This window comes from Pseudophryne corroboree, chromosome 3 (assembly GCF_028390025.1).
Source record: "Pseudophryne corroboree isolate aPseCor3 chromosome 3, aPseCor3.hap2, whole genome shotgun sequence".
Taxonomy (NCBI): domain Eukaryota; kingdom Metazoa; phylum Chordata; class Amphibia; order Anura; family Myobatrachidae; genus Pseudophryne; species Pseudophryne corroboree.
The window spans coordinates 519,652,691-520,158,965 of NC_086446.1; the positions used below are offsets into that span (position 1 = coordinate 519,652,691).

Below are 506,275 nucleotides of genomic sequence, written 5' to 3' on the forward strand. Positions count from 1 at the left end.
TGCCGTCATGTGTAAAATGGGGATTTAATGTATCAAGGGCATTGCGGTATATGGCATATTATTATTATTATTATTATTATTATTATTTTTTTCCTGTGGTGGCCGTGATCTGTTGGTGCAAGGTCAAAAACTGGGGTGTAAGGTAGTCTTTTCAGATGAGGTCACGCCCATTTTAACGAGACCACGCCTATTTTAATGAGGCCAAGCCCCCTTGCCTGGAGAGCGTGCATACTTTTTTCTTTTTATATCTATATGGGGGGGGCACATTTTTTTTATGTCAATATGGAGGGGGGGGGGTGCATTTTTAAATCTCACACTGGGAACCAAATTGGCTAGAAACAGCCCTGCTTCTCAGTATTCACTTAGAGCAGAGTTTGCCGAACAGTCCAGAATTGAAGGATAACAATGCTTGAGTCCAGATGGTTAATCAAATGAAGTGAGGTACTACTGTAAGTAAGTCACCTGTGGCCTAGCATGGACCATAATGGTTTTGGAACTTCTGACTTAGCTGGTGCTTGGAGTATTTATGCATTATACTTTGTTAATAAGGTATGCTGGTGAGGTTTTATTAGCAGGGGCCCCAACAAACATTAACCTGGTCCTGGGAATAAATTATGTTTAAGCCAATCGGTATTCTAGATGGAATATATTGCATGAAAGGGGGTGATGCTAAAGATAGAGGTTGTGTGTGACTCAGAAGCACCGCAAAACTTGTTCTCCAGTCAACTTTGTTGCTTCTTATGGAGTTGCATTTTTTTTTTTTTTTCTGTTTGCCTATGCCTTGTCCCAAAACCGTGGAAAGCCTATTTCTTCTTCGGGTTCCATAGGAATCTACAGGAATTACCTTGGGTATATGATGCTGGAGTCCAGGCAGGCACCAAACAGTAAAGCTTTTGAGCTCCCAAGATGCCTCGGTTCAACGCTATGAAGCAGCCCAAACTTTGTTTTTATGATTTTACATTTTATTTTACATTTCCTCATTGAGCATGCAGTGCTGCTGCTCCATCACCCTCGCCGGGCCGCGATGCAGGGAGACCAGCTAGCAGGGGTCCCTGGAGATGCTCCGGACTGTGACCGTAGAATGGGGGGGCAGGTAAGGTGGGCTCCAACTCGCGGGAACCCGCATCTTAATGCAGTCAAGCCTCTAGTCCTTGAGACAGACCGGAGGCACTGACGTGAACACTTGCTTCTGTAGGAGGTCCACTAGACCACCAGGGCTTAATGTAATGGCACAGGGACCATTAATAACGGCCATGGTGCCTGGTGGTGGATGTTGGTATAGGGGAGGAAAGCCCGTTCCCTGCGGCCACTCCCCCAGCTCATGGTGCCAGTCTGCACAGCCCTTCCCGCCATTCAGCTGGATCTTTCACCCTCCTCCCTCCAGAGACAGCCAGCAGCCATTTTCAATTCTGCAGGTCTCTGGGAACGCTGGGCCTCGTCTCCTTGTATACTGCACTATTTCCTCTCTGCATCTGTATAGTTGATGTGAGTGCCCATTGCAGTTGTGTTTATATTATACATTGTGTGTGACTTTTGCTAGCTCTGCTTTCTGATATTCCATCCTATCCGCTTATACCCTTCCCTATTATTCATGGTAACCATGAGGATACTGGTGTATAGAGGGTTTACTATACTTTACACATATTGGTGAAGCAGGTCACATACTGTCCTGGTTGCAATATTGTGTGTTATAAGTACTGAAGCGGTTACGCACTGCGAATTGCCATATATTGTGTGTGTATGTATATGTATATATATATATATGTATATGTATGTATATATATATATATGTGTATATATATATATATGTGTATATATATATATATATATGTGTATATATGTATATATATATATATATATATGTATATATATATATATATATACTGCTCAAAAAATAAAGGGAACACTTAAACAACACAATGTAACTCCAAGTCAATCACACTTCTGTGAAATCAAACTGTCCACTTAGGAAGCAACACTGATTGACAATCAATTTTACATGCTGTTGTGCAAATGGAATAGACAACAGGTGGAAATTATAGGCAATTAGCAAGACACCCCCAATAAAGGAGTTGTTCTGCAGGTGGTGACCACAGACCACTTCTCAGCTCCTATGCTTTCTGGCTGATATTTTGGTCACTTTTGAAAGCTGGCGGTGCTTTCACTCTAGTGTAGGGGTGGGCAAAATACGGCCCGCGGGCCGGATGCGGCCCGCAAACCGATCCTGCCCGGCCCACTACATCCCACCAGCAAGCAATGACAAGCGGCCCGACCAGCTGAGCTGCTTGTCATTGCTCTGCACTGCAGTACCTCCAAGCTGCCAGCGGCGCCTCTCTCCCCTGCTCCTCCTCCCGCCTCCAGACTCCCCAGTGACAACGGCTGTGTTCAGCCGAAAAGGTGACGGGGTTATGTGCCGATGAAGGGGCGGGGCTACACGGGACCTCAGGGGGCGGAGCTACATGGGACAAGAGTCAGACTGCTGCAGATCCATCCTTCCTGCCACTGCCATCCAGATCAGTAAGTTACTGGGAAAAGTGAGTGAGAGTAAGTGTGTGTGTGTGTGTGTGTGTGTGTGTGTATTTGTGTGTGCGGACAGTTGCGTCAGACTGTTTTTAGGTTGGGGGGAGAGATCTTTAGCTCTCGCTGTACCAAACCCTCCTGTGTTCTGTCACCATGTCACCCCCTCCCCCCGTGTTCTGTCACTGTGTCACCCCCCCGTGTTCCGTCACTGTCACCCCCCGTGTTCTGTCACCGTGTCACACCCCCCGTGTTCTGTCACCGTGTCACACCCCCCGTGTGCTGTCACCGTGTCACCCCCACCGTGTTCTGTCACTGTCACGCACCTCCGTGTTCTGTCACTGTCACCCCCCCGTGTTCTGTCACTGTGTCGCACCCCCGTGTTCTGTCACTGTGTCGCACCCCCGTGTTCTGTCACTGTGTCACCCCCCCGTGTTCTGTCACTGTGTCACCCCCCCGTGTTCTGTCACTGTGTCACCCCCCCCGTGTTCTGTCACTGTGTCACCCCCCCCGTGTTCTGTCACTGTGTCACCCCCCCCGTGTTCTGTCACTGTGTCACCCCCACCGTGTTCTGTCACTGTGTCACCCCCCGTGTTCTGTCACTGTGTCACCCCCCGTGTTCTGTCACTGTGTCACCCCCCGTGTTCTGTCACTGTGTCACCCCCCCCATGTTCTGTCACTGTGTCACTCCCCCCATGTTCTGTCACCGTGTCAACCCCCCCGTGTTCTGTCACCGTGTCACACCCCCGTGTTCTGTCACCGTGTTACCCCCCCCCGTGTTCTGTCACCGTGTCACACCCCCCGTGTGCTGTCACCGTGTCACCCCCACCGTGTTCTGTCACTGTGTCGCCCCCCGTGTTCTGTCACTGTCGCCCCCCGTGTTCTGCCACTGTCACCCCCCGTGTTCTGTCACTGTGTCACTCCCCCCGTGTTCTATCACTGTCAACCCCCCCGTGTTCTGTCACCGTGTCACACCCCCGTGTTCTGTCACCGTGTCACACCCCCGTGTTCTGTCACCGTGTTACCCCCCCCGTGTTCTGTCACCGTGTCACACCCCCCGTGTGCTGTCACCGTGTCACCCCCACCGTGTTCTGTCACTGTGTCACCCCCCATGTTCTGTCACTGTCACACCCTCCGTGTTCTGTCACCGTGTCACCCCCATGGTGTTCTGTCACTGTCGCCCCCCGTGTTCTGTCAGTGTCGCACCCCCGTGTTCTGTCACTGTGTCGCACCCCCGTGTTCTGTCACTGTCACCCCCCGTGTGCTGTCACCGTGTCACCCCCCCGTGTGCTGTCACCGTGTCACCCCCACCGTGTTCTGTCACTGTCACCCCCACCGTGTTCTGTCACTGTCACCCCCACCGTGTTCTGTCACTGTGTCACCCCCCCCGTGTTCTGTCACTGTGTCACACCCCCCGTGTTCTGTCACCGTGTCACCCCCATGGTGTTCTGTCACTGTCAACCCCACCGTTTTCTGTCACCGTGTCGCCCAGAGGCGTCACCGGGTGTTATGACACCCTGGGCGCACTCTGTACTATTACACCCCCCCTCGCTCAAGCCGTGTGGTGCCCAAAAAGGGGGTGTGGCTTAATTTAAAAGGGGCGTGGCCTGGTGGGTCTTTTCTCTTTCGCTCCGGGGGCATGTCCAGCTTCCCCGAAGATTCTGGCTGCCCCCGGAGACTGGACTGTGTGTGTACCGACTCTTATCTGTGACCCCTCGTGTTCTGTCACTGTGTCACAGCTTTCCCCAGGGGCCATAAGACACTGGATAATTGGCTTGCTGCGCAATAATTATCCTAAATAAAATGTTAATGTGTAAAAGGGGACTCTACCTGCTGTAATGTGTAAAAGGGGGCTCTACCTTCCGTACTGTGTAAAAGGGAGCTCTACCTGCTGTAATGTGTGTAAGTGGCGCAATTTGAATAATGGAGACTATTGTGCAGCCTAATACGAATCTGTATTATTTTTTGTCCACACTCCTTCCACATGAAGCCACGTCCCTATATTTTTGGCAAGTGGGGGGAGCTGCTATTTTGTGTGTGGCCCTCGGATAATGACAGGAAATGTCAAGTGGCCCCTCAGCTGAAATAATTGCCCACCCCTGCTCTAGTGGTAGCATGAGACGGAGTCTACAACCCACACAAGTGGCTTAGGTAGTGCAGCTCATCCAGGATGGCACATCAATGCGAGAGGTGGCAAGAAGGTTTGCTGTGTCTGTCAGCGTAGTGTCCAGAGCATGGAGGCGCTACCAGGAGACAGGCCAGTACATCAGGAGGCCGTAGAAGGGAAACAGCCCAGCAGCAGGACCACTACCTCCGCCTTTGTGCAAGGAGGAACAGGAGGAGCACTGCTAGAGCCCTGCAAAATGACCTCCAGCAAGCCACAAATGTGCATGTGTCTACTCAAATGATCAGAAACAGACTCCATGAGGGTGGTATGAGGGCCCGACTTCCACAGGTGGGGGTTGTGCTTACAGCCCAACACCGTGCAGGACGTTTGGCATTTGCCAGAGAACACCAAGATTGGCAAATTCGCCACTGGCGCCCTGTGCTCTTCACAGATGAAAGCAGGTTCTCACTGAGCACATGTGACAGAGTCTGGAGAAGCCAAGGAGAACGGTCTGCTGCCTGCAACATCCTCCAACATGACCGGTTTGGCAGTGGGTCAGTAATGGTGTGGGGTGGCATTTCTTTGGCGGGCCGCACAGCCCTCCATGTGCTCGCCAGAGGTAGCCTGACTGCCATTAGGTACCGAGATGAGATCCTCAGACCCCTTGTGAGACCATATGCTGGTGCGGTTGGCCCTGGGTTCCTCCTAATGCAAGACAATGCTAGAGCTCATGTGGCTGGAGTGTGTCAGCATTTCCTGCAAGACGAAGGCATTGATGCTATGGACTGGCCTGCCCGTTCCCCAGACCTGAATCCAATTGAGCACATCTGGGACATCATGTCTCGCTCCATCCACCAACGACACATTGCACCACAGACTGTCCAGGAGTTGGCGGATGCTTTAGTCGAGGACTGGGAGGAGATCCCTCAGGAGACCATCCGCCACCTCATCAGGAGCATGCCCAGGCGTTGTAGGGAGGTCATACAGGCACATGGAGGCCACACACACTACTGAGCCTCGGCTGTTTTAAGAACATTACATCAAAGTTGGATCAGCCTGTAGTGTGTTTTTCCACTTTAATTTTGTGTGTGACTCCAAATCCAGACCTCCATGGGTTAATAAATTTGATTTCCATTGATAATTTTTGTGTGATTTTGTTGTCAGCACATTCAACTATGTAATGAACAAAGTATTTAATAAGAATGTCATTAATTCAGATCTAGGATGTGTTATTTTAGTGTTCCCTTTATTTTTTTGAGCAGTGTATATATAATATATATTTTGTTAAAATTCCTGATCACATAGCAACCCTTGCAATACCCCTACACCCCCCCCCCCCCATACACACACACAAACAAGCTTCACACAGCAGATAACACAACAAGGGCACCCTGCAATTACTCCCCATATGGGATTAACCCAGCACCATTTACGGATTACATCATGCAGGATTACAACAACAGGTCCTCCTGGTTTTACTGGAGCACCCGACTATACCAATCACGCTGGTGCCGCCTCAGTGGTTAGACACATTCTCCACCTCTGTGCAGAGTCTTGCAGCTTCGTCTACTGCCTTTCAACAAATGCTGCAGGGTCTAGTAAAGTCCTAAACGGGCTATGCCATTCTCAGTCTACACCACCATCAAACTCTGATGGGTTTTCTGTGGAGACTGAAGATGCATATCTTTCTGCCACTGAATCTCTTGCAGAGGAGGAAAATGTTCAGTTTAGATTTAATGTAGTGGCCTAAGTAAGGACTGTTAAATTGACTCTTCAATTGGAAGATATAGAGCCCCCACCAAAAGCAAAGGACCCACTTTGCAAACGCCAGAAGGTTATGGTGGCGGAATTCCCTCACTCAATTCACTTCACTGAAGGTATGGGAGAAGCATGGAAAGCTACGGGTAAAAAGTTCCATGTCCCTAAATGGATGGTTTCTTTTTATCCGATTCCAGCAGCTGATTGTGAAGTGGGAAAATCCTCCAGCAGTAAATTCCCATATGACATGTCTAATCAAAAGCCCTACTTTACCTACCTCTACAGCTCCTTCCTTACAGGAAGTAACATATAGGCAGATGGACACTTGTCTCAAATATATATATATTCTCTCAGGAGCTGTTTCTCGTCCTGCCACGGCAACAGCTTGGGTGGCTAAGGCCATTGAGAGCTGGGCTGATGCCATGGAAAGTTCTCTTCCCCAGGAAGCTCAGCCATATCTAACCTACAGCCGCATTCTTTGGCTTCACTCTTGGAAAACTGACTCTGATTCTAAAAGGGCTCTGGAAGCACTCCCTTATACTGGGGAAATACTTTTTGGACCAGAGGTAGACAAGATTGTCACTACCCTGGCAGCCTTTAAGACTGCTTTTTTTTACTCTCGACATCCACTTCAAGTCCTTGGGTGTCGTCATTTCGTTCCCAGGACAAGGTTAATGGTCAGTCCTTTCCTCAACAGTCACACTCCACAAGGCCTCTAAGTCCAGAACCAAGCAGGCCTGCGTTACCAGACGTTCAACTGCCAAACCCAAAGATAAACCTTTAGCCTGACGGAATGGGCTTCTTACTGGGAAATTCCAGGGTTGGAGGCAGACTTCTTCAATTTGCACAGTCCTGGTGTCAGACCACAACAGACGCCTGGGTGCAAGAAGTGGTCTCTCATGGATGCACCCTCTCCGTCAGAGACTATCCCACAGCAGTACTTTTACACAAGTCCTCAAACAGACCTGTGCAAAGCCGAGGCTCTCCAAGAGGCCATTCATTCTTTAATGCATTCAGGGATGATAATTCCTGTTGTTTCTTCACAACGGGGGAAGGGTTTTTATTTCACTCTCTTCTTTGTTCAGAAACCAAACTGGTCCCATCGACCTATACTCAATCTCAAATTTCTCAGGATACCCAGGTTTTGTATGGAAACCCCACACTCTATTGTCCTGGCTATGCAACCTGTGGACTTTATGGTATCTCTGCACACCCAGGACGCTTACCCATATGTACCTATAGCACCCTCATCAGCAATACCTTTTGATTTGCTGACCTGCAATAGCATTTCCAATTTTAGGCAATACTTTTTGGTCTTCCTACAGCCCTGGAGGTCTTTACCAAAATCATGGCAGTCATGGAGGCTCAGCTCCATCTTAAGGGAATTGGCATACTTCCTTACCTGGATGACCTGTTGATCCTGGTGCACTCCCCATAGATCCTCCAACACAATCTTCGGGTAACCATAGCCTTCCTACGAAGACACAGATTGCTACTCAACTGGAAAAAGTCTTCTCTAAATCCCTCCCAGAGAATGGTACATCTAGGAGCTCTAGATGCTCACACACTGTGGATTTCCCTTCCAGCAGACAAAATTGTGACGCTCGCAACTAACTTACGCAGCTTGATCCACAAAAAAAAAGTGTGTCTGCACTTGGCAATGCAGACATTGGGATCCATTGTATCCACTTTCGACATAGTGGAATACAGTATGATCAGTTCCACTCCTGGCGTCTACTACACCTGATCCTATCAGAGTGAAACTGCCTTCCCAACGTCAAGTCTCAGACTATGGTTCGTTCTCTGGAAGGGCGTCTTTCTTCTGGTGGTTGAAAATGTCCTACCTGGACAGGGGTCGTTCCTTCTGGATTCCAAACTGGGTCCTTCTCACCATGGACGCAAGCCTCCATTAGGAAAACGGATTCCCTCTTTGTCCTATATGGATTCCACAAGCGGGGCTGGCCAGCTAACAAAGACTTTGGCCAGATGTCTTCGCTTGACTATCTCACAGGCCTACACGTCAGCTGACCTTCCGGTTCCAGATGTGGTTTGTGCTCATTCTACTCGCTCTGTGGGACCTTCATGGGCAGCCTGTCGTGGCGCATCTGCTGAATAATTTTGCAAGGCAAACACATGGTCCTCTGTTCACTCGTTTCTTAGGTTTTATGCCTTTGATATATTTGCCTCTCAGGAGCATTTTGCGTCTGAAAGAAGCATCCTTTCAGTTTAGAAGCGTCTCCTCCCTAATTCAACTGCTTTGGGACATCCCCAAGGTAATTCCTGTGGATTCCTATGGAACCCGAAGAAGAAGAAAAGAAGTTATGGTAAAACTTACCTTTTGTTAACGCTTTTTCTTCGAGTACCATAGGATCCACAGGGATTACCTTGGTATGATGGAATCCAGGCAGGCACCAAACCGTTAAGCAGTTGAGCTCCCAAGATCCCTTGGTCCAACTCCCTCATAATATGGTATGCTCTTCCTCAACCAGTGATCTACTCAATTCCTTACCTGAACCCTCTGGCACTTCATCTTCATTAGTGGGATCAAATGAAGATGAAGTATCAACACTCTTCTCATCCTGCTACTCTACTACCTCTCCTCTTGATCCTATACCCTCACAAATAAGTAAAGCTCTGTCTCCTGTGCTCATCCCAACCTTAACGAACATCTGTAATCTCTTTCTCTACTGGTATCTTTCCTTCACTGTTCAAACATGCAGTGATTACTCCCATTCTGAAAAAAAAAAATTCTGACCCTAACACTCTCAAACTACCATCCCATCTCTCAGCTCCCATGTCTCTCCAAGCTACTTGAGAAACTTGCCTACACTCGCTTCACACACTTTATTAACGCATACAAGTTATTGGAACCACATCAATCAGGCTTTTGCTCCCAACACTCCACAGATAGCACTGACTAGTGAATGATCTAGTCACTGCGCAGTCTAAAGGCCATTGTTCACTACTCATTCTTCTAGATCGCTCTGTTGCTATTGACACTGTTGACCACTCTCTTCTCATACAAACACTACAGTCCCTGGGTCTTCAGGACACAGCCCTCTCTTGGTTCCTATCCTACTTATCTAATCGCTCTTTTCTGAATCCACCTCCTCTTCGCTACCTCTTTCAGTTGGAGTACCACAAGGCTCGGTCTTAGGTCCTCTGCTTTTCTCAATCTATACCTCATCTCTTGGGAAACTAATCAGTTCTTTTGGATTTCAGTATCATCTGTACGTAGATGATACTCAAATCTACCTATCCTCCCCTGATTTGTCTCTATCTGTATTGGGTCGGGTCAATAAATGCCTCTCTGCCATTTCATCTTGGATGTCATCTCGCCACCTCAAACTTAATATTTCCAAAACAGAGTTAATCATATTTCCACCGGCCAATAGCAGTTACCAACCTGATATCTCTATCACTGTTGAGAATGCTACAATCAACCCTACACCACAAGCTTGCTACCTAGGTGTCATACTTGACTCAGAACTGTCCTTTGCTCCCCACATTCAATCGTTTCTTAGATGCATGTAACATGATTTTGAGACCATGTCCAAAATATGATCATACCTTACACAAGACACTGCTAAAACTCTAATCCATGCTCTCATTATCTCCCGCATTTATTATTGCATTAGTCTTCTTACTGGTCTTACTAAGAAGAGACTCTCACCATTACAATCCATTCTGAATGCAGCTGTGAGGCTAATATTCCTCGCTAGATGTTCATTGTCTGCAGATCCACTTTGTCAGTCCCTCCATTGGTTACCGGTATTCTACCATATTCAATATAAAATACTGTTACTTACATACAAGGCTATTAACCATACTACACCAATATACATCTCTTTGCTTATCTCAAAATATCTCCCAACCCGGCCCCTTCGCTGTTCACAAGATCTACGTCTCTCATCCAAACTCATTACTTGCTCCCATGCACGATTACAGAACTTTCTGTGGACTGCACCACCACGTACAATAAGACTCTCCTCTAGTCTTCAAACCTTCAAGCATTCCCTGAACACTCACCTATTCAGACAAGCTTATCAAATTCCAGAACTGATCACATTACCTTCATAGCTTTCCTATCCAATGATATCCCCACAGTACAGTACATACATATCCCCCACATATTTTTTTTCTTCACACTCCCGTCCTCCTGACCCTGGTTCATCACTGCTGTGATGTGATATCATGCAGCCCACCAAGACCCTTTGCAATCTGGTGGACAACTACTGTATGCAATAGATAGCGCCTATCCTCGTGTTTCAATGCCTGTTTCTCCATAGATTGTAAGCTTGCGAGCAGAGCCCTCCTACCTCTGACTGTTTTTACTCGGTTTTGTCTTCTAATTGTGTCCAATTGTAAAGCGCAACAGAATTTGCTGCACTATATAAGAAACTGTTAATAAATAAGTAAATAATAAATAAATACCCCAAAACAGAAGATGAGAGAAGAGAAGGAAGAATGGTACACAAGAAATTCACTCTCATACAATTGAGATGGGAACCGGTGACCAGGAGAAGTAACCCATAGAGGGTAGGTGCATCAGGGTGGGCACCCTGTGGATCCTATGGACCTTGAAGAAAAAAGAGTTAACAAAGGTAAGTTTTACCATAACTCTTTTTTTTTAACAGTTTGATTTGCAATTAATATTTAAAGGGATGATGCCTCTTAAGTGCTTTATGACTGTAATCTATGGGGGATCCGGGTTGGGTTTGTGTGACCACGGGTCTCACCATACCAATCACCATACCAACAACAGGATTCTGGTTTTTAGATGCCCGGCAGGTATGGAGAGCGCAATGAAGCCCTTTGGGGGCTTGGTGGCGAGCGCAGGTTCTATTCCCACTCTATGGTGTAGTGGACACCCACCCCCTGTCAGTCGGCATTGTGAGGGGGCGGGATCCGAGCTTCGGTATTGTGACTGTCAGTCTCATGACCACCGGTCACATAACTACATCCCGGGGATCCTGACTATAGATCTATAATGTCTAGGTTGACAGATAGTAGGTCAATAGCATATGGTCAACATGGACAAAAGGTCAACCTATGAAAGGTCAACACTGGAAAAGGATCGACAGGTTCAAATGGCCAACTCATTTTTTTTTTGGGGTTTTTCATGTTTTTGGACTATTTCCATCCTTGACTAGCCATGTCGAGGGTGGAAGAGAGTCTGCAAGGGGACACGTTGTTACTAATGGTGGCCCCAAATGAAAAAACTATCCACACTAACCCCCAAAAATGGAGAAAAAAAAAAAAGTGTCGGCCATTTCCACCGTTGACCTTATGTTCATGTAAAGCTTTTGTCAATGTCAACCTAGACATCTACAATCTATGGTGTGTGTGTGTGTGTGTGTGTGTGTGTATGTGTGTATATAAAAATAAGAATTTACTTACCGATAATTCTATTTCTCGGAGTCCGTAGTGGATGCTGGGGTTCCTGAAAGGACCATGGGGAATAGCGGCTCCGCAGGAGACAGGGCACAAAAAGTAAAGCTTTATGATCAGGTGGTGTGTACTGGCTCCTCCCCCTATGACCCTCCTCCAAGCCTCAGTTAGGATACTGTGCCCGGACGAGCGTACACAATAAGGAAGGATTTATGAATCCCGGGTAAGACTCATACCAGCCACACCAATCACACCGTACAACCTGTGATCTAAACCCAGTTAACAGTATGATAACAGAGGAGCCTCTGAAAGATGGCTCCCTACAACAATAACCCGATTTAGGTAACAATAACTATGTACAATTATTGCAGATAATCCGCACTTGGGATGGGCGCCCAGCATCCACTACGGACTCCGAGAAATAGAATTATCGGTAAGTAAATTCTTATTTTCTCTATCGTCCTAGTGGATGCTGGGGTTCCTGAAAGGACCATGGGGATTATACCAAAGCTTCCAAACGGGCGGGAGAGTGCGGATGACTCTGCAGCACCGAATGAGAGAACTCCAGGTCCTCCTTAGCCAGGGTATCAAATTTGTAGAATTTTACAAACGTGTTCTCCCCCGACCACGTAGCCGCTCGGCAGAGTTGTAATGCCGAGACCCCTCGGGCAGCCGCCCAAGAAGAACCCACCTTCCTTGTGGAGTGGGCATTTACCGATTTTGGCTGTGGCAGGCCTGCCACAGAATGTGCAAGCTGAATCGTACTACAAATCCAGCGCGCAATAGTCTGCTTAGACGCAGGAGCGCCCAACTTGTTGGGAGCATATAGTATAAACAGTGAGTCAGATTTCCTGACTCCAGCTGTCCTTGAAATGTATATTTTTAAAGCTCTGACAACGTCCAACAACTTGGAGTCCTCCAAGTCGCTTGTAGCCGCAGGCACTACAATAGGCTGGTTCAGATGAAATGCTGACACCACCTTAGGGAGAAAATGCGGACGAGTCCGCAGTTCTGCCCTGTCCGAATGGAAAATCAGATATGGGCTTTTGTAAGATAAAGCTGCCAGTTCTGACACTCTCCTGGCCGAAGCCAGGGCTAGTAGCATGGTCACTTTCCATGTGAAATATTTCAAATCCACATTTTTTAGTGGTTCAAACCAATGAGATTTGAGAAAGTCCAAAACAACATTGAGATCCCACGGTGCCACTGGAGGCACCACAGGGGGCTGTATATGCAGTACTCCCTTAACAAAGGTCTGGACTTCAGGAACTGAAGCCAATTCTTTCTGGAAGAAAATCGACAGGGCCGAAATTTGAACCTTAATAGATCCCAATTTGAGACCCATAGACAATCCTGATTGCAGGAAATGTAGGAATCGACCCAGTTGAAATTCCTCCGTCGGAGCACTCCGATCCTCGCACCACGCAACATATTTTTGCCAAATGCGGTGATAATGTTGCGCGGTTACTTCCTTCCTTGCTTTAATCAAGGTAGGAATGACTTCTTCCGGAATGCCTTTTCCCTTTAGGATCCGGCGTTCAACCGTCATGCCGTCAAACGCAGCCGCGGTAAGTCTTGAAACAGACAGGGACCCTGCTGAAGCAGGTCCCTTCTCAGAGGTAGAGGCCACGGATCCTCCGTGATCATCTCTTGAAGTTCCGGGTACCAAGTCCTTCTTGGCCAATCCGGAGCCACTAGTATCGTTCTTACGCCTCTTTGCCGTATAATTCTCAATACTTTTGGTATGAGAGGCAGAGGAGGAAACACATACACCGACTGGTACACCCAAGGCGTTACCAGCGCGTCCACAGCTATTGCCTGCGGATCTCTTGACCTGGCGCAATACCTGTCCAGTTTTTTGTTGAGGCGAGACGCCATCATGTCCACCATTGGTCTTTCCCAACGGGTTACAAGCATGTGGAAAACTTCTGGATGAAGTCCCCACTCTCCCGGGTGAAGGTCGTGTCTGCTGAGGAAGTCTGCTTCCCAGTTGTCCACTCCCGGGATGAACACTGCTGACAGTGCTATCACATGATTCTCCGCCCAGCGAAGAATCCTTGCAGCTTCTACCATTGCACTCCTGCTTCTTGTGCCGCCCTGTCTGTTTACATGGGCGACTGCCGTGATGTTGTCCGACTGGATCAACACCGGTTTTCCTTGAAGCAGAGGTTCTGCCTGGCTTAGAGCATTGTAGATTGCTCTTAGTTCCAGAATGTTTATGTGAAGAGACGTTTCCAGGCTCGACCACACGCCCTGGAAGTTTCTTCCTTGTGTGACTGCTCCCCAGCCTCTCAGGCTGGCGTCCGTGGTCACCAGGATCCAATCCTGTATGCCGAATCTGCGGCCCTCCAATAGATGAGCACTCTGCAACCACCACAGAAGAGATACCCTTGTCCTTGGAGACAGGGTTATCCGCTGGTGCATCTGAAGATGCGACCCTGACCATTTGTCCAGCAGATCCCTCTGGAAAACTCTTGCGTGGAATCTGCCGAATGGAATTGCTTCGTAAGAAGCCACCATTTTTCCCAGGACTCTTGTGCATTGATGTACAGACACCTTTCCTGGTTTTAGGAGGTTCCTGACAAGTTCGGATAACTCCTTGGCTTTTTCCTCCGGGAGAAAAACCTTTTTCTGAACCGTGTCCAGAATCATCCCTAAGAACAGCAGACGTGTTGTCGGAATTAACTGGGATTTTGGAATATTCAGAATCCACCCGTGCTGCTTTAGCACTTCTTGAGACAGTGCTAGTCCCATCTCTAGCTGTTCTCTGGACCTTGCCCTTATTAGGAGATCGTCCAAGTATGGGATAATTAATACGCCTTTTCTTCGAAGAAGAATCATCATCTCGGCCATTACCTTGGTAAAGACCCGAGGTGCAGTGGACAATCCAAACGGCAGCGTCTGAAACTGATAGTGACAGTTCTGTACGACGAACCTGAGGTACCCCTGGTGTGAGGGGTAAATTGGAACGTGGAGATACGCATCCTTGATGTCCAAGGATACCATAAAGTCCCCTCCTTCCAGGTTCGCTATCACCGCTCTGAGTGACTCCATCTTGAACTTGAACTTTTTTATGTACAGGTTCAAGGATTTCAGATTTAGAATAGGTCTTACCGAGCCATCCGGCTTCGGTACCACAAATAGAGTGGAATAATACCCCTTTCCTTGTTGTAAAATGGGTACCTTGACTATCACCTGCTGAGAGTACAGCTTGTGAATGGCTTCCAAGACCGTCACCCTGTCGGAGGGGGACGTTGGTAAAGCAGACTTCAGGAAACGGCGAGGTGGAGACGTCTCTAGTTCCAACCTGTAACCCTGAGATATTATCTGCAGGATCCAGGGATCCACCTGCGAGTGAGCCCACTGCGCGCTGAAATTCTTGAGACGACCCCCCACCGCCCCCGAGTCCGCTTGAGAAGCCCCAGCGTCATGCTGAGGCTTTTGTAGAAGCGGGGGAGGGCTTCTATTCCTGGGAAGGAGCTGCCTGTTGCAGTCTCTTCCCCTTTCCTCTGCCTCGTGGCAGATATGAATATCCCTTTGCTCTCTTGTTTTTAAAGGAACGAAAGGGCTGCGGCTGAAAAGTCTGTGTCTTTTTCTGTTGGGGAGTAACTTGAGGTAAAAAGGTGGATTTCCCGGCTGTAGCCGTGGCCACCAAATCCGATAGACCAACACCAAATAACTCCTCCCCTTTATACGGCAAAACTTCCATATGCCGTTTTGAGTCCGCATCACCTGACCACTGTCGCGTCCATAAACTTCTTCTGGCCGAAATGGACATAGCACTTACCCGTGATGCCAGTGTGCAAATATCCCTCTGTGCATCACGCATATAAAGAAACGCATCCTTTATTTGCTCTAAAGACAGTAAAACATTGTCCCTATCCAGGGTATCAATATTTTCAATCAGGGACTCTGACCAAGCTACCCCAGCACTGCACATCCAGGCTGTCGCTATAGCTGGTCGTAGTATAACACCTGTATGTGTGTATATACTTTTTTGGATATTTTCCATCCTCCTATCTGCTGGATCTTTAAGTGCGGCCGTCTCAGGAGAGGGTAACGCCACTTGTTTTGATAAGCGTGTGAGCGCCTTGTCCACCCTAGGAGGTGTTTCCCAGCGCGCCCTAACCTCTGGCGGGAAAGGGTATAAAGCCAATAACTTCTTTGAAATTAGCAGTTTTTTATCGGGGGCAACCCACGCTTCATCACACACCTCATTTAATTCATCTGATTCAGGAAAGACTATAGGTAGTTTTTTCACACCCCACATAATACCCTGTTTTGTGATACCTGTAGTATCAGCAATATGTAACGCCTCCTTCATTGCCAAAATCATATAACGTGTGGCCCTACTGGAAAATACGGTTGATTCGTCACCGTCGCCACTGGAATCAGTGCCTGTGTCTGGGTCCGTGTCGACCGACTGAGGTAACGGGCGTTTTACAGCCCCTGACGGTGTTTGAGGCGCCTGGACAGGTGCTGATTGATTGTCCGGCCGTCTCATGTCGTCAAACGACTGCTTTAGCGTGTTGACACTATCCCGTAATTCCATAAATAAAGCCATCCATTCTGGTGTCGACTCCCTAGGGGGTGACATCCCCATATTTGGCAATTGCTCCGCCTCCACACCAATATCGTCCTCATACATGTCGACACACACGTACCGACACACAGCAGACACACAGGGAATGCTCTTAAAGAAGACAGGACCCCACTAGCCCTTTGGGGAGACAGAGGGAGAGTTTGCCAGCACACACCAAAAGCGCTATATATGACAGGGATAGCCTTATAATAAGTGCTCCCTATATAGCTGCTTTAATATATATAATTTTGCCACAATTTTGCCCCCCCTCTCTTGTTTTACCCTGTTTCTGTAGTGCAGTGCAGGGGAGAGCCTGGGAGCCTTCCTGACCAGCGGAGCTGTGTGAGGAAAATGGCGCTGTGTGCTGAGGAGATAGGCCCCGCCCCTTTTTCGGCGGGCTCGTCTCCCGCTCTTTAACGGATTCTGGCAGGGGTTAAATATCTCCATATAGCCCCCGGAGGCTATATGTGAGGTATTTTATGCCAAAAAATAGGTTTACATTGCTTCCCAGGGCGCCCCCCCCCAGCGCCCTGCACCCTCAGTGACTGCCGTGTGAAGTGTGCTGAGAGCAATGGCGCACAGCTGCAGTGCTGTGCGCTACCTTAAGAAGACTGAGGAGTCTTCTGCCGCCGATTCTGGACCTTCTTCTCTTTTCAGCATCTGCAAGGGGGCCGGCGGCGAGGCTCCGGTGACCATCCAGGCTGTACCTGTGATCGTCCCTCTGGAGCTAATGTCCAGTAGCCAAAGAAGCCAATCCATCCTGCACGCAGGTGAGTTCACTTCTTCTCCCCTAAGTCCCTCGTTGCAGTGATCCTGTTGCCAGCAGGACTCACTGTAAAATAAAAAACCTAAGCTAAACTTTTCTAAGCAGCTCTTTAGGAGAGCCACCTAGATTGCACCCTTCTCGGACGGGCACAAAAACCTAACTGAGGCTTGGAGGAGGGTCATAGGGGGAGGAGCCAGTACACACCACCTGATCATAAAGCTTTACTTTTTGTGCCCTGTCTCCTGCGGAGCCGCTATTCCCCATGGTCCTTTTAGGAACCCCAGCATCCACTAGGACGATAGAGAAATATATAATATTCATTTATTATTATTTATTTCTCTGGCTGGGTCCACAGTATTATCCACAGGATAACATTGGGATATTGTCGAGCGACAGCGAAAATGGCACCAACACGGTCACGAGCTTTCTGGCCTCCCAGGATGCATTGGGGCCTTCACTATATAGTCCCGCCCACTGACTCAGTCAGATCAGTTTTTTGCTTGGTGCGACAGGAAGCCGCATGGTCACAGGGCTGCTGTGAAAGCAGCCTTAAGTTTTCATTAATTTATTTTTATAGACTTACTGTTTTGGTTTTTGAGCGACTTCTCTTAGCAGCGTCTTAAACGCATATTAGAAAGAATCGCTCCAACAACTCCCCACCGGGTCGCAACAACGCTTACCTCCGCGGTACAGTGCTGTCTCGACGGGCGTCTGTGTCGGATGTTCTATCAGGTCCAGCAGATGTAACCAGGCTGTGGCCGGAGCATGGGGAGACGGTGAGTCTATGGACTTCTTCTTACTAGAGGGGTCAGGACACAGCTACACTGATTTGGTGGAGACTACAAACAGTGTGTTGATGCGCCGAACATCTCGAGTGTGACAGCGCTACGCTCCGGGGATCATAGGCACCAGGACTAGGTAGAGGCCGCGATCCTGGGAGTTTAAGTCAACAGGGGGTTTCAGATGCTCTCCTGGCCGCCCCTCCTCCGAGTTCATGGCCAGTTCCCGCGTGTCTCTCGTTTCATGAACTGAATGACCTCACTTCCGGCTCTGACGCTACCACGAGGGTACTCGGTCGCAGCTTAGACGCTGCGGTTGTGTACACTGGATATAAACCCGCCCAGACCGAGTCGCAGGCCTTTAGCGTCTGCATACACGTGGAAGTCGCTCAGCGTCCGTGTCCGTTGGTGAGCGTCCGTGTCCGTTATCCGTTACCAAGAGCGGCAGTGTACACCAGTAGCGTCTGAATCCACTCAGCGTCTTACGAGCGTCTTTGCTTGGATATGGAAGTGTGGTGAGTCTCCCTGTATCCCGCTCTCTGGAGGCAGGGTATACAGTACTAAAAATTCCTTCTACTTCTTAGTATGCATTGTTAATTTTTAGTACCTATTGCATATGAGACCTGTATATTACTGTGTTTTCTGCATGTTATGTTGAAAAAAAGAACCAGTTAAACAGAAGTACAATTTTTTTACTTATGTTTAAGTCATTATGGAGGTTGTATTCTCATATGACAATGTCTAATGCTTTAACATGTGACTGAATGCTAGTATGCGTGCTGACTTTTCTGTGTAATGTCAGTCCTGTTCTGACCCTCAAATCAGGTGCACTGTGGTCAGATTGATTTCACCTCTATATACTGATTATAGGGTGTTTTTCAGTCACAAAATTGTGTAGTCAATATCAGATAAAATGTCTGTGAGCGGCAAAAGTGATGAGGAGATTTTGTCAAGCACTCCCATAGCCCTAACATGCTTATCTTGTAAGTCAGGGGTAATTGATATGAATCAATTGGTCACTTATGAGGGTTTGTGTGCAAACTGTTTCGCTTTTCAGCGAAGTAAAAAACAGGAGTTAGTTCAACCTCCAGTAGAGCCACCATGGAATATGTTCGCAAAGACTCGGTCTTCAATAGCGGACAGGTTAGCTTCGGTAGCACCACCTCAAGGGTTAGGTTACACTATGAACCCATACATGCAGCTCCCTTCCTATGGTTTGGTTCCAGTAGCTTCTACAAGCAACCAAGGGGCAGGTAAGACTAAGACAGATACGTCTGTATGGCAGACTACACAAGATGATACATCGGATGATGATGCGGAAACATTAGATTCATATGATGATCAGTCGCAGAGCTTTAGTTCAGAAGATGTAGCTGAACTCATTAATGCAGTGAAGGCTGTGCTTTCTTTGGAAGAGCCAGCCAAGACAGCGTTAAAAGCAAAAGCACCTGTATTCAAACGAACAAAGTCAGTGAAAGCTGAATTTCCAGCGTCAGATGAGTTGACTGAAATGATGGATGAGTCTTGGGCAGCGCCCAGTAAAAAGTATAAGATTCCTAAGAGATGGGATTCTTATTATCCATTTCCTGCTGGAGATTGTTCGAAGAGAGAAGTTCCTACAAAAGAAAATGCACATGTTCTGCGACTCGTGCATAAATCTGCTTTACCACTGTCATCTACCTCTTTGAATGATGTCACAGACAGAAGGGTAGAGAGCCTATTGAAAAATATTTTTTCTCTTGTAGGTGCAGTGGTAAGACCTGCTATGGCTTCGGCCTGGGTAACAAAGGCAATGGGCGAATGGATAGAGGAACTAGAGAATGACATCCCCTCTCCTACTAGGGAGCAAGAGGATCGTCTTTGCCGTTTAAGACAATCTGCCCAGTATTTAGAAGAAGCAGCAATTGATGTAGGTACAGTTGCTTCTAAAGCTTCAGCCCTGGCAGTAGTCGCTCGCAGAGCAGTCTGGCTACGGACCTGGAAGGCAGATGCAGAGTCCAAGAAAGAATTGGAAGCATTGCCTTTCGTGGGTAATATATTATTTGGAAAACCTTTATCGGATATCCTAGAATCAGAGGCTGAATCGAAAAAGGTCAGATTTCCAGCTACCTATAACCCTAAGTCCAAGGGTTTAAAATTTCGCTCATTTCGCTGGCAAAGCAAAGCGAAAGCAAAAGAGGAGCCTAAACAACCCCAGTTTAAATCCAGGGGTAGGAAGCAGTGGGCTAGCAAAAAGCCAGCTTCCAAACCTGAACAGAAACCCTCCGCCTGGAGGATTCCAGGGTTGGGGACCGACTCCTGCAATTTGCACACATATGGCAACAGTCAACAGCAGATGCCTGGGTGCAGAAGGTAGTATCTCAGGGGTATGGGTTCCCATTCAGGAGGCAGCCGCCTCAAAGATTTTTTTGCACCAGCCCATTTCGTATAGTCGAAGGCCAATGTCCTGCAAGAAGCAGTCCAAAAATTACTGCAGTCAGGTGTGATTATCCCAGTACCTCCATCACAAAAGGGACAGGGGTATTACTCCAATCTGTTTCTAATCCAGAAACCAAATGGGTCATATCGACCAATTCTAAATCTGAAGAGGTTGAGCAACTACATATGGATCCCGAAGTTCCACATGGAGACGTTACGCTCCATAATGTTGGCTATGGAACCGGGAGACTATATGGTATCTCAGGATGTACGGGATGCTTACCTACATGTGCCTATAGCACTATCACATCAGTGTTACCTCAGGTTTGCCATCCTCAAGGAACACTTCCAGTTCCAAGCTCTGCCCTTCGGGCTAGCTACAGCACCCAGGGTGTTTACCAAGATCATGGTGGTTATGGCAGCTTGTTTGCGCAAACAAGGGATAAGAATATTCCCATACCTAGACGACCTGTTAATCTTAGCACAGTCGCAAGATTTACTGTTGAGCCATCTCCAACAGACGATAGTTTGTTTACAAAGACACGGGTGGCTCATAAATTGGGAGAAGTCGTCCCTGAATCCGTCACAGCGGATGGTTCATTTGGGAGCCATATTGGATTCAGACCTACAGAGAGTTCTCTTACCAGAGAAAAAAATAGTCAAGGTGCAGGTCATGGCTCAGGAAGCGTTGCAAGCCCAGACAATGTCAGTCCATGCAGCAATGCGACTGTTGGGTCTGATGGTATCAACCTTCGACATGGTGGAATATGCGCAATTCCACTCCAGACCATTGTAGCACCTGATTTTGACCAAATGGAACGGAAATCATCAAACGATAAAGAAGCAAATGATAAAGATTACAGTAAATGTAAAAAGGTCTCTAGCATGGTGGCTACAGACAGACCATTTAAACAAGCGGAGACCCTTTTGGATAAAAGAGTGGCAAATTCCTGACAACAGATGCCAGCCTGCAAGGCTGGGGGGCGGTACTCGGAAGCCTATGGTTCCAGGGAAAATGGACCGCAAGGGAAAGTCGCCTGCCGATAAATCTGTTAGAAATAAGAGCCATTTACTTGGCTCTGGTTCAGGCAAAGGACAATCTACAAGGAAGACCAGTCCAGATCCGCTCAGACAATGCGACGGCAGTAGCATACCTCAATCATCAAGGAGGAACTCACAGCAAGAGTCTGATGGAGGGAGTAACCCCCATTCTAAAATGGGCAGAACTCCATCTCCCAGCATTGTCAGCAGTATTTGTCCCGGGTGTACTAAATTGGGAAGCAGATTTTCTCAGTCGGCACACCATTCAGGAAACCGAATGGGCGCTACACCCAGAAGTGTTTCAGACACTGGTGAGCAGATGGGGTCTACCGGAGATAGACCTTATGGCGTCTCGTCTAAACAACAAAGTTCCGAGGTACGGATCAAGAACAAGGGACCCAGGAGCGGTCCTGGTAGATGCACTGTCAGTAGAATGGAGGTTTCAGCTGGCATATCTGTTCCCTCCAATATCTCTGTTACCCAGAGTAGTGAGAAAGATAAAACAGGCAAAAGGAGCAATCATTCTAATAGCTCCAGCTTGGCCAAGAAGGCATTGGTACACAGATCTGTTGAGAATGTCCGTGGAAGCACCGATACTGCTCCCTCAACGTCCGGATCTGTTAATGCAGGGTCCTTGTTGTCACAGTCATTTGGATCGCCTGTCTTTGACGGCGTGGCTGTTGAAACCTCTATCTTAGAGGCTAAAGGATTTTCAAAGCAAGTAATCCAAACCATGCTTAGAGCAAGAAAGCCTTCTTCGGCCCGTGTATATCATAGAATATGGCTAGCCTATATTCATTGGTGTTCTGGAAAAAATTACAATCCGAGATCTTTTAAAGTAGCTAGGATTTTGGATTTCCTGCAGGCAGGATTGGATAAAGGGTTGAAAGTTGCTTCCTTGAGGGTGCAAGTCTCAGCGTTGACTGTATGGTTTCAGCAGAAGATTGCTGACCTACAGGATGTATGTACGTTTTTCCAAGGAGTAGTACATATTCAACCTCCATTTGTTCCTCCTGCAGCTCCCTGGGATTTGAATTTAGTTCTTAAATTTCTCCAGGGTCCTTTGTTTGAACCACTTGAGAGAACAGATCTAAAGTGGTTAACGGTTAAAGTTCTTTTTTTACTGGCAATGGCGTCAGCCAGAAGAGTGTCAGATTTAGGAGCATTATCTTGTAAGTCTCCCTTCCTAAGTTTTTTTCCAGACAGAGCAGTTCTCAGAACGAGATCTAGTTATCTTCCAAAGGTGGTATCAAAATTTCACCTGAATGAAGATATTGTAGTCCCAGCTTTTCAGGTATCGGGACTTTCTGCGGGAGAAGCGTCGCTGGACGTGGTCCGGGCTTTAAGAATCTACATAGATCGTACTAGTGCCATCAGGAAAACAGATTCTCTCTTCATCCTGTACGGATTCCATAGGAGAGGGTGGCCTGCTAGTAAACAGACGCTGGCGAGATGGCTCCGAATGGTAATATCAGAAGCTTATTCTCATGCAGATCTCCCTATTCCGGCTAATGTCTCTGCACACTCTACACGTAAGTCCCTTCTTGGGCAGCACAACAGGGTGCATCAGCAGAACAGATATGTAGGGCAGCCACATGGTCTTCCATAAACACATTCATCAGACATTATGCCTTGGATACTTTTGCCTCTCATGACGCAGACTTCGGGCGAAGGGTCCTCCTGTGCAATCAGGAGCGTCCCCACCACTAAAATGGCTTTGGGAATCCCAATGTTATCCTGTGGATAATCCTGTGGACCCAGCCAGAGAAATGAACGTTATAGTAAGAACTTACCGTTGATAACGTGATTTCTCTTATGTCCACAGGGATCCCACCCTGACGCATCTGATTTGAGGATCTAGACAATCACTAAACCTCTTCCTTCTGGTATGGAAGGGTGTGCATGTGTGCTCTTATCGCCTGTACAGGTCTCTACCTAATGTTCCTGCCTAAAATCGCTGTGGAAAGAACTGATCTGACTGAGTCAGTGGGCGGGACTATATAGTGGAGGCCCCAATGCATCCTGGGAGGCCAGAAAGCTTGTGACCGTGTTGGTGCCATTTTCGCTGTCGCTCGACAATATCCCAATGTTATCCTGTGGATACCTGTGGACATAAGATAAATCACGTTATCAATGGTACGTTCAACCATAACGTTCATTTTTATTTAAATAGCTGAGCGGCTCAGATACAAATCTGTTCTCCCTGCCAAGTTTGGAGCTGAAAAAAAGCTCCAAAAGCATGTATAAAGTATGCCAGACCCAATCTTTCTGGACAAGTCTGCTTGGTATCCTTTTCAGAACTATATCTGGTGGGAATAAGTCTAATCTGAGCCATGTATATCTCTAAATCTTCAATTGAGAAATAAAAGGTAGCAATGTATTTGAGAAAGAGGTTCCTCCCCATTTACTGCTACATCAGTTGTACTCTGACTATGATACGTATTCCCCTCCTGATAGTTATCACGATGAGGACTGAATCTGAAATCGTAATTGGTTCAAGCTTTTAATTAAAAATTAATCTGTTCATGACATCAAATATTAGCCTTGATCAGCTTAATGTAAGCAGATTTGTAGAAGGAGTAAGTAAAGTCTTGTAGTGTTGTCACTGTCATTAAATTGGACACATGTTCAATCCACTGCATAAATAACAGCAGGTGCTCTTAACTAACATATACAAAGGATAGTTCTACAGTATGTGCTCAGCAGGAACCAGTGATCTCACTGATATGTAGTGCCCGAGTAATATCACAAGTGCCTAGTGATCTGAATTGTGCTAGTACAGTGGTTCCCAAACTTATTTAAGGTACCCCTAAGACTCCAGGTTTTAAAGATATCCCTGCTTGTGAACAGATGGTATAATACAAAATGATTGAGGTACTAACTAGATCATATGTGCTTAAGGTTGGTTGTTTTTAAAACCTGGACTGTTACGGTACATTGGGGACTGAGGTGGGATTCAATTGTGCCTTGCATCAGTTGCTGGTCATCTGTAGTAATGGGCATCTATCTGAGCAATTCAGTTATTACGTTTTTCTCTCAGCCGCTGGATGTGCAAGACAAAATGTGTGAAAAGTCCATAGTCTATTGGGCATCTAATGTCCGGGTTTAGAGATCTTTAGATTGGTTTAGCTACATTGCGCAGCTAAACCCTGTGATTTCAGCCGCATTAAATGCTAGTGGACATCTGATCAAAGCAACAATTTAATTGCTCTGATAGAGGGCTAGCAGGGGGCGTGCAGCATAAATTAATTCCTCCCCCCGTTTGAAAACCACCGGCCTAATTAACTGTTTGTACAACAGGTATCTAAAAACCTGCGATAGAAGCTCCTGCAATTTAATAACTCCACAAAAAATGGATGCTGGTGTTAAGTAGTAACACAGATGGAATTCAATTAAGGACAAATGCACGTGCCCAAATGAATTTGCATGACAGCCACCACGCTTTATGGCAGTGGGATCTTGCACAAAAGTCTTTGCAATCCCATAGGGTAGTGAGCACTTTTGTGCAAAATGGGAATTCGGCCAGCTAAAGGGTGCAAGACAGGCTGCCGTTGCCAGCGTTTAAATGCCACTGCAAAGGCAATTCACACCCTTCACTGGCAATTGAATTCCTCCCCCCTCCGAGCCTAATTTCTCATAACCCAAAAATTAAAAAAATTAATTATTGATCTTCAATTGCATTGTTATCCTATACCTCAAATGAAGGACATACAAATTAAGAACATGGAGGGGGTTAAATTACTACATCACAACAACAAAATTCCCCTAATGCCACATTTTTATTATATATAGTTTTTATCGCTCTCTTTGGCAACAATAACATACAATAGGTGTGTAATATTTTCTTTATCTACAGATATGTATTTACAAAGAAGAAGAAAAATAGTACAATGCTTTAACATAGGCTTAAGCAACCTGTGGTTTTGCATCATGTGTTGAAGAAGTAGTCCCTGCATGCCTTGCCAACTGAATGTTGCTGTCAACAGCTGGGGCCTCGTTACATACTTTTGGGGTTTACCTGCACAAGAAAATCAGTGATACAAAAGGGATTCTAATAACTAGAGGTCATAGCGCAACCACCTTTACACCCAAATTCATCAACTTATTTTCAGATGACAATAATGCTAAATAAATTAAATGCTAATACCCCATACATGTTATATAAAAAAAAAAACAATGTCCAACTCTCCAAGGCACAAGTGGAAGACTTACTTGTAGCAATACAGTAGCTATACAAAACATTCTCTCAGCCCAGTTAATTTTCACGTATTCTAACACTGGTTCATAAATTGTTTCTTCATTAATATGGAGTGCAAAACATCATGATGGTGTGAACCAAAAACATTCACAGCGCCAGAACATTGAATTTATACACTTTTTTTGGATCATTTGAATGTGACTGTAAATCTGTACAGGAGAAGAGCACTGACTTGTGTTCTGAGATACAGGATTACATGAAAAGAAATAAAAGTTTACACCACACAGATTGCAAATCAGTTCAGTTTTTGAATTTCCTAATATTTAAGTATGTAAATTTTAGATTTCATTCCCGCTTTAGAAATAGGTGCACGTCTTCTCACACAAGGATGAAGTAGATTTGGTGGTTGCCAGAGCCAAATCTGTAATTTGGCTAACTAATACCCCTTTCACATCGCACAAATAACCCAGTATCGTCACGGCATATTTCAGTGTCGACATGGGTCAGTGTGCAATGTGAAAGCACTTTGCCCGAATTAGCGGGTCGCCTGACATGGTAATTCAACCCGGTATATAAAATGAAGGGTTATTCCTGGGTTGAACACCGGGTCAGGCGCAGTGTGAATGGGAGCCGTGCTCCCATTCACAGCATAGGGAGAGGCGGCGCAGGAGATGAGCTCATCTCCCAGCGCTGCCCCCCCTCCCCGCTGCTATGGCAACCGACCCGGTATACTGCCGGGTCGGAAAGCCAGCAAAGCAGAGCAAGTGCCAGATCCCACCCGGTAAGGACGTGTTTCTCTTCCTGGGTGGGATCCGGCGTTTGCGATCTGAAAGCGGTATAAGAAGCTGGTCTCCGATGACATCTTATAGGTGCAAAGGTCTTCTGCATGGGTTGAGGGGAGAGGGAATATAATTGCCAATTTTTGGTGATATTTAGTCGCATTTCTATCACATACAGCGACTTAGCGGTAAAGTTGCCAGAATCTGTCCACTGGATGCAACTTGTATGCTTTCTGGAAAAATAAATATTGACAAGTGGCAGATGTAATAGCCTGTGACTTGTAGTTGCACTGGAAATGCACCAGGAAGCTTCCAGAATAAGAGGTGAGGCACAGAGATTGCTCAGATTGTTATATTCTGGCTGGAGAACAAAATGCATGCAAAGGGCCACATTAACCACACTGTGTATTACTTTGCCACTGCTTAATACTCACTTAATGGGCCCCAAAAAATAATGTTGATGGGCCATTGTTGTGTTTTTTTTTTTTTTACACATTATTGTCCCAGTAATAATACATTTGTTGAGACTATATTAAGTAATTCTAGAAATACATCCATGCTGGCACATAGAAGCACCAATTGTATTACAAACTTGTGACACTACATCATTACTATGGCCCTAAATATAAAAGTGTTTGCATAATATTAAAAAGTGTTATTTTGAAAACATTATCGCCTCAATAATAGTAATTATAGTAATAGTAAATAATTAATTATGGCCCTTCTCTATGAGCCATAATATTGCTTGAGTATAAATAGTGACAGAGATGTGTAAAATGGCCCTTTATTATGTTGTGTCTGGACAAGCCGTTCACAAATACATTGAGTTTGAGCGATCTCTCTGGGCAGAACCATTTTCTTTCCTGCCACAAATCACTGAAACAGTCAAGTTTTCCTACCAGCCCTCAAAATTGCCATCTGGTGACTTTGAATGGAAAGTTGCCGTAATCTCGCCACGATTTTCAGCAAGTTTATTACATTCCCACTATGGGCTTCTACAGGTCCCCTCTCCCAACAATTTGGGCACTGCCTACTCAAACGCCATGCATGTAGTAAAATGACTGACAGTATAAGAGCCTGGAAGGGAGAACAAGTCCTTTCCATCTTCTACTCATGTTTCATTGACACTGACAGTCACTGTGTTACAGCAGTACGCCGCTGGTAAACAGCATCAAGACAGAGGTGGTAGTGTACAATGGGGACATAGAGGAACACCCCCGGTTGCTGTTTTCTGCACATTTGTGTGTCAGTCCTAATAATGAATGTCCTGTTACTCGTCAATATTCCCTTTAAGATTACTGTTAAAAACTGAATTGTGCATAATACAGCTGGCTACATAAAACTATTTCTTATGATCAAACCTTGAGGTAACTGGGCCAAGTAACAAAATTATTTCAAAATATCTCGGTGCAGTGCATTCCACACAAGGGTACGGAGCCTGACGCTATGGAAGTGTGAAACACATGACCAAACTGGGGGGTAGATGTGTGCGGATACCGCTTCTCCCCCATGTATTAAAGTGGGACTATGCGTTAAATGACAGGTGCGCGACAAACTACACTTCACAAAGACTCCCAAATTGAAAACTTCTTTTCAGTGTGGGAAAGTTACATAGACACCTTACCTGTTGAAACTAGGCAGCAAATACATAAATGTTTTCGTATGACTCTTTGGTATGAAACTAGATTATTCATACAGGACCCACCGGTTGCCTTGGGTTGAGGGATGACTTGGATGCGCATGGCTTTACTCCCCCCCTCCTTTTCTTACTTCTGTATTCCTTTTACCTTTTCCCCCTTTCTCTTTCTTTCTCTCTTTGCTTTTTCTAACTTAGTTTATTAAAACCCTAACCTGCTATCATTTATTGTACACCAACTGATTGTAACAAAAACAATCAAAAGATTGTATGTTTTAAAACACGATTTGTCATTTTATTGATACCCAGTGGTAATAATATCCTTTTACAATCTAAAAATCGCTATGTATATCTGTGATGTAATATCAGAAGGAAGAAAATGTTAGAAAATGTGTACAATGGTTCACTGTATTTCTCATTGTTGATAGTACTTGTACTATTTGCAATAAAAACATGTTTGAAAAAAAAAAATGACAGGTGCGTTATGTGTGCCCCCCCCCCCCCCTCCCCTTTGTTAGTATTGGAGATATCTTGGAAAGCGGAAGGCACATTGCCTTGCTTTCCAAGATAGGTATGGTCAGAGGCTGACCGTTTCAACAGCTGCAGCTTATCTATTTTGACAGCTGCAGTTGTCGTTGCCACATGGCACAACACCGGTAAGGACAGCCGTTAGTGGGAGAGCACAGATCACCAGACAGGTGATTTAACTCTCCCACTCAAAAATACAAGCTATCATACATGCCGCCTTTATCAGTACCTGCTTCACCACGGGGTGACGCGGGTACTCACATATAACGGCAACAATCAGTACAATCATACATCTTCCCATGGTTATTATTCAACATAACCAACTTCATAGAACATTTGGGAGTAAAGGTGGGTACACACTGGCCGATATATCGACCATTCTCTTGAACGGCCGATATATTGCAGGTCCATCGTTCAGACTTATCGCGTCGGCCCCGCTGCACAGCCGACGGCCAATATATCTACCAATATATTGGCGCGTCGCTGTGTGTGTACGGGCGGTGGGCCGACCGCCCGTACACATGTTGCGGCCGCCGGCGGTGACTGACAGCTGAACTGGGCCCGCCCAGTTCATGACGTCAGTCCCCGACGGATCAGGCAGTGTGTATGCTCGACACACTGCTCGATCCGTCCATAGATATATCTGCCGATCAATTGATCGGCAGATATATCTACCAGTGTGTACCCGCCTTAAGGGCTATATTTACAAAGCAGCAACTAACTTCTCATTGGGTTTGAGGTGAAAATTTTAAATGGCACTAACATTAAGTGCGAGGCCTAGCATGCTTTACTAGCACCGCTTTCCATGTGCACCTCAAATCCACCAAACCCGTAAATATAGTCCTAAGTATTAACACATTTGCACTTGTTCCTTCTGGAATTATAACTGGAGAGATTTATAGCGCTCAATCTGAGCCACAGTCATGCGCACACAGGACTGGATTCAGATTTGTGTCAAACCTGATGGTGTATATGCAAATCCGATGTTTGTGGGTCAGCCCAGGGGCAGAATGGGTCTTGTGATATCGCTTGCAGCCCCAAGATGATTGAAATACTGTGGTGCTTGGGAGGCGGCAAGCAGCATTCTTCTTCAAAATAATGGCATGTCCCCTCCCCGTTTTGTTGGCATACTGGGCCTAAGGTTTGCTTTGTCAAATGCAGACTTCCTGGTCCCAGTTGTCTGGATCCATGGCCAGTCTGAGTAAGCGTCAGCTTGTGCTGACTGATTATGGCCTGCTACCATCACGTGTAGTGGTATAGTGATTCAATACTGCGTCCGCGGCTCAGGCACTCAGACTCCTCCTCCTGCATCTGCGCCATCTATCTTCTACAGACACCTCCTGCAGCGTTTGCATTTTATTTATATGGAATTACAGCTGCTTCCCTGCTGTGCAATAACGTCCAAATTTAACTCAAAGAAGGCAGCATACAGCTCCATGCAATTAGGCATGTTTATAATGTGTAAAAATACTTCTGTACGGTATGTGCACACCAAAAATGTATACACATACATGTGTCAGTAGCCCTTACACACTTGTTGCTTTTTGGAGGTGGAATGGCTTGTCCAAAACGGTATGGTCACATTAATATAACTCAGATGTACTGTATGCACCTCTGTCCTGGTCTTCCAGGAGGCATTTCTCTGACAGCTGCTGGCACAGTATTGATCTCTATGCCAATATCATATGTATAATGTGTACAGCATGCAGAGGAATGCAACACACCAACCACATAAAGCAACTACAATAAACATAGACAATATTTTGTTCAACTAATCTACGCCTCAACTACAATGAGGGGAACAAAAAGAATAATTCTTTAATCCTTTCATACAATGGGAAAATAAGGATTTACCAGTAGGTAATTAAAATCCTTTCTCATAGTCTGTAGAGGATGCTGGGGTCTACATTAGTACCATGGGGTATAGATGGATCCCTTGGGAGCCATGGGCACTTTAAGAGTTTAATAGTGTGGGCTGGCTCCTCCCTCTATGCCCCTTCTACCAAACTCAGTCTAGAAACTGTGCCCGAGGAGATGGACATACTGTACTTCGAGAGAAGGAAATACACAGATAGTAGTGAGATTCACACCAGCTCACACAGAACAACAGAAAACCAAGCTAACCAGCTTGAAACAATTCAGCAACGGCTGAACAACAGTACTTAACCAAGCAACAATGCAGTACTTAACCAAGTAACAACGCAGTACTTAACTAAGTAACAAATGCAGGAAAACGAAGTGCTGGGCAAGCGTCCAGCATCCTCTACGGACTACGAAAAAAGGATTTACCGGTAGGTAATTAAAGTCATATTTTCTCTTACATCCTAGAGGATGCTGGGGTCCACATTAGTACCATGTGGATGGTACCAAAGCTCCCAGTACGGGAGGGAGAGCGCATAGGCCCGTTTGACCTCTGAGGACCTAAAGTTTGGTCAAAGTATCGAACTTTTAGAACTTGGCAAACGTGTTCGATCCTGACCAAGTAGCCGCTCGATAAGGGTGTAAAGCTGAGACACCCCAGGCAGCCTCCCAGGAAGAACCACTTTACGAGTAGAGTGGGCCTTAACAGATTTTGGACACGGCAAGCCTGCCGTAGAATAAGCATGCTGGATAGTAAACCTAATCCAACGAGAAATCGTCTGCTTAGAAGCAGGACATCCAACCTTGTTGGGATCATAAAGGATAAACAGAGCGTCTGACTTTCTGTGACTAGAAGTTCTCTTCATATAAATCTTCACTCTTTTTATTTATTAGTTTGAGAATCCTTGGGATAAGTGCAAGTGGAGGGAACACATACACTGACTTGAACACCCACGGAATTACCAGAGCGTCCACCGCCACTGCCTGTGGGTCCCTCGACCTGGAACAGTACCTCCGAAGATTCTTGTTGAGGCAGGAGGCCATCATGTCTATTTGAGGTACACCCCAAAGACTTGTCACCTCTGCAAACACCTCTGGGTGAAGGCCCCAGTCTCCTGGATGGAGATCGTGTCTGCTGAGGAAGTCCACTTCCCAGCTGCCCACTCCCAGCATGAAGATTGCGGACAGCGCCAGCGCGAGCTTTTCCGCAGCGCAAGGTTGATTCTTGTTACTACTGACATTGCAGCTCTGCTCTTTGTTCCGCCTTGTCGGTTTATGTAGGCCACTGTCGTTACATTGTCCAACTGAACCTGAATGGCCTGACCTTTCAGAAGATGTGCCGCTTGTAGAAGACCGTTGTACACAGTCCTTAGTTACAGAATGTATATCGGAAGGATGGACTCCAGACTTGACCACCTTCCTCTGAAGTTTTCCCCTTGGGTGACTGTTCCCCAACCTCTAAGACTTGCATCCGTGGTTAGGAGGATCCAATTCTGAATCCCAAACCTGCGGCTCACTAGTAGGTGAGAAGTTTGCAGCCACCAGAAGAGCGAGATTCTGGTTTTCGGTGACAGACGTCAGACGTATCCTCTGGTGCATGTGAAGATGAGATCCTGACTATTTGTCCAGGAGATCCAGTTGGAAAGACAGTGCATGAAATCTTCCGTACTGTAGAGCCTCGTAGGATGCAACCATCTTCCCCAGAAGGCGAATGCACTGATGAACAGACACCCGGGCTGGCTTCAGGACCCCCGGACCATTATTTGTATCACCAACGCTTTCTCCGCCGGCAGAAACACCCTCTCTACTTCCGTGTCGAGGATCATCCCCAGGAAGGACAGGTCTCCTTGTCTGCTCCAGATGCGACTTTGGAAGATTCAGGATCCATCCACAATCCTGGAGTAGTTGAGTTGAGAGAGCAATGCTCTGCAACAGCTTCTCCCTGGAAGACGCTTTTAGCAGCAGATCGTCCAGATAAGGAATTATGTTCACACACCCTGCTTGCGGAGGAGTAGCATCTCTGCCATGACCTTAGTGAACACCCTCGGTTCTGTGGAGAGGCCAAATGGCAGTGCCTGGAACTGATAGTGACAGTCAGCAGCACAAATCTTAGATAAGCCTGGTGAGGCGACCAGATCGGAATGTGAAGGTACGCATCCTTGATATCCAGGGATACTAGAAATTCCCCCTCCTCCAGACCTGAGATCACCGCTCTCAGAGACTCCATCTTGAATTTGAATTCCCTCAAATGAGGGTTCAACGACTTTAGGTTCAATACTGGCCTGACCGAACCATCCGGTTTCGGTACCACAAACCGGTTTGAGCAATAACCCTTGTTTGCTAGGTGAGGTTGAACTGGAACAATGACATTTGACTTTAGCAATTTTTGAATGGCTTCCTGTAGGATAGCACTTTTTGTCAGCAAAGCTGGTAAGCCTGATTTGAAGAATCTGGGAGGTGGGAGTTCTTGAAACTCCAGTCTGTACCCCTGGGTAACAATATCTTGTACCCAGGGGTCTATGCCTGATGACGCCCAGACATGACAGAGATGTCTTCATCTTGCTCGCACCAGCCTGATCTCCAGGCTGGGAGGTCCACTGTCATGCCAAGGATTTTGAGGAAGCAAAACCAGGTTTCTGTTCCTGGGAACCTGTTGGTGCAGGTTTTCTGGATTTCCCCCGACCTCCTCTAAAGAAAGTGGAAGGGGGTATGGACTTTTTATCTTTCGTGGTCCGAAAGAACTGCATTGTAGATGAAGGATAAGATTTCCTAGGAGGCGGTGCTGCTGAGGGAAGAAATGTTGAGTTACCCGCAGTTGTCGTGGAGATCCACACATCTAACACTTCCCCAGAGCCTGACCTGTGAAGGGTAGGTTCTCCACACTCTTCTTGGATTCCGCATCCCATTGGCACAGCCAGAGAACCCTGCGTGCCGAGACAGCCATGGAAGAAGCTCTTGCATTGAGATGGCCAAGGTCCTTCATGGCCTCCACCGTGAAACCTGCAGAGTCCTGTATGTGACGTAAGAACAACTGAATGTCACTTCTAACCATAGAATCTAATTCCTCTAGTAATGTGCCTGACCACTTTACTATGGCTTTAGATTCCATGCACAAGCAATAGTGGGTCTTAAAGCTACGCCAGTAGCTGTGTATAATGATTTGAGTGTAGTCTCAATCTTACGCTCAACCGGCTTTTAAAGCGGTGGACCCTGGGACAGGTAAAACCACTTTTTTAGACAACCTAGACACAGAAGCGTCCACTACAGGCGGGATTTCCCACTTTTTCCTGTCCGCCTTAGGGAAAGGTAAAGCAATGAGAACCCTTTTTGGGATCTGGAATGTTTTCTCTGGGTTTTCCCAGGATTTTTCAAACAATGCGTTTAATTCCTTAGACGCAGGGAATGTAAGAGAAGATTTCTTATTATCAGTAAAGTAAGCCTCCTCTACTTGCTCAGGTACCTTATCAGTAATGTGTAAAACGTCCCTAATAGCCTCAATCATGAGTTGCACCCCCTTAGCAAGGGATGTATCTCCCCCCTGCATATCCCCATTACCGTCCCCTGTATCAGAGTCGATATCCGTGTCAGCTTGCATTATCTGGGCAAGAGCACGCTTCTTAGGGTAATTAATTGGGGTCTTTGAAGAGGTAGTGGGAGCTGAATACGACAAAACTTCAACAGACCTTCTCAAAACCTGTGTTTCAGTCTCATTTTGGCTATCCGAGAGGAAATCTGGGATATCATTCCCCTAATAGAATCCACCCATGGGGGTTCGGATTCAGAAGGCTGAGACAATATATTACAGTCCTGAGTACATGGAATAGACTCTTCAGGAGAAGATACACACTCTGCAGCACAGGATAGAGTTCCCAGACATGTTTATGTGAGCTATACAAACACACATACATACATACATACATACACACACACAGGAAAATGCAGACACAGTTTCCCCCAGAGTACCTTCAGAGAGACACAGAGTATAAGGAGCCAGCCACACAGCGCCCCAGTAAGCAGTTTATACAGTAAACAGCCGGCGCTGACTGAATGACATATTAGCTGTTTAATCTATTAAGGTTACTCTCCCCCCCCCCTATCTATAACACCCTGGTACCGCAGAGGTATGCTGGAGTTATGTGGAGGGTGGCGCTCCCTGTCAGCGTCTCTTCAGTGTGATCTGCAGGGAGAAAATGGTGCTGGCAAGTGCTGCATCCGCTCTGAGGAAGAAGCCCCACCCCCTGTAATGGCGCATCTTCCCGCTTTCAGTGATTATACTGGCCTGAGGTGATTTGGCTGCTAACAGTGGGATTAGCCCCTGTTAGTATCTGTGACCAGTGTAGGGTATGTGCGCTGGCTCAGGGCGCCCCTCACAGCACCGCACTTCAAGTACCGCTGAGCCCTCCGGAGCGCAGCCTGTCAGAGCTGCGCTCCTACCCTTGTGCTGCCATTCCCGCTGGCGACCCGCTTACAGGGGCGCCGGCGTCATACTCACCACTCCATCTTCTGGCTGTTAGGGGGTGGCAGCCGTGCTGCTGGAGTGAGCGGTCGCCTCGTGGGCTTGCGATCAGCACCCTCAGGAGCTCAGTGTCCTGTTAGCGGAGATAACCATTAACTTCTAGAGTTTGTTCCTACTACCCCCCTGAGTCCCACGAAGCAGGGAGGCTGTTGCCAGCAGCCTTCCTGTACCTCTTTAAAAAATAAAAACTAGAAAAAGTCCTAGGAGCTCCCCTAGCTGTGACCGGCTCCACCGGGCACATTTTCTAAACTGAGTCTGGTAGGAGGGGCAATAAGGGAGGAGCTAGCCCACACTATTAAACTCTTAAAGTGCCCATGGCTCCCAAGGGACCCATCTATATCCCATGGTACTAATGTGGACCCCACCATCCTCTAGGACAGTGATTTTCAACCTTTTTTTACTCGCGGCACACCGAACAATATTTTAAAATTCCCAAGGCACACCATCAGTTCCCCACAGAAAAAAAACAAAAAGCACACATTGGCCCTCACAGTAAAAAAAATTCCACACATACATTGGCCTACACAGAAAAAACAATCACATTGCTCCCCACATAAATCATGTTGCTCCCTACATAAATCAATCACATTTCTCCCCACATGAATCCTATTGCTCCCTACATAAATCAATCACATTGTTCCCACCATAAATCCATATAAATCCTTATTCTCTCTGCATAAATCCTATTGTTCCCCACAGGAGAAATAACATAACAAATATTAGCCCCTACCGGTCAGCTGTCCTCCTTGCAAATACTGAGCAGCGGGCGGTCGGGCAGGTGTGGATGTGAGTGGACAAGGAAAGCTGTGTATGCAGGTGGGAACTGGAAGATGTGTATGCAGGCGGGTGGGCTGGCTGGGTGGTGAGACGCGGCGGTCGTGACCTATGATATAATATCGGCGCGTCTTCAAGGCATAGGTCACGGCCGGAGCTGCTCTGGCTCTGCGGCACACCTTGCAACTGGTTGCGGCACACTAGTGTGCCATGGCACACTGGTTGAAAAAGCCTGCTCTAGGACGTAAGAGAAATAACTAATAGTAATTCACTTTGGTGAAGCGGACAAAACTTAAGTACATTGTAGCTAGGAATGGAAAATGTTTAACGTTCTACCTTTTGGTTACAGGATAACTGTGTGCATACAGTATGTAGTTCGGATGATGACACACAAGCTAAGCTGACTAATTAGATTTGCCCGTTAACACACGTGTGCTTTAATCTCAAAGATTTGGCTTTTAAGTGCTTGGGCTGAAAAATTGGAAATCACAGGAGTTGCACTACAATTTACCATCTGTGCCAGTTGCAGCTTGCCGATTTCAAGTGGACACAATGGCCTAACCGACCACATTGAGAACAGAGGGTCTAGGTATCATTTTATTTTCATCTACAAGTATGTGTAATTACTTTTAGGTGTAATACTTACCACATCACTTCTCAAGAAGTGTTTCTGAAACCCTCTCTTAGTGGAACACTCATACTCGTTTCAGATTAAAAAACCGGATTACACCTGGGATTTTATACATGGGTGCAACCTGAATGCGACCAGGCTGGGAACCCTTTCAGAAAGGTGTCTCAACCCATTCGCAATGTCACTCACACCGGCGTAGCACCGGCACTTGGAAATAAGATCCTCTCCAAGCGCCAACTCTTACTATGTTGTAAATGAGTCCCGAGCTGGATCGACCTGAGTTACCCATTTACACTGAGCCTTACCCAGATCCTTCCCAGGGTAAAACTGGGTCACTGGACCCGGGTTGAACACTTTCCACTGAGCGGGGGGAAAAACAAAAAAACAGAGTTCACGTGAAATAACCCAGAATTTTCATGTCCGTGGAACAGGGGTATCACAGTGCACGTTTCCACATCATCTAGCTGGAGCACTGGTGTGTAAATGGACTAACACAATAGAGCTACAGGTGGTACCAATTATTCCTGAGGCTACCTTGAAAACACGCACTGTTAGGGTTCCATGAGCCCTAGATTGAGAAACCCTGCTCTAAATCTTGTTTACAAGCCAGGTCATTACAGCCTCACAGCATACATGCCCACTCTCCCTGAAGTTACAGGAGACTCCTGAATCTGGAGGATTGGCTCCTGGTAAGTGGGCAGATGCCCTGCATCCCCCCACCTGTTTAGTGGGCATGATTTGGGTGTTTGTTATGCACAAATTTGCATTATTCTGCCCACATAAAGTCAGGACTGCCGACAAACCATAAAGGGGGTGGCACTGCAATGATGAATATCACGATGCATTGCCACATCGCATCCACCTTCCTCCTCTCCTGGGCAGAGATTTGCGACAATGTCGGCAAGTACGCTCCATAGACATAGAAGAGGTATCAGAAGCTCTTGCAGAACTGCATGTTTCATTGGTTTGTGCAGTAGTTGTGTATTAATGCGATTCTCAGTAAAAGTATTATCAAGCCATAAAAAGAAAAAATAGAAAGACAGTGCTGAGATATGAGTTGATCAATTAATACTACAGGCTTTGCGAATACCCTGAAAGCACTATAATAAAAATAATAATTTTCTTAATAAAATTGCTAAAAATATCCCAATTAATTAAGACACACATTACATAAAGTTATTAACGGAATCCTCACGTGGATAGATTACTGCTTTCAGCGTCTCTGTACTAAAAACCAACCAGTAAACCGGTTCTAGGCCAGAAAAATATTGCTCGGACTTGCAGTATTCATTCTGGCAACATTGCTATACCCGGGCTATACCTAATCTGCGGACTTCCAATACTCCGGTTTTCATGCGCACAACAGCGGTCATATATTTACTGCTACTTTACTATCAGCTGGTGATCATCGTAACACAGCCATTAACACGAGCCTGTAGCTTTGTTACATGATTTAGCTCTATTGGAATTCTGTGTATACTGCCCCTAGAAGTATTCAGATACTGTGTAGGTTACTATAAGGGGTATATGCAATTGCGGTCTAATTGCCGAAAATGTCGAAAAACGGGTCATTTTCGAAACAAAAAACCTGTCGAATTTGATTCGACAATGCAATACAGTACTTTTCGACAAAAAAACTGCCGTTTCATTTTCGACTTTTGGCAATTCGACTTTTTTTCAATTCAACATGTCTGCAATGTTAAAATGCGGCTTTTCGACAAAAGTATATTCAATTGAAGAATGTCGATTAGACAACAGTGCTTTTCGACAGTAATTTCGTCAATTTCATTCTGCCTCATTTTCCTGTCGTGTTCTAATAAAAAATTTAAAAAACAAGAATTTTTTTGTGCTTTTTTTTATTGCTAATAGCATCTCTATTTATATTAGAAGGGATTATCTACTTGGTTTGTCCTTAGGAGCCACAAGTATTATTTAATCGATTTTTTAAAAGAATATATATATTTTTTTTTACTAACTACAATAATATGGAGAGATCAGAGCATGTTTTTAGGTTGGAAGGGGTGTGAAAGTGTTAAAATTCCTGAAAAAAAATGTGTGGAGTCCCCCCCTCCTAAGCATAACCAGCCTCGGGCTCTTTGAGCCGGTCCTGGTTGTAAAAATACGGAGAAAAAAATGACAGGGGTTCCCCCGTATTTTAACAACCAGCACCAGGCTTTGCGTCCGGTCCTGGTGCCAAAAATACGGGGGACAAAAGACATAGGGGTCCCCCGTATTTTTCACACCAACACCGGGCTCCACTAGCCAGAGAGATAATGCCACAGCCGGGGGACACTTTTATATAGGTCCCTGCGGCCGTGGCATTAAATCCCCAACTAGTCACCCCTGGGCGGGGGTACCCTGGAGGAGTAGGGACCCCTTAAATAGAGGGGCCCCCCCCTCCAGCCACCCAAGGGCCAGGGGTGAAGCCCGAGGCTGTCCCCCTCATCCAAGGGCGGCGGATGGGGGGCTGATAGCCATGTGTCAAAAAAAAAAGAATATTGCTTTTTTGTAGCAGAACTACAAGTCCCAGCAAGCCTCCCCCGCAAGCTGGTACTTGGAGAACCACAAGTACCAGCATGCGGGGGGGGAACGGGCCCGCTGGTACCTGTAGTTCTACTACAAAAAAAATAACCAAATAAAAACAGTACACACACACCGTGACAGTATAACTTTATTACATACATACATACATACATACCTATGTTGACACGAAGACTCGGTCCCCTTCTCCACGTAGAATCCACGGGGTACCTGTAAATAAAATTATACTCCCAACAATCCAGTGTAGATCGGTCCTCTTCTTGTTTGTAATCCATGAACTTGGCAAAAAAACAGAAAAAACAAAGAACCCGAACCTCGCACTGAAAGGGGTCCCATGATTGACAGCTCAGACGCGCACAGCCAATCAGGAGAGTGCCATGACGTGGCGCTCCCTGATTGGCTGAAGGGACCCTCTTTGACAGTAGTCATAGGGGGTCCCGCCAGTCAGGGAAAGGGGTCCCACATGTAAACATGGGACCCCTTTCAGTGCGTGGTCCGTGGTTTCCGTTTTTTTATTTTGCCAAGTACGTGGATTACAAACAAGAAGAGGACCGATCTACACTGGATTGTTGTGAGTATAATTTTATTTACAGGTACCCCGTGGATTGTACATGGAGAAGGGGACCGACTCTTTGTGTCAACATAGGTAAGTATGTATGTATGTTGGTGTGCATGTATGTAATAAAGTTATACTGTCACGGTGTGTGTGTACTGTTTTTATTTTGGGTATTTTTTGTTGTAGTAGAACTACAGGTACCAGCGGGCCCGTTTCCCCCTGCATGCTGGTACTTGTGGTTCTCCAAGTACCCGCTTGCGGGGGAGGCTTGCTGGGACTTGTAGTCCCGCTACAAAAAACAATATTCTTTTTTTGTCACAAAAGGCTATCAGCCCCCCATCCGCCGCCCTTGGATGGGGGGGCAGCCTCGGGCTTCACCCCTGGCCCTTGGGTGGCTGGAGGGGGGGGACCCCTTGATTTAAGGGGTCCCCACTCCTCCAGGGTACCCCGGCCAGGGGTGACTAGTTGGGGATTTAATGCCACGGCCGCAGGGACCTATATAGAAGTGTCCCCCGACTGTGGCATTATCGCTCTAGCTAGTGGAGCCCGTGCTGGTGTGAAAAATACGGGGATCCCTACGTCTTTTGTCCCCCGTATTTTTTGCACCAGGACCGGACGCAGAGCCCGGTGCTGGTTGTTAAAATTCGGGGGAACCCCTGTAATTTCCCCCCCCGTATTTTTACAACCAGGACCGGCTCTAAGAGCCCGAGGCTGGTTATGTTTAGGAGGGGGGACCCCACGCAATTTTTTTTTTCAGTATTTTTTTTTTTTTTTTTTTTAACACTTTTGTGCCGTCCATGAAGTCGAATCCATGCCACCCACTATTCGTCAATTGGTCCGTTTTTCGACAGCGGGACTGTCGGATCCGTCATTTATTGAATATGTCGAATTCGGGTCCCGGCGGGAGGATTTCGACTGTCGAATTGTGTCGAATTCCGGCTTGCATATACCCCTTAAAGTGTCTATTTTTAAACATTCACAGATTATTAGTGATTTAATTACAGAAGATAGTCTTCAATTATAGTGCATTTAGGATATCCACAATGCTTGTATTGATTGATCATCTTATCCATCAGTAATGTCCTTATGTATCATTGCTCTTCTTTTAACAAGAATGGCTCCCATTTACAGCTGCAGAGGGATAAGATTTTTATACTGCTGTCTGTATCTATAGGGTACTTTGGGGTCTATTTGCTAAGCCTTGGACGGAGATAAAGTGGATGGAGATAAAGTACCAGCCAATCATCGCCTGTCATTTTTCAAACACAGCCTGTAACATGGAAGATAGGAGCTGATTGGCTGGTACTTAACTCCATCCACGGCTCAGTAAATAGATCCCTTTAGTCTTTTCTAACATATATGGCCCTAATGTCACCACCTACAGAAAAATGCTCTCACATCTGGGTAACATGCTGCATCAGTAAAGAGGCATTTTATAAAAAGCTTGATTACACGGCGGGGCTACCAGACCATGGGCTGGATGTAATGCCTGACATGTGGGATGCCAGCCAAAGTCGGACGTTTTAAAGGGGAAGTCATTTACAAGGCATAACCATGCCTTGTAAATGACTACTCCTTTTTAAAAAAAAATGTTAAAGTCCCTATTTGGCCAGCAACCACGCATTACATCCAGCCCCATAGGAGAGATGCATCAAACCTAATAATTAATAGGACAGGTGCATACATTGCCCATAACCACCAATAAACTTCTAGCTATCATTTTATAGCCTGTACTTGATAAATGATTACTTGCAGATAATTGGTTGCTACAGGCCACTCCTCCACCTGTCCCCTTTTACAAGGTTTGATGTATCTGCCTCCATATGTTCTGCTTGGGAAAGCTACCGGTTGTGTATGACAGACGCACTGTATGGTAGCACAGCAATTCATGTACATGCCTTTAATCGGAAAAACAGTATGAGGTATGCAAATATGGAATCTGGTGCCAGGTCTACAGGTGAAGTCTGTGCAATGAAGCTAATAGTTCTCGGAGTTCTTGTTTGCATTATTTGATACAGTAGCCAGGAGATATGAAGGTAGTCTGCTAGTCAGAAATAAAACGCCCTTTGCAGTTTGCTTCTAAGTAACACCCAGTGTGCAAGTTAGAGAAGCACAATGACATATAAAGACTTTGGCACAGAATCAATTAGACGTAAGCTCCAATCGCCCAATGGTGACATCAGAGAGAACCATGTCCCGTGCAGCTGCATCGGCCCCTGCTGACAGCTGATACTACTGGATAAGTGGAATAGCCTCCCATCAGAGGTGGTAGAGGCTAAGACTGTAGGGCAATTTAAACATGCTTGGGATAGGCATATGAATATCCTTACAAAGAATTAAGGTACAAAAAGGGTTGAGATTACCTAAAGGATAAAAAAAAGGGGAAGACTAGATGGGCCAAGTGGTTCTTATATGCCGTCAAATTCTATGTTTCTATGTTACCCATAGCTTGCCTTATTATACAACAGTCAGAAAAGCTACAGTATTGAACTATTGGTTTTTCCCTTATAATAAATGGCATGCGGTACATTCTAAAAATGCTAAAATCAAATAAAAATATAGAATTAAAAAGATTCCTTACTCTGTTAGTCCTATAATAATGATATTTTGTACTGTTACATTTTCTGCACACTGAAATGGGAACACACTGTTCAGCCTGGTTGCCAATATTTAAGACCTTCATTTTTACCAATGACTGAAGTCCCAGCATGGCTCATTTGTAGTCTACACCATTAATGATCCTCGTATGTGACAAGCTTCATGTTAAATTTAGGAGAAAAGTACTAAAGGAGATTTATTCTCCTTGAAATGAATATTGCACCATCCCTAGCAGCAGATTTCATGGGTCCAGTTTTTGTAGTTATTTATGCCACAGTTGTTACTGATGTAACTGTTTTGGAGAATCAACAACTTGGTGCAAAATTATAATCTGGTGCTATATTCCGACTATTTATTCTGCCCGGTGTGTACAGTGCTCAGATACATGAGAGCTTTCCCAGCGCCTGTGACATGTTCAGCCGCAGATGTGATCAGAAAGATGGGAACGGCTTTTAAATAGAACGCTACACGCTGTTGCAGTCATCGCTAACCTGTGGCTCTCCAGCTGTTGTGAAACTTCAATCCCAGCATGCCCTGCCACAATTTCAGCAATCACTAATAGCTAAACTGTGGCAGGGCATGCTGGGACCTGTAATTTCACAACAGCTGGGGAGCCACAGGTTGGCCAGGCCTGCGGTGTTGGTTGAAATGATTTACAATAGCAGTGGGCCTGATGCAGAGTTGGAAGGATCGGTTAGCATGGATGCAAATGGCAAGTGTTGGCATACAGCGCATGTGCAGAAGCAAAATTACACAGCTGTGTCTCCGTTTTAGCTTGGGGCTCACAGAACTACCTGTATCTGTCTGTCATGGGAGTTTTATGGGTGCTTCGTGGTCAAGTAGCAAACGTTCCATGCGATTCAGTTGTGAATATGGCAGAAGGAACCATGTTGCTGACAGATCTCTAGCACCTAATATGGTGCAGGTGCAAGTGTCCGATACTATTGATAACTGTTGTAGTGGGTGTAAAATAAATGGACGGCACCGGTTACCGCTTGCACTAGCATGAACCCCTGCATTCGTTGCTCGTACTCTCACAGTAGCAGAAGGTCTGCAGCTGCCTCACAACTACAGTAATTTTGCTTGCGACTCAAAATCAGCCCGTGCTTCCTTGCCTGTAGCAAAGGCTATGGGTCAACAGAAGTTAATGTACCTGACGCCTGTAATACATCTCTGTGCAGATGGTTTAGCGGTAAGCGTGCAGGGGCACACACACTGAATATGGCAGATAGACAGTGTAACATGCATTAACAAAAGCAAAAGGCTACAGGCAGTAAATGCTGACTGGATGCAGGACTCCTGATTGGGAAATACAAAAGAAATGACTCATGCAGAGGAACATCTTGTATGAGTCTGTACATTCTGTGTGCCAAGCAGGATGGAAAGAAACTTATACCCCTTTCACATCGCACAAATAACCCGGTACCGACACGGCATATTGCCGTGTCGAACCGGGTCAGTGTGCGATGTGAAAGCACACTGGGCGATTTAGCGGGTCGCCTGACCCGGTAAATCAACCCGGTAAAAAAGAAGGGTTTTACCCGGGTTGATTACCGGGTCAGGTGCGGTGTGAATGGGAGCCGTGTCGATGCGACACGGTTCCCATTCACAAGATAGGGAGAGGCGGCGCTGGAGATGAGCTCATCTCCCGACGCCGCCTCCACCCCCGCCCCTGCTGCGGCCTCCGTTGTCATGGCAACCGACCCGGTATATTGCCGGGTCGGGAAGCCTGCAACGGAGCGCAAATGCCGGATCCCACCCGGTAAGTACACGTTTGTCTTACCGGGTAGGACCCGGCATTTGCGGTGTGAATGCAGCATAAGAAAACAGAACTGGCTTCAAGACTGTTAATCCCAGTGTCTGCTCACCTCTCCTATTTACACAAGTGCCAGTAGAGCTTTCTTCATGAGCTACACAGTGTGCATCATGGCTTGTATGAATTAGAGGGCCCAGGCACTGAGATCACTTATACCACTTTTACACTCGCACTCCCGGGTCACTCCCGGGATGCATTCCCGGGACTGACCCCTTTCACACTGCATTAAGACCTGGGATCGACCCGGGACAGCCCCATTTACACTGATCCCGGGATATCCCTGCAAATGCATTAGTATGTCATTAGAAATGGCCTTGGGCCCAAGAAAGCTCCAATCCAAGTCCTTTTAACAGTCCCGGGATAGTGAATCCCGGGACGGACCCTTTTACACTACACAGCTTCCCGGGACGGTCCCGGGTTCAACCCTGCTTTTGACCTGGGATGAAATCCCGGGATGCTCGTCCCGGGAAATTGTCCATGTACCCATTTACACTGAGAAGAATCCCGGGATGATGCGCGTTCACGTGCAATATCCCGGGATTTTCCTGCGAGTGTAAAAGGGGTATTAGTGAGCCCTGAGAACAGCAGCAATAAAACATACTAGCTCAGTTTATAAAGGATATTGTATATCAGAGACCAATCAAGCAGAAGAACTGCTGGGATAATTGCAGAGGAGTATTCTGGTGCAGTAGGCATCACATGAAAAGCCGCATTCACAATTGGGAGTAAATTCAGCTAAAAAGTGCAATTTTGCAACTTGGCAAAACCATGATACGATGTGTGGCAGAGGTGAAATGCAATATGTATCAATAGCATAAGGAGGAAAACACAGCCTAGCACAGGGGTGGGCAATTCATTTCTATAGGGGGCCACATGAAAAATATGAACTGTGTTGGAGGGCCGAACCAATGATAACTTGAACTTAATTATGCTCAATATATACTAAAAGCACAAACCTACTTTTTAATGTCATTTTTTTCTGCTATTGGCTTATAATGTGCACTGTATGACGGGTTGCTGTCCCATTGCTGCAAGACTCACCCTGGATGCCGGTCTGACAGGATCTCTAAAGCACCACGAAGTTCAAGCAGGAAGTGACAGGGCAAAGCCGTCTCCCGCGGGATACACGTCATCAGGCGCTGGTTGCTAGGGAACCAGGGGGCGGGCACCGCCGGCAGTGACTGCCCATGCACTGCGGCTCTGTAGCTTGCAACTCGCGGGCAGTCACTGGGCCTCAATTGTTATGCTGCATCGCAGGGTCTTTGTGACCTAGCGATACAGCACAGTGTGTGGTGCAGGGAGTCTGTGGGTGGAGAGCCGCGGGTGCCGTGTGTGTGAGATTAAGGGGGGGGGGGGGGTTAGCCGTGTGACTGGAATAAATACGTGGGCCGGACAGGGATTGCCAAAGGGCCGTATGTGGCCCGCGGGCCGTACTTTACCCAGGTCTGGCCTAGCACAACTGCCAAAGGTACAATTTAGCTGCATGCAATAAAAAAAAAAACATATTTGCACCCGTTGCATTGTAGCATGTTTTATCTAGGTCACTGGTTCCCAAACTCGGTCCTGAAGGACCACCAACAGGTCTTATTTTCCAGGTGTCCTCACAAGTGAAACAATTCGCTCCACCTGTGGCTTTCCTGGCATGGTCGCATCAGATGTGATCATGCCTGCAAGTGCTTTATCTGACCTGTTCGCACAGGATGCGAGCAGTCAGATAAACTGTGTTAGCAGCAGCAGGGAAGGGAAACTTCCCACCGCTGCTGCTCACAGAGGGACCGGAAAAGGTCCCTCTGCCTCCCAGCACCCAGCCCCCATTGTTGCTGTACTGCCGATCATTGCTGATCGGTCAGCACAGCAGGATCCTGCACTGCACAAACTCTATTATTGGGGCCGGTGCAGATTATGCAGCTTGGATTCTTAGGACCTTTCCATCTAGTTTCCAGAGTCTGTGTTTTGGATCCGGCACTATATGTAACCTTGGAAAACTCTTTTGATGGGACAGTGTTCTGCTATAGTAGTTACTTCACAGATGTAACAGAGATGAAAACAAAAAATTAACAGTTTTGTACCTAAAGGATAGAGGTGTACAAATCGGAGGAAGACCCAGTGGGCACCAAACAAGTGCAACCAATAATAGAGTTTGTGCAGTGCATGAATACTACCAAATCACAGATACCCAGTCCCAGAGTGAAACAGAGGGAGGAAAGTGTGTTACAGTCGGTTGTGTTGAAGGATATAGAATAATTTCCGGCTAAAGTTGGTGATAAAAGACATTTTCATATGGACTTTCTGACTACAACTGGGCCATTGTAAATAGGCCATTACAGACAGCATCTTAGATCACGGACATTTACTCCATAGGGGTTTGCGCTGTATCTATATTTACCCTATTTTCTACACTTTGTGGCCCTGCAAGTGGGCTTTGAGATAGAGCTGCACTCCGTTTTAAAGCAACAAACTTTTTTCTTTATTTTAACGAACATTTTACTTTGCTCCCAATTCTAAATGAGGCTTTATCAGTTCAGGATAATGCAGCCTATTACATGATCCACGTGTTCTCTATCACCACTACCTGCATAGCTATCAGGCCGACAATAGAGGGTACTTGAACAGATAAAGCAAACCACAAAGTTAAATATGTATGCCCAATTTATCTGTGTAGTGTTACCCTATGTATATACAAAAAGAGCGGCAGAAATGTATGAAAAGCTTTGCAATATCTCAAGCAGCGTCAAATACTGGAACAAAACTTCAAATGAGAACTATAACAATTCTTTTAAAAAAACAAACACCTGGTTTAATGTGTACTTTGCTTATCAGAATGAAGGGAATGTAAATGCCAAAAAGCCATACCTTAATTATCTATGCATAGATCTATGAATGGTTTATATAACATCATGTAAAAGCTTTGTTGTAGCCCAATTTTGGACCCACCTCTTGTGGGCAAGTTACTGCATTTTAGTCAGTCTAAGCAAAGTACCATATCTTGCAGCCAACACTCAAAATATGTTAATTATGCATAAACTACTGTAATTATATATGTATGATACTTCATTACATTATGTCACCATATCAAAATTCACGAATAACACTGATACAGTAAGATATTGCCACTTGTAAGGGCATTTGCCTGGTTACTTTGAGAATGTCCGCTTATGGTATGGCCTGGCTCCTTGGATACTCTCTGGCTCCCCCATAACTAATTATTCGTATCATTTACATGGGCACAGTACCTCAGATATCAGCGATGTTTAGGCAGCACACACACATTGGTATAATGGCTGTGTTGGTGTTACACAGACTCTTCCCCTGCACCTGACAGACTGTGTGTGAAACACAGTGCATGCCATCATGTAATCTTTTAGGAATGAAGTCAAGCAGATAATTCTTAAAGCGGCATTGTGGGGCAGCTGGTCTGGAATAGGCTTCTTGTTAGGATACATTGAAAGCCAATAAAGACATGCAGGTCTCCCAGAGAGCTTCATAATAAAGGGAAGCAAGTAACAATGCAAAAAAAACAAAACTTATTTAAGGTGACGAAGTCCCTTTAAAGTTCAGCCATTGCCTATAAACAGTGGAAGCAGCCATTTTGTGGACTGAACCGGTAATTCATAATATGACAACCCAATAATTCATTAAAAATGGGTAACTTGCCTTCACAGGGTAGGATTTAGAGAGGAGAGGGCCCTGTGCATGCTCCATGCGGGCCCCTCCTCTCTGGCAGCAGCTGGCTTTGTGCTAGAGTCTACTGTGAATACACAGGGAACAAGGTGCTTTCCGGCTACACCATTATTGCACATGCACAAATCACCAGAAAAATGGCTGTCATGCCATTTTCCTGGTGATTTTTATGCAGCACTGATGGCTGCTGTAGGACTCCGAAGGGGTAGAGTAAGTATAATTACATGGGTGCAGGGTGTGCCCCCTGGACCCAGGTGCCCGTGTGCATTTCACATCCCAGAACACATTATAGATATGCCAATGTCCCTTAGTGCTGCTAAGTTGTCGGTAACGCTGAGGAATGGATAAACTGCAGATCCATGAATATTGGTTGCGTTAGCAAAATGTGTGCCTCCACTGTGTTTCAGCAACAGGAGCATTTTACTAAACCAGTATTACTGTATTCTAAAGTCTGTTTAAAGTGCTGCATACAAGGTATAGCCAAGTAAAGATACTGCGTGGTGGTGGTGATTTGTTTTTTTTATACGCACACAAAACAACCTGTGTTGATTACATGACGGTCATTGTAAAAAAATGAAATAATTTGTACAGTGGCCCATTAACCCGCTTACAATATACAGTATATAGATATGTACATACACACGGATTCAAGCTTCCGCTCTGGTTACCCATAAACAGTAGGACTTGCAAAGATACATTTTTCATTTATAATCTGTTACAAAATATAAATATTTTCATCCACCTATATAACTTATGAATAGACGCACTTTGCAATATCAGTATGTACTATAGGACTATAGGAAGGGGGTGTAATGTTCTCAACTGTACCAGGAGAGAATAAATGATCTGATCATATTTCTGCTGCAGAGTCGATCAGTTTGTGTCTGACGGTCCCTTGGAATCTGGATAGGACATCGAGGTAATCCAGCACTTTACACTGTAGGAAGATTCCAGAGTGTGGATGTTGCGTAATCCTTCAGTTGAGCGGACATGCAACATCTGCGGAGCTCACCAGTCCTACTATCTGGTCCTCTCAATACTTCATCAATCATCCAGGGCAAGGGGCAGAAGGCAAAATGGAACAAGTACAATGTACAGAACTAAGAATATTTCTTCAGCATGATTTCAGTCATTGTGGCAGATCTGCACTCTCTGAGGGAAGAAGTAGCTGCCTGTATTCAGGATCCATTTAGATGGTATAAGTTCCAGCCTGATAACATACATTTGAAATGCAGAGAGGATGGTATGAAGTCTGAACCAGTAGATCAGTAGCAAAGTCATATTGGGAGTGCAGCCAAACTCTACCAGACCATGGTGACGCTTGTGCGCACACATCGTAACAAGAATAATGCGTCTTCAGTGTAAGAACTAAGTTTAGCCAGTATTGGTTAGTTAATCCCTGGGAGCTGATCTAACCTGTAGTTAATGTGCACCCAGCACCTAGCTACAGTGGGTGCAGTCATTTATGGGTTTTACCAATAATTACATTAAATATTGGTTCAAATATCATAAATTGCTCCCTCTACTGTGCATAGGCGACAAACACACTTTAAATACTTCCATGACATGAACATAAATAGACAAACATATATAGCTATATACACTGAGCATGTATATACCAATTATTTAAAATTGTGCACACACATCCACATTCAATAGTCCATGATAAAATAAACATACATAGGCGTTCGCGCACACAATCCTACACACATTGGTGCAAGTCCAAACTTTAAGTGCAAGCAACAAAAGTGTCCCCATGTAAGAACACTAGTCACAAGCACACACACACACACCTGACTGCATCTGTGGTTGTATCAGGGACAGGTCCCTTTCCAGCAGCAGTGAACCACAGTAAAACATCTCTCTAAAAACCTCCAGCTCTGCAGTGTTTTCCAGTCCTGAGCATCAGGAGCTCAAATGTGAGCCCAAGTAAAAAGGGAATCCAGGAGCTATGCAGTTGTCCTTCAAACCTGCTCCCCAGCCTGCACTTTCTCTACATGGGAGAAAACAGAATGCAAAGGTCAGTTACCAGACTGTCTCATGAACAAGGCTGACAAACTTGCCCTGACATTACAGTTTTGTTAAGAATACTAAAGTGCAATAGAATACTTTTTCCGCCCACTGACTTTTGCGGTTTGTTATAAGCTTATTATTATGCTTTGTTTATATGGTGCCACAAGGGATCCGCAGCACCCAATTACAGAGCACAAACAAGCAAAAACAAGAAAACAGTGACTTACAGTTCAATACAATATAGGACAAGTGCAGGGTATATAAACATAGCTGCGTCAGCACACAACACTGAAAAAAATATCAGGGTGGCAGAAAACAGAGGGATTTGGTGCCGTCAAAGGGAGTATTGAAAATAAAGATAGGTTAAGTAAGAGATGTAAAAACACATGAGGGAAGAGGGTCCTGTTCGTGAAAGCTTACATTCTAAAGGGGAGGGGCACACAGACAGGGGTGACCAAGATGGGGTAGAAAGTGAGCGTGGGCCAGAGTGGGCTTAGGATGAAAGATGGCTGGGTTTGGTGAAGAAGTGTGTCTTGAGAGCCCGTTTGAAGTTTTGTAGAGAGGTAGAGTATTCCAGAGAAAGGGAGCAGCACATGCAAAATCTTGGAGGTAGTAGTAGGAAGAGGTAATCAGTAGGCAGGAGAGGTGGCGTGCATTAGCAGAGCAAAGAGGATGGGCGGAAGTGTAAAGGGAGATAAGGTCAGAGATGTAACTGGGAGAGGAGTGACTGAGGGCTTTGTAAGTGAGTGTGAGAAGTTTGAAATGGATTGTGAAGGGGAAGGGGAGCCAGTGGAGGGCTTGTAAGAGAGGCTACAGAGTATTGATGCAGCATAAGTAGTTCAATGGGATGTCACAGGACTGGTACGACCTCTCTGGTGATGACCTGTAAATTAACTCACAAATATGTACATACAATTGATGTTACATGTAAGGCAACCACTGAAAGTCAGGCTTTTACTATGCTCAGTGATGTAAGATAGAAAAACACTTCACTTCCTAAGAATGTGTTTAAATCTACAGAACGCAACAATTCAATGCAATGGACACAGGTCCTAGTTCAGCATGGAATGCAGCTACGATGCATTCGCATGCTGAAGCCTTTCTGGAGTGTGCGTGTGCGCAGAAGCCGCATGTGCACACAGAGATGCTACTGCATCTCAATTATGTGTACGCCTCTACCTGTGATTGCGGGGCATCAACGCAACATTTTTGGGGCGGCGCGGTCCGGACCGTTTATGGGGCAGGCCGTGGCAGCTGTGTGACGTAACACGCAGCCGATGCGAGCCTAAACATGGCAGATAGCTGTCTGCCTTCGCAGCTAGGCTGCGCAGGCAGAGGGCCACCCTTAACATGCTAGTGTTCACATGTTAGCGGGAGGAAGGGCCCGGCTTGCGGGGGGGGGACTTGTCCTGTGCTGGCCGTCCGCCATCATGCTAGTAGCTGTGCTATTTTCCACACAACTACAACACAGGCTGAATTAGGCTCACAATCTCTTCTCGTTGTCTATAACATAATCAACAAACTGTGAACTAGAATGACAATTCACATGGTTACAGATATTGCTATAGGGGGATCAGATTTTCACAACATACCGTCTCCTCATTAACAGTCCTCTCCCTCTGTGTCACCCCCGTCTATTCCTTCCCGGCCCCCCAACACAAACCTTGCAGATTGCAAGCAGGGCCCTCTTCCTTCACTCACTTATAACATTATCTCCTACCCACTGCTAACAACTGCACCAAACCTTTGGCATCAAGAGTCGCTGCTATTTCTGTGGATATTATAACTGCAAATGCAACAATGTTTATACAGCTAGCAAGTCTAATGGTGTCCTAAGCATTGTTATTAAAGAGGCATTGTCAGATGATCTCTCAAGCAGACTGTATCTAACTAATATAACTAATGGAATACAATGTAAGTCTATTTAAATGTAAAAAAATAAGGTCCATGGGCCAACACACAAGCAGATCCAGTCATTCAGTCCTACTGCTAACCCTTGTGCTATCTAGCCATTAAGTGTCATTTGGTTGCCTGGCTGAATCATCAAATTATACACCAGACCAATCAAAATCGGATTTATCTCCAACCAGACCAATCAAAAACTAAATGTTAGCTTGGTCACACACACATTACAATAGATTAAAAATATCTAGTACATAGGCTAAACCTTGGTGTGTGAATATATGTTTATTAGCAACTCCCTCTGTCTTGATGCCAGTTTTCCATAAATAATACATACTTGCTGTGAAGCAATGGTGGAGATGTTTGTGCAAAATCTAAAACCACCTGCCGCACCTACTTTGTTTCCACTCACTTCCTCATATAAAGCAAGTAACTGAATTTAGCTCAGACAGGAAACGTCACTAAGAATTGTTATTTTATTGTCTCTCCATGCACCCAGACACACGGGAACAAGTGCTTCTTTAGTTTTAGAAATAGAGGAACTGGCTAACACAGTGGTTCCCAAACACAGTCCTCAAAGCACCCTAACAGTCCAAGGTTTTAGGATAACCATGCTTAATCACAGATGACTTAATTAGCACAGATGTGTCCACATACATCTAGCCTCAATACACCATGAGATGCCTGGCATTAGTGAGCCACCATGTCCCATGCAACACTGCTAAAGTCAGGCATCTTTTTTGCCAAAAATGCATGCAATGCAATGGGACTTGGATGTACAAGGAGACTGCGCTGATTAATCTGATATAGGACACTTGTATATTTTGTGCGGATGAGTCTATGGGGGTAATTCTGAGTTGATCGCAGCAGGAATTTTGTTAGCAATTGGGCAAGACCATGTGCACTGCAGGGGAGGCAGATATAACATGTGCAGAGAGAGTTAGATTTGGGTGTGGTGTGTTCAATCTGCAATCTAAATTGCAGTGTAAAAATAAAGTAGCCAGTATTTACCCTGCACAGAAACAAAATAACCCACCCAAATCTATCTCTCTCTGCACATGTTATATCTGCCCCCCCTGCAGTGCACATGGTTTTGCCCAATTGCTAACAAAATTCCTGCTGCGATCAACTCAGAATGACGCCCTGTATACGGAGCAGAACAGAACAGTTGAATCTTTTTCTCTTAAAACAGACTGGTATACTAGACCCATGGAGATTACAGGTTTGGTCTGGAGATAACACTTAATGTAAACTGTAGCTTTAAATTCTAAGCTCCTCCCCACTGCAATCACATGATTCTAGTACTTCTTTAGTTCGGAAAGGAGTAGCAGTAACCCTGTGAAACAGTTACAATAATAAACAAACCAGCAGGTAAAGATTAAGAGCCAAACCTTGCACGACTGAGCGTGAGGGAGGGAACGCAGTGTCCCACAGCCTGCTTAAAATAAAAGGATTCAACAGTAAGTGACCAATAATCCTATTCACAACATGCCTAAGTAGAGAATCTGTGCGGTGGACAGAGGTAGTCCTGTCCAAATAAATCTGCAGAGCTCGGATTACGTCCAGCAGATCCAGATCATTCCGTTCCTGGGAAGTCACTGAAGGAGGAAATACCGGAAAGAAATTTCCTGGTTTAAATGGAATGGCGGAAAAACTTTTGGCTGGAACGAAGGATCTGTACAGAGATCCGCTCTATCGTCATGGCAGATGAAGATAGGTGGCTTACAAAACAAAAACCCCTAACTCGGAAACACGCCGGGCTGAAGCAATAGTCATAAGGAAGAGCAGCTTTTAAGTAACGAACTGAAGATTAACTGGATGTAAAGACTCAAATGGAGCCTGTAGAGACCCGATACGATCTGCTAAAATCCCTCTGTGTTATCGGTGGACAAAGCTGTGGTTGAACGCACCACCACTCTGTAAAAAGGTTTAGACCTCTGGTAGAAGGGCTAAACACAGCTGGAAATAAATTGACAGGGCCAAAATGTGTACTTTCAAAGTAGGAAGCTTTAAACCGGCCTCCAAACCCTCCTGAAGGACGGAAGAAATGAGAGAGGCGAAACTCGGAAGTATGAACCCTTCACTGGTCACACCACAAGATGTTGAGTTCCATACTCTGTGGAAAGTGCGTGACGAAACCGGTTTCCAGGATTATAGCACAGAAGGGGTTTAGTATGGATTGCAAATTCTGCTAAAAAGCTGAATTTGCAGTCCGTTCTTTTGCATGCTGGGGGCCCTCCATCGCAGGGCAAGGCTGCCCAGTATGCTGAATGGTGGCCACCTGCTGCAACAGCAATTTACATTGTGGTTGCAGCAATTGTGGACGACCCCTGCAGCTAGGCTGCTTATGCACGTAGTCAGCCGCCATATGTCCCGTTGGAGCGGCTGCATGTGACATCACGCAGCCCTGTTTTCCTGCGCCGCACCCGCAATGCTCCGTTGCCACCTTCCCGCCCGCCCCGCGAATGGCTCTGTCTGTCAAACAGGCAGAGGTGTTCACACCCGCTGCGACCCAAATGCATTCCGGGACCTGTATGTGCGCACTGCCGCTGAGGATGGGGTTATGTGACCTGAATAACCCCCATAGTACGCACGATCGAAAGAGAAAAACTTTTAGCTTGTTAAAGCTTGGTTGAAAAAGCCAGGCTGATAAAGACAACCAAGGAAGATCCTCGTGTACAAATGGCCATGGAACAGTCATGGCATCCACTGCAAAAGCCAAGGGGTCCCTGGATCTCACACAAAATTATGGAACTCTGTAGTTATGTGCAGAGGCCCTCAGATTCACCTGCGGGAGGCCCCACTTTCGAACTAACTATTGGAAGACCTCTGGATTGAGAGACCACTCCCACGGGAGGAACGCTCTTCTCCTGAGAATGTCTGTTTTCTAATTTTCTACTCCTGCCATGAACAACACTGATAATGCCATAACAAAGGTCTCTGCCCAGGAAAGGATTTGGGCTGTCTCGGCTACTCTTTGCTTCCTTGATGATTGAAATATGTCACAATCATGGCGCTGTCCAACCTAACATGTACTGGCCACCCTTCTGCTTAGGCCAGAGCGGAATAACTGAGGAATCATGCAGTAACAGAGACTGGCCACAGTAGTTCTGCAGAGGGAGCCAGGAGTAACAGGCTCTGGCCCCCCTGCTCTGTGACTGCACTCTCCTTGCAACAAGTGCTACTCCCACGCCAGCGAGGGGGAAAGCACTTTGTTTCTGCCCGCATCACGAGCTCTCCCTTAAAGGTAGCCACCGTTTTCGTTGCCGGCGCACTTACACTGTGCACTGCTACAAGCAGCACACAGCAACCTATTTACAAACAAAGTACAAACTTACATAAAAAAATTAGTAATACTATCTACTGTATGTACAAGCATGGAAATCCTTAAAACCTGGATTGTCATGAGGAAAATATAGGGAAATCCTATGCTTAGAGATTTGCTGCAGTGAATTTTACAAATGGTGAACTGTATCCACTGCATGCCTTAAAATTGTGATGCAACACTATTGGCTGGGCCTTACTTTACATTAAAAGCAATCAAGACATTCAAGAGGCTATCCCAGGGTCTCCAAAACTCAGTCCTCAAGGCACCTTAGCAGTCCATGTTATAAGTATATCCATGTTTGTGCACAGTTGTCATAATCAAACTGAGGTACTAAGTAAGTCACCTGTGCTCAAGCATGGATATCTTTAAAACTTGGATTGTTAGGGTGCCTTGAGGACAGAGTTTGGGAACAGCTGAGCTATCCACTTTTGGGTTACTCTTGTTAATAAAGCCTGCCACCTCATGTACTGCAAATATTGGGGGGGGGGGGGGGGGGGGGGCACCTTACCTTTGAATCTCCCCATTTTCCTAATGCCAGGTCCACTTAAAAAAAAAACAATTTCATCATTAAGATTTAATTTTAAACATTTATAGGGGCATATTCAATTGCAGGCGTAATTTTGAAAAACCGTGTTGGGTTTTTACCTGCAGCCACAAGGTTTTTCCTACTGAATTGCTGGGGAGAAATTCAGCAGCCACATACCCTTCTTAAGGGCCCTACACACTTGCCGATGTGTGTGGCCGATATGAACAATCTCGTTCAGTAATGAATGAGAAATTGTTCATATCTTTCAGTGTGTAGGCACCATTGATCAATGATGCGCGGCCTCGCTGTCGTTCATCGTTGATGCAGACTCATTTATACCTGCAAGCCAATATGTACAATATCGTCCATATTAGCATGCAGGGCTATGGGGCCGGGTGACGACAGGGAGTGAAGAAACGTCACTCCCCCAAATGCCGCCAAGTCGTCCGTATCAGCCGTCGGGCGACTCGGCAAATGTGTAGGGGGCATTAGCCTAAAATGCCAGGTCGCAGCCAGGATCCAACTTGGGTGCGTCTCAGCTGAGACCCCTTTCAGACTGGCAGCAGGACCCGGCTTATTGCAGGGGTGGTGATGTCAACGCACACAGGTGAGGCCCCAGCACTTGGAGAAGAGATAATCTTCCAGCGCCAGCTCTCCTTATGCTGTAAACGGGAGCGACCCGGCTTACCCATTTACACAGCACCACGATCTGGCTCCTTCTCGGGACCAACCTTGCAAGCTAACCAGGTTGGAATCCTGGGTCACTGGACCCGGGTTAACCCTTTCCAACCAAGCCACTCCCGGGTTATCATGGCAGCACCCAGGGTTTTTAGCAGCAATAGAAAAGGGATATAAACTTCAACAGGAATTAATTTGCCTTTTTAGGTTGAAAATGTTGGGATTTTCCTCAGAACCCCCCTAATGATTAATTAAGTAACTGGAAGTTTCCAGTTAGCTTAATTAGTCCAATAATTACATGTTATTATTACTCATAAAAGAATGGCCTCAAATTACCCAAATATAAACTTTCGGTAATTTTGCTTTGGTGAGTTATGCACCCAAATTTATTTAAACTATTTAAATTAAATAAAAAACTATTGCTATTTTTATAAAATCAGTTGTAATTAAATTAAATTCTTTGTTTTTAATCATTTTTTATTAAGAAAAAAAGAAAAAGAAACAGTTGCAATGTACACTATAATTTTTACAGTGAAAATCGCACGGCTAATTGAATATGCCCCACAGCTTGGAAAATCTCAATGTAGCATGAGTATCTAAAGGTTTCCTTGAGCTGGTTAAGTAACAAAAGGCAGAAAAAATGCATCAAGTGCCATATTGAGGCCTGTCATACTCTTCAAAGTTGAGATTAGTTACTGCTCCATTACAGCCCCTTCAACTTTAGTTAGATACATACACACTGCTGTAAAGTTAATACAATAGGCACTCACATGCCAGTGAAAGGAGCTGTAAACCTCAGACAAATGACTCCAGCTCTCACCCTAACTAACTGCTTCAAGCTCGTTGATCGCTCTCTCTACCCTCTGTGTCACTCGGCTGTCTGCCCCTCCCCTTTAGAATGTAAGGTCTCATGAGCAGGGCCCTCTTCCTTCTCTCACTTATACCATCATTTTCTCCCCACTACCTACAAAGGCACCTAACCCTTGGGATCTGCCGCCCTGCTGCTGATTTCAGTAATAGGACTGCTGATGCAGCATTATTTATAAATTATGTCCATGCAATGCAATGTACCGTAAGTCATTGTTTTATGGTTTTGTTCATACTTTTTCTGTACTTTGTAAGGCGCTCCAGACTCTCTCTCTGGCGCCATACAAATAAAGAATAATAAGGTTATTATTATTATTGTTTTCACTCACCTTCCAGTGATACCATGGCATTATCTGCCACATGTGTTATAGAGAATCGGGACACAGCAGTTGGTGACACGCTGAATCTAGACAGCTGGACAGGAAGCTCCGGCTTCTTGGCGGGCAGTGGCACAGGCTTAGGAGCACTGTTAGCTTCAGGATTCAGTATGGCTGGAGTGAGTGAGGTTATAAAGGAGGGTTTCACAGATTTAGCAGGCAAGGCCTCATCCCACTGAAATTCACCACCACCTGTCAAGTAAGAAACCATAATGAGGGAGCCTGTTTGGTGTTCTGTTATATATTCAGAGGACAGAAAACATGTTGTTGTGAGCACATCAGTGTATGCCCATACTAGGAATATATGCTGCAGTATAAATTGTGACATGACAAAGAATAGCATCATCTACCCATCTCAGACATTCATGAATCCCTCTGCCCATCCCAACAATGCCACTATTTGGAGGAGAACATTCTGTATTAGGTTATAATATAGACAGCACAGAGCAGGCAACATGTTAGAGACTACAAGATGCTGTCACTATATTCTAATCTCCAATAAACTGCAGCCAAAGAACAGGCACATGTCATGGCCAGAAACATGCTAAAAAGGGTCAATTCTAATGATATGATCTGTTTAGGAGGTTAGGATGAGAAGAGACAACTGGAAAGGAATAATTCCTTGAATACCTTATTGTGCATCTTGCAGGCAGTAGCTAGTTACTGCACTAGACATATAAACAAACGCCTACGAATCAACTGTGGATAACGGTATTTCTCCTAAGTCCACAGGATAACAATGGGATATGATGGAGCGACAGCGAATTGGCACCAAACGATCAAAGCTTTCTGGCCTTCCAGCATGCAACGGGCCCGTCCATATATCCCGCCCCCTGGCTCAGGCAAATCAGTTGTATTCCATAGCACAAGGCAGGAGCATCATGTAGAGCCCTAATCAGGCGAGAACACACATGCACACCCTTCCATGCAAGAAGGAAGAGGTTAGTGAGTAGAAGGATCCTCAAATCAGGTGCGTCAGGGTGGGATCCCTGTGAAACCTGTGGACTTAGGAGAAATACCGTTATCCACAGTAAGTTCTTACCATAACGCATATTTCTCCGGCAGGGTCCACAGGATAACAATGGTATTTCCCAAAGCAATTTAGTGGTGGGGACGCTCCCGATTAGACAGGAGAAACTTACGCCCGAATTCAGCGTCATGAGAGGCAAAAGTATCCAATGCATAATGTCTAATGAATGTGTTAATGGAAGACCATGTGGCTGCCTTACATATCTGTTCTGCTGAAGCACCATGTTGTGCTGCCCATGAAGGACCTACCTTACGAGTAGAGTGAGAAGACATTGGGGGTCATTCCTACCCGTTCGCACGCAGCGGTTTATCGCTGCGGTGCGATTGGGTGCAGAATGCGCATGCGCGGCGGGCGCAGTGCGCGACGTTGCCCGGCGACAGGGGTCACCGGGTTACGTCACGTTTTGAGTAGGAAGCGGTCACGGAGCAGACCGCAAAGATGACTGACAGGAAGTAGGCGTGACAGGGCGGATCCGGACAGTTTGGAGCCGTTTTCGGGGAGTGGTGAGTGTAACGCAGGCGTGTCCAGGAGAACGGAGGGCGGAGGAGTGACGTCAAAGCCGGGCCCATCATAGCTGGATCCATCGCACAGGGTAAGTATGTCCAGTGCTAGTCTACGTCTGCTTGAAATTTTTTTTGCTTAGCAGGGCTGCACAAGCGATCGCAGCCCTGCTAAGCTAAAATACACTCCCCCATAGGCGTGTACTAGTTGATCGCAGCAGCAGCAAAAAGTTGCTGGCTGCAATCAACTCGGAATGACCACCATTAGCCGGAACAGGGAGATCAGCTTGAGAATATGCTTCTGAAATCGTCATTCGAAGCCCTCTTGCCACCGTCTGTTTTGTAGCAGGCCATCCTCTCTTGTGAAATCCGTAGAGAATGAAGAGAGAATCTGTCTTTCTGATGGCACTGGTACGATCCACGTAGATGTTTAATGCCCGGACTACGTCCAGCGACGCATCTCCCACAGAAAGTCCTGATACCGGAAAAGCCGGGACTACAATTTCCTCATTAAGGTGGAATTTAGACACCACCTTCGGAAGATACCCACACCTACTTCTGAGAACTGCTTTATCTGGATAAAAAGTCAGAAAAGGAGAATGACATGACAGCGCTCCTGAATCTGATACTCTTCTAGCTGATGCCATAGCCAGTAGAAAGATTACTTTTGCTGCCAACCATTTAAGATCCACCTTATTAAGTGGTTCAAATGGGCAACTTGAAGAGCTTTCAGGACTAAACATAAGTCCCACGGTGCTGTAGGTGAAACAAAGGGAGGTTGAATGCGCAGCATTCCCTGGAAAAAAGTATGCACATCCTGTAAATTGGCAATTGTCTTTTGGAACCAGACAGTCAATGCCGAATCCGGCACTCTCAAGGAAGCTACCTTCAAACCTTTCTTTATCCATTCCTGCCTGAAGGAATGCTAGGACTCTGGAAACTCTAAAAGATTTCAGGTCCATACCTCCTTCACTGCACCAATGAATATAGGCCTGCCATATTCGGTGATAAATACGAGCTGAGGAAGGTTTCCTTGCTCTAACCATTGTTTGAATTACCTGTTTAGAGAAGCCTCTTGACTTTAGGATAGAGGTTTCAAGAGCCACGCCGTCAAAGACATTCAATCCAGATGTCTGTGATAAGATTGACCCTGCATCAGTAGATCTGGACGTTGAGGGAGCAGAAGTGGAGCATCCATCGACATTCTCTGCAGATCTGTGTACCAATGCCTTCTGGGCCAAGCCGGAGCTAAGCTGCCATAACCACCATAATCTTGGTAAATACTCTGGGGGCTGTGGCTAACCCAAAGGGTAGGGCCTGGAACTAAAAATGCTGCTGGAGGATAGCGAACCTGAGATAACACTGATGGGACAGTGCTTATAGGAACATGTAGGTAAGAATCCTGAATATCCAGGGATACCATATAATCCCCTGGCTCCATGCCAAAACTATGGAGCGTAATGTCTCCATGTGGAACTTCGGCACCCAAATATATTTGTTTAGCATTTTGAGATTGAGAATGGGCCGAAATTACCCATTTGGCTTCTGGACCAAAGATAGGTTGGAGTAAAAACCCTGTCCCCGTTGTGCCGGGGGTACTGGAATGACTACTCCTGACTGAAGCAATCTCTGAACTGCTTCTTGCAAAGCCCTGGCCTTTGTCTCTACCCGAGACGGACTGGTGCAGAAGAACCTTCGAGGAGGATGCTTCTTGAAGGGAAAAACATAACCTAGAGATACCGCTTCTTGCACCCAGACATCTGTTGTAGATTGTCGTCAGATGTGTGCAAACTAGATGTGTGCAAACTGAAGAAGTCGGCCCCCCACCCTGGGATCCCCCAGGTGGAGGCCCGCACCATCAGGCTGATGGCTTATCTTCTGGTTTGGAAGCTGGCCCTCTGGTAGCCCAATACTTTTTTGACTTACCAAACATATTGTATTGGGGCTGTTTACGATCACTTTTTCTCTTTGGATTTCCATGAGACCGAAAAGGCCGGAAAATCGGACCCATAGGTTTGGGGTTATATGTGGAAGGAAACTTGACCTTCTTGGAGTCTGCTTCTGTCTCCAGAATATCTGTCAATTCTTTACCAAACAGAATATTTCCGGAAAAAGGCAAAGATTCCAAAACTTGGATTCTGAATCAGCTTTCCATGTACGTAACCAAACTGCTCTGCGAGCAGCTATTGTTGAGGCTTATGCCCTAGAAGCAATAGTACCCATATCTAATGCAGCTTCTTCCAAGAATACTGCTGCTTGTTTAATATGGGCTATATAAGATTTTTGCTCTCTAGAAGCTGATGAAAAATCACCTTCCAATGCATCAGCCCAGGCAGCCACTGCCTTTGCTAGCCAAGCTGAAGCCATAGCTGGCCTTATGACTGCTCCAAACAGGGAAAATATGTTTTTTAGAAAACCATCCACTCTCCTATCTGTGACATCATTTAAAGATGTTGATGGCAAAGGCAATATAGATTTTCGCACTAATCGAATCACGTGCGTATCTACCTTAGGAGCTACCTCCCTTTTTAAACAGTACCCGGCTGGAAAAGGATAATTAGAGTCCCATTTTTTGGGAATTCTATATTTTTTGTTGGGTGTTGCCCAAGCCTCTTCCATAATTTCCATCAACTGGTCTGACCCTGGAAACTCAGTCTTAACTGTCTTGGGACGTTTAAACACAGGTGCCTTGGTTTTTAACACAGGCTCTGTTGAATCTTCTAAGGATAGAATGACCTTCATTGCTCTAATTAATTCAGCTATATCCACTGAGCTGAGACCTTCTTCCTCCTCTTCATATACTGAAGTAGAGTAAATAGAGCTCTTTTATCATCCGATGAATCATCATGTGTAGCCTGTGAAGGTGAAGATTTACTTACCATCGGTTTATCAGCTTGTTTCATTTGAGAAGCTGCTGGGGGGAGAAATTATATAGCGTAGGTAGGGAGCACCATGTATGGGTACCCTATACCTGGTACCGAAGCTGTAGGAATTATCCGTTCAGCTATACTGGACAAAACCTGTGCAAACATAGCCCAAGTTGGATCTATCTGTACCTGAACGTGTACAGGGATCTGCCTTGTGTTCTGCTGAAAAGCAAAACGATTTGCACATAAACTATCCTGGACCAGATCATGAGAGTATAATAGTTTTGCAAGACAAACATAATATGAGTGTTGCTGTAAGTGTACCTTCGTCACCTTTGCCGCTCTTAGACATGATAAATAATCAGCACTTTCACAGTATACTACACAATTTGTGACTGTAATCACTTTAACCTTCTAAAGTGATATCAATGTGACCCTACCCATGCACCAGCATTGAGGATGAGAAGAAACAACTGACAAACATATATTAACGTCAGCAATCACACTAGCAGTCAGACACATGTTATATATTAGTCATACGAGCATATCATCAACTACAAACACTTTTTAAAGTATGTAGGTGAACATTTACTGAATCCTGTATAAACAGATCTAACGTATTCAGACGCAATGCGAAGAAAACCACAGTAAATGTACACAGACTCATACGCACTAGGCACTTAATTATTCTTACTTGACAAAGTAGATAGAAATTTAGTGCTGTATAGCCCGTACTCAGTAGAGTGGGATACAGGTAGACTCACCTCACTTCCAGTGATCGATCAATACGTTAGCGAACGCTGAGTGGATCCAGCGCTACTAGTGTACACTGCCGCTCCAGGAACCTATAGCGGACACAGACGCTCAGTGAACACAGACGCACCTGTCTCATGGTAATGTTCAGTGAACACAGACACAGTGATCACACAGCCCCCATGCTGCGACCGGATTTCTCGTGGTATCGCTTAGTGAACACTGATGCAGCGGCCTATGCTGCGACCAAGTCCCCTCTGGTAGCATCTGAGACGGAAGCGAGGAATCCGTTCACAGCGGGAGACTCGGCGGAAGCTGGTCATGAACCTGGGGGAGGGGCGACCAGGAAAGAGTCTGACTCCCCACCGCTGACATCAACCCTAGGGACCGCGGCCTCATGCTATTCCTGGTGCCTTATGATCCCTAAGGCCTAGCGTTGGAGCACCCGTGGTGGCGGCGCGTCAGCTACTGTTTGGTAGTCTCCTCCCAAAACAGTGCGGCTGTGTCCGTATTACATCTACTAAGCGGAATCGATGCCTTACCTTCCCCTCCGTGTTCTTGCCACAGCCTGGTAACGTCTGATGGACGTGCTAGTATATCCGACATAGATGCCCGCCGAAACAGCACTGTACTCATGGGTAAGCGTTGTTGCTAACCGGCGGAGAGTTGTTGGAGCGACTCTTTTCAATATGCGTATAAGACGCTGTTTGGAAAGATCACTCAAAATTAAACCGTAAGACTATAAAAATAAAATAAGAAAGCTTGGGCTGCTAATGAAACAGCAGCCCTCTGACCATGGTCCGGCTCCTGCCGCACCAAACAAAAAACTGATTTGCCTGAGCCAGGCGGCGGGGATATATATGGACGGGCCTGTTGCATGCTGGGAGGACAGAAAGCTTTGATCGTTTGGTGTCAATCCGCTGTCTCTCCATCATATCCCATTGTTATCCTGTTTTTGAAAGAACTTGACAGGGAGGTTGTTCCAACCCTCTCGGAAAACTAACCACAGATCTTCTGTGGATGTAGGCTTGCTGAAATCCTTCTGTCTCTTCATGTAATCCCAGACCGACTCGGTGATGGTGAGATCAGGGCTCTTTGGGTTCCATATCATCACTTACAGGACTCCTTGTTCTTCTTTACACTGAAGATAGTTCTTAATGACATTGGCACTATTTTTGAGGTAGTTGTCCTGCTGCAAAATAAATTTGGAGCTAATCAGACGCCTTCCTGATAGTACTACATGATGTTTAAGTACTTGCCTGTATTTCTCAGCATTGAAGACACCATTAATCATGACCAAATACCCAACTCAGCTTGCTGAAAAATGCAGCCCCAAACTTGCAATGAACCTCCACCGTGCTTAACTGTTGTCTGCAGACAGTCATTATTGTACCGCTCTACAGCCCTTCAGCAAACTGCCTTCTGTTACAGCCAAATATTTCAAATTTTGGCTCATCAGTCCAGAGCACCTGCTGCCATTTTTCTGCACCCAGTTCCTATGTTTTCGTACATAGTTGAGTCGCTTGGCCTGTTTCCACGTCATAGGTATGGCTTTTTAGCCTCAATTCTTCCATGAAGACCACTTCTGGACAGATTTCTATGATAGTAGATGGGTGTACCTGGGTCCCAGTGCTTTCTACCAGTTCTGAGCTGATGGCACTGCTGACATCATCCGATTTCAAAGGGAAGTAAACATGATGTGACTTTCATCTGATGTGTCTTTCATCTGATGCCCTGATGCAAGTTTCCTTGGCCGAACGCTGAGTCTACAGTCCTCAACGTTGCCCATTTCTTTGTGCTTTGATGCTGAGAAATACAGGCAGGTACTTATTCATCATGCAATACCATCAGGGAGGCATTTGATTGGCTCTAAATGTAATTTGCAGCAGTACAACGACCCCAAACATACAGCCAATGTCATACTATCCACAGAGTAAAGAAGAACAATGAGTTCTGAAAGTGATGATATGGCTCTCACAGAGCACTGATCTCAACATCAAGTCTGTCTGTGATTACATAAAGGCCTGGATTCAAATGACATCGCACCCTCTATCTCCCATCTAAAGTGATGGGAGATAGAGGGGCGATATGCAAATGTGCCCCGTTATCGCACTCGTTAGTCTGGTTTAGGCCGCTAATAAAGTAATGGGCGCGATCGTGAAGAGACCCGTTTGGGCACCTAAACAGGTCTCTTCACACGCATTTCAGCTCGCTACCTCCGGGGGTAGCGAGCTGAAATTAAGTAGTCGCACTCATCGGCAGTAACATTAGAATACCGCTGGAAGGTGCAATCGCGCCCCGGGAGGGGGGAGTTAACGTTTGAATCTAGCCCAAAGAGCCAGAAGGATTTAAGCAAGCCTACATCCATAGAAGATATGTGATTGATTCTCCAAGATGTTTGGAACAACTTCCCTGCCGAGTACCTTCAAAAACTGTCCAAGTGTACCTAGAAGAAATTATGCTGTTATGAAGGCAAAGGGTGGTCACACCAAATATTGATTTGATTTAAATTTCTCTTCTGTTCATTCACTTTGCATTTTGGTAATGGATAAAAATAATGTAGTACCATATGCCCCACTGTTAATCTGGCCCTGAATTTGTGCTTTATTATCTTTTTACATTCTAATCTCAACATCTTTGATGACATAAGGGGGGTACTGACGGGAGAGAGGTGTGCTGAGAGATCTTAACACAGACCGCTCAGCACACATCTCTCGCCCCGCTCAGCACAGCTGGGGGGGGGGGGGGATGCGCTCACTTCACACAACGGTGAGGTGAGCGACCCGCTAGACTCAATCTAGCACCGGCGATAGCGATGCGCGGCCCTATCGCTGGGGGCATACACACGGCAGATCCCTGCTTAAAATCTAAGCAATCTAGTCAGATTGCTTAGATTTTAAACACTGATCTCTCCATGTGTACCCCCCTTTAGGAAGAATGTAGCAGGGTCTGAGATTACAAAAGGGTGATTTAGCAATTGTATTTAAAGCACCATTTTTTATTTTTTTTACCAGGTTGGTTTCGCTTACAAAAAAACAAAACCTGCTGCTTTATATCCAGGGTAAGATCACCAATTTTGCATTGAAAGGTCTACTTGTTCCCGGGTAATTGAACGTGGGATGGACCCGGGTTTTAGCTCCTATACCACTTTCACACTGCACCTTGGTCCCAGGTTATTCCTGGATCGACCCCTTTCACACAGAACCGTGTCTGCCCTGCATGTCACTTTAGACTCCCTGAGGCGGGCCTCCTGTTCTGCAGCTTTGAAAAAGGCAACTCGGTCTGATTAACCTGGGTCATACCCAGGGCCGGATTAACAATGGGGCGGATGGAGCTGCAGCTCCAAGCCCCCATTGAAAATAGGCCCACAGAATTCCCTGCAGTGCGGCCAGTGCTGACAGGAAAAAATATATTTCCTGTCATTACACACAGCAGCTCACTCACCTCCGGCTGCCCATTCACCCCACCACGGCACTAAACCTGCCTTTCCTTGCAGTATCGATGTGAGGGTCCGCCCGAAGCCCCGCCCCCATTCGGCCCGAGGCTCCGCCCCCTACCAATCCAAAATGCATGCTTATACTTACCCTCCCCGCTGCAGCTTTCCAACAGGAAAAAGCTTCATGAAAGAGGGTGATGGTCTGGGGAGGGGCTGCTGTCTTTTGGGAGAGATGTCTTTTAGGTGACTTGCAAGCCACAACAGGCCCTGAGGTCTCCTCCTCTGTAAGTGGTGTCAATATCAGTAAGTTTTGTGTGTTGTGTGTGTGCATGTGTATGTGTCAGTAAGTGGTGTCTTGTGTCATTAAGTGTTGCGTGTGTGTGTGTCAGGAAGTGGTATGTGTCAGGAAGTTTTGTGGTGTGTGTGTCAGTAAGTAGTGTCTGTCAGTTACTGGTGTCTGTCAGTAAGTTTTGTGTTGTGTGTGTCAGTAAGTAGTATGTTGTGTGTGTCAGTAAGTAGTGTATGTCAGTAAGTGGTGTATGTCAGTAAGTTTTGTGTTGTGTGTGTCAGTAAGTAGTGTATGTCAGTAAGTGGTGTCTGTGTCAGTAAGTTTTGTGTTGTGCAGTGTGTGTCAGTATGTAGTATCTGTCAGTAAGTGGTGTCTGTATCAGTACGTTTTGTGTGGTATGTGTGTCAGTAAGTTTTGCATTGTGTGTCAGTAAGTAGTGTGTCTGTCTGTAAGTTGTCACGATCCGGGTATCTGGACGCCATTTCTTACCCATCAGATGCCTCCTAAGGTTGGCTCAGCGCTCCAGGACCGGATCCCATCTGTTATCCTGATGTTTACATTCCTGTATCCTCTCCTGTCACTCTGAGACGCGGTCACAGTAAACGCCATATTACACCTGGCATGGCGTCTCCCGCGGCCTCCGTCGCCGTCCCTGAGCTTCTGCATGCAGAGTGTCTGAGTGGCGATTACGTCAGCCGCGGCCTCCGCTGTGTCCGCGTGGTTGGATGTGCACCTGTCAGCTTGGCACCTCCTGTCTCCGGTGGCCGGCGCCGCCATTACTGTTTTCATTACCACATGGATTACAAACCAAACTTCCCTCCAAGTGTCTGCATGGGCGCAGCCATCTTGGATTCTGTCAGCTGATCATTTCCACCAATCTGTTCTTAGTATTGATAATCTGCATAATTGCCTAGCCAATCCCTTCCTTGCTGCAGGTATAAATACACTGTGCCTGAGCAAGGAAGGCGTCAGTGCTTTGGTTGTCAAACCTAGTTCCTGTTTGTCTCTCTCCTGTGATTGTCTTCCAGGTTCCAGCTCCTGTCTCAAGACTTCCACCATAGAGACCCGCACCAGCATTCCACCTGCGGTGTAGCCTGACTCTCCGATCCATTGTGGATTCATCTGTTTCCAGCTACAACATTACCTGCTTCCAGCCCAGCTTCCAGCAGAGTACAGCTTCTCTTAAAGGGCCGGTGTCCTTTCTACAGTTTACCACTCTCTACCGGTATTATTATTTCTCCGCTCTCAAACTCTACATTTCATTTATATTGCATCGCTCTCAAGCTTCATTTATTATCTAACTGGTTCCAGCCAGTATCCACTCCGTGCCAACATCTGTCTGGTTCCAACCAGAACCCACAGCAGCTATTTTTATTTACAGCAGTCCAGCTTTCCCTGGAACACCAGCTGGTACGATCCTGGGCTTTCTTCATTGCTACAGTCAGGCCTGGTAAGGACTTTCCAACTCGCAGATAATAAGAACTGTCTCATACTACCAGAGCTCTGTGGCCCCTGCCACCCTGTAGTACCCAGGAACTGTATTATTTCTCTGCTGATTTTATGTTTCTTTTACTGCTACTGTGATGCATGGAGTTTGTCATAAATAAACATCATTGACTTTTATTCAAGTTGTCGTGGTCACGCCTTCGGGCGGTTCTTCTTCATGTTACTTACATGTCCAGGGGTCTGATACAACCTCCCAGGTTCCGGTACATCTCAGCCCCTACAACTGAGGCTGCCTCCCGTCAGCTCAGGCCCTCAGTTGTGACAGTAAGCACTGACCTAATGAATCCAGCCGGAGACCAGGATCAAGCGGCCAGGCCGATGCAAGAACTGGCAATCCGATTTGAACATCAGGAGGCTGCACAGGGCCACATCGTCCGCTGTCTCCAGGATCTCTCTACTCGGCTGGATGGGATTAAGACAACCCTCCGTGGATCAGGCGCGTCTGGTGCGTCAACCACAGTGACTCCAGCTATAACCCCACCCACCTTACCCATTTCTGCTCCACGTCTTCATCTTCCAACGCCAGCAAAATTTGACGGATCTCCAAGATTCTGCAGGGGATTTCTCAACCAGTGTGAGATTCAGTTTGAGCTACAACCTGGCAATTTTCCCAGTGACCGTACAAAAATTGCCTATATTATCTCTCTTCTCAGTGGCTCAGCCCTTGATTGGGCATCACCGTTATGGGAGAGGTCCGACATCCTGCTATCCTCCTACACTGCATTCGTGTCAACATTCAGGCGTATCTTCGACGAGCCAGGCCGGGTGACTTCAGCTTCATCTGAGATTCTCCGTTTACGCCAGGGATCACGTACTGTAGGACAATATCTTATACAGTTCCAGATCCTGGCATCCGAACTGGCATGGAACGACGAGGCCCTGTATGCTGCATTCTGGCATGGCTTATCTGAGCGTATTAAAGATGAGTTAGCTACCAGAGACTTACCCTCTAAGTTAGATGAGCTAATCTCACTCTGCACGAAAGTTGATTTACGTTTCAGAGAGAGAGCAACTGAGCGTGGAAGATCATCTGCTCCAAAATCTTCTGCTCCTCCTCCTCGCCAACTGTCACCAACTAAAGATGAGCCCATGCAAATTGGTCGTTCCCATTTAACTCCTGCTGAGCGCCGAAGACGTCTCTCCGAGTCTCTCTGTCTTTATTGTGCAGCGCCGTCTCACACCATTAATGCCTGTCCCAAACGTCCGGGAAACTCCAAATCCTAGCTCGCCAAGGAGAGGGCCGGCTAGGAGTAATGATCTCCTCTCCATCTCCTCAAGATTGTAATCTCCCAGTCTCGCTTCAAGTTGCTCAACGTTATCGGAACGTCATTGCCCTCCTTGATTCCGGAGCAGCTGGGAACTTTATTACCGAAGCCTATGTTAAACGGTGGTCCCTACCCACCGAGAGACTTCCTTCGTCCATTTCTTTAACTGCCGTGGATGGCAGCAAAATTTTTGATGCAGTCATTTCTTTAAGGACTCTACCAGTTCGTCTGAGTGTGGGAGTTCTTCATTCCGAACTTATTTCTTTTTTAGTGATTCCAAGAGCCACACATCCTGTGGTCCTGGGCCTTCCATGGCTCCGTCTTCACAATCCTACAATTGATTGGACGACTACGCAAATCCTGGCATGGGGTTCCTCCTGTGCTGAGACATGTTTGTTTAAAGTATTGCCTGTCTGTTCTTCCTCCCCCAGGTCGTCTGATGTTCCACCTCCTCCATATCAAGATTTCACGGATGTGTTCAGTAAAGCTTCTGCTGATATCCTTCCTCCTCATAGAGAATGGGACTGCCCGATTGATCTCGTTCCAGGGAAGGTTCCACCTCGAGGCCGAACTTATCCGTTGTCTCTGCCTGAGACGCATTCTATGGAGGAATACATTAAAGAGAACCTAGCAAAGGGGTTCATTCGACCTTCTTCTTCTCCAGCCGGCGCAGGCTTCTTTTTTGTAAAGAAGAAAGATGGTGGTCTGCGGCCGTGCATCGACTACAGAGGTTTGAACGACATTACCATCAAGAACCGTTATCCTTTACCCCTGATTACTGAGCTCTTTGACAGAGTTAGCGGAGCTACCATCTTTTCAAAGCTGGACTTGAGAGGTGCGTACAATCTCATCCGGATCCGTGAGGGTGACGAGTGGAAGACCGCCTTTAACACCCGTGACGGACATTATGAGTACCTCGTCATGCCCTTCGGATTGAGCAATGCTCCAGCTGTCTTCCAGCATTTTGTCAATGAGATCTTCAGAGACATTCTATACCGTCATGTCGTGGTCTATCTAGACGATATCCTCATTTTTGCCAACGATTTAGAGGAACATCGTTTTTGGGTTAAAGAGGTTCTGTCCCGTCTCCGTGTCAATCATCTCTATTGTAAATTAGAGAAATGCGTCTTTGAAGTCAAGTCCATTCCATTTCTAGGGTACATTGTGTCCGGTTCCGGACTAGAGATGGATCCTGAGAAACTACAAGCAATTCAAAATTGGCCGGTACCCTTAACCCTCAAAGGGGTCCAGGAGGTTCTTGGGGTTCGCCAACTATTACCGAAAGTTTATACGAGACTTTTCCACCATTGTGGCGCCTATTACTGCTTTCACTAAGAAGGGTGCTAACCCGTCCAAGTGGTCAGAAGAAGCCATGCAAGCATTTCATCTTTTAAAACAAAGGTTCATCTCTGCGCCTGTTCTGAAACAGCCTGACATCGACTCTCCTTTCATCTTAGAGGTGGATGCCTCCTCCGTTGGAGTAGGAGCGGTGTTATCTCAGAGGGCTAAAGATGGCCATTTACACCCTTGCAGTTTCTTCTCCCGGAAGTTCTCCCCAGCTGAGCGCAACTATGCCATTGGCGACCAGGAGTTGCTAGCCATCAAGCTCGCTCTAGAAGAGTGGAGGTATCTGTTGGAGGGAGCTTCTCATTCAATCACCATACTTACAGACCACAAGAACCTTTTATATCTGAAAGGCGCACAATGTCTCAACCCACGAGGCGTTGAGTATGAAGTAGCCAAGATTCTGGACTCACGTCACCGTTAGTTACGGTCAACTACAATATCTTATTGACTGGAAGGGTTATGGCCCTGAGGAACGTTCATGGACCAATGCTTCTGATGTCCATGCTCCTGCCTTGGTCCGGAGATTCCATTCCAAGTTTCCACAAAAGCCAAAGAAGTGTCCTGGGGCCACTCCTAAAGGGGGGGGTGCTGTCACGATCCGGGTATCTGGACGCCATTTCTTACCCATCAGATGCCTCCTAAGGTTGGCTCAGCGCTCCAGGACCGGATCCCATCTGTTATCCTGATGTTTACATTCCTGTATCCTCTCCTGTAACTCTGAGACGCGGTCACAGTAAACGCCATATTACACCTGGCATGGCGTCTCCCGCGGCCTCCGCCGCCGTCCCTGAGCTTCTGCATGCAGAGTGTCTGAGTGGCGATTACGTCAGCCGCGGCCTCCGCTGTGTCCGCGTGGTTGGATGTGCACCTGTCAGCTTGGCACCTCCTGTCTCCGGTGGCCGGCGCCGCCATTACTGTTTTCATTACCACATGGATTACAAACCAAACTTCCCTCCAAGTGTCTGCATGGGCGCAGCCATCTTGGATTCTGTCAGCTGATCATTTCCACCAATCTGTTCTTAGTATTGATAATCTGCATAATTGCCTAGCCAATCCCTTCCTTGCTGCAGGTATAAATACACTGTGCCTGAGCAAGGAAGGCGTCAGTGCTTTGGTTGTCAAACCTAGTTCCTGTTTGTCTCTCTCCTGTGATTGTCTTCCAGGTTCCAGCTCCTGTCTCAAGACTTCCACCATAGAGACCCGCACCAGCATTCCACCTGCGGTGTAGCCTGACTCTCCGATCCATTGTGGATTCATCTGTTTCCAGCTACAACATTACCTGCTTCCAGCCCAGCTTCCAGCAGAGTACAGCTTCTCTTAAAGGGCCGGTGTCCTTTCTACAGTTTACCACTCTCCACCGGTATTATTATTTCTCCGCTCTCAAACTCTACATTTCATTTATATTGCATCGCTCTCAAGCTTCATTTATTATCTAACTGGTTCCAGCCAGTATCCACTCCGTGCCAACATCTGTCTGGTTCCAACCAGAACCCACAGCAGCTATTTTTATTTACAGCAGTCCAGCTTTCCCTGGAACACCAGCTGGTACGATCCTGGGCTTTCTTCATTGCTACAGTCAGGCCTGGTAAGGACTTTCCAACTCGCAGATAATAAGAACTGTCTCATACTACCAGAGCCCTGTGGCCCCTGCCACCCTGTAGTACCCAGGAACTGTATTATTTCTCTGCTGATTTTATGTTTCTTTTACTGCTACTGTGATGCATGGAGTTTGTCATAAATAAACATAATTGACTTTTATTCAAGTTGTCGTGGTCACGCCTTCGGGTGGTTCTTCTTCATGTTACTTACATGTCCAGGGGTCTGATACAACCTCCCAGGTTCCGGTACATCTCAGCCCCTACAACTGAGGCTGCCTCCCGTCAGCTCAGGCCCTCAGTTGTGACATAAGTTGTGTCTGTGTCAGTAAGTATTGTGTTGTATCTGTGTGTCAGTAAATAGTACCTATGTTGTGCGTGTGTGCCAGTAAGTAATGTCTATCAGTAAGTGGTGACTGCGTCAGTAAGTTTGTGTTGTGTGTGTCAGTTAGTAGTGTCTGTCAGTAAGTGGTGTGGTAAAGAATGAGCGTTTATGTTTTAATGTGGCACCTGTGAAAAAAAGTTAGTTATTAAAAACAAATGTTTACAGCCCTTTATATGAGCCCTTTGGCGGTGTAGTACACAGACTTGTCCGGAATTTAGACCTGTCCCTACCTTACTGATGGCCACGGGATTATTCAGCCTGGTGTAGAAGCAGCTGTCCGTGGCTTGCTGGTATAATCGTGTGTCTCACTACTGCTGCGTCCAGCGGGGGAGACGTAGTGGATAAGCGGTAACACAAAGGATCTATACAAACTAACGTCCAGCGGATCCAGCGATTGCCGAGTGACGTCATCTGCTCAACTTCCCTGCAGCACGTCTCCCCCGCTGGACACAGCGGTAGTGAAACGCGATTATACCAGCAAGCCACGGCCAGCCGCTTCTACACCAGGCTGAGGAATCCCGTGGCCATCAGTAAGGTAGGGACAGTTAGGTCTAAGTTCCGGACAAGTATGTGTACTACACCGCTAAAGGGCTTATATAAATGGCTGTAAACATTTGTTACTAATAACTAACTTTTTTTCACAGGTGCCACATTAAAACATAAGCACTCATTCTTTACCACACATTTATTATTATAATTTGAGCTGCTATATATCATTAGCGCAGAAAACATTTATATATAAATTGTCAGTAAGTGATGTCTGAGGCATTTAGTTTATCTGAGTTAGTAAGCGGTATCTGTATCATTGTCAGTAAGGGTTGTGTGTTAGTAAGTATGTATGTACCAATAAGTGTTATCTGTTAGTAAGTAGTGTCTGTGTCAGTAAGGGGTGTCTCAGTAAGTGGTCTGTGTCAGTAAATTGTATCTATGACAGTAAGGCGTGTCTGCCAGTAAGTTTGTATGTTCCAATAAGTGGCATCTGTGTCAGTAAGTGGCGTCTTTGTCAGTAAGGGTTATCTGTGTTAGTAAGTGGTATCTGTCAGTAAATGTGTTTGTATCAGTAAGGAGTGTCTGTGTATGTAAGTGTGTGTGTCAGTAAGTTTATATCAGTGTGTTTGTGTCAGTAAGGGGTGTCTATGTCAGTAAGAGGTCTCTGTGTCCGTAAGGCCTATCTGTGTCCATTAGAGATGTCTGTATAGGTAAGTGGTATCTGTCAGTAAGGGGTGTCTGTGTCCAGGGCTGCGTCAGGGGTTGGGGGGAACTGCTGGACAGGAGTACCTGTCCTGGATAGAAAGTGGGGCTCCCTCTGGCTCTTACAGTAAGGGGCTGACACTGCACTTAAGCTCTGGCCCGGCCGCGCAGAGCTTATCTTCCAGCTTAGATGTGGTCCGGTAACCAGCCAACCTGGTAGCCCACCATTTGTGGGCCAGGAGAGTGCTCGGCAGCCAGCATCTTTTCACTGGTGAGAACCTTTATATTAATGTTGTTGCCGAGTGGGGTATGTGGGTGGGTGTGGGTGTGTGTGTGTGGGTGGGTGTGTGTGTGTGTGTGTGTGAGGGGGGTGAAACAGAAGGAAATGTGAGTGTCGTGGTCACTGAGAGACAGAGGGGAATGTTTTTTTTTGGGGGGGGGTCACTGAGAGACAGGGGAATGTGGGGAGGGGATCCGGTCTTTAGGTCGACAGTAAGTAGGTTGACAATGTTTTGGTTGACCACTATTGGTCGACAGTAAGTAGGTCGACTGGGTTTCTATGTCGACATGGTATTTAGGTCGACATGTTCTAGGTCGACAGGTCAAAAGGCCGACATGAGTTTTTTTAATTTTTTTTTTTTTTTTTAACTTTTTCAGACTTTATGATCCATGTGGACTACATTCGGGAATAGTAACCTAGCACGAAGCATGCGAGGGGACACAGTGAACTAATTGGGGTTCTGGGTCAATGACACAAAAAAAATATAAAAAAAATAATGTCTACCTTTTGACCTGTCGACCTAAAGACCCTGTCGACCTAGCATCCCTGTCGACCAATAGTGGTCGACCTACTTACTGTCGACCTTGCATACCGCACCCATGGTGAGGTGGGTCACAGAAACAGGAAAATGTGTGGGTGTCACTGACACAGATAGGAATGTGGGGGCAGTATTTGAGAGACAGAGGGGAATGTGGCGAGGGGGGTCACTGAGAGACAGGTCAATGTGGCCATGTCACTGAGGCAGAGGGTAATGTGTGGAGGGGGTGTAACTGAGAGACAGAGGGGAATGTGGTGAGGGGGGGGTCACTGAGAGACAGGTCAATGTGGCCATGTCACTGAGGCAGAGGGTAATGTGTGGAGGGGGTGTAACTGAGAGACAGAGGGGAATGTGGCGAGGGGGGTCACTGAGAGACAGGTCAATGTGGCCATGTCACTGAGGCAGAGGGTAATGTGTGGAGGGGGTGTAACTGAGAGACAGAGGGGAATGTGGCGAGGGTGGTCACTGAGAGACAGGTCAATGTGGCCATGTCACTGAGGCAGAGGGTAATGTGTGGAGGGGGTGTAACTGAGAGACAGAGGGGAATGTGGCGAGGGGGGTCACTGAGAGACAGGTCAATGTGGCCATGTCACTGAGGCAGGGGGTAATGTGTGGAGGGGGTGTAACTGAGAGACAGAGGGGAATGTGGCGAGGGGGGTCACTGAGAGACAGGTCAATGTGGCCATGTCACTGAGGCAGAGGGTAATGTGTGGAGGGGGTGTAACTGAGAGACAGAGGGGAATGTGGCGAGGGGGGTCACTGAGAGACAGGTCAATGTGGCCATGTCACTGAGGCAGAGGGTAATGTGTGGAGGGGGTGTAACTGAGAGACAGAGGGGAATATGGCTATGGGGGTAGCATATGCATGTGTGAGGCTATGTGGGTCGAGGGAGGGGGGGGGGGGGGGGTTCCTATTTTTTTTCAGTCCCAGGCCCCACAATTTCTGATGGCAGCCCAGTCCCTGCCAGTAGGAGTGTTTGTGTCACTAAGTTGTATCTGTTATTAAGTATGTATGTGCCAATAAGTGGTGTCTGTGTCCGTAAGTGCCATATGTCAGTAAATGGTGTCTGTGTCAATAAATGTTTGTGTTAGTAAGATGTGTCAGTAAGTGTTTCTGTATCAGTAAGTGGAATATGTCAGTAAGGGGTGCCTGTGTTCATAAGTGATATCTGTCAGTAAGAGGTGTCTGTGTAGGTGTCAGTAAGTGGTATGTATCAGTAAGTCTGTGTCAGTAGGTGGTGTGTATGTTCATAAGTGTGTCAGTTAGGTGTTTCAGTAAGTGTGTAAGTAAGTGAGTCTATATTTGTATTTGTGTCAGTAAGGGATGTCTGTTGGTAAGCAGTGTCTGTCTGCAAGTGTGCCTGTGTCAGTAAGAGATGTCTGTCGGTAAGAGATGTCTCTGTCAATAGGTTTCTGTATCAGTAACTGTGTCCCATGAGCCCTCAGTTCACTGTTTGCTCTGTTTTGCCCCTATCTCTGCTCCCCTTTCCCGATCTCCTCTGTATTGCCCCCCTCTTTTCCAATATTTCCACACCTGCTCTGTTTTGCCCATCGTTTCTCCCCTTTCCACCTTCTTTGCATGTTGATACAGCTCTCTGTATCATATGGCGGTCACTGCGATGCTCCCAGTATTAAATGCTGGTCACTGAGATGCTCTCTGTATCATATGGCAGTCACTGCGATGCTCCCGATATTAAATGCTGGTCACGGAGATGCTCTCTGTATATATGGTGGTCACTGATGCACTGTATTATGGTGGTCACTGTTTCTCTGTATTATATGGAGGTTACAAACTTTTTCTTGTTATAGCGCCACTATTAAGTGGTTGAAGGTAGGCATTAGCTTTGACCTCCATCGAGATAGCCACACCCATGGCACAGGCCACACCCCTATTTAGACCACCCCCACACCACACTGGTCACACCCCCACATCACTAATCACACCACCGCAGCGCTTGTCACACCTCCTGCCGAGGCACATAATAGGCCCTTCCTAAATTTCAGCTCCAGGCCCATGTGGACCTTAAATCTGGCACTGGTCATACCATTCACACTACAGTCGTCCAGGGTTGGACCAGGGAATAACACTGGTAGCAACCAAAGTCAAGGCCCTGGAAACGCACCCAGGTAGATCCTTGCACACAGAGAAAGGACCCAGGTTGGCCCGGCGATATCTAAGGGCCAAATCGTTTGTGACAGGGGTATTATTAGTGTGTCCTTGCTGTTACAGTGAATATTGTCCTTTTACCCAAGAGGTGGTTTGCAGGCTCCTTAAATGACATGTGTTCTACGTCCAGCAGGACAGTAGGCAATTCTGGGAATTCCTGCTCTGCCAGATCCAGTGCTGGACTCTCCTACAACCAAAAAAAAAAAAAAACATGTCCAGAGAAGTCTTCCAAGTCCAAGACATATCAGAGATCACAAGGGTCCTGCTGCATGCACTGTTCGCATCTTTCAGTTAAATACAGCCAATACCCAATTTATCATACAAGGGGTCATTCAGAGTTGTTCGCTCGGTATTTTTTTCTCGCAAAGGAGCGATTAGTCGCTAATGCGCATGCGCAATGTCCGCAGTGCGACTGCGCCAAGTAAATTTGCTATGCAGTTAGGAATTTTACTCACGGCATTACGAGGTTTTTTCTTCGTTCTGGTGATCGTAATGTGATTGACAGGAAGTGGGTGTTTCTGGGCGGAAACAGGCCGTTTTATGGGAGTGTGTGAAAAAACGCTACAGTTTCTGGGAAAAACGCGGGAGTGGCTGGAGAAACGGAGGAGTGTCTGGGCGAACGCTGGGTGTGTTTGTGACATCAAACCAGGAACGACAAGCACTGAACTGATCGCAGATGCCGAGTAAGTCTGGAGCTACTCAGAAACTGCTAAGAAGTGTCTATTCGCAATTCTGCTAATCTTTCGTTAGCAATTTTGATATGCTAAGATTAACTCCCAGTAGGCGACGGCTTAGCGTGTGCAAAGCTGCTAAAAGCAGCTTGCGAGCGAACAACTCGGAATGACCCCCACAGTCTGCAATAATGAAACATTTGTGAAACATGCTAACCATCTACAAAAAAACTAAGCAGATTTACTCCAAACAAGTGGTACAGGAGCTACTGTATAAAATACCAGATTAAGTTGTAAATTAGAGCATATTTTACATATGTGCGAAGTACTGTATATTCATATGTATTTACTTGTGTAGGTGTGCTGTACACTATAATAATATCAAATTGATATAGAACGATATATGTTATGTTAAAAAGAGAAATCATGACTACATGGAAGTTTTGCAAAGTTCATATATAAGCAAAACATGTGTATTCTATAAATCTGGTGTTACCTAAACTACTTCTACTTTATATTCATTACCATAAGGGCGTATGTGGCAGAATAAGACTACTATTGGAAAAAAATAGGATTTTTATTACCTGTCGGTAAATCCTTTTCTCGTACTCCCTAGAGAATACTGGAGTTCCATTTAGTACCATGGGGTATAGACTGGTCCACTAGGAGCCATGGGCACTTTAAGAATTTGATAGTGTGGGCTGGCTCCTCCCCCTATGCCCCTCCTACCAGACTCAGTCTAGGAAACTGTGCCCGAGGAGACGGACATACTTTGCGAGAAGGATAAAGATAGTGGTGAGATTCTGAACCAGCACACACAAACAGAGGAAAGCTAAGCTAACCCAACTTTAAACAGGAACAGCAACAGCTGAACCAACAATACTTAACCTAGTCCAGGAAGAACGAAGCACCGGGTGGGCGCCCAGTATCCACTACGGACTACGAGAAAAGGATTTACCGGTAGGTAATTAAAATCCAATTTCTCTTACATTCTAGAGGATACTGGGGTTCCATTTAGTACCATGGGGATGTACCAAAGCTCCCAAACCGAAAGTGCTGAGGTTCCTGCAGAACTGATTGACCAAACTTCAGGTCCTCAGAGGCCAAAGTATCGAACTTGTTGAACTTCGCAAACGTGTTCGAACCCGACCAAGTAGCTGTTCGGCAGAGCTGTAAAGCGGAGACACCCCGGGCAACCGCCCAGGAAGAACCCACCGACCTAGTAGAATGGGCCTATACAGATTTTGGAACCAGCAAGCCTGCCGTGGAATAAGCATGCTGGATAGTGAGCCTGATCCAGCGTGCAATTGTCTGCTTTGAAGCAGGACACCCAATTTTATTGGGATCATATAGGACGAACAACAAGTCGGATTTCCTGTGACGAGCTGTTTGCTTTACGTATACCTTTAAAGCCCTCACAACATCCAAACACTTTGAAGAAGTGGGAGTGTCGGTGATAATCAGAACCAAAATAGGTTGGTTGATGTGAAATGCAGACACCACTTTCGGAAGAAATTGCTGATGAGTTCTGAGTTCAGCTCTGTCCTCATGGAAAATTAAAATAAGATTTTACTTACCGGTAAATATTTCTCGAAGTCCGTAGTGGATGCTGGGGACTCCGTAAGGACCATGGGGAATAGACGTGCTCCGCAGGAGACATGGGCACTTTAAGAAAGAATTTATATTCTGGTGTGCTCTGGCTCCTCCCTCTATGTCCCTCCTCATGACCTCAGTTAGAGAAACTGTGCCCGGAAGAGCTGACAGTACAAGGAAAGGATTTTGATAATCCAGGGCAAGATCCATACCAGCCACACCAATCACACCGTATAACTTGTGATAACCTTACCCAGTTAACAGTATGAACAACAACAGAGCATCAGTTCAACCATGATGCAACTATAACAAAACCCTTATTTGAGCAATAACTATATACAAGCATTGCAGAAGAAGTCCGCACTTGGGACGGGCGCCCAGCATCCACTACGGACTACGAGAAATAGATTTACCGGTAAGTAAAATCTTATTTTCTCTAACGTCCTAGTGGATGCTGGGAACTCCGTGAGGACCATGGGGATTATACCAAAGCTCCCAAATGGGCGGGAGAGTGCGGATGACTCTGCAGCACCGATTGAGCAAACACAAGGTCCTCCTCAGTCAGGGTATCAAACTTGTAGAACTTTGCAAAAAAGTGTTTGAACCTGACCAAGTAGCCGCTCGGCAAAGCTGTACTGCAGAGACCCCTCGGGCAGCCGCCCAAGAAGAGCCCACCTTCCTTGTGGAATGGGCCTTAACCGATTTAGGCAGCGGCAATCCAGCCGCAGAATGAGCCTGCTGAATCGTGTTACAGATCCAGCGAGCAATAGTTTGCTTTGAAGCAGGCGCCCCAAGCTTGTTGGAAGCATACAGGATAAACAAAGATTCTGTTTTCCTGACCCTAGCCGTTCTGGCTACATAAACCTTCAAAGCCCTGACCACATCAAGTAACTCGGAATCCTCCTAGTTAGTAGTAGCCACAGGCACCACAATAGGTTGGTTTATGTGAAAGGATGAATCCACTTTCGGCAGAAATTGTGGGCGGGTCCGCAATTCTGCTCTATCCGCATGGAAAACCAGATAGGGGCTTTCATGTGACAAAGCCGCCAATTCTGACACACACCTAGCCGAAGCCAAGGCTAGTAGCATGACCACCTTCCACGTGAGATATTTCAATTCCACCGTTTTGAGTGGTTCAAACCAGTGTGATTTCAAGAAACTCAACACCACGTTAAGATCCCAAGGTGCCACTGGAGGCACAAAAGGGGGCTGAATATGCAGCACTCCCTTTACAAACGTCTGAACTTCAGGCAGAGAAGCCAGTTCTTTTAGAAAGAAAATGGATAGGGCCGAAATCTGGACCTTAATGGAACCCAATTTTAGGCCCAAAGTCACTCCCGACTGTAGGAAGTGAAGGAAACGGCCCAGCTGGAATTCCTCCGTAGGGGCATTCCTGGCCTCACACCAAGCAACATATTTTCGCCATATCCGGTGATAATGTTGAACCGTCACGTCCTTCCTTGCCTTTATCAGCGTAGGAATAACCTCATCCGGAATGCCTTTTTCTGCTAGGATCCGGCGTTCAACCGCCATGCCGTCAAACGTAGCCGCGGTAAGTCTTGGAACAGACAGGGCCCCTGTTGCAACAAGTCCTGTCTGAGAGGCAGAGGCCACGGGTCCTCTGTGAGCATTTCTTGCAGATCTGGATACCAAGTCCTTCTTGGCCAATCCGGAACAATGAGTATTGTTCTCACTCCTCTTTTTCTTATGATTCTCAGCACCTTGGGTATGAGAGGAAGAGGAGGAAATACATAAACCGACTGGAACACCCACGGTGTCACCAGTGCGTCCACAGCTATCGCCTGAGGGTCTCTTGACCTGGCGCAATACCTCTGTAGCTTTTTGTTGAGGCGGGATGCCATCATGTCCACCTGTGGCAGTTCCCACCGACTTGCAATTTGCGTGAAGACTTCTTGATGAAGTCCCCACTCTCCCGGGTGGAGGTCGTGCCTGCTGAGGAAGTCTGCTTCCCAGTTGTCCACTCCCGGAATGAACACTGCTGACAGTGCGCTTACGTGATTCTCCGCCCAGCGAAGAATTCTGGTGGCTTCCACCATCGCCACCCTGCTCCTTGTGCCGCCTTGTCGTTTTACATGAGCCACAGCGGTGATGTTGTCTGACTGAATCAGAACCGGTTTGTCGCGAAGCAGTGTCTCCGCTTGACGTAGGGCGTTGTATATGGCCCTTAGTTCCAGGATGTTGATGTGAAGGCAAGTCTCCTGACTTGACCACAGACCTTGGAAATTTCTTCCTTGTGTGACTGCCCCCCACCCTCGGAGGCTTGCATCCGTGGTCACCAGGACCCAGTCCTGAATGCCGAATCTGCGGCCCTCGAGAAGGTGAGCACTCTGCAGCCACCACAGGAGAGACACCCTGGCCCTGGGGGATAGGGTGATTAACCGATGCATCTGAAGATGTGATCCGGACCATTTGTCCAGTAAGTCCCATTGAAAGGTCCTCGCATGGAACCTGCCGAAGGGAATGGCCTCGTATGATGCCACCATCTTAACCAGGACTCGAGTGCAGTGATGCACCGACACCCGTTTTGGTTTTAATAGGTTTCTGACCAGTGTCATGAGTTCCTGAGCCTTCTCCATCGGGAGATAAACCCTTTTCTGGTCCGTGTCCAGAATCATGCCCCGGAAAGGTAGACGAGTCGTAGGAATCAACTGCGACTTTGGAATATTTAGAATCCAGCCGTGTTGTCGTAACACTTCCAGAGAGCGTGCTATGCTGATCAGCAACTGCTCTCTTGACCTCGCTTTTATGAGGAGATCATCCAAGTATGGGATAATTGTGACCCCTTGCTTCCGCAGGAGAACCATCATTTCCGCCATTACCTTGGTAAATAATCTCGGTGCCGTGGAGAGAACAAACGGCAACGTCTGAAATTGGTAATGACAATCCTGTACCACAAATCTGAGGTACGTCTGATGAGGTGGATAAATGGGGACATGAAGGTATGCATCCTTTATGTCCAGAGACACCATAAAATCACCCCCTTCCAGGCTTGCGATGACCGCTCTGAGCGATTCCATCTTGAACTTGAACCGTGTCAAAGTCGAAAAATATCGTGCTTCACATTGCCATATACTAACCCCATGCACATGCCCGCTGCTCGTGCATTCAGTCTGCCGTACGTGCACATGTCCGCAAATTGCGTACACTCGCTCCGGCGATTACGCGCGGTATAAGCGTATTTACGGTAGAGTTTATGAGCTTGTAGCGGGCGACTCATTTATAACATAGTTAACTAAAATAGTGCGTTTTGTAGATAATATTCCCTTTAATAATGTCTGCAAGTATGTTTAATGTAAATGGTTCGTGGACATGGGGATTCCTCTTTGCATGATACGAAGGGTCTGACAAAGGTTGAACAGTGGTGTCTAGTACCTAACTGAAGAGTATTTTATTAGAAACATTCCGGTGTTGGTTAGGAAGAGATTAATCGCTCCTGCGTATAGTTATGTCTATAAGAAGTTTATGGACATTTACTGTATTTGCAGCTCATTATCCATGCGGCGGGAATCCTGTAGATACCTCCCACCTGAGCAGTTTGAAATAGTTACAGCCCACCTGTTCAAATCCACCTATGACCTTTTGTTATAATGCAGAGAGACATTCCTGTGTCCAATGAACAATGAGATTGTAGGGCCCTTTGTAGTGTACTGTATGTTGTGTATATAAAGGCCACTGTCCCCTGACCGGCCAGTACTCTCTCTCATCAACAATTATCAGTCGGATAATTGGAGGACTGGATCCAGTTGCGCTAGCGAGTGTTCCCCCGTATGGTATGTTTCTCTGTGGCCACTTTGTTACCCGTTTAATGTAAGCCATTCATACTTATTCTATGTATTTGTGTTTGCGTTCGTTCGCTATTGTGTATCTTACTGTTTAGTTATTCTGTTTAGGTATTAATGTTAGGTCTGTAGTGTATAAGCTGTAATCTGTATTCTTTTCCCTTTTACTTACTAAAAATCATCTGGTAAGGTGTTGGAACCTTAACAAGAGTTTGTGTGATTTACCATATAAGTGCTAAGGGTTTCAGAGCATCTCAATTGCTCAAAACAGCTTGCATACTCACAAAGGTTCAGAGTTACACCATTATAGTACCACGGTATTAAGGTTTACAGTGTAAGCATATTCTGTGTTTAAAGTTTATAAAGGTTACTGTCTGTGTGTACGCTTGCTCAGCGCAGCATGTGTACGTAACTTGCGTACCACGTGTGAGGTCTTTGTACGCAAATAGTGTACAAAGTACGTAGCACGTGCACGAGGTTTAGCGGCCATTACGGCTTTACGGTATTAGTAAATAGCTTATGTTAAAAGGTAAATATTTAGCTTTATCAACCGTTTCAGATATATGTTCAGGGATTTTAAATTCAATATGGGTCTGACCGAACCGTCCGGTTTCGGTACTACAAACATGGTCGAATAATAACTCCTTCCTTGTTGAAGGAGGGGAACCTTGACCACCACCTGTTGAAGATACAATTTGTGAATTGCAGTTAACACTATTTCCCTCTTGAGGGGGGAAGCTGGCAGGGCCGATTTGAGGTATCGGTGAGGGGGCATCTCTTCGAATTCCAGCTTGTATCCCTGAGACACAATATCTATTGCCCAGGGATCCAACTGGGAGTGAACACACTTGTGGCTGAAATTTCGGAGATGCGCCCCCACCGGGCCTAGCTCCGCCTGTGGAGCCCCAGCGTCATGCGGTGGATTTAGTGGAAGCCGGGGAGGACTTCTGTTCCTGGGAACTAGCTGTGTTGTGCAGCTTCTTTCCTCTGCCCCTGCCAAGAAAGGACGCACCTCGGACTTTCTTGCTTTTCTGTGATCGAAAGGCCTGCTTTGGTAATACGGTGCTTTCTTAGGTTGTGAGGGAACATACGGCAAAAAATTTGACTTTCCAGCAGTAGCTGTGGAGACCAGGTCCGAGAGACCCTCCCCAAACAATTCCTCACCCTTGTAAGGTAAAACCTCCATGTGCCTTTTTGAGTCGGCATCACCTGTCCATTGCCGAGTCCACAGGACCCTTCTGGGAGAAATCGACATAGCATTTATTCTAGAACCCAGTAGACTAATGTCTCTTTGAGCATCTCTCATATATAGGACAGCGTCTTTTATATGCCCCAGGGTCATTAATATAGTATCCTTGTCTAAGGTATCAAGTTCCTCAGACAGGGTGTCCGTCCATGCTGCTACAGCACTACACACCCAGGCCGACGCGATCGCTGGCCTCAGTAAGGTACCTGAATGTGTATAAATGGACTTCAGGGTACCCTCTTGCTTTCTATCCGCAGCATCTTTTAGGGTAGCCGAATCCTGTGACGGCAGGGCTACCCTCTTGGATAAGCGTGTTAAAGCTTTGTCCACCCTAGGGGAGGATTCCCAGCGTAACCTGTCCCTTGGCGGGAAAGGATACGCCATAAGCATCCGTTTGGAAATCTGCAGTTTTTTATCTGGAGATTCCCAAGCCTTTTCACATAACTCATTTAGCTCGTGTCAAGGGGGAAAGGTCACCACCTGCCTTTTTTCCCCATACATATGAACCCTCTTGTCAGGGACTGGGGTTTCCTCTGTGATGTGCAACACATCCTTAATTGCTATAATCATATAACGGATGGATTTAGCCAATTTAGGCTGTAACTTTGCATCATCGTAATCGACACTGGAGTCAGAATCCATGTCGGTATCTGTGTCAACAATTTGGGATAGTGGGCGCTTCTGAGACCCTGCCGGCCTCTGCGACATAGGATCAGGCACGGGCTAAGACCCTGACTGTCCTAAGGCTTCAGCTTTATCCAACCTTTTATGCAAGGAATTAACATTATCATTTAAAACCTTCCACATATCCATCCAATCAGGTGTCGGCGCCGTCGGCGGAGACACCACATTCATTTGCTCCCGCTCTGTTTCCACATAGCCTTCCTCGTCAAACATGTCGACACAAGCGTACCGACACACCACACACACACAGGGAATGCTCTTTTTGAAGACAGTTCCCCCACTATGCCCTTTGGAGAGACAGAGAGAGTGTATGCCAGCACACACCCCAGCGCTATATAACCCAGGAATAACACAGTAACAATGTTAACCCAGTAGCCGCTGTTTATATTGATTTTTGCACCTAATTATGTGCCCCCCCCCCCCTCTCTTTTCACCCTCTTCTACAGTGTATCTGCAGGGGAGAGCCTGGGGAGCTTCCTCTCAGCGGAGCTGTGGAGAAAAAATGGCGCTGGTGAGTGCTGAGGAAGAAGCCCCGCCCCCTCAGCGGCGGGCTTCTGTCCCGCTTCAATGTACAATTTTTGGCGGGGGCTCATACATATATACAGTGCCCAACTGTATATATGCTAAACTTTTGCCAAAGAGGTCCCAATTGCTGCCCAGGGCGCCCCCCCCTGCGCCCTGCACCCTTACAGTGACCGGAGTATCTGAGGTGTGTGTGGGAGAATGGCGCACAGCTGCAGTGCTGTGTGCTACCTCAGTGAAGACTGGAGTCTTCTGCCGCCGATTTCGAAGTCTTCTTTGCTTCTTATGCTCACCCGGCTTCTGTCTTCCGGCTCTGCGAGGGGGACGGCGGCGCGGCTCTGGGATCGGACGACGAGGGTGAGATCCTGTGTACGATCCCTCTGGAGCTAATGATGTCCAGTAGCCTAAGAAGCAGGACCTATCTTCAGAGAGTAGGGCTGCTTCTCTCCCCTCTGTCCCACGATGCAGGGAGTCTGTTGCCAGCAGAGCTCCCTGAAAATAAAAAACCTAACAAAATACTTTCTTACAGCAAGCTCAGGAGAGCTCACTGAACAGCACCCAGCTCGTCCGGGCACAGATTCAAACTGAGGTCTGGAGGAGGGACATAGAGGGAGGAGCCAGAGCACACCAGAATATAAATTCTTTCTTAAAGTGCCCAAGTCTCCTGCGGAGCCCGTCTATTCCCCATGGTCCTTACGGAGTCCCCAGCATCCACTAGGACGTTAGAGAAATAGGGGCTCTTGTGAAACAAAGCCCCCAGCTCCTACACACGTCTTGCTGAAGCCAAGACCAACAGTGTGATAGTCTTCCACTTAAGATATTTTACACCCACCTCCTGTAATGGTTCAAACCAGTCCGATTGGAGGAACTGCAGCACCAAATTGAGATCCCAAGGTGCTGTGGGAGGCACAAAGGGAGGTTGGATGTGCAGAACACCTTTCAAAAATGTCTGAATCTCAGGGAGAAAAGACAATTGTTTTTGAAAGAAAATGGACAATCCACCGGAGAATAAGTTCTGCTCTCACACCAAGAAACATATTTCTTCCAAATACGGTGGTAATGTTTAGAAGTTACCCCCTTCCTGGCTTGGAACATAGTCGGGATAACTTTATTAGGGTTCCCTCTTCTGGCTAGAATCAGCCGTTCAACTTCCATGCCGTCAAACGTAGCCGCGATAAGTCCTGATAGACAAACGGGCCCTGTTGCAGAAGATCCTCGCAAAGAGGTAGAGGCCACAGACCCTTGAGGAGCATCTTCAGAAGATCCGCGTACCAGGCCCTTCTTGGCTAGTCTGGCACAATGAGTATTGCTTGAACCTTTTCCCTTTTTATTCTTTTGATAATTCTTGGGATCAGAGGAAGTGAAGGAAACACGTATACCATCTGATAGACCCATGGAGTCAGAGCGTCTACCGCTACTGCCTGTGGGTCTCTCGACCTGGAACAATACCGCTTGAGCTTCTTGTTGAAACGAGAGGCCATCAAGTCGATTTGTGGATATCCCCACCGATGTGCCAAGCACCTGAACACTTCCGGGTGAAGGCCCCATTCCCCCGGGTGCAGGTCGTGTCTGCTGAGGAAGTCTGCTCCCCAGTTGTCTACTTCCGAAATGAAGACTGACAATGCCACAGCATTTTTTTTTGCCCAGAGGAGAATTCTTGACACCTCTGACATTGCTGCTCTGCTTTTCGTTCCGCCCTGTCCATTTATGTACGTCACTGCCGTCACATTGTCTGACAGGACTTGAATGGCCTGATCCTGAAGAAGATAAGAGGCCTGCAGAAGGGCATTGTATATGGCCCTGAGTTCCAGAATGTTGATTGGAAGGATGACTTCCTGACTTGACCATCTTCCTTAAAACTGCACCCCCTGGGTGACTGCTCCCCAACCTCGGAGGCTTGCGTCCGTAGTTAACAGATCCAGTCCTGAATTCGAAACCTCCGACCCTCGACTAGGCGAGAGGTATGTAGCCACCACAGAAGGGAGATCCTGGCTTTTGGCGACAGACGAATCCTCTGGTGCATGTGAAGATGCGATCCGGACCATTTGTCCAACAGATCGAACTGGAAGGGTCATGCATGAAACCTTCCGTAATGAAGCGCCTTGTAAGAGGCCACCATTTTCCCCAGTAGGCGAATGCATATCCGGGTTGGCTTCAGGACATCCCGAACCATCGCCTGATTTTCCAATGCCATTTCCAACGGAAGGAACACTTTCTGAGGCTCCGTGTCCAGTATCATTCCCAAGAATGGGAGCCTCCGTGTTGGCTCTAGGTGAGATTTCGGAAGGTTCAGAACCCACCCGTGATCCTGGAGAAGTTTGGTTGAGAGGCCAATGCTGTCCAGCAACCTCTCCCTGCACGGCGCCTTTATCAGAAGATCGTCCAGGTACGGAATAATGTTCACTCCCTGCTTGCGGAGTATAAACATCATCTCTGCCATCAGCTTGGTGAACACCCTTGGCGCCGTGGAGAGACCAAATGGCAGGGCCTGGAACTTGTAGTGACAGTCCTGCAGTGCAAACCGTAGATAAGCCTGATGAGGCAGCCAGATCGGAAAGTGAAGGTACGCATCCTTGATAACCAGAGATACTAGGAATTCCCCCTCCTCCAGACCTGAGATCACTGCTCTCAGAGACTCCATCTTGAACTTGGAACACTCTTAAGAATGGGTTCAAGGACTTGAGATTCAGAATTGGTCGTACCGAACCGTCCGGTTTCGGTGCTACAAACAAGTTGGAATAGTACCCCTTGTTGTGTAGATGAGATGGAACTGGATCAATGACTTGAGTCTGTATCAGTTTTTGGATGGCCTGCTGTAAAGTTATACTTGCCTCTTGTGAATTTAGACGCTGGTTTGTGGACTGAGTCTCTACTCATAAACTCATCCACAGTCTGTCTTAAGTATTGCCTCTCTTTCTCATTGCGGGATAGTTTTGTAGAAATATTTGAGATCATTCTCTTAATGGAATTAACCCATTCCGGTTCAGCCCCGCTATTCTGGAAAGGTGCACTGCCCTGAGTACCCAGTAGTGAGCCCCCTGGTGAAGAGGAACACTCCGCTGTACAAGAAACACACTATTTGCCTGAAATAATGTAAATGTGACCACACACACACACAGGAAAAGGTTAAGCACAAGTTACCCACAAAGAGCCCTTCAGGGAGACAGAGTTATTTGGAGCCAGCCCCCACCGCACCCTATCGCTAATGCCAAGCTTAGCCGGGTCGCAGACTAAGTACCCTGATAGGGGACTTATTACAATAATAATCGCTCCCCCACCCTACTATGACCCCCTGGTACCACTGAGGTAATCTGGAGTCACACTGGAGGAGCTGCACGTCCCTGTCAGCCAGCGTCTGTGTCCACTGCAGAGGGAAAATGGCTCTGGTGAGTTGCTGGATCCTCTCATAGTGAAGCCCCATCCCTTCAATGGCGCACGGTCGTCCAGCTTTTTTAACACTGGCTGAGGTAATGTTGCTTAAAATGGAGAAAAACATTTTTTAAGACTGTTTTTGCCAGTGTGGGTACTGTGTACAGTGTACTGAGACGCAGCTGTGTACTGTGTCTGGAGACGCATTCCACCCCGATTAGAAGCCGTGCGTCTCCGTACCCTCATGCTGCCTTAATGGCCGGCGACCCGCTAGTCGGAACGCCGGCTTAGTACTCACCACTCTTCATTCTTCTGGCTCTATTAGGAGTGGCGGCATGCTGCGGGAGTGTACGCTCGCCGTGGTGGGCCTTGCGAATAGTTCCCTCAGGAGCTCAGTGTCCTGTCAGCGGGGAACGGGACCATTAACCCTTCAAGAGTTTGGGCCGTTACCTCCTCAAAGTCCCACGAAGCAGACAGGCTGGTGTCCACCAGTCCTGCCTGAAAATAACAAACATATAAAATAAATGCAGAAAACTCTTCAGGAGCTTCCATAAGTGACCGGATCCTCCGGGCACATTTTCTAAACTGAGTCTGGTGGGAGGGGTATAGAGGGAGGAGCCAGCCCACACTATCAAATTCTTAAAGTGCCCATGGCTCCTAGTGTACCAGTCTATACCCCATGGTACTAAATGGAACCCCAGTATCCTCAAGAACGTAAGAAAAATATCAAATACACAAACACTCCTGAATATAAGCTAATACACAAGTTCAGTTCCTCCCCATGTATAACACACCTTGGGGTTTATTTACTAAAGTCCCGATTTTGTTATTTTTTTCTAAGTGGCAACACGAGAATTTACTAAGCACAAATCTCGGCAGTGTTGGGGCTATTCGTAATGGTTTTCATGGCAGAGATCAGAAATACGAATGAATAGACCATCGGTCAAATGGGGCTGTTTGTTCATACAACACGGGAATTTACTATTCATTCGTATTTGGGTGTTTGTCTCTGAATGGTTAATTACGGTTGTATTTTTTTGCGATTCGTTAAAAAAAAAAAACAGCAAAAAAAAAATAGACCTGCTTTTTCCTGGCGTGTTGGTATAGTCATGCACGGATCAGTGAGATCCGTGCATGGTTATCTGTGGGAAAGGGTCTGTTTAGGTGACAAATGTAAAAAAAAATATTGCGTGGGGGTCCCCCCCTCCTATGCGTAACCAGCTTTGGGCTCTTTGAGTCGGTCCTGGTTGTAAAAATAGGATTTTGGTACTTACCAGGTAAATCCTTTTCTTTGAATCCATAGGGGGCACTGGAGTACTCTTGGGATATGGACGGTTTCCGTAGGAACAAGGCACTGAATATTCAAATTTAGAACTCTCCTCCCCTCCATATCCCAGAGTACCTCAGTGTTTTTTACTGAGCCGAACAGGAGCGATAGAGAGGTTGACAATGGAGAATTACATATAACAAAAACGGACAACAATAAAGTTGACACATAACGTGACTGACAACTAAACAGTTGGCACAATAACCGATAGAACTTGAAACTTGAACCAGTCGGTGAGAATGTGTTACCATAAGATTCCCTGAACTTACCGCAAACCAGGTAAAACTGCTCTGGGTGGGCGTCCAGTGCCCCCTATGGATTCAAAGAAAAGGATTTACCTGGTAAGTACCAAAATCCTATTTTCTTTTTCATCCACTAGGGGTCACTGGAGTACTCTTGGGACGTACCAAAGCTTCCCCCGTGGGCGGGAGAGCAGTTTGGCACCTGTAACACTAGGCGGCCAAAGCTAGAAGCTGATGCCGCAAACGTATCAAACTTGTAAAAGCGCACAAACGTGTGCACTGATGACCAGGTAGCCGCACGGCAAAGCTGCGTCGTAGAAGCCCCACGACCAGCTGCCCATGAAGTTCCCACAGAACGTGTGGAATGAGCTGTTACTGATGTAGGCGGCTGTAACCGAGCATGAAGGTAAGCCTGACGTATGGTCAGTTTAATCCATCTGGATAAGGTCTGCTTAGAAGCTGGCCAACCCATCTTGGCAGCATCATACAGAACAAACAACGTATCCGTCTTACGAACTGTAGATGTTCGGGACACATAAACGCGTAAAGCGCGTACCACATCCAAGGTTCCAGAATTTCCTGTCAACACAGGAACTACTATTGGTTGATTGATGTGAAAGGATGACACTACCTTTGGTAGGAAAGCGGGATTCGTCCGAAGTTCCGCTCTGTCATCATGAAACACCAAATACGGTGGCTTGCATGACAAGGCACCCAAATCGGAAACACGCCTTGCCGAAGCCAAGGCTAGTAGGAAAATTGTTTTCCAAGTGAGAAACTTAATATCCACTTGGTGTAAGGGTTCAAAATATGAAGACTGTAAGAAATCTAAAACCAGATTCAAGTCCCATGGCGCTGTAGGTGGAATGAATGGAGGCTGTACTCTGAGGACACCTTGCAGAAAAGTGTGTACAGACGGCAATAGAGCCAATCGTCTTTGAAAGTAAATTGACAAAGCAGATACCTGCACCTTTAGTGTAGATAAACGCAGTCCTCCATCCAGCCCCGTCTGTAGAAATAACAAAAGACGGGATAACTTAAAAGATGACGTCGGAAACTTCAGATCCTCACACCAACCTATATAGGCACGCCAGATTCTATAATAATGAGCTGCCGTAACTGGCTTCCTAGCACGTAACATGGTTGGTATAACCGATTCTGGAATGCCCTCTCTCCTTAAGAGGGCGGTCTCAACAGCAACCCCGTCAAACGCAGCCGCGCTAAATCGGGGTAAAGGAATGGACCCTGTTGTAACAGGTCCGGACGAAGTGGGAGCGGCCAAGGCTCGTCTGCGAGTAGTCCTCGGAGATCCGAGAACCAAGCTCTCCGAGGCCAATGAGGCGCCACTAGTATGACTGTGACGGCCTCTCTTTTGATCCGTTTTAGCAACAGAGGGAGCAGCGGAAACGGTGGAAACAGGTACACGAGGCTGTACGGCCATGCGACGGTGAGAGCATCCACCGCCACAGCCTTTGGATCTCGCGTTCTGGACACATACTGGGGCGTTTGATGATTGTGGCGAGATGCCATCAGGTCCACTTGAGGGTAACCCCACCTCTGGGCCAACATGTGAAACACTTCTGGATGTAATGCCCATTCTCCTGGATGGAAATCCCGACGGCTGAGATAATCCGCCTCCCAGTTGTCCACTCCCGGAATGAACACTGCCGACAACATCACTTGGTGACGCTCGGCCCAATTGACGATTCGAGCTACTTCTCGCATTGCCATGCGGCTTCTCGTTCCTCCTTGTTTGTTGATGTATGCGACCGCCGTCGCATTGTCCGACTGCACCTGGACAGGCTGAGACCGAAGAATGTGCACTGCTTGTCGTAGCGCATTGTAAATTGCCCGGAGTTCCAGGACATTTATAGACAGCAATCTTTCGTGATCCGCCCAGAGACCCTGGAGCTGACAATTTCGAACTACAGCTCCCCAACCTCTGAGACTCGCGTCCGTCGTTAGAATTATCCAATTCCAGGCGCCGAACCGTTTCCCTGCGGTCAGATTGTGTACATTGAGCCACCAGAGTAGAGATACCCTGGCCCGTGGCGACAACCTCACTCTGTGGTGAATCTGCAGATGCGAGCCCGACCACTGTGCGAGCACATCCAGTTGAAAAGGACGTGAGTGAAGCCTCCCGAACTGAAGCGCTTCGAAAGCCGCCACCATTGTGCCTAAGAGGCGAATGCACAGATGTACCGAGACTGTGCGTGGCTTGAGCACCAATCGAACCAGATGACGAATGATCTGCACTTTCCGTTCTGGTAGGTAAATTCTTTGATTTACCGTATCGAGAATCATACCTAGGAATTGCAGTCATTGAGACGGAATCAGATGTGATTTCTTGAAGTTGACAATCCAACCGTGCTGAACTAGGACATCGTACGTTAGCAACGCATGTTGGAGGAGCATCTGTTGAGACGGAGCTTTGATGAGCAGATCGTCCAAGTACGGAACTATGATCACTCCCAGGGATCTGAGATGAGCTATCATCACAGACATCACTTTGGTGAATACCCGAGGCGCTGACGAGAGGCCAAACGGTAGAGCCTGAAACTGGTAATGGTTCTGCCGGATTGCAAACCGCAAGAACCTCTGATGAGGTGGCCAAATCGGAATGTGTAAATACGCATCTTTGAGATCCAGCGCAATCATGAATTCCTGTGGCTCTAAACCTGCAATTACTGACCGCAGAGATTCCATCTTGAATCTGTAGTAAGTGACGTACTGATTGAGGCCCTTTAAGTTCAATATTGGCCTGACCGAGCCATCCGGCTTTGGTACCACAAACAGACTGGAATAATAACCCTGCCCTTGTTGGTGTACAGGGTCCGGAATCAAAACTGCTGACTCCAACAGAGATTGAATGGCAATTTGCAGAACCGCCCTTTTGTCGTCCGACACAGGCAGTCCTGTCTTGAAAAACCGCAGTGGCGGGAGACAGTCGAATTCTATTTTGTAACCTTTTAGCACTAAATTGCGGATCCACCCATCTGTGGACGTCTGAAACCACGCCAAATGGAATGTCTGAAGGCGTGCTCCCACAATTGGAGATCCAAGATGGGCTGGGAGTCCGTCATGCCACTGGTTTGTCGGTGACCTTAGCGTCTTGACGACTGGCGTTGGTTTGGTGGAAACCACGCCCTCGACCTCATCTACCGGCCGTGGCTGGTCCTCTACCACGGCCTCGAAAGGGCTGAGGCCGAAAGGATTTGAACGCCGGCCCCGAGTATTTCCGTCTAGGCGCCGTTGGAGGCAATGGTAAGAAAACAGACTTACCACCCGTGGCCTCAGCAATCCATTTGTCCAATTCAGGACCAAACAACTTCTCGCCACCGTAAGGTAACGCCTCTATACCTCTTTTGACCTCCGCCTCCGCTTGCCAAGAGCGCAGCCAGAGTGCTCGTCGTGCTGTAACTAGCGACGAGGAAAGGCGAGTAGTGAGCTGACAGACGTCAGTAGAAGCTGTACATAGATAATCAGCAGCTTCCCAGATTTGATCAGCGAGAAGTATAAGGTGATCGTCATGTAGGGCAGATTTGAGTTCTGTTATCCATACCATGAGCGCCTTAGTTACCCAAATGCCAACCAACCCAGGTCTAAGCAACACCCCTGCTGCTATATACATGGATTTTAGCATAGCTTCAATTTTACGGTCTGAAGGGTCTTTAAGCGTAGTAGCCGTCGGTACTGGTATGGTTAATTTCTTAGTAAGTTTAGACACAGACGAATCCACCAATGGCGGATTCTCCCATGTAGCTGTCACAGACTCCGGAAACGGGTAACTAGACTTAAACCTGCGAGGAATAGAAAACCGTTTATCCGGATTCTTTCGTGTTTCCAGTAACATCTTATTAAGAGATTCCGAAACCGGATAACACATCGGAGTCCTCTGTCATTTAGCAAAGACGACTTCATCATTCGTCAGAGGCTCCTCAGATTCTATAAACTTCAGAGACTGACGCACCGTTCTGATGAGATTATCAATGCCTGGGCTGTCAAAATCTTCACTATCTGACTGCTGGTCTACTTCGCCCTCCTAACCGTCATCTTGCGCAGTGAGGTCTGGCATAGAGTCGTCAGACTGTAACATAGCCGAAACTGGTAAATCATAAGACAAATGAAATTTATCCCTACTATCCACAATGGACTTGGACTTTTGGCAAGGCTGAGACCCCTCCGGCAGTCCTAGCGGTCTCACCCTAGACTCAGATCTTGCCGCTTCCCGCTCCTGTCGAGCGGCGGCCAATTCAGATTGCAATCCAGCCATGACATCTGCTAGCATAGCCCATGGAGGGTCCGGGAATGAAACCGGTTTGGACAGCGGAGCCGTAATCGTATTTGTAGCGGAATCCACAAAACATACTGTGCATGTGGTAGATCCATCCGGTAACACACTCTGACAGACAAGGCAGTGGTTTTTAGGTTTTGCTGGTGCCTTACTCATTATGCCGACAGACAAGGTGTCTCTATATATATATATATATATATATATATATATATATATATATCTGGCAAGGTGTAGTGCACGTGCCAGTACGATATGAAACTGATCCCAAATTCCCACCAACACCCCTGTGCCTTCGGTGGAGTAGAGATGCAGTACAGGATCTGGAATCACAACAGGAAGACAGGAAGCAAGATTAAAATGGCTGCCATGCCTTACAGTGCAGGGTATATGTAACATGCAGCCAACCCTGTAATATAGGCTTAACAGCCTATTTCCCCCCGTATGCAGCCCTCCGCTAATGTCCTGTCCCCCCTCGTGTACCGCTGTCTGAGCGGGAATGCCGGGGCGTGGGTACCTGCAGGGAGCCGGGGAGCGCTGTAATGGAGCGTCCTGTAGCGGGTGAGCGCGGCGGTCGGCGGGTGTGAGCGGCGGCCGGCGAGGCTCAGCGGTGGAGGCGGCGCGGTCCGGAGCGGTTGCCGGGCGGCCTGTCAGGGGAGGCGTTGCGGGTGCAGTGCGAGCGGCGTCCGTCTTCAGTGAACAGTGTCCCCACACAGCGGGGCGGCAGCGTGCGCTGACCGCCCCGTACCCCCAGCATACCTGACTCCAGAGGCGAAGGCTGTGACGGGACTTCTATCTGTAAGCTCCGTCCAGCTGTAGCAGCAGTCAGGGAATGTGCTGCGTGTGGCTGTGAGGGTGCTCTTTGTGAGGACCGACACGCCATGCGCTGCTCCGTGCAGCGGCACTATCCCGGACCCAAGTTTTTACAGAAACTGGGAAGGGATGTGCTGTTAGTGGAAAAAGGTAAAAGGCAGAAAAAAAAAAATTCAAAATAAAAATATTCAAAGTAGTGTGGTTTAAGCTCCACACAAGCCCTGTTGCTACGAGAAGCACAGAAAAAACACTGAGGTACTCTGGGATATGGAGGGGAGGAGAGTTCTAAATTTGAATATTCAGTGCCTTGTTCCTACGGAAACCGTCCATATCCCAAGAGTACTCCAGTGACCCCTAGTGGATGAAAAAGAAAATACAGGGAAAAAATTGTGTAGGGGTCCCCCATATTTAAACAACCAGCACCGGGCTCTGCGTCCGGTCCTGGTTCAAAAAATATGGGGGACAAAAGACGTAGGGGGTCCCCCGTATTTTTAAAACCAGCACCGGGCTCCACTAGCCAGAGAGATAATGCCACAGCCGGGGGACACTGTTATACTGGTCCCTGCGGCCGTAGCATTACCCCCCCAACTAGTCACCCCTGGCCAGGGTACCCTGGAGGAGTGGGGACCCCTTAAATCAAGGAGCGCACAGCCAATCAGGAGAGTGCCATGACGTGGCGCTCCCTGATTGGCTGGCGGAACCTTCATTGACAGGAGTCACGGGGGGTCCCGCCAGTCGGGGAAAGAGGTTCCATGTGCAAACATGGGACCCCTTTCAGTATGTGGTTCGGGTTGTTCGTTTTATTATTTTAACAAGTACGTGGATTACAAAGATAAAGAAGAGGACCGATCTACACAGGATTGTTTGTAAGTATATATTTTTAATTTACAGGTACCCCGTGGATTCTACTGGAGAAGAGGACCGAGGGGCTCCGTGTCAACATAGGTAAGTATGTATGTGTGTATTTATGTAAATTAAAGTTATACTATCACGGTGTGTGTCTTGTGTATTTTTTTGGGTATTTTTTTTGTAGTAGAACTACAGGTACCAGCGGGCCCATTATTTTTCTGCTTGCTGGTACTTGTGGTACTCCAAGTACCAGCTTGCGGGGGAGGCTTGCTGGGACTTGTAGTTCTTCAACATAAAAACACAATATTCTTTAATTTTACACTATGGCTATCATTCTCCCATCCACTGCCCTCGGATGGGGGGGGCGGACAGCCTCAGGCTTTACCCCTGGCTCTTGGGTGGCTGGAGGGGGGGGCTTGATTTAAGGGGTCCCCACTCCTCCAGGGTACCCCGGCCAGGGTTGACTAGTTGGGGGGGTAATGCCACGGCTGCAGGGACCAGTATAACAGTATCCCCCGGCTGTGGCATTATCTCTCTGGTTAATGGAGCCCGGTGCTGGTTTTAAAAATGCGGGGGACCCCTACGTCTTTTGTCCCCCATATTTTTTGAACCAGGACCGGACGCAGAGCCCAGTGCTGGTTGTTTAAATATGGGGGACCCCTACACAATTTTTTTCCTGTATTTTTACAACCAGGACTGGCTCAAAGAGCTCAAGGCTGGTTACGCATAGGAGGGGGGACCTCACGCAATTTTTTTTTTAATTTTTAACTCTTTCATCACTTCTCATAATGCACACAATGAAGCCCTGCACGGATCTCACAGATCCGGACGGAATTCATTGCGTTATGTCAGGCAGTGTTTTACTACTCACTCCCATAAAACACTGCCTGACAATACGAATCACATCGACATCGGAAATACGAAACTAGAAAACTCGGCAGCTTAGTAAATTACAGCATATGGATTCAAAAAGTTGCAGTAAATTACGTCCGATAAAATTCGAGATCAAACTCCCTTAAAAACGTCACAAACACGAATATTAGTAAATAAACCCCCTTGTATTATTTTCACCAGCTTATTAAATAGAGCTAAGCAGGATTTTCAAAGCAGATGCATGTTTACAAATGGATTACTTTGTCTGCTTATGGAAACATACCTGGTCAAATAAATAGACAGTGACATCATTATAGAAAGAGACCGCTTTTTTCTTTCTGTCCAGATCAGTTGTTTCAGTCTGAGGCAAGAAGTTTGGCGTCTTCAGAAGGCTTCTGAGATGACCAGAGCTGCCGGTATCCGTAATGACAATGGGTACAGTACTGTGTTCCTCCTCACTCTCCTCACTGTGCTCCTGGATGTTATAGCAACGGAGCTCCTCATCAGATTCATCGCTGTCCTCACTCTCTTCATCCTCATCATCCTCTGGGGACTCCCCCAATCTGCTCTCCTTCCGAATAAGTGGAGGAGAGAGGCATTTTGGTAGGTGGGAAGCTCCTAGTGCTTCTCTGTTGCAGGAGGAGTTTTCTTCTTCCTGCAGACCAGTGGTTAAAGTGATACTACCTGGTGCACCCTGTTTAACCGTGGAAGCTTTGGTCAGGCACAACTGGACAGGGGACAAGGTGAAGGTCCTGTGTGAGACGGACTCAATCGATGAACATATATTGGGTTGTTTTTCAACAGAAGACTCTTTATGGCATTCAAGGCCTAAGCCTTCATCCACTGACTCTTCCCTTGCTATAAGAGGAGGCTGCAGTAAAGAAATCTCTTTTGGTGGTGGCAAAGAAGGCTGATGCAAAAGAGATCCATGTATTTCTTTCTCTGCATCTGTGACAGAATGAGCTTGCTCGCTATTTAAGTTCTCAGATAAATCTGAAGCAGTCGCCTCAAATTCCAGCTTTACACATTGGGAGTTTTCAACTTCTTTCTGTTCTCTTTCATCTCTCTGGTCAGTCTCTTCTTCTTCACGGTTAAAATAGTCATAGTCTGAGAAGTATGCAGAATCTCTGTAGGGATTTTTGGCATCTAGACTTTGCAAATCACTACTTACTGACCGGGACATTGGCATTTCTCCAGGGTCTAGCGTTTTTTCCTGAGATTGATTCAGCTGGTAATAAACCTCAGTCTCTCTATTATCTTGTGGTTCTTTCAAAACAAATTCTGGAGACTCATAGTTTTCAGTGTCATATCCACTGTCCAGAGCTTTGTGCTGTACACATGGAGTGTAGGTTCCAAGGCTAAATGCATCACATGAACTGGCCGTGGATGGCATGTCTAAAGAATCCAAGGAGTCAGGAGTTCCTACTTGCATCTGCAATGATCTGAAGGATGGCACTGCATCATTCCGCTCACTAGAGAGGTCTGTAAACACCCCTGAAGTCAACTCCATTGTGTCTTCATCACTGTCACTGTGCATCTGGAAAAAGTCTTTGGGAAACAATTTGTTAGGGCTTTCACTCTCCTTATCGGGTGAAAGACAACTACTACAGTTATCCTGTGATAAGGATTGTAGTGAAACCCCTTGTGAAACAACAGATATGTCCTCTGTGATTTGAAGGTTGTTTGTAGGTTGTGACTGAATTGGGACTTCACAATGTCCTACTAAACTTGCACCAAGTGGATCCATTTCCCCACTGGTGTCTGTACTATCTGGGGATTCCAAATGATGATGAATGTGATCAGAGTGTGATACAATCAGATCACTCCGTACGTCTTCTGCTGCAGAAGGGGAGCAATGGCTGAGTAAGATATCTGAATTTGTTTCCAACAAGACTGAACACCCTTCGACCATAGGCTTCTCTGCTTTGCAAAACAGATCTTCCCTTCTTGCAGGAAGAATGCTGACATTGTCTCCCTCCCCAGAGTCCATGACCTGCCACGATTCAGGACCATACGGTTCAATCTCCATATCCTGGGGGTCTTCAGAGCGGCGGTTGCACCAGACACCAGAGCTGTGTTGTAGAGGCTCATTGGAGATGTTATTGTTCGATGAGATGTTTGATGCCCAATGTGGGGAAAACGCAGCAAGGTGAGAGGTCCTCACTGACAAATCTTGTTGAATGTCACCAAACAGTAAGTGCTCATTTTCTACTTCAGATGTCATAGTAGTAGAACCCATTTGTTCTGTACAGACCCGTCTACTGTCCTCACTTTCTGATATATTTAGCAGTGTTGTCTTTTCCGTGCCTAACTGGGCCTGGCACAGCTGCATCAAAGATGGTGATGCTCCAAGAGGATCGGCAAAGCCACTCAGCCCATCAGTTTCCTCTTTTAAAGAGACAACCTGTTTTTCATCTGCCTCATCCTCATAAAAGGAGCAATTACTTTGTTTTTTGTCCTCACTTAGCAGACAGTCATCTTCTGCAGAAGAATCTGCTTGTGCCAACAGAGGCTCCATGGAAAGGTTTACAGATGGACTATTCTCACTTGTTTGGTTCTCTGTCATAGGTCTCTCTTCCTCTTTTACACTGTGCTCTTCATGCTGTGGGCTGTAATCCTGCTGATGATTGCTGCCCAAAGGCTCCTCAATACGGATGTAGTAGTCTCCTGCCACTGAGGGACTACGGGCACTCAGGACAGGCACCAACTCAAGCGGACGAGACTCAAGGTTGCAATCTTTATTTTCAAAGCCAGATGGGGATACACCCAGACTGAGCCTGTCACCATTGCTTGTGGTGTAGTACATGTCTTGGTATGGTTGGCACCCTGGACTCAGTGGGTATTGATCATGCCGCCCGCGCTCCCATTTATACTCAAAGTTGAGCCCCTGGCTAGTCTGAGTCACAGTTAACACATCATCACCATCAGTGTGGAATCCATCTGAGGAGAAGTGCTCCAGTAGAGGGTAAGAGGAGAGTTCGGTTTCATGATGTCCTGCACTATCCGTCCCACTTGGTTTCATGGAGTTCCACCGCTTCTCAAACTCCTCCTCCAGCTCGCCAGCTCCTTTGACACTTAGGTAGGAAAGTAGAAGATGCACCTCCTCCACTGTGGGTCTTTGCTCAGGCTGCAGCCAGCAGAACTGCATCACCTCATACCTGCAAGATAATGCAAAAATTATTTAGTGTAAAGGTAATTTATTAAACTGGTATTGTGCCTCCTCTATTTCCTCACCAGACCCTTAAATACACTTAAATTACATTAGACTGAACAGCAAACGTAATTCATCCAATTAGGCCTTTGTTCTGCCCCATCCTAGTACCAACAATGAAGCTCACGGAAACTTGTTCTTACTAATTTCCTCATCCCCAAAATGACCAGAATGCCTGATGAATAGAGACACTGGAACCAGCTGCATATAATTTCTGAAACTGGATCTATAATTCAAAGTTTCTCTGGAATTTTTCACTTTTTAGATTAATCAGAAAATAAAGCAATCCTGCTAAATTTAAAGAAGCTGAATATATTAACCCATGTTCCAACTGTTTAGGCCATGTCTGAGCCAGCTTACAAGTGGAAATGTTGGTTGGCGCAGGGTCTGTCTATTTAGCGCACGTGCAAACCTACTTGAACAAGCTGGAGCTAAATTGGATACATTTTAGTCATTTTTTACTACAAACGTAACTCATTAACTTAGAGCACACCACTGTTCACAGGTCAATTAAAAAGACAAAACAAAGTAAAATAGTAAAATAGTATTTATAAAAATCGTAAATGATCATTCGTAATGAAAATCTCAAATTCTAACTGGAATCTATACACAATTGTACCATAACTATTGAACTACTAAAATTAAATTTAATTTGAACTAGTCCAAAATTTGAGTGTCTGGACTGATTACTTTATCCGATCATTATCATCTGCACAGAACACCAATACAATAACAAACAGAGAGACTGCAAGTAAAAGGTGAAGAGAAGAAATAATTAAAATAAGAAAACATATCCCTGACAATATAAGTACTGACTGGTTGATAAGGACAAAGCAAAAATGAACAGACCAAGCCGAAAATTTAAAAATGGCAGACAATAAATAGAGGAATTTAAATTGGGTTCCCATATATTCAGGAGATACAGATGTGTCTTCATATATCTAGCCTCAATACACAGGGCGGCGGGACTGAACTGGGCTAAACATCTTTTTTGCATGAATGTGATTGCACTAATTGCAATAAGCAGTGCAACAGAATATACCCATTAAGTTAAGCTTTACATTTACTTTATTATTATTATTTACACTACATCTGCAATTGTTGCTCAGCATATGAATGAACCACACAAGAAAGGTCTCATTTCCATCTTTCCCCAACCCACATTATAAATGTAATGCTTATTCTCACTAAAGTCAGATTGGAATAAAAAAAATAAAAAATAAAAAAACCACACAAAAACAAACAAACCTACAACTGTTTTATATGAGAAGGAAAAATGGCACATACTTGCTGACTTGAGATGTCCTGCCTTGTTGTTATTTCCCAGGTATGAGAAGCCAACACATTAGGGCAGTATGGATGGTGTAATGCTTAGCATTACTGCCTCACAGCACTGAGGTCATGGGTTTGATTTCTACCATAGCCCTGCGTGGGATTCCTCCGGGTACTCCGTTTTCCACCCACAATCCAAAAATATACTGGTAGGTTAATTGGATCCCAACAAAATTAACCCTAGCATGAATGTGTGTGTGTGTACACGTGGTAGGGAATATAGATTGTAAGCTCCACTGGGGCAGGGAAGGATGTGAATGGCCAAATATTCTCTGTGCGCTATATAAATAAATGGTGATAAATAAATAAAATATGGTGAACTTCTTTCAAATTGGTAATTTTCAACCAAAATGTGCCCAGAATTGCTTCTGACCACCAATAAGCTTATCCAAGGCGACCAATATCTGATTGGATGCTATTATGGACTGTCTGGACAGAATATCCTTCCAGCTAGTGACAATATAAGCCTGTTGATATGCTCCCTGGACATTAGAAAATACTATGCCCTGAACATTCTGCATTTACTGCTACTGCAATGTCACATCTTCACCAGAGTAGGAATGCTGGGACTTTCCACTGCGTGTGATTTTTGCTGCAGCTATATTTGTGGCATGGTGACTGACCTTTGCCATGTTTCTATGGTGTATAGTCCGTGATGTACATTTCTCTAGTGACATATCCATGCTTCTTGGGTGTTTTTTCTGCCAAGAACATCTCTGGTGGTTACTAGTTTCCATGATGATCCATTTGTTGTGTGTGTGCATCCTCTCCCAGATGTGTGTGTAGCAGACAGTGACAATTTATTCATTTCAATGTCTGTGTCATCTTCTGGCACTAATCTTCAGAGGAGCCCATGAGAAGGACTGCTACTTCTTATTATTAAATAAATCACTGTGCTAGATTACTGCTATTTTTATTACCTTCATGTCAGTGCTGAGACACACAGGATAGGGCTGTACTTACCACATAGGCAAACTAGGAACATGCCCTGGGTATTACAGTATAGGAAACCGCCTAGTCTACAGTTTCATCATTTTTCTACATGGTACAGTATTTATCCAAACTATCACAGTGAAATTACTAGTGTAGGGAGAATCCACTTATAAGCTCTCAAAGGAGGATCGATGGAGGGCAGCGATGCCAAAAGTCACTCCTTTTCCCTATAATATCATAAGAATTTATATTGCAGTATGTTATTGTATTAAATGGACGTTTGTGCATGATATTAAGAAGGAATATGGGACGGATTCTAATCTGGAACTAAAGCAAAAAAGCAAGTAACTGTGTTTGGAACAAAGCATGTTGCCATGCAAGGGGAGTAAATGCATTTAGATTTTTTTCTGTACGGGGTAAATACTGGCTGCTTTTACATGTAGCCCACAAATGTTAGACAGCTTTATTTTCACACTGCAATTTAGACTTCAGTTTAGGCAAATCCCTCCCAAATCTAAATCTCCCTGCACGTTACATCTGTCCCACCTGCAGTACAACATAGTTTTGCACAGGTACACAGTTGCTTTTTTTTTGCTTTACTTCCAAATCAGAACCAGACTCTGTGTATTGAGCATATTAGGTCTCTGATGTTTTTAGACATCTTACCAGCGGTCTGAAAGCAGTTGCTTGAGCTGCGGCTTAGGTAGTTTGAGCTGCTGCTCCTTAATAACATAGCAGAGGACCTGCCGGTCAGAGTATGTGTCATACGGCTGCCGTCCCAACTCGAACAGCTCCCAAAGTGTAACTCCCAAGGACCTTTATGGGAAAGAAGATGACATTTTATATATTAGTCATTGACAGGGACCGTGACAAGAGCTGCCACCAAGATTACAGTGTGACCTTCTCAGCAAACACTGTTGACAGAGAAAAAGATCCCAACTAAATACTTCTTCAAAAAGTCACATTATACTAATTTACATATGAAGCAGACTGCAGTCTAAGGGGGTGAATTAAATGGGGGGGGGGGGGGGGGGGTTTGGGCACCCATCAGAGCAATTCAGTTGTTGCTCTGATCGGGCAACCGTTGCTTTATATGCTCCCAAATAGACAGGGTATAGGCGTGAATGGTGGTTAATACAGTCTAAAATTCTGGTAAGGGCGCCTCAACCACGAACTTGGCACATATTATTTCTTGCACCTCAGGAGGCTCGAGAAGAAATGTCAACCCCACATCTGATGAGCGTCTAAACAGAGCAACAATTGAATAGCCCTTCCCCTCCTCACGGTAGCCGTGGGGGTAAACATTTGAATGGCTTCCTAAAATGTAACCGTAATTCACTTAAATGTGCAAACTGTGATATAAGTAATTGGTTCCAACTGGTGAATTGACAGAGCTAAGTGCTACAATAAAAAATGATTCTCTGCAGTTTGATGCGGGAGCCTCCATTTGCATAGCACTAATAATACAAGAGCTATTCTATCCTTATTTGCGCTCAGACTGTAAGCAACTCCCTACATCCCCCTTGTATTAACGTGTTCATTGACTTAATGAATTGTTGTTCATGCAGGGTGTCCGTCAGATAATACCAGTGTACAATAACTGAAAGCCCAGCATATGTTCCACTAGAACTCAGGCAATGCTCCCCAGTCTCTATATTCTTTAGTACTTACTGCACAGTGCCTGCTCACAAAGTGGAAAATAAAACATTGATATTCCCATAGAAATGTCTGTGTAAATATTTTGTATAGTTTGTGTGCTTTTTGTCATTTTTCCTCTGAAGCGTACTGATACTTCTTGGAGTCATAATATAGATTGAGTATCCCATATCCAAATACTAAGAAAATAAGATTTTACTCACCGGTAAATCTATTTCACGTAGTCCGTAGTGGATGCTGGGGACTCCGTAAGGACCATGGGGAATAGACGGGCTCCGCAGGAGACTGGGCACTCTAAGAAAGATTTAATACTACTGGTGTGCACTGGCTCCTCCCTCTACGCCCCTCCCCCAGACCTCAGTTAAGGAAACTGTGCCCGGAAGAGCTGACATTACAAGGAAAGGATTTTGGAATCCAGGGTAAGACTCATACCAGCCACACCAATCACACTGTATAACTTGTGATAAACTTACCCAGTCAACAGTATGAACAACAGAGCATCAAACAATGGATGCCAACATAACAGAACCCTTTATTAAGCAATAACTATATACACGTATTGCAGAAAGTCCGCACTTGGGACGGGCGCCCAGCATCCACTACGGACTACGAGAAATAGATTTACCGGTGAGTAAAATCTTATTTTCTCTAACGTCCTAGTGGATGCTGGGGACTCCGTAAGGACCATGGGGATTATACCAAAGCTCCCAAACGGGCGGGAGAGTGCGGATGACTCTGCAGCACCGAATGGGCAAACACAAGGTCCTCCTCAGCCAGGGTATCAAACTTGTAAAACTTAGCAAATGTGTTTGAACCCGACCAAGTAGCTGCTCGGCAAAGCTGTAATGCCGAGACCCCTCGGGCAGCCGCCCAAGAAGAGCCCACATTCCTTGTGGAATGGGCTTTCACTGATTTTGGATGCGGCAATCCAGCCGCAGAATGAGCCTGCTGAATCGTGCTACAGATCCAGCGAGCAATGGTTTGCTTTGAAGCAGGAGCACCCAGCTTGTTGGATGCATACAGGATAAACAGCGAGTCAGTCTTCCTGACTCCAGCCGTCCTGGCTACATAGATCTTCAAAGCCCTGACTACATCAAGCAACTTGGAATCCTCCAAGTCACGAGTAGCCGCAGGCACCACAATAGGTTGGTTCAAATGAAAAGACACCACCACCTTCGGCAGAAATTGCGGACGAGTCCGTAATTCTGCCCTGTCCATATGGAAAACCAGATAGGGGCTTTTACATGACAAAGCCGCCAATTCTGACACACGCCTAGCCGAAGCTAAGGCCAATAGCATGACCACCTTCCACGTGAGATACTTTAGCTCCACGGTCTTAAGTGGCTCAAACCAGTGGGATTTCAGGAAATCCAACACCACTGGTGGCACAAAAGGGGGCTGAATATGCAGCACTCCCTTAACAAACGTCTGAACTTCAGGAAGAGAAGCCAGTTCCTTTTGAAAGAAAATGGATAGGGCCGAAATCTGGACCTTTATGGACCCCAACTTCAAGCCCATAGTCACTCCAGACTGTAGGAAGTGCAGGAACCGGCCCAGCTGGAATTCCTCTGTAGGGGCCTTCCTGGCCTCACACCAGGCAACATATTTTTGCCATATACGGTGATAGTGTTTTGCGGTCACGTCTTTCCTAGCCTTTATCAGCGTAGGAATAACTTCATCCGGAATGCCTTTTTCCGCTAGGATCCTGCGTTCAACCGCCATGCCGTCAAACGCAGCCGCGGTAAGTCTTGGAACAGACAGGGCCCCTGTTGCAACAGGTCCTGTCTGAGAGGCAGAGGCCATGGGTCCTCTGTGAGCATTTCTTGCAGTTCCGGGTACCAAGTCCTTCTTGGCCAATCCGGAACAATGAGTATTGTTCTCACTCCTCTTTTTCTTACGATTCTCAGCACCTTGGGTATGAGAGGAAGAGGAGGAAACACATAGACCGACTGGAACACCCACGGTGTCACTAGTGCGTCCACAGCTATCGCCTGAGGGTCTCTTGACCTGGCGCAATACCTTAGTAGCTTTTTGTTGAGACGGGACGCCATCATGTCCACCTGTGGCAGTTCCCATCGATTTGTAATCTGAGTGAAGACTTCGTGATGAAGCCCCCACTCTCCCGGGTGGAGGTCGTGCCTGCTGAGGAAGTCCGCTTCCCAGTTGTCCACTCCCAGAATGAACACTGCTGACAGTGCTTGCACGTGATTCTCCGCCCAACGAAGAATCCTGGTGGCTTCCGCCATCGCCACTCTGCTTCTTGTGCCGCCCTGGTGGTTTACATGAGCCACTGCGGTGATGTTGTCTGACTGAATCAGCTCCGGTTGGTTGCAAAGCAGAGGCTCCGCTTGACTCAGGGCGTTGTATATGGCCCTTAGTTCCAGGATATTTATGTGCAGACAAGCCTCCTGACTTGACCACAACCCTTGGAAGTTTCTTCCCTGAGTGACTGCCCCCCATCCTCGGAGGCTCGCATCCGTGGTCACCAGGACCCAGTCCTGTATGCCGAACCTGCGGCCCTCGAGAAGGTGAGCACTCTGTAGCCACCACAGAAGAGACACCCTGGCCCTCGGGGACAGGGTGATCAGCCGATGCATCTGAAGATGCGATCCGGACCACTTGTCCAACAGATCCCACTGAAAGATCCTCGCATGGAACCTGGCGAAGGGAATGGCTTCGTACGATGCCACCATCTTTCCCAGGACTCGCGTGCAGTGATGCACCGACACCTGTTTCGTTTTAAGAGGTCTCTGACTAGAGTCACGAGCTCCTGAGCCTTCTCCGCCGGGAGAAACACCTTCTTCTGGTCTGTGTCCAGAATCATGCCCAGAAAGGGCAGACGCGTCGTAGGAATCAGCTGCGACTTTGGGATATTCAGAATCCAGCCATGCTGCTGCAACACTTCCTGAGAGTGTGCTACGCTGATCAGCAACTGCTCTCTGGACCTCGCCTTTATGAGGAGATCGTCCAAGTATGGGATAACTGTGACTCCTTGTTTTCTCAGGATCACCATCATTTCCGCCATTACCTTGGTAAATATTCTCGGTGCCGTGGAGAGCCCAAACGGCAACGTCTGGAATTGTTAATGACAGTCCTGTACCACAAATCTGAGGTACTCCTGATGAGGTGGATAAATGGGGACAAGCAAGTAAGCATCCTTGATGTCCAGAGACACCATAAAATCCCCCTCTTCCAGGCTTGCAATGACCGCTCTGAGCGATTCCATTTTGAACTTGAATATTTTCAGATAAATGTTCAGGGACTTTAAATTCAATATGGGTCTGACCGAACCGTCCGGTTTCGGTACCACAAACATTGTGGAATAGTATCCCCTTCCCTGTTGAAGGAGGGGAACCTTTACCACCACCTGCTGGTGATATAACTTGTGAATTGCCGCTAACACTACTTCCCGTTCCATGGGGGAAGCTGGCAGGGCCGACTTAAGGTAACGGTGAGGGGGCATCACTTCGAATTCCAGCTTGTATCCCTGAGACACAATCTGTATAGCCCAGGGATCCACCTGTGAGCGAACCCACTGATGGCTGAAATTTCGGAGACGCGCCCCCACCAAGCCTGGCTCCACCTGTGGAGCCCCAGCGTCATGCGGTGGATTTAGTGGAAGACGGGGAGGACTTCTGTTCCTGGGAACTAGCTGTATGGTGCAGCTTCTTTCCTCTACCCCTGCCTCTGGCAAGAAAGGACGCACCTCTGACCTTCTTGCTTCTTTGTGATCGAAAGGACTGCATTTGGTAATACGGTGCTTTCTTAGACTGTGAGGGAATATTGGCAAAAAATTTGACTTCCCAGCCGTAGCTGTGGAAACTAGGTCCGAGAGACCGTCCCCAAACAATTCCTCACCCTTTTAGGTAACACCTCCATGTGCTTTTTGGAGTCGGCATCACCTGTCCATTGCCGAGTCCACAGGACCCTTCTGGCAGAAATTGACATTGCATTTATTCTAGAGCCCAGTAGGCAAATGTCCCTCTGGGCATCCCTCTTATTTAGGACAGCGTCTTTTATATGCCCCAGGGTCAGTAAAATGGTATCCTTGTCTAAGGTATCTATTTCCTCAGACAGATTATCTGTCCATGCTGCTACAGCACTACACATCCAGGCCGACGCAATTGCCGGCCTCAGTAGAGTACCTGAATGTGTATAAACAGACTTCAGGATACTTTCCTGCTTCCTATCTGCAGGATCTTTTAGGACGGCCGTATCCTGTGACGGCAGGGCCACCTTTTTAGATAAGCGTGTCAGAGCTTTATCTACCCTAGGGGAGGATTCCCAGCGCATCTTGTCCGTTGTGTTGCCTTATAGGTAATTGTCTGCACTTAGTCTAATATTAGGGCAATAGATGTTGTCTGAATCAAAATATAATTCATTATAAATAGGCGATGTTACCATAGTGGACAGTATAGTGGATATATATAGTAAGGAATAGATATGAAATAAGTTTGAATGTATGAGGTAATGTTTAGCTGATTTAAGAGATTAGGTTTGTGTATGTGTTTATATAGATATACTGTATATTTGTGTTTTACTGCAAGATGGTAATAAAATAGTGTAGGGAACAGGTTTATTCTGCTCTAGTCATAAATAAGGCCAGAGAGGTTACAGTAAGATCAAGAGTCATTGTAGAGAAAAGGTATTAGGCCATAAATGATAATAGGTATGTGACAGAGCTCTGTTGGTCATTGGAATTCACAGGTGTGCTTACAGTAGATCAGAATCTACTGGTTTGTCTATTGTCCAGTGAATGTTAAAAGCTAGGGAGCATAAATTAACTACTATGAAAAGAGATCACATCCATTGATAAAACATTGTGTAACCGACCCCAGGAAAACTTGTCAATACAACAGAACTTTGGATGAAAAGACATTCCAGATTTTACAATACTATACTTGCTTAAGGCAGTGTGGACACCACACTTTTATGACACCATGCCTCCGTGAACAGGACACGACAGCCCAGTTCAATGTTTGTTTTATTACACCTTGGAATCTGACAAACCTATAATTACCTATTCCATTGGAAACTATGAGAATATGATAGTTTGAATTGGTAAAATATGAGATAAAAGGACCAGACTTGTAGTTAGGAGTTAGAAGGAAGAGGGAGAGGGAGAAGAAGAAGGAGAAGGAAGGAAGTCAGTCAGGAGGAGAAGTCATGGAGAACATGCAGAAGGAATGATTCTTGGGATGGCAATCTTTAACTTGCAAGTATAAATATGATAATAATTGAAACTGTTTGTGAAACTTATGTCATGTTGTTTTATGTTATGTAACGAAGGAAACATAGCATAGCTTAATATAATTATAATTAGTATATATATCACTACTGTGTATATCTTATTCTGTACGATTTGATCTGCCTGTAAATAAAGAATCATATAAAAAGAGCGGTAATATTCAAGCTTGAACTCTCTTTAAGGAATCTTAACTTCATAATTTCATAAGTCATATATATATATATATATATATATATAAGGACTGCATATATTTATCAGCCAATTAATTTGTAAGCCTGACATAATATATTTGCAGATATATATGATAACGCATATTAATTTAAATATATCCATATATTAATAACCATATATGTTATATTGAATATTAATATTCATAAATAAGATTCCATAAATCAATATTGGCGACCACGAATTGGACTTGTTATTACTGAATCTGATTATCTGATTTATAATATTTATGAGGAGTAGCAAATGCTATAAGCTGGCTACCAAATCTGCAGAATCACGGTGGGGATGTATCTATGAAAATTTATTACCATTGTGTAATGTCAATTTTGTATTCTGTATAACCTAGGATAAATGTGTTAGTGCAATATACGTTATTTTAACTAACATAATATCTATTAGGAAGCAGCACCAATGGCTGTAAGCCTGCTGGCAAAGTACAAGATCACAGTGGAATAGGTTACAAATGAGAATAAAGAATTTAAAGGCCTAGAATAGAAAATGTGCACAGTGGAAATGAGTATTTCCAAATAAATGTATAAATGTACCAGGTATTAGAGTTTAACCTTAAGACACCGGTCAATCTTAAGGAGAGGATACCGTCAGTACAAAAACAAGGAATATAAAAATTTAGCATTGTAAATGATTGCAATGTTAAAAATGCAAAAGTTTTCTGTAGCATTAAGAAAAATGCGCAGAACTGCGGCTTTAGAAGCCAAACAGAAATGTAAAGAAGAATCAGGTTCTCGTCTTCGTAAGGCGTGCCTGACCATTAATGCAAAAATGCATTCATTATTTAAGTCCCTTAAACAGAAAAATAAACAGAAAAAGTTTGGGGCAGAAGCAAAAAGCCTGGCAGATTGTAAGCAAACTGTCATGACCTCTCAGGAGGAGATAAAAGGAAGTACAAGGGAGAATATTGTAGATGTAGGTGAGACTCAGGACAGCATTGTCCATGTGCAGCACACAGAGTCTGCTATGGTCACACAGACCACCAGCAGAACAGCCTCTTTGGTAAATGAAGAAAGTAGCAATGTGCAGGATGTGTCTATCATCAGACAGCACATTAATGTAAAGGAGGTAGCAGCAATAGGAGATGTCCCCTATACTGTTTCTACTAAAGGGGAAGATCATTGTAACTCAGATTATGAGTATTCTGCTGAATACACTCTCAGAGTTCCCAATGTAAATGAAGAATTTGTTATGCCCTTAGGCAAAGGTGAATTGTCAGCAGATTTAAACACTGATAGCTGCAGTACAGTGCACACAGGGGTGAAGAAGTTCCCCATGGTGAAAACTCCCATGGCAACCAGAGTTGCAAACCTTGAAATGTATTCACCTGGAAACATGTTTAAAGGGGAAATCCATAAAATTAATTCAGGAATGCATGTTTACAAACAAGGTTCCCAAACTTTTGTAACCCCCACACAACACTCAGAAACATCTAGTGATGGTGCAAATGTTTGCATGCTCTCAGAGAGACCACATGCAGAGTGTCATTCTGCAAACCACACACCAATTAACAATGACAAAAAGGATCACCAGGATGAAAATGTTTTTATGCCCTGGTGCCATAACCATTTTATTACAGGTGTGGAAAGACAGAAAGCCCTGGGACCTGCAATACATATTTGGCAAAGTCTAACAAGTTTCTCTCCCCACAAAAGTAGGTTTTTTCAGAAGCTCCAAGATTCTTCCAGACTAAGGAGCCATGCCAAGCAGCAAACGCTATGGTTGAAGACAGTCTGGGCCCAGGCTACGTCACAAGGGAGTATGGTCACAAGTGAATACGGTAGTATCATTCCTTTACTTGTTAGATCCAATGTAGCCATTGTTTGCTTTGATGTTCCAACAGCCACAGTTTCCAAATTAAACCTGCATCATATCTGCAGCGACAATTGTGCTGCCATTGACACACAAGGTGACAGGAAAGATTGGCACAGGCCAGAAACAATTGTTTGTTTGTTATTCAATCTTTAAAGACACATTTGTAAATTCTGTACCTGATAACATGCAGCAGATAGGACAGAATGCATAGCACGGAAGGTTAAATCACTGTATAAATATCTGTGATATTCATTGTATGTCTTTTTGTTTGATTCATAGTAATCCTGGCAACCTGTATACAGAATGGTGCAAGACTCCAAAAAGACTCTAATTTACAAGGGAAAAGGTCTTCATTAACCCTTTCATCGCTGCTATCCAGCAAAATCTACATAGCATCCCTAAAGACTGATATATGGACAAATCCTCAAGGAGTTTTCCAGTTTCACAAGAAAGGGGAAGGTTTTCATTAACCCTTTCATCACAAGTAATCATTACTTGTCTTTCAAACTACATGTACACCCCCACAACAGTGTACAGCACATCTCATCACTGTGATTATACAGAACTGTCTCATCCCTTCATATACCTTAATCAAATATATATGTAAACATTTGTCTGATATATATATATATATATATATATATATATATTTATTTTATATCATTGTATTATATACCTTGTAAATATTTTATGTTTTTTTTATATTACACAGTAGATACTACCTATGCTTCCTTCGTAAAAGCTTCAAAAGTAATTAAATATCTAATACTGGATGGAATTAGATTTAGTCAAAACCATTCCTAAATGATATTTAATATCTGTTTGAAGCAAAATTGTATTCATTTATTGTATTGATAGGATGTTACTATATACACATCAAAAGCATTTTAAATAATTATTAGTCAAAATATAGGTAGGATAGAAAACGCCTTTATATGGGTTAAACTGGTATAGGGTTATTTAAGATTGAGATGTATAAATAGGTTCAAGGTAGAATAAGGAGACTTAAGACTGCATGGTAATTTATTCAGTGAGGAAATACAGAACAGAGTAGGTGTACTACTCACAGCCATTTGTGGTACTATTGCCCGAAGACAATTAAGACCTACTATTAACAAGCAAAGAAAGAAAGAAAGAAAGAAAGAAAGAAAGAAAGAAAGAAAGAAAGAAAGAAAGAGAAAAAAAGAAAGACTGTTTCATATATGCCTGTTCTATTCAAAATCACAACCTGTTTGTGCAAAAGCAATATGGACACTTGTCACAACTGCGGCATTGGAAAAACATTTAAAGGACGCACAAGGCTAAAGACCATTACTGAGGGTCGTCACAAGTACTGAATGTTCAAGACACAGCACTCGACGTACACAGCCCTCTGCCTCAAACAGCGAAATGGCAAGCAAACGCAAGGCGTCTCCAATTGCAAGCAAACCACGCAGATGACAGTCTTATCCCAGTAAATTGCTACAGCCAAGAACAGCAAAAATGTCCAAACGTACTGATCCAGATACAGAAAAAAAGGTCTACAATTGGGCTATGGTATTCCAAATGTCTGTAGAAATTAGTTTTCCTCATGAATACTGAATAAAAACCTCTGTCTTGTCTGCTTTAGTTAAAAGTAAAAGTAGAATAAGGTTAGGTAAGCTAAGAATTTTTAGAGATTTTTAAAATCATAATGGTTATTATTATTACACTTATGGTATATATTATGGTTACAACGAAAGTTATGTTTGAAGGAATATTTTGAAATGTATTTGGAAGCAATTACGCTAGTTTAATGTGTGGCCAATCAAAATAATTTCTCATGGCCACAAGGGGGCGACTGTTGCCTTATAGGTAATTGTCTGCACTTAGTCTAATATTAGGGCAATAGATGTTGTCTGAATCAAAATATAATTCATTATAAATAGGCGATGTTACCATAGTGGACAGTATAGTGGATATATATAGTAAGGAATAGATATGAAATAAGTTTGAATGTATGAGGTAATGTTTAGCTGATTTAAGAGATTAGGTTTGTGTATGTGTTTATATAGATATACTGTATATTTGTGTTTTACTGCAAGATGGTAATAAAATAGTGTAGGGAACAGGTTTATTCTGCTCTAGTCATAAATAAGGCCAGAGAGGTTACAGTAAGATCAAGAGTCATTGTAGAGAAAAGGTATTAGGCCATAAATGATAATAGGTATGTGACAGAGCTCTGTTGGTCATTGGAATTCACAGGTGTGCTTACAGTAGATCAGAATCTACTGGTTTGTCTATTGTCCAGTGAATGTTAAAAGCTAGGGAGCATAAATTAACTACTATGAAAAGAGATCACATCCATTGATAAAACATTGTGTAACCGACCCCAGGAAAACTTGTCAATACAACAGAACTTTGGATGAAAAGACATTCCAGATTTTACAATACTATACTTGCTTAAGGCAGTGTGGACACCACACTTTTATGACACCATGCCTCCGTGAACAGGACACGACAGCCCAGTTCAATGTTTGTTTTATTACACCTTGGAATCTGACAAACCTATAATTACCTATTCCATTGGAAACTATGAGAATATGATAGTTTGAATTGGTAAAATATGAGATAAAAGGACCAGACTTGTAGTTAGGAGTTAGAAGGAAGAGGGAGAGGGAGAAGAAGAAGGAGAAGGAAGGAAGTCAGTCAGGAGGAGAAGTCATGGAGAACATGCAGAAGGAATGATTCTTGGGATGGCAATCTTTAACTTGCAAGTATAAATATGATAATAATTGAAACTGTTTGTGAAACTTATGTCATGTTGTTTTATGTTATGTAACGAAGGAAACATAGCATAGCTTAATATAATTATAATTAGTATATATATCACTACTGTGTATATCTTATTCTGTACGATTTGATCTGCCTGTAAATAAAGAATCATATAAAAAGAGCGGTAATATTCAAGCTTGAACTCTCTTTAAGGAATCTTAACTTCATAATTTCATAAGTCATATATATATATATATATATATAAGGACTGCATATATTTATCAGCCAATTAATTTGTAAGCCTGACATAATATATTTGCAGATATATATGATAACGCATATTAATTTAAATATATCCATATATTAATAACCATATATGTTATATTGAATATTAATATTCATAAATAAGATTCCATAAATCAATAGTTGGCGGGAAAGGGTACGCCATAAGTAACCTTTTAGAAATCAGCACTTTCTTATCGGGGGAATCCCACGCTTTTTCACATAATTCATTTAACTTATGTGAAGGGGGAAAAGTCACTTCTTGCTTTTTCTCCCCATACATATAAACCCTCTTGTCAGGGACAGGGTTTACCTCTGATATGTGCAAAACATCCTTCATTGCTATAATCATGTAGCGGATGGCTTTAGCCATTTTAGGCTGCAATTTTGCATCATCGTCATCAACACTGGAGTCAGAGTCCGTGTCGATATCTGTGTCAACAATTTTGGATAGTGGGCGCTTCTGAGACCCTGACGGCCTCTGCGCTGTAGGATCAGGCATGGGCTGAGACCCCGACTGTCCCAAGGCATCAGCTTTATCCAACCTTTTATGTAAGGAGTTTACATTATCATTTAACACCTTCCACATATCCATCCAATCAGGTGTCGGCGCCGTCGGCGGAGACACGTCATTCATCTGCACTTGCTCTGCCTCCACATAGCCCTCTTCGTCAAACATGTCGACACACGCGTACCGACACACCACACACACAGGGGATGCTCTATTTGAGGACAGGACCCCCACAAGGCCTTTTGGAGAGACAGGGAGAGAGTATGCCAGCACACACCCCAGCGCTATATGACCCAGGAATCACACAGTAACTTAGTATTTACCCAGTAGCTGCTGTATATATAATTAATGCGCTAAATTTATGTGCCCCCCCCTCTCTTTTTACCCTTTCTACCGTGAGTCTGCAGGGGAGAGCCTGGGGAGCTTCCTCTCAGCGGAGCTGTGGAGAGAAAATGGCGCTGGTGAGTGCTGAGGAAGAAGGCCCCGCCCCCTCAGCGGCGGGCTTCTGTCCCGCGATTTTGTGTAAAATTAATGACAGGGGCTCATGCATATACCAGTGTCCAACTGTATATATGCTGCTTTTGCCAGGAGGTACTTAATTGCTGCCCAGGGCGCCCCCCCCCCCCCCCCTGCACCCTACAGTGACCGGAGTGTGTGGGTTAGTGTGGGCGCAATGGCGCACAGCTGCAGTGCTGTGCGCTACCTCATATGAAGACAGGAGTCTTCTGCCGCCGATTTTGACGTCTTCTTTCTTCAACCCGCCGGCTTCTGACTTCTGGCTCTGCGAGGGGGACGGCGGCGTGGCTCCGGGAACGGACGACAAGGTCAGGTTCCTGTGTTCGATCCCTCTGGAGCTAATGGTGTCCAGTAGCCTAAGAAGCGCAACCTAGCCGCAGTTAGTAGGTTTGCTTCTCTCCCCTCAGTCCCACGTAGCAGAGAGTCTGTTGCCAGCAGAAGCTCTCTGAAAATAAAAAACCTAACTAAAATACTTTCTTATTAGCAAGCTCAGGAAAGCTCACTAAAATGCACCCAGCTCTGTCCGGGCACAGATTCTAACTGAGGTCTGGGGGAGGGGCGTAGAGGGAGGAGCCAGCGCACACCAGTAGTACTAAATCTTTCTTAGAGTGCCCAGTCTCCTGCGGAGCCCGTCTATTCCCCATGGTCCTTACGGAGTCCCCAGCATCCACTAGGACGTTCGAGAAATACAGGTTGAGTATCCCTTATCCAAAATCCCACACTTTTGGGTCCCCTACTGAGATAATGACATATAGATTATATATTATGTGTAATATATATATATATATACATATATATATATATATATATATATATACACACACACACACACACACATATATATATATATATATATATACATACATATATATATATATATATATATATATAGATAGATATATTTATTATATATTTGTACCATTATCTCAGTAGGGGAACCAAAAATTTGTTATTTTGAATTCTGGATAAGGGATATTCAACCTGTATTACGAAATACAGATTTATTTATTTTTTAGTGAGACCGAGATAGTGAAACCTTTGTTTTCGGACATACACAAACTTTGTTTAATACACAAATTTATTAAAAATGTTGTATTAAATGACCTTCAGGCTGCGTGTATAAAGTGTATATGAAACAAATGAATTGTGTGTATGTACACAAACTGTTTAATGCACAAAGTTATTAAAAATATATGGGTAAAATTACCTTCAGGCTGTGTGTATAATGGCCCTCATTCAGAGTTGATCGCTCGCCATCTACTTTTAGCAGCCATGCAAATGCATAGTCGCCACCCACGGGGGGAGTGTATTTTCGCTCTGCAAGAGTGCGCACGCCTGTGTAGCCGAGCGGTACAAAAACATTTTGTGCAAGACAAGACCAGCCCTGTAGTTACTTATTCTGTGCGATGATTGCTGCGACGAAGGTCCCGGAATTGACGTCAGATACCCGCCCTGCAAATGCCTGCGTTTTTCCAAACACACCCAGAAAACGGTCAGTTGACACCCATAAACTCCCACTTCCTGTAAATCTCCTTACAATCGGCTGTGCGAATGGAATCATCGCTAAAAGCAGTGCAAAACAACGATGCTTTGTACCCGTACGCCCTGCGTGCGCATTGGGCCCATACGCATGCGTAGTTTTGCCATTTTTTAAAATGATTGCTACGCAACAAACATCAGCAGCTAGCGATCAACTCCGAATGAGGGCCAAGGTGTATTTGAAACATAAATGCATTCTGTGCTTAGTCTTAGGTCCCATCGCCATATCTTATTATGGTATGCAAATATTCCAAAATAGGGAAAATCAGATACCAAAAACACGTCTGGTCCCAAGCATTTTGGATATGGAATACTCAACCTGTAATAATGAATACACAGGTGCTTGGATTAATCACTAGACAGCCCCTGTAATATTAATCTGGCCTAGTTTTGCTGTTTTGTGGATAAACCTGCAAAAGCACACGGAGGGAAAACTGAAAGGTCACTTCAAAGCCAACAACTTTCTACCACTTTAATATACCATTTAAAAATATCCGGATGTGCAGACATCCATTTGTGGGGAGATGTAAATGCTCCCTTTCTGTTCCTTTACCTTATTTCCATAACATTATTCAGCCAAACTAGATCTCAATTTTGCATATTGCTGCAAGAGCAGGACACCAACACTGCTAATTCATACCCAGCAAGGAATCCACTGTACTCCACCCATGGGCAGCTAAAACAGTTTGAACACCCAAATATGATGTTAATGTGTCCCCACAATAATGTTCCGCATTTACTAATGCTTTGTAGCATTTGTAACTCTGCTCATTATTTTTATCCAAAACCGTGACTTTCACATGAAATGCTATGAAGGCTGTATTATGTATCAGTGGCTCCCAAACTTTTTTGAATCACGGCGCACTACAGCATCAGAATTTTTTTCACGGGACCCCTGCGCCCAAGGTTTCTGACTGAGAAATTTAGCGAAAAATATTAAAGTAAGTAAATTGTGTTTATACGTCATCCTTAGATTCAGTTGTGTGGTGAGGGACAGGATTCACTTCTGCTTGTCCACATATTTAATGACTGGCAGCCACAAGCAATGGTTTTGCCTATTACATTTACCATAAGTTGAATTGGTCCTGGACCACCAATCCAAGGCACCCCATATTATAAAAATAAATAACTATATTTATATATATGTTTATATATACAAACATACACACTTAAGTATTCTTGTGTCTCAACACGACTTAAACTTTTCCCCATTGCATTTACATTTGCTACCCAGTCAGTGCACACTGTTGTAGAAGCAATGCCCATCAGGTGGGTTACTGATAGGAAGTTGTTGTATTGAAGGAAAACTATTTCCCTCCTATGATCAGAACCACTGCTCCAGAACCATCTTTGGTCATGATATAGTGCAGAAACTTTTGCATATTTCATATATGTTTGTGTTCCAGTTTAGGGTTAGTGTAGTGTTTGTTTTCTACCCCGTGTGTTGTTCTGTACAGTAATTATACACCTGCGCTACACACAGAACCTAAGTGGCACGTGAATGAAAATGACATTTACGGTCATTTTTGTTGCATTGCTGGTGTGTTATACAGTTCTGTCAGTCTGCCTAAATAATTGAGTGTTTGTTTTTTCCTTCTACAAAGCCATTGGCCAGAAAGTATTATTTACAAGTGCCACACCCTTGTTCCATACTCCACTCTGCTCTGCACCTGCAATAAGGGCTTATTTGTAAACACCACAGAAGAAAACACAGGGAAGTGTGTGGAGATACAGACAGATACAGTCATCACTGTGGATGGGTAGGCAGGGGCTCCACCCAGGCCAAGGCAATGAGAGCAACTGTTACATTGGTGACATATAGGAGAGGGTGTCAAAGATAGCTTCCTACCAGATGTTACTGGCCTTAGTCTGATCAACCACCAGCAAGTTCCCATGTACTTCATCAATGAGCTCCGGTGCAATCCACCGCAGAGGAACCCACAGCTGGTCGGACGTCAGTAGGTAGTCATCCTGCAAGGTACAAGCACAGCTGCCCGCTCAGACACACTTTCAAGATTTGTTGCTGCTGCTGCTGCTGCTTCCTCCTCCTCCTCGCCCCCACCCTCACTGAGGATCAGCAGACGTCTGACTCACCCTGACGGAGAGAGGTTACAGCGAAGTCCCCTCCTCCCCCTTGAGGCAGAGACGTGCTCTGAGATGGGAGAGTGCCTACTCCCCTCCCTTATAATCCGGCCAGCAGCGGAGTGCCTCCTCTCTGGCACAGGCTGGGGACTGCGGGCAGAGTGCCAGGTGCTGGGTTACAGGAACAGTGTCTGAGTGCTAGGACAAGACAGCCGTCCCAGTACTGTCATGTCATACATGCAGCTCCACAACAACAAGACAACGGATGCTGTGGAGCTGCCCCAGTCCCTGGCTGCCCGTGTCTGCAGCAAGTTCTTTTCAGTACAAAAATAGAGGAAACATCAGTTTAAAAATAACATTGAAAACAGTATTGTGCACAAATTAACAAATGGCAAATTGCAAAACATGACTATAAACCAATCTAATGTATGCAGGGATGAATTCATCACAATTCTTTGTTGTAGAACTACAACACCCAGCATGCCCCGTCAGATACTGGTATGGTATTGTACAGAGGAATTGTATAGGTAAAATACAAAATTATCGACATGCAAACCTGCAAATTCTCCCTTTATCTGTATATTTCATTTATGTTGTGTCTAGGACAGAATGTTGCACGGATGTTATGGGTTCCATTCCCACCATGGCCCTAACTGTGTGGAGATTTTATGTTCTCTCATTGCTTGCGTGGGTTTCCTCTGGGTTTTTTACCACAATTCAAAAATAAACTAGTAGGTTAGCTGGCTCCCAACAAAAAATTAACCCAAGTGTCTGCGTGTGTACATGTGTTTAGGGTAGACTAGATGGGCCAAGTGGTTCTTCTCTGCCATAAAACTGTTTCTATGACAAGAAAACCTAAAATGCTATGCTAACAAGGTGTATCTACTGTTCCAGTTCGTTTGTATTGTGCCCTCACTGTATGCAAGTGGTCTCCTAGATTAAAAAATAAAAGTATAATATCAGTGATGTGTTTGTAGAAATTCATGGACAGAGTAAATTGGTCACTTATGAAGCAGGGACCACTCCTTACTTTGCGCCTATACAAGATGGCAAATTGCTAGAAGCAGACATTGACAATAAGGATTGCTGGATGGAGTGATAGGCACTCCACGGTAGTTACGGAGTAAGTGAATTTACACCTAGCGTTATGAAACTGTGCAAAACCGATATTTCATTTCATTCATCTTCAGAAAATGAAATAAGGAATGAAGGTGGTGCCCTGTAGACATGCATGGACACTTTCATTCCGGAAAAGGACTGCATTTTTGTAGCAATTCAGAAGTGGTCAGGAATTGGGTCTTGTCCCCTTACTTTTAACAGGGTACAATTTGCAGCTGTGAGTTGGCTGGGCAGCGCATTTCTATGCAACACAAAGCTTCAAATACACATAAATGACATGTCAAAAGAGACAGACTGTTAGTTTTGCAAAGTCATACATTTCCACCTCTCCAATGGTGAATGCCTTGACCTGCACTAGTTGGACCATATATGCACACAGATGTCAAAGATCTTGTGGTGTTGTGGTACACAGGTTCTGCGCAGGCAAAGCTTGAACATAACTTGGTTTGGGACAGCAAATGCAGAAGGATATAGCAGAGTTAGTGTAGCATGCCCTGATGTGGTCTAGTTACCTGAACACCTCATGTACCATTCCCCTATTCTAAATACCTGGGGAACCTTCCAAAACAAATTACAAATAAAATCATCATAAAGAGAACAATCCTCAAGAGGTCAATACACAAACAGCCAAATCAGAACAGTTTTCCTACGCTCAAGCAAGTTCATGCAAGTTGCTATGAATAACTGTTCACGTATTGACCACTTGGGGTCAACTAAGGTAATTCATTTGTATAGCAGTGCAGCCAGTATCATGTCTCATCACCCCGTGTGTGTGTGTGTGTGTGTGTGTGTGTATATATGTGTATATATATATATATATATATATATATATATATATATATAATATCCAGAAGTAAACTAGGGTTTTTTCAGGAGCCACTGGCTCTGGGAAGTAAAGCACTACCCAAGCTGCCTGGCAGGAGTATTCCTTGGATGTTACAGGCAGCTCTGTAGTAGCGCTACGGACTGTAGTGTGCTGTTACAGCCAACGTACGAACAAGCCACATGCAGGTGTCATGGGGCTAAAACGATACTGCTCGTACACCCCTAGTTATGGCCCTGCATGTTGGCATCTGTAACTGCAGTCAATGACTGCCAGGTCTTGCAGGGACTTTAGTTCCAAAACTATTTTTCATTTGGCTATACACTACTATCCCTACATCTACCACTTAAGTGGTGCGAGTAAGATCTCCAGTGCATCGCATTATGACAAGAAGAAGCGTCACAGTGCATCTCCCTGTTACAGTGTCATCAGCCCAGCCTGGCACAGATGGTGCTAAAATCAACTTTTGCAGAGGTCTCTCACATCTTTAGTGGTATGCTGAATACCAATCCCACAATACCCATTTTTTATTGCCTCCCCAAAATCCACAAAAGTCTCAAGAATCCACCCGGCCGCCCCATAGTAGCAGGAATAGATTCTGTGACCGCAAATGTTTCTGAATATGTGGAAATTTTTCTCAATAAATATGTGGTAAAACTTGAATCACATGTGAAAGACACCACAGCAATTCTCCAATGTCTAGAAAATTTTGAGTGGCAGGACGACTATCTCTGGGTGACTATCGACGTCCAATCTCTTTACACCTCCATAATACATCATCAAGGCATAGCCTCCTGCAGAGAATTCTTACTACAGGATCCTGAACTAAGTGAGGAACATAAGAATTTTATCTGTGACCTTATTCTTTTTATATTAACACATAACTATTTTAAATTCCTGAGTGACTTTTACCTCCAGATATGCGGGACCGCAATGGGGACAGTTTTCGCGCCCAGCTTTGCGAATTTGCACATGGGATGTTGGGAAATGAGTTATGTATATAACAACAACAGGTTCAAGGAGAATATTATCCTGTATCGTAGATACATAGACGATATTATAATAATCTGGAAGGGAGAGGAGTCTCTCTTATTGGAGTTTATGGATTACATCGCAGCGAATGACCTCAATTTGTCTTTCACTTTCAAAGTACATAAAAAGGAGATTGAATATCTGGACTTGGTACTGATAGCAGAAGAAGGTACAGTATTCTCAAGGAATTACATAAAGGAAGTAGACAGAAATAGCTACCTTCACTTTAAAAGCAGCCACCAGAAGAAATGGAAAACAAATATTCCTTATTCCCAATTTTGCAGACTTAAAAGAAACTGTAAGAAGGAGGAAGAATTCCAACAACAAATGACAACATACGCTACCAGATTTGAAGATAGGGGCTATCCAACATCTGTGATTGAAGCAGCAAAATTAAAAACCCGTGAAGTGAAACGTGAAGATCTGCTTACTTATAAAAACAAGGAAGACTTGGGAAACCAAAATTTCAACTTCATCACCACATATAATAGTGGAGAAAGAATTCTCAAGAAAGCCATAAATAAACATTGGAATATTTTACGGACGGATGCAGTGTTGAACCCGGTACTTCCTCTACATCCAAGAATAATCTATAGAAAAGCAAAAAACCTAAAGGAAATACTGGCTCCGAGTATGTTAAAACCGATCCGCATGGAGAATACAGACTCCTGGATGAAAACTACTGGCTTCTACAAATGTACCCATTGCTGTATTTGCAAATATACACACAAGGATGGCAAACAATTCAGCAATATGGATCTGTCTAAGTCCTATAAGATCAAAGATCTGATGAATTGCTCAAGCACTTATGTGGTGTATATGTTGGAATGCTCCTGCGGCTTCAAATATATAGGGAAAACAAAGAGACCCGTACGACTGAGAATACAGGAACATATCAGAGCTATAAAAAACCGGATGGACAATCATTCAGTACCAAGACACTTCAACAAATATCATAATGCAAATCCAGATGATGTGAGATTTAAAGCCATAGAGCATGTGGTTCTGGGTGATAGAGGAGGAGATCGTGACAACAAATTAGCTAAAAGAGAGATGTATTGGATATATCAATTAAACACATTAACTCCTACAGGTCTTAATGAATATTATGAATTAGCACCTTTTTTATAAGACATAGGAATAAAAACTGACTCATATGAAAAAAGTATATAGTAACATTGGTTCAGACTTTGAACTAGGGAACGTCGGAAACTGTGCACTGTGACACAAATATAGTACTGGCGGTTCTTGGTTTTTTGTCGATGGACACAAAAATGTACATATAAATATTATCTCCTTATTCATAAGCCTCTCAGCATTATATACCTCATTTTTCTTATCCTCTTTCGTTTATACCAGCCCTCATTTTTTAAAAAACAGTGGGACATTTATATACATATTGTTTACATATTTTATATATATTTTATTATAATACTGAATTTATATTTAAATGGTCCTAAATTTTACCCACAGATTATAATATTTTATGCATGTATTTATATGTATTGGATTAATGTTTTTAATACCGTATGAAATCATCTTAGTCGTTATATCATGTTTTAAATTATGTTTTACGAGATTATTATGGTATAATATGTTTTCAAATATGTATTTTCCATGCATTCCCCATATGTCATTATACCAACAAAAAACGGGTTGTCATGGTTACAGCCAATCATAATAATAGAAGCATAGCATTATTTAAATACAAAAAAGGAGGAGTACATAACACCAACTAGGTGTATATTTACTTCATTTACACCTCTAACATATTAGGGCTTTAATCTCTTTGCTCTAACTAATCACTAACACTGTGATTATCCAGTGTTTACATTCCAATATCTGTTCCTGGTCACGTGTTACGAATAGGCCACTAGCATTGTGTATGCAGTGTGAGGCACCATGGGAAATGTAGTTCCCTGGCACGCACACAGGACGATAACATTGTAAGGACACAGTGTCTGCACTCGAGTGACCACTTCCGGTCACGCGTTACTCCTCTACAAATTAGAGAATAGTACTTCCGGTATGGCGCAAAGCACTACGGGAAATGTAGTTTCCCGGCGCGCACACAGAAGTAACTTTAATACAGGAATGTATTTGAGCATGCGCACGGGCCACTTCCGGTCGCGAGTGACCGGAAGTGAGGTCCAGAGGATTAGATAGGGTATAAAAGAGCATGGGAATGCAGGGAAATGCACTACAACCCCTGAGGAAGTCCCAAGAAAGCTGTTAAAGGGACGAAACGCGTTGGGCCAGCTTCCACTACCTCTCCAACTACTTGTATAACAGATAAGCCTATTATTGATTTTTAAATTGTACGATTCCATTGCTTATGTATGTGTGTGATTAAAACTTTGAAAAACTATATCACACTATTAGTTCCCTCTTTTTTCCTTCTTTGTTTTTTTCCATGAGAAAAAAACTTTCTCTATAGAGGTACCAGACTAGGTCAATGATCGCCTCATAGGAGCAGCATTCTTAAAAGGAGTGAGTCATTACCTTCCTTTTATTATTTTATTATTTTTTTAGCCACTGGGGTGTGATTCTGATTATCTATATTAGAAATCACAAGAAATATAGTGGTTTATAGAAACACTATAGGCACAGAGCACTTTATATATAAAAAAAACATTTTTTTTGGCACAATTATGGCACGAGTCACTTTATAACAGTAAGAGCATTCTTGCTGACACATCTTCCCTCTCTGCCTATGTAAATTGTGGTTCAACACCCCGCTGAGGGCGTTTACACATGGAGTAAGAAGACAAGGGGAGATGACCAATTAAAGATACCACTACAGGCACAATTTGATCATACTTCCGGTACGCATATAAATATCATTTTGGTTATACACAGATGGAAGTTTCCATACCCAAGCACTGAAGGCGCAGAGACTTTATTCCTATTTGAACATTTGTAATTGTGACTCAGCGAAATACGAGTCAATAAGAGAGTCTATACTGCAGCCCCTACACGTGGGAGTGCTGTTTGGAATTAACGTGAATGGTTATGCACGAATTTTTATGTATTTATTGTAAACGGTTTAGGTTTTAAGCGCTCATTATACACCTTTATTGTACATATATATATATGTGTGTGTGTGTGTGTGTGTGTGTATATGTATATATATACATATATATATATATATATATATATATATATATATATATAATATCCAGAAGTAAACTAGGGTTTTTTCAGGAGCCACTGGCTCTGGGAAGTAAAGCACTACCCAAGCTGCCTGGCAGGAGTATTCCTTGGATGTTACAGGCAGCTCTGTAGTAGCGCTACGGACTGTAGTGTGCTGTTACAGCCAACTTACGAACAAGCCACATGCAGGTGTCATGGGGCTAAAACGATACTGCTCGTACACCCCTAGTTATGGCCCTGCATGTTGGCATCTGTAACTGCAGTCAATGACTGCCAGGTCTTGCAGGGACTTTAGTTCCAAAACTATTTTTCATTTGGCTATACACTACTATCCCTACATCTACCACTTAAGTGGTGCGAGTAAGATCTCCAGTGCATCGCATTATGACAAGATGAAGCGTCACAGTGCATCTCCCTGTTACAGTGTCATCAGCCCAGCCTGGCACAGATGGTGCTAAAATCAACTTTTGCAGAGGTCTCTCACATCTTTAGTGGTAACTAGATAGAGAACACTGGTGCTGGTTACTTATTTACTTACTGGTGTACGCACTATAAAGAAATAAAAAAAGTCCTCTTTCTTATTTCAAAAACTTTACAAATATAGCTATAATCGTTAATTGAGGTTTACTGTGGCCAGATCAGAATACATTCATTCATATTTTGTTTTGCAACATTTATGGCATAATTGTGGCCTAATGTAAGACAGGCCCTGGGGGTGCTTCATCAGGGCCTTTATGTCCTATTTATATAGTATAGGTTAGGACAGCAGTCCTTTTGGACGCTACAGTGCCTAGTATATGAAGTGACTAGTTATAAAGTGGCATCTTAAAATTAATATCAGCGTTATACTGGCGTTAAACTGAAGGAAAACAGAAGGCAAACAACGAACCAACATTATTACAGAAGGACTGCCTTACAACCACAAAGCTCAGTGATCATTATGTGGCCTCTCCACACCTCTGCAATGAGACCTCCAGGACCAGGCTTAGCACCCCTGCGGCTGAGAACATCATGTCTAGACCCAGGCCTAACCCTTAACATAAGCAGGGAGCTATGGGGGGAGAGCACCAGGACCAGGCTCAGCAGGGACCTTTCCAGCGGACTTCAGTGTGCTCCCCACATTCTCATACCCACCGTCCTGCTCCCATGAGAACAGAACATTCATAGTTTTATCAAACTAATGCTGTTCTAATTTTTCCCCTTCCGTTGGTAATCTGCAAATGTTTTCCTAACATGTTTGTTTTTTTGTTTTTTTCTCTCTCTTCCACCCTACAGTGTGCCATGTGTAATGTGTACCTCCAGTTTTGCACACCCTGCCAGTGTGACCTACATAGTGCACCCCAGATGGTGGTCTCAGATGGTTCCTCCTCGAGCAAGATATTCTTCATGTGGATCTTTCCATACTACTACAACTACTACTACACAAGTGTCAGTTTTCCTATGTATGCATTGAGCCCTTATATGGCTCACCTCCCACAGTGTAACCTTCGTAATGCGCCCAACATGGCTGCCTCATCTGGTACATTAGTGGATGGGATGAAAAATACATGGACCTGATGGTTTTGTTGGGACCTACTCTGAGCGTTAAGATATTACAATCTCCCCATTTTGTGTCATCTCTTCTAGGAGTAGACTATTGCACCCAGGGTAATCCTTACCAAGATGGCTGCCTCATCCGGTACCTGTGAGGGTGGAATACACAACCCTTGGAAGTTGTTACCCAAAATGCCTACACCAATCCTGCATTATGCTTACTGTGTGCTCAAGGTTTTCTTTTTATTTCTGTGTGGTTGTCCATTGCTGTATTACTTAAATCTTCTGAATTATGTGAATTGTTTTTGATGTCTGTAAAGCGCCTTGAAGAGAGAGCGCTATATAAATAAAATGATTGTAATATTCTTCCTATAGACGAAGGCATCGGTATAAACGCTGCCATCTAATCATGCCCCAGTGACATCAGCGATTGTTAAGTGTTTCCTGGAAACTGTTAATGATGTGACAGGTGGACAACTTAATTTTCCAGTAAACGGCTGAGACACTTAGATATACATATGTATATAGTTGTAAAAGCTAATTACTTTTTATATAATGTGACTTCAGTTTGAAGTTTATTGTCCTTTAATTTCAATTTGAGTGGTTTATATCTTCTCTATGTAGCGAATGACTTTCCATCAGAAAAGCATCAAAGGGGGAAATACTTAATTGTTATAATGCCTATAGTGTCTGGTGTGCATCTGCTCACCTGTCATGGGTGAATGTACCGTAGCTAGGTTAAATGTTGCAAAGAACAGACTTGCACAGCGTACTCTGCACCGCGCCACAGTGATGGTGTCATGTAGAGATCAGGTGACTCATTACCGGTCTCTCTGAGCCATTTACAGAGCACCAAAGCTGGATAGAAACAGATACAGGGCAGAGTATAATACTGCTAGAGACATGTTCTGGCATAGCTACCACACCTTGGCCCTCATTCCGAGTTGATCGCTAGCTGCCGTTGTTCGCAGCGCAGCGATCAGGCTAAAAATCGGCACTTCTGCACATGCGGCTCAATGTGCACGCGCGACGTACTTTCACAAAAGCCGATGCAGTTTTACACAAGCTCTAGCGACGCTTTTCAGTCGCACTGCTGGCCGCAGAGTGATTGACAGGAAGTGGGTGTTTCTGGGAGGTAACTGACCGTTTTCGGGGAGTGTGTGTAAAAACGCAGGCGTGCCAGATAAAAACGCAGGAGTGGCTGGGGAAACGTAGGCATGGCTGGCCGAAAGCAGGGCGTGTTTGTGATGTCAAAACAGGAAATAAATAGTCTGAAGTGATCGCAAGCTAGGAGTAGGTCTCGAGCTGCTCAGAAACTGCACAATCTTTTTTTGTAGCAGTGACGCAATCCTTTCGTTCGCACTTCTGCTAAGCTAAGATACACTCCCAGAGGGCGGCGGCTTAGCGTTTGCACGGCTGCTAAAAGCAGCTAGCGAGCGAACAACTCGGAATGAGGGCCCTTGACCTATCTTGGAAAACCTTCACGGGTAAATGTTGATGGGCAAAACCATCTTCTTTTGCAAAGTTACCCATGGACCTGCCTTACAAACGGTCTCTGATAGCCTCTTCCTTTAGTACAGGGATGGGGAACCTTCGGCCCTCCAGCTGTTGTTGAACTACACATCCCAGCATGTCCTGCAACAGTTTTAGCATGGCAAAATAACAAAACTGTAGTAAGGCATGCTGGTATGTGTAGTTCAACAACAGCTGGAGGGCCAAAGCTTCCCCACCCCTGCTTTAGTATATGGAGATGATTAAAGGCCTAATTCAGCTCTGATCGCAGCAGCGAATTTGTTAGCTAATGGCCAAAACCTTGCGCACTGCGGGTGGTGGGTGGTGGTGGGGGGGGGGGGGGGGGCAGATATAACATGTGCAGAGAGAGTTAGATTTGGGTGGGGTGTGTTCAAACTGAAATCTAAATTGCAGTGTAAAAATAAAGCATCCAGTATCTACTCTGCACATAAACAAAATAACCCACCCAAATCTAACTCTCTCTGCAAAGATTATATCTGCCCCCCTGTAGTGCAACATGGTTCTGCCCATTAGCTACCAAATTTGCTGCTGCGATCAGATCTGAATAAGGCCCTAAATGCTGATCACTGCAATGCACCACAGTAGCTATCTGCTACAAGCATCCTCCACATGGAGGCCAAGAGGCTACGCTACACTCCATTATCAGGCACCTCATGGTTGGCATGACCCCAGAGTGACATCTGCCCAATGTCAATTTAGTAAATGAATTTGAATCCTCTCTTACTCTCTTCGGAGCACATCTTTATACCCTCAACTAGGCACTGAGCGCCTGCTTCAGTTAGGAAAAAGGCAAAAAAAAAAAAAAAAAAGAGGCAAATAAAAAGGAGCAATTTGCAGTGTTATAGCCATTTTCCTGATGAATAAAAGACCATTAAAACCCATGTTTCATATATCTAATGGAGAGATTCAGCACCACTTCACACCAAAACTTCCTCCTACTCTAGAAGATCTTTGCTTACCCGGTACTTGGAATGTGCCAGTCCATAGTCTCCAATTTTCACTGTCAAGTCAGCAGCCAAGAGGCAGTTCCGCAGAGCGAGGTCACTACGTATTAGACGGGAGATAAGCACCATTAGATAGACTGCAGGGAGTGTGGGATTTTTCTTTTGTACAGTACATTGCATTGTAAAAAACTTCCAAAATGCATGATGCAATATAGTGCACCTGGGCCGGGTCAGGGTCTTTAATTATACAACCACATGATTTTTTTTATATATTATATATACACACACATACATACATACATACATACATACATACATACATACTCGACATATCAGGCAAATAACACCCAAACAAACAATTCCAGAACCATGCCATCCAATGGGTTGGGGATGGAATCCCGGCGGATGGGATCCCAGTGTCAGTATACAGACACCAGGCTCCCGGCAGTCAGAATGCTGACAGGTGGGCGCTTGAATGCCCCTTGCGGGCTCGGTAGCTCGCTGCACTCACCACAGGTTCTATTCCCACTCTATGGGTGTCGTGGACACCCACAAGTGGGTATAGCCCTGGCGCAGCTGTCGGCAGTCAGGATCCCGGCGTCGGTATTCTGACTGACGGAATCCTGACCACCGGGATATTAACTACATCCCCATCCAATCATTTCCCTGTCAGATTCCACAGACTGGAACTCAGTGAAAGGGGAGTGAAATGGTAGAGGCTAAACAGTGGCGGAATTTGAACACATTTGGGATACACACAGAAATACTAGGAGACAGTGATACACACAAAGATATACTATGGGTGGCATGTAGTTAACAGCAGTTAGCATGAGTTCAGGGCTGGTGCAATCATTAGACAACATTAAATGGCCCTGCATAGTGTCAACCTTTTTTAATAAGTGACTTCCCATTACTAATTTTTTTTTCCTTGCAATGTTTCCACATTGAGCTCCATAGAAACGGGTGCGGATCATAGGGTCGACAGTCATTAGGTCGACCACTATTGGTCGACAGTGACTAGGTCGACACCTGAAATAGGTAAAAACACAATCATTATGTCGACATGGAAAAGGTCGACACGGAAAAGGTCGAGATGAGTTTTTCACCTTTTTTTTTGGGTGTCTTTTTCTTCGTAAAGTGACCGGGAACCCCAATTAGTGCACTGTATCCCCCTCGCATGGCTCACTTTGCTCGCCATGCTTCGGGCAAGGTTACTATTCCCTATCGTAGTCTTCATGGATCATAAAGTAAAAAAAAAAATGAATGAAAAAAAATGTGGAAAACTCTTGTCGACCTTTTTCCATGTCGACATATAGACCATGTCGACCTAATGCATGTTGAACAATAGTGGTCGACCTAAAGACTGGATCCCCATAGAAACACTGAATTTGACAGCAAATAAGAACCACTTGACCCATCTAGTCTGCTCAAATACAAGCACACACTAGGGTTAATTTTTGTCAGGAAGCCAATTAACCTACCAGTATATTTTTGCATTGTGGAGGAAAACCGGGGCACCTGGAGGAAACCCATGTAAGTACAAGGAAAATATATATACTCCACAGTTAGGGCCATGGTGGGAACCGAACCCATGACCTCAGTGCTGTGAGGCAGTAATACTAACCATTACACCATCCTACAAGGCTAATGATATGTATTATGAAGCTCTAGTCAGTCTTATGAAGGCTGCAGGACTATGTGATGAGCAAACAGTAGATAAAGCAGTATTAATAATTTTGTTTTTAGGGAACGAAACAACATCATTCATTGTTCATCACGATCATTTCCTACATGTGGGGAACTATTCAGTTTGTCTTACATACAGTAACCCTATATGCATAGACACTAATGACTTACAGATATAAGAGCTACTACAATGTTCTGCTTGTGTAAGTGACCGGTACACTTATTTGACATCATACTGGCCTGCTTTTTTCTTCTACCCTCTGGTGTTCCACTGTGGCGTGGCCGCATAATCAAAGAACACCCCACCCCATGATGCAATGCCACAAATCATGGCATCATGCAGAAGGGGCAGTGCTACAATGACACAATTGGTAATTGCAACATAACGCCTCACACTCCATCCCAGCTCCACTTCAAAAATTTGGGAGTCACCGGACATACTGGGAGAGTCGGCAAGGATGCTTACCATTAGAGGAGGGTCAGCAAGTACGCTTACCATTAGAGGAGGGTCGGCAATTACGCTTACCATTAGAGGAGGGTCGGCAATTACGCTTACCATTAGAGGAGTGTCGGCAAGTATGCTTACCAGTAGAGGAGTGTCGTCAAGTATGCTTACCATTAGAGGAGTGTCGGCAAGTATGCTTACCATTAGAGGAGGGTCGGGAAGTATGCCTTGGTATTTAAATGAGCAATGGGTAAGAGGGTTTGTATTTAATAATTTAAATGAACTTGAGATACCTTGCCTTGTGTGGTGATGTTCCAGACTGCTGCTCCCCCACATCAGTGCTGCGCTGAATAGTAAATATCTTACTCCAGCTGTCACCGACATAGGGGAGCAGCAGCTGGGAACATCACAGACATCCCGGAGACATCCCCATCCTCACCCACCTAAGACATGATTAGATGGTAGTAGTGTCCTACTCTGACCAGGGTACAATCTGTGTTTGTGAAGGTTTCCTCGCGTGCTATGGTTTTCTCCGACAATCCAAATGCAGACTGGTAGATAATTGGCAATCAAATGGGATCTTAAAACCCACTTCTTTACCAAACCCAGCCAAATCTCATCTTAATCCTCTGTCCTATGCTTAGTCTACCCCATCTGTGTCATCCCTGTCTGTCTGCCCCTCCCCTTTAGAATGTAAGCTCTCACGAGTAGGGCCCTCCTCCCTCATGTGCTTATCGTTTTTCATACTTTAACAATCCTCAACTGCCCAAATCCTGCAGTTTTTGGCCACCTTGATACTTATCTCAGTGTCATCTACTGATGTAGTTATGCTTAGTTACCCTGTACTTGTCCTATATTATCTTCACCTGTAAGTCATTGTTTTCCTGTTTTGATTATGTGCATTTGTACATTGTAATTGGGCGCTGCAGAACCCTTGTGGCGCCATATAAATAAAGGATAATAATAATTGGTTTCTGTGACTATTTCTGTCTGTGCTTTAAACAACTGAGAACAATAAGCTGGAGCAGGGATTGATATGAGCCATTAAACACTCACTAAAGTGGCAGACAACGTATTGGCACTCTACAAATAACTGGTTAGTAACAAAAATAATAAATCTTAAAAATAAAACCCGCACAAAGGTCAGATAGGGTCTGTTATTACTAATATACAAAGGCAGATGGGCTAAGTAGTTCTTATCTGAGGTCACACTGGGTCACTAGGCTTCCTGCGCTTAATCTGTATTATTGTGAAAGACCCCAGTATATGGTGCATCAGCTGCCATCAGTTTGTACCAGCGGTGTATCAGGCATGCTGTGGATCTGTCCTGTGCCATACAACCTGATTATATCAGGTGCATGACAGATTATTTATCACGCTGACAGTGAACCAGTACTGAAGTGGTGCTGTGAACCCTCTATAGTCTAACAGTTGCTTTCCTAATGGTCAGCAACCTGTGTGAGGTCAAATCAAATCCAGCATCTCCCATACAGTGTATAACAGATACCTGCATTTGATACACTCATATACTCTGTATAATTTACTATTTATGAACATATGCAGGTAACTTATCTGTGATTTTTACTGCATTGCTTGACTTCCAGTGATTTCCTGTAGCTTCAGTCTCTACAGAGGAGTCTGAACATGCATGTGGGAAATATGCCCAATGTTCTACATACAATTGCATCTCAGATTTACATTTTGCAAAATAATACATCAAATGCAATATAATATTAGCTGAATAATTGACATGACATAACTGGAATATTTATATATGTCCACTATCCTCTCTTTAATTCCTCTGCAGCATGTTTTCATATCACGAGTGAGGAGCTTCTTTAAAAGAGCAGACACAGAGTGACTGACAGTTTGGCAATGTTGTTTTGTAGAAATGCATTGGGGCTAATTTGCTTCAAGTAGATGAGCAACACAAAACACTTTATATCCAGATAATCAATGTTGTATCTGTACACTAATGGACACTGACGATTGTCAGATCTAATATTTACATATATGTCAAATGATATACAGCCTAATGAGTGCCCCAGTAGTCCTTTGACTGTTTCCTAGAAGCTGCTGCTATCAGTCATGTGACCCGCTGTGCTCCATTGAGTGCCTCACTGAACTGGGCAGCATGCAGATGCTGAATAGGGATACATATACGCTTGTCCAACATTCGTAGTGTCGACATGCTGGAGATCAGCGCCAGGATATCAAGAAAGTTAAAATAACTGTAAACATGCGGGGGAAGCAGTATGTTTACAGTTATACTGCCGAGAACTTTAACTACTTTAAGCAGACTTTTTACAGTTTGTATACTGGCGCTAGTATACTAGTGCTGACTTCCTGCATGTCAACATTGATATGCAGACTGTGTGACATACTGCCCAGCTCCAAGAAAAGCTCAGAAGAGATGGCTGACTGCAGGTTCACACAAAGGGTCATGTGAACAGTACATAAAATGGTGTAGGGGAAAGTAGGGTAAGATGAGCCAGTGGAGGTAAGGTGACCCACCCTGTATTTAGGCACCTGTACACTTGTCATGTGACCATAAATTCAGGAAACACCCATCATTTCTACCTGGCTGTGATGTAGAGAAGCACATGGTAACGTGGTATGTTATCTTCACAAGAAACAATTTTCTTGTCAAAGTAAGTTTTCTTCATGCCAGGTATAATGATTTATGTCAAAAGAAATGTATCCAGGCCTAAACATATAAATCATACAGGGTGGTAATTTGCCACTGTATAAAACCATGTGACTCATTTAGATTACGATTAGCCTAAATTACCAAACTTGGTAGTTCTTTCCAAAATGGAGGCTGTGGGCTAAATTGAGCCACCTTAAAATTGTGGCCAACAAAGTGAGTGCATCGCATCTTAGAAGAATCCAGGGGAACACTGGCAAAGAGACACCCACTTTTGCATTCAAGGAAAATTACGCGCCATTATTTCAGCAAAGGGGGAGATTTATCAAAGCTTGGAGAAAGTACCAACCAATCAGTTCCTGTCATTTAAAAAAAAAAAAAAAATGATCCTGCAATCTGACAGAAGCTGATTTGTTTTGTACTTTCCCTCTCAGCTTTCTCTCACTCCAAGCTTTGGTAAATCTCCCCCAAAGTGATTTGCTGAAGAAGCCACCTCAACACGCTGGAGGAACAGCAAGGAAGGTGCAACACTTCATACTTCCCTGCAACATTGATGATGGGTGGAATGTTGAATAGTTGTTGAAATGCAGAACATATGATGTATGAACATTTTTAATTGAATGATAAAACTTTATTTGGCTAGATTCTTATTGTTTAACGTTGCCTTTAAGAAAATAAATAATACTATATAGAAAAGGAAAATACATTTCGAATGACAGGACGCATTCCAAATAAAAGGAAGATGTTTTAATGTAATTTCCGTATAAGTTTTCCTTGCCTAGGGGACGCAATAGCTAAAAATGAGCTCATCTTACCCCACTCTTTCTTGCAAGTGTGTGTGTGTGTGTGTGTGTGTGTGTGTGTGTGTGTGTGTGTGTGTGTGTGTGTGTGTATGTGTGTATGTATGTTAATAAAGATAAGCGAGAAAAAATAATTACCTAAAAAAATAAAAATAAAATAAGCTGAAAAATTAATCTCATGTCTTTGTGGTAAGTAAAATGTGTTTCTAGGAAGAAAAAAAAAAACACAATAAAAAACCCACAACTTTTATACTACCATAAAATGGAGGAGATATACTGTATTAAAGGGAGAGGAAGGAAGGCCTTATGGCAGCAGAGAAGCTGCAGAACACAGCAGACTGATTGCACACAAATGATGAGCATCGCTGGGCAAAGTCGCGCTGCCGTCCAAGACACCGGGAGCAGTGAGTGCCGCCTGCAACAAAATCACTGATGCTGGAGCCTACATGTCCCACTCATTCAGCATCAGGATATTGTTCCAGGGGACAAACCAAGAGGTGTCCACAGATGCACAAGAGATAATACTGAGTCTAGGAGAAGGCTGTGGAAAGCATACAAATGGGAGACAAACAAGGAAAACACAACAACATGTAAAATAATAGATTGTGAACTGTGTTGCGCAAGAGATGTGATAAACACATGATCTAAAGCAAGCATGGGTGTCCATTGGTATACATTTTAGCAGAGAAGAGACAAATAACAAAAGCAGTTCTTAAGGTGATCATTACACACACATAAAAAGAAAATAGGTGGGGTGATACAGTACAGCACAAAGTCTGCTCATTTCCATATAACGTATAGTACACAATATCTAACCTGTGAGTATAATTATTCTTGTGCAGGTGGAGCAGCCCGCAGCACATCTCACAACCCATCCTTTGCAGGGTCAGGGGGTCAGGCGCTGTGGACTCCGTAGCCGCACAGCTCTGCAGATATCCTTTCAGGTCCCCCTGCACACAAAAACTTACATTATGAAATCTGTCTAAACAAATGACATTTACTGTAAACTAGTCTGATTTAGCCGTGACTTAATACTAAACCCCTGAGAACACATTAAATCTACTCCATAGGCAAAGCAGGACATGCGTAACACAGAGTAAAATTATTCTGATCACTTTTCACATGTGTATATACATGTTTCATATCTATTTTACGTGCAGAATTTAAAGGCAAGTAACCCAACCTCCCCCCTTTCACTTAGCCTAGAAGAAACATTTGAGGACGAACACAAAATATTCTAATTTCTAGGCTTTTTCTAACTTTAATAAAAGTTCTGACATTTTTGCTTGGGTAGTGGACCATTTGTCCCATAGTCCCTTTTTTCAGTTTTATTTATAGTTTGTTAAACATCCCAAAATACAAAAAGTCTTTTGGTAAAAACCAGGGACTATAGTAATTTTGTATGGCTTCATGTCACTCGGAGTATGGCCAAGTCTGGATGATCGAAAAATGACAGACATACCTTTAAGTTTGGTCATAGTCTATTTAGAGCAACAGCATAATTATGGTAAGAACATTTTTGAAGTTAAAGTGCATTTAATTGTTTTGCAGTTTAAAACTCTTAATATATATGTGCTCTGGTAATTGTCTTGAGATATACCTTTTATACATTCATGTAGTTTTCATTCTTTAAAGATCAAATAAGCCCTCAAAAATGTTTTTATATGCCGTTCCGTCCCTGTCACAACAGTATGGTTTGATCAGAAAATCATTCAGTTGTTGCCTTTTTGTGTCGACAACGCCCCCAAATAAAAAAATCACCGACTTGCAGCAACAATTAAACTGCAGAAATACAAGCAGTTTCATTCCTACAGAACTCTAAGGAAGATGTAATATAAAAGGTTTCCCTGTAAACTATTCCCAGACAAAACCAAACAGTCATTTGCATATTATTACCCACAATTGTTAGCTGCTTGAATACTTTGGTTTCTTCTGGGAATAGCTTGCTTTCAAACATGCTGCAGGTTAGGTTTAGGCACAACCGGGAGGGTTAGGGGGCCGTTGGGATGCCGTGGATGGTATTCTGTCTGTTGGCATCCCGTCAGCCGGCATTTCAAACCCAATTAACAGTTACCCTGCTCTCTACTCTGAAGAACTTTCCAAGTTCCTACTATGTTTAATCAAACAGATTTACTTAATTTGCAGTACTAGCAATACATGTCACAATTTGTTCAATGTTGTGTTAATTGCTATATAAGCAAATGGATCAAGATCACTGTAGCTATTTAGCAAGACACACCTAGATTTTCAGAAACACGAACACTGGTTACATAAGACGCTAAAGGCTCTCGTTAAGCAATCAGATCTTGGCACATTGTAGTGGCCTCTACATCACTGTGTGCCTATGCACTGCACTCACCAGTGGGCAGAACTCCATGACCAGGAGGTAGGGGGTGATCTCAGCACACTGAGCCAGACACTGCAGCAGGTTGGGGTGCTGGAGTACTCTGAGAAGAGATAGAAGGTACAACCATACAGTGTGATCTTGCTCCACTATAATCATGGTGCTACAAAACAGTGATCATATGTAAGAAATAAGGCAAGTTTTCCTCAGACCCACATACTGTACCACAGACCAGACTGGACATACTCCTATACTTTCTAAGATACAGAGGTCCCCAGTACTCACTTGTATAGTGGGGGTACTTTGCCGGTTTGCCAGTCAGTGAGTAAATATACTGACAACCAGTTAAAGCAGTGGTTCTCAAACTGTGTGCCGTGGCACCTTGGGGTGTCGCGGGACACTTGCAGGGGTGCCTCAGGTTGGTGGTCCAATTCACATTATTTATTGTCAATGGAATAAGCAAAACCAGTGCTCGTGGCTGCCAATCATAATATATGTGGACAAACAGAAACAAATCCTAACCCTCATCACATAATTGATGACATATAAAAATAATTTACTTAATTTAATATTTTTTTCTACATTTCACAATAAAAATCTTTTAATTCCGATACTCTAGGGTGCCTTGATTCAAAAAAGTTTGGGAACCACTAAGTGAAAGAAAAAAAATAAAACCATTGTTTCATCCAGCAATGACAAAAAAGGAATAATATCTCGTCCTCCGGTGGGATCGGTATGGGACTCCGGTGGTCAGAAGTCTGACCCCAGGTACCCGGCAGCGAGCACAGTGTGTCAGCTCGCTATGCTACGGGCCTGGTGACGAATACTATTATATTCCCCCTCAGGTGGTGGTGTGGACCTCCACCCGAGTGGGAATACCGGGATTGGGTCAGGATTCCGACCGCCGGGATTTCTCCATCTGTCAGGATTCCGGCATCAGTATCCTGAACGCCGGGATCCCGAAAGCCGATAATTTAACCGCATACCCTCCTGGCACTACATTGGTAAACACAAAGGCATTAATTATTTGAATTGCGTAGATTATGAAGAACTGAAAACCTTATTTACAATATTGGATGTCCTTTTTGTTTTATTACAGGACATGTATTGTTCTATTATAATAATATGGCAGCAGAAAAACGCACCTACAGTACAGTAAGGAGAATTTGAAGCATTGAGCTAAAGTGCTGGTTTTGATTGCAGCCTCATTTACCTTTTGTACCTCACGGACAATGTACAACCCTGGGGTTTGGGTTGGTAATGGCACTGTTTTTCCATGATAGCTTTTGATCTGTGTGATGTACTACAAGCTATGGCAACATGCTGGGATTTGCAGTTCCACAATAACTGCAGGGTACCCACCTCAAATTACCCAATTATTTCTCTCAGCTTGGCAGATGCTGAATTAGTGAGTTGTGTTGATAACAAGAACTTAAACCACTTTGAACACTGCAGCCTTAAAAAAGCAAAACTCAGTACAAAGGATTCCTACCGCAGTCTACACAACACCCCAATCTTCCTCCAGATGCACTAAACAGATAGACATTGAAAATGTATGTGAAACTGAACCCAATTTCCTATAGGCCTCTTTTTTTCAGGATCAGAAAATCTGAACTATTGGAATAAATGACAGTCTACAGTATATACACACACCTTACATCTATCTTTTATCACAGACAAGTCAAACTATGGGGCTTATTCAGTACGGATTGCTAATTCTGCAGGCAGAGGCGTTCGCAGCCAATGCGATCTCTGCTAGTGCACGCACAGGTCGGGACCTGCGCCTGTGCATTGTCACCTGGAAAAGAGGTTATTGCGGTCGCATTGATTAGTGATGCGACCTGAATAACCGCCTAAGTCAGAAAGAGCAGCAAGGATTACTCAACCTTATATGTTTGGTTATATCCTGCAGTCGTAAGAAAATAACAAAGTGACCTGATGCATGTAGGTATCTGGTATGAATATGGTATCCCTAAAACAAAAAGGAGTGTTGATTATATCCCTTTCACACCAAACTTCTAACCCAGCTTATAGCTGGGGCAACCCGGGTCCAGGTTTGGTGTGAAAGGTTCTGCCCGGGTTGTGTTACCCATGAATCCGACCCTGGTAGCTACCAGTGTTGAATCCGGAACTGACCCGGATAGCCTGCGGTGTGATTGGTGTAACCCGGGTCACACAAAGTGTGCAGAGCGCCGGATCACCAGCGCTAGCAGATTATGCCATCTCCAAGCCCTGGCAAAGGCAAGATCCGGCAATAACCTGGGTCCAGGTGTGGTGTGAACGCAGTTTCAAGCGTCTGGACATTGCTTGAAAGTGGTCAACAACCCAGGCCGGACCCGGATTTTCTGGTGTGAAAGGGGTATTACTGATTTTCACAGCTAAAGGCGGTGGTTCCCTGGACCAGCAACGGTCATTCAGTCACAAAATAATAGCAACAATTCCTCACCTTGGTCTCAGTAACTAAAGCTGGGTACAGACTATATAATTTTGCCAAATGATGCTAACTACTATGCCAATCTCGAACGACCAAAAAGATCCCGAAAATGTCTGATGAGCGGCGTACACACTACACAATAATTATTTTGTTCCAAACGATCCTCTTTATTCCTTATCATCTTGCAGAAATAGTGTCACGGTCAGATAATTGTATTTTCAGATGGAAAATGCTAATTATAATACTGGCTAGACTAATGTACAATACAGGAAGAGGAGGAACAATACTCGCCATTAGGATATTGCTCTCAGATTGTGTAGAGCAGGGCTGGCCAAACCGGTCCTCGAGATCTACCAACAGTTCATGTTTTCCAGGCCTCCTGGAGATCTGTAGAATTGTCAGTTGGGAATGAATGCAGCACATCTTAATTGGTAATGACTACACCTGTGCACTAGCTAGGTGGTCTGGAAAATGTGAACTGTTGGTAGATCTTGAGGACTGGTTTGGCCAGCCCTGGTGTAGAGGCTTGGTTTATACTCTGCTGCTACACACTACTATTGCTAATGCTGATTCTAGCCTTGTTATTATACCTGTGTAATGGATCATGTACAATCTGTTGCTACCTACTGTATGTGGTTGCTACAGTGAGCTTCCTGCAAACTCACAAGAAGAGGGAGGAAGATTCTTATCCATAGGAACTGCTGGACCACAGACGGTCTACTGGGGCAAAAGTCCATGTCCCATATGCCCCTATTGCACCAGATTCGAGAAAATAATCCTGATGACTACAGGAATTTCCTGTGAATGGATGATCCCACCTTTCAGGAGCTGCTGCGACTGGTCACTCCATACATCAGCATGCCCTGCAACAGTATCAGCATGGCCAAATAGCAAAACTATTGCAGGGCATGCTGGTATGTGTAGTTCAGCAACAGCTGGAGGGCCAACGGTTCCCCACTCCTGCCATACATAGAGAGAGGTGTCTGTTCAAACAAATGGACAGATGCAGCCTTAAACAAAGTGTGCCTACTACACATCACCATGTGAGGGCAGAAACCTGTCACAGGCCATCCTAATGGGCAGAAGTGCAGGAGGATGCTACAGGTGTCTGGGTAAGCCATTTCAGCAATACTTCGCCACAGGTGGGCACACTCACTTGGGGTGATATATAGTAGATGGCACATTGTTATCACTCCTGCAGTCAGCAAGCGCTACATCCGGGGAAGGCAGCATGCAGCACTCCATCTGTCATGAAACTATTCATCCCAGCATGCCCTGCCATGGCACATGTTGCTGCGATAGGCAAGCTGGCATGTGTAGTCCCATGGCAAATAGGTTGCAATACGGGGGAATACGTTCAACCCAGCCAACAAGAGGCAATTCTGGCTATTCCCCCCCCCAAAAAAAATAAATAAATAAAAAGATAAAAACAAATATGGTGGTGTGTATGTATATACAGTGGTGTCTCAAGGGTTTTGCGTGGCGTGCGGGCCTAACCCATGTGTTATCCTTCCAGTCCAGACATCAAAATGCCAACTCTATTGCAGTGACAGGAGCCAGGTGCTGCAGAGTGACATTATCCTGCAGCACTCTGCTCCTGCCACTAAGAAGGATCCGGCAGTGCAGCAAGAATCTCTGGAGGAAACTTAAACTACCTCTGTGTAGAGCAGACATGTCCAAACTGCGGCCCTCCAGCTGTTGTGAAACTACACATCCCAGCATGCCCTGACACAGCTTTAGCATTCTCCGACAGCAAAACTGTGTCAGGGCATGCTGGGATATGTAGTTTCACAACAGCTGGAGGGCCGCAGTTTGGACATGCCTGGTGTAGAGCAATGGGAGGAATCCTGCAAGGCCACGTCCCCTTTAGTGATGTCAGCAGGGCTCCCATAGGCCACACCCACTGCCAGGGAAACCACACTCTTGGCTGCTTCGGCTGTATTTTATATGTACAGGCTGGTGGGTCAGGATCAGGCAGACTCACTGAGATTCAGCTAACTGCAGCATAAGATGTTGGTACGCGGCTGCTCGCTGTGATTCAGAATCAGCAATCACAGACGACTGCCATCTGAGATTGAGCTTTCTTTATCCATGGTCTAGAAGCATTGGGTGAACAGTCACTTGCTACAGTACAGGCTCAGCAGTACCAGATGGAAGCCGTCCTGTCTTCTGTTGCAGGTACCAGCGGAGCTCCCGGGGACCCCGCTGCTAAACTGCAGTTGAAGATCGGGCAGTACGGATGGTGTAATGGTTAGCATTGCCGCCTCACGGCACTGGGGTCATAGGTTCAATTCTCACCATGGCCCTAACTGTGTGTAGTTTGTATATTCTCCCCGTACTTGCGTGTGTTTCCTTTGGGTACTCCGGTTTCCACCCACAATACAAAAATATACTGGTGAGTTAATAGGGTCCCAACAAAAAAATTAACCCTAGCGTGAATGTGTGCGCGTTTACTTGTGGTGGGGAATATAGATTGTAAGTTTCACTGGGGCAGGGACTGATGTGAATGGCCAAATACTCTCTGTAAAGCGCTGCGGAATATGTGTGCGCTATATAAATAACTGGTAATAATAATAATAAATCAATCCATCAATCAATCAATCAATCAATCAATCATCGTCATCATCAATTTAAGTTGTTTGCAGTGTGATATTTGTGAGCAATAGTAGGCAGTCATAGGTTAGATTTGTGGGGGATGTAGAGACTACTGCACCTATGCAGAAAGTCATGAATAAGTGCACACAGTGAATATATGGAAGATCAACATGTGTGGTGTAAACTTAAAGATAGTAAGTACACTGTGGTAAGAAGGCCATAATTACGGTGTATAAAGTTTTGATTTCTTCATATACTATATAATCACATTACTACAGTGATTTCCAGCACATATTTATTTTCGAATGCCCGGAGATCCCTTTTAAATAATATACTGTATAATACAATGTAATTAAAATAAATGAAGTGTTTATACTTAAAGATAGCAACACAAAATGACTAGAACCCACACAGTTTCAAAGAGAATTACGTCTTTGGCACCAATATAGTTATTTCTCCATGGTAACCGAATTTTGAATGGATACAGAGCTCATTACAATGTGTTTATAAAGCAGACAGATACCCTGCACTAAAATGGTCTATTAAAATGTTTCTTAAACTTGGTCTTCAGAACCGCTAACAGTTCAGGTCTTCAAGGTGTCAGTATTGGAGGAGTGACTGTTACAATCTTTGACACGGGCAGATTTTCCAGAAAGGCAGGTGTCCAGGATATGTGTTGGGTGGTAATGGGGGTTTATCTGTAAAATAACATTTTGGATAGACACTCTTCAAATATGCAACATGTCCCACTTTTTGTGGATAATATAAAAATGCTGCTTGGAGGGTGGGTGAGTGTTCTCTATCTTTGACCTTTAATAGGGAGATACGGAGCAATGGAGTGGTGTTTAAATATTTGAGGTGTAACAAATGTTTTGTAGAGGAATATACAGAGGCACAACAAACGAGGTTACATCAATTTTGGAACAGAATAACCGATATACTATGCTTTTCTACTTGAACTTTTTGACTCATATCATAGGTCTTTTTGACAACACATGGTCTACACATGCAGCAATTCCAAAATTTTCAGCATTAAAAATATGTAATTATTCTTTAACAAGTGACCTACAAAGACTCATCGATGAATGGCTGCATTACAGCCCACTGCTAAATTAAATCCTACAAGCTGGATCAGTCATAAATCCAAATTTTCACTCTTCGATTTCCAGATAACACTTCCTTGAGGGAACTGTGCCCACAGGATTTTATTTATGTAGTAATAAGTAGCTTAATGCCCAGTTATGTATAACTGACTCATGTTTTGCCCAGTAATTGGTGTCCTACAGCAGTCAGTGCCATGCCTGCCATTAGACAAAGTGAATAATGTCATTGTGCTTCTAAGACTCTCACTGCAGGTGTTGACTGCCGTGCCACAATTTTTTAGAAGTCTACCCTCTGGGACAAGAGGCCACCCTGGCCTTTTCCTCAATAACCTCGTTATCTTCCAGATCTAGTATCTCTATCGTTACGGAAATGGGAGACAGGCTGTCCATGGAAGTCTGACCATTATCAGCTGCTGTGTTACCTGGGTTGGGTGGGCTGAGGAGACAGGTAATATGTCCAGTAAATATTGGAAAGCATCAGATTACAGTCCAAGGATGTCTTAACACATTGGGTGTTAACTAATAATGCATTTATCGCAGTGAAACGCGGCACCCAATCATCTGCCTGGTGCAAATTTCACAATCAAGCATGATTGGTTGCTCCGCTTGAGTACAAATGAGTACTACAATAATATGTAATGATACACTAAATATAGAACATATGGCTGAAATGGTCATTGTGTTCTGCAATTTTTATGAAAAAGTATAATTTGCCATCTTGTTCTACTGAAATCTTTTATATACCTAAGCAATCTACACAGCTAATATATTCTAGTCCTATCCAATTACATCCCCACTGTATTGGCCACATATATCCTCAAATATTTTCTCTTTTTCCACTTTCTCATCCTCCTGACCCCAGGCCAACATCACTGGGTTACTATATCATACAGCCATCCAAGAACCTTTGCAATCTGGTGGATCATTACGCAATAGATAGCACCTATCCTTGTGTATCAATGCCTATTTCCCTAGTTTGTAAGCTTGTGAGTCAGGCCCTTCTACCTCTATGGCTGTTTGTTTTTACCCAGTTTTGTTTTATCATTGTTGTTTCCAGTTGTAAAGCGCAACGGAATTTGCTTTGCCAAATAAGAAACTGTTAAAAAATAATACAAGCACATATATGCACAAGAGAATTCTATTGGCCATCTTTGAGGTTACACCCCATGCCCTGATGTGTCCATAGCTCATGCTCCACTACACAGGCTCTCATAACCAGGGCTCTCAGATGTTGTAGGAACCATTATCATGTGGCCTTACACTGGGCTATCTGACCCAGACGCATTGTAAATATATTTTTGTATTTTAATCACACCTATCACTTACATAGCACCTATGTGCACTTACTAATTTCTTCATTTTCACCTGTGTGCTGCCCTGGGGTGGCCAGCCTGTGCCGGAATATTGGGTCCCGCGCCCCAGACACATACCTAGTGTTAGGGACCCCCAGTGAAACAGAGATGCCTTGCGGATCGGCCTGGGGGCTTAGCCCTATATTTGCACATACTGTATAAGCAACCTAGATCTCTGTATATTTTAATATTATGTAGTGTTATTTTTCACTCAGTGTGCATTAGGGATACCAAAATGTTTTTTCTTACTCAGAATTACCCCTCCCTTTTAGCACCTGAGCGACATCATTATTTTGATTGAGCAGCTTGCCAGCAAATGTGTATTGCAGTAGAAAGCCTGGCTGGGCCCATGTACTTTTCAGGGGTATGTGGTCTAATCACAGGAGGCGTGGCCATGCACCCTTCAAAAAAAAGAATACAGAAAAAATAAGATTTTAAACCTACCGGTAAATCTTTTTCTCCTAGTCCGTAGAGGATGCTGGGGACTCCGTAAGTACCATGGGGTATAGACGGGCTCCGCAGGAGACATAGGCACTATAAAGAACTTTTAATATGGGTGTGCACTGGCTCCTCCCTCTATGCCCCTCCTCCAGACCTCAGTTAGAGAACTGTGCCCAAAGGAGATGGACAATATGAGGAAAGGATTTTGTTAATCCAAGGGCAAGATTCATACCAGCCCACACCAATCATACCATATAACCTGGAATATACGCAACCAGTTAACAGTATGAACAAAAAAACAGTATCAGTTAAAGACCAATTCCAACTGTAACATAACCCTTATGTAAGCAACAACTATATACAAGTCTTGCAGATTTAGTCCGCACTGGGACGGGCGCCCAGCATCCTCTACGGACTAGGAGAAAAAGATTTACCGGTAGGTTTAAAATCTTATTTTCTCTTACGTCCTAGAGGATGCTGGGGACTCCGTAAGGACCATGGGGTTTATAGCAAAGCTCCCAACCGGGCGGGAGAGTGCGGATGACTCTGCAGCACCGACTGAGCAAACGCAAGGTCCTCATCAGCCAGGGTATCAAACTTGTAGAATTTTGCAAAAGTGTTTGAACCTGACCAAGTAGATGCTCGACAAAGCTGTAATGCCGAGACGCCCCGGGCAGCCGCCCAAGAAGAGCCCACCTTCCTAGTGGAATGGTCCTTTACCGAATTTGGTAACGGCAATCCAGCCGTAGAATGAACCTGCTGAATCGAGTTACAGATCCAGCGAGCAATAGTCTGCTTAGAAGCCGGAGCGCCAACCTTGTTTGCTGCAAACAGGACAAACAGAACCTCTGTTTTCCTAACCCTAGCCGCCCTGGCTACATAAATATTTAAGGCCCTGACTACATCCAGGGACTTGGAGTCCTCCAAGTTCCCCGTAGCCACAGGCACCACAATAGGTTGGTTCATGCGAAAAGACGAAACCACCTTAGGTAGAAATTGAGGACGAGTCCTCCATTCCGCTCTATCCACCTGGAAAATCAGATAGGGGCTCTTGTGAGACAAAGCCGCTAATTCGGACACCCGCCTTGCAGATGCCAAGGCCAATAACATGACCACTTTCCAAGTGAGAAATTTCAATTCAACTGTTTGAAAAGGCTCAAACCAGTGCGATTTAAAGAACTGTAACACTACGTTAAGGTCCCATGGTGCCACCGGGGGCACAAAAGGAGGCTGGATGTGTAGCACTCCCCTTACAAAAGTTTGGACTTCTGGGAGAGAAGCCAATTCCTTCTGGAAGAATATAGACAGGGCCGAAATCTGCACCTTAATGGAGCCTAACTTTAGGCCCATATCCACTCCTGTCTGTAGAAAGTGGAGAAAACGGCCCAAGTGGAAACTCCGTAGGAGCATTCCTGGCTTTACACCAAGATACAAACTTTCTCCACATAGGGTGATAATGTTTCGCCGTCACTTCCTTCCTAGCCTTTATCAGAGTAGTGATGACTTCTTCCGGAATACCCTTCTCCGCTAGGATTCGGTGTTAAACCGCCATGCTGTCAAACTTAACCGCGGTAAGTCTTGGAACACGCAGGGCCCCTGCTGCAACAGGTCCTCTCTCAGGAAGAGGCCACGGATCTTCTGTGGGCATCCCCTGAAGATCTGAATACCAGGCCCTTCGAGGCCAATCTGGAACAATGAGTATTGTCTGCACTCTTGTTCGTCTTATGATTCTCAATATTTTTGAGATGAGAGGCAGAGGAGGGAACACATAGACCGACTGAAACACCCATGGGTGTCACCAGGGCGTCCACCGCTACTGCTTGAGGTTCCCTTGACCTGGCGCAATACCTCCAAAGCTTCTTGTTGAGGCGTGATGCCATCATGACTATTTGAGGAAGCTCCCAACGACTTGCTATCTCTGCAAAAACTTCTTGATGAAGTCCCCACTCTCCTGGATGGAGATCGTGTCTGCTGAGGAAGACTGCTTCCCAGTTGTCCACTCCCGGAATGAATATCGCTGACAGAGCGCTTACGTGATTTTCTGCCCACCGCAGAATCCTGGTGGCTTCCGCCATTGCCACTCTGCTCTTTGTACCGCCTTGGCGGTTTACATGAGCCACAGCTGTGACGTTGTCTGATTGAATCAGAACCGGTAGGTCGCGAAGAAGATTCTCCGCTTGTCGTAGGCCATTGTGAACGGCCCTTAATTCCAGTATGTAGATGTGTAGGCAAGCCTCCTGGCTTGACCACCGTCCCTGAAAATTCCTTCCTTGTGTGACTGCTCCCCATCCTCGGAGGCTCACGTCCGTGGTCACCAGGACCCAGTCCTGAATGCCGAACCTGCGACCTTCTAGAAGATGAGCACTCTGCAGCCACCACAGGAGAGACACCCTGGCCCTGGGGAACAGGGTTATCTTCTGATGTATTGGAAGGTGAGACCCGGACCACTTGTCCAGAAGGTCCCACTGAAAAGTCCTCGCCTGAAACCTAGCGAAGGGGATGGCCTCGTAGGTCGCCACCATTTTCTCCAGTACTCGAGTGCATTGATGGACTGACACTCTTTTGTTTTAACAGGTCTCTGACCCTATTCTGGAGTTCCTGGGCTTTTTCCATTGGGAGAAAACCCCTCTTCTGTTCTGTGTCCAGAATCATGCCTAAGAAAGACAGCCGAGTTGTTGAAACCAACTGTGACTTTGGTAGAGTTAGAATCCAGCCATGTTGCTGCAGCACTCTCAGTGAGAACGACACGCTTTTCTGCAACTGTTCCTTTGATCTCGCTTTTATCAGGAGATCGTCCAAGTACGGGATAATTGTGACTCCTTGCCTGCGCAGGAGTACCATCACTTCCGCCATTACCTTGGTGAAAACCCTTGGGGCCGTGGAAAGCCCAAACGGCAACATCTGAAATTGGAAATGACAGGCCTGTACAGCGAATCTCAGGTACGCTTGATGAGGAGGATAAATGGGGACATGAAGGTATGCATCCCTTATGTCTAGTGACACCATAAAATCCCCCCCTTCCAGGCTGTAGATCACTGCCCTGAGCGATTCCATCTTGCACTTGAACCTTTTTAAGTACAGGTTCAGGGATTTTAAGTTGAGAATGGGTCTGACCGAGCCATCTGGTTTCGGTTGTCCCAAATAGGGTTGAATAGTACCCTTTTCCCTGTTGCATTAAGGGAACCCTAATATTCACTTGCTGTAGACACAGCTTTCGAATTGCATCCCACACTATCTCCCTCTCTGGAGGATACGGTGGTAAAGACGATTGGAAGAATCGGCAGGGAGGCACATCTTTGAATTCCAGCTTGTAACCTTGGGACACAATTACCATCACCCAAGGATCCACATTCAACCGAACCCAGACGTGGCTGAAGAGTCGAAGACGTGCCCCCACCGGAGCGGACTCCCTCAGTGGAGCCCCAGTGTCATGCGGTGGATTTAGTAGAAGCCGGGGAGGACTTTTGTTCCTGGGAACTGGCCGTAGCAGGCATTCTTTTTCCCTCTACCCATACCTCTGGCGAGGAAGGAAGAGCCCCGACCTCTTCTGGACTTATGCGACAGAGAGGACTGCATCTGATACTGCGGCGTTTTCTTTTGCTGTGGGGGAACATAAGGCAAAAAAAGGTAGATTTACCCACGGTAGCTGTTGAAACCAGGTTCGCGAGACCTTCCCCAATTAAAAGCTCACCCTTGTAAGGCAAAATTTCCATATGCCTCTTTGAGTCGGCATTACCCGTCCATTGGCGGGTCCACAGCATATATAAGACTGCGTCTTTGATGTGACCTAAGGTCGATAAAATGGTATCCCTATCTAGGGTATCAATATCAGCTGACAAGGTATCTGTCCAAGCTGCTACCGCGCTACAAACCCAAGCCGATGCTATTGCCGGTCTGAGCAAAGCCCCCGTATAAATTGATTTTAAGGTAGTTTCATGCCTGCGATCCGCAGGACCTCTTAGTGTCGCCGTGTCAGGGGACGGTAGGGCCACCTTTTTGGACAAGTGTGTTAAGGCCTTGTCGACCGTGGGTGATGATTCCCACCGTAACCTGTCCTTTGAGGGGAAAGGATACGCCATAATAATTCTTTTGGGAATCTGCAGTTTTTTGTCTGGAGTTTCCCAACCTTTTTCAAATAATGCGTTCAGCTCATAAGATGGGGGAAACGTTACCTCAGGTTTCTTTACCTTAAACCTGTGTACCTTATTGCAATAATCAAACAATGAATACCTTTTGCCACCCTTGGGTGTAACCTTGCATCATCATAGTCGACACTGGAGTCAGAATCCGTGTCGGTATCAGTGTCTACTATTTGGGACAGGGGACGTTTTTGAGACCCTGAAGGGCCCTGTGACACAGTCAAATCCTTGGACTCTGCTTTGTCCAATCTGTTATGTAATAAATTTACATTTGCATTTAAAACATTCCACATGTCCAACCAATCAGGTGTCAGGGTTGCCGACGGAGACACCACAATCATCTGCTCCACCTCCTCCTTAGATGAGCCTTCCGCTTCAGACATGCCGACACACACGTACCGACACAACCCCACACACACAGGGATATTTATATGGAGACAGATCCCCAATAAGGCCCTTTGGATAGACAGAGAGAGAGTATGCCAGCACACACCCAGCGCCACTGACACCGGAAATAGAATTCCCAGATAAAACAGCGCTTATATATATATATGGGATAGGAAAAAGATCTTGTGGGAGCCAATCAGCCTTCAGAATAACAATATTATAAAAATAATTTTTTATTTATACACAAACAAAAGGTATTTATAACCTAAAAGTTTGTCCTAGGTACAATTTTCTAAAAATTCAATAAAACAATTAAACAATCTTATACATAGATATTTTTAGTTGGTGTGAGGAATTTACAGTCAGGTGATCAGTCAGAACTTGTAGGAGACGTGCATCCAACCAGGTGCTTGTATTATAGCTTTGTTAGCTCTATAGTGTATAGGGTTTACACTATAGAGCTAACAAAGCTATAATACAAGCACCTGGTTGGATGCACGTCTCCTACAAGTTCTGACTGATCACCTGACTGTAAATTCCTCACACCAACTAAAAATATCTATGTATAAGATTGTTTAATTGTTTTATTGAATTTTTAGAAAATTGTACCTAGGACAAACTTTTAGGTTATAAATACCTTTTGTTTGTGTATAAATAAAAAATTATTTTTATAATATTGTTATTCTGAAGGCTGATTGGCTCCCACAAGATCTTTTTCCTATCCCATACCTATTTTAGATACCTTATCTGGCAGAGGGTATTTCTTGTTTGGTTAGAGACAAGTGGTACAGCGCAAAAAAAAGGGTTACCTTTGTTCTATTATATATATATATATATATATATATATATATATATATCACATTATATACACTCACTGCTGCTAATAAGTGCCCCCCCCCCCACCCTCTGTTTTGCCCTGTGTCTTCAGCAGGGGAGAGTTCGGGGAGCCAGCTCCATGCTGTGGAGAAAATGGCGCTTTCCGTGCTGAGGGACCAAGGTCCGCCCCCTCACCGGCAGGCTTCGGTCCCGCTCATTTTTACAATACTGGCGGGGTTTATGATATATAGTGCCTCTGTAGCCTATATATGTATGTTTGCCAGCCCTAGAGGTTTATTGCTGCCCAGGGCGCCCCCCCTGCGTCCTGCACCCATCAGTGCCTTGTGTGTGGTAGCAATGGCGCGCAGCGTTACCGCTGCACGCTTACCTCAGGGAAGATCTGAAGTCTTCTGCCGCCTTGAAGTCTTCTTTTCTTCTTATACTCACCCGGTTTCTATCTTCCGGCTCTGCGAGGAGGACGGCGGCGCGGCTCTGGGACGAACGGCAGGGTGAGACCTGCGTTCCGACTCCCTCTGGAGCTAATGGTGTCCAGTAGCCTAAGAAGCAGAGCCTATCACTTAAGTAGGTCTGCTTCTCTCTCCTCAGTCCCACGATGCAGGGAGCCTGTTGCCAGCAGTGCTCCCTGAAAATAAAAAACCTAACAAAATTATTTTTCAGAGAAACTCAGGAGAGCTCCCCTATCTCCTCTGGGCACAAGATCTAACTGAGGTCTGGAGGAGGGGCATAGAGGGAGGAGCCAGTGCACACCCATATTAAAAGTTCTTTATAGTGCCCATGTCTCCTGCGGAGCCCGTCTATATCCCATGGTCCTTACAGAGTCCCCAGCAGCCTCTAGGACGTAAGAGAAAAATGTATTTTAAAGTGCCTCCCTGGCCACACTGCAGCCCAGCACACAGCAGCGTGTGTTGGGCTGAGGAAAAGAGCTGCAAGTGCTGCTGCCAGGTAAGGGGGTGGGACCTGGGCCCCCTCCTGGGCCTCCATCAGACCTAGGCCCGGGTAATTAGTACCCTCCCCCCTTCTCTCGGCGCCACTGCTCAAGTCCAGACAGCCCTCTTCTCTCCACATGAAATCTCAAAACTTATTTTCCCTTTATTCAGATTCCTGATGAACTCAAATTAAGATTTATTATATTGATTGAGATATAAAATAGGAATTTAATACCTACCGGTAACTCCTTTTCTCATAGTCCGTAGTCGATACTGGGGTCTTGAACTTTAGTACCATGGGGTATAGATCAGGGCCACTGGAGCCTGGCACTTTAAAACTTTTAATGTGTGCATGTGTGTGTGCTGGCTCCTCCCCTCTATGCCTCTACCAGACTCAGTCTAGGAAAATTGTGCCCGAGAAGACGGACATAATCTGAGAGAAGAAACTATACAACAGCGGTGAGGCAACAAGCCAACACACACAACCAGAAACGAAAATAAGAATTTACTCACCGGTAATTCTATTTCTCGTAGTCCGTAGTGGATGCTGGGAACTCCGTAAGGACCATAGGGAATAGACGGGCTCCGCAGGAGACTGGGCACTCTAAAAGAAAGATTAGGTACTATCTGGTGTGCACTGGCTCCTCCCTCTATGCCCCTCCTCCAGACCTCAGTTAAGGAAACTGTGCCCGGAAGAGCTGACACAACAAGGAAAGGATTTGGAATCCAGGGTAAGACTCATACCAGCCACACCAATCACACCGTACAACTCGTGATAACCATACCCAGTTAACAGTAAGAACAACAACTGAGCCTCAGTAACAGATGGCTCATACCAATAACCCTTTAGTTAAGCAATAACTATATACATGTATTGCAGAGAGTCCGCACTTGGGACGGGCGCCCAGCATCCAATACGGACTACGAGAAATAGAATTACCGGTGAGTAAATTCTTATTTTCTCTGACGACCTAGTGGATGCTGGGAACTCCGTAAGGACCATGGGGATTATACCAAAGCTCCCAAACGGGCGGGAGAGTGCGGATAACTCTGCAGCACCGAATGAGCAAAGGCAAGGTCCTCCTCAGCCAGGGTATCAAACTTGTAGAAATTAGCAAATGTGTTTGAACCCGACCAAGTAGCAGCTCGGCAAAGCTGTAAAGCAGAGACCCCTCGGGCAGCCGCCCAAGAAGAGCCCACCTTCCTTGTGGAATGGGCTTTCACTGATTTAGGATGCGGCAATCCTGCCGCAGAATGAGCTTGCTGAATCGTGTTACAGATCCAGCGCGCAATAGTTTGCTTTGAAGCAGGAGCACCCAGCTTGTTGGGTGCATGCAGGATAAACAGCGAGTCAGTTTTCCTGACTCCAGCCGTCCTGGCTACATAGATTTTCAAAGCCCTGACTACATCTAGTAACTTGGAGTCCTCCAAGTCCCGAGTAGCCGCAGGCACCACAATAGGTTGGTTCAAATGAAACGCGGATACCACCTTAGGGAGAAATTGGGGACGAGTCCTCAATTCTGCCCTGTCCATATGGAAGATCAGATAAGGGCTTTTACAAGACAAAGCCGCCAATTCTGACACACGCCTAGCCGAAGCTAAGGCCAATAGCATGACCACTTTCCACGTGAGATATTTTAGCTCCACGGTCTTAAGTGGCTCAAACCAGTGGGATTTCAGGAAACCCAACACAACGTTAAGATCCCAAGGTGCCACCGGAGGCACAAAAGGGGGCTGAATATGCAGCACTCCCTTAACAAACGTCTGAACTTCAGGCAGTGAAGCCAGTTCTTTTTGAAAGAAAATAGATAGGGCCGAAATCTGGACCTTTATGGATCCTAATTTTAGGCCCATAGTCACTCCTGACTGTAGGAAGTGTAGGAATCGACCCAGCTGGAATTCCTCTGTAGGGGCCTTCCTGGCCTCACACCAAGCAACATATTTTCGCCATATACGGTAATAATGTTGTGCTGTCACGTCTTTCCTAGCCTTTATCAGCATAGGAATCACTTCATCTGGAATGCCCTTTTCCGTTAGGATCCGGCGTTCAACCGCCATGCCGTCAAACGCAGCCGCGGTAAGTCTAGGAACAGACAGGGCCCCTGCTGTAACAGGTCCTGTCTGAGAGGCAGAGGCCATGGTTCCTCTGAGATCATTTCTTGTAGTTCTGGGTACCAAGTTCTTCTTGGCCAATCCGGAACGATGAGTATAGTTCTTACTCCTCTCTTTCTTACTATCCTCAGTACCTTGGGTATGAGAGGAAGAGGAGGGAACACATAAACCGACTGGTACACCCACGGTGTCACTAGTGCGTCCACAGCTATCGCCTGAGGGTCCCTTGACCTGGCGCACTATTTTTTTAGCTTTTTGTTGAGGCGGGACGCCATCATGTCCACCTGTGGCCGTTCCCAACGGTTTACAATCTGCGTGAAAACTTCTGGATGAAGTCCCCACTCTCCCGGGTGTAGGTCGTGCCTGCTGAGGAAGTCTGCTTCCCAGTTGTCCACTCCCGGAATGAACACTGCTGACAGTGCTAGCACGTGATTTTCCGCCCATCGGAGAATCCTTGTGGCTTCTGCCATCGCCATCCTGCTTCTTGTGCCGCCCTGTCGGTTTACATGGGCGACCGCCGTGATGTTGTCTGATTGAATCAGCACTGGTTGGTTCTGAAGCAGGGGCTCTGCTTGACTCAGGGCGTTGTAAATGTCCCTTAGTTCCAGTATATTTATGTGTAGTGAAGTCTCCTGACTTGACCACAGTCCCTGGAAGTTCCTTCCCTGAGTGACTGCCCCCCATCCTCGGAGGCTTGCATCCGTGGTCACCAGGACCCAGTCCTGTATGTCGAATCTGCGGCCCTCGAGAAGATGAGCACTCTGCAGCCACCACAGCAGAGACACCCTGGCCCTTGGGGACAGGGTGATCAACCGATGCATCTGAAGATGCGATCCGGACCATTTGTCTAACAGATCCCACTGAAAGATCCTTGCATGGAACCTGCCGAAGGGAATTGCTTCGTAAGAAGCCACCATCTTTCCCAGGACTCGCGTGCAGTGATGCACTGACACCTGTTTTGGTTTCAGGAGGTCCCTGACCAGAGATGACAATTCCTGGGCCTTCTCCACCGGGAGAAACACCTTCTTCTGTTCTGTGTCCAGAATCATGCCCAGGAAGAGCAGACGCGTCGCAGGAATCAGCTGCAACTTTGGGATATTCAGAATCCAGCCGTGCTGTAGCAACACTTCCCGAGAAAGTGCTACGCTGACTAACAACTGCTCTCTGGACCTCGCCTTTATAAGGAGATCGTCCAAGTACGGAATAATTATAACTTCCTTCTTCCGAAGGAGTATCATCATTTCGGCCATTACCTTGGTAAATACTCTCGGTGCCGTGGACAGACCAAACGGCAACGTCTGGAATTGGTAAGGACAATCCTATACCACAAACCTGAGGTACTCCTGGTGAGGTGGGTAAACGGGGACATGCAAGTAAGCATCCTTGATGTCCTGCGACACCATAAAATCCCCCTCTTCCAGGCTTGCAATAACTGCCCTGAGCGATTCCATTTTGAACTTGAACTTCCTTATATAAGTGTTCAAGGATTTTAAATTCAGAATGGGTCTCACCGAACCGTCTGGTTTCGGTACCACAAACATTGTGGAATAGTAACCCCGTCCCTGTTGAAGGAGGGGAACCTTGATTATCACCTGCTGGAGGTACAGCTTGTGAATTGCCGCCAGTACTACCTCCCTTTCCCTGGGAGCAGCTGGCAAGGCTGATTTGAGGTAACGGCGAGGGGGAGTCGCCTCGAACTCCAGCTTGTATCCCTGAGATACAATTTGTACAGCCCAGAGATCCACTTGTGAGCGAACCCACCGGTTGCTGAAGTTTCGGAGACGCGCCCCCACCGCACCCGGCTCCGCCTGTGGAGCCCCAGCGTCATGCGGTGGACTTAGAGGAAGCGGGGGAGGATTTTTGTTCCTGGGAACTGGCTGCCTGGTGCAGCTTCTTTCCTCTACCCCTGCCTCTGGGCAGAAAGGATGCGCCTCTGATCCGCTTGCCTTTCTGAGGCCGAAAGGACTGTACATGATAATACGGTGCTTTCTTAGGCTGTGAGGGAACCTGAGGTAAAAAAGTTGACTTCCCGGCTGTTGCCGTGGATACGAGGTCCGAGAGACCGTCCCCAAACAATTGCTCACCCTTATAAGGCAAAACCTCCATGTGTCTTTTAGAATCAGCATCACCTGTCCACTGCCGAGTCCATAATACTCTCCTGGCAGAAATGGACATTGCATTAATTCTAGATGCCAGCAGGCAAATGTCCCTCTGTGCATCCCGCATATATAAGACGACGTCTTTTATATGTTCTATGGTTAGCAAAATAGTATCCCTGTCGAGGGAATCAATGTTGTCTGACAGGGTATCAGACCATGCGGCTGCAGCACTACACATCCATGCTGAAGCAATAGCAGGTCTCAGTATAGTACATGAGTGTGTATACACAGACTTCAGGATAGCTTCCTGCTCTATCCGCAGGCTCCTTTAAGGCGGCCGTATCCTGAGACGGCAGTGCCACCTTTTTTGATAAGCGTGTGAGCGCCTTGTCCACCCTATCCGTTGGCGGGAAAGGGTACGCCATCAGTAAACTCTTAGAAATCACTAGTTTCTTATCGGGGGAACTCCACGCTTCCTCACACAATTCATTTAATTCATCAGATGGGGGAATAGTCACTGGCTGCTTTTTCTCCCCAAACATAATACCCTTCTTGGTAGTAACCGGGTTAATATCAGAAATGTGCAATACATTTTTCATTGCAGTAATCATGCATCGGATGGCTTTAGTAGACTGTGCATTTGTCTCATCTTCATCTACACTGGAGTCAGACTCCGTGTCGACATCTGTGTCTACCATCTGAGCTAGCGGGCGTTTATGAGCCCCTGATGGCCTCTGAGACGCCTGGGCAGGCGCGGGTTGAGATCCCGGCTGTCCCAAGGCTGCTGCGTCATCGAACCTTTTATGTAAGGAGTTGACACTGTCTGTTAAGACCTTCCACATATCCATCCAATCCGGTGTCGGCCCCGTCGGGGGCGACACCACACTTATCTTCCCTTGCTCCGCCTCCACGTAACCCTCCTCATCAAACATGTCGACACAGCCGTACCGACACACCGCACACACACAGGGAATGCTCTGACTGAGGACAGGACCCCACAAAGTCCTTTGGGGAGACAGAGAGAGAGTATGCCAGCACACACCACAGCGCTATATAACACAGGGATTTACACTATAATGAGTGATTTTTCTCAATAGCTGCTTAATATATATTATTTGTGCCTAAATTTATGTGCCCCCCCTCTCTTTTTTACCCTTCTTGTATCAGGAATACTGCAGGGGAGAGCCTGGGGAGCTGCTTCCAGCGGAACTGTGAAGGAAAAATGGGGGCTGGTGTGCTGAGGAAGAAGGCCCCGCCCCCTCAGCGGCGGGCTACTCCCTGCAGTTTCTGACTGAAAAATGGCGGGGGTTTTACACATATACAGTCACAGACTGTATTATGTGTATTTTTATGCCAAAAGGTATTTTATTGCTGCCCAGGGCGCCCCCCCCCCCACCCCAGCGCCCTGCACCCTACAGTGACCGGAGTGTGTGGTGTGCAGTGGGGCGCAATGGCGCACAGCTGCAGTGCTGTGCGCTACCTTAATGAAGACCGGAGTCTTCTGCCGCCGATTTCATCTCCTTCTCTTCTGTCTTCTGGCTCTGCGAGGGGGACGGCGGCGCGGCTCCGGGAACGGACGATCGAGGTCAGGCCCTGTGTTCGAACCCTCTGGAGCTAATGGTGTCCAGTAGCCTAAGAAGCACAAGCTAGCTGCACGCAGGTAGGTTTGCTTCTCTCCCCTCAGTCCCTCGTAGCAGTGAGTCTGGTGCCAGCAGATCTCACTGAAAACAAAAAACCTAACAAATACTTTCTTTCTAGCAAGCTCAGGAGAGCTCACTAGGAGCACCCAGCTCTGGCCGGGCACAGATTCTAACTGAGGTCTGGAGGAGGGGCATAGAGGGAGGAGCCAGTGCACACCAGATAGTACCTAATCTTTCTTTTAGAGTGCCCAGTCTCCTGCGGAGCCCGTCTATTCCCCATGGTCCTTACGGAGTTCCCAGCATCCACTAGGACGTCAGAGAAAGGAGGGTGCTAACCAGAACAGAGGATAGCAACACAAACCTAACCCGGATAGCACAGCTATCCCAACAACAGAATGGGACCGCAACGTCGGTCCAACCGAACACTTAAACAGGTAAGCAGGAACGAAGCACTGAGGCGGGCGCCCAGTATCCACTATAGACTAAGAGAAAAGGAATTACTGGTAGGTATCAAGTTCCTATTTTCTTTTATCCTAGTGGATACTGGGGTCTTGTACTTTCCCCCATGGGGAAGTCCCAAAGCTCCCAAACAGGTGGGAGAGTGCTGAGACCCCTGCAAAACTGCCTGACCAAACTGAAGGTCATCCTTGGCCAAGGTATTAAACCTATAGAATTTAACAAACGTGTTCGAACCAGACCAAGTTGCAGCTGTAGGTCCGAGTCACCCCGGGCACCCGCCCGGAAATACCCCACCGACCTCGTTGAGTGGGCCTGAATAGACGTTGGCAAGGGCAGAGCCGCCGAAGTATAAGCCTGTTGAATGGTCAACCGGAGCCAATGAGCAATAAATAAACGAGCTTAGAAACTGGCCAACCAATCTTGGCGGCATCATAAAGGACAAACAGCGAGTCAGATTTCTGATGATGGGCTGTCCTTTTGACATTAATCTTCAGAGCCCTGACCACATCCAAGGACTCAGGACCAACGGAAGCGTCAGGCAACACTGGGTTGATTCACATGAAAAGCGGACACCACTTTTGGCAAAAACTGAGGGGAGGGCCTAAGTTCCACCATGTCTGCGTGAAAAATCAAATAAGGGCTACTACAGGATAAGGGCCCTAATTCAGAGACACGTCTGGCAGATGCCAATGTTAATAACATGACTGTCTTCCAGGTGAGAAACTTTAACTCCACCCTATATAAGGGTTCAAACCAGTCCGATTGGAGAAAGGACAAAACCACACTGAGGTCCCACGGAGCCGTGGGAGGTATAAAAGGTGGTTGCATATGAAGAATACCCTTAAGGAAAGTCTATACTTCTGGTAACATTTCATTGAGCCTAAACGTAGGCCCATATCCACTCCCGCTTGTAGGAACAGTAGAAAGCAACCAATTCTAAATTCCACAGGAGACACCCTTCTACTTTCACACCAGGAAACATACTTTTTCCAGATATGATGATAAATGTCTTGATGTAACCATCTTCCTGGCCTGAACCATGGTGGAAATAACCCGGGAGGGAAGACCCTTTCTTGCTAGAATTTCCCTCTCAACTTCCAAGCCGTCAAACGTAGCCGCTGTAAGTCTGGATAGACGAATGGACCTTGCTGCAGAAGATCATCGTGGAGCGGCAGAGGCCAGGGATCCTCCAGAGACATGGTCAGGAGGTCCGAGTACCACGCCCGTCGAGGCCAATTCATGGCAATTAGAACTTCCTGAACGCTTTCCCTTCTTAGCCTTTTTAATAACCTTGGGATCAGCGGTAGAGGAGGGAACAGGTACACAAACTGGTACATCCACAGTGTCGTCAGTGCGTCCACTGCTACAGCCTGCGGATCCCTCATCCTGGAACAGTAACGGCATAGCTTTGTTTTGAGTCGAGAAGCCATCAGACCAATCTGTGGACAGCCCCACCAGTGAACTAATAGTTGAAACAACTGGGAATGTAGGCCCCATTTCCCCGGATGGAGGTTGTGCCTGCTGAGGAAGTCCGCTTCCCAGTTGTCCACTCCTGGAATGAATATGGCTGAGATGCCCTTGCATTGACCTCCGCCCAGAGAAGGATTTTTGAGACCTCTTGCATTGCCGCTCTGCTGCTTGTTCCCCCTTGTCGGTTTATGTACGCCACCGCCGTGGCATTGTCCGACTGACCCTGGATCGCCAGATCCTTCAGGAGATGAGAAGCCTGCAGAAGAGCATTGTAACTTGCCCTGAGCTCCAGGATGTTTATCGGCAGAGCAGATTCCTGTCTCGACCATATCCCCTGGAACTGGGATCCTTGGGTCACAGCCCACCAACCGTGGAAGCTGGCATCCGTCGTCAGTAGAATCCACGAATGGATATTGAAAATCCTGCCCCCTACCAGGTGAGGAACTTGTAGCTACCATAATAGAGAGATCCGGGTTCTCAGAGATAATGTCACTTCCTGTTGCATGTGAAGATGAGATCCCGACCATTTGTCCAGCAGATCCAGCTGAAAGGGTCGGGCATGAAATCTGCCATATTGGATTGCCTCGTAAGCAGCTACCATCTTGCCCAGTAATCAGATGCAAAGATGAATGGATACCTTGCGAGGACTGAGTACCGAGCGAACCATAACCTGGATAGTCAAGGCCTTTTCCATCGGGAGAAACAACTTTTGAGACACTGTATCCAGTATCATTCCCAGGAACTGAAGACACTGGGTCGGTTCCAGGTGAGATTTCTGAAAATTTAGGATTCACCCATGATCCGTAAGTAGGCGAGTCGTCAGATCGATGCTGTGCAGCAGACGCTCCCTGGACACAGTCTTTATTAGGAGATCATCCAAGTAGGGACTGTGGTGGTCATTCCGAGTTGATCGCACGTAGCAACTTTTTGCTGCCCAGGGGCTTTTTTGCATAGCAAGGCTGCGAACGCTTGTGCAGCCCTGAAATGCAAAAAAAGTTGTGTGTGGAACTAAACCAGGGTAACAGTTACTTACCCTGTGCGATCGATCCAGCGATGTAGGTCCTGGAATTGACGTCAGACATCCGACCTCCAAAAGCCTGGACACGCCTGCGTTGGACTCACCACTCCCAGAAAACGGTGAGTTGACGCCCCGGAACGCCTTCCTGCTGTCAATCTTGTTGCAATCGTGCCAGCGATCGCTTTCTATGTTTTTCTGGTCGTTGCCCGGCGACGGCTGTCGCTGGGCAACGACGTGCGCATTGCGGCCACCACGCAGGCGCAGAACCGACCCGTTCGCGCAACCACAGGCGCAACCACAGAGCTCTGCGCGCCGAAGCAGCCATAGCAGTAGTGCGGCCATTAATCTTACACAACTCCTTAATTCCCCCGCTCATAAAATTTGCAGCATCTTGTATATGTTGCAGTAGAGTAGCTACCTCATCTCGGGGCAGAGTCCAAACCGTCGATAACGTTATCAGACCACTTGACTATTGCCCTGGAAATCCATCCACAAACAATTGTGGGGCGTTGAGCAGCGCCTGCCGCCGAATATACTGCCTTGAGCGTGGTCTCAATCTTACGGTCAGCTGGCTCTTTTAGGGATATAGCCCCTGGCACCGGCAGTACCAATTTTTTAGACATTCTGGACACAGACGTGTCGACTGACGGGGAGTTTTCCCATACCTTCCTGTCCACATCGGGAAAGGGAAAAGTAGTTAAAAACCTTTGAGGAAATTTACAGTTTTTATTAGGGTTTATCCATGCCTCCTGGCCAGGGAGTTCAACTCTTTAGACACAGAAAAAGTCGCTGAGGCCTTCTGTTTAACATTAAAATACAACTCCTCATCTGGCTCCGTCTCCTGATCCGGTATGTGAAGGTCCTCTTTCACAGCGAAGAGGGCCTCCACCCCTGGGGACCGAGAGCTGTCCTCATCCATATCATCATTATCTACATAAGGCTGATCAGAATCAGACTGGGAGCACCTGTGGCAGTGAGCATTTTTGTGAAACCACTAGATGGGGCTGAGTAGTCCTTTTTTGTATCTGCTGCCTTGGCCACAGAATCAATAGAATGCTTTAACACCTGTCACTCCCTTTTAGCCGCAGCGAATTCAGAATTAACATGCTGGATCATGCTAGTAAAGCTGTCCAGCTAGGCAGGTGCTTGTGAACTGTGTCCTTGTGGAGCCAAGGAACATTGTTCACACATGCGTGACCCAGCTGAAGACAGGGATGAATTACAGGCAGTACACATAACCATGTCTACAGACATCCTTCACCCTGTAAAACAGCGCAGCCCACTGACCAAACACCTCCACACAGACCCTAGAGAGCCCCAGGAGGGACACTTGAGGAGCGGACACAAGCACCCAGCAGTATAAGAGTAACTAAATGTATGACCTGACAGGAGTGCAGCGGCGCTGTCGCTAGTGTGCTCCCCGCGTCTAAGACCTCCTGGTAGCAGTACAGAGTCCTGTAGCAACGTGGGTCTCTGGAGGAGCAGCGATGTGTGCAGCTTGATCCGCAGCAGCAGGAAAATGGCACCTTCCCGTTTCAGGTCCCGCTCCAGGAAGCCCCGCCCCCCTGTAAAAGCGTGCGGTCCCTGTTAATAGATTATACTGGCTATGTCAAAAATAGATATATACAGTACCCCCAAAGCCTTTCTGTGACAGTGAGCACCGAAGGGCGTCTGCCTGTTGGCAGTTTGTCTCGCGGTGGGCACAGCAGCTCAGGGCCCGTAACCGCCGCGCGACCTGCCGCCAAAACTGCACCGGGGACCCACTAACCAGGACCCCGATGTAACACTCACCGCACCTGGTCTTCGGCATCTGTTAGAGGGTGGCGGCTAGATGCTGGAGTGGGCACACACACTAACGATGTGTTATCAGTACCTCAGGAGCTCAGTGTCCTGTCAGCTGGGATTACGAACCATTAACCCTCAGGAGGTTGGTTCGGTCCCCCCCTCTAAGTCCCACGAAGCAGGTAGTCTGTCTGCTAAGCAGAGCTACCTGAAAATAATAAACTAAATTAAACTTGAAGAAAAAATCTTTGGGCGCTCCAGAGAAGTACATCCGGCCCTTCGGGCACATTTTTCTAAACAGAGTCTGGTAGGAGGGGCATAGAGGGAGGAGCCAGCACACACTAAAAGTTTTAAAGTGCCAGGCTCCAGTGGACCCGATTTATGCCCCATGGTACTAAACTACAAGACCCCAGTATCCACTAGGACGCAAGAGAAAAACTAGTTAAAGAAAGACTAAATTGTGGGTCTCCACTGGCAAAATATGGAGAGGCGACAGTCCGTCTTCCCATGGCCCCCACTCTGTCCTTCTGAGCCTGGGAAGACTACACTGCACTTGTGCTGATGTGACAGTGGGTGTAAGCAGGGCAGAACTACAGTATGACCATTGCATAAGGTGCAGCGGTCATGGGGAACATAGGTGAGAAGACTTTGTCCATTTGGGTGTCCAGTATTTTTCCTTTTACATGAAGGGATCCCTGTCCACACAGTAACCTCAAAACAAGGATGTGTTGAATTTAAATTGTAGTTCTATAGCTAATGGTCACATGACAAATTGTGTCCTCATTCGCAGTCAGTTAGGTTCTCATCTAACAAATGTAAGTAGTGACATTCATTCATTCATTACAATAGCACAGAGGTAATGATGCTCATACACCCAACAATTTTATGAATATTAATCAAATTCCCTTTTCTCAAACTATTTTTTATTGAGAGATCTGGACAGACACACATGACTAGCTATATGGGATATACGGATATAATGCTCGGTGCAGCAATACAACATTTCTCACATGCTGCGTCATCAAAATGTACAAACTTGGATGATCATATGTACAAACAATCTATTCAGTGAAGATCTATTGTGTCACATACTGTACGTAGTATGATTGGGATATGATAAATATCATTGCGTGTTAGAGCTGCTTATAAAAGAAAGCAGAATTATCAAGAATACTATGGACATTTGGTCCTATGAGCACTAATACTTTTAGATTGTGAGCTGACAGGGTCAGGATGTTCCACCGTAACTTTTTTTCAAATGTCACAACATTTTTTAATGCACATATAGAATACAAATATCTTCTGCCCCAGCTCAGCCCATGCATCATAATGTTCAGGACAGGATAATGAGGATAGATCAGGCCACTCCCAATCTTTCCCTGATCAAGGCACTTTATTATCAGACCACACACTCTCCTGCAGCAGGTTATGTCCATTATGACTTTCAAAACTTGGGACTGCAGTATGCCAATATAAAAATCACTATGTAGAATATACATTTAGAATGTAAAGGCTCTGCAGCAACCAGTTGCAGATTTTTTATTTTAACTTTCTGAACATATGTACAATAAATTTTGACTTAAGATTGCTCACACCATCCATGCCTTCAAAGCCACCGGTGGCCATGAAGAGGTTATAAAAAGGGTAGAACGTCAGATTGTGGACATTCTAAAACTTGTACTCACCTGTAGGGCTGAGTCTCCCTCCAGGAACAGCATCTGCTCCTGAACACTGGCACTGACCTTTAGTTCCTTCACCACAACCTGGGTACTGGTAAGCCCAGAATTTACCTCCCCAAGCAGCACCTAAGGAACCACAAGATAAAAGTAAACACGGTATTTTCATTGGACAAGCTGAAGAACAGACAGGCAGATTCAGTGCAAATAAATTCCTTGTAGATCTATGTTCAAGCCCAAATAAGCTACTACAGTCTGTATCAGCTGCTAGAAGGTCTCTGGTATTACAGTAATCCTCTTTTTTTTTTTTATCATTTATGATGTGTATAATTCATACTGCAAGCATAAACAGTAGACAAATAGAAATATCACAAAACAAGTGAAAAATAAAAATAAGAACGTATGCTACACAGTGCAAAAATAAAAATGAATAAAACAAAGGTATTTAAATGCAAAAAGTTCGACTAGGAAATAAAAAAATGGGGTGGCCAAACTGAGTGGTAAGCACAAGACCGAGAGAAGTGCAATGAAAAGAGGGGATACACAGATGTGTCCTCGTACATCTTGCCTCAATACGCCATGCACCGGGAGATGCCTGGAATGAGTGAGCTGTCATGTCCCGTGCAACTCCGTTAGCGACTAGCGTCTTTTTTGCGCCTTAACCCATTCTACTCTGGCATGACTTTGTAGCACCAAGCATCTTTTCCTGCAGCTTGTTCCATTAAAATGCAGGTTATTCGCAAAAAAGATGCTTATAGGACGCGCAAGCAGACTGATTAAAATTATATGCGCTTGCCTATATTCCCTGTACAACCGCACCTGTATATGCATACGAAATGCTACGTTACAGTGTTTTCTAGGAAAAACGCTATAGTGTAGCATTTCGGATGCAGATACAGGCACGGTCGATCACATAATATAGGCATGACACATATTTTAATCTGCAAAACCTGCTTATGCGTCATATTCACATTGTTTTGCGAATAAGATGCATTTTAATGGAAAAAGACACGCAAAAAGACGTTTGGTGCTACCAAGTCACGCAACGGCATGGCGTAACTAGAAGGGCTGTTTAAAGTGTCGGAGGCTAGATGTAAGTGGACACATCTGTAAATTAAGTTTGGCAATCTGGTATTTTTCTCAATCAGTTGTCTTTATACTAAAAAAACAAAAACAAAAACAAAAAATGTACTTGTGTCTTGGGTGCTTTATCTGTAATACAAACAAAATCCTGCAGAGGGCACCAGAGAATGCTCACCCTGCCAAACCATCCATGGCCAATTTCCTTCAAGTACAACAAGCTCTGTCTTCCCAAATCTGTAGATTTGAGAAGTTGAACTGGAAAAAGCACAATACAGTACAAACAGATTATTAACTTAAAGAAACAAACAAACAAAATACTTTATTAACAAATTAAACCATTTATTGGCATATCTGCCAGAATATTTTGTTTAGTTTTTACATTGTGCTGCTTTATAGGCGAAGTCTAAGCAGCAGAGGTCCATACTATGGGCCTGATTCATGTGTGTAAGTAAAGCAAAAAAACTAGCATCCGTTCAAAACCATGTTGCACTGCAGGTGGTGGGGTACATGTAACAGGTGCAGAGAGATTTAAATTTGGGTGGGTCATTTTTCTGTCCAGGGTACATACTGGCAAAATATAGAGGAAGATTTATTAACGCCTGGAGAGAGATAAAGTACCAACTAATCAGCTCCTGTAATTTTTCAAACACCGCATATAACATGGCAGCTAGGAGCGGATTGGCTGGTACTTTATAACTCTGCAAGGCTTAGTACATCTCCCCCAAAGTCTATAACATTGATGCAAATAACCTAACTTAAGGTTGGGTAACCTATGATCCTCCAAATACAATTCCCAGGACATTTTGGGAGTTAAGCTGGTTACACTTTATACGATTATTTTAACAATGTGGCCGATTCCGACGGATCGGGGACTATAAATTTGTGCGCATCATCTAGCATGTATGCACTATCATGCACTCCCGTGAGTCGTTCATCGTGTCTTCAGGTTGGTCGTGCACGCAGCACAATCTGATTAGATCGTCAACAACAGAATACGCCTGGATGTGGCCACTGACGATATCTTTTGCAAGACTGCATAGTATGTATGCACTATATTGTTTGTCTGGGAGTTCAAGGGAAATCGTTGACATTGCATCGTTTGCTGGTCGTATAATGTGCACTAGATTTAAAGTTCCAAAACATCTGATTGGATAAGAGGAAGACAGCATTTAGCCTATCAGACATAACTGCTGAATAGTAATGTAAGAACACAATTTGAAAAAAACTCTAGGGAGGCAATGGAAAGTTTCAAGGCAAACACAAATACAGGTCTCGGTGGTAATTATGCCAAACACCCTACACTTTGACACACTATGTCTCAACTTCTCTATGTGACATTTTACCTCCCTCACTGCTCCTACGCTTGCCTTCCTACCACCTTGCCCTAGAATTCCAGGAGTACATTCCAAACCACACAGCAACAAGCAGTGGCATTGTGTATAGCCTGGCACAGCCAGACGCGCCTTCTTCTGATGCTGGACACTGGGGTCATTCTGTATTACATCAGTGCAAATATGGAGAGGACCAGGCTGGGCGACAAAGCTCCTTTGTGTACTAAGAGCTCTGTTCTTTGACAGCTTCTTATAATTCCTTTGTGAGCTGCTTCACCCCCTTATTTTGTGGTTTTCCAAAAAAATTAAATTCCTAGTTAAGGATTCAGTCCACTCACTCCTGTTCACACTGAGGAAATGACACCACAGCTACAAGCATTGTTTAGGCTAAGCCCACCATATAAGAGAACGAAGTCACCATCTCCAACTTGCATGGTCCTACTTTTTCCACCCACAAAATAAAACAACCAGCACATTCACAGACATACCATTAATTGTACACAAACAGTGATCGGCTCAAAACCACGCAGATTGCAAACTGTACGGGTTCATAGAACCTTGATTATACAGGTTTGGACCTTCAGTTTCCACCACAATCTTTGAAGCCCTATCACATAAAATCACTTCTTAAAAGAGGATCCATCATGCATTACATATCACTAAATGTGTGTTTGTGTGATTAAATATATATATATTATGTGTGTGCATTTTGAAAGATATATTTTCATTTCCAAGCAGAATGTTTTCTCTGATTTGCTCATGGAGTGTCATACTTGATGCTAATCACAGAGGTCAGACTTTTCTATAAATCAGTACAACACATCTGCCGTTAGAATTCTGACACGGTAGTTGTGGATGCCACATTCCGTGCAGCCTAGCCAGACTTCATAAGAGAGGTATTTTGCGCACAAGTATAGAAATGATATAGCTAAACCTAGATGATATTTTCTTACATATGTGACAATAAATAATTACAACTGTACCTTTAAACTCAGGAACTAACCATGTTCTCACCTACATAAAAAAAACTTTTCACAAATTGTGTCTTCCTACAGACAGATAATCAAGCAATGCTGGTCCAGTTACCCCATGACGCGAGATAATTATAGAAACTAATGCAGAGTTAGCTGGTACTATACACCGGTGTTTGCATACCTACCTGTATACAAGTTTTCAGAAATATGTCCCATAGCCAAATACAGTGTACAAATTTATTTTATTTTAAAATTGAAATGTAAAATGTGTACCCTCCACAGAACTAACAATGTGCCCACAGACTACCATGGATATTGTGGATCAAGCACAACCATCTACAGACAGAACACAACTTTTAGTATCCAAGAAAAATGTAAGTAATTCAAGTAAAGATCGTGTGGGTCAACAGATCGACAGTGTCTATGTCGACAATGTTTAGGTCGACCACTATAGGTCGACAGTCACTAGGTCGACAGGGTTTCTAGGTCGACATGAGCTAGGTCGACAGGTCAAAAGGTCGACATGAGTTGTGTTGTTGTTGTTTTTGTGTCGTTTTCTTTGTAGAGTGACCAGGAACCCAAATTAGTGCTCCGTGCCCGCTCGCCATGCTTCGGGAAAGGTGACTCGCTTCGCTCGGCACAGATTGCCGTTCCAATCGTAGTCCACGTGGATCTTTAAGTATAAAAAAGTTCCAAAAAAAGAAAAGAAAAAAAAAAGTTAAAAACTTGTATCGACCTTTTGACCTGTCGACCTAGCACATGTCGACATAGAAACCCTGTCGACCTGGTGACCATCGACCTATGGTGGTCGACCTCAACACTGTCGACCTAGACAGTGTCGATCTTCAGACCGGATCCCGTTAAGATTGGCTGCCATCTTCCGGCATGGAGAAGCCTTATATGGAGGCTAACAATGAATGTATTTCATCAATTATTTGCAAAAAAAACAAACAAACAAAAAAAAAAAACACAGAACATAAAGTTATCAGTGTAGCACCACAAACTTGTAGAAAATGTTTAACTTGTCATGTTTTAAACAGAGCAATTACACCATAAACGATTAAATCATCAGTGCTGAAACAAAATAATTACTTGATTAATTGAAAGGATTCATTCATTATGCCAAGATGGTCCCTGCAAGGAGAATGCAGACCTCCTAAAAGTACCTGATCTTCCCGGCTGCTTGGACATTGGTACCGAGACCTCTGTAAGAGGAAGGACATAAGACATAAACTTCTGGTCCATTTTGCGTGGCTGGAGAACTCTGGATAGAGAATTCGGTGGTGTAATCTTCTCCCTCCACATTGTCAAGCTCCTAGGGGAGAGAAAGACATTTCTTATAAAGGAGGAAGAGGTGGGACAATAACTATGTCACCACCCCACACATTAACCTCTTCCCTGACACATTTGTGTAGAGAACTTACAACCAATGGTCTCTTTAATGAGCACAAATAAGATGTTAAAAGGAGTTTGTGCATATGTCATAGCATTCTGCAATGAGGTCATATTGAAGAGCATAGTGCTTGTTTGTTGGGCACATACGGCGACTCAGAAGGAACCTGTGAGCACCACAAAGGATCTGGCAAAATATACTGATACACTAGTTCATAGTTTAATGTCAAATAATTCGTGGACACCTGTGTAATGGATGCTAGAATATACAGTTCTAAATCGCCTGAGGTGCAGTAACCCACTCCCAAGAACTTTCCATAACAGATTTATAGTAAGTTCAGAGGGCGTGGCCGTGGAGCACTACCAAAAACAACATTGTGGGGTAGCTCTATCAAAGCTCGGAGAGAGAGAAAGTTTGGAGAGCGATAAAGTACCAATCAGCTCCTAGCGTTTTTCGAACACAGCCTGTAAAATGGCTTGATGCTGATTGGTTGGTAGTTTAGCAGTCTCCACCAGTGCCATAACTAGACATTTTAGTGCTGTGTGCAAGGAACAGCATTGGGCCCATTGCCCCCCCCCCCCATATTTCATATTAGCTGCACAATATGCCCCATGCGTCACTTACACACATTACGCCAGGTAGAGCCCCTTTTACACATTATGGCAGGTAGAGCTCCCTTATGCACATTACGGTGGGTAGAGTCCCCTTTTACACATTACGCAGGTTGAGTCCCCTTGTACACACTAAGGCAGGTAGAGTACCCTTTTACACACTATGGTAGGTAGAGTCCCCTTTTACACAATACGGCAGGTAGAGTCCCCTTTTACACAACACGGCAGGTAGAGTCACTTTGTACACACTACGGCAGGTAGAGTCTCCTTGTACACATTACGGCAGGCAAAGCACCCTTTTACACATTATGGGAGGCATACGCATACAGATATACCAATACACCTATACACATAAATACACATATACACAGATACACCAATGCACATATACACCATTAAACATATAAACACACAGATACACCATTAAACATATAGAAATATAGATAAACCAATACACATAAATAATACACCATTAAACATAAACAAACACAGATACACCATTAAACATATACACATACAGATACACCATTAAGCATATAATAATAATAATAATAATAATAATAATAATAATAATTTTATTTATATAGCACTCTTTCTCCAACAGGACTCAAGGTGCTTTACAGACATCAGAAACAATGCACATAATACAGAGGATCTAAGTAATACAGTAATAGATAAGCAACACAGACATAAAAGAAAACCTTAAGCACACAGAAAGCATAATGCAAGATTGGTGTAGGCATTTTGGGTAATAACTTCCAAGGGTTGTGTATTCCACCCTCACAAGGTACCAGGTGTGGCAGACATCTTGGGCGCACAGCGTAGGATACCAAGAGTGGAATAGTCTACCCCTAGAAGAGATGACACAACATGTGGGTGATTACAGAGTCCTAAAGTTCAGAGTAGGGTTCCAACAAAACCACCAGGTCCATGTATTTTTCATCCCATCCACAAGTGTACCATATGGGGCAGCCATGTTGGGTGCATTTTGAAGGTTACACTGTGGGAGGTGAGCCATACAAGGGCCAAATGCAAGTATGGGAAAACTGACACTTGTGTAGTAGTATGATGTACCCTGTATGCAGAGCGCAATGGCAGGGTGTGCAATCAGTGGAGGTCAACATTATAGGAAAAGCACACTGTGGGGTGGAAGAGAGAGAAAAATAGCCACAACAACATGGGGGGGGGGGGGACGACAATTGCAGGTAACCAGTGGCAGAAGGAATATTGGGATAACATTATTTTGATAAGATCATAGTACGGGTGGATATGAGAATGTGGGGAGCACACTCAGCTACACCATTAAACATATACACATACAGGTACACCATTAAACATGTACACATACACATGCAAAACCTACATAAGAGAGCAGGACAGGAGGGAAGAGAGCTGCAGGAAGCTGCATAGGACCACCTGTTGCTACTACCACCATCTGGAAACCTCGGGCGCCTCAAACACAACCAGACCTCCCCCACCTACGCTCCCCTGGAGCAACTCACCATCTATTCTTCAGTCCACTGGGCGCCCGCTACACACCTTCAGCCCTTCACCATTCTGATCGGCTCCTCTCCCTGAGCGTATGGCAGTAGTGACACGTCACACGCAGGCACGGCAGCAGAACCCAGAGTAGCGAGCGCCGAACAGGAGGGGAGAGAAGACAGAGCGGCACCCGCCATCTCTCCTGAATCTAAGTGCTGACAGTCTACCGGTGCCGAGAAGTAAATAATTCATTCTCGCGAGCCCCCTGTGAGCTGCCGGCTGCTTTGCCCGCACAGCGGTAAATCCGCTACTGCCAAGACAGCTGCCTCTGTGACACCACCATTATTCTGGTCCTTCCTGCAGGTGTTGCCGGCGGTCCTGCGCCTACAGTGCACATGCGCTTTGTGCCAGGCACCGCTGGCACACACCTAGTTACGGCCCTGGTCTCCACTTTATCTCTCTCCAAGGCTTGATACGTGTGTGTGTGTGTGTGTGTGTGTGTGTGTGTGTGTGTGTGTGTGTGTGTGTGTGTGTGTTAAATAAAGCCCACCTAGAGGGGAACAATACTGGACTTTTGGAGCCTCCACCCCAAGTAGCAAAACTATGCATTCCATCATAACTTAATGAACTTTACTCGAAAATACATTTTAACTGGAGTCCTTCTTTGAAGACAGTACATGGAACACATAAAATAAATAACAAATACACATATGCTGGCTGGCAACACTTGTCGTTGCTCTTAAAAACTGGGTGCTGCCACGGTGATATACATGAGTGTGTGGTAGTGTGGTGTGTGATAATAGCACATAAATTAAAACGCATTGTTCTTACAGAGGTACGTGTCACTAATAATTCCCATTTACTTTCTCTGTAGTTGGTGCTTATTGGCAAGCCAAGAGAGCAAAATGTCACAACCACTTCTTCTAGGTAAAGAGCAAGTATATTATAGTTTAATGACCTTGACTAGCTGCAAGAATTAGATACAGCAATTCCATTCCAGATGGCTGCGCACAAATATGCCTAATAGAGCAGCCTGGACATTTCTTGTTTTTCTCTATGGAGAAACTTGCTGGACACTATATGCTGGACCAGAACAGCACATGGCAACTATTGCTGCTAACTGAATAACCCCAGAACTTTGCATGGTTAATGAACACTATGAAAAATTGAGACTAAAAGTTAAATAACACTACTGTTAGTGCCATATAATTGTTGTTTCTTTTATTTCCTCCTACACAAAAACCTATACGAGCTGTAGCTAGATCATGTGACAATGGCTGTTGTAAAAGGGGTTAAGTGGGAGGCAGAGCCTGGGTAGTCTTGGCACACAGAAAGCACTAGAGCAATGTTCTTCAAACATGTTTCAGAAACCATGTCGATGATTACTCACGCATGGCTGACTGTGGCATTGCAGCTGGCACAGGAATAACCCGCGATCTGGGTGTAAGAGATGCCAGCTGCTGCCTTGTTTACAGAGCAGGAATGTCACACAAATGCCCCTTGGCACCCTTTACACATCTGCCCATTTCCCCTCATGGGTATTGCAGTTCTCCCCAAAGCCAGTGCTCCAAATGCTCATATGGTCTAAAGGCATCTTCGTCTTGTCCAAGATACGTGCAATTATGAAACCCAATACTCTATAGGACTGCAAACTATGTGATCCCATTTTCCACCACAGTTACTCTAGAGCAGTGGTTCTCAAACTCGGTCCTCAGGACCCCACACAGTGCATGTTTTGCAGGTAACCCAGCAGGTGCACAGGTGTATTAATTACTCACAGACACATTTTAAAAGGTCCACAGGTGGAGCTAATTATTTCACTTGTGATTCTGTGAGGAGACCTGCAAAACATGCACCGTGTGGGGTTCTGAGGACCGAGTTTGAGAACCTGTGCTCTAGAGCTTGAGAAAACAATGCCTAGATAACAATACGGTAAGTATATATTTGTTATACGCACAACTAGATTTGCAAATATAACGGAGCTTCAGTAAAAGTCAAACGTTTCTCTTAAATGTCAGCAGCAAGGTGTCTGCTTTGGGCCATCGCAGATTAACAGCTGTAACAGAGCCTGCGGTGCGATTACATAATATAGTTTTTTGTTTTTCTATCTTTGCGTTAACTGAACTACTGCTTTAGTGCTACTTATATAATCATACAAAGCACAAATATATATATCACGCAGCATCTAATATACCTCTGTTCAAACCTAGAATAATAAAAAGACCTAATTAGGTTTATGCACGAATACACAGGCATTTTAAATGTTCCCCAGCAGAAATGTGCACAGATTTTAAAAGACGTCAGAAATATATCGGAGAGAAATATTTCGGGAACAAGTTAACTGGCTACAGCTGAATGCTACAAAATGTCAAAAGCATTAATGTCTTAGGATATTGTTGATTAAAATAAACACAAACCTTCCGGAGCTTTGCCAGAAAGAACAATGCCCGGAGTCTCAGTGATATACACAAGCACACATTGTGTCACACAGAAATCGTGACACATGCTCTCTCGCCTACCTCTTCGTGTCTCCAAGAAAAGCCTTTAATCCCAAAAGCTGCACCGGCTATTAAGTAGGAAAGAGTCAGCATGTCAGTAATGGGGTGACGGGGAACCAGGGGTGACTGGCGCTGCCATTACAAACCCAGCGATTCATCTGGCACAGCCCTGCCAGGGATCCCTGTCTCTGCCTGGCACATTAACAATGCTCAGCTGGGCTTCAAATCAAAATCCAGGGACTGTGTTGGAAATGGGGGAGGTGAGTTCCTCATCACTTTTTCTTATATAGCAGTGACATGTCATTCACTGCCCACTCTGTTCCAGGATTCCTCCCTCCAGCACGTGCTCTCACAATGCCACCATTCACTGCCCATTCAGTGTACTGGGATAGAAGACCAACTCACCTGGCAGACAAAGGGTTAATGTTCTAGTCACTGCATCCATTTTGGAGGGAAGCAGATTCTGTTACGTAAGATGTTATCTTTGTAAAAACAATAAAATAGTCACTTAGGCTGTTGCTTTTGCCAGCAGGGACACTTGCCTACCTCGGGAGCCATTCCCGAGCCCTCAGTACATTATAGGTTTGTATAATGCTACCAATACAAGAAAGGTGGGCTGTAACTGAAACTGAGCTATAAATACAGAAGCTCATTACTCTAATAAGGAAATATGCTATTTTCTGTTCAGCTGGATTTGGAATGAGTGAATAGATATAAGAAATACAGTCTACCTGACAATCATAATACAGTTTTATTAGAGACTCTATACAGGCATATGAGACCACAATTTATATATGAACTGACCACTGGACAGAATCATAATACAATTATATTACATTCTATACATACACAGGCGTTGGGTACGGGTTACCAGGACCCAGGAACTCTGCGGTCAGCATACCGACGCCGGGATCCCGGCCTTCAGAATGCTGGTAAGGAAGTGAACACAAGAAAGCCACAGGTTCTATTCCCACTCTATGGGTGTCGTGGACACCCATGAGTGGGAATAGCCCTGGGTCCCCTGCCGCAATTGTGGCGGTCGGGATCCTGGCATCGGTATGCTGACCACATCCCATCAACAGAACACTGCAACTTCCACTGGACAGTATGGTAATACTCGATATACAGACATAGGCAGGGGCGTAGCTAGAACTTTGTGGGTCCCATAACAACATTTTGAAGGGCCTTCTCTTAATATGTTTAGAGAAACACCTCTCTCTGTAGCAGTTATTCATTTTATGCCCCACAGTAATGCCAGAGTTAATTTTGTGCAACACAGCAGTGCCATATTTCATTTGGTGCCCCATAGTAATGCCATGACCCCAGTTCAATTTATGTCATATTATGTCCCCAGTTCATATTATGCCACATTACAGTGTCCCCAATTCAGATTATGCCACATTATTGTGCCTCTGTATATTATAGCACCCTGATTAACTTTATAAAATCCACCATACACACCACTCACTGAAAATTAATCTCTATTAATCGTGTTCCGAACAGGCAGTCCTAGGGAGAAAAAACACCCACCCTGGCACAGCCTGTCTTATGTGGGGGAAGTAACTGACAGTATAGCCAGTGCACTTGGACTGCATGCAACTGGCTCACTGAAGGTTGCTGATTTTACAGGGGGGTGGGGGGGGGGGGGGGGGCTGCAGTCTTGCAACCCCTAGGTAAAATCCACCACTAGTGGGAACCAATCAGCTCCTACCTTATGTGGATACTATCTATTGAAAGAAATCCACTTTGAGTGGATATTTTCTTAATTCTGGCACACTGCCCCTTTCTGGGACAGTCCTAATGTCAGAGATCAACCCCCATCCCCCATCTCACTTCAACAAGAAGTCTGCTCTCCAATAGTGCCAGGTTCCTTGATTAACTCAGCTCTAACTGTGAGAGCTGGAAATGGATATCAGTGTGATCAGGACCGGTTCTAGACCTTGTGGCGCCCGGGGCGCCTGTATTTGTATCCAACACGCTTAGTTTGTGTGGTGACACACAGGGTATTAGTTTGGATGGTCAACCATGTTATGGTCGACATTCATTAGGTCGACACATGAAAAGGTCGACATGAGTTTTTCAAAAAAATTTTCTTTTGGGGAACTTTTCCATACTTTACGATCCATGTGGACTACGATTGGGAACTGTAATCTGTGGCGAGCGCAGCGGTAGTGGAGCGAGGCACCTTGCCCGAAGCATGGCGAACGAAGCGAGCCATGCGAGGGAACGCGGTGCACTAATTGAGGTTCCCCGCCACTTTACGCAGAAAACGACACAAAAAAATAAGAATTTACTCACCGGTAATTCTATTTTTCGTAGTCCGTAGTAGATGCTGGGACTCCGTAAGGACCATGGGGAATAGCGGCTTCGCAGGAGACTGGGCACAACTATAAAGAAAGCTTTAGGTCTAACTGGTGTGCACTGGCTCCTCCCACTATGACCCTCCTCCAGACTTCAGTTAGGATACTGTGCCCGGAAGAGCTGACACAATAAGGAAGGATTTAGAATCCCGGGTAAGACTCATACCAGCCACACCAATCACACCGTATAACTCGTGATACAATACCCAGTTAACAGTATGACAACAACTGAGCCTCTCAACAGATGGCTCAACAATAACCCTTTAGTTAAACAATAACTATATATAAGTATTGCAGACAATCCGCACTTGGGATGGGCGCCCAGCATCCACTACGGACTACGAGAAATAGAATTACCGGTGAGTAAATTCTTATTTTCTCTGACGTCCTAAGTGGATGCTGGGACTCCGTAAGGACCATGGGGATTATACCAAAGCTCCCAAACGGGCGGGAGAGTGCGGATGACTCTGCAGCACCGAATGGACAAACTCTAGGTCCTCCTCAGCCAGGGTGTCAAACTTGTAGAATTTAGCAAATGTGTTTGACCCCGACCAAGTAGCTGCTCGGCAAAGTTGTAAAGCCGAGACCCCTCGGGCAGCCGCCCAAGAAGAGCCCACCTTCCTCGTGGAATGGGCTTTTACTGATTTAGGATGCGGCAGTCCAGCCGCAGAATGTGCAAGCTGAATCGTACTACAGATCCAGCGAGCAATAGTCTGCTTTGAAGCAGGTGCACCCAACTTGTTGGGCGCATACAGGATAAATAGCGAGTCAGTCTTTCTGACTCCAGCTGTCCTGGAAACATAGATTTTCAGGGCCCTGACTACGTCCAACAACTTGGAAGCCTCCGAGTCTGTAGTAGCCGCAGGCACCACGATAGGTTGGTTCAGATGAAAAAGCTGATACCACTTTAGGAAGAAACTGGGGACGAGTCCTCAATTCTGCCCTATCCATATGGAAAATCAGATAAGGGCTTTTACATGACAAAGCCGCCAATTCTGATACACGCCTGGCCGAAGCCAAGGCCAACAACATGACCACTTTCCACGTGAGATATTTCAATTCCACGGTTTTAAGTGGCTCAAACCAATGTGACTTTAGGAAATCCAACACCACGTTGAGATCCCAAGGTGCCACTGGAGGCACAAAAGGGGGCTGAATATGCAGCACTCCCTTAACAAAAGTCTGAACTTCAGGTAGTGAAGCCAGTTCTCTCTGGAAGAAAATCGATAGAGCCGAAATCTGGACCTTAATGGAACCCAATTTTAGGCCCATAGTCACCCCTGACTGTAGGAAGTGCAGGAAACGGCCCAGCTGAAATTCCTCCGTTGGGGCCTTCCTGGCCTCACACCACGCAACATATTTTCGCCATATGCGGTGATAATGGTTTGCGGTTACTTCTTTCCTAGCTTTAATCAGCGTAGGAATGACTTCCTCCGGAATGCCCTTTTCCTTCAGGATCCGGTGTTCAACCGCCATGCCGTCAAACGCAGCCGCGGTAAGTCTTGGAACAGACAGGGCCCCTGCTGTAGCAGGTCCTGTCTGAGCGACAGAGGCCATGGGTCCTCTGACATCATTTCTTGAAGTTCAGGGTACCAAGCTCTTCTTGGCCAATCCGGAACAATGAGTATAGTTCTTACTCCTCTTCTCCTTATTATCCTCAGTACCTTTGGTATGAGAGGAAGAGGAGGTAACACATAAACCGACCGGTACACCCACGGTGGCACTAGAGCGTCCACAGCTATCGCCTGCGGGTCTCTTGACCTGGCGCAATATCTTTCTAGCTTTTTGTTTAGGCGGGACGCCATCATGTCCACCTGTGGCCTTTCCCAACGGTTTACAATCAGTTGGAAGACTTCTGGATGAAGTCCCCACTCTCCCGGGTGGAGGTCGTGCCTGCTGAGGAAGTCTGCTTCCCAGTTGTCCACTCCCGGAATGAACACTGCTGACAGTGCTAACACGTGATTTTCCGCCCATCGGAGAATCCTTGTGGCTTCTGCCATCGCCGTCCTGCTTCTCGTGCCGCCCTGTCGGTTTACATGGGCGACCGCCGTGATGTTGTCTGACTGGATCAGTACCGGCTGGTTTTGAAGCAGGGGTTTTGCCTGACTTAGGGCATTGTAAATGGCCCTCAGCTCCAGAATATTTATGTGCAGGGAAGTCTCCTGACTTGACCATAGTCCTTGGAAGTTTCTTCCCTGTGTGACTGCCCCCCAGCCTCGAAGGCTGGCATCCATGGTCACCAGGACCCAGTCCTGTATGCCGAATCTGCGGCCCTCTTGAAGATGAGCACTCTGCAGCCACCACAGCAGAGACACCCTGGTCCTTGGAGACAGGGTTATCAGCCGATGCATCTGAAGATGCGATCTGGACCACTTGTCCAACAGGTCCCACTGAAAGGTTCTTGCATGGAACCTGCCGAATGGAATTGCTTCGTAGGAAGCTACCATCTTTCCCAGGATCCGCGTGCAGTGATGCACCGACACCTGTTTTGGTTTTAGGAGGCCTCTGACTAGAGATGACAGCTCCTTGGCCTTCTCCTCCGGGAGAAACACTTTTTTCTGTTCTGTGTCCAGAACCATCCCCAGGAACAGTAGACGTGTCGTAGGGACCAGCTGTGACTTTGGAATATTTAAAATCCAGCCGTGCTGTTGTAGCACCTCCCGAGATAGTGCTACCCCGACCAACAACTGCTCCCTGGACCTCGCCTTTATCAGGAGATCGTCCAAGTACGGTATAATTAAAACTCCCTTCTTTCGAAGGAGTATCATCATTTCGGCCATTACATTGGTAAAGACCCTCGGAGCCGTGGATAGACCGAACGGCAACGTCTGGAATTGGTAATGACAATCCTGTACCACAAATCTGAGGTACTCCTGGTGAGGATGGTAAATGGGGACATGCAGGTAAGCATCCTTGATGTCCAGTGATACCATGTAATCCCCCTCGTCCAGGCTTGCAATAACCGCCCTGAGCGATTCCATCTTGAACTTGAATTTTTTTATATACGTGTTCAAGGATTTCAAATTTAAAATGGGTCTCACCGAACCGTCCGGTTTCGGTACCACAAACATTGTGGAATAGTAACCCCGTCCTTGTTGAAGTAGGGGCACCTTTACTATCACCTGCTGGGAATACAGCTTGTGAATTGCCTCTAACACTGCCTCCCTGCCTGAGGGAGTTGTTGGCAAGGCAGATTTGAGGAAACGGCGGGGGGGGGAAACGTCTCGAATTCCAGCTTGTACCCCTGAGATACTACTTGAAAGATCCAGGGATCCACCCGTGAGTAAGCCCACTGATCGCTGAAATTTTTGAGACGGGCCCCCACCGTACCTGGCTCCGCCTGTGGAGCCCCAGCGTCATGCTGTGGACTTAGAGGAAGCGGGGGAGGACTTTTGCTCCTGGGAACTGGCTGTATGCTGCAGCTTTTTCCCTCTACCTCTGCCTCTGGGCAGAAAGGACGCGCCTTTAACCCGCTTGCCCTTATTGGGCCGAAAGGACTGTACCTGATAATACGGTGCTTTCTTTGGCTGTGAGGGAACATGGGGTAAAAATGTAGACTTCCCAGCTGTTGCTGTGGAAACGAGGTCCGAGAGACCATCCCCGAACAACTCCTCACCCTTATAAGGTAAAACTTCCATGTGCCTTTTAGAATCTGCATCTCCTGTCCACTGCCGAGTCCATAACCCTCTCCTGGCAGAAATAGACATTGCACTTATTTTAGATGCCAGCCGGCAAATATCCCTCTGTGCATCCCTCATGTAGAAGAGTGCGTCTTTAATATGCTCTACGGTTAGCAATATAGTGTCCCTGTCCAGGGTATCAATATTTTCCGACAGGGAATCTGACCACGCAGCTGCAGCACTGCACATCCATGCTGAAGCAATAGCTGGTCTCAGTATAACACCTGTGTGTGTATATATAGACTTCAGGATAGCCTCCTGCTTTCTATCAGCAGATTCCTTCAGGGCGGCCGTATCCGGAGACGGTAGTGCCACCTTCTTTGACAAGCGTGTGAGCGCTTTATCCACCCTAGGGGATGTTTCCCAACGTGACCTATCCTCTGGCGGGAAAGGGTACGCCATTAGTAACCTCTTAGAAATTACCAGTTTCTTATCGGGGGAAGCCCACGCTTCTTCACACACTTCATTTAATTCCTCAGATGGAGGAAAAACAACTGGTAGTTTTTTCTCTCCAAACATAATACCCTTTTTTGTGGTACCCGGGGTAACATCAGAAATATGCAACACATTTTTCATTGCCTCAATCATATAACGTGTGGCCCTATTGGAAGATACATTAGTCTCATCGTCGTCGACACTGGATTCAGTATCCGTGTCGACATCTGTGTCTGCCATCTGAGGTAGCGGGCGTTTTAGAGCCCCTGATGGCTTTTGAGACGCCTGGGCAGGCACAGGCTGAGAAGCCGGCTGTCCCATATTTGGTATGTCGTCAAACCTTTTATGCAAGGAGTCGACGCTGTCGCGTAATTCCTTCCACAGAACCATCCACTCAGGTGTCGACCCCGCAGGGGGTGACATCACATTTATCGGCATCTGCTCCGCCTCCACATAAGCCTCCTCATCAAACATGTCGACACAGCCGTACCGACACACCGCATACACACAGGGAATGCTCTGACAGAGGACAGGACCCCACAAAGCCCTTTGGGGAGACAGAGAGAGAGTATGCCAGCACACACCAGAGCGCTATATAACACAGGGATCCCACTATAAATGAGTGTTTTTTCCCTTATAGCTGCTTATATTTATATATATATATATATATATATATATATATATATATACACTGCGCCTAAATTTTGTGCCCCCCCTCTCTTTTTTACCCTTATGTAGCTTGACACTGCAGGGGAGAGCCAGGGAGCGTCCTTCCAGCGGAGCTGTGAGGGAAAAATGGCGCCAGTGTGCTGAGGGAGATGGCCCCGCCCCTTTTCCGGCGGACTTCTCCCGCTTTTTCTGGAATTCTGGCAGGGGTATTTTTACACCTATATAGCCTTCCTGACTATGTATGGTGTAGATTTGCAGGCCAAGGTGTATTATATTGCCCTCAGGGCGCCCCCCCCCCTCAGCGCCCTGCACCCATCAGTGACCGGAGTGTGAGGTGTGCATGAGGAGCAATGGCGCACAGCTGCAGTGCTGTGCACTACCTTGTTGAAGACAGAAGTCTTCTGCCGCCGATTTTCCGGAACACTTCTTGCTTCTGGCTCTGTAAGGGGGCCGGCGGCGCGGCTCCGGGACCGAACGATCGAGGTCGGGTCCTGTGTTCGATCCCTCTGGAGCTAATGGTGTCCAGTAGCCTAAGAAGCCCAAGCTACCACCAGTTAGGTAGGTTCGCTTCTTCTCCCCTTAGTCCCTCGCTGCAGTGAGTCTGTTGCCAGCAGATCTCACTGTAAAATAAAAAACCTAAAATATACTTTCTTTCTAGGAGCTCAGGAGAGCCCCTAGTGTGCATCCAGCTCAGCCGGGCACAAGATTCTAACTGAAGTCTGGAGGAGGGTCATAGTGGGAGGAGCCAGTGCACACCAGTTAGACCTAAAGCTTTCTTTATAGTTGTGCCCAGTCTCCTGCGGAGCCACTATTCCCCATGGTCCTTACGAAGTCCCAGCATCCACTTAGGACGTCAGAGAAATAAGATTTTACTGACCGGTAAATCTATTTCTCGTAGTCCGTAGAGGATGCTTGGACTCCGTAAGGACCATGGGGAATAGACGGGCTCCGCAGGAGATAGGGCACTTTAAGAAAGCTTTGGATTCTGGGTGTGCACTGGCTCCTCCCTCTATGACCCTCCTCCAGACCTCAGTTAGGGAAACTGTGCCCAGAGGAGATGGACAGTACGAGGAAGGATTTTTGTAAATCTAAGGGCGAGATTCATACCAGCCACACCAATCACACCATATAACTTGTGATAACTTACCCAGTTAACAGTATGAACAACAACATAGCCACGGTATCACCGAAAACTATAACATAACCCTTATGTAAGCAATAACTATATACAAGTCTTGCAGAAGAAGTCCGCACTTGGGACGGGCGCCCAGCATCCTCTACGGACTACGAGAAATAGATTTACCGGTAAGTAAAATCTTATTTTCTCTAACGTCCTTGAGGATGCTGGACGTAAGGACCATGGGGATTATACCAAAGCTCCCAAACGGGCTGGAGAGTGCGGATGACTCTGCAGCACCGATTGAGCAAACATGAGGTCGTCCTCAGCCAGGGTATCAAACTTATAGAACTTTGCAAAGGTGTTTGTCCCCGACCAAGTAGCTGCTCGGCACAACTGTAAAGCCGAGAACCCTCGGGAAGCCGCCCAAGAAGAGCCCACTTTCCTAGTGGAGTGGGCCTTAACCGATTTCGGTAACGGAAATCCTGCCGTAGAATGCGCCTGCTGAATCGTGTTACAGATCCAGCGAGCAATAGTCTGCTTTGAAGCAGGGGCGCCAACCTTGTTGGCCGCATACAGAACAAATAAAGCTTCAGTCTTCCTGATCCGAGCCGTTCTGGTCACATAAATCTTCAAAGCCCTGACTACATCCAGGGACTCAGAATCCTCCAAGTCCTTTGTAGCCACAGGCACGACAATAGGTTGGTTCACATGAAAAGATGAGACCACTTTTGGCAGAAAGTGAGGACGAGTCCTCAACTCTGCCCTATCCACGTGAAAAACCAAGTATGGGCTTTTATGCGATAAAGCCGCCAATTCTGAAACACGTCTCGCCGAAGCTAACGCCAACAACATGACCACTTTCCATGTGAGGTATTTCAACTCCACAGTTTTAAGTGGTTCGAACCAAGGTGACTTGAGGAAACGTAACACCACGTTAAGATCCCAAGGCGCCACCGGAGGCACAAAGGGAGGCTGAATATACAGCACCCCCTTCACAAAAGTCTGTGCCTCAGGAAGAGAGGCTAATTCTCTTTGAAAGAAAATGGATAAGGCCGAAATCTGGACCTTTATGGACCCTAATTTTAGGCCCAAGGTCACTCCTGTTTGAAGGAAGTGAAGTAGACGGCCCAAATGGAACTCCTCCGTAGGAGCAGCTCTGGCCTCACACCAAGAAACATATTTCCGCCATATACGGTGATAATGTTTTAACGTCACATCTTTCCTAGCCTTGATCAGGGTAGGAATGACTTCCTCCGGAATTCCTTTTTCCGCTAGGATCCAGCGTTCAACCGCCATGCCGTCAAACGCAGCCGCGGTAAGTCTTGGAACAGACAGGGCCCCTGCTGCAGCAGGTCCTGCCTTAGAGGAAGAGGCCACGGATCTTCTGTGAGCAACTCTTGTAGTTCCGGATACCAAATCCTCCGTGGCCAATCTGGAACAATGAGGATTGTTCTGACCCTGCTTATTCTTACAATTCTCAACACCTTGGGTATGAGAGGAAGAGGAGGAAACACATAGACCGATCTGAACACCCAAGGTGTCACCAGAGCGGCTACCGCTACCGCCTGAGGGTCCCTTGAGCTGGCGCAATACCGCTTTAGCTTTTTGTTGAGATGGGACGCCATCATGTCTATGTGAGGCAGGCCCCACCGATCCGCGATCTGTGCAAAGACTTCTTGATGGAGTCCCCACTCCCCCGGATGCAGGTCGTGCCTGCTGAGGAAGTCCGCCTCCCAGTTGTCCACCCCCGGGATGAACACCGCGGACAGCGTGCTTACATGGCCTTCCGCCCAGCGTAGAATCCTGGTCGCTTCTGCCATGGCCACTCTGCTGCTTGTTCCGCCTTGGCGGTTTATATGAGCCACTGCCGTGACATTGTCTGACTGAATCAGAACCGGTCTTCTCTGAAGTAAGTTCTCCGCTTGGCGCAGGGCGTTGTATATGGCCCTCAACTCCAGGACGTTGATGTGGAGACAAGTCTCCAGGCTTGACCAGAGACCTTGGAAATTTCTTCCCAGTGCCACTGCTCCCCAGCCTCGGAGGCTTGCATCCATGGTTACCAGGACCCAGTCCTGAATGCCGAACCTGCGACCCTCTAGAAGGTGAGCACTGTTCAGCCACCACAGGAGAGATACCCTGGTCCTAGGAGACAGGGTGATCCTTTGATGCATTTGTAAATGGGACCCGGACCACTTGTCCAAGAGGTCCCATTGAAAAGTCCTCGCATGGAATCTGCCGAAAGGGATGGCCTCGTATGAAGCCACCATCTTCCCCAGGACCCGCGTGCACTGATGCACTGAAACCTTCTTTGGTTTCAATAGGTTCCTGACCATGGTCATGAGTTCCTGAACCTTTTCGATCGGAAGAAAAACCTTTTTCTGGTCTGTGTCTAGGATCAGGCCCAGAAAGGTCAGATGCGTTGTAGGAACTAGCTGGGACTTCGGTATATTGAGAATCCAGCCGTGTAGCTGCAACGTCTTCATGGACAGAGACACGCTGTCCAGCAACTTCTCCCGAGATCTCGCCTTTATTAGGAGATCGTCCAAGTATGGGATAATTGTGACCCCCTGCCTGCGCAGGAGCACCATCATTTCCGCCATTACCTTGGTGAAAATCCTCGGGGCCGTGGAAAGCCCAAACGGCAACGTCTGAAATTGGTAGTGACAGTCCTGCACTGCAAATCTCAGGAATGCCTGATGAGGGGGGAATATTGGAACATGAAGGTATGCATCCTTTATGTCCAGGGACACCATCCAATCCCCCCCCTCCAGGCTGGCGATGACCGCCCGGAGTGATTCCATTTTGAACTTGAACCTTTTCAAGTACAAGTTCAGAGATTTCAGGTTTAAAATAGGCCTGACCGAACCGTCCGGTTTCGGGACCACAAACAGGGTTGAATAATATCCCTCTCCCTGCTGGGGATGAGGAACTGTGACAATCACCTGTTGAACATACAATTTTTGGATTGCTGTCAACACTGACTCCCTCTCTGACAGGGAAGTCGGCAGAGCCGATTTGAAAAACCGGCGAGGAGGCAAGTCTTCGAATTCCAGTCTGTATCCCTATGCAACAATCTCTATTGCCCAGGGATCCACCTGCGATTGAACCCAGACGTGGCTGAAAAACCGAAGACGAGCCCCCACCAGATCTGCCTCCCCCCGGGAAGCCCCAGCGTCATGCGGTGGACTTTGCAGACGCAGGGGAGGACTTCTGCTCTTGGGAACTAGCTGTGTGCAGCTTCTTTCCCCTGCCTTTTCCTCTGGTAACAAAGGATGATCCCCGCACCTTCTTGTTTTTATTGGAATGAAAGTACTGCATTTGATAATGAGGTGCCTTCTTAGTATGCTGTGGGGGGACATAAGGTAAAAAATTCGACTTACCAGCCGTAGCCGTAGAGACTAGGTCCGAGAGGCCATCTCCAAACAACTCCTCCCCCTTGTACGGCAAGGACTCCATGTGCCGCTTAGAATCGGCATCTCCTGTCCACTGCCGGGTCCACAGGAGTCGCCTAGCAGAAATAGACATAGCATTTAATCTAGAGCTTAATAAACAAATGTCTCTCTGAGCATCTCTCATATACAAGGCAGCATCTCTGATATGCTCTATGGTCATTTGAATGGCATCCCTATCTAAGGTGTCAATCTCCGCAGATAAGGAATCTGCCCATGCCACAACTGCACTACAAACCCAGGCCGACGCCATAGCTGGTCTAGCAATAGTACCGGAGTGAGTGTAAATGTGCTTCAAGGTAATTTCCTGCCTGCGATCAGCCGGTTCCTTGAGGGAAGCCGTATCCTGAGAAGGCAGTGCCACCTTTTTGGACAAGCGTGTCAGCGCCTTGTCCACTTTTGGTGAAGATTCCCAGCGTATCCTATCAGTTTGTGGAAAAGGATACGCCATAAGAATCCTTTTGGGAACTTGTGGTCTCCTATCTGGAGAGTCCCAAGCCTTTTCGCACAATTCACTTAACTCAAATGATGATGGAAAAGTGACTTCAGGCTTTTTCTCTTTATACATGTGTACCCTCGTGTCAGGGGTTCCTCAGTAATATGCAAAACCTCTTTAATGGCCATAATCATGTACCGTATACCCTTAGCCACCTTCGGCTGTAATTTTGAATCTTCATAGTCGACACTAGAGTCAGAATCTGTGTCGGTATCTGTGTCATCGATCTGGGATATGGTGCGCTTCTGAGACCCCGACGGGCCTGGCGCTACAGGGACAGGCATGGACTGGGTACCTGACTGATCCCTAGCTTCTGCCTTGTCTAACCTTTTATGCAATAGATTTACATTTGCATTCAAGACATTCAGCATATCCACCCATTCCGGTGTTGGCATTGCCGACGGCGACCTGACATTCAAACACTCCCCCTCCACCGTAAGCGAGCCTTCCTCGTCAAACATATCGACACACGTTTACCGACACATTTCACACACACAGGGAACCCCTTTTCTGAAGACAGTATCCCTGTCAAGGCCCTTTGGAGAGACAGAGAGAGAGTATGCCAGCACACACCCCAGCGCAATAATCCTGGAGACCAACACAAAATGTTTTTCCCCAGCAGCGCTGTGTAATATGTAAACCGACAATTATGTGCCCCCCCCATCTCTCTTTTAAGCACCCTTTCACCGTGTGTAAGCAGGGGAGAGTCCGGGGAGCTTCCTCTCAGCAGTGCTGTGTAGAGAAAATGGCGCTGGTGAGTGCTGAGGGAGAAGCCCCGCCCCCTCGGCGGCGGGCTTCTGTCCCGCTAAAACTCAGGAAAATATGGCGGGGGCTCTTTTATATACATGAACAGAGCCCACCTGTACATGTATATAGTCTTTTTGCCATGCAGAGGTTTATATTGCTGCCCAGGACGCCCCCCCCTGCGCCCTGCACCCTTACAGTGACTGGAGTGTGTGAGGTGTATGGGAGCAATGACGCACAGCTGCAGTGCTGTGCGTTACCTCAGTGAAGCTGAAGGCTTCTGCCGCCTGAGACGTCTTCTGACTTCTGTACTTCTGGCTCTGTGAGGAGAACGGCGGCGCGGCTCCGGGGGGTGGACGCCCAGTAAGAACCTGCGTTCACCCCCTCTGGAGCTAATGGTGTCCAGTAGCCGAGGAAGCAGAGCCTATCTTTGACAAGGTCTGCTCCTCTCTCCCCAGTCCCTCGATGCAGGGAGCCTGTTGCCAGCAGTGCTCCCTGTGAAAAAGTAGTAAAAAGTAGAAGAAAAATCCAAACAAAAATGCTTTCAAGCAGAGAACTCTAGAGAGCTCTCTACAGTGCACCCATCTTGCTCTGGGCACAGTGTAAAACTAAGGTCTGGAGGAGGGTCATAGAGGGAGGAGCCAGTGCACACCCAGAATCCAAAGCTTTCTTAAAGTGCCCTATCTCATGCCTATTCCTCATGGTCCTTACGGAGTCCCAGTATCCTCAAGGACGTTAGAGAAAAAAGTTACAAAACTTATGTCGACCTTCCACGTGTCGACCATTTGTCCATGTCGACCATGCCAATGTCGACCAATAGTGGTCGACCTAATGACTGTCAACCATAACATGGTCGACCATTCATGCCGGAACCGACACACAGACCTGTGGCAAAATACTAACACCTGAAAGAGAGCTGATGTTTTTACTGGCTGAAGGGAGCAACTGGACAAATGTAAGCTATTTCTTGCCAAGTGTCTATTAGCACACAGGTGACATCGGGTTTTCATTTTGTCGGATGAGATAAGAGGCGGATAAGGTGTAATAATTGGGACATTGCCAGCTTTATAGGAGGGAAACACAGTCTTTCTCTTCCCATAAAAGGCTTTGAATTCCCTGCCACCTCAGAAATGGGAAGAAATATAGCAGCCTTTCTGTGGAAGGTGCTCTTGTGGCATACATCAACCCCTAATAAAATTATTCCATCACAAAAATGAACGTTATGGTAAGAACTTACCGTTGATAACGTGATTTCTCTTATGTCCACAGGTATCCACAGGATAACATTGGGATATTGTCGAGTGACAGCGAAAATGGCACCAACACGGTCACAAGCTTTCTGGCCTCCAAGGATGCATTGGGGCCTCCACTATATAGTCCCGCCCACTGACTCAGTCAGATCAGTTCTTTCCACAGCGATTTTAGGCAGGAACATTAGGTAGAGACCTGTACAGGCGATAAGAACACACATGCACACCCTTCCATACAAGAAGGAAGAGGTTTAGTGATTGTCTAGATCCTCAAATCAGATGCGTCAGGGTGGGATCCCTGTGGACATAAGAGGAATCACGTTATCAACGGTAAGTTCTTACCATAACGCTAATTTCTCTGGCTGGGTCCACAGGATTATCCACAGGATAACATTGGGATTCCCAAAGCCATTTTAGTGGTGGGGACACTCCTGATTGCACAGGAGGACCTTTCGCCCGAAATCTGCGTCATGAGAGGCAAAAGTATCCAAGGCATAATGTCTAATGAATGTGTTTATGGAAGACCATGTGGCTGCCCTACATATCTGTACTGCTGAAGCACCCTGTTGTGCTGCCCAAGAAGGACCTACCTTACGTGTAGAGTGTGCAGAGACATTAGCTGGAATAGGGAGATCTGCATGAGAATAAGCTTCTGATATAACCATTCGGAGCCATCTCGCCAGCGTCTGTTTATTAGCAGGCCAACCTCTCCTATGGAATCCGTAGAGGATGAAGAGAGAATCTGTTTTCCTGATGGCACTAATACGATCTATGTAGATTTTTAAAGCCCGGACCACGTCCAGCGACGCTTCTCCCGCAGATAGTCCAGATACCTGAAAGGCTGGGACTACAATCTCTTCATTCAGGTGAAACTTTGATACCACCTTTGGAAGATAACTAGATCTCGTTCTGAGAACTGCTCTGTCTGGAAAAAAAACTTAGGAAAGGAGACTTACAAGATAATGCTCCTAAATCTGACACTCTTCTGGCTGACGCCATTGCCAGTAAAAAAAGAACTTTAACCGTTAACCACTTAAGATCTGTTCTCTCAAGTGGTTCAAACAGAGGACCCTGGAGAAATTTAAGAACCAAATTCAAATCCCAGGGAGCTGAAGGAGGAACAAATGGAGGTTGAATATGTACTACTCCTTGGAAAAATGTACGTACATCCTGTAGGTCAGCAATCTTCTGCTGGAACCATACAGTCAACGCTGAGACTTGCACCCTCAAGGAAGCAACTTTCAACCCTTTATCCAATCCTGCCTGCAGGAAATCCAAAATCCTAGCTACTTTAAAAGATCCCGGATTGTAATTTTTTCCAGTACACCAATGAATATAGGCTTGCCATATTCTATGATACACACGAGCCGAAGAAGGCTTTCTTGCTCTAAGCATGGTTTGGATTACTTGTTTCGAAAATCCTTTAGCCTCTAAGATAGAGGTTTCAGCCGCCACGCCGTCAAAGATAGACGGTCCAGATGACTGTGACAACAAGGACCCTGCATGAACAGATCTGGACGTTGAGGGAGCAGTATTGGTGCTTCCACGGACATTCTCAACAGATCTGTGTACCAATGCCTTCTTGGCCAAGCTGGAGCTATTAGAATGATTGCTCCTTTTGCCTGTTTTATCTTTCTCACTACTCTGGGTAACAGAGATATTGGAGGGAACAGATATGCCAGCTGAAACCTCCATTCTACTAACAGTGCGTCTACCAGGACCGCTCCTGGGTCCCTTGTTCTTGATCCGTACCTCGGAACTTTGTTGTTTAGACGAGACGCCATAAGGTCTATCTCCGGTAGACCCCATCTGTTCACCAGTGTCTGAAACACTTCTGGGTGTAGTGCCCATTCGGTTTCCTGAATGGTGTGCCGACTGAGAAAATCCGCTTCCCAATTTAGTACACCCGGGACAAATACTGCTGACAATGCCGGGAGATGGAGTTCCGCCCATTTTAGAATGGGGGTTACTTCCTCCATCAGACTCCTGCTGTGAGTTCCTCCTTGATGATTGAGGTATGCTACTGCCGTCGCATTGTCTGAGCGGATCTGGACTGGTCTTCCTTGTAGATTGTCCTTTGCCTGAACTAGGGCCAAGTAAATGGCTCTTATTTCTAACAGATTTATCGGCAGGCGACTTTCTCTTGCGGTCCATTTTCCCTGAAACCATAGGCTTTCTTGGACTCCGCATCTGCCTTCCAGGTCCGTAGCCAAACTGCTCTGCGAGCGACTACTGCCAGGGCTGAAGCTTTAGAAGCAACAGTGCCTACATCAATAGCTGCTTCTTCTAAATACTGGGCAGATTGTCTTAAACGGCAAAGACGATCCTCTTGCTCCCTAGTAGGAGAGGGGATGTCATTCTCTAGTTCCTCTATCCATTCGCCCATTGCCTTTGCTACCCAGGCCGAAGCCATAGCAGGTCTTACCACTGCACCTACAAGAGAAAAAATATTTTTCAATAGGCTCTCTACCCTTCTGTCTGTGACATCATTCAAAGAGGTAGATGACAGTGGTAAAGCAGATTTATGCACGAGTCGCAGAACATGTGCATCTACTTTTGGAGGAACTTCTCTCTTCGAACAATCCCCAGCAGGAAATGGATAATAAGAATCCCATCTCTTAAGAATCTTATACTTTTTACTGGGCGCTGCCCAAGACTCATCCATCATTTCCGTCAACTCATCTGACGCTGGAAATTCAGCTTTCACTGACTTTGTTCGTTTGAATACAGGTGCTTTTGCTTTTAACGCCGTCTTGGCTGCTTCTTCCAGAGAAAGCACAGCCTTCACTGCATTAATGAGTTCAGCGACATCTTCTGAACTAAAGCTCTGCGACTATCATCATACGGAGTTGAATCTATTGTTTCCGCATCATCATCCGATGTATCATCTTGTGTATCTGTCTTAGTCTTACCTGCCCCTTGGTTGCTTGTAGAGGCTACTGGAACCAAACCATAGGAAGGGAGCTGCATGTATGGGTTCATAGTGTAACCTAACCCTTGAGGTGGTGCTACCGGAGCTAACCTGTCCGCTATTGAAGACAGAGTCTTTGCGAACATATTCCATGGTGGCTCTACTGGAGGTTGAACTAACTCCTGTTTTTTACTTCGCTGAAAAGCGAAACAGTTTGCACACAAACCCTCATAAGTGACCAATTGATTCATATCAATTACCCCTGACTTACAAGATAAGCATGCTAGGGTTATAGGAGTGCTTGGTAAATTATCCTCATCACTTTTGCCGCTCATAGACATGGTATTAACCTGTTATCGACTACACACTTTGTGACTGAAACACACCCTATATGTCAGTATATAGAGGTGAGATCAATCTGACCACAGTGCACCTGATTTGAGGGTCAGAACAGGACTGACATTACACAGAAAAGTCAGCACACATACTAGCAGTCAGTCACATGTTAAAGCATTAGACATTGTCATATGAGAATACAACCTCCATAATAACTTAAACATAAGTAGGAAAATTGTACTTCTGTTTTAACTGGTTCTAGTTTCAACATAACATGCAGAAAACACAGTAATATACAGGTCTCATATGCAATAGGTACTAAAAATTAACAATGCATACTAAAAAGTATAAGGAATTTTTAGTACTGTATACCCTGCCTCCAGAGAGCGGGATACAGGGAGACTCACCACACTTCCATATCCAAGCAAAGACGCTCGTAAGACGCTGAGTCGATTCAGACGCTACTGGTGTACACTCCCGCTCTTGGTAACTGATAATGGACACGGACGCTCACCAACGGACACGGACGCTGAGCGACTCCACGTGTATGCAGACGCTAAAGGCCTGCGACTCGGTCTGGGCGGGTTTATATCCAGTGTACACAACCGCAGCGTCTAAGCTGCGACCGAGTACCCTCGTGGTAGCGTCTGAGCCGGAAGTGAGGTCATTCAGTTCATGAAACGAGAGACACGCGGGAACTGGCCATGAACTCGGAGGAGCGGCCAGGAGAGCGTCTGAAACCCCCTGTTGACTTAAACTCCCAGGATCGCGGCCTCTACCTAGTCCTGGCGCCTATGAGCCCCGGAGCGTAGCGCTGTCACACTCGAGATGTTCGGCGCATCAACACACTGTTTGTAGTCTCCACCAAATCAGTGTAGCTGTGTCCTGACCCCTCTAGTAAGAGGAAGTCCATAGACTCCTCGTCTCCCCATGCTCCGGCCACAGCCTGGTTACGTCTGCTGGACCTGCTAGAACATCCGACACAGACGCCCGTCGAGACAGCACTGTACCGCGGAGGTAAGCGTTGTTGCGACCCGGTGGGGAGTTGTTGGAGCGACTCTTTCTAATATGCGTTTAAGACGCTGTTAAGAGAAGTCGCTCTAAAAAAACATTATAGCAAGTCTATAAAAAATAAAGTAATGAAAACTTGAGGCTGCTTTCACAGCAGCCCTGTGACCATGCGGCTTCCTGCCGCACCAAGCAAAAAACTGATCTGACTGAGTCAGTGGGCGGGACTATATAGTGGAGGCCCCAATGCATCCTGGGAGGCCAGAAAGCTCGTGACCGTGTTGGTGCCATTTTCGCTGTCGCTCGACAATATCCCAATGTTATCCTGTGGATAATCCTGTGGACCCAGCCAGAGAAAGGACATGTAATCTAGGCTGCCGCTATGTCCCCTATCTCTAATAATCAATCTAAGCCATAAATGAGCAAAGAAGAGCTCATGCAGTAGTTGCCTTCATATGCAGCTTCTGCTGTTCCTGATCTATGCCTTTCAGGTTTCTCCACAAACTCCTAATAGTGCAGAATGGTTTTAAGGTGGCATTTCCAAAGACATGTATGTACCTTGGAATGTACTCTGTGGACAAGTAAGTGCACTTGTACATATAAATCTCTGTGGGGCTGCATATTGTGCCATTAGCAAATCAACCAGGGCCGTCTTGACCGCAGTGTAGGCTCCCGGGCAAAGCAATGCACTGGGGTCCCTACCCATCCTCCAGTGGTAAGGGTGGGGGGTGCTATCAGCAGCAGCTTTGATGTTCTATATTCCGCTTAGCATGTAGGACCTGCAACAATAATTTCTGCTAATTACTCCTTTACTGCACAGATGGTGGGAGATGAGGCAGGAGACAGAACACTAAACTGTAGAATGGGTGGATAGTGGAGTGGGCATAATATTCATCATTTTCCGGTAGGAGGGCAGCTTGCATGGCTGCAGATATTTCCAGTTCCTGGAAATAGATTTCTTAGCTTTAGGATAAAAAAAACTTCACAGCCCCTCCTTTCAGGAGGAACTGGGGACGGGTGTGGATTAGCCCCCAAACAAGCCCCATTAGTGTACCACGTGCCCTCGCAGGGCGATCGAGGTGCCTCGCTGTGCTTGGCACAGGTTGCTATTCCCAATTGTAGTCCACATGGATGGTAAAGTATGAAAAAGTTGAAAAAAAATAAACGTGTGTCTACCTTATCTGTGTCGACCATTGTCATGTCGACCTTTTGACCCTGTCGACCTTCTGAATTGTCTTCCTTTTACATGTTGACTTTTTGACCCTGCCAACATAATGCATGTCTACCATTAGTGGTAGACCTCTTGACTGTAGACCTTTTTAGTGTAGATCTATAGTTCGGATACCACTGGGTACTTGGGAATCAGGAGCCAGAGCAATCCACAGGTGAAAATATAAAAATGCATACCAGGCGTGTGGAGCTGAAGCAGGGACCAGCTGCTGGAAGGCTGATATCTCTGGTTCTGGGTATAGCAGAGACAAGCTGCCAGTGTCTACCGATAGGGGAGTGCCCCAGCTTTTGGATTATACCTTCATTAAAACTAACTAAATCTAAGTCAGAAAAAAAACCCTGAGATGTCTGGCTGGGAAGAGCAATTAACAGGTTCAGATGGGGACCACTGCTTTGAAGTCAGATATCTCTGGTTCTCCAGGGCCAATTTAAAAAAATCTGGTACCCCTGAAAAAAAGGTGACCCACAGCTATCAGCTAAGGGCCTTATACTCCTAGGGCTACTGCCCATTGAGCCCATACCAAAAGACTGCCCTGGAATGAACCTCACACTGCATTCATTAACAAATTTGTATTATATAGATAAACCCAATAATAGGAGTGAAACTAATTAGTACTGCAACATATTACAGAGGACTACTGCCACAGCAGGTATATTATTGCTATTGGTAGCATATAACGAAATGCAGCTATTACTATTGGTGGCCTATTGCTGGACACTACTACTGTTGGTGGCCTGTCACTGGACATTACCACTCCCAGTGACTTATTGCTGGAAACTACCACAATACTTGTGGCCTATTACTGGACACCACCAATATTACTAGACACTGCCACTACTTTTGGCATATTACTGGACACCATTACTACTACTAATGCTATAATACTGGATACTACTCCTGGTGGCCTATTACTGGACTAAGGACTTTATTCAGTTGCAGTTTTGTTAATTTAGCAAAACTGCAACTGGCTGCGATCGCATGCTGGGGGCTGTCCAGCACAGGGCAAAGCCGTCCAGCATGCTAATACCCGGCAGCTGATTTGCGGAAGCCCCCAGCCTCTGCAGCCAGGCTGCGAAGGCAGGCACAGAGCCGCCATTTTTTGGGTCACAGCGGCTGCGTGTGATGCCATGCGGCCACTCCAAAGCTGCCCACGTTTCCCGCACCCTCCTAACGCCGAGTCAACGCTTCCGTGAATGCCTTTGCATTCTCCTGACCGGGCACGTGCAGAATGGGACCTGCACATACGCACTGAGTCATATTTACCAAGCCTTGGATGGAGATAAAGTCGCTGGAGATAAAGTACCAGCCAATCAGCTCCTAACTGCCATGTCACAGGCTGTGTTTGAAAAAATAAGATTTTACTTACCGGTAAATCTATTTCTCGTAGTCCGTAGTGGATGCTGGGGACTCCGTAAGGATCATGGGGAATAGACGGGCTCCGCAGGAGACAGGGCACTTTAAGAAAGAATTTGGATACTGGTGTGTTCTGGCTCCTCCCTCTATGTGCCTCCTCCAGACCTCAGTTAGAGAAACTGTGCCCGGAAGAGCTGACAGTACAAGGAAAGGATTTTGGAATCCAGGGCAAGACTCATACCAGCCACACCAATCACACCGTATAACTTGTGATAAACTTACCCAGTTAACAGTATGAACAACAACGGAGCATCAGATCAACCCTGATGCAACAACAGCATAACCCTTATTTAAGCAATAACTATATACAAGTATTGCAGAAGAAGTCCGCACTTGAGACGGGCGCCCAGCATCCACTACGGACTACGAGAAATAAATTTACCGGTAAGTAAAATCTTATTTTCTCTAACGTCCTAGTGGATGCTGGGGACTCCGTAAGGACCATGGGGATTATACCAAAGCTCCCAAACGGGCGGGAGAGTGCGGATGACTCTGCAGCACCGAATGAGCAAACACAAGGTCCTCCTCAGCCAGGGTATCAAACTTGTAAAACTTTGCAAAAGTGTTCGAACCTGACCAAGTAGCTGCTCGGCAAAGCTGTAATGCAGAGACCCCTCGGGCAGCCGCCCAAGAAGAGCCCACCTTCCTTGTGGAGTGGGCTTTTACTGATTTAGGAAGCGGCAATCCAGCCGCAGAATGAGCCTGCTGAATCGTGTTACAGATCCAGCGAGTTCTGGCTACATAAACCTTCAAAGCCCTGACCACATCTAGTAACTCGGAATCCTCCAAGTCACGAGTAGCCACAGGCACCACAATAGGTTGGTTCATATGAAAAGATGACACCACTTTTGGCAGAAATTGTGGACGGGTCCAGGTCCCTGAGGGTTCATATGTATGGGGAAAAAAGGCAGGAGGTGACCTTTCCGCCTTCACATGAGCTAAATGAGTTATGTGAAAAGGCTTGGGAATCTCCAGATAAGAAACTGCAGATTTCCAAACGGATGCTTAAGGCGTATCCTTTCCCGCCAACGGACAGGTTACGCTGGGAATCCTCCCCTAGGGTGGATAAAGCTCTAACACGCTTATCCAAGAGGGTAGCCCTGCCGTCACAGGATACGGCCACCCTAAAAGATGCTGCGGATAGAAAGCAAGAGGGTACTCTGAAGTCCATTTATACACATTCAGGTACCTTACTAAGTGTAGCAGCATGGACGCATACCTTATCTGAGGAACTGGATATCTTAGACAAGGATACTATATTAATGACCCTGGGGCATATAAAAGACGCTGTCCTATATATGAGAGATGCTCAAAGAGACATTAGCCTACTGGGCTCTAGAATAAATGCAATGTCGATTTCTGCCAGAAGGGTCCTGTGGACTCGGCAATGGACAGGCGATGCCGACTCAAAAAGGCACATGGAGGTTTTACCTTACAAGGGTGAGGAATTGTTTGGGGAGGGTCTCTCGGACCTGGTCTCCACAGCTACTGCTGGAAAGTCAAATTTTTTGCCATATGTTCCCTCACAACCTAAGAAAGCACCGTATTACCAAATGCAGTCCTTTCGTTCACAAAAAGGCAAGAAAGTCCGAGGTGCGTCCTTTCTTGCCAGAGGCAAGGGTAGAGGAAAGAAGCTGCACAACACAGCTAGTTCCCAGGAACAGAAGTCCTCCCCGGCTTCTACTAAATCCACCGCATGACGCTGGGGCTCCACAGGCGGAGCTAGGCCCGGTGGGGGCGCGTCTCCGAAATTTCAGCCACGAGTGGGTTCACTCCCAGGTGGATCCCTGGGTAATAGAGATTGTGTCTCAGGGATACAAGCTGGAATTCGAGGAGATGCCCCCTCACCGATACCTCAAATCGGCCCTGCCAGCTTCCCCCGTAGAGAGGGAAATTGTGTTAGCTGCAATTCACAAATTGTATCTTCAGCAGGTGGTGGTCAAGGTTCCCCTCCTTCAACAAGGAAAGGGTTATTATTCGACCATGTTTGTGGTTCCGAAACCGGACGGTTCGGTCAGACCCATATTGAATTTAAAATCCCTGAACATATACCTGAAAAGGTTCATGTTCAAGATGGAATCGCTCAGAGCGGCCATCGCAAGCCTGGAAGGGAGGGATTTTATGGTGTCTCTGGACATAAAGGATGCATACCTTCATGTCCGCATTTATCCACCTCATCAGGCGTACCTCAGATTTGTGGTACAGGATTGTCTTTACCAATTCCAGACGTTGCCGTTTGGTCTCTCCACGGCACCGCAAATTTTTACCAAGGTAATGGCGGAAATGATGGTGCTCCTGCGAAAGCAAGGGGTCAAAATTATCCCATACTTGGACGATCTCCTCATAAAGGCGAGGTCCACAGAGCAGTTGCTGATCAGCGTAGCACGCTCTCGGGAAGTGTTACAACAGCATGGCTGGATTCTAAATATTCCAAAGTCGCAGTTGATTCCTACGACTCGTCTGCCCTTCCTGGGCAAGATTCTGGACACAGACCAGAAGAGGGTTTATCTCCCGATGGAGAAGGCTCAGGAGCTGATGACACTGGTCAGAGACCTATTAAAACCAAAACAGGTGTCGGTGCATCACTGCACGCGAGTCCTGGGAAAGATGGTGGCATCATACGAGGCCATTCCCTTTGGCAGGTTCCATGCGAGGACCTTTCAATGGGATCTGTTGGACAAGTGGTCCGGATCACATCTACAGATGCATCGGCTGATCACCCTATCCCCCAGGGCCAGGGTGTCTCTCCTGTGGTGGCTGCAGAGTGCTCACCTTCTCGAGGGCCGCAGATTCGGCATTCAGGACTGGGTCCTGGTGACCACGGATGCAAGCCTCCGAGGGTGGGGGGCAGTCACACAGGGAATAAATTTCCAAGGTCTGTGGTCAAGTCAGGAGACTTGCCTTCACATCAATATCCTGGAACTAAGGGCCATATACAACGCCCTAAGTCAAGCAGAGACCCTGCTTCGCGACCAATCGGTGCTGATTCAGTCAGACAACATCACCGCTGTGGCTCATGTAAACCGCCAAGGCGGCACAAGGAGCAGGGTGGCGATGGCGGAAGCCACCAAAATTCTGCGCTGGGCGGAGAATCACGTAAGAGCACTGTCAGCAGTGTTCATTCCGGGAGTGGACAACTGGGAAGCAGACTTCCTCAGCAGGCACGACCTCCACCCGGGAGAGTGGGGACTTCATCAAGAAGTCTTCGCGCAGATTGCAAGTCGGTGGGAACTGCCACAGGTGGACATGATGGCATCCCGCCTCAACAAAAAGCTACAGAGATATTGCGCCAGGTCAAGAGACCCTCAGGCGATAGCTGTAGAAGCACTAGTGACACCGTGGACAGGGACTGGGGTTTCCTCTGTGATGTGCAACACCTCCTTCATTGCTATAATCATATAACGTATAGCTTTAGCCAATTTAGGCTGTAACTTTGCATCATCATAGCCGACACTGGAGTCAGACTCCGTGTCGGTGTCTGTGTCAACAATTTGGGATAGTGGGCGCTTCTGAGACCCTGACGGCCTCGGCGACATAGGATCAGGCATGGGCTGAGACCCTGACTGTCCTAAGGTTTCAACTTTATCCAACCTTTTATTCAAGGAATTAACATTATCATTTAAAACCTTCCACATATCCATCCAATCAGGTGTCGGCGCCGTTGGCGGCAACCCCACATTCATTTGCTCCCGCTCTGCTTCCACATAGCCTTCCTCGTCAAACATGTCGACACAAGCGTACCGACACACCACACACATACAGGGGATGCTCTTTTTGAAGACAGTTCCCCCACAAGGCCCTTTGGAGAGACAGAGAGAGAGAGTATGCCAGCACACACCCCAGCGCTATATGACCCAGGAATCACACAGTAACTTAGTGTTAACCCAGTAGCTGCTGTATATAAAGCTTTTTGCGCCTAATTTATGTGCCCACCCTCTCTTTTTACCCTCTTTCTACCGTGTTTCTGCAGGGGAGAGCCTGGGAAGCTTCCTCTCAGCGGAGCTGTGGAGAGAAAATGGCGCTGGTGAGTGCTGAGGAAGAAGCCCCGCCCCCTCAGCGGCGGGCTTCTGTCCCGCGTTTGTGTGTAAAATAATGGTGGGGGCTCATGCATATACACAGTGCCCAACGGTATATATGCTACTTTTTGCAAGAGGTTCCTAATTGCTGCCCAGGGCGCCCCCCCCCCCCCCCCCCCTGCGCCCTGCGCCCTGCACCCTACAGTGACCGGAGTGTGTGGGTTTAATGTGGGAGCAATGGCGCACAGCTGCAGTGCTGTGCGCTACCTTAGGTTGAAGACTGGAGTCTTCTGCCGCCGCTTTTGAAGTCTTCTTGCTTCTGTCTCCGGCTTCTGTCTTCCAGCTCTGCGAGGGGGACGGCGGCGCGGCTCCGGGATCGGACGACAAAGGGTGAGATCCTGTGTACGATCCCTCTGGAGCTAATGGTGTCCAGTAGCCTAAGAAGCAGGACCTATCTTCAGTGAGTAGGGCTGCTTCTCTCCCCTCAGTCCCACGCTGCAGAGAGTCTGTTGCCAGCAGATCTCTCTGAAAATAAAAAAACCTAACAAAATACTTTCTTATAGCAAGCTCAGGAGAGCTCACTAAGTAGCACCCAGCTCGTCCGGGCACAGATTCAAACTGAGGTCTGGAGGAGGGACATAGAGGGAGGAGCCAGAGCACACCAGTATCCAAATTCTTTCTTAAAGTGCCCTGTCTCCTGCGGAGCCCGTCTATTCCCCATGGTCCTTACGGAGTCCCCAGCATCCACTAGGACGTTAGAGAAATGACAGTTAGGAGGTGATTGGCTGGTATTTTATCTCCGTGCACTTCATCTCCATCCAAGGCTTAGTAAAGGGAAAATGCGATCGCATCACGGATGCGATGGATGCTGAATGTCCTCTACTACTATTACTGGTGACATGTTACTGAATGCTACTGCAACTACTGACATAGCACTGGACACAGCTGGTACTACTACCACTAATAGTGGCATATAACAAGACACTACTAATACTAGTGGCATATAACCGGACACTACTACTAGTGGCAAATTACTGGACACTACACTAATGATGGCACATTACTGGGCACTACTACTGGCAGCATATAAGTGTACAGTGTTACTGGTGGCATATTAGTGGATACTACAACTACTAATGGCAGCATATTACTAGACACTACTGCTTATTAACAGACGCAACCACTATCAGTGACAAATAACTGAACACCATTACTACTACTTATGGCATATTATTGGACTCTACTACTATAATAAGATTTTACTCACCGGTAAATCTATTTCTCGTAGTCCGCAGTGGATGCTGGAACTCCGTAAGGACCATGGGGAATAGCGGCTCCGCAGGAGACTGGGCACAACTAAAGAAAGCTTTAGGACTACCTGGTGTGCACTGGCTCCTCCCACTATGACCCTCCTCCAGACCTCAGTTAGGATACTGTGCCCGGAAGAGCTGACACAATAAGGAAGGATTATGAATCCCGGGTAAGACTCATACCAGCCACACCAATCACACCGTATAACTCGTGATACTATACCCAGTTAACAGTATGAAATATAACTGAGCCTCTCAACAGATGGCTCAACAATAACCCTTTAGTTAGGCAATAACTATAAACAAGTATTGCAGACAATCCGCACTTGGGATGGGCGCCCAGCATCCACTACGGACTACGAGAAATAGATTTATCGGTGAGTAAAATCTTATTTTCTCTGACGTCCTAAGTGGATGCTGGGACTCCGTAAGGACCATGGGGATTATACCAAAGCTCCCAAACGGGCGGGAGAGTGCGGATGACTCTGCAGCACCGAATGAGCAAACTCTAGGTCCTCCTCAGCCAGGGTATCAAACTTGTAGACTCTTGCAAAAATGTTTGAACCCGACCAAGTAACAGCTCGGCAAAGTTGTAAGCCGAGACCCCTCGGGCAGCCTCCCAAGACGAGCCCACTTTCCTCGTGGAATGGGCTTTTACAGATTTAGGGTACGGCAGTCCAGCCGCAGAATGTGCAAGTTGAATCGTGTTACAGATCCAGCGAGCAATAGTCTGCTTAGAAGCAGGAGCACCCAGCTTGTTGGGTGCATACAGGATAAATAGCGAGTCAGTTTTCCTGACTCCAGCCGTCCTGGAAACATATACCTTTCAGGGCCCTGACTACGTCCAGTAACTTGGAATCCTCCAAGTCCCAAGTAGCCGCAGGCACCACAATAGGTTGGTTCACATGAAAAACTGATACCACCTTTGGAAGGAATTGGGAACGAGTCCTCAATTCCGCCTTATCCATATAAAATACAGATAAGGGCTTTTGTATGACAAAGCCGCCAATTCTGATACACGCCTGGCCGACGCCAAGGCCCACAGCATGACCACTTTCCACGTGAGGTATTGTAGCTCCACGGATTTAAGTGGCTCAACCCAATGCGACTTCAGGAAATCCAACACCACGTTGAGATCCCACGGTGCCACTTGAGGCACAAACGGGGGCTGACTATGCAGCACTCCCTTAACAAAAGTCTGAACTTCAGGCAGTGAAGCCAGTTCTATTTTGGAAGAAAATCGATAGAGCCGAAATCTGGACCTTAATGGAACCCAATTTTAGGCCCATAGTCACCTCTGACTGTAGGAAGTGCAGAAATCGACCTAGCTGAAATTCCTCCTTTGGGGCCTCCCTGGCCTCACAGCACGCAACATATTTCCGCCATATGCGGTGATAATGGTTTGCGTTCACTTCTTTCCTAGCTTTAAATAGCGTAGGGATAACTTCCTCCGGAATGCCCTTTTCAGGATCCGCGTTCAACCGCCATGCCGTCAAACGCAGCCGCGGTACGTCTTGGAACAGACAGGCCCCCTGCTGCAGCAGGTCCTGTCTGAGCGGCAGAGGCCATGGGTCCTCGGAGATCATTTCTTGGAGTTCTGGGTACCAAGCTCTTCTTGGCCAACCCGGAACAATGACTATAGTTCTTACTCCTCTCCATCTTATTATTCTCATTACCCTGGGTAAGAGAGGCAGAGAAGGGAACACATACACCGACTGGTACACCCACGGTGTTACCAGAGCGTCCACAGCTATCGCCTGAGGGTCCCTTGACCTGGCGCAATATCTTTGTAGCTTTTTGTTGAGGCGGGACGCCATCATGTCCACCTGTGGCCTTTCCTAACGGTGTACAATCATTTGGAAGACTTCTGGATGAAGTCCCCACTCTCCCGGGTGGAGGTCGTGTCTTCTGAGAAAGTCTGCTTCTCAGTTGTCCACTCCGGGAATGAACACTGCTGACAGTGCTAACACATGATTTTCCGGCCATCGGAGAATCCTTGTGGCTTCTGCCATCGCCATCCTGCTTCTTGTGCCGCCCTGTCGGTTTACATGAGCGACCGCCGTGATGTTGTCTGACTGGATCAGCACCGGCCGGTGTTGAAGCAGGGGTCTAGCCTGACTTAGGGCATTGTAAATGGCCCTTAGTTCCAGAATATTTATGTGTAGGGAAGTCTCCTGACATTTCCATAGCCTTGGAAGTTTCTTCCCTGTGTGACTGCCCCCCAGCCTCGAAGGCTGGCATCCGTGGTCACCAGGACCCAGTCATGTATGCCGAATCTGCGGCCCCCTAGAAGATGAGCACTCTGCAGCCACCACAACAGCGACACCCTGGCCCTTGGAGACAGGGTTATCCGCCGATGCATCTGAAGATGCGACCCGGACCACTTGTCCAACAGATCCCACTGGAAGATCCTTGCATGGGACCTGGCGAATGGAATTTCTTCGTAAGAAGCTACCATCTTTCCCAGGGCTCGCGTGCATTGATGCACCGACACCTGTATTTGTATTAGGAGGTCTCTGTCTAGAGACGACAACTCCTTGGACTTCTCCTCCGGCAGAAACCCTTTTTATCCTGTTCTGTGTCCAGAACCATACCCAGGAACAGTAGACGCGTCGTAGGAACCAGCTGCGACTTTGGAATATTCAGAATCCAGCCGTGCTGTTGTAGCACTTCCCGAGATAGTGCTACTCCGACGAACAACTGCTCCCTGGACCTCGCCTTTATAAGGAGATCGTCCAAGTACGGGATAATTATTTCGGCCATTACCTTGGTAAATACCTCGGTGCCGGGGACAGACCAACGGCAACGTCTGGAATTGGTAATGACAATCCTGTACCACAATTTTGAGGTACTCCTGGTAAAGAGGGTAAAGAGGGCCATGCAGGTAAGCATCCTTGATGTCCAGTGATACCATGAAATTCTCCAGGCTTGCAATAATCGCCCTGAGCGATTCCATTTTGAACTTGAACCTTCGTATATAAGTGTTCAAGGATTTCAATTTTAGAATGGGTCTCACCGAACCGTCTGGTTTCGGTACCACAACATCTTGGAATAGTAACCCCGGCCTTGTTGAAGGAGGGGTACCTTGATTTCACCTGCTGGAAGTACAGCTTGTGAATTGCCGCCAGTACTACCTTTCTCCGAGGGCAGCAGGCAAGGCTGATGTGAGGTAACGGCGAGGGGGAGTCGCCTCGAACTCCAGCCTGTATCCCTGTGATACTACTTGCAGAACCTAGGGATCCACCTGTGGGCAAGCCCACTGGTCCCTGAAGTTCCCGAGACGCGCCGCCACCGCACCTGTCTCCACCTGTGGAGCCCCAGCGTCATGCGGTGGACTCAGAGGAAACGGGGGAAGATTTTTGATCCTGGGAACTGGCTGTCTGGTGCAGCTTTTTCCTTCTTCCCTTGTCTCTGTGCAGAAAGGAAGCGCCTTTGACCCGCTTGCTTTTCTGAAGCCGAAAGGACTGTACCTGAAAATACGGTGCTTTCTTAGGCTGTGAGGAAACCTGAGGTAAAAAATTTTCTTCCCAGCTGTCGCTGTGGATACGAGGTCCCAGAGACCATCCCCAAACAATTCCTCACCCTTATAAGGCAGAATCTCCATGTGCCTTTTAAAGGCAGCATCACCTGTCCACTGCCGGGTTTCTAAGACCCTCCTGGCAGATGGACATTGCATTAATTCTGGATGCCAGCCGGCAAATATCCCTCTGTGCATCCTTCATATATAAGACGACGTCTTTAATCTGCTCTATGTTAGCAAAAAATTACCCCTGTCTAGGGTATTAATATTATCTGACAGGGTATCAGACCACGCTGCAGCAGCACAATTTATGCTGAGGCAATTGCAGGTCTCAGTATAGAACCTGAGTGTGTATATACAGACTTCAGGATAGCCTCCTGCTTTTTATCAGCAGGCTCCTTCAAGGTGGCCGTATCCTAAGACGGCAGTGCCACCTTTTTTGACAAACGTGTGAGCGCCTTATCCACCCTAGGGGATATCTCCCAACGTGACCTATCCTCTGGCGGGAAAGGGTACGTCATCAGTAACTTTTTAGAAATAACCAGTTTCTTATCGGGGGAACCCACGCTTCTTTACACACTTCATTCACTCATCTGATGGGGGAACAAAACACTGGCTGCTTTTTCTCCCCAAAAATAAAACCCCTTTTATGTGGTACTTGGGTTCATGTCAGAAATGTGTAACACATTTTTCATTGCCGAGATCATGTAACGGATGTTCCTAGTGGATTGTGTATATATCTCAACCTCGTCGACACTGGAGTCAGACTCCGTGTTGACATCTGTGTCTGCCATCTGAGGTAACGGGCGTTTTTTGAGCCCCTGATGGCCTTTGAGACGCCTGGGCAGGCGCGGGCTAAGAAGCCGGCTGTCCCACAGCTGTTACGTCATCCAGCCTTTTATGTAAGGAGTTGACATTGTCGGTTAATACCTTCCACCTATCCATCCACTCTGGTGTCGGCCCCACAGGGGGCGACATCCCATTTATCGGCCTCTGCTCCGCCTCCACGTAACCTTCCTCATCCAACATGTCGACACAGCCGTAACGACACACCGCACACACACAGGGAATGCTCTGACTGAGGACAGGACCCCACAAAGTCCTTTGGGGAGACAGAGAGAGAGTATGCCAGCACACACCAGAGCGCTATATAATGCAGGGATTAACACTATAACTGAGTGATTTTTCCCCCAATAGCTGCTTGTATACATATATTGCGCCTAAATTTAGTGCCCCCCCTCTCTTTTTAACCCTTTGAGCCTGAAAACTACAGGGGAGAGCCTGGGGAGCTGTCTACCAGCTGCACTGTGAAGAAAAAATGGCGCCAGTGTGCTGAGGGAGATAGCCCCGCCCCTTTTTCGGCTGACTTTTCTCCCGCTTTTTTATGGATTCTGGCAGGGGTAATTTATCACATATACAGCCCTGGGACTATATATTGTGATGATTTGCCAGCCAAGGTGTCTTATATTGCCCTCAGGGCGCCCCCCCCCAGCGCCCTGCACCCATCAGTGACCGGAGTGTGAGGTGTGCATGAGGAGCAATGGCGCACAGCTGCAGTGCTGTGCGCTACCTTGTTGAAGACAGAAGTCTTCTGCCGCCGATTTTCCAGAACACTTCTTGCTTCTGGCTCTGTAAGGGGGCCGGCGGCGCGGCTCCGGGAACGAACACCAAGGTCGGGTCCTGCGGTCGATCCCTCTGGAGCTAATGGTGTCCAGTAGCCTAAGAAGCCCAAACTACCACCTGTTAGGTAGGTTCGCTTCTTCTCCCCTTAGTCCCTCGCTGCAGTGAGTCTGTTGCCAGCAGATCTCACTGTAAAATAAAAAACCTAAATATACTTTCTTTCTAGGAGCTCAGGAGAGCCCCTAGTGTGCATCCAGCTCAGCCGGGCACAAGATTCTAACTGAGGTCTGGAGGAGGGTCATAGTGGGAGGAGCCAGTGCACACCAGGTAGTCCTAAAGCTTTCTTTAGTTGTGCCCAGTCTCCTGCGGAGCCGCTATTCCCCATGGTCCTTACGGAGTCCCAGCATCCACTTAGGACGTCAGAGAAATAGGGGAAATGTTACTGAACACTATGGCAACTGCTGACATTATCGGACACTCCTGTTATACTACTACTAGTGGCATATAACTGGACACAACTAATACTAAATGGCATATAAAAGGACACTACTACTAGTGGGAAATAGCTAGACATTACCACTATTGATGGCACTACTACTACTGGCAACATGTAATTGTGTAATTGGACAGTACTAGGTGGCATTTTAGGGGACACCACAACTACTACTTGTGTCATATTACTGGACACGACCGCTACCAGTGGAATATTATTGGACACTACAGCTGCTACTCGTGGAACATTACTGGAAACTACTACTGATGGTATAATACTGAACACTACTACTGGTAGCATATTACTGGACTTTACTACTATACTAGTAGTGGCATATAACTGGATACTATGACTACTGGTGGAATATTACAGACTACTGCTGCTGGTGGCATTATAGTAGATATTACTACTACTACCACTGCCAGTATAACTGTACAGTTCTACTAGGGGCAATACTATTGGATGACACTATGGATACTACAGGTAGCATATTACTGGATACAACTACTACTAATGATATAATACTGCACACTACATTGGTCAACATACTGTATATTATACTGCTCAGAAAAAGAACTGTAACAGCCAAAATGTTACTGTAAAAAAAAATGCTAGGCAACAATATTTTGACTATTAAAAAAACAAGGGCACATTCAGGGAATTGACTGTAGCTCCCTTCTGGTAATGCTGCATCTTGAAATAGCTGTCACTCCCCGTGTTCTTACCTTAAATCCAATGTCCCCCTTCTTGCAGCACAGACAAGCCAGCATGAGGAATATGAAGGTGATGAGCCCAGAGAAGGAAACAGCCACCAATGCAAGAGAGGATGGCCAGGACAGTTCACTCAGCGGCGCTCCATCTGCAAAAAGGAAGGATTAGCGCGATTGTTGCGTCCATTTCTCTAAACACTGTATTACCCATGCAATATTCTTTCTGGTCATGCCTGCATTAGGAAAACTGTACATGAATCTAACAGACATACATATGGTCTACTGTAATCTAAGACTCCTTCTACAGTAAATGTGACCACAGGGGACCATTGGTAATAAAAACATCTATTAGTAACATTATTAAATATGTAATAAAAACATTTATGATAATATATGTATTCTATATAAACACCATATACTGTCCCTATACACACCGCACTCCCATACCCCTCCATACAGTGCCCCCTATATACAGGGCACCCCCCTCCTCCTAGTACTGCTCCTGCCATATACGGCATACTCTGCACCCCCTCATCTGTATAAGGCTTGCATTGACCACAAGTGTCAGTTTACGCTGGTGTGATACAGAAGATCTACCATAGAAAACAAACAGTCATTCGGTTAACCCCATATGGTAAACATGCATTAGGTCTATAGCTAATGACCTACAACATGACCCTCTCCAGGAGGGACACAATGCTGTGCTCCTGGACTTTACTCTTAATTTATTATTGCCATCACCTGTGGTGAAACACCTTTCTTATCCATTATCCTGTACAAAACAGGTGCCTGCAATAATAAATTAAGAGAAAAGTCCAGAAGCAGAGCATTGTGTCCCTCCTGGAGAGGGTCATGTTGGGAGGTATGTAGGTCTGCAAGCTCAGGACCCCACACGATGCATGTTTTGCAGGTCTCCTCAAAGAATCACAAGTGAAATAATTAGCTCTACCTGCGGACCTTTTAAAATGTGTCTGTGAGTAATTAATACTAGAGATGAGCGGGTTCGGTTCCTCGGAATCCGAACCCGCCCGAACCTCAGTTTTTTTTACACGGGGCCGAGCGACTCGGATCTTCCCGCCTTGCTCGGTTAATCCGAGCGCGCCCGAACGTCATCATCCCGCTGTCGGATTCTCGCGAGGCTCGGATTCTATCGCGATACTCGGATTCTATATAAGGAGCCGCGCGTCGCCGCCATTTTCACACGTGCATTGAGATTGATAGGGAGAGGACGTGGCTGGCGTCCTCTCCGTTTAGAGTGACTAGAGTACTAGAGAGAGACACAAATTTTGGGGAGCATATAGGAGGAGTACTACTTGCTGCTGATAGTGTGACCAGTGACCAGTGCCACCAGTTTAATTAATCCGTTCTCTGCCTGAAAAAAAACGATACACAGTGTGACACAGTCACACATACCATATCTGTGCTCAGCCCAGTGTGCTGCATCATATACTGTATATCATTATCTGACTGCACTTAAGTACAGTGCACACTTTTGCTGCCAGAGTGCCACTGCCAGTGTGACTGACCAGTGACCACTGACTGACCACCAGTATTGTGATTGTCTGCTGACCACCAGTATATTGTGATTGTCTGCCTGAAAAAGTTAAACACTCGTCGTGTGGTGTTTTTATAAACGCATTCTGCAGACAGTGTCCAGCAGGTCCGTCATTACATAATATATACCTGTCCGGCTGCAGTACTAGTGTGATATATATATATATTTTAATTTTATCTCATTATCATCCAGTCTATATTAGCAGCAGACACAGTACGGTAGTCCACGGCTGTAGCTACCTCTGTGTCGGCAGTCGCTCGTCCATCCATAATTGTATACCACCTACCCGTGGTTTTTTTGTCTTTCTATCTTCTTGATACTAGTAGCTTACTTTAGGAGTCTGCAGTGCTGACAGACAGTGTCCAGCAGGTCCGTGATTACATAATATATACCTGTCCGGCTGCAGTACTAGTGTGATATATATATATATTTTAACTTTATCTAATTATCATCCAGTCTATATTAGCAGAAGACACAGTACGGTAGTCCACGGCTGTAGCTACCTCTGTGTCGGCAGTCGCTCGTCCATCCATAATTGTATACCACCTACCCGTGTTTTTTTTTTTTTTCTATCTTCTTGATACTAGTAGCTTACTTTAGGAGTCTGCAGTGCTGAGTCTGACAGACAGTGTCCAGCAGGTCCGTCATTACATAATATATACCTGTCCGGCTGCAGTACTAGTGTGATATATATATATATTTTAATTTTATCTCATTATCATCCAGTCTATATTAGCAGCAGACACAGTACGGTAGTCCACGGCTGTAGCTACCTCTGTGTCGGCAGTCGCTCGTCCATCCATAATTGTATACCACCTACCCATGGTTTTTTTTTTTTCTATCTTCTTGATACTAGTAGCTTACTTTAGGAGTCTGCAGTGCTGAGTCTGACAGACAGTGTCCAGCAGGTCCGTCATTACATAATATATATACCTGTCCGGCTGCAGTACTAGTGTGATATATATATATATTTTAATTTTATCTCATTATCATCCAGTCTATATTAGCAGCAGACACAGTATGGTAGTCCACGGCTGTAGCTACCTCTGTGTCGGCAGTCGCTCGTCCATCCATAATTGTATACCACCTACCCGTGTTTTTTTTTTTTCTATCTTCTTGATACTAGTAGCTTACTTTAGGAGTCTGCAGTGCTGAGTCTGACAGACAGTGTCCAGCAGGTCCGTCATTACATAATATATATACCTGTCCGGCTGCAGTACTAGTGTGATATATATATATATTTTAATTTTATCTCATTATCATCCAGTCTATATTAGCAGCAGACACAGTACGGTAGTCCACGGCTGTAGCTACCTCTGTGTCGGCAGTCGCTCGTCCATCCATAATTGTATACCACCTACCCGTGGTTTTTTTTTTTCTATCTTCTTGATACTAGTAGCTTACTTTAGGAGTCTGCAGTGCCGAGTCTGACAGACAGTGTCCAGCAGGTCCGTCATTACATAATATATATACCTGTCCGGCTGCAGTACTAGTGTGATATATATATATATATATTTTAATTTTATCTCATTATCATCCAGTCTATATTAGCAGCAGACACAGTACGGTAGTCCACGGCTGTAGCTACCTCTGTGTCGGCAGTCGCTCGTCCATCCATAAGTATACTAGTATCCATCCATCTCCATTGTTTACCTGAGGTGCCTTTTAGTTGTGCCTATTAAAATATGGAGAACAAAAATGTTGAGGTTCCAAAATTAGGGAAAGATCAAGATCGACTTCCACCTCGTGCTGAAGCTGCTGCCACTAGTCATGGCCGAGACGATGAAATGCCAGCAACGTCGTCTGCCAAGGCCGATGCCCAATGTCATAGTACAGAGCATGTAAAATCCAAAACACCAAATATCAGTAAAAAAAGGACTCAAAAATCTAAAATAAAATTGTCGTCGGAGAAGCGTAAACTTGCCAATATGCCATTTACCACACAGAGTGGCAAGGAACGGCTGAGGCCCTGGCCTATGTTCATGGCTAGTGGTTCAGCTTCACATGAGGATGGAAGCACTCAGCCTCTCGCTAGAAAAATGAAAAGACTCAAGCTGGCAAAAGCACCGCAAAGAACTGTGCGTTCTTCGAAATCCCAAATCCACAAGGAGAGTCCAATTGTGTCGGTTGCGATGCCTGACCTTCCCAACACTGGACGTGAAGAGCATGCGCCTTCCACCATTTGCACGCCCCCTGCAAGTGCTGGAAGGAGCACCCGCAGTCCAGTTCCTGATAGTCAGATTGAAGATGTCAGTGTTGAAGTACACCAGGATGAGGAGGATATGGGTGTTGCTGGCGCTGGGGAGGAAATTGACAAGGAGGATTCTGATGGTGAGGTGGTTTGTTTAAGTCAGGCACCCGGGGAGACACCTGTTGTCCGTGGGAGGAATATGGCCATTGACATGCCTGGTGAAAATACCAAAAAAATCAGCTCTTCGGTGTGGAAGTATTTCAACAGAAATGCGGACAACATTTGTCAAGCCGTGTGTTGCCTTTGTCAAGCTGTAATAAGTAGGGGTAAGGACGTTAACCACCTCGGAACATCCTCCCTTATACGTCACCTGTAGCGCATTCATAATAAGTCAGTGACAAGTTCAAAAACTTTGGGCGACAGCGGAAGCAGTCCACTGACCAGTAAATCCCTTCCTCTTGTAACCAAGCTCACTCAAACCACCCCACCAACTCCCTCAGTGTCAATTTCCTCCTTCCCCAGGAATGCCAATAGTCCTGCAGGCCATGTCACTGGCAATTCTGACGAGTCCTCTCCTGCCTGGGATTCCTCCGATGCATCCTTGCGTGTAACGCCTACTGCTGCTGGCGCTGCTGTTGTTGCTGCTGGGAGTCGATGGTCATCCCAGAGGGGAAGTCGTAAGCCCACTTTTACTACTTCCACCAAGCAATTGACTGTCCAACAGTCCTTTGCGAGGAAGATGAAATATCACAGCAGTCATCCTGTTGCAAAGCGGATAACTGAGGCCTTGACAACTATGTTGGTGTTAGACGTGCGTCCGGTATCCGCCGTTAGTTCACAGGGAACTAGACAATTTCTTGAGGTAGTGTGCCCCCGTTACCAAATACCATCTAGGTTCCACTTCTCTAGGCAGGCGATACCGAGAATGTACACGGACGTCAGAAAAAGACTCACCAGTGTCCTAAAAAATGCAGTTGTACCCAATGTCCACTTAACCACGGACATGTGGACAAGTGGAGCAGGGCAGGGTCAGGACTATATGACTGTGACAGCCCACTGGGTAGATGTATGGACTCCCGCCGCAAGAACAGCAGCGGCGGCACCAGTAGCAGCATCTCGCAAACGCCAACTCTTTCCTAGGCAGGCTATGCTTTGTATCACCGGTTTCCAGAATACGCACACAGCTGAAAACCTCTTACGGCAACTGAGGAAGATCATCGCGGAATGGCTTACCCCAATTGGACTCTCCTGTGGATTTGTGGCATCGGACAACGCCAGCAATATTGTGTGTGCATTAAATATGGGCAAATTCCAGCACGTCCCATGTTTTGCACATACCTTGAATTTGGTGGTGCAGAATTTTTTAAAAAACGACAGGGGCGTGCAAGAGATGCTGTCGGTGGCCAGAAGAATTGCGGGACACTTTCGGCGTACAGGCACCACGTACAGAAGACTGGAGCAACACCAAAAACGCCTGAACCTGCCCTGCCATCATCTGAAGCAAGAAGTGGTAACGAGGTGGAATTCAACCCTATATATGCTTCAGAGGTTGGAGGAGCAGCAAAAGGCCATTCAAGCCTATACAATTGAGCACGATATAGGAGGTGGAATGCACCTGTCTCAAGCGCAGTGGAGAATGATTTCAACGTTGTGCAAGGTTCTGCTGCCCTTTGAACTTGCCACACGTGAAGTCAGTTCAGACACTGCCAGCCTGAGTCAGGTCATTCCCCTCATCAGGCTTTTGCAGAAGAAGCTGGAGACATTGAAGGAGGAGCTAACACGGAGCGATTCCGCTAGGCATGTGGGACTTGTGGATGGAGCCCTTAATTCGCTTAACAAGGATTCACGGGTGGTCAATCTGTTGAAATCAGATCACTACATTTTGGCCACCGTGCTCGATCCTAGATTTAAAACCTACCTTGGATCTCTCTTTCCGGCAGACACAAGTCTGCTGGGGTTCAAAGACCTGCTGGTGAGAAAAATGTCAAGTCAAGCGGAACGCGACCTGTCAACATCTCCTCCTTCACATTCTCCCGCAACTGGGGGTGCGAGGAAAAGGCTCAGAATTCCGAGCCCACCCGCTGGCGGTGATGCAGGGCAGTCTGGAGCGACTGCTGATGCTGACATCTGGTCCGGACTGAAGGACCTGACAACGATTACGGACATGTCGTCTACTGTCACTGCATATGATTCTCTCCCCATTGAAAGAATGGTGGAGGATTATATGAGTGACCGCATCCAAGTAGGCACGTCAGACAGTCCGTACTTATACTGGCAGGAAAAAGAGGAAATTTGGAGGCCCTTGCACAAACTGGCTTTATTCTACCTAAGTTGCCCTCCCACAAGTGTGTACTCCGAAAGAGTGTTTAGTGCCGCCGCTCACCTTGTCAGCAATCGGCGTACGAGGTTACTTCCAGAAAATGTGGAGAAGATGATGTTCATTAAAATGAATTATAATCAATTCCTACGTGGAGACATTGACCAGCAGCAATTGCCTCCACAAAGTACACAGGGAGCTGAGATGGTGGATTCCAGTGGGGACGAATTGATAATCTGTGAGGAGGGGGATGTACACGGTGATATATCGGAGGATGATGATGAGGTGGACATCTTGCCTCTGTAGAGCCAGTTTGTGCAAGGAGAGATTAATTGCTTCTTTTTTGGTGGGGGTCCAAACCAACCCGTCATTTCAGTCACAGTCGTGTGGCAGACCCTGTCACTGAAATGATGGGTTGGTTAAAGTGTGCATGTCCTGTTTATACAACATAAGGGTGGGTGGGAGGGCCCAAGGACAATTGCACCTCTTTTTTCTTTAATTTTTCTTTGCGTCATGTGCTGTTTGGGGAGTGTTTTTTGGAAGGGCCATCCTGCGTGACACTGCAGTGCCACTCCTAGATGGGCCAGGTGTTTGTGTCGGCCACTAGGGTCGCTTAGCTTACTCACACAGCTACCTCATTGCGCCTCTTTTTTTCTTTGTGTCATGTGCTGTTTGGGGAGTGTTTTTTGGAAGGGCCATCCTGCGTGACACTGCAGTGCCACTCCTAGATGGGCCAGGTGTTTGTGTCGGCCACTAGGGTCGCTTAGCTTACTCACACAGCTACCTCATTGCGCCTCTTTTTTTCTTTGCGTCATGTGCTGTTTGGGGAGTGTTTTTTGGAAGGGCCATCCTGCGTGACACTGCAGTGCCACTCCTAGATGGGCCAGGTGTTTGTGTCGGCCACTAGGGTCGCTTAGCTTACTCACACAGCTACCTCATTGCGCCTCTTTTTTTCTTTGCGTCATGTGCTGTTTGGGGAGTGTTTTTTGCAAGGGCCATCCTGCGTGACACTGCAGTGCCACTCCTAGATGGGCCAGGTGTTTGTGTCGGCCACTAGGGTCGCTTAGCTTACTCACACAGCTACCTCATTGCGCCTCTTTTTTTCTTTGCGTCATGTGCTGTTTGGGGAGTGTTTTTTGGAAGGGCCATCCTGCGTGACACTGCAGTGCCACTCCTAGATGGGCCAGGTGTTTGTGTCGGCCACTAGGGTCGCTTAGCTTAGTCATCCAGCGACCTCGGTGCAAATTTTAGGACTAAAAATAATATTGTGAGGTGTGAGGTGTTCAGAATAGACTGAAAATGAGTGGAAATTATGGTTTTTGAGGTTAATAATACTTTGGGATCAAAATGACCCCCAAATTCTATGATTTAAGCTGTTTTTTAGTGTTTTTTGAAAAAAACACCCGAATCCAAAACACACCCGAATCCGACAAAAAAAATTCGGTGAGGTTTTGCCAAAACGCGGTCGAACCCAAAACACGGCCGCGGAACCGAACCCAAAACCAAAACACAAAACCCGAAAAATTTCAAGTGCACATCTCTAATTAATACACCTGTGCACCAGCTGGGTAACCTGCAAAACATGCACTGTGTGGGGTAATGGGGACAGAGTTTGCAGACCTATGGTCTATAGCAGAGGTTCTCAAACTCGGTCCTCGGGGGCCCACACAGTGCATGTTTTGCAGGTCTCCTCACAGAATCGCAAGTGAAATAATTAGCTCCACCTGTGGACCTTTTAAAATGTGTCAGTGAGTAATTAATACACCTGTGCACCTGCTGGGTTACCTGCAAAACATGCACTGTGTGGGCTCCCGAGTACCGAGTTTGAGAACCTCTGGTCTATAGGGTCAAAAGGTGAACATGGAAATGGTCAACACAAGTTTTTTTTACCTGTTTTGTGTCATTTTCTATGTTTCATCTTACGTGACCAGAATTACTGAAAATGTAGACCCTCACGGACTCGCCTCACTCACTATGCTTCGGGCAAGGTGGCTTGCTCTGCTCAGCACTGATTACTATTCCAAAATGAAGCCACGTAGATGGTAAATCACGCAAAAGTTCAGAAATGTGTGAAAACCCGAAAAACTTGTGTGAACCATTTTCATGTCAACCTATTAAACCTGTCAACCTTAAGCACTGTCTTCCGTTTACCTGTCTACCTTTTGACTATGTCAACCTAATGCATGTCTACCATATGGTGTCGACTCTATCTAAACAGTGTAGATCTGTCATCCAGATACCCCAGGATGGTTTCTAAACATCCTTCACATTTCCTGAAAATGTCATTAGAATGCTTATTTCTCCTCATATGGAATACACAAATTTTTTTACCTTCCTACCTCTATGACTGTTATCACCCAGTTTGTTATTGTTATTTCAAATTGTAAAGCGCAATGGAATTTGCTGCGCTATATAAGAAACTGTTAATAAATAAATAAATAAATACATAAATAATATAATTACCAAAAAAAGCTATTGTATTGTATTGTATTGAAACTGAAAGAAAGTGAACTAAAAGCATGGGTTTTTTTTGTCGAAGACATTACAGAGAAATACTTTGTGGTTGCTGGCTCAGCATTAATCCACCTTTCCAAAACACCACAGGTTTTCATGATAAAATTGGCATTTGAAAATGAGAACGCTCTTATTCAAACACATCATTGATTTATTTTTTCAACACATAAAATTAATAATAATAATAATAATAATCTGTAAAAAACACACTCAACAAAACACACTATTTAAAAAACAAAAAAACAGACAACCTATTGCATCAAATTAGGAGAGCCATGTTTATTGATGGTAGGTGTGGGAGATTTGCGCATTGGACCACATATTTGGAATTTTAAACATTTTCAGAAAATAAATACGAAGAAGAAACAATGGGGCAGATGTATTTCCATGGAGATAGCATAAGGAAGTGATAAACCAGTGATAAATGCAAGGTGATAAACACACCAGCCAATCACCTCCTAACTGTTAATTTACATATTGGAGCTGATTGGCTGGTGCGTGTATCACCTTGCATTTATCACTGGTTTATCACTTCCTTATGCCTTCTCCTGGTTAATGCATCAACCCCAATGTTTGTAATATCCTCTTTCAAACAAGGGTGTCCCCAAGTGTGTATGTGTCAGGATCAGACTTTCAGTAACTGGCAGTCTAACGGCCTCAGTTTCTCAAAATGGAGGCATGTCGCCACTGTTGTGGAGAGGGATGAGAGCAGGATCTCTGTCAGAGGACAGAGATTTCCTGGCATTTTGGTAGGACCTGCGGCACCCAGCTTGCGCAACCCCATGGGTCATGCAGCCCGACGATGTGGCAGATGACCAGATACTACGTCCTAGGATGCAGCACAGACCAGTAACGCAGCAAGAGGTGTGACGCCTCCTCCTGCCTTACCATATTAGTGCTATCGCTGTTTCTATGTAAGCAGCAGTGATAAAAACTCCGTCCAAGAAGCAAAGCTTATTCACTTGAAGACAGCGTGGCAGTGTTAGCATATTGGGGCGTTTATATGGATACATTGTATGGGTGGTCATTTCTGTGCTATATAATTGCAGCAAGTGCGGGATGATCTATTATCATAGCCTGATAGCACAATGGGTGAATAAAGCAGAGGTTGCAGTGTTTGTCATACAACAGACCTCACTTGCCAACTTGTTGGATTTCTCCTACAGGAGAGTGGCATATGGCCGCTGCAAGGTAATAGAGTATTACACCAACAACTCATGCCCAGTTTTGGTAGCAACAGTCATGAAATTAGTTTCTTTTAAGTTCACAAAAAGAACCCGCAGAATGGAGTTTGGGCAGTTAGGAAAGTTTGTAGTTACGGGGGAGGGGGGGGGGGGGGGGAAGAGGGGGATTTATCAATCAAAAAGAATGGATTTATCAATCAATTCTGAGAAAACTACTGTTTCCACATGTTCAAGAGCAGAATTAAGTAACCCAAGAATGTACCAATTAGGTAAGCAGAGGTCTGACATTTCTCTAGTTTTCTGTCCTCCGGCACCTGCAGCAGCTGCCCCTATAGTTTCAGAGGTAGGTGCTAACTGCACATGCTGTGGCAGTGTGGAAATATGCAAAAGCCGCAGGAGGTGTCTCAAGTTAAAAGACGCCCACTAAAGGCCTCTGCAATCCGCAGCAGTGTCCTCAGACATTGGAGAAACCTTTTGGTTATTCAGGATGTCCGGATAAATCACGCAGCTACAGCCAGTGAAGATGCATCAGAAGACGCAGACCCTGGCCTCAGCATGCCTACAACACAGGGCTGACAGTCCCCCGTTTTGTATGATGCTTTCCACTGCTGCACCTCCCTGCCCCCAAATGGCTGCACCCTGATCAATCACGCTGTAGTTTTCAGGACACTGCGAGCTACATCGCAGAACGAGATCTGCACCTGCTCAGAGCGGCATCTGAGATGTGTTTAAATCGAGTTAGCGTACATCTCTAAATCAGGTCCAAGAACCACAAAGCGATCCCTCTCCGGGGGGGCTGCAGGACTTCCCAAAACGCACTATAGTGTTTTCCACATTGTGCAGTAGCTACAAGGGGATCCATTGTGGATGCTATCACTTTACTTTTTTCTGATTTCTGGAAATGGCTTTTATCGGAGCCTGTGTCATGGGGATTTAAAGCGATACATTTAAACAAAAAACATGCGGCAATAGGGATTACTATTATCTGGGGGCTGAGCGCATATTTTAATGCCCCCATATCAAACATCCAAGCAAAGCAGGGTGAAGAAGACAGCTGCCAGTCATGTCTCCATGTATATCCACAGGTAAAGCAGAGTCCCTGTCCTGATGGAGACAGCGAACACTCCTTACTCTACTTGTGTGCGGCTGCAATTACTCAGGGAATGAGTTGCAGCTTTCCCCTCATGCACTACTGTGTGATGGATTGAACAAACTTTGCAATGTCCAAGAATGCTGATGGATCCGATCTCTCCACCATCGGTTGCTACAGATTCCTTGGCACAGAGTCTCCCTTGTAACTTTAAGATATGGTCATTGTGGTTAAGGTGAATGACATTGCTGCCGCCTGCTGAAATGTGCTCAGGATACCTCCTCTTGTTACGAAGACTTTAGGTCACCTCCCAGTCTCCACCCCGAACCATCCATGGATTGCAGAAGCTACCTCAAGTATTAGCGATATTGTACACAAATGCATACGCCTTTATACTATATCACACATGCGCAGTAAGGATTTCTTCTGGGCTGCGCATGTGGTTTGCCGATTATCGCTTCTAACTTCCATTCTCACAACTGTGTGAACCTCTGAATCAGTCATTATAGGTTTCTGCATAATAATACTATTTGACTAAGTGTGTGTGTGTGTGTGTGTGTGTGTGTGTGTGTGTGTGTGTGTGTGTGTGTGTGTCTAACAGATAGAAATATATTGTAGGCAAACAGATTTTACATTTAAAATAAGTAAAGGGCCGTACACACTAGGTGATTCGCTCCAGGAGCGATATCGACTAGTGTTTCCCCTCACAGGCCACCGCAGTGTGCATACACACTGGTGGTCATTCCGAGTTGTTCGCTCTGTAATTTTCTTCGCATCGCAGCGATTTTCCGCTAATTGCGCAATGTTCGCACTGCGACAAGTAAATTTGCTATGAAGTTTGGTATTTTACTCACGGCATTACGAGTTTTTTTCTTCGTTCTGGTGATCGTAATGTGATTGACAGGAAGTGGGTGTTTCTGTGCGGAAACTGGCCGTTTTATGGGTGTGTGTGAAAAAACGCTACAGTTTCTGGGAAAAACGCGGGAGTGGCTGGAGAAACGGAGGAGTGTCTGGGCGAACGCTGGGTGTGTTTGTGACGTCAAACCAGGAACGACAAGCACTGAACTGATCGCACTGGAAGAGTAAGTCTCGAGCTACTCAGAAACTGCACAGAGAAGTCTTTTCGCAATATTGCGAATCTTTCGTTCGCAATTTTGCTAAGCTAAGATTCACTCCCAGTAGGCGGCGGCTTAGCGTGTGCAATGCTGCTAAAAGCAGCTTGCGAGTGAACAACTCGGAATGAGGGCCACTGTGCGGTATCGCTAGTGATATCGCACAGTGACGACATGCCGGGCCTGCCCGAACATGCAGTATCTGATGATTGAGCTGCATGTACAGACAACAGAGGGGGTCATTAACGACCCCCGGGAGAGTGCATCGGAAATCATCAGCAGCATACACACTGGGCGATATTGCAAACGATATCGCTCAGGAGAGTACAACTAATCAAATATTATTGGTGTAGCTTTAACTATCAGTATTGTTGTCCACAACAAAAAGTATAAATTTCCATGTCTAGTGTTTGTAATATTGAATTATGGATATTATTATAATGTGTGCTAAATCTGGAAGGCATTATCAAGTATAACTAAATCTGAAAATAGAAGAGACGCTGCAGAATGTGTGCGCGCATTATATAAAGAACTGGTAATAAATAAATGTGAGTAAAATTCTGTTGCTACAATATATTCTTATAGCCACAAGAGGGCGTAATGAGCTAGAACAGAAAGAATGCTCCCTCAACCAAAAGCATATCAAGTCCCCCATCCTTCCCCCCCCCCCCCCAAATGGGGGAAAAAAAAAAAACAGTCCTTGTTTTTTCTTTCCCTAATCATCAGCAAACTACCCAATAGCAACATGGTGAAAACATACAAACTCTACACATCTCAAACAAGAATTAATGTATTGCTGTCCAATCCCTAGAAAATATGCATTATACACACAAGCTCATAAACCTCATGCTGTATAGCCATGTACTCGGGTAGTGCAGTAACTGGGATCATATTTGATCACTATGAGCTGGGGCAAAATGGTGACCCTGATGAGTAGCTACCTATTCTAAACAATCTAATTTTAAATATGATTTTAGATATAGATTTGGTTTTGTGGAGTGAGACTATAAAAATAAAAGATCCATGGGATCAGAAGTGCACATTTAGTGAGGCGCTATCTTAAAATCTTTCTATTATTAGAAGCATTTTTCAAGAAGAGAACATAGCATTTAAGCATTTCTTTTAGAATTAGTTGAGCATTGGCATCAATGGGACACATGACACAGGGAGATGTGTATCAAAGCTAGGAAAGAGATGAAGTACCAGCCCATCAGCTCCTAACTGCCATATTACAGGCGGTGTTTGACAAATGGCAGTTAGCTGATTGGTCGGTCCCTTGTAGCAGATGTACTAAGCCTTGGAGATATATAAAAAGTGGATGGAGATAAACTACCAGCCAATCAGCTCCTGTCATTTTTCAAATACAGGCTGAAACATGGCAATTAGGAGCTGATAGGCTAATACTTTATCTCCATCCAAGGCTTAGTAAATAGACACCTAAGCCTCGGAGAGAGATAAAGTGGATGGACATAAAGTACTAGCCAATTAGCTTTTAACTGCCATGTCAGAGGCTGTGTTTGAAAAATGACAGTTAGGAGCTGGTTGGCTGGGACTTTAACTCCATCTGAGGCTTAGTAAATAGACCCCTTTGTACATATGCCCCTTTATACAGTAAAGTTCATGTAAGACAGTGGTTCTCCAACTCTGTCCTGAGGAACCCACACAGTTCACGTTTTCCAGGTCACCTAGCAGGTGCACAGGTGTATTCAGTACTCACTGATACATTTTAAAAGATCCACAGGTGGAGCTAATTGTTTAACTTGTGATTCTGTGAGGAGACCTGGAAAATGTGAACTATTTGGAGTACTGAGGACCGAGTTTGATAACATGTGATATAAGATAATGACACATACAGTTAAGATTTTAGCACCAATTTTAACTTTTCCAAAGTGATAGCAGGTGTGACTTATTCCCGGGACTGGGCCAAGGGTTAGATAGGCAGTCCCCTGCCTTGGGTGCAACTGGGTTTGAAAGAAGATTACAGAATACTTTAAATACTGTATATCAGGGCTGGCCAAACCAGTCCTCGAGATCTACCAACAGTACACATTTTCCAGACCACCTAGCTGGTGCACAGGTGTAGTCATTACTAATTAAGATGTGCTGCATTCATTCCTAACTGACAATTCTACAGATCTCCAGGAGGCCTGGAAAACATGAACTGTTGGTAGATCTCGAGGACCGGTTTGGCCAGCCCTGCTGTATATAATATAATTAATAACTAAAGTTATCACTGACCCCATCTTGTATTTATCAGTCTCTGACCACCACAATCTGAGCGGTGACTTATCAAATCTCACATAGAGATAAAAAGTACCAAACAAACGGATAATTTTACAAAACAATGCCAATAACTAGACAGAAGCTGATTGGTTGGTACTTTAGCTCTCTCCAAGGTTTCATATAGTACATCTCACTCTCTGTAAATACGTACAGGACTCACGTGACTTGAGACACTGCTGCTACTGGCTTGTCACTCCACGATTATTTTCCAGCTGCATTTCACAAATCAAGACCCTGTTACTTAGTGCCAAACAGTGCTAAACAGACATGTCATTAGTCCAACCACATCAGCGCATGACTTACATGCGACTCACTGCTACGACTACTTGTCAGACTGAGGTAGTTTGCTCAATCACAGTGATGTGCTCCAATATGCGGTACAGAAAAAATAAGAATTTACTTACCGATAATTCTATTTCTCATAGTCCGTAGTGGATGCTGGGGACTCCGAAAGGACCATGGGGAATAGCGGCTCCGCAGGAGACTGGGCACAAAGTAAAAGCTTTAGGACTAGCTGGTGTGCACTGGCTCCTCCCCCTATGACCCTCCTCCAAGCCTCAGTTAGGATACTGTGCCCGGACAAGCGTACACAATAAGGAAGGATTTTGAATCCCGGGTAAGACTCATTACCAGCCACACCAATCACACCGTACAACTTGTGATCTGAACCCAGTTAACAGCATGATAACAGAAGGAGCCTCTGAAAAGATGGCTCACAACAACAATAACCCGATTTTTGTAACAATAACTATGTACAAGTAATGCAGACAATCCGCACTTGGGATGGGCGCCCAGCATCCACTACGGACTATGAGAAAATAAGAATTTACTTACCGATAATTCTATTTCTCATAGTCCGTAGTGGATGCTGGGACTCCGTCAGGACCATGGGGAATAGCGGGCTCCGCAGGAGACAGGGCACATCTAAAAAAGCTTTTAGGTCACATGGTGCGTACTGGCTCCTCCCCCTATGACCCTCCTCCAAGCCTCAGTTAGGTACTGTGCCCGGACGAGCGTACACAATAAGGAAGGATCTTGAATCCCGGGTAAGACTCATACCAGCCACACCAATCACACCGTACAACTTGTGATCTGAACCCAGTTAACAGTATGATAACACAAACGAAGTAGCCTCTGAACAGATGGCTCACAACAACAGTAATAACCCGATTTTTGTAACAATAACTATGTACAAGCATTGCAGACAATCCGCACTTGGGATGGGCGCCCAGCATCCACTACGGACTATGAGAAATAGAATTATCGGTAAGTAAATTCTTATTTTCTCTAACGTCCTAGTGGATGCTGGGACTCCGTCAGGACCATGGGGATTATACCAAAGCTCCCAACGGGCGGGAGAGTGCGGATGACTCTGCAGCACCGAATGAGAGAACTCCAGGTCCTCTTTAGCCAGAGTATCAAATTTGTAAAATTTTACAAACGTGTTCTCCCCTGACCACGTAGCTGCTCGGCAAAGTTGTAATGCCGAGACTCCTCGGGCAGCCGCCCAGGATGAGCCCACTTTCCTTGTGGAATGGGCCTTTACAGATTTAGGCTGTGGCAGGCCTGCCACAGAATGTGCAAGTTGGATTGTACTACATATCCAACGTGCAATCGTCTGTTTAGACGCAGGAGCACCCAACTTGTTGGGTGCATACAATGTAAACAACGAGTCAGATTTTCTGACTCCAGCTGTCCTTGAAATATATATTTTTAATGCTCTGACAACGTCCAGTAACTTGGAGTCCTCCAAGTCGCTAGTAGCCGCAGGCACCACAATAGGCTGGTTCAAGTGAAATGCCGAAACCACCTTAGGGAGAAATTGAGGACGTGTCCTCAATTCTGCCCTGTCCGAATGGAATATCAGATATGGGCTTTTGTATGACAAAGCTGCCAACTCCGAAACTCTCCTGGCTGAAGCCAGGGCCAACAGCATGGTTACCTTCCATGTAAGGTATTTTAAATCTACCGATTTTAAAGGCTCAAACCAATGAGATTTGAGAAAATTTAGAACCACGTTCAAATCCCACGGTGCCACTGGAGGCACTATTGGGGGTTGTATATGTAGTACACCTTTGACAAAAGTTTGTACTTCAGGCACTGACGCCAATTCCTTCTGGAAGAAAATTGATAAGGCCGAAATTTGAACTTTAATGGACCCCAATTTGAGGCCCATAGACAATCCTGCTTGCAGGAAATGTAAGAATCGACCCAATTGAAATTCTTCCGTTGGAGCCTTCTTGGCCTCACACCACGCAACATATTTTCTCCAAATGCGGTGATAATGTTGTGCGGTCACTTCTTTCCTGGCTTTAATTAAAGTAGGAATAACTTCCTCAGGAATGCCCTTCTCTTTTAGAATCCGGCGTTCAACCGCCATGCCGTCAAACGCAGCCGCGGTAAGTCTTGGAACATACAAGGTCCCTGCTGAAGCAGATCCCTTCTTAGAGGTAGAGGCCACAGATCCTCCGTGAGCATCTCTTGAAGTTCCGGATACCAAGTTCTTCTTGGCCAGTCCGGAGCTACCAGTATTGTTCTTACTCCTCTTTTCCGTATAATTCTCAGTACCTTTGGTATGAGAGGCAGAGGAGGGAACACATACACTGACTGGTACACCCACGGTGTTACCAGAGCGTCCACAGCTATTGCCTGAGGGTCTCTTGACCTGGCGCAATACCTGTCCAATTTTTTGTTGAGGCGAGACGCCATCATGTCCACCTTTGGTTTTTCCCAACGGTTCACAATCATGTGGAAAACTTCTGGATGAAGTCCCCACTCTCCCGGGTGAAGGTCGTGTCTGCTGAGGAAATGTGCTTCCCAGTTGTCCACTCCCGGGATGAACACTGCTGACAGTGCTACGACATGATTCTCCGCCCAGTGCAGAATCCTTGCAGCTTCTGCCATTGCACTCCTGCTTCTCGTGCCGCCTTGTCGGTTTACGTGGGCGACTGCCGTGATGTTGTCGGACTGGATCAACACCGGCTGACCCTGAAGCAGCGATTTTGCCAGGCTTAGAGCATTGTAGATCGCTCTTAGCTCCAGTATATTTATGTGAAGAGACGTCTCCAGGTTTGACCACACGCCCTGGAAGTTTCTTCCCTTTGTGACTGCTCCCCAACCTCGTAGGCTGGCATCCGTAGTCACCAGGACCCAGTCCTGTATGCCGAATCTGCGGCCCACTAACAGATGGGCAGTCTGCAACCACCACAGGAGAGACAACCTTGTTCTCGGTGACAGTGTTATCCGCTGATGCCTGTGCAGATGCGATCCGGACCATTTGTCCAGCAGATCCCACTGAAATGTTCGTGCATGGAATCTGCTGAATGGAATCGCTTCGTACGAAGCCACCATCTTTCCCAGGACTCTTGTGCATTGATGTACTGACACAGTTCCTGGTTTTAGGAGGTTCTTGACAAGTTCGGATAACTCCCTTGCTTTCTCTTCCGGGAGAAATACCTTTTTCTGAACCGTGTCCAGAATCATGCCCAGGAACAGCAGATGTGTTGTCGGGGTCAATTGAGATTTTGGAAGATTTAGAATCCACCCGTGTTGCTGAAGCACTACTTGTGTTAGCGCTACACCGACTTCCAGCTGTTCTCTGGACTTTGCCCTTATCAGGAGATCGTCCAAGTAAGGGATAATTAATACGCCTTTTCTTCGTAGAAGAACCATCATTTCGGTCATTACCTTGGTAAAGACCCGAGGGGCCGTGGACAACCCAACGGCAGCGTTTGAAACTGATAATGACAGTCTTGTATCACGAACCTGAGATACCCTTGGTGTGAGGGGTAAATCGGGACATGTAGATAAGCATCTTTTATGTCCAAGGACACCATGAAGTCTCCTTCTTCCAGATTCGCTATCACTGCTCTGAGTGACTCCATCTTGAACTTGAATTTCTTTATGTACAGGTTCAAGGATTTCAGATTTAGAATAGGCCTTACCGAACCGTCCGGTTTCGGTACCACAAATAGTGTGGAATAATACCCCTTTCCCTGTTGTAGGAGGGGTACCTTGACTATCACCTGCTGAGAATACAGCTTGTGAATGGCTTCCAAAACCGACGTCCTTTCTGAGGGAGACGTTGGTAAAGCAGACTTTAGGAACCGGCGAGGGGGAGACCTTTCGAACTCCAGCATGTAACCCTGAGATACTATCTGCAGGAACCACGGGTCCACTTGTGAGTGAACCCATTGATTGCTGAAAATCTTGAGTCGACCCCCCACCGTTCCTGAGTCCGCTTGTAAAGCCCCAGCGTCATGCTGATGGCTTTGTAGAAGCCGGGGCGGGCTTCTGTTCCTGGGCAGGGGCTGCTTGCTGCCCTTTCTTACCCTTTCCTCTGCCTCGCGGCAGATAAGACTGTCCTTTTGGTCGCATTTTATAGGAGCGAAAGGACTGCGGCTGAAAAGACGGTGTCTTTTTCTGTTGGGAGGGGGTCTGAGGTAAAAAAGTGGATTTGCCGGCAGTTGCCGTGGCCACCAGGTCCGAAAGACCGACCCCAAACAATTCCTCTCCTTTATATGGCAATACTTCCATATGCCTCTTGGAATCCGCATCACCTGACCACTGTCGCGTCCATAAACTTCTTCTGGCAGATATGGACATCGCGCTTACTCTTGATGCTAGAGTACAAACATCCCTCTGAGCATCTCGCATATAAAGGAAAGCATCCTTTAATTGCTCTAGAGTCAATAAAATACTGTCCCTATCCAGGGTATCAATATTTTCAGTCAGAGAATACAACCACACTACCCCAGCACTGCACATCCAGGCTGAGGCTATTGCCGGTCGCAGTATAACACCAGTATGTGTGTATATACTCTTCAGTGTAGTTTCCAGCCTCCTATCTGCTGGATCCTTGAGGGCGGCCGTATCAGGAGACGGCAACGCCACTTGCTTTGATAAACGTGTGAGCGCCTTATCCACCCTAGGGGGTGTTTCCCAGCGCGCCCTAACCTCTGGTGGGAAAGGGTATAATGCCAATAACTTCTTGGAAATTAGCAGTTTTCTATCGGGGTTAACCCACGCTTCATCACACACGTCATTCAATTCCTCTGATTATGGAAAAAATACAGGTAGTTTTTTCACCCCCCACATAATACCCCTTTTTGAGGTACCAGCAGTATCAGAGATCTGCAAAGCCTCCTTCATTGCCGTGATCATATAACGTGTGGCCCTATTGGAAAATACGTTTGTTTCTTCACCGTCGACACTAGATTCATCTGTGTCGGTACCCGTGTCGACTGACTGAGGTAAAGGACGTTTTACAGCCCCTGACGGTGTCTGAGACGCCTGAACCGGTACTAACTGGTTTGCCGGGCGTCTTATTTCGTCAACTGACTTTTGTAATGTGCTGACATTATCACGTAATTCCATAACTAAAGCCATCCATTCCGGTGTCGACTCCCTAGGGGGTGACATTACCATCATCGGCAATTGCTCTGCCTCCACACCAACATCGTCCTCATACATGTCGACACACACGTACCGACACACAGCAGCCACACAGGGAATGCTCTAATCGAAGACAGGACCCCCTAGCCCTTTGGGGAGACAGAGGGAGAGTTTGCCAGCACACACCAAAAGCGCTATAAATGTATATAAACAACCCTAGAAGGTGTTGTTTACTATATATGCGCTCTTAATATATAAATATCGCCAATTTATGCCCCCCTTCTCTTTGTTACCCTGTTTCTGTAGTGCAGTGCAGGGGAGAGACCTGGGAGCCTTCCTCACCAGCGGAGCTGAGCAGGAAAATGGCGCTGAGTGCTGAGGAGAATAAGCTCCGCCCCTTTTTCGGCGGGTTTTTCCCCGGTTTTTAAGAAACTGGCCTGGGTTAAAATACATACATATAGCCTTAATGGCTATATGTGATGTATTTATTTTGCCACTAAAGGTAATTATATTGCTGCCCAGGGCGCCCCCAGCAGCGCCCTGCACCCTCCGTGACTGAGTCAGTGAGCCGTGTGACAACAATGGCGCACAGCTGCCGTGCTGTGCGCTACCTTCAAGAAGACTGAGGAGTCTTCTGCCGCCTGCTTTCCGGACCTCCGTTCTGCCGTCTCTTCAGCGTCTGTAAGGGGGATCGGCGGCGCGGCTCCGGGACGAACCCCAGGCTGACCTGTGTTCCGACTCCCTCTGGAGCTAAGTGTCCAGTAGCCTAAGACTCCAATCCATCCTGCACGCAGGTGAGTTGGAAATCTCTCCCCTAAGTCCCTCGATGCAGTGATCCTGTTGCCAGCAGGAATCACTGAGATTGAAACCTAAAAAAAAACTTTTCTAAACAGCTCTTTAGGAGAGCCACCTAGATTGCACCCTCTCGGACGGGCACAAAAACCTAACTGAGGCTTGGAGGAGGGTCATAGGGGGAGGAGCCAGTACGCACCATGTGACCTAAAAGCTTTTTTAGATGTGCCCTGTCTCCTGCGGAGCCCGCTATTCCCCATGGTCCTGACGGAGTCCCAGCATCCACTAGGACGTTAGAGAAATAGAATTATCGGTAAGTAAATTCTTATTTTCTCTAACGTCCTAGTGGATGCTGGGGACTCCGAAAGGACCATGGGGATTATACCAAAGCTCCCAAACGGGCGGGAGAGTGCGGATGACTCTGCAGCACCGAATGAGAGAACTCCAGGTCCTCCTCAGCCAGGGTATCAAATTTGTAGAATTTAGCAAACGTGTTTGCCCCTGACCAAGCAGCTGCTCGGCAAAGTTGTAAAGCCGAGACCCCTCGAGCAGCCGCCCAAGATGAGCCCACTTTCCGTGTGGAATGGGCTTTTACAGATTTTGGCTGTGGCAGGCCTGCCACAGAATGTGCAAGCTGAATTGTACTGCAAATCCAACGAGCAATCGTCTGCTTAGAAGCAGGAGCACCCAGCTTGTTGGGTGCATACAGGATAAACAGCGAGTCAGATTTTCTGACTCCAGCAGTCCTGGAAACATATATTTTCAGGGCCCTGACTACGTCCAGCAACTTGGAATCCTCCAAGTCCCTAGTAGCCGCAGGCACCACAATAGGTTGGTTTAAGTGAAATGCTGAAAACACCTTAGGGAGAAATTGAGGACGAGTCCTCAATTCCGCCCTGTCCGAATGGAAAATCAGATAAGGGCTTTTACAGGATAAAGCCGCCAATTCTGACACGCGCCTGGCCCAGGCCAGGGCCAACAGCATGACCACTTTCCATGTGAGATATTTTAACTCCACAGATTTAAGTGGTTCAAACCAATGTGACTTTTGGAATCCAAAAAAAAAAACTACATTGAGATCCCAAGTGCCACTGGAGGCACAAAAGGAGGCTGTATATGCAGTACCCCTTTTACAAACGTCTGAACTTCAGGGACTGAAGCTAGTTCTTTTTGGAAGAAAATTGACAGGGCCGAAATTTGAACCTTAATGGACCCCAATTTCAGGCCCATAGATACTCCTGTTTGCAGGAAATGTAGGAATCGACCCAGTCGAATTTCCACCGTCGGGCCTTACTGGCCTCGCACCACGCAACATATTTTCGCCAATTGCGGTGATAATGTTTTTGCGGTTACATCCTTCCTGGCTTTGATCAGGATAGGGATGACTTCATCCGGAATGCCCTTTTTCCTTCAGGATCCGGCGTTCAACCGCCATGCCGTCAAACGCAGCCGCGGTAAGTCTTGGAACAGACAGGGTCCTTGCTGGAGCAGGTCCCTTCTTAGAGGTAGAGGCCACGGATCCTCCGTGAGCATCTCTTGAAGTTCCGGTTACCAAGTCCTTCTTGGCCAATCCGGAGCCACGAATATAGTGCTTACTCCTCACCATCTTATCAATCTCAGTACCTTGGGTATGAGAGGCAGAGGAGGAAACACATACCCTGACTGGTACACCCACGGTGTTACCAGAGCGTCTACAGCTATTGCCTGAGGGTCCCTGGACCTGGCGCAATACCTGTCGAGTTTTTCCCAACGGTTTATAATCCTGTGGAAGACTTCTGGGTGAAGTCCCCACTCTCCCCGGGTGGAGGTCGTGCTGAGGAAGTCTGCTTCCCAGTTGTCCACTCCCGCAATGAATACTGCTGACAGTGCTATCCCATGATTTTCCGCCCAGCGAAGAATCCTTGCAGCTTCTGTCATTGCCCTTCTGCTTCTTGTGCCACCCTGTCTGTTTACGTGGGTGACTGCCGTGATGTTGTCCGACTGGATCAACACCGGCTGTCCTTGAAGCAAAGGTCTTGCTAAGCTTAGAGCATTGTAAATGTCCCTTAGCTTCAGGATATTTATGTGAAGTGATGTCTCCAGGCTTGACCATAAGTCCTGGATATTCCTTCCCTGTGTGACTGCTCCCCAGCCTCGCAGGCTGGCATCCGTGGTTACCAGGACCCAGTCCTGAATGCCGAATCTGCGGCCCTCTAGAAGATGAGCACTCTGCAACCACCACAGGAGGGACACCCTTGTCCTTGGTGACAGGGTTATCCGCTGATGCATCTGAAGATGCGACCCGGACCATTTGTCCAGCAGGTCCCACTGGAAAGTTCTTGCGTGGAATCTGCCGAATGGGATTGCTTCGTAGGAAGCCCCCATTTTACCCAGAACCCTTGTGCATTGATGCACTGAGACTTGGCTCGGTTTGAGGAGGTTCCTGACTAGCTCGGATAACTCCCTGGCTTTCTCCTCCGGGAGAAACACCTTTTTCTGGACTGTGTCCAGGATCATCCCTAGGAACAGAAGACACGTCGACGGAACCAGCTGCGATTTTGGAATATTGAGAATCCAATCGTGCTGCCGCAACACTATCTGAGATAGTGCTACACCGACCTCCAACTGTTCCCTGGATCTTACCCTTATCAGGGAATCGTCCAAGTAAGGGATAACTAAAATTCCCTTCCTTCGAAGGAACATCATCATTTCGGCCATTACCTTGGTAAAGACCCGGGGTGCCGTGGACCATCCCTACGGCAGCGTCTGAACTGATAGTGACAGTTCTGTACCATAAACCTGAGGTACCCTTGGTGAGAAGGGTAAATTTTGACATGAAGGTAAGCATCCTTGATGTCCCGAGACATCATGTAGTCCCCTTCTTCCAGGTTCGCAATCACTGATCTGAGTGACTCAATCTTGAATTTGAACCTCTGTATGTAAGTGTTCAAAGATTTTAGAATCGGTCTCACCGAGCCGTCTGGCTTCGGTACCACAATAGTGTGGAATAATACCCCGTTCCCTGTTGCAGGAGGGGTACCTTGATTATCACCTGCTGGGAATACAGCTTGTGAATGGCTTCCAAAACTGCCTCCCTGTCAGAGGGAGACGTCGGTAAAGTCGACTTTTGGAAACGGCGAGGGGGAGACGTCTCGAATTCCAATATGTACCCCTGAGATATTACCTGAAGGATCCAGGGGTCTACTTGCGAGTGAGCCCACTGCGCACTGAAATTCATTGAGAACGGGCCCCCACCGTGCCTGAGCTTGTAAAGCCCTAGCGTCATACTGAGGGCTTGGCAGAGGCTGGAAAGGGTTTCTGTTCCTGGGAACTGGCTGATCTCTGCAGCCCCTTTTTCCTCTCCCTCTGTCACGAGCAGAAAAGAGGAACCTTTTGTCCGCTTGCCAACAAAGGACTGCGCCTGATAATACGGCGTCTTATTTTGAGAGGCGACCTGGGGTACAAACGTGGATTTCCCAGCTGTTGCCATGGCCACCAGGTCTAAAAGACCGACCCCAAATGTCCCCTTTCAAAGGCAATACTTCCAAATGACGTTTGGAATCCGCATCACCTGACCATTTTACTGGTAGAATTGGACAACGCACTTATACTTGATGCCAGTCGGCAATTATTCCGCTGTGCATCATGCATATATAGAAATGCATCTTTTAAATGCTCTATAGGCAATAATATACTATCCTTATCTAGGATATCAATATTTCCAGTCAGGGAATCCGACTATGCCAACCCAGCACTGCACCTCCAGGCTGAGGCGATAGCTGGTCGCAGTATAACACCAGTATGTGTGTAAATACCTTTTTTTGGATACCCTCCTGCTTTCTATCAGCAGGATCCTTAAGGGCGGCCATCTCATGAGAGGGTAGAGCCCTTGTTCTTACAAGCGTGTGAGCGCCTTATCCCCCATAGGGGGTGTTTCCCAATGCATCCTAACCTCTGGCGGGAAAGGGTATGCAGCCAATACTTTTTAAGAAATTATTAATTGTTATCGGGGGGAAACCCACGCATCATCACACATTTTATTTCTCAGATTCAGGAAAACTACAGGTAGTTTTTCCCTCACCGAACATAATACCCCTTTTTTGGTGGTACTCGTATTATCAGAAATGTATAAAACATTTTCCATTGTCTCAATCATGTAACGTGTGGCCCTACTGGAAATCACGGTTGTCTCTTCACCGTCGACACAGGAGTCAGTATCCGTGTCGGCGTCTGTATCTGCCATCTGCCTGACGGCCTATGAGACGTCTGGACAGGCACAAGCTGAGTAGCCAGCTGTCTCATGTCAACCACTGTTTTTTTATATAGAGCTGACACTGTCACGTAATTTTCAACAGTACATCCACTCAGGTGTCGACCCCCTAGGGGGTGACATCACTGTTACAGACACTCTGCTCCGCCTCCACATCATTTTCCTCCTCATACATGTCGACACACACGTACCGACACCCAGCACACACACAGGGAATGCTCTGATAGAGGACAGGACCCACTTAGCCCTTTGGGGAGACAGAGGGAGCGCTATATATGTATAGGGACAACCTTACAATAAGTGTCTATCCCTTATAGCTGCTTATATCTGTTATTTTGCCAAATAAGTGCCCCCCTCTCTTTTTTACCCTGTTTCTGTAGTTGCAGGATGCAGGGGAGATTCTGGGAGCCTTCCTACCAGTGGAGCTGTGTGGGAAAAATGGCGCTGTGTGCTGAGGAGATAGGCCCCGCCCCCTTCAAGGCGGGCTCTTCTCCCGCTTTTTACTGGAAAACTGGCAGGGGTTAAATACATCCATATAGCCCAGGAGCTATATGTGATGTATTTTTCGCCAACTAAGGTAAATTCATTGCTTCCCAGGACGCCCCCCCCCAGCGTCCTGCACCCTCAGTGACCGGAGTGTGAAGTGTGCTGAGAGCAATGGCGCACAGCTGCAGTGCTGTGCGCTACCTTATGAAGACAGGAAAGTCTTCTGCCGCCGATTTATGGACCTCTTCTTGCTTCAGCATCTGTAAGGGGGCCGGCGGCGCGGCTCCGGGACCCATCCATGGCTGGGCCTGTGATCGTCCCTCTGGAGCTAATGTCCAGTAGCCTAAGAAACCCAATCCACTCTGCACGCAGGTGAGTTCGTTTCTCTCCCCTAAGTCCCTCGATGCAGTGAGCCTGTTGCCAGCAGGTCTCACTGAAAATAAAAAACCTATTTAAACTTTTACTCTAAGCAGCTCAGGAGAGCCACCTAGATTGCACCCTTCTCGTTCGGGCACAAAATCTAACTGAGGCTTGGAGGAGGGTCATAGGGGGAGGAGCCAGTGCACACCAGCTAGTCCTAAAGCTTTTACTTTGTGCCCAGTCTCCTGCAGAGCCGCTATTCCCCATGGTCCTTTCGGAGTCCCCAGCATCCACTAGGACGTTAGAGAAATAACCACTAAACATACTAATACATTTACATTGAAAAGTGAGATTAAAATCAGTAGCGGATCTTGCCACGGGCAAGCAGGACTTTTGCCCGGGGCGCCGCCTTCCGGAGGGCGCTGGCGCCATCCGGAGGGCGCCGCACCATGGCAAGATCCGCCACTGCTGCCCGCTGTGTCCCCCGTCCGCCTCCGCTGCCCGCTGCCCGGCCCGCTGTGTCCCCGCCTCCTGTGAAGGGAACTAGACGCTACGCGTCTAGTTTCCCTTCGTGGAGAGTACCTTTGCTGAGCGGTGCGCGATGACGTCATCGCGCACCGCACAGCAAAGGTCCTCTCCACGAAGGGAACTAGACGCGTAGCTTCTAGTTTCCCTTCATGGAGAGGACCTTTTGCTGTGCGGTGCGCGATGACGTCATCGCGCACCGCTCAGCATTCAAGTGGCGCTAGTAATGTACAGGGGGCGTAACTGACCACGCCCCCTGTATTAGGCCACGCCCCGTTTCCTGCCCGGGGCGCAGAGCGGCCTTGAACCGGCCCTGATTAAAATGTATCTTGATGATCACCACAGCCCCACTGTGAGTATGGGGGACATTTACTAAGCGATAAAAGTGGAGAAGTGAGCCAGTGGAGAAGTTGCCCATGGCAACCAATCAGCTGCTCTGTATACTTTTATAGTATGCAAATTATAAATGTTATGTCAATGCTGATTGGTTGCCATGGGCTACTTCTCCACTTGCATACTTCTCCACTTTTATCACTGCTTAGTCTCTCTATGGGGGGAATTCAAATGTTTGAAAAGTCGGTTGGGTGTCTGTTTTTTCCTGTCTATTAGATAGGAAAAAACAGGCTCCCAACTGACTTTTCAAACATTTGAATTTCCCCTATATCTCCCAGCGGGAACCAGATGAATTTCTATTCATCTGGTTCCATAAAAGCCTGTATCTTATGGTCACGTGCAGACTTTCCACTCACAGACAAGGAAAGAGACTTGTAAAACATTTAGCCCATGCTAGAGTTCATTTTGTCCTCAACAGAAACACTTCAGGAGAAAGACTATTTCTCACATTAAGGCCTGCAGTGAGCATCTGTACTATAGAAAATGTTACCCATTTGATTTCTGCAGGTCTGTACTTTCATTTATCAATGTTCAGGGAGTTAGCTTTCATAAAATGTGCAATGAGCTCTGCACCTTCAAAACATTGGAAAAAGGAGGAGATTTATGGTAGACAATGGTTAAATCTCTTTCTGCGAGGTACAATGGATTCCACAGGGAATACATCGGGGTGTAGAGTTGGATCTTGATCCAAGGCACCAACAGGCTAAAGCTTTGACTGTTCCCAGGGTGCATTGCACCGCCTCCTCTATAACCCCGCCTCCAGGCACTGGAGCTCAGTTTCGTTAACCAGTACAATGCAGTAGCAGGTAAAAGACGGTAGATGTTAGTCACATAGAACCACATTCTCACGACAGGTGAAGGGACTAGCGGCTAATGCTATACAAACCCAAAGAAGTTAAGTGCATCAGGGTGGGCGCCCTGTGGAATCCAGTGTACCTCGCAGAAAGAGATTTAACCATTGTAAGTCTACCATAAGTCTCCTTTTCTGCAGTGGGGTACACTGGGATTCCACAGGGAATACATCGGGGATGTCCTAAAGCAGTTGCTCATGGGAGGGGACGCACCGTAGCGGGCACAAGAACCCGTCAGCCAAAGGAAGCTTCCTGGGAGGCGGAAGTATCAAAGGCATAGAACCTGATGAAAGTGTTCACTGAGGACCACGTAGCCACCTTGCACAATTGTTCAGCGGATGCACCACGGCGGGCAGCCCAAGAAAGTCCAACAGACCGAGTAGAATGGTCTTTGCTAGCAGCAGGAGCTGGAAGACCATCCTGTGCATAGGCTTGTGCAATCACCATACTACATTTCTAATCCATCTGGCCAAGGTTTGCTTATTCGCAGGCCAGCCACGTTTGTGAAAACCAAAAAGTACAAAAAGGGTATCTGACCTCCTGAGGGAGGTAGTCCTCTTTACGTAAATAAGGAGAGCACGTACCACATCCAAAGACCGCTCTTTAGAGGACAAACCAGAAGAGATAAAGGCTGGAAGCACAATCTCTTGGTTAAGATGAAAAAATTATACCACCTTAGGTAGATAACCAGGGCGAGTTCGAAGAACTGCCCGGTCACGGTGAAAAAACAGAAAGGGTGGACGACAGGACAAGGCGCCTAAGTCCGACACCCTCCTAGCAGAGGCAATAGCCAAAACACGACCTTAAGTGTAAGACATTTAAGATCCACAGACTCAAGAGGTTCAAATGGAGACTCTTGTAGGGCATTTAAGACAACAGACAGATCCCATGGAGCCACAGGAGGGACATAGGGAGGCTGAATACATAAAACGCCCTGAATGAAAGTATGAACGACAGGAATAGATGCAATTTTCCTCTGAAACCACACCGACAAGGCAGATATATGAACCTTGAGGGAGGCCAGACGAAGGCCTAAATCTAGGCCTTGTGGCAGAAAAGCCAAAAGCCTAGAAGTTCTGAATGAATAGGCAACTTAATTCTTAGGAGCACACCATGTAAAGCAAGTTCCAGACCCTGTAATAAATCCGCGCAGAAGCCGGTTTGTGGGCCTTCAACATAGTTTGAATAACCGCCTCAGAGAAAACCTTGGCCCTCAGGAATGAAGCTTTAAGAGTCACACCGTCAAAGCCAGGTCTGGATAGACACAAGGGCTCTGAACGAGGAGATCTGGGTGTTGAAGTAGAAGAGGACACTATGGATAGACCCTGCAGGTCTGAGAACCAATGCCATCTGGGCCACGCTGGAGCGACTAGAAGTAGTATTCCTCTTTCTTTCTTGAACTTCCGTAGTACCCTGGGCAGGTGCGACACTGGAGGGAACACGTATGGCAGCCGAAAGTTCCATGGATTTACCAGTGTGTCTACGAATGCTGCTTGAGGATCCCTTGTCCTTGATCTGAAGACCGGAACTTTGTGATTGTGTCGAGATGCCATCAGGTCTACATCTGGTAGACCCCACTTGTCCACTAGGAGTTGAAAGACTTCCGGATGAAGACTCCACTGTCTGGAGTGAACGTTCTGACGACTGAGGAAATCTGCTTCCCAGTTGAGGACTCCGGGAAAGAACACTGCCGATATGGCTGACAGATGGCATTCCGCCCAACTGAGGTTTTTTGATACTTTCAGCATTGCCGTGCGGCTTAGAGTGCCGCCTGGATGATTTATCTACGCCACCATGGTAGCGTTGTCTGACTGTACCTGAACAGGCCTGTTCTGTACTAGAGGTAGGGTCAGCGTCAATGCATTGAACACCGCCCACAATTCCAGAATGTTTATCGGGAGGAGAGACTCCTTCCAGGTCCACCGACCCTGGTGAGAGTTTTGCTCCAACACCGTGCGCCAACCCCGCAGACTGGCATCTGTTGCAGGAGGACCCAGTTGGAGATTCAGAAGGGACGGCCCCTGCTCAACTGTTGGTCCTGTAGCCACCAGCTCAGTGACAGACGAACCTCCGGAGTCAAGCAGATCATTTGAGACCTGATCCGATGAGGCAGGCCGTCCCACTTGAAAAGGATTAACTTCTACAGAGGGCGGGAATGAAATTGAGCGTACTCTACCATGTTGAAAGCCGACACCATGAGGCCTAGTACTTGCATCGCTGAGTGTATCGACACTCTTGGTCCAGAGAGGAAATATCTGATCCTGTCCTGAAGTTTCAGGACTTTCTCTGGAGACAAAAACAATCGTTAGCTTTGTGTGTCCAGTAGTGCCCCCAGGTGCACCATGCTCCGAGCAGGGACCAGCAAGGACTTTTCCAGTTGATGACCCAGCCTTGGGCTTGTAGAAATTGGACCTTCAGTTCCAGATGACAGAGGAGAAACTCTTGGGAGTTCACCAGGATAAGTAAGTCGTCCAGATACTGCAGGATCCTGATTCCCTGCCGGCGGAGAAGAGCCATCATCACGGCCATGACCTTGGTGAAGATCCGAGGGGCCGTGGCCAATCCAAAAGGCAGTGCCTGGAGTTGATAATGTAGGTTGCCAATAGCAAACCGCAGATATTGCTGATGCGACATGGCAATAGGTATGTGCAGGTAAGCATCCTGTATGTCCAGGAATACCATATAGTTTTCGGGTTCCATGGTCAGAACTATAGAGCGCATAGTTTCCATACGGAATTTGGATACTCTCACAAACTTGTACAATGATGAGGTTGAATATAGGCCGGAAGGACCCATTTGGCTTCAGAACTAGAAACAGGGTCGAATAGTGTCCCGTCTCTCTGAGACAGAGGTACTGGCACTACCACTCCTGTATCCAGGAGGGATTGCACAACCAAGTGTTAGAGCTTGCGCTTTTAACGGATCCGCAGGGATAACAAAGAGATTGCGTACCCATGGACAACTTCCCGCATCTAGGCATCCGAAGTGGTCTTTAACTAGGCCTGGGCGAACTGCAGAAGTCGGCCTCCCGCCTTGGGGTCCCCCAGGGGGAAGCCCGCCCCGTCACGCGGCAGGCTTGTCTTGTTTGGAAGCAGGCTGACGGGCGGCCCAGGATTGTTTAGATTTAGGCTTAGTGGTTTTGGAAGCACGAGCCTGTCGCGGATACACCTGACCCTTTGCTTGCCCTGGAGGTCGAAAAGGAACGAAAGGTGGTACTCTTAGATTTCGAAGCATAAGGATTAGTATTTGGGAGACACGCAGCCAGTTACAATCTTGTTCAGATCCTCCCCAAATAGGTCCACCTTCCAGGACCTCAACCACATAATTCGACGAGCCAGGACAGACGTAGTAGATGCCTTAGCCGCCATTACACCTGCATCAGGGGCCGCCTCCTTCATATAGTGGGAGGCTGTGGTAATACAAGACAGATATTGTCTGGCAGTCAGAAAAATCCTGAGGCAGCTCATCCTCAGTTGCCTGAACCCATGCTTCAAATCCTTTCGCAGCCCAGGAGGCTGCCATAGTGGGTCTATGTACTGCACCAGTAAAAGAGTAAATGACTTCAGGCATCCCTTCACACGCTTATCTGTCGGTTCCTTCAGTGAGGTGACAGTGGTGACAGGCAGAGTAGATGGGCGACATGAGAGAGTCCACCGGCGGTGGAGTTTCCCACTTGTTACTCAACTCCGCAGGGATAGGATAACAAGCTAGCATCTTTTTAGACAGGGACATTTTCTTTCCTGGCGACAAACAGGATTCCTGACGTATGTCAATTAAGTGGTCAGGATGTGGTAAAACTACTTTAGCAACCTTCTGACGTTTGAACTTATCGGGTTTCTTAGACGCAGTAGGAGGCTCAATGTCATCATCTATTTGAAGAAATAGCTTAATAGCCTTCACTAGGTCAGGTACATCAACCTGGCTTGTAGATTCCTCATCAGAAGCAACTGTATCAGTGTCTGACGGATCGGTATATTCCCCATCCTCATCGGAAGAATTATCCGAAATATTAGTGGATTGTGAGGAAGAAATGGACCGCTTAGATGACCCCTTGGCCCCAGAGAGGCATGGGGTAGACTTTTGTCTAACCAAGGATTGATTTAAATTGTTGTAATTGGGTAGACAGAGTATCCGCCCAGGGCGGATTAACTACAGGGACAATATGTGGCTGCAATGGCACTGGAGGTCCCCACAGGGGGTGCAAGATGTGTCACAAGTGTACTCCGCATACTTGAGAACGCTGCCCATGGTGGGTCCTGATTAGCTACAGGTGCTGCAGGTTGACTGGGTGTATGGCACTCAGCGTCTGAACCAGCAGCTAAAACTTCACCCTCAGGTAAATCCGTGGCGCCAGTACTGCAGGATGCAGAAGCGTCCGCGGATTTCCCGCCCTGTGTGGCAGACATTATATGGAATGTAGCCTTAGTGCGTAACAGTACAATATAGCCAGACAAATACAATATCTGCAAAACCTCCATATGTTATGTGTCAGTGAACACAGGACACAGGACTGAGGATTTAAGCAGTATTTAAGTGATAGCAATATGTGATACAGGAGAATAAAATCCCACACAACAGCTACAGGCACACTCAGTCAGTCACATGTACAATGCAGAAGTTATTACATATAAACAATAAAACTGCACTGGACTACTAAATTTACATCTAAATATGTATATGAGTATAGATATAACAATGCACAGTAGCTACTGGATGTATATCACAGAATACTTGTACTAAATATTCAGATAGCAGTACACTTGTTCTTAACGAGCACTGTCTAAAATGACATGTAGAATACTTAAGTGCCTGTAAATGCACAGTGCTGATGAGACAGGCGGCTTTACAGAAGAGACATTGCCCTGCAGTCCCGGAGATCAGCCCAGCTAGTAGTGAAGATGGCGCCAAAATCTCTGTCACGGAGAGAGGGAGAGTGAAATGCAGCTCCAGGGCGGGAACACCAGCAGTAGATGGCGCCCGGAGCTGGGGGAGGGGCTACAGGTCAGCGCCTTATCCCCTATGCTGGTCCTCACCACTGGGTACTGTGGAGCCTATGTAAAACGTATGTTAGTAAATCCAAACTATGCTCCCTTGCTCTGGTGTATACAGTGGGGTCCCTGTGCAGTACAGTGTCCACGCCAGCGGTGCGGCCCGTATCCTGGGACGGCGACCGGACTGAGATTTACCGGTGGGTCCCACCTGGAGGACCCTCTTACCTCCTCCCTGATGTGCAGCCACGTGATCCTGGACAGCGTCAGCGGTGGTGTGCCTGATGACCGGTGCGCCTCCGCTGCAAGTACCCGGGAACCCGGCAGCGGGAGTATGCAGTGCTGCTGGGGGAGGTGATGGAGCCACAGCCAGCATGTCATGTCATAAAGACATACAAAGTGCTGCGGCCCTTGAAGTCTCCTTAAAAGCTCTTTTCAGGGCTGCCTAGTGCAGCCCCACCTGTTAGTGACCTGCATGCACTTCAGGCACCAACTTCAGGCGTTTTTCACATTTTTTTTTAATTTTTTTAGAACTTTTTCATACTTAACAATCCACGAAGACTACGATTGGAACGGTAATCTTACCTTGCTCGAAGCATGGCAAGCTAACCGAGCCATGGAGGGGACACGGTGCACTAATTCGGCTTCCCGGTCACTGCACGCAGAAAATGACGCAAAAAAACCCCACCTCATGTCGACCTGTTGACCTAGCACGTCGACCTAGAAACCCTGTCGACCGTCAAATCCTGTCAACCTAAACATTGTCGACCTAGACACTGTCTATTTGATGATCCACATCCCTAGAAAAGCCCCTTACGGGCTTGCTGTGCTCGCCGCTGGTTATATTCGCCCTCTATGGGTGTTGTGGACACCCACAGAAGGAGAAAAGTCTGTCTCACCGGTATATTGGCGGTGGCATTTTACCCTGTCGGTATTCTGGCATCGGTATTGCGACTGCCAGGATTCAGACTGGCAGTATAGTAACCGACAAATTGCTATATAGAAACTAGTAGCACAGGTGTGTCTATATCACATGGGTGACCCCCATTAATTAGTCACATTCGTATTCATCAAGAAATGTTTTTTTGGGGGGTGCTACCACAGACAAGGTAAATATACGGTTTTCTACAGTATAGTAACCGCTTATCCACTATACAGTGTGCTTTCAAAGCTACTGAATTTAGAAAGGCAATACAGGTTGAATATCCAAATATTCCAAAATACGGAATATTACGAAATACTGATTTTTTTTGAGTGAATGTGAGCTAGTGAAACCTTTGCTTTCTGATGGCTCAATGTACACTAGGGAGGCGAATCCCGGGCCGTTTTTTCAATCTGGGCAGTAGGGATCAGTGAAGGGTGTAGGGAGCAGCGCTGGAGGGTAGGTAGCGGTGCGGGAGGGTGTAGGTAGCGGCGGGGAAGGGAGGGAGGGTGTAGGTAGCGGCGGGGAAGGGAGGGAGGGTGTAGGTAGCAGTGCAGGAGGGTGTAGGTAGCTGGGCGGGAGGGTGTAGGTAGTGGTGCGGAGGGTGTAGGTAGCTGGGCGGGAGGGTGTAGGTAGCTGGGCGGGAGGATGTACAGTAGGTAGCGGGGAGGGTTGGTAGCGGCGCGGGAGGGAGGGTGGGTGTAAGTACCACTTACTATTAGGTGGGCGGCAGCCATGGACACACTGAACGCAGCGGCATTTCAAATGAAGCGCAGGCCGCAGCCAACCAGAGCTAGCGGACCAGCAGCCAATCAGGGAAGCGGCCGCGGCAGCTTCCCTGATTCGCTGCCGGTCCGCCAGCTCTGATTGGCTGGCGACCAGCGCCACATTTGAAGTGCCGCCGCGTTCAGCGTTCCTCTATGGCTGCCGCCCGCCTAATTGTAAGTAGTATTACTTACACACACTCCCTCCCGCACATGCGCACTGTAATCCCGTGAATCCCGGGATTGGATGCTCCAATCCCGGGATTCAAATCCCGGCATTTTTGGGCCCAAATCCCGGGATCCCGCCGATCCCGGGATTGGCCTCCCTAATGTACACAAACTTTGTTTGTTTAATACACAAAGTTATTAAAAAATAAGAATTTACTCACCGGTAATTCTATTTCTCGTAGTCCGTAGTGGATGCTGGGAACTCCGTAAGGACCATGGGGAATAGACGGGCTCCGCAGGAGACTGGGCACTCTAAGAAAGAATTAGGACTACTGGTGTGCACTGGCTCCTCCCTCTATGCTCCTCCTCCAGACCTCAGTTAGGGAAACTGTGCCCGGAAGAGCTGACACAATAAGGAAAGGATTTGGAATCCCGGGTAAGACTCATACCAGCCACACCAATCACACCGTACAACTCGTGATACTATACCCAGTTAACAGTATGAATAACAACTGAGCCTCACGAACAGATGGCTCATAACAATAACCCTTTAGTTAGGCAATAACTATATACAAGTATTGCAGACAATCCGCACTTGGGATGGGCGCCCAGCATCCACTATGGACTACGAGAAATAGAATTACCGGTGAGTAAATTCTTATTTTCTCTGACGTCCTAGTGGATGCTGGGAACTCCGTAAGGACCATGGGGATTATACCAAAGCTCCCAAACGGGCGGGAGAGTGCGGATGACTCTGCAGCACCGAATGAGCAAACTCAAGGTCCTCCTCAGCCAGGGTATCAAACTTGTAGAATTTTGCAAACGTGTTTGATCCCGACCAGGTAGCAGCTCGGCAAAGTTGTAAAGCCGAGACCCCTCGGGCAGCCGCCCAAGAAGAGCCCACCTTCCTCGTGGAATGGGCCTTTACTGATTTAGGATGCGGCAGTCCAGCCGCAGAATGTGCAAGTTGAATCGTGGAGCAGATCCAGCGAGCAATAGTCTGCTTAGAAGCAGGAGCACCCAGCTTGTTGGGTGCATGCAGGATAAACAGCGAGTCAGTCTTTCTGACTCTAGCCGTCCTGGAAACATAGATTTTCAGGGCCCGGACTACGTCCAGCAACTTGGAGGCCTCCACGTCCCGAGTAGCCGCAGGCACCACAATAGGTTGGTTCAAATGAAACGCTGATACCACCTTAGGGAGGAAGGTCCTCAATTCTGCTCTGTCCATAAGGAAGATCAGGTAGGGGCTTTTACAGGACAAAGCCGCCAATTCTGACACCCGCCTAGCCGAAGCCAAGGCCAAAAGCATGACCACTTTCCACGTGAGATATTTTAATTCCACGGTCTGAAGTGGCTCAAACCAATGTGATTTTAGGAAATCCAACACAACGTAGAGATCCCAAGGTGCCACTGGGGGCACAAAAGGGGGCTGAATATGCAGCACTCCCTTAACAAACGTCTGAACTTCAGGCAGTGAAGCCAGTTCTTTTTGAAAGAAAATAGACAGGGCCGAAATCTGGACTTTAATGGAACCCAATTTTAGGCCCATAGTCACTCCTGACTGTAGGAAGTGCAGAAATCGACCCAGCTGAAATTCTTCTGTGGGGGCCTTCATAGCCTCACACCAAGCAACATATTTTCGCCATATGCGGTGATAATGCTTTGCTGTCACATCTTTCCTAGCTTTTATCAGCGTAGAAATTACTTCAACCGGAATGCCCTTTTCCATCAGGATCCGGCGTTCAACCGCCATGCCGTCAAACGCAGCCGCGGTAAGTCTTGGAACAGACAGGGCCCCTGCTGTAGCAGGTCCTGTCTGAGAGGCAGAGGCCAAGGGTCCTCTGAGATCATTTCTTGCAGTTCCGGGTACCAAGTCCTTCTTGGCCAATCCGGAACGATGAGTATAGTTCTTACTCCTCTCTTTCTTATTATCCTCAGCACCTTTAGTATGAGAGGAAGAGGAAAGAACACATAAACCGACTGGTACACCCACGGTGTCACTAGAGCGTCCACAGCTATCGCCTGAGGGTCCCTTGACCTGGCGCAATATCTTTTTAGCTTTTTGTTTAGGCGGGACGCCATCATGTCCACCTGTGGCCTTTCCCAACGGTTTACAATCAGTAGGAAGACTTCTGGATGAAGTCCCCACTCTCCCGGGTGGAGGTCGTGCCTGCTGAGGAAGTCTGCTTCCCAGTTGTCCACTCCCGGAATGAACACTGCTGACAGTGCTATCACGTGATTTTCCGGCCATCGGAGAATCCTTGTGGCTTCTGCCATCGCCATCCTGCTTCTTGTGCCGCCCTGTCTGTTTACATGGGCGACCGCCGTGATGTTGTCTGACTGAATCAGCACCGGCTGGTTTTGAAGCAGGGGTCTTGCCTGACTTAGGGCATTGTAAATGGCCCTTAGTTCCAGAATATTTATGTGTAGGGAAGCCTCCTGACTCGACCATTGTCCTTGGAAGTTTCTTCCCTGCGTGACTGCCCCCCAACCTCGGAGGCTTGCATCCGTGGTCACCAGGACCCAGTCCTGTATGCCGAATCTGCGTCCCTCTAGAAGATGAGCACTCTGCAGCCACCACAGCAGAGACACCCTGGCCCTCGGGGACAGGGTGATCAGCCGATGCATCTGAAGATGCGATCCGGACCACTTGTCTAACAGATCCAACTGAAAGATCCTTGCATGGAACCTGCCGAATGGAATTGCTTCGTAAGAAGCTACCATCTTTCCCAGGACTCGCGTGCAGTGATGCACCGACACCTGTTTTGGTTTCAGGAGGTCTCTGACCAGAGATGACAACTCCTTGGCCTTCTCCTCCGGGAGAAACACCTTCTTCTGTTCTGTGTCCAGAATCATACCCAAGAACAGCAGACGCGTCGTGGGAACCAGCTGCGACTTTGGAATATTTAGAATCCAGCCGTGCTGTTGTAGCACTTCCTGAGATAGTGCTACTCCGACCAACAACTGCTCCCTGGACCTTGCCTTTATAAGGAGATCGTCCAAGTATGGGATAATTATAACTCCCTTCTTTCGAAGGAGTATCATCATTTCGGCCATTACCTTGGTAAATACCCTCGGTGCCGTGGACAGACCAAACGGCAACGTCTGGAATTGGTAATGGCAGTCTTGTACCACAAAACGGAGGTACACCTGGTGAGGTGGGTAAATGGGGACTGCAGGTACGCATCCTTGATGTCCAGTGATACCATGTAATCCCCTTCTTCCAGGCTTGCAATAACCGCCCTGAGCGATTCCATTTTGAACTTGAACCTTCTTATATAAGTGTTCAAGGATTTTAAATTTAGAATGGGTCTCACCGAACCGTCTGGTTTCGGTACCACAAACATTGTGGAATAGTAACCCCGTCCCTGTTGAAGGAGGGGAACTTTTATTATCACCTGCTGGAGGAACAGCTTGTGAATTGCCGCCAGCACTACCTCCCTGTCCGGGGGAGTAGCTGGCAAGGCTGATTTGAGGTAACGGCGAGGGGGAGACGTCTCGAATTCCAGCTTGTATCCCTGAGATACCACTTGTAGAACCCAGGGATCCACCTGTGAGTGAACTCACTGGTCGCTGAAGTTCCGGAGACGGGCCCCCACCGCACCTGGCTCCACCAGTGGAGCCCCAGCGTCATGCGGTGGATTTAGTGGAAGCAGGGGAGGATTTTTGTTCTTGGGAACTGGCTGTATGGTGCAGCTTTTTCCCTCTACCCCTGCCTCTGGGCAGAAAGGACGCGCCTTTAACCCGCTTGCCTTTCTGGGGCCGAAAGGACTGTACCTGATAATACGGTGCTTTCTTTAGCTGTGAAGGAACCTGGGGTAAAAATGTCGACTTCCCAGCTGTCGCTGTGGAAACGAGGTCCAAGAGACCATCCCCAAACAATTCCTCACCCTTGTAAGGCAAAACCTCCATGTGCCTTTTAGAATCCGCATCACCTGTCCACTGCCGAGTCCATAATACTCTCCTGGCAGAAATGGACATTGCATTTATTCTAGATGCCAGCCGGCAAATATCCCTCTGTGCATCTCTCATGTATAAGACTACGTCTTTAATATGCTCTATGGTTAGCAATATAGTGTCCCTGTCAAGTGAATCAATATTATCAGATAGGGAATCAGACCACGCTGCTGCAGCACTGCACATCCATGCTGAAGCAATAGCAGGTCTCAGTATAGTACCTGAGTGTGTATATACAGACTTCAGGATAGCCTCCTGCTTTCTATCCGCAGGCTCCTTTAAGGCGGCCGTATCCTGAGACGGTAGTGCCACCTTTTTTGACAAGCGTGTGAGCGCTTTATCCACCCTCGGGGATGTCTCCCAACGTACCCTGTCCTCTGGCGGGAAAGGGTACGCCATTAGTAACTTTTTAGAAATCACTAGTTTTTTTATCAGGGGAAGCCCACGCTTCTTCACACACTTCATTTAACTCATCTGAAGGGGGAAAAACCACTGGTTGCTTTTTCTCCCCAAACATAATACCCTTTTTAGTGGTACTTGGGTTAATGTCAGAAATGTGCAACACATTTTTCATTGCCGTAATCATGCAACGGATAGCCCTAGTGGAATGTACATTAGTCTCGTCGTCGTCGACACTGGAGTCAGACTCCGTGTCGACATCTGTGTCTGCCATCTGAGGTAGCGGGCGTTTTTGAGCCCCTGATGGCCTTTGAGACGCCTGGGCAGGTACGGGCTGAGAAGCCGGCTGTCCCACGGCTGTTACGTCATCCAGCCTTTTATGTAAGGAGTTGACACTGTCGGTTAATACCTTCCACATATCCATCCACTCTGGTGTCGACCCCGCAGGGGGTGACATCACATTTATCGGCACCTGCTCTGCCTCCACATAAGCCTCCTCATCAAACATGTCGACACAGCCGTACCGACACACCGCACACACACAGGGAATGCTCTGACTGAGGACAGGACCCCACAAAGTCCTTTGGGGAGACAGAGAGAGAGTATGCCAGCACACACCACAGCGCTATATAAACAGGGATTTACACTACACAAAGTGATTTTCCCTATAGCAGCTATAATACACAGTATTGCGCCTAAATTTAGTGCCCCCCCTCTCTTTTTTACCCTATTGAGCCTGGAAACTGCAGGGGAGAGCCTGGGGAGCGTCCTTCCAGCGGAGCTGTGAAGAGGAAATGGCGCCAGTGTGCTGAGGGAGATAGCCCCGCCCCTTGTTCGGCGGGCTTCTCCCGCTCTTTATATTAATATTATGGCAGGGGATTTTTACACATATATAGTTTATTAGACTAGATTATGTGTTTTTTGCCATTTTAAGGTAATCTAATTGCAGCCCAGGGCGCCCCCCCCCCCCAGCGCCCTGCACCCATCAGTGACCGGAGTATGTGGTGTGCATGGGGAGCAATGGCGCACAGCTGCAGTGCTGTGCGCTACCTTAATGAAGACCGGAGTCTTCAGCCGCCGATTTCCAGGACGTTCTTCTTGCTTCTGGCTCTGCAAGGGGGACGGCGGCGCGGCTCCGGGACCGGACGACCGAGGCTGGGCCTGTGTTCGATCCCTCTGGAGCTAATGGTGTCCAGTAGCCTAGAAGCCCAAGCTAGCTGCAAGCAGGTAGGTTCGCTTCTCTCCCCTAAGTCCCTCGTAGCAGTGAGTCTGTTGCCAGCAGATCTCACTGAAAATAAAAAACCTAATAAATACTTTCTTTACTAAGAGCTCAGGAGAGCCCCTAGTGTGCAACCAGCTCGAGCCGGGCACAGATTCTAACTGAGGTCTGGAGGAGGGGCATAGAGGGAGGAGCCAGTGCACACCAGTAGTCCTAATTCTTTCTTAGAGTGCCCAGTCTCCCGCGGAGCCCGTCTATTCCCCATGGTCCTTACGGAGTTCCCAGCATCCACTAGGACGTCAGAGAAATATTGTATTAAATGACCTTCAGGCTGTGTGAATAAGGTGTATATGAAACATAAATTGTGTAAATGTAGACACACTTTGTTTAATGCACAAAGTTATTAAAAATATTGGATAAAATTACCTTCAGGCTGTGTGTATAAGGTGTATATGAAATATAAATGCATTCTGTGCTTAGATGTGGGTCCCATCACCATGATATCTCATTATGGTATGCAATTATTCCAAAATCCAGAAAAATCCGATATCCAAAATACTTCTGGCCCCAAGCATTTTGGATATGGGATACTCAACCTGTAGTAATAAACGCCAATTCAGCCTTGTTATGTCTTTATTGCTATTGCCTTCCTAAATCTGGCATTCAAACCTGTTTAGTAGACATAACCCTTGGTGTCAATGCACAATTGATCCTGGACTCCAAAAGATAGGGTTCTCAGTAGAATGTGTTAAATACAGTATCTAACAAAGGGATCCCAAAACAGACTGCTCACCTACCTATACTTATGGGGAATATGTAAATCCATGAGTCTGAAAAATGATTTTGCCTCTATATACAGATTGTAAACTAACTGTTATGAACTGTAATGGGCCAGAAGCTAAGCAGTCAGAGTTATAACAACACTGGAATGAAAGAAATACTGCTGCTTGTGGGTGCAGTTAGCCCAAGCTTTTCATGTGCAGTGTCTGTCTGAGCGTTCTTTGTACTCTCAAATGAAAATCCACCTCTGAATATGGTAGCGAATTGGATGTGGGGAGGCTACGGGGGTGAAGATGTTGTACTCTGCAGCTGTGTCATTACCATTTCAGCACCAGGAACAAGTGGTGTGACTATTGTACTTTAGAGGCATAAAGAGCACATTGTTAGGCGAGAGTACGGAGCAGAATGAGAGAAATAACAGAATTTGTGAGTTCACAGCTGGGTAAGTGAGCGGTAGTGTGACCACTGTTTACCATTGCTGCAATGTGTCTGCTATCCTTGAGGGTCCTTATCAACCCAAATTACAGGGGTTGCTATCAATTAGTGATCATTTGACAGTCAAACATTAAGGAATGGAAGGTTTAGGGTACTTTGAGAACTTGCACACCTATTCTCTGATCTACAAGATTTCCAAGTGTGTCTTTTCATCAGCTGGGAGGTGGTCATTGTGCTTAGAGAGATGGTTAAAGGATAAACTTTCCTCACCCTTGTAAGGCAAAACCTCCATGTGAGAAACTAGGAACTTTGGGGAGTGGTCTTTGAAGATGGAAGCAGTGTGCAAGATATTATAGTATAGACAGGTGTGTACACACGGTGAGATATTTGCTTGCAATTTTGACTATATAGTCAAAATCACAAGGAAAGTTAGTGCAGATCGCAAGGTGAAAGTCACCTTGCGATACCAATGCACGGTCCCGCGAGGTCGGTATCACATGCCTAGATAGACTGTGCAGACAAATCAATTTTGACTATCTAGTATAAAAGCATCTCACCGTGCTTGATCATTTGAAATGGTAAACATACTAATGCATTTTGGATGGGGTGGAAGGGGGTCATCTAAAGAATGTGATGATGCAGGACCTTTGAGGGTAGAAATACATGAAGAAAATGTCACCAGTGATGCATTGATTGTGTTTTATTATAAGCCTAGCATGGAGAACTGTAGGCCTAACACAATCGAGGTAAGGTGAAAGGTTAACAAAAAAAACCCTCCAAAAAAAAACTGATCTTCCTTCTGGATGAGCTTCTCAAGATAGAGTACAGGCCCTCACTCAGAGTTGATCACTCGCTAGCTACTTTTAGCAGCCTTTGCAAGTGTGCGAACGCCTGTGCAGCAAAAACATTTTGTGCAAAACAAGGCTAGCCCTGTAGTTACTTATCCTGTGCGATGAATCCAGCGACGGAGGTCCCGGAATTGACGTCAGACACCCGCTCTGCAAACGGCTGGACACGCCAGCGTTTTCCCAACCACTCACAGAAAACGGTCAGTTGACACCCATAAACGCCCTCTACCTGTCAATCTCCTTGCGATCGGCTGTGCGAATGTATTCTTCGCTAGAACCATTGCACAGCAACGATGCTCTTTGTACCTGTACGACGCTCGTGCGTATTGCGGCGCATGTGCAGTTTTGCCTTTTTTTACCTGATCGCTGCGCTGCGAAAATCGGCAGCGAGTGATCAACTCGGAATGACCCCTATAGGACAGTTAAAACTAGTTGTAAAATTACCACTCCAGCTTGTTATTAGCAGTAGAGCTAGAACTCTGCAGGAGTTGGTACTACCAGATTGTACTAAATCAGGCATGTCCAAACTGCGGTCCTCCAGCTGTTGTGAAACTACATATCCCAGCATGCCCTGACACAGTTTTGCTGTCAGAGAATGCTAAAGCTGTGTCAGGGCATGCTGGGATGTGTAGTTTCTCAACAGCTGGAGGGCCGCAGTTTGGACATGCCTGTACTAAATGGAATGCAACTGGAGAAAATCCAGCAATGATCTATGTCAGTGATGGGGAACCTTTGGCACTCCAGCTGTTGTTGAACTACACATCCTAGCATACCCTGCTACAGTTTTAGCATGGCCAAATAGCAAAACAGTAACAGGGCATGCTGGGATGTGTAGTTCAATAACAGCAGGAGTGCCAAAGGTTCCCCATCACTGATCTATGTACATTGTTGCATCATTCTCTCATGGTGTCACCTGAGACATCTATAGCCATGTTGCAGATAAGAGATATGTTTGGAAAACATGAGACTTACATTTAAACTATGCTTCTCTTTGGTGCCAGGGTCCCCTATGAAATGGCCTCTTTTGTTTCAGATATGATGTCATGCCCTGCTTAAATATATATTTCATAATGCCATATTCTTCTCTCGGACGTAGAATGCTTCGCTTTTGATGCCGTGTAATATCTTATGCTCTTCAAAACTGGCCTGTGGTGCCAAGTGATGTTCTATATATGTTGTTGTTTAAATCTATACTTCTTGTGATGCCAACATATTTCAGGACTTGACTAAAGCAGGGTCTATAACATTACAATATTGGAGGAGATTGTTCCCGATGAGAGGGCTTAGGGCCCCTGGGTCACACCGGTCTTCAAATTCCCAAAGTATGTGCATTTAGTCTATTTGCTGCTGGGTGAAACCAACCATCTGCTGACCTACAAACTGCTGTTGTCCATCTGCTGCCATTCTACTTCATAAAATGTACCACGCATTGCTTATTTTTATGCTAAACAGAAAAGTTTCATTTTTTGGGAACAATGATTATGTCTAAAGGTGTGCACACATGGTGAGATCTTTGCTATGCCCGATTTTGACAATGTTATTTCACTTAAATTCCCCCAGAGCGCTGATTTTGACTATCTGTGCTTGAGATTATGTCTATGTACGATTTTGAGTACTGTAAGTGCCAATTTTGACTATACCTTGTACTAGATAGTCCACTAGATAGTCAAGATTGACTTGCCTGCAGTATATCTAGCCTTGCGATACCGACCCCGTGGGAATGTGCATCGGGATCGAATCGGTATCGCAAGCTGCCTAACACCTTGAGATGTGCACTAACTTTCCTTAAGATTTTAACTATCCTGCTTACTGTTCTGTTTTGGTAGTGAGCACAAGATTGATAACTGGAATTTAGAATGTGTGTTGAAATTGAGCAGTGCTATTTAGATGGAAGTGTCCTGATTTATGTACATACTTAAAGTGAACAATGGACTAGGCAGAGTCACAGAAAACAGCTACACAATATGCCTCAGTGAGTATACTAACAGAAGCAGAGGTCATACAAGGACAACATATTGCAGGGTGGAAAAATAAGAACATTGAGGTGGAGAGTGATGCAGGGAGGGCGATATCACTACCATCTGATCCTAGGGGAACTATTTCCTATTTTAACCTATAGATTATCGGAGGTAAAACACAGAATGTTTACTAGTACAACTGGGAAATATTTGTGAAAGCGATTCCCCAAATAACTGACGAAATTGGGGTGTGGCCCATAGCAGTCAGAAATGATTTCTAGTATAAGAAAAGATCTGTTACAACAGCATCACTGGTCTATGCAAAACACTTTATTTGTGGATAATAAGAAGAAGAAACGGCTGCGCAAAAGTGGAAGAACAACCACCAATGGCTAATGGGGAATAATTAATGATAAGAGCTGACGTAGAAAAAGAAAAGATTTATTATGTTAATAACATTAATTAAGACATTCGGAGTCTACATATAAAATGCAATAAAAAACACATGAAAATAAAATTAAATATGTCAACACCCAGATCAGTGATTTTCAACCTTTTTCAAGTCGCGGCACACCGACCAAGATGTTTAAATTGCCAAGGCACACCATCAGTCCCCCCCCCCCCCCCCCCCCAAAAAAAAGAAGAAGAAAAAACACACATTGGCTCCCATGGGGGGGGAGAAACACACACACACACACTGGCCCCCACAGTACTTAAGGCAGAATAGCAAGACATAACGCCTGCTGGGGTCCAGGAACTTGTGGACAGTTTTCCAAGAAGGGTGTCTGCAGTAATCACTGCATGTGATGTACCTACAAAGTACTGACGTCAATAAAAATTCGGTCTATTTGCTGTCAATGTCCAAACCACTTATCTACATAGGGGTCGATTCAATTCGGCAACAGTGCAACAAGCCCCTTGCGGGCTCGGGTTCTATTTTCACACTATGGGACACCCACGAGTGTGAATAGTCCCTGTTGGTCGGCATGCCGACTGTTGGGATTGTAAGGGTGTGGAATGTAGGGGGAGGCAATGTGAGACCGCTGGTCACATAACTACATCCCATATTAATTTGTGGTCAAAAATTAAAACATACAATAAGTATTACTGATGAAGTCCTGTTGACATTTCATTGTCAGAGATTAAACTATAAACAACTATTATTTTTTTCTTTTTTATGTATACAGAAGTTAAGCCCAGTGGCGCAGCTATAGGCTTGGAGGCCCCTGTCAGACTCCCAAGGTGGGCCTCCTGATTGATTTCTATAAACCCTTAGGTCTACATGTGCAGGTGCAGCTGTGTAGGTACCAACAGGGCCAAACAAGGAACCAGATGGTCAGAGGCACTCCCAGGGGACAGACACCAACTGGCAGCTGCAGGGTTCCTGTGGGGACACCAGCTTCCACAGGTGTACCCCAACAACAGAGGTGCCTCCTCGGGTAAACGACAGATGTCAGGCTGGCCCAGCAGGCATCAGCGTGATCACAGCAGATGATGGTCCAGGACTTCGTATATCCAAGCCATGGCTTCAGGCCTATACTTCACCTTGTGGGTCCCTGGACATTTGCCAGTCTAGCCACCCTATAGTTACGCCAATCATTATGGCATATATTCAAAGATATTTTCATACTACCTCTTAAATCAGTCTAAATATTTTATTAAATACTCATTGCAGATGCCCTTTACTGGTACAAATACATACACTGCAATTTATATACCGATTTACTAGGGTGTTTCAATGCAGTAGATTTATTTTCTATAGTGTTATAGCTGCCATGGTGTGACTGGAGAGTGCACATCTGCTTTATTAGAGCAGTGTGGTCTAACATACATCTGTACAAATCAACAAGCATTAAGATGTACTGAATGTAAGTAATTACATTATCTTAGGTTTACAAATATAGGAGGTTATTCAGGTCGCATCGCTAATCAATGTGACTGTAATAACCCCGTTCCAGGTGGCAATGGGCATGCGCAGGTACCGTCCTGCGCTAGCAGCCAATGTGATCTGATCATATTGGCTGCGAACGCCTCTGCCTGATTGCATAGCTGCAGCTGCAGGGGGCCTTCCACAGTTTCTGCAACCGCAATTAAATTACGGTCCCAGCCATTGGGCAGGCCATTCAGCATGCTGAGCAGCCTTGCCGTGTGATGGGCGGCCCCCAGCATGCGATAGAAAGGATTGCAGATTCTGCTTTTTAGCTGAATCTGCAATCCTTACTGAATTATCCCCCTAGTTTCATTTTTGGGGTTTAATTACACTTTGTTATTAATACAATGTTCTCCATTAACTATACATTATATTTTGACATTTAATAATTAGCATTTTTAATAAGTGTGTGGTAACACTTAATACTCCGCTTATATTTGCGAGGAAAAATCTGCGATGTCTGTTTTGACAGGTGCCGAGAAATGGCCGGAAAACAGAAAAGAAAGAGAGGAAGGAGTTCATATTCCTGAAAACCATTATACACACATTCCAAGATGATGAAAATGGCCATTACAATGCAACAGTTTGCTTATACATTATAATAATGGCTTTTCCATGATACAACCACTTTTCTATAAGATAATGTAGTGGAGAACACACATTGTGGAGGACATTACTGGAAAGGCACATAGCACTTTTCTCCCTGCAAAAGCAATTGATTTTTCTATGTCCCTGAAGTTGGCAAAGATCGTGCCTATTCCTATAGTTTTAAAGTGATACTCTGGGTACCTTCCAGGTGCATTTTATACTGGTGCACTTTAACCAATGCATAAACATTTACCATAGTTACACAAGCAATAAAGATAAACAGAGTGCTGATACACAACTCCCCCCCCCCCCCAAAAAAAAAAATATATATATATATATAAAAATGTTTTTCAGAATTAGACTGAACCACTGAAATATCTGGAGATCCTTTTTCAGATGCTTGTAAAGCTCTCCTTCAGTTCAGCACCATAGACAGCGCATTAAGGAGAGTTTGTTGTAAATTCAGAACCAGGTGGGTTAAAAACAGGTCAAAGCATGTGGAAAGAAATCTTGATTTCTGGGCAGGAGTGGAGTATTTAATGGAAATCCGCAATTACACGTTTCTGCAGCAGCAGATAAGGGGGTTTAATCATAGTGATGCGGTGACTGGCAGCCATGCCACTGCAAGATTACAAACAAAAAGCATTTCAAAGCATACTGCAATGTACATAAAGCATCTACACACCCTTGACGAAATGACAGGTTTGTGAGATGTAAAGCATAAATATGATTTGTTTTCCTTCAACATGACTTTGAAACCAACAAATCTCAATTATACAATTTTTAGTAAAAACGAAAACGTGAAATACGCAACCAGAGTATCGTTGCTTTTGTAAGTGTTCACACTCCTTTCTAATGACGCTGTAGCTGTAGTCAAAGTTAACCAATCACACCAAAATCATGTTCCCCTTCCAGCAATGCGATTGCAATTGAATTAACCCCAAGCAAAGATAAGTTGTCCTTGTATGTTTTCCTTGCAGTATTCTTTGTTGCATCAACTGGGATAGACGTTATCTGCACAGAGCTCTAAAATGTGCAGGATCTCATTCTTGAAAGGTACCAATTAGGAGAGAGCTATAACAGAAAGGTAATCTTATCATTGTTATAGCAGAGGATCTTTTTACTATGTGGGAGACACATTAAGCCTTGGAGAGATAAAGTGGAGAAATTGCCTAAAGCACCCAATCACCTTCTCTCATTTTATACACTGCTAGATAAATAACAGCAGCTGATTGGGTGCTTCGGGCAACTTCTCCACTTATCTGTCCCCAAGGCTTGATATGTCTCCGCCTTATTAAAACCTACGCAGATTAATTGCATTGCTTTTTTGATTATGCAAAATCCACACATCATAAAAAATCCTGCGATGTACTGCAAACAACCATTTCAATGAGGTGTGGCGAAACATTTGACATAGTGCTCAATGGGGTCAATTCTATTAGGCAACTTAAGAATAGCGCCGGGAATTAGCTCCCGACGCTATTCAATTCAGCTGCTAGTGACCTGCAATTGTCGGGAATTCTTCTCTCATCCCCGGGGGATGAGAGAAGAAACCCGACAAAAGTGCTGCCTCGCGGCCGGCGCGAGGCTGATTCTGTCGGGAATCAGCCTCGCGCCGGGGAGTTAAGTCGGAGAATGCCCGTTCTCCCGACAATTCAACCTGTTTAGTCGGCGAGAACGGGACATCGCCGACTTAAGTGGAGCTGAATTGAATAGCGTCGGGAGCTAATTCCCGGCGCTATTCTTAAGTTGCCGAATAGAATTGACCCCATTGACCACAATTCTTTTGTGTGTTACCTACTGATCTAACCACACTGGACAAAGTAGTTAAAAAAAACAGTGGAATACATGGTCTGAACACATGTCATGCACACCAGTAATTTTTCTTCATTTATTTATACTTATTTTAACACCAGTATGCACGAGTACATAACTGCCAGGAAAGCTCTTCCAATAGAGAGCTTACTGCATATGGGTACATAGCAGACCCATGTGTATCAGCACTGGAGGTATATCTGGCACTGTGGGGGCATGTGTATCAGCACTGGGGGCATATCTGGCACTGTGGAGGCATGTGTATCTGCACTGGGGGCATATCTGGCACTGTGGAAGCATGTGTATCTGCACTGGGGGCATATCTGGCACTGTGGGGATATAGATATATATAGATATATATATCTGCACTGGGGGCATATCTGGCACTGTGGGGATATATGTATCTGCACTGGGGGCATATCTGGCACTGTGGCAGGATGTGTATCTGCACTGGCGGCATATCTGGCACTGTGGGGATATATGTATCTGTACTGGGGGCATATCTGGCACTGTGGGGATATACTGTATGTATCTACACTGGGGGCATATCTGGCACTGTGGGAGGATGTGTATCTGCACTAGGGGCATATCTGGCACTGTGGAGGCATGTGTATCTGCACTGGGGGCATATCTGGCACTGTGGGGATATATATATCTGCACTGGGGGCATATCTGGCACTGTGGAAGGATGTGTATCTGCACTAGGGGCAGATCTGGCACTGTGGGAGGGGGTGTAGTACGGCTGACCGCCGGTCAGCTTACAGACGCCGGGATCCCGGCAGCATACCGACGCCGGGATCCCGGCGGGGAGAGGCGAGTGCAGCAAGCCCCTTACGGGCTCGCTGCGCTCGCCACGCTGCAGGCTCGGTGGCGACCTGCGGTCGCCACGGGTTCTATTCCCACTCTATGGGTGTCGTCACGAGTGGAAATAGTCCCTGTTGGTCGGCATGCCGAATCGGGACAGTGACCCGTCGGGCTGGTGGAGGAGGTCATGTGACTGTCGGTCAGCTGACCGGCGGTCACATGAATACCACCCGTGGGAGGATGTGTATCTGCACTTGCGGCAGATCTGGCACTGTGGGGATATGTGTATCTGCACTGGCGGCAGATCTGGCACTGTGGGGATATGTGTATCTGCACTGGGGGCATATCTGGCACTGTGGGGATATGTGTATCTGCACTAGGGGCATATCTGGCACTGTGGAGGCATGATGCATCTGCACTGGGGGCATATCTGGCACTGTGGGGATATGTGTAGCTGCACTTGGGGCATATCTGGCACTGTGGGGATATATATATATATATATCTGCACTGGGGGCATATCTGGCACTGTGGGGATATATGTATCTGCACTGGGGGCATATCTGGCACTGTGGCAGGATGTGTATCTGCACTGGCGGCATATCTGGCACTGTGGGGATATATATATCTGCACTGGGGGCATATCTGGCACTGTGGGGATATATGTATCTGCACTGGGGGCATATATTGCACTGTGGCAGGATGTGTATCTGCACTGGCGGCATATCTGGCACTGTGGGGATATATGTATCTGTACTGGGGGCATATCTGGCACTGTGGGGATATATGTATCTGCACTGGGGGCATATCTGGCACTGTGGGAGGGGGTGTAGTACGGCTGACCGGCGGTCTCCTGACCGCCGGTCAGCTTACAGACACCGGGATCCCGGCAGCATACCGACGCCGGGATCCCGGCGGGGAGGGGCGAGTGCAGCAAGCCCCTTGCGGGCTCGCTGCGCTCGCCACGCTGCGGTCGCCACGGGTTCTATTCCCACTCTATGGGTGTCGTCACGAGTGGAAATAGTCCCTGTTGGTCGGCATGCCGACCATCGGGACAGTGACCCGTCGGGCTGGTGGAGGAGGTCATGTGACTGTCGGTCAGCTGACCGGCGGTCACATGAATACCACCCGTGGGAGGATGTGTATCTGCACTTGCGGCAGATCTGGCACTGTGGGAGGATGTGTATCTGCACTGGCGGCAGATCTGGCACTGTGGGAGGATGTGTATCTGCACTCGGGGCATATCTGGCACTGTGGGATGATGTGTATCTAGCACTGGGGGCATATCTGGCACTGTGGAGGCATGTGTATCTGCACTGGGGGGCTTATCTGGCACTGTGGGTACATGTGTATCTGCACTGGGGGCATATCTGGCACTGTGAGGACATGTGTATCTGCACTGGGGGTATATCTGGCGCTGTGAGGACATGTGTATCTGCACTGGGGGTATATCTGGCGCTGTGAGGACATGTGTATCTGCACTGGGGGTATATCTGGCGCTGTGAGGACATGTGTATCTGCACTGGGGGTATATCTGGCGCTGTGAGGACATGTGTATCTGGCACTGGGGACATCAGTCATCCACTATCTCAATGTCACCCTGCCTCAGTCACCCATTATCTCCCTGTCACCCCTGCCTCAGTCACCCACCATCTCCCTGTCACCCCTGCCTCAGTCACCCACCATCTCCCTGTCACCCCTGCCTCAGTCACCCACCATCTCCCTGTCACCCCTGCCTCAGTCACCCACCATCTCCCTGTCACCCCAGCCTCACCAGTAGCCTATTATCTCCCTGTCACCCACTATGACCCTTTACCACGGGGAATACAATTGTGTAGCCACACCCCTTTCTTGTAAGACCACATCCCTTTTATCCCATCAAAGGGCGCCAAAATAGATTTTTGCTTACTAATAAAAATAAGCTTGGGCCGGCCCAGGTTGCAATCTAGCTTCAAGCTACAGTATTGAGTCTTTGAATCCAGGCAACAGGCAAATATACAGCTGAACTCCTTGTTAAACAATTCTTCTACAGCGCACTGACTGGGCTGCTAAGTAAATCTCTTGCTGCAGAGCTTATTATTATTATCTCAAGTTCCTTTACTGAGGATTCCTTACTAGGGGAGCAATTTAGACAGAATTTGTGTCTCTCACTTGACACCAGCAAATGTTCAGAAACTGTCCTGTTTAGGGAGAGTAGGACACATCTTACTGGCTCTATACACTTCTTACTGAGGAGATGTATAACCTGTGGGAATTTAGGGCCATATGCAATTGTGGTCGAATTGCCGCAAATGTCGAAAAACGGGCCATTTTTGACACAAAAAAATGATTCGACAATACAATACAGTACTTTTCGACAAAAAAACGGACGTTTCAGATTCAACTTTTTGCAATTCGACAGTTGTCAAATTCGACATGTCTGCAATGGTAAAAATTCGGCTTTTCAACAAAAGTATATTCAATTGAAGAATGTCGATTCGACAACAGGATTTTGGCGAGTATAATTTTATTTACAGGTACACTGTGGATTCTACGTGGACAAGGGGACTGAGTCTGCGTGTCAACATAGGTAAGTATGTGTGTGTCGGTGTGCATGTATGTAATAAAGTTTTACTATCACGGTGTGTGTGTACTGTTTTTATTTGGGTATTTTTTTTTTTGCAGTAGAACTACAGGTACCAGCGGGCCCGTTTCCCCCCTACATGCTGGTACTTGTGGTTCTCCAAGTACCAGCTTGCGGGGGAGGCTTGCTGGGACTTGTAGTTCTGCTACAAAAAACAATATTCTTTATTTTGACACAAGGCTATCAGCCTCCCATCCGCCGCCCTTGGATGGGGGGGGGGGGGGGGGGAACGACAGCCTCGGGCTTCACCCCTGGCCCTTGGGTGGCTGGAGGGGGGACCCCTTGATTTAAGGGGTCCCCACACCTCCAGGGTACCCCGGCCAGGGGTGACTAGTTGGGGATTAAATGCCACGGCCGCAGGGACCGGTATAAAAGTGTCCCCCGGCTGTGGCATTTTCTCTCCAGCTAGTGGAGCCCGGTGCTGGTGTGAAAAATACGGGGGACCCCTACGTCTTTTGTCCCCCGTATTTTTTGCACTAGGACCGGACGCAGAGCCCGGTGCTGGTTGTTAAAATACGGGGGATCCCCTGTCATTTCCCCCCCCCCGTATTTTTACAACCAGGACCGGCTCAAAGAGCCCGAGGCTGGTTATGCTTAGGAGGGGGGACCCCACGCAATTTTTTTCAGGGTTTTTTAAACAATTTTGTGCCGTCCATAAAGTCGAATCCAGGACGCACACTATCTGTCAATTGGTCCGTTTTTCGACAGCGGGACTGTAGAATCCGTTTTTTATTGAATATGTCGAATTCGGATCCCGGCGGGAGGGTGTCTGACTGTCGAATTGTGTCGAATTAAAAAACGGTCGAATTCCAGCCGGAATTCGACCGCAATTGCATATACCTCTTAGAGTCTTAATAATGAGAGTCTGGTATAAAAAAAAAAAAAAATAGGGATCAGAACTACAGGTCGTTATACATTAGGTCGACAGTCATTTAGGTTGACCCCATATGGTCGACATGGACAAAAGGTCAACATATAAAAAGGTAGACCGGTTCATATGGTAGACATGTTCATATAGTTGACACATGTTTTTTGGGGTTCTCTCATGTTTTTGGACTTGTTCTTTCCTTAACTATCCATATCACAAATCATAGCCTTTAGTAACCTTGTGGCGAGCGAAGTGGAGTGGAGCAAGACACCATGCCCGAAGCGAGCTCACAAGGGGACGTGTTTCTACAAATACTGGTCCCAGGTGACAAAACTATCCACACTAACCCCAAAAATAAAAAATAAATGTGTTGAACATATTTATGTCGACAATTGTCATGTTGACCTTTTGGAGCTGTCAACATATTGTCCATGTTGACCATATGGGGGGGTCGTCATAATGACTGTAGGCCTGTAAGACTCTGGTGGGACTCAAAGCACCATCGTTAGCCATAAGCCTTCTGATGACAGCTACTCCTATCACACCACTGGACTGGCCTGCTGTCACCACTGCTGGGTTCAGGTTACTTCCCTGGGTCCGTAACTACGGTGTCACCTGCTTCAGGTAATTTATTTTATTAGAGGCTGCGCTGATGCAGCTGGACTCCTGCTCTGTCAGTTTACTACTCTCAACTGCTGCATCATCTAATGCACTGCCTTTACCTGCTGCACACATGTCCTGCTGTAATACCCGGACAATATAGTATCACATATGTACAGAATGTTAAATAAGCACCATCTATTCTAGGCCCATCTAATCCTTAGAGTAGGGACCCCATGAATTTGTCTCCATCATTACCTGCATTAAGAAGCTAACAATACAATGGATACAAAACCCTGAAATCAGCAAATCAGAGTACAGCACGTGAAATGGGCTCAGAGCATAGTCTGAATCCAGCTCTTGATATGCATTGTAAATGTGATTTGTTACATAGAGACAGCACTGTTGCTGCTAATCTGCAGTGAGGTCACTACCTTGCGTTAGAGTAGAACCACCTTATATCTGACCCATCTGTCCACTCACTGCAATCTTCTTTATCCACTACCTTGACTATTTACAGCCAGGAGGACGACAGCATTAAGGCCCATACACAATAGCCGATTTTGAGCTCAAAGTAGCTCACTTTTGGCATTTTGAGTTACTTTGAGCTGAAACTCGGCCAGTGTGTATGGCCTGGGCGATGAGCGTTGATGCGCTCTCCCGCATCATCGCTGATCGCCACCCGTCTGCCTGTTTTACCGGCCAAGTGAACCACTTTCCACAGTCTCCTAGTGTGAAAAGTGGTTCACCCACGTGAACATCGCTGGTCACAGTGAAAATCGCTCAGTGTGTATGCACTGAGCTATTTTCCTGCCAGCGGTGTTCACATCATCGCCCAGCATACACACCGGGTAATAACACCCAGTGTGTAGCCTTTCCGCACTGTACTGCAGATATAAACATGCAGTGTTTTGTAGAAGTAGAGGGTGATATTTATGGATATGAAGCATTGTGTTTGGTAAATAGCACTGTGAAAGGTTTGTTCCACTTTCCGGAAATTGCACAAGTTTCCATCTCCTGTAAGTCTCTGCTCTCCCGAGCTTTGTATCTTTCCCATAATGTAGCATACATGGTATATGTTCCCTCCTCTTCCCTGCAAAAGCTAAAATAAGCACTTTTACAAACGATAAAGCATGCATTTGAAACCTCTAGCTCTCTAGTTCTTGTGGGACTAGGGGCAGTGGTGTATCTATAATGGGTGCAGTGTGGGCATTGGGCAAAAGGTCCCCTGGGTCCAGTGGGGGCCCACAGCCAGAGGCAGATTGGCCATAGGGTTTACAGGGAAGATTCCCGGTGGGCCGACGCACCTGTGGGGCCTGTTTTGTTTGAGGACATTTGGTCCTTTTTATAGACATAATGAATAAGATGCAAATAATTTGCATATATGAAAATTACTTTGCCACTTAGCCTGTGATTGCAGATGATCTAGTGTATGCTCTGCCTGCCTGCTTGGCTGACATATAAGATTGAGTGAGTAGTGATTGGGATACAGTTCTTTCTAAAGAATGATATAGTTTCCTAAATTCTGAAGGTGTATCATATATTGTGCTCATAATATTTAATTTTATTTATTTTTAACTCCCCCCTTGATGCTGGACATGCCCACTATCTGGAAAGTCTTGGGTGGGAGGGTGCTGCTGCCATGGCCCATGGCTAGAACTTACACCTCTGGTGCTGCCCATGTGGGGCCACTAGTACAAATTTTCCAGGGCCGCTTTTTGTTCCCAATCCGCCCCTGCCCACAGTCTACACACTGCACCCATTTCTTCTACACTTACCTTTCTGGTGTCCGTGCTTGGTCCCCCTCCTCTCCGGTATCGCAGCTGGCAGCAGCACTGTTAGCGCTCTGTCTGAGCACTAGAGACTCTGGTGCAGTGCCAGAGTCTATAGTGCATGTGCAGGTCTCCCCCCAAAAAATGGCCACAATGCCACTTTTTGCGCATGTGCTGTAGACTCTGCTCTAACAGCGCTGCTGCCAGCTACGGGATGGGAGAGGAGGGGCCTACACACGGAGACTGCACACGGGTCCCCACCTCTCTAGATACGCCCCTGACTAGGGGCCTAGTTCAAGGTTGAACTCTACCTCTCTCTGCACATGTTATATCTGTCCCACCTACAGTGCACATGGTTTTGCCCATTAGAGGAAAATATTGTTTTGCAATCAACCTTGAATTAGGTCCTAGGTCTGGCGGTACATGCTGGAACATGTTGTTCTAAAAGTGGATGAAATCCACAGCTTATCCCTACAATAAAGTATGCACCCATGATGCACAACCAAACCAGTGTTAAATGTGTCACAGTACTCAATCATCTCTATGGGGCCGATTCAATTGTTTAGTGGGCACCCAAATGTATTGGGTCCCACCGGGCTATTAAAAATAAGAATTTACTTACCGATAATTCTATTTCTCGGAGTCCGTAGTGGATGCTGGGGTTCCTGAAAGGACCATGGGGAATAGCGGCTCCGCAGGAGACAGGGCACAAAAAGTAAAGCTTTCCGATCAGGTGGTGTGCACTGGCTCCTCCCCCTATGACCCTCCTCCAAGCCTCAGTTAGGTACTGTGCCCGGACGAGCGTACACAATAAGGGAGGAATTTTGAATCCCGGGTAAGACTCATACCAGCCACACCAATCACACCGTACAACCTGTGATCTAAACCCAGTTAACAGTATGATAACAGAGGAGCCTCTGAAAGATGGCTCCCTACAACAATAACCCGAATTAGTTAACAATAACTATGTACAAATATTGCAGATAATCCGCACTTGGGATGGGCGCCCAGCATCCACTACGGACTCCGAGAAATAGAATTATCGGTAAGTAAATTCTTATTTTCTCTATCGTCCTAGTGGATGCTGGGGTTCCTGAAAGGACCATGGGGATTATACCAAAGCTCCCAAACGGGCGGGAGAGTGCGGATGACTCTGCAGCACCGAATGAGAGAACTCCAGGTGCTCCTTAGCCAGAGTATCAAATTTGTAAAATTTTACAAACGTGTTCTCCCCTGACCACGTAGCTGCTCGGCAAAGTTGTAATGCCGAGACCCCTCGGGCAGCCGCCCAAGATGAGCCCACCTTCCTTGTGGAGTGGGCCTTTACAGATTTAGGCTGTGGCAGGCCTGCCACAGAATGTGCAAGTTGGATTGTGCTACAGATCCAACGAGCAATCGTCTGCTTAGACGCAGGAGCACCCATCTTGTTGGGTGCATACAATATAAACAACGAGTCAGATTTTCTGACTCCAGCTGTCCTTGCAATATATTTTTCAATGCTCTGACAACGTCCAGTAACTTGGAGTCCTCCAAGTCACTTGTAGCCGCAGGCACTACAATAGGCTGGTTCAGATGAAATGCTGACACCACCTTAGGGAGAAAATGCGGACGAGTCCGCAGTTCCGCCCTGTCCGAATGGAAAATCAGATATGGGCTTTTGTAAGATAAAGCTGCCAGTTCTGACACTCTCCTGGCCGAAGCCAGGGCTAGTAGCATGGTCACTTTCCATGTGAGATATTTCAAATCCACATTTTTTAGTGGTTCAAACCAATGAGATTTTAGAAAGTCCAAAACCACATTGAGATCCCACGGTGCCACTGGAGGCACCACAGGAGGCTGTATATGCAGCACTCCCTTAACAAAAGTCTGGACTTCAGGGACTGAAGCCAATTCTTTCTGGAAGAAAATCGACAGGGCCGAAATTTGAACCTTAATAGATCCCAATTTGAGACCCATAGACAATCCTGATTGCAGGAAATGTAGGAATCGACCCAGTTGAAATTCCTCCGTCGGAGCACTCCGATCCTCGCACCACGCAACATATTTTCGCCAAATGCGGTGATAATGTTGCACGGTTACTTCCTTCCTTGCTTTAATCAAAGTAGGAATGACTTCTTCCGGCATGCCTTTTTCCTTTAGGATCCGGCGTTCAACCGCCATGCCGTCAAAAGCAGCCGCGGTAAGTCTTGAAACAGACAGGGACCCTGCTGAAGCAAGTCCCTCCTTAGAGGTAGAGGCCACGGATCTTCCGTGATCATCTCTTGAAGTTCCGGGTACCAAGTCCTTCTTGGCCAATCCGGAACCACTAGTATCGTTCTTACGCCTCTTTGCCGTATAATTCTCAATACTTTTGGTATGAGAGGCAGAGGAGGAAACACATACACCGACTGGTACACCCAAGGCGTTACCAGCGCGTCCACAGCTATTGCCTGCGGATCTCTTGACCTGGCGCAATACCTGTCCAGTTTTTTGTTGAGGCGAGACGCCATCATGTCCACCATTGGTCTTTCCCAACGGGTTACCAGCATGTGGAAAACTTCTGGATGAAGTCCCCACTCTCCCGGGTGAAGGTCGTGTCTGCTGAGGAAGTCTGCTTCCCAGTTGTCCACTCCCGGGATGAACACTGCTGACAGTGCTATCACATGATTCTCTGCCCAGCGAAGAATCCTTGCAGCTTCTGCCATTGCACTCCTGCTTCTTGTGCCGCCCTGTCTGTTCACATGGGCGACTGCCGTGATGTTGTCCGACTGGATCAACACCGGTTTTCCCTGAAGCAGAGGTTCTGCCTGGCTTAGAGCATTGTAGATTGCTCTTAGTTCCAGAATGTTTATGTGAAGAGACGTTTCCAGGCTCGTCCACACTCCCTGGAAGTTTCTTCCTTGTGTGACTGCTCCCCAGCCTCTCAGGCTGGCGTCCGTGGTCACCAGGATCCAATCCTGTATGCCGAATCTGCGGCCCTCCACTAGATGAGCACTCTGCAACCACCACAGAAGAGATACCCTTGTCCTTGGAGACAGGGTTATCCGCTGGTGCATCTGAAGATGCGACCCTGACCATTTGTCCAACAGATCCCTCTGGAAAATTCTTGCGTGGAATCTGCCGAATGGAATTGCTTCGTAAGAAGCCACCATTTTTCCCAGGACTCTTGTGCATTGATGTACAGACACCTTTCCTGGTTTTAGGAGGTTCCTGACAAGCTCGGATAACTCCGTGGCTTTTTCCTCCGGGAGAAAAACCTTTTTCTGAACCGTGTCCAGAATCATCCCTAGGAACAGCAGACGAGTTGTTGGCATTAACTGGGATTTTGGAATATTCAGAATCCACCCGTGCTGTTTTAGCACTTCTTGAGACAGTGCTAATCCCATCTCTAGCTGTTCTCTGGACCTTGCCCTTATCAGGAGATCATCCAAGTATGGGATAATTAATACGCCTTTTCTTCGAAGAAGAATCATCATCTCGGCCATTACCTTTGTAAAGACCCGAGGTGCCGTGGACAATCCGAACGGCAGCGTCTGAAACTGATAGTGACAGTTTTGTACGACGAACCTGAGGTACCCCTGGTGTGAGGGGTAAATTGGAACGTGGAGGTACGCATCCTTGATGTCCAAGGATACCATAAAGTCCCCTTCTTCCAGGTTCGCTATCACTGCTCTGAGTGACTCCATCTTGAACTTGAACTTCTTTATGTACAGGTTCAAGGACTTCAGATTTAGAATAGGTCTTACCGAGCCATCCGGCTTCGGTACCACAAATAGAGTGGAATAATACCCCTTTCCTTGTTGTAGAAGAGGTACCTTGACTATCACCTGCTGAGAGTACAGCTTGTGAATGGCTTCCAAGACCGTCTCCCTTTCGGAGGGGGACGTTGGTAAAGCAGACTTCAGGAAACGGCGAGGTGGATCTGTCTCTAGTTCCAACCTGTATCCCTGAGATATTATCTGCAGGATCCAGGGATCTACCTGCGAGTGAGCCCACTGCGCGCTGAAATTCTTGAGACGACCGCCCACCGCCCCCGAGTCCGCTTGAGAAGCCCCAGCGTCATGCTGAGGCTTTTGTAGAAGCGGGGGAGGGCTTCTGTACCTGGGAAGGAGCTGCCTGTTGCTGTCTCTTCCCCCTTCCTCTGCCTCGTGGCAGATATGAATATCCCTTTGCTCTCTTGTTTTTAAAGGAACGAAAGGGCTGCGGTTGAAAAGTCGGTGTCTTTTTCTGTTGGGGAGTAACTTGAGGTAAAAAGGTGGATTTCCCGGCTGTAGCCGTGGCCACCAAATCTGATAGACCGACTCCAAATAACTCCTTTTTATACGGCAAAACTTCCATATGCCGTTTTGAGTCCGCATCGCCTGACCACTGTCGCGTCCATAAACTTCTTCTGGCCGAAATGGACATAGCACTTACCCGTGATGCCAGTGTGCAGATATCCCTCTGTGCATCACGCATATAAAGAAATGCATCCTTTATTTGCTCTAAAGACAGTAAAACATTGTCCCTATCCAGGGTATCAATATTTTCAATCAGGGACTCTGACCAAGCTACTCCAGCACTGCACATCCAGGCTGTCGCTATAGCTGGTCGTAGTATAACACCTGTATGTGTGTATATACATTTTTGGATATTTTCCATCCTCCTATCTGTTGGATCTTTAAGTGCGGCCGTCTCAGGAGAGGGTAACGCCACTTGTTTAGATAAGCGTGTGAGCGCCTTGTCCACCCTAGGAGGTGTTTCCCAGCGCGCCCTAACCTCTGGCGGGAAAGGGTATAAAGCCAATAACTTCTTTGAAATTAGCATCTTTTTATCGGGGGCAACCCACGCTTCATCACACACCTCATTTAGTTCTTCTGATTCAGGAAAAACTATAGGTAGTTTTTTCACACCCCACATAATACCCTGTTTAGTGGTACCTGTAGTATCAGCTAAATGTAACGCCTCCTTCATTGCCAAAATCATATAACGTGTGGCCCTACTGGAAAATACGGTTGATTCGTCACCGTCGCCACTGGAATCAGTGCCTGTGTCTGGGTCTGTGTCGACCGACTGAGGCAAAGGGCGTTTTACAGCCCCTGACGGTGTTTGAGGCGCCTGGACAGGCACTAATTGATTGTCCGGCCGTCTCATGTCGTCAAACGACTGCTTTAGCGTGTTGACACTATCCCGTAATTCCAAAAATAAAGGCATCCATTCTGGTGTCGACCCCCTAGGAGGTGACATCCCCATATTTGGCAATTGCTCCGCCTCCACACCAATATCGTCCTCATACATGTCGACACACACGTACCGACACACAGCAGACACACAGGGAATGCTCTTAACGAAGACAGGACCCCACTAGCCCTTTGGGGAGACAGAGGGAGAGTCTGCCAGCACACACCAAAGCGCTATATATGACAGGGATAGCCTTATAATAAGTGCTCCCTGTATAGCTGCTTTTATAATATAATTTTTGCCACTATTTTGCCCCCCCCTCTCCTGTTTTACCCTGTTTCTGTAGTGCAGTGCAGGGGAGAGACCTGGGAGCCGTCCTGACCAGCGGAGCTGTGTAAGGAAAATGGCGCTGTGTGCTGAGGAGATAGGCCCCGCCCCTTTTTCGGCGGCTCGTCTCCCGCTCTTTAGTGGATTCTGGCAGGGGTTAAATATCTCCATATAGCCCCCGGAGGCTATATGTGAGGTATTTTTTAGCCAAATAGGTTTTCATTTGCCTCCCAGGGCGCTCCCCTCCCAGCGCCCTGCACCCTCAGTGACTGCCGTGTGAAGTGTGCTGAGAGGAAAATGGCGCACAGCTGCAGTGCTGTGCGCTACCTTTAGAAGACTGAGGAGTCTTCTGCCGCCGATTCTGGACCTCTTCTTGTTTCAGCATCTGCAAGGGGGCCGGCGGCGAGGCTCCGGTGACCATCCAGGCTGTACCTGTGATCGTCCCTCTGGAGCTGATGTCCAGTAGCCAAGAAGCCAATCCATCCTGCACGCAGGTGAGTTCACTTCTTCTCCCCTAAGTCCCTCGTTGCAGTGATCCTGTTGCCAGCAGGACTCACTGTAAAATAAAAAACCTAAGCTAAACTTTTCTAAGCAGCTCTTTAGGAGAGCCACCTAGATTGCACCCTTCTCGGCCGGGCACAAAAATCTAACTGAGGCTTGGAGGAGGGTCATAGGGGGAGGAGCCAGTGCACACCACCTGATCGGAAAGCTTTACTTTTTGTGCCCTGTCTCCTGCGGAGCCGCTATTCCCCATGGTCCTTTCAGGAACCCCAGCATCCACTAGGACGATAGAGAAAATTGTTGCCCACATTGGGCGCGCATGCCTCGTATGTGCACCTATTAGTACTGGGTACCTGTCTAAAGTAAAGGTTTGAGAAACCAAGGGATTTACGCACATTTCAATTTGCACGTCAGGAGACTGCCAGCTGCAATTTAATTGCTCCGTTGAGCGCCATCTAGTGGCGGCCGGGGAGACAAACCTTTGACTGTTTCAGAGATGCCATTAAAGAGAGACTATAATAGAGCATTACTTCATTTTACAACAAATAGGTTTGCAAACAGCTATAAAAACAGAATGCATCTACGAGATATACAGGTTTAAAGCTTGTTATATTGTACAACAGAGTGGGCCCATCATGCACAATATTCTAATTGAGACTACAGACTATTTATTCTTGGTTGAGTGGCCATGATGGGGATGCAGATGAGAGTTTCTGGGCAAGATCACATATGATTCTAAGTTTAGCTGAATATGTAAATAAAAATACTTACAAATAAATAAGAAATCATTTCCGTAATAGGTAACTAATACCCCTTTTCCACTAGCTTTTAAAACACGGGTAACTGCGCGGGGGAGCGCATTTACCAGTGTTTTTTCCTGGTGGAAAAGGGTCCCCCTGCAAATTCCCAGATCAAGTGATCCGGGAATCCTACCCGGGTAGCTTGCCGGGTTGAACACGTGTTCAACCCGGTAAGCTGTGTACTGTGAACGGGAGCAATGTCTATGCGACACGGCTCCCGTTCTCAGTGAATGGAAGGGCGGCGCTAGGAGATCATGTGATCTCCCAGCGCCGCCCCTGCTGCGTCAGCAGCAGCGTCACCAACCCAGCAATATGCCGGGCTGGTGAGCGCTGTGGGAAAGGGGGCTGTAGCACGGGTCGCAGTCGTGTCAGGCTCCCGGCTGTGACCCGTGCTACAGATGGAAAAAGGGTATAAATTAGAGATGAGCGGGTTCGGTTTCTCTGAATCCGAACCCGCCAGAACTTCATGTTTTTTTTCACGAGTCCGAGCGACTCGGATCTTCCCGCCTTGCTCGGTTAACCCGAGCGCGCCCGAACGTCATCATGACGCTGTCGGATTCTCGCGAGGCTCGGATTCTATCGCGAGACTCGGATTCTATATAAGGAGCCGCGCGTCGCCGCCATTTTCACACGTGCATTGAGATTGATAGGGAGAGGACGTGGCTGGCGTCCTCTCCGTTTAGACACTTGATTTACTAATTTTGGGGAGCATTAGGAGTACTCAGTAGTGTACAGTGCAGAGTTTTGCTGATAGTGACCAGTGACCACCACTTTTATTTATAATCCGTTCTCTGCCTGAAAAAAGCGATACACAGCACACAGTGACTCAGTCACATACATACCATATCTGTGTGCACTGCTCAGGCTCAGGCCAGTGTGCTGCATCATCTATATATATTATATATCTGTCTGACTGCTCAGCTCACACAGCTTATAATTGTGGGGGAGACTGGGGAGCACTACTGCAGTGCCAGTTATAGGTTATAGCAGGAGCCAGGAGTACATAATATTATATTAAAATTAAACAGTGCACACTTTTGCTGCAGGAGTGCCACTGCCAGTGTGACTAGTGACCAGTGACCTGACCACCAGTATATAATATTAGTAGTATACTATCTCTTTATCAACCAGTCTATATTAGCAGCAGACACAGTACAGTGCGGTAGTTCACGGCTGTGGCTACCTCTGTGTCGGCACTCGGCAGCCCGTCCATAATTGTATATACCAGTGACCTAACCGTGGTTTTTTTTTCTTTCTTTATACATACATACTAGTTACGAGTATACTATCTCTTTATCAACCAGTCTATATATTAGCAGCAGACACAGTACAGTGCGGTAGTTCACGGCTGTGGCTACCTCTGTGTCGGCACTCGGCAGCCCGTCCATAATTGTATATACCAGTGACCTAACCGTGGTTTTTTTTTCTTTCTTTATACATACATACTAGTTACGAGTATACTATCTCTTTATCAACCAGTCTATATATTAGCAGCAGACACAGTACAGTGCGGTAGTTCACGGCTGTGGCTACCTCTGTGTCGGCACTCGGCAGCCCGTCCATAATTGTATATACCAGTGACCTAACCGTGGTTTTTTTTTCTTTCTTTATACATACATACTAGTTACGAGTATACTATCTCTTTATCAACCAGTCTATATATTAGCAGCAGACACAGTACAGTGCGGTAGTTCACGGCTGTGGCTACCTCTGTGTCGGCACTCGGCAGCCCGTCCATAATTGTATATACCAGTGACCTAACCGTGGTTTTTTTTTTCTTTCTTTATACATACATACTAGTTACGAGTATACTATCTCTTTATCAACCAGTCTATATATTAGCAGCAGACACAGTACAGTGCGGTAGTTCACGGCTGTGGCTACCTCTGTGTCGGCACTCGGCAGCCCGTCCATAATTGTATATACCAGTGACCTAACCGTGGTTTTTTTTTCTTTCTTTATACATACATACATACATACTAGTTACGAGTATACTATCTCTTTATCAACCAGTCTATATATTAGCAGCAGACACAGTACAGTGCGGTAGTTCACGGCTGTGGCTACCTCTGTGTCGGCACTCGGCAGCCCGTCCATAATTGTATATACCACCTAACCGTGGTTTTTTTTTCTTTCTTTATACATACATACTAGTTACGAGTATACTATCTCTTTATCAACCAGTCTATATATTAGCAGCAGACACAGTACAGTGCGGTAGTTCACGGCTGTGGCTACCTCTGTGTCGGCACTCGGCAGCCCGTCCATAATTTGTATATACCACCTAACCGTGGTTTTTTTTTCTTTCTTTATACATACATACTAGTTACGAGTATACTATCTCTTTATCAACCAGTCTATATATTAGCAGCAGACACAGTACAGTGCGGTAGTTCACGGCTGTGGCTACCTCTGTGTCGGCACTCGGCAGCCCGTCCATAATTGTATATACCACCTAACCGTGGTTTTTTTTTCTTTCTTTATACATACATACTAGTTACGAGTATACTATCTCTTTATCAACCAGTCTATATATTAGCAGCAGACACAGTACAGTGCGGTAGTTCACGGCTGTGGCTACCTCTGTGTCGGCACTCGGCAGCCCGTCCATAATTGTATACTAGTATCCAATCCATCCATCTCCATTGTTTACCTGAGGTGCCTTTTAGTTGTGCCTATTAAAATATGGAGAACAAAAATGTTGAGGTTCCAAAATTAGGGAAAGATCAAGATCCACTTCCACCTCGTGCTGAAGCTGCTGCCACTAGTCATGGCCGAGACGATGAAATGCCAGCAACGTCGTCTGCCAAGGCCGATGCCCAATGGCATAGTACAGAGCATGTCAAAACCAAAACACCAAATATCAGTAAAAAAAAGGACTCCAAAACCTAAAATAAAATTGTCGGAGGAGAAGCGTAAACTTGCCAATATGCCATTTACCACACGGAGTGGCAAGGAACGGCTGAGGCCCTGGCCTATGTTCATGGCTAGTGGTTCAGCTTCACATGAGGATGGAAGCACTCAGCCTCTCGCTAGAAAACTGAAAAGACTCAAGCTGGCAAAAGCACCGCAAAGAACTGTGCGTTCTTTGAAATCCCAAATCCACAAGGAGAGTCCAATTGTGTCGGTTGCGATGCCTGACCTTCCCAACACTGGACGTGAAGAGCATGCGCCTTCCACCATTTGCACGCCCCCTGCAAGTGCTGGAAGGAGCACCCGCAGTCCAGTTCCTGATAGTCAGATTGAAGATGTCAGTGTTGAAGTACACCAGGATGAGGAGGATATGGGTGTTGCTGGCGCTGGGGAGGAAATTGACCAGGAGGATTCTGATGGTGAGGTGGTTTGTTTAAGTCAGGCACCCGGGGAGACACCTGTTGTCCGTGGGAGGAATATGGCCGTTGACATGCCAGGTGAAAATACCAAAAAAATCAGCTCTTCGGTGTGGAGGTATTTCACCAGAAATGCGGACAACAGGTGTCAAGCCGTGTGTTCCCTTTGTCAAGCTGTAATAAGTAGGGGTAAGGACGTTAACCACCTCGGAACATCCTCCCTTATACGTCACCTGCAGCGCATTCATAATAAGTCAGTGACAAGTTCAAAAACTTTGGGTGACAGCGGAAGCAGTCCACTGACCAGTAAATCCCTTCCTCTTGTAACCAAGCTCACGCAAACCACCCCACCAACTCCCTCAGTGTCAATTTCCTCCTTCCCCAGGAATGCCAATAGTCCTGCAGGCCATGTCACTGGCAAGTCTGACGAGTCCTCTCCTGCCTGGGATTCCTCCGATGCATCCTTGCGTGTAACGCCTACTGCTGCTGGCGCCGCTGTTGTTGCCGCTGGGAGTCGATGGTCATCCCAGAGGGGAAGTCGTAAGCCCACTTGTACTACTTCCAGTAAGCAATTGACTGTTCAACAGTCCTTGGCGAGGAAGATGAAATATCACAGCAGTCATCCTACTGCAAAGCGGATAACTGAGTCCTTGACAACTATGTTGGTGTTAGACGTGCGTCCGGTATCCGCCGTTAGTTCACAGGGAACTAGACAATTTATTGAGGCAGTGTGCCCCCGTTACCAAATACCATCTAGGTTCCACTTCTCTAGGCAGGCGATACCGAGAATGTACTCGGACGTCAGAAAAAGACTCACCAGTCTCCTAAAAAATGCAGTTGTACCCAATGTCCACTTAACCACGGACATGTGGACAAGTGGAGCAGGGCAGGGTCAGGACTATATGACTGTGACAGCCCACTGGGTAGATGTATGGACTCCCGCCGCAAGAACAGCAGCGGCGGCACCAGTAGCAGCATCTCGCAAACGCCAACTCTTTCCTAGGCAGGCTACGCTTTGTATCACCGCTTTCCAGAATACGCACACAGCTGAAAACCTCTTACGGCAACTGAGGAAGATCATCGCGGAATGGCTTACCCCAATTGGACTCTCCTGTGGATTTGTGGCATCGGACAACGCCAGCAATATTGTGTGTGCATTAAATATGGGCAAATTCCAGCACGTCCCATGTTTTGCACATACCTTGAATTTGGTGGTGCAGAATTTTTTAAAAAACGACAGGGGCGTGCAAGAGATGCTGTCGGTGGCCAGAAAAATTGCGGGACACTTTCGGCGTACAGGCACCACGTACAGAAGACTGGAGCACCACCAAAAACTACTGAACCTGCCCTGCCATCATCTGAAGCAAGAAGTGGTAACGAGGTGGAATTCAACCCTCTATATGCTTCAGAGGTTGGAGGAGCAGCAAAAGGCCATTCAAGCCTATACAATTGAGCACGATATAGGAGATGGAATGCACCTGTCTCAAGTGCAGTGGAGAATGATTTCAACGTTGTGCAAGGTTCTGATGCCCTTTGAACTTGCCACACGTGAAGTCAGTTCAGACACTGCCAGCCTGAGTCAGGTCATTCCCCTCATCAGGCTTTTGCAGAAGAAGCTGGAGGCATTGAAGAAGGAGCTAAAAGGGAGCGATTCCGCTAGGCATGTGGGACTTGTGGATGCAGCCCTTAATTCGCTTAACAAGGATTCACGGGTGGTCAATCTGTTGAAATCAGAGCACTACATTTTGGCCACCGTGCTCGATCCTAGATTTAAAGCCTACCTTGGATCTCTCTTTCCGGCAGACACAGGTCTGCTGGGGTTGAAAGACCTGCTGGTGACAAAATTGTCAAGTCAAGCGGAACGCGACCTGTCAACATCTCCTCCTTCACATTCTCCCGCAACTGGGGGTGCGAGGAAAAGGCTCAGAATTCCGAGCCCACCCGCTGGCGGTGATGCAGGGCAGTCTGGAGCGACTGCTGATGCTGACATCTGGTCCGGACTGAAGGACCTGACAACGATTACGGACATGTCGTCTACTGTCACTGCATATGATTCTCTCAACATTGATAGAATGGTGGAGGATTATATGAGTGACCGCATCCAAGTAGGCACGTCACACAGTCCGTACTTATACTGGCAGGAAAAAGAGGCAATTTGGAGGCCCTTGCACAAACTGGCTTTATTCTACCTAAGTTGCCCTCCCACAAGTGTGTACTCCGAAAGAGTGTTTAGTGCCGCCGCTCACCTTGTCAGCAATCGGCGTACGAGGTTACATCCAGAAAATGTGGAGAAGATGATGTTCATTAAAATGAATTATAATCAATTCCTCCGCGGAGACATTGACCAGCAGCAATTGCCTCCACAAAGTACACAGGGAGCTGAGATGGTGGATTCCAGTGGGGACGAATTGATAATCTGTGAGGAGGGGGATGTACACGGTGATATATCGGAGGGTGAAGATGAGGTGGACATCTTGCCTCTGTAGAGCCAGTTTGTGCAAGGAGAGATTAATTGCTTCTTTTTTGGGGGGGGTCCAAACCAACCCGTCATATCAGTCACAGTCGTGTGGCAGACCCTGTCACTGAAATGATGGGTTGGTTAAAGTGTGCATGTCCTGTTTTGTTTATACAACATAAGGGTGGGTGGGAGGGCCCAAGGATAATTCCATCTTGCACCTCTTTTTTCTTTTCTTTTTCTTTGCATCATGTGCTGATTGGGGAGGGTTTTTTGGAAGGGACATCCTGCGTGACACTGCAGTGCCACTCCTAGATGGGCCCGGTGTTTGTGTCGGCCACTAGGGTCGCTAATCTTACTCACACAGCTACCTCATTGCGCCTCTTTTTTTCTTTGCGTCATGTGCTGTTTGGGGAGGGTTTTTTGGAAGGGACATCCTGCGTGACACTGCAGTGCCACTCCTAGATGTGCCCGGTGTTTGTGTCGGCCACTAGGGTCGCTAATCTTACTCACACAGCTACCTCATTGCGCCTCTTTTTTTCTTTGCGTCATGTGCTGTTTGGGGAGGGTTTTTTGGAAGGGACATCCTGCGTGACACTGCAGTGCCACTCCTAGATGTGCCCGGTGTTTGTGTCGGCCACTAGGGTCGCTAATCTTACTCACACAGCTACCTCATTGCGCCTCTTTTTTTCTTTGCGTCATGTGCTGTTTGGGGAGGGTTTTTTGGAAGGGACATCCTGCGTGACACTGCAGTGCCACTCCTAGATGGGCCCGGTGTTTGTGTCGGCCACTAGGGTCGCTAATCTTACTCACACAGTCAGCTACCTCATTGCGCCTCTTTTTTTCTTTGCGTCATGTGCTGTTTGGGGAGGGTTTTTTGGAAGGGCCATCCTGCGTGACACTGCAGTGCCACTCCTAGATGGGCCCGGTGTTTGTGTCGGCCACTAGGGTCGCTAATCTTACTCACACAGCTACCTCATTGCGCCTCTTTTTTTCTTTGCGTCATGTGCTGTTTGGGGAGGGTTTTTTGGAAGGGACATCCTGCGTGACACTGCAGTGCCACTCCTAGATGGGCCCGGTGTTTGTGTCGGCCACTAGGGTCGCTAATCTTACTCACACAGTCAGCTACCTCATTGCGCCTCTTTTTTTCTTTGCGTCATGTGCTGTTTGGGGAGGGTTTTTTGGAAGGGCCATCCTGCGTGACACTGCAGTGCCACTCCTAGATGGGCCCGGTGTTTGTGTCGGCCACTAGGGTCGCTAATCTTACTCACACAGCTACCTCATTGCGCCTCTTTTTTTCTTTGCGTCATGTGCTGTTTGGGGAGGGTTTTTTGGAAGGGCCATCCTGCGTGACACTGCAGTGCCACTCCTAGATGGGCCCGGTGTTTGTGTCGGCCACTAGGGTCGCTAATCTTACTCACACAGCTACCTCATTGCGCCTCTTTTTTTCTTTGCGTCATGTGCTGTTTGGGGAGGGTTTTTTGGAAGGGACATCCTGCGTGACACTGCAGTGCCACTCCTAGATGGGCCCGGTGTTTGTGTCGGCCACTAGGGTCGCTTATCTTACTCACACAGCGACCTCGGTGCAAATTTTAGGACTAAAAATAATATTGTGAGGTGTGAGGTATTCAGAATAGACTGAAAATGAGTGTAAATTATGGTTTTTGAGGTTAATAATACTTTGGGATCAAAATGACCCCCAAATTCTATGATTTAAGCTGTTTTTTAGTGTTTTTGGAAAAAAACACCCGAATCCAAAACACACCCGAATCCGACAAAAAAAATTCGGTGAGGTTTTGCCAAAACGCGTTCGAACCCAAAACACGGCCGCGGAACCGAACCCAAAACCAAAACACAAAACCCGAAAAATTTCAGGCGCTCATCTCTAGTATAAATGGTAGAACACAGCATGCTTTAAAAAACACAAAGGCCTCTGTATGTGGATATTCAATGGGTTAATGCAGTGGTTCCCAAACTCTGTCCTCAAAGTAACTTAACAGTTCATGTTTTAAGGATATCCATGGTTACACACAGATGGGTTAATCAGAACGAATCAAGTACTAATTAAATAATCACTTATCCATGGCTAAATTGCTGGCAATAAAAACCTGACGCGGGAGAAGGCTACTCAATTAAAAAGCCTTTTTGTCCATGCCTAAAAAGAAGGATTCAGACGCGGAAACCTGATATTGTGTAAACTGTGGCTTCAATGGGATTTCTTCCCGCGTCCAAACCCAATTTTGCCGTTTTTACACAGACTTTATATTGCAGCTTTTCAATCTGACTTTGGGGATTCATGAACCGGGCAAATCCTGCTAATTGGATTGCTCCAGCGCGGCAATTAGACATGGGAGTTAATTGAATAACCCCCCTATGTGTCTTGAAGACTGAAGAGCATATATATCAAAACTTGTAGATAAAGCAGAGAGACACAAAGTACCACACAAACAACAACTAACTGGTTTCTCAAACACAGCCTACAAACAGCAGCTGATTGGTTGGTAGTCTCTCTCTCTCTAAAAGGCCAGTACACACTAGCCGATTGCCACCGACGCCGATATTGGCGGCGATGGGGACCCGGCATCGGCAAGTGCATACACACTTGCCAATGTCGGTAGGGAAGGCACAGATGGCAGGGGGCGGGGGGGTTGGGGGGGGGGGTGGAGAATGACAGCCAACGAGGACATGTACATGTTCAGATGAGGGAGGGGGTTGTTAACAATTCGTGGGAGCGCGCATCGTTAACGACATTGAGTGTACACACTAGACGAGATTGTGAAAGATCTCGCTCAGATCAGCCCTTCTGAGTGAGATCTTTCACTTTCTCGTCTAGTGTGTATGGGGCAGCTGCCTTGGGTGCAACAAAGCTGGGGGCAGAGACAAGCACGGACACACACTCTTTGATGCTTTAGAAGGGCAACATAAAAACTGCGTGTTTAATCAGCATCAAAACAGGCAGAAGCATAACACTGTACAACAGAGCACACGCCCATGCAGCGTGTAACAGCAAGCATGTCCTTGAAGACAGAAGAACTGAGAAACTTCAAAAGGACCATATCATCACATCCTGCTATTGATTATTTATAATAAAAAAAATATTACATATATATATATATACATACATACATACATACACACATATATACATACATACATACATACATACATGGACACACTCCAGGACTCATGAGAGAACATGTAGACCAGCCCTGTGCACTGTAGCAAGAGGGGGAATATTATTTATGCCACTGAAATCTACCAACAGGGCATCCCCATTATGGTATCTCAATAGCAGCCTGGGAAACAAGTCGGCAAGAAAGGCTGCAGACGAGCTTAACACGCTTCATTCAAAAGGTCTATGAACACGTTTTTACGGACATAAATCTACATGCAAAGATGATGGTTTCTGTGGAAATGCAGAACTTTGTATCTTGCGATCGGAGTAGCTCTTAACATAGAGAAAATCCCTTTTAAGGGATCATCTAAGGCAGAGGTTCTCAAACTCGGTCCTCGGGAGCCCACACAGTGCATGTTTTGCAGGTAACCCAGCAGGTGCACAGGTGTATTAATTACTCACTGACACATTTTAAAAGGTCCACAGGTGGAGCTAATTATTTCACTTGCAATTCTGTGAGGAGACCTGCAAAACATGCACTGTGTGGGGTCCTGAGGACCGAGTTTGAGAACCTCTGATCTAAGGTAATAATAATAATAATAATAATAATAAGCCTGCGGTAACAAAATAGCTCCCTGCACAGTGTAGCAGACGTGTGTGTATTAACCTTCTAGTCTGAGTGATGTCATTTTCAAAATTGTAGCCTCAGTGATGTCACTGTCTCCCAAGTGAATCATTTCAACCCACAAAACATCTGCCTCCACAGTGCATAGAGGCCAAGTACACGTTAATGCACAGAATGAAACAAAGTTGCCTATAGAACGTAACACTTTCCCCAAAAAAGAAACAGACAACCATATTTTGCTTATTTACAATATTTTAATGCAGAGGTGGCCAACAGGTTACACAAGTCTCTTGGTAAAAGAAACGTACAGGACAAGGTTTTCCTTTCACCAGGGTACTCCACCTTCTTTTGGATTGTTCTCACCTTTCTATAGCGGAAGGCAGCATGTGAGACTAGCAGTAAAACTGGAGGAAAAGCACTAGTCAGCAGTGCAGAGGAAGGAAACATTCCTCACATCCTTCTGCAAGGCCAATAATGGAACAAGGCCTTCAAAAGAAGCCAGTGTTACTTACGGCATGTTATAAATACTAAGCGTTCTTTGCAACACGAACCATGCACTAGCCTTTTTATATGACAATGTATTATACTGTATGTTTGAAAAGTTTTGGGGTTTTTTTTATGGGTTTTTTTTTTAAAGAAAACATCAAATATTTCTACAGTCACCTAAAAATACTAAGCCACAAACTTTAGAAGTATGTGGAAATGAGGAATATTCATAGACTTTACAATATGGCTGTTGCCACGGGATACGGTCATTAGGTCGACCACTATTGGTTGACATGCATTAGGTCGACAGGGTCACTAGGTCGACATGTACTAAGTCGACAGTTCAAAAAGTCGACATGAGGTTTTTTTAAAAAAATTGGGACTTTTTCATACTTTACGATCCACGTGGACTACGATTGGGAATAGTAACCTGTGCAGAGCGCAGCAGTATCGGAGCGAGGCACCTTGCCCGAAGCATGGCGAGCAAAGCAAGCCATGCGAGGGGACACTAATTGGGGTTCACCGTCAGATTACAAAGAAAACTACAACAAACAAAAAGTTAAAAAATCTCATGTCGACCTTCTGACCTGTCGACCAATAGTGGTCAACCTAATTACTGTCGACCTAAGTTGTGTCGACTCAACGACCCATACCCGTTGCCACATCAGCAGATAAACACAAAGGTGCTGATGCAAAGTTTCAAAGCACTTTTCATCAGAACTGGAAGATTAATATGCAATCCCAAAAAAATTAACACAATTGCATGCATTTGTACAGATACACCAGTAACATACAGTGCCTTGTCAAAGAATTCACCCCCCTTTGCATTTTTCATGTTTTGTTGCCTCACAACCTGGAATTAAAATGGATTGTTTGAAGGTTTGCATCATTTCATTCACAGAACATGCCTACAACCTTTTGTGAACTATTGTGAAGCAAACAACAAAATAACAGAAAACTTTAGCATGCATAACTATTCACCCCCGTAAAGTCAGTACTTTGTAGAGCCACCTTTTGCGGTAATTTCATCTGCAAGTCGCTTTGGATAAGACTCTATGAGCTTGCCACTGGCATTTTTGCCCATTCATCAAGGCAAAAACTGCACCAGCACCTTCATGTTGGATGGTTTCCGCTTGTGAACAGCAATCTTCAAGTCTGACCACAGATTCTCATCTGGATTGAGATCTGGGCTTTGACTAGGCCATTCCAACACATTTGAGTGTTTCCCCTTAAACCACTCGAGTGTTGCTTTAGCAGTATGCTTCGGGTCATCGTCCTGCTGGAAGGTGAACCTCCGTCCCAGTCTCAAATCACAAGCAGACTGAAACAGGTTTTGCTCAAGAATATCCCTGTATTTAGCACCATCCAGCTTTCCCTCAACTCGAAAGTTTCCCAGTCCCTGCTGCTGAAAAACATCCCCACAGCATGATGCTGCCACCACCATGTTTCACTGCAGGAATGGTATTCTTGGGGTGATGGGATGTGTTTGGTTGGCGCCAGACATAGCATTTTCCTTGGTGGCCGAAAAGTTAAATTTTAGTCTCATCGGACCAGAGCACCTTCCTGCATACATTTAGGGAGTCGTCCACATGCCTTTTGGCAAACTCAAAACGTGCCATCTTGTTTTTAACACTAAATAATGGCTTTTTTCTGGCCACTCTTCCATAAAGCCTAGCTCTATGGAGTGTACGGCTTATTGTGGTCACATGCGCAGACACTCCAGTCTCTGCTGTGGAACTCTGCAGCTCCTTCAGGGTTACCGTTGGTATCTGTGCCGCCTCTCTAATTAATGCCCTCCTTGCCCAGTCTGAGTTTTCGTGACCGGCCATCTTGGCAGGTTTATTGTTGTATCATGTTCTTTCCATTTGAAGATGATGGATTTGATGGTGCTCCGGGGAATCAAAGATTTGGATATTTATTTTTTATTTTTTTATAACCCAACCCTGACTTGTACTTCTCAACAACTTTGGACCTGACTTGTTAGGAGAGCTCCTTGGTCTTCATGGTGTGATGCCTCTTGCTTAGTGGTGTTGCAGCCTCTGGGACCTTTCAGAAAAGGTGTATTTATACTGACAGATCATGTGACACTTAGGATTGCTTGACTTCATTTCACTAATTATGTGACTTCTGAAGGTAATTGGTTTTACCAGAACTTTTGGAGGGGCTTCATAGCAAAGTGGGTGAATACATACGCACATGCCACATGCGAATACATACGCACAGATGGGTTAATCAGAACGAATCAAGTACTAATTAAATAATCACTTATCCATGGCTAAATTGCTGGCAATAAAAACCTGACGCGGGAGAAGGCTACTCAATTAAAAAGCCTTTTTGTCCATGCCTAAAAAGAAGGATTCAGACGCGGAAACCTGATATTGTGTAAACTGTGGCTTCAATGGGATTTCTTCCCGCGTCCAAACCCAATTTTGCCGTTTTTACACAGACTTTATATTGCAGCTTTTCAATCTGACTTTGGGGATTCATGAACCGGGCAAATCCTGCTAATTGGATTGCTCCAGCGCGGCAATTAGACATGGGAGTTAATTGAATAACCCCCCTATGTGTCTTGAAGACTGAAGAGCATATATATCAAAACTTGTAGATAAAGCAGAGAGACACAAAGTACCACACAAACAACAACTAACTGGTTTCTCAAACACAGCCTACAAACAGCAGCTGATTGGTTGGTAGTCTCTCTCTCTCTAAAAGGCCAGTACACACTAGCCGATTGCCACCGACGCCGATATTGGCGGCGATGGGGACCCGGCATCGGCAAGTGCATACACACTTGCCAATGTCGGTAGGGAAGGCACAGATGGCAGGGGGCGGGGGGGTTGGGGGGGGGGGTGGAGAATGACAGCCAACGAGGACATGTACATGTTCAGATGAGGGAGGGGGTTGTTAACAATTCGTGGGAGCGCGCATCGTTAACGACATTGAGTGTACACACTAGACGAGATTGTGAAAGATCTCGCTCAGATCAGCCCTTCTGAGTGAGATCTTTCACTTTCTCGTCTAGTGTGTATGGGGCAGCTGCCTTGGGTGCAACAAAGCTGGGGGCAGAGACAAGCACGGACACACACTCTTTGATGCTTTAGAAGGGCAACATAAAAACTGCGTGTTTAATCAGCATCAAAACAGGCAGAAGCATAACACTGTACAACAGAGCACACGCCCATGCAGCGTGTAACAGCAAGCATGTCCTTGAAGACAGAAGAACTGAGAAACTTCAAAAGGACCATATCATCACATCCTGCTATTGATTATTTATAATAAAAAAAATATTACATATATATATATATATATATATATACATACATACATACATACATACATACACACATATATACATACATACATACATACATACATACATGGACACACTCCAGGACTCATGAGAGAACATGTAGACCAGCCCTGTGCACTGTAGCAAGAGGGGGAATATTATTTATGCCACTGAAATCTACCAACAGGGCATCCCCATTATGGTATCTCAATAGCAGCCTGGGAAACAAGTCGGCAAGAAAGGCTGCAGACGAGCTTAACACGCTTCATTCAAAAGGTCTATGAACACGTTTTTACGGACATAAATCTACATGCAAAGATGATGGTTTCTGTGGAAATGCAGAACTTTGTATCTTGCGATCGGAGTAGCTCTTAACATAGAGAAAATCCCTTTTAAGGGATCATCTAAGGCAGAGGTTCTCAAACTCGGTCCTCGGGAGCCCACACAGTGCATGTTTTGCAGGTAACCCAGCAGGTGCACAGGTGTATTAATTACTCACTGACACATTTTAAAAGGTCCACAGGTGGAGCTAATTATTTCACTTGCAATTCTGTGAGGAGACCTGCAAAACATGCACTGTGTGGGGTCCTGAGGACCGAGTTTGAGAACCTCTGATCTAAGGTAATAATAATAATAATAATAATAATAAGCCTGCGGTAACAAAATAGCTCCCTGCACAGTGTAGCAGACGTGTGTGTATTAACCTTCTAGTCTGAGTGATGTCATTTTCAAAATTGTAGCCTCAGTGATGTCACTGTCTCCCAAGTGAATCATTTCAACCAACAAAACATCTGCCTCCACAGTGCATAGAGGCCAAGTACACGTTAATGCACAGAATGAAACAAAGTTGCCTATAGAACGTAACACTTTCCCCAAAAAAGAAACAGACAACCATATTTTGCTTATTTACAATATTTTAATGCAGAGGTGGCCAACAGGTTACACAAGTCTCTTGGTAAAAGAAACGTACAGGACAAGGTTTTCCTTTCACCAGGGTACTCCACCTTCTTTTGGATTGTTCTCACCTTTCTATAGCGGAAGGCAGCATGTGAGACTAGCAGTAAAACTGGAGGAAAAGCACTAGTCAGCAGTGCAGAGGAAGGAAACATTCCTCACATCCTTCTGCAAGGCCAATAATGGAACAAGGCCTTCAAAAGAAGCCAGTGTTACTTACGGCATGTTATAAATACTAAGCGTTCTTTGCAACACGAACCATGCACTAGCCTTTTTATATGACAATGTATTATACTGTATGTTTGAAAAGTTTTGGGTTTTTTTTTATGGTTTTTTTTTTTAAAGAAAACATCAAATATTTCTACAGTCACCTAAAAATACTAAGCCACAAACTTTAGAAGTATGTGGAAATGAGGAATATTCATAGACTTTACAATATGGCTGTTGCCACGGGATACGGTCATTAGGTCGACCACTATTGGTTGACATGCATTAGGTCGACAGGGTCACTAGGTCGACATGTACTAAGTCGACAGTTCAAAAAGTCGACATGAGGTTTTTTTAAAAAAATTGGGACTTTTTCATACTTTACGATCCACGTGGACTACGATTGGGAATAGTAACCTGTGCAGAGCGCAGCAGTATCGGAGCGAGGCACCTTGCCCGAAGCATGGCGAGCAAAGCAAGCCATGCGAGGGGACACTAATTGGGGTTCACCGTCAGATTACAAAGAAAACTACAACAAACAAAAAGTTAAAAAATCTCATGTCGACCTTCTGACCTGTCGACCAATAGTGGTCAACCTAATTACTGTCGACCTAAGTTGTGTCGACTCAACGACCCATACCCGTTGCCACATCAGCAGATAAACACAAAGGTGCTGATGCAAAGTTTCAAAGCACTTTTCATCAGAACTGGAAGATTAATATGCAATCCCAAAAAAATTAACACAATTGCATGCATTTGTACAGATACACCAGTAACATACAGTGCCTTGTCAAAGAATTCACCCCCCTTTGCATTTTTCATGTTTTGTTGCCTCACAACCTGGAATTAAAATGGATTGTTTGAAGGTTTGCATCATTTCATTCACAGAACATGCCTACAACCTTTTGTGAACTATTGTGAAGCAAACAACAAAATAACAGAAAACTTTAGCATGCATAACTATTCACCCCCGTAAAGTCAGTACTTTGTAGAGCCACCTTTTGCGGTAATTTCATCTGCAAGTCGCTTTGGATAAGGCTCTATGAGCTTGCCACTGGCATTTTTGCCCATTCATCAAGGCAAAAACTGCACCAGCACCTTCATGTTGGATGGTTTCCGCTTGTGAACAGCAATCTTCAAGTCTGACCACAGATTCTCATCTGGATTGAGATCTGGGCTTTGACTAGGCCATTCCAACACATTTGAGTGTTTCCCCTTAAACCACTCGAGTGTTGCTTTAGCAGTATGCTTCGGGTCATCGTCCTGCTGGAAGGTGAACCTCCGTCCCAGTCTCAAATCACAAGCAGACTGAAACAGGTTTTGCTCAAGAATATCCCTGTATTTAGCACCATCCAGCTTTCCCTCAACTCGAAAGTTTCCCAGTCCCTGCTGCTGAAAAACATCCCCACAGCATGATGCTGCCACCACCATGTTTCACTGCAGGAATGGTATTCTTGGGGTGATGGGATGTGTTTGGTTGGCGCCAGACATAGCATTTTCCTTGGTGGACGAAAAGTTAAATTTTAGTCTCATCGGACCAGAGCACCTTCCTGCATACATTTAGGGAGTCGTCCACATGCCTTTTGGCAAACTCAAAACGTGCCATCTTGTTTTTAACACTAAATAATGGCTTTTTTCTGGCCACTCTTCCATAAAGCCTAGCTCTATGGAGTGTACGGCTTATTGTGGTCACATGCGCAGACACTCCAGTCTCTGCTGTGGAACTCTGCAGCTCCTTCAGGGTTACCGTTGGTATCTGTGCCGCCTCTCTAATTAATGCCCTCCTTGCCCAGTCTGAGTTTTCGTGACCGGCCATCTTGGCAGGTTTATTGTTGTATCATGTTCTTTCCATTTGAAGATGATGGATTTGATGGTGCTCCGGGGAATCAAAGATTTGGATATTTATTTTTTATTTTTTTATAACCCAACCCTGACTTGTACTTCTCAACAACTTTGGACCTGACTTGTTAGGAGAGCTCCTTGGTCTTCATGGTGTGATGCCTCTTGCTTAGTGGTGTTGCAGCCTCTGGGACCTTTCAGAAAAGGTGTATTTATACTGACAGATCATGTGACACTTAGGATTGCTTGACTTCATTTCACTAATTATGTGACTTCTGAAGGTAATTGGTTTTACCAGAACTTTTGGAGGGGCTTCATAGCAAAGTGGGTGAATACATACGCACATGCCAATTTTCAATTTTTTATTTATACAAATTCTTTATATAAATTTCTCTCATTTCACTTCAACAAATTAGACTATTTTGTGCATCATGTATCAGTAAAATTATAAAAAAATAGGAATTTAATACCTACCAGTAATTCCTTTTCTCGTAGTCCGTAGTGGATAATGGGGAAATGTACTTTAGTACCGTGGGGGTATAGATCAGGTCCATTTGCGCCTGGCACTTTAAGAAATAATTAGTGTGTGATGGCTCCTCCCCTCTATGCCCCTCCTAGCAGACTCAGTCTAGGAAACTGTGCCCGAGGAGACGGACATACTGAGAGAGAAGGATATATACATAACAAAGCAGTGAGGTAACGAACCAACACACAACAGTAACTGATAGCAGAGCTAACCAGAACAGAGGAGAGCAACGCTAACAATGACAAAGTATAGCAACGCCAACCCGACATGGAACAGGGACAGCAATAGCAGACCCAACCAAGAACACTTACAACCCAGTAAGCAGGAATTCGAAGCACGGAGGCGGGCACCCAGTATCCACGATGAGAAAAGGAATTACTGGTAGGTATTAAATTCCTATTTTCTCTAACGTTCTAGTGGTTACTGGGAAATGTACTTTAGTACTGTGGGGAAGCCCCAAAGCTCCCAGAACGGGTGTGAGAGTGCAGAGACCCCTGCAAAACCGCCTGACCAAACTGAAGGTCATCTGAGGCCAAGGTGTCAAACCTATAGAACTTCACAAACGTGTTCGAACCAGACCAAGTAGCAGCCCGGCCCAACTGTAAGGCCAAGACACCCCAGGCAGCCGCCCTGGAAGAACCCACTGACCTTGTGGAGTGGGCCTGGAAAGAACTCGGCAGCGGTAAAGCTGATGAAGAGTATGCTTGTAGAATGGTTAACCTGAGCCATAGACTGCTTAGAAGCAGGACGACCAATCTTGGTAGCATCATAAAAAGGACACAAAAGCGAGTCAGATTATCTGTGACAAGCTGTCCTCTTTACAGAAATTTTCAAAGCTCTCACAACATCCAGGGACTTTGGAGCAATTGGTGTGTCAGCCAGCACCGGAACCACTATTGGCTGATTCACATGTAAAGCCGACACGACAGTCGGCAAAAACTGCAGGCGAGTCCTGAGCTCCACCCTATCCACATGAAATATCAAATACGGGCTCTACCAGGATAAGGCCCCCAATTCTGACACACATCTTGCAGAGGCTAATGCCAGCAACATGACTGTCTTCCAAGTGAGATATTTCAAATCAACCCTGTTTAAGGGTCCAAACCAGTTCGACTGGAGAAAAGTCAAGACCACCTTGAGATCCCACGGAGCCATGGGAGTCAAGAGTGGTGGTTGAATATGAAGAACACCCTTTAGGAAAGTCTGTACTTCTGGCAACATGGCAAGTTGTTACTGGAAAAAGATGGACAGGGCCGAAATCTGGACCTTGATGGAGCCTAACCGTAAACCCATGTCCACACCTGCTTGCAGGAAGAGTAGGAAACCACCCAGTCGAAACTCCTCAGGAAAATATTTTCCACTCTCACACCAAGATACATATATCTTTTCCATATACGGTGGTAATGTTTTGACATAACCACCTTCCTGGCCTGGAGCATAGTAGAAATAACCTTAGAGGGAAGACCTTTTCTGGATGGAATTTCCCTCTCAACCTCCAAGCGTCAAACGAAGTCGCTGTAAGACTGGATAGACGAACAGTCCTTGCTGAAGGAGATCCTCGAGAAGCGGCAGAGGCCAGGGATCCTCCAGAGATATCGCCAGGAGATCTGCATACCAGGCCCGTTGAGGCCAATCCATGGCAATCAGAATTGCCTGAACGCTTTCCCTTTGGAGTCATTTTAGAGCTCTGAGAATGAGAGGGATTGGCGGAGGTATACAAACTGGTAAGTCAACGGTGCCGTCAAAGCATCGATTGCCGCGGCCTGCGGATCTCTTACCCTGGAACAGTAACAACGGAGCTTCTTGTTGAGATGAGAAGCCATCAGGTCTATCTGTGGACAGCCCCACCGGAGAATCAGTTAGTTATTTGAAACACCCGAGGATGAAGGCCCCATTCTCCTGGATGATGGTCGTGCCTGCTGAGGAAGTCCGCTTTCCAACTGTCCACACCTGGAATGAAGATGGCCGAAATGGCTCCAGCGTTTGCCTCCGCCCAGAGGAGTTTCCTGGACACCTCTCGCAATGCAGCCCTGCTTCTTGTTCCTGTTGATTTATGTATGCCACCACCATGGCGTTGTCCAACTGCACCTGGATGGCTTAATTTCGGAGAAGAGAGGAGGCCTGCAGGAGAGCATTGTAAATTGCCCCGAGTTCCAGTACATTTATCGGGAATGCAGATTCCTGACTCGTCTACCTCCCCCAGAACTGGGCCCCTTGGGTCACAGTCCCCCATCCTCGGAGGCTGGCATCCGTTGTCAGCAGTATCCATGACTGGATACCAAAACTCCTGACAGTCCACAAGGTGAGGAACCTGTAGCCACCATAACAGGGAAATCCGTGCTTTTGGCGACAGAGTTACCATCTGGTGCATGTGTAGGTGAGACCCTGACCATTTGTCCAGCAGATCCAGCTGGAATGGATGGGCATGAAACCTCCCATACGAGTTGTTCTCGTATGAAGCTACCATCTTGCCCAGTAAGCAAATGCAAATATGAATTGAAATCTTGCGGGGTCTGAGCATCGAGCGGCCCATAGCCTGTATAGTCAAGGCCTTATCCAATGGAAGGAACACCTTCTGGGACACTGTGTCCAGTATCATCCCCAGGACCTGAAGTCTTTGTGATGGTTCCAGGTGAGATCCACTCATGATTTGTAAGCAGGCAAGTCGTCAGGTCGATGCTGTGAAGCAGACGTTCCCTGGACATTGCCTTTATCAGGAGACTGTCTAAGTAGGGTACTATGTTAACTCCCACTCTGTGCAATTGCAGCATCATCTCCGCCATGAGTTTTGTGAATACCCTCGGAGCTGTGGAGAGACCGAAAGGTAATGCCTGAAACTGGAAGTGGTTTCCAGGAGAGCGAACCGAAGGTAAGCCTGATGGGGAGGCCATATGAGAATATGCAGGTAAGCATCCTTGACATCCAGGGATACTAGGAATTCCCCCTCCTCCAAACCGCAAACCACCACACACAGTGATTCCATCTAGAATTTAAACACACGTAGGTATGGGGTCAGGGATTTGAGGTTCAAGATGGGCCGAACCATCCGGTTTTGGAGCAACAAAGACTGGAGGAAAACCCAGTTTGTGTAACGGAGCAGGTACTGGGACAACAACCTCTGTTTGAAGTAGTTTTTGAATGGAGTCTTGCAAGGTAACCCTTGCTACGGGTGAAGCTGGCAAGCTTGACTTGAAGAATCTGAGAGGAGGTAGTGCTTGAAACTCCAACCAGTATCCTTGGGATATGAGGTCCCTCACCCAAGGGTCCCGGCAGGACAGTGCCCACACCTGGGCAAAGTGCTAAAGACTAGCACCTACCTGGAAGTCACCCTGCTGCTGGGGTCAACCGTCACCCGGAGGGCTTTGTGGATGAGGATCCGGAGACCTGGTCCAGAGATCTAGCAGCTGCTGGTTTACGGAACTTACTGTAAGATTATACTGGCTTTTTACTGTATAAACGGTGTAAAAACAGAGAATAATAAATGATGAGCCAGTGTGGGTTCACGACGGGCACCGAAGCCTGAGGCCCTTGACCGCCGCGCCCTTATGCCGCCAATGTCACCAGGGACCCACTAACCGGCCCCCCGGTATAAACACTCACCGCACCTATTCTTCGGCATCTGTTAGGGGTGGCGGCATGCTGCCGACGTGGGCTCACACTCTGGGAGTCTGAGAAACAGCACCTCAGGAGCTTAGTGTCCTGTCAGCGGGGATACGAACCATTAACTATTTAATTTGGTTTGGTTTGGTTTGGTCTGGTCTGGTCTGGTCCCCCCCCCCCTCCAAGTCCCATGACGAAGGCAGACTGGTTGCCAACCAGTGCTGCCTGAAAAAAAGCAAAACTAACAAAGTCTGAAGAAAACTCTCTGGAGCTCCAGAAAATGCACCCGGCTTCTTGGGCTCATTTTCTAAACTGAGTCTGCTAGGAGGGGCATAGAGGGTAGAAGCCAGCACACACTAATTATTTTTAAAGTGCCAGACTCCAATGGACCCGATCTATACCTCCATGGTACTAAAGTGCATTCCCCAGTATCCACTAGGATAGTTAGAAAAATAAAGATGCACCTTTCAAATATGGCAGGTATAACATGCCCTTCTGACTACTAATATATATATATATATATATATATATATATATAATTATTATTATTTTTTTCTTCTCTCTACAAGTAATGAAAAAACGGGGGAGCCAAATAGTGTATTAAAAGTAACACAATTTACTCACACATCATAAGCTAAGCAGCTATAGTCCGTGGCGGTACAGGTGGCGGTAAAACCAGCGCTTGTAAAACAGCTTAAAAGACAGTAACCCCGAAGGCACATACTCCACCACATCCTCTGACCGGGATCTGTGTCTCTGTGTCAAGCCACGCCCCTACCAGTTTTGTTTCTCAGGGCTTACTTGTAGACATTTTTCTTGACTGGAATCAGGTGCAAGGGAAGGATGACAGCTGACCACTGCAGTGTGCTGATTAAAGTGGCCCATGAGAAAGCATGGATGTTAATGTGTAATTGAAGAAGAGACCGTCTATTCTTTGACTTGTAGTCCCACAAGATGGACACTGTGAGAACTGTTCTTGTATATATATATATATATATATATATATATATATATATACACAGTCACAAATGGTGGCACTCATAGGACTTATATCGGCAATATATGACACGGCGGTCAAGAATATTCAATCACTTGCTGTATATATATATATATATATATATATATAAATATACAAGATGTCTGGCACTCACGCTTAAAAGCATGCAACGGGTCCGGTGCACAACCTCTCCTTGACGAGCATATGGATCCACACGTTGGAGGCACTCGGCGAAATAAACTGACAACACCACAGCCGGTAAAGTCAACGTTTCAGGGACTTCTCCTTTTTATCAAGACACTTGATAAAAGGGAGAAGTCCCTGAAACGTTGACTTTACCGGCTGTGGTGTTGTCAGTTTATTTCGCCGAGTGCCTCCAACGTGTGGATCTATATATATATATATATATATATATATACCAACATGGAAAGATGAGGCGGCACTCAGAGTCTTGAAAAAAATATAACTTGTAATAGTGCATATCAACGTTTCGGGGTCTCCCCCTTCGTCAGGATTAGTGCTTTACAATAAACAATGTGCTTAAATAGAACTTACCCCCCATAGGAACATCCCCTCCAGCGTGTGCCGCTGGCCGCACCGTCCCGGCGTCCAGCCCGTCATCCCGGGCGCCTGGAGGCGCGTCCATGGCCACGCTGCCTGGCAACAGAGGAGCATGTAAACAAACTTGATAAGACAGTGCCGTGAACCTTACTGATTAAATCAGTTAATGTGACAATTGCATGTTACAACGTGACTCACTATCAGATTTAAAAGTGCTCTCATTACTTGATGCCAGGTTAATAAACAAATTGTGCACACATAAAAACAGCTTTTTTAACATAATGCTAAAAGTATGAAAAAAATATATGAAGAAAATATAAAGAAATAAAATAAAAATATAAAAATGAACCAACCTAATGACTACACCGCAATCCATTGTAAACTCGCTCTAAATTTATAGAGAAACACATAATTCAAAATTGTCACTGTTACCTAGAACTGATGTTGATATTATAGCAGCTTTCCTGTTGTTTTCTGATTTTTTTCTTATTAATTTTCTATAATACTGTCCTGCCTTAAATAAATACATATCCTTTAACTAAACTGACACCCTCAGAATGCCAGTGGACTGGCCAAACCCTCACAATTGAAGATCTACAGGGGTTGTGAAACAAATATCACATCACTAGGCCATTTTGGTCAATCTCAACCTCCATTAAATGAAATTAATTAGCCCTAAATTGTCATTTAGACCAGCAGGTCTAAGGGTGTTTAGTCTATGAATCCACATAGACTCTAATTGTAAGATCTGATAATACATCAGCCAGCGAATCGGATGAAGTACATAACTCCTCACCATCTTCTCTGCAGCGTGAGACCCCTTTAGGGGCAAATACCCGTGCAGGTTTTCCAGCACGGGGGAAAAACAGAAATGGTCAAGACGGGGCGGCCAAAACAAGAGACAGAATCCGGCCCAGACTGCCAAGGGAGAAGAAACATTGATATTTAATTTATCTAACACCCCGCTCTCGCCAGCAGAAATAAAGGTCTTGAGCAAGGGGCTTTCGTTTGTACCCACCAATTATGGGGACAACTTTCAATGGAAGGTTAATGCCTTCAAGCAGCACCGCACTTTAAAACTGAAAGAACACTTCAGCAAACAACCACCCGCTAAGCAAAAGGCAGTGTTACCTTATAGGATTCAAAAATTAGGTCAAAAGTCGCGCTTTGACCCCATCTCGCATAATGCCTCTCTCAAGACATTCCACAGGATGGTGGAAGCCGCTGGTAATACGCACCATATGCAGAGACCGCACAATTTACAACGGGCGGAGAGAGAGGCTCTCCAGGGACTGAATAAGAGAAGGGACGTTGTGATCCGCCATGCGGATAAAGGCGGAGCCATCGTGATCCAGGAGTTTGCCGACTATAAAGAAGAGTGTCTGAGACTGCTCAATGATGAATTGACTTACTGTAAATTATCACGTGACCCGCCAGCTGAATATCAGGCGGAATTAAAACACATTTTACAGCACGCTAGGGATGAGGACATCATTTCAGCAGAAGTGTTTCAGAAATTGTGGTCTGATTATCCTGTGTCACCCCTTTTCTACACCATCCCCAAAATTCATAAGGACGCACAGAGGCCACCGGGCAGACCAATTATTTCAGCCCGGGGGTCTCTGTGTGAACCAATTGCGATCTTTTTGGATTGCTATCTACAACCCTGTATACAGGGGACGTTCACTCACCTTAAAGATTCTTCCACGCTTCTTCATAAGTTTTCTTCTTTTGACCAGTTACCGGCCGATATTACTCTAGCCACTATCGATGTCACAAGCCTATATACCTGCATCCCACATGCATAAGGGATGCAGGCGGTTAGACATTTGATTACAGGGAATGTAGCCTATGAGGGCCCCGATATTGATTTTTTCATGACCTTACTGAATTTCACCTTAACACATAATTTTTTCATTTTTGACGGCCAGTTCTTTAGGCAGTAAACGGGGTGTGCCATGGGATCTTCTGTGGCACCCTCGTTTGCAAATGCCTATATGTGGGAGGTGGAACGAAGTCTCTTTTTCTCCAATAGTTTGGTTTCCAGTAGATTGTCTATATACTTAAAGTACTGAAACAATCTGTTTTTAATGTGGCATGGTGAGGTGGCTGATTTGCATGATATTGTCAAGGCACATAATGCCACAGACAGTCCTATTAAGTTGACACTGAGCAGCAGCAACAGTGAAATTTGCTTCCTGGATCTCAATATTAGAATACAGGAAGGCAAAGTTGTGACATCTTTGTACAAAAAACCGACAGATCGTAATACCATACTTAGATACGATAGTTGCCATCCATTATCCACTGTTAGGAGTGTACCCTATTCCCAACTGTTGAGAGTATGTAAGATTAATAGCAATATACTTGAGAGGGATAAGCAATTGGATGAAATGGAATCTAGACTACTAGCTAGAGGTTATCCACGACAATTACTGTCCCAGGCCAGAGAAAAAGCCATAAGCAAAAATAGGACCGAAAGTCTGAAGCCAAAAAGTGTTAAAAAATTGGGTGAGGTCATTCCCTGGGTTTGTGAATTTAATGCTTACAGTAATCATACACAAAAACAGGTCAAAAAGTTATGGCCTCTGGTATCAACTGACCCTGATTTGCCCGTGTTCCGACATCAGAGAGTGATGCCTAGTTACATGAAAGGGCGGAGCATCAAATATATGGTAGTTAAAACGGACATGGCAAAATTCAAGGAGACGCCAAAGCATTTTCTGCAGCGTAAGAATGGTTGCTTTAAATGCACAGGATGTACGACCTGTTCACACATGTCGGTGGGAGATAGAATTACGCATCCTTGCTCAGGTAAAATTTTTTCCATCAAATGGCCTTTAACGTGTACCACCAAATTCGTAATTTATGTCATCATTTGTCCGTGCGGTAGATACTACATTGGCAAGACCGAATGCCAGTTTAAAACCAGGATGGCACAACACAGGTTGGCTATCCGGAATGCCCTTGCATCAGGCAAGGGGGACCAACCTGTAGCCAAACATTTCTTGGAATTTAGACATACTATGGCCACTTTCAAGCACAGAATCATAGATCATGTGCCTGAGACTATGCGGGGTGGCGACAGAGGTAAAAAAAACTCTTACAATTAGAGTCTATGTGGATTCATAGACTAAACACCCTTAGACCTGCTGGTCTATATGACAATTTAGGGCTAATTAATTTCATTTAATGGAGGTTGAGATTCCCCAAAATGGCCTAGTGATGCGATATTTGTTTCACAACCCCTGTAGATCTTCAATTGTGAGGGTTTGGGCAGTCCACTGGCATTCTGAGGGTGTCAGTTTAGTTATAGGATATGTATTTATTTAAGGCAGGACAGTATTATAGAAAATTAATAAGAAAAAAATCAGAAAACAGGAAAGCTGCTATAATATCAACATCAGTTCTAGGTAACAGTGACAATTTTGAATTGTGATGTGATTCTCTATGAATTTAGAGCGAGTTTACAATGGATTGCGGTGTAGTCATTAGGTTGGTTCATTTTTATATTTTTATTTTATTTCTTTATATTTTCTTCATATATTTTTTTCATACTTTTAGCATTATGTTAAAAAAGTTGTTTTTATGTGTGCACAATTTGTTTATTAACCTGGCATCAAGTAATGAGAGCACTTTTAAATCTGATAGTGAGTCACGTTGTAACATGCAATTGTCACATTAACTGATTTAATCAGTAAGGTTCACGGCACTGTCTTATCAAGTTTGTTTACATGCTCCTCTGTTGCCAGGCAGCGTGGCCATGGACGCACCTCCAGGCGCATCATTTCCGCTGAGACGCCCGGGATGACGGGCTGGACGCCGGGACAGTGCGGCCAGCAGCACACGCTGGAGGGGATGTTCCTATGGGGGGTAAGTTCTATTTAATAACATTGATTATTGTAAAGCACTAATCCTGACGAAGGGGGAGACCCCGAAACGTTGATATGCACTATTACAAGTTATAGTTTTTTCAAGACTCTGAGTGCCGCCTCATCTTTCCATGTTGGTATTCATATGGTTTCTGTACCTGGAGGAGGGCACCTGAGCAAGCCAGCCCCATTGCCGGGGCAGTGCCCAGTGCCGGAGCATAAAAGTGGTTTTATATATTATATATATATATATATATATATATATATATATATATATATATATATATATATATATATATATATATAAAGAATGAGTGCAAAAACAGTGCTGCCTGAAAAAAAACAATTTATATTTCTATATCTATATCTATATATACACACACACACAAACACAGGTTGAGTATTCCATATCCAAATATTCCGAAATACGGAATATTCCGAAATACGGACTTTTTTGAGTGAGACTGAGATAGTGACTGAGATAGTGAAACCTTTGTTTTTTGATGTCTCAATGTACACAAACTTTGTTTAATACTCAAAGTTATTAAAAATATTGTATTAAATGACCTTCAGGCTGTGTATAAGGTGTATATGAAACATAAGTGAATTGTGTGAATGTACACACACTTTGTTTAATGCACAGAGTTATAAAAAATATTGGCTAAAATTACCTTCAGGCTGTAAATGTAACATAAATGCATTCTGTGCTTAGATTTAGGTCCCATCACCATGATATCTCATTATGGTATGCAATTATTCCAAAATACGGAAAAATCCGATATCCAAAATTCCTCTGGTCCCAAGCATTTTGGATAAGGGATACTCAACCTGAGAGATATATATATAATATATATATATATATATATATATATATATATATATATACACACACACATACATACATATATTTATATATATATATATATATATATATATACACACACACACATATATATATATATATATATATATATATATACACACACATACATACATATATATATATATATATATATATATATATATACACATACATATACACACACACACACACACACACACACTAGGTGATTCATCGCGCCCTACGGGCGCTCTTCACACCGTCGTAAGGGGCTTCGCCCCTATAACCTGTACATAAAGGTGAAGGGGTACAATAGTAGTTGTATAATGTATTGTGGTGGAATGTGGCTTTTGGAGTTGTTGAAATTTTGCATGGCAAAATATTTGTTGGATTTGTGTGTGCGGGGTACAGGTGGTCAGGGTAGGTAGCTGGAAGTTGGGATGGGTGGGGGAGTTGTTCATGTGGAGTGTGTTGGGATGATGGAGGTAATTTGGGGTAGTGTGTAGTCATGTAGGAAGGGGGGGTTGGGAGTGTTTTGGAGGGGTGTAGAATGGGGATGAAGGTGTATGGGGTAATGGTTGGGTTATGTATGTGTGGGTGTTAGGTTAAATGGGGGTTGTGATTGTGAGGTGCAGGGGTTGTGGTGGGTGAGTTGTAGGTGTGGGTGGGGTTTGTGTTGGTGGGTAGGGGGTTGGTTGTGGTAGGAGTTTTTTATGATGTATGTAGTGACAGTGTATAGAGTGGGATGGTATGCTGTGTTGTGAATGTGGAGGATGTTTTTTGTGGAAAGGGGGGTGGGGATGGGTCTGCTGTTTTAGAGGGACTGAAGAAAATGTAGTGTGTTAATGATGTGAGTGGTGGGTGGTTATCATTGGAGGGGATGGGAATAAGGGAGGTTGAAGGTAAAGTGTGTGAGGTAGGTTGGGTTTGCATACAGGTAGGGTGAGAGGGGGTGTACGGTGTGTGTATGGCATGTGTAAGGGGGAATTGATGGTGGTGTTGGGGGTGGGTGTATGTGGTGTAATGTTAGTTGGAATGGTTGGATGTTGTAGGTGTAGGTTGGCATTGGTCTGGAATGTGGGGTGGGTGGGGGTGGAGGGATGGTGTTTGGTGGAGTGTTTTGTTTGAAGGGGTAGATGTGTTAGGCTGTATGTCCGTAAGAATATGTGTTTGGTGGGTGGCCAGAGTAAGGGTGGATGGTGTATGTGGTGCCGCAACTGTATTTTTTGGTGTAGGGGTGAGGGTTGGGGGAGTGGGACTGAGGTGCTGCACTTGGTGGAGTTGTATGTGTATGGTAAAGGGGTAGGGTGTGCAAAGGTGGGATGGTGTAGGGATGTTTGGATAGGGTGATGTGTGTAGGGTGGTGTGTGCACTGAGTAGGCTAGGTGGTTGTGGAAGTGTGCATTGAGGTGCAAGGTGGGATGGATTGATGTAAGGGGTGTGGTAGGTATTGTGCATGGTTGTTATATGGATGTGTTTATGAGGTGTGGTGGTTGAATAACAGTGGGGGGTGTTGTAGTGTGTTGAGTTTGTGGGTGTTTGTGGTTTGTGTTGAGAGGTGTCATTTGGCAGATGGTGAAGGTAGTGCTGTTGTGCAGGGGGTGGTGGATGGGTGTTTGTGTTTTGTAGGCTGTGTGGGAGATATGTGGTTATTGTGGTTGTGGAATATCTTTGTGGTGTGTGTGTGGCTGTTGGGGAGGTGGTTGTGGAGTTGTGGTTGTGTTAGAAAAGAATGCAGCTGCATGGGTTAGGTTTTTTTGTGCTGCTGGTGTAATTAGAGAAGTACTGATGTTACGATATTGGTGGTAGGGTTGTGGGGTTACTGCAGTTTTGTTGGGTTGAGGCAATTTATTGGTGGTAGAGGGATGGAGGTGTGTGTTTGCGCTATAGACTGCGGGTGGAGTTGGTTTTGTTTTGTGAGGGTTGTGAAGGGAAGGATTGTGGTGGAGAGTTACTTGTAAGGGGTGCGTAGTGTATGATGTTTTGTGATGTATGGAGCTGTGGTAATTGTGTGGAGTGGGTGTGCTGGGTGTATATGTTGTGTAGTGGTGAGGGGTGATGGTGGTTGGAGGTGTAGTGTGGGATGCAGATGTGGGTTGGTAGGAGGGGGATGGGATTTGAAGTTTCCATGGGTGGAGGAGCTGCACATTGGATGGTTGGGTGTATGGTGGAGTGTTTTTTGGGTCTTGTGGTTTGTGCAGGGGAAGGGATGGGAAGGGTAGGGAAGGTTGTGAGCGTGTGGATTAGTTAGAAGGAGAAGGTTGTGTTAGGGTGGAGGGGGTGTTGGATGGGTGTTGTATTTGTGTTGTGTGCTTGGGTGGTAAGGGTTTATTGTGGGTAGGTGATGGTGTAGTGGTGTTTGGGGGGGTGTTGGAGAGGTGGTTGTCTGGGTGGTGGTGTGTGTGTTACATGTAGTGTTGGTGTGTTGTTTTTTTGGTTTATCGTAGTGAGCTGAGGGTGTTGGGGGCAGGAGTGGTGGTTATTGGGTGGTGGTGTATTGAGGCTGGGTAAGGTGTTTTGTGTGAACTGGGGGGTGGGGAAGAAGGGTTAAGGGTGAAGAGTCTGGAGGGTGAGTGCGTGTGTGACAGGTAGAAGTGGTAGGAGTATGTATGTGATGATAGTGACTTTTTGTCGTGCGTTGGGTGTACATAGTGTGTGATGTGTGTGGTCCGTAGTGGGGGTTGTAGGTTAAGGCACATGCATTAGAGGGATTTGTGGGCAGCAGACATCGGAGGCGGGTAGAGATGGTCTGAGGGTGATGGGTGCAGGAGTGGTGGGTGTTGGCTGGTGGTGTAGTCAAGATGGTTAAGGTGGTTTATGTGAGGGGGGGGCGGCATAAGGGGGAAGGGTGAAGAGGCAGGAGGGTGGTGCTGTGTGTGTGTGTGTGTACTTTAGAAGTGGTAGCAGTATGTTGTGATAGTGAGTGTTTGGCTGAGGAGGGTGTGCATATTGTGTGGTGTTTGTGGTCATTTGGGGTGGGGGGAGATAAAATATAGTCATTTGAGGGGTTTAGGGTCAGCAGACAGCGGAGGCTGGTAGAGATGGTGTGAGGGTGATGTGTGTAGGAGTGCTGGTTAGTGGGTGCTGTTGTAGTCAAGATGGGTAAGGTGTTTTGTGTGAGGATGGGGGGGTGAGAAGGTGGAAGAGTGTGGAGGGTGAGTGTGTGTGTAAGGTTGAGGTGGTAGGAGTGTGTGGTTGATGATAGTGAGTGTTTACGTGAGGTGGGTGTAGAGATGGTTTGATGTTTTTGATCTGTTGTTGGGTGGGGTGGAAGGGGTGTGGGGTGGGGTAAGCCACATGCATTAGTGGTGTTTGGGGGCAGCAAACAGAGAAGGCTGGTAGAGATGGTGTGGAGGCAGGTAAATAGGCAGGTGGGTATTGTGTGGGGCATGTTGAGCAAGGGGAGACAGGTAATTAGGTTGGTGGGTATGGTGGCCGGTATTTGCAGAGAGCAGAGGGTGGGAAATAGGCAGGTGGGTATGGTGGGCGCCATGTCCATACAGCGGAGGGTGGTACATGTTCTGGTGGGTGTCATGTACACAAAGCGAAGGCAGGTAAATAGGCAGGTGGGTATGGTGGGGGCCATGTGGAGATAGCGGAGGGTGTTAAATAGGCAGGTGGGTATGGGGTGCGGTATGTCAAAAGATTGTAGGCTGGTAAATGGGCAGGTGGGTATGGGGGTTGGCATGTTGAACAGGGTAGTCTGGTAAATAGGCAGGTAGGTATGGTGTGTGGCATGGTGAGACAGGGGAGGCTGCTAAATGGACAGGTGGGTATGGTGTTGGGCATGTTTAGACAGCGGAGGCCTTGAAATTGGCAGGTGGTTATGTGGTTGGGCATGGTGAGAGAGCAAAGGATGGGAAATAGGCAGGTGGGTATGTTGGGGGTCATGTTGAGTGGAGGCTGGAAAATATGCAGGAGGGTAAGGTGGGTGGCATGTCCAGTAATGTGTAGCTCCAGTGTAGAGCAGCGTGTGTCTGTGGGTCCTGGGCAGCATGTACATGTGGGTGTAGGGGAGGGGGGGTTGTGTTTGCAGGGTGTGGGGTGTGGTTGGGTGCTGTACAGTGGGTGTTGTGTGGGGCTGGTGGTTGGAAGGTGGTGGAGGGGGGGTTGTGGAGGCAAGCTGTGGTGTTGTGGGGTGCGGGTGGGTGCTGTAGAGTGGGTGTTGTGTGGAGCTGGGGGGTGGAAGGTGGTGGAGGGGGGTTTGTGAAGGCAGATTCTGGTGGTGTGGGGTGTGTGTGGGTGGTGTACAGTGGGTGTTGTGTGGTGCTGGGGGGGGTGTGGGTGTGGGTATGGGGTGTGGGTGTCTTGCATCTCCCGTTCTGTGCTGGATGTGAGCTGCTTCAGGTGGGAGGTGTGGAGGGGGTAGCGGAGGCAGCGTGGGGCGGAGCAGCAGGCGCCAGGGCAGCGGGTCTTATGTGCGGCAGGAGGTGGGAGCTGTGGAGGGGGGTAGCGGAGGCAGCATGTGGCGGTGCGGGTGGCTGCCAGGCAGGGTTTTGTATGTGCGGTGGGAGGTGTGTGGGGATGGCGGGGGTAGGGTAGGCAGCGTGTGGCGGTGTGGGGTGTGGGCTTTTGGATAGCGGGTGAAATGTGTGGCAGGAGGTGTGAGCTGTGGAGTGGGGTAGTGGAGGCAGCGTGTGGTGGTGCAGCAGGCTCCCGGGGTGCGGGTGTTATGTGCGGTGGGAGGTGTGAGGTGTGGAGGTGTTTGGGGAGGCAACGTGTAGGGATGAGGCGTGCTTTGGGAGGTAGTGGTTTTTCTGTGCGGGTGGAGGGTGAATCTGTGGAGTGGGGTAGCGAAGGCAGCGTGTGGCGGTGCGTGTGGCTCTCGGTTAGCGGGTGTTATGTGCGGATGGAGGCGTGAGCTGTGGCCCCCCGCAGAGGCAGCGTGCGGTGGTGCGGGTCTGTGGGTGTTATGTGCGGCAGGAGGTGGGGGCTGTGGAGGGGGGTAGCGGAGGCAGCGTGTGGGGTGCGTGAGTCTCCCGGTTAGTGGGTATTAGATGTGGTAGGAGGGGGAAGGTGGGGAGGGGGTCACGGAGGAAGCGTGCAGGGTTTGTGCGGGTCCCGGCCAGCCGGTGTTTAATGCAGCAGGAGGGGGAAGCTGTGGAAGGGGGTGGCGTAGGCAGCAAGCGGGGTGCGGGCGGCTCCCGCCCAGCGGGTATGACATGCGGCAGGAGGGGGAAACTGTGGACGGGTTTGTGGAGGCAGGGAGCGGGATGCGTGCGAGTCCCGGCCAGTGGGTATGACATGCGGCAGGAGGGGGAAGCTGTGGATGGGTTTGTGGAGGCAGGGAGCGGGGTCCGGGCGGGTCCCGGCCAGCGGGTATGACATGCGGCAGGAGGGGGAAGCTGTGGATGGGTTTGTGGAGGCAGGGAGCGGGGTGCGGGCGAGTCCCGGCCAGAGGGTATGACATGCGGCAGGAGGGGGAAGGTTTGTGGAGGCAGGGAGCGGGGTGCGGCTGGGTCCCGGCCAGCGGGTATGACATGCGGCAGGAGGGGGAAGCTGTGGATGGGTTTGTGGAGGCAGGGAGCGGGGTGCGGGCGAGTCCCGGCCAGCGGGTATGACGTGCAGCAGGAGGGGGAAGCTATGGATGGGTTTGTGGAGGCGGGGTGCGGGCGGCTCCCGGCCAGCGGGTATAACATGCGGCAGGAGGGGGAAGCTGTGGATGGGTTTGTGGAGGCAGGGAGCGGGGTCCGGGCGGGTCCCGGCCAGCGGGTATGACATGCGGCAGGAGGGGGAAGGTTTGTGGAGGCAGGGAGCGGGGTGCGGCTGGGTCCTGGCCAGCGGGTATGACATGCGGCAGGAGGGGGTAGCTGTGGATGGGTTTGTAGAGGCAGGGAGCGGGGTGCGGGCAAGTCCCGGTCAGCGGGTATTACATGCGGCAGGAGGGGGAAGCTGTGGACGGGTTTGTGGAGGCAGGGAGCGGGGTGCGGTTGGGTCCCGGCCAGCGGGTATGACATGCGGCAGGAGGGGGAAGTTGTGGATGGGTTTGTAGAGGCAGGGAGCGGGGTGCGGGCGGGTCCCGGCCAGCGGGTATGACATGCGGCAGGAGGGGGAAGGTTTGTGGAGGCAGGGAGCGGGGTGCGGGCGGGTCCCGGCCAGCGGGTGTAACATGCGGCAGGAGGTGGAAGCTGTGGATGGGTTTGTGGAGGCAGGGATCGGGGTGCGGGCGAGTCCCGGCAAGCGGGTATGACATGCGGCAGGAGGGGGAAGCTGTGGATGGGTTTGTGGAGGCAGGGAGCGGCGTGCGGGCGGATCCCGGCCAGCGGGTATGACATGCGGCAGGAGGGGGAAGGTTTGTGGAGGCAAAGAGCGGGGTGCGGGCGGAGGCAGGGAGCGGGGGCGGGTCCCGGCCAGCGGGTGTAACATGCGGCAGGAGGTGGAAGCTGTGGATGGGTTTGTGGAGGCAGGGATCGGGTGCGGGCGAGTCCCGGCAAGCGGGTATGACATGCGGCAGGAGGGGGAAGCTGTGGATGGGTTTGTGGAGAGAATGATCGGGGTGCGGTCTGGTCCCGGCCAGCGGGTATTACATGCGGCAGGTGTTATGTGCGGGAGGAGGTGGGAGGTGTGAAGGGGGTTAAGGAGGCAGCGTGTTGGGGTGGGGGGTGCGGGCTGCTGGCGTCCAGCGTATGATGTATGCGGCTGTAGGTGGGAGGTGTGGACGGGGTATTGCGTTGGCAGTCTATGGGGGTGCGGGTAGTGGGAGCAAGTTGGTAGTCTGTTAGGCAAGGAGGGTTTGGTGCGTGAGGGGTGTGTGGTACCGTGCACGTTGGGGCGTCTGTCCAGTGATGGTTGCCTCTGATGATGGATTGAGCCTGTTGTCCTGGGCAGTGGTCAGAAGCACGTGACTCCGGCCAGGGCTGTGACTCCACCCAGCGTTACGGCCAGGCACAGAATCACAGATTTGGCCTAATATATAGGTAGCGCCGTAAAGCCCGGCACTCCCTCAGCGAACTCCGTGCCCCGGTGCCCTCAGGATGGATACTTGATAGACGATACAGAAACTGCGGCACTCAGGGTTTTATATTCAATGATTTGTATTGACACACAATTACATCGCGCACCACCAGCTGGTGCGCGATGTAATTGTGTGTCAATACAAACCATTGAATATAAGACCCTGAGTGCCGCAGTTTCTGTATCGTTTATATATATATATATATATAGTGGTAGAAGTATGGCGCCACAGGTATATGTGGGCAGGCCAAGTGCAGGGTTTAAAAATACCCGGAGGTGTAGACACTCCTTTAGGGTTAAAAGGCGTCAGCTGACCCCAGACAAAGTGGCAGGGATAAGCTGCCTATTAATTAAAAATGTAAAAGAGGGGTAGGGGTAATAGCGACTAACAATGTCTACACATAAGGATATAAATATGAAGAATGAAAGGATACGTGTTTATATAAAAAGGTGGGATATTTATTAAAAAAACAGATAATTATAATTAAAAAAAATATTATTTTTAAATATGAATAAATGGGGGGGGTTTATATAAAAGAATGGGTTTAAACAATTAGGACAAATAGTATGGCTGACTAGCATATAAAATCACAGCTGGAAACATAAAAACATAAAAGTGCTTGAGATAAGAGAAAGGTGCTTATCTTAAAATGGAAAGTCACTTGAGGTACACCCAACGCGTTTCGTCCATCTGACTTCATCAAGGGGTAAAGGGCTACTGAGCAATGATTCTATTTATAGCAAAGGTAATTAGCAGACAAACTATGACATCACTTCCTCCTAGGATTGCCTGGTATTAAAGTTACATAGGAAACTGTAAAATTCAGATAAAGACAAGTGTCAGGGGTGGATGATGCAATAATAGTTTCCCAGGGCTGAGTCTAGTGTAAAAACGAGTATAGGAACTTGCAATATAAGTCAAATAAGTCCGGGGGCGCCTTAGGCGTCATTTCCGCCCCGCTTCCTGTGTCCGCGCTTTCATACTGCACGGTGCCCCACTTCCGGAATTAGCGTCTATGTTCGGGCGCGATGTTGCCCCACTTCCGGCTTGTTCTTTCTGTTAGGCATGCCACACTTCCTGTTGCAGCAGGGCGCGGCGTGGAGCTTCCACTGATAGGATGATCTGCATGGTCAATCATCCCGGCGGCCATCTTTCAGAAGCCATGGTATTCTGGACACATTTCCATAGTAGCATATTCAGCTTTCACGGAAATAATATACAAAAATAGATATAAAATGAGGATTAATGCCTTGTAAGGATTAAGTTGGTTTATATGTATACAATTGAAGCAAAGGAATTATTAAAGGGAGAAGAGTTCATATTACAAGGAGTATAAACAGATACTTATATATGAATATCGTGTCACATGACACTGGCTGCTGTGTTAGAAATAACTATTTATCTGAGGGGCGCAAGCTCAGTATATATAAATTAATTTTGTATCTCTTAAAAAATACACAAATCATGATATAGCACCATAAAATAAATGGTGCTAAATAACATATAAGAGTGTTTATAACAAGCTGTAAGACATCTTTAGAGGAGTTGGTGGTAACTTCTGGGGAAAATGGTGTCTCTTGAATATTAGTGAAGAATACGTATCAGGTGCTCATATTATAGTGTTACATTTTAATGCCAGTGAGAAATATGGCCTATACATACCGTGTATGCATCCATTACATGAGAGGTGAGGGATAAGTGTTTATGGGTGATAGACAGCCGTGATAATGTGTATACCTATATATTACAGTGGTGTATGATACATTATAAGTGAGGGAAGGAGTGCTACTTAGAAACGCTCTAAGGTGATATGATGTATCTATACAGTGTAGGTCATTACATCTTCAATTTAAGAAAATCCAAAGGCGAGCACATAAACTATCCGTGTGTCAATATTGTACATCGTAGACATGCCATAAGTCCGCCGTATCCCACATTGTACAGTACCCAATCTTCTCAAGTGGTTCCCCACTTGGTACTGGTTGGGCCCTACACTGCTTAGCTTCCAAGATCGGGCGAGATTGGGCGTCAGCCAGTGTGGTATGACTGTATCTCGTGGACAAATGACTCGATCACACAGCAATCTGAGTTTATTAGCATATTGACATACTACATCGTGCTACGTGCTTTGACTATAATTATATAAATATATAAAGTGTCAGGTGCGTAGTGGTAAAATAAAGAAACCGGGGGGTGTAGATGAGGTCGCTTCTTATCACAGAAACGGTGCGATTTCGTAACCTTCATTGAAGCCCATGGGATATGTAGTTTTCAGTTGAAAGATCCAGTACATCTTTCTCTGGGATAATTTCTTTGCTAAATCTCCTCTGTCACCGCTTGTAACATGTTCAATGGCCTTGAAGGAGAGTTCTTCCGGGTTGGAGTTGTGTTCGAGTTTGAAATGTCTGTACAGTAAATGGGTTTCTAGTTTGTTTTTGATATTGCGTACGTGTTCTTGAATCCTGATTTTCAAAGTCCTCTGTTTTCCCCACGTACTTTTTGTGGTAAGTACACTCCAAGAGGTAGATGACCGATGTACTATTGCAATTCATGAACTCCTTGATTTTGAATTCCCGAGTACCATCAGTGTTCGTGAATGTTCTCCTATTGGGAATGAGGAATCTGCAAACATTACAATGTCCGCATTTATATGCTCCAACACATTTCGGAAGAGATTGATGATTGTCCTCTGGTGGTAGTTCTCGTAGCATACTGGGTGCGAGAATGTCCTTCAGGTTTCTTGACTTGCAGAATATCAGCCCCGGTTGTGCAGGAAGAATCTCTTTAAGGATGGGGTCCATCAGGAGTATGTCCCAATGTGTTCTTAGTGAAGTTCTGATGGTATGTTCATGGCTGTTGTAAGTCGTTATAAAAGAGACTGATTCATTTTTCTCTGTCTTTTCCCTGTAAGTTAACAGATGATCTCTCTCAAGGTTTCTTGTCCTCTCAATGGCTCCATCTAATATAGCTTTGGGGTACCTTTTCTCCTCAAATCTTTTTCTGTAAATTCCTAGTTGTTCCTCACAGTCCTCGGTCTTATTACAGTTTCTCCTGATTCTATGAAATTGGGAGTAGGGTATGTTGTTTTTCCATTTCTTCGAGTGACTGCTCTTGTAATGGAGATAGCTGTTCTTGTCAACGTCTTTAATGTAGTTTTTCGTAGTGACTGCCCCTTCCTCTCCGGTTAAAATCAAATCCAGGAATTCAATCGAACTTCTATCCATGTTACAAGTAAAAGACAGATTAAAATCATTGGACTGTAAAAGCTTAAAAAAGTCCATAAATGAATCGGTGCTGCCATCCCAGATGATCAAAATGTTGTCTATATACCTTTTGTACATGATGATATATTTCTCAAAATGTCGCGTGTTGTACATATGCTTCTCCTCCCATTGACCCATGAACAAATTAGCGAAGCTCGGTGCAAAAATAGTGCCCATAGCAGTGCCACACTGTTGCAGATAAAATTTATCTAAAAATTTAAAATAATTCCGGCTTAAAATGAATTCCATCAATTCACAAATAAAAGTCCTATGCGCTTCTGTAAGAGATGGGTCTTTATTCAGATACACTCTGCTGGCTTCGATACCTTTCTTGTGCTCGATGCAGGTATACAATGACTGGACATCGATGGTTATCCATAAATACGAGTCTTTCCATACAATGTTCTTCATCTCATTTAGTGCCATAGTAGTATCCTGCAGGAACGAGGGTAACTCCCTGACGTACGGATTCAGGAAAATGTCCACATATTTAGACAGATTAGACGTAAGGGAGTCTATCCCTGCGACAATAGGTCTTCCTGGTGGGTGGGATAGGCTTTTGTGGATTTTGGGTAAAAAATAGAATAGAATATCGGGGTCGTGGGGTTGGATTGCATTAAAAAGGAAAATTCATCCTTCGTGATAACGTCACTTCTCAGACCTCGTAGGAGTAATGATCTAAGTTCATCTATGAATGCATTTTTCGGATCGTCAGGCAGCAAAGCATAGGAGCTCGTATCTCCTAAAAGTCTCTGTGCTTCTTGGACATATTTGTCCCTATCCAAAATGACCAACCCCGCCCCCTTTGTCAGCCGGTTTTATTACAAGTTGTTTGTTCTTCTGAAGATTGTTAAGTGCTTCAATTTCTCTATTATGGAGATTCGTATTCACCACTGGTGTGGGTTCTGTCTCACATAATCTTTTTTTACTAGATCATAAAAAATACTAATGTTGCTCCCTTTAGATTCCACTGGGTAGTATTTACTTTTCGGTTTGAGTCCAGATTTGGAGATAGATTCATAATTTGAAATGATGGCGCTCTCTTTTTTCAAGAAATGTCTTTTTAATGTGAGTTTCCGCACAAATTTATTAAGGTCAATGAAGGTGTTAAATTTATTTAGACCCTCTGAAGGTGCAAATGATAATCCTTTACCGAGTAGTGATTGTTCCGAGTCGGTAAGTTTGTGTGCAGACTATATGGAAACGGAGCCTGGACTGCACACCCTAGCTTATTATAATGGGATGTGCTACCTTGCTGGGACGAAGTACTGTAATACTACAACATAGGAACAAAGGGTGCAGGTGCACCATACACCATTAAAATTATTATAACCATAATATAATATTTGAGGTTCTTGGCATATATTGGCCAGTATATGAGCCTGCCCACCTGCTTGACGGTGACCTCATCGGACAGATTCCTAACACTATAGGGGTTCACCTCCGGGACGCAGAGCACCCCCAGACCACCCCAGCCAAACCACCCCAGGGCATCACACAGAAAAAAAGGATAGGAGTGAAAGATCAGTGTTAAGCAAATGAAAGAGGCTGCTGAATGTAAAAGAAAAGAAGAGGACAGCAGTAAGGTGTTAGAATGTGAAGTTTAGCTGAGCAGTGTTAGAAGTGTAAAAAATGTGAAAAAAGCTACATAAATATAAAACAAACACAATGTGATATAAGTGTTAAAAGTAAATGTAAGGTGGTGATGCCCCAAGGTGGCCCAGCCAGAGCAATATAGGGAGCTCCACGCCCCAAAAGCTCACCCCCAAACTGACTTTGTATATAATTAAAAGGATCATACCTATGTCTTTTGTGCAGTCAGAATGTGCTGGTTACCTGTTTAAAAGCCTGAGAGGCAGTGGGTGGGGTGCTAATCCAGAGATGAGGGCTGTCCCAATCCCTCAGGTGTGTATACACACACATAATATAGAGTATATGGAAACGGAGCCTGGACTGCACACCCTAGCTTATTATAATGAGGTCACCGTGAAGCAGGTAGGCAGGCTCATATACTGGCCAATATATGCCAAGAACCTCAAATATTATATTATGGTTATAATAATTTTAATGGTGTATGGTGCACCTGCACCCTTTGTTCCTATGTTGTAGTATTACAGTACTTAGTCCCAGCAAGGTAGCACATCCCATTATAATAAGCTAGGGTGTGCAATCCAGGCTCCGTTTCCATATAGTCTATATTATGTGTGTGTATACACACCTGAGGGATTGGGACAGCCCTCATCTCTGGATTAGCACCCTACCCACTGCCTCTCAGGCTTTTAAACAGGTAACCAGCACATTCTGACTGCACAAAAGACATAGGTATGATCCTTTTAATTATATACAAAGTCAGTTTGGGGGTGAGCTTTTGGGGCGTGGAGCTCCCTATATTGCTCTGGCTGGGCCACCTTGGGGCATCGCCACCTTACATTTACTTTTAACACTTATATCACAGTGTGTTTGTTTTATATTTTGTAGCTTTTTTCACATATTTTTTACACTTCTAACACTGCTCAGCTAAACTTCACATTCTAACACTTTACTGCTGTCCTCTTCTTTTCTTTTACATTCAGCAGCCTCTTTCATTTGCTTAACACTGATCTTTCACGCCTATCCTTTTTTTCTGTGTGATGCCCTGGGGTGGTTTGGCTGGGGTGGTCTGGGGGTGCTCTGCGTCCCGGAGGTGAACCCCTATAGTGTTAGGGACCTGTCCGATGAGGTCACCGTGAAGCAGGTGGGCAGGCTCATATACTGGCCAATATATGCCAAGAACCTCAAATATTATATTATGGTTATAATAATTTTAATGGTGTATGGTGCACCTGCACCCTTTGTTCCTATGTTGTAGTATTAAAGTTTGTGTGCAGATAGGTTGAAGATTCCTTTCTCTCCTGTGTTTAGGCTTATAGGTTTCTCTTTTTGAACTCTTTTCCTCCTACCGCCCCGTTTTCCTCTACTTCTGCAAACCTTCTTTTGAGTGGGGAGGCATGTTTGACGTCCTCGTAGATTGTGCTCCTGGGAGGATCTTTCAGTCTTGCTCCTTGTCGTGAGGATAAAAAATCTTGTTCACGGTGTTAGGCGCCGGGGTCCGCTCGTCGGTGCGGCCCGGCGCCTAGCAACCAGGGACGCCGTGCGTGTACAGCCGCCGGCTCCCTGGCAACGCTAGACGCCGGGCGCACGGAGCCGCTCTGACCCTAGCAACGGGGACGCCACGTTCGGGCCGCGTTCCCCGTTGCTGGGTCTGTTCTAATTGTATCATGATGTGCTGATTGTATCATGGTGTGCTGGCCGTGCAGCATGCAAGCTGCACGGCATTAATTGTGATGACCCAGTCTGGCTCCTGATTGGGGAGCTCACACTTATAAGCACCCTTTGGACTTCTCACAGACGCCGGTGATAGCTTCCTGTTTGCCTTTGTCAGTTGCAGAGAGTTTCCAGTCCTGCTCTATCCGGTTGTTCCTGTCCTCAGTGGTCCTGTACTCGGATATTTGTCATCTATTCCTGGAGTCTGACCGAGCACCTTTAACATCCTGTGGTGTTCGTGAGTCGCGGCGCAGCCGTGTGTTGCGGCTTGTCCGCTTACTGTTTATTATTTAGTTTATTTGTGTTCTGGGGCTTTTGCGGAGGATTCCGCTCCCACAGATCCACTCTGGTATCCAGCGGTGCTGGATAGGAGTAACGGATCAGTGGATCTTTGGTTGTCCTTTTCCCTGGCGGCTAGTCCGCACATACCTTGGTTTAAGTTAGTTAGCTTGTAACCCCTGGCCTGGTTGCTTAGTCAGAGGGCCCCTGGTTATCACCCTGTCTCGGATTTCCCTTTGTCTCCCATTAAGACCTGAGGGGGCATCGGGGTTGGGCAGACATAATCCGCCCTTCGAACGCGGCTGCCATGGGCTCAAGCAACCATAGTCTCGCAGGGGATTTCTGATAACACGGGCGAGACAACGGAGTTAGGGCGCCAGGGGTTACTAGGCTCTCCTGCTCCCACAACCAGCAAATCTTCCCAGTACTCAGACCTCTGCCATTAGATCTCCTCTGGTCTGGAGTACGGGAATCATAACATTATCACCGGCCAGACAAAAAAAAAATTTTTTTAAATTAACAGGAGTTGATTTTTTTTACTTATTCAGTTGGGAGATTTTTGTCGGCCTCATGAATCCCACCGGTGTTGGGCCAAATCCTGGCCAGCTTCTAGTTAGTCAGATTCAAGAACTTACTCAGATGGTTCAGGATCTGTCCCTCCGGGTGAGGTCACAGGAAGATCTGTTACGGACTTCCCCGAGGGTCATTCCTGAACCAAAGATGCATCTGCCTGACCGTTTTTCTGGGGATAGAAAACAGTTTTTTAATTTTAAAGAGTCTTGTAAACTTTATTTTCGTTTAAGACCAGTCTCCTCAGGTACGGAGGCTCAGCGGGTTGGAATTATTATTTCTCTGCTTCAGGGGGATCCTCAGACCTGGGCTTTTGGTTTAAAGACAGACGATCCAGCCTTATTGTCTGTAGACGCCTTTTTAAAATCGTTAGGGCTACTGTATGACGACCCTGATAGAGAGGCGTCCGCTGAGAGTCAGTTGCGTGCTCTCAGACAGGGTAGGAATCCCGCAGAGAGATTTATTGTACGGAGTTTCGCCGTTGGTCGAACGACTGTGGATGGAATGACCCAGCCCTGCGCAGTCAGTTTCGCCTCGGCTTATCTGAAACTATTAAAGACAGTCTCCTTCAGTATCCCGCTCCTGAGACTCTCGATAAACTCATGGAGCTCTCTATTAAGATAGATCGTCGGCTCAGAGAGCGGAGGGCTGAAAAAGGAGCGTCTGTCGGGTCTACTCCTTGTGTTTTTTCCATCCCTGTGGACATGGAGGAGCCTATGCAGATAGGTCTCTCCAAATTGTCTCCTGAAGAAAGAACCAGGAGGCAAAATTCTGGTCTTTGTTTATACTGTGGAGGTAAGGGACATTTTGCCCGTAGTTGTCCGAACAAGTCGGGAAACTTCCCGACCAAGTGAGTTGTGAGGGGGTTCACTTTGGTCTGCAGCTTATCTCCTCAAATAATTCACTGTTAGTTCCTGCTAAAGTTTCCTTTGGCAGCCTCTGTTCCTCGGTCTCTGCTTTTGTGGACAGTGGAGCTGCAGGGAACTTTATGGATTTAACATGGGCCAAGGCCTTAGGTATTCCTCAGTTAACCTTGGGTAGGTGTGTCACCATGCATGGTTTAGATGGGAGTCCCTTGTCCAATGGGGTTATTTCTCTCTGTACACCTCCTGTTTTACTTTCGGTAGGAGCTCTACATTCTGAAAAGATTGAGTTTTTCCTTACCCATTGTCCAGCAGTTCCTGTGGTTCTGGGTCACCCTTGGCTGGCCTTTCATAATCCCATCATTGATTGGCAGTCGGGGGAGATCTTACAATGGGGTACCATCTGTAATAAAGAATGTATTACGCTTCCTATCCGAGTAGCTGCCGCCGTTCCCGCACCCATTCCTGTGGAATACCAGGATTTTGTTGATGTATTTTCCAAGGGCAATGCGGATATTCTGCCTCCCCATAGGCCTTATGATTGTGCCATTGAACTAATTCCTGGTGCCACGTTGCCTAAAGGAAGGTTATATGCATTGTCTGGTCCTGAAACTGTGGCCATGAATGAGTATGTGAAAGAAAGCCTTGGGAAAGGATTTATCAGGCCATCCAAATCCCCTTTAAGTGCAGGTTTCTTCTTCGTAGAGAAGAAGGATGGTTCTCTCAGACCCTGCATTGATTTTAGAGCTTTGAATAAAATCTCAGTAAAGAATACTTACCCTCTGCCGCTGATCTCTGTCCTCTTTGATCAGCTACGTTCGGCTGTGATTTTTTCTAAGATTGACCTGAGAGGAGCATATAACCTCATCAGAATCAAGTCAGGGGATGAGTGGAAAACGGCATTCAGTACTCAGTCAGGCCACTATGAGTATCTGGTCATGCCATTTGGCCTGTCTAACGCTACGGCAGTCTTCCAGGATCTCATTAACGATGTGCTCCGTGAATTTCTTGGAAGGTTCGTTGTAGTCTACTTAGACGATATTTTGATATATTCTGATTCTGTAGAACAACATGTTACCCAGGTGCGTCAAGTTCTAAAAAAATTACGTGAAAATCACCTGTATGCCAAGCTGGAGAAGTGTGAATTTCATGTTACGGAGGTATCCTTTTTAGGGTACATTATTTCCCCTCGGGGATTCTGTATGGAACCAAAGAAGCTCCAAGCCATCCTTAGTTGGGCGCAACCCACCAACTTAAAAGCAATTCAGCGCTTTTTAGGGTTTGCGAACTACTATAGAAGATTTATTCACTCTTTCTCTGACCTAGTTGCTCCCATTGTGGCACTAACTAAGAAGGGAGCAGATCCTACCAATTGGTCACGTGAAGCTGAGTTATCTTTTCAGGCCTTGAAACAAGCCTTTGTCTCAGCCCCTGTCCTCAGACATCCCAACCCAGAATTGCCTTTCATTGTTGAGGTTGATGCCTCGGAGGTTGGAGTGGGGGCTATCCTATCTCAGAAGGATCCGGATTCCCTTGAATTACATCCTTGTGCCTTTATGTCCAGGAAATTCTCATCGGCAGAATCCAACTACGATGTTGGTAACCGGGAATTGCTGGCTATTAAATGGGCTTTCGAGGAGTGGAGACATTGGCTTGAAGGAGCGACTCATACTATTTCAGTTTTGACTGATCACAAAAATCTTCAATACATTGAATCAGCTAAGCGACTGAATGCCCGGCAGGCTCGTTGGGCTTTATTTTTTACTCGTTTCAAATTCATTATCACCTTCAGGCCAGGTTCCAAGAATACTAAGGCAGACGCCCTGTCACGCAGTTTTCTTCCAGTTCAAGACAACAGTCCTGTTACTCCCATACTGCCGTCCTCAACCATTCGGGCAGGCCTCACACAGGATATATTTACCCAGTTAAAGCTGCTTCAACATCAAGCTCCTGGAAATACTCCTGCTGGTCGTCTTTTTGTCCCTGAGTTTTTGAGAGCAACTGTTTTGACGGAGTTTCATGATAGCAAAGTTGCCGGGCATCCGGGAATCGCTAAGACTTTGGAATTAGTCTCCCGCTCAGTATGGTGGCCTGGTCTTTCCAAAGACATTAAAGAGTTTGTTTTTTCGTGTCAGGTCTGTGCACAGCATAAAGTTCCCCGTTCTTTACCCATCGGTCAACTTATGCCCTTGAATGTTCCTCTTAGGCCATGGTCGCATATCTCCATGGATTTTGTGGTGGACCTCCCTCTGTCAGCCGGATGCCGAGTCATATGGGTGGTAGTGGACCGTTTTAGCAAAATGGCCCATTTCATTGCTCTTCCCCGATTGCCATCTGCCCAGGGATTGGCAGTCTTGTTCCTCCGCCATGTTTTCAGACTCCATGGCTTACCCACTGATATTGTTTCTGATCGGGGTCCACAATTCATTGCACAATTTTGGAAGTCTTTTTGTGCTTCATTAAAGATGAAGTTATCTTTAACGTCCGGCTATCATCCCCAATCCAATGGGCAGACTGAGCGAGTTAATCAATCTCTAAAACAATATTTGCGTTTGTACTCGGCCAAACTCCAAAATGACTGGTCGGAGTTTCTTCCATTGGCGGAGTTTGCTTATAATAATGCCTGTCATTCTTCCACCAATGTGTCTCCATTTTTTGCAGTTTTTGGTTTTCACCCCAGAGCTAATTCATTTTTTCAACATTCCTCTGTCTCCTCACTGGCCCTGACCTCTCATCTTAAACTTATTTGGAGAAAAGTGCACCTGGCTCTCAGAAAAGCGGCATTCCGGGAAAAAAGATTTTCTGACAGGCTCCGGCGGCCGTGCACTTTTAAAGTAGGAGATAAGGTGTGGTTGTCGACTCGCAACATTAAACTTCGACAAACCTCAGCCAGATTGGGTCCTAAATTTATTGGACCATTTCACATTATCAAAAAAGTCAATCCAGTTGCTTTCCGGTTACGTTTACCAAAAACTTTACGGATCGGAAATACCTTCCATTGCTCATTGCTGAAACCATATGTTTCGTCCAGTAGATTTCCTCGTAAAATATCTCAGGGGAGATCACCTATAAATGTACAGGGTCAGCAGGAGTTCTTGGTGGAGAAGGTTCTCGATTCCAAGTTGTCCCGGGGTCGGCTTTATTTTTTGGTACATTGGAGAGGTTATGGGCCAGAGGAAAGGTCTTGGGTCCTGGATGAGGATCTTCATGCCCCGAGGCTCAAAAGGGCATTTTTTCGAGAATTTCCTCAGAAACCTGGCTTTAGGGGTTCCTTGACCCCTCCTCAAGGGGGGGGTACTGTTAGGCGCCGGGGTCCGCTCGTCGGTGCGGCCCGGCGCCTAGCAACCAGGGACGCCGTGCGTGTACAGCCGCCGGCTCCCTGGCAACGCTAGACGCCGGGCGCACGGAGCCGCTCTGACCCTAGCAACGGGGACGCCACGTTCGGGCCGCGTTCCCCGTTGCTGGGTCTGTTCTAATTGTATCATGATGTGCTGATTGTATCATGGTGTGCTGGCCGTGCAGCATGCAAGCTGCACGGCATTAATTGTGATGACCCAGTCTGGCTCCTGATTGGGGAGCTCACACTTATAAGCACCCTTTGGACTTCTCACAGACGCCGGTGATAGCTTCCTGTTTGCCTTTGTCAGTTGCAGAGAGTTTCCAGTCCTGCTCTATCCGGTTGTTCCTGTCCTCAGTGGTCCTGTACTCGGATATTTGTCATCTATTCCTGGAGTCTGACCGAGCACCTTTAACATCCTGTGGTGTTCGTGAGTCGCGGCGCAGCCGTGTGTTGCGGATTGTCCGCTTACTGTTTATTATTTAGTTTATTTGTGTTCTGGGGCTTTTGCGGAGGATTCCGCTCCCACAGATCCACTCTGGTATCCAGCGGTGCTGGATAGGAGTAACGGATCAGTGGATCTTTGGTTGTCCTTTTCCCTGGCGGCTAGTCCGCACATACCTTGGTTTAAGTTAGTTAGCTTGTAACCCCTGGCCTGGTTGCTTAGTCAGAGGGCCCCTGGTTATCACCCTGTCTCGGATTTCCCTTGGTCTCCCATTAAGACCTGAGGGGGCATCGGGGTTGGGCAGACATAATCCGCCCTTCGAACGCGGCTGCCATGGGCTCAAGCAACCATAGTCTCGCAGGGGATTTCTGATAACACGGGCGAGACAACGGAGTTAGGGCGCCAGGGGTTACTAGGCTCTCCTGCTCCCACAACCAGCAAATCTTCCCAGTACTCAGACCTCTGCCATTAGATCTCCTCTGGTCTGGAGTACGGGAATCATAACACACGGTTGGTTCTAAATCGGTTGAAGGCATTGAATCTGTTAGATGTTCTAATGTGCGGTGTGGCTGGCGAGTCATCTCTCCATGCAGGTCTCGTCTTTTGTGGTACAGTCTCCCACTGGTATCTCTGATCAGTTTTCTGAGGTCTGTCATAGGTCTTGAATCTGCTCCAATTTTTCACATGACCTTGTTCGTAGTCCCTTTTATCTCTGAGAAATTTCTTCTCCTTGCCTCGTATGACTTCCTCTTCAATATGTTCCAGCTTTTTGTTAAGGACATTCTCATTCACCCTGTAATCTTCTTTACTTTTATGGGGTTCCAGCTCGGCATCTTTCTCCTTTATTTCTTTTTCTAAGGCCGCTGCATTTCTCCTCCTTTCACTTATTAGAAGAGATGTCATAGTTTGTCTGCTAATTACCTTTGCTATAAATAGAATCATTGCTCAGTAGCCCTTTACCCCTTGATGAAGTCAGATGGACGAAACGCATTGGATGTACCTCAAGTGACTTTCCATTTTAAGATAAGCACCTTTCTCTTATCAAGCACTTTTATGTTTTTATGTTTCCAGCTGTGATTTTATATGCTAGTCAGCCATACTATTTGTCCTAATTGTTTAAACCCATTCTTTTATATAAACTCCACCCATTTATTCATATTTAAAAATAATATATATTTTTTTTAATTATAATTATCTGTTTTTTAATAAATATCCCACCTTTTATATACATACGTATCCTTTCATTCTTCATATTTATATCCTTATGTGTAGACATTGTTAGTCGCTATTACCCCTACCCCTCTATATATATATATATATATATATATATATATATATATATATATATATATATATATATATATATATATATATATATATATATATATATATATATATATATATATATATATATATATCCACACACCACTCGGCGGCACTCCGGACAAATAAATGAAGACTACAAAGTCATCTTGGATTTAATCCAAGATGACTTTGTAGTCTTCATTTATTTGTCCGGAGTGCCGCCGAGTGGTGTGTGGATATTGTGGGCCGTTGCAACACGGCCGTCACGGAGGGCACCTGGCAAGTTTCTACACTGGGACAATAGGAGTGCCGGATCTGGTGGATGTATATATATATATATATATATATATAATTAATTAATTTTTTTATACATTTTATTTACACACACACACACACACACACACACACACACACACACACACACACACGTACGTACACAGAGGCTTATGCAATATCCTGTAAGCCGAGCGGGAAATCTGGCGACTCTGTACATATGTTTGATGCGGCAATCATGTACAACCAACCTGTTTTTGCCTTGTAAATGACTGCCTTTTTAGGGAGGTAATTGTTTTGTGAGCAGTCTCCAATACAATTTCATTGTGTGCACCCCCCCCACCCCCCCTTGGGCATGCATGCTGCGTGCTTGTACCCATAAGTACTGGGTTTAGCCGTGCATAGCGACAAAGACCATCTAAAGTTCTGGTTAGGGTGCTCAAACCTAAACCACAGACTTTTCGAACAATTCAGCACGCACCTCAGGAGTCTGCGAGCTGAAATGTGTCCCCCGCTGTATCTTCATTCGAACAGACCATCAATTGACTTGCTCTGTCAGGCGCCATGTGTGTCCCTATTTTTTCAATCATAAAATAAGAATTTACTTACCGATAATTCTATTTCTCGGAGTCCGTAGTGGATGCTGGGGTTCCTGAAAGGACCATGGGGAATAGCGGCTCCGCAGGAGACAGGGCACAAAAAGTAAAGCTTTAGGATCAGGTGGTGTGCACTGGCTCCTCCCCCTATGACCCTCCTCCAAGCCAGTTAGGTACTGTGCCCGGACGAGCGTACACAATAAGGGAGGAATTTTGAATCCCGGGTAAGACTCATACCAGCCACACCAATCACACCGTACAACTTGTGATCTAAACCCAGTTAACAGTATGATAACAGCGGAGCCTCTGAAAAGATGGCTCACAACAATAATAACCCGATTTTTGTAACTATGTACAAGTATTGCAGATAATCCGCACTTGGGATGGGCGCCCAGCATCCACTACGGACTCCGAGAAATAGAATTATCGGTAAGTAAATTCTTATTTTCTCTATCGTCCTAGTGGATGCTGGGGTTCCTGAAAGGACCATGGGGATTATACCAAAGCTCCCAAACGGGCGGGAGAGTGCGGATGACTCTGCAGCACCGAATGAGAGAACTCCAGGTCCTCTTTTGCCAGGATATCAAATTTGTAGAATTTTACAAACGTGTTCTCCCCTGACCACGTAGCTGCTCGGCAGAGTTGTAATGCCGAGACCTCTCGGGCAGCCGCCCAAGATGAGCCCACCTTCCTTGTGGAATGGGCCTTAACCGATTTAGACTGTGGCAGGCCTGCCTCAGAATGTGCAAGTTGAATTGTGTTACAAATCCAACGAGCAATCGACTGCTTAGAAGCAGGCGCACCCAACTTGTTGGGTGCATACAGTATAAACAGCGAGTCAGATTTTCTGACTCCAGCTGTCCTTGAACATATTTTCAGGGCCCTGACAACTTCTAGCAACTTGGAGTCCTCCAAGTCCCTAGTAGGTGCAAGGCACCACAATAAGCTGGTTCAGGTGAAACACTGACACCACCTTAGGGAGAGAACTGGGGACGAGTCCGCAGCTCTGCCCTGTCCGAATGGACAAACAGATATGGGCTTTTTTGAGAAAAAACCACCAATTTGACACTCGCCTGGTCCAGGCCAGGGCCAAGAGCATGGTCACTTTTTATGTGAGATGCTTCAAATCCACATATTTGACTGGTTTTAAACCAATGTGATTTGAGGAATCCCAGAACTACGTTGAGATCCCACAGTGCCACTGGAGGCACAAAAAAGGGGTTTGTATATGCAATACTCCCTTGACAAACTTCTGGACTTCAGGAACTGAAGCCAATTCTTTCTGGAAGAAAATTTACAGGGCCGAATTTGAACCTTAATGGACCCCAATTTGAGGCCCATAGACACTCCTGTTTGCAGGAAATGCAGGAAACGACCGAGTTGAAATTTCTTTGTGGGGCCTTCCTGGCCTCACACCACGCAACATATTTTCGCCACACGTGGTGATAATGTTGTGCGGTCACCTCCTTTCTGGCTTTGACCAGGGTAGGAATGACCTCTTCCGGAATGCCTTTTTTTCCCTTAGGATACGGCTTTCCATCGCCATGCCGACAAACGCAGCTGCGGTAAGTCTTGGAACAGACATGGTACTTGCTGAAGCAAGTCCCTTCTTAGCGGCAGAGGCCATAAGACCTCTGTAAGCATCTCTTGAAGTTCCGGGTACCAAGTCCTTCTTGGCCAATCCGGAGCCATGAGTATAGTTCTTACTCCTCTACGTCTTATAATTCTCAGCACCTTAGGTATGAGAAGCAGAGGAGGGAACACATACACCGACTGGTACACCCACGGTGTTACCAGAACGTCCACATCTATTGCCTGAGGGTCTCTTGACCTGGCGCAATACCTGTCCCGTTTTTTTTTTTTTTTTTTTTTTTTTTTTTGGACGGGACGCCATCATGTCCACCTTTGGTATTTCCCAACGGTTTACAATCATGTGGAAAAAACTTCTCAATGAAGTTTCCACTCTCCCGGGTGGAGGTCGTGCTGAGGAAGTCTGCTTCCCAGTTTCCATTCCCGGGATGAAAAACTGCTGACAGTGTTATCACATGATTTTCCGCCCAGCGAAAAGTCCTTGCAGTTTCTGCCATTGCCCTCCTGCTTCTTGTGTCGCCCTGTCTGTTTACGTGGGCGACTGCCGTGATGTTTTTTTCCCACTGGATCAATACCGGCTGACCTTGAAGCAGAGGTCTTGCTAAGCTTAGAGCATTATAAATTTACCCTTAGCTCCAGTATATTTATGTGGAGAAAAGTCTCCATACTTGATCACACTCCCTGGAAATTTTTCCCTTGTGTGACTGCTCCCCAGCCTCTCAGGCTGGGCTCCGTGGTTACCAGCATCCAATCCTGAATGCCGAATCTGCGGCCCTCTAGAAGATGAGCACTCTATAACCACCACAGGAGAGACACCCTTGTCCTTGGATATTGGGTTATCCGCTGATGCATCTGAAGATGCGATCCGGACCATTTGTCCAGCAGATCCCACTGAAAAGTTCTTACGTGAAATCTGCCGAATGGAATTGCTTCGTAGGAAGCCACCATTTTTACCAGGACCCTTGTGCAATGATGCACTGTTTTTAGGAGGTTCCTGACTTGCTCGGATAACTCCCTGGCTTTCTCTTCCGGGAGAAACACCTTTTTCTGGACTGTGTCCAGAATCATCCCTAGGCACAGCAGACGTGTCGTCGGGATCAGCTGCGATTTTGGAATATTTAGAATCCACCCGTGCTGATTGTAGCAGTATCCGAGATAGTGCTACTCCGACCTCCAACTGTTCCCTGGACTATGCCCCTATCAGGAGATCGTCCAAGTAAGGGATAATTAAGACGCCTTTTCTTCGAAGAAGAATCATCAATTCGGCCATTACCTTGGTAAAGACCCCGGGGTGCCGTGGACAATCCAAACGGCAGCGTCTGAAACTGATAGTGACAGTTCTGCACCACGAACCTGAGGTACCCTTAGTGAGAAGGGCAAATTTGGGACATAGAGGTAAGCATCCCTGATGTCCCGGGACACTATATAGTCCCCTTCTTCCTGGTTCGTTATCACTGCTCTGAGTGACTTCATCTTAATTTGAACCTTTGTAAGTGTTCAAAAAAATTTTTTAGAATAAGTCTCACCTAGCCTTCTGGCTTCAGTACCACAATATAGTGTGGAATAATACCCCTTTTCTGTAGTAGGAGGGGTAATTTAATTATCACCTGCTGGGAATACAGCTTGTGAATTTTTTCCCATACTACCTCCTTGTCGGAGGGAGACTTGGTAAAGCAGACTTCAGGAGCCTGCGAAGGGGAAACGTCTCGACATTCCCATCTGTACCCCCGGGATACTACTTGTAGGATCCAGGGGTCCTGTACGGTCTCAGCGCCATGCTGAGAACTTGTCAGACGCGGTGGAACGCTTCTGTTCCTGGGAATGGGCTGCCTGCTGCAGTCTTCTTCCCTTTCCTCTATCCCTGGGCAGATATGATCTTATAGGGACGAGAGGACTGAGGCTGAAAAGACGGTGTCTTTTTCTGCAGAGATGTGACTTAGGGTAAAAAACGGTGGATTTTCCAGCAGTTGCCGTGACCACCAGGTCCGATGGACCGACCCCAAACAAGTCCTCTTCCTTTATACGGCCATACTGTGCCGTTTGGAATCTGCATCACCTGACCACTGTCGTGTCCATAACATCTTCTGGCAGTTATGGACATCGCGTTTATTCATGATGCCAGAGTGCAAATATCCCTCTGTGCATCTCGCATATATAGAAATGCTCTATAGTCAATAAAATACTGTCCCTGTCAAGGGTATCAATATTTTCAGTCAGGGAATCCGACCAAGCCACCCTAGCTCTGCACATCCAGGCTGAGGCGATCGCTGGCCGCAGTATAACACCAGTATGTGTGTATATACTTTTTATTATATTTTCCAGCCTTGTCAGCTGGTCCTTGAGGACGGCCCTATCTATAGACGGTACCGCCACTTGTTTTGATAAGCGTGTGAGCGCCTTATCCACCTTAAGGGGTGTTTCCCAACGCGCCCTAACTTCTGGCGGGAAAGGGTATACCGCCCATAATTTTCTATCGGGGGGAACCCACGCATCATCACACACTTTATTTAATTTATCTGATTCAGGAAAAACTATGGTAGTTTTTTCACATCCCACATAATACCCTCTTTTGTGGTACTTGTAGTATCAGAAATACGTAACACCTCCTTCATTGCCTTTAACGTGTGGCCCTAATAAGGAATACGTTTGTTTATTCACCGTCGACACTGGATTCAGTGTCCCTGTCTGTGTCTGTGTCGACCGACTAAAGTAAACGGGCGTTTTAAAACCCTTGACGGTGTTTTTGAGACGTCTGGACCGTACTAATTGTTTGTCGGCCGTCTCATGTCGTCAACCGACTTTGCAGCGTGTTGACATTATCACGTAATTTCCTAAATAAGCCATCCATTCCGGTGTCGACTCCCTAGAGAGTGACATCACCATTACAGGCAATTGCTCCGCCTCCTCACCAACATCGTCCTCCTACCTGTCGACACACACGTACCGACACACAGCACACACACAGGGAATGCTCTGATAGAGGACAGGACCCACTAGCCCTTTGGAGAGACAGAGGGAGAGTTTGCCAGCACACACCAAAAACGCTATAATTATATAGGGACAACCTTATATAAGTGTTTTCCCTTATAGCATCTTAATATATATATAAGCATATCGCCAAATTAGTGCCCCCCCTCTCTGTTTTAACCCTGTTTCTGTAGTGCAGTGCAGGGGAGAGCCTGGGAGCCTTCCCTCCAGCCTTTCTGTGAGGGAAAATGGCGCTGTGTGCTGAGGAGATAGGCCCCGCCCCTTTTTCGGCGGCCTCGTCTCCCGCTCTTAACGGATTCTGGCAGGGGTTAAATATCTCCATATAGCCTCCGGAGGCTATATGTGAGGTATTTTTAGCCAAAATAGGTATTCATTTGCCTCCCAGGGCGCCCCCCTCCCAGCGCCCTGCACCCTCAGTGACTGCCATGTGAAGTGTGCTGAGAGGAAAATGGCGCACAGCTGCAGTGCTGTGCGCTACCTTTAGAAGACTGAGGAGTCTTCTGCCGCCGATTCTGGACCTCTTCTTACTTCAGCATCTGCAAGGGGGCCGGCGGCAAGGCTCCGGTGACCATCCAGGCTGTACCTGTGATCGTCCCTCTGGAGCTGATGTCCAGTAGCCAAGAAGCCAATCCATCCTGCACGCAGGTGAGTTCACTTCTTCTCCCCTAAGTCCCTCGTTGCAGTGATCCTGTTGCCAGCAGGACTCACTGTAAAATAAAAAACCTAAGCTAAACTTTCCTAAGCAGCTCTTTAGGAGAGCCACCTAGATTGCACCCTTCTCGGCCGGGCACAAAAATCTAACTGGCTTGGAGGAGGGTCATAGGGGGAGGAGCCAGTGCACACCACCTGATCCTAAAGCTTTACTTTTTGTGCCCTGTCTCCTGCGGAGCCGCTATTCCCCATGGTCCTTTCAGGAACCCCAGCATCCACTAGGACGATAGAGAAAATAACTGTTGTGTATTCAGCTCTCACTAGTGGTATTTCCTGGGCTTTATAAGTAATGCAGCACACACACACACACACACACACACACACACACACACACACACACACACTATAACCAGGACCAGTAACAGGTCATAATTAACATGTAGTCCGCCAAAGCTTATCTGGGCACTTCAGTACCATTTAATTGGATCATACCGAGATGGTCCCACAAAAAGGCACTGTTTACATAGCTTGTAAAGCAGACTTTATGTGCAAGATGACTGCAGCTTGGCAAGGTTAGTATACATGACTATTGCAGTAGTATATGCGCCTAGTTTACGTCAGGAGATGTGACTTCACAGTGGTAGTAGTAAATGCCAAAATTGACAGTACAATAATAGACCATCTTTGTCTGGACAGTTATTAATAAGTTATAAAGCTCCATTTACAATGTAAGAAGCTATTAAAATCAGACACAAAAACAAAATGAGAGTACTAATTAAGCCAGATCAATACAAACATCCATTGCCTTCTTTAAAACATCAAATAAGAACCTGCTTTCTTGCTGAGGACTAACTAGATTATTAAATTGATATTTGCAAATTGGATTTCACAATACAATAGTATCAGTGAGTGGGAACCAGACTCAGACTAAAGTTTAGCTGCCTATCCTTCCCAACCGGACATGCCTACATTGGACTCTCTAAATCTCTGTTATAACAACATGAAAATCAACAACCCAGTTGACTTAGGGGGGGGGGGGGGAGGAGGTGAGGAACCATAAAATGTAGCTCTGATAGTTCCATGCCTAAAGTCACAGCAAAGAGAACAGTTTCCATGGCATCTCCATACTTATGCAGTGTCAGAATATCTAAATCGCACTACAATATATAATTAGCCTTGTAACTGTGACTACCTACGTATATGTAAGGAAGCTGCAGAGTACGGCATCCAGAATATCCAAAGTAGTGCAACAGGAACATACATAGCGATAGATGCTGCATTCCTCTGGCATGATATTCCTTGAGTGCAGAAAGAAGCACCAATGTGTCACTACCCCTAGCAACCTTTAACATACAGTAAAATGGCTGAATACAACAGTTTACAGTAGCTGCACCATAAATCTACTATAAGAACAGCATTAAACTTTTACAGACATTCATGGAAATCATAGTCGAATCAATGTTTTGTCGTAGTTATTTTATCAATCTCATAACTAGGTTATTATTGCATGGAGCAGAACAGCCCACATCTCCTGTCCTCTGCTACAGTGTACTGTAATGGCATCTCAAGGCTGCAGCAGATTCCATTACTCATTCTATCTGGGGTTACTGCAAATAGTCTTTGTTCAAATGCGGCTGTTTTCAATGAAAGTAGTCTCCACTTTCTGTGAAAGCTGCAGAGGGTGCACATTGTACCATTAATGGGCTTCAGACAGGAATAGGTGTTAGGTGTGACAGCAAATCTCATTATTTTGATGTGATATGGGACAGGATCATCATTGCAATTTCTATGACGACTAGTTACAGTGATTCACCTTCAAAAAACGTTGATCTACATATGCCATACTACATAATGTCACTGACCTAGGTTGGGGGTGTTGTGAACTCGGGGGTTCTCCCGATGGTAGGGGAGAGGAACCACAGTTGGGTCGGAACAGGGATGGCTTGATATAGGTCTTCCTCATACAGGACTCTGACAGTAAAGCTTGGTGAAAATAGTAAAGGACTTTATTGCAGGAAGGGGGCAACACAATGTCACACAACAGAGAAGGAGCGTATGGAGAAATATCCAGAAAGTACTTGTGAGTGATGGTAAAAGATACTGGTGACTGAAGAACTTGAGAGCGGTGGTTAAAGACACTGATGCTTTGAAGAACTTGAGAGCGGTGGTTAAAGACACTGATGATTTGAAGAACTTGAGAGCGGTGGTTAAAGACACTGATGCTTTGAAGAACTTGAGAGCGGTGGTTAAAGACACTGATGATTTGAAGAACTTGAGAGCAGTGGTTAAAGACAATGATGATTTGAAGAACTTGAGAGCGGTGGTTAAAGACAATGATGATTTGAAGAACTTGAGAGCGGTGGTTAAAGACAATGATGATTTGAAGAACTTGAGAGCGGTGGTTAAAGACAATGATGATTTGAAGAACTTGAGAGCGGTGGTTAAAGACACTGAGTACTTGTATAACTTGAGAGCGAGGGTTAAAGACACTGAGGACTTGTATACCTTGAGAGCGACGTTTAACCTGCAGCCCACGCCGACTCCAAGAAGCACTGGTGACTGGAGCGCAGTGGAGCCCAGCAGCGGCTGGGAACGCTGGTAGCTGTGCAACAACTGACACCTGGAAATGCCGGAGACACTGGGGTATGCTGCAGAGAGATCCGCCGAGAACAGAAGCACTGGCATCCACTTCAGAGGAAAAGACGATACTCAGGCGCCGAGGCTCTGCCTGGCGTCTGCCTTTGAATCTCCCGCCTCCGCTGGATTGGCGGAACAGTCCGATGACGTCACCCGCTCCCCGCCCACGTGATGCCGGGTGTCATGGCGGCGCCCCTGCCCCGGGGAACCGCCGGGAGCCGCGCCAGCCAGACGCCGGAGCCCGTGGACCACCGAAGGCGGAGGCCGCAACACAGACCAGCAGGCACGCAGGGGTAAGCGCGGAGAAACACCGCCCATGGCGTGTGACAGTACCCCCTCCTCCAGGAGTGGCCCCCGGACACTTTCCAGGTTTTGTTGGATGTCTGGAAAATCCGCACCAGTCGGGGAGCCATAACTTCAGTAGCCTTGACCCAGCTCCTCTCCTCGGGGCCAAAACCTTTCCACTCCACCAAATACTGTAGATTCTTGTGAAGATAACGAGAGTCGAGAATAGCTTTGATTTCAAAGTCCGTTCCAGCTTCAGACTCAGCTGAGGTTGGCCTTCGGGATTTTAAATGGAACCGGTTTAAAATAAGGGGACGAAGGAGAGAGACATGAAAGGAGTTTGGTATCCGGAGGTGGGAAGGCAATCCCAATTTGCAGACAACCGGGTTCAGGACTTGTAACACGGGGTAAGGACCAATAAACTTTGGGGCGAACTTCATAGTGGGCACCCTTAACCGGAGGTTGCGGGTGGAGAGCCATACCCTGTCACCAACCTTGTATTAGGGAGCTGCTCGTCGCTTCCTATCCGCAAAGAACTTATAGCGGCCGGAGACTCTCTTGAGATTAGCATGAACTCGACTCCAAATTCGGATGAAGTGTCGAAGAGTAGAGGCTGCAGCAGGAACATCCTCCGGAGGACAAATGGGTAATTCAGGAACTTGAGGATGGAACCCATAATTAATGAAAAATGGGGACTCACCAGTCGAAGAGTGGTACAGATGATTGTGGGCAAACTCGGCCCATGGCAACAGTTCCACCCAATCATCCTGCGAGGGAGAGAGATAAACACGGAGAAAAGTCTCTAAATCTTGATTGACGCGTTCAGTTTGCCCATTGGTTTGTGGATGGTAAGCGGATGAAAACTTGAGTTTTATTTGTAAGGCCGCACAGAGAGCTCTCCAGAATCTTGCAGTGAATTTTACCCCCCGGCCAGAGACGATTTCCTGAGGTAAGCCGTGCAGGCGGAAATGTTCTCGGATAAATAACAACGCCAACTTGGGAGCTGATGGTAACCCGGTCAAAGGTACGAAATGTGCCATCTTAGAGAAACGGTCGATAATTACCCAGACAGTATTGTGACCCTTGGAGAGGGGCAATTCGGTGACAAAGTCCATAGAGATATGGGTCCAAGGCCTCTGAGGAATGGACAGTGGATGCAACAACCCCGCAGGAGGCAAACGAAAAATTTTGTGCTGAGGACATGAGTTGACATAATCTTGAATATCCTTCTTCATAGTGTCCCACCAGTAAGACCTTCGTAGAAACTCCCACATCTTTTGAACTCCAGGGTGACCGGAAAACTTGGTAAGATGAGCCCACTGCAACAACCTTGGTCGAAATTTAGCTGGCACAGACATTCTCCCAGGAGGAGGGCCCAGAGCGGTGGGAGCCGCTGGCATAGAAACTGGACTGAGAATCAAAAGCCTTCTCAACAGAATTCTCCTCATCCGAAGCTGTTAAGGAATGGGATAAAGCATCAGCCTTGGTGTTAAAAGTCCCGGCCCGGTACTTAATAACAAACGAAAACCGAGTAAAGAAGAGCGCCCATCTAGCTTGACGGGGATTCAAGCACTGAGCCATCTTGAGGTACAGCAAATTCTTATGATCAGTGAAAATTGTAATTAAGTGTTTAGCACCTTCCAAAAGATATCTCCATTCCTCCAAGGCAGATTTTATTGCCAAAAGCTCTTTGTCTCCAATGGTGTAATTCTGTTCCGCAGGAGAGAATTTGCGAGAATGGAAACCACATGGATGTAACTTCCCATCTGGAGCGTACTGCGAAAGCACGGCACCTATGCCTACCGTGGAGGCATCAACTTCCAAAAAGAATGGTTTTGAAAAATTTGGTTGTTGAAGTACTGGAGCAGACATAAAGGCTGCCTTTAACTGAGCGAACGCTGCTACAGCTTCGGAGGACCAATGACTTGGGTCAGAACCCTTCTTGGTCAGGGCAGTAATAGGTGCCACGATAGTATAAAATCCCTTTATGAATTTCCGGTAGTAATTTGCAAAACCCAGAAATCGTTGTACCGCTTTCAAGGAAAGAGGCGGAGTCCAGTCCCGGATGGCAGTGAGTTTCTCTGGATCCATACGAAGGTCTGTGCCCGAAATTATGTAACCAAGAAATGGAATAGAAGGAACCTCAAAAGTACATTTGGAAATCTTGCCATAAAGAGGATTCTCTCGCAACCGAAGAAGTACCTCCTTGACCTGTATTCTGTGCTCTGTGAGATTTTAAGAAAATATCAGAATATCATCCAAATATACCACTACACTTAGGTATAGCATATCCCAAAAGACTTCATTAATGAATCCCTGGAAGATGGCAGGGGCGTTGCTGAGGCCAAACGGCATTACCAGATACTTGTAATGCCCGTCCCTGGTATTGAAGGCAGTCTTCCATTCGTCCCCCTGTTGAATCCGTATCAAATTATAAGCTCCCCTTAAATCAAGCTTGGTGAAAACTCGGGCTCCGCGAACTCTAGCAAAAAGCTCCGTAATGAGTGGCAAAGGATACTTATTCTTAATGGTGACATAATTTAGACCACGATAGTCAATACATGGTCTCAGCCCTCCGTCCTTCACAAAAAAGAAACCCGCCCCCGCCGGGGAGGTAGAGGGGCGGATGAATCCTTTCTGCAGATTAGACTTGATATAGTCCGACATAGCTTGGGTCTCGGGTAATGATAAGGGATAAGTGCGACCCCGAGGTGGCATTTTCCCCGGATTGAGCTCAATGGGGCAGTCCCAGGGTCTATGCGGTGGTAGCTGATCGGCCACTTGCTCCGAGAACACGTCAGAAAACTCCTGATAGGCCTCCGGAATGAGCCCTTCATCTGACTTGGAAGATACACGGAGTGGATAGACAGGGGTGAGACAATTCGAATGACAAAAAGGACTCCAAGATGTTATCTGTGTCGAACCCCAGTCGACGTGAGGGTTGTGAAGTTTGAGCCAAGGAAGGCCAAGAACCAGATCGTGGGGTATCTCCCGAATCACTAGAAATTCCAGGTGTTCTTGATGCAGAGCTCCCACTTGCAGTTTGATTGGTACTGTACAACTTGAAATCAGACCGTTAGAAATTTGGGTACCATTGATAGCAGTCAACGTAATAGGTCGTTCGACCGACCGTAACTGAAAACCCAGATCCTGGGCACAGGAAAGGGAAATAAAATTCCCTGCAGCCCCTGAGTCCAGCAGAGCCTTAACGGGTTTGGCTATTGACTCGGAGAACAGAGACACGGAGAGTAAACAGTCCACTGGCGGAGAAGGTTTAGAAGAAACCCCTAGCTCGACTCCTCCGGAACAAGCTAGGACTGCCCGTTTCCCGGGCGAGACTTGCAAAACTTGAGAAAATAATCCGCGGCTCCACAGTAGAGGCAGAGTCTACCCTCACGACGACGCCGACGTTCCTCTGGGGAGAGCCGAGAACGATTAATCTGCATGGGTTCATCAGGACTTGGAATAACCGTCTGCTTAGACAGAAGAGATCGGACCCTTGATCGATCTGACCGACTACGTTCGCCACCTCGTTCCTGCATGCAAAGATCCACCTTTACACAGAGCGAGATCAACTGTTCTAAAGAATCCGGCAAATCTCTAGTGACCAACTCGTCCTTTAGACGATCGGAGAGCCTGTTCCAAAAGGCAGCCCGAAGAGCATCATTATTCCAGCGCAGTTCTGAGGCTATGGTCTGAAAATTAATCACATAGTGTCCCACTGAACGAGAGCCTTGTCGGACACAAAGCAAGTCTGCAGAGGCAGCGGTCGTCCTGCCGGGCTCATCAAAGATCCTCCGGAATGACGTAATGAAATTGGTGTAACTAGAAACCAATGGATCAGATCGCTCCCATAATGGAGACACCCAATCCAACGCTGAACCCTCGAGCAAAGAAATAATGTTTGCCACCTTGGACCGATCAGTAGGGAAGTTATGTGAAAGCAGTTCAAAATGTACCTCGCACTGATTGAGAAAACCACGGCAATTCTTTGGATTCCCATTATAGCGAGAAGAAGTAGGGAGCTGAAGGCGTGACCTGGTTCCAGAGGAGGATGGAACATTACTAGAGACAACCACTGGAACGGGTACTGGAGCTGGGGCCGGTACTACTGAAGTTAGAGAAGTCTGAATTTGATCCAGCCGACCAGATAATTCCTGGAGATAATGCATCACCTGGCCCTGTGCCGCTTCCTGACTTTGTACTTGAGAAATCAAGTCCTGGATGATACTTGCCTCTGGGCTCCGATCCCCCGGGTCCATGAGGCCTGAGTATATTGTCACTGACCTAGGTTGGGGGTGTTGTGAACTCGGGGGTTCTCCCGATGGTAGGGGAGAGGAACCACAGTTGGGTCGGAACAGGGATGGCTTGATATAGGTCTTCCTCATACAGGACTATGACGGTAAAGCTTGGTGAAAATATTAAAGGACTTTATTGCAGGAAGGGGGCAACACAATGTCACACAACAGAGAAGGAGCGTATGGAGAAATGTCCAGAAAGTACTTGTGAGTGATGGTAAAAGATACTGGTGACTGAAGAACTTGAGAGCGGTGGTTAAAAGACACTGATGATTTGAAGAACTTGAGAGCGGTGGTTAAGACACTGATACTTTGAAGAACTTGAGAGCGGTGGTTAAAGACACTGATGCTTTGAAGAACTTGAGAGCGGTGGTTAAGACACTGATGCTTTGAAGAACTTGAGAGCGGTGGTTAAAGACACTGATGCTTTGAAGAACTTGAGAGCGGTGGTTAAAGATACTGAGGATTTGTATAACTTGGGAGCGAGGGTTAAAGACACTGAGGACTTGTATAACTTGAGAGCGAGGGTTAAAGACACTGAGGACTTGTATAACTTGAGAGCGACGTTTAACCTGCAGCCCACGCTGACTCCAAGAAGCACTGGTGACTGGAGCGCAGTGGAGCCCAGCAGCAGCTGGGAACGCTGGAAGCTGTGCAACAACTGACACCTGGAAATGCCGGAGACACTGGGGTATGCTGCAGAGAGATCCGCCGAGAACAGAAGCACTGGCATCCACTTCAGAGGAAAAGACGATACTCAGGCGCCGAGGCTCTGCCCAGCGTCTGCCTTTGAATCTCCCGCCTCCGCTGGATTGGCGGAACAGTCCGATGACGTCACCCGCTCCCCGCCCACGTGATGCCGGGTGTCATGCCGGCGCCCCTGCCCTGGGGAACCTCCGGGAGCCGCGCCAGCCAGACGCCGGAGCCCGTGGACCACAGAAGGCGGAGGCCGCAACACAGACCAGCAGGCACGCAGGGGTAAGCGCGGAGAACGCCGCCCATGGCGTGTGACACATAACTTCCAACAGCAAGTATGCCTCACTAACTAAATAGGACTAAACCTACATTTAAAAAGTTATTAAACTTAAAATTGAAATGATCAGCAGCAGAAAATTGAGGAATCTGCTCCAATCAGTCCTTTTTCCAGGGCTTGCCAATACTGCGAGTGGGGTAAGGAATCCAAAGACTGTGGTGGAAATTATGCTTCTGAATGGTCTTCCTTCTTCTGCCATTTGAAAGGGATGACCACAATACCATTACTGAGGTGTGAGGCACAGCATGCCTCAAATATATTATTAGATAGGTTGCATTATCACGCATACTGGTTTAACCCACAAAATGGCTGTAGTCCATGGTTGTAGGCAATAATATATATATATATATATATATATATATATATATATATATATATATATATATATATATATACATACATACACACACACACACACACACACCTTAAATACAAGGAGGGAGGGTTGGATATATTACTCCAATGTCCTTATCTAAAAAGAATACTGAGAAATGTGCGGAAAACATATGGAAGCATTCGCAGACATATTCTTTTCCCTAAAATAGGAATATAATATTAAAATAAAAAAAAACAAATAAAAAAAACAAACACCCACCACCACAAAGCTTGGAAAAAAACAAACAAAAAAACAACCGGTCGATATTGTCCCAAAACTTGCATGAGTATTTCTCTTGACCAGACATGAAATCTCACAGTTTCACAAAGATTTTTCACACTCTTAGGGGTATATGCAATTGCGGGCGAATCGCGGCAAATTATCGCCGTTTTTTTAATTCGACACAATTCGACAGGTGAATTCCGGCAGGTGGCTGTCGGAATTCACCATATTCAATGAAAAACGGATTCGACATTCCCGCGGGCGAAAAACGGCCGATTTGCCGGATTTTGCCGCGAATTAAAAAAACGGGAAAAACCCTGAAAAAAATGGCGTGGGGTCCCCCCTCCAAAGCATAACCAGCCTCGGGCTCTTCGAGCTGGTCCTGGTTCTAAAAATGCGGGGGGAAAATTGACAGGGGATCCCCCGTATTTTTAAAACCAGCACCGGGCTCTGCACCTGGTGCAAAAAATACGGGGGACAAAAAGAGTAGGGGTCCCCCGTATTTTTTACACCAGCATCGGGCTCCACTAGCTGGACAGATAATGCCACAGCCGGGGGTCACTTTTATACAGTGCCCTGCGGCCGTGGCATTAAATATCCAACTAGTCACCCCTGGCCGGGGTACCCTGGGGGAGTGGGGACCCCTTCAATCAAGGGGTCCCCCCCCCCAGCCACCCAAGGGCCAGGGGTGAAGCCCGAGGCTGTCCCCCCCATCCAAGGGCTGCGGATGGGAGGCTGATAGCCTTGAGAAAAATGTCAGAATATTGTTTTTTCCAGTAGTACTACAAGTCCCAGCAAGCCTCCCCCGCAAGCTGGTACTTGGAGAACCACAAGTACCAGCATGCGGGAGAAAAACGGGCCCGCTGGTACCTGTAGTACTACTGGGGAAAAAATACCCAAATAAAAACAGGACACACACACCGTGACAAGTACAACTTTATTACATACTGCCGACACACATACTTACCTATGTTGACACGCCGACTGCCACAGTCTCCGACGATCCGAGGGTACCTGTGAAAAAATTATACTCACCTTCCAGCGTCCAGAGATAAATCCACGTCCAGAGTATAATCCAGGTACTTGGCAAAATAACAAAACGCAAAAACCCGTGCCAGCGGACTGAAAGGGGTCCCATATTGACACATGAGACCCCTTTCCCCTACTCTTTTTGTCCCCCGTATTTTTTGCGCCAGCACCAGGCGCAGAGCCCGGTGCTGGTTTTAAAAATACGGGGGATCCCCTGTCAAATTTTTCCCCGCATTTTTAGAACCAGGACCAGCTCGAAGAGCCCGAGGCTGGTTATGCTTTGGAGGGGGGACCCCACGCCATTTTTTTCCTTGATTTTACCGTTCCAGCTATAAAAAAAAATATAGATATTTTTAAAAATATATAAATAATACTTGTGCCTCCAAAAAAGACAAACCAAGTACCTAATCCCTTCTAATATAAATAGATATGCTATTACCAAAAAAAAAAACACCAAAAAAAACATGTTTTAATTTTTTTTTATTGCTTTCACCCTCCAAAGTGTGGCGGATTGAAAATGACGAATTTACTGTCTAAAAGCACTGTTGTCGAATTTCCAAACTTGAATTGAATACACTTTGGTCGAATTGCAGCACTTGTATCATTGCAAAAAAATCGAATTTGACAAAAGTCGAATTTCAAAAAGTCGAATTTTGAAAGTCCGTTTTTTTGACGGAAAGCACTGAATTGCATTGACTATTTTTTTTTTTTGGCGAAAAATTCCCGAAATTCGACAATTTCGGGAATTCGACTGCAATTGCATATACCCCTTAAGAGGAAAGCTTAACCTAAAAGGATCCAGAGCACACTGGAGGTCCAACCAAAAGACTGCAAAACAAATACCTGTAACATGTATTAAATAAAGTAGTAGTGAGGCAAAACGTTATACTGTACTAAGTAATAGATTGTGCCTCTCTGAATGATGTTATAAATTCACATAAACTATGCATCCAGAAAGTGCTTTTTTTTTTTTCTATAGCATTATCCTTAATATTGTTGTACCCACCCAAAATGTGCTGTCTCAGGTAGACATCACTAACTACACAGCACGATAGAACTAGTTTTCCCATGTCTAGAACTCCAGTGGATACCATATGTTATCTATAGGACTTTTTTATTTTTTTAATAGGGCTTCTTTTCTATGAACCATTTTGATGATGACAACAGGAAACTGCAGTGACCGTGTTACCTAAAGGTTAATCCAGAGTTTCCCAAACTCTGTCCTACAGTTAAGGTTTGAATCCAGATAGTTAAATCAAATTGACTGAGGTACTAATTAGGTCACCTGTGCTCAAGCATGGATATCCTTAAAACCAGGACTCTAATTCCAGAGAATGGGAATTTCTGGTCTAATCCCTTCCTGTAAAAAGTCCAGCTCCAGCACATAAAAGTTGAAGGATATAGTTTTTTTTTGTATTGAGTTGTAAGATACGCGTCTTGCTCTTTAGCAGTCATGATGGCATGTGCCAAAATGGGAAATGCTATGTATATACTGACTGCAAGGCAATTCCAAAGTAACGGATGTAACTCTCAGATACAATGTTTGTGATAAACATCTGGATTACTTCAAATTTAAAATGCACATAAAGAAGCAAATTTTACCACAATTGTATCTACCACTGGTGAATAAAAATATGAAGTGTGAAGTTGAACAAGCCTCACCATTGTTGTCTGCTGTAAATAAATACATTGTTTAAATGTAACGGATGTAACCAGGATAGGACATGGTAATTTCTGAAATAAAATACGTCTGATTTCTCTGAAACTACAACAGATTTTTTCCATACTTTTTTTGTTTTTTGTTTACAATAAAGTATAAACCACACAGATTGTTTTAGAACAATTTTCAGGAAAGTCATTCTTATTACCTAGACAATATTTAATGGAATGTATGTGTAATGGACATAACCCGAAAATCGTCACGGACGTAACCATCAAATACATCAATCAGGAAATTTAAAAAAGGCTCCTTGCATTAACTGGTACAGGGTCATTTACCTTTCTAAAGTCCCATATAGACGGGCCGATGTGGGAGAGATGTGTGCTGAGCAAACCGCTCAGCACACATCTCTCCCGCCGCTCAGAACAGCGCGATCTGTGCTGAGCGTGCAGGGGGAGACGGGGGGCGCTCATTTCACCCAGCGGGTGAAGTGAGCGACCTGCTAGATTGGCCTGCACGGCAGGCCAATCTAGCACCAGCGATAGCGATGCGCAGGGCTGTGCATCGCTATCGCTGTAGGGGGTACACACGGAGCGATAATGCTTAAATTCTAAGCAATCTAGTCAGATTGCTTAGAATATCGCTCTGTGAGTACCCCCCCATTAACAATTTTTTCAGATGGCTACCATATCTCATTATCTTTGTTTTAACTCTTTCACTAACAAAACCACATGAAACACTGATCATCAACATATCAAATTTCTGACAGTACATGTCCTCAACTTTTGTTATAAACTGCAATAATCCAAGTTTTTCACCTTTGTTTTCAGAAAACACCAATAGATAATCAGTGCTCACAATCAGTGTCTGCCTGATGCCTGGTAGCCATTACTGAAATAAGACAAAATGGCAGCATGTCATGTGATACACTGTTACCAACCCATTTTTAAACTACTATAGACTATGACTGACGCACTGGGAAATTAATTTTTTGAATATTCCAATTTTTTTTTATTTTTTTTTATGACCCATGTCCACTTTTGGTTGGAATCGCCCTGCAATATAAATTATTGCATTATTAACATAATTTATATCTGGTTTTTTTTTGTAAAAAGGGTCTGTCCGCTTACCCTTAGGAGTAAAGCTTTAAGGACAAGTGGGACTCATCGAATGCACCACAGGGGATGAAACGGTGAGGGGGTGAGTCCAAGTAATGGACCATGTAGCTGAGAGGGGGTGATGCTGGATTACATAATCGTGCAGGGACACAATGGTATTTCACACCCAACCCATGATATAGGTAACACAAAAATCACAACAAAAGGGGACATTCCTGCCACCTACTGTATGTAGGACAAAAGCTGGTTTGCATGTTTTAAGTACTATAGCTGAAATTTCAAGAGTGATGCTTATGCACTCGAAATATGACAATTGAAAATTTAAATGACCGGATCTGATTGTTGTGGTTCTCACACAGAGCTTTTCCTGCAGTATTACGTGTGCTCTGATTTTCAGAAATGTAGCCACAGAAAGCAATTTACTGTACCTTATTAAGAATTAAAAACTTATAAAAAAAATAAATAAATAAAACACCACACACACAACAACAACAACAACAACAACAACGTGTATGTGTGACCAGGAGGCATAACTGCCACCATTATTAGCACTTTGTTTTATAGCAGATATTTTCATTTTTAATAGTTTCTACATACACTGGGGGGAATTCAAATGTTTGAAAAGTCGGTTGGGTGTCTGTTTTTTTCCTATCTAATACAAAGGAAAAAACAGACAGACACCTGACCGATTTTTCAAACATTTGAACTCTCCCCAGTAAATTTATAAACAAAAAAAAGCTTGATAAAAAAAGTCCCATCACAAACAAATGTTTAAACTTTTCACAGAACATTATAGGGAAAATTCAATTGTTTGAAAAGTCGGTTGGTAGTCTGTTTTTTCCTAACTAATAAACAGGAAAAAAACAAAACACCCAACTGACTTTCAAACATTTGAATTCCCCCCCAGTGATGTAGGAAGATATTTCAAAACACTTTATTGTAGTTCCGTTTCATAATGTACGCAGGGGCTTATTTATCAAGTGGGGATATTTTCATCATCTGTAATCTCTCTCGCTCTACTGGTATCTTTCCTTCACTTTTCAAGCATGCAGTCTTATTGGACCCACTTCAGTCAGGCTTTCGTTCCCAACACTCCACAGAGACTGCACTGACTAAAGTAGTGAGCTGGTCAATACAAAGTTTAAAGGCCATTACTCACTTCTTATTCTTCTAGGTCTCTCTGCTGCTTTTGACACGGTTGACCACTCTCTTCTCATACAAACACTACAATCCCTAGGTCTTCAAGACACAGCGCTTTCTTGGTTTCTATCCTATCTACATAATCGCTCCTTCAGTGGCTTCTCTGAATCCACCTCCTCTTCGCTACCTCTTTCAGTTGGAGTACCACAAGGCAGCGCCGTAACTACGTGTGTGCCAGGTGTGCTTGGCACACAGCGCAGTTGCCCTGAGGGCACAATGGCCGGCGGCTTGTAATGAGTCAAATTGACTCATTACAAGCCGCCTGTTCTGTGCTGTGTGCGCCGCGCTGGAGGAGAACAGCAGCACCGGAAGCAGGGGAGGAGGAGGAGAGAGGGGGACTGGAGCAGCAGCAGCGCTATGTAATTGGAAGTAGCTCAGCTGCAGCAGTCCCCTCTCCTTCCGCATTGGCTGCCCAGCGCTGCTGTGAATGCTGGGATGCGCTTCCCTCATCCCAGCATTCACAGCGGCGGCGGGCAGCCAATGCGGAAGGAGGGGGGACTGCTGCAGCAGTGCCTCTACCAATTACATAGCGTTGCTGCGGCTCCAGTCCCCGTCCCTCCTCCTCCTTCCCCCCTGCCCGGGATCTGCCAGCACAGAGGAGCCTGACTGCCAGCGGGGAGAGATGGTAAGTATCTGTCTGTCTATCTATCTCTCTCTCTCTCTCTCTGGTCTGTCTGCCACAATGTGTAAAAAATAAGATTTTACTTACCGGTAAATCTATTTCTCGTATTCCATAGAGGATGCTGGGACTCCGTAAGGACCATGGGGAATAGACAGGCTCCGCAGGAGATAGGGCACTTTAAGAAAGCTTTGGACTCTGGGTGTGCACTGGCTCCTCCCTCTATGCCCCTCCTCCAGACCTCAGTTAGGGAAACTGTGCCCAGAGGAGATGGACAGTACGAGGAAGGATTTTTGTAAATCTAGGGGCGAGGTCCATACCAGCCACACCAATCACACCGTATAACTTGTGATAAACTTACCCAGTTAACAGTATGAACAACAACATAGCCACGGTTCCACCGAAAAACTATAACATAACCCTTGTGAGCAATAACTATATACAAGTATTGCAGAAGAAGTCCGCACTTGAGACGGGCGCCCAGCATCCTCTACGGACTACGAGAAATAGGTTTACCGGTAAGTAAAATCTTATTTTCTCTAACGTCCTTGAGGATGCTGGGACTCTGTAAGGACCATGGGGATTATACCAAAGCTCCCAAACGGGCGGGAGAGTGCGGATGACTCTGCAGCACCGATTGAGCAAACAGGAGGTCCTCCTCAGCCAGGGTATCAAACTTATAGAACTTTGCAAAGGTGTTTGTCCCCGACCAAGTAGCTGCTCAGCACAACTGTAATGCCGAGACCCCTCGGGCAGCCGCCCAAGAAGAGCCCACTTTCCTAGTGGAGTGGGCCTTAACCGATTTCGGCAACGGCAATCCTGCCGTAGAATGCGCCTGCTGAATCGTGTTACAGATCCAGCGAGCAATAGTCTGCTTTGAAGCGGGAGCGCCAACCTTGTTGGCCGCATACAGAACGAACAAAGCTTCAGTCTTCCTGATTCTAGCCGTTCTGGTCACATAAATCTTGACTACATCCAGGGACTCGGAATCCTCCAAGTTCCGTGTAGCCACAGGCACGACAATAGGTTGGTTCACATTAAAAGAGGAGACCACTTTTGGCAGAAAGTGAGGGCGAGTCCTCAACTCCGCCCTATCCACGTGAAAAACCAAGTATGGGCTTTTATGTGATAAAGCCGCCAATTCGGAAACATGTCTTGCCGAAGCTAACGCCAACAACATGACCACTTTCCACGTGAGCTATTACAACTCCACAGTTTTGAGTGGTTCAAACCAAGGTGACTTGAGGAAACGTAACACAAAGGGAGGCTAAATATGCAGCACTCCCTTCACAAAGGTCTGTACTTCAGGAATAGAGGCCAATTCTCTTTGAAAGAAAATGGATAAGACCGAAATCTGGACCTTTATGGACCCTAATTTTAGGCCCAAAGTCACTCCTGTTTGAAGGAAGTGAAGTAGACGGCCCAAATGGAACTCCTCCGTAGGAGCAGCTCTAGCCTCACACCAAGAAACATATTTCCGCCATATACGGTGATAATGTTTTAACGTCACATCTTTCCTAGCCTTGATCAGGGTAGGAATGACTTCCTCCGGACTCCCTTTTTCCGCTAGGATCCGGCGTTCAACCGCCATGCCGTCAAACGCAGCCGCGGTAAGTCTTGGAACAGACAGGGCCCCTGCCACAGCAGGTCCTGCCTTAGAGGAACTCTTGCAGCTCCGGATACCAAGTCCTCCGTGGCCAATCCGGAACAATGAGTATTGTTCTGACCCTGCTTCTTCGTATTATTCTCAACACCTTGGGTATGAGAGGAAGAGGAGGAAACACATAGACCGATCTGAACACCCAAGGTGTCACCAGAGTGTCTACCGCTACCGCCTGAGGGTCCCTTGACCTGGCGCAATACCGCTTTAGCTTTTTGTTGAGACGGGATGCCATCATGTCGATTTGAGGCAGTCCCCAACGATCCGTGATCTGTGCGAAGACTTCTTGATGAAGTCCCCACTCTCCCGGATGCAGGTCGTGCCTGCTGAGGAAGTCCGCCTCCCAGTTGTCCACCCCCGGGATGAACACCGCTGACAGCGCGCTTACATGGCCTTCCGCCCAGCGTAGAATCCTGGTCGCTTCTGCCATGGCCATTCTGCTCCTTGTTCCACCTTGGCGGTTTATATGAGCCACCGCCGTGACATTGTCTGACTGAATCAGAACCGGTTTTCTCCGAAGCAATTCCTCCGCTTGACGCAGGGCGTTGTATATGGCCATCAACTCCAGGACGTTGATGTGGAGACAAGACTCTAGGCTTGACCAGAGACCTTGGAAATTTCTTCCCAGTGTCACTGCTCCCCAGCCTCGGAGGCTTGCGTCCGTGGTCACCAGGACCCAGTCCTGAATGCCGAACCTGCGACCTTCTAGTAGGTGAGCACTGTTCAGCCACCACAGGAGAGATACCCTGGTCCTGGGAGACAGGGTGATCCTTTGATGCATTTGTAAATGGGACCCGGACCACTTGTCCAAGAGGTCCCATTGAAAAGTCCTCGCATGGAACCTGCCGAAAGGGATGGCCTCGTAGGAAGCCACCATCTTCCCCAGGACCCGCGTGCAATGATGCACTGAAACCTTCTTTGGTTTTAATAGATTCCTGACCATGGCTATGAGTTCCTGAACCTTTTCGATCGGAAGAAAACCCTTTTTCTGGTCTGTGTCTAGAATCAGCCCCAAAAAGGTCAGACGCGTTGTAGGGACTAGCTGGGACTTCGGTATATTGAGAATCCAGCGGTGTATCTGCAACATCTTCATGGACAGAGACACCCTATCCAGCAATCTCTCCCGAGATCTCGCCTTTATGAGGAGATCGTCCAAGTATGGGATAATTGTGACCCCCTGCCTGCGCAGGAGCACCATCATTTCCGCCATTACCTTGGTGAAAATTCTCGGGGCCGTGGAAAGCCCAAATGGCAACGTCTGAAATTGGTAGTGACAGTCCTGCACTGCAAATCTCAGGAACGCCTGATGCGGGGGGAATATCGGAACATGAATGTAAGTATCCTTTATGTCCAGGGACACCATCCAATCCCCCCCTTCCAGGCTGGCGATAACCGCCCTGAGTGATTCCATTTTGAACTTGAACCTCTTCAAGTACAGGTTCAGAGATATCAGGTTTAAAATAGGTCTGACCGAACCGTCCGGTTTCGGGACCACAAACAGGGTTGAGTAATATCCCTCTCCTTGCTGGAGATGAGGAACTGTGACAATCACCTGTTGAATATACAATTTTTGGATTGCTGCCAACACTAGCTCCCTCTCTGACGGGGAAGCCGGCAGTGCCGATTTAAAAAATCGGCGAGGAGGCAAGTCTTGAATTCCAGCCTGTATCCCTGAGAAACAAACTCTAATGCCCAGGGATCCACCTGCGAGTGAACCCAGACGTGGCTGAAAAACCGAAGACGAGCCCCCACCAGATCTGCCTCTCCTCGGAAAGCCCCAGCGTCATGCGGTGGACTTTGCAGACGTAGGGGAGGACTTCTGCTCTTGGGAACTAGCTGTGTGCAGCTTTTTTCCCCTGCCTTTCCCTCTGGCAACAAAGGATGATCCACGTACCTTCTTGTTTTTATTGGAACGAAAGGACTGCATTTGATAATGAGGTGCCTTTTTTGTATGCTGCGGGGGGACATAAGGTAAGAAATTTGACTTACCAGCCATAGCCGTAGAGACAAGATCCGAGAGGCCGTCTCCAAACAACTCCACCCCTTTGTAAAGCAAGGACTCCATATGCCGCTTTGAATCGGCATCTCCCGTCCACTGTCGGGTCCACAAGAGCCGCCTAGCAGAAATAGACATAGCATTTATTCTGGAGCTTAATAAACAAATGTCTCTCTGAGCATCCCTCATATGCAAGGCAGCATCTCTGATATGCTCTATGGTCATTTGAATGGCGTCCCTATCTAAGGTGTCAATTTCCGTAGATAAGGAATCTGCCCATGCCACAACCGCACTACAAACCCAGGCCGACGCCATAGCCAGTCGAGCAATAGTACCGGAATGATTGTAAATGTGCTTTAAGGTAATTTCCTGCCTGCGATCAGCAGGTTCCTCGAGGGAAGGCATATCCTGAGAAGGCAGTGCCACCTTTTTGGACAAACGTGTCAGCGCCTTGTCAACTTTTGGCGAAGATTCCCAGAGTATCCTATCAGTTTGTGGAAAAGGATACGCCATGAGAATCCTTTTGGGAACTTGTGGTCTCCTATCCGGAGATTCCCAAGCCTTTTCGCACAAGTCACTTAATTCAAATGAGGATGGAAAAGTGACTTCAGGCTTTTTCCCTTTATACATGTGTACCCTCGTGTCAGGGACAGGGGGTTCCTCAGTAATATGCAAAACCTCTTTAATGGCAATAATCATGTACTGTATACCCTTAGCCACCTTCGGCTGTAATTTTGCATCTTCATAGTCGACACTAGAGTCAGTATCTGTGTCACTGATCTGGGATATGGTGCGCTTCTGAGACCCCGAAGGACCTGGCGCCCCAGGGACAGGCATGGACTGGCTACCTGACTGATCCCTAGCTTCTGCCTTGTCTAATCTTTTATGCAATAGATTGACATTTGCATTCAAGACATTCAGCATATCCACCCATTCCGGTGTCGGCGTTGCCGACGGCGACCTGACATGCAAGCACTCCCCCTCCACATTAAGCGAGCCTTCCGCGTCAAACATGTCGACACACGCGTACCGACACACTTCACACACACACAGGGAACCCCTTTCCTGAAGACAGTATCCCTGTCAAGGCCCTTTGGAGAGACAGAGAGAGAGTATGCCAGCACACACCCCAGCGCAATAACCCTGGAGACCAACACAAAATGTTTTTCCCCAGCAGCGCTGTATAATATGTAAACCGCCAATTATGTGCCCCCCCCCCCTCTCTTTTAAGCACCCTTTCACAGTGTGTAAGCAGGGGAGAGTCCGGGGAGCTTCCTCTCAGCAGTGCTGTGGAGAGAAAATGGCGCTGGTGAGTGCTGAGGGAGAAGCCCCGCCCCCTCGGCGGCGGGCTTCTGTCCCGCTCAAACTTAGTAAAATATGGCGGGGGCTCTTTTATATACATGTACAGAGCCCACCTGTACATGTATATAGTCTTTTTGCCATGCAGAGGTTTATATTGCTGCCCAGGGCGCCCCCCTGCGCCCTGCACCCTTACAGTGACCGGAGTATGTGAGGTGTATGGGAGCAATGACGCACAGCTGCAGTGCTGTGCGTTACCACCGTGAAGCTGTAAAAGGGGGACGCTGTCTGCCGTAATGTGTAAAAAGGGCATGCTGTCTGCCGTAATGTGTAAAAAGGGCATGCTGTCTGCTGTTAATGTGTAAAAAGGGCATGCTGTCTGCCGTAATGTGTAAAAAGGGCATGCTGTCTGCCGTTAATGTGTAAAAAGGGCATGCTGTCTGCCGTTAATGTGTAAAAAGGGCATGCTGTCTGCCGTTAATGTGTAAAAAGGGCATGCTGTCTGCCGTTAATGTGTAAAAAGGGCATGCTGTCTGCCGTTAATGTGTAAAAAGGAGGCGCTGTCTGCCGTTAATGTGTAAAAATAAGAATTTACTTACCGATAATTCTATTTCTCATAGTCCGTAGTGGATGCTGGGAACTCCGTAAGGACCATGGGGAATAGCGGCTCCGCAGGAGACTGGGCACAAAAAGTAAAAGCTTTAGGACTATCTGGTGTGCACTGGCTCCTCCCCCTATGACCCTCCTCCAAGCCTCAGTTAAGATACTGTGCCCGGACGAGTGTACATAATAAGGAAGGATCTTGAATCCCGGGTAAGACTCATACCAGCCACACCAATCACACCGTACAACTCGTGATCTGAACCCAGTTAACAGTATGATAACCGTAGGAGCCTCTGAAAAGATGGCTTCCAACAATAAACAACCCGATTTGTTTGTAACAATAACTATATACAAGTATTGCAGACAATCCGCACTTGGGATGGGCGCCCAGCATCCACTACGGACTATGAGAAATAGAATTATCGGTAAGTAAATTCTTATTTTCTCTGCCGTCCTAGTGGATGCTGGGAACTCCGTAAGGACCATGGGGATTATACCAAAGCTCCCAAACGGGCGGGAGAGTGCGGATGACTCTGCAGCACCGAATGAGAGAACTCCAGGTCCTCCTCAGCCAGGGTATCAAATTTGTAGAATTTAGCAAACGTGTTTGCCCCTGACCAAGTAGCTGCTCGGCAAAGTTGTAAAGCCGAGACCCCTCGGGCAGCCGCCCAAGATGAGCCCACCTTCCGTGTGGAATGGGCTTTTACAGATTTTGGCTGTGGCAGGCCTGCCACAGAATGTGCAAGTTGAATTGTACTACAAATCCAACGAGCAATCGTCTGCTTAGAAGCAGGAGCACCCAGCTTGTTGGGTGCATACAGTATAAACAGCGAGTCAGATTTTCTGACTCCAGCCGTCCTGGAAACATATATTTTTAGGGCCCTGACTACGTCCAGCAACTTGGAGTCCTCCAAGTCCCTAGTAGCCACAGGTACCACAATAGGTTGATTCATGTGAAACGCTGAAACCACCTTAGGGAGAAATTGAGGACGAGTCCTCAATTCCGCCCTATCCGAATGAAATATCAGGTAAGGGCTTTTATAGGATAAAGCCGCCAATTCTGATACGCGCCTGGCTGAAGCCAGGGCCAACAGCATTACCACTTTCCATGTGAGATATTTCAAATCCACTGTGGCAAGTGGTTCAAACCAATGTGATTTTAGGAACCCTAAAACTACATTGAGATCCCAAGGTGCCACTGGAGGCACAAAAGGAGGCTGTATATGCAGTACCCCTTTGACAAACGTCTGAACTTCAGGCACTGAAGCCAGTTCTTTCTGGAAGAAGATCGACAGGGCCGAAATTTGAACCTTAATGGATCCTAATTTTAGGCCCATAGACAATCCTGCTTGCAGGAAATGTAGGAAACGACCCAGTTGAAATTCCTCCGTAGGGGCCTTCTTGGCCTCACACCACGCAACATATTTTCGCCAAATGCGATGATAATGTTTTGCAGTTACATCCTTCCTGGCCATGATCAGGGTAGGGATGACTTCATCTGGAATGCCTTTTTCCTTCAGGATCCGGCGTTCAACCGCCATGCCGTCAAACGCAGCCACGGTAAGTCTTGGAACAGACAAGGTCCCTGCTGGAGCAGGTCCTTCCTTAGAGGTAGAGGCCACGGGTCCTCCGTGAGCATCTCTTGCAGCTCCGGGTACCAAGTTCTTCTTGGCCAATCCGGAGCCACGAGTATCGTTCTTACTCCTCTCCTTATGATTCTCAGTACTTTTGGTATGAGAGGAAGAGGAGGGAACACATATACCGACTGGAACACCCACGGAGTTACCAGAGCGTCCACCGCTATTGCCTGAGGGTCCCTTGACCTGGCGCAATATCTGTCCAGTTTCTTGTTGAGACGGGACGCCATCATGTCCACCTTTGGTTTTTCCCAACGGTTTACAATCACTTGGAAGACTTCTGGATGAAGTCCCCACTCCCCCGGGTGGAGGTCGTGTCCCGGTTGACCCTGAAGCAGAGGCCTTGCTTGACTAAGGGCATTGTAAATGGCCCTTAGCTCTAGGATATTTATGTGAAGAGACGTTTCCATGCTTGACCACAAGCCCTGGAAATTTCTTCCCTGTGTGACTGCTCCCCAGCCTCTCAGGCTGGCATCCGTGGTTACCAGCATCCAATCCTGAATGCCGAATCTGCGGCCCTCTAGAAGATGAGCCTTCTGTAACCACCACAGGAGAGATACCCTTGTCCTTGGAGATAGGGTTATCCGCTGATGCATCTGAAGATGCGATCCGGACCATTTGTCCAGCAGATCCCACTGAAAAGTTCTTGCATGGAATCTTCCGAATGGAATCGCTTCGTAAGAAGCCACCATTTTTCCCAGGACTCTCGTGCACTGATGCACTGACACTTGTCCTGGTTTTAGGAGGTTCCTGACTAGCTCGGATAACTCCCTGGCCCTCTTCGCTCTTCTGGCTCTGTAAGGGGGGCGGCGGCGCGGCTCCGGGACCCATCCAGGCTGAACCTGTGATCGTCCCTCTGGAGCTAATGTCCAGTAGCCAAGAAGCCCAATCCACTCTGCAGTCAGGTGAGTTCGCTTCTTCTCCCCTTAGTCCCACGATGCAGTGAGCCTGTTGCCAGCAGGACTCACTGAAAATAAAAAACCTATTTAAACTTTTACTTCTAAGCAGCTCAGGAGAGCCACCTAGCTTGCACCCTTCTCATTCGGGCACAAAAATCTAACTGAGGCTTGGAGGAGGGTCATAGGGGGAGGAGCCAGTGCACACCAGCTAGTCTAAAGCTTTTACTTTTTGTGCCCAGTCTCCTGCGGAGCCGCTATTCCCCATGGTCCTTACGGAGTTCCCAGCATCCACTAGGACGTCAGAGAAAAGGGCATGCTGTCTGCCGTTAATGTGTAAAAAGGAGGCGCTGTCTGCCGTTAATGTGTAAAAAGGAGGCGCTGTCTGCCGTTAATGTGTAAAAAGGTGGCGCTGTCTGCCGTTAATGTGTAAAAACGAGGACTGGCTGCCGTAATGTGTAAAAGGGGCTCTACCTGGTGGCCCCTTCCCCATGAAGCCTATATATTTTTCGCACCTGCGGTGCGCACAGCCCCTATCTTGCATGGGGGGGGGGGGTGCGCCAATGCCGTTTCTTGCACACAGCGCTAAAATGCCTAGTTATGGCACTGACCGCAGGGCTTAGTCTTAGGTCCTCTGCTCATCTCTTGGTAAATTAATTGGTAAACTAATCAGCTCTTTTGGATTTCAGTATCATCTGTACACAGATGATAATCAAATCTACCTATCCTCCCCAGATTTGTCTCTGTCTGTATTGGTCTGTGTCACTGAATGCCTTTTGCCGTTTCATCTTGGATACTCTCTGAAAACCTCAAACATAATATTTCCAAAACAGAGTTAATTATATTTCCACTGGCCAATAGTAGTTACCAACCTAATATCTCTATCACTGTTGAAAACTCGACAATCAATCCTACCCCACAAGCTTGCTGCCTAGGATATTGCAATAGTCTTTTTACTGGTCTTACCAAAAAGAGACTCTCACCACTACAATCCATTCTGAATGCAGCTCTCTAGATGTTCATTGTTTGCAGATCCAATCTATCAGTTCCTCCATTGGTTACCTTTAGTCTACCGTATACTACATAAATTAACTTTACTCACACACAAGGCCATTAACCAAACTACACCTATGTACATCTCTCCGCTATTCTGAAAATATATCCAAACCTGACCTCTCCAATCTTCACAAGATCTACGTCTCTCATACACGCTCATTACTCGCTCCCATGCACGACTGCAGGACTTTCCTCGGGATGCACACACTCTGTGGAATACCCTACCACGTACAATAAGACTCTCCTCTAGTCTCCAAACATTCAAGCATTCCCTGAAAACTCATCTCTTCAGGTAAGCTTATCACATTCCAGCTCTGCTCACTCAACCTTCATAAGCTTTCCTATCCAGTTTCATCACCTCTTTAGTCTGAAAGTTCCAAACATATCCTCCACATATCGTTTCTTCCTTCACTTTCCTTTCCTCCTGACCCCGGTTCATCATTGCTGTGTAGCCATATAATGCAGTCCACCGAGAACCTTTGCAATCTAGTGGACAACTAAGCAATAGATAGCATCTATCCTTGTGTATCCATGCCTATTTCTCTACAGATTGTAAGCTTGCGAGCAGGGCCTTCCTACCTTCATGACTGTTTGTTATTACCCAGTTTTGTTTGATCATTGTTGTGTCCAATTGTAAAGCGCAATGGAATTTGCTGCACTATATAAGAAACGGTCATTAAATAGATACATATGCGATTATATATGCCTCCTAATGTTATATTACAGCATGTAGGGAACATAGATTGTAAGTTCCACTGGAGCAGGGACTGACGCGAATGGCCAAATATTCTCTGTGAAGCGCTGCGGAATATGTGTGCGCTACATAAATAACTGATAAATAAAAGTAAGAGACCCAAACACTCAACACAATTAAAATGCACTGATAGAATAGCTTCTTTTACATATGTAACAAAGTCATTGATCACACCTAAATATTTCCAAGGTACAGCAAAATAATATTACTCCAAGCATATTTGTAGAGATAATGATGTAATGTTGTCTGAACATTATAAATCAACGCTACAACTGCACTAAGCACATTTTCAAGGTCTTTCAGGCTCAATAACTGCATAAACAAGCTTGTTTAATATATTTGGGCAGACAAGATGCTACTTATCTTTTAGAACAGCAGGCTTTGAACTAGGAGGCAATTTATTTAAAAAAAAATAAGTGTTGTTGGTTTTGGACAAGTGTTCCATTGTTAAAGTGCTGATTTGTTTTATAACTTTTCAAATGACAATCATCAGTTTTCATATTTATACCCTCAAGGCCAGCTTTTGGGGAGCCACCACTGCCACGCACAAGGCCCAGGCTTAAGACCTCAATCTAGTGTCCCGCCAGCCCTGAGTGCACGCACACAGTTCCTATCTCAGACATGTCTAGTGCGTCCAGACATAAGAAGTGAACTCAAATTGCCCATTTCCACATTCACAGCAGTTTATAAATATGCATACACTTCCAGGGTGGATGTTTCCCTGCTGCCATGGGCTATAATCTCTTTTTCCACATAATGCAAAGATCTTCATTTTAATACACACAGGGGGAGATGTACTAAACCTTGGAGAGAGATAAAGTACCAGCCAATCAGCTCCTAGCTACTATGTTACAGGCTGTGTTTGAAAAATGAGTTACGAGCTGATTGGTTTGTACTTCATCTCTCTCCACGGCTTAGTACATCTGCCCCTTAACTCTATTAGGTCCATTTAAAAGCTGCATTAGTGACCTATACATTTCAACATATGAGCGGCACAGAGTTGTGTCTGGAGACAAATCACCAGTTAGGAAGTGCCCCCTGACCTGCCTGTTTCCTCATTCACAGGCACCTATAAATAGAAGCATAGGCAGACACTTTCAGGGCGGATGTTCCTCTGGACAAGTCTGGCGGCCACTCACTTTGCAACAATAAACGCCCTGAGGTGCCAAAGCAAAGCAAATTAATGTGTTATAGGACTCTGCAACAGTAAAAGTCAAATAACCTGTTAGTGAGGCAACAGACGCACTGTCCCTCAACATCATCACATAGAAGTCCTTTATTGTAAACAATACGAGAAGACTGCTATATTGGCATCTTGGACAACAAGGGTTAAAAGGAAGTCCACAGGACTTATCATTTGCTGTCGTTTTCGTTAGCTAGTGGGTGAAGCAAGCCTGCCTATCATAAGATGGTTGCCATTTTCATCTACAGAAAAAAAGGTCTATAAATAGGTAACATTAACATAAAAACGCAATCTTTTTACGTTCTGTGCACCTGTGCATTTTACACCGAGTGGTAAAAGATACGATGGACGTAATTAACTATACCATTTGCTGCCAAATCTAGTATCGTCATAGAATTTAGTCTTTGAGCTAATAATATTATTACATAGGCCAGCAGCTGCTGAATAGTCATTTTATATTGTTTAAAGTGAAGTAAGATTCTTTTAACATGTATTTGCAGTGGCCCTTATTTAATTTGTTAGGTTATAGGTTTGTAAAATACTATGTAATATTTATATATAATAATTTGGGTTAGTTTAGATTTTTTCTCTCTGCAGATTTATATATGCTGGTTACATTTGTACGCAAAGCTTTCTAATTTGTACAACATACATTTTCCTGCAAAAGTAACATACAAGGTTTTAGTAACATGTACTGTGAATTTTACAGCAACCCAACAGTCGGAAAACAGACCAACCATCTTTTTTGTTATCTCTACATCAATTAGGCTATAGTCCAAAGCTACACGCAGTATTCAGAAATACCTGCAGAAACATTTCCTAAACCCTATAGCGTTCTTGTCCAAATACTTTCCACTTTTCCAGAATATATGATTACTGAATAGCATTAATGTCTGCTAGCTATTCCATTACCGCTTTCTGGACATACTCTTGTGGGAATAGAATTTATAAACATATTAGTACCTACAGTATGTGGACATACTGTACCTACATGCTGCTGCACCGATACAGAGTAATTCAGGTAGCACTTTACTGTACCAAGAGCAGTAAAAGAAAACACTGCATGTCAGAACTGGAAAACGCTGCATTTCATCCCGAGTACACTATAAAGATACATTTATATAAAAATGATGAAAAGATAGATAATGTTAGAATAGGGTTTGGGAAAAGATGAGACACGGATAGCAGTGATTCAACATCACACATGCTTGGATGCAGAATTGAGAAGTGTAGATGAGGGGGAGGGGTGTCATTACCTGGAATTCAGCTGATCCATCATCCATCCATCCTACATGATCCCACTGTGAGACACAGCAGAGCTTGCATGTCATCTGTCTGATCCTGCGGCCAGGGAACACTCAGTACTTAATCCACAGCCACATGCAATTCTGCAGCAACCTTTACAATCCCCCCAGCCACAGCAAGCCCTCCCCAAACGGATAGGCAGCAATTGTTCTAAATTACTATGGGGTCAGTGGATGAAGAGACCCAACAAACAAGCTGAAGAGGCAGCAGGTACCAATGTTCTGCTCCCCAACCTCACAATCAATCCGCAGAAGGGAGGGATATGCAGAAGGAGGGGGAGGGGAGTCTGGGTTATGTCTCCTGGATAACTGGAGTGTGGGGAGAAACAAATCAAATTCGACTGCAAATAAAATATTCATTCAAGAAAAAAAAAGGCTTAAGAAAAAAAAAAAAGAAAAGGTGGTGAAACTTACCGGAGTCGAAGTGGGAGCTAAATGCAAAGCTGGGGTGGCAAAAGGATGATAGAAGCAAAGTCAAAATCCAACCCATTGGCAGGCATGGAGAGAGAGGGGTATTACAGGAATAGCAAGATCAGCGCAAAGAAGCTGCTCTGCAATGGGGAAATCTGCTGCTGCCTCCTGCTTATCTTCCTCCAAGGGTCCTTCCTGGAAGCCCCTCTTAAAATCTACAGCAGACAGTGACTCAACACAACAGCTAGGTTATCATATGCAACTGACAACTCATAGGGTAAAAAGGCAGTGCAAAGATGCGGGGTTCAGCAGCATGATCCAGGGATCTGCTCCAGTGCTCTCTGACTTGTATATCCCCTTTGGTTTATCTCCCTGATTCTTACACACACCTACCTAATTCCTCCCATACACGTCCTAATCATAGCGACCTCTACCGTCACTCAGTGGTATAGCGCAGCAATGCACCCACTGACTACTTCTTGCCTAAAAAAAATTTGCTTCAGCCTCCTCCGTTTTAAAGCAACATTACAATAACAATAAAGTGGAAAGCAAAACATTGTGCCGCAAGCAACATAGTAAACATGAACAATACGTAAATTACTGACAGTTTTTCCATTATACTGTATCTTGCACCAGTATTATAAAATATGGTGTCATATTTCCAAGCACTATGGGGTCTATTTACTAAGCCTTGGATGGAGATAAAGTCGCTGGAGATAAAGTACCAGCCAATCGCCTCATAACTGCTATGCCACAGCTGTGTTTGAAAAATGACAGTTAGGAGCCGATTGGCTGGTACTTTATCTCCAGCGACTTTGGGGGTCATTCCGACCTGATCGCACGCTGCTGTTTTTTGCAGCGCAGAGATCAGGTCACTACTGCGCATGCACAGGAATGAGCAGGCGTGTCGTCCGGGTACAAAGCGGATCGATGCTGTGCGATGGATTTAACAAAGAATCTATTCGCACAGCCGATCGCAAGGAGATTGACAAGCGCTTTTGGGTGTAAACTGACCGTTTTCTGGGAGTGCCGTGGCGTTTGCAGGGCGGGTGTCTGACTTCAATTCCAATACCTGGCAGGCTGAAGTGATCGCAACGGCTGAGTAAGTTCAGAGCTACTTAGAAACTGCACAAAAACTTATTGCACAGCTCCCCTGCACAAGCGATCGCACACTTGCTATGCTAAAATACACTCCCCCATAGGCGGCGACTATCTGATCGCACGGCTGCAAAAAACTGCTACCGTGCGATCAACTCGGAATGACCCCCTTTATCTCCATCCAAGGCTTAGTAAATAGACCCCTAAATTCGGAATCGCTATGTTCTACCTACAGACGGGACGATGGCTGTCAGTATACCGACGGCGGCATCCCGCCTGTCAGAATCCTGGCAGCGAGGCTTCGAGTCCCTTTATGTGCTTGCTGCGCTGACCACACTTCGGGCCCGGTGGCTTGCATCGCTCGCCACTGGTTATATTCCCACTCGGTTGGTGGCATGAACCCACCAACCAAGTGGGAATACCCTGCGGAGGTCGGGATTCTGTCCAGCGGTAATTCCCCAGCTGTTGGGATTCCAGCGTCGGCCTCCTAAACATCAGGATCCTGACAGCCATTTTTTTTAACTGCATCCCCAATACCAGTGATGGGGAACGTTTGGCATGATGGCTGTTGTTGAAATACACATGCTACAGTTTTAGCATGGCCAAGTAGCAAAACTATAGCAGGGCATGCTGGGTTGTTTAGTTCAGCAGCAGCTGGAGTGCCAAAGGCATACTTCCCAACATGACCCTCTCCAGGAGGGACAGACTGCTCTGCTTCTGGATTTTTCGCTTAATGTATGATTGCCGGCACCTGTTCTGAACAGGTTAATGGATAAGAAAGGTGTTTCAGCACAAGTGATGCCAATCATATATTAAGAGGGAAGTCCAGGAGCAGAGCATTCTGTCCCTCCTGGAGAGGGTCATGTTGGGAGGTATGCCAAGGGTTCACCATCACTGCCCTATATTCTATGTCTCTATCAAATACACAGTCCTTTATCTAAAATGTGGTTTTATGGCTGAAATATAAAATATTGTTCCATATTTTCAAGTGGTAATTTCTATGTCTCTATGAAATCCCTATATACACACACGCACACACTCCGTCTTCACCCTCTGATCCCTACACACACACTCTGTCCCCATTCTCTGACCTCTACACACACTCTGTCCTCAGCCTCTGATCCCTACACACCATACTTGCCTACCTGACCCTCTCCATGAGGGAGAAAATGCTCTGTTCCTGGACTTTCCTGGTAATGTATGATTGCCATCACCTGTGGTGAAACACCTGTCTTATCAATTAACTAGCTCACCACAGGTGATGGCAATCATACATTACCAGGAAAGTCCAGGAACAGAGCATTTTCTCCCTCATGGAGAGGGTCAGGTAGGCAAGTATGCCCTACACACATAGGCGTGTGCAGGGGGGGTGCCTGGTGCGCACAGGCACCCCCTAATGTCCGGCACCCCCTCACAGATGCCTGCTGCTATCCCTACAGCATCATTCCTGTGTCACCACCCGCTGCGCCATCCGCCCGGTCTGGCCGCCAGCTGTCCGGACACCAGAGATGGGTTCATCATTTATTTGCATGGGTGCAGCGTCGCTGACAAAATCCTCTTCCCGATTCCGCCTAACTGCGCGATGTGACATGATGATGTCACGCCGCGCTCCTGCCCGCCTCGCTCTCCACTCATTGTATTCCACTCCACACTGACGCCACATCCCGCAGTGTTCCTCTTAGGAGGAGAGGAGGAGGGCGACTGGGTGACAAATTCAAATCCAAATCAATGATGACAGTTTGAGTGACAGTAAGTTATAATAACTTTAAGTAAACTGCTGCAGCTGAGCTTGCTCATGCAGGGGAAAGAAAAAACAATGGTTCCCTAATGCACACTGAGTGAATAATATTCCTACATAATAGTCAGATAATACGGAGATCTTGGTTGCGTATATCTGCAGATATAGGGTTAAGCCCCCAGGCCGATCGACAAGGCCTCTCCGTCACTGGGGGTCCCTAATATTAGGTATGGGTCCAGGGTGCAGGACCCCATAATGTCGGCACAGGTCGGCTACCCCAGGTCAGCACACAGGTGAGAGTTAATAGGGTTAATAAGAAGCACAGAAGTGCTATGTGAGTGGTGTGATTAAAATAATACAAAAATATATACAAAGTGATAGGGAAACTCATAAGTGTTAATAAAGTGTTAGGGTGTGCCGACCTGAAGCAGCCCAGCGATACCGACACAGGGGCCACCACACCCACCCCATAAATAATTCCAAATATGTCTGGGTTGAATTCCCAGTGTAAGGCCACATGGTAATGGCTCCTACAGCATCTGAGAGCCAGCTTACCTGGGGATACCCCTGACTTCCCCCTATGGCAGTCTAGAGTCAGCAATCCCTCCTAATGCTGACCCGTTCATGCCTCTCAATACAATGCAAAAAAATGGTGAACTGCTCAATCAGATAGTGATGTCACTCAGGTGCTAAAAGGGAGGGGTAATTCTGTGAAGGAAAAAACAATGGTTCCCTAATGCACACTGAGTGAATAATATTCCTACATAATAGTCAGATAATACGGAGATCTTGGTTGCGTATATCTGCAGATATAGGGTTAAGCCCCCAGGCCGATCGACAAGGCCTCTCCGTCACTGGGGGTCCCTAATATTAGGTATGGGTCCGGGGTGCAGGACCCCATAATGTCGGCACAGGTCGGCTACCCCAGGTCAGCACACAGGTGAGAGTTAATAGGGTTAATAAGAAGCACAGAAGTGCTATGTGAGTGGTGTGATTAAAATAATACAAAAATATATACAAAGTGATAGGGAAACTCATAAGTGTTAATAAAGTGTTAGGGTGCAGGGGAAAGAGAAGGGGGCAGCCAGGGGATATACAGTACAGTATATTATTAATAATAACAACGGATTATTATTACATAAATTACACAGTATATTATATGACACAGTATATAATATACTGTGTAATATAAGTAATAATAATACATTATTATTATTATTATTATCAATAATAATAATAATAAATATTTTGAGTGATTAGTTAATAATCCATGGTAATAAAGCATACAAATTTAACATACATGAAACAGATGTTATAATAAGAATTTACTCACCGGTAATTCTATTTCTCGTAGTCCGTAGTGGATGCTGGGAACTCCGTAAGGACCATGGGGAATAGACGGGCTCCGCAGGAGACTGGGCACTCTTAAAAGAAAGATTAGGTACTATATCTGGTGTGCACTGGCTCCTCCCTCTATGCCCCTCCTCCAGACCTCAGTTAGGGAAACTGTGCCCGGAAGAGCTGACATTACTAGGAAAGGATTTGGAATCCAGGGTAAGACTCATACCAGCCACACCAATCACATTGTACAACTCGTGATAACCATACCCAGTTAACAGTATGAACAACAACTGAGCCTCAGTAACAGATGGCTCATAACAATAACCCTTTCGTTAAGCAATAACTATATACATGTATTGCAGAGAGTCCGCACTTGGGACGGGCGCCCAGCATCCACTACGGACTACGAGAAATAGAATTACCGGTGAGTAAATTCTTATTTTCTCTGACGTCCTAGTGGATGCTGGGAACTCCGTAAGGACCATGGGGATTATACCAAAGCTCCCAAACGGGCGGGAGAGTGCGGATGACTCTGCAGCACCGAATGAGCAAAGGCAAGGTCCTCCTCAGCCAGGGTATCAAACTTGTAGAACTTAGCAAATGTGTTTGAACCCGACCAAGTAGCAGCTCGGCAAAGCTGTAAAGCCGAGACCCCTCGGGCAGCCGCCCAAGAAGAGCCCACCTTCCTTGTGGAATGGGCTTTTACTGAGGATGTGGCAATCCTGCCGCAGAATGAGCTTGCTGAATCGTGTTACAGATCCAGCGCGCAATAGTTTGCTTTGAAGCAGGAGCACCCAGCTTGTTGGGCGCATGCAGGATAAACAGCGAGTCAGTTTTCCTGACTCCAGCCGTCCTGGCTACATAGATTTTCAAAGCCCTGACTACATCTAGTAACTTGGAGTCCTCCAAGTCCCTAGTAGCCGCAGGCACCACAATAGGTTGGTTCAAATGAAACGCTGATACCACCTTAGGGAGAAATTGGGGACGAGTCCTCAATTCTGCCCTGTCCATATGGAAGATCAGATAAGGGCTTTTACACGACAAAGCCGCCAATTCTGACACACGCCTAGCCGAAGCTTAGGCCAATAGCATGACCACTTTCCACGTGAGATATTTTAGCTCCACGGTCTTAAGTGGCTCAAACCAGTGGGATTTCAGGAAATCCAACACAACGTTAAGATCCCAAGGTGCCACTGGAAGCAAAAAAGGGGGCTGAATATGCAGCACTCCCTTAACAAACGTCTGAACTTCAGGCAGTGAAGCCAGTTCTTTTTGAAAGAAAATAGATAGGGCCGAAATCTAGACCTTTATGGATCCTAGTTTTAGGCCCATAGTCACTCCTGACTGTAGGAAGTGCAGGAATCGACCCAGCTGGAATTCCTCTGTAGCGGCCTTCCTGGCCTCACACCAAGCAACATATTTTCGCCATATACGGTGATAATGTTGTGCTGTCACGTCTTTCCTAGCCTTTATCAGCGTAGGAATCACTTCATCTGGAATGCCCTTTTCCGTTAGGATCCGGCGTTCAACCGCCATGCCGTCAAACGCAGCCGCGGTAAGTCTTGGAACAGACAGGGCCCCTGCTGTAACAGGTCCTGTCTGAGAGGCAGAGGCCATGGGTCCTCTGAGATCATTTCTTGTAGTTCTGGGTACCAAGTTCTTCTTGGCCAATCCGGAACGATGAGTATAGTTCTTACTCCTCTCTTTCTTACAATCCTCAGTACCTTGGGTATGAGAGGAAGAGGAGGGAACACATAAACCGACTGGTACACCCACGGTGTCACTAGTGCGTCCACAGCTATCGCCTGAGGGTCTCTTGACCTGGCGCAATATTTTTTTAGCTTTTTGTTGAGACGGGACGCCATCATGTCTACCTGTGGCCGTTCCCAACGATTTACAATCAGCGTGAAGACTTCTGGATGAAGTCCCCACTCTCCCGGGTGGAGGTCGTACCTGCTGAGGAAGTCTGCTTCCCAGTTGTCTACTCCCGGAATGAACATTGCTGACAGTGCTAGCACGTGATTCTCCGCCCATCGAAGAATCCTTGTGGCTTCTGCCATCGCCATCCGGCTTCTTGTGCCGCCCTGTCGGTTTACATGGGCGACCGCCGTGATGTTGTCTGACTGAATCAGCACCGGTTGGTTTTGAAGCAGGAGTTCTGCTTGACTCAGGGCGTTGTAAATGGCCCTTAGTTCCAGAATATTTATGTGAAGGGAAGTCTCCTTGCATGGAACCTGCCGAAAGGGAATTGCTTCGTAAGAAGCTACCATCTTTCCCAGGACTCGCGTGCAGTGATGCACCGACACCTGTTTTGGTTTCAGGAGGTCCCTGACCAGAGATGACAATTCCTGGGCCTTCTCCACAGGGAGAAACACCTTCTTCTGTTCTGTGTCCAGAATCATGCCCAAGAACAGCAGACGCGTCGCAGGAATCAGCTGCGACTTTGGGATATTCAGAATCCAGCCGTGCTGTTGCAGCACTTCCCGAGATAGTGCTACGTTGACTAACAACTGCTCCTTGGACCTCGCCTTTATAAGGAGATCGTCCAAGTACGGGATAATTATAACTCCCTTCTTCCGAAGGAGTATCATCATTTCGGCCATTACCTTGGTAAATAGCCTCGGTGCCGTGGACAGACCAAACGGCAACGTCTGGAATTGGTAATGACAGTCCTGTACCACAAACCTGAGGTACTCCTGGTGAGGTGGGTAAATGGGGACATGCAGATAAGCGTCCTTGATGTCCAGCGACACCATAAAATCCCCCTCTTCCAGGCTTGCAATAACCGCCCTGAGCGATTCCATTTTGAACTTGAACTTCCTTATATAAGTGTTCAAGGATTTTAAATTTAGAATGGGTCTCACCGAACCGTCTGGTTTCGGTACCACAAACATTGTGAAATAGTAACCCCGTCCCTGTTGAAGGAGGGGAACCTTGATTATCACCTGCTGAAGGTACAGCTTGTGAATAGCCGCCAGCACTACCTCCCTTTCCCTGGGAGCCGCTGGCAAGGCTGATTTGAGGTAACTGCGAGGGGGAGTCGCCTCGAACTCCAGCATGTATCCCTGAGATACCACTTGTAGAACCCAGAGATCCACCTGTGAGCGAACCCACTGGTCGAGGTCCGAGAGACCGTCCCCAAACAATTCCTCACCCTTATAAGGCAAAACCTCCATGTGCCTTTTAGAATCAGCATCACCTGTCCACTGCCGAGTCCATAATACTCTCCTGGCAGAAATGGACATTGCATTAATTCTAGATGCCAGCCGGCAAATGTCCCTCTGTGCATCCCTCATATACAAGACGACGTCCTTTATATGCTCTATGGTTAGCAAAATAGCATCCCTGTCGAGGGTATCAATGTTGTCTGACAGGGTATCAGACCATGCTGCTGCAGCACTACACATCCATGCTGAAGCAATAGCAGGTCTCAGTATAGTACCTGAGTGTGTATATACAGACTTTAGGATAGCCTCCTGCTTTCTATCTGCAGGCTCCTTTAGGGCGGCCGTATCCTGAGACGGCAGTGCCACCCTTTTAGATAATCGTGTGAGCGCCTTGTCCACCCTAGGGGATGTCTCCCAGCGTAACCTATCCGTTGGCGGGAAAGGGTACGCCATCAGTAACCTCTTAGAAATCACTAGTTTCTTATCGGGGGAACACCACACTTCTTCACACAATTCATTTAATTAATCAGATGGGTGAAAAGTCACTGGCTGCTTTTTCTCCCCAAACATAATACCCTTTTTAGTGGTAACCGGGTTAATGTCAGAAATGTGCAACACATTTTTCATTGCCGTAATCATGCATCGGATGGCCCTTGTGGACTGTACATTTGTCTCATCCTCGTCTACACTGGAGTCAGACTCTGTGTCGACATCTGTGTCTGCCATCTGAGCTAGCGGGCGTTTTTGAGCCCCTGATGGCCTCTGAGACGCCTGGGCAGGCGCGGGCTGAGATGCCGGCTGTCCCAAGGCTGTTACGTCATCAAACCTTTTATGTAAAGAGTTGACACTGTCGGTTAATACCTTCCACATATCCATCCACTCCGGTGTCGGCCCCGTAGGGGGCGACATCACACTTATCGGCTCCTGCTCCGCCTCCACGTAGCCCTCCTCATCAAACATGTCGACACAGCCGTACCGACACACCGCACACACACAGGGAATGCTCTGACTGAGGACAGGACCCCACAAAGTCCTTTGGGGAGACAGAGAGAGAGTATGCCAGCACACACCACAGCGCTATATAACACAGGGATTTTCACTATGCTGAGTGATTTTTCCCAATAGCTGCTTATTACACCAATTGCGCCTAAATTTATGTGCCCCCCTCTCTTTTTTACCCTTGTTGTACTGTATACTGCAGGGGAGAGCCTGGGGAGCGTCCTTCCAGCGGAGCTGTGAAGAGAAAATGGCGCTGGCTGTGCTGAGGAAGATAGCCCCGCCCCCTCAGCGGCGGGCTTCTCCCGCTTTTTATAATGTTAATGGCGGGGTTTTTTGCACATATACAGTGTTATACACTGTATTATGTGCTATTTGTGCCAAAAGGTAAACTAATTGCTGCCCAGGGCGCCCCCCCCCAGCGCCCTGCACCCAACAGTGACCGGAGTGTGTGGTGTGCTATGGGAGCAATGGCGCACAGCTGCAGTGCTGTGCGCTACCTTAATGAAGACAGGAGTCTTCAGCCGCCGTTTTTCATCTTTATCTTTCGTCTTCTGGCTCTGCAAGGGGGACGGCGGCGCGGCTCCGGGAACGGACGATCGAGGTCGGGCCCTGTGTTCGATCCCTCTGGAGCTAATGGTGTCCAGTAGCCTTAGAAGCAGAAGCTAGCTGCAAGCAGGTAGGTTTGCTTCTCTCCCCTCAGTCCCTCGTAGCAGTGAGTCTGTTGCCAGCAGACCTCACTGAAAATAAAAAACCTAACAAATACTTTCTTTTCTAGTGAACTCAGGAGAGCCCACTAGGTGCATCCAGCTCTGGCCGGGCACAGATTCTAACTGAGGTCTGGAGGAGGGGCATAGAGGGAGGAGCCAGTGCACACCAGATATAGTACCTAATCTTTCTTTTAAGAGTGCCCAGTCTCCTGCGGAGCCCGTCTATTCCCCATGGTCCTTACGGAGTTCCCAGCATCCACTACGGACTACGAGAAATAGAATTACCGGTGAGTAAATTCTTATTATAACATCTGTTTCATGTATGTTAAATTTGTATGCTTTATTACCATGGATTATTAACTAATCACTCAAAATATTTATTATTATTATTATTGATAATAATAATAATAATAATAATGTATTATTATTACTTATATTACACAGTATATTATATACTGTGTCATATAATATACTGTGTAATTTATGTAATAATAATCCGTTGTTATTATTAATAATATACTGTACTGTATATCCCCTGGCTGCCCCCTTCTCTTTCCCCTGCACCCTAACACTTTATTAACACTTATGAGTTTCCCTATCACTTTGTATATATTTTTGTATTATTTTAATCACACCACTCACATAGCACTTCTGTGCTTCTTATTAACCCTATTAACTCTCACCTGTGTGCTGACCTGGGGTAGCCGACCTGTGCCGACATTATGGGGTCCTGCACCCCGGACCCATACCTAATATTAGGGACCCCCAGTGACGGAGAGGCCTTGTCGATCGGCCTGGGGGCTTAACCCTATATCTGCAGATATACGCAACCAAGATCTCCGTATTATCTGACTATTATGTAGGAATATTATTCACTCAGTGTGCATTAGGGAACCATTGTTTTTTCCTTCACAGAATTACCCCTCCCTTTTAGCACCTGAGTGACATCACTATCTGATTGAGCAGTTCACCATTTTTTTGCATTGTATTGAGAGGCATGAACGGGTCAGCATTAGGAGGGATTGCTGACTCTAGACTGCCATAGGGGGAAGTCAGGGGTATCCCCAGGTAAGCTGGCTCTCAGATGCTGTAGGAGCCATTACCATGTGGCCTTACACTGGGAATTCAACCCAGACATATTTGGAATTATTTATGGGGTGGGTGTGGTGGCCCCTGTGTCGGTATCGCTGGGCTGCTTCAGGTCGGCACACCCTAACACTTTATTAACACTTATGAGTTTCCCTATCACTTTGTATATATTTTTGTATTATTTTAATCACACCACTCACATAGCACTTCTGTGCTTCTTATTAACCCTATTAACTCTCACCTGTGTGCTGACCTGGGGTAGCCGACCTGTGCCGACATTATGGGGTCCTGCACCCTGGACCCATACCTAATATTAGGGACCCCCAGTGACGGAGAGGCCTTGTCGATCGGCCTGGGGGCTTAACCCTATATCTGCAGATATACGCAACCAAGATCTCCGTATTATCTGACTATTATGTAGGAATATTATTCACTCAGTGTGCATTAGGGAACCATTGTTTTTTCTTTCCCCTGCATGAGCAAGCTCAGCTGCAGCAGTTTACTTAAAGTTATTATAACTTACTGTCACTCAAACTGTCATCATTGATTTGGATTTGAATTTGTCACCCAGTCGCCCTCCTCCTCTCCTCCTAAGAGGAACACTGCGGGATGTGGCGTCAGTGTGGAGTGGAATACAATGAGTGGAGAGCGAGGCGGGCAGGAGCGCGGCGTGACATCATCATGTCACATCGCGCAGTTAGGCGGAATCGGGAAGAGGATTTTGTCAGCGACGCTGCACCCATGCAAATAAATGATGAACCCATCTCTGGTGTCCGGACAGCTGGCGGCCAGACCGGGCGGATGGCGCAGCGGGTGGTGACACAGGAATGATGCTGTAGGGATAGCAGCAGGCATCTGTGAGGGGGTGCCGGACATTAGGGGGTGCCTGTGCGCACCAGGCACCCCCCCTGCACACGCCTATGTGTGTAGGGCATACTTGCCTACCTGACCCTCTCCATGAGGGAGAAAATGCTCTGTTCCTGGACTTTCCTGGTAATGTATGATTGCCATCACCTGTGGTGAGCTAGTTAATTGATAAGACAGGTGTTTCACCACAGGTGATGGCAATCATACATTACCAGGAAAGTCCAGGAACAGAGCATTTTCTCCCTCATGGAGAGGGTCAGGTAGGCAAGTATGGTGTGTAGGGATCAGAGGCTGAGGACAGAGTGTGTGTAGAGGTCAGAGAATGGGGACAGAGTGTGTGTGTAGGGATCAGAGGGTGAAGACGGAGTGTGTGCGTGTGTGTATATAGGGATTTCATAGAGACATAGAAATTACCACTTGAAAATATGGAACAATATTTTATATTTCAGCCATAAAACCACATTTTAGATAAAGGACTGTGTATTTGATAGAGACATAGAATATAGGGCAGTGATGGTGAACCCTTGGCATACCTCCCAACATGACCCTCTCCAGGAGGGACAGAATGCTCTGCTCCTGGACTTCCCTCTTAATATATGATTGGCATCACTTGTGCTGAAACACCGTCTATTCCCCATGGTACTTACGGAGTTCCCAGCATCGTCAGAGAAATATATATGTGTGTGTGTGTGTGTGTGTGTGTGTGTGTGTGTGTGTGTGTGTGTGTGTGTGTGTATCATGTATATTGTATATATTCATGTGTATCTCTCTCTATACATAGGTACACATTTACCTCCACGTTCCACCGCTTTGTATTAGTTGTGTAGGAGGCAATGACATAGATTTTTTTCATACGCATTATCCAGGCAGAGCCGCCATCAGGGGGGTGCCCTGTGTACAGTTGTCCCGGGCACAGCCACTCTGACAGAGTTGAGGGCCCGGGCTGCACACACAGCGGCTATTCCCAGCGGCGACCGCCGCCGGTGACACTGACCGCGGCGCGGCTTTTGCCCCTTCGTGTCCCGCCGCCGATCACAGCAAGCTGTGTGTTTTATGAAAAGGGGTCCCGGAGCTTTGAGGACATGTGTACCTGGCACTGGGGTCTGGGGGCATATCTGGCACTGGGGAGTGGGACATATCTGGCACTGGGGGCATATCTGGCACTAGGGGCATATCTGTATCTGGCACTGGGGGCATATCTGGCACGGGGGGCATTTCTGTATTTGGCACTGTGGGGTATTTCTGTATCTGGCACTGTGGGCATATCTGTATCTGGCACTGAGGGCATATATGTATCTGGCACTGGGGGCATATATGTATCTGGCACTGGGGGCATTTCTGCATCTGGCACTGGGTGCATATCTGGCAGGCACAGTGGGGGCATTTCTGTATCTGGCACTGGGGGCATATCTGGCAGGCACAGTGGGGGCATTTCTGTATCTGGTACTGGGGGCATATCTGGCACTGGAATAGAGATATTATTATTATTTTTTTTTGGAATATATATTTATTTTTATTTATTTATTTTTCCGGGAAAGGGGGGGGCGCCCTTTCTATTTGGTCAGTCCCAGGCCCCACAATTTCTGGTGGCAGCCCTGTATCCAGGTACACATATTTACCCATATTTACTTGTATATGGTACTTGAATGTATTAATAAGCTCAGACAGGGACTGGGATTCTGTAAAGGAGGCCATCCCTGTGATGTGCTCAGTGAGCTTGTGGGGGGCTGTAGTCTGAGCATGCGCGGTCAGTGTTTCCGCACTTGCACAGCCACCACTTCCAGGGACGGTTCTGAGGAGGAACCTTCAGATGGCTGAGATTGCAGTGAGTAGCCCATAGGCTACACTGGACCACCACCATTTTCAGATAGCGGTAGCCAATATTGGGAATGCTTTGCATTCCAGATATTGGTAAAATGGGCAGCATCGCATCCACCACAGAAACTGCCAAATGGAGGGAGATCTGCTGCGGTGCCTCCTTCATACATTTGAGATATCTCCTATATAATAGCCCAGATCTGTGACTTTGTGATTCATTTGCTAACGCTGGGCGGAGTCACAACAGTGGGCGGAGCTAGTCAAATGAGTCACAGATCTGGATAAATCTATAGGAGACTAGGAGCAGAAGCAGATAGTATGGGCATGGCACAGGCAGGGGTGCATACCTCCCAGCTTTCTGCAGGAGCTTTCTTCAGGCAGAAGGAGGGACACACACTCGGCGAAAAGGGGGCGTGGCTTCACGGGAGGGTCCCCGTTTTCGTCAGTGAGGGGGCACGCCCAGCACTCTGTGAGCTGCTGGCATGCCCCCAGGGTAGATGCTAGAATCAAGTGGGCTAAGGGACCTTTTCCGTAAGGGGGAGGAGTTACGACGCAAGGGGGAGGAGCTAGGCCAGCGGGATAGTTCCTCTACTATCCACGCCACCAACTATTACCTTTAGTAATTAGGTGGTGAGCGAAGCGGAGCGAGCCACCGTGCCCGAAGCGTGGCGAGCGAAGCGAGCCCGCGAGGGTACTTTTCGGGTACCCTGTTCGCCCGTAGCTCCTCCCCCCTGGTGTCGTAGCTCCTCCCCTCAATACGTCACAAGGTCCCTTCAGCCCCTCCGATATAGAACCAACCATGCCCCCAGGGGCTGATTATGAGTCCAGGGGGCCCAGGGCACTTGAGACAGGGGAGCCCTATCTCATTGCGAAGCCTGCTGTGTTGTTGGGGGCGTGGCCTAATTGCGCCCCGCGAGGCCACGCCCCCTTATGCAAATTCCTGTTGTTTTTTAAATGGAATTTTGGCCCCTCAGCTAGGGCTAAATACAGAGGAGGTGGTCGCTCCCCCCTACACACCCGCACAGGCAGAAGAAAGCAGGGAGACTGCTGCCTCCCTGCAACACCACAGACCTGCCAACACGCAGCAGCGTGTGCTGACTGTAGGACAATGCTGCTGCTGTTGCTGGCAGGACGGGGGAGCTTCTGAGCTGGGACAGAGCTACTCGAGCCGGGGGGCCCCCTAAAACTGTGGGTCCAACAGTACGTACCCCCTGCCCCCCCCCTTAATTCGGCTCTGCTGCTGGAACCCCCCCTTAATCCGTACCCCCTGATGCCCCCTCTCCCTCTGTCTCCACTATTCACCGCTGCTCTGCTAAGCAGAACAGCGAGTACAGGAGCTTCCCAACTGCCCCCCCCCCCACCGCGGGACACTGCGACCCGCGGGTGAGACAGCGGGACAGACCCCAAAAAATGGGACTGTCCCGCGAAAATCGGGACAGTTGGGAAGTATGGGGGTGTGTGAGGGGGTATGCCGTACAGACAGACGGGCACCGGCTCACTGTGTGCTTGACCCCCCACATCAGGACACTCAGCAGGGTCTCTCTGGCGCTGAGGAGCGTCACTTTCTGGCACACTCCATGCTTCTTAGCTGCAGTTTTGTGGGGCACCTGCCGCTGTGCAGGTTCCGTACTGCCTCTGTTATCTCCAGCCCCGGCAACCCCACCGCTAGCTGCAGCGCTGCCACCCGCAGTGAGGTGCGCCCAGCTCCTTCACACAATTTAGCCGGCGGGTAACGCTGCAGAAGTCCGAGCTGCTTGCAGGCTCCGACCCCCTCCTCCCTCCAGCCGCAGCGACTCCTGGGAGCTAACCAGTCACTTCCAGTCTCCCCTTACCACATTGCCCAGCTGCCGTGAGGTCCGCGCCGTGTGCATGCTATGACCCCCTCCTCCCTCCAGCCGCAGCGTCTCCTGGGGACTAACCAGTCACTCCCAGTCTCCCCTTACCACATTGCCCGGCAGCTGCGCGAGGTCTGCGGTGTGTGACTGAGGAGGGGGGGAGGGATGCGGACGGGCAGAGGAAGCAGGACTCCAGCCTGAGAGAGTCAGCCATGCCAAGTCTCCACCAGCAGCAGATCCTAACAGGTTGGAGTGGAACAGCAGCAGTCAGCAGCAGTGACTCCGGTAAGACACATCTGTCTGTCACCACTGTTCTGTCCCTAATACCAATCTCTCCCGTGCCCTGTGTTCTGTCATGTACCCGTCACCCCTGGCCTTGCCCTGTCACTGTTATCCTGGCCCTGTCACCCTTATCCTGGACCTTTCACCCTTATCCTGGCCCTGTCACCCTTATGCTGGCCCTGTTACCCCTATCCTGGCCCTGTCACCCCTGTGCTTGCCCTGTGAACCCTATACTGGCCCTTGTCACCCCTGTCCTGGTCCTGCCGCCCCTACCCTGGCCCTGTCACCCCTATCCTGTCCCTGTCAATTCTGTCCTGGCCCCATCGCCCCTGTCCTGGCCCCGTCACCCCTGTCCTGGCCCCGTCACCCCTGTTTTGACTCTGTCACCCCTGTCCTGGCCATGTTACTGCATACCCTCCAACTACCTTTTTGGCAGGTACAGCACCCGCAGCGCCTCCATACCCCTCCCCAATGCACCACACCTCCGCACCTTCCCCTCCACCACATGCGGCACTCCACCCCTTCCCCACACGCTCAGCCTCCAGACCCCCTACACCACCCGCGGCTCCCTCTCCTCTGCCCCTTCACCACCCACAGCACCTCCAGACCCCCTCCACCATCCACCCCCATCTGCAGAACCCTCCTCCATCCGTGGTCCCCCCCTCCCCCACCCATGGCACCCCCGCATTTGCCCCTCCACCACCTGCAGCACCTCCGGACCTCCTTCCCCATCCGCTGCACTACCCGTACCTGCCTCTTCCCTACCCACGGCACCTGCAGACCCCTACCCCACCCCCGGCACCCCCGCCCCTTCCCATCCCACAGCACCTCCGGAACCCTTCACCCATCCGCAACATCCCCACACCTGCCCCTCTCCCACCCGTGGCACCCCTGCCCCTCCCCCACCTGCAGTGCCTCCGGACCCCTCCCCCATCTGCGGCCCCCACTCCTCTGCCCCTCCCCCACCCACAGCACCTCCCGACCCTTTCCCATCCGGGCCGCCCCGCTTCCGCCCCCCCCTCCACCGCAGCATCTACAGACACCCTCCCCCATCCGCAGTCCCCCCCGCACCCGCTACATTCTGTACATCGTGCCCTGCAGGTGCTGTTCACGCCGTCGCAAGGGGCTGCGCCTCCTTCACCATCGCACGCCCTTTCATTGTGCAATATTTAACCACTAACAAAGGAATGCAGGTAATACTCCATATAATACAAATATTGACCCCCAGAAAGGCATGCAAGGGTTAAGGGGGCGTAGCCCCTTGCGACGGTATGAAGAGCGCCCGTAGGGCGCGATGAAGCACCTAGTACTTAATATTTGTGACTAACCTCCGAAAATATGTGTTTTTTTGAGAAATAGCTGTAAATATTGTTTGACAAATGGGCCCCTTAGTCCCCTTTTTCTTTATCAAGAGCCATTTATGGATGTACTATACCAGTAGTTGCCAAACTTTTTTGAATCTTGGCACCCTAGAGTATCGGAACTTTTTTCACGGAATCCCAAAAACAAAAGTTTCTTATTGAGAAGTTTTGAAAAAAATGCAGGTTTACAGATTTTGGGTTTAATAATTATCTAAGGAGCCAGCCCTGACTGTACAATCTATTTAATCAAATTCCCAATATTATTTAGTTTGCATTGAGTGGCAATATGCAGTGCTAGACACGCCCAATAGGTGGTATTAGTCACGCCCAATAGGTGGTATTAGTCACGCCCAATAGTTATTGCTAGATACGCCCCTCCAATCGTGCACCCCCTAATAAAATGTGCTGCGCACGCCTATGCCTACACACACTCCACAATACTTGAAGAAAGGGTAACTTGCGCCCTAGCTGCAGCTCAGTACCAAAACCCTCTCAGTGCATATGTGACCAGTGCAAGAAAGAGTGAACACCGTTTCTTTGCACAATCTTTGCAATTTGTCTTTTATAATCTTCATTCATAAACAATTGAGGTGGACGGGAGTCTGAATCCTTGTATTAATTGGTGGAGGCACAGAAAAGATACCTTTCAAGGAACATAGGGAATAGTATCCAGGTGAGTGCCCCCAATGAGGGATAAGATGGGGTCCATCACGTATTTGGTGTAATTGTATATGAAGATTGAAAGAAACCTTTTGATCATACTTGCCTACCTGACCCTCTCCATGAGGGAGAAAATGCTCTGTTCCTGGACTTTCCTGGTAATGTATGATTGCCATCACCTGTGGTGAAACACCTTTCTTATCAATTAACTAGCTCACCACAGGTGATGGCAATCATACATTACCAGGAAAGTCCAGCCTTTGATGCATGCATTTAATTTAAGAAAGGTCAGTCAGTGCATTAACATTATATGAAGATTGAACAAAGCATGGCCTAATTGATGTATCTCATATTCTTTTGCTTGAAATCTTCCTCAATAGGACATTCTGACAGGAACTTCGGGGACTGATACTTACCTTGTCTAGCAGCGCTTGTGGACCACTCTATTTTTTGGTTGTACCTACACACTCTCCGCCCTCACCCTCTGATGCCTACACACACAGTCCGTCCTCCCTCTCTGATTCCTACATATACTTCGTCTTCACCCTCTGATCCCTACACTCTCACTACATCCTCACCCTCTGCCTGTCACTGCAATGCGAGGCAGCAGTTGCAGTATAGGTTTCTAAAAACATCACCTGCTGTCTGAAAAGTTGTACTGCACTAAATTTCAGCCTCCTTACACATGTCTCGGCAGATATTTCTTGGCGGAGTTGAATATTTGACGCCATGAATAGCAGGCCATGGCATAATTTTCAGAAAAGTGTATGTGGACACATCTGTACATCTAGATCATACTTGCCTACCTGACCCTCTCCGTGAGGGAGAAAATGCTCTGTTCCTGGTAATGTATGATTGCCATCACCTGTGGTGAAACACCTTTCTTATCAATTAACTAGCTCACCACAGGTGATGGCAATCATACATTACCAGGAAAGTCCAGGAACAGAGCATTTTCTCCCTCATGGAGAGGGTCAGGTAGGCAAGTATGATCTAGATCAGTGGTTCTCAAATTCGGTCCTCGGTACTCAATACAGTTCACGTTTTCTAGGTCACCCAGCAGCTACACAGGTGTACTCATTACTCACTGACACATTTTAAAAGATCCACAAGTGGTGGTCATTATTTCAATTGCGATTCTATGTGGAGACTTGGAAAATATGCACTGTGTGGAGTCCTGAGGACATGATCTAGAACAGGGGTTCTCAAACTCGGTCCTCAGGACCCCACACAGTGCATGTTTTGCAGGTAACCCAGCAGGAGCACAGGTGTATTAATTACTCACTGACACATTTTAAAAGGTCCACAGGTGGAGCTAATTATTTCACTTGCGATTATGTGAGGAGACCTGTAAAATATGCACTGTGTGGGGTCCTGAGGATCGAGTTTGAGAACCTGTGATCTAGAACACAGGTTCTCAAACTCGGTCCTCAGGACCCCACATAGTGCATGTTTTGCAGGTCTCCTCACAGAATCAGAAGTGAAATAATTAGCTCCACCTGTGGAACTTTTAAAATGTGTCAGTGAGTAATGAATATACCTGTGCACTTGCTGAGTTACCTGCAAAACATGCATTGTGTGGGGTCCTGACGACCGAGTTTGAGAACCACTGATCTAGAATCAAGAGTAATGATTCCCAACCTCTGTCCTCAAAGCATACAAACAGTCCAGGTTTTAGTGGTATCCATGCTTGATCACAGATGGTTAAATCACAATAACTGAGGTACTGTACTAATTAAGGGGGACATGTACTAAGCAGTGATAAAAGTGGAGAAGCGATCCAGTGGAGAAGTTGCCCAGGGCAACCAATCAGCATTGACGTAACATTTATAATTTGCATATTATAAACGTATACAGAGCAGCTGATTGGTTGCCATGGGCAACTTCTCCACTGACTCACTTCTCCACTTTTATCACTGCTTAGTACATGTCCCCCTAAGTCACCTGTGCTCAAGTATGGCTATCATTAAATCCTGGACTGTTTGTTTGCCTTAAGGACCGTGGATGGGAACCTCTGCTCTAGATCCTGCAAAATCAATGTTGTCTGACATGGAAAGATGAATGTTCCATCTCAGTAAAATCCTGAACTTGAAGGCATATAATATATCTGAAAACACACTGTCACTTACTGTAGTTTATATGGTGTTTAGCGTATCATGCACGTCTCTCTCTAACTGCACTTTAACAATAGTCTCTTTTGACTTAACATGGCAGTTCTTTAGTCACATTAATGGCAGTAGAGCTCCCATTGCTCTATTGCACAGGTTCTCAAACTCGGTCCTCAGGACCCCACACGGTGCATGTTTTGCAGGTCTCCTCACAGAATCAAAAGTGAAATAATTAGCTCCACCTGTGGACCTTTTAAAATGTGTCTGTGAGTAATTAATACACCTGTGCACCTGCTGGGTTACCTGCAAAACATGCACTGTGTGGGGTCCTGAGGACCGAGTTTGAGAACCCCTGCTCTATTGAAATGCATGTCCTAAATAGCTGGATTAGTCACTACTTTGTGCAGTGTGTGACTTGGTCCTCTGCCTATTCGCACTGAGGCAGCAATGCTGAGAGAGAGAGAGAGAGAGAGAGAGAGAGCGCAGAACTGCTCTCATTATACATAGTCCCGAACATTAAAGCATTCCTATTGTGGAATACACATACACCCCACTTACCTTGCTGTTACAATACATTATAGAAACATATATGTTAGTAAATGCCACGGTATAGAGACATACAGTAAAGAGACATATCTCAATTAAGGTATAGTGTATATCGGCCTGCTGGTAATGCTGTATTTACAGTTGTGCTAAGCATTGAGAGCCACTGTAGGTCCTAGGTTAGTAATTTTGTACTCCCACATGATTTTGTCCCTCTCTCGAGCACACTCATATTAATTTATTGGGAACAATAGGTACTTATTAAAGACAACATAAAAGTGAAAACAGGTAAATAAAATAGCCATCTATATTGGTAAATCTGTTATTACGAGTAACAGCTAAATACTGCTGTAGTGAAAAAATAGTGGGCGAGGTTTATAATAATGTTTTGCCCCTCTCTTCTTTTATTTATAAGGAATACATGAATCCTCACAACAATTGGCATGTTATCGATGGGCGCAAAATACAGGATCCAGTCTCTAGGTCGACACTCTCTAGGTCCACAGTAACTAGGTCGACCACTATTGGTCGGCAGTAACTATGGTTGACAGGGTTTCTAGGTTGACAGGGTCTCTAGGTTGACATGTTCTAGGTCGACAGGTCAAAAGGTCGACATGAGTTTTCCCCGTTTTTATTTTTCTTTCTTTTTTTGAACTTTTTCATACTTAACGATCCACGTGGACTACGATTGGAATGGTAATCTGTGCGGACCGAAGCGAGGCACCTTGCCCGTAGCATGGCGAGCCAAGCGAGCCATGCGAGGGGACACGGTGCGCTAATTGGGGTTCCCGGTCACTTTACGAAGAAAACGACACCAAAAAAACATAAAAACCTCATGCCGACCTTTTGACCTGTCGACCTAAAGACCCTGTCGACCTAGAGACCCTGTCGACCTAGTTATTGTCGACCTAGACACTGTCGACCTACTTACTATCTACCTTCCATACCACACCCGCAAAATACATACTAAATATCAGAACCTTCCATACCACACCCGCAAAATACATACTAAATATCAGAACAGTGGGGGTAATTCCAAGTTGATCGCAGCAGGAAATTTTGTAGCAGTTGGGCAAAACCATGTGCACTGCAGGGGGTGCAGATATAACATGTGCAGAGAGAGTTAGATTTGGGTGGGGTGTGTTCAATCTGCAATCTAATTTGCAGTGTCAAAATAAAGCAGCCAGTATTTACCCTGCACAGAAATAAAATAACCCACCCAAATCTAACTCTCTCTGCACATATTATATCTGCCTCCCCTGCAGTGCACATGGTTTTGCCCAATTGCTATCAAAAATTCTGCTGCGATCAACTTGGAATTACACCCAGTATCTTTGATTAAATAGAAAAAAATATTTGAGGTTGCAAATTGCACACTGCCATACTTCTGTCAAAGTATCAGCGCAAAAACTCTGATTAGAAAACATGTTTGGTTACAACTTCCATTTGAAAACCAGACTTTTGTGCCTCATGCAGGAGATTGGCAATGTCACTGCAAAAGAGGATGGAAACCTGTATTTGACAGCTCACAGCAAGCATGCAAACACTCCCCTGTAATTTCCTGGAAAGCAAATCTATATACATTAAAGGACCCACAAGTCAGTCAACATGCACTTGCTAAACTTTATCTATGTGCAAAACCCCCATAATCACCTGCTTACCTCAAGTCGCCAGTGGAGAATACAACTTATGCTGTCCATACACTTATGCGATGCCCCGCGACGCGACATAGCGGGGCATCGCACCGGCAGTTCAGGTGCGATGGAATCGCACCTGAACTGCCAAAGTGATTACCATGCGATCATTCGATAGATCGCATGGTAATCACGTGATGGGCACGTCACCAGCGGGTGCCCATCGCACATCACAGTGCGATATATCTCATGTGAGTTTAAAACCACATGCGATCGCATTGCGATACGAGAAATATTAAGTGCAGCACATAATATCTTGAGACGCGATATTCGACTGGCGAGGGTGGAGTGGGGTCATCATCATGGCCACGCCCTCATTATGCAATGACGAGATTACTGGCATTGTACAGTGGGGAGCGTGGCTACGATTATGTGAGTCGCGTCATCAGCCACTGGACCTCGGTAAGTGGGTGGCAGGTTTAGCTCCAGGAGACTTGCCCACTCCTACGAGCAGCAAGGAGACCACAAATAGGTTGAACTCGATGGACATTTGTCTTTTTTCTACCTTAGATACTATGTTACTGTCACGATCCGGGTAACTGGTCATCATTACTTACCGTTCAAGTGTCTCCTGAGGCTGGCCCAGCGTTCCAGGGTGGGATCCTATCTACATTGCCAGCGTGTAGTGTGCTGATCTCTCCACTTCATATCACCTCCCTGTTATTTCGCTGCGCTATTACAACAGCTTCACAAGTTTCACACTGAGCATGGTGCCTCCTGTCCTCCGCGGCCTCCGCCGCTATTACCCCTGCTTCCTATGTGTAATGCTCAGAATGGCGTCTCCAGCCCTCCGCGGCCTCTGCCGCCATTACATTATTTCATATGTGTAACATTCCAGAATGGCGCTTTCAGCTCCCCGCGGCTTCTGTCGCCATCGTCATGTGTGTGATGTTCAGTCTGGCATCTCCTGCTCTCCGCAGCCTCCGCTGCCATTACTGTTGTCCCCACATGGAATTACCAAACACACTTTCCCTCCAAAGGCTAACATGGGCGCAGCCATGTTTTTCCAGTCACATGTGGTTACTTCATCCTATCCGCTGCGCCCTGGACTCTGCTCAATTAAGCCAGCCAATCCCTGCTTCCCAGCAGGTGTAAATATCCTGTTCCTGGGTTGGAAAGATGTCAGTGCTTTGGTTGTCAAACCCTGTGTTACCTTTCTCCTCTGTTGTGGTTATTTAGCTATTGTTCCAGGTATTCCAGCTCCTGAGTTTAGCTCCACCAGAGACCCGCACCAGCTACCATCTGGCGGTGCAGCCTGACTTTGCAAGTGTACCAGCATTGTATCCAGCAATTGGCAGTGATCCAGTACCGGCTTCTAGCTACCAGCTTCCAGCTGTGTTTCATATTGCCAGTCACTATCGGTGTCCTAACATCGATCTCAAGTCACCATTGGTGTCCTAACATTGATCTCAAGTCACCATCGGTGCCCTATCGCCGATCTCAAGTTACCATTGGTGTCTCATCACCAATTTCAAGTCACCATCAGTGCCTCTCATCAGTTTCAAGTCACCATCGGTGTTTTTCATCGACCTCAAGTCACCATCGGTGCCTCATCATCAATCTCAAGTCACCATCAGTGCCTTATCACCGATCTCAAGTCACTATCTGTGCCTTTCATCAAAACTTAATACACCAACAGTTTCCTAACACCAATCTCAAGTCATCATTGTTGTTCTGTTGTTTATCTCCAGCTTCACCAGTGTTTCTGCAAAAGACTTCCCATTACACTGGTGTCAAATCATTACTCAACCATTTACAAGTATTTATCCTGTTTGGCTTTGCATCACTATCTACAGTTTACGTTGTATCATTACCTAACACTGCTGAGCATCAATAAAACTCTTTTACTTCTTACAAAGTTGTCTTGGTCACACCTTCGGGCATTTGTTCCAGAAGTAGTCTGCATGTCTAAGAACCCAATACAGCCTTCCAAGTTCTCCTAAACTTCAGCCCCTACAACTGAGGCATCCTCTGGTCAGCCTTCAGTTGTGACAGTAAGCACTGACCTAATGGATCCGGTTGGAGATCAGGTCCAAGCGACCGGGCCGATACAAGAACTTGCAGCTCACCTTGAACATCAGGAGGCTGCACAGGGCCATGTGATTCGCTGTCTCCAGGACCTCTCCTCTCTACTGAATGGGATACAAACAACCCTCCGTGGTTCAGGGGCGTCCAGTGTATCGACTGCAGTACCTTCGGTGGTATCCCCACCCACCATTCCCATTTCTGCTCCTCGTCTCCATTTACCGACACCTGCCAAATTTGATGGTTCCCCAAAAGCCTGTCGGGGTTTCCTAAATCAGTGTGAGATACATTTCGAGCTACAGCCTGGTAATTTTCCTACTGACAGCACCAAAGTTGCTTTCATCATCTCTCTCCTTAGTGGGTCAGCTCTGGATTGGGCATCACCTTTATGGGAAAGGTCTGATGCCTTGCTGTCATCATATACAAGTTTTGTGGCAACCTTCAGGTGTATCTTTGATGAACCAGGTCGTGTGACATCAGCCTCCTCTGAGATCCTCCGGCTACGTCAGGGGACACGAACAGTCGGTCAATATCTGGTACAGTTCCAGATTCTAGCATCTGAACTTTCCTGGAATGATGACGCTCTTTACGCAGCATTTTGGCATGGGTTATCTGAAAGAATTAAGGATGACCTGGCCACTAGAGACTTACCTCCAAAATTTAACAAGCTCATATCCCTCTGCACCAAAGTTGATCTTCGGTTCCGTGAAAGGGCGAATGAGCGAGGAAAGTCCTCACTTCCTAGGAATTCTACTGCTCACTCTCCTCATCAGTCATCTCCGCCCAGGGATGAGTCCATGCAGATAGGTCATTCTCGTCTGTCACCTGCAGAGGATAGAAGATGCCTATCTGAACATCTGTGTTTGTACTGTGCTGCTCCTACTCATGTCATCAACGCTTGCCCAAAGCGTCCGGGAAACTCCAAATCCTAGCCCATCAGGGAGAGGGTCGGCTAGGAGTAATGAAGTCCTCTCCATCTTCATGTGATTGTAATCTTCCAGTTTTACTTCAGGGTGCTCAGAGCTTCAGGAACCTCATTGCTCTGTTGGACTCTGGAGCAGCTGGGAACTTCATAACTGAAGAATATGTAAAACGGTGGTCCCTACCCACCGAGAGACTTTCATCTTCCATATCCTTGACTGCCGTGGATGGTAGCAGGATCTCCGATGCAGTCATTGACTCCAAGACCCTGCCTATTCGTATGAAGGTAGGAGCTCTTCACTCTGAACTGATTTCTTTCCTGGTGTTTCCAAAGGCTACACGTCCAGTGATTTTAGGCCTTCCATGGCTTCATCTCCATAACCCTCAAATTGATTGGGAAACTATGCATATCCTGGTGTGGATTCCTTCCTGCTCCAAGACCTGTCTTCAGAAAGTACTTCCACTGTGTACATCTTCTTCCAAGTCTTCTGATGTTCCACCTCCTCCATACGAAGACTTCACAGATGTCTTTAGCAAGTCCTCTGCAGATATTCTTCCCCCTCATACTGAGTGGGATTGCCCTATTAATCTCATTCCGGGGAAGACTCCACCTCGGGGACGCACGTATACGTTGTCATTACCAGAGACCCACTCTATGGAAGAGTACATCAAAGAAAACCTTGCTAAAGGGTTTATCCGGCCTTCCTCTTCTCCAGCTGGGGCAGGCTTCTTCTTCGTAAAGAAGAAAGATGGGGGCCTGTGGCCCTGTATTGACTACCGTGGGTTAAATGACATTACTGTGAAGAATCGGTATCCTCTACATCTTATTACTGAATTGTTTGACCGTGTCAGTGGAGCCACTATCTTCTCTAAATTAGATCTGAGGGGTGCATACAATCTCATCCGTATCCGGAAAGGCGACGAGTGGAAGACCGCATTTAACACCCGTGACGGACATTACGAGTACCTCGACATGCCTTTCGGACTCAGTAACGCTCCAGCTGTGTTTCAACACTTCGTCAATTAGATCTTCCGAGATATTCTCTACCAACATGTTGTGGTTTACCTCGACGATATTCTCATCTTTGCCAACGATTTAGAAGAACATCGCTTCTGGGTCAAAGAAATTCTGTCCCGTCTCTGTGCCAACCAGCTGTACTGTAAGTTGGAGAAGTGTGTCTTTGAGGTCAAATCCATTCCATTTCTAGGTTACATTGTGTCCGGTTCCGGACTAGAGATGGACCCTGAGAAACTCCAAGCAATACGAGATTGGCCGATACCCACAACTCCCAAGGGTATTCAGAGATTCCTAGGATTCGCCAATTATTACAGGAAGTTTTATTCAGAACTTTTCTACTATTGTGGCAGAAGAAGCTATGGAAGCTTTCCATCTTCTGAAACAACAGTTTATCTCCGCTCCAGTTCTGAAACAACCAGATACCAGCTTACCCTTCACCCTTGAGGTGGATGCCTCTTCCGTTGGAGTGGGCACAGTCCTGTCTCAAAGAGCCGAGGACGGGCACTTACACCCTTGTGGTTTATTCTCACGAAAGTTCTCTCCTGCTGAGCGCAATTGCGCCATTGGCGATCAAGAACTTTTGGCTATCAAACTTGCCCTAGAAGAGTGGAGATATTTGCTGGAGGGGGCTTCCCATACTATTACTATCTTGACGGGCCATAAGAACCTTCTGTATTTAAAAAGCGCTCAATGCCTCAATCCTCGTCAAGCTCGATGGGCACTATTCTTTTCCAGGTTTGACTTTAAACTTCAGTTTTGTCCAGGGTCACAGATGCTCTTTCTCGCTCTTGGGAGCAAGAAAATGAGTCTGAATCTACTGACAAGCATCTTATTATTGATCCAGTGGCATTCTCCGCAGTGAGGATGGACTCTATGCCTCCGCCAGGGAAGAGCCTCGTAAAACCATCTCTCAGAAGGAAGCTCTTGCAATGGGCACATTCCTCATGCTTTTCCGGACATGCGGGTATTCAGAAGACCTTAGAATTAGTTTCCAGATCATACTGGTGGCCGACCCTAAAAAAGGACATTACAGAATTTATTGCATCTTGTCCTAAGTGTACCCAACACAAGGTACCTCTTCAGTTGCCCGCTGGGCAACTGGTTCCTTTGTCTGTTCCATACCGTCCTTGGACCCATTTATCAATGGACTTTATTACAGATCTTCCAGAGTGTAACAAGTACAATACCATCTGGGTGGTAGTTGACCGGTTCTCAAAGATGGCTCATTTCATTCCTCTCACCGGTCTTTCGTCAGCTTCCAAGTTAGCTCAAGTCTTCATCCAGGAGATCTTCATACTACATGGTCTTCCCGAAGAGATAATTTCTGACGAGGTGTTCAATTTGTAGCCAAATTCTGGAAAAGTCTGTGTTCGGCACTTCAAGTCAAGTTAAAATTCTCTACGGCTTATCACCCCCAAACTACTGGTCAAACCGAGAGGGTGAATCAGGATTTGGAGGCCTTTCTCCGAATTTATGTATCCTCTTCTCAAGACGACTGGGTTCATCTTCTTCCATGGGCCGAATTCTGTCACAACAATCAGTACCATTCTTCATCTTCTTATACGCCATTCTTCACCAATTACGGGTTCCATCCAAAGGTTCCAGAATTTCAACCGCTTCCTGCAACATCTGTGCCTGCAGCTGATATCACGCTTCATCAGTTTTCCAAGAATTGGAAGAATGTCCGGATAGCCCTTTTAAAAGTGTCCTCAAGGTACAAGAAGTTTGCGGATAAGAAACGTAGAGCAATTCCTGCTCTTAAGCCCGGTGATCGTGTCTGGCTGTCTACCAGGAATTTAAGATTAAAAGTTCAAAGTATGAAGTTTTGCTCCTCGCTATATCGGTCCTTTTCAGATTGAGCAAGTCGTCAATCCAGTTAAACTCAAGTTACCTCCGTTCCTGAAGATTAAGCTCAAGTTACCTCCATCAATCCAGTTAAACTCAAGTTACCTCCGTTCCTGAAGATTCCCAGGACATTTCATATTTCTCTCCTTAAACCAGTAATCCTGAACCGTTTTCATTCTGTGCTTCCTACTTCCTACGTGGTGTTGAGTATGAGGTCGCTAAGATTCTGGATTCACGTTTCCGGTACGGTCATCTCCAGTACCTGATTGATTGGAAGGGCTATGGCCCTGAGGAACGCTCCTGGACTAATGCATTGGATGTCCATGCTCTGAAATTGGTCCGGGATTTCCACACCAGATTTCCTCTCAAGCCTAAGAAGTGTCCTGTGGCCACTCCTAAAGGGAAGGGGTGCTGTCACAATCCAATCTGCGTAACTGGTCATCATTACTTACCGTTCAAGTGTCTCCTGAGGCTGGCCCAGCGTTCCAGGGTGGGATCCTATCATTGCCAGTGTGTAGTGTGCTGATCTCTCCACTTCATATCATCTGCGCTATTACAACAGCTTCACAAGTTTAACACTGAACATGGCGCCTCCTGTCCTCCGCGGCCTTCGCCGCTATTATCACTGCCGCCATTACCATTATTTCATATGTGTAACATTCCAGAATGGCGCTTTCAGCTCCCCGCGGCTACTGTCGCCATCGTCATGTGTGTGATGTTCAGTCTGGTGTCTCCTGCTCCTGAGTTTAGCTCTACTAGTGACCCGCACCAGCTACCATCTGGTGGTGCAGCCTGACTTTGCAAGTGTACCAGCATTGTATCCAGCAATTGACAGTGATCCAGTATCGGCTTCTAGCTACCAGCTTCCAGCGGTGTTTCATATTGCCAGTCACCATCGGTGTCCTAACATCGATCTCAAGTCACCATCGGTGCCCTAACATCGATCTCAAGTCACCATCTGTTACCTATCACCGATCTCAAGTTACCATTGGTGTCCCATCACCAATTCAAGTCACCATCGGTGTCCTAACATTGATATCAAGTCACCATCGGTGTCCAGTCGCCGATCTCAAGTTACCATTGGTGTCCCATCACCAATTCAAGTCACCATCGGTGTCCTAACATCGATCTCAAGTCACCATCGGTGCCCTATCGCCGATCTCAAGTCACCATCGGTGCCCTATCGCCGATCTCAAGTCACCATCGGTGTCTCATTACCAATTTCAAGTCACCATCAGTGCCTTATCACTGATCTCAAGTCACTATCGGTGCCTTTCATCAAAACTCAATACACCAACGGTTTCCTAACACCAATCTCAAGTCATCATTGTTGTTCTGTTATTCATCTCCAGCTTCACCAGTGTTTCTGCAATAGACTTTCCATTACACTTTTGTCAAATCATTACTTAACCATTTACAAGTACTTATCCTGTTTGACTTTGCATCAGTATCTACAGTTACGTTGTATCATTACCTAACACTTCTGAGCATCAATAAAACTCTTTAACTTCTTACAAAGTTGTCTTGGTCACGCCTTCGGGCAGTTTTTCCAGAAGTAGTCTGCATGTCTAAGAACCCAATATAGCCTTCCAAGTTCTCCTACACTTCAGCCCCTACAACTGAGGCTTCCTCTGGTCAGCCCTCAGTTGTGACAGTTACCTCTCAATTTTCTGGAGCCTCCCAGCTATACCGGGAGAGTAAACAAGTATGGTACAACTGTGAATCACCTATAGTTTTGTGTGCTCAGCTCCACAGCATGTGCACAATGAAAGCCTACCTGATCTGTCCGAAAAACAACTTGCACTGAACTCTGTATCATTCCCCTTAATGTCCAGCTTACACACACTATTAGATCACCGACCCATTAGGCCTAATTAGAATTTTTCTCAAATAATATTGGAATGATTAGAGTTCGCCCATTAGAGTGATGGAACATTGGGACTGATTATATTATGTTTCAATCATATTTGATGTTTTACTTCTATTTGTTGGGAAGTGTACTTGCCTTTATGAAAATACGTCCCAATGAAAGGATAGGCTGAGGGCTGGTGTTCTACTTCAAGGTCCGGAAAAGAAGGCTGTGTCTACAAATCAGACAGTGCCCCCATAAATGTACATTACCAACCACTTGAATCACCCACAATTATATTTCAATATCTTAGACAATGTGAAGACTAGCACGGATTCCTACAGTAAGCCCCTAATACCTCGCTAGTCATAATCTTCCGTTCTAGACAACCCAATGGTTGCCCCCAGGTCTTGTTTACATAGCAGAAGTGGCTTATTCAATAGAGGTTCTCACACAGGAAATGGGAGACACTGAGCAATAACATAAATGACAGCTGGCCAAAGATACAATATAAATAATAATCTGGGAGCTGTGCAAAAAAATAAAAAAATAATATCCACAGGTTCCAGAGACAAATACTTCAGGGCAGGTGACTATCATCAGAATGGTCAGGGCTAGAGCAGAGGACAGGGCAGTCTGCTACCCTCGGAATGATCAGGGTCAAACAGCATATTCTGTAGATAGTGCAGGTGACTATCTACAGAATAGTTAGTGTCAAAGTCAGAAAAATATCACGATGCACACTGCCATATTTGCACCTCACACAGGTCTGCGCTGCGCATGCGTGCGCTCTCCCGTGCGTGCGCATACTCGCTGTTGCGGGCACCCGCGGGCGCGCGGTATGTGCATTTACAGTAGAGTTCATGTGTTCGTAGCGTGCGACTCAATCGTTACATATTTTCACTATATAATGTATTTTGTAGATCATGGTCCCTTTGATACATTCTGAAAGTTTGGTTAATGTAGAATGTTCATGAACAGAGAAATCCCCCTTTGTTTGATACGAAGGGTCAGACAGGAGTAATACAGTGGTGTTTAGTATCCATCGGAAGAGTTTTTAATTAGCAATATTCCGGTGTTGGTTTGAAGCGGATTAATCGCTCGTGCGAATAGTTATGGACATAAGAAGTTTATGAACATTTACTGTATTTGCACTTACTTATCCATGCGGCGGGAAACCCAGTTTCCCTCCCACCTGAGCTGTTAGAAATAGTCACGGCCCACCTGTATGAATCAACCTATGACCTTTTGTTATAATGCGAGGAGGAATTCCTGTGTCCAATGAACAATGAGATTGTAGGGACCATTGAATTGTATTGTGTGTGGGGCATAAATAGACAAGCCGATCACATCCAGCTCTCACTCTTCAACGGTTATCATTGCTGAAAATCGGGAGCTGGATGTCCAGAGGCGAATGCGATCGTTTCCTTTGTGCGTAAGTTTTCTCCGCAATCATATTGTCTTTCCTTGTTGTTATGGGCCATATCTCTCTCTCTCTCTCTCTTCTCCTCTTTCTCTCGTAATCCCTTAAACGTAATAGTATTGTATTGTATTTCATGTGTAGTTATCTGGTTAGGTAGTCTATGTTATATTGTAGTGTATGACTTGTATTGTAATAATTCTTTTGCAAGTATAACATTCATAATATATATATTAGGCGTTGGACCCTAAGCACGGTATCTGTGTATTTCTTATAGTGTTAAGTATTCTCAGAGCGTCGGTGACGCTCAAACAGCTTTTAAGTTAATAAGGTTACACTGTGTTGCATCTACACCCTATCTATACACTAAGGTTTTACAGCATATTTCATTGTTTATGGTTTAGATATAAAGGTTTAACATTGTGAGCGTCTGCGCCGCTCGTGATCTCCTCGTGGTCTCGAGCGTCCGCTACGCTGATAGCATAGCATTACGGTAGTCGCTCACCTATAAGTGTGCCCGTAACCAACAGCGTATTCTCGTGAGCGTCTGTATCGCTCGAGCAGCCCGCTCCCGATACAGCGCCCGTTACGCTATAGTGAACCATTACGTTAGTCAGCAGCCAATAACGTGCCTGCCTGTGATCTCTTGGTCGTGAGCGAACGTGACGCTTGAGCGTCTCGACCACGGCTAAGCGATTGTTACGCAACGAGCGTACCCTTACGGTACTTCATACGTAAATAGCGTACAGTGTTCTTAGACCTCATAAAGGGTTTTATATAAGATAAATATTTAGCTTTATCAATTGGCGGCTCGTCCTGTCCTTCACATATCTCTGCTAGGTAATTTCAGCAGACATTATCCAGCAGCAAAGGGCGGGAGGTCATATTCCTCGTAGTGCTGTTTGGATAAGCGTCTGCTTCGCTTAGTAAAGGGTGCTGAAGGAATCCGGAACCGGAGGTAAGAACAACACGCTAGTGTCTTTTAAAACTGTTTATTTCTGTCTTGCGTACACACGCACATATCTGCATTTCTTTTTCATTCGTGTATTTTCATATATCGCTCTCCTGTTTGCCATTTTAAAATTGATAAAACGTGCTAAGAGAGATTTGTCGCTATTTCATAGTTAAAGTGTAAAACCCACACGCAACTCTACCTAAGGTAAAAGGAGAGATTGGTGTGTTGCGCGGTAGACGATCGAGGATCATCTACATTGATAAAAGTGTTAGTTGTGTTACGGTGGACATTGGTTTTGTGTACACGTGTCTCTAACAAAGGGCTGAGACTCGCGTACGCCAAGGCCGACGCACGCAGCGTAAATTACGCAACGGAGCGTCCGGGTACGCCCACGTAACTCAAATCACACGATAGTGTTATTGCAACAGGCGGAAAGGTGCAACGTGGTAAGTAGCGCAAGTCTATTTTAGTGTCCGAAATTTAGATTAACAGATCCTTCTCCAAATTCACAACACATCTGGTCTAAAGAAAATTTCTGCGCAGAAATAGAAATAGAAGCAAAAGTGTACGTGTGGTGAGTGAGTGTTTTGTATATATAAGTTTAGACAATTTTACAGGTTGAACCACAAGAAGTCGAGTTCTCGCAGAGGTACATACGTGTAAGTGACATACATGGTGGCTAGGGAGGCATCTCTGGTTAAACATAAAATTTGAGCAGTAGAGAATAGTAGACCAGGAGGTCATACTACAGACCGGGAGGTCCAGGAACAGCAGACTAAGAAGTCTGCCATAAAAGAGAAAAGGGCACAACCCAGGGGGTTGGTGCAAAACCCATATAGGCCAATAAAGCTCTGGCTGAAGGAATTCGCAGCCGAAATTTTCGATTCCACTGATCGCCCAGCACATAAGATTAGTTGCTTATGTGCTGAACGATTGTACCGCACGTAATTGTGTACATTAGTTAATCTGACCAGTACCATTTGTGTACAAACCCGGTCGTAAAACTATTTGTACACTCTGATGTGATTTGTATAATTTTTTATTTTTTTAAAGGGAAGTTCGCTGGTCACTCAGGAATTGTCCAACAACCAATAGTTACTGGAAAGAGTAAGTGTTCTGCGGATATCCCTCGCATGTTCCAGTAAATAGAGGTTCATAGGGGCCCTGAGTCGAGTACGCCAGCACTAAGGCAGTGTGTGGGTCGTATTGGTCGGCGTGGGCGAGTGAGTGGGGTACTCGGTAAACCGCCACCGTCAGCCTATCGTGAACATTTTGGTTTTTGTAAGGGTTCGCTGAAGACCCTGAAATAAGGTCAGAGGTGGTGAAAGCAACGCCTGCAAGTTATGGGGGCCAATTGTTCAGGAAGGGAGCGATCAACCTCGGTTCGGGTTGATTCAGTAAACCGACCAGTCGGGTCGGCAAGGTACGTAATGTGTGAAAAATATGGTTCACATACAGAGGTTTTATGTGATGAATGGGAGAGAATGACAGTGCATGACGGGGAGAAATTCCCAAGAGTAGGTAGCTTTAGCCCAGAAGTGTTGCAAAATTTAAGGAGGAGGATATGTCTCATTAAATCATCAAAGAGACGAATCCAACATTATGATTATCTACAGTTATGGCAACAGGAAGGTGAAATACAGAGAGGATTGGCTCTGGCGGCGGGATCTAATCCTATCAAGAAATTGATAGCGACAGCCCCGCTGCCACCATACATATCAGGAGAGAAATTGGTTGCGGAGAATGACGCATTAGGGTGTAACAAACAAACACTTAGCAACTGTGTAAATGTTAATAAGTTAACCAATGCAAGTATTAACCCGTGCAAGTTGTACCCTGTTTTGAACTTTCCCCAGGAGTGTGATCAAGAAGACGAATCGGCAACAATATCGGCGCTCTCTCTAGCAGCCACCATAGCAGAGACAACAGTAGGCACGGCTCCACCCACAAGATTAGTAACAAAAGCCCCTAGCGGAGGGATAGGTGAGGTCGTATCTACAGGTAAGTACGGCACCATACACTACGCTGAAACCATTTCACCACAGGCTGTAGAACCTACACAGAGTGATGTTAGTAAACTTAATCCTGTTAGGGTAATAGCAGTGCCAAATGGGAAAACTGACACGACAGGAATCACTCCTGTTAGGAACATTGCCATGTACAGCCCATTTTCCCGAATGGAATTAAGAACCATAGTGTCTGAGTTCCCTGACCCTAGGAAAGACTTAGTTGCCAGCCAGAAATACATCAGAGACCTAGGAAACACTTTAGAGCCCAATAACAAAGACTGGCAGGTATTGCTGAGGGCATGTTTACCCTCAAATGTCGACGCAGCTCAATTTTTGGCTGACTGTGGATTAGATCAGGATGTACCTCTTACAGATGTGTACAACAAAGATAACGTAAAAAGAATAAGTTTACAGTTAAAGGAGTATTTCCCAGCGGTAGTTAAGTGGAACAAGATTTTCTCCATTAGACAGAAAGAGTCAGAAACTGCTGCAGAATATTTTCACAGGGCATTACTAGAAATGGCAAAGTACACAGGTATAGAGGACATTAAAACAAACATAAACCATCGAGAAGTAGCAGTATCTGTACTAATGGATGGGTTAAAAGAGACATTAAAGACAAGAGTACAGACCACGCAACCATGTTGGCGAGGTCTGTCGGTGGCTACTTTGAGAGAGGCTGCTATTGATCACGACCGGAATATCACCCGACACAGGGAGTCACAAGGTGATAAGTTAATGGCCGTAAGTATACAGGCCCTGACCACAAGGCAGCCTTTGTATAAATCACCAAACCCTGTGGGTAAGTCAAATGTGGTAACTTGTTTTTCTTGTCATAAACAGGGACACATGGCACGAGACTGTAGAGTGAAAAATTCACCAAACTCATATCAACCCCCTAGACAACGACACGACACACGACATTGGGAGCAGGGTCCGCAGAGACGGAGTTATGAGCCACATACAGGGGAAACAAAAAGATACCCCCCGAACAGAGACTGGCAAGCCACTGGTAGTTCCCATTTAACCCCTTCACAAGCAGTTGCTGCCAGCGGGATTCAGGGAGGTCACCATACCCAATAGGGGTGTGGCCATACCTGTAATCTGCAGCCAGTAAAATTGATTGCAAGTCTTGGGAGTGAACCTGAAATTGCAATCAATGTAGCTGGTAAATCATTAAACTTTCTTGTAGACACAGGGGCGGCCAAATCAGTGATAAATTCGACAGTGGGCATGAGAACCACTGGTAAGACAATTCCAGCCATAGGAGTAACAGGAGTAGTCCAGCACTACCTTGTTAGCAAACCAGCCGAGATTACAGTAGGGCCGTTACATACCAAGCATTCCTTTTTGCTGGCTGCATCGGCACCGACTAATCTCCAGGGAAGAGACTTATTGTGCAAAATGGGGTGCATCATTTATTGCACTCCTGAAGGTGTATTCTTGGACATACCTGAGAATCACGCTCAGGAAGTGCGAGACATGTTAGACTCCCCGTCAAAATTAATGTCACATACCATTATGACAAATAGGACTCCATCCCAAGTAGAGGAAATTACATCCCAGATACCAGAGTCACTTTGGACTAAAGATGGACAGGACACTGGATTAATGGCAAACGTAGCTCCGGTAGTTGTACAAGTAAAAGATGGTAGGATAGCTCCAAAAATCCCACAGTACCCTCTGAAGCCAGAGGTGGAGTTAGGAGTGTATCCCGTAATAGAGCGCTTGCTACAACAGGGCATTCTGGTAAGAACGTCCAGCACTGCCAATAGTCCCATCTTCCCTGTTAAAAAGAGTGGGGGGAGGGGTTACCGGCTAGTGCAGGATCTAAGGGGGATTAACAAAATAGTTGAGAGTCAGTTCCCCGTAGTGCCAAATCCAGCTGTCATCCTTATGCAAATCCCTCCCACTGCGAAATTTTTCACTGTTATTGACCTCTGCTCCGCTTTCTTTTCGGTACCTCTGCACCCTGACAGTCAATATTTGTTTGCATTCACATACAGAGGAGTCCAATACACATGGACTCGATTACCACAAGGTTTCATAGACAGTCCAAGTATCTTTTCCCAGGCTTTGCATGATTGTTTACAGTCTTTCCAACCAGAGAGTGGTTCAGTATTAATACAGTACGTGGATGATCTACTACTGTGTTCTGATTCATTGGAAGCATCCCTGAAGGATACGAAACAGCTCCTGTTTCATCTTTCAGACACAGGACACAAGGTTTCCAAAGACAAGTTGCAATTATGCCAAACTAAGGTAAAATATTTGGGACACTGTCTAACACAAGGACTGAGACACCTGACCGCTGATAGAATTCAAGCAATTAGAGACATGACTCTGCCACAAACCCAGCAACAGATCAGAACATTTTTAGGAATGTGTGGGTATTGCCGTAACTGGATCCCAGGATTTTCCATTCTGGCGTTACCTCTGCAGGAGATGGTCTCCTCAAACAAACCTGATCGGATTTCGCATACAGACGAGTCCGAGATGGCATTTGAGAGACTTAAACAGTGCCTAACGCAGGCACCAGCATTAGGTATGCCAGACTATGGGAAACCCTTTGAGCTGTACGGAACAGAAAGTGCTGGTTGCGCGGCAGGCGTCTTAACCCAAAAGCATGGTGATGCCAGCAGGCCAGTAGCATACTACAGCGCTCAGCTAGATACGGTAGCGCGATCCCTCCCCACATGCTTGCGAAGCGTTGCTGCGATAGCATTGCTAGTAACGAAAAGCGAAGATGTAGTGCTAGGCCACAACCTCACAATTCATACACCACATGTAGTGTCAGCTTTGCTAAATTCTGCCCAAACCAGACACGTCTCATCAGCGCGGTTTACAAGATGGGAATTGGCACTAATGGCCCCCGTAAACATCACTATAAGGAGATGCAGTGCATTAAACCCTGCAACATATCTCCCAGGTGTGCCTGGACAGGCACAAAGGGTGGAGGATGAGAGTGGTGGGGAAGGAAAATTTGACACAAAGGAAGACACACATGATTGTATGGAATATTTGACCCAAAATTTTACCGCAAGGCCTGACATCAGTGACAACCCACTGGAAGATGTAGATCTAACTTTCTACACGAACGGTAGTTGTCATAGACAGTCAGACTCGGGAGACTTGTGTACTGGATACGCAGTCGTAGATGACCAAGGCACCATAGAAGCGGAACCAGGTTGCTGAACTGGTCGCCCTAACCAGAGCATGTGAATTGGCTAAGGGCAAATCAGCCAATATCTACACCGATTCTAGATACGCATTCGGGGTAGTCCATGATTTCGGAGCCCTATGGCGCCTCAGAAATTTCATGACGGCAGCTGGTACACCGATAGCGCATGCAGCTCACATCAAAAGGCTTCTAACAGCGATACAGGAACCCGACAGAGTGGCTGTTATCAAGTGTAAAGCACACACATATAGCCAGGACCCAGTATCACTTGGTAACAGCCGAGCAGACGAAGCAGCTAAGTTAGCAGCTGGTACCCCCAGACAGACTGACACCACACAACTGATGGTATTTAATACCATCAACACACAGAAGTTGTGTGAGATGCAAAATTTGTGTTCCACACAGGAAAAGGCAGTCTGGAAGGCAAAGGGATATGGCCAGGAGTCCTCAGGACTCTGGACGGATGGACAAGGTAAACCGGTGGCCCCCAGAGCATATCTTCCATGTTTAGCTGAGGCAGCTCACGGGCTGACTCATCTGGGCAAGTAAGGAATGTGCAAATTGGTAAGAGCATATTGGTGCGCCCCAGGATTTTCATCTCATGCAGGTAAGAGAGCAATGTCATGCCTTACCTGTTTGAGAAAGAACATCGGAAAGGCAATACCAACAGAACCATCCCATATCCCACCTGCAGGCGGCCCTTTCCAGGTAATACAGATTGACTTCATTCAATTACCCCCTTGTCGAAATTTGAAATATGTACTTGTTTGTATAGATGTGTTCTCAAATTGGGTCGAAGCATTTCCTGCGGCTACAAATACCGCTATGTTTACTGCTAAGAAAATTGTGCAGGAATTTGTATGTAGATATGGTATCCCTAGAATAATTGAAAGTGATAGGGGTACCCATTTTACAGGTGATGTCTTTCAAGGAATGTGTAAGTTGATGGGAATTGATAGCAAGCTGCACACTCCATACCGTCCACAGGCGAGTGCGAAGGTAGAAAGAGTGAACAGCACTATTAAAAATAAACTGAGCAAAGTTATGGCAGAAACAGGATTGACATGGCCAGAAGCTTTACCCATTGTACTGTACAGCATCAGAACCACTCCCAGGTCCCCTCTTAATCTGTCTCCCTTTGAAATCTTGTTTGGTCGACAACCGCATGTTATGATTAACCCTCAGGATGATTTGAAGTGTAACAATGAAGTGACTGTAAAGTACCTGGTTAATATGAGTAAACAGCTAAGGAATCAAAATGATAATTTGAAGTTAGTGATTCCTGATTTACCAGATAGTAATTGTCATGACATTGAACCTGGGGATTATGTAATGATACGGAATTTTCTACGCTCAGGTTGCCTTATTGACAGATGGGAAGGACCATACCAAGTCTTATTGACTAGCACTACAGCACTGAAGGTTGCCGAGAGAGAGACTTGGGTTCATTCGTCCCACTGTAAGAAGGTTGCTGATCCAGAGAGGTCCCGTGATAAGGAACAGACGGTAGAGGAAGTTGTATCACTGGAGTGTCTGTTCCAGGAGGACTGAGGCGGCACCTGAGCATTGAGAATCACAAGATCAAAAGCAGTTGTCGATTCCCTGTTCCCTTTTATTGTTTTTCTCCTCTTCCCATCCCCCCTCCCTCAAATTATTTTTCCCCCTTCTCATTCTTCTTCGTTTCCTCCTATAAGATGGACTTGCCCCAAGAGACTGTGATCCGGATTTTCCTGTTGACCATGATGTTGACCAGAGCAGTCTGTTCCGGCGAGAGTACCATGGAGGTCGAGAGAGGTTCTGGAATGGGTTCTGATGACAGAGATGGAGGCGTAGTTTTCCGAGAACAACATGATCAACAAGCAAAGGCGAGTATCAGAAAACGATCCGATAGCATTGACCATAGAAGGAATTGTGAAGGATTGTTAGCTGAAGAAAACTGTATCTGTAGGCTCTGTGACAATGTAGTTGAGGATGGGTGCATCAAGAAATGCCAATCCAGTTTTAATATCCACATGGACCGGCATCCCTTGAGTGACTATCACTCCTTAGTGGGTAGTGTGCTAAATCAAACAGATTGTTGGGTATGCTCTCAAGTACCTCAAGGTCATAGCAAATCAGGACTAGTACCATTTCCTTTAACGATAGGGGAGGTACTTGAGCTAAGTGGTGGGAGACCGGTGGACAGGAGGTTTAATATCTCCAGTCCTCCTAGTTTGAAGTTCCACCAATATCATGTGGATAGATCCCTCATATGTTTTAACATTTCCAATCCCCAAAAGCCGGGAAATTGGGAAGTGTCATGGAGTAACCAAACCATGACCTTTTCATATAGAGCAGATAGAATGCCGACAGATACAGAACTTATACGCCACATAGCCAGTAGAGGAAAATCTTTCCGATATAGGTATACCCTAGGAAATAGGATTACGAGAGTCGGAGAGGTATCACCAGGATACTGTGCACATATCGTACAAGCTGATACGTGTACTAGACAGATGGGAGAATTAGGGTTAGGAGATTTCACATGGAAGATGTGTAATATGGTTATGTCCTACTCCGTCCCATATGTTCTCCCCGATGATGCATATTTCATATGCGGGAGGAAGGCGTATAAGTGGCTTGCCCCAAACTCTGAAGGATTGTGTTATATTGGAAAAGTACTGCCTGAAGTAATGACTGTATCACATGCCAAAATGAAAGATATACACCGTGTTGCCCAAGCTCCTTATACTCACACCCATTACGAGCACGTAGTTAAACGGCACCTGATAGAAAGAACAGAGCATCCGGCCTCTGACATGATCCATGAATCCACCGGGATTCAGGTTCTAATCGCGTTAGATTTCACTCGCACCGCCAGAGGAGTGTTGAATTATAAATACATATCTGCGCTCGCAAATTTGTTAGACAATATCACAGAAATGTATGATGACACGTTTAGGTATACTGGAAGAGAACTTCAAGCTTATAAAACAGAACTAGTTCAGCATAGAATGATTCTCAATTATCTCACGGCAGTAACAGGTGGATATTGTGTCACACTGGCAACGCAGTACGGCGTGAAATGTTGCACATATATTACAAATAGTACCGAGGACCCGGTCGAGGTCATAGACCAAAAGATGGACGATATTCTCCAACTGAAGTGGGAATTTCGCAGGAGACACAATCTCACCCTTGCTGCTGTGAGTAATGAGCTGACTGGTTGGGTGTCATGGTTGAACCCGCGAAATTGGTTCTCCGGTTTAGGAGAATGGGCTCAAGGAATCATAATGGATGTAGGGAAGTTTCTCCTATGTATCTTAGGTGTTATCATAACGATTGGCTTGATATTTAGATGCGGTCAGGCTTTAACGAAGTGCAAACGAAGTACCAGGGTGATGAGTTTAAGGAGTGAGGAAACTGTAATTCCCATGGATTTGATTTATGACCCAAATGTAGAAACAATGATGTGATGAAAATGCGATTTCTACGGTCCGTTTCTTTCACCTGTTTTTCCGTTTTCTCCAAGGTAAAAAGACCCACTTGGACGAGGAATTTGATGAGCCGATATACAGACAACGGATGGATTAAAGAAGAAGTTTTGACAACCTGATACACAGATTTTTTTGATGAACTTTGCCATAGATCCCCAGTTTCCCTAGAAATTTTAAAATTACGCTAGCCCAACACTTTTGTAAATCTATGGACATTGACAAAGCTTTTGCTCGCACCTTATGGGCAAAAGCACAAAGAAGACTGCAACCAACAGACACCGAACAAGACTTCAACCGACAAATGTTCATTTACCTGACATAGAATACCACCGCATTTACCGTAATTATGTCTTTTCTTCATCTCTACAACCTTCAGGTAAAGCACACACATAGTATAGGGAATACAGGCACAAATATCAGCAATCACATATTCCCCCATTCATGTATCATCAACTAAAATGTGCTCCCCATTTTGTTGCAACCAAAATCCGAAAAGAGCTCGGTAAAGTTTGACAGCCCATCCACAGACCCGTACCACGGGATAAGAAGGAATTCAAATGTATACTTCGCAATACCTCGAAGCTTGATTTAAAACACGTACGGCACGATGATACATGACCCCCAAGCACGGACTCATACACACATGCTTCTGCTATCTCACTAGGTCATACCCTTTTCCTACCTTCTCCTCTCCTCCCCTACCCAACCATGTAAATGTATTAACCCCTGACATATATTTTTCTCTTTTAGAAATGTTTTAGGAAGTGGCAGTTATTGTTGACTGCCAAAGGGTGGACTGTCAAAGTCAGAAAAATATCACGATGCACACTGCCATATTTGCACCTCACACAGGTCTGCGCTGCGCATGCGTGCGCTCTCCCGTGCGTGCGCATACTCGCTGTTGCGGGCACCCGCGGGCGCGCGGTATGTGCATTTACAGTAGAGTTCATGTGTTCGTAGCGTGCGACTCAATCGTTACATATTTTCACTATATAATGTATTTTGTAGATCGTTTCCTTTGTGCGTAAGTTTTCTCCGCAATCATATTGTCTTTCCTTGTTGTTATGGGCCATATCTCTCTCTCTCTCTCTCTCTCTCTTCTCCTCTTTCTCTCGTAATCCCTTAAACGTAATAGTATTGTATTGTATTTCATGTGTAGTTATCTGGTTAGGTAGTCTATGTTATATTGTAGTGTATGACTTGTATTGTAATAATTCTTTTGCAAGTATAACATTCATAATATATATATTAGGCGTTGGACCCTAAGCACGGTATCTGTGTATTTCTTATAGTGTTAAGTATTCTCAGAGCGTCGGTGACGCTCAAACAGCTTTTAAGTTAATAAGGTTACACTGTGTTGCATCTACACCCTATCTATACACTAAGGTTTTACAGCATATTTCATTGTTTATGGTTTAGATATAAAGGTTTAACATTGTGAGCGTCTGCGCCGCTCGTGATCTCCTCGTGGTCTCGAGCGTCCGCTACGCTGATAGCATAGCATTACGGTAGTCGCTCACCTATAAGTGTGCCCGATACCAACAGCGTATTCTCGTGAGCGTCTGTATCGCTCGAGCAGCCCGCTCCCGATACAGCGCCCGTTACGCTATAGTGAACCATTACGTTAGTCAGCAGTCAATAACGTGCCTGCCTGTGATCTCTTGGTCGTGAGCGAACGTGACGCTTGAGCGTCTCGACCACGGCTAAGCGATTGTTACGCAACGAGCGTACCCTTACGGTACTTCATACGTAAATAGCGTACAGTGTTCTTAGACCTCATAAAGGGTTTTATATAAGATAAATATTTAGCTTTATCATTAGGATAAAAACAGGTCAGGCAGACAACAATCCACAGAATGGTTAGAGCATAGGTCATTGCTGATGGATATTTACAGAATGGGCAGGCTCTGATGAGATGTCAGTACAAGTGGCTATCCACAGAATGGGCAGTCTCTGATGAGGTGTGTCACGCTTGGCTTGAGTTGGGGATCTGACGACTGATAATTGACTGAGGGAGCAGCTATCGGCAAAGGAAGGAGGTGGCTGAATGTACACTGCTCAAAAAAATAAAGGGAACGCTAAAATAACACATCCTAGATCTGAATGAATGAAATATTCTTATTAAATACTTTGTTCTTTACATAGTTGAATGTGCTGACAACAAAATCACACAAAAATTATCAATGGAAATCAAATGTATTAACCCATGGAGGTCTGGATTTGGACACACACTACTGAGCCTCATTTTGACTTGTTTTAAGGACATTACATCAAAGTTGGATCAGCCTGTAGTGTGTTTTTCCACTTTAATTTTGAGTGTGACTCCAAATCCAGACCTCCATGGGTTAATAAATTTGATTTCCATTGATAATTTTTGTGTGATTTTGTTGTCAGCACATTCAACTATGTAAAGAACAAAGTATTTAATAAGAATATTTCATTCATTCAGATCTAGGATGTGCTATTTTAGCGTTCCCTTTATTTTTTTGAGCAGTGTAGTTCTTACTCATGGATTGAAGACTTAGGCCCAAAGATGTAGAGTAGTAGGCAATGAGGACAACGAACGAGAATGATACACTAAAGAAAGATTAATTCAGCTTTACTGAGATTTCAATCATACATAACGGCTAGGAGATAAGTCTGAGTGAATTCTGAAAGACGAAATGTTTGTGACTTGTAAACGATGCTGAAGAATACTGAATGAAGAAGTGACTTGTGATTTGTAAATGATGCTGAAGAACTCTAAATGAAGAGATGACTTGTGATTTGTAAACGATGCTGAAGAACATTGAATGAAGAGATGACTTGTGATTTGTAAACGATGCTGAAGAACACTGAATGAAGAGATGACTTGTGATTTGTAAACAATGTTGAAGAACACTGAATGAAGAGTTAACTTGTGATTTGCAAACAATGCTGAAGAACACTGAATGAAAAGATGACTTGAAGAATGATGTTGAAGAGATGATCGCTGTGAAGACCGTCGGCAAACGGAGACCTCTACCAGATAGAGGACTCTGCGGTTAAACGGCAAGAGCAGGTGGACTGGGAGCAAAGGACTCCAATAACAGAACTGACCACCGGGCGGCCACAACAGAACCAGGATACCAGGGGTTAACCTGGGAGCACAGAGCTTAAGCTCTTTACAGCAGCAAGTAACTTGAAGCACTGGCACCATGAGTAAGCATCAACCCCTTTTTATAAGAGAAGACTGCACTGGATTGGCTGGATGCGAACTGGGATACCTATTGGCTTGGCTTGGTCTCCAACATGGCCACATGTGGAACCAGCACACAGCCACTACCTCAGGCCTCAGCCTCCCAGACGCTGCACTCCAGCAACAGAACACTTGGAAACAGACACCTCCGGCTGCCATGCTTCGCTCCCCAGGACCCAGACCCCGGCCTCCACACACCCGGCAGCCGCACCGGAGTACCTCGCTGCCACAGCTCCTATCCGCCGCAGCCACACCAGCCAGCTAACAGGAAGGCCGCAGGAACCAGAACCGGAGGTAAGACTCTAGATGCTGACAAGATGTCAGTACAAGTGGCTATCCACAGAATGGGCAGGCTCTGAGCAGATGTCAGTACAAGTGGCTATCCACAGGGGATACGGTCATTAGGTCGACACAGCTTAGGTCGACAGTCATTAGGTCGACTACTGAAGGTCGACATGCATTAGGTCAACATGGTTAATAGGTCGACATTGTCATTATGTCGACATGCACTAGGTCGACAGGTAAAAAGGTCGACATGAGTTTTTCACTTTTTTTATTTTTTGAATTTTTTCATACTTAATGTTGCATGTGTACTACAATTGGAACGGTGGCGAGCGAAGCGAGCCATGCAAGGGGACACTTTGCACTAATTGGGGTTCCCCGTCACTTTACAAAGAAAATGACGCCAAAAAAAGAAGAAGAAAAAACATGTTGACCTTTTGACCTGTCAACCTACTGCATGTCGACCTAATGGCCATGTCGGCCTATTGTCCCTGTCGACCTAATGTCAGGGTCTGAGCAGAGGTCAGGAGACTCAGGGCAGATGGCTATTCACAGAATGATGAGATCTGAGCAGTTGTCCATACAAGTGACTATTCTCAGAATTTTCAAGGTCTGATTAGAAGTCAGGGCATGTGGTTACCCACAGAATGGTCAGCGGAACAAGGCAGATGTCAAGGAAGCTAGTTATACTCAGCATGGTCAGGGTCAGGGTAGCCAGGTATCCTCAGAAAGGCCATGGTAAGAGCTGAGGTCATGGCAAATGGATATCCACAGAATGGACAGGGCCTGAGCAGATGTCATTGCACCCTGCTATCCTCAGAATGGTCATGGTGTAGGCAGAATTAAGGAAAGTTGGATAGTCACAAAATTGTTAGCTTCAGAGAAGAGGTCAGGTCAGGTAACGATCTACAGAATTGTCATACAGTACAGGTACCTGTACTCAAGGCAAACGGCTATCCACAGAGTGGTCATGTTCCAGGCAGAGGTTAAGAAATACAAAGTAAAAGACAAAAGTGCACTTCATTTGTGACGGGCAGTACTTATGCACTACAGTACAGGTATCTGTGCTATAATGCAGCCAATGAGAATGCACCTTAGGATAGCCTGCACTTTAAACAAACTTCCTGGTCACTTGGATCATTCAACGTAACAGTGACATGATGGGAGGATCTTCAGTACATGATGCAATGATGTGTCCACAGCTACTGACTACACCTCCAATTTGACGTATACCACTATGAACATAGGAGCTCATTCAGGACGCAAATAATACAATAACAATGCAAGCTAATGCGCAGGGCCTGTACTGCGCATGCGCCCGCATTTAACGCGGGTGACCCAATCAGGCAGAGGCGTTCGCAGGGCAGGATGGGGGCGGCAATGCTCCGTTTCCAAGGCGGAGATGGAGTGTTGCGGAGCCGGTGGCATCCAAACGGGGGCCGTTGCGTGGGCGTGATCATGGTGACTGCACGATGTCACACGCATCAGTCCGATCAAAAAGATGGCGGTGGGCCTCCTGCAATAATTTGCAATCCTTACTGAATAGGGTCCATAATACAAATCAATTATGCTTTATACAGACATAGGACACTATACCTACCCAAGATAATCTGACACTGGATGTAAATATAATATAATTGTATTAGACTGTATATAGACATAGGACCTTATACCCTTACATGCCTTGACTAGTGTACATGATCATAATACAATTTTGTCCAACATGGTATGCAGACATAGGACCCTATTTAGGTTGAATTGCAGATTCTGCTAAAAACCAAAATCTGCAATCGTTTCTATTCCATGCTGGTGGCCGCCCAGTGCAAGGCAAGGCTGTCCAGCATGCTACCCACAGCCCATCGGCTATAACATTGCAGTCTCAGCAACTGTTGATGCCCCCTGCCTTCACAGCCTGACATTTTTTCCATCGGAGTGGCTGTGCGTGACGTCAAGCAGCCACCCCGAAAATGGTCCGGTCACACCTGTACTGGCTGGACCACTCCCCCGCAGTCACCACCCCGCCGTTATTTAAAGTGTGATTGATTTGGGATGTGATCGCACTTTGCTAGCCGCGCTGCTCAATTGCGATTTTTGTACTCCTGTGATCCAACCTGAATAGGGGCCTTATAGTTCACTACATGACCTAACCATGAGACATAATCCTAATATAAATGTATTTCACTGTATTAGTGATGAGCGGGTTCGGTTCGTCGGAATCCGAACCCCCCCGAACTTCACCCTTTTTACACGGGTCCGAGGCAGACTCGGATCCTCCCGCCTTGCTCGGTTAACCCGAGCGCGCCCGAATGTCATCATCCCGCTGTCGGATTCTTGCGAGATTCGGATTCTATATAAAGCCGCGCGTCGCCGCCATTTTTCACTCGTGCATTGGAAATGATAGTGAGAGGACGTGGCTGGCGTCCTCTCACTTTGTTTCAGGGGGCTGCAGTGCAAATATCTTTATTCTGGGGACCAGCAGTATTATAGGAGGAGTACAGTGCAGAGTTTTGCTGACCAGTGACCACCAGTATTATACGTTGTCTGCCTGAAAAACGCTCCATATATGTGCTCAGTGTGCTGCATATATCTGTGCTCACACTGCTTTATTGTGGGCATAGGCGTGCGCAGCACATTTTATTAGGGGGTGCACGATTGGAGGGGCGTGTCTAGCATGAACTATTGGGCGTGACTAATACCACCTATTGGGCGTGACTAATACCACCTATTGGGCGTGTCTAGCACTGCATATTGCCACTCAATGCAAACTAAATAATATTGGGAATTTGATTAAATAGATTGTACAGTCAGGGCTGGCTCCTTAGATAATTATTAAACCCAAAATCTGTAAACCTGCATTTTTTTCAAAACTTCTCAATAAGAAACTTTTGTTTTTGGGATGCCGTGAAAAAAGTTCCGATACTCTAGGGTGCCAAGATTCAAAAAAGTTTGGCAACTACTGGTATAGTGCATCCATAAATGGCTCTTGATAAAGAAAAAGGGGACTAAGGGGCCCATTTGTCAAACAATATTTACAGCTATTTCCCCAAAAAACACATATTTTCGGAGGTTAGTCACAAATATTAAGTATATCTCAAATGTATGAAGGAGGCACCGCAGCAGATCTCCCTTCATTTGGCAGTTTCTGTGGTGGATGCGATGCTGCCCATTTTACCAATATCTGGAATGCAAAGCATTCCCAATATTGGCTACCGCTATCTGAAAATGGTGGTGGTCCAGTGTAGCCTATGGGCTACTCACTGCAATCTCAGCCATCTGAAGGTTCCTCCTCAGAACCGTCCCTGGAAGTGGTGGCTGTGCAAGTGCGGAAACACTGACCGCGCATGCTCAGACTACAGCCCCCCACAAGCTCACTGAGCACATCACAGGGATGGCCTCCTTTACAGAATCCCAGTCCCTGTCTGAGCTTATTAATACATTCAAGTACCATATACAAGTGATAGGGGTAAATATGTGTACCTGGATACAGGGCTGCCACCAGAAATTGTGGGGCCTGGGACTGACCAAATAGGAAGCCCCCCCCCCCCCCCCCTTTCCCGGAAAAAAAGTAAAATAAATATATATTCCAAAAAAGAAAAAATAATATTTCTATTCCAGTGCCAGATATGCCCCCAGTACCAGATATAGAAATGCCCCCACTGTGCCTGCCAGATATGCCCCCAGTGCCAGATACAGAAATGCCCCCACTGTGCCTGCCAGATATGCACCTAGTGCCAGATGCAGAAATGCCCCCAGTGCCAGATACATATATGCCCCCAGTGCCAGATACATATATGCCCCCAGTGCCAGATACATATATGCCCCCAGTGCCAGATACATATATGCCCCCAGTGCCAGATATGCCCACAGTGCCAGATACAGAAATACCCCACAGTGCCAAATACAGAAATGCTCCCCGTGCCAGATATGCCCCCAGTGCCAGATACAGATATGCCCCCAGTGCCAGATATGCCCCCAGTGCCAGATATGTCCCCAGTGCCAGATATGCCCCCAGTGCCAGATATGCCCCCAGTGCCAGATATGTCCCACTCCCCAGTGCCAGGTACACATGTCCTCAAAGCTCCGGGACCCCTTTTCATAAAACACACAGTCACAGACAACAGAGACATACATACTTACCTGTGTAAAGAAATACTTACCTACAAATCCGTCCTCTCTGCTCTCCCTGTCTCTCCCACACTATCTGCTGCTGCCGGCCGCCTCCTGTCCCTAGCTCCGCGGCTCCTCTTCACCCGACGTGGCGTAACGTCATGACGTCACGCTGCGTCGCATTTGAATAAAATAAACTTTATTTAGCCGAACAGCAAGCTGCAGCTTGCTGTGATCGGCGGCGGGACACGAAGGGGCAAAAGCCGCGCCGCGGTCAGTGTCACCGGCGGCGGTCGCCGCTGGGAATAGCCGCTGTGTGTGCAGCCCGGGCTCTCCACTCTGTCAGAGTGGCTGGGCCCGGGACAACTGTACACAGGGCACCCCCCTGATGGCGGCCCTGCCTGGATAATGCGTATGAAAAAAATCTATGTCATTGCCTCCTACACAACTAATACAAAGTGGTGGAACGTGGAGGTAAATGTGTACCTATGTATAGAGAGAGATACACATGAATATATACAATATACATGATGCGCACACACACACACACACACATATATATATATATATATACATATATATATATATGTGCCAGTAGAGGAATGGGCGCACTTGGGTTGTTTTTCCACCCAATATTCAATGGGGAAAAACAGCAGTCTCCCTAAGATATTTACTCCTAATTCGTGAGCATAAAACCACATTTAACATGTTCCATGTAAAATTTATTACAACATAAAAGCAATGATACAAAACGGTATAGTATCTCTTCTTGCAGATAACACCATATAGTACAGAGGACCAGTTGAAATAACTTTGATAGATTCCTCCTTCTCCAATGACAATTTGGAGATTTGATGTTTATGAACAAATAACCCTTATTTGTTCATAAACATCAAATCTCCGAATTGTCAAAGGAGAAGGAGGAATCTATCAAAGTTATTTCAACTGGTCCTCTGTACTATATGGTGTTATCTGCAAGAAGAGATACTATACCGTTTTGTATCATTGCTTTTATGTTGTAATAAATTTTACATGGAACATGTTAAATGTGGTTTTATGCTCACGAATTAGGAGTAAATATCTTAGGGAGACTGCTGTTTTTCCCCATTGAATATTGGGTGGAAAAACAACCCAAGTGCGCCCATTCCTCTACTGGCACATATTTGTATCTTTTTAGTCCCTCCTAACAAGGGACTTAGTGGAATTTGGCAGCCTTAACCCAATCCTTTCTTACTTTCTGTTTAATAGCGCAAAAGGGAGAGTATCTGTTTTGTTTACATATATATATATATATATATATATATAACATCTGTTTCATGTATGTTAAATTTGTATGCTTTATTATCATGGATTATCAACTCATCATTTAAAATATTTATTATTATTGATAATAATAATAATAATAATAATAATAATAATAATGTATTATTATTACTTATATTACACAGTATATTATATACTGTGTCATATAATATACGGTGTAATTTATGTAATAATAACCGTTGTTATTATTAATAATATACTGTACTGTATATCCCCTGGCTGCCCCCTTCTCTTTCCCCTGCATGAGCAAGCTCAGCTGCAGCAGTTTACTTAAAGTTATTATAACTTACTGTCACTCAAACTGTCATCATTGATTTGGATTTGAATTTGTCACCCAGTTGCCCTCCTCCTCTCCTCCTAAGAGGAACACTGCGGGATGTGGCGTCAGTGTGGAATGGAATACAATGAGTGGAGAGCGAGGCGGGCGGGAGCGCGGCGTGACATCATCATGTCACATCGCGCAGTTAGGCGGAATCGGGATGAGGATTTTGTCAGCGACGCTGCACCCATGCAAATAAATGATGAACCCATCTCTGGTGTCCGGACAGCTGGCGGCCAGACCGGGCGGATGGCGCAGCGGGTGGTGACACAGGAATGATGCTGTAGGGATAGCAGCAGGCATCTGTGAGGGGGTGCCGGACATTAGGGGGTGCCTGTGCGCACCAGGCACCCCCCCTGCGCACGCCTATGATTGTGGGGACTTGGGACCAGCAGTATTATATAGGAGGAGTACAGTGCAGAGCTTTGCTGACCAGTGACCACCAGTATACGTTGTCTGCCTGAAAAACGCTCCATATCTGTGCTCAGTGTGCTGCATATATCTGTGCTCACACTGCTTTATTGTGGGGACTGGGGACCAGCAGTATTATATAGGAGGAGTACAGTGCAGAGTTTTGCTGACCAGTGACCACCAGTATACGTTGTCTGCCTGAAAAATGCTCCATATCTGGGCTCAGTGTGCTGCATATATCTGTGCTCACACTGCTTTATTGTGTGGACTGGGGACCAGCAGTATTATATAGGAGGAGTACAGTGCAGAGTTTTGCTGACCAGTGACCACCAGTATACGTTGTCTGCCTGAAAAACGCTGCATATATCTGTGCTTACACTGCTTTATTGTGGGGACTGGGGACCAGCAGTATTATATAGGAGGAGTACAGTGCAGAGTTTTGCTGACCAGTGACCACCAGTATACGTTGTCTGCCTGAAAAATGCTCCATATCTGGGCTCAGTGTGCTGCATATATCTGTGCTCACACTGCTTTATTGTGGGGACTGGGGACCAGCAGTATTATATAGGAGGAGTACAGTGCAGAGTTTTGCTGACCAGTGACCACCAGTATACGTTGTCTGCCTGAAAAACGCTCCATATCTGTGTTCAGTGTGCTGCATATATCTGTGCTCACACTGCTTTATTGTGGGGACTGGGGACCAGCAGTATTATATAGGAGGAGTACAGTGCAGAGTTTTGCTGACCAGTGACCACCAGTATTATACGTTGATCTATTACTGGCATATAATTCCACACATTAAAAAATGGAGAACAAAAATGTGGAGGGTAAAATAGGGAAAGATCAAGATCCACTTCCACCTCGTGCTGAAGCTGCTGCCACTAGTCATGGCCGAGACGATGAAATGCCATCAACGTCGTCTGCCAAGGCCGATGCACAATGTCATAGTAGAGAGCATGTAAAATCCAAAAAAATAAAGCTCAGTAAAATGACCCAAAAATCTAAATCAAAATCGTCTGAGGAGAAGCGTAAACTTGCCAATGTGCCATTTACGACACGGAGTGGCAAGGAACTGCTGAGGCCCTGGTCTATGTTCAAGGCTAGTGGTTCAGCTTCACCTGAGGATGGAAGCACTCATCCTCCTGCTAGAAAACTTAAAAGAGTTAAGATGGCAAAAGCACAGCAAAGAACTGTGCGTTCTTCTAAATCTCAAATCCCCAAGGAGAGTCCAATTGTGTCGGTTGCGATACCTGACCTTCCCAACACTGGACGGGAAGAGGTTACGCCTTCCAGCATTTGCACGCCCCCTGCAAGTGCTGGAAGGAGCACCCGCAGTCCAGTTCCTGATAGTCAAATTGAAGATGTCACTGTTGAAGTACACCAGGATGAGGATATGGGTGTTGCTGGCGCTGGGGAGGAAATTGAAAAGGAGGATTCTGATGGTGAGGTGGTTTGTTTAAGTCAGGCACCCGGGGAGACACCTGTTGTCCGTGGGACGAATATGGCCATTGACATGCCTGGTCAAAATACAAAAAAAATCAGCTCTTCGGTGTGGAATTATTTCAACAGAAATGCGGACAACTGGTGTCAAGCCGTGTGTTGCCTTTGTCAAGCTGTAATAAGTAGGGGTAAGGACGTTAACCACCTAGGAACATCCTCCCTTATACGTCACCTGGACCGCATTCATCAGAAGTCAGTGACAAGTTCAAAAACTTTGGATGACAGCGGAAGCAGTCCACTGACCACTAAATCCCTTCCTCTTGTAACCAAGCTCCTGCAAACCACACCACCAACTCCCTCAGTGTCAATTTCCTCCTTACACAGGAAAGCCAATAGTCCTGCAGGCCATGTCACTGTGAAGTCTGACGAGTCCTCTCCTGCCTGGGATTCCTCCGATGCATCCTTGAGTGTAACGCCTACTGCTGCTGGCGCTGCTGTTGTTGCTGCTGGGAGTCGATCGTCATCCCAGAGGGGAAGTCAGAAGACCACTTGTACTACTTCCAGTAAGCAATTGACTGTCCAACAGTCCTTTGCGAGGAAGAGGAAATATCACAGCAGTCATCCTGATGCAAAGCGGATAACTCAGGCTTGGCAGCCTGGGTGGTGAGAAACGTGTTTCCGGTATCCACCGTTAATTCACAGGCAACTAGAGACTTGATTGAGGTACTGTGTCCCCGGTACCAAATACCATCTAGGTTCCATTTCTCTAGGCAGGCGATACCGAAAATGTACACAGACGTCAGAAAAAGAGTCACCAGTGTCCTAAAAAATGCAGTTGTACCCAATGTCCACTTAACCACGGACATGTGGACAAGTGTGAGCAGGGCAGACTCAGGATTATATGACTGTGACAGCGCACTGGGTAGATCAGCCTTTTTCAACTGGTGTGCCGCGGCACACTAGTGTGCCGCGACCAGTTGCTGAGTGTGCCGCCGCTCGCCGCCCGCCGCACGGACCCGATCACTGCCGCCAGTAAGAGCTGTCACCCGCCCGCCGCACGGACCCGCTCACTGCCGCCATTAAGAGCTGTCACTGGCGCCACCCGCCCCCGCTGCACGGACCCACTCTCACTGTCAGATCTCCGCACGCCGCCGCCCGCCTGCCTCACAGACCTGCAGCATCCTGTTCATATCCATTCCGCAGAGTCAGCCGGACCGTGACCTATGACTCACCATAGGTCACGGTCCGGCTGTCTCTGCGCCCGCCCACTCACACGCTGCTCTGCTTGCTGATCCGTGGTGAGTTCCAGGCACTCCTCACCGCTATATATTATAAGGGGGAACTGGTGTGTGGAATTACTAAGGGGGGGGGAGCTGGTAAGGGGGAAGCTGGTGTGTGGAATTACTAAGGGGGGGGGGAGCTGGTAAGGGGGAAGCTGGTGTGTGGAATTACTAAGGGGGGGGGGGAGCTGGTAAGGGGGAAGCTGGTGTGTGGAATTACTATTTGGGGCATGTGTGTGGAATTACTAAGTGGGGAAGCTGATGTGTGGAAATATGAGGGCATGTATGGGGCATTACTTGGGGGGGGGGGGTGGTGTGTGGCATTACTGGGGGGCAGGTGTGTTGCATTAAAACAACCGATGGTGTGCCTTGGCAATTTTTAAATCTTGTTTAGTGTGCCACGAGTTTAAAAAGGTTGAAAATCACTGGGGTAGATGTATTGCCTCCCGCAGCAAGAACAGCAGCGGCGGCACCAGTAGCAGCATCTCGTAAACGCCAACTCGTTCCTAGGCAGGCTACGCTTTGTATCACCGCTTTCCATAAGAGGCACACAGCTGACAACCTCTTACGGAAACTGAGTAACATCATCGCAGAATGGCTTACCCCAATTGGACTCTCCTGGGGATTTGTGACATCGGACAACGCCACCAATATTGTGCGTGCATTACATCTGGGCAAATTCCAGCACGTCCCATGTTTTGCACATACAGTACATTGAATTTGGTGGTGCAGAATTATTTAAAAAACGACAGGGGCGTGCAAGAGATGCTGTCGGTGGCCCGAAGAATTGCGGGCCACTTTCGGCATTCAGCCACCGCGTGCCGAAGACTGGAGCACCACCAAACAGTCCTGAACCTGCCCTGCCATCATCTGAAGCAAGAGGTGGTAACGAGGTGGAAATCAACCCTCTATATGCTTCAGAGGATGGAGGAGCAGCAAAAGGCCATTCAAGCCTATACATCTGCCTACGATATAGGCAAAGGAGGGGGAATTTACCTGACTCAAGCACAGTGGAGAATGATTTCAAAGTTGTGCAAGGTTCTGCAAACCTTTGAACTTGCCACACGTGAAGTCAGTTCAGACACTGCCAGCTTGAGTCAGGTCATTCCCCTCATCAGGCTTTTGCAGAAGAAGCTGGAGACATTGAAGGAGGAGCTAAAACAGAGCGATTCCGCTGGGCATGTGGGACTTGTGGATGGAGCCCTTAATTCGCTTAACCAGGATTCACGGGTGGTCAATCTGTTGAAATCAGAGCACTACATTTTGGCCACCGTGCTCGATCCTAGATTTAAAACCTACATTGTATCTCTCTTTCCGGCAGACACAAGTCTGCAGAGGTTCAAAGACCTGCTGGTGAGAAAATTGTCAAGTCAAGCGGAACGTGACCCGTCAACAGCTCCTCCTTCACATTCTCCCGCAACTGGGGGTGCGAGGAAAAGGCTAAGAATTCCGAGCCCACCCGCTGGCGGTGATGCAGGGCAGTCTGGAGCGAGTGCTGACATCTGGTCCGGACTGAAGGACCTGCCAACGATTACTGACATGTCGTCTACTGTCACTGCATATGATTCTGTCACCATTGAAAGAATGGTGGAGGATTATATGAGTGACCGCATCCAAGTAGGCACGTCAGACAGTCCGTACGTATACTGGCAGGAAAAAGAGGCAATTTGGAGGCCCTTGCAGAAACTGGCTTTATTTTACCTAAGTTGCCCCCCCTCCAGTGTGTACTCCGAAAGAGTGTTTAGTGCAGCCGCTCACCTTGTCAGCAATCGGCGTACGAGGTTACTTCCAGAAAATGTGGAGAAGATGATGTTCATCAAAATGAATTATAATCAATTCCTCCGTGGAGACATTCACCAGCAGCAATTGCCTCCAGAAAGTACACAGGGACCTGAGATGGTGGATTCCAGTGGGAACGAATTAGTAATCTGTGAGGAGGGGGATGTACACAGTGAAAGGGGTGAGGAATCGGACGATGCGGAGGAGGTGGACATCTTGCCTCTGTAGAGCCAGTTTGTGCAAGGAGAGATTGATTGCTTCTTTTTTGGTGGGGGCCCAAACCAATCCGTCATTTCAGTCACAGTCGTGTGGCAGACCCTGTCGATGAAATTATGGGTTCGTTAAAGTGTGCATGTCCTGTTTATACAACATAAGGGTGGGTGGGAGGGCCCAAGGACAATTCCATCTTGCACCTCTTTTTTCTTTCATTTTTCTTTGCATCATGTGCTGTTTGGGGACTATTTTTTTGAAGTGCCATCCTGCCTGACACTGCACTGCCACTCCTAGATGGGCCAGGTGTTTGTGTCGGCCACTTTTGATGCTTAGCTTAGCCATCCAGCGACCTTGGTGCACCTCTTTTTTTTCTTTGCATCATGTGCTGTTTGGGGACTATTTTTTAAATCTGCCATCCTGTCTGACACTGCAGTGCCACTCCTAGATGGGCCAGGTGTTTGTGTCGGCCACTTGGGTCGCTTAGCTTAGCCATCCAGCGACCTTGGTGCACCTCTTTTTTTCTTTGCATCATGTGCTGTTTGGGGACTATTTTTTAAATCTGCCATCCTCTCTGACACTGCAGTGCCACTCCTAGATGGGCCAGGTGTTTGTATCGGCCACTTGGGTCGCTTAGCTTAGTCACACAGCTACCTCATTGCACCTCTTTTTTTCTTTGCATCATGTGCTGTTTGGGGACTATTGTTTTGAAGTGCCATCCTGTCTGACACTCCAGTGCCACTCCTAGATGGGCCAGGTGTTTGTGTCGGCCACTTGGGTCGCTTAGCTTAGCCATCCAGCGACCTTGGTGCACCTCTTTTTTTCTTTGCATCATGTGCTGTTTGGGGACTATTTTTTAAATCTGCCATCCTGTCTGACACTGCAGTGCCACTCCTAGATGGGCCAGGTGTTTGTGTCGGCCACTTGGGTCGCTTAGCTTAGTCACACAGCTACCTCATTGCACCTCTTTTTTTCTTTGCATCATGTGCTGTTTGGGGACTATTTTTTAGAAGTGCCATCCTCTCTGACACTCCAGTGCCACTCCTAGATGGGCCAGGTGTTTGTGTCGGCCACTTGGGTCGCTTAGCTTAGTCATCCAGCGACCTCGGTGCAAATTTTAGGACTAAAAATAATATTGTGAGGTGTGAGGTGTGCAGAATAGACTGAAAATGAGTGGAAATTATGGTTATTGAGGTTAATAATACTATGGGATCAAAATGACCCCCAAATTCTATGATTTAAGCTGTTTTGGAGGGTTTTTTGTAAAAAAAACACCCGAATCCAAAACACACCCGAATCCGACAAAAAAATTTCAGGGAGGTTTTGCCAAAACGCGTCCGAATCCAAAACACGGCCGCGGAACCGAATCCAAAACCAAAACACAAAACCTGAAAAAATTTCTGGTGCACATCACTACACTGTATACAGACACAGGTCACAGCAGTTCTATAACATGGTTTGTAGACACTAAACACACCACACCTACTCATTTACATCACTTAGCATTCCATTTTCATAAACAGTTATATTTAAATACAAATCTTAAGTACATTTTAACTTATATAACATACAACAAAAGAATAAAATGAATAATTGTGAATTTATCACAGTAATAAAAAGATTAAACCATAAAATGGGTGTATTATCAGGGAGACACATTTCCAAGGACACATTTTTAAAACCCAGCAGTATTGTCTCTCCAGTATAGAGGGTCAATAGCACTGTGTTTTCTGACTTAGCTTTCAAGAAAGCAATAACTTAGCCTGCTTGTTCCATCCAGAACTGTAGATCCATAAATAGAAAACGTCTTGATGCTTTGTAATAAAAAATTAATTGTGTCTCTCCAGCACTGGCTAGTCATCTCTTTCTAATTAATATTCCATTTCAATCTGAACAGCTTGATGACGGGAATTCCATGTACAATATCTGTTTAAAGCTTGTATGTTTTGTTTTTATACTTTCAAATTTATATAGTAAGATCTACAAAATTAATCATGCCTTTTTGATCTAATAGTAAAGCTACTTCTTTTCTTATTACAACACAAGTGATCTGTTACTGTACATTTAGATTGTAAATTCTTGTGAATAGTTAGGGCGGTAGTCAAATGATATATCACGCCCAATCTCCTTTCTAAAGTGATCCTCGTTATCGCGCATATCGCACCCATAGTAATCGGGTTTAGCTGCGTAAAGGGTTGGATGCCCTCGCTACTCTGGGGGTAGCAAGCTGAAATGATTATATCACACCTGTTAGCAGAAACAGAACGGGTGTGGAAGGGGGGTGAAAAGAATTGAATACCGCCCATAGTCCTTCTGCCTGTATCTTTTTTATGTTTTCTTAATTTAATGAATTACTAAGAATGTTTATTGAAATGGTCCTTTAAAAGTCCATGTGATTAGCTGCTGTCTGTAATTTTTTGAACCGCTTAATAAGTGTAAAGGGAGATAATGTATTAAGATATCCTATTGATACAAGTCAGTAACTTGGAATGTGGAGCACACTTTCAGACACATAGGGGGAAATTCAAATGTTTGAAAAGTCAGTTGGGTGTCTGTTTTTTCCTGTCTATTAGATAGGAAAAAACAGACACCCAACTGACTTTTCAAACAATTGAATATCCCCCATAAGGGCAAATGCAGGATTTTTACAAGGGAATGGGTGATGGGTTCATGCAACTGCATCTCTCTATCTCTATCTATCTCTGCATATTGAATCACCCTTTATATATACAGGGTGATTCTAAAGTCGCAGTACACTCTTTTGTTTTAAAAAAAAAACTGTGTAGGAAATGGGAAAACTGAATACTCCAGTAAGGTATGGGTGAGGTGGGCTATCTTTTAGGGTATGTACCGAACATAGACGCCATCTTGAAATCGGTCATTAAATGACTGTCCTTTATGGAGAACAGTTCAGCCTGTAATTACAACACTTTTTTGTTGGAACTGTTGTACCACAACTGCTATTTCAAATTTGTTTGCAGCAATAAACTTTTCAGCAAATTCTGATGTTGTTTGACGTGTTACACTACCCCCTTTCCATTTTAAAAAACTGACTTAGATTCAAGATGACCGATTTCAAGATGTATGTATAATATACTCCACAGCGACGGCACACAGGGGCTAAATAATTGTCCACTCCAAAAGCAGTTTTGCCAATGTTTCAAAGTTTATACTTTTTCGTCAGGGCTACAAAACATAATAAAACCATCTTACCTTTTATTGATAAAACACCCCGTGCAACTTCCCGCCGTACTTCCACGGCACTGGAATAATGACGTAATTCCGCCGGAGACCCCGGACTTCCAGGCTCCTTTGGATGACGTATGTAATAGTGACACCCATCACCTAGCAACAACATAAACATTAAAATTACAAGTACGTGCAAAGTTACCACGATTCTCTACAACGTATCCCAACAATGTTTCAGTAATACAATGATTCAATCAAACTGAACAATAGTCAAAACTTACTCCAAAAGGTATTCTTAGAAGCAATTCAAATTTAACATTTTATTTAACCCTTTTGGTGCTAGCGTATTTAAACGCATTATCCACCGGGACTCACATTGTAATAACCTTTTACCCCGATCTCCCCCCCTGATTGATCTCGGGATGTGATCGATCATTCTGTACCGCAATGTGGAAAGATTATGATGCGCTTCCAAAAAATGCCTGGCGACCGGTTGGTCGCTCGAACCTGTACTGATAGCCTTCCTAATAGATGACCTATGAGCTGCCATTCTTTCTTTGAATGTGCATTCCGTTTTACCGATGTAGGAATACCCACACCGGCAAATAATTTGATAAACAACAAAGGAAGAATTACATGTCAAATGGTGTCTGATTTTATAAGTCTTTCCTATAGACATTAGTGCACGACAGCTGAGAGAACACGCAAGTCCAAGGTTTCTGGTGCAACTGGCCTCAACCAGTTTTATTAAGCAGAAAAGTAGAAAAACAAAACAAAATAAACATCTCGCCTATCCGGCACTAACTAAACATAAGACACTCCAGACTAACACTATAAAACCAGTTTCACCAAGTACAACTCACTTGTATCTATGTAGCATGCTTTCTCTCACAGAGATACTGCAGTCTACTTTCCCCAGACAGTGTAAGACATAATGATCAGGGTAGCTGCCTTTTAACACCCTCATGCAGGTGAGATCACTAATTGCTCTGAGGCCACAGGCCCTAAGACCCGAACTGGGCCTAATGAATGGAACCTGCCTTCACTGTCCATCCAAAACCCCAGGACCCTTTAGTCTGTTTTTACAAGCAGAACAAACACAACTCATTCCTGGGGTTTTACAATACACAGGTTAGAAATCAGGGGGAAAAATACCTCCCTTCAAGCAATATTATTTCCCTTATGCCCCCCTGTTTCAACCTAGGGGCAAATTATTTGTAGCGCCTAAAGAGAAGGTGCGAGACAATGCATCTGCATTGGCTAGTTGTGTACCAGCCTATGTTCAACAGGGTATACAGTCATGTTCCTGGGTTTTGGGATCCTAGCGGTAGGATACCGATGCTGGAATCCTGACACCTAGTGACATACCAGTGGTCGGAATCCTGACCGCAGCCCGGAATCCCCACTCAGGTGGTGGTCCACGCCACCACCCAAGGGGGAACAGAACCTTGTGGTGACCGAAGTGTGGTGAGCACATTGAGCCCGCAAAGGGACACACTACGCTCGCCACCAGTATTCCAGCTGTCACGATCCCGGCGTCGGTCTCCTGACCGCCGGGATATCTTACTGAACCTGTTCAAAAGTCTTGCAATGCTAAAAACCACCTTGTTGCTTGGTCATTCTGGTCTTTATTTACACACATCCATTTTAATGGCGCATGATCCATCACCAGGTTAAACCATCTGCCCAAGAGCTAATATCTCAAAGCGCACTTAATGGCCAATGCTTCTTTTTTCACAATATCATACCTCTTTTCATGTTTATTGAGTTTTCTACTCTCAAAGTCGAAAAATATTGCAGTACACACATCACGTACAAACTACACACAGATGGCCTCCGCGCGTGTACTTGTTCTGCTGTGCGTGCGCATATCCACAATTTGCGTATGGTCGCTCCCGCGGTCCTGCGCATTAGCTTGTGGTATGAGTATTTACGGTAGAGTTTGTGAATGCATTGAAGGCTATCAAAACACATTACATATTTAATCCAAATAGTGCACAATGTACACATAGTCTCCCTGCACCACATCAGAAAGTAACAGCAGTTTAAATGGTAACAGAACAAACAGAATAGGAGGGGACAGAACAAGGTTATAAGGTGGTGTTTGGTATCCAGCTGTAGGGTATTTTAAGGGTAACATTCCGGTGTTGGTTTGAGGAAGATCGCATGTTCCTGCGGATAGTTATGTGCAGGAGCAAAATATAGATATAAACTGTATTTACTGTACATTATGTATGCGGCGGGAATCCAGAGGAGACCACCCACAAGAGCAGTTGGAACAGACATCGCCCACCTATTCAAACCGACCTATGACCTCTCCTGTACTGTAAATGACCATCCCTGTGTCCAATGGACAAAGAGATTACAGTCTCCATTGTGTTAAATTTTGGATGAATTGTATAAAGAGAGCCTGCTGCAGGCCTGGTCAGACACAAGACTCACAACGTTATCTATCAGATGACGGAGGACCAGACTGGGTAGCGCGGCGAATCCACTCACGTATGTAACATTGACTGTAGCCATTTACTCTGTTATATTGTATTGTATTGTTTGTATTGTAACCCCCTTTCAGCAATAATACGCTGTGGTGTCGGAATTACAATCTGGTGTCGTCTCTTCATTGCCCTGCTAAGGTTTAAAGTGTATTATCATTGCATTGCATAGCTGTTAAGGGTTTACAGTGTATCTCTGGGTGTGTACGCGCTGTGAGTACTTTGTACCATCAGCACGGCGTTTGTATGCAAAGTCCGTACACAGCACGGGACTTTGTACGCTAATAGTGTACAAAGTACGTAGAGTGTGTATTAAGAATAGCGGCCGCAGCGGCTCCATGGTAAAGTGTATTTAAGGTGTGTTTAAGGTATAGCTTTCATTCCTGAAGATAAATTAGCATTATCACTACTCAAATTAATATTTGGGTGCTCCTCTGCATCTCTGTGTTGGGACAACATGGCACCTACCCCTACCTTTGAGGCATCCATCTGAACCACAAATTCTTTAGAAAAGTCTGATGTTATCCACACCGGTTTTGTATATAATGCCACTATTAATTCCTGAAAAGGTTTTTTGGCTTCAGATTTTCTTTCCCCGTATTTGACTGCTTTCCTTTAATATGGTCTGATAATGGAACTGCTGTGGTGGCAAACAAAAGGAATAAACTGTCAGTAATCCTCAAAAAGGCTCTCACCTGTTTTTTTATTTACTGGATGGGGCCAGTTGTGGATAGCTTCAATTTAATTCAGTTGGAGCTTTATCAGACCTTTCCCTATGGTGAACCCCAAGTATTTAACCTCTCCCATCGCTAAGCAGCGTTTTTTTTTAGTTAGTTGTTAGCCCTGCCTTTCTGATTGAGACAAACACTGCTTGCACTCTAACCAAGTGAGACACCCAGTCTGGACAGTGGATTACCACATCAGCTGCCTCTGAGGCTTCAAAATTCTATCCATTGCATGCTGGAAGGTTGCTGTGGCCCCATGCAATCCAAAAGGCAACATCTTCCACTGATACAGCCCTTCTGGAACAGAGAAGGCTGTTTATTCCTTTAGCACTATTGGATAATAGTACAGTATTTGCCAGTAACATTTTTTCAGGTCCAGTGTGGTGAGAGATCTGGCTGTTCTATTAACTCATTCACATGGGGCATGGGGTACGCATCAAACTTGGAAACTGCATTTAGCTTACGGAAATCATTACAGAAGTGTAGCCTGCCATCTGGTTTTGGAATAAGAACTGTGGGGCTTGACCATTCACGGTTAGACTCTTCTATCACACCAAGTTCTAAAATATCTTTAACTTCTTTAGAGACAGTCTCTCGATGGGCTTCAGGAACTCTATATGGCTTTAAGTTGATGTTGACCCCTGGTTCTGTGACTAAGGGGGGAGATGCAGTGGCGGAACTAGCGAGCGGTGGGCCCAGGTGCGACAAAATGTTTTGGGACCCCCCCATCCCATCCTAGTCCACCCCCTCACCCCTGGAGAGGATCTGGTGAGGGGGACCTGCTCAGGGCCAGAGAAATGGATACCTAGCAACAGTGCCGTAACTAGACATTTTAGGACAGTGTGGAAGAAACGGCATCGGAGCACCACCCCTGCATGCAAAACAGGGGTAGTGCGCGCCGTAGGCGCGCGCAAAAATACATAGTGGCGTGGCTTCGTGGGGAAGGGGTGTGGCCACAAAATAATACCAATTCATAAAACGGTACACAGTAGTCTCCATTATTCAAATTACGCCGCATTGTAGCACCACTACACCTTTTACACCTTACGGCGGACAGATTCCTCTTTTTACACATTACAGCAGACAGCATCCCCTTTTTACACATTACGGCAGACAGCATCCCCCTTTTTGCACATAACGGCAGACAGCGTGCCCTTTTTACACATAACGGCAGACAGCGTGCCGTTGTTACACATAGTGGCAGATAGCGTACACTTTTTACACATAACGGCAGACAGCGTGCCCTTGTTAAACAAAGCGACAGACAGCGTACACTTTTTACACATAACGGCAGACAGCGTGCCCTTTTTACACATAACGGCAGACAGCGTCCCCTATTAAACATTACGGCAGACAGCGTTCCCTTTTTACACATCACGGCAGACACATTCCCCCTTTTTACACATCACGTCAGGCAGATTCCCCCTTTTTACACATCACGTCAGGCAGATTCCCCCTTTTTACACATTGCGACAGACAGCGTCCCCTTTTTACACATCACGGCAGACAGATACCCCCTTTTTACACATCACGTCAGGCAGATTCCCCCTTTTTACACATCACGTCAGGCAGATTCCCCCTTTTTACACATTGCGGCAAAGATTCCCCCTTTTTACACATTACGGCAGGCAGATTCCCCCTTTTTATACATTACGGCAGACAGATTCCCCCTTTTTACACATTATGGCAGACAGATTCCCCCTTTTTACACATTGCGGCAGGCAGATTCCCCCTTTTTACACATTGCGTCAGGCAGATTCCCCCTTTTTACACATTGCGTCAGGCAGATTCCCCCTTTTTACACATTGTGGCAAGCAGATTCTCCCTTTTTACACATTGCGGCAGACAGATTCCCCCTTTTTACACATTGCGGCAGGCAGATTCCCCCTTTTTACACATTGCGTCAGGCAGATTCCCCCTTTTTACACATTGCGTCAGGCAGATTCCCCCTTTTTACACATTGCGTCAGGCAGATTCCCCCTTTTTACACATTGCGGCAAGCAGATTCCCCCTTTTTACACATTGCGGCAGGCAGATTCCCCCTTTTTACACATTGCGGCAAGTAGATTCCCCCTTTTTACACATTGCGGCAGGCAGATTCCCCCTTTTTACACATTGCGGCAGACAGTCCCCCTTTTTGTACAAAGAAAGAAAGAAAGAAAGAAAGAAAGAAAGAAAGAATGAATTATACTTACCCTCTCCGCTGGCTCAGGCTCCTCTGTGCAGCTTCTGGTCACGATTCCCGGGCAGGAGAGAAGGAGGAGGAGGGAGGTGGAGGAGGGAGCCGCAGCAGCGCTGTGTTATTGGTTGAGGCGCTGCTGCTGCTGCCCCTCTGCTTCACTATAGTCTGTTCTCGGAAGACAGCCTATAGTGAAGCAGAGGGTCAGCAGCAAAGCGCTGCTGCGGCTCCCTCCTCCACCTCCCTACTCCTCCTTCTCCCCTGTACCGCTGCGCTCCTCTCCTCTCTGTCCGGGCGGCTGTGTGCTGCGGGCAGCGGTTGCATGAACAATAGTTTTTGTCCATTTTTCAGTGTTTGGGAGCAAATGGTCGATCGTTGTTTGCTCCCATCCATTACCAGATTTTTATTCCAACCAGCCAGATCTATCAGATAATTTGCCAGATAATTGTATAGTTTATGCCAACCATAAGTCTCAGATGCATTCGGCCAATCATACATGGTCTGCTGCTGTTATCATTATCAACTTGCAACTTACACGAGGGTTTGCGTACTGGAAAGTTATGTCTCTCCAAAGAAGAACGTTTGTCTTTTCTTAGCATCTTTGTGCATTTTGTGTTGAAACAGCCTTTTCATACTTTGTCCTTGTCTGCATGCCACATCCAACCCCCGCTCTGACCCTCTTGTCCTAGAGCAGTGGTTTCCAAACTTTTTTGAATCACGGCGCCCCAGAATATCAGAATTATTTTCACGGCACCCCTAGGCCAAAAATTTCTTATTGAGAAATTTAGAAAAAATACATTAAGTAGATCACGTTTATATGTCATCCTTAGGGTCAGTTGTGTGGTGAGGGACAAGATTTGCTTCTGTTTGGCCACATATTTTATGACTGGCAGCTACCAACACTGGTTTTGCCTATTATATTGACCATGAATAATTTGAATTGGTCCAGGACCACCAACCCAGGGCACCCCTGCAAGTGTCCCGAGGCACCCCAGGGAGCCACACAGTTTGGGAACCTCTGTCCTAGGGAATCCTAAATTAAACTTACCTGGAAATAAAGTTGCACATCTCAGAAAGACTCTCCCTTTAAAAAAACAGACTCTGAATGAGATCCTAGCGTATGTCCCCAGTTTATCTCAATCTGAAAATCGCCACCAGTGATTTATGGTTACCTCAGCATGTGTGGTTAATCAAACATGGTGACTGCCACCAGCAAAGGAAAGAATCAATATTTTTTTTATGCCAGATAGTCCTTTGGGGCTACCTGTATACAGAATTATTAAATGCACACTCACTGACACTTCGTCACGTAGCTTTGACCTCACAGGCTTGTGAGTTCACCAGGGGACATGGAGAATACACTAGATCAAGTTTTTTTAATCATCAATTGTTTTTATTGGAAAACAAAGGAAATACGTTTGTCAAAAGGGTACAGAAAAAAGAAGGGTAAAGAAGATGGGAAAAAGGGGGGGGGGGGGGGCTACAAGCATTAGAACAAGTATATAATATTCCATCAGTGCGTACAAAATTATCATACATTCACAATTAGCTGTACATACAGTGATATCAGAATGCAAACAATAAATACAAACAAATGGATAGTTAAAACAATTTAGGAAGAGTCAGACGCTCTCTCGTTAAGGATGAATGGCATAGGATCAGATTGGGAAGCTTTGGGGAAGTACTGAGCCCCATCTCCTTCCTTAAGGAAATCGTGCCAAGGTAACCAAAGCACCAATGGAGACGAGCAGGGTAGATATACCATCTCCATAGTGAAATGGAACTGGATTTTCTGTATAACCTTTAGTAAAGGAGGAGGAGTTGTTTGCTTCCATAATTGCGCTAATGCGACTCTTGCTGCTTTAAGAATTTGTCCAAGGACAAATGCGATAAAATATTGTCAGGAAATAGATTTAACAATGCTATGAAGAGGGAGGGAGAGAGCGTTAGATGCAACACATTATTAAGTTAAAAACATCTAACCAGAAACGACCAAGAACCGCACCGAGCAGAATACATTAAAAATGTGGCCTACAGTATCTCACAGCATTGGTGCTGGCAGTATTTAGAACAAGTGGGCCAAATAGTATGTAGCCTATTATTATTATTATTATTATCCTTTATTTATATGGCGCCACAAGGGTTCCGCAGCGCCCAATTACAGAGTACATAAACAAATAATCAAACAGGAAAACAGCAACTTACAGTTGATGACAGTATAGGACAAGTACAGGGTAAATAAACATAGTTATCAGCAGATGACACTGGAATAAGTATCAGGTGGCAGAAGACTGATGGAATTGGTGCAGTTGAAGATTATTAAAGTAAGAAAGGATAAGCACATGAGGGAAGAGGGCCCTGCTCGTGAGAGCTTACATTCTAAAGGGGAGGGGTAGACAGACAGGGGTGACACAGTTGGGGTACATAGCGTAGAACAGAGGGTTAGGATGAGATTTGGCTGGGTTTGTGATAAAACTGGCATTAGATAAAACCTAAGAAGCAGTTTTATGTGCATCTCAGTGTGATTCAAACATCTGGAGATTTTAAAGGAAGAAGCAAAGATTTTACTCCATTGAGCCTCAGACAATGCTATTCCCAGATCCTCTTCCCACTTTTTTTGAACTTTATGTTCAGGAATAGGAACCAAATCTATAAGAATTTTATACCAAAAAGAGATGTCACCCTTGGATTTGGATTGAGAGATTCGTGCTAAAATTGAAGGTGTCAGAGAATTAGTAGAACTAAGTGGCTTAGGTAAATTTTTCCACCAATGGTGAATTTGGAAATAACATAGTATTTCAGTGTCAGGGATTCAAAATTTATGTTGTAATATGGAGAACGGTAACAATAATGCCAAGCGTTTTCACACCAAAGGAGACCCACTTCACAAGGCTCAAGTTAGGTATAAGTTTAGACAGCGACCTCAAAGTAATGTGTGAAAGAGTGAGCAATGAAATTGTCACAACTGAGGACTGGAGCTGACGAGAGGAAGCCTCAGTTGTAGGGGCTGAGGTAAACTTGAACTTAGAGGGTTGAATCAGACCCTAGACATGCAGATGAGCTGCAGTAAAAATGCCCGAAGATGTGACCACGACAAATGAGATAAAAGTCTATGGATTTTATTGAGCACAGTTCTTTAAACACACAGTAGTAGTTTGCACGAATGTAATGAATGCAGAAATAGCCACAGTTCCTTAGAGCTTTGCAGAATGGTGGACGTCACAGGTACTGGTAATATCAGGTACAGTTCTTATAGACCAGGAGTTGGTATGTCCTTAACCAGAGAACCCGTCTGCAGGATACAGGAGTAGAGATAAGGAACTAGCCAGCAGGTGTTCCTTAAAAGCTGGCAATACTGGGTAATGTGGTAAACTGCTGGGCGTATCGGACGGAACCGGTCAGATGACAAAGTAATAAGTACTGTGCTGGTATGATGCTAGAGTGCAATAAAACAGTAGATACACAGCGGCAGAGCACTGGTAATGTGAGGAAACAAAACAACACTGTAAGCTTGGTGCTGGAAGCTGGTGTAACAATAGCCAGGAGTGACAAAGGCAAAGCCCTGGGGAGTCAGGCGGCACCGCAAGGTGGAAGGCTGGTGCGGGTCTCTAGTAGAGGTTGAAAGCAGGAGCTGGAAACCTGTAACAGCAATGTCCACAGCAAGAAGAGACCTGGTAACACAAGGTTTGACAACCAAAGCACTGAGAGATTCTAGGCCCAGACACAGGATATTTATACCTGCAAGGGAGGCAGGCATTGGCTGAGCAATCATGCAGATTTCAGTAGAGCAGTGGATTGGAGTAAAGTGCATCATGTGACTGAAACCAACATGGCTGCGCCCATGCAGTGCTTGGAGGGAAAAGTTAGTTTGAGAAAACCATGTGGAAAGTTTAGTAGTAATGGCGGCGGATGCCGCAGAGAGCAAAAGCCGCCACACAAACAAACTTGTAAACTAGAGATGAGCGGGTTCGGTTCCTCGGAATCCGAACCCGCCCGAACTTCAGTTTTTTTTACACGGGTCCGAGCGACTCGGATCTTCCCGCCTTGCTCGGTTAACCCGAGCGCGCCCGAACGTCATCATCACGCTGTCAGATTCTCGCGAGGCTCGGATTCTATCGCGAGACTCGGATTCTATATAAGGAGCCGCGCGTCGCCGCCATTTTTCACACGTGCATTGAGATTCATAGGGAGAGGACGTGGCTGGCGTCCTCTCCGTTTATAGAGATTCGAGAAGAGAGTGAGACAGAGAGAGACACAGTAGTAATTTTGGGGAGCATTAGGAGGAGTACTACTACTACTAGTACTTGCTGAAGTGATAGAGAGAGATAGTGTGACTGTATTATCTGACTTGTGGGGGAGACACTGACAGTGGGGAGCAGTTAGAGTCTGAGAGCAGGACTCAGGACTCAGGAGTACATATAACGTACAGTGCACACTTTTGCTGCCAGAGTGCCAGCCACACTGCCATTGTTTGTGACCACACTGACCACCAGTATAATATATACTGTGATTGTCTGCTTAGGACTCAGGAGTACTACTTGCAAGTTGCTGATAGTGTGACCAGTGACCTGACCACCAGTTTAATAATCACCACCAGTTTATGAGTTTAATATATATATATATATATATATATAATTGTATATAATATATATATAATATTGTATACCACCTAGCACCTACCCGTGTTTTTTTTTTTTTTCTTTCTTCTTTATACATACTACTATAGTAGCTTACTGTAGCAGTCTGCGGTGCTGCTGAGCTGACAGTGTCCAGCAGGTCCGTCATCAGTCATTACATAATAAATATATAATATATACCTGTCCGGCTGCAGTACTAGTGATATTATATATACATATATATTGATTTCATCTCATTATCATCCAGTCTATATTATCAGCAGACACAGTACGTTAGTCCACGGCTGTAGCTACCTCTGTGTCGGCACTCGGCAGTCCATCCATAATTGTATACCACCTACCCGTGGTTGTTTTTTTTTTCTTTCTTCTTTATACATACTACTATAGTAGCTTACTGTAGCAGTCTGCGGTGCTGCTGAGCTGACAGTGTCCAGCAGGTCCGTCATCAGTCATTACATAATAAATATATAATATATACCTGTCCGGCTGCAGTACTAGTGATATTATATATACATATATATTGATTTCATCTCATTATCATCCAGTCTATATTATCAGCAGACACAGTACGTTAGTCCACGGCTGTAGCTACCTCTGTGTCGGCACTCGGCAGTCCATCCATAATTGTATACCACCTACCCGTGGTTGTTGTTTTTTTCTTTCTTCTTTATACATACTACTATAGTAGCTTACTGTAGCAGTCTGCGGTGCTGCTGAGCTGACAGTGTCCAGCAGGTCCGTCATCAGTCATTACATAATAAATATATAATATATACCTGTCCGGCTGCAGTACTAGTGATATTATATATACATATATATTGATTTCATCTCATTATCATCCAGTCTATATTATCAGCAGACACAGTACGTTAGTCCACGGCTGTAGCTACCTCTGTGTCGGCACTCGGCAGTCCATCCATAATTGTATACCACCTACCCGTGGTTGTTGTTTTTTTCTTTCTTCTTTATACATACTACTATAGTAGCTTACTGTAGCAGTCTGCGGTGCTGCTGAGCTGACAGTGTCCAGCAGGTCCGTCATCAGTCATTACATAATAAATATATAATATATACCTGTCCGGCTGCAGTACTAGTGATATTATATATACATATATATTGATTTCATCTCATTATCATCCAGTCTATATTATCAGCAGACACAGTACGTTAGTCCACGGCTGTAGCTACCTCTGTGTCGGCACTCGGCAGTCCATCCATAATTGTATACCACCTACCCGTGGTTGTTTTTTTTTTCTTTCTTCTTTATACATACTACTATAGTAGCTTACTGTAGCAGTCTGTGGTGCTGCTGAGCTGACAGTGTCCAGCAGGTCCGTCATCAGTCATTACATAATAAATATATAATATATACCTGTCCGGCTGCAGTACTAGTGATATTATATATACATATATATTGATTTCATCTCATTATCATCCAGTCTATATTAGCAGCAGACACAGTACGGTAGTCCACGGCTGTAGCTACCTCTGTGTCGGCACTCGGCAGTCCATCCATAAGTATACTAGTATCCATCCATCTCCATTGTTTACCTGAGGTGCCTTTTAGTTGTGCCTATTAAAATATGGAGAACAAAAATGTTGAGGTTCCAAAATTAGGGAAAGATCAAGATCCACTTCCACCTCGTGCTGAAGCTGCTGCCACTAGTCATGGCCGAGACGATGAAATGCCAGCAACGTCGTCTGCCAAGGCCGATGCCCAATGTCATAGTACAGAGCATGTAAAATCCAAAACACCAAATATCAGTAAAAAAAGGACTCCAAAACCTAAAATAAAATTGTCGGAGGAGAAGCCTAAACTTGCCAATATGCCATTTACCACACGGAGTGGCAAGGAACGGCTGAGGCCCTGGCCTATGTTCATGGCTAGTGGTTCAGCTTCACATGAGGATGGAAGCACTCAGCCTCTCGCTAGAAAAATGAAAAGACTCAAGCTGGCAAAAGCACCGCAAAGAACTGTGCGTTCTTCGAAATCCCAAATCCACAAGGAGAGTCCAATTGTGTCGGTTGCGATGCCTGACCTTCCCAACACTGGACGTGAAGATCATGCGCCTTCCACCATTTGCACGCCCCCTGCAAGTGCTGGAAGGAGCACCCGCAGTCCAGTTCCTGATAGTCAGATTGAAGATGTCAGTGTTGAAGTACACCAGGATGAGGAGGATATGGGTGTTGCTGGCGCTGGGGAGGAAATTGACCAGGAGGATTCTGATGGTGAGGTGGTTTGTTTAAGTCAGGCACCCGGGGAGACACCTGTTGTCCGTGGGAGGAATATGGCCATTGACATGCCTGGTGAAAATACCAAAAAAATCAGCTCTTCGGTGTGGAAGTATTTCAACAGAAATGCGGACAACAGGTGTCAAGCCGTGTGTTGCCTTTGTCAAGCTGTAATAAGTAGGGGTAAGGATGTTAACCACCTCGGAACATCCTCCCTTATACGTCACCTGCAGCGCATTCATAATAAGTCAGTGACAAGTTCAAAAACTTTGGGTGACAGCGGAAGCAGTCCACTGACCAGTAAATCCCTTCCTCTTGTAACCAAGCTCACGCAAACCACCCCACCAACTCCCTCAGTGTCAATTTCCTCCTTACCCAGGAATGCCAATAGTCCTGCAGGCCATGTCACTGGCAATTCTGACGAGTCCTCTCCTGCCTGGGATTCCTCCAATGCATCCTTGAGTGTAATGCCTACTGCTGCTGGCGCTGCTGTTGTTGCTGCTGGGAGTCGATCGTCATCCCAGAGGGGAAGTCGTAAGCCCACTTGTACTACTTCCAGTAAGCAATTGACTGTCCAACAGTCCTTTGCGAGGAAGATGAAATATCACAGCAGTCATCCTGCTGCAAAGCGGATAACTGAGGCCTTGACAACTATGTTGGTGTTAGACGTGCGTCCGGTATCCGCCGTTAGTTCACAGGGAACTAGACAATTTCTTGAGGTAGTGTGCCCCCGTTACCAAATACCATCTAGGTTCCACTTCTCTAGGCAGGCGATACCGAGAATGTACACGGACATCAGAAAAAGACTCACCAGTGTCCTAAAAAATGCAGTTGTACCCAATGTCCACTTAACCACGGACATGTGGACAAGTGGAGCAGGGCAGGGTCAGGACTATATGACTGTGACAGCCCACTGGGTAGATGTATGGACTCCCGCCGCAAGAACAGCAGCGGCGGCACCAGTAGCAGCATCTCGCAAACGCCAACTCTTTCCTAGGCAGGCTACGCTTTGTATCACCGCTTTCCAGAATACGCACACAGCTGAAAACCTCTTACGGCAACTGAGGAAGATCATCGCGGAATGGCTTACCCCAATTGGACTCTCCTGTGGATTTGTGGCATCGGACAACGCCAGAAATATTGTGTGTGCATTAAATATGGGCAAATTCCAGCACGTCCCATGTTTTGCACATACCTTGAATTTGGTGGTGCAGAATTTTTTAAAAAACGACAGGGGTGTGCAAGAGATGCTGTCGGTGGCCAGAAGAATTGCGGGACACTTTCGGCGTACAGGCACCACGTACAGAAGACTGGAGCACCACCAAAAACAACTGAACCTGCCCTGCCATCATCTGAAGCAAGAAGTGGTAACGAGGTGGAATTCAACCCTCTATATGCTTCAGAGGTTGGAGGAGCAGCAAAAGGCCATTCAAGCCTATACAATTCAGCACGATATAGGAGGTGGAATGCACCTGTCTCAAGCGCAGTGGAGAATGATTTCAACATTGTGCAAGGTTCTGATGCCCTTTGAACTTGCCACACGTGAAGTCAGTTCAGACACTGCCAGCCTGAGTCAGGTCATTCCCCTCATCAGGCTTTTGCAGAAGAAGCTGGAGACATTGAAGGAGGAGCTAACACAGAGCGATTCCGCTAGGCATGTGGGACTTGTGGATGGAGCCCTTAATTCGCTTAACAAGGATTCACGGGTGGTCAATCTGTTGAAATCAGAGCACTACATTTTGGCCACCATGCTCGATCCTAGATTTAAAGCCTACCTTGGATCTCTCTTTCCGGCAGACACAAGTCTGCTGGGGTTCAAAGACCTGCTGGTGAGAAAATTGTCAAGTCAAGCGGAACGCGACCTGTCAACATCTCCTCCTTCACATTCTCCCGCAACTGGGGGTGCGAGGAAAAGGCTCAGAATTCCGAGCCCACCCGCTGGCGGTGATGCAGGGCAGTCTGGAGCGACTGCTGATGCTGACATCTGGTCCGGACTGAAGGACCTGACAACGATTACGGACATGTCGTCTACTGTCACTGCATATGATTCTCTCACCATTGAAAGAATGGTGGAGGATTATATGAGTGACCGCATCCAAGTAGGCACGTCACACAGTCCGTACTTATACTGGCAGGAAAAAGAGGCAATTTGGAGGCCCTTGCACAAACTGGCTTTATTCTACCTAAGTTGCCCTCCCACAAGTGTGTACTCCGAAAGAGTGTTTAGTGCCGCCGCTCACCTTGTCAGCAATCGGCGTACGAGGTTACATCCAGAAAATGTGGAGAAGATGATGTTCATTAAAATGAATTATAATCAATTCCTCCGTGGAGACATTGACCAGCAGCAACTGCCTCCACAAAGTACACAGGGAGCTGAGATGGTGGATTCCAGTGGGGACGAATTGATAATCTGTGAGGAGGGGGATGTACACGGTGATATATCGGAGGATGATGATGAGGTGGACATCTTGCCTTTGTAGAGCCAGTTTGTGCAAGGAGAGATTAATTGCTTCTTTTTTGGTGGGGGTCCAAACCAACCCGTCATTTCAGTCACAGTCGTGTGGCAGACCCTGTCACTGAAATGATGGGTTGGTTAAAGTGTGCATGTCCTGTTTATACAACATAAGGGTGGGTGGGAGGGCCCAAAGACAATTCCATCTTGCACCTCTTTTTTCTTTAATCTTTCTTTGCGTCATGTGCTGTTTGGGGAGTATTTTTTGGAAGGGCCATCCTGCGTGACACTGCAGTGCCACTCCTAGATGGGCCCGGTGTTTGTGTCGGCCACTAGGGTCGCTTATCTTACTCACACAGCTACCTCATTGCGCCTCTTTTTTTCTTTGCGTCATGTGCTGTTTGGGGAGGGTTTTTTGGAAGGGACATCCTGCGTGACACTGCAGTGCCACTCCTAGATGGGCCCGGTGTTTGTGTCGGCCACTAGGGTCGCTTATCTTACTCACACAGCTACCTCATTGCGCCTCTTTTTTTCTTTGCGTCATGTGCTGTTTGGGGAGGGTTTTTTGGAAGGGACATCCTGCGTGACACTGCAGTGCCACTCCTAGATGGGCCCGGTGTTTGTGTCGGCCACTAGGGTCGCTTATCTTACTCACACAGCTACCTCATTGCGCCTCTTTTTTTCTTTGCGTCATGTGCTGTTTGGGGAGGGTTTTTTGGAAGGGACATCCTGCGTGACACTGCAGTGCCACTCCTAGATGGGCCCGGTGTTTGTGTCGGCCACTAGGGTCGCTTATCTTACTCACACAGCTACCTCATTGCGCCTCTTTTTTTCTTTGCGTCATGTGCTGTTTGGGGAGGGTTTTTTGGAAGGGACATCCTGCGTGACACTGCAGTGCCACTCCTAGATGGGCCCGGTGTTTGTGTCGGCCACTAGGGTCGCTTATCTTACTCACACAGCTACCTCATTGCGCCTCTTTTTTTCTTTGCGTCATGTGCTGTTTGCGGAGGGTTTTTTGGAAGGGCCATCCTGCGTGACACTGCAGTGCCACTCCTAGATGGGCCAGGTGTTTGTGTCGGCCACTAGGGTCGCTTATCTTACTCACACAGCTACCTCATTGCGCCTCTTTTTTTCTTTGCGTCATGTGCTGTTTGGGGAGGGTTTTTTGGAAGGGCCATCCTGCGTGACACTGCAGTGCCACTCCTAGATGGGCCAGGTGTTTGTGTCGGCCACTAGGGTCGCTTAGCTTAGTCATCCAGCGACCTCGGTGCAAATTTTAGGACTAAAAATAATATTGTGAGGTGTGAGGTATTCAGAACAGACTGAAAATGAGTGGAAATTATGGTTTTTGAGGTTAATAATACTTTGGGATCAAAATGACCCCCAAATTCTATGATTTAAGCTGTTTTTTAGGGTTTTTTGAAAAAAACACCCGAATCCAAAACACACCCGAATCCGACAAAAAAAATTCGGTGAGGTTTTGCCAAAACGCGGTCGAACCCAAAACACGGCCGCGGAACCGAACCCAAAACCAAAACACAAAACCCGAAAAATTTCAAGTGCACATCTCTAGTAAACTGGAACTCCCAAGCGACATCAGAAGCCGCAGCAGACAATAGACGCTATCCTGAAGACTCTGAATTGCAAATGTAGGAGCGGCGGTGGAGGCCGCGGCGGACCAGAGATGCCAATCTGAAAACAACATAAGGCCACTGTGACAGCGCTGCGGGATGACAGGAGGGAATTAGGGGGGATAAGGGGCAACCCTGCCTAGTTCCATTAGATATTGGAAAGACATCAGATAAAAAGCCATTGCTGAACACACGGGCCAAGGTGGCCGAATACAATGAAAATATTAGTGATGTGCACCGGACATTTTTTGGGTTTTGTGTTTTGGTTTTGGATTCGGTTCCGCGGCCGTGTTTTGGATTTGGACGCGTTTTGGCAAAACCTCCCTGAAAATGTTTTGACGGATTCGGGTGTGTTTTGGATTCGGGTGTTTTTTTTTTACAAAAAACCCTCAAAAACAGCTTAAATCATAGAATTTGGGGGTCATTTTGATCCCATAGTATTATTAACCTCAATAACCATAATTTCCACTAATTTCCAGTCTATTCTGAACACCTCACAATATTATTTTTAGTCCTAAAATTTGCACCGAGGTCGCTGGATGACTAAGCTAAGCGACCCAAGTGGCCGACACAAACACCTGGCCCATCTAGGAGTGGCACTGCAGTGTCAGACAGGATGGCACTTCAAAAAATAGTCCTCAAACAGCACATGGTGCAAAGAAAAAAAGAGGTGCACCAAGGTCGCTGGATGGCTAAGCTAAGCGACCCAAGTGGCCGACACAAACACCTGGCCCATCTAGGAGTGGCACTGCAGTGTCAGACAGGATGGCAGATTTAAAAAATAGTCCCCAAACAGCACATGATGCAAAGAAAAAAAGAGGCGCAATGAGGTAGCTGTGTGACTAAGCTAAGTGACCCAAGTGGCCGACACAAACACCTGGCCAATCTAGGAGTGGCACTGCAGTGTCAGGCAGGATGGCACTTCAAAAAATAGTCCCCAAAAAGCACATGATGCAAAGAAAAAAAGAGGTGCACCAAGGTCGCTGTGTGACTAAGCTAAGCGACCCAAGTGGCCGACACAAACACCTGGCCCATCTAGGAGTGGCACTGCAGTGTCAGACAGGATGGCACTTCAAAAAATAGTCCCCAAACAGCACATGATGCAAAGAAAAAAAGAGGTGCACCAAGGTCGCTGGATGGCTAAGCTAAGTGACCCAAGTGGCCGACACAAACACCTGGCCCATCTAGGAGTGGCACTGCAGTGTCAGACAGGATGGCAGATTTAAAAAATAGTCCCCAAACAGCACATGATGCAAAGAAAAAAAGAGGTGCAATGAGGTAGCTGTGTGACCAGTGGCGTAACTACTGCCCCCGCAGTCCTCGCGGTGGCTTGGGGGCGAGGGGCTGCGGGGGCGCCACTGACTTTGCACAGATTGACATGCGGACGAGCGTCCGCATGTCAATCTGCGGTCTCCTTCCCTCCACTGCTGTAAGGAGGGACACGGAGCGCACAGCGCGCGCCTCTCCTGTGTCCCTCCCTGGCTCTCCGGCCGGTCTAATAAAGGAAGTGCCGTTCGTGAGCTCTGATTGGCTCACGAACCGGCACTTCCTTTATTAGAGCAGCCGGAGAGTCAGGAGGGACACTGGAGAGGCGCGCGCTGTGCGCTCCGTGTCCCCGAACACAAAGGAGCGAGTGGGGGGGGGAGCAGGCACTGTGGGAGAATATCTGGCACTGGGGGCATATACCTGGCACTGTGGGGGAATATCTGGCACTGGGGGCATATACCTGGCACTGGGGGGGAATATCTGGCACTGGGGGCATATACCTGGCACTGTGGGGGAATATCTGGCACTGGGGGCATATACCTGGCACTGTGGGGGAATATCTGGCATGGGGGGCATATACCTGGCACTGTGGGGGAATATTTGGCACTGGGGGGAGCAGGCACTGAGGGGGCATATGTGGCACTGTGGGGGAATATCTGGCACTGGGGGCATATACCTGGCACTGTGGGGGAATATCTGGCACTGGGGGGAGCAGGCACTGAGGGGGCATATGTGGCACTGTGGGGGAATATTTGGCACTGGGGGGAGCAGGCACTGAGGGGGTATATTTGGCACTGGGGGCATGTACCTGGCACTGTGGGGGAATATCTGGCACTGGGGGCATATGTGGCACTGGGAGCACGGCGCTAGCAACAAGCACTACCCCCTAGCAACGAGCATGACACCCAGTGCATGAAACCCCTGGCACCGTGCATGGAACCAAAAGCATGAAACCGCTGGCAACGAGCATGACACCCAGTGCATGAAACCCCTGGCAACGAGCATGACACCCTGAGCATGAAAACCCCTGGCACCGTGCATGGAACCAAGAGCATGAAACCCCTGGCAACGAGCAGGTAATTTAAAAGTAATTAGAAGCCTTACTGTAGAACTTAATGTGTAATGGGCATTACGGTGTGTGGCATAATGTATCACGGACATTGCGGTGTGTGTCATAATGTGTCAGGCATTACGGTGTGTTGTATACTATATCACGGGCATTGTGGTATGTGGTATAATGTCTCAGGATCATTGTGGTGTGTGTCATACTGTGTCACAGACATTGCATGTGCTATAATGTATCAGGGGCATTGCAGTGTGTAGCATAATGTATCACGGACATTGCGATTCCTGTCATAATGTGTCACAGGCATTACGGTGTGTGGCATAATGTGTCGGGGGCATTACAGTGTGTGCATATTGTGTCATGTGCATTATTGTGTGTGGCATAATGGCTAAGGCCATTGCAGTATGTGGAATAATGTATACTGGGCATTACTATAAGGAGGAAAAATGACAAATAATGTAAGGGGCATGAACCCGGATTATTTTTCTTTCCTGCGGTGGCTAACGTCTGGGCGTGCAGGTTGCAAAACTGGGGTATAAGGTAGTCTTTTCCTGCAATGCCACGCCCCTTTACACGAAGCCACACCCCTTTTTGCGTCGAAGAATTTTTTGGCTTGGGGGAGAAAAATTTCTAGTTACGCCACTGTGTGTGACTAAGCTAAGCGACCCAAGTGGCCGACACAAACCACTGGCCCATCTAGGAGTGGCACTGCAGTGTCAGACAGGATGGCACTTCAAAAAATAGTCCCCAAACAGCACATGATGCAAAGAAAAAAAGAGGTGCACCAAGGTCGCTGGATGGCTAAGCTAAGTGACCCAAGTGGCCGACACAAACACCTGGCCCATCTAGGAGTGGCACTGCAGTGTCAGACAGGATGGCAGATTTAAAAAATAGTCCCCAAACAGCACATGATGCAAAGAAAAAAAGAGGTGCAATGAGGTAGCTGTGTGGCTAAGCTAAGCGACCCAAGTGGCCGACACAAACACCTGGTCCATCTAGGAGTGGCACTGCAGTTTTCTAACGAGAGGATGAGTGCTTCCATCCTCATGTGAATCTGAACCACTAGCCATGAACATAGGCCAGGGCCTCAGCCGTTCCTTGCCACTCCGTGTCGTAAATGGCATATTGGCAAGTTTACGCTTCTCATCAGACGCTTTCAATTTTTATTTTTGGGTCATTTTACTGAACTTTTGTTTTTTGGATTTTACATGCTCTCTACTATGACATTGGGCATCGGCCTTGGCAGACGACGTTGATGGCATTTCAACGTCTCGGCCATGACTAGTGGCAGCAGCTTCAGCACGAGGTGGAAGTGGATCTTGATCTTTCCCTATTTTACCCTACACATTTTTGTTCTCCATTTTTTAATGTGTGGAATTATATGCCAGTAATATTTCAATAGCAATGGCCTACTGTACCGTACTGCTATATATTATATACTGGTGGTCAGCAAAATTATGCACTGTCCTCCTACTATATATACTGCGCAAAACTTAAATGCACCACAGGTATGGATGGATAGTATACTTGACGACACAGATGTAGGTAGAGCAGTGGACTACTGTACCGTACTGCTATATATTATATACTGGTGGTCAGCAAAATTATGCACTGTCCTCCTACTATATATATACTGCGCACAACAACTAAAATGCACCACAGGTATGAATGGATAGTATACTTGACGACACAGAGGTAGGTAGAGCAGTGGACTACTGTACCGTACTGCTATATATTATATACTGGTGGTCAGCAAAATTATGCACTGTCCTCCTGCTATATATACTGTGCAAAACTTAAATGCACCACAGGTATGGATGGATAGTATACTTGACGGCACAGAGGTAGGTAGAGCAGTGGACTACTGTACCGTACTGCTATATATTATATACTGGTGGTCAGCAAAATTATGCACTGTCCTCCTACTATATATACTGCGCACAACAACCAAAATGCACCACAGGTATGGATGGATAGTATGCTAGACGACACAGAGGTAGTTAGAGCAGTGGACTACTGTACCGTACTGCTATATATTATATACTGGTGGTCAGCAAAATTATGCACTGTCCTCCTACTATATATACTGTGCACAACAACCAAAATGCACCACAGGTATGGATGGATAGTATACTTGACGACACAGAGGTAGGTAGAGCAGTGGACTACTGTACCGTACTGCTATATATTATATACTGGTGGTCAGCAAAATTATGCACTGTCCTCCTACTATATATACTGCGCACAACAACTAAAATGCACCACAGGTATGGATGGATAGTATACTTGATGACACAGAGGTAGGTAGAGCAGTGGACTACTGTACCGTACTGCTATATATATTATATACTGGTGGTCAGCAAAATTATGCACTGTCCTCCTACTATATACTGCGCAAAACTTAAATGCACCACAGGTATGAATGGATAGTATACTTGACGACACAGAGGTAGGTAGAGCAGTGGACTACTGTACCGTACTGATATAATACTGGTTGTCACTGGTCAGCAAAATTCTGCACTGTCCTCCTACTATATACTACAATGCAGCACAGATATGGAGCATTTTTCAGGCAGAGAACGTAGATATTTTCAGCACACTGAGCACAGATATTTGCAAGCACACTGAGCACAGATATTTGCAGCACACTGAGCACAGATATTTGCAGCACACTGAACACAACTGAGAGAACGCTGCACACGTCCTCTCCCTATCATCTCCAATGCACGAGTGAAAATGGCGGCGACGCGCGGCTCCTTATATAGAATACGAATCTCGGGAGAATCCGACAGCGGGATGATGACGTTCGGGCGCGCTCGGGTTAACCGAGCAAGGCGGGAAGATTCGAGTCCGCCTCGGAACCGTGTAAAATGGGTGAAGTTCGGGGGGGTTCGGATTCCGAGGAACCGAACCTGCTCATCACTAATATAGATGCTAAAATTTGACCACCAAATCCAAACTTAAGAAAGACTTCTCTCATATATGACCAGTTTAGACAGTCAAAAGTTTTTTCTGCGTCAGGAGACCGCAGAAGAAGGCCTTGTTCCTGGGCTAAGAAATCTATTACATTGAACACTCTAGTGTTATCGGATGTCTGCCTGCCAGGAACAAACCCAGCTTGGTCCATGTGAATCAGCAAGGGCAAAAGGAATTAACACGGGTGGCTATAAGCTTTGCATAAAGTTTAATATTGCCATTTAATAAGGCTATGGGTCAGTAATTTTGGCACTAGGCGGGGTCCTCACCTGGTTTGAGAAGAGTTAGTATTTGTGACTCCAGCATTTCTGTGGGAAGAGTACCTAATGTGGAGATCATATTAAAAAGTTCAGTCAACAGAGGAGTCAAAATCTCCCAAAATGAGGTGTAGAAATCATTGACAAAGCCATCAGGGCCTGGGGCTTTACCTTTGGGCAGAGATTTTATAGCTTCATTGACTTCTAAACTAGTCCAGGGAGCATTTAATGCGGCCAATTGATCATCAGTAAGAGATGGTAAATGGAACTTATCTAGAAAGGAAGATATAGAGGCAGAAAAGGTTTGAAAAGTTGAAGTGTCTTGAAAGAGATTGTAAAGCCGGGAATAATACTTAGCAAATTGATTTGATATGTCTTTAGGGTTCAAAATCTTAGCATTGGTAGGGGAGAAAATATGCCTGATTCTGTTACTCGCTTGTTGCATTCTCAATTTTTGGGCCTGCATCTTACCTGACCTATTCCGCAATAGATAACATTTCTGACGTAGTCTATTTAAAGCTGATTGGGTTTGTGCCATGAGCAGCTTCTGTAACTGGCTACAAATGTCAGAGAGTTCTTTATGTAAGAGTTTATTAGGCGAGGCTTTATTCCAATCTTCTAGGTCCTTCAGCTTAATCTCTAGGTCACGCTAAGGTTGGATATTCTGTTTTTTACAGGTAGCGCCTGCCAGTATAGTAGAGCCTTGAACGACGGCTTTAAACGCGCACCAATGGTTTAGTATAGATGTGTCTTGAGGGACATTTGTGGCCATATAAGACACTATATATCTGAAATATTTTTTTTTCATGACATCATATAAAAAATGAGGGGATAGATGCCAAGGTCTTGGTGGGAAGTGATGAGGAGTAAGTTCCCAGCACCACCGTAATGGGGCATGATCCGACCATGTAATAGGAAGGATGTCAAATGATTTAGAGTGTTGCAAAGAGCATTTATCACGGAGAATCAGGTTAATCCTGGAATATGTATAATGTACAGGGGACTAAAATGTATAGTCCCATCCGGTTGGATTTTGTGTTCTTCATATTTCGTAAAGATCAAATTCAGATAGTAAATTTTGAAATGCGACAGAAGGACCTGAGTAAAATGAGGCGGCGAGCGACTGACTTTACAGAGAGGGATTTATCCAATTTAGGCGTCGAAACTAAATTAAAGTCACCCATAAGAATTAAGGAACCCTTAAAAGACTTACAAATCAATAGGAAAAGTTTACGTAGGAAAGGGGACTTGATTACAATTTGGAGCGTATATGGATACTGAAGTGACTAATTTGTCATTAAGAAGACCAGTCAGGATTAAGTAACGGCCATTTTTGTCAGAAATATGGGAATGAAGGACAAAGGACGAGTCATTACTAAATAAGATAGCTACTCCGTTTTGTTTAAAGGGGCCGTTAGCATAGTACCCAAGAGGATATCTGCGCTCTTTAAACATGGGGGGACGTAAGGAAGAGAAGTGGGTCTCCTATAATGCTACAACTGAGGCTTTTTGTTTAGCAAAAAAAGAAAGAGCTAATCTATGCTTGTTAGGGGAATTCAGTCCTTTAACATTCAACGATAAGACTGTGGTCATGATGTCTTAAGAAAACAAGTGATAAACAACTATTGCTATACATTCTGGAAAAAAGATTACACAATAAGTCGTAATGACAAAACACACACTGTGGAATGTGAGAACAGGGAGAATAAAAGAGGGGAGAAGGCAGGATCAAAGAGGAAAGTCAGAAGAATAAAGGGAAAAGAAGAAAGGAAAAACAAACAAAAAAACAGCCCAGTATATCGGGCCTGCATAACTACTGCAGAAACTTAACAACCTTGTAGTAGTATCAGAGGAAAAAGGGGGATTTTATGTGGCTTGACGCCACTACCCATATAGGGATCAGTCCGAAATCCCGCTGGACGCGATCCCGGCGTCGGAATCCCGACCAGCACAATCCCGACAGGGGTGGCGAGCGGAACACAGCCCCTTGCGGGCTCGCTGCGCTCACCATGCTGCAGGCACAGTGACTCGCTACGCTCGGCTCACTAATTTATTCTCCCTCTATGGGTGTCATGGACACCCACGGAGGGAAAATATGTCAGGATTGTGCCGGTCGGGATTCCGGTGTCGGTATTCCGACCGCCGGGATTCCGTCCAGCGGGATCTTGACCTCATCCCCCATATAACGGTAATAGTAAACGAGAACAGGTGAATATATAAAACCCATATATCTGTGTAACTGTCACAAATAGAACATGGAGAGAAACAATTCAAACATTATACGAAAGTGACAACAGCATCAAATAATAAAGACACCACATCAAATAATAAAGACATCAAATTATAAAGACACTGATAAAGCTGAATATTTATCGTATATAAAACACTTTAAGAGGTCTAAGAACACTATACGCTATCTACGTAAGAAGTACCGTAAGGGTACGCAAGTTGCGTAGCGATCGCTCAGCCGTAGTCGAGACGCTCAAGCGTCACGTTCGCTTACGGCCCAGTAATCACAGGCAGGCACGCTATTGGCTGCCGACTAACGTAATGATTCGCTATAGCGTAGCGTACGCTCGGGACCACGAGGAGATCACCAGCGGTGCGGACGCTTACAACGTTAAACCTTTATATCTATACCTTCAACAGTGAGATACACAGTATACCTTAGTGTAGAGACAGAGTGTAAGTGCAACCTGGTGTAACCTGATTAACTACAAAGCTGCTTGAGCGTCACCGACGCTCAGAGAATACTTAACCCTTATAAAGAATACACCGATACCTGGGCTTAGGGTCCGAAACCTATTATATGTATTATAACTATTATACTTGCAAAAAGGAATCACAGTACAAATGATACACTACAATATAACATAAACCAACTAACCAGATAAACTACACAGGAAATACAATACAATACAATTAAGTCTAATCAAGGGAAAATACGAGAGAAAGAGAAGAGAGGGAGAGAGAGAAATGGCTCACAGTAAGACAATATGATTACGGAGAGAACTTACGCACAAGGGGAAACGATCGCATGCGCCTCGATATCCAGCTCCCGATTATCAGCAATGAGAACCGTTGAAGAGAGAGTGAAGTTGGATATGGTCGGCCCGCTATTTATGCCCCACACACAATACAATTCAATGGTCCCTACAATCTCATTGTTCATTGGACACAGGAATTCGGCTTCGCATTATAACAAAAGGTCATAGGTTGATTCATACAGGTGGGCTGTGACTATTTCCAACTGCTCAGGTGGGAGGGAAACTGGGTTTCCCGCCGCATGGGTAATAAAGTGCAAATAAAGTAAATGTTCATAAACTTCTTATGTCCATAACTATTCGCACGAGCGATTGATCCGCTTCAAACCAACACCGGAATATTTCTAATTAAATATTCTTCCGATGGATACTAAACACCACTGTATTACTCCTGTCTGACCCTTCGTATCAAACAAAGAGGGATTCCTCTGTTCATAAACATTCTATATTAACCAAACTTTCAGAATCTATCAAAGGGACCATGATCTACAAAATACATTATTAGTGAAAATATGTAATGATTGAGTCGCACGCTACAATCGCATAAACTCTACCGTAAATACGCATACCATGCGCCTGCGGGTGCCCGCGACTGTGAGTATGCGCACGTACGGGAGAGCGTACGCATGCGCAGCACGGACCTGTGTGAGGTGCAAATATGGTAGTGTGCATAGAGATATTTTTCTGACTTTGACAGTCCACCCTTTGGCAGTCAATAATAACTGCCACTTCCTGAAAACATTTCAAAAGGAGAAAAATATATGTTAGGGGTTAATTCATTTCCATGGTTGGGTAAGGGAGGAGAGAGGAGTAGGTGTGAAGAGGGTATGACCTAGTGAGATAGCAGAAGCATGTGTGTATGAATCCGTGTTTGGGGGGTCATGTATCATCGTGCCGTACGTGTTGTAAATCAAGCTTCGAGGTATTGCGAAGTATACATTTGAATTCCTTCTTATCCCGTGGTACGGGTCTGTGGATGGGCTGTCAAACTTTACCGAGCTCTTTTTCGGATTTTGAACAAAATGGGGAGCACATTTTAGTTGATGATACATGAATGGGGGAATATGCGATTGCTGATATCTGTGCCTGTATTCCCTATACTATGTGTGTCATTACCTGAGGGTTGTAGAAATGAAGAAAAGACATAATTACGGTAAATGCGGTGGTATTCTATGTCAGGTTAATGTACATCTGTCGGTTGAAGTTTTGTTCGGTATCAGTTGAAAGTCGTCTTCTTTGCGCTGTGTTGCCCATTAGGGGTGAGCAAAAAGCTTTGTCAATGCCATTAGATTTACAAAAAATGTTGGGCTAGCGTAAGTTTAAGAATTCTAGGGAAACTGGGGATCCATGGCAAAGTTCATCAAATGTCCATATCTCAAGTGGTCAAAACTTCTTCTTTGGTCTATCCGTTGTCTGTATAGCGTCTCGTCAACTTCCTCGTCCAAGTGGGTCTTTTTATCTTGGAGAAAAACCAGAAAAACAGGTGAAAGAAACGGACCGTAGAAATCGCATTTTCATCACATCATTGTTTCTATCGTTGGGTCGTAAATCAAATCCAGGTTAATTACAGTTTCCTCACTCCTCAAACTCATTACCTTAGTACGACGATTGCACCTCATTAAAGCCTGACCGCATCTAAATACCAAACCGATCGTTATGATAACACCTAAGATACATAGGAGAAACTTCCCAACATCCATTATGACTCCTTGAGCCCAGTCTCCCAAACCGGAGAACCAATTTCGCGGGTTCAACCATGACACCCAACCAGTCAGCTCATTACCTACAGCAGCAAGAGTGAGATTGTGTTTTCGGCGAAATTCCCACTTCAATTGGAGAATATCGTCCATCTTTTGGTCTATGACCTCGACCGGATCCTCGGTGCTATTCGTGATATACGTGCAACACTTCACGCCGTACTGTGTTGCCAATGTAACACAATATCCGCCTGTCACTGCTGTGAGGTAATTAAGAACCATTCTATGCTGCACCAGTTCTGTTTTATAAGCTTGAAGTTCCCTTCCCGTATATCTAAACGTGTCATCATACATTTCAGTGATATTGTCTAACAAATTGGCGAGTGCGTAAATGTATTTATAATTTAGCACTCCTCTAGCGGTGCGGGTGAAATCTAACGCGATTAAGAATTGAATCCCGGTGGATTCACTTATCAGATCAGAGGCCGGATGCTCTGTCTTCTCTATCAGGTGCCTTTTAACAACGTGCTCGTAATGGGTGTGAGTATAAGGAGCTTGGGCACCACGGTGTATGTCTTTCATTTTGTCATGTGTTACAGTCATTACTTCAGGCAATACTTTTCCAATATAACACAATCCTTCAGAGTTTGGGGCAAGCCACTTGTACGCCTTTCTCCCGCATATGAAATATGCATCATCGGGGAGAACATATGGGACGGAGAAGGACATAACCATATTACACACCTTCCAGGTGAAATCTCCTAACCCTAATTCTTCCATCTGCTTAATACACGTATCAGGTTGTACGATATGTGCACAGTATCCTGGTGATACTTCTCCAACTCTCGTAATCCTATTTCCTAAGGTGTACCTATACCGGAAAGATTTTCCTCTACTGGCTATGTGGCGTACAAGCTCTGTATCTGTCGGCATTCTATCTGCTCTATGTGAAAAGGTCATGGTGTGGTTACTCCATGATACTTCCCAATTTCCCGGCTTTCTGGGATTGGAGATGTTGAAACATAATAGGGACCTATCCACATGGTATTGGTGGAGCTTCAAACTAGGAGGGCTGGAGATATTAAACCTCCTGTCCACCGGTCTCCCACCATTTAACTCAAGTACCTCCCCTATCGTTAAAGGAAATGGCACTAGCCCTGATTTGCTATGACCTTGAGGTACTTGAGAGCATACCCAACAATCTGTTTTGTTTAACACATTACCCACTAAGGAGTGATAGTCACTCAATGGATGCCGGTCCATATGGATATTAAAACTGGATTGGCATTTCTTAATGCACCCATCCTCAATGACATTGTTACAGAGCCTACAGATACAGTTTTCTTCAGCTAACAATCCGTCACAATTTCTTCTATGATCAATGCTATCGGATCGTTTTCTGATACTCGCCTTTGCTTGTTGGTTAGGTTGATCTTGGAAAACTACGCCTCCATCTTTATCATCAGAACCCATTCCAGAACCTCTCTCGACCTCCATGGTACTCTCGCCGGAACAGACTGCTCTGGTCAACATCATGGTCAACAGGAAAATCCGGATCACAGTCTCTTGGGGCAAGTCCATCTTTGAGGAGGAAACGAAGAAAAATGAGAAAGGGGAAAAAGAATTTTCAAGGGAGAGGGGATGGGAAGTGGAGAAAAACAATAAAAGGGAGTGGGGAGTCGACAACTGCTTTCGGTCTTCAAGGCTCAGGTGCCGCCTCAGTCCTCCTGGAACAGACACTCCAGTGATACAACCTCTACCGTCTGTTCCTTATCACGGGACTTCTCTGGATCAGCAACCTTCTTGCAGTGGGATGAATGGACCCACGTCTCTCTCTCAGCAACTTTCAATGCTGTAGTGCTAGTCAATAAGACCTGGTATGGTCCTTCCCATCTGTCAATAAGGCAACCTGAGCGTAGAAAATTTCGTATCATTACATAATCCCCAGGTTCAATGTCATGACAATTACTATCAGGTAGATCAGGAATCACCAACTTCAGATTATCATTTTGATTCCTTAACTGTTTACTCATGTTAACCAAGTACTTTACAGTTACTTCATTGTTACATTTCAAATCATCCTGAGGGTTAATCATGACATGCGGTTGTCGACCAAATAAGATTTCAAAGGGGGACAGATTAAGAGGGGACCTGGGAGTGGTTCTGATACTGTACAATACAATGGGTAAAGCTTCTGGCCATGTCAATCCTGTCTCTGCCATCACTTTACTCAATTTATTTTTAATAGTGCTGTTCACTCTTTCGACCTTCGCACTCGCCTGTGGACGGTACGGAGTGTGCAGCTTGCTATCAATTCCCATCAACTTACACATTCCTTGAAAGACATCACCTGTAAAATGGGTACCCCTATCACTTTCGATTATTCTAGGGATACCATATCTACATACAAATTCCTGCACAATTTTCTTAGCTGTAAACATAGCGGTATTTGTAGCTGCAGGAAATGCTTCGACCCAATTCGAGAAAACATCTATACAAACAAGTACATATTTCAAATTCCGACAAGGGGGTAATTGAATGAAGTCAATTTGTATTACCTGGAAAGGGCCGCCGGCAGGTGGGATATGGGATGGTTCTGTAGGTATTGCCTTTCCAATATTCTTTCTCAGACAGGTAAGGCATGACATTGCTCTTTTACTCGCATGAGAGGAGAATCCTGGGGCGCACCAATATGCTCTTACCAATTTGCACATTCCCTCCTTGCCTAGATGAGTCAGCCCGTGAGCTGCTTCAGCCAGACATGGAAGATATGCTCTGGGGGCCACTGGTTTACCATGTCCATCCGTCCAGAGTCCTGAGGACTCCTGGCCACATCCCTTTGCCTTCCAGACTGCCTTTTCCTGTGTGGAACACAAATTTTGCATTTCACACAACTTCTGTGTGTTAATGGTATTAAATACCATCAATTGTGTGGTGTCTGTCTGTATGGGGGTAGCAGCTGCTAACTTAGCAGCTTCGTCTGCTCGGCTGTTACCAAGTGATACTGGGTCTTGGCTATATGTGTGTGCTTTACATTTGATAACAGCCACTCTGTCGGGTTCCTGTATCGCTGTTAGAAGCCTTTTTATGTGAGCTGCATGCGCTACCGGTGTACCAGCTGCCGTCATGAAATTTCTGAGGCGCCATAGGGCTCCGAAATCATGGACTACCCCGAATGCGTATCTAGAATCGGTGTAGATATTGGCTGACTTACCCTTAGCCAATTCACATGCTCTGGTTAGGGCGACCAGTTCAGCAACCTGGGCTGAGTGAGGTGGGCCTAGCGGTTCCGCTTCTATGGTGTCTTGGTCATCTACGACTGCGTATCCAGTACACAAGTCTCCCGAGTCTGACTGTCTATGGCAACTACCGTCCGTGTAGAACGTGAGTTCTGCATCTTCCAGTGGGTTGTCACTGATGTCAGGCCTTGCGGTAAAATTTTGGGTCAAATATTCCATACAATCATGTGTATCTTCCTTTGTATTAAATCCTCCTTCCCCATCACTCTCACCTTCCACCCTTTGTGCCTGACCAGGCACACCTGGGAGATATGTTGCAGGATTTAATGCACTGCATCTCCTTATGGTGATGTTTACGGGGGCCATTAGTGCTAATTCCCATCTTGTAAACCTCGCTGATGAGACATGTCTGGTTTGGGCAGAATTCAATAAGGCTGACACTGCATGTGGCGTATGGATTGTGAGGTTGTGGCCTAGCACGACATCTTCGCTTTTTGTCACTAGCAATGCTATCGCAGCAACGCTTCGCAAGCATGTGGGGAGGGATCGCGCTACCGTGTCTAGCTGAGCGCTGTAGTATGCAACTGGCCTGCTGGCATCACCGTGTTTTTGGGTTAGTACTCCTGCCGCGCAACCAGCATTTTCTGTTCCGTATAGTTCAAAGGGTTTCCCATAGTCTGGCATACCTAGTGCTGGTGCCTGCGTTAGGCACTGTTTGAGTCTCTCAAATGCTGTTTCGGACTCGTCTGTATGCGAAATCCTATCAGGTTTGTTTGAGGAGACCATTTCCTGCAAAGGTAACGCCAAAATGGAAAACCCTGGGATCCAATTACGGCAATACCCACACATTCCTAAAAACGTTCTGATCTGTTGCTGGGTTTGTGGCAGGGTCATGTCTCTAATTGCTTGGATTCTATCAGCGGTCAGGTGTCTCAGTCCTTGTGTTAGACAGTGTCCCAAATATTTTACCTTAGTTTGGCATAATTGCAACTTGTCTTTGGACACCTTGTGTCCGGTGTCTGAAAGATGAAACAGGAGCTGTTTCGTATCCTTCAGAGATGCTTCCAGTGAATCTGAACACAGTAATAAATCGTCCACATACTGTATCAATACTGATCCACTGTCTGGTTGGAAAGACTGTAAACAATCATGCAAAGCCTGGGAAAATATACTTGGACTATCTATGAAACCTTGGGGTAATCGAGTCCACGTGTATTGGACTCCTCTGTATGTAAATGCAAACAAATATTGGCTGTCAGGGTGCAGAGGTACCGAAAAGAAAGCGGAGCAGAGGTCAATAACAGTGAAAAATTTGGCAGTGGGAGGGATTTGCATTAGGATGACAGCTGGATTTGGCACTACGGGGAACTGACTCTCAACTATTTTGTTAATCCCCCTTAGATCCTGCACTAGCCTGTAACCCCTCCCCCCACTCTTTTTAACAGGGAAGATGGGACTATTGGCAGTGCTGGACGTTCTTACCAGAATGCCCTGTTGTAGCAAGCGCTCTATTACTGGGTAAACTCCTAACTCCACCTCTGGCTTCAGAGGATACTGTGGGATTTTTGGAGCTATCCTACCATCTTTTACTTGTACAACTACTGGAGCTACGTTTGCCATTAATCCAGTGTCCTGTCCGTCTTTTGTCCAAAGTGACTCTGGTATCTGAGATGTCATCTCTTCTATTTGGGATGGATTCCTATTTGTCATAATGGTATGTGACATTAATTTTGACGGGGAGTCTAACATGTCTCGCACTTCCTGAGCGTGATTCTCAGGTATGTCCAAGAATACACCTTCAGGAGTACAATGAATGACGCACCCCATTTTACACAGTAAGTCTCTTCCCAGGAGATTGGTTGGTGCCGATGCAGCCAGCAAAAAGGAATGCTTGGTATGCAAAGGCCCTATTGTAATCTCGGCTGGTTTGCTAACAGGGTAGTGCTGGACTACTCCTGTTACTCCCATGGCTGGAATTGTCCTACCAGTGGTTCTCATGCCCACTGTCGAATTTATCACTGACTTGGCCGCCCCTGTGTCTACAAGAAAGTTTAAAGTTTTACCAGCTACATTAATTGCGATCTCGGGTTCACTTCCAAGATTGGCAATTAATTTCACTGGCTGCAGATTACAGGTATGGCCACACCCCTATTGGGTATGGTGACCGGTCTGTATTCCGCTGGCAGCAACTACTTGTGAGGGAGATAGTTGGGAACTACCAGAGGCATGCCAGTCTCTGTTTGGGGGATATCTTTTTGTTTCCCCTGTATGTGGCTCATAACTCCGTTTCTGCGGACCTTGCTCCCAATGTCGTGTGTCGTGTCGTTGTCTAGGGGTTTGGTATGAGTTTCGTGGATTCTTTACTCTACAATCTCGTGCATAGTGTCCCTGTCTTTGACAAGAATAACATGTTACCATAGTTGACTTACCCACAGGGTTTGGTGGTACATACGCAGGCTGCTTTGTGGTCAGGGCCTGTATACTTACCGACATTAGCTTATCACTCTGCGACTCCCTGTGTCTGGTGATGTTTCGGTCGTGATCAATAGCAGCCTCTCTCAAAGTGGACACTGACAGACCTCGCCAACATGGTTGCGTGGTCTGTACCCTTGCCTTTAATGTTTCCTTCAAACCATCCATTAGTACAGATACTGCTACTTCTTGATGGTTTGGATTTGTCCTAATGTCCTCTATACCAGTGTACTTTGCCATTTCTAATAGTGCCCGGTGAAAATATTCTGCAGCTGTTTCTGACTCTTTTTGTTTAATGGAAAATATTTTGTTCCATTTAACAACTGCTGGGAAATGCTCCTTTAACTGTAAGTTTATCCTTTTTACGTTATCTTTGTTGTACACATCTGTAAGAGGTACATCCAGATCTAGTCCACAATCTGCTAAAAATTGAGCTGAGTCGACATTGGAGGGTAAACAAGCTCTTAGCAATATCTGCCAATCTTTATTATTGGGCTCTAAAGTGTTTCCTAAGTCTGTGATGTATTTTTGGCTGGCAACTAAATCTTTTCTAGGGTCAGGGAATTCAGACACTATGGTCCTTAATTCCATTCGGGAAAATGGAGTGTACATGGCAATGTTCCTAATGGGAGTGGCTCCTGATGCGTCTGTTTTCCCATTTGGCACTGCTATTACTCTAACAGGTGTAATTCTAACAACCTCATTCTGTGTAGATTCTACAGGCTGTGGTGAAATAGTTTCAGCATAATGCATGGTGCCGTACTTACCAGTTGATACGACCTCACCTATCCCTCCGCTAGGGGCCTTTACTAATCTCGTGGGTGGAGCTGTGCCTACTGTGGTCTCTGCTATGGTGGCTGCTAGAGAGAGCGCTGAAATCGTTGCCGATTCGTCCTCTTGATCACACTCCTGAGGAAAGTTCAAAACAGGGTACAACTTGCACGGGTTAATACTTGCATGGGTTAATGGGTTAACATTATCATTAACATTTACACAGTTACTAAGTGATTTTGTGTTACACCTTAGTGCGTCTTTCTCCGCAATCAACTTCTCTCCTGATATGTATGGTGGCGGCGGGGCCGTGGCAATCAGTTTTCTGTTAGAGCCAGATCCCGCCGCCTGAGCCAAACCTCTCTGTATCTCACCTTCCTGTTGCCACAACTGTAAATAATCATAATGCTGGATTCGTCTCTTTGTTGATTTTATGAGACATATCCTCCTCCTTAAATTTTGTAACACTTCTGAGCTGAAGCTACCTATTCTTGGGAATTTCTCCCGGTCTTGTACCGTCATTCTCTCCCATTCATCACATAAAACCTCTGTGTGACTTCCATATTTCTCACACATTACGTACCTGGCCGATCCTACTGGACGGTTTACAGGATCAACCCGAACCGAGGTTGATCGCCCCCTACCTGAACAACTGGCCCCCATAACTCTGCAGGCGTTGCTTGCTCTACCTCTGATCTCTATATCAAGGTCTTCAGCGAACCCTTACAGAAAACCAGATTGTTCACAATAGGCTGACGGTGGCGGTTTACCGAGTACCCCACTCACTCGCCCACGCCGACCAATGCGACCTGATCACACCGATATGGTGCTGGCGCACTCGACCCAGGGCACCTATAAAAACCTTTGTTTACTGGAACATGCGAGGGTTATCCGCAGAACACTTACTCTTTCCAGTAAAGGTGAGGTTGTCAGATAGTTCCTGAGTGACCAGCGAACTTCCCTTCTTGAAAAAATAAAAAATTACACAAATCACGTCAGAATGTACAAATAGCGTTTGTGACCCCTTTACTCTAATGGTACTAGGTCAGATTACTAACTACTGTACACAATTACGTGCGGTCCAGTCGTTCAGTACACAAACAACTAAGCTTATGTACGGAAAGACCAATGGAATCGAAACTTACGACTGCGAATTCCTTCAGCCAGAGCTTGTACGGCCTATATGGGTCTTGCACCAACCCTTCTTTTGGTGTTGTGCCTCTGAACTGTATAGCGGACTTCCCTGTTTACTGTACCTGGACCTGCTGGTCTACTATGACCTCCTGGTCTTGTTCTGTACGACCTCCTGGTCTGACCTCCTGGTCTTGTTCTATACTGGTCCGCTATACTCTAATGCTCAAAATTGTATATTTAACCAGAGATGCCTCCCTAGCCACCGTGCACGTCACTTACACGTATGTCCCTCACGAGTACTCGACTTTTCTTTTTGGTTCAACCTCTAAGTTATATAAACTTATGTAATACAAAAACACTCACTCATCACATGTACACTTTTGCTTCTATTTCTATTTCTGCGCAGAAATTTTTCTTTAGCCCAGCTGTGTTACCAATTAGAAGCAGGATCTGTTAATTTAAATTTCGGATTTCCAAAAATAGACTTGCGTTATTTATCGCCTGTGGCGCTATTTACCGCTTTGCGTTACTTATCGCGTTGCGTTAAAAATCAACTTATCGTGACTTGAGCTACGTGGGCGTAACCGGACGCTCCGTTGCGTAATGTACGCTGCGTGCGTCTGCCTTTGGATTGCGTACACAAGTCTTTTGTTAGGGACACGTGTACGCAAAGCAAAGATCCACCGTAACACAATTTATACTTTTATCAATGTAGATGATCCCTGGTCATCTACCACACACCACACTGACTTCGCCTTATCTCCTAGGCAAAACTGTGTGTTTGTCTATCTTTTAACTATATTATCTTTACTCTTAAACTATGAAATAACGGCAAATCTCTTTTAGCACTTCTATCAACTATAAAAACTGGCAGACAGGAGAGTGATATACGAAAATGAAAAAGAAAAAGAAATGCAGATATATATATGTGTGCGTGCGTGTGTACGCAAGACAGAAAAATACAGTTTTAAAAGACACTTAGCGTTTTGTTCTTACCTCCGGTTCCCGGATTCCTTCAGCACTCTTTTATCTAAGCGAAGCAGACGCTTATCCCGTCAGCACTACGAGACAACCTCCCGCCCTTTGCTGAGGGATAATGTCTGCTGATCTACCTAGTGCAGATATGTGAAGGACAGGACGAGCCGCCAATTGATAAAGCTGAATATTTATCGTATATATATCCCAATATTAGGTCTTAGAACACTATACGCTATCTACGTAAGAAGTACCGTAAGGGTACGCAAGTTGCGTAGCGATCGCTCAGCCGTAGTCGAGACGCTCAAGCGTCACGTTCGCTTACGGCCCAGTGATCACAGGCAGGCACGCTATTGGCTGCCGACTAACGTAATGATTCGCTATAGCGTAGCGTACGCTCGGGACCACGAGGAGATCACCAGCGGTGCGGACGCTTACAACGTTAAACCTTTATATCTATACCTTCAACAGTGAGATACACAGTATACCTTAGTGTAGAGACAGAGTGTAAGTGCAACCTGGTGTAACCTGATTAACTACAAAGCTGCTTGAGCGTCACCGACGCTCAGAGAATACTTAACCCTTATAAAGAATACACCGATACCTGGGCTTAGGGTCCGAAACCTATTATATGTATTATAACTATTATACTTGCAAAAAGGAATCACAGTACAAATGATACACTACAATATAACATAAACCAACTAACCAGATAAACTACACAGGAAATACAATACAATACAATTAAGTCTAATCAAGGGAAAATACGAGAGAAAGAGAAGAGAGGGAGAGAGAGAAATGGCTCACAGTAAGACAATATGATTACGGAGAGAACTTACGCACAAGGGGAAACGATCGCATGCGCCTCGATATCCAGCTCCCGATTATCAGCAATGAGAACCGTTGAAGAGAGAGTGAAGTTGGATATGGTCGGCCCGCTATTTATGCCCCACACACAATACAATTCAATGGTCCCTACAATCTCATTGTTCATTGGACACAGGAATTCGGCTTCGCATTATAACAAAAGGTCATAGGTTGATTCATACAGGTGGGCTGTGACTATTTCCAACTGCTCAGGTGGGAGGGAAACTGGGTTTCCCGCCGCATGGGTAATAAAGTGCAAATAAAGTAAATGTTCATAAACTTCTTATGTCCATAACTATTCGCACGAGCGATTGATCCGCTTCAAACCAACACCGGAATATTTCTAATTAAATATTCTTCCGATGGATACTAAACACCACTGTATTACTCCTGTCTGACCCTTCGTATCAAACAAAGAGGGATTCCTCTGTTCATAAACATTCTATATTAACCAAACTTTCAGAATCTATCAAAGGGACCATGATCTACAAAATACATTATTAGTGAAAATATGTAATGATTGAGTCGCACGCTACAATCGCATAAACTCTACCGTAAATACGCATACCATGCACCTGCGGGTGCCCGCGACTGTGAGTATGCGCACGTACGGGAGAGCGTACGCATGCGCAGCACGGACCTGTGTGAGGTGCAAATATGGTAGTGTGCATAGAGATATTTTTCTGACTTTGACAACACGTAAGCTGCATCGTATCAATACACACCAATGAGAAAGCATAAAACATTAAGCGAGGTATAGAGGAAAACTTGGCAATCAATACTTATTAGCCCGTCCAGTACACGGAAACCGGAAGAAGGTGCTTCATAAAAGTCCAGATCATAGCAGATGAGAAGGAGATCACAAAGAAGGTCATAAGGCCTCAGGTAGTAGACCATTCATCAGATGGAGCAGGATTCTGCCTGGTGCCAGTGGGTGGTTTGACCGAGATGTCCCAATCCATTACCAACTTAATCCTGGCATCCAGTGAGGAGATGGTATAAGAAGAATCTTCATACGAGGTGATGGGCTTCACTGGAAAACCCCAACGATAGGCAATGTCATGGGTCCGAAGAGCCATCGTGACCGGGGCAAATGATCTCCGTTTAGGAATTGTAAAGGCGGAGAAGTCCGGAAAAATCTGTGAGCCTCCCAATACATCAGAGTCCCCAGCTGATCATGCAGCCCGAAGGATGCGCTCTTTGATCGTGAAGAAATGTACTTGAAGCAACATGTTACTTCATATCGAGGATGAGACCGAGGTCTGGGCAGACGGTGGATGCGGTCAATGAGTAAGTCCCTGTATTCTGTGTTAAGAAAAAGCTTACAAAAAAGGGTTAGCACATAATCCTCCAGTTTGGAGTTGAAAACAGAGTCCGGTATACCTCTGATTTTTATATTATTTCCTCTGGATCTGTCCTCAAGATCTGCTGTTTTATTCTTGAGTACGTCCAATTTGTTCTGCAGTTGGTCGTGTAAAGAAATGAAGTCACTGTGTGACGCTACCAATTCCTCCATTGTCCATTCTAGGTGGTCTGTGTGGTCACCAATAACCACTAACTCAGTTTTGACTTCTCGGATTGTGGATGTCAATTCTTTAGTTAGATTAGCTTTGAAGGCCAAGAAGATTTGACATAATGATTTGACCATGAGCGGGGCATCCGATTCGCAGTCCACTCCCATAGCAGAGAAGGTACTTGAAGGGCAGCCCAGGGATGAAGTATCAGGCAAGCGAGAAGTTGACCATTAGGCAAAGGAGAGTCCTCAGTCAGTTTCTTCTGGGTTTTCTAGGAGGCATACTAGCAATGAACTCTGTCCAGAGTGCAAATATGGAGCAGTTAATGGACTTCAATGCCTCAATGCTGACTTAAATGAGCTGAAACTTGATCAATAAAGCATATGTGGGTATAAGTTACATCGGTGGTAGATTTAGAGACATGACATCTCATTGTAGCTATAAGGGAGGGGAGCAGCACTGCAACTGCAGGTCAGAACCAAGCCCCTGTATGGAGTATTGAATGCTGTACAATCCACTGGGTGGGAGAAGTTGGTAGGAAACAGGTTAGATAACAAACAGGTATGACATAACAATATAAGCCACTGGGGGGAGCTCAAGGGCTGTTCCATGCCAGAAAGGTTCAAGCTGAGTGACACAAATAAGTATATTATAGTGCAAAAATCTAGCTGCAGAGTATTAATGGAACTATCAATTCCAGGGAATATGCGTGCAAAGCATTTACCAAGTGGTTCAGCAGAAGGTAGTTGCAGCTGTAGTAATAATGTAGAACGGGGAGCATGAAAAAAGAACAAATCTGAGGATGCAGGGCAGTCTGATAGGTAGGCTGTGGAGATCACAATAGCAGAACCCCATGCGGGATGTATATAGAGTATAGCCAGGGAGATATTGTAGGAGCAAGGGCTACAAAATGACCAGGAGAGGCAGCTCCACACTGTTTGAAGGGGCTGCTGCGTCACCCTACTCACCTGTATTGTAGTGGCTGCAGGCTCCGCACACCCGTCTGGTGATCTCCAGCCGGCCTCACTAAAGAGACCAGAGTCCTGCCTGAGGTGAGAGAGGGCCGAGTGGGTGCTTCTGGGACCCCTGCTGCCGGTAGATCCGCGGGACACACTCGGGCGCGGACGGCGCCAGTTACTCCCGCTTCCCGCCCTGAGCTCCAAATTTGGGTTCAGGCTCTGGATGAAAGTGCAGGCCACAACCCGCGAAAATGGCATCACCATTTCCCAGCTACGCAACCCGCACTTAATGACCCACAGTGAGGTAGTATATGAGGGAGCTCTCCCAGTGTGCTTCCTCCTCCATTTAAGGGTTTTTTTAATCCAAAAAAAAATCACCAAGGTTTGACTACAAAAATGATAATATTACAAATATTACAAATATGTATAACAGGTTATACGCAAAAAAAATGCAGAAAATAAAAAAGAATCAATGTAAGAAAGAGTCATAGCATCACTTAAAAACACTCAGGAAAGATTCTAGTTATTCCATTCCAACTGCATAGCCCCCACTCTCTTGTTTTTAACTATTTTGTTGCTGGGCACTGGACACTTAGAAGTGAAATTCAACTAGAATCTATTCTTCTTGACCTAGCTTGACCAGGTCTGGTTGTTTAGAAAGTGAAGTATGCATTTTCCCCAAAAAAAGTTTTATGACTGGTACAAGATAAGAGATTGTTATCTGTTTCCTGAACATAAATTCTCCTTCCATTTTCCTGGATAAAGTTAGGTCAACTACAGGACACAGCTTAGCAGCCATGCTGTTACATACCCTTTACATGAAATACAATTTCTGATACCTCTTTCTGCATCTAAATGTCACAGAGAGTGTTTGCTTTATTTTCCAAAAGTTAACATCGGGAATGTACAAATCCATAGGAATGAATTCCTAGAACAGGCCTGGCCAACCTGTGGCTCTCCAGATGTTGTGAAACTACAGATCCCAGCATGCCCTGCCACGGGTTTAGCATTTCCTAATAGCAAAACTGTTGCAAGGCATGGTGGGACCTGTAGTTTTACCACATCTGAAGAGCCACAGGTTGGCCAGGCCTATCCTAGAACATAACTGGAGCAGCAAAGTAGAAAAACAGAAACAGCTGCACCAGCATGGCTTTTGTTATGATAGGACCAGTATGTACTAGTGATGAGCAGGTTCGGTTCCTCGGAAACCGAACCCCCCCGAACTTCACCCATTTTACACGGGTCCGAGGCATACTCTGATTCTCCCGTATGGCTCGGTTAACCCGAGCGCGCCCAAACGTCATCATCTCGCTGTCGGATTCTCGCGAGATTCGGATTCTATATAAGCAGCCGCGCGTCACCGCCATTTTCACTCGTGCATTGGAAATGTTAGGGAGAGGACGTGGCTGGCGTCCTCTCCGTTTATTCATTGTTGATGCAAATATTTGTGCTTGCTTATATCTTAATTGTGGGGACCGGGGAGCAGCTGTATTATTAATAAAGGAGGAGTACAGTGCAGAGTTTTGCTGATCAGTGACCACCAGTTTTATCCGTTCTCTGCCTGAAAAAAACGCTCCTTATCCGTTATCTGTGCTCAGTGTGCTGCATATATCTGTGCTCACACTGCTTAATTGTGGGGACTGGGGAGCAGCAGTATTATATAGGAAGGAGTACAGTGCAGAATTTTGCTGACAGTGACCACCAGTATACATTGTCTGCCTGAAAAACACTCCATATCTGTGCTGCATTGTAGTATATAGTAGGAGTACAGTGCATAATTTTGCTGACCACCAGTATATAATATATAGGAGTACGGTATAGAAGGCCACTGCTGTACCTACCTCTGTGTCGTCAAGTATACTATCCATCCATACCTGTGGTGCATTTCAGTTTTGCACAGTTTGCTGACCACCAGTATATAATATATAGCATTACGGTACAGTAGGCCACTGCTGTACCTACCTCTGTGTCGTCAAGTATACTATCCATCCATACCTGTGGTGCATTTCAGTTTTGCACAGTTTGCTGACCACCAGTATATAATATATAGCATTACGGTACAGTAGGCCACTGCTGTACCTACCTCTGTGTCGTCAAGTATACTATCCATCCATACCTGTGGTGCATTTCAGTTTTGCACAGTTTGCTGACCACCAGTATATAATATATAGCATTACGGTACAGTAGGCCACTGCTGTACCTACCTCTGTGTCGTCAAGTATACTATCCATCCATACCTGTGGTGCATTTCAGTTTTGCACAGTTTGCTGACCACCAGTATATAATATATAGCATTACGGTACAGTAGGCCACTGCTGTACCTACCTCTGTGTCGTCAAGTATACTATCCATCCATACCTGTGGTGCATTTCAGTTGTGCGCAGTATATATAGTAGTAGGCCATTGCTATTGATACTGGCATATAATTCCACACATTAAAAAATGGAGAACAAAAATGTGGAGGTTAAAATAGGGAAAGATCAAGATCCACTTCCACCTCGTGCTGAAGCTGCTGCCACTAGTCATGGCCGAGACGATGAAATGCCATCAACGTCGTCTGCCAAGGCGGATGCCCAATGTCATAGTAGAGAGCATGTAAAATCCAAAAAACAAAAGTTCAGTAAAATGACCGAAAAATAAAAATTGAAAGCGTCTGATGAGAAGCGTAAACTTGCCAATGTGCCATTTACGACACGGAGTGGCAAGGAACGGCTGAGGCCCTGGCCTATGTTCATGGCTAGTGGTTCAGATTCACATGAGGATGGAAGCACTCATCCTCTCGCTAGAAAAATGAAAAGACTTAAGATGGCAAAAGCACAGCAAAGAACTGTGCGTTCTTCTAAATCACAAATCCCCAAGGAGAGTCCAATTGTGTCGGTTGCGATGCCTGACCTTCCCAACACTGGACGGGAAGAGCTTGCACCTTCCACCATTTGCACGCCCCCTGCAAGTGCTGGAAGGAGCACCCGCAGTCCAGTTCCTGATAGTCAAATTGAAGATGTCACTGTTGTACACCAGGATGAGGATATGGGTGTTGCTGGCGCTGGGGAGGAAATTGACAAGGAGGATTCTGATGGTGAGGTGGTTTGTTTAAGTCAGGCACCCGGGGAGACACCTGTTGTCCGTGGGACGAATATGGCCATTGACATGCCTGGTCAAAATACAAAAAAAATCAGCTCTTCGGTGTGGAATTATTTCAACACAAATGTGGACAACAGGTGTCAAGCCGTGTGTTGCCTTTGTCAAGCTGTAATAAGTAGGGGTAAGGACGTTAACCACCTAGGAACATCCTCCCTTATACGTCACCTGGACCGCATTCATCAGAAGTCAGTGACAAGTTCAAAAACTTTGGGTGACAGCGGAAGCAGTCCACTGACAACTAAATCCCTTCCTCTTGTAACCAAGCTCCTGCAAACCACACCACCAACTCCCTCAGTGTCAATTTCCTCCTTACACAGGAAAGCCAATAGTCCTGCAGGCCATGTCACTGGCAAGTCTGACGAGTCCTCTCCTGCCTGGGATTCCTCCGATGCATCCTTGAGTGTAACGCCTACTGCTGCTGGCGCTGCTGTTGTTGCTGCTGGGAGTCGATCGTCATCCCAGAGGGGAAGTCGGAAGACCACTTGTACTACTTCCAGTAAGCAATTGACTGTCCAACAGTCCTTTGCGAGGAAGATGAAATATCACAGCAGTCATCCTGCTGCAAAGCGGATAACTCAGGCCTTGGCAGCCTGGGCGGTGAGAAACGTGGTTCCGGTATCCACCGTTAATTCAGAGGCAACTAGAGACCCCGGTACCAAATACCATCTAGGTTCCATTTCTCTAGGCAGGCGATACCGAAAATGTACACAGACCTCAGAAAAAGAGTCACCAGTGTCCTAAAAAATGCAGTTGTACCCAATGTCCACTTAACCACGGACATGTGGACAAGTGGAGCAGGGCAGACTCAGGACTATATGACTGTGACAGCCCACTGGGTAGATGTATTGCCTCTCGCAGCAAGAACAGCAGCGGCGGCACCAGTAGCAGCATCTCGCAAACGCCAACTCGTTCCTATGCAGGCTATGCTTTGTATCACCGCTTTCCATAAGAGGCACACAGCTGACAACCTCTTATGGAAACTGAGGAACATCATCGCAGAATGGCTTACCCCAATTGGACTCTCCTGGGGATTTGTGACATCGGACAACGCCACCAATATTGTGCGTGCATTACATCTGGGCAAATTCCAGCACGTCCCATGTTTTGCACATACATTGAATTTGGTGGTGCAGAATTATTTAAAAAACGACAGGGGCGTGCAAGAGATGCTGTTGGTGGCCCGAAGAATTGCGGGCCACTTTCGGCATTCAGCCACCGCGTGCCGAAGACTGGAGCACCACCAAACATTCCTGAACCTGCCCTGCCATCATCTGAAGCAAGAGATGGTAACGAGGTGGAATTCAACCCTCTATATGCTTCAGAGGATGGAGGAGCAGCAAAAGGCCATTCAAGCCTATACATCTGCCCACGATATAGGCAAAGGAGGGGGAATGCACCTGAATCAAGCGCAGTGGAGAATGATTTCAACGTTGTGCAAGGTTCTGCAACCCTTTGAACTTGCCACACGTGAAGTCAGTTCAGACACTGCCAGCCTGAGTCAGGTCATTCCCCTCATCAGGCTTTTGCAGAAGAAGCTGGAGACATTGAAGGAGGAGCTAAAACAGAGCGATTCCGCTAGGCATGTGGGACTTGTGGATGGAGCCCTAAATTCGCTTAACCAGGATTCACGGGTGGTCAATCTGTTGAAATCAGAGCACTACATTTTGGCCACCGTGCTCGATCCTAGATTTAAAACCTACGTTGTATCTCTCTTTCCGGCAGACACAAGTCTGCAGAGGTTCAAAGACCTGCTGGTGAGAAAATTGTCAAGTCAAGCGGAACGTGACCCGTCAACATCTCCTTCTTCACATTCTCCCGCAACTGGGGGTGCGAGGAAAAGGCTAAGAATTCCGAGCCCACCCGCTGGCGGTGATGCAGGGCAGTCTGGAGCGAGTGCTGACATCTGGTCCGGACTGAAGGACCTGCCAACGATTACTGACATGTCGTCTCCTGTCACTGCATATGATTCTCTTACCATTGAAAGAATGGTGGAGGATTATATGAGTGACCGCATCCAAGTAGGCACGTCAGACAGTCCGTACGTATACTGGCAGGAAAAAGAGGCAATTTGGAGGCCCTTGCACAAACTGGCTTTATTCTACCTAAGTTGCCCTCCCTCCAGTGTGTACTCCGAAAGAGTGTTTAGTGCAGCCGCTCACCTTGTCAGCAATCGGCGTACGAGGTTACTTCCAGAAAATGTGGAGAAGATGATGTTCATCAAAATGAATTATAATCAATTCCTCCGTGGAGACATTCACCAGCAGCAATTGCCTCCAGAAAGTACACAGGGACCTGAGATGGTGGATTCCAGTGGGGACGAATTAATAATCTGTGAGGAGGGGGATATACACAGTGAAAGGGGTGAGGAATCGGAGGATGATGATGAGGTGGACATCTTGCCTCTGTAAAGCCAGTTTGTGCAAAGAGAGATTGATTGCTTCTTTTTTTGGTGGGGGCCCAAACCAACCAGTCATTTCAGTCACAGTCGTGTGGCAGACCCTGTCGCTGAAATGATGGGTTCGTTAAAGTGTGCATGTCCTGTTTATACAACATAAGGGTGGGTGGGAGGGCCCAAAGACAATTCCATCTTGCACCTCTTTTTTCTTTCATTTTTCTTTGCATCATGTGCTGTTTGGGGACAATTTTTTTGAAGTGCCATCCTGCCTGACACTGCAGTACCACTCCTAGATGGGCCAGGTGTTTGTGTCGGCCACTTGGGTCGCTTAGCTTAGTCACACAGCGACCTTGGTGCGCCTCTTATTTTCTTTGCATCATGTGCTTTTTGGGGACTATTTTTCTGAAGTGCCATCCTGCCTGACACTGCAGTGCCACTCCTAGATGGGCCAGGTGTTTGTGTCGGCCACTTGTGTCGCTTAGCTTAGTCACACAGCGACCTTGGTGAGCCTCTTTTTTTCTTTGCATCATGTGCTGTTTGGGGACTATTTTTTTGAAGTGCCTTCCTGCCTGACACTGCAGTGCCACTCCTAGATGGGCCAGGTGTTTGTGTCGGCCACTTGTGTCGCTTAGCTTAGTCACACAGCGACCTTGGTGCGCCTCCTTTTTTCTTTGCATCATGTGCTGTTTGGGGACAATTTTTTTAAGTGCCATCCTGCCTGACACTGCAGTGCCACTCCTAGATGGGCCAGGTGTTTGTGTCGGCCACTTGGGTCGCTTAGCTTAGTCACACAGCGACCTTGGTGCGCCTCTTTTTTTCTTTGCATCATGTGCTGTTTGGGGACTATTTTTTTGAAGTGCCATCCTGCCTGACACTGCAGTGCCACTCCTAGATGGGCCAGGTGTTTGTGTCGGCCACTTGTGTCGCTTAGCTTAGTCACACAGCGACCTTGGTGCGCCTCTTTTTTTCTTTGCATCATGTGCTGTTTGGGGACTATTTTTTTGAAGTGCCATCCTGCCTGACACTGAGGTGCCACTCCTAGATGGGCCAGGTGTTTGTGTCGGCCACTTGTGTCACTTAGCTTAGCCATCCTGCGACCTCGGTGCAAATTTTAGGACTAAAAATAATATTGTGAGGTGTGAGGTGTTCAGAATAGACTGAAAATGAGTGTAAGTTATGGTTATTGAGGTTAATAATACTATGGGATCAAAATTACCCCCAAATTCTATGATTTAAGCTGTTTTTGAGGGTTTTTTGTAAAAAAACACCCGAATCCAAAACACACCCGGATCCGACAAAAAATTTTCAGGGAGGTTTTGCCAAAACGCGTCCGAATCCAAAACACGGCCGCGGAACCGAATCCAACACAAAACCCGAAAAATGTCCGGTGCACATCACTAGTATGTACCTGTCCTTTGCTTCGGGGTACTGAGTGGTAGATGTAAGAAATGTCATTACGGGGGATAAGCGGTATCAGCACCATTATGTGCACTGATACGGTTACTCCCCCATGTATGAAGGAGGAGATGTGTGCCCAGTGTCTATATTGGTGCTGCTATTTACAAGATAGCATGCCGATATTGTTGTCAACAATATCAGTAGCACTGACCATTCCGACTCATGTAGCTATTGATTTCGACAGCTGCAGGTGTCATTGCCCTTTCACTGCAGCCAGGGACAGCACTGTCCCTGAGTGCAGTGGGTGCCGGCTCCGTGCTGCATGTGAGATCTCGTAAGAGTAGCACACATGAGCACCGCTGCCGGCCTGGGAGAGACACAGCACATCAGCACTAGGATGATGTGCTGTGGGGCATAGGTAGCAATCGCTGGAGGGGGTCGTTTTTACTCCCCCGCTTTGGCATCTGGGATGTTAATACATCTTGGTGCTGCTGCCTCTTGCTTCACCTTGGTAAAGAGGCCGCCACTAGGTACACAATAATCTGTTGCACTCTACAAGTTGGGGCTTTCCAGCTGCCAAAGCAACACTAACCCACCCCCTCCTCCCACCTTCACCTTCACAATTGCTTCCTTCCCCCTTACCAGCTACAAGCCATCGGCCTAGCAGGGCTCTCATTCAAGTGTCACCCGTGGGCGCGTGCCTCACATGCCTACTGGGAAATCCATATCTGCCTTCAGTGGTACAATAGACTCTATGCAAACTATACACGAAAATCTGCTGGAAACAAACACAACATATTGCAGACCTTATTTTTATTCCCAACACATAGAACCACTTCTCATGAGAGAGGATCTGAGTGGTAACAAACAGGGCTGTTTCTAGCCAATTTGGCTCCCAGTGCGAGATTTCAAAATGCGCCCCCCTATTGATATACAAAAAAAATGTGCCCCCCCATAGCTATGAAAAGAAAAAACATGCGCACGCCTAAGGCGGCGTGGTCTCCTTAAAATGGGCGTGGTCTCCTTAAAATGGGCGTGGCCTCATCTGATATCACGGCCACCACAGGGAAAAAAATCAAAAGTCCCCATTTTACACAGTACGGCAGGCAAGAGTCCCCGTTTTACACATTACGGCAGGCACGTGTCCCCATTTTACACAGTGCGGCAGGCAAGAGTCCCCATTTTACACATTACGGCAGGCACGTGTCCCCATTTTACACAGTGTGGCAGGCAAGAGTCCCTATTTTACACATTATGCAGGCAAGAATCCTCATTTTACACATTACGGCAGGCAAGAGTCTCCATTTTACAGATTAGAGCAGGCACGTGTCCCCATTTTACACAGTACGGCAGGCAAGTGTCCACATTTTACACATTACGGCAGGCAAGTGTCCCCATTTTACACATTAAGGCAGGTGTCCCCATTTTACACAGTACGGCAGGCAAGAGTCCCCATTTTACACAGTGTGGCAGGCAAGAGTCCCCATTTTACACAGTACGGCAGGCAAGAGTCTCCATTTTACACATTACAGCAGGCACGTGTCCCCATTTTACACAGTACGGCAGGCAAGTGTCCCCATTTTACACATTACGGCAGGCAGGTGTCCCCATTTTATACAGTACGGCAGGCAAGTGTCCCCATTTTACACGTTACGAAGGCAAGACTCCCCATTTTACACAGTACGGCAGGCAAGTGTCCCCATTTTACACATTACGCAGGCAAGACTCCCCATTTTACACAGTACGGCAGGCAAGTGTCCCCATTTTACACAGTACAGCAGGCAAGAGTCCCCATTTTACACATTACGGCAGGCACGTGTCCCCATTTCACACAGTACGGCAGGCAAGTGTCCCCATTTTACACATTACGGCAGGCAGGTGTCCCCATTTTACACAGTACGGCAGGCAAGTGTCCCCATTTTACACATTACGCAGGCAAGACCAGGTGGGCAAATACAAGTGCAGCAGGATATCAAACAGGATTAGGTAGGCTGGGGAGCTAGGAATGCACGTCCTACTCCATATCTAGTCAGGCCACGCCCCCATGAGTCCCCATTTTATACATTACGGCAGGCACGTGTCCCCATTTTACACAGTACGGCAGGCAAGTGTCCCCATTTTACACATTACGTCAGGCAGGTGTCCCCATTTTACACATTTCGGCAGGCAAGTGTCCCCATTTTACACGTTACGAAGGCAAGACTCACCATTTTACACAGTACGGCAGGCAAGTGTCCCCATTTTACACATTACGCAGGCAAGACTCCCCATTTTACACAGTACGGCAGGCAAGTGTCCCCATTTTACACAGTACAGCAGGCAAGAGTCCCCATTTTACACATTACGGCAGGTACGTGTCCCTATTTTACACAGTACGGCAGGCAAGTGTCCCCATTTTACACATTACGGCAGGCAGGTGTCCCCATTTTACACAGTATGGCAGGCAAGTGTCCCCATTTTACACAGTACGGCAGGCAAGTGTCCCCATTTTACACATTATGCAGGCAAGACTCCCCATTTTACACAGTACGGCAGGCAAGAGTCCCAATTTTACACATTACAGCAGGCACGTGTCCCCATTTTACACATTACGGCAGGCAGGTGTCCCCATTTTACACATTACAGCAGCCAGCTGTCCTCATTTTACACAGTACGGCAGGCAAGTGTCCCCATTTTACACATTACAGCAGGCAGCTGTCCCCATTTTACACAGTACGGCAGGCAAGTGTCCCCATTTTACACATTACAGCAGGCACATGTCCCCATTTTGCACAGTATGGCAGGCAAGTGTCCCCATTTTACACAATACGGCAGGCACATGTCCCCATTTTACACAGTACGGCAGGCAAGTGTCCCCATTTTACACATTACGGCAGGCAAGTGTCCCCATTTTACACAGTACGGCAAGCAAGTGTCCCCATTTTACACATTACGGCAGGCAGGTGTCCCCATTTTACACAGTACGGCAGGCAAGACTCCTCATTTTACACAGTACGGCAGGCAAGAGTCCCCATTTTACACATTACGGTAGGCACGTGTCCCCATTTTACACAGTACGGCAGGCAAGTGTCCACATTTTACACAGTACGGCAGGCACGTGTCCCCATTTTACACAGTACGCAGGAAAGACTCTCCATTTTACACAGTACGGCAGGCAAGTGTCCCCATTTTACACATTACGGCAGGCAAGTGTCCCCATTTTACACATTACGGCAGGCAGGTGTCCCCATTTTACACATTATGGCAGGCAGGTGTCCCCATTTTACACATTATGGCAGGCAGGTGTCCCCATTTTACATAGTACGGTTGGCAAGTGTCCCCATTTTACACATTACGCAGGCAAGACTCCCCATTTTACACAGTACGGCAGGCAAGTGTCCCCATTTTACACATTACGGCAGGCAAGTGTCCCCATTTTACACATTACGGCAGGCAGGTGTCCCCATTTTACACATTATGGCAGGCAGGTGTCCCCATTTTACACATTATGGCAGGCAGGTGTCCCCATTTTACATAGTACGGTTGGCAAGTGTCCCCATTTTACACATTACGCAGGCAAGACTCCCCATTTTACACAGTACGGCAGGCAAGAGTCCCCATTTTACACATTACGACAGGCACGTGTAGTCATTTTACATGGTACGGCAGGCAGGTGTCCCCATTTTACACAGTACGGCAGGCAGGTGTCCCCATTTTACACAGTACGGCAGGCAAGTGTCCCCATTTTACACATTACGGCAGACAGGTGTCCCCATTTTACACATTACGGCAGACAGGTGTCCCCATTTTACACATTAAGGCAGACAGGTGTCCCCATTTTACACAGTACGGCAGACAATAGTCCCCATTTTACAGATTACAGCAGGCACGTGTCCCCATTTTACACAGTACAGCAAGCAAGTGTCCCCATTTTACACATTACAGAAGGCACATGTCCCCATTTTACACAGTACGGCAGGCAAGTGTCCCCATTTTACACATAACGCAGGCAAGACTCCCCATTTTACACAGTACGGCAGGCAAGAGTCCCCATTTTATACATTACGGCAGGCACGTGTCCCCATTTTACACAGTACGGCAGGCAAGTGTCCCCATTTTACACATTACGGCAAGCGTCCCCATTTAACAAAGTACGGCAGGCAAGTGTCCCCATTTTACACATTACGAAGGCAAGACTCCCCATTTTACACAGTACGGCAGGCAAGTGTCCCCATTTTACACATTACGGCAGACGTCCCCATTTAACAAAGTACGGCAGGCAAGTGTCCCCATTTAACAAAGTACGGCAGGCAAGTGTCCCCATTTTACACATTACGAAAGCAAGACTCCCCATTTTACACAGTACGGCAGGCAAGAATCCCCATTTTACACATTACAGCAGGCACGTGTCCCAATTTTACACAGTACGACAAGCAAGTGTCCCCATTTTACACATTACGCAGGCAAGACTCCCCATTTTACACAGTACGGAAGGCAAGTGTCCCCATTTTACACAGTACGGCAGGCACGTGTCCCCATTTTACAGAGTACGGCAGGCAAGTGTCCCCATTTTACACATTACGGCAGGCAAGTGTACCCATTTTACATAGTACGGCAGGAAAGTGTCCCCATTTTACACATTACGGCAGGCAAGTGTCCCCATTTTACACAGTACGGCAGGCACGTGTCCCCATTTTACACATTACGGCAGGCAGGTGTCCCCATTTTACATAGTACGGTAGGCAAGTGTACCCATTTTACACATTACACAGGCAAGACTCCCCATTTCACACAGTACGGCAGGCAAGAGTCCCCATTTTACACAGTACGGCAGGCAAGTGTCCCTATTTTACACATTACGGCAGGCACGTGTCCCCATTTTACACAGTACGGCAGGCACGTGTCCCCATTTTACACATTACGGCAGGCAGGTGTCCCCATTTTACATAGTACGGTAGGCAAGTGTACCCATTTTACACATTACACAGGCAAGACTCCCCATTTCACACAGTACGGCAGGCAAGAGTCCCCATTTTACACATTACGGCAGGCAGGTGTCCCCATTTTACACAGTACGGCAGGCAGGTGTCCCCATTTTACACAGTACGGCAGACAGGTGTCCCCATTTTACACAGTACGGCAGGCAAGAGTCCCCATTTTACACAGTACGGCAGACAGGTGTCCCCATTTTACACAGTATGGCAGGCAAGTGTCCCCATTTTACACAGTACGGCTGGCAAGTGTCATGTTGGGGGGGAGGAAGGGAGAGGGGGGAAGTAACGGAGAGGGAGGGGGGAAGAGAGAGAGACTACTTACACATGAAGAGGATCTTCCCGCTCTTCAGGTCGGGTCACCTCTCCTTCCTCGCACTGGCAGCCTCCTCCTTCCAGCTTGTCTGCTCCTTCTCCCTCTTCCCGAGTACTCCTGCTCAGGGGTGCAGGGTTTCGCGGAATGACACGATTGCGTCATGACGTCACGACGCAACCGCGTCATTCCGTGAAACTCCACCCCCCGAGCAGGAGTGCTCGGGAGGAGGGGGAGATAAGGACCCGCAAAGTGCCGCGGCGGGGGCCCCGTGCGGTTGCACGGCTCGCCCGCCTCAAGAAACGGCACTGGTAACAAACTCCAGGTAAAACCCAGGGGTTAAGAATGGCATAAAGGGTAATTAGAACTTTCCCAGGTATTCAGTCATTATTATTTTTTATTTTTTTACATCAATAGTTTTTATTGAAATTTTACACAGATATGGGAGGTACAGGAAAAAGAGTAGGGATTAAGGAGGGGGGAACAGAGAATAAGGGGAGGGGGGATGTACACACGAATAATATAAAACATATATTCAAAAAAATAAATGAAAAAGAGAACACATTAATGAACCAGGTAATGTGAAACAGAAAATTAACAAAACAAAACCACATAGCAAAAATGTGTAGAGAATGGCAACCTCTAAGTCAAAACATTTTTATAAATTAGGTAATAGTAATACAGTTATCGTGACCAAGTAAACATTAAGAGGTAGAATTCTCATTAAACTAAACTGTAAAGGAGACGACTTAGAAGGGTGTGATATAAGGGCAGCACCATCTCCAGCTGTAACATAGTCATGCCAGGATAGCCATCTTACAATGGGGGAGGAAGCGGAGGAGGAATAAGGCATGTATTCAGTCTCCATGGTATAATGAAAGTGAATCTTATGGAAAACCTTTATAACAGGGGGTGCTACTGACTGATTCCAAGCTTGAGCTACAGTGGCTCTTGCAGCTATACACGTGTCCCAGTAAATATCTTTGATGAGCTGGCACTTCTGAAGGATAGATATGAAGCAGCGCTAAAGTGAGGGATGGATTTAGAGATGTTTGCAAAACTTTATTTATCAGCGGAAAGACATCTGATAATAAAATTCGGAGTGAGGGACACGACCAAAAAACATGAAACAAATGGCCTATTTCTCCGCAATTCCTGCAACAATATTGAGAGCATGAAGGCTAAAAGGTGTGTAGTCTATCTGGAGTTAGATATAACCTATTCAATAGTTTGACATGCATTTCTGAATGATTTAAACATCTAGACATACGGAATGTTAAACAATATAACTTTTCCCATTGTATATCTGTTATGGAGACGTCTAAATCCGTCTCCCAGCGTTTCTGGGCATTAGACTTTGGGGATGGAACTTATGCTATAAATATATTATACCAAAAAGATATATCTTTAGAGGAAGTAGTCAGTAATATACAGGATAAAACAGATTGAGATATAGAACTGGGAGGGGTTTGAGAATGGGGCAGGCTCTTAAACCAGTGTCTAATTTGAAAGTAGTGAAACAGTTCGTTATGAGGTAGAGAGAATCAGTCGGGTAGTTGAGGGAACGTGAGGCAGGGACGGATTTAGGGGGGGGCGAAAGGGGCGACCGCCCCCCCTAACACAGTCATAGCCACGCCCACTTTTGAGCAGAAGAGAGCTCTCCGGGGAGAGCCTGAGGCAGAACGATGTGCTGCAGCTTATACCACAGCAGCACAGAGGAGCCAGGAGAGCAAGGGTTACAGAGCATTTGCCCCTCACTTGCTGGTGTATGGGTACTAGGGCTAATAAATACAATTACCCCATAGCATAGTCGCATGTACATAGAACAATCACAAAGCTCTATCTCAGTCTCACTCAAAAAGTTCAGTTAGAATTGAGAGAGGAGGAGTTAGGATTGCAGATGGGAGGAGTTGGGACTGTAGAGGGAGGAGTCAAGATTAAACGGTAAACCGCCCCCCCCTAAAGAAAAGTCTAGATCCGTCCCTGACGTGAGGAGAGTGTTTCCATCCAATAAATCTCCTAGAGTAGAAATACTGCAGTCGCTCCAAACAGAAATATTCAAATTGGGTATTAACTTACTTACAGCTGTCAGTGAAAGACCTGCATATGGGGCAGTAAATCCGGGAAGTTTACCCATTAAATTATCCCACACTCGTAAAGATGAGATCGTAGCAGGAAAAATGGATAAGTTTAAGGGACAGAGGGCCTTTGGAGTCCATAGAAGGTCCTCCAGGGGATAGCCTAAACATCCAACACTCTCAATATGTGCCCACAAGGAGTTCGAATGGGATAACCTCCAGCATTTTAGTTGAGCTAGCAGACAAGCGTCTTGGTAGAAAACGAAATCAGGGAGAGCAAGACCTCCACGATAATGAGGAAGGATCATTCTAGTGCGTGCTAATTTAGGGGCATGGGATTTCCATAGATATTTTGTCAAAATAAGTCTGCATTTATCAAGGTAATATTTAGTGAAAGAATAAGGTATGGTCCGAAATAGGTACATAAGCTTGGGCAATAAGGTCATTTTAAATGCAGCTAAACGCCCTAACCAGGATATTTCATATAAAAGCCAAGAGGATGTCAAGGCTTGAAAGGTAATTATCAGGGGAGGTAGGTTCACATCAAAAACTTTAGAGGTGAAGGAGGGAATATGTATCCCTAGATATATAAGCAAGTCAGATTTACAATGATATGGATAGTGAGAGCGTAAAGTAGCTGTAACTGTATCAGGCAGATGGATAGGCAAAGTGTCAGTTTTGTTGTGTTTCATTTATAATAGGAGGCTTCGCTACAACTATTCAATAAAGAATGTAGGTGAGGAAGGGAGGAGGAAGCGTGTGAAACAAATAAGAGTACATCGTCAGCAAAGAGACATAGTTTATGAGAAAGTTGACCACAAGTTAATCCTGGAAAAGCTTTGTCTGATCTAACCTTAGCAGGTAAGGGTTCTTTCACTAGTACAAATATTAGGGGTGAGAGAGGGCAACCCTGATGCGTACCATTAGAAATTAGGAATGTGTCTGACAGGAAGCCATTATTGAACACTCTTGGTGTTGGCGAACTGTATAACGCTAAAATTGATTACAAAATCTGATCAGAAAAAAACAAATTTAGTTAGGACAGTGCGCATGTAAGACCAATTCAACCTGTCGAATGCTTTCTCCGCGTCCAAGGAGAGCAACAGGAACCCATCGCTCCCAGAAGACGTGTCAATTAAATTAAAGACTCTACGGGTGTTGTCAGAGGCTTGCCTGCCAGGTACAAACCCAACCTGGTCCGGATGTATCAATAAGGGTAAGTAAGCGTTAAGACGGGATGCTATTATCTTAGCATATAGTTTTACATCACTATTAAGCAGTGCAATCGGGCGGTAATTTTGGCAATAGGCGGGGTCCCTCCCTGGTTTGGGAATTGCTACTACTTGGGCCTCTAACATTTCTCTAGGGAAGGAACCAACATGGGTGACTTCATTAAATAAAGAAGCCAACGTATCAGAAAAACGGTCAGCAAAGGTAATATAGATATCATTGATGAATCCATCAGGGCCAGGGGCCTTGTTTTTAGGGAGTGATTTAATTGCTGTCTCCACCTCAAGTGTGGTCCAAGGGGCATTTAAGGAATCTAGCTGGTCAGGAGTCAAGAAGTGCAAATTAACATGGATAGAAAGGACTGTATAGATTCAGAGGAAGGTTGTTGCGTAAGGGGGTCGGATTTTAAATTATACAACTTCGCGTAGTAGTCTGCAAATTGGTTGTCAATATCTAGGGGATTCGCTAATTTAGAACCTGTAGAGGAAATAATATATTTAATCCTGATACGAGCTTGTTGAACCCGTAGCCTGCGTGCAAGCATTTTACCAGGCCTATTACTAACTAAATAGAATTTTTGTCGCAGTATATTGAGAGCTGCCTGAGTTTTAACAACCAGGAGATTTTGTAATTGGCTACGAATATCAGATAATTCCTTTGCGTAAAGCACGAGTAGGGTGTCGCTTGTTTTCATCTTCAGCCACTTTAAGTTTACCTTCTAAATTCGTTTGAAGTTGTTTGGCTTGCTGTTTAAGTGTAGCTCCAGCCTTAATAGCTGAACCCCGGACCACTGCTTTAAGTGCACACCAGTAATTTTGAAAAGAAATATCAGAAGGGGAATTTGTATCTACAGTATATAAAGAGAAATACAGTCAGAAATAATCTTTTTCGCTAATGGGTTAGATAAGAGATGGGGAGACAATCACCACGGTCTAGGAGGCATAAATGTTTTATTAATATCCCATTTCCAATAAAGCAGTGCGTGATCGGACCAAGTGATGGGCAAAATATCTACCGAACAAGAAGTTTGTAAAGTCCATTTATCACATAGTATAAGGTCAATACGGGAGTAGGAATTGTGAACTGGTGAGAAAAACATATAGTCTCTACCGGAAGGGTTGTGAATGTGCCAGATGTTGTAGAGATCAAACTCGGCTAATACGTTACAGAAAGCCAACGATGGGCCGAGCTTGGGTCTGGCTGTTGCAGAAGAAAGTTAAGTCAATTTATCCAGTTTTAGGTCGATTACTAAATTAAAATCTCCCATTAAAATTAAAGAACCAACACGTATCTTTTGAATAATTAAACAAAGTTTTCTAATAAAGGCTACTTGATTCGAATTGGGGGCATATAAAGAGACGATGGTAACAGGCTACTTTTCTAAAGTACCTGTGAGAATCATTTAGAGGACCGATTTATCAGCAAGTTGGGAGTGAACGGTAAAAGAAATAGTATTTCAAGATAAAATAGCCACTCCATTCCTCTTAAACGGACCGTTAGCAAAATAACCTATAGGGTATCTCTGATCTTTAAAGATAGGCGGGTTATGAGAGGAAAAATGGGTTTCTTGCAAGGCGACTATATCAGCTCTATATTTATAAAAGGAGGACAAAGCTAACCTACGTTTGTTAGGGGAATTTAAACCTTTAACATTTAAAGAGAAAATTCCTACCATAACGACTCAATTAAAATTCTAGGGAACTTAGAGGAGGGGGGGGGGGGGGGATTGGGAAAGTGAGTAAAATGGAACAAACAAGGGAAATATAAAAAGAAAACATTTAGAAAAAGGGAAGAAAAAACAAAACGACACAGTATATCGGGTCTGCATTGCTACTGTAGGGGGAAAAGTATACAGTACATAAGAGGAGGGGAAAGTGGCCTCAACACGCCACCCAGAGTCAAACAGGAATAACGGAGAACATGTATAAAGAATAATAATAACGGCACATCACTAACCATAGGGGTTCGGTGTATGAAAAGAAGACAAATACATTCAGGAAAGATGTAGCCTATATAAAATAATAATTTAGTCTAAATAAAAACATGATCTAGACATAAACATTTAGAACCAACACGGAGCATTACCAACTGTCTTAACGAGGCATAGTAATCAATATAAAAAGTCGAAACTGCATTAAGTAGTACACCTCTAAAAGAGCATAGTAAAACAAGTAATGGTAATAGTTACAGAGCTTATTCAGGTAGTAGACCATTCTGATTGAGGTGGGGGACGTCTTTCTAGAGCTGTCGGCAATTTTGCAGAAATGTCCCAGTCCGCAAGCAATTTCACTCTAGCCTCCAAATCAGATCTAATAAACGAGGAGGTGACTATTCATTTCACTGGGAAGCACCATCTGTAGCGAAACTCATGAGCTCGGAGGGCAGACGTGATAGGAGCCAATTGTTGCCTTTTAGAGATTGTAAATGCAGAGAAATCCGGAAAGAGTTGTTATCCGCCTAGAACGTCAGAGTCCTCCATGTCACAAGCTGCTTGAAGGAGACGCTCTTGACAGTAAAGAAGTGTACTCGTAGTAACGTGTCTCTAGGCGAAGAAGTAGAGATCTAGGCTTAGGCAGGTGGTGTATCCGATCAATAAGTAGTTCCGAGTCCTCCGTATCGGGTAGAAGTTTACGGAACAGAGACATAGCAAAATCCAACAGTTCCAAGTTAGCTATAGAATCGGATATTCCACAAATCTTTATATTGTTCCGTCTGGAACGTATAGTCTCTATCGGAAGGGTTGTGAATGCGCCAGATGTCGTATATTGGCCCTCATTCCGAGTTGTTCGCTCGCAAGCTGCTTTTAGCAGCTTTGCACACGCTAAGCCGCCGCCTACTGGGAGTGAATCTTAGCTTATCAAAATTGCGAACGAAAGATTCACAATATTGCGAAAAGACTTCTCTGTGCAGTTTCTGAGTAGCTCGAGACTTACTCTGCCAGTGCGATCAGTTCAGTGCTTGTCGTTCCTGGTTTGACGTCACAAACACACCCAGCGTTCGCCCAGACACTCCTCCGTTTCTCCAGCCACTCCCGCGTTTTTCCCAGAAACGGTAGCGTTTTTTCAAACACTCCCATAAAACGGCCAGTTTCCGCCCAGAAACACCCACTTCCTGTCAATCACATTACGATCACCAGAACGAAGAAAAAACCTCGTAATGCCGTGAGTAAAATTCCTAACTGCATAGCAAATTTACTTGGCGCAGTCGCAATGCGAACATTGCCCATGCGCAGTTAGCGGAAAATCGCTGCGATGCGAAGAAAATTACTGAGAGAACAACTCAGAATGACCACCATTGTTCTGTCTGGAACGGTCCTCCACATCAGCCGTTTTGTTTTTGAATGCTTCCAATTCACTTTGTTGTTGATCATGAGCTGTAATGAGGTCATTGTGTGACGCCACCAGCTCCTTCATTTTACGCTCAAGATTATCCGTCCCATCGCCAATATCTGAGAGTTCGACCTTGAGTTCACGTATTGCAGCCATCAGTTCCTGAGAAAGGCCAGATTTAAAGGCTGCCAAGACCTGACAGAGGGTTTTTACCGTGATCCACACTCGGTACCGTGAAGGAACTGGTCGGGTCATTCTGATTAGGATGTTTGGAAGAAGGAACAGAGAGTCCTTGCCCAGAGGGCGACGACCTAGGCTGCTTCTGAATCGGAAAAGAGATTGGAGGAGGAAGCATTCCCTTAGCTTTCTTGGGTGGCATAATGAGAAAAACAAAAAGGAAGCTGATGGATAATTAAGCAGAAGGAGGTCTCGGAGGGCGGTACGTTACAGAGTGAAGGGAATGTTGGTCCTAAGATAAAGTCATATATTTAGCAAGAAGACCCTGGGTGGGAAGGCACAAGCAGGAGATCACATCTCTCACTCACTGTAAAGCTGCATTTCCATGCTGGAGCTCAATTGGAGACGAAAATATACTGTAAAAACACCAGGCAGGACAATATAACAGGCCGGATTCGTTAATTCACAGTGCTGACCAGTGAAAAGGCAGTTTGTAACTAGAAAAAGGCCCAATTGTGGTTTTTGTTCGGCCAGAGGTTTATGGAACCGTGTAAAAGAAACTGAGGGCAAAAATGGTGAAAACCCAGGTGCAGGGGTTTATGTGAAAGAAGGGTCAGCAAGCCTGCTGTGTGATTCGTACCTCCACAAAGTGAGGTATAATGACTGTGCAGTGATGTGGGAAGATATGGCCGTCGGCAGTGCCACAGCCAGGGGATTTCACACTATACTGTACAGCCTGGGAGCTCAAGCAAAGGCATCCCCTCCACCTGGTAACTTCTGGGGGCCTGCAGTGAGGAGCTGCTGCTGTGTGAGGGGAGACTGGTGATGACAGGCCGCCTCAAGCTCCGGTTGCGGCCGCACCGCAGTCCTGGAGCTCACTTCAGACTCAAGGTCCCCGGCCCCACCTCACAGAGCCCCTCCACTCCTTGCAGCCGTCAGCGGCACTGGCTCCGCAGTCACTGCATCTGTGTCCACGGAGCCCAGCCACGCGAGGATTACCCGCCGCCCATCAGAGAATCACCTCCGGGCTGGCACCAGCGTAGTCCCCGCCGTGCAGGAGATCAGCTCAGCAGTGGAAGGAGGTAGGGAGCTGTGGCGAGAGATGGATGAGATCCGGAGCCGTGGTGAGCAAGGTCTGGGGGAAGCGGGAGCCTCTGTCGGGAAATACCTCAGTCTCCAGGTCCCGGGTTGTGATGCGGCAGCCAGCTCCAACCCTCCGGCAGGTAGGAGACCCCTCACGCCTTCACGATCAGGGCTGCCAACAGGGAAATAGAGCTGGACACAGAGTAGGGGAGGAAGCAGGGCTGGTCAGCGAGCAGTGCAATGCTGTTTCTCCGAAAGTAGTTCATCGGCTCCGGACCCATGTGAAAATACAGGTCCCGGCTCCTGTGGAGTTTGCAGGCCTCAACCCGCAAGGAGGCTGAAGGCCCCCCGGCTCTGAGACTGTGCACACTTGGTCCAGGGAGTAAGGGTGCTATACAAGGTGTGGTGGGAGCCAAATGTGGGCTAATTAGGGCTAAATAAGGTTTTATGATAACCCTGGTCCGGAGCTCTACACAGGCACGTCTCTCCTGCTTGCTGGTCAGGCCACGCCCCCCATGCAGTCATTATTTTGACATTCACAAAGTCAACAATCAATGTAGATAGTTATGATGTCAACATTACTTACTTTGAATGATTAAATAATATTGGCTAATAACCTACCACAGGTCTCTTTACTTAGAAATGAATCTTTTAGCTTTAGAACATAATTAATTTTATTTTATTTTATTAATGAAGTAATTGTACTGTTGGGTCACACATTAATTCTGTCTTAACATTTTTCTTTATAATAATTACTCATTTTCTCTATAATTATCACTTAAATATGTTTATTTAACTAGAATTACAAAAAGTTGAGACTATCATTTCATATACACTATAGGGGCTAATTGCGATCCAACCGGAATTTTTACGATGGCCCCGCGGGCGCATGCGCAGCACCAGTCCTACGCATGCGCCTGTACCTCCTGCTGGGGGGGGAGCACAGAAAAAGCGATCACCTCTGCCTGTCAATCAGACATAGGCGGTTGCGGGGTGGGGGTCGGCAATGCTCCATTTCCAGGGAGGAGACGGAGTGTTGCGGGGGCGGGGTGACCCAAATGGTGGGTGGAGGCGGATGAACGGAGGCGTATCGGGGGCGTGGTAACGGGGGCTGCGTGATGTCACAGCCATCCGCCGAGACAGGTAAAATGGCGCCAGGACTCCTGCGGTAGCAGCTAACCTGCGCCGGCAGGAGTCGTCTTTAGTTTCTGCTGACAAGCAGAAATTGCAAAGTGATCGCAATTTCTGCTTGTCGAAGGGGGGGCGCCGGTCAGTATGCTGGGCGGCCCCCAGCATGCGAGCAAAAGGATAGCAAATTCTGCTGATTAGCAGAATTTGCTATCCTTACTGAATTAGCCCCATAGTACAAACAGAAGGCCATCATTGCTTGTGTAGTTTGCAAGGACGCAGCTTCCCTCAGGCAGCAGAATAAGCATCAGCACCGCAGCATCCGTGCTGCTGGAACAGGTTTCTGGTGCGAGAGACGTCTTTAGATCCCTCAGCTTCTCTAAATAAAATCTTTTCCCCACCTCTGTTGTCTTCGTCGGCAGGAGGTGCATAGAGAGTTCGCTGTTCTGAGCTATAGACTTGCACTGATCTCATTGGTGGGGCCCGTCCGTATACCTCTCTCCCACCTGGGAGCGCCAAGGAAGGCACCGACTCCTGGTCAGTAGCGCTACAGGCTGATGGCTGGTAGATGTAAATTGCACTGCCATTTAGATTTGAGTTTGACACACCTTTCCCAAATCTTAATCCCTCTGCACATGTTACATCTCTCCTATCTGCAGTGCAACATGACTTTACTATTTTTTTGCTTTACTCCTACCTCTTAATTAGGCCCAGAGTACGCGCGCAATTGACAGATGCCTTGATTTTATTATTAATTTTATTTAATTTTATTTTATTTTTGTATGTGGGCAAGCTGTAAATATAAAACGGTTAGTTTGGCTTTTCAGGTGACCTGAATGTGTTGAGGATAATCATGAATTTGTCTGACTGTGCCACAGGCCCAGCAAACTTTTGACATTATAATACGTGTTCTTGTAGTCGACTGTGATTCCTGCCTGTAATCCTGTGACCTTCTGAAACCTGGTCTCTCGTTCCACCCAAACAAATCATTCAAAGTCTCTCTTCACTGAGCAATCTACACTGAGAAGTAAAGTTAGTTTCTAGCATACAGTCTTGCTTTTGCATTAACAAATAAGTTAACAGAACCATCAAATTTATACCAAAATGTTGAAATTAATAGTTTTGTGAATTAATGTAGTTCATTCTGTCTGCATTTGCTTTATTTTTATTTTTTTAGCACACTGGTTATCTGCCAGTTGCAGGCCTGGCGACAGGGGGGGACAAAGGGGACACTTGTACCGGGCCCCGGAACCTCAGAAATCTCTGACATCAGTTCCTGTTTTACCCTTGAGTGAAGTCATTTCATTTATTCATGTTGTCACTGCACTGGTGGGAATATCAAAAAAAGGGCTCTGTATTCTTCCCAGCCTCAGCAGTGGCTCAGCGCTACCCGACCTCCTTGCAGCAGTGGTTACAGCGGCAGTGTGCTACCCCTTCCCCCAGTCATTGCTCTCTTACTCCTGGACTCATGGACTCGGGACCACAGAAGCAGCTTCCCGGCACCCCACAGCCACCTCTGGACAGGTATCAGATCGTGCATGTCACCTTACATCAGGCTCTCTCTGCAGTGCTGATAGGGACGTGGCATGAGCGGCAGCCTCACAGTGTGACCTGAACCCCGGAAGTGTGATGCCTCTTCACCCTGTCACTGCCCTCATACCTGCACCATGCATTTTGGACCCCAGCAGCAGTGAGCTCCACAAAGAACAATGGTCACAGATATTTCAATATATTCATGCCAGCTCTACCTCCATACTTGTACTAGATATGCAATACAAAATACTATCACAATGGTATAGGTGTCCCATTCTTCTCAAGAAGCTGTTTCCGGAGCCTTCAAACCTTTGCTGGCATGTTTGGTGGTATTGCTCCTCCATATTGGACTTCTGGGGGTGGTTTGGAGACTTTGAAACTCATTACTGGGCTCCCACTCCCTTTTACCTCCTGAGTTGTGACTAGGGTGGCCAATCCCGGGCCATTTTTTCAATCCCGGGAATCGGGATTGAAAAATGTTCAATCCCGCGATTCCCGGGATACCCAGGATAGGCTGCATTTCAGTAACCCCCCTCCCTGCCCAGCTCAAATAAAGCACAGCAATCTTACCGGGCAGGGGGAGGAGAATTGTTTTACACTTCCTAGGCATTCTGGCAGCTGGGCGGGCAGTGCGATGGTTAGGTTCTGTGGCTGCGCAGCGTGACGTAAAGTCAGAGGTCCCGCTGGAGCCGGGGGAGGTGAGCAGAAGGAGCTGCCCGACATATCCAAAAATAGGTTGATGGCCAATCCCGAAATCCCCGGGATTGGAAGCTCCAATCCTGTGATTGAATCCCGGCCAATTTTAGGCCGGGATCCCGGGATCCCACCAATCCTGATCCCGGGATTGGCCACCCTAGTTATGACTATTCAACCTTTTGGATATACCCCTCTTTCAGCTCAAAAAGTCCCTACATAGACACATCATGAATGCTGCCAGAGCTGGCATCCGACTGTTTAAGGAGAGCCCTGTCTCTGCCATCCCTCTCTCAGTGGTTCCAGATAATTGACCTTTTATGTGACGATTGAAGATCTAATGTACTTTATCTTACTGAAAAACTCATGCTTTACTTTCACATGATATGGCTTGTTGAGCTTTAAAAACATCAAGACTATATACATCTCACTGTATAGCTCCTCCCTGTGGACATTTTCTTCCAGTGTGCCTCAAATTTCTTGTTCCTCTCCTCCCCATTGCAGTCTCACTTACCTTATTCCCGTTGTCGTGCCCATAGTAATCAGGTTTCGCTGATTAAAGGGTTGGGCGCCTCGCTACCCGTCAGCAGAACCAGAATGGCTGTGGATAGGAGCAGCAAGAATTGAATTCCGTTCAATGTGTCATAATGTAGTCTGTAACATTATGGGCCACATTAAAGACAAGATTATTGGGAATAGCTTTGTAGGCAAAAATTACTATATATGAAGGTCTTAATTTAATTGGAATTCACCTAAGGCAGCGGAATGATATATACGTTTTGCGCTTAGACCTTTTGTGCTTAGTACTGTATTTCTGCATTGACTGACCATCGATTCTGGGCATAAAAATATCGGTGACGGATCTTCCTCAGATGAATATAGCTATGAAGGACATATTTAAGAACTTTCACATATAAATTGAGTATTGTTTCTTGTTTTATTATCATTCTTTTGTATTGCATGCACTTTTGATCACATCATGTATTTACATCAATAAATTGTATTTCTGTATTTTTATATACTACTGATTCAGAATATATTTACTGATTGAAATACTGTATAATCTGTAGTGGTGAAGGATTACAATGCATGATTACTGTATCGGCCTTTCCTGGCTTTTTCTCCTGTATTTCTACCTGGATGGTTTGGAATCATTATTTGCTGTTTCCCTCAATAAACACAGATTGAAAAAAACAATTGAGTTCACGCAGCGCTTATGGATGTTACCCATAGATTTGCTAATGTCCACAACAGAGGCACATGCCCTCATTCCGAGTTGTTCGCTCGCTAGCTGCTTTTAGCAGCATTGCACACGCTAGGCCGCCACCCTCTGGGAGTGTATCTTAGCTTAGCAGAATTGCGAATGAAAGATTAGCAGAAGTGCTACTAAAAATTTTCAAGCAGTTTCTGAGTAGCTCCAGACCTACTCCTAGATTGCGATCACCTCGGTCTGTTTAGTTCCTGGTTTGACGCCACAAACACGCCCTGCGTTCGGCCAGCCACTCCCCCGTTTCTCCAGCCACTCCTGCGTTTTTACCTGGCACGCCTGTGTTTTTTAGCACACTCCCTGAAAACGGCCTGTTTCCGCCCAGAAACACCCACTTCCTGTCAATCACACTACGATCACTCGAGTGATAAAAAACCGTCGCTCGAGCTTGTGCAATTCTCCAAAGTTTTGTGTTAAATTAGTGAACGCATGCGCGCTGCGTACCATGCGCATGCACATTTTCCACCTAATCGCTGCGTTGCGAAAAACGGCAGCGAGCGAACAACTCGGAATGACCACCACAGAGTGTAATGTATCAGTGGTTTTCACCAGGGATCCCCACAAGTGGGTTTGGGCCTTGCTGTGCTCTATACTCAGGGCTGGTGAACACTGGAAACACTGAAGGTATTTAATGGATTGAGCAAGTCTGTGATCCGTATTGGTACCCTTGGGCTCTACTGACATAGGCATGTGAGTGACATGAGGAGGATGTAGTATGGGCATGCTTGGGGTTTTACAGGGGCTTAAGCACCTTAGTGACACCTAGGAACCACAGACTGGTGATATGCAAGGATACTGAAATGGAACCGGAAGCCATCAGGCCACTGGGCAGCCTCTCACCTAATGATCAGAGAGACCAGTCAGGCCAGAGACCCAGTCCAGAAACAAGGCAACTCCTAGAACTCAAAGCAGCGTAGTACTGACAGTATGAAATCGGAATCGGAATCCAAATCAGGAATTGGAGTCCTATGTAACCAGGAAAGAGCTTGAGAAAGCTGTATCCCTGATACTGCTGTGACACAAGACCTGGTCCCAGAATCCAGATGAGGAACTCAGAACAGAGGAACAATCCAGGTAAAACAGTACTGGAGACACCGGAGTGCATAGACTGTAAACTGATCATGCACTCCAGCCCTGGAACCTGTACACACTAAACTGCCATACCAAGACAACAGCACAAACAGCAAACACTGTCCATGAAAGTATCCAGCACATTGCAGAGTGGAATCCACAAGAAAGGTTAGCGGTGAATACAGCAGCAGATGAGATGAACTGCAGGTACCGTGGCCGGACTGGACGTGGAGTGTTGGAATGAAGTCTGTGTGCACCCTGGAAGCCGCAGCGCTGATTGATGATACACAGAGGTAATAAAGTTCACTGAAAGCTGGCAGAAACAGGATATCCAGATATACTGGAGATGTAGCATATTCAAGATATGCAGATATACTGAAGATGATTGCAGGTACAGGATATAGAGATATAAAAGATGTAGCAGACACAAGGAATCCAGATATGTAAAGAGACAGCAGATGCTTAAACCGGTACAGAAGATGCAGATAGCCTGGAGATGTAGGCAGAAGCAGGGAATCCGGATATGCTGGAAAGGTAGCAGATGCGGGGAATCCAGATATGCTGAACTGAGAACAGCGTTGATCAGCACACACATAGTTGGAGACAGCGCATAGCAGGATACCAGGATTAGCTGATGGCAGTGCTGAGTAGGGCACATGGAAGTGCTGGACAGGACACACAGATGAGCTGAAGGCAGAAACACGCTGACACTGGAGAGGGACAGTGATATAGCCCTAGATGCATTCAGGTAACAAAGTTCTGCGATCAGGAACTATCCCAGAGGGAAGGCATTGCTCTGACCAGGAACATTTGTCTGTCGAAGATTTAAATCACAGGATGAAGTCCATTGGACAATGAAATCAGATGACTGCTGCAGCACAGAGGTTTGCTGAATCACATGACAGAGTCCAAGATGGCTACAGAGAACATGCAGGATGTTTAGAGGTCAATAACAGATCAAGATTTCAGGATCACTGCTGTAAACATAGCAGTATATTAATCAGCAACTAGTAACACTAGTAATTAGTAACTGCAGTCAGTGGAAGGTCACGACTGATCCAGGAGACAATCTCGAAGAGCAGCGGCGGAACTAGCGAGCGGTGGGCCCAGGTGCCACAAAATGCTTTGGGCCCCCCCATCCCATCCAAGTCCACCCCCTCACCTCTGGAGAGGATCTGGTGAGGGGGACCTGCTCAGGGCCAGAGAAATGGATACCTAGCAACAGTACCGTAATAACTAGACATTTTAGCACTGTGTGCAAGAAACAGCATCGGAGCCCCACCCCTGCATGCAAAACAGGGGAAGTGCGCGCCATAGGCGTGTGCAAAAATACATAGTGTCGTGGCTTCGTAGGGAAGGGATGTGGCCACAAAATAATACCAATTCATAAAACGGTGAACAGTAGTCTCCATTATTCAAATTACGCAGCACAGTAGCACCACTACACCAGGTAGAGACCCTTTTACACCTTACGGCGGACAGATTCCTCTTTTTACACATTACAGCAGACAGCGTCCCCTTTTTACACATTACGGCAGACAGAGTTCCCTCTTTTTACACATAACGGCAGACAGCGTGCCCTTTTTACACATAGCGGCAGACAGCGTGCACTTTTTACACATAGCGGCAGACAGCGTGCCCTTTTTACACATAGCGGCAGACAGCGTACACTTTTTACACATAACGGCAGACAGCGTGCCCTAGTTAAACATAGCGGCAGACATCGTACACTTTTTACACATAACGGCAGACAGCGTGCCCTTGTTACACATAGCGGCAGACAGCGTACACTTTTTACACATAACGGCAGACAGCGTGCCCTTGTTAAACATAGCGGCAGACATCGTACACTTTTTACACATAACGGCAGACAGCGTGCCCTTTTTACACATAACGGCAGACAGCGTCCCCGTTTTACACATTACGGCAGACAGCGTGCCCTTGTTACACATTACGGCAGATAGCATCCCCCTTTTTACACATTACGGCAGGCAGATTCCCCTTTTTTACACATTGCGGCAGACAGCATCCCCCTTTTTACACATCACGGCAGACAGCGTCCCCCTTTTTACACATCACGTCAGGCAGTTTCCCCCTTTTTACACATCACGTCGGGGAGATTCCCCCTTTTTACACATTGCGGCAAAGATTCCCCCTTTTTACACATTACGGCAGGCAGATTCCCCCTTTTTACACATTGCGGCAAGCAGATTCCCCCTTTTTACACATTGCGGCAGGCAGATTCCCCCTTTTTACACATTGCGGCAGGCAGATTCCCCCTTTTTACACATTGCGGCAGACAGTCCCCCTTTTTGTACATGGAAAGAAAGAAAGCAAGAAAGCAAGAAAGAAAGAAAGAAAGAAAGAAAGAAAGAAAGAAAGAAAGAAAGAAAGAAAGAAAGAAAGAGAAAGAAAGAAAGAATTATATTTACCCTCTCCGCTGGCTCAGGCTCCTCGGTGCAACTTCTGGTCATGATTCCCGGGCAGGAGAGAAGGAGGAGGAGGGGGGTGGAGGAGGGAGCCGCAGCAGCGCTCTGTTATTGGCGGAGGCGCTGCTGCTGCTGCCCGTCTGCTTCACTATAGGCTGTTTTCGGAAGACAGCCTATAGTGAAGCAGAGGGTCAGCAGCAAAGCGCTGCTGCGGCTCCCTCCTCCACCTCCCTCCTCCTCCTTCTCCCATGTACCGCTGCGCTCCTCTCCTCTCTTTCCGGGCGGCTGTGTGCTGCGGGCAGCAGCGCCTCAACCAGTAGCAAAGCGCTGCTGTTGCGGCTCCCTCCTCCACCTCCCTCCTCCTCCTTCTCCCCCGTACCGCTGCGCTCCTCTCCTCTCCGGGCGGCTGTGTGCTGCGGGCAGCGGTTGCCCGCAGCACACAGTGGCATGTAATGAGTCAGTTTGACTCATTACATGCTTTGTGTCCCTGGACAGAGGTGGGCCCCAGTGCAACGCACTGGTTGCACTGGCGGTAGTTCCGCCTCTGCCGAAGAGGTGGATCAAGCCATTGGGTTCATTTGCTTAGCTGTAGAGCAGCAAGTATATTCCATTATTAATGAGAAGGCATCAGTAAAGGACATGTGGGTAGTCCTGTAAACAGCTTTGTATGGGACTTTGGGCCTTATTCACATTGCAATACGACCGCAATTTACCCTAACAGCCGCCTATGCGCACATGCAGGTCCCATCCGGTACGTGCATGACCCGGCCAATGCGAACTACTCTGCCTGATTAGCAGAGGCCTTCATGGGGCGGTGACACAGCATTGCAGGGGTATGATGCTACAAATGGGGTGGGTTGGCATCATTTTTGGGCAGCTGTATGATGTCACTTGCAGTCGCTCAGATGGAAAAGATGACCCCTGCGAAGGCAGGGGTCATCCACAGCTGCTGAAACCACAATTAAATTGTGGTCACAGCCGCTGGGCAGGATGGTCAGCATGCTGGATGGCCTTGCACTGCGCTGGGCGGCTCCTAGCATGTGATAGAAATTATAGCATGTGATAGAAATGATTGCAGATTCTGCTCACCCGGTAACAAGGTCGCTATGGCTATGTTGAAAAACCTGACCAGAGTTTGATTTTCTGGTAGTGGCATTGGAATCAAATACTACTGCATTAACTACTGATATCGTTAAGACAAAGCTGCAAGAATTGCAGAAATGGATACCTATGGACAGTATTATTTGGAACATCTGCCTTATATACTAAGGACACTAAGTTTAAAAGCCCAAAGTACAAATGCTTTATTTGCCACAAAGTAGGACACAAGGCTGTAGACTGCATACTAAAAGACCAAAGTGGCATGTAGAAAAGCATTATAACAAAAGTGAGTCTACTTTAAACATAGCAAACAGTCATACAGTAGGAGAGACTGTTGGTATATGGATTCAGGGGCAGGGGGGTCACTATTTTAGTTGCAATGACAAATGGTTCAACTCAATGAGTGAATGTAAACCCATTACAGTCTGAGAAAATGGGGACAAAGGGGGCTATTAAGGTTTGTTAGCAAACCAAAAAAGTAAGGAATTGGGCAAAACATGTTGCACTGCAGGTTGAGCAAATGTAACATGTGCAGAGAAATGTAGATTTGGGTGGGTTATATTGTTTCTGTGCATGGTAAATACAGTCTGCTTAATTTCTACACTGCAATTTAGATTTCAGTTTGAACATACCCCACCCAAATCTAAATCTCTCTGCACTTGTTACATCTGCCCCACCTGCAGTGCAACATTGTTTTACTCAATTGCTTACTGTTTTGGTTTGCTAACAAACCTGAATAAGGCCCAAAGTCCTGACACCATCTTAAGTCAGGGCAATTCCACTGAACCTAAAAATCAAAGGCAAAAGAATAGTCACAGATCTTTAAGTTTTATTTGTACCAGACCTTGGTACTTACTTAATTGCCATCCGTATTCTTGGAAAGAAAAAACTACAAAATTAACTTTGCAGAAGGGAAGTGTAGTGTGTGCAATAAAAAAAGGACAATAATAGCTACAGTACAGTATCTTTACCTGATGCCAGCAACTCTATAGGTAAATGTAATAAGTTGTGATTTAAAAAAGAAAAAGAGATTCCCACAAAAAAACATGCAATCATCGTATGTAATAGGCTTTGAGAACATGTAAATTCACAACAACCATTCTTACACCGGCAAAACACTCCATCCAGATGTCGCCCATGTTAAATATACAATTCTCCAGAGGTAATAGGCTGTGAGTCGTAATCTTGCACAGAACTCGCATAAAAAACTTAGCTGTAAAAGAAAATTGTGTGCCCTGCACTTTTTTGCAACAGGCTACTTTCAGTTAGTGAGCTCTAGGGTATTGGGGATTACACAGACCACTTTTTCTAGATCTTTTACTCAAATATCACATGCCTTGAAGATATATAGGATCGCAGGATTCCCAGATGTCCTTGTAGCCATAGATTGTACCCACATTGAGCTCAGTGCACCACACTGGAGGGGGGAAGTGTATGTCAGTAGGCATCACTACCACTCCCTGTATGTGCAAGTGGTCTGTGATGTTCCCCTCCATCCAAATTTAGGTGTCAGGTTACCCAGGATCTTGTTATAACGCCTATATCTTATGTCAGTCAGCCCTATGGCAGAAGTTTGAAGGTGGACACATGCCGGAGTACTAACTACTGGGTACAGTATGCGACTTTGACAAACCAATGGCTACATTATTAGTTTCAAAACCAACACGTTGCATGTAATGAAACTCGATTTGTGATTTGAGGGTTATGGAAACCCTCATGGCATCTTTGCAAATTACTTAGGCACCTAGTAACTTGCAGGCTATTACATGCTGTGAGTTTTGGGACATTTTTGCAACATAATGTGCAGCAAGTTTTGGCAGGTGCAAACTCGCAAAACAACTCTGACTCTATTACATATCCCCCCTCAAAGTATGAAACTGTTCCATAAGTGATTGGGACATTTAGGGTATGGAAACATAGAAAAACTTCAAGAAGGGATGGTGCAAGGAATAATAAGTAATCCGGAGCGTCCGGTGTGTGACAATTGTATCAAGGGCAAACAATGTCCCTTTCCAAAATCAGCAACTAGAGCTGAGGCACGACTATTATTGGTGCACACGTGTGTAGTATGCGTGACCGGCGGTCTGGAGATCGCTGGTCAGCATACCTCCGCCGGGGAAGTGGGGCGAGTGCAACAAGCTCCTTGCGGGCACGGTGGAGACCTGCGGTCACCGCGGGTTCTATTACCACTCAATGGGTGTTGTGGACACCTACGAGTGGGAATAGTCTCTGTTGGACATGATTGTGAGGGTGCGGGTGTGGGGGAAGGTATTGTGACCCGTTGTCTCCTGACCGCCGGTCACATAACTACAGTACATCCCACGCACACAGATGTATGTGGTCCTATGGAACGTGAATCTTTTAGTGGATTCAGGTATTTCATGACCATAATAGACAATCTTACAAGGATGACCCATCTATACTTTCTAAGAGTAAAAAGTGAAGTGATAAATAAAATTGCAAACTACAAGAATTGGATACCTCCCAGCTCCCCCCACTCGACGCACGTGTAGAAAGATTCATCATTGCTTTACCTGCCTGCCACTACATACTCCACCATCATGTACTGCCCTGGAGCCTTTTCTTCTGCTGTGCCACAATGTTTCATACAGTAGCTGTGCTATATTATTAAAGTAACTGCTGTGTGTTTGTGCCGCTGCTCTCTTGCTTCATTTTAGCCAGCCAGCCTTTGGCCAATATTGGTGAACAATATTGTTAGCTGTGAGGTGGTCATACTTGACTGGAAATGCCTGAAAATGTATGTTATTGAGGATTATTATACTGTATGAATTAAAACATGCATAAATTACATGATTTTAGCTGTTGTCAACAATTATTATTATTATTTTTTTATTAAATAGAGATCCAAAACCAAAACACATGAGGGTGGTTTTGCTAAAATTGGAAAACAAAACCCAGACACAGAGGATGGTTTTGGCAAAACCAAAACACAGGGGTCCGCACACGTCTCTATTGTCTGATATTAAGGGGACATTTACTAAGCAATGATAAGAGTGGAGAAGTGAGCCAGTCAAGAAGTTGCCCCATCAACCAATCAGCTGCTCCGTACAATTGTATAGTATGCAAATTATAGATGTTACTTCAGTGCTGATTGGTTGCCATGGGCAACTTCTCCACTGGCTTACTTCTCCGCTCTTATCACTGCTTAGTAAATGCCCCCCTATGTCCTGTTCACTCCAGCTATCAGCCTACTGACTGACTGCATTTTCCTACCTTATGCTTGGGGAGGATGGACACATAGACTGGGAAGATCACACTAGGGAAGTGCCTGGTTTGTTTGTTTGTCTAATATTTTTGTGTGCTCAATTGATGAGCGGACATCCATGCATTTACTGAATTATTTATACAGTATGAATAAATAAATAAATAAATAAATAAATAAATGCATGGATGTCCGCTGCCATCAGAAATTGTTGGGCTGGGACTGATAAAATAGACCGGGCCCTTCCCTCCCTCCAAAAAAGATTCTGCTCCACTGCTCCACCCTTATGTGATGTCATACATTGTGAAGTTACATATAGGTGGGGTCTTGTGCACCTACAGGACCAGTTCACAGAGAGCTGATGCGCAGATAAGGCTTGGTTTTAAAACATTTTTTTTTATAGGTATATATATATTGAAGACAATTTCACACAAATGAAAGTACAATAATATGAGTGTACATAATGTCACTAAATCCACTGCCGTAACAAAATACAAAACATATAGTAAATGCACATAAAAGGAATGTACAAGTAAAAGAAACCATGACATTCATTGAAAATGTGTTAAAGGAACAATGTTAATCAGTAATATATGTGGACTAGAAAGGCCGGAGAACCTTGTGTATGCAATTCCATGTTATACCAAGTAGTGAGTCTGACCACTTTACACATAATATCCCTGGTGGGCAACGGTAGAGTAACATTATAAGGCAGCTAAATAGCAAAAAATTTTGGAGATCATGATTCTGCATCTCATAAACACTCTATCCAGACCATTTGGTAAAGGTAGGATAATCAGGGGAACGTGAGTGCAATAGACACAGGTCCTTTATGCACCCATTGGGATAATATGGATTTCTTTGTGGCTGCGGCTATTTGTGCCAACAATAATTTGCTGCCTTTGGATAGTGAAGAGGATTGAGGATTGATTACAGGAACAACATTAAAGACCGTATGGCCGATGCAGCGTATATCGCAAGTTAATGTCATGCAGGCGCCCCCCCCCCCCCCCGTTTTTCACCGACGCTGCCCCCGTTTGGCCACCTCCGCCCTTGCAGCTCTCCGTCTCCGCCTAGGAAATCGGGCTTTACTGACCCCCCCTCCGAACCCGCAATCGCCTCTTGCATTTTCTGCGGCCCGCATCTTCTTAGCAATTTTTGCGGTTGGATCGCGTTTTGCGATCCAACCGGAATTAGGGCTTAGGCCCATTGTTTGCAATTTTGACATATTGTCATAAATAAAAATACATTTTGAAAATAGAAAGAATTCTTTTGTTTTTGTGAGGTAGCTCTGGAGTATACCTCCTTTTTCATAGCAGCAACGGTCACTATTATTAGGTGTGTGGTTATTTCCAAGCACAGGGTATATATCTTTTTCTATATTTAATGCAAGTTACTGCTGATGGCAAAGGTAAGATGAGGTCCAAAAAAAAGCATTTTTCTACCCACTGTCATATTGTACTGTGAGTTGGATGATTCTGTTCTAAGCTACTAACTAGGAAGTGCAGAGTTTAAGGACCCCCCAGTGATCCCCAAGAACTGCTGCAATGCCAGCAGTCCACAGGTCACAGCACAGAATGAAGCTGATGTGAAAAGAAGTCTGTTGGAATAAGAGAAAAGCTGATACTCACTACTGGTACTAAGAACACTGATAGTATAAGTAATTTAAATAAACCCTCACAATTAACATGGAGTATAAATACGTGAAGTCCTCAGCACACATTTGCGCAAATATGAGGGCCCATGCACCACAACCAGGTGACTTCCTTTCACATGAGTCCCTAACATTTCTAATACTTTCACATTATATAAATGTATCCAGGTCTTACCTTCAAATAGAGCCCTTATCAATGTGTGATCTGAAATGTAGGACCTCTGTTAATTAAAACACCAGTGGGTGAATAGGAGGGGTGCCAATACTAGCAGGAGGGAGCCTGACCTTCAAGTGTACAATATAAACATACATACAGAGGAAAAAGGGGGGAGCTGGACTGCACACCCCACACTCAAGATATTAAGAGGTGCTATCATGCTGAGGCTAATTATACTTTGTTGGAGGAAGAGAAAAGCTGATACTCACTACTAGCACTAAGATCACTGATAGTGTAAATAATTTAAATAAACCCTCACAATTAACATGGAGTATAAGTGAAGTTCTTAGCACACATTTACGCACATATGTGGGCCCATGCACCGTGACCAGGGCTGGCTCTTTTTGTATGGGCTCAATGGGCACTTGCCCAAGGGCCCTATGTTGATTGCTGAGGGTCCCCTTTTTCTAGGGGTACCAAATTTTTAAAAATCAGCCCTGGGGAACCGGAGATATCTGACTTCAAAGCAGGGGTCCCCATCCTTGCCTGATAATTGCTCTTCCCAGCCAGATATTTTGGGTTCTGTCTGACTTAGAGTTTTTCCGAGGGTACATTTCATAAGCTGGGACTCTTCCCTTTTGGTGGACACTGGCAGCTTGTCTCTACTATGACTAGAACCAGAGATATCAGCCTTCCAGCAGCTGGTTCCTGCTCCAACTCCACATGCCTGGAATGCGGTTCTATATTTTTGTTGGTGGATTGATCTGGCTCCTGAACTCTGCTCCCAAAGTACCTAGTACCTCCTGAAAGGTGGAACTCTCTAGATTTTTATCTTCTTAAAAGCTAAGAAATCTATTACCAGGAACTGAAGATATCTGCAGTGAAGCGAGCTGACATCCGACTGGAAAATGATGAATATTAAGCCTACTCCACTATCAATCCCTACCCTGCATATTTAAAAAAAACACCTACCACCCTGGAAGTCCTGTATTTGGGCCCCTTCATTTAGCCCAATGCCCCCTTCTACAGTTTAGTGTTCTCCCTCCCGCCCCATCTCCCAGCATCTGCAGTAAAGGGGTAATTAGCAGAAATTACTACTTCAGGTCCTATATGCTGAGCGGAAGATAGAATACCCCCTACCGCCCACAGGACATCAAAGCTGCACCACCCACCCCTATCACTGGAGGATGGGTAGGGGCCCCAGTGCATTGCTTTGCCCAGGGGCCTACACTGCTGTTAAGAAGGTACTGACCGCGACCAGGTGACTTTATTTCACATGGGTCTCTAACATTTGTAATACTATGACATTATATACATTTATCCAGGTCTTACCTTTAAATAGAGTCCATATCAATGTGTGATCTGAAATGTAGGACCCCTGCTAAATAAAACACCTGATGGTGAATAGGACGGGTGCCAATACCAGCAGGAAGGAGCCTGACCTGTGCTTGGAACTTCACTATTAACAATTAACTGCATGTTAATTGTGAGAGTTTATTTAAATTACTATCAGTGTTCTTAGTGCTAGTAGTGTGCATCAGCTTTTCTCTTCCTCCAGAATAGTATTATTAGCCTCAGCATGATAGCACCTCTTAATATCTTTAGTGTGGGGGGAAAAAAAGTCTCCAAGAGATCTGTGGAGATTCTCAGAGACTGAGTGAGAAAGTAAGGTCTTCCACTCGTCACCATGACAAATTTGAATAAGGTTATAAGTAGAGAGGGTTTGGCTGTCTGAGATCCGAACCCCCCAAACTTCATGATCCGAGCCGGGTACCGAGTCCTTCTCGCGACTTCCCACCAGACTCGGATCCCAGAACGAGGCAAAGCATCATCATCCCACTGTCAGATTCTCGCGGGTTTTGGATTCCATATAAGGAGCTGCGCGTCGCCACCATTTTCACTCCGAACTTGGAGTGTGTGGGAGACAGACCTCTCTCTCTCTGTTTGTGGTGGCGTCAGGTGGGATCAGTGTATGCTCTTTAGGGCTGCTGTCCTGTGTGCTGTTAGGGGTGCTGTCCTGTCACTGTGGTGTCCTGTGCTGCAGCTGTACATGAGTGTTGCTGTCCTGCCACTGTGGTATACAAGGGCACTGTCCTGTATGCTGTAAAAAATACAGGGGTGTTGTAAAGGTACACTGGCCTTGTATTGTAAGCTGTAAAATTACCGGAGTGTTGTTAAAATACAGGGGTGCTGGCCCTGTCCTGTATGCTGTAAAAATACTGGGGTGCTGTTAAAATATAGGTGTGCTGGTTCTGTCCTGTATGCTGTAAAAAATGCAGGAGTGTTGTAAAGGTACACTGGCCCTGTCTTGTATGCTGTAAAATGACAGGGGTGCTGTGAAAATAAATGTACACTGGCCTTGTCTTGTATGCTGTAAAAATACAGAGGTGCTGTTGTTAAAATAAAGGTACCCTGGCCCTGTCTTGTATGCTGTAAAATTACAGGGATGCTGTGAAAATAAATGTACACTGGCCCTTTCTTGTAAGCTGTAAAAATATAGGGGTGCTGTGAAAATAAAGGTACACTGGCCCTGTCCTCTATGCTGTAAAAATATAGGGGTGCTGTTGTTAAAATAAAGGTACACTGGCCCTGTCTTGTATGCTGTAAAATTACAGGGGTGCTACAGAAATAAATGTACACTGGCCCTGTCTTGTATGCTGTAAAAATATAGGGGTGCTGTGAAAATAAATGTACACTGGCCCTGTCCGCTATGCTGTAAAAATATAGGGGTGCTGTTGTTAAAATAAATGTACACTGGCCCTGTCTTGTATGCTGTAGAATTACAGGGGTGCTATGGAAATAAATGTACACTGGCCCTGTCTTGTATGCTGTAAAAATATAGGGGTGCTGTGAAAATAAATGTACACTGGCCATGTCCTGTATACTGTAAAATTACAGGGGTGTTGTAAAAATAAATGTACACTGGCCCTGTTTTGTATGCTGTAAAAATACAGGGGTGCTGTGAAAATAAAGGTACACTGGCCCTGTCCTGTATGTTTTAAAAATACAGGGGTGCTGTTGTTAAAATAAAGGTACGCTGGCCCTGTCCTGTATGCTGTAAAAATACAGGGGTGCTGTGAAAATAAATGGGCATTGGCCCTGTCCTGTATGTTGTAAAAATACAGGTGTGCTGTGAAAATAAAGGGGCGCTGTTCTGTGTGCTGTAATAATAAAGGGGTGCTGTCCTGTGAAATGGAGAACAAAAATTTGGAGGAAAAAACAGTGAAAGATCAGGAACTACTTCCAGGTCCTAGTACTAAACATAGAAACATAGAATTTGACGGCAGATAAGAACCACTTGGCCCATCTAGTCTGCCCCTTTTACTTTTTATCCTTTAGGTAATCTCAACCCTTTTTGAACCTTAATTCTTTGTTAGGATATTCATATGCCTATCCCAAGCATGTTTAAATTGCTCTACAGTCTTAGCCTCTACCACCTCTGTTGGGAGGCTATTCCACTTATCCACTACCCTTTCTGTGAAGTAATTTTTCCTTAAATTTCCCCTGCACCTGCCTCCCTCCAGTTTCAGTGTATGTCCTCGAGTTCTAATACGTCTCTTCCTTTGAAGAATGTTTCCCTCCTGAACTTTGTTAAAACCTTTGTTATATTTGAAAGTTTCTATCATGTCTCCCCTTTCCATTCTCTCCTCCATACTATACATGTTAAGATCTTTTAGCCTTTCCGGGTAAGTTTTGTGATGTAGGCCATGCACCATTTTAGTTGCCCTTCTTTCTACACTCTCTAATGTATATATATCCTTCTGGAGATATGGTTTCCAGAACTGGACACAGTATTCCAGATGAGGCCGCACCAATGACCTATACAGTGGCATTATTACTTCTCTTTTCCTGCTACTGATTCCTCTTACTATGCAACCAAGCATCTGACTTGCCTTTCTCATTGCTTTGTTGCATTGCTTTCCTGCCTTTAAGTCACTTGAAATAGTGACTCCTAAATCCCTTTCCTCCTCAGTAGTTTCCATTATAGTACCCTTGATACTATATTTAGCCTTTGGGTTTTTGAGACCCCAAGTGCATGATTTTGCATTTTTTAAGCATTAAACTGTAGTTGCCATGTTCTTGACCATTTTTCAAGTCTAGCTAGGTCATCAATCATTTCTTTTACCCCTCCTGGTGTGTCTACCCTGTTGCATATCTTTGTATCGTCTGCAAAAAGGCTTACTTTCCCTTCAATACCATTTGCAATGTCACCAACAAAGATATTTAAGAGAACTGGTCCGAGTACAGATCCCTGGGGTACTCCACTGGTAACATTTCCCTCCATAGATTGCACTCCATTTACTACAACTGTCTGTTTCCTATCCTGCAACCAGTTTCTTATCCATTTAACTATTTTATAATCCACCCCCACACTTTCAAGTTTATTTAGCAGTCTGCGATGTGGGACAGTGTCAAATGCCTTACTAAAGTCTAGATATGCTACATCTACAGCTCCCCCTTGATCTATTATTTTCATCACAGAGTCAAAAAAGTCAATAAGATTTGTTTGGCATGATCTCCCACCAGTAAATCCATGCTGTTTTGGATCCTGTAAGTTGTTTGATTTAAGATATTCCACAACTCTTTATTTTAGTAGTTTTTCCCTACTACTGATGTAAGGCTTACTGGTCTGTAGTTACTTGCTTCTTCCTTGCTTCCACTTTTGTACAGTGGAACTACATTTGCTCTTTTCTAGTCCTCTGGAATGGCACCTGTATTTAGTGACTGGTTAAATAATTCTGTTAATGGTGCCACCAGCACATCTTTTAGCTCTCTTAGTATCCTTGGGTGTATCCCACCTGGCCCCATTGATTTATTCACCTTTAGTTTTGAAAGTTCAGTTAGGACCTTCTCCTCTGTAAATGTACTTTCATCTACCTTATTTTTATGAATGTCCTTGCAACTTAACTCTGGTCCCTTCCCTTCTCCTTCGGTAGTAAATACTGAGCAAAAATAATTATTTAGGTGATTGCTATTGCCTTTTCTCCCCCCACCAAATTCTCACTCTCTGTCTTAAGTCTTATTATTCCTCCATTTGATTTTCTCCTTTCATTTATATACTTAAAAAAAGTTTTGCCCCCTTTATCTACTGACTGGGCCATTTTCTCCTCAGCTTCTGCCTTTGCACGTCTGATCACTTTCTTAGCATCCTTCCGTCTGTCAAGATACACCTCTTTGTCATTATTATTTTGAGTCTGTTTGTATTTCCTAAAAGCCATCTTTTTTGCTTTCACACTAATTGATACTTCTTTTGTGAACCACACTGGCTTCCTTTTCCTGGTGCTTTTCCTAACCCTTTTGATACAAAGGTCTGTTGCACTTACTATTGCACTTTTCAGTTTTCCCCACCTCTCCTGCACCCCTTCCAAGTTCCTCCAGTCCACCAATGAATCACTTAAACATCTCCCCATTTTTGCAAAGTCAGCATTTCTAAAATCCAACACCTTTGTTTTTGTGTGACAGGAGTTGGATCCTGTCTTTATACTAAACCATACTGCTTGATGATCACTGGATCCCAGGTGTTCACCCACATATATGTCTGATATCCTGTCACCATTTGTAAGAATTAAATCTAATATTGAGTCTTTGCGAGTGGGCTCCCTCACCAATTACTAGTGCTGAAGCTGCTGCTGCTACCAGTTATGACATTGACGATGCAATTCCATCAACGCCGTCTGCTAAGGCCGATGCCCAATGTCATAGAGGGCATGTAATATCCAAGAATCAAAAATTAATAACAAAAAAAAACAACTTATCTGATAAGTAACGTAAAATTGGCAATATGCCATTCACAACACGAAGTGGCAAGGAAAGGCTAAGGACTTGGCCTATGTTCATGACTGGTGGTTCAGCTTCTCATAAAGATAGAAGCCCTCCTCCCTCTCAAAAAATTAAAGCAATGGGCCTTATTCAAATCTGTTCTCTCACTAGCTATTTTTTGCAGCACTGCGTACAGATAGACACCGCCTACAGGGGATTGTATTTTAGCTTTGCAAGTGTGCGAACGCGTGAGCAGCCGCCCTGTACAAAAACAGCTTGTGCAGTTTCTGAGTAGCTCTGACCTTACTCAGCCGCTGTGATCACTTCAGCCTATTCGATCCCGGAATTGTCGTTAGACACCCGCCCTGTAAACGCTATGACACGCCTGCGTTTTTCCAACCACTCCCAGAAATCGGTCAGTTGCCACCCACAAACACCCTCTTCCTGTCAATCTCCTTGCGAACGGCTGTGCAAATGGTTTCTTTTCTAGAACCAGTGCACAACAAAGATCTGCTTTGTAACCGTATGGCGCGCCTGTGCATTGCGGTGCATATGCATGTGCAGTAGTTACCTGATTGCTGCATAGCGGAAAAACGCTAGCGAGCGAACAGATCTGAATTAGGCCCAATAAAGCTTGTTAAAGCACATGAAAAAACAACTGTGCGTTCAAAGATATCATAAATCCCCAAGGAGTGTCCAAGTGTGTCCGCGGTTGCGATGTCTTGGTCTGACCTTCCCAAGAATGTATGGGAGGAGGAGGCTCCTACCACCATTTGCACGCCCCCTGCAAGTGCTGGGAGGAGCACTGCCAGTCCAGTTGCTGATATTGAGATTGAGGATGTCACTGTAGAAGTACACCAGGATAAGGAGGATATTAGTGTAGCTGACGTTGAGGAGGAAGTTGCTGATGAGGATTCTAATGGTGATGTGGTTTGTTTGAATAAGGCACCAGTGGACACAGTTGTTGGCCATGGGATGAAAAAGCCCATTGTCATGCCTGGGGAAAATACCAAAAAATCCATCTCTTTTGTGTGGAATTATTTCTCTGTGAGGATGAGGATGTAAACACTGAAGGGGGTGAGGAATCAGAGGATGAGGATGACATCTTGCCTCTGCAGAGGCAGTTTGTGCAAGGAGAGATTATTTGCTTCTTTTTGGTGGGAGCCCAAACAAACCAATCATTTCAGTCACAGTCGTGTGGCAGACCCTGTCGCTGAAATGATTGGTTTGTTAAAGTGTGCATGTCCTGTTTATACAACATAAGGGTGGGTGAGAGGGCCCAAGGACAATTCCATCTTGCACATCTTTTCTTTGTCTGCCACATCATTCCAGGGGTGCAGCTCTATATGGGGTGCTGTCCTACTGCCCTATCAGTCCAGGGGTGCTGCCTCACTGCTGTTTAAGTCCAAGGGTGCTGTTGCCTGTCTGCTGTGCTGTGTAATTCTCCAGGGGTGCTGCCTATGCTGTATAAGTCCAGGGGTGTTGTCTATCTGTTGTCTATCTGCTGTATAAGTCCAGGGGTGCTGCCTATCTGCTGTAAGTCCGGAGGCGCTGCCGTATAATTTCTGGCATGCTGCTGTGCTTGATCCTAGGTTTAAATTAAAGCCTAGAGCAGAATATGAAACAAGCTTCAACATCACAACCAGATTTGTGAAAACATATAGCCGCTAAGGTGGAAATTAAAACTGCAATTTTGACAGTGTTTTCCAATAAAGTGGGGAGAGACCACATTTGTGGGCAAAGTCAGTCAGACTCAGAAAAGACTCATAATCATAATCCAGCGGAACATGACATGGCAACATCTCCTACTTCATTTTCTCTGGCAACTGCAGGAGAAAACTAGATTTTCCAAACACACCTATGGCCCTCATTCCGAGTTGTTCGCTCGTTGCCGAATATCGCTATATTGCGATTAGTTGCTTACTGCGCATGCGCAATGTTCGCAGAGCGCATGCGCTTAGTTATTTTACTCAAAAGTTAGGTATTTTACTCACGGCATTACAAGGATTTTTCTTCGTTCTGGTTATCGGAGTGTGATTAACAGGAAGTGGGTGTTTCTGGGTGGAAACTGGACGTTTTATGGGTATGTGTGAAAAAACGCTGCCGTTTCTGGGAAAAACCCGGGAGTGGCTGGAGAAATGGGGGAGTGCCTGGGCAAACGCTGGGTGTGTTTGTGACGTCAAACCAGGAACGAAACTGACTGAACTGATCGCAGTGGCAGAGTAAGTCTCGAGCTACTCAGAAACTGCTAAGAAATTTCTATTCGCAATTTTGCGAATCTTTCGTTCGCAATTCTGCTATGCTAAGATACACTCCCAGAGGGCGGCGGCTTAGCGTGTGCAATGCTGCTAAAAGCAGCTAGCGAGCAAACAACTCGGAATGAGGGCCTATGTCTATATGTTTGCCATATAATTCCAGGGGTGCCCGCTCTGAACCTGCTCATCTCTAGTAGATATATCTTCTAGTGTGCACTGTGTACCCAGCATTAGAGAGAGGTTCTTCTCAATTATTTCATGTTAGGGACTCAAATGAATGGCTCCAATTAGTCAACCTTAATTTTGATTTATTATTAATGTTCCACATTTTTGGATTATTTACAGGATGCACATTTGTTGTACAGGGTTCTTTTCCTTTATTTTGTAAATGTTTTCTCCTTAATAATTGTACAATGTAAGGGCTGCGTGGGGTTATTGCAAGACTTTGTGGTGTTAGAGGAACAGAGTTTCAGTGATTTTGCATTGCATAAGCTTTCCATTGCACTGCAGCACTAGATGGGCCAGGAGCTCTTGTGAGGCACAAACAGTTACTGAATAAGGGCCCAGTATGGAGTCTCATGTTGGCTTACAGTCAGGAAGATGTCTGGCTTGCCAGGCTGAGGCATGCTGTTGGCACAAAGGTTAGCATTGCTTCCTCTCACAGTCCTACTTGTAGTATGAAATGAGTTTCGACTGTAGAGAGGTAAGCTCCACTAGGGCAGGGGCTCAATAACAAAAAGTTCACTGCACAGTTCTGCTTAATACTTTACCAAACCCACCCGAACTCAACTTGCCTGTTCAAGGGGCTGCTAAAATATCTAAGGGGCTGCTTTATTTAAAAATAAAATATGAATAAAATAAACAAGACACACAGTTATGCTCACATGCGTGTAACTGGGAGCTATGAAAATGAAAATAAGGCATCTGCCACAAAATATGTAAATAAAAATGCAATAAAAAAATGTAAAAAAAGAAACCCACGAGATTTTCACACAGTAAGTGTCCAGACACCGTAGAGGGGAAAATAGCCAATCTTGATCCTGTGGTATTCATACTATTCACCAGTTTATTTGCATCCCAGCATTAAATCTGAGATTATCTAAATCCCTGAAAATGGACAAGGAGGTACAAATTCGGAGGCTTTGGCCCCTAGCTTTTCAGTTTGTCCACTAATGTGGTAATTATATATTTGCTTGGTTAAAGTCCTTTCTGTTCCAATATATGAGTGGAGGTGAAAGCCTGTGTGTTGTTCCTGATTGCGTGTGCCTCTCTAATTTTTAATCACCTTCTTGACGCTGTCCTCTTCCTCTTGCCTCTTCTCATAATGTGAAAAGTCATCAAATATGGAGGTGGTATGTCTGTAGCTAGCTATGACTTGGCAAGCTTTTTCCAGGGGGACCACCTGCCGCTGAAATGATGGGTTTATTGAACTGTGCATGTCCTGTTTAAACAACATATGGGTGGGTGGAAGTGCCCAAGGACAATTTGATCTTGCACCTCTTTTTTGTCTTTGCATTATGTGCTCGTTGGGGCTTAGTTTTTTTTTAAACTTGTTTTTATTAATGCATCACTTCACATCATCACAAGTTTACATATAAAAGACGAGGAAGACAAAAAGTATACAATTGCAACCAGAAATTGATGGTAACATTCACATTTGGTACAACATGCATTGATCAAAACATTGTAATGCTCTCATGACTCCACCTCACCCCCACTTCCTCTACCAGTAGGTGTCCCCCAAGGTTCTGTTCTTGGGCCTCTCCTTTTCTCTCTCTACACATCCTCATTAGGTGAGCTCATTAGCTCTTTTGACTTAAGGTATCATCTCTACGCTGACGATACTCAAATCTACCTTTCCTCCCCTGACCTCTCCTCTGCTCTCCTTACTCGTATCTCCAACTGTCTCTCTGCTATCTCCTCCTGGATGTCCCAGTACTTTCTTAAACTTAACATGTCTACTGAGCTGATCATCTTCCCTCACTCCCACATAACCTCACGTCCCACAATTTCATTATCCATTGATGGCACAACTATCTCCTCTAGCCCCAAGTGCGATGTCTTGGAGTAATCCTTGACTTTTCCCTCTCCTTCAAACCACACATTCAGTACCTCTCACAAACCTGCCATTTCTATCTCAAAAACATCTCCAGGATCAGACCCTTTCTCACCCAGGACGCTACTAAGACCCTCATCCACTCACTGGTCATCTCCAGATTGGACTACTGCAATCTCCTCCTATCTGCCCTTCTCCACTCCAATCTATCCTCAATGCTGCTGCCCATCTCATCTTTCTCCCCAAACGTACTACATCCACATCCTCTCTCTTGCTGGACCTCCACTGGCTACCCTTCCCATTCAGAATCCAATTCAAGCTTCTTACACTCACCTACAAAGCCCTCACATACTCTTCTCACGCTTACATCTCTGACCTTATCTCTCTTTACATTCCCACACGTCCTCTTCGCTCTGCTAATGCACTCCATCTCTCCTGCCAACTGATTACCTCATTCCACTCCTAACTACAAGATTTTGCACGTGCTGCTCCCTATCTCTGGAATGCTCTACCTCTCCCCATCCGACTCTCCACCTCTCTTCAAAACTTCAAACGGGCTCTCAAGACACACTTCTTCACCAAACCCAGGCAACTCTCTTCCTAACCCTCTTGTCTATACTGTCTACCCCTTCTGTGTCACCCCGGTCTGTTAGCCCCTCACTTTTTAGATTATAAGCTCGCAAGATCAGGGACTTCTTTCCTCATGTGCCTTTCCTTTTCTTACTTACACAATCTTATACGCCTTACTCCCTTTGATGGCACCTAACCCCTGGTTTTCCATACCTGTCCTATATTGTCTTGTACTGTAAGTGCTGTTTTCTTGTTTGGTTATTTGAGTATGTACTGTGTAATGGGCGCTGCGGATCCCTTGTGGCGCCATACAAATAAAGGATAATAAAAATAATGAAAATAATATAAGCATGAGTAGAAGTGTACAGCTCATTATTCCCCAAATCACAGAATCAATAACATAGATCTCATAAGAAAAAAAAAAAAGGATTACCATCATGTATCTACAAGGTATGCGAGGAAGCCAGGCCTCGGGAGCATTTTTCTCCTTAGACATGTCATAGATTCCAGTGTCCAATACAATGGGGGGGGGGGGGGGGGCACCTAGCAGTATTCTTGTTTCATACAATTCAGTATTTTTAAGTGAGCATCATATTCGTTTTTCATAATCTGTAGGGAGAGTTACTATATAGCTCTCCCAAACGTCAAAAAATCAACCAATTAGTTTAGCTTTATGTATTATGGTTTCCAACCATTGCATTTGGAATAAATAATGTAATTTCTGTTTGAATAAAGCTAACGTGGGGGGGGGGGGGGGGGGGGGCTGTGGAGAATCCAAGATTGTAATATAGCTTTGCGAGCTGCCGAGCTTATAGCAAGCAATAAAGTCCTGCAGCCTTTGGTGATGCTTTGATTCTCTGAAGTAATTCCAAACAGAGCCCATTCAACCATAAGTGGGAAAAAGTTAATTAAGTGTTCCGTTGTGTAGTGTCTAATTTGAAGCCAGAATCGGCGTAACATTGGACAATTCCAAAAGCAGTGCATTAAATCCGCTCTTGGAGTATTGCACTTAAAACATGCATCCGAGTCGGACATACCCGCTAAAAATTGTCTATGGGGGGAGTAATAGGCCCTGTGAACATTATTATAATACATTTCATGATATTGGACCACTGATGGTATCAGCTTACATGAATTCGCTAAGTTCTTTAATAGTTTATCACCTGTAAGTATGGGGATGTCTAGGATCCATTGTTGTATACCCTTCATTGAAGCAGAGTGATCCATAGCTGTATTTAATAACCTATAATGAAGTGATAGAGCCTTCTTGATGGCAGGGGGAGATCCCAAAATGCCATCTAAAGTGTTATCTAAGTCCAATGCGGATAACGATTTGAGCACTAGGCTAACGTAATGCTGCATCTGAAAAAATGCGAATGGATCACTACTAATAAACGAGTAAGACTGTTGAGCCTGCGTAAATGTCATAGGATTTCCATTACTAAAGTCAACCAAATTTTTTATATTTTTCTGACTTTCTTGATAAAATATTGTAAACGGAAAGTCCGCCTCCCCATGCTGGAAGTCACTATTATCAAGAAACGTCAAATACAGCAATTTGTGCAAACCCAAATTCCGGGAGCGACGTAGAATGTGCCAATAGCGATAGACTGTCCACAAAAAAGGATTATCTTTTAATTCCTGATCATGTTCCGCCTCTATCCCGTGTAAAAATGTAATCAGGTTCCCCTCTTTTAGAAATTGGGCTTCCAAGTGAGTATTTGCATAAGTGTCAGTATCATTTATCCAATTCCTCAAAAAGCATAATAAAGAAGCATGGTTGTAAAGTTGGATATTTGGGAAATTTATACCACCATTAAATTTTGTTTGCTGTAACTGCAGCATAGCAATGTGTGGCTTCTTGCCATTCTAAATAAATTGTTTAAATAGCGTCACGAACTTGGTCAAATCAGACCTGCTAATTATTACTGGCAGGGATTGTTTGAGATATAACAAGTGCGGAAAAGTGCACATTTTAATGAGGTTTGCCCTCCCCAAATAAGACAACTTAAGGTTGGGACGTAATGCTTCTATCACATTTAATCTATGAAATTCCGAAGGATATTTTGGAAGTTCAATGCCTAAATATGTTATGTAGGACTTGGCCCAGGTTAGTGGAATTTGTCGCCCCCATCGCAGCCTCATTGTCCCAGCTTTTAAATACAGACCTATTGATTTGGTTAAATTAAGTGCAAAGCCTGACACCTTTCCTAAACTATCTAATAGCTCTAGTATACCTCTAAGAGATTCCTTGGGGTTTCCAATATATAATAAAACATCGTCCGCAAATGCCGACAATTTTATTTCCGTATTCCCTATTCATATACCCTGGTATGTGGATGAATCCTGGACTATACGGAAGAGGGGATCTATAGACAAGTTGAAGAGAAGCGGCGACAGGGGGCACCTCTGTCTCGTACCTCTCTGCATGGTTATTGGAGTCCCTTGTTTGCCATTAATCAACAAAGTGGTTACCGGAGCTGTATACAAGTATTCGATCAGTCCCACAAATTTCTCCTGAAACCCTCTGCTTATCAATACATCAAATAAATGACACAATGAGACCGTGTCAAAGGCCTTGTGCGTGTCAACGCTCAGTAACATATGTGAGGAGTTTTGTAGTAATGTACGAAACAGGCTGGACTCCAGAAGAAGATCGGGTCAGATAGCTAATCCAGCTGAGAAGGGTGTAGATGCAGCCAAGGTAGACCCAAGATGTACTAACTGGAGGCCCTTGGAATGGCCAGAAAAGTAATATCTTCTGAAAGTAAGGCTCTGACCATAAGTTGGACTGGACAGTCTGAAACCAGGTAGTGCTATCTGGTATTCTACCATAAATTACTTGCCTACTCTCCCAGAAAGTATGGGAGAATTCTCCCGCACCCCTGGAAGCATGGGAATGGATAATTCTGCAAATCACTAATAAACATGGATAGGGTGGAGCCAATATAACTTTGTTCTATGAAAATAATGTCATAGTGCCCCCTCCCACTCTCAAGTCTGGTTGTCCATAGCGGTTGCTCTTGTGGTGTTTCCCTTCCTTGCCGGTTTTACTAGTCTCTGTGCTCTCCTGTAACTGGGACCAGGGAGAGGCTAGATACTGTCAGCATTGTGTTCACAATCCACAGCACTATTTAGCTCCAACGCACATTTCATACAATGAGCCCTTTAAAGGATTACTTGTGGTACACATCTATTCCCGGAAGGGTATAGGCAAGAAGCACCTAGCAGGAGTCCTTCCATCTACTCCCTGAAGCGTATAGGCAAGAATCGCCTAGCAGGAGTCCTTCCATCTACTCCCGGAAGGGTATAGGCAAGAAGCACCTATCAGGAGTCCTTCCATCTACTCCCTGAAGCGTATAGGCAAGAAGAACATAGCAGGAGTCCTTCCATCTACTCCCGGAAGGGTATAGGCAAGAAGCGCCTAGCAGGAGTCCTTCCATCTACTCCCGGAGGGGTATAGGCAAGAAGCACCTAGCAGGAGTCCTTCCATCTACTCCCGGAAGGGTATAGGCAAGAAGCACCTAGCAGGAGTCCTTCCATCTACTCCCGGAGGGGTATAGGCAAGAAGCGCCTAGCAGGAGTCCTTCCTACATCCTGCCTACTTCAAATAAAAAAAGGCAATTTATTCTACTTTGCTATTGAAGTATTATTAAAATCTAATTAAGTGCTGCTTGTGTCAACAAAGCAATGGATTCACATACATTTTCTAAATATATTAAAATAATTGCAAAAACAAAACACACATAAATGATTACACACTTGTAAATACAGTATATTGATAAATATCTAAAAAGCAACAATTGCTCACCAGTATAAATAATTATTTCATATTTTGTGCTCCCCCACCTGGGAATTGGAAACGGGTCTTTCCGGCATTGGAATTTGCCGGGTCAGTTGCCATAGTGGCGGGGGGCGGAGCTGGCAGCGGGGGCGGAGGCGGAGCTGGGAGATGAGCTCATTTCCACGCCGCCTCTCCCTGTGTAGTGAATGTTTGCGACCCGGGAGCCCGTTCACGCTGCAATTGACCTGGTATTCAATCCGGGAATAACGCTGCTTTATTCCCGGGTTGAATTACCGGGTCAGGCAACCCGGGAATTCAACCATGGCCCTTTCACAACGCACACCAACCCATGTCGACCTGGCAAAATGCGGGTCATTACCGGGTTATTTGTGCAGTGTGAAAGGGGTATAAGTGGAGTAGTTGGTTTCTGCCACACTGCTGCTTATTTGAGTGTTAACTTATGACTACTTAGTAACATAACATAGTAACATAGTATCTGAGGTTGAAAAAAGACAATTGTCCATCGAGTTCAACCTATTTGTGGTCTCCTATGCATGATGATTTGACTAAAATTTCTGACTGATGCTGCTGTCAGCCGTTACATTTTATCCCTATTTATAGTAGAGATGAGCGCCGGAAATTTTTCGGGTTTTGTGTTTTGGTTTTGGGTTCGGTTCCGCGGCCGTGTTTTGGGTTCGACCGCGTTTTGGCAAAACCTCACCGAATTTTTTTTGTCGGATTCGGGTGTGTTTTGGATTCGGGTGTTTTTTTAAAAAAACCCTAAAAAACAGCTTAAATCATAGAATTTGGGGGTAATTTTGATCCCAAAGTATTATTAACCTCAAAAAACATAATTTACACTCATTTTCAGCCTATTCTGAACACATCACACCTCACAATATTATTTTTAGTCCTAAAATTTGCACCGAGGTCGCTGTGTGAGTAAGATAAGCGACCCTAGTGGCCGACACAAACACCGGGCCCATCTAGGAGTGGCACTGCAGTGTCACGCAGGATGGCCCTTCCAAAAAACCCTCCCCAAACAGCACATGACGCAAAGAAAAAAAGAGGCGCAATGCGGTAGCTGACTGTGTGAGTAAGATTAGCGACCCTAGTGGCCGACACAAACACCGGGCACATCTAGGAGTGGCACTGCAGTGTCACGCAGGATGTCCCTTCCAAAAAACCCTCCCCAAACAGCACATGACGCAAAGAAAAAAAGAGGCGCAATGAGGTAGCTGTGTGAGTAAGATTAGCGACCCTAGTGGCCGACACAAACACCGGGCCCATCTAGGAGTGGCACTGCAGTGTCACGCAGGATGTCCCTTCCAAAAAACCCTCCCCAATCAGCACATGATGCAAAGAAAAAGAAAAGAAAAAAGAGGTGCAAGATGGAATTATCCTTGGGCCCTCCCACCCACCCTTATGTTGTATAAACAAAACAGGACATGCACACTTTAACCAACCCATCATTTCAGTGACAGGGTCTGCCACACGACTGTGACTGATATGACGGGTTGGTTTGGACCCAAAGGCGTCACCAGGTGTGGTGACACCCGGTGCGCACCCCTGATGTACTGCCGCGATCGCGGCAAAAAAGGGGGCGTGGCCTTACAGCTAGGGGGCGTGGCTTCGCGGGGATACTGGTATCGTCACTCTGGGGGCGTGCCCAGCATCTCCGGAGATGCTGGGCTTCCCCCAGAGACGGTCTCAGTGTGCTGTCGGCTCCTCTGCTATGACAGGAGCCGGGTGCTGTAGCGGAATTTCACACTGCAGCACCTGGCTCCTGTCACTACGGAGGAGCTGACATTTGGTGTCACCCCCTCCAGGTGTCACACCCGGGTGCGGGCCGCACCCCCCGCACCCGCCTTGTGACGCCACTGTTTGGACCCCCCCCAAAAAAGAAGCAATTAATCTCTCCTTGCACAAACTGGCTCTACAGAGGCAAGATGTCCACCTCATCTTCACCCTCCGATATATCACCGTGTACATCCCCCTCCTCACAGATTATCAATTTGTCCCCACTGGAATCCACCATCTCAGCTCCCTGTGTACTTTGTGGAGGCAATTGCTGCTGGTCAATGTCTCCGCGGAGGAATTGATTATAATTCATTTTAATGAACATCATCTTCTCCACATTTTCTGGATGTAACCTCGTACGCCGATTGCTGACAAGGTGAGCGGCGGCACTAAACACTCTTTCGGAGTACACACTTGTGGGAGGGCAACTTAGGTAGAATAAAGCCAGTTTGTGCAAGGGCCTCCAAATTGCCTCTTTTTCCTGCCAGTATAAGTACGGACTGTGTGACGTGCCTACTTGGATGCGGTCACTCATATAATCCTCCACCATTCTATCAATGTTGAGAGAATCATATGCAGTGACAGTAGACGACATGTCCGTAATCGTTGTCAGGTCCTTCAGTCCGGACCAGATGTCAGCATCAGCAGTCGCTCCAGACTGCCCTGCATCACCGCCAGCGGGTGGGCTCGGAATTCTGAGCCTTTTCCTCGCACCCCCAGTTGCGGGAGAATGTGAAGGAGGAGATGTTGACAGGTCGCGTTCCGCTTGACTTGACAATTTTGTCACCAGCAGGTCTTTCAACCCCAGCAGACCTGTGTCTGCCGGAAAGAGAGATCCAAGGTAGGCTTTAAATCTAGGATCGAGCACGGTGGCCAAAATGTAGTGCTCTGATTTCAACAGATTGACCACCCGTGAATCCTTGTTAAGCGAATTAAGGGCTGCATCCACAAGTCCCACATGCCTAGCGGAATCGCTCCGTGTTAGCTCCTTCTTCAATGCCTCCAGCTTCTTCTGCAAAAGCCTGATGAGGGGAATGACCTGACTCAGGCTGGCAGTGTCTGAACTGACTTCACGTGTGGCAAGTTCAAAGGGCATCAGAACCTTGCACAACGTTGAAATCATTCTCCACTGCACTTGAGACAGGTGCATTCCATCTCCTATATCGTGCTCAATTGTATAGGCTTGAATGGCCTTTTGCTGCTCCTCCAACCTCTGAAGCATATAGAGGGTTGAATTCCACCTCGTTACCACTTCTTGCTTCAGATGATGGCAGGGCAGGTTCAGTAGTTTTTGGTGGTGCTCCAGTCTTCTGTACGTGGTGCCTGTACGCCGAAAGTGTCCCGCAATTTTTCTGGCCACCGACAGCATCTCTTGCACGCCCCTGTCGTTTTTTAAAAAATTCTGCACCACCAAATTCAAGGTATGTGCAAAACATGGGACGTGCTGGAATTTGCCCATATTTAATGCACACACAATATTGCTGGCGTTGTCCGATGCCACAAATCCACAGGAGAGTCCAATTGGGGTAAGCCATTCCGCGATGATCTTCCTCAGTTGCCGTAAGAGGTTTTCAGCTGTGTGCGTATTCTGGAAAGCGGTGATACAAAGCGTAGCCTGCCTAGGAAAGAGTTGGCGTTTGCGAGATGCTGCTACTGGTGCCGCCGCTGCTGTTCTTGCGGCGGGAGTCCATACATCTACCCAGTGGGCTGTCACAGTCATATAGTCCTGACCCTGCCCTGCTCCACTTGTCCACATGTCCGTGGTTAAGTGGACATTGGGTACAACTGCATTTTTTAGGACACTGGTGAGTCTTTTTCTGACGTCCGTGTACATTCTCGGTATCGCCTGCCTAGAGAAGTGGAACCTAGATGGTATTTGGTAACGGGGGCACACTGCCTCAATAAATTGTCTAGTTCCCTGTGAACTAACGGCGGATACCGGACGCACGTCTAACACCAACATAGTTGTCAAGGACTCAGTTATCCGCTTTGCAGTAGGATGACTGCTGTGATATTTCATCTTCCTCGCAAAGGACTGTTGAACAGTCAATTGCTTACTGGAAGTAGTACAAGTGGGCTTACGACTTCCCCTCTGGGATGACCATCGACTCCCAGCGGCAACAACAGCAGCGCCAGCAGCAGTAGGCGTTACACGCAAGGATGCATCGGAGGAATCCCAGGCAGGAGAGGACTCGTCAGACTTGCCAGTGACATGGCCTGCAGGACTATTGGCATTCCTGGGGAAGGAGGAAATTGACACTGAGGGAGTTGGTGGGGTGGTTTGCGTGAGCTTGGTTACAAGAGGAAGGGATTTACTGGTCAGTGGACTGCTTCCGCTGTCACCCAAAGTTTTTGAACTTGTCACTGACTTATTATGAATGCGCTGCAGGTGACGTATAAGGGAGGATGTTCCGAGGTGGTTAACGTCCTTACCCCTACTTATTACAGCTTGACAAAGGGAACACACGGCTTGACACCTGTTGTCCGCATTTCTGGTGAAATACCTCCACACCGAAGAGCTGATTTTTTTGGTATTTTCACCTGGCATGTCAACGGCCATATTCCTCCCACGGACAACAGGTGTCTCCCCGGGTGCCTGACTTAAACAAACCACCTCACCATCAGAATCCTCCTGGTCAATTTCCTCCCCAGCGCCAGCAACACCCATATCCTCCTCATCCTGGTGTACTTCAACACTGACATCTTCAATCTGACTATCAGGAACTGGACTGCGGGTGCTCCTTCCAGCACTTGCAGGGGGCATGCAAATAGTGGAAGGCGCATGCTCTTCACGTCCAGTGTTGGGAAGGTCAGGCATCGCAAACGACACAATTGGACTCTCCCTGTGGATTTGGGATTTCAAAGAACGCACAGTTCTTTGCGGTGCTTTTGCCAGCTTGAGTCTTTTCAGTTTTCTAGCGAGAGGCTGAGTGCTTCCATCCTCATGTGAAGCTGAACCACTAGCCATGAACATAGGCCAGGGCCTCAGCCGTTCCTTGCCACTCCGTGTGGTAAATGGCATATTGGCAAGTTTACGCTTCTCCTCCGACAATTTTATTTTAGGTTTTGGAGTCCTTTTTTTTCTGATATTTGGTGTTTTGGATTTGACATGCTCTGTACTATGACATTGGGCATCGGCCTTGGCAGACGACGTTGCTGGCATTTCATCGTCTCGGCCATGACTAGTGGCAGCAGCTTCAGCACGAGGTGGAAGTGGATCTTGATCTTTCCCTAATTTTGGAACCTCAACTTTTTTGTTCTCCATATTTTATAGGCAGAACTAAAAGGCACCTCAGGTAAACAATGGAGATGGATGGATTGGATACTAGTATACAATTATGGACGGACTGCCACGGTTAGGTGGTATAAAAAAACCACGGTTAGGTGGTATATATTATAATAATAATACAATTATGGATGGACGGACTGCCTGCCGACTGCCGACACAGAGGTAGCCACAGCCGTGAACTACCGCACTGTACACTGGTTGATAAAGAGATAGTAGTATACTCGTAACAACTAGTATGACACTATGACGACGGTATAAAGAATGAAAAAAAAACCACGGTTAGGTGGTATATATTATAATAATAATACAATTATGGATGGACGGACTGCCTGCCGACTGCCGACACAGAGGTAGCCACAGCCGTGAACTACCGCACTGTACACTGGTTGATAAAGAGATAGTAGTATACTCGTAACAACTAGTATGACACTATGACGACGGTATAAAGAATGAAAAAAAAACCACGGTTAGGTGGTATATATTATAATAATAATACAATTATGGATGGACGGACTGCCTGCCGACTGCCGACACAGAGGTAGCCACAGCCGTGAACTACCGCACTGTACACTGGTTGATAAAGAGATAGTAGTATACTCGTAACAACTAGTATGACACTATGACGACGGTATAAAGAATGAAAAAAAAACCACGGTTAGGTGGTATATATTATAATAATAATACAATTATGGATGGACGGACTGCCTGCCGACTGCCGACACAGAGGTAGCCACAGCCGTGAACTACCGCACTGTACACTGGTTGATAAAGAGATAGTAGTATACTCGTAACAACTAGTATGACACTATGACGACGGTATAAAGAATGAAAAAAAAAACCACGGTTAGGTGGTATATATTATAATAATAATACAATTATGGATGGACGGACTGCCTGCCGACTGCCGACACAGAGGTAGCCACAGCCGTGAACTACCGCACTGTACACTGGTTGATAAAGAGATAGTAGTATACTCGTAACAACTAGTATGACACTATGACGACGGTATAAAGAATGCAAAAAAAACCACAGTTAGGTGGTATATATTATAATAATAATACAATTATGGATGGACGGACTGCCTGCCGACTGCCGACACAGAGGTAGCCACAGCCGTGAACTACCGCACTGTACACTGGTTGATAAAGAGATAGTAGTATACTCGTAACAACTAGTATGACACTATGACGGTATAAAGAATGAAAAAAAAACCACGGTTAGGTGGTATATATTATAATAATAATACAATTATGGATGGACGGACTGCCTGCCGACTGCCGACACAGAGGTAGCCACAGCCGTGAACTACCGCACTGTACACTGGTTGATAAAGAGATAGTAGTATACTCGTAACAATTAGGATGACACTATGACGGTATAAAGAATGAAAAAAAAACCACGGTTAGGTGGTAGGTATATAATAATAAATAATACAATTCTGGTCGGACGGACTGCCTGCCGTGTGCCGACACAGAGGTAGCCACAGCCGTGAACTACCGCACTGTACACTGGTTGATAAAGAGATAGTAGTATACTCGTAACAATTAGGATGACACTATGACGGTATAAAGAATGAAAAAAAAACCACGGTTAGGTGGTAGGTATATAATAATAAATAATACAATTCTGGTCGGACGGACTGCCTGCCGTGTGCCGACACAGAGGTAGCCACAGCCGTGAACTACCGCACTGTACACTGGTTGATAAAGAGATAGTAGTATACTCGTAACAATTAGGATGACACTATGACGGTATAAAGAATGAAAAAAAAACCACGGTTAGGTGGTAGGTATATAATAATAAATAATACAATTCTGGTCGGACGGACTGCCTGCCGTGTGCCGACACAGAGGTAGCCACAGCCGTGAACTACCGCACTGTACACTGGTTGATAAAGAGATAGTAGTATACTCGTAACAATTAGGATGACACTATGACGGTATAAAGAATGAAAAAAAAACCACGGTTAGGTGGTAGGTATATAATAATAAATAATACAATTCTGGTCGGACGGACTGCCTGCCGTGTGCCGACACAGAGGTAGCCACAGCCGTGAACTACCGCACTGTACACTGGTTGATAAAGAGATAGTAGTATACTCGTAACAATTAGGATGACACTATGACGGTATAAAGAATGAAAAAAAAACCACGGTTAGGTGGTAGGTATATAATAATAAATAATACAATTCTGGTCGGACGGACTGCCTGCCGTGTGCCGACACAGAGGTAGCCACAGCCGTGAACTACCGCACTGTACTGTGTCTGCTGCTAATATAGACTGGTTGATATTTAAAGAGATATTAGTAGTATACAACAATACTATACTGGTGGTCAGGCACTGGTCACCACTCCTGCAGCAAAAGTGTGCACTGTTAATTAATATAATTGTACTCCTGGCTCCTGCTAACAACCTGCAGTGCTCCCCAGTCTCCCCCACAATTAATTATAAGCTTTTAATTTATACATTGATGACTGTGCAGCACACTGGGCTGAGCTGAGTGCACACAGACTGAGTCACACTGTGTGACTGACTGTGCTGTGTATCGTTTTTTTTTTCAGGCAGAGAACGGATATAGCAGAGAGAAGTGAACGGATATATTATATTAAATAAAAGTTAACTAGCAACTGCACTGGTCACTGACTGTGGTAAACTAACTCTGTCTGCGACTCTGCACAATCTCTCTCTATCTAATCTATCTATCTCTATTCTAATGGAGAGGACGCCAGACACGTCCTCTCCCTATCAATCTCAATGCACGAGTGAAAATGGCGGCGACGCGCGGCTCCTTATATAGAATCCGAGTCTCGCGATAGAATCCGAGCCTCGCGAGAATCCGACAGCGTCATGATGACGTTCGGGCGCGCTCGGGTTAACCGAGCAAGGCGGGAAGATCCGAGTCGCTCGGACCCGTGGAAAAAAAAGTGAAGTTCGTGCGGGTTCGGATTCAAAGAAACCGAACCCGCTCATCTCTAATTTATAGTAACTATAATGCATGACTATGCACCATACCCCTGGATATCCTTATCCATTAGGAATTTATCTAACCCATTCTTAAAGGTGTTGACAGATTCCGCCATTACAACTCCCTCGGGCAGGGAATTCCAAACATGTATTGTCCTTACCGTGAAAAAGCCTTTACGCCGTATTGTGCGGAATCTCCTCTTCTCTAACCTGAGCGAGTGTCCACGAGTCCTCTGTGTTGATCTAACCAAAAACAAGTCCCGCGCAAGCTCTGTGTATTGTCCCCTTATATATTTGTAGATGTTGATCATATCCCCTCTTAGTCTCCGCTTTTCCAATGTAAACATGCCTAGTCTTTCAAGCCTTTCCTTGTATTCCATCGTCTCCATGCCCTTAATTAGTTTGGTCGCCCTCCTCTGTACCTTTTCAAGCTCCAGGATATCCTTTTTGTAGTACGGTGCCCAGAATTGTACACAGTATTCAAGGTGTGGCCTCACTAGTGATTTATATAACGGGAGTATAATACTCTCGTCCCTAGCATCAATACCGCGTTTTATGCATGCTAATATCTTATTAGCCTTCTTTGCTGCAGTCCTACTTTGGGTACTACTGCTTAGCTTGCTATCTATGAGGACACCTAAGTCCTTTTCCAGTACAGAATCCCCTAATTTTACCCCATTTAGTAGGTAGGTGTAATTTATGTTCTTGTTACCACAGTGCATTACCTTACACTTGTCTGTGTTGAAGCGCATTCTCCATTTGGCTGCCTATGCTTCTAATTTAACTAAGTCGTTCTGAAGAGACTCGGCATCCTCCTCTATATTTATAGCCTTACACAATTTGGTATCATCTGCAAAAATTTACACCATGCTCTCTAGACCTTCTGTTAGGTCGTTAATGAAAATATTGAACAATAGCGGTCCTAATACTGAGCCTTGCGGCACACCACTTAGCACTTCAGTCCAAGTTGAAAAATATCCATTAACCACAATGCGCTGCTTCCTATTATCTAACCAGTTTTTGACCCAAGTGCATATTGTGCTTCCTAGCCCTGATTCTTGTAGCTTGTAGATAAGTCTCATGTGTGGTACAGTATCGAACGCTTTGGCAAAGTCTAAAAAGATTACAATCACGTCTTTACCCTGATCTAGGTTTGCGCTTACTGTTTCATAAAAGTCAAGTAAGTTGGTTTGACAGGATCTGTCCTTCATAAACCCATGTTGATTCCTTTTAATGACCTTATTGGTTTCAAGGAACTTCTGAATACTATCTCTTAGAATACCTTCGAATACTTTCCCCACTATAGATGTAAGACTAACTGGTCTATAATTACCTGGTTCAGCTTTACTTCCCTTTTTGAATATAGGCACTACTTCCGCTATACGCCAGTCTTTGGGAACCATACCTGATATAACTGAATCCTTAAAGATCAAAGATAGCGGTTTTGCCAGTTCAGAGTGAAGCTCCATTAGAACCCTTGGATGAATACCATCGGGCCCTGGTGATTTATTAATCTTTAAATGTTTTAATCGGTCACAGACTACTTCCTCGCTTAAATAAGTACCTATCAGTGTGATATTCTCATTATTGAGATTGTGCGTTAGTCCCTGAATTGGGTCCTTACGAGTGAATACTGTTGAAAAAAACTCATTTAGTGTGTCCGCTATGTCATTATCATTTTTGCTTAAGACTCCCAACTTGTCTTTTAAAGGGCCTATACTCTCCTTCTTTAATCTCTTGCTATTGTTATGCATTGTTTTATACTGTAAGTCCCTGTTTGCTCATTTATCTATGCACTTTGTTAGGCACTGCAGAACCTTTGCGGCTCTATATAAATAAAGGATAATAATAATAATAATAATAATAATAATAAATACAATGGGAGACTAAAAAAAGTTACTGTTCTTCAACTGCATCTACACATCTCTTCCCACCTGGCTCGGCCCCTTACATGCATGGATTTGCAAGTGCCGGCCCTGTTGCAGTCGGCATGATACAGCCATTTAGCATTATGCCTGGTGCAACTTGTTTTGGTGGTAAAAAGATGCAGATGCAGGTGTGTCCAAATCTGCATTTGATCCTATAAATGCAAATAAATACAAAATTATAGTGTCCCTTTACGTCTTATGACCGGTTTAGATCCTGTGTATATAGTAGCTGAACACACAGAGAAAAGGACAAAAAGTCACAATATAAAAAAAATAAATCCCAAAATAAATAAATGTTAATGTTTTGTAAGGGTTATGCCAATAATCTGGAGCTCAGTAGTCTGGAGTTTGAATGGATATAAAAGAGACTTTGGCTAAAGATAAGCCCAGAATTCACAAAGTCACTAGTAATGACAGGTAATAAATAAATATAAAAAATTATGAAATGCCAACACTAGAGGGCATCACAAGCAAGCAGCATGAGTAAAATATGTCAGTGTCCTTGCAGGGCAGGACGATGGCAACCAGGAAAGCTGCCTTCAGCCTCACAGGCTTTTAAGGTGAACATTTACACACTGGGCAGATTTTCAGTTGGGAAAGAGCTCTTGATCAATTCCAAATTGCAGTGTAAAGCTAAAGCTGCCCAGTATTTGTGTGCTACTTCCCTGTATGCAAAACAGAAATGATCCCCCATCCTCCCCCGCATCACAGAATGATTTCATCAGCTACAGATTTGCACCATTTAGCTGGATTTACTCCTAACTGAACATGTCACATTTTTGTTTTTACTGGATTTCTATAGGTACATTAAACTTTTGTGGAGTTGATGTTTGTACGCTGTTCAAGGAAGGTACCGTTGTACTAATCTCTAATTTGGTATTCACCCTGTCCTTAAATTCTATCAGAAGGAAGAGATAAGACATGCAAGTTTCTGCTATATTTCAGCATGTGATGTATATGACATTTAAGAAAATGCCACAAGTTTGGAGGAACGTGATGTCAATGTTAAAGCCATTCATCAAATACTCAGGCAAAAGGGGTGGGAAATTGAATTTACAAAAATGCACATTACAAGCTAGTGAAAGAAGGAACACAGAAGCACAACAATCAAACAAAACCAAAAAAAACTGAAGAACTAATAACAAATGTGAGTCACTTACTCCTCAGATCACTTACCTCCTGATTGTTGCATCTGATTAAATAGCACGAAAATACCTTACTTGGACATTTCAAAAACCGTCCATTTCACCTACAAATGCTTGTATCTGCATTGTAATTTTGTTTTTTAAGCACAGCTGCACCAATGCAATTTAACCTGCAAACACTTAAAAAAAACTAACATAATTACCATTGCTTCTTAAACCTCTCACAATCCTTTCATTTCTTACACTCCAAATACATTTCTGCAGCCACTTTATCTACGCTTTTGACTCTTTTCATATAGGCCCTACACACTGGCCGATTTTTGGAAAGATATGAACGATCTCGTTCATAAATGAACGAGAACTCGTTCATATCTTTCAGTGTGGAGGCTCCAGCGATGAACGATGCGCGTCCCCGCGCTCGTTCATCGCTGGTCTCCCGTCGGCTGTGCATGCAGGCCAATATGGACGATCTCGTCCATATTTGCCTGCACTTCAATGCAGCCGCGTGACGGGGGGAGTGAAGAAACTTCACTCCCCCCGTCACTGCCCCCCCGCCGCCGGGTCGCTCGTCGCCCGTATCCGCCGTCGGGCAGCTCGGCGGCGGATCGGCTAGTGTATAGGGCCCCATACTAAATCTACACCCCTTGAGCCTACACTGCTTTTCTCACCTGCATTTCAGCAAATCTTCTGCTTGGATTCACTTGCAGTCTCCTCTCCTACTTCCACTTTCCCTCAACCTATTTACCTACTTAACATTATGTCAAGGCTTTCCTATACTCCCCACATCACTCAGTGTCTACCTAATAATGTATCTTTATCCTTCCCCCCTAGTCTCCTACACCTCCTCCTCTCTCCCCTCCTCTGTCTCCCCTCCATCCCTGTTTCCTACCCCCACCTTTCCTGTTACCCCACTTTCATTCACCTCTGCCCCATGGTCCTGCTACCCCACAACTCAGCCCTGCTCCCTCTCTCCCTTCCCTGTCACCTGCCCACACCCCCATCCACATCACACTGACCTCCCCCCCTGCCCACCTCCTGCAGTTTTCCCTCCTAGCTCAGGCACCCGTACCATCACTACTCTCTCATCATCCCTGCCCTCAAAGTTAATCCCACCTCATCGCTACAGCAACCCTGAAAATCTCATTCACATCTCTCCCACAAACTCATACCCCCTATCCTGTGCACTCTGGAATGCCAGATCTGTTTGTAACAAACTGGTCCCCACTCATGACCTTTTCATTTCCAACTCCCTACACCTACTAGCCATTACTGAAACTTGGATTACACCCTCTGACACTACTTCTGCTGCTGCTCTCTCTGCTGGGGGCCTCACATTCACACACACACCCCGACCTGGGGGTCGCCATGGGGGTGGTGTTGGGGTCCTTTTACCTTCTAGTTACTCCTACCAACTCATACCACCAGAACCATCCCTTATATTCTCTACATTTGAGGTCCACGCCATACGCCTCTTCCAACCAGTCCATCTTAGAGTAGCTGTCATTTACCGCCCCCCTGGCACTGCTTCCAAATTCATCGACAACTTTGCTTCCTGGCTTCCTCACTTCCTCTCTTCTGACATTCCCACCATTATTCTAGGCGATTTCAACATCCCTATTGACATCCCCACACAATCCCCTGCCTCTAAACTCCTTAACCTCACCTCTTCACTTGGTCTCTCCCAGTGGACCTCCTCACCCTCCCATGTGAATGGGAGCTCACTGGATCTGGTCTTCACTCACCGCTGTGATTTTTCTGATTTTTCCAACTCCCCATTTCCCCTCTCTGACCACCACCTGCTCTCCTTTAACCTATCTCTCTCGACTTCCCCATCTCTACCTCCTAAGGCTACCATCACTAAGCGTAACATTGAAGCTATTGACACCACATTCCTTTCCTCCCTGTTTGACTCACTTCTCTCTCCTATTCTCCCTCTCTCATGCCCTGAACAAGCCACTTCCACATACAATGCTTCCCTTACTTCTGCTCTTGACTCTGTTGCTCCACCAACCACTATTCACCCTCGCAAATTAACACCTCAACCCTGGCACACCAAATGCACCAGATATCTGCAAAAATGCTCACGTACTGCTGAGCGACACTGGAGGAAATCACGCTCTAAGGCAGACTTCCTCCATTTCAAACTTATGCTTTCATCCTTCAGTGCTGCCCTTTCTCTTGCTAAACAGTCATACTTCAAGAACCTCATCTCCTCCCAGTCTTCCAACCCCCGGCGCCTCTTTGCCACTCTCAACTCACTCCTCTGCCCACCTCCACCTCGTCTCCCTTCCTCACTCTCTGCTCTTGACTTTGCCACTTACTTCACATCCAAAATTGACTCCATACGTCAGGACATCACATCACACCAGACCATCAGTAACCAGCCTTCTCCCATCCCTTACCAACCCTCCCCATCCCTCGCACCAACTCTGTCATCTTTCTCCCATGCATCTGGAGAGGAAGTCATGGCCCTCATTCGTTCCTGTCCCCTCACCACCTCCCCACTTGACCCTATCCCCTCCCGCCTCCTCCGCTACCTCTCTTCTTCTGCTTGTTCCCATCTTTCCCACCTTCTCAATCTCTCCCTATCATCAGGCACTGTCCCCTCTGCCTTCAAGCATGCACTCATCTCTCCTATTCTTAAAAAACCTACCCTTGATCCAAACACTCTCTCCAACTACCGACCCATCTCTCTCCCCCCTTTTGCCTCCAAACTCCTTGAGCGTATTGTCTGCAACCGCCTTACTTCCTTTCTTTCCTCACACTCACTGCTTGACCCATTCCAATCTGGCTTCCGTCCTCTCCACTCCACTGAAACTGCCCCCTTACAAAAGTATGCAATGACCTCCATGCTGCTAAATCTAAGGGACACTACTCTCTACTTATTCTACTTGATCTCTCTGCTGCTTTTGACACTGTGGACCATCCTCTCCTACTGCAAATCCTTCACTCCATTGG

General features: G+C 46.1%; 1 protein-coding gene and 1 pseudogene across 1 annotated transcript; both read right to left on the reverse strand.

The window, feature by feature from the left end:
- Positions 1–47,974: 47,974 nt before the first annotated feature.
- On the reverse strand, positions 47,975–347,273 carry AATK (apoptosis associated tyrosine kinase). The gene is given in 17 exon segments (XM_063961095.1): positions 47,975–49,466; positions 55,225–55,259; positions 57,117–57,356; positions 76,394–76,499; positions 96,876–99,750; positions 102,735–102,884; positions 118,455–118,576; positions 128,840–128,924; positions 135,219–135,352; positions 136,762–136,849; positions 163,226–163,242; positions 163,244–163,345; positions 164,475–164,554; positions 167,771–167,919; positions 205,375–205,508; positions 346,790–346,874; positions 347,252–347,273. Coding segments are annotated over 14 exon segments (4,302 nt in total). The 5' UTR covers positions 167,910–167,919; positions 205,375–205,508; positions 346,790–346,874; positions 347,252–347,273; the 3' UTR covers positions 47,975–49,337.
- LOC134898377 (5S ribosomal RNA) lies at positions 302,445–302,563 on the reverse strand (annotated as a pseudogene).
- Positions 347,274–506,275: the final 159,002 nt, after the last annotated feature.